The sequence below is a fragment of the Idiotropiscis lumnitzeri genome, chromosome 9, assembly GCF_059441095.1.
Source record: "Idiotropiscis lumnitzeri isolate Australia: NSW breed Sydney's pygmy pipehorse chromosome 9, RoL_Ilum_1.0, whole genome shotgun sequence".
Lineage (NCBI taxonomy): Eukaryota > Metazoa > Chordata > Actinopteri > Syngnathiformes > Syngnathidae > Idiotropiscis > Idiotropiscis lumnitzeri.
The window spans coordinates 4,459,720-5,036,435 of NC_142399.1; the positions used below are offsets into that span (position 1 = coordinate 4,459,720).

Consider the following 576,716-nt stretch of genomic DNA (forward strand, 5'->3'; position numbering starts at 1 on the left):
GGGGGAATGAAACCTATTAACGTATATCATCGTAACTGTAGAATATACACTAGCACTGTTATTTTAGGGGCGTTCATCATGAAAAATAAGAATACTACTCATTCTTTAGTCTGAATCTACTGTATGTTGTCTTTTCAGACATGAGACCGTCTCAGGTTTGTTTAATTCAATTAATACACACAAGCTATTACGATATTAAACTCGAGTGACCTTCAAGTCCTCTCCAGCAACAAAAAGTTACGAAATTAATCCATTCAAGTCTTTCAATTTGGAGTAGAGAAGAAGGCGTCTTCAAATCATTCCCCAACTGTCATTTGAAAAAGGTCACACTGGGAGCGACGGAGAAGCCCGTCTGGACGTGCCCATACAAAACGGGCTTGCGGCTTGCCACAGAATAAAAATTGATTTAACTCTGTTGAATGTCCTCCACGATAAGTCAGTTCATGCAAACATAGACAAAGAGATGAATGAAAACTGGAATATCCTCCCAGAGGGAAGGGAAACAAAAACAAGATCCTCCAATATAGCACTGATATGAGATTTAGAAGAAATGAACTTCATCTTACCTCAGTCCTGTCCTAAATTGGATCATAAAATTTTATCAAATGTTCCACTTTCAGGCCCACATTGATCTACGTTTGGCTTAACTAATCCAATAAACTGGCAAGTCACTGAGCGAAGGAGTACGTTAGCTACGATGCAGTGAGTGAACTTGGATTACATTAGAATAGACCCTTTTGCGATGCCCACGACGGTAATCGTCTTGGAACCGATATCGTTCAGAAAAAAATAGCTTTCTTGCTTGGTGGTGCGACAGGAAAAGTGATGGAAAATAGGTTGACCGGTCGAATGCTCGTGAAAGCATCGTAATTGCATTTAAAATCTACAGTGCCTATAAAAAGTCTACACACCCCGTTTAAATGGCAGGATTTTGTGATATTAAACAAAAGGGTGAATCATTTGAAAGCGTTTTCCGCTATTTATGTGGCCTTTTTTTTTAAATTGTATTTTCAAGACAAGAAGTTAAAATAAATAAATAAATAAACTGGAAATTTGGGAGCGCACCCCATCCATGATTAATCCCAAAGAAAGTTCAGATGTTCTAGTCGGCTTTTACTGCCTTTTTTTTTTTTTTGCGTTTTAGCAGAAGCCTGAAGGTTTTTGTGTTCACACCAACTGCTATTTTGACCTTTTCATAATTCCATTCACCATCTGAGACCCGATTTCCAGCTGCAGAAAAACTGCCTCAAAAAATTAAACTGCCACAACACTGCTTTCATCTAGATGTTCCCTGGTAGAGCCCTCAATATGAGCATGTGTTTGTGTCTTTTTTTTTCTTTTTATCTACTTTGAGGCTATTTCAACTCATGCATCCTCCCTCTACAGCGCTCTTCCATCAGTCCGATGCATTAGTCGGACAATACATAAAAGATAAAAGCCACAGCTCTGAGCACTCCTGTTGCTGCGACTGTTATTGATGGTGGGTGTAGCCAGACATTTGTTAAAAAAAAAATATATATATATGTATATATATATATTTTTCTTTAATTACTCTCAACTTGACTTTGTGACAAAGCTAGCCCAATTTAGGTTTTGGCATGGTGGTTGAGATGGAGAAGGACCCAAATGCTGAAAGGCGAGGCAGGAGTAACTCAAATGGATATTAAAAGAAAAAAAAAAAGTACAGAACAACACAGATCACAGGAAGAAACAAACTCTAGAAAAGGAACTTGGACATGGGATCGACAAAAGGCACGAGACAACACGGCCGGAGACGGGAAAGCGATCAACTGACATGGACAATGACCCACCTAGAACGGCCGCAAACAGGGAACTAAATACAAAAAAATAAACGAGCCATTGAGGAACACCTGGACAAGACTCAAAGTGTTGGAGGGAGCTGAATGGTAAACACGCACAGGTGGACAGCATAAGCATGACGAGACAGACAAGACACAAAGGGAACACAAGGCAAAACATTAAAACGAGACTCATAAACCCAAATCAACAAAACCGATCATGACATCAGAATGAAATTTTTTTTTTTTTTTCAAAATAGTGCAGTTTTATGAACTGGTTTGCCAGCCAATCGCAGGGCACACCGAGACAAACAACCATCGAATACTACATTTTTATTTATGCCTTTTTTTTTTTTTTTAGATAAGCAGTTTTGAATGAGTCTGGCATTTAGGAACAAAAACTGCTTTAATGAATCCGAGAGACTGTTTACCTGCTACGGTTTTGGTTATCGACCTATTCCAGAAGGGGCTCAGCACTTCACCCTGTCACGCCCGGCCGGGTGTTGACAATTAAAATATCAACTGATAATATAAATTCATTCATATTCCTGATGAGGAAAAGAGGAGTCTCTCAGGGAACCGCTTAGAAGTCCTAAATGGATTGTAGGCTAATGTTTAGACTCGCAGGTGTGGGCAAACTATGGCCCGGGGGCCACGTGCGGCCCGTTAAACATTTTAATCCGGCCCGCCGAACTTGAAAAAAATTAAATGAATAAACCTTGTTAATGTTTTATCTTCTAAATGCTTTGGTTTTTCAACGACATATGTATTGTTGTAATGCTTTTGTTCTGCTGGTGGATGAAGAATAAATGATCGCGATTCATGCACACAGGAACAGTTGACAAATGCACAGTTGCTCATTCAACCTGTTAAAAGGCACATTGATGAAATTTTTTCTAACGTGAGCACGAGGCCAGGCTGCGGTGGGGATCATTATTCATGAGCACCCAATGATCTGCTGTCATGCCGGCTGTGGGCGATGCGGGTGCGAGGATACAAACAGTCATTCAAGTGGAGGGCAGCCCTTCTAGTCATTTAATCACTTGTTGGCTTGACTTTACAAGACCACACCTGATGATGTGAGCGGGGAGAAGCGCTTCGTTGGTGTGCATCTTGAGCAGTTACTCTTTAAGCTACAACACACCAACACAATACAAGTCAGGTCGATTTTTTTTTTTTTTTTACATAATGTGCATCCATACACACATTACAGATGTGAAATTAATTTATGTATGCTACTTCTCCTCTACTCGTCTAACGTAAATCATCGTCAAGCTTTCACTGACAAGTGTTTTAGCACCTTTTTAGGAAAAAGAATGGTAACACAGGAATTAGTAGTAGGGGAGAGGAGGGGATGAAAATGACATGCTGGGTAAAATCACCGTGCAGTTCATGCGCATAAAAAGCTTCAAGTCTACGAGAGGAAAGAATAAACAAAGTTGAAACAATTGCGAGCCAAAAGTGCAGAGAGTTCAAGAATCTTTTAATTGTTGGAATCATTGTTTGAACTATAACTGACTGCAAGTCAACTTGACCAAGACATACACGCACACACACGCACACGATCTTACTTGAGCTTTTCCTGTGCGTAATTTAAAGTGGCATCTGGTGACTGTGTAGTAATTAGAACAAAAAAAAATGTAGGGGTACTTTAAAATTCCAGTCATTAAAATGCTGATGGAAGAAAAACGAGTTCCCACAAAATATTGCAGCAGTTATCATTTTGCACACACACACACACACACTTACAAATACGATTTTGACCCAATAACTTTGATTTTTGGAAGGAGTGAGCAGACAAGCGGACAATTTTACGGTCTAGTGAGTTCCGAGTGTCAGTTTTTTACTCTGCGTGAGACAAGTTAACAAATCAAGACATTCATATTAAAGTGCAGTTAATTTTTCTTTAATTTCCTTAATTTTTTTTTTAAATCTTTTTTTTGGGGTGGTTGGGGTGTCACAGTGTACATACTGCATAAGTGCGTGTTGTGGCAGGACTCACAATTTTGAAAATTCTAAAGGGACGTTGCTGGTAAGTGTTGTTGTTAATGCATACGTTGTACTTTGCTTGTAAATTGACCTCATTGAAAATCTGGGGCGGCGGTTTATCTAAATGAATGACTAATGAATACACAAGCAGCCGACAGGCAAGATAAACAATGTCATAATGGATATCAATCAAATAAACAATATTGGGAGAGGCATGGGAAATGAGTTATGACGATGAACAAGAGCGCAAATATCTCCTACACGTTTCTCACATGTCCTTCGCATTGGCGCCAAGGGTCGTGATCTTCAAAATAGCAGCTGGTGAGGAAGCAACAATGGTCAGCGGTGCAGCAAAATTAATTGTTTACTGCATGTATAGATCGATTTTGTACTGTGAATGTACGCAAAACATGAAAACAGTGCCTTTTAACACAGCAACAACTTCTCTAATTAAAACAGAACAGACCCAAGAGAAGGAAAAAAATGGAGATTTATGTAGTGTATTTTCTAAACTGTAGAGCGCCCCTAGTGGTGAAAGAAAAATCCACAGAAAAGCCGCACCGCCGTATTAGCTGCGTGATTCAAAATCGAGGAAACAAGTCGTGGCTTATAGTCCAGAAAATTCAAAAGTTATTAGTTATACCAAATATTTGATTAATTTGGTGATTGTTTCTTTTTCTCTTGGACTCACATTAGTTCTGTAGATTGCCTAAAAAATAAATTGGCCCTTTGTCATATCAATAACTCGAGCTTTGGTGGACAGCATGGTGTCTATTAGAATGGAAGCCACTATTTGATAACAAAACTAAAAAGCTTGGGATGCAGCCTTTGTTTATATTGTGGAACAACATTGATCTCCTCCTGCGCTCCGATTGCTGACAGCAAACTTCTCTTTTTTTTTTTCTCAGTGCAATGAAAATGGCTAACTGGGTCCCGTGCTTGCCAGCGACCACCGACAGACAGATCTCTATGTTCCAGCTTCAGAACAAGGAGGGAACACAAATACGTTTGGAAGTAAAATCGAATTATAGTCTCGCTCTTCCTCATTGTTTATTGGAGTCATCTGAACACAGTGAAATGTTGCCCTTAATGTCATCCAAAGGGTAAGCAATAACATGATGACGGTAAAGAGTGCGACGACCTTTTTGCTGAAAATAGAAACAAATCCCACAATCCCATGCGGCGGACCAGCTTTTGCCTTTTCTGTGTGAACGTCAGTGCGCTAAAAAGTGTCAATGTTTTAGATTACGCAACTACAAGCTTTAAGTGGACTTTGAAAAGTTGGAGTGATGGAGTAAAACTCAACGTCAGCACAAAGACTGGATTGCTGACCCAAAGGTGCTGCCCATCGTAATTTAAATCCATCCATCCGTTATTTGTTCCGCTTCTCCTCACAAGGGTCGCGGGAGCTTATCCCAGCCATGAAAAGCAAATTATTTTAACAACAGATGTCTGCTAGCTTAATGCTATCATACTGTAAAAAACAAATTAGCACCAATGTTACTGTAAATTATAAACCTTAAGACAAAACACAGGGAGCAATCCACAGTGTTTTGTTCTAAGAACTATTAACGAGGCCAAAGGAAACAACAGCAAATCCGCATTAAAATGTGAAGCTATCAGAATGCTAACAGACGGCAATGTGTGTGCTTTTAAGTTGTAACCATGGCAACAGCTCCTGTGAAAATGAAGATAATTTGCTTTGTTGCTGGATTTTTCTTTGGGGAGAGGGGGAGGTGGTTATCAAATCCCTGTTTTCAATCATTTTCGGACGACTAAAGAAACCTTTTTTGGTTTTTCTCACACACAAGGCATGACCAATGGAAACCAATATGTCCGCCGGCAATGCATTGTGGGTAATCCCAACAGCTCGAAGCACTCTATAAACTCACTCTTCATGGAAAATTATTTAACAGCAAAGATTCCGCTAAATGGTACCACACAATAATCATACAGTAAGAGTGAGACTTTGCAAAATGACAAGTCAAAGAACAACATCATAAACTCTGGCTCGATTCAAACCATCAAGCAATATATACAACTTCATTTCACGATGCAGTGGACACGTAAGACTGCATATGACATCCATACTATTTTTTCAGTCTCAATAAGGATTATTTGGTCAAAAGGACTTCGAAAAAAAACTTTGCGTCATGTTTTTTTTTCCAACATGAACAAATGATTGAATGATTTCGAACCACTGTTACGCGTTAGTGTAATATGAAAGTTCTGATTTTATTTACTACAAATTAGCGTTAATTTGATCAATGTCAGCCACATATTGTGATCAGCGGAACAATTAAATGCTCTTCCGCTCGATTGCATAAGGCAAGAAATGTGATTTATATCCGCCTGATGACATTCAAACTGAACCATAATAGAGTTCAAACTAAACAAGCCCAGATTTAACACAGAGAAAAGTTTGGGATTAAACTGATATGAGAGCATCATTATTTCAATCGGTCGCAAATACGTTTTGTCACATTTGTTCGGCGGCGTGCCGTGAAATTGCTAACTCATGTAAAATATGTTCCTTGGCTCAGGAAATGTGCGGAAACTGCACTTCAGCATATACGGACTTTCAATTTCAAAGAGTTATAAGATGCGCCTCATAGGGGAAAGTCGGACTGAAGATTATACAATAAGAATTCTGCAGGAAAATGTTTTGTACATTTAAAATAAATAAATAAATAAAGGTCATGCTATGAAAACCAGAAGTTAAACATTCCATGGTAAGACCGGTTTGCCGTTCTTATTTGTGAATACTTGCAGCAACATGATTAGTCGTGGCCCAGAATTTTAGTAAACAGCGGTGTTGCTGATGTTCATGTTAATATGACAAAGTTTTTGTACGATTTCCTACTAAATTCTGTTTTTCCATTTCTTGTTTTCTTTGGAACCCTTGCAGCGTTTATCCTCTGTTGTACTTTCGGATTGACGATAAAACCTGTGAAACCTAAAAAGTATCCTGATTGTTTCAAAGTCCATTTTTCATATTAGCAATCCATTTTTTTTTTTTTTACCTCAGATGAATGCATTCAATTTCTTCTGTGATAGGCAACGATGAGGTCCTCAAATCCAGTTCCTCTCCCGTCCTAGTGGGGGCGTAAGTTGACCTCCATCGCAGCAGCACAATCTTCTTCAGATACGTGACCGTGTTGTTCTTGACGCTGACGAAGCAGAACGTGTTGATCATGCTGTTGCTCATTGCAAGACATTCGATGATGTAGAAGACGACCAGGGAATTCTTCTGACGGGAGATGAGCGTCGGGTGGAAGTCCCGCAGGATCGTGAAGCCGTAGTACGGAGCCCAGCACAGGATGTATGCCATTAAGATCCCAATGAGGACCATCACGCTTTTGCGGCGACAGCGCAGACGCTTTCTTATCTGCTCCGTCTGGAAACCGGGTACATTCTTGAACCAGAGCTCACGGGAAATTTGAGTGTAACACATCGCCATGACGATCACGGGTCCGACAAACTCCACGGCGAATACGAACAAAAAGTAGGAGCGGTAGTAGGCCTGTTGGTCCACGGGCCAGATTTGAGCGCAGAATACTTTGTGAGCGGTCGGTGTGATGTCTCCGTGAGGGTACTTCGTTTCCGAGGCAAAGTAAGCCGAGGGAATCGAGATGAGAATGGGAATAATCCAGACGCCGGTGATCAGGCAGTAGGCGGTTTCGTACTTCATTCGAGGTTTCAGAGGATGAACGATGGCCATGTACCTGAGAACGGACACGATATCAAGTTGATGAGGCAGTCGATAAGATAAACGCATAAGAAGTTCCGACTGCATTTTTTTTTTTGAGGGGACAGAACTATCTGAGATCATGGTGTGGGTGTCAAAAAAGTGCAAGGTTAGAAACATTGCGGACCTCGAGATATCCTTGGACGCTGTCAGGGAAAAAGTTTGATCAGAATTGCTAAACCAGCAAGAGAGTTAGAGCAGGTGTGGGCAAACTACGGCCCGGGGGCCACTTGCGGCCCGTTGAACGATTTCATTTGGCCCGCCAAACTTGAAAAAATTTAAATGAATCAACATTTTTAATGTTTTATTTTCTAAATGCTGTGATATTTCAAAGACATATAAATTGTTGTAATGCTTTTGTTCCATTTCATTGAAAATTAAAGTTTGTTTTTTTTTCTCCGATGAGGTGCGGTTACCATAACACTCCATCCATCTGCTCCTGGTACGGCCAAATTTTAGAACCCATTGTGCCCCGCCAATCAAAAAGTTTGCCCACCCCTGAGCTCGAGACTATTTGGGATAGGCTAAGCGGTCTAGAAAGTAAATGGATGTATCGATCGATCGTTGGCATACAGCGCAGGTCATGGACAGAAATTTAGTCCAATTCATTTGACTTTTTTTTTTTTTTTTTTTTAAGGAATTGTCATTGAACCATTCTATTGTCATGTCATTGTCATTATCCACACCACTTATCCTGTACAGGGTCACGGGAGCCTATCCCAGCTGACTATGGGCGAAAGGCGTACTCCACCCTGAACTGGTCGCCAGTCAGTCATTTCTGAACTATAGAGCGCCGCCTACTGGTGAAAGAAAAATCTACAAAAAAAGCCGCAGCATTGTATTAGCCGTATGTTTCAAAATCGAGGGAAAAAGTCACGGCTTATATTCCGGAAAATGCGGTAAATGGCGGTCGTTCATAGTATATTGGAAATGAAGCCGTTGGGTCGATAAAATTTGAAGAGGCTCACTGTGACTAAAATGATTCGAACGCTTCATCCAATACATTCATTCTAAATGGCGCAAACATTTGCTTAACGGTTCTGCGCTCCACAGTCAGCCTGCATGCGCCATTGAATCAACACAGCTGGATTGCCCTTCATCCTCAAAGAATGTATTATTTACGGCTGTTTGTTCAAAAATGACATCAAGATAATCTTCTGTGCAATGGACCACTCGGAATGGGGGTCTGCTTTTGCGCTGCTCAAGTGGATGAGACATTCTTAATAAATCAGCACCCCCACCCCCCCCAAATTTGAAACAATCATTTTTGCCTTGGTTGAAAACCCAACATTATTAATTATTTCCTTTACTAAAAGCAATCATTTCCAAAGCAAGTGTGAATAAGTTTTTAACAAATCCATCATCAGTCCGCTTCCTTTGCGGAGCGGCAAGGCTGATTACTCGATGTTCCACTTATGAGTTCATGTAAAAAAAGATTTACTGTGTTCGTCATTATGAGACAATTGTTCAACATAAAATCCCTGAACTGATGGAAAAATGAAATCATATCGGAAGGGGGCAAGAAAATATTGATACCATGTAGGTAGAAACGTGAGGTTGTAGACAAGCATAAGAAAAGTCATTGGCGATGCCCTAAATTTTTGGGGTATTTTGAATTAGTAACCACATCTCATCCAATGCTCAATAAGAGTCTGACACAAACTCAGTTCTTCACGAATAATACGATGCTTCTATTCAAGCTTTTAAGGCACAAACAAACAAATATTACTTTTCCTGCAATTGAATAAAAGCAACCACTTTGGCTTCCCGATACCTCCGAGCGTATTTCTTCTTTAACTGACACAAACAAATCTGGCCGGCACCAGTTCTAAAATGTCTGTCTGCATGAAGGAAATAACGTAGGCTGGAAGACTTTGTTGCAGCATTTGCACACAACAAAGCTCTTCGGGGCGATTAAACTCTCCATGCATCCATTATGTCTTTGACCTCAAGTGTGCTGATTGGACTTGATGCATTTTGTGTTGCTTGGTGTGTCATCTGGAGTGATTTTTTTTAATGTTATTTTTATGTAATTACCCCCCCCCACACACACACACACACTATTTGAGAAGCAATGGTGGCATCGAGACAAGTCAAAAAATATAACTGGTTCATGAAGCTTAATTTTTCTTCATTTTAGTTTCAACAAAATTTTTTTTTTTTTTTTTTTTTTTTAAATTGAAAACACACATTTAGTATCATTTGGGGTCCATTGTATGATTTCTTAACACACCCCTTATTTAAAACCTCATTTAAAACCCGTGTTCCGCATGCAAAAAAAAAAAATTTTAAATGGAATAGATGATAAATCCAACAGCATGGAGCAGAGCAAAGCATTTTGATTGGCTTACAAACGACCCAAAAGTCCTTACCTGTCCACCGCGATGGCGAGCAAGGCGTTTGTGGACACATAAAGTGACACGGTGCGCAAATAGTTGACCGAAGCGCACAGCACCAACCCATGATCCCACGACAGCTTTTTGACCACATAGTAGTCGACCAGGAAAGGACAGCACACCACCGCTACCAAGAAGTCCGAAATGGCCAAGTTGGCGATGAGCAAATTGGTGAGGTTGCGTAGTTTCTTGTACCGCGTCAACGTAGCGATGAAAATAAAGTTCCCCAAGCCGCAAACCAACATGATGCAGGCAAGGACCACACCGATGATGATGGTGGCCACATAGAAGGCCAGACCCTGTGTGGTGTCAGGGATCTCCTCGGGTGGAATGCCGTAATCCACGTCGTAGTTGTCCATGTAATGATCCGACTTGTCGGGAGAAGGAGCCGGAAACAAGTGGCTGATGTTTAACTCTGACATTTTTTCTTCGGGACCAATTCGGCTTGAACTGACAAAATTAGGTGGAAAATGATGAGTCTTTGCGATGAAGCATGGCAGCCACGCCTTGTAAACGCCTTCCTGTTACGCTATTTGCATGAAGACGGTATTTTGGAGACGGTGAATCATCTTTGGAGACTCACCATGACCTGTAAGAGAAGGTCAACTCATTATTCAACACCTGGCCAGGATTCATATCATGGGAAAACAAATTGCACTGCCGAAGTCCTTCAGCACGTTATCGAGGATGTCAGGAGGTGCCGTCCCTTTGAATACATCTGGAAATTTTAGCAGAGGCCACTACAGCGAGAAATGGCCTTGGTGCAATTTATTGTAACCTTGTCAACTATATCGCAAGCCGGTGTCACCAGACTAAGCGCAGCGTGGTCACAAGGAATTTTAATTGAAGTTACAATTTAACAAGAAAGAAGACTTGTCGCCCTGTTATTCACGCATAGAGTTCAAGGACAATAAGTCTGAGCGAGGGAGGGAATAATGAAGTTGGATCTCATTTTATTTCCTCTTTTCTATTGGGGTTATAATAGTATTGGACTATTCATTATTGTTAGATTTGATTTATTTTTGGCTTTTTTCTACAAATCAGTTTGAATTCGTTTTTAGAGGAGATTTATTAGTTTTTAATTCATTTTAATTGAATTAATTTTAATACATTTTTGATGTTAGTAGTTTTAGTATTAGTTTTAGATTATTTATGTTTGGAGTATTTCTCAAGTGTAATTCGGTTCGATTTGATACACTCATATCTCTTTAAATAAATAAAAAAATTAAAAAACATTTTCTGGTTCCAACAGTTTTTGTTACAACCAAAATAGTGACCTTTTCTTAGGAATATATAACACAAAAATTAAATATCATCGAATGCCCTTACATTGTCAGCACCTGGATAAATGAGCAGGCATTTTAGTGTAAATGGCAAATCCTTGTGTGTGCGGGCAACACCACGATTGAGCTTCTTTGATTGTGGCATGAAAGGGAACAATGGCTAATTAAAAAGCGACCTGTTGCTGGTCACAAAGGGATGTGTTGAGAATTTGTGTCACATATGACAAATTGTTGAATCATAAAAATGATAAGGAGAAGCGTTTACAACCACAACTTAGTCATCAGATAAAATCTGATTTTTTAATTTTTTATTTTTTTTTACTTATTGTGATGTCACTGTACAGGAACAGGAAATTAAACTGTGATATAGGAAATGGTCTGTCAGCCCATTACCACATAAGTTACACAATTTATTAATTATCACTTATCTCCATCCATCCTTTCATCATTTTCTATAGTATTAGGATGTGAGCTGGCGTTTAATTTGGGCTAGAGGTGGACTAAACGGCTCGCCCAGTTAATCCTAGACAAATTACACATCTAAAATAATTTTATTGTGTAGATTCTGATACTTGCTATTAAACCTTACGCAACAATCGCTATAAAACACCACAAGGTGACAGTATCACTCTGCACACATCGTCCTGTACTCTTTCCATTACGCGCCTATCAAGTGTCTTCAAAGTGAGTAGTTTTGCTTTACTTTAGTTTAAAATGACTTTAACTGTGCTATCCAAATATGACGTCTTTTTTTCCCCATGTGAACGTGTCACTTAAAATGCTGACTGCAGAGTTTAAAGCGTTTTATGATAGCCATCGCATCTACCAGAAGAGCCATAAAGGTGACATGCTCAAGGACATGAGTGATGTTGAGATGTGATAAATCGCAATGAAATATTTTAATGAAAACAAAATGGAAAAGTCATTATCTTGGTCAACAAAATAATAATTATACAAAAAAAAAACTCCATACGGTATTATTAAGAAATCTAATGTCCAGCTTACCTTGTAAATGACGAAAAGGGTAAAGTGAATGTTCAATAAAATTGATCGAGCAATTAAAGTGCCCTCTCATATTGGCCGGCGCTCAAGTAAAATCTGGAAGCATCCATCGTCACGTTCGGCTCTTCCTCACTCGCATCCTCCAAAAAGTTCCGCCTTAAATGAGCACACCGACGATGACACTGTGGGGAGAAGGAGATGGGAGGAGATGGGAGCAGGAGTGAGGGAGGGAGAGGAGACAGAATGGAGGATGTGTGGGTGGGAGCGTGCCAAAAGGTGGGAGCGGCAAAGCCATCAGTGTCAGCCGAAGTGGTGATGTATGCACATTAAAGGCAACCAGCGCCGCCAAATCACCTTCACTCCATAGTACACTTAAACAATATGCATTACTTTTTAAAAATTTTTTTTAATTTACTTGTCGTTATAATTGTACGATAGTGCAAATGCCAGGGAATCTTCATGATTACTTTACAAGCCTCTCGGTGCATAATTAGAAACCCATAAAAGTTCCAGCTCGCTTCCAGAACTTTTGATATTGTTTTGGCACTTAGTTGGGCATGATTTGCTTTGGACAGCATTTGTGACAAAGTTCTTCCATAAACATGCAAAAACCCTAAATACCGTATTTTCTGGACTATAAACCGCTACTTTTTTCCCAGATTTTGAAGCATGCAGCTTATACAACGGTGCGGCTTTTCTGTGGATTTTTCTTTCACCACTAGGGGCGCTCTATAGTTCAGAAAATACGCTAAATAAATCATTTTTTTCTCTCTTGGGTCTGTTCTGTTTTAATTAGCAAAATTGTTGTGTTAAAAGGCACTGTTTTTACAATCTGAATAAAATATTCTGTACATGCAGTAAACAACCCGTTTTTTTTCCTACGAAGAAAACTGCAGCTGATTGCCTGGTGCGCCTTGTATATCATTCATTTTTATTTTTTTCCCAAAAAGAGTCTTATAGTCCGGGAAATACGGTAATTAAAATAGCAATAATTATGGAATTAGATCGAACATGAAAAGCTATGTCAGAATATATTTTTAAGATAAGAAAAACATATTTTACTCGCACAGACCAGACTCACCTAAGAACAGGAAAAAAAAGATCTAAAGATACTCGTCGTGGTAACGTTGGAAAGCACCTGTTCTGTGGTGTTCAAAAGATCAATTCCCATTTTCACATCTAACCGTCACTCCACGTATTGCGTTTTCCACTCCACTGACCCATGAAGAATGCTTCATCGGAGCTAAATGTTCCGCAGTGTTCACCAGCTATCGTTGCAAACCAGTTTTTTCCTGGTGACTGTTGACACATGCATGCATCAAGTATAATTCAAACAAGTGACTCCATGTGAAAAATCACCCAACGCGACGCAATTAACGATCACATTGATCCTTTAAAGTATTGATCATCGCTTTTCAACGCCATTAATATTTCATATATATGCTGTGGGTGAAAGCGAAATATTTATATAACCCTTCCCTTGCATGTACAAATATCAACCCCCTCAAACAGAATATAAGTAGGTTTGTAAAATATTTATGCTTTATAGAGGAAGAAAATATGAATTCTTCACGGAGCTACAAAGATGTGTTCGGGTCATACTGAATTTATTTCAATATATACATTACAAATAATGTTTTACTCCTAAAGGAAGGGAAAAAAACATTTTTTGGAGTAAAATGTCGTAATGTCTCATTTTTCTTTGTTTTATGTGAATTAACAATTTTTTCATGCATATAAATATATGCCTGTTTTTTCAATCACGAAAAACAAAACAATTAAATAAAAAAACGTTATCATTGTAATTTATTTTCAGAATTTGGCCATTTTTATTTTTATTTTTTATTTTTATTTTTATTTTTATTTTTATTTTTATTTTTATTTTTATTTTTATTTTTATTTTTATTTTTATTTTTATTTTTATTTTTATTCATTTCCGACCCTCCATGGCACGGGGTTGTTTTGCTGTTTGATAATATTCAAATATTAAAATGTGCATATTTTAAAGTGCATCATTATGTGTGAGGCACAATTCAACAGTCTTGCCAGTGAATCAGCACAGTCACTTGGGATGAATTTTAAATGTTCTCTACGCAACTCCTAATCTCTCAGAGAGCAGCGCTTATACATATTGGCATGGGTTACCACCGCGAGCTGTGGGGACATAATCAGACCCCCAAGTATCCAGCTATTTACACTTAATCAGCATCAAATTATGTGTCACTTACCCTCTGAGAGCAACTGTTTTGTTCAGAATGCTCAAAAAGTCTAATCAAGTTGGCAGATGGGGGGGTGGGTGTTTAGATTGGAAAGCAGACATGTTTGTGGTCATCCATCCTGAACAGCAGATAAACGGACAGACAGCAGCTCTGATGACTTCTCCGGATCGAGTCTTTATTTTTGATGGAAAGCATCGACCACTCTTTAGTCGTCCTTTGACAATCTTGTCTCAATTGCCTTGAGATACCTTTTTACAGCAGCTGTCTTAATACATACATACACACACACACACACACACACATACATGACACATGGCAATCTGACATTTGGACATGGTCTAAATATGTATGCTATACTTACAGAAGAAGTACAGTGGTGAAGAAAATCAGGCAAAGGTTAATGTTTCAGAAAGTGATGATTGATTGGGAGGAATTGTCTCTTTGTGGGGAGAAAAATAATTTTTTTTTTTTTAAAAAAAACACTCTCAATGGCAGAGAAAAGTGCCCAGAGTGGTTTCACCTGATTGGAACGATACACCTGAAAAGCAGCATTTTACAGAGTGAAAGTGGAATTCAAAGTGCATCTCTGAATGTCAGCCCTCGAAGAAGAAGCAGAACCATACTGGGTGTCCCTCCTGTCACCAAAGAAAAAAGAAACGGAGAAAAAAAAAAGCAATGCGACGTTGGGAAAACAACATTCGTCCTGTGAATTCCATGATTTAAAATTCCAACTCAATTTGGGTTTCCAAAACATCAAGTGTCCCAGGTGACATTCACTTAAATCCTATTAAATTATTGAAATGATCTTTTTCTTCATCTTTTATACTTGAAAAATGTCATTGGGCCGTGTTGCCGTTGTTTTTGCTGTGCATATGACAAGTCAACATCGTGAATCTTGAAGTTGCATATTATCAATAAGGATCACTCTCAACAAAAAAAAAAACTCAAACTAGAAGAATATGACTTTTCCTGAAAGCAAAAAAGAGTGAAGACACCCAAGCGAATTAAGCAAGCCTTATCTTCAAAAGAACTACAAGAGAGCGTTTAACTCATCCAACCCCCAAAACACCAGAGATGCAACAACAGCCTCCACATGTTCCGATTCGATTTTATTTGCCGCTAAGCATCAGGGGCTACTTGCTCAATCTCTCTCTCTCGCTTCTGCCAATGAGCGCCCAGAAAGTCTGATCAAGAGCATAAACAACAGGCTTCCATTTTCATCCACACGAGCACTTCACGAAATCCAACCTGTCCTCCAGATTTACAGCTCCTCGTAACTAAACAATATCGAGTGACTCAAAGGCGCAGCCGGATATTATGGGAAATATGCACAAGACAAATTTCGTATGGCTTCTCCGGGAGGGGGAAAGTATTTTATTGGCGGCAGTGTGAGAAGCTATGAAACAACATCGAAAGAGGATTAATGAAATATATATGTGGGTTTAAAGAGAAACAAAAGTTGTCTCATGGTATCTCATAAAAAGTAATGAATAGGACGCAAGTGGAAGTTACCAGATTTTTTTTTTCTTTTCAATCATTTCTAGGATTGATTGTTATGAGCCTCTAAAGTTTGAATTATTTAATATTGTTGACTGTCGACATAATCATCAAAAATTTTGAATTTTTTAGTATTGGTCAAGATTAGCAAATACAGTAGTATTGATGTTAATAATTAAAATAATCGTATATTTTTATTTTTTTAAAAGGGCAAGTCAACCCAAAAATGTTCTTGAAAAGAATATGTTCTATGCAGACTCTCGAGTGTAAACATGGCATTCTGATTAATATTGTGTTTACGGAATATGAGTTAAGCTGTAGAATCCAACCGTTTTTAGCCATCTCAGAAGGCGGCCATTTTGGCACTTCTGTCGAGTTAAAATGACATCACTGTTGCTCAGGGCTCAGCTAATGACCAATCGTGGCTCAACTTCAGAAGCCAGGTGAGCCATGATTGGTCATAAAAATGGAGAACCCAAATTCAGGGATGCGAGGAGGCAAGTTGGGCGTGCCAAAATCGTCCAAAAAAAAGGGTGGGGGGGGGGAAACAAGGTGCGCATAGGATGGAAAACTCAAAATTAAAATGAACTTCCCACAAAAGGAAGCAGCATTACTACATTGTCGTGACGAGGAACAGCAAAAAAAAAAAAAAAAGAGAAATATGGAACTAAATGCAAACAAACTGATGAGACAACGAGGCACACCTGGACAAGACAGGCGATAATTGTTTGGGAAACGCAAGGAAAAGTACTAAAAAGAACCGGTGAGAATGAGACTTCAAATGGAAAACATGAAACTAATTCCAATCGACTGGCTAGATGAACACAGGTGGACACAATGAACTTGACGAGACACACCAAACACAAGGGGAAAAAAAGAATGAAACTAAATACCAAACCAAAAACAACGACGACAGATCATGACAAAACACATTTTTAAATGAAATAGCATCATACAAATCGTAAACCTCCGTAAGGGAAATATCAAATCATGTCCTTTTAAGGTCATTCATTCCACTTTGTTGACAGAACTATTACGAACAGAAACATTCCATCATAACATTGTCGCGTTTACTGCGGTCGTGTAGCGCAAACTGGCCTCCAAACAAGCTGCCATGCACGAAACCTCCCTTCTGTCCTGCATTTGGGCTCAAATCCAAACCCGTGCATCATCCACGGATCGACAAAGCAGCTGACGAAGAAGCACAATAATTGTGCGCAACCACCCAGCGCTTTCGCGCGCCGGCTAATTGTGTAAACGTGTGTTATCGTGGTTCTGCTTTGTCATCACCAGCGTGCCTTTTCAAATGCCGGCAACAAAGCCAACAATCAACTGTGGAAGGCCCCAGGCTCACAACAAGTTGCGTTCACCGTCAGATGGGAGGTGCCGGGATCTATTTCGTCGCCAACCTGAACCGTGCGGCGTTTAGTCAAGCATGAGACAGCCAAGGGTGAGCACCCCAGTTTTCACACAATAAAGAGCTGAAGAGCACAAGTACTCCGAGGGATACCATCGGTCCGAGGGAGAGAACGCTACCAACATGTTCAAGACCAGCTACCTGCGCAAGGAGGTGCGCAAGGAAAAGTACGAGCACTCGGACGTATTCCACGACGAACCCGAGGACTCGGCCGGCATCTCGGCCATCCAGGGCTGGGAGAACCTCCAGGAGCTCAACGGCCGCTTTGCCCGCTACATCAACCGGGCTCGGGTCCTGGAGCAGCGCAACGCCGTGTTCCGCAAGCAACTGGAGACTCTGCAACGGATGGAGGAGGCCAGCGGCCTGGAGGAGACGTTCAAGGAGCAGATCCAAGTCAACAAGCGGCGGATCCGAGAGCTCACCTCTGACCACGCCAAGCTGGAGAGAGAGCTGAGGGACGCCTGTCGCATGCTGGATGAGTTCACCAGCAAGTAAGAGAACGGCCCGCGGCTGGGGTCTCTGCTAATATCCCCCCCCTTTAGAGATAAGCTGAAGCGAAATGTGTTTCGGATTGAAAGGGAACGATAAAAAATGCTAAGCCTCGAGGGAACGGTGTTTGTAGCCAATAATCTAACAGCAGGCAATGGAGGTTCCATTTCCACAAGTGATATCGAGTAAATTGAAAGAACACAGACTTCTCCCAAGGCCATACAATCCAAATTTGGATCCGCACCAAATTGTGCGCTGCACTGTCAAACTCAAGCATACTCTCAAGAGGATTCATTCAAACTGAGTAAAATGTTTTTATTTTTCACGTCTTCTCGCCTGAGGAAAAACTGATTCCGTTAGCATCAAAGCATGTTTCGCAAGTGAAGAGAGGGTTTTAAATTGAACACATTGGTTCTAATCTCATTGTAAATAAAAAAAAATAAATAAATGGATCTTTTTAAACATGGTGAAATGTAAAAAAAAAAAATTATTAATGTGGATAAATTCAACAAAAAAAATGATTCAAAACACTATAGCTACAAATGTGTCTCTTAATCGTTATTTATTTATTTTTATTTTTTTTGTCTCCATAAAACACCACAGTAGAGTTGAAATAATAAAAAAAAAAACTTGTGATTGAAGAGTACACTTCCAACCTTAAACTTAAAAGGTCCCGCATGAAATGTGGCATTATCATTTTGCAATTAAAGGCATTTTATGCACCAGTAACTTCTTCGCATTCATGGGAATTGAGTAGGTCTTATCTTTTCTGTTGTTATTTCAAGACAAAAAAAAAATAAAATTAAGCCTGGAGTTCATATATTGATTTGGCAACTAGCAATATTAAGTCAAAGGTGATGTCAAATTCAAGCAAAGAGGACAAAAATGATACAGAATTCTGCAGAAAATTAGCCCCGGCCACTGGTGTGACGTATAAAATACTAGAAAGTGAGTGTCGGCAATCCACCCAATTTCGGGATATTTCACAGAGCACAATGCAAAAAAAAAAAAAAAGATGGCAGCGTAAAAAGAGCTAATGAGAGATAAACGGAGCTGTTGTAATACGGCGCATTAATCAAAGTCCAATTTTCTGTATTTGCCACCCAGTTTCCAAAAGTGTGTCTTTTTATAACTGCATGTAACAAACGAACATCATAGTTTCCCTTGTGGTGGTAAAAACGGCAAACTTGATGTCATGTGACCAGAAAAAAGAACAAAAATCCACGAGGAACGCACTGGGATTTAGGTCACAATGTGCAGTGTTGCAAAATCTCCTTTCTCATTGAGCCGCATGAAACGTTCCACCGAGTTCCACAGAACAAGTGTCACTTTCCACATTTTCAATGAGTTGAGAAGAACACAGAGCGCTTTTGTTAGTTGGTGAAGAGAGATTGCCTCCCTTGCATGCACTCCTCCTCGTCATTGTGAAGGAGGAACATTCTTTCTTTTTTTTCTTTTATTTTTTTTTTAGCTCAAAACCACAAATCATTGATAAATCAAGTATTGTTGAAAGAACTCCCAAATCGACTCTTTGGGACTCTTTTCGTTCACCAGAAATTCATTTTATGCTGTGACAGCGAAATATATAACACAAGGCAATTTTCTGCACACTTCTGCAGCTGAGTGAGTCTGAATGAGACACTTTAAAAGTGATTGGGAGACTTGCCAGACAAAACAACAATATGCAAGAGTACGAATGGCATGTCTACCCCCTGATTGCTGAAAAAAAATACGGTGCTAATACATTTTCGAAAAAGAAAAATGTTTAATCAACACTCATCATGTTTGTTATTTTTTTTGTTTGTTTTTTCCCCCCCTCAGATACAGAAATGAATGTGATTATCAAGAGCAACTACGGGGCACTCTGGAACAGCTAAACAAGGTACTTGATTAATTATAAAAAATAAAAAATAAATACTTAAGTGGCAAATATATAATGTTTGCACGCATAATTATTGAAATTTATTTTCATGTATAAATTATGTATAATAACAACTTGAATAAGTTTAAAAAAATACAGAAACAAAGGAAGATTAATGCTGAAAAAATTCCAAAAATATTTTAGAATTAAATTTGATCCAAAGGATTTTCTTAAATATTTGAGAAAAAAAAAGTTTCTGAATCTTATTAAATCATAAATAATTTTCGAAAATATTTTTACAATTGAAATGAATATGTATGGTTAAATTAAACACCTCTTAATTATATGACTTCCAAGCAAATAATTTATTTATTTATTTATTTTTTAAATGGATTTTTTTTAATGATTGCAATGGTCGAACACACGTTACTCCTTTCCTGATGTTGCTACATACCCATGAGTTTCCCTCTTAACGATACTGTTTTCCTCTGCTCCGCTGTCCCATTAACTTCCCTGCAGGAAGCAGACAGCGCACTGCTGAAAAATTTGGAGCATCAGATCCAGTCACAGTTCCTGCAGGACGACATCAACTCTACCAGAGAGAGACATAGGAAGGTTGTGATACTCGCATATACCGTAGCGTATGATCTAATCTAGATATGCAGTAAAGCCCAAGGTTATTCAGATACATCCAAATTGCCTGATAAAGTGTGTATGCTTAGCGCTTCCTCAACCGTGAGAATGGCTTTAGTGCTCCTAACTTCATGTTGATTTATTCCAACCCAAAACACATCCGCCAAGTGCGATTCAGATGTAAAACCTAATGTTATATGTTAGTAGTGGCAATAAACGTTAACAAAACAGGCAATATGTCCATCCAAAAACCATTTTCATCCATCAGAACTGCTCAAATTGTTGACATTATGCAGGACACATTTGTCTGGACCATTTTCCTTCTTTATACCATCGCCTGGTGGTACATTTGATGGCGATGTATTCTTGAATATTATCATTAACGCTCCGCTAGCAGCATATTATGTCAGGTAAAAGATGAAAAGTCATTTTAAATTACCGTACTGTTTGTGTTTGAAGGATTGGAACATATTTGCTCTTTTATTATTGTGTATGCATTTACCCAGAAGTGGGCAAACTATAGCCAAGGCCGTAAGCTTTTATAGAAACAAATAAAACCCATTTGTATTTTCCTGGTGTGTTCTTAACAGAACCTTGCAGAGATCCAGACCTTTGTACACATTTTGCAGCAAATCAACCAGACGCTTCCGCTTGCTCCCACTGTGTCAGTGGGCATCTCCGAGGTGAGGTCACTCAACAAAACGTGTGTCTGTGTAGCCTCCCTGGGGACTTTATTCCAAGTGCTGATGAGGTTGATGGCCTTTCAGTCCTGTTGTCTATGTGTCCATATTGGTACACGTGAGAGAGTGGATGGGTGAAGGACATATAGAATATAGAATATTTGTCAAACAGGCTACTGTTGGAGCAAATGTGCCATCATTGTCAAGAAAACTGCTGATTGTTGTAAATTGTTCATATTAAATTTAAATAAATGTTAACATTCATCATTTGTTTAATGAATTAATGATCTGGCAAGATAGGTCACTCTTTAAGTGATTGTTTTTTTGTCGTTGTGAAGGAGCAGGAGAAGCTGCTGGTGCAGAGTAGATTGCCGGCCCTGCAGAGTCAGCTGGAGGAATACAAGAGCGCCCTCTGCCAGCTGCAAGCCCAAAAACAAAGACTCCAGGCAGAGGTGGGTGGCACATGGTCACCATGGCAACTGTAGTTTAAGTAGGCTTTTTTTAAACCCCGTTATCCCGTTAAACATTGCTCAGTCACAAAAATGACCAATTCAGTGTTTATTTTTAGATTTTCAGGCGTTTACGTTGTTTTTTTTAATTATAAATTGGACATTAACTAATCAAACGTTCACTGTAAGTAACAGGGACTAGGTTTGAGGTGTTATTATTTATTATAGCTTCTAGTTAGTTCAATTACATCAAGACTGGATGATTCATGGATAAATGTTTATTTCAAATTTATTTCTCAATAAAATATTTTGAAAATTTTCTAAAATGTATTGATTACAAAGTATGTTAAATATTAATAAATAGTATTTTACAATTTTTTAAAAACATATTGCTTATTTAAGTGAATAATATTTATTTCACTGAATAAAACAGACAAGTAAATTGTGCTTTTTTTGTTATTTAAATTTCCTTTTTATTCAATAGTAAGACCTTAACCCTAAGATTATTTAGTTATTACATATATGTTCAAATTTGAATAGAGAATTTTGTGATTTCATGTTATGTATTTTTTTTTTAATATTCTTTATTTAAATGTATAAATGTACATGTTTTTATGTAAAGCTATACTTACTGTTAATTTAAATTAAAAAAAAAGAAATCTTCATTTAAATGAAACATTATGAATTTTGCAATTTTATTTAATTTCTAAGTTATGAATATTTGTATTTTCTGCCATTTAAGTATTGTCGGTGTGGAATAAATAATTACAAGTTCTGTATTTTAATTTTTAAATTCTGTATTCTCCCACCCAATCGTCGCCGTGGTTAGCCATTGACACTGAGACACCACCAGATGTCAGCTCTTGTCCATTTGAACCAAGCTATTGAAGTGGATGATAACTCACAATCCTTCTAACTCTAAATAGTGGCAACTAGCAACTGCCAAAGTGATGTTTGTCACTATCATTTTTTAGCATATTATGGAAGCCAAATGGAAACATGAGAAGCAACAAAAGTTTTGACAAGGATTTGATAACCGGTCATACATGTACTTAATTTCAAATGTATACACCATCTATGTTGGCCATGCTTGGATTTGAATTAGTTTTCCAATTCCTAATAGAGATTCGCGAGCAAAAAAATGCTGGAGTGCAATATTGACGACATGCACGATAGCGCTGTTAAGTCTCCTCAAGGGCATTTGTAATTCTCGAGAATCATTTCATCAGAGCGTCTTGATTAATAAGGCGTCTGTGTCTCTCGCAGGCGGCAATGTTGGAGCAAGCCATCAGGAGCACCCAGGAGAGTTTCGACGACGAGATCCAGCTGTACAACGAGCAAATCGAATCGCTGCGCAAGGAGATCGAGGAAGCCGAGAGGGCCCTGGAGAGGTTCACCAGCGAGTGTCGCCACCTGGCCATGTACCAAATTTCTCTGGAGAACGAGCTGGAGAGGTACAAGAGGATAATCGAGAATGAGGATAACAGGTGAGACCGACACTGACTGACTGCTGTTTCGTTACTGTGACGAGTGGGGTCATAGCTCGGGGGGGTGCGACAAGGCAAGCGTTCTCGTTTCATGGAAGGTTTACCCGACAAACTGAAGAAGGATGCGAAAGGCCGTAAAGACAGGAAAAACATTGATTGCATTTTCATCACAAAGTTGTTGAGTTCCACGCATCGAGACAGAGGCACAGACTAGAAACCGACTTATTAAGATTTACGGCTTGGCAAACCCGATACTTGAATGGCAACTGGTGACATTTTACGTCTGTATTCCATCACAGGTTGAATTCGGCAATAATCGGCACACCGGTCACCCTGTTTACTACCAGTTACCACTACACCCACACCCCCCCAGCCTCAAACAGGGGCAGAGGTAAAGTCGTCACAACTCAGTCACTACACTCCCAAGACTGTGGAAGGACAAACATTTTTGAAGTACCGAAACAAAAAAGTCGTCTCTTGTTCCCAGATATCACTCTTGCCATCCATGATATCACCAACATAAAACCTCGCCAGAAGATCATGGCCAAGAAAGTCCAGAAGAAGAAGGATCTGACGGCCCGAGATGTCATCGATAATGGTCAGGAGGATCGAAACACCGGTGCCGCCGGAGGAGTGGCTCCGGACGACGAAGCCAAGGGGACGTCCTCGGTAGACGTTCAGGATGATAACGTGAGGAGGACTGAGGAGAGGCCCGTGTTCTCCGGTGTGTCTCCGCAGGACGTCCCTGACGGAGCTCAGATAAGCAAGGCATTCGACACACTTTGTAACATCGTCAGAGATCGGATGAAGAAGTACAAGAAGCCGGAGCCCATCGCTGACTTTTACACAAAGGGTCGTTACGTCCTCGTCACTGGCGAAGGAAGCTACCCGGATCCCTGCTTCTGCACTACGACACCATCCGCCGGACACATCGTAGTCACCATCATCGATCAGCCTCTTGGACGAAACACCCCATCCCCTCAACCACCTCAGCCCACACCATGCCCCAGACCTGGAGTTCCCACCCCTCCTTCTAATGTCGCAGGAGGTAAGGAAGACAACAAGGGAGGAAAAGGGAAGGAAGATGGAAGTAAAGACAAGGTTAAGAAAGAAGAGCCTGACCCTCAACCCAAAGATCCAGGTCCAGTCCAACCTTTCTCCGGACCCAAAGATCCAACACCAGCAGTGGATCCCGCCTCGCCAAAGAAGAACAAGGATGACAATGGACCAAGTGGGACGACTCCCAAATCTCTGCCTCGCGCTGCTAGCACCAGTTCTAGTTCCAGTTCCAGTTCCAATTCTAGTTCTAGTTCTAGTACTAGTTCTAGTTCTAGTTCTAGTTCCAGTTCTAGCAGCAGCGGCACCAGCACCAGCTCAAGCTCCAGTAGCTTTACCCCAGACGCCATGAGCTACGAGAAGGTGGTGCTGGAGTCTGTGGAGAAATTCTCCAACGGGCGCAAGCTCAAAGGTTACGAGGAGACTTCCATGGTGGTGGAAACCACGATCGAGAAATCCAGCAAGAAGAAACATTAGAACAAACGTCAACAACCAACCAAACATTCCTGCGCTCATATTCCAGGCTCCTCCTTCTACTTGCGGTCTTGGGTTCTGCGTCCAGCGTTGCGACCAGACGGCCATGCTCATGCTTTAGTCCTTTACTGTCTGAAAACTTGGGACACGAAAACGAACAAACCAAAACAAACAAAAAAAAAGCTCTGTGCCACTTTAAAAAAAAATCAAATAAATGAGAAGAATTATTCATCGAGGAAGTTGTGCTACCCTTCTGTCTTCCAACTCCAATTTCGCCCTCTTGATCTCATTTGCCCAATTGGATGCCACCGCCTGCCCTCAGCACCATTTTGCTGTGTAATAATTTGCTTTGATATCTGCAATAAAGACGACTCAAACATCAATTATGCCCTCCTGTCTTTGTGGTTCCCTCGCCTGACTTTGGTGCAGGCAGAAAGGGTTCAGTTCCCATTCACCGATGGTGTGAATTTGAACGATTTTCTGGTGACCAGTCCAGGGTGTTGTCTGCCTTTCACCCAAAGACAACTGGAATAGACTCCAGAACCCCGTCGGTCTAAACAGGAATACCAGTCAAGAAAATGGATAAATAAATGGTTCTTAAGTACGCGGAACCTTAAGACTATTTCCTTTGCCTGATGTTGGATGAATGATCATTTCACCGTGAACTGTACCACCTGAGAGGTGAAGACTTGAGATTCCCAAAGAGTGTTGCATGCACGCAATGTGGCTAACGACGTTGAGGTTAAATGTCCGGAACGCCTCAAGGTCATAACTCATTTTATAAAAAGCACTGGCTTCAGGCTGAAAAGTGTGGCTACTGTGGCTAATCTTAACGTTGGACATAATAGAGTTTCCTCTCACAAACGGGCACTGTTTAACTCTTTGCTTTAGTGAAGGAGGCACGGTTGGTCAACAGGATTACAGAGTGGTGCGGAGACGAAAGTGGTTTTGCAGTCTGCGGGGGTGAGGGGGGGCGGGGTTGACGGCTAACCACACACAACTCACAACTTCATTCTGCGGCATTTGCAGAATCAGGGAGAAAGCCTGCAACCAAGCATGTGATTAAAAGAAAGTCGACTGCTGTGCCCTTGATAATGGAGAACAAAGTCAAAAGCATATTAGAGTGTTCATATAGTAAAAAAATATGAGCAGTGAGGTCTAAGCACTATAGTTGGATTAGTTCTAAATTCTAATACATTCTTTTCGCAACATGTAAATGAAATTACAGATTCACGGTGTGACAGGCTTCAAAAGCTTCCACATACGTGGAAAAAAAAACTGAGTGTCGTGAAACAAAACTACTCTAAAGTCAAAGTCAAGTCAAAGACAAATTTTGCCATTGTTTCAAAAGGGTCTATAAATATGTTCATTTTTGACTAAATTACATTTGTTTTCACAGAAAACACCCTTTTTTATGTTCTCTTCATAAATAGCTACTCACCCGCAGCACATTCAAAACCGATTACAAACTTAATGGCATAAGCTTTGGAATGAGTTGTTCCTTTGTCAGATAGCCAAGAGTGCTGATGATATGATGCTAAAAATAAACCGTTAATGTAATGATGCCTCCTCTGAGCAGAGAGCGCTTCACCTCGCCTGGCTTGTTCTTGCTGAGAAGCAATGTTTGTCTCCTCTTGTCCTTTTTGAGATCCAGCAGAGCAGCAGCAGAGTGTCCTCTCCATCGGATGCTGCATGGATTCCCAGGAACAAAAAAGGGCTTCGAGGACTTGGCAGCACTCTGATTTTTATTTTATTTATTTATTTGGACCAAAATAACTTCAAAATGCCAGCAGTTGTAACTTGTGCCTTTCCTTGAAGCCGTGCCTCTGATTCAATTTTAATGTCTTTATTCTTTGCAAGATGTGCCCCCACGAGTCTAAACACAGTGTTGTGATTAAAACGCTAGTGGAATATGATTTCAGTAGAAAAATCCACCGTTTTTTATGGATCTCAGTGGGCTGCCATTTAGCTCTGTACTGCCACCTGCTGTCACAGGAAATTAACATCACAGTGCCAGGGCCACCTTTACCTTCTCATAGGCCCCGGCTGAGGCTAACTATCAAATATAGGCCCCCTCCCCAACCATAAGGCCACTATCCCACTTAAGGGCAAACATTTCCCTATGTGCGCGAAGGTGTTCACAACAGGGTTCGTTCCAGGTCGCAAATGTTCGCTAAACTGTTGTCAAATGTTCGGAAGACATTCGCCTGCACTTTTCTTGACACAAGGGGAGGAATTTTGTTAAAAATGTCCTTGCGACAAGAATAAGCACTAAAACTGTTGGCGAATGTCTGGCGAACATTTGAGCGATTGAACAAACCCATCGAACTCTGACGCAAATGCATCATTCGCTGTCTTTGAACGCACTAGCAATTATTTGCCGCTCAGTGGGATAGAGGCTTAACTGATTAGTGATGGGCATGACAGTTCTCTTCTTTCTATCTTTTTTTTTGGGGGGGGGGGGGGCAACCGGACTTCAAGGGCATCTTGTCGTCTCTGCCTCCACTCACCGTCTAATAAGGTGAAACGCTGACCGCCTCTGCAAACTGGAGCGGTGGACTAAACCATTCTACGTTAATGGACAGGGGAGGCGTTGAGAAAGTTTCCTAAACAAATACACTTAGCTGTGGCCACCAATGCATTGTAAATTAAATAAATGGGTACTTGAACGTTTATTACTGAGTGTCATATTATTTTGTCAAGATTATAATTTTATGAGGGGCCCCTCTGGGCCCCTGTCGATCATGCGCCCCTTGAAGCCTTCTACGTATTCCCCCTTTTCGGCGCCCACACTTGCCACAACGTCCTGCGCCAAATACTAACGTGGAAAGTTTGTCACTAATCACAGGAAACGCCACACTTTGACTATTTAGACAGGGGACAAAAGAAGTCGAACATTCTACCCGACACTAAACGAAGAACCAATTACTAAGTCGTAGCGCCGGCGTTCCCCATCTTCGGGTTTGCTCAAGCAAGGTGCGCACGTTCACTTACGTCGCCGAGACTCCACACTCAACAAGTAACCAAACGCAGAAAACAGGTGAGCCCTGTCCAAATTCCACGTTTGTTATTAACTGGGCATAGAATCAGTATACATACTTTGAATTAAAAATACAGTAAATCATGCTACAGTAGAACAGCTGTGGCTAGCCAACTTTGGCTTGTTAACAGTGTTAATGCTAGCTTAGTATTGCTAGCGCTGTTATTTTGTTGAAGCTGAATTTATTAAAATGTATCTAGCAATGTTCGTCTCCATCACAATTTAATTGAGGCACTTATCATTTATTATTAAACATGTTGAATTATGCAATGGTCAATTTTTTTTTTTTAATTCTAAACTGTTACATGTTACAATGCCTAAATTGTCTTTAAAGTTAAGCTCAGAATGTAAAAAATAGATGCGTAAAAGCGGATTAAGAGTGTGATCGAGCATTTTTTTTTTCATACTTCACAAAATCTGAAAGTGCGTGCACATTTAACACCGCTGTTGTGGTGGTAAATTTGAAATTGATTTTTATATATATATATATATTTAATTAGAAAAACAAAAAAAGAACTATGTTCAAATTTTCATTCTATGTAGTCTTTCTGCCTGCCTGTTATTATTGACTTGCCTGGCCCAACATCTACAACATGGACAAATGTGCATCTTCCCTCTTTGGCGAATGTTCTTCAAATCACTCGAGGTCTTTAATAAACAGCTGGGTAGATTTATTATAGTGTACATCAAAGATTATGAAATACAAACGGAGGAGCACAGGCTGCAAATAAATCACACATTCCTCTCCTTCTCGTTTGTACAAACGGAGCATGTCACAAAAAATATAAACAGAAACTTGAAGGAGGATGACACAGAATCATTTACAGTCACAACCTGTACAACAGTTGGCAGAAGAGACAGAGAAAGAGAGCGAGAGAGGTCTGGGGGGCAATTAAAGCGTAAGAGTGAACCCTTTTGGTATGTATGTATGTACAGAGTGTTGAAGTGTAAAAATGTTGGTGTTTGTGTAGATTACTGAAGAATATACTGTACTTTTATTGATAAACATTCATTGAAGTTCAAAACTGAACGTAAAAAAAGCAAATTGAGGCGGGGGCAACAAAGAAATACCCAAGACGGGATGCGATGATAGCAACACATGCAGGTGGGGGGGGGGATTTTTCAGTTGGTTTTCTTCAGCAAACTCTTCAAACTCCTTTCCACTGCCTCATCGAGCTCCTCCTCCAGCTCCTCTTTCTTCGACATGGCAAGCTTTGACTGGTAGTCGCGCACTTTCTGGTCTATATAAGGGGCACTTTGTGTTCCGTGCAGCATGAGTGTCCACTCCTTGAGGACGCCGCGCTGGAGCTCCTCGCCCCGGAAGCCCACCTCCAAGACCCAGGTCCCACGCGGGTCCTCTCCCCAGTTGTGCGTGGTCATGAAGGGCCACTTATCGAAGCCCACCTTGGAGTCGTTGTCGCGGGGCCGTCGGCTCAGCAGTATGGACTTGGTGCCCATGGGCGAGGTCATGTTGATGTTGAGGTCGCCGCGGCGGCTGGCGTTGACGGTGATCACCGCCTGGACGTGCTCCAGATAGCGGACAAAGTTGTCCTTGCCCTGGCAGGCTTCTGTGGTGATGGCGAGCACCAGCTTGTTGCCGGACTGGATTTTACTGGAGGAAAATGACAAATCGCATACGTCAGCGCTATGTGGCAAAAAATGTTCAACACAAGTAGGGCAGAGTTAATAGTCACGGTGAAATGGTTCTGAATTCGAACCATTATTTCCCACTCAATAAAATATTTGCCTTATATCTCCACCAGAATCGTTTCTGTAGTTTAGCATTGATGACTAAATCGACAAACTACAATCCAACTGAAATTTATTGGTAAAGTATGACTACAATGTTAACTTAATTTAAAAGATTAATTCAGGTTGTGACCAATCTCATACAAACATCATATAGAAACAATTCCTTTTCAACAAAAGGAACCCCAATTGCCATTATGCTTCAAAATGTACGATATGAATGAGCTAGTAATAACTGCTGGTGACATAAATATGTACATGGAGCAGTTTTTCACCAAAATAACATTAGACCAGCTGAGCCAATATTTTGATATGGTCTGAGCAGGAGTAACTAGAGATGGACTTTCTGCCCCCAAATTTTACTGCGCTCTGCCGTCGCTGGGCTAGTTAGTGCTTGCCCGTGTGCGTGAATGATCGCATGTATGAACTGAGATGATTCTATTTACTACCTGGGGGGTGTTTATTTGTTTCAAATGATAATGCAATGGATAACATATTGGATTTTTTTGCTTCCTATGTCTCTCTCTGTCTGTAACTGAAAATGAAATGCAAACGATCTTTCGAGAGATTTTGTAATGCAGTGTTTATAAGCACTTTTGACTGCAAGGTCTACATGCCAGCCTGAATCCTGCCTCTACGGTGCACAAGATTAGTCCCCCCCTCCCAGACTATAATAGGGTTGTTCCGAAAAGAGTGGAAAATGCAGGTTGTCTTTTTGAAGACGCCGCTGTTCCCATCTCTTCGGGAGCGAGGACACAGCAGGGTAGCGGCTTGCTGTGGAGGCTTATTAACATTAGAGGCTTAGGCCCGCAATGCAGGCGGCTTCAAACGGTAGCGGTTGAAAGACGACTGAGCTCACCGAAGCCACCGCAGGAGCAGGAGCATAATAATATACACTTCATTGGGTACCATTGCACATAAATGTACCTTGACTTGTAGTGGAAATTTACCAAAGCTCATAATCACGAGGTGGCTCAATCGTTCGTATAAGGGAGAGCCGGGACCTTGTATACTGTACTACATTCTGTGTTCCTCTTCTAAACAATTTGTCCTCTTCGAAGGAGAACACATCGCCACTGGAGATTGAAAACAACAAAGTCACACAATGTGGCCCAGCATGCCAGCTCTTCTGATAATGAGAACTTCTCCTCCAGCCAAGTAAGTCACAGTCAGCCAGCGCTGTTATCTGATCAGCGTTCAGAGCCGCGTTGTAGTGCGCACGAGCCCGGGCTTTGTTGATGTTTATTGCTTTTCCCCACAGACGGTTTCATCAGAGGTGGCCTTGTTGTAATTATTTCTCCAGCACAATAGAGGCGGCCCAGTGGCCCCCGTGGTGCTGCTGCTGTGTAGAGCGGCAAGGTGATGAAGAATGTGACACGTGACGTAGCCTCCATTTGCGTGGTGGAAAATTAGCATGCATAAGATAAGACATGATCATTAGCATCTGTGCCTTTATGAAGACTGTTTCATTGGTTTTAAGGCTCACTTTATTTTCCTTATTTATCTCTGGTCATGTTTTTCCTCTCCTTGTTTTGGAACAATTTCATTAGTGTAGGGTTCCTCAATAAGCAGAACGTGGGCGGAAGACTTTTTATATGCAACGCTGCGATAAATTTTCTCTCTAAGCAATCTTAATCAAGCTCGGTCTGCGTGATTGACAGTCTTTCAAGGCCAGACCATTTAAGGGCCTCTAATGAAGGCAATTAAGAGGCAGGAGGCTGGAGGAAAGCATTCACCAGCACACATGAGGGTCTTCTAAGTCGCACAGTCAAATTAAGCAGCAGAGAGGGGAGTCCACGAGAGCAGAGGCGACCGCGGGGAGGAAGAAAAAAGGTTAACGCAAAATGGCCAGCGGGACAGAGGGAGGCAGGCAAGTGAATGAGAGATGAGATGAAACTCTGACACTCACTTTGGGTTTTTTCGTTTTAGTCCTTATGATTAAAGAGTGGATAACGATATTGATTTTCAAAGACAATTTGAGAGCTAGTCATCAAGTTGTTACAGTGTACTCACGCCACATGTGAACAATAACAACATGTGTTAGATGTATATGGAGATTGTAATGAGATATTTTTAGTTTTTTTTTAAATCCACAAAAAAAGCATATTTCAGGAAATTATGAAAATAAATACCGGTATGGATAAAATTAAAGATTAATTAATATATTGAGAAAAAAACTGTCATGCTGGTATTCTGTTGTCATGAGACACAACCACAATAGCAAATAAATAAAATAGATAAGAAACATAAAGATAAATAAAATCAGTTATATTATTAATTTATTAAACAAATTATATTCTTTTTATTACTTTTAAAGTTATGTGCACTGAAAGAGCCGGTGATTTGCATGAAATGATATTTATAATTTATGTGTATGTATAAAATGCATTTTAAAATTACGTCCATCCATAACTCACAAAATGAGTGGTAATCTCTATGTTCAAGATTATGATGTGGATCTGTTTATTGATTAGGTTATTGTAATTAATTCAAGTCAAGTCAATCAAGTTGTACTTGCCAACCCATTCATGTTGTCTTGTAGCACTGTCGTAGTGTTATTTACTTAATTGCAAAGAGTACTATGCGTTCATTTGAGAGGAAGCTTTGCACGCGAACGTCTTTTAAGAAACGGGACTTACTGATTCTCCGGGATGGATCCGGCAACACAGTGGAAGCGCTCGGGCACCGTCTTCCACTCTTTGGCCATTTTCACCATGCCGCCGGCGTCCAGCACGCCGTAGCCAAACAGGTGGTTGAACTCCAAGCCCACACCGTTCCTCCTCCACTGGTGGACCTCGTCGTGGAGCTGATTCCTTTTGGACGTCAGCACTGAGAGGTGCTGCATGTCCCTCCATGTCAGGTCAGGGCTGGAGTTGGGGTGGGCAGACAGAGAGGAAGAAGAAATTAATATTTACAGTAAAATGCATAAGGCACTAGTCAGTTTCTGAAATAAAACCAATTTTTTGTTTGGGAGGGGGTGGGGCTGTTTTTCCTAGGAGTTGTTTGGGTTTTCAGGGTTCTGAAATTTGCCATTGGTGCAAGCAGTCACCCTTATGAATTAAGATGATTCATTATGATACTTTTTTTTTAAGTATATGCCCTCAGCAACTATTGTAATTGCTTCACTTTCCCGCCGTCACATGATTCAAGTGTTTGGCCCGTAAAAACACTTTGACAGGGATAGCGAATCCACTCACTCCCGACGGCGACATCATCATCGTGTGTGCAGAGTAAACAGTGGTTTCTTTGCACAACTACGCTAAGCGGGTGTCTGTTAATGGCAGGCAGATTCTTGTCAGCTTTTACGTGACAAATTAAGCATCGGAGAGGAAGGAAAGGCTCTTCACCGGGGTTTGCAGCAAATCACCTTTTGCAGTTTTTACGTTTTAATTTCTTGACAGTATTTATGTGTATTTTTCATCATTCTAGTCCAAATCATTGATTCCTGACCTTGGCTAAGCCACAACACACAAACGCTGTCTGGCAGTGGCATAACTGCTGTAAATAAATTGGAAGTAAACACAGTAAAGGGCTCTTAGGAAAGTAGACAACCGGCTTATGTTTTATAGGAGGTCACAGAGAGAAATCTTGAATGAAGGATTTAAGGACATAGCGATTGGCCAACTGTGCCACAGAAAGGCTCAAGTTAGCTTTTTATATTAGATAAAGCAAGCAGATAAATGTGGCGTCTGAAAAGATTATTGTGTGGAATGAATACTTGCGCCTGACCTTCCCTTTATTCATCTGAGAAGGACATAACATGATATGTTTCTGTAGGATATAAAATGAACCCCACGAACTTGGTACAAGGAGAAAACTACATGCGGGCAGCTGACTATATTAGGGCATAATTTGAAATGAGGACAAGAAAAGGCTGGAGGACTCCACCCACACTTTTCCTGTTCATTGGACAAATGCTTTACTAGAATTGTATCGAAAAAAGAAAATAGTCTTATTGTATGCTTGGTCATACAAAGTCATGTCTTTGCAATGTATGCGTCAAACGATTATTTTGATGGGTCCTCTTGCCAGTTATTCCCGATCAAACTGTCACTCTGCATAATAGAAATAAACAGAACTAACAAAAATAAAACAGCAACCGAACAACTAGAAATAAACCGAAGAGTAAAAAAAAAATTTATAAATCAGAGGCCTGCACAGTTATACACACATGCTCTATGGTATTCATGATAATATCCACCATGCACAAGATAAATACATGACATACAACATTAGGATGGACAAGAGCATATTGACTCGATATAAGGAGCGTAAACACGAGGACAGAACATTAGATGGGGGACAAGAGACAGCACCTACTTTGCCTCAATAGCCAGCGCGAAGACTCCAGCCGCTTCTGGAGCTGCTGCTGACGTTCCAGAGTGGCGCAGAGTGCAGTTCCCATACAGGTCTGTGGTGGCCTAGATGTGAAGCAAAACAAACCACCCATGCATGATTTGCTACCTGTCCGCGAAGAGACGAGCTGAAGAAAGGTTATTGTTGTCCCTTTTAAGAGATAAAAAAAAAGGATCGATTGTGAAAGTAGTTCTCTGTTCCATTAACCTGCCAGTACACGAGTTATGTTAACATTTATTGACTCAACCTTTATTTGTGGCATTCGGTGCTTAATTAGACGCAATAACAGCCTGACTGCAATTAGAGAGAGAACCCCGGGGAGGACCCTGACTCTGTCAACAGCCCGCGGTCATTTGCATAATCGCAAATACAAACACTGCTGCCTTTGTACACGAGGAAAAGCCTTTCCTCCTATTTGTCAAATGATTCATTTTGTTATCTGGTTTATTGGATAGCAACTACAAACAAATATTTGTTCATTATATTTACTTTTCAGCGGTTCACATCATGTCGATTATAGCCAATCAAAATCTTTCACATGTTAAATACGTTTCTGGATTTTCGGATGGTGAGTCCCAACCAGCCGTCAATCCATGTCAGTTTTGATTCGATTTGGGAAGTAGTAATGCTAACATTATCATTTATCTTCATTACATAACATAACATTAATCATTTTTAGAACTGCTAGGTGTCTCATATGCGCTCATTTATGTAGTTTTGTATATGTCAACATAATCACTCACGACGCCAGCCTCTGGGTTCCTCTTGCGCCCGTTGCTGAAGGTGGACGCCAGCGTGGATGAGCAGCTCTCGTCGTACAGCGCCGTGCGTCCGTCGTTGATGGCCGAGTTGATGGAAATGGTCCACATACTCGAGGCGTAGCCGTCGCAATTACAGTCGTCATAGCTACCGCCATCTCCTGATGCCCACACGTAGATGCTGCCCTTGCCTCCTCGCCCCTGAATCGAGAACAGTGAATGGATGATTTCGGATTTTGATTAAGGGGGGACATCGTGGATGGAATGTATAATTACCATTATATACTGCCATTAAGTAATTACAGTATGCAAGAAATGCAGGCACAAAATTCAACAAACCTTTTGTAAAACTCATTTTTTGCACCGTGTTTGCGCAGTGATTCGTTAAATTGAAGAGGCAGAGCAGTCGTTTTATTAGTTGCATGTACACAATCAGAGTACGGATTCAGCTCCAAAGAGGCTGGGTCATTTTAGAGCAGCCTACACCTGCCTGCACGCAGTCCAGGATGATTAATCAGTCTAGTAATAGGCCGTGGCACTGTTAGCATGGCAACAGTCTGCGCGTGTGTGTGTACATGTCTTCCGCAGGGGGGGTAGAGGATATCTTTGCCTGGCTGCAGTCACGTGGACAAGATGTGCCACCCATTCATGGGGGAAAATTATTTTTTTAAATCCTATCCCTGCATTTTATCGGTGAGGATCCTTAAGCGTAGTTTTAAATGCTTTGATATCAATGCAGTATCTGATGGAAACAGGTAGATGAAATGGAACAAGCCCTTAGAGCTTTAACCTTTATGAAGTGTGCTTGACCTAATCAAGGGAGGACACGAGCCTCTTTCGAAGCCTCATTTATCAACTTTTGCGTTTTACAGATATCCCAACAACATGCTAGCCCTTGTATTACCTTGATGGAGCTTTTAAATGGTCAATCAGACAATTTGACGTCCGTGGCAACAGTTTGGGGCAAGCAAGCGTCTGATGTTTCCACTAGTATAGACACTTCCCGTGAATGGTTAGGTCAGTTTCAAAATGATTCCACAGAATAAAACCTCCTACAGAAACACGCCTTTGCTTAATGTTTGTTCTTGGTTTGGATTTTATATACAAACGTGTACCCTTTAAGTTATAGCAACTTTCTCTCATTTCAAACAGTTTCTCAGTATTGTGGCAGAGCATGTTATTGTGTACGCTATTTCAAATTCAACAAGGTCATAAAATTTCATGGTGTTTAATTTGATAAATAGCGGATTTGTTGGTTCATTATTTTGGTCGATTAATAAGTTTATTGTAGCTTAAAAAGAGCTAAAGTGTTGGTTTCATAGACATTTCCACACAATAATTCAGGCATGGTAAAAATAATAAACGATATAATGTGTATTGAGACTTCTTATTTAGTACATCCTTGGTTTTATATAGGATCCCTATCATTTTTTGACATTTTATTTCTCTGTAGGAAAGTGTTATAAAAAACACTTTTACAGTACAAGAGATTGGATGCCACCTTACCTTGTTGACACCGTCAGCCATAGCCTGAAGGGTTAACTCTCTGGGTCCATCCACAGTCTTGCCATCATCGGTGGGCCCCCAGCTGGCACTGTAGATGTCAATGACTTGAGGCATGTGGCTGATGGATGAGGCCTCAATGATGTCTGTCATGAATGGTTGATCCAACATTCTAATACCTGTCAGGTGAACAAGAAAGGAATTGTTATGCCAAGGTAAAAATATAGTGCTTAAGAAAGGTTCTCAGGAAATTAAATAAAAAAGATTCCGTACTCCGTGAGGTCCTATGCTTATACTGTCTGATACGCTAGATCACATTTCAAGAAAAGCCTCATTAGTAACCTGGATCCTTGATTTGTTTGTTCCAACCATTCAGTAAGTTTGCTTTAATTGACACACTTTGTTCCTTCGTGTTGTTTGCACACATCCCAGCCTGTTTGCTGTTGTTACTCTCATCGTCCACAGCATGACACATACCTGCCACCTTAGAGTTGTAGGCGACTCCCACGCCGCAGATGTCGTTGTTGGCTGCTGCTGACACTTCCCCGGCACATCGTGTGCCATGACTGATGACAGGAAGGAGCAACACATGGAGTCAGGGAGACAGATTTCTCCAGATTTGGAAAACTAACATTTTAGTTCCTTGTCTAAAAATAATGAAGCATTTGTGTGTCATGATGCCCTTCTCGTGTCTTATGCATGGATTTTCACCCTAATTGGCAAATGTAACTTGATGGCTTTGTGATGAAGTGCAGCTTCCATGCATAAAAATACAATTAAATCTCTTACTGTCGAGGTTCACACTCACTTTTTAATGAGAATGTCATGTTAACAAAAGTTATGACTCAGGCGAGGTGAGGAGCGGCTTATTTGGATGAGACAGGACTGGCAAGGCTTGAAATAAAGACGGTAATTCGGAAACCTTGTGGTGTTTTGTTTTGTAATGTTAAGAGAACTGCCTTTGTAGTGGGAAAAAACTCGTCCCAAATGAGGATAAGCGGTACGGATGACGAATGAATGAACATGCCTCCTTTAAAATAGGGAAGCATTACTTTCCTGCTCGTCATCTGCAGTCAATTTTTTTATTTAATGGCATGTCCAGCTCTAATGTAGCATATCTTGACATTATTTGATGGTCTTTGCTTTGGCTATAGTTTTGATTTAGCAAGGTAGCGTATACATGTTTGCTGAGGCTATTTCTATTTTATATATATATATATATTATATATATATATATATATATATATTATATATATATATATATATATATATATATATATTATATATATAGAATATATATATATATATATATATACACACACATACACACCCCCGCACACACACACACACACACACTTGCAGACTTTGAATTTGCATAGCTGTAATTTCCCCATAGCAGGACTAAATTGGCTGAAGGTCACTGTAGCTGTGAATGAATATGATTAAATATTCAAATCTTAGAACGTGCTCCTGGTTTCGTTTAATAGTGTTTTTTTTTTCCCCTCACTTGAGCAGCCTGACATCCATTACTCCTGTCTCGGTCCAAATCAGCGTGTGCCGCGTGTTGCGTGTCTCTCGCCTCCATCCCTCAGCTTCCCACAGGGACCTTGCCGAGAGTCAACCCTGCTTTCTCCCAGCATGCTTTGCCACTGACAGGAAGCTATTTATAACAGCCGCCTGGTTAGCCGACTTGCGCGCCCGCCAGTCTCAGAGCTGCTCCACTGACAAACCCGGCGCATGCATTTCTACATGCCTGAATATATTTCTCTGTATTTTTACTGTCATCACGGGTCGCAGTGGATCAGCGCAACGCAGCAAGCAGGATAAAGCACTATCAGTAACATGAGTGCCTCTGCGTGAACATTTCGCCTTTATACAATACAGGGATTTCTAATTTCTAATTTCTAATATCTGCCTTATCTCGGCACCAAAAACAAGTATTGTGCTTTCTAGTGTTGTGTTCAGACAATAGCTCTGTTTATACTGCGCCATTATGTCCTAATGGAACAAGGTAGAGAGAAAATCAATAGAGAGCTGCTGGACTCGAGGGAAAGCACACAAAAACACAGCGTGTATGCGCGTGAGTGTGTGGGTGTGGGTGTGGGTGTGGGTGCGTGCGTGCATAAACTGAGGGCGGCTGAGTGAGCTACCTGTTGAACCAGTCATCTGTGTAGCGTGGAAATGGGTACGGGTCATTGCTGCTGAAGTCATAACTGGCATCTGCATTCTGAAAGGACCAAATGCATGTGTTTACAAAAGAGAATAATATGGAGACACAAAGCATCGAGGCAATTTATTCAGCTCTTGATCTAATCGCAGCTTTTTTGGCAAAAATGTCTGTTACTTTTGCTGTTTTGAAATACTCATGCATAGTGGTAATCATTGTCTGTCTGTCCATGAGTGCCTCATATCGTCTAAAGTAAAATACGTCTTTATTTCACTGTATTCTTATTTACTGTTGTGTTTTATCAAGATTTATTAAAAAAAAAAAATAAACATTTATGACACCATAACTCAACCCGATGTCTACAAATATCTTGAATTAATAAATATTCATGGCAAGATAATTATCTCCTGGCTGTAGCACAACGTTTACCATGCATACATAACAGTGATGCCGATTCTCAGGAAGTATCAGAATCAGAAATCCCTTTATTGTCATTGTACTCAAGTGTGCAACGAGATTAGAGAGCTCCCCTCTCCAGTGGGGGTTGCACAAATTCTGAACAATCCCAGGCGCCGCCGAATTGCACGAGACCCAATGTGATAATAATAGAAAGGCCCACAAAGAAATAAAAAAAGGCATAAATGGCTTTCTTGGAACAGCTCACTCTGTCATTAAGGGTTCTGCTGCTTGCTGTGAACGCCCGTTTTATTCCTCATAACGTGTTCTTGCGTACGCCAAAGTATTCATTATCTCCAGAGTGGAAAAACGCATCAGATCAATTAGCGGGCATGTCGACTGGATTGTACCTCTGTCGTTATCTCAACACAGGCTGTTATTACCTTTGCTCATGCAAACTTTGTTTTGCCAGCATGATTTAGAGTGTGGATATCGTTGGTGTCAGATCTGCCGTCATCGGGAAAATGAAAAAGGTGAAAACGAGAACATGGAGGTCTCAAACACGTTGTGTGCTTCTGTCGTTTGTTGACGACTTTACTCAATGGGAAATTGCTGCAGCCCTTTTGTACGTGTTACACATTAAGGTGCTGTAGTCAGCCTTTGTGGCATCTCAATAATATAGAAATTTGCCATGTTCATTTTTTCAGCATGTCTTAGAACATTTAGCTTCAGTGGGGCATTACGGTTCCTAAGTAGATGACAAATGCAGTAAAAATGTTTTCAATTTAGAGGGAAATGACAAGCAACAGGAGACGTATTGACTGTCGTTGTATTACTCACATCCGTCTGCTGCTCCAAAGCAAACTAAAATTGATTGAATGCTGGCGTAATTGCTCATAAATCAACATCTAATACAGAGAGAACATACAAAAAGGTACATTTACCACAACTGATAACAGATAATTATGTAATTATTATTATATAATAAGGTAACAAACTGATGCTTATGAAACTGATTTCCAAAATACTTGTATAGTCTGACTGGTTGATCTGTGCAAGAAAGGAAATGAGGGACACATTGACATCAAGTCAAAAATGTTCCTTGAATAAAGTTGTTGTGTTATCAGAATCAAGATGCGATGTTATAAGAATAAAAAAAATTAACATGACCAGAATGAAGTCCTAATGTTACAAGACCATAAATCTTCAAGAAAGCAATCTTCTTGTTTTTTAGTATTCAGTCGTAACGTTATGAGAATAAAGTCGAAACATTGCGGGAATCGAGTGTTATTGGTTAGGAAATTGTTCTTTTATTTAAGCATAACGGTTAATAATATTATGAGAATATGGTAGTCATAATATTCCAATAGTTAGCATTTTAATATTGACATTATAAAGTGAGAATTAGATTTTTTCATACATGTATCATAACATGAACAACTTTAAATTATAAGATGATAAAAATGTTCAGGAAAATAGTATTAACAAAAATAGAAGAAATATGATTATTGTTGTTAATTAAATCATGGTCATAAAGCAATCACTATTGACTAACTTCAGATCCTCATCAATTAACTTGTTGAAAATCATGACAATTGTACAGCTTTCATTCTTGGAAAAAAAAAGTCTTGTGATTTATGAATATTATTTCCAATACTTTTTGCCTTCATTCTCAGCTCTGCAGATCTAAAGCCGGTACAATAAGATACTGAGCTTTACTGTCCTTGGTGTACATCAGAGTCATTGAAATTCAACTTGCTTCTTTTCAATCTTTTCACCCAGCACAGCAATCAGGAACATTGCAGGAATGTGACAGCAAAACTTGTTGTCATGGCAACATCAGCATCAGTGACAATAATATAACCCTAATAAGAGAGTTTGATTTTGAAATATTACACCTCTGTGTCCTTTGGCGACAAACGAGGTGATTTATTTATCAGCACTGTGTGGTGTATTACCCCAATGATTAAAAGACAACAAGCGGAGAAATACAATCCTTGCTTCTGAGTCATCAGAAATGATGTAAATGTCTCCATCCCTCCAAAAGGCACAATCTCATTTACTCCTCTCATACGAGTGTGGTTGTTTTAAGCCCAATGAGTAGGTTGCCCTTTGTAAATAAATGTGCCATGAAATATCACCGTCTTAGTGTGCACACAGTCAAACGCTTACAGTAATTCACCGTTTTAATGTTGCTCTTACGAACTGATGCAAATATTTGGGTCAATACGAACACAAATAGCTGCAAAACACACGAGATAAGCGCTTGATGATATCTTCGACTTCCATCGGATATCTCAGTAGCAGATGACATTTCGACTGAGGCGGCGTTGAAGAAACTAAAGCGGGATTACTTACAGCACACCGTGTCACCCTTGAACGCACTCTGGTTCAGACAAACACGGATGAAAGCGCACTGTGCGCCATCAAAGCAGCGGCGCATGCTCCTGTATCACCCCTGCTTTTTTGGGTCAAGGCTGGTCTCTGTTCACAGGCAAGAAATGTAGAACGGCGCCAACGCAAACGCGGCGTAAGGCTCACGGGAGGATGTAATACGAGCTGGATGAAGCGGCCTGACTTTTATGGCCCAATAGGGACTCATTGGTTGGCTTTTTATTACTGGGAGCAGATAACAGTCATGCCGATCAGTGATGCGTTTATCGATAAAAAATAGCGAGGAACCAGCAATGAAGGTTGGAAAAGTACTGTACTATCGCCTATCCTTTCCTGTACTTTGTGATTCCAGTTTCTCCTTTAACAGAAAGTTATAGTCTATCGATTCGCAAGTACAATAGTTAATGCTGCTCCAATCAGCGCTGGTGGTGGTTATTATTATTATTATTAATGTGGGGGAGGGGTCACACACAGCAGCAAACTTTACATTATCCGCAAGTGGAGATCTTGCAGTTCTTTATAAATGTACTACTTACTTTAATCTGCACGGCCTCCAAGAAGTCTGTTATGCTTCTGCCATGGTGACCACGCGCCTTATTCGTGTGACCCTAATACTTACAAATAATTTGAACTACTAAAAATAGAAATGAGCTTTTGTCACTATAGCGCCATCTGGTGAATCGATTAGGCTCTTTCCCGAAACACAAAATGACCATCGCTGCAGTTTTATGCTACAAATGTTCTACCCGAAGAATTTCCTTGTTATGTCATCTTCCCTCTCGCTTGTCCTTCAAGCTTTTATCAGTATGCTGGAGGTAGAACATCACATTATTCAGCTCCGACTACCCTGGCATTATCTACGCTGGTGACAGATCGGCCTGCCATCGGGCCTGCCACAGCGCCGTGTGCATTAACATTAAACAGCTCGGCCGTCCTCCTGTCCCCGCTACCTCCGCCTAGCCCACTCCTGCGTCCTCCGCCAAGCATGACAAGGAGACCCGGCAGCCATGACGGCGCCTCGGAAAGCACCTGCCATCGGCCAAGTGACATCCCCCGCTTTGCTCATTAACAGGAGCGAGGGAACTTTTGCAATTCAATAATGAAGTACTCACATAATTCGATGCCAGGTCTGGATGCAGATAGTCAATGCCTGAAATACAATTTTGACATGCATATTAGGGACAGCCAGTCATGCGCACTTTAAGATAATAACGTCATCTGTATTTTTCATCTCAATTTGTATTTGGAAATCGTAGAAAGTCACCCCCATTTTCCCCCACGGTGTAATGAGATCCAACACAGAGGCAATAAAAATTCTGCCATGACAAAACTAATAATGCTCTGTTTTGATTGACACTGGCAATCACAGACATATTACTCTAGCAAGGGTGCCCTCATTATTGCTTTATAACTTGTTTGTACATTGGTTATTAATTAGTTTGTTTGTTCAGACTTAATAAACTGCAAAAAGTCAGTCATTATTGACAGGCAAAGCGACATCTTGCATGCTTAATCGTTAGTAATATCGTACTCATTTGTTCTGTGTTTATCATATTCTTTCCAATGGTGTCAATAATGACGTATCAAAGTAACAAATACTGTTCAATCTACTTGTGTTTTGACGTTTTAGATTTTTGTTGAATTTGACTTTTGAATCATATCATCCGGTAATTTACCTCAATACACACAAACACCCGCCAAGATTATTGTAGTCAACAAAAACTCATGAAATAACTAAAACTAGAATTGAAAAAAAAAAAAACACGTTTTTTTTTTAAAAAGCAAAAAATAACTGAAACTACATCTTATGTTCGTAAAACTAACTATAATTATAATAAAAATGTCCTTCGTTTTCATGTTTGTCAATTAATGTCATACATAAGCTTTGAGGGTGGATTTTAAATGGTTTATTTTTATATTGTTCTATTGTTTATATTGACTGTATTTGCTTACATAATATTTAGTGAGATTTTTTTTTTATCTTGCATTCAACTCCTTATTTTAAAAAAACTAATACTAAAACCCAGAACAAAGGAAGCATTTTCACATTTGCTCTAAAAACTAATTAAAGCTAACTCAATTTAAAAAAAAAACTAAAAATTGTTCTGTAATGACAACTTACAATAATGGGAAAAAAAGAAAAAAGAGGTACTCAAGGTTGTTAATACTTGCCATCGTCCATGATTGCAATGGTGACTCCTTGGCCTGTGTAGCCAAGTTGCCAGGCCTCAGCCACATTAAGATCCAGCCCGGGGGTCCCGTCCGCTTGGCCCGTGTTGATCTAATCACACAAAATACGAATCCATGACTCACAGCATCCAGGTGGAAAAACAACAACAATATCAAGCAGGATGACTGCATGTGTGGGTTGAATGCTTTGGTGAAGGTAACGTCAGAGATAACGGCGCGTCTCGCTAAAGACGGCCGGGGCTGTGTTCCTCTGATGAAGAGCGGCGAGCTGGCAGCAGCCGTAAATGTCACACTTGCCACTCAGGCTTAAACGAGAGGGGCGCATTGCATGCGGCGGTGTATTGGCATGGCTAATTAAAGTGTGACAAACTGCACTGATTGTGGAAGTAGGGGCAAATATGAATTCTTAAGAAGGTTGGGTCAAGATGGTGACTCACCAGGTACCACTGTTTGGTGAACAACGGGTCACTTATGTTCACTTCCATGTCGTCTAAACTTCGGTAGCCGCGCTTCTGACGGTTAAAACCGTCTTGATCCAGAATATTCTTCACCTGGGAAAGATAGACACATTGATTTAACGACCTTGTGCTGTAAATGCAAAGATTTGTCTCTAAATACTGTATAGACAATATATTTTCCAGCCAAGCGCAGGCTTTCAACGAATATATTATATGTCGGAATGCGTAGGCACTAGAGACGTAGACGTTGCTTGATTTAATTTTTTTTTTCATGGTTTTTGAAGCCTTGTGTGTTCGGTGTTTTTTTTTTTTTTTTTTTTTTTTTTTTTTAAGCTTTCAAATTTGGCTGGCTTTTTAGCAGTGTTGCGTCTCCTCGCAGTGCTGAGTCAGATTTTTATATATTTATTTCCACCTAAAGGTCATACAATATGGACAAATTGTGATAGGGGGTGCGAATAATTACCCACCAATCCAATTCAACTGACAAAGAAACAGAATTTGCAACATGGGTAATGTCATAAAGTTAAGAAAAAAGTTGTGTCGGGTGAGCGAGGGGCTACCAGAGATAACAGATATAGATAGAGATATGTGTAGACAGCAGCACACGTGGCATTTGGCAGACTGTGCTGTGCCATGCTCGGTGTTGCGGTGGGAAAAAAAAGCATTTTCTTTGACATGCTTCCGGCGTAGCTGACAGTTTGATGACTAAAAGTAGATGACATTTTAGATTCGCTGGAAGCAGGGCTAAGTCGTGGCGCAGGTGATGTAATGAAATTTTGGTGAGCTTCATCAAAGTGCAGACTGACAAATTCTGAGCTCCAGTCGAACGATTAAATTGCTTCGCCTTTCATCTACTGATTTAAAAGCGAATGAGAGGAGCTGCCTCCATTGGCTGGGACGTTAGTCGGGTGTGTTGACGCCCACAACGGTGCAAAGGCCCGATTCTAACCAGTCTGCAAAATTACTTTAGCTAGCTTTGGGCAAGAATTGCACTGCGCACGAAAATAGTGCGACGATGATCTAAACAATAGATTGTTGATTGTTCAGCGGGCCAGAGAGTGAGCCACATGCTGCTTCACCAAAGTTTAGCAAGTGTTGTATTGTTTTGTTTTTTGTTTTTTTACAATAAACTTTTATTTTTTTTTACACTTGTGTGATAATCACAGACGTCAATGTACTTAATATGAAAATAAATACTAGCTTTGTTTAACAGTCACCGTTTTGTTAAGAGTGTTGAAATGTTCCTGAAGCAGCATTGACTGTGCAGCCAAACGAGGGCCGTAGTTTTGCACCGAAACGTTTACATTTGGCCGAGACAAAAGATGCTGTCACTGTCACTGTCGGTTCCTCAAGTCCACAAAACACAAACACGTGTAATTCATGTCAGCGTTTCAAAATGTCCTCCAGCACATACTAAGTCCCCTCCGGTGTGACCGAGGTACAAAAACAGGCATTGTGGATGTTTTTTACTGCCGCTGATAGATAAGGCAGTATAGAGCAGCACTCAAGATGGCCTTTTAAAACCTATTCATCTTTTTACAGCGTACTCTGAGCAATCGGGAAAGCGCAGAGCACACACCGTCAATCAGCGCAATCACACGATCCTTCAAATGACGGTGACAAATACCATATATGTATTTGAAAGTACAACACAGAGTTGTTGTTTTTTTTTTTCTATTATAGTAATTTATTTCACATCATCCTTCCCCAACTATTTTACCTGTGGCTCAAGCACAAAGGGAACTAGCTAACTTCCAATATAAGATTTGGATTTCATACAAAAATAATGAGAAATGATGAAATGCTAATAGTTGGTATAATATTTTGTGAGCTAGCAGCGCGAGTAAAAACGTTGCGATGGTGGATGTAAAAGTGTTGCTACTGTTGTATTTCTACTGACACTTGGTCAAACGCTAACATACAAGCAGATGGTAAGCTCATAGTAAAATTGTAACCTTAATAGGTGTACTGTATACTGTAAGTGCCAAGGCTGGTTAATAAGGGGTGTACATTTCTCCTTATCTTCTTCTTATATTCTTTTTTTCGTGCAGTACTCTGGTTCAATGTCTATTTAATTAATTTCCCAAGGATTTTTCAAATACTAATATGCTAGCAGTTGGTATGCTAACAAATGGGGGGGGGGGAGCAATTCAAGTATACAGTATAATGTTCTGATTGCCATCAATTTGGGAATTTAGCCGTGGAAAAGCTTGACTTCTAAAAACAAATTTTTTAAACTGGTTGAATTGACTTAAGATAGGTGTGAGTTATATCGATAAAACGTCTCCATTCATTAAAAAGGTTTTTTTTTCTTGGAAATTTCTAAATTTAGCGGGAGTGGGATTTTTTTTCTGAATGTGAAAAATTGAAACTGTTGGGAGAATATTAATCCAAAGAAAGAATTTTGGTCTTTAACATTTACATATTAACTATTATCCAAAATTTAAAAAAGCCAGCTGGATGCTTGTGCAACAGTTCCAAGAGGACAAGCATTTTAGGAATCAAACAGCAACTGGAAAGAAAAGGAGTCATGAACGAAGTAGGTCATTGTGCGCCACTAATAGATTTCTACTACAACTCAAGGGAAAATAAAAAAAAATGCATGTAAATGTAACCGTCCCCTCCAGTACATTTAGTTCTTCCAGGAATGCACACAGCACAGTCATATAAAGCCGTTGTGACATTTGAGAGATCATTTAAAAAAAAAAATGCAAAAAAACTTTGTCACGGTTTAACATTAGTGTTGCGTTACACACCTCGAGTTTGAAAGTGTACTTGTTCTTGCAGCAAGCTTATTTTATTTGGTCGAGAAGGACGGCAGGAAGACACTTGACATCGTGATATGCAGGCGACATTAAATCAGTCATGCATGGGAGCCAATACCTGAGGCGATGCACAGGATGGCTATCACAACCTTGTCAAAACAGCAGGTGAGAATACGGGCAATGTTTATATTTTGAAAGAGCCCCCTGAAAATGATGTCAATTAGGGTTGAAGCGATTAATCAAATAACTTGAATAATTCCATTACGAAAAAGGTCGAGGCAAAATTTCTGTCTTGAGGTTTATTCGCTTGTTGAGGGCTCAAACGCAGACTGCGACGGAAGAAATAAAATGGTTTGAAGATAGTTTGGTACCCAATGGCAGAAGAGAAACAAAAAGCACATCTTATTTTGAACAATTTACTTTGCTTTTTCAATAAGTGAATAAGTGAAATAAGCGAAAGAGAGCCGGGGCGGGGAAGCAATTACAATTTGAATTCTATTTTATTTGCCCCATGTCGCACATACTGCATTTCCCCCCCCCCCACAAGAGCATATTTGACAACTGTCATTTACTCCGTAAACACGGCGCCACCGCAGCACCCACTGTTAACGAAGTACCACTTATCTCATAAAGCTCCACAGGAAGACGTTTGAAAGCAAGAATTTAACCGGGAACAAAACACATAAACACAACCTTTGCAGAAAATCTCTTCTTAAAAGGCACCTCATAAAAAGCTCGTGTGTGATTCAGAGTTTTTGAGTGACTAAGCGGTGTTCAACAGAGGAAAAAACAGTTTGGATGAGTCACGGAGCCGCTCAGAGGTTTTGACGCGAAAATGATCATAACAGCAATAAATCTATCTCATGGACAGCAAGAGACAAATACAAATTTCCTCTGATGCTATGGAAACAAAAATAGAATCGCAAATATTTGATTCCAATTTTTGCTCGTGCCGTAACAATTAGCGCAGCCATATCCTGTTAATCCATTCCGACGTGACTGATTTCAACTCATGATACATTCCTAATGGAAGCCACTTCTGACATCATTGCTGTGTGCTGGGAAATGCTCACATCGTTTTCTTGCATCAATGTAGCTGGTTTTGCACGAGCAATGATTACACTCTAAAGCAGGTGTGGGCAAACTACGGCCCGGGGGCTACACGCGGCCCGTTAAACGTTTTAATCCGGCCCGCCGAATTTGAAAAAGATTAAATGAATAAATATTGTTGATGTTTTATTTTCTAAATACTGTGGTTTTTCAAAGACATATATATATATATATATATATATATATATATATATATATATTGTTGTAATGCTTTTGTTCACTTTGTCAAATTTTAGAACCCATTGTGGCCCGCCAATCCAAAAGTTTGTCCACCCCTGCTCTAAAGAATGTTGGATGGTTTCCTAGCTATGGATTTTGAGCACATTGGTTTGAGGATTGGATTTAGGTGGGCTGAGGAGCAGAAGATGGTTGTCACTTGTGTACTGAAAATTAAGTAAATTTCATGTCACATTCTTTACTCATCCATCTTTATACATTTATTTGACGCGTTGGTCATAAGATATGTCTTATAGTTACCCTGCTGTCTCTCTGGAGCCGCTGTCTGCCTTGAACGCTGCGTTTGCTCCGCCTCTTGGAAGAATCCTGAGGATAGAAATGGTAGAGCCCCTTTCCAAAGGCCACCTGAGTAAAAACAAAATGGTGCACAAAGAACCCGAGTAAGAATGGGTGGAAATCATGCCCCAATCGGCATGTAATTGCTACACTACAATAGGCGAGAATGGCGAAAAGGTTGACGAAAGGGCACTGATTTCCAGGCTTTCATGAAAGGGGGACGAGCGTCTATTTTAAGGCACAGGTGTTAGAATCAAACCTAATGCATGACAAGAGCAGTGAAATGAGATGCATAGATTTGTTTCTCCTCAGGTGTCATGCCCAGATTAAAGACCCCCTTATGCTTGAAAACTGCCTGATTCGGGACAGGTCAATCCTCGGTATGAACGCTCTCGGGTGAGCCTGCTGGATATAATATTGAGGTCTGTTGTTATTTTTCACCCATGCTCTCCCCTCCAAAAAAATCAGGACTCAGTAGAATCTGCACTAAAGTCGAGTGCCCTCATCTTGTTAATTAAGCAACATTTAAGGATAGTTCAAAGAAAGCAGCCATTGTTTAATGGTGTATGTGACATCAAGACAAATATAGCTGCCGATTACATAACCTGTGAGGGGAGGAGGGAGGTAAGCTCGAACAGGGGGGTCCTCCACTGTCCAAGAAAATGAGCTAGAAATCCTACAAATACTCCATAGCAAATATTGCAATGATGAAGTACAGACATATTTATTAAGAAGCAGATGATTCTTATTCCGAGTCAGAGCAGGCAATTCTTTGCAGTATGCCTCACTGCCTGCAACATCCCCCCCCCATGAGCAATTTCACACACGTCCATTTTGACAGGCCCTCACGCTGTCAAAGGCAGAGGTGGGTGGGGGCCGGGGGGGTCATTTTTACTGCTCCATCATGGTGGTCTTGTTAGTATTTTGTTCATGTATTGTACATGTTATCCAGACATTTGATGACATGCCTTTGGGGTGAATAAAATGTCAGACATAGGGATGGACATGTGTGTGTGCGTGTGCGTGATTGTGTGTCACGGCTCTTAAAAATGTAGAGGGAAGGTGGGAGAATATTTTTAAGGCTGTGCCTGTTAAGGTAAAATATAGAAAACATTGTTCTTTTCTTTTTTTTATATTTAATATTTTTTTATGCTATTTTGAATTCAGTGACAAGTCTTGCTTTGTGGCGCTTTATTATTATTATTATTATTACTATTATTATTATTATTATTATTTAGATTTGACTTACTAAATACAAGTTTGACTATATTTTGTATTCTTTTTTGACTAAATATATTTAGTTTTATTTGTCATCAATTTATTGACATTTATTTAACATTTGTTTTCAAGTTTACTGTACCTCATATTTTATTTTTTTAAATTTTTTTATTAGCTGTGTTTCGTGATCTAAATTCATTTTTAACCAAATTCTTACATTTCTATATTTTATATGACTTTATTTAATATTAATATATTTTCTATTTTTTTAGATGTATTATCAATTATTATCAGTTTAATTATTGGATGCTATCCATTCATCATCTGTTCATTATCATTATTTACTTGTTGGCTTTTTTTTCCCCGATAGAAAAATGAAATGAAATTGCTTTGAATCACATTTATGTCCAGTAGGCACGCTGCCTAATAACCCAGTCTGCCTTGTAATGGGATGTGACGTCACCACATTTCACAGAAGTGCATTGAAAACAAAACAATCGCTTGTGAAGGATCATAAGAAGAAAAACATATTTTGGGGGGAAAGAAACAACTGTCTTAATAGAGTGAGGCTTTGTTTGTCCGAGCATCCTACCTTGCGAGCACTCTGGTACCCATGTTGTGCTGCAAGTTGGTGCGCCTCCTCCTCCGGCGCCTCCTCGCGCAACTGGACCACAACATGCTCCGTGGAGTGTCTCTCCGCAGCCTGCGTCGCCGTCGCCAGCAGCAGCAGCGCGTTCAGCAGCACCATAAATCCCACACGTGTCCCTGCACGGCGGGGAGATCCGCGCATCGTGACCGGCTTGTGTCAATACCGTCCGTGCGTGTGTGTGTGTGTGCACGCGCCTTCTTGCCTGGGCTGCCCGTCGGCTTGTGTTTGGATGTTTGGAGGGAGGGATGCTCCTTGTGAGAGAGGAGAGGAGGGGGAGGGGGGGGCTGTCTGGAGGAGGAGGAGGTGGAATCAGAGGTTTTGCGCGCGCATCTCCTCTGCAAGTCGGTGTTTCCTCTCTGCTGCGGGTCGAGTGGGGTGCTCGTGTGTGCTGCGTGGGGGCAAACGTGCATCCTCAGCGTTGTGTCTCTCCTCCTCTTTCCAATCCGTCACATTGGTCCAATGGGGCTCACTCAGCCTTGTAGTGTCCTGTTGGTCGTTCACTTTCAGCACCTTGGAGAGATCCTGCTACGCTTTGATTAAAAACCAAGAGGATTTCGATCCTTCATAAAGAGGATTCTGCTATATCCATTCTCTCATTATCCATACCTTGATCCCACATGAGCCACACAGCTGTATTCGGTACACGTGTGAATGTAATGTAGTGATTCTCAAGCTGCGGTCCTGTCATGAATTATTCATATAGGCCCAGCCAAAGCAGCTTTATTAACTGTATATGGTGCCTTTCATGCAATATACTTGACATAAAGAAAGTCAAAGACATTTAAAAGCAAACTAAATAATTAAACAGTATCTTACAAAAATACTCAAAGAGCATAGAGTGCTCTTTTTAGATTTTGGAGAACGTGATTTGAAAAATGCTTGGAAAGCCGTTAATCATACGCGTATGGGAAAACAACAGCCTGGATTTAAAAGTATTTTACACTTGGGGCCGACTTAAGTTTTGTAAGCAGCTTATTCCATTTGTGTGCAGCATAACGGGTAAATGCTGCTTCACCGTGTTTGCTTTGAACTTTGATACGTTTACAAAAACTGCAATGCCAATTAACCAAACAAACGCTATCGAAAATGGATGGACGGACAATCATTGAGTATCTTGTTGTCCTTCCAACTGAATATCTGCGAGCTGCACACACGGCTCATGTCTCATCTTTTAAAGTTTCACAGATTGTAGACATCCATTCTAAGCAGTCTGACCTTCTAGGTTGCAACGGAGGAACAGGGTATGGGGTGTAATTGGATATGAGCAGAAGGTTGTTAAAAAAAAAAAAAAAAAAAAAAAGAAGAGGAAGAGAAAAAAAAGCCTCATTAAAATGCTCCTCCTGCTGCTACTTGACACTGTGGTAGACATAAGGACATGACATTATACATTCAACATACATTGTTTGAGGAATACCCCATTTCCTATATTCACATGGAGTTAGAATAACACTAATCAATCACCCTAATGACCGCTGCTGTCACGTTACATAACATCCCAAAGTTGCATGAGACAGCTGAGGGAGAAACAATGTGTTTTCTATAAGTGTAGGCTGTTTACTAATCACCGATTGCAGCCTCCCCGGAGGTTTCCTCCCACACTCTGCAGCAGAGAGATTATTTGTTTAGCTTGGACAAGCGAGTCTCCAATATGCTTCGCTTCGCACCAGAGGTGTGTTCAACAGAAAGCCTCCAAATCGAGAACGTTACATCACAAATCATTTATGTTTTGAGTAGTGTGTCTACATGGGAGCTTCTTCTCCTCGTGTCTTCATCTCAAATTCAATCTCAAAGATGATGACGTCTGTTCCATGCAATGGAAGCCGTGAAAGTGTGGTAGGGGGAGATAATGATTGTCACAGACTCAAAAAGTGATTTCACTAGAAAGGTGAGGTTTTACAACACCATCGCATTTATACAAAGTGAGAACATCTGTAGGAATTTTTGTCTCCTTGCGTATGCATTTATTGACAGAAATCACTTCCAAATCATTTTCTTTAGAACGCTTTCATTTTTCATACATACTGTTCCTGCAGGGAGTGTCTTTTGCTGCTTTTTATTGTTTCCGCTATCAGTTTCAGTGAGAAAACTGAAAAAGCAGTGGAAATGGCATAATACTCGATGTTCATTTCAAGGAGTCTTCATTCGTTGCAGTTCCATTAAGTGACCATTTCTTTCTGTAGGACAGAATTTCTTTGCACTGCGAGAGGCATTATGGGTACTTTGCACACTGACTTGACATGATGGACCAGCGAGGTGTGTGCTGAGCTTTTTCATGTGTCTGCATCTGTCAGATAAGATTGCAGATATCAGAAATGAATCATGAGCAGAGAGCAGGCCTCATCTTTGGGGTTGGTGTTATTCACCCGCCACAATGTATCTTGTCTTGAAGATTTCAAATTGGAGAGTATGGCTGATAAAATGGTTTATGATTGATTGACTTTAGAATTGGAGGAAAATGTGTTCCTTTGAATTGGATCTACGACTTTCACATTACGCTCTAAAATGCTGTTCAACTTGAACCATCGCATTGCTTTTGTATGCCTTTGTAGGTGCTGTTTACATAACACCACAACGCTGTTCTCTCCTGTGGACAACAAACAGGTAATTCAGGTTAACACGCACAGCCCATTGCTTTTATTTTCACAACTACACTGCTATGACAAAATTATTTTCCCCTCAACAGGGTGCCACCTAATCTACAAGCTATTGTTGAGCATGTTTTTTTTTTTTTTATGAAGTCTGCTCCCAATGTGACAAAACAAGTGTGGTTTGGTTAGAGTGTGATCTGCCATCTTATTTTCCTTGTTTGTGATGTCCTCGTCCTCGGATATTTGGCTGTTTCCCTCACAGACAGTTATACACAGTTTTACTGTTACATTTTCTTCTGTAAACATTTTCTATTTGAAGGCGAATCAACCCCAAAATTTTCTTTACAAGAAAATGTTCACTAGTCAAAACATGGCATTGTGCTTGCGGAATACGACGTTAATCCAGGGTGAAACAAAAACCCAATTTCTTGAAAGCGTCTGTGTCAGAGCAAGCCAGTCACCTGCGCTAAGAGCCGCAGAAGCGTGACTGGCTGCTGCCACCTGCTTTGTTATTCAAAGCCTACTCCACAAGCAAATCCACTTTAATTGGAAGAGAAAAAACAAGCAGGCACGACTCCGATTTTGCATAATCAGGGTGATTAATTCCCTGTGTGCGTTGCTTAATTCCAAGGTGAGCATCGTGTGCGGCCTAAAGGATGCGTCACATAGGGGGCAATTAAAAGACGTGCAAATTTGACAGAACTGTATAACATGCAATGCAAAACCATTTTTGATGCATGAGAAATAATGTACGTTAAAGAGCTCCATGCTGTCATCTTTTGATTGCTCACGGCGGAATACCTGCAAATTGCTGGTTTGCTTAATGTGTTTTGACCTTAATTGTAACATATCGCGGCGAATGGCAGCCGTTTGAGTCACGTAATGGCGCTTGATTTGTCAGAACGGTAATCAGCCCCATCAGCAGGCCCCGACAAAAAGTTAGTCGGCGTTCGCTGTGTTTGATGGCTTTGACTGCGGTGGTCTAATTGTCGCAGGCCACAATCACACACCTTCAAAACAAACTTGGAAATCTTTTTCGGATTGGAAAATGAGTTGATAAAAAGGAGCTGCTGAGCTAATCCACCCCATTTTGTGTTCAAGAGTTCATGAAATTGTACTCAATGTGACCCACCTTGAATGGCTTTATTCCCCCCAAAAAATTTGTATTTTAGTAATGGTTTTTTTTACGTTGTTACATTTCATTACTTGTATTATTAATATAGAACTTTTTTTCACAGTCTTTATGCTTGAAACATTGTTATTTTCAGATTTGTAATATTTCTCCAAAGATAATATTTGACATTCTAGTAGGATTGCTCGTTTTTTTTTTTTCTCTCGTAAAAATCAAACTTTATTCCCTCGAGAATACAACTCAATTCACCTAATTATGATTTTTAATCTTATATTGATAAATTGTTTTTGTCAACAACCTGACTTTATGATTGTAATATTAGTAGTTTCAACATCATATTTTCCTCATTAAAACTTTATCTACCTTTACTTGAGTACAATTTCTAAAAATGGGACTTAATTCACAAATTTTTTTATTCTGTAGCAATTTGAATTTTTTGCATAGAAATGTGGCTTTGTTCTTTTTTTTTTCTTCTAAAAATGAATTCATTCACATTATATTGCTTGGAGTACAAACCGTACTCACTCATAATATTGTCACTTTTTATATTTTTAATTCATAAAATTCCAAGCTTATTGATTTAAAAAATATATATCATAATAATGTGACTTTATTCTCATAGCATGCCAGAAAGCAACACCTCCAAATCACACCAATGATTGGATCGGTTACTTTAACGGGGTGCGTTTATTTTTCAAATCCTCCTCCGAAGAGCCAAACTCGGTCCCCCCCACCTCAACTCAAGGTAGGGTTAATTATCTGGCAGCCAGTTTGACGTCGCCTTTGTGAATGCCTTTCAGCGAGGAGTCTGACGACGACGCGACCTTTGACGCACGACGGGCGATAATCAGCATGAAAATGGGCTTTTTGCTCTGCTCTGCGTCTGCGGTCTGGGCGCAAGACCTTGACTAGTTGTGATGACGGTGGGTCCGATGAGGACGGAAAAGAGCAGCCTGCCGCGTGTCCTCCTGTGTTCTTTCCATTAGGACATTACTGCTAATGGTAATGCTACCTCGGACGTTACCAAGCCGCTCTACAGTGCTGCCTCGTACTCTGAAGAGCACAGTCCATTAAGAAGGCAAACAATTGCCGTTTTTCGTAGGCTATGCAGGGCAACGGGTAATTAGTTGTATGCTATGTGCATTTAAGTCCCAAAATATGAAATTTCAGTACGATTGCAAGACTTTATGGGAGCGTATTCTCCTATGTCCCTCTGGGGCAGAAAAGGTGCGCGGCTGCACACTTTTTTTTTTTAGCTGTTCCTCAGATCCTCTCATCAACTTAAGTGTGTCACTTTACGCACCTTCGTGAATTGCATGCACTCTCACAGGAGCGACCTTGAAATGAGGGTATTCCCTGTCAACTCTTGTCCAGTTTTGAAATTTGAGGAATTTACATTTTCCTTGGTTTTTATCTCGCTTTGAGTTTTCTTTTTTAATATCAGTTAGTTTCAATTATTTTTCAGACTTGACTTACATTCAGGAAATAATTTCAGTCAACATAATGTCGCCGTGAGTTACAAATTGAACGATTTATTTGTTCATTTGATTTTTTTTTTTTTAATTTGATTGCGTGATGCTAGCATGCAAGCATTGTCGCTCGGGCAACATGCTGGTCAACACTTATTTACTTTTTTTATTGATGCACAGCCTCCAAATATGTGTTCAGTCACAAGCACAGTATTCTGATTAAATTAGTTTTAATGGATGTTTCAAACCGAATGGGGAAAAAAAACAAACAAATGCAAAGTACTGGAGCTTTTTGGATGAGCTGTGCACACGTTACTGGTGACGATTATGATGTAAGTTGTGGAGTTGAGTTTCCACTTAAAGTGTGACATATTTTACAATATTACATATATATGCACATATTTTCACAAGATTTCCTTTTTTTTAATCTATATATTTTATTCTTGGAATATTACAAAAGCCTGTCATAAATAGGACTTCATTAATTATTTTATTGCGGCAAAAATTAAGTTGGCTTCTTTGCCTTTTAGTCTTTCCCTCGTAAATATACAACTTTATTCACATAATATTGCAATCACATTGTCTTAAATTATAGGTTTATTCTCATAACTTTACATTTTTTTGTAAGTTATATTTAATCTTGTAATGTGGTATAGCATGTTCATTATCATAAATATTTTGAATGGTTTACTTGTAAAATGATTGTTTCGTTGTTCTCAAATGAATATAACTATTCTCAAAATATTTTACTCAAGTTTTTTTTAAATTCATCATATTTTTCCTCAAAAATACAACTGAATGCTCGTGGTAGTACAAATGTTTTTCCTCTCAAATGAATATCACATTTAACTTAAAATATTTGTTATGAATTAAGTGTTAAAAAAATCACTTTATTCTTAAGAATATTTTTTGGGGTGTTTCTCATAATTGTAGCCCAGTATCGTGTGTTATTTTTTTTAAATGGTTACAACTGTATGTATAGTTCTATTATTTATGTAGCACAATGCATTTCCATCAGAGTCTTAGCACAGATGTGAGAGCGGGCGTCACCTGATCCAACTTGGTGGTATTAGGAAAAGGTCACCGGCTCCTTCGGGCTCAAGAGCTACAGTACACAGACTGGACTGTAGTGGAGTGCTAAGCCTGCCATTCTATTCAATTAAAGCTCATAGGAAAGTTATTTTCCATCTGCTTCCATTTCTTTACAAGCCGCCATTGCTGCATTACAACCAGTCAAGCAAGCGGCGAAAAACAGACAATATGCCACCGTTACAGAGCAATCTCTGCATTGTAAAAACTGGCTGCGGGCAGAGCATGTAAATAAAACCCTTGCATGGGCTATTCCAGACGGGTCAATAAACAGGAGCTAGAAAGCATTTAGAGGTCCTCATTGGAGGATCTCGTTGCTCATTCGGCCCTGGTGGGTTGTGAGGATATCTGAGCCAATCAATACAAGCACCATTAAGCTTAACAAAGCTGCTTTGTCTATAAAACGGGCCAAAGATGAAGCGAAGTACCAAAGCGCTCTGGGACGGCGTTCACATCGTCTTGTGCATGTGGTCACACATAACCATAAAAACAAAATGCCTCTGAAATGTGAATGTGTATTTTTATTTATTTTTTTTACCGACGTAAGACCTGGCCTCGACCCTCTGGCTTTAAAAATTATCTCCGTATTGTAAAACCAACTGTTAGCATGTAAGCATTTTATCTTTTGAAATGGTACACTGGAGGTGATCTCTATTCTTTTCTTTTTTTTTGTGACAGGCTTCACAAGTTAAACCAAACCAATACATTTTCATTTTCAACAAATTACTGTGAACTTTTTAGGAGGCTTCTTTTGTAGTTGTGTTCAATGTCAAAGTATTTGAATTTTTAATAAGTATTCAATCCATACAAAATCTTGGATATTCAGATTTTCTTTTTTTTTTTAAACAAAACCTCAAGGAGAATAACAGTTTTGATTTGACTGCATTTTAAGCACCATCAAATTTGTCCCCAGATCTGAGGCGACTCCGTGAAATCGTCAAAATAACGTTTTCACTGTGAGAAAAAAAAAAAACATTTGATATCCTGTGAAACGATATTTGACTGTTTCTACACACAAGGGCCTTCAAGTGAGAGCCTTCAACAGCATCTTCAAGCTGCTCAAATTCGGGAATCTATTTTCTCAGTGGGTCACAAAATTCTACGTCGGGGCTCATTTAAACTCAATAAATCTATCAGTCATTCACAGAGTACAAAAACCTCGAAGGGATTGATAGTTGGCTTTGTCCTTATCACCTTTATTGCTTGCTTTCACGTTGCATTTGTCAATTTCAGCTTCGATTGGATTCAAAGTCACAAAAGCTTTCATTAGTGAGGAGAAAGTGCAGTTTGGGCATGAACTTTACCCATCTCGCTCTCTCTTCTCCGAAGCGTATCTGTGTGTACGTGCACATGTGAGTTAAGTTTGACTGTGTGAGTCATGTACTCGCGCAGGCTTGTGTGATTCCACCTATTTTTTTTTCTGTGACACAAAGAACCATTGATTTATTTGTACCCGCATCCTCGTTCCCCTCTCCTCCCGCCACTAAAAACTGCATCAGAATCTTTATGCTATGTTCTGGGATGGGGGAAAAATAGAATCCGAGACTTACTTTGCTCCAGTCATCCTTTTTATCTTTTCCCTTTTACGTAGCTTGCCCATTGCCAAGGTTACTGAAATGTGCTTTTTGAATCCTTGATAGACTGATGACATTGGACAGTGTTGCAACTTGGAGTAATCAGCAGAACTATGCCTGCAATTTAAAGATGACGTAGTCAAACGGTGAGCAATCAGGTGGCGCTTTTATGTTTAAAATTCAAATTCGAATGCCTTTTGCAGGGGGCGGCACTATATAACACATAGGGTGGAAAAAAAAACTCTTGACAATTAAACATGTCTCAGAATGTGTGTGTTTTATGACTGATTGGTAGAGAGCAACATTTTCAATTTCTGGGCCAAGAATGGATTAATATATACAAAGAAATATTCAGTGTAAAATTTTCTCTTGGAAATTTACACTGAATATTTTGCGCTCAGATTTTACTCTATTTACTGCGACCAAATATTTTTTTGGGGGGTAAATTGTATGACTGTGTAAATGAATAGTACTTCTTTTAATCCAATTTTATTGTGCTTACTATTTTTGTAACTCAATATCACTCAGAGCATCATTGTTGTTTGCCCATCAGTCATGTATCAGCCATTGAAGGATGTTTCCCCCATGTCTAAAATGGCAGTCTGAGATGCGCTGAGGCGGTTGATGATTTCACAGCTCCGCAGGGTGCCAAGGGGCTTCCTGTTTGCAAGCGTGTGGGTGTGACAGGGATGGAAAAACTTGTTGGGGGGGGAACAGCAGCTTGTGTGCTCTGTCGTGTATGTGTCTGCTTTTGGCAGCTGCTCCTTGAACCATCAACCCCCCCCCCCCCCCCCCCCCCCCCCAAAAAAAAAAAACTCTTATCCCGTCACCACAGCAACCCTTTAAACTAATAGTGCGGCTATGTGCACACTGCCATTTGTTTTTAATCACTTGGCTGCTTTCCTCCATGCTGATTTTTTTTTTTTTTTGGTGGTAAATGTCAACATGTTTAGCAAGTTTGTATTGTCTGCAACTAATGTGTGACTGCGCCAATTCCCTCAAGTGATAAATTAAATCAACAAATTAAAAGTTTGTGTTGTCGCTTCTTATCAATACGTGCAATAGCTGATCTGAAGCGAAATCGATGAGTCTTCCTATAGCGTTCTGCTCTGGACTGACAGACATTTGTTTAAATCTTTCATGTGCATCTGTGCGGGTGATGTGATGCGGAAAGAATGCATGATGACGACGATGATGAAAGCAATCAAAGCAGATCATCCATCGTGTTTTGATAGCTCCAATATGTCCCGACAATCAACATCACACACTTTTGCTAGTAACAAATACACAACTCTTGGTGTTTTCCAGTTTTTATTCCAGTAATAGAACATTCCCACAGCACACCCAGTAGGCAGCTCTGTAACATGTAACAAGCGCTTATATACAGAAAATAATTTTACGTTTTCATGTACACTGTTGACGTTAATTTACCAGTACCATTTTGGTTCTCAACAGTGTGTAAAATGGCACTGCATCACACAGGGAGCTGTTTCGATATAGCATAATAAATAAAAAAAACACATGGCTTTGTTTGCAACGGATCATATATCATGCAGGTGTGCTTCGAGTTTTGTTCATTTCAAGACAGCATCCTTGCCATTATTGAAGAAAAGGTCACAATTCCATGATGTGCATTGCAGATCAATTGACAAAACAACCAATGATATAATTTTGACACTGCAGTGACAGTGAAGATGATCATGTCGTACAGTGGAAATGGCAGGCTACAATTATCATTCCTCTCGAGTCACAATCCGTTGAAATAAGATGCAGAGTTATTATTGGGATTGACATGGAAAAAGGGGGTTTATTGAGCAATGTGACTGGTAAATTACAAACCGTATCATGTTAAGCGGGGTGCAAACGGCTTTTCACATGTGCTTAGATTTTAAGAGTCTGTACTTTACATTTATTTCAGGAGTCAAATTTGTATTTTTATTTATTTTTACACAAGTGGCCTAGCTAGTTCTTCTTAAAGGGGAAGTCAACCCAAATAAAATCTTGGCAATAATATATTTTGTGCGCCTTGCTCAGCGTCAGAAAACAGGTGAGCTGTGATTGATCGCTACCCGAGCCCTGAACAACTGTGATGTCATTTTCAGTCGACAGAAAGTAACAAAATGGCCAGTAGATTTTCATGCTTAAGTCATATTCCACAAACGCAATATTAATCAGAATGCCATGTTTCGATGAGTAGGACCGCATAAAAAATGTTTTTGGGTTGACTTCCCCTTTAAGTACAGAGCGTGGTTACTGTTGCCAGCGCTTTTTTTTTTAACACCCCTCACAGCAATCGATCATCGCTCACAGACATCATCAGAGAATCGAATTATTGTTGACTTTGATTAGAAGGAAGGAAATATGATAACATTTGGCCTGATTGGCAATTTGTATGAACCTCATTATAGACATTTGCAGACCTGAGAAGATCCAACTATGGGTTGAAGAGACAACCATGTATTTTATTTTGTGTATTATGTACTATAATGGTATGTTAAAACAAACAAACAGTAAGCATCGGTCCACCTTAAGCGCAGAAGAAATCCAGGTTCTGTAATGACAAAGAAGTGAATGTAAACCAAGTGGAACAATATCCAAATATACAAAAGTATGTCTGTTAACTTTACACACTGTTGTTGGAATCTGGACCGTGTCTTCTCTAAATGTGTGCGTCTCCTTCACCACGGGGGCTGGAAAGTATCCGATGATGCCCATCTGGTCCACATAGCGGTCACTGTATACCTAACAGACAACAACACAACAGCGTAGCCGCACTGAAACCTTTCACCTTTAAAGATCCGTCAAATTTCATCCACTGGCATTTGTTTTGGACATACACTGCCTGACCAGAAGACTCCGCCGCCCTCCTCTGGCACCAGTTTAGAATACACGTAAACCTTCTGACCCTTCTTGATGTTGATGAATCTGCAGTCTGGCGCTATGAAGTCGTCCAAGGCCGTGGCCATGGAGAGAACGTCTAAAAAGAAAAACCACAAAGGGAAGTAGCTGTGAGCGTAAAACGAGAAGTAACCAAACTTACTTACATGAACACTCTGTATCGCCACAAATCTTGTTGTCTGCGAGCTTTTCCGTGAGGACGGCCTCTGAGGTGTGGTGCAGCATTCCCACACAGAGCACAAGCACAAGCGGATGGCGCATTTTGAAAAATGATCTTGTATGTGTGCACGTAGTCATGGATATTTGAAGGAATCTGTGAGTAAACTTCTCGAAAGGGAAGAAATGGGCTGAGGCCCAATATCAGAGGCAGTCTGACCAATCAGAGTTGACTCTCAGAAATGTCACTCTGGAACCAGTTAGACCTCGAGTGGGAGTTGGCTATTTACACTCACTGGTGCAAGTGCAAAATGGCCACAATGACAACTATTATAATGAAATACATGTTAATTTATTAACAAATTTGATCCATGCATCCATTTTGTATAATGCTCATAGTGCTGTGGATTTTTTATATTATGCTTGACTGGAGTGGTTAGCAAATCCACCTCAGTTCTAAGATTATTGCTTCAATTCATAGCTCTGACCTTCGTGTGTGGCGCGTGTGTGTTCTTCCGGTATGAATCCAATAAGAAAAGAAAGGGATGGATATTTCATTACAGCTGTGGTTACTCCAGCTCCAAAGGGCATTGACTCAATCCGGCGTGCAATCATTAATTATTTCAAAAACCTTGTAACAACCCACAAATGCTCATGTTTTAATAATAAACATTTTTTGCATCTTCATTTTTTATATCCTGTAAACTTACAATGGGCCCTCAGAGGCCTATAAAGGAACAAACAACAGAAAGGTGATTTAAAAAAAAAAAAAAAGAATTTATCCATCACACCATTTTCTGTACTTCTTATCCTTGTTATGGTCATGGTGAGCTGGATGGAGGCGGACGGGGTATTCCATAGACTGACATCTAGCCAATTGCTGGGGACATACAAACAGCTATTCATTCACAGATCAGTACAACTAGGAGATGAACCTAACTTGCATGTTTTTGGAATGTGGGAGGAAGCCAGAGCCAAGATTTGGACCCTCAACATGCGCAGGACAGATTCAGCCCTCTTCTACATCAATGGTGACTGCGTGGAGATGGTCCTGATCTTCACCTCCCTGTGCATCGTAATCTGTTGACCTTGATGCGTAAACTTCTCCAGAGTCATCAAGGATGAGCAAGAAGCGTCACTTCCTGAGGATGCCCGGGGAAATCTGAGAACATTTGCCAAAAACTGCTCATCACCTACCACATGAGAAACTTGGATAAGCAGTAGTGAAAATGGATGGATGGATGTCCATCAAATTTTAAAATGAGCTCAGAAATTAAAATGTAAATATTTAGAACCTTAAAAAGTTTGAGAATTTAAAACATTTTATTACAAATCTATTTTTTGACTTTCTACACTAGGTGGCGCCGTTGTCACTGTAACGTCACCGTCATAAAATAATAAATATGTATCGGATAAGCGGCTCGGATAATGGATGGAGGGATGGATATAATATTGCAGATAATGAAGAAAACTATTGACGTTTTTAACCATACTGACCCATTTCTTGGATATTCCATTCAACTGGCTGAAAAAAGTTGTCACTAAAAAAAAAGAGTAACATGGCCCAAATGATGATCGTAACACTGAATAAGAGTAAAAATATAATACACATTTGTATGACGTGTTTTTTAAAACATTCGTCGACATTTTCGGGCATTATCGTCTTATTTGCCCGAATCCCCCCCAAACAAATATAATATTTCCATTTGAATGTCATTTAAACATACTAGTGCAAAGCGTTTGCTTTCACTTTACAATTCTGATTGTGTGATTTCATACTTAAATGCAAACTTTCGTCAGTCTTGGAGTCAAACACTGACTTCCTCGTCGGCTGACGCAAACCTCTGCTCAGCGGCGTGTGCTGTAAAATGTGCGCACGCTAATAATTCTCATGATAGCCGGCGCGGGCGGTGCTTAATATGCTCAGCGTATGATTTGGCTTACCGCCTGTTCGCGCTGCGCTAGATTTTAATTCATTCGTTAGCCTTGACGTTTCACAGTGTGACGTTATCCTCGGAAAACTCAAAACCACCATCTCTTCACGGTTGTTATTATTGTTTATAAGGACTTCCAAGGGTCCACATATTCGGGGTGGGGGGGCTTAAACTACCACTTGACCGAAAACAACTCCCCCCTTTCAGGTAGACAGAGTCGCATTCGAGCAAGACAACTTCCACTGTGCTCCCCTCGGGTGTTTGGAGAGAGCCGTCCCGGTCCGCCGTCTCTTTGCCAAGCAGCTTATGGATGCGCGGGTTTCCGAGTTGTTTGCCTCAGAAAATGGACACGACTGCGGCGGCTCTCGGACTGAAGTGAACCCGGGGAATGGTTGCGGACGCTCCTCAGCCTCCAAAAGGGCTTCTGCCAAGAAGAAGAGAGCGAACGCGCGACACTTTCGCAGCTTCAAGCCGAGCAACAACACCCCTTATCTACCGCCAGAGGTAACGCCGACAACAGCGCGTATATTCTGTTAATACGTGTTAATTACAAGTAAACCCCCTTACTTTTACTTTTACATTACGCATAAAAAGATGCGTTTGTGTGTGTGTGATCGTCTACTCTTCCTTTTAGTTCTCTAACCCAACGTAGCATTTCAATGTATATTATGACACGTAGCTACTTGGCCGCGATGATTTCTGCCTTAATGTCTTTATGAGTTCTAAATTTAAATGTGCGAAAGTGTAGTTAGCATGCTATTGTAGCATCAGTTGTGTTGGTAAATAGTTTAAGATCGGTCCGAAGAAGGGGGAGGGGGCGCGAGGGGGGGGGGGGGTTACGTGTCCTTGGTCGTCCTAATATTACTTCCAAAGATAATATTATCCCCTTCTTGGCCGTCATTCTGTTTGTTTACGTTAGGTTGTGTGTAGCGACGTTACATAATTACCCGCTTTTTTTTTGTCTTCGCACAAAGTTAAAGCAGAATACTTATATCTCAGTAGTATGCAAATGTATACTGTAAAATGTCTCGTAGTAAGTGGTTGGCAAGGTGAACTTGAATGGAATTTGCCACACATTTGCTTATAACGTATTTAGTAGCTTCAGTGTTCCATCTCGGCTTTCCGATGGCCATGGTGACCATTCAGTCAAATGTCTTAAAAAAAGTTTTTGTTGTTTGTTTTTATTTTTACAAATCAATGGTGTGGTTGTGGATTTAGTCATTCATCCAGGTCTTTTCTTTTTTGGGGCATTCAAGCGATGTGACTAGACTGCTCTGGTAGTCTCAAGGCAGGGTTAGGGAACTCTGGTTCCTGAAGAGCCATATCCTGCCTGTTTCAGCTCTTTCCCTACTCCAAACTCACCTGATTCAAACAAATATGGCTGGCCTGGAACTGCAGTTCCCTACCTCTGTCTGAAGGCCTCTACACACCAATCCGGAAAGTCGGTACACACCATCTGTTTGGTGTAACACGCCATGTCGTAAAGACGGAGCAGTTGTTGGGGCGTCTGGGGGCCGTGTTCATCCGATTCAACATGAAGAATGATCATTGCGATTGGCTGTTCGCTAGCGAATCAGTGTACTGTGTGTAGAGGCCTTTAGAAGACGTTTCACCTCTCATCCGAGAAGACTTCATCAGTTGAGTTGAGTTCATGCAACAAGGTTTGGTTAGGATCAACCAGCCTGAGTTGGTGTGGAAAGCAACTATTTATGCTCCAATCTGTAGCACATCATTCTTTTGGGATGCAAACAATCTTTAAGACGCCTTGTGGTGAAAACATTCATTTGTCAAAACGTACGAACCTTTTTAAACTGAATCTAATATTAATGAGGGCATTTGCAGCTTGCGACTTATTGACTAACAGAAGCCTCTGCCGGGCATCTAATTGGTGGTTGTTTTCCATCTCCAAAGAATGATACAATTTCCGGTGGTGGGGTATGCCTCCGACTTGGAGCATAAACAGTTGGTTTTCCACACAATCTCACGATCGTCTGTCCTAACCAATCCTTGTTGCATGGACTAATGAAGCCTTCTCTAATGGGAGGCGAAACCTTCAAAGACAAACAGCTATCCAGTTAAATCAATATCAGTTCCCTAAGATATAAATCACTGGCCTTTTATTTGTGATTGTCTATTTCTCACACATTGCATCTTATCTCCTAGGTTGAAGAAGGGAATATAGAGTACAAGGTAAGGACTTTCACATCAAGCAATGCATGCATGACAGGATGTCTGCGTCAAATTGAGTTGACTGGGTGATCAGAGACACAAACAGACTCCACTGGCTACATAAATAAGCATTGATAGCGTTGCATGGCACGTTTGGTGTGGTCTCATTTTATTGCTCGTGGTCTGTTGAACTTTTTGTTTTAATAGTCTTTCAGTCACAACCCAAAAGGTTAATTGAAGACTATGTATAAATATGAATGACTATACAGTATGTGACCTGCGCTTGACTGATGACCAATCCAGGATGCACCTTGCCCCTCAATTTATATATGCTCCAGTTACTTATGACCCGCTGAAAATTATGGACAAACTTCAGTAACATTTTAACATCCATACAAAATGACTAGTTAACCACTTTTAAGCTGAAAACATTTTGTCTTATCCTTTATAACTTGCATGACAACGGCTTTTGTGGTATTTTACCAGCGTATTTTCATGAATATCTGCGATGATTTTCATCTGGAAAGCCTTTAATTAATTCTAATCTATATGATTTCAGATATACTTTGTCTTACGCTCTCATTCACTGACCCTAATGTAAATAAACAGGACTGGCCCCGCCTTTTAAAGCCACACACATTCACAGTCACAGATACTGAAATGTAGAATTTGAGGATGGCCTCATCTAGTGGACAAAAATAATACCTACACCTCACATGCATATTTTGTGCAAAAATGTGTTTCATGCATATGATAAATGAGTGATTAGTACAACACCAAATTCAGACTGCAGCCTGACAGCGACATTCCCATTACTCAGAACATAGATTTACATGTTGATGCCACGCTTGCACTTTCAGACACATCATCCCATTTTAGTTCAGCCATGAAAGTGAGGCGCACGGGATGATGGGAGGAACATTTGTCGAACAACAATTTAACAAGTCTGTTCCAGTCGTCTCATATGTAGAAATCTGACACCGACGTGGATTAGCAACCGCAATGTTAGCATCAGAATAGCGTCTGTTGATTCCTGTGATCTTTTCACCTGGCGATTAGCTGAAGCTCGTGGACCCGACGCAAAGCCGTTTTGAGCACCTGGTGACGCAAATGAAATGGCGGCTCCAGGAGGGTCGTGGAGAAGCTGTCTATCAGATCGGGGTGGAGGATAACGGCATGTTGGTGGGACTGTCTGAGGACGACATGAGGGCGTCTCTCAGCACCCTCCATAAGATGGCTGAGAAGTGAGTGAGCTTCGAAGTGAACCCATCCACCAATCCAAAGCATATTGTAATATATTGATTTAGCACCTAAATCATTTTTGTTTGACAGAGTCGGGGCTGACATCACCATCCTTCGACATGCAGAGGTGGACTACGACACCGATGTGCCTCTTACCATCGCCGAAGTCCTAATTCGCAAAGTGCCGGATGACCAGCAGGTCAGCAAGGCTACCATTAAGGCGCATGGTTTTCACCTCTCTCTCTGCATTTTTTTTTTAGCGTTGTATTTCTTTGCTTTTTCTTCCAGTTCCTGGACCTGCGAGTTGCCGTAATCGGAAATGTGGACTCAGGCAAATCGACCCTGCTGGGTGTTTTGACACAAGGCGAACTCGATAATGGACGGGGAAGAGCGAGACTCAACCTCTTCAGGCATCTCCATGAAATCCAGACTGGGCGAACATCTAGCATCAGCTTTGAGATCCTTGGTTTCAACAGTAAAGGAGAGGTGAGTCGAAGAATCACCAATAGAAAAGAACAAACAAACATCAGGTACATTAAAGCAATTTGCCATTTTTGTCTTTTTCAAGGTTGTGAACTACAGCGAGTCTCGAACGGCGGAGGAGATTTGCGAGAGCGCCTCTAAAATGATCACGTTCATCGATCTTGCGGGTCACCATAAATACTTGAAGACCACCATCTTTGGCCTCACCAGCTACTGCCCCGATTTCGCCATGCTTGTTGTCAGCGCAAACACCGGCATTGGTGAGTGACCGTTTGTTGATTTAAAGTGTTTCTCAAACACAAAATTTTCATCCATCTTGTTGGCTTGATAGCTTGTTAGCTAGTGGTTGGAGATACATAGACTTCCTTACATTACCTTAGCATATTCATGCCATGTAGAGCAAAGTCACATTTAGAGTTTAAAACAGTTCTTTACCCATTTTATTTTGTAACAAGCCCGTTGGTGTCGGAGTTGTCCTGACTACGTGATTTGTCGACTTAGTCGATCATGAGGAGGACTCGTTTGCTGCAAAAAATGAGTGCGCTTAATTGAGTTACTTTGTCACCTTCATTGATTGCGATTGTCTTCTATTTCTGAAAGTGCATTTTTGGTAAGTGTCGCGAACCCCAAAGGGAAGGAAAAGAACGGCACAATTTTACAACTTTGGCTGTTTAAGTGGAAAGACAGAGGCAAATAAGTTCACTGCACAAGGAAATGCCCTTGATTATTTGCAAATGCCATAAAGTTCCATCGTGCAGAACATGTTTTAAAATCCTGGCTTTTGTCAGAAGTGGGATTTGAACCCACGCCTCCAGGGGAGACTGCGGCCTAAACGCAGCGCCTTAGACCACTCGGCCATCCTGACACATAGATCTCTTAGTATTACAAATCAATCTCACAGTCAATAGTGTACTGTTGTACAGCTGAATACCAGAGCCAAATCCCTCCGCTCCCTTTTTTAATTCTTGCCTCAACTTGTTCAGCGAACCTGCTGCACCATGAGAGCGCCACACACATGTAATGTGACCTTATGTAACAAACCAGACACTGTTGCCAGGAATGACCCGCTCTAAAAATAATAATCTTCGGGTCAGCTGAATTTCTTCTGCAGATGGGTCAGCTGCTGATATGGGTGCACTTAGCAGTCAGTCTTGCACAGAAACTAACCTCACTACAAGACATCAGAGCCTAAAACTGATTAAGTAATTGAGATATGTTGGACTTGTTGCTGGGTTGGTTTTTGTTTGTGTGTCGGTGTCAAAAATAGACGGCCGTTGAGATAGGCTCACAAATGTGGACACAAAGGCAATCATCCCTCCTCAATTGAACTTAGGACATATTGCATTATCATGTCAGCCTCCTTTCATGAACCACCATTTAATGGGCAAGTTAAAAGTGAATTTATCTGTTTGGTAACACATTACAGTCTGTCATTTAGATTTCTGCAGAGTTTCAGTGACATCTATATGTCCAACACTTCATCCATGTACGGTCAGATTGCCCGCCTTAGACTGCGCGGCTATCCTGACATTCTGATGTTCGTCATACAACAATACAGAGACAACTAGCGACTATAGTATTTTTTTGGGAAATGGAGCAGATGTGTCATAAAAGGAATGCTTGTCAGAAGTGGGATTCGAACCCACGCCTCCAGGGGAGACTGCGACCTGAACGCAGCGCCTTAGACCGCTCGGCCATCCTGACATGTGCTGTATTTGCTCACTAATACCGCCACTGATTCACACAGTACACAAGCAGCTGCAGTGGTTTATCACGTGTGCTTGGAGCTGCTACGGTTCTGTTAATAAGAAACACAAGCAGGTGGCTCTGTCGTAATTTCACGTTTGTCTTGACGATCGAGGGAGTTTTCGTCATCGTTGTAACCTAAAAATACACTGCTTGAATTTACATAGCGGCACAATTGGGTTTGTGAGTATTAGTCGACAAAGTAGAGCGGCACGTTCAAAAAATTGTGATGTCAGAAGTGGGATTTGAACCCACGCCTCCAGGGGAGACTGCGACCTGAACGCAGCGCCTTAGACCGCTCGGCCATCCTGACATGTTTCGATGGGTGCCAAGAAATTGAATCACACAGTAGTCACAGTTTTTGGTGCCAGTTTAAGACAACCAGAAGGTTCCAGTTGCGATCGATTCAATGTCCTCAGCTCAAGTCACATTGCCGTAAACCTCTCCTTGTTTTTAGCTGGCACGACACGGGAGCACCTTGGCCTGGCCATGGCTTTGAAGGTGCCCATCTTCATCGTCATCAGCAAAGTGGACCTGTGCACGCGGGCCACCGTGGAGCGAACGGTGCGGCAGCTGGAGCGAGTTCTCAAGCAGCCGGGCTGCAACAAGGTGCCCATGGTTGTGGCCAGCAAGGACGATGCCGTTGCCGCCGCGCAGCAGTTTGCCCAGTCGCCCAAGTGTGTACCAACCTCTGAAGTTGAAAACAAGTATAAACTGAAATGGAATCATATATATCGACACTCCTCACAATAATTTGGGGATATTCAGATTTAGGGTCAAATTTCTAGCCTAACGTCTGAGCCTAAATTGTATTACAACCATCATGCTTAAGTTTACCCTCTGTAAACATTTAAATGCACATGACCACTTGTTGTAATTGAACCAAGAAATGTGATTGATTCATGGATCAGACACCGAATGAAAATTTTGATGATCCGCTCCGTGTTAAAGAACAAGTTGTACAAAAGTGGGAAACTCTGAGAGGTTGGACATGCCCATTCAAAAGTTTCAAGGTCATATTAAGTAAAGGTTGTTGTGCATTTTCAGTTTATTGCAAAATGTCTGCCTGAGGCCAAATATCACACAAGACATATGGCAGCCGTCCCGTCGCAGGTTAGAGTGAGAAGCTAACGTAGCAGTCTCCATCTTCACTAAAGTGCTCCTTCTCGTCAAACAGATGGACTCAAAAGCGCCAGTCGCAGAAGGTCCCAATCAAAAAGTTGGTCAATACCAAAGGGAACAAAAAAGACGGGAAGTAGCTACCGACCAAAGTAAAACCGGGAAGAGCGCTAAACATGGCTTCACAGAAGCAGCACTTTTGTTCAACCACATGACAACTGATCACTCCTATGATACTGAAACACTTAGTTGAAACACTTAGTTGATCATGTGACTTTTCACCCCGACAGCATTACGCCCGTCTTCACCGTGTCCAGCGTGTCCGGAGAGAATCTGGATCTGCTCAAAGTCTTCTTCAACATCATCCCTCCGCTCAGCAACAGCAAGGAGCAGGAGGAGCTCATGCAGCAGCTCACGGAGTTTCAGGTGAAGCCGGCCACAACTTGAACACGCTCTGGAATAATTAAGCCGCGTCGCGCTGTGTGTACGTTTTTTTAAGCCGTCACATTTTTATATTCAGTAGGGCAGTGATTGCCTATCAGAGGTTTGGTGTGCGATGGGTAGTCGCCTACGATTTGTACGAAACGAGCGTGCCAGTTAAGACGTGATTGACTGATGAATTTTGTTCTTCAGGTGGATGAGATCTACACGGTGCCAGAAGTGGGCACTGTGGTGGGCGGGACCTTGTACAGGTTTGTTTGTCTGCAACAAGCATTTAAAATATTCAAATGTGTTGTTTTGAATGACTTTGTTGTTTTTAATTGTAGTGGTATTTGCCGCGAGGGAGACGATCTGGTGGTTGGGCCCACAGACTCGGGGCAGTTCCACAAATTGACCGTCGGGAGCATCCAGAGGAACCGTTCAGCTTGCCGGGTGCTTCGTGCCGGGCAGGCTGCCACGCTGGCGTTAGGCAACTTTGACCGCATGTTGCTGAGGAAGGTCCGCCTCGGGAACGAGTATATTTCCTTTTGGTATAAGCCAATGCAGTGCATCTGATTGTGTTTTCCTTCCACAGGGAATGGTGATGGTGAGTCCAGAGATGGACCCGACCATCTGCTGGATATTTGAGGCTGAGATTGTGCTGCTCTTCCACTCCAAGACTTTCCACAAGGGCTTCCAGGTGACTGTGCACATCGGCAACGTGAGGCAGACCGCCACTGTGGAGGCCGTCTATGGCAAGGTGAGTGTCTGGAAGCTGCGTGAACCACCGACGTGCACATATATATGTATATATATGTGTGTATATATGTATATATATATATATATATATATATATATGTATACACATATATACACACACCATATATATAACCACTTCCAGTAAATGAATGATGTGTAAGTCAACATTTTTGGGGAGTTCGTAATAACATGGGATTTTGGAAGTGGCAGAACTGTGTTTTTAATCAACCGCTTTTCTGCTCTTTTGGCAGGAGGAGCTGAGGACGGGGGAGAAGGCGGGTGTCCAGTTTAAATTCCTCAAACATCCAGAGTACCTAAAGCTGGGAGCCAAGGTGCTCTTCAGAGAGGGCGTCACCAAAGGCATCGGCCACGTCACCAAACTGCATCCAATTGCGCAGTATCGCCACGTCCCGGAAAGTGACGAAGATGAAGATGATGACTAGAGAATGAACGCGCCCCCCTCCTAGAAGAACACATAAGTGCCGTTTCTTTTTTTTTTTTTAAATAACGGACAAGCTTCCACCAAAGGCCAGTCTGCACTCTTTGCCGCACTCACTCGCTGAAGGTAAAGTCTGCATTTATAGAGCTTCTTGCCTTTTCTACCTTCACAACAATACAATACAACTTTTTTTATATAACGCAATTCACAACAGCTGGAGCTTCAAGATACTTGTATAATCCGTAGAATGTAGCCGCACACACATTCATACGGTCGAACTTGCACTGTCATGAAATGAAAGTCAACAATGCAGTCACACTTGGGCTGAATGATTAATTTGCAAGAGTAAGGGCAGACTAAAAAGTGAAAGCGCAAGAGCAGTGTGGAAACTGATAAAAAAATCATATTGGAAATCCACTGGAACACTCAGCTTTTAAAATATCACAGTCTTCTTAAATTATACATGCCTGAAGTTTAAGTTTTCCATTGCAATATTTGGGGGAAAATCAATTTTTCACAATGTTGTTACATATTGCAATGTTTTGGGGGAATTATTTATTTCCAAAATCTAAATGATTTTGACTAAAATCAATTTGACATTTTTCCCCAAATTTTCAGATTTTTTTTATAGGTGGGGTTGTCTCAGGATCTAAGGAAAACTGTTCTGGCAATGTTTGAGGTGGAAGGTATCGTCACAATTATGTTTTTGCACATCATTTGGAGGTCAAGGTTCATCACAATTAGAGCTTTTTTCCCAAATCATTGCAATAGTTTATTATTTATAAAAAGTTATCTGCCAAGTTGTAGTTGAGATTGCTGTTTTGGTGGGGTGTTTGGCTTCTCACAATTATACATTTTCCCCTAATTGTTGCAAGATTTGAGAAGAAAAATTTGATTCGGCGGTACACCCGAAGCACAAACTTTGGGGCTACATGAATTGCGCTCACTCGCACTGACACATGCAGCACTGTTCAAACACATACACACCTTCCTGACATCGCTGGTGTAACTGAAGTATACTTCGATGCATTTGATGACTCGTCTTTGTCCAAACGGCATCATGACTGACTCGACTGAAGACTGCAAAAGGGGCTCATGTGGACAAAAGTATTTGGGACACTGCTTATTACACCGACAGCAAATTCAGCATGTGAATTGTTGGAATTCAAAGCCGATCTGTTTCCAAGTTATTTGCTGCAGGCTTTTGATGTTACTGATGTCTCTCCCACGTGCATGCGTGCACAGTGCCTCATGGAAGTGCCTTCCAACTTAAGTCATTCATGCAGTTAAAAAAAAAAAAATAATGAAAAAAAATTACTAGTGGTGCTACTGGTTCAAAACAAATATTTATACCAAACATAATTTTGACTGTTAAGTACTGCTCCAAACGAAGATTGCTGTGGGCCTTGTAATTCTTAACTATTATACCGTCTTATTATTGCCACGCTTGTCACATCGCATTTACACGTTCACAATCACCCCACTCGATCATTGTGTTGATTTAATTCATTCACTGCCAGGTCAGGTAAAAAGAAAGTCCTTTTTTACTTCTATACCTGCCAATGCCAGTGAATGAGTGTCAAAGAACATATTTCAACTATTGTATTATATCTGCATTTACATTTTATTTTTGTGCATCTCAGGTGTATTTCTAGTAGTTTTTACATTTTACAATCAAAACTTTTGAAGCTTTATGATTTATGCCCTTTAAGAATGGAAACGTGAATAATCACGTCTGAACCATTTATGTACAGATCCAATATGTGTATTGTGGTGTTCATGAGAAAAGTGTTTATGTCTATTAAATGTTAACTTCTGAGTTTTTTTGTTTTATGACTTTTGAAAACCAATAGAATTATCTGCAAAGTGGCAACATGATGCAAGACTACTGTAACAAAAAAACAGAAGTAAACAACAGTGGTCACACCTTGTTAGTCACTTGCAAAGTCAATACAGATGACTCACAATGCGGAAGGTAACGCCTCCATATAATTGATTTGATTTTCTTGCTTTATAGGTAGCTCATTAGTAGCCTCTGCTGGCGTGTTTTGGTATAACATCCGACTAAAACAGCGTTGGGGGCTTGAAGTGAATTTATGATAAAATTGTAAAAATTATGTAAGTCGAACACGATGTAATTTATATATTATAAACGTGTGATTTTGGGGATTGCTTTTCAGAAGTTTCTCCAAAGTATTATTTGGGTCCTTACCTCTTTATCTAAATAAAAAAGAAAACGTAAAATAACTACATTAAAAAAGCTCCGGTTGGAGTCTTCCAGGGCTTTTAATTCTTTAAGAACAAATATGAGTTATTGTTAACAATCCAGTTTCTAGTTTCTCCTCGTGACATCGAGAAGTGGGTTACTGCGCACCCTAGACTGGTTGCCAGCCAATCACACAAATATACAAGGTACAACCACTGACACAAGTGAACAATTTCAGTCTCCAATTAAAGTAATTACACAGCACCTTCACTTAAACAGTTTAATTCTGTGACCAAAGTTGCAAATGATATTTGAGTATCAAACCAAACTTCCCCCATTGAAATGAATTAAAATTGCATTAATTTTTTTCAGCCCCCCACAAGTCTGTATTTTTAATAAAGCAAAACAGCACTATAATGTAAATAATATAAAAACAGAGAATGTCATGAAATACAGTGGTGTAACATCACGAGTTGCAGTTGGCTGGTGATGGCGACTGTCCTGATTTTATATTTTTGGAATTAACTGTCCCTTGAATTAAACAAAAAAAATGTAGCAATCAAGTGACTGCTTGGAACTTGAATATAATTCGGTGCACTTGTAAGTCAAGCTGGCACAGTATTTGTGATTTTCATGTTCTATTATCTTTGGAAAAACGAATCCAAAGTACCCACAGCGCCTCCACCTTGGGAGCGATGTCTTTTGGGATGGGGTCCTCCCGACGTTCTGCTTTTAGTTTTGCCCAGAGAGGTCGGCGCCTGCCCTGCAGGAGGTCCTCTTCTGACGAAGGAGGAAGAAGCAGAAGGGGAGAAGGATTTGTGCAGGTCCAAGGCGAAGTGATAGTCGTTGTGCTCGGGCATCTCCCACACCGGCACGTTCTGGCCACAGCGTTCACACTTGAGCACGTCTTCTGCGGTGTCCACTCCGAAGGTAGGCAACGAATTTGGTGCACCATCATCTCGCCTTTCGCCATCATGTCTTGGCTTTGAAACGGTTTCTGCACTTTTTTTGTGGAAGAACGAGGCGATGTCGACGCGACTGCCTACCGAAGCGTCTTTAGAAGGACTCGGAGACGGGACGGAACAAGATGGAGCGGACTCAGTTTGTGTTTGCTGCTTATGAAAGAAGGACTGAATGGTTGTGGGCGTTTTGCGTGCAGCGGGGCTGGAGGAGAGAAAGAGTTGAGTGGAAAGCACATCTGCACTCAGGAAGCCTGCGATGCCCCCTGCTGTTGCTGAAGGAGCGTCGGAGAATTTGCTGGCGGAGAGGTGCAGCAGCGTGAGAGGTGGAGTCCTGTGTAGAAAGGAACGTATGAAAATACAAGAAAACATTGTCGAAATTTACTACCAAGCCAAGTAGAACAGTTGTGCTTCAAATTGTAGTAGGTGTGTGCTGTGAAAGCGATGGAGTTCTTGTGAAAAATGTTAAAAACCATAACAACCTGAAGTGTGACCTACCACGCCGCCTGCTGGTTTCCCGCCGTGTTGAGGCTCTTGATGATGGCAAAGCTGTCGCTGGACAACTTGTCAGCGTCGTAGCGCACCAAAGCGCAACAACGGGAGAAACCGCTCGGTCGCTTGTCGCCCAGCAGACGGACGCCGACCGTTAACTGCTTTGCCACGCGACCATTCTGGAAGAAAAAAAATGTCATGAACGTCATTAGGGAAATGTGAGAGTTGCATACAACATGTCCTCAAATTACACAAGAGTAGCTCTTCATTAATGTTGTTTTTCTTACCACTTCTCTGTCTTTGGTCAGCCTCTCCTCAAGCTCCAAAGCCAGCTGATGAAGCCAGTACTGGACCTGCGCAAAGGTACATTTAACATAAACAGCCACGATATTAGGCACGATACAACTGGTCTGGTTTGGATCAGCTGCGTCATAAAAAGACACGACTACACTCAATACCTGCTCTTTTGTAGCCAGTGATGTTTTCCCAGGGAAGTTCTTACTACAGCCAATAGATTTTGGCAGCTGCCTGGGTTTCACTGCTTCAAAGTCAATGCCCCGACACAAATCGTATAGCCACTGACTGCAAAACACATTTAATCCAATAAAGACGAGATCAGAAGTTTTTGTTCATCAGCCTTTACCCGGTCTTCTCTCCAAAGTGCTTCCCCAGTTGGGCCTGAGAGAAGCGAGTGAGCTCCCCCATGTGCTCCACTTGCAGAGCTTCTGTGACCGAGACCCCCAGTTTACCTCCCAGGTTGCGTCTGCGCAAATGAAAGGCAGCTGGGTTAATAAGTGAAGGGAAGGGGTCATACACTGGGACACTTACTCACATCTTGCTAATGGGCAGCGTGCTGAAAAGTTCAGCCACCGAGTCCAGGGGCAAAACTGTTTGGCGATTTGGTTTGTTCAGACCGCATGCCAGTTTAGCCAGCACCTGGAAGAAACATGGGAATGATAAATTGATTTAAAAAAATAAATAAAAGGTGAAATTTAAAAAAAAACAAAAAACTGTGCTTTAGCTTTGAAATTTCAAGCAATTCAAATAAAACTTACTTTGTTGTGCGAGATCCCAGCTGAACATTGGAAGCTTGTGTCTCGCTCCACAGCCGCCCTCATTTCCTCCACAATGAGGGCTCCCACGGTGAGCTGAAGCTCAGCAGAGTCGTGCGTCGGCATGGACGCCAGCCACTGCTGGACACCCGCCGACCTCTGCTTCTCTGTTGGACATACTGAATATTGACTTGTGCCTATAAATAATCGATGAGTTTAAAATAGACTGATTTCATGGAAAGCAATGAGGAGGAGTCATGGTCGACGTAGAAGCTTTCCCCACTCTGCCCACCTTTATCCAATCCATCCACAGCAGCTTCCTCTTCTCCTTCAGCTGAATTGTGAGGGTAACCTTGGATGCAGGTGGTTCTGAGCAGGTGTGGCTGTATTTGTTTGTCCGCCATGTCCTTAAGCCGCTGCTGGACAGCTGCAGTCAAGTCCATGTAGGCCTCGTCGATGCTGGCCCGCTCAACCACCGCAAAGCGAGACATGACTTGGATCACTTCCACGCTGGCCTCTCTGTAACTGCACAAATTGATTGATTTTAATTGTGCTTCAGTGACATCATTAATACGGCGACATAGGCATCACTCACGGGGTCAGGTCCGCCTTGCCGTGAGACTCGCGCACGCGTGCCACCTGGAGATCCGGGCACAGCTTCTTGGCATCGTCCACCCACATGTTCTTCGTCACGCCGTGGACCCTGGCTTCGTAGCTCACTGCAATGATCCTAACATAGGACTGAGGGTGAGTAAAGGAGACAGAGGTTTCTAATAACAATACAATGACTTTTACTTTTGTAAATAATGAATCCATCAATTTTCTAAATTACTTGTCTTCATTAGGGGAGGAACGTTAATGCCATCATGCTTTTTACTTCATTTTATACAGTACTGTTTGATGCAGTGGTTATATTTCTTTATTTTAAGAAGTCTGTGCATAATTGGAAGATTTCAAACAACCCACGGTAATATGAAACAGTGTTGGTCCAGATGACAACACTCCATGACTACATGAATTATTCAAAAACGACATCCCGGTGTCAGAACCTCACCCGCCTCCTTTCCAGGTCTTGTACTGGGCAACTACACAGGGCGTTTTCTTCAGGGTAGGATTCAGTCTCTGCTCCACTTGCACGTAGAAACAGTCCATGTCCACTAACGCCACCACTCTTTCCTTCCCGTACTCCATTACTGACGAACAATAGACAGCTTTTCTGTCACGACTTATCAAAACAACTTCGTTATGTCGAAGTGGTTTTCACCTTCCACCAAAGGTTTTCCATGGACGACATGGTCTGGAGCTTTTACTTTCCCGCAATTCTGTTTCTTACATAACTGCGTCATCAAAAGTAGACAGACGACTGTGTTTTTCTTTGCATGACGCTTCCTGTATCGACCTATCAGCGCGAACTCTATATCCCTGGAAAATAGTTCACGCAGAATACAAATGAGACAATATATAAAGGGGAAAAAACAATACAGTATGATAATCAACACTGTCCCCAAGGCGGAAATATTTTTTCATTATTATTGCTTTTCCTTTTGATATCTCAAACGTTATAGCGTGAAAACGATTCGATGTAAATGTTGCTTATTGCAATTTTGCTATTGGGCGCCAAAAGGGTTATACCGTTCACATTTTTAACGTATGTTTTGTATTTAAGTTGGGGGTGGGTTTTTTGTTGTTGTTGTTGCCCCCCACCCCAATATAATTTTTGTTTTACAGAGAGTACTGCAATACATTAAAACGTAAGTGTACTGTCTGTTTTCACATTAACAGAAATAATTGATGGGTCTTAAATGAGATGGTGGGACGCTCTGAACTCAATTCTTAGAGGATGATGGGAAATGTAGTTATTCATTGCTCACAAGAAGAGGTCAAGGTCGAAACCATCAGGTGGGCAATTAAAAAAAAGAAAAAAGCGGATGATAAACAAGCTAAGGACGCTGTTATGTATGAACACAGCTTCATTAATGACTTTACATTAGGTGCGCTATATCATGTCTGTCATCTTTGTTTGAAAATGAAATAATCTTTTTAGATACTGTATGGATGATTTGTGGGTTGAGTCCCAAATTTGCCACCAGAAAAATATTATGCTTCTCTTTCATAAACGTGGGAAGGAAATTGCGTTAAAATGGGAAAATAATACAATGTATCTTGTCTGGCCATAAGCTCGGTACCGCTAAACATTTGTATCAGTCCCCAGTATATTTTTTTTAATCAGGCAAATGATAGCCAGCCCGGGTCCTAAGACAGGATGTGATAGGTCAGGTTTCATATGAGCGCAGTCTCCTTCAGCTCGTCCTCCAACTGGTCAAGGCTGCCGCGCCCGTGCGGTTTGAGGAATATCTGTCCAAAAGTCACTTTAGCTCACCTCTAGACACCCCTCCGACCGGTAAGAGACGCGTCTGAACCGGGGTTGCTAGAAGTGTTCCTGTCGTTTTTCAACGCGTGGAAATGAGCTGTCTAACTTGCTTTTGCTACTCACCGGTAACTCTGCTAGCTTTAGCAGCGTTAGCTGGGGCACGTCGCGTGTGACTCGTGTAAGATTAAACCCATCTAACTCCTTTCGGGAAAAAATGCATTAAGTACGCATTACTGTGTTGTGATGTCAGCCGGTGTGTTTTGCAATTGACTTATGTCTTCAGATTATTTTTAAAATACATTTACCGTACTTTGGCCTTTGCCGAGTGACAGCCCTCGACACCCCAAATCACTTTGACGTTCTGCTAATTAGCGCCAACATGTGCTCTCCACCCCGCCTAACTTTTAAACCATCTCACGATAAGAAGTAGGCGCCGGAATGGCAATCCGACCCACATAACCTTGCTCACGAGCTGACAGGCCACTAGGAGTAGATGGGTCCGTCACGGTAACGTGTCACGGGGAATCAACTCTTAAAGCTCGCTGGGTGACTATTAGCTAAACTAAAGCGTAAACGTAACTTTACATTTGTAAAGACTTCTCTTTTATCGTGGTGTTCTGGAGATTGATGAAACGCAGCTCGGTGTAGCTAGTTTGCAGCTCGGAAGGTCAGCGAAAGTCGCCGCTGAGCTGCAAACTGCATGGGGAGAACATCCAAATTTCACACAGATTACCTCTTCAGTGAAGCAAAGCGTCCTTGCATATTACTACAGTGATGCATTGACTTAAGAATTTAATTTGTTGTTTGTTTTAGTATTTTTGTAACTCAAAATACTTATTTTTGCACCTTTACAAATAAATGAAAAAGCAGTGACTCCATTCCAGCTTCCAAAAAACACAAACATTTTCAACAGTTTTTTTTTAATAACGTAATAGTCCTCAATATTCTACTTTCCATAAAAATACCTTGATGAGATAATTGATTAGAAAGTAAATAATTTAACAGTGTGACATAATGTTATGCTGTTGACAATGTGCTGCTTCTTCTGGCGTGTGCTCATCGGCCCCCAGAGCTGTGGTACATGCCTTACATAAATGATGATAATGGGCTCTAACCTTCCGTAATATTATTTTATATTTTATTCAAGAATAAACAGAGATACTTATGTTTTTATATTTTATGTCTACTCGTGCGCCATTTATTGTTCAAATATGTTTCTGTAGAAACAATGGCCGTGCCTCCCTCATATGCTGATCTGGGCAAGTCTGCCAAGGACATTTTCAACAAGGGCTATGGTAGGAATTCATGTGTGACAAATGAATAAATGGAACTTGTTTTTTTTTTTTACTACGAAGTCTACTCGAACAGCATTTGATGAAAACATCTCTTTGTTCAGGATTCGGCCTGGTGAAGCTTGATGTCAAGACAAAGTCTGCCAGTGGAGTGGTAATTATTATATTTGTGTACGCTTGCATCAGATACACGCTGTTGAAACTGATTTCACCCAAATACATTTTCAATCTTCACGTTTTGTTAATGTCGTACTGATTAGGAAAGTTGGTAGCCACGGTGAATGTATAACACTGGAACTGTTATTCTGGTTTAAAAAAATAAATGATTTTGGTAACTACTCTTACTACTTGTCACATTCAGAAATAGAATGAATAGATATTTGCGCGTGAAGATGCGATTTTCAGTTTTCAATTGGTTGTTGCAATCTATTCTCATTTTTGTTTTTGCTTTAGGAATTCAAAACATCTGGATCCTCCAACACTGACACCAGCAAAGTCGTCGGCAGCCTTGAAACCAAATACAAGAGGGCAGAGTATGGCTTGACCTTCACTGAGAAGTGGAACACCGACAACACCCTGGGAACAGAAATCACCATTGAAGATCAGGTAAGGGCAGTTAACAATCTAAAATATAAAACACAGTTTCTAATGACATTGAACCGCGTTGAATACAGCACGCCCATTCATCCAACTATTTATTTTCCCTTAGATCGCCAAGGGACTGAAATTGACCTTTGACACCACCTTCTCACCAAACACCGGGTACGATCATTTGACTTGGGATGCTTCAAGATGGTCTACTTTGCCTGCTGCCTCCATACGTCATCTTAGCAACATGATCAGTTTTCTGATGCCCTTTAGTCCGAATGTGGAACGTCTGTTGTTTGCAGTAAAACACATTTGTGACTTTCACAGGCGTTCACACCTTTCTTAGAATTAGAATTAGAAATCCCTTTATTGTCATTGTACTCAAGTGTGCAACGAGATTAGAGGTTAAGTTCAACTCACACACTCTCAATTCACTTCAGATGTTTATTGCTTTCTGTCAGCTGTTTGTGAGGGGGGGGGGCAGTTTAGTGTCAAGGATCAAGTCACGTAAAGGGGACATGGTGTCTTATGAATGGCAAATAAACATCAGCGTAGGATTGGATAAGATGTTTTAACTAAACTTCAAGGAGCTTGGAGGTGGGGGGGTACAAGCAGTTAAAAATCTAAAAGGTGAGATCAATTTATTTTTGCGGGCCCAGCGATACAGCCATCCACAAAGCAATTCACTGTTCCATCCGTGTATTCACCCCTGGTTTGTCTCGTGTGTCCCTTAACAGCAAGAAGAGCGGCAAAGTCAAGACCGCCTACAAGCGCGAATACGTCAACTTGGGCTGCGACGTGGACTTCGACTTCGCCGGCCCCACCATTCACGGCGCGGCGGTCGTCGGCTACGAGGGCTGGCTCGCCGGCTACCAGATGACCTTCGACACAGCCAAGTCCAAGATGACCCAGAACAACTTTGCTATCGGTTACAAGACGGGAGACTTCCAGCTGCACACAAATGTGTGAGTTACGCAAGCCATTAAGAGAACTTCATTTGATTTCATTTCATTTTTGTCGTGCCCATTCACCACCGATGTTATTTTATGGCTCTGCTGTGGAAGCAGGCTGCTGCCCCGAGAAAGTTTCCCCCTCACGACTGGGTCATCACAATGAAACAGAAAATAATGTTTCCATCGCAGAGACTCAAATCGGAATTGTAAAACAAGAAAATGTCGTAACTGTCTTGGTAGAAAACCCACATTAACGTCTGGGTCTGAATTGTGACGTCGCCGCCGTTCTTGTGCTCTTTCAAAGCAATGACGGAGCAGATTTTGGAGGCTCCATCTACCAGAAGGTGAGCGACAAGCTTGAGACTGCCGTCAACCTGGCGTGGACCGCAGGCAGCAATAGCACACGCTTTGGCATCGCCGCCAAATACCAGCTGGACAAGGATGCCTCCGTCAGTGTAAGTACAGCAGCGGCAAGGTTGCGAAACAAAAGCAAACTTGTAAAAGTACTTAAATGTCTTTCTCTTCTTCTTTTTTTTTTTTTGCAGGCTAAAGTGAACAACAACAGCCTTGTTGGCGTTGGCTACACCCAGACTCTTAGACCAGGTGAGCTGCCTGCACCCAGCGCTGCAACTTTGGCCAGACATTTTGTAAATGTGGCCTTCCCCCTTCTGTTGAGATCCAACCTGTTTTACCGCACTGTCATACACACTAGACATTGCATCATGTAAGACTCATTAATTGTTGAGCATGTTTTAAGTACAACTGTGTGTGTAAGTTATTGTTCACTGGCGGCGACAGTGATGTGAAGATGATCTCCTGATAGTCGAACACACAGACAACTTGAATATCTGTTGATTGTCGTCAGGCCCCTTCTGAATATGAATTGTTTACTTTAAAAGTATCTCCATACAGCTGGCATGGCCCCTCCCCGGAAGGCATACGTCAGGCTAGTGAAGTGGTATCGGTGCCGTAGTATTGAAGCATCGTTTTATAGATTCAAGTACTATATCGGAACTAGTGCATCCCTAATATGCAGTTTGAACATTTTAACCAGTACCACTAACATCGTCTCCCATCTGCCCAGGCGTGAAGCTCACCCTGGCCGGCCTGGTTGACGGCAAGAACATCAATGCCGGAGGCCACAAGCTGGGTCTCGGCTTGGAACTGGAGGCCTAAGATTCTCCTCCCGCGCCCAGGAACTCCGGAATATCAGAAGAAATTTGGCCTTATGCATTTCCCAACCAGCAAAAGTGGGGACATCTTGGAAGCGATCGGGTTCACAAAGGCTACAACAAACTCTAAAGTTGAGTGAGCACCACTGTCATGCTGGTGCTTTTTTTGTGTTGCTTTCTAGTTGTGAGAGTCAGGTGGCATATTATTTATATAACCGCAACGTCATGGTTCCTGTCCAGCACTGCCATAAACCCAATAGAGTCCCGTTTGTGCGTCACTGTACCTGTGTGGCTTTGTCATCTTGCCAGACACTCCGTATTTGTGCGGTGAGTGCTGTCATCCCCGCTGCGATTTCTTTTTAAAACACCACCGTCTGATATTCCTCAGTTTTGAAGTACACTAGGCTTTCTTCCGTTGCTATTTAAATACAGCTGCAAGCCTCCTTCCCGTTCACACGCCGGCACACCGTCGGTCATCAGAAACCGGTCCGCTCGGCCGACCGCACCAACAAAAAAAAACACTGGGAGGCTCAGAGTGCTTGAAAGCGATGCCAAACTTATTAAATGAAAATAAATGTTAAGGAGGAGCACTGCAAGTCTCCTTTCACTACAAGGAGGACATGGAGGTCCTTTTGTCTATGTTACCTTTTCAATAAAGTCTCCAACCTACAACTGGCTCATGGAGTGTTCCTGCAAAACACAACTGATTTGAATTTGTCATGAGGATAGTTTTACTGTTCTTCCGCACGTACTCTCACTGTTGTACATTATCACAACTGTTCGGAATGTTAGTTTAGTTTGCCTATGTGTTTCATAACGGTGACTGAACAAATGAACTAGAGCAGTGTTTCCCAACCAGGGTGCTGTGAGAGGTCATCGCAGGTGTTGTGGGAAAAGATCCTATTTGACTTAATTTGTCAGAAAATGATTAATTACAAATATTTATCCTTGCTCATCCATATGCCAGCGATGAATCGTGACAGGCAAAACAATTAAATACTCCTCCACTAGATGGCAGAAGATGCAAGGAACCTGGCGCCCACATGCTGCTACTCAAACCACACAAGCGACGGCTTTCTGTGAGTATCAGCTTTGGGCTCCTCTTACGGAGTTTGTAAACTGAGACACGATTGTTAATTTCCGAATTTTTGTTTGGTCACATGCTATGACATTTTTATGCAGAGTAGATTTCTTGCCTCATAGGTGAAGAAACACGACTAGACATTTCCCTTTTGCTTTTCCTCTTACACTACCTTTAAAAATAGATGGCTCACAAATTTTTGGAAAAAGGCAACCCGTGTGCGTTTAACTACACGTGCCACAATGACTCTCTGTAACAACCCAGGCTAAACTTGACTCCCTCCTGACATTGACTGAGACAGGCATACTTGAACGTCGTTCCTTGTACCTGCTCCACAACTTTCCTTTTTTCATGGGGCTTTTCGTGAACACTGAACTGCAAAGAACGTAACCTCACGACACAAAAATACAGCAAAACATTCTTTTAAAACAGATGCAATGACCGAGACGGCCATTTAGCGTTTAATCGCAAGACTCAGCCCGTCCCCCACAGTGAGCATGCTCAGATCAATCCTCTGGTCCTTGTGGAGCTTTTTGTTGAGAGCATCCAGAGTCCTGGAGGTGACGTCATCTGGAGCAGGATCCACAACCCTTCCGCTCCACAGCACCTTCACACACCAGCGCACGCGCACACACACACACTGAACATCTGCTCCACGTCCAGTACACGTGGTGGACCTACATTGTCGATGGCAATGATGCCCCCTTTCCGAACGAGCTCCAGACTCTTTTCGTAGTATCCGTCGTAGTTCAATTTGTCAGCATCGATGAACACAAAGTCAAAGGTTCCGGTTTCACCAGCTGCTATCAGTTCATCTACAGGAAATGATGAATGAATATCAACAATTCACGTGGAAGTCGACTTTCATCAGAAATCACTTACCAAGTGTTGTCATTGCCGCCTGTAGTCGGATGCCAATTTTATTCTCCACTCCAGCCTGTAGAAAGAATTTATTGAATACAAGTAGCCTCCTATTCTGTAAGGCTCTCACTATTCAGAAATTAGGGCCATTTTGTACTACAGAGTAATTCCATTTTCGGGACTAGTAGAAGAGCAGTGCCTTGAGATATGAGCGACCTTCAATTTATTTGCTTTGAATAGCGAGCTCAATTTTTACATACAAGCACTGTATGGTGGCAGTAAACTGAACTCACTTTACCTTTTTTTTTCCTTACAGGAAACAATACTCCAAAAAGAGGCTTGGAGCTGTTAAATGCCACGCCCAGTCCGAACTAACAAATTAAGAGAATTACACGTGAGTTTAAAGCAGTGACATAACTCTCCCTTTAAGTGTCCTGGATTTATTTCTAACACAATGGTAAACGGCATAGGTGGGCTAATGAATAATACTTTAAGCGACGGATAGCATAAGCGATTCTGATAAAGGATAGATATTTGAAAACAAATGGTGAAGCAACCCAAATTGGCATACAATATATCAAAACACGCAAGAATGTAATCTTTATCTTCTGCGAAAAAAACGACTAACATTACTGCAGTCTACTGAGTCACTTAAAGTAGTTGTGAAACTCTTCTTCATTTGTGTTTTCATGACTGTATTATACTGCCCCCGGAGGTTAAGTGATGCTCACCAGGAGCCACAATAATTGAATCATGATACACAAACCATCCATTATTTCAGAAGTTTGGATCAAACTGGAAACTCTTCACATTAATCAGCACTCAGACATTGGTCTCAGTTTCACAAGATTTGACATCTGCTCTCAATAAACTTGCCAGATGACATTACCTCTTTAAAAAAGGGCTTGGCAATTTCTACATAGGTGTTGTTTATTTCACAAGCTACCACGTGTCCATTCTCTGCCATGGCCAAAGCCATACTGAGTGCATTGTACCCCGTGTACATTCCTGTAGGGTATAAAAAAGTTAATAACACACAACATTTAAGACACATTCCAAATAAATTTAGTAAAATGTATTTAGTGTTGCTAGTTGTGCGTAAACTCACCGATTTCAATAGCCTTGGTTGCGTTGATCACTTTCATGAGATTGGCCATCAACTGGGCTTGTTCGCTGGAAACCATCATGGAATTCCATTGGTCAGCGAGAGTTCTCTGAAATGAAAGGTCAAATCATAGACCTCAAAAGTCAAAGAAAATTTGAAGTTTGAACCATTGTCATCCGTGATGTTTAAAGTTGTTGCTTCTGTTTGTTTCAGTTTTTTTTCTGACAGTCATTAGGAAGAGAACAGTACACACACACACACACACATATATGTATATATGTATATATATATATATATATATATATATGTATATATATATATATATATATATATATATGTATATATATATATATATATATATATATATATGTATATATATATATATATATATATATATATATATATGTATATATATATATATATATATATGTATATATATGTATATATATATATATATATATATATGTATATATATGTATATATATATATATATATATATATATATATATGTATATATATATATATATATATATATATATGTATATATATATATATATATATATATGTATATATATATATATATATATATATATATGTATATATATATATATATATATATATGTATATATATATATATATATATATATATATGTATATATATATATATATATATATATGTATATATATATATATATATATATATATGTATATATATATATATATATATATATATGTATATATATATATATATATATATATATATATATATATATATGTGTGTGTGTGTTAGTGCTGTCAAAATTATCACGTTAACGCTTGAGATTAATAAAAAAAATTACAACGCGTTAAAAAAATAACGCCGTTAATGCAGTTTATTTACTTCCGGTGCGGGCTGACCTTTTACCTTTATTCACGTGGTGCAGCCAAACTTCGAGGAGAATCCCTGACTCAGAGATGGACAAAGATGGGCTTTTAGATGGAAAGTTTGACTTTAAAAAGTTGCTCGATGGCTCGTTGGACAAATCTACAGTAGTTTGCTCACTGTCTTAAGCTGAATTTCAATATCAGAACTACGCTGAGGCATGCGCTGACCATTTTGTGGATATTGCAAACAAATAGGAAATAAAGGAGAAATTAACCACTCTTTGCACTGATAGTGTCCTTATCATGGATACAGCCGCGAGACTACTCCCATTTCAACACCTGCCTCGCACAGCCCACAGTCCGCAGCGAACTGTGACAATTGGCCTTAACAACAGCGGATTTGAAAGTGATTTTGCAAAGTGTCGCAAGATTGTCGGGCACGTCAAGCACAGTCCACCAAACGTCCGGGAGTAAAACGAACAGCAAGTTGCGCAGGACGTTCCAACAAGATGGAATTCCACCCTCGAGATGGTGAAGCGGATCCGGAGAAACAAATCTCCTCTATCAACTACACTGGCGCAGCAGAAGCGTAACGTTGCCATGCTGAATGAACAGGAGCTGTCCAAATTGCAAAAGCTATAAGAACTACTTGAACGCTGCAAGTAAGTTCTTTCCTTTTTTTCCCCTTTTCCGCCGCGTACATGCGTGTGTGCGCATGCGTGCGTGTCACGCGTACCAGTTTTTCTTTTTTTCTCATTATTACTTCGACGACTTGAGTTTTGTGTGTGTGCATGTTTGCTCAACTAAGCTTCGTGTGTGCGGACAAAAACAAGAAAGTGGTGACACGAGTGTTTTTTTTCTGTGTTCTGTATAAATTAAAACAGACGTGATTAAGATTTTTTTTTAAATGGCAAACTCCCTCTTTAAAGGTGTTTACAAATAATACTAATACACATGCCTGTTGCAATATATTGTCCGGCACACTGCCATCTAGTGGCCATTAGGTTAACTGCTCAAATCCCTAAAATGTATTTTCGATGCCCTCTTTGTTCTATTCCTTACCAATTTGAGTTTAGTGAGGACTGGATGCTCCCTCAGCGAGTTACTGACAACATACTGCAGCACCGGGTCATCTTTTCCTCGGCTGTGACTCTTTCCAACAATCATAGACCTTCCCAAGCCTTCAAGAAAACATTACAGTCACTTTGAGCCGCCATCCAATATATGCACACACACACACACACACACACACACACAAAAAAAGCACTTACCTGCGAGTAATGTAGACAGACCTAGGCAGAATAGAAACCGGGTGCGTGCAGCCATGTTCTCTCGCCAAAGAAGGGATTGATCCGTTTTTGTTTGACTCCAATGTTCACTGTTCGACGTGTTTATTCGACTTTGGACAGTGGCGTTTCTGTCTTATGATTTTTCAGCATTGTCTTATTACTGCTAATATTTATTGTCTGGGTAACTTTTTAATAATCTGCTTCACCTTAATTGCGCTCTACATAGGCTTGTTTGGATTGCTTCAAAAATCCGATACACAAGCAGAGTGTGTTCAGCACATTTCAGGTCATCTTCAGTATTTCTTGTTAAGTCTGTTGCCTTAGCAAGCTTAAATGTTTTTCTTGTTCCTTTAAATGTGTTAGTGTCCCACCTGAGCAGCTCTCTACAAAAGTATTCATCTGCACTCAATTTATAGATTTCCCTTTTAACTTTTCTTCAAAGCAGGTAAAATATAATGAGCAGTGTTTTGTGCGCGAATATTCTTTCTGGGAGAGCGTTTCCGCTGCAGCTTCAAACCCGCAGACAGGCTAAGGGGAAGTGGTGAATTCTGGGACGTGGGTGGGATGTGAAGTTTCTCCAAGGACACAACGCTTCCTCTATCTGCATTCTCATTAGAAATGCAAAAACAAGAACACATCAGTGAAATGAGCCATGACGTGAATTGTCTGGGAAAAAAAAAAAGTTTGGTTTCTCACAGCTCTGCTAAAGGTCCTCTCAGTGAAAATGGAACGCTGTGTTTTGCCGCCATCTTTGTACCCCCCCCCCGCTGCTTCGGGCCTCTGCTTCCATGACGCTAATTGTTTCTGCTACTTGTGCCAAGTACAGACTCTTCCCCGGCAGGTTCTTGCAGACAAGCCCCGGTCCCTTGGCTGCTTTTTGTGTCGGTTTAAGCCATGAAAAAGCGAACAAGTGCGCCGCCGCCATCTGCACGGCAGCGTTTCTCCTCGCGGCCGCGACTGTCAAGAATGCCACGGCGGCGCACATCCTCGCTCGCTCTCACAGGTAGCAAAATCAACACAAGAAAACAAAAGTGACAACTGCTGCTGCTAATATGAAACAAAATAATTCAGGAGGTCTCTGTTTTGACGAAGCGGCGTGGGAGCACGATTTATATTTTAAAAAGCAGACCTAGCGAAGAAGAAAGTCAGCCCTTCAATATATGCTGGTTCTAGGCATAGAATAATTTCCCCATACCTATTACAGTGAACTGATTTACTTTGCTGTTGAAAACGTCACCCCCTCTCTCATTTTTTATTTAATTTAATTTTTTCTTACGTATGTCATGTGTGGGTCTACATAACATGGCGTTTTGGCAGGACAGCCAAATTGTGACTAGATGACGGGCAGTAGCCAGGCCATCCGGAATGATGATGCTCAGTACTTTAAGTGTATAGTGGAGCGCCGACTAATACCTGGAAGACAGGAGCATAGGAAGGCTTGGTTTTAGCCACTTCTAAAAAAAAATATAGACAGTTGCAATGTTGAAAAAGTGTCTAGGGTCTGTAAAGACGTCGTTCTGTAAAGAAGTACAGTTAGCAAACAGGAACAAAATAGCTTGTCTTCATTTTTAGAAGACTGCAACATCAATAGTTTATCTTCATTTTAGGGTACGAACAATGCAGAAAACTGCAATAGTAATATTTCAGTAAGACTTCATCATAATACTACTTTGCTTTTTAGACATGGCTTTAGCTAAACTTGTCACTAACTTTGCTGAAGCAGGTCTGAATGAGGCATGCCAAATTGTATAAAAATAGGGGTCGCTATTGATGCTAACTTCATCTAATAACTGTTAATTGTGATTCAGTGTCACCAAATACTTTACAATTACTTCTACATTTGTATGGTAGAATTTTGTGAAGTTGTCTTAACCTTAACTTATAAGACTTAAACATTTTTGTATAATAATTAATTGATTAATTTGTTAAATATAAATAATACATGAGCACAGGACCTTGAAAAAAAATAATTGCATATGACCATTTTGTAAATATATTATTTTATTTCCGCCTTGTCTGTTGTAGCAAGGGGGACAATTATTAATGACACACACAAGAGGGGGGGGGGTTACTTGCGTGACGAATCTGCGCTTTCCTGGCAAAGCACTGCAGAGACAGCTTTTGATCGGTAGTTTTCAAAGTTGTCACCTTCATGAACACCATCGTCCGTCCAAAATCTGCTACACAGTATGAGATTATTTTTCAAAATCGTCCAGCTCTAGTTTTAACTAGACTGGACACTGGCATTTCCCCCCTACTATTATTCCAAGTGATTGTCATTATCCAATAATTGTGTGTTGTTTAATGCTTAAAATCCCTCATTTAATTTATAATTTATTCACATAACTTCTCCATGGAACTTGCGTGTTTTACAATTATGTTGATGTGCAAGTCTTGAAGAAGAATTAAGTCTACACGCCATTGTACAGTGTTTTTGTAGCATTTTCATTGTACCAGCAGGTGGCACTGTTGTTTAGCTAATCACCACATTTCCCGCCAGGCTGGAGTCTCCCTCTGTGGGAGGTAATATCACTTTCCTCTTGTTGAATTGACCTGTGACACCATCACAGAGCACACAGCAAGGCCTTTATTGACATGTTGGTTACGCCAACGCTGTTGCACCATCAACGTGTTTAGCAAAAAAAATAAAAAATAAAAGGGGAGGAGGCGGGTGTCTTATGAGGCTTCCTAATAGCACGAGTCACTCTGGCTGTGAGCAGACAGATAAGCAGGCATGAATATTTAGTGACACTAAGCACAACGGAGAGACTGACAGACGTCTGACGGCGTCCAATTGACACGTTCGACGTATGCGTCTTCTGCTATGACAGCGTGACAAGTCTGCTTTGACGCACCCGGAAGTGGCTCACACGTGCAATGCCGATTGCATTGACACCGGTTTCACTCAAAGTGGGCCATGGCGCTGCCCTGCAGCTCTCCACAGCACACGCGTGTACATAAAGAGCGTCACTATATGTAGGCCACGTGCGGACCTGCATCACAATGAGCTTGCAAGGAAAGATTCCCAACACCTGCTGCTTTTCAGTCACGTAAATATAGCTTTATTGAAGCTGTATTAGATATGAATGTTGAGGATAAGCCATTCAACCCCTGACGATCCTCTCTTTTGTGCGTTTGGGCCCCACAGAACAAAACCGGAGATCTTTCCCGGCATGAAAAAAAAAAAGCAAACAAACAAACAGAAATGAATGGCAGGTGTGGTTGTTTGACTTACAAATCACCCAAAGCATCTATTCTATTAACCTGGAGTGTAAATAAATGCAGAATTGAATTTCCATAGATGCGCGCGGTAAGTTGACAGTCCTCAAGAGAGATCAAATAGGCTGTGTGAAGCTCAGAGAAAACGCTTGCGTGTGTGAAAGGTGTTGACACTTCGAGCAAGCCAAAAAAAAAAAAAAGAGAAAACGTCACATCCGTGGAAACAATTACCGGGAGAAACCCTGCTCTTTATTTTGTGTCGCAGGAAAACATTTTGCCAATATGCTATATTTCTTCCAATTGCAATAGTTTCAAGAGCCCCTGAAAAGCAATTAGCAACTCGTATTAATTACAGGGGCTCATCTCAAATCCTGCCGCAAAATGATGATATTCACTACATGGGATCCGTCTCACATTTTCATAAAGCCAAATTCAATATTTGCCTCACTTCCTGTCCGGGGTCACAAAATTCACCCCCCCCCCTGCTATTAGTCTCCCTCTCATCTGACTGCTGTGTCCCACTGTGACCGCACTTGAGGCGCTAATGATAATGTTATAACCCAGACCAATTACCATGGCAATCAGATTCACTTAATTGAGTTGATTATGAGCTCTCCCTCTGAGATGACCCCTCTGGACTCAAGAGGAAGGGAACACAAAGAGACAGAGGGCGTGGACGCGGCGATGGAGTGTTTCTTCAGGCGTTGTGTGTCATTGCGCGACAGACACACGGGATATGACTGTTCTGTGTGTGTGTGTGTGTGTGTGTGTTGGGGCTGTTGTCGTGAGATGGCGTGTAAGGGAAGAGAGCAGCCCTTCAGGGACGTGTAAAGGAGTCGAGGGGTGGAACGGCGGCGAGAGAAAGGGGGTGGGGTCCGTCTCGGGCTCGAGGTTCGGAATGGCAACGCGGCCTTGTGTAATTGACCCGGACACACACAACATCTGAAGTTAATCCAATCAGCAGCGAAAAGCACGACACTCCCATCCGCGCAAGACACACAAACATAAGGTCAAGAGCAGCTTGTATTAGCGCAATGATGTCAGGGACAAGTGGTGTGGATAATTGACTTTCAGCACGCTTAAAAGGCACACACACACACACACACACGCAGAGATGGAGATATGAAGGAAAGCAGCAGGTCCACTCTGCCGGATGACAAATGAAGACTAAGTGACTCAGCAGCGGGCTGACATTGACACTCGACTTGCTCAGTATTAGCATTCGTTTTGTACGATATGTCACCTCGCTATGGAGGCCAGGTTACTACAATGTAATATGCCATCATTTAAGATTTTTTTTTTTTAATATGTACAGGAGCTGTTATTTAGCACAAGCACTGAATGTATCCCCCCCATAAGTGTTTTTAATTGTTAATATATGAGGATATATTAGTTTATTTTTGGAAGAAAATGTCAATGTAATTTCCCTTTTTTTTAAATGACTCGCATTGGTGTAAGTTTGGAAAACAGTAGTTGCAAAAAAAGAACAAAAAAAATGGAATAATTCAAATTCAAATGTTATAGCGCATGGTCAAGCGTCGTGGAGACAAACTATGATTTACAACCCCCCAAATAGTTTGACAAAAAAATATTATTGAGTGGAGTGCAACTTCACCAAGGATTTTGAAAATCGGATGATTTTATTTTTTTTTTTAATTTTTGTTTTTTCATGTTGGAAACAGAAAATTTTTCTTTTTGCAAAAAAAAAAAATCTGGCCAAAAACCAAATCAAATTAGAAAGAAACAGTCCAACTTTTTCTTCTCTTCGACCCGCTTCCTCAATTTACTGACAAGTTTCAGTTCAAAATATCCATCCATTAATTTCGAGCCATTTTGCACGCCCAAAATGCCGAGTCGTCAACGCGTCAAATATATCGTGATGTTTGAAATGCTGACATTTTCCCTAAAAAAAATCGACTTAACTAGCACCAATGGAAGATGAGACGATGAGTCTATATTTTGGGATTTGTTTTGCTGAATTTAGGTTATGGAGGCACTTAAAGTGCTCATTCCATGTTTTTGTTTTTTTTTAAATTCCCCCGGATGGCAGGAACTTGTCATGTTGCTATAGTCGGTGGCCTGTGGCATTTATCAGTACCCCCAAAAATAATAAACCTCAAAAGAATCTGAGAGAACAATTTGTTTTAAATGTATCGAAATAATATTTTGATCAGCGTCTATTCACCATACCGTCCTCCATCTCAGGCTTCAGTGCTTGTTTGTATTCCAAGCGTGAGGGCGGGACAACCACGGCCAAGCTTCCTGAGAGTCTTTCCGTTTCATTTACAGTAAAAGAGGAGGACACGCTAATAAAGAACTCGGGGAGCCGAGTTGGCTAACACCGGGGGGATTGAAAGCAAATGTGCTTTTTTTGTAGAGCCGAGCACACTGTTGGCTTTTTCACCAGGCCGTCGTGATTGAAAGCAACATTCTAAAAGGACGATTTACTCTCTTCATTTCCCCTTGTGTACGACAGACAGGAGGAGCGCGGCAAAACACGGCCTGCTCAAATGTTGCATGAAGACCGTGGTGAATTCATATTGATGGCAAATGCGGCCTCGCAAGCCTGCCAGCTATGATATATTATGATATATATATATATTTTCTTTTTCCGTAAACCACCGGGAACAAGAAGTCAGTCAGCTGACAGGTGCTAACGGCGCCAATTGTGGCGTGGATAAGAGACGGGGCGTGGAGAACGCAGCGAGAGAGAGAGAGAGAACGCACTTTTCTGACGACTTCTTGCGCTGCTTTGTGTAGCTGGAGAGGATTTTACGGTGGCGCCTGTGTAAACACCAGAATGCATGTCAAATATGATGAGTCTTGATGCCTGCGTAACATAGCCAAGCGCCGCTTTCTCGCCGCCGACTATCTCCAACCAGAAGCCCGCTTCCCCCTGGAGCGACGTCTGCGTCCCGCTGCCATCTTTCCATGCTTGTCGTGCCACAAGTCCCCCCTTCTGGAAGGCATTGATTATTTTCAGGGAGAAAGAGACTTGTGATTTCTTTTATGTCTTTTATTTATTTATTTTTTCTTTTTGGGGGTGGGGGGTGGTATAAGCCACATGAAAAATATGAGCTCATTGGGGAAGAAATAAAGATGATGGATTAGCGATGTGACACCTGCGCCGCGGTGCGCTTGGCGGGACTCTGCAGAACTTTTGCTTTCACGCCATTTGGCGAGCGTTAGCATTAGCTGCCGCTAGCATGTCACTGTGTAGAGTATGCGCGGGGTGTCGTCACAGTTTGCCAGGTTGGGTTAAAAATAAATGCCACTGCGATTGCTCCGCTACTTCTTTTGGTCAAGTTTGATCGCTCTCATCCGGTACGCGGCGAACAAATCTCTTGAGGCAGTCTCTGATGGCTTGTTAGTGCGGTGGGGTTAGAGTGTGAACGCCGCGTGAGTCAAAGACAAGGATCTGTGTTGAATTGACAGCAAAAAGCATCGGCGTATAACAAATATTTAAGAGCACGTGTCTCTCTGCAGCTTGTCTCCATCTGAGTGTGGGTGTATGTTGGCTTTTTTTAAATGCAGGATAGACAGAAATAGCACAGCATAAAAATAATGAACATGCTATATGTCATTAAATATTGGCTGTTTAATCGCTGCAGACAAACGCAAGCCGTATATCTCCTTTCTCCTGTCCGATTTAGATAAATAACAACAAAAACTTAAATAATCCCAGTCCGTAGATGTTTGCGATCTTTTGAATTCTTACTATCTCTGTTGCTAACCAAAATAGCAGCTCATGTAAAGAGTTCCTCAGATGAATTTAAGTTTAAAGGCAGGAGTTCATCTGCAGTTATGTTATATGGAGACATCTTTGCACCGTTTAGCATTCCAGACACGTGGTGGCGTCACAATGTAATCAGTTTCTTGTTTTGCTACATTTCTCTACAATAGTCCTGATATACAAACGGCCATGAAAAAATGCTCCCGTTGCCATTAAAATAAAATGAAAATCTTGCACTTTGGTTTTGAGTATCAAAGGGGAAGTCAAGGCCAAAATTTTGTGTGTGCCCCCGCTAGTCTTAACTCATTATTCTGGTTAATATTGAGTTTTTGTAATATGAATTAAGCAGATTTTTTCCCCTCTCAGACAGGTGGCCATTTTGCCACTTGCCGTTGCCTGAAAATGACATCGCAAGTGCCGCTGTGCTCCGATATTGAAGGTCACATGACCAAATACACAAAACAGGTGCGGTGTGATTGGTTGTTATGTGAGCCCTTAGTCACTGTGATACCATTTTCAGTGGCTGTATAAGACAAAATAGTCCCATCAGCTGCACAAAAGTGTTTTGATTTTTCTGCCTACCGTATTTTTTTCTTAGATTTTGAGCCATGCGGCGAATACGACGATGCGGCTTTTCTGTGGATTTTTCTTTCACCGGTAGGGGGCGCTCTATAGTTGAGAAAATACGCGAAATAAATCAATTTTTTTTCCTTTGGGTTGTTGCTGTGTTAAAATAAACAACAATTTTTTTTAACATCGAAAACTGTGGCTTATAGCCTGGTATGGCTTGTATATCGTTTTTTTGTTTTTTTTTTGGTTTTCCCAAAAAAGAGTTGCTGCAGCTTATATGCAAGTGTGCCTTATAGTCCAGAAAATACGGTAATTCATATTCCCCAAACACAACATTAATCAGAATACTGTGTTTAGACTAGTGGGGGGTGCATCTGACATTTTAACATAAAGTAAAAATTTAACTGGACTTCCCCTTTAAGTTAACGTGGTCCAATCAGGTTGTGACTGTTTTCCCCGTACAACTTTTTGATGACTTTGCTTTCTACCCAAGTAGCAAACTTAGTGTGAACACACCCTTTTAGTGGAGAAGGCAAAACCACATGTGCGGAATTGAGCAAGCAAGGCTCCGGGGAACCACTTGAGATTGCAGGCAGAGGGACTGATAAGCCAACGGGCCATTCATCAGCCCAAACGAAGGCAGTAAAGTCGACCGCAGGAACCCAGGCGTCGCCCTCGGGATGGCAGCCGGCCTCTCGGCGGGGACCTGTGACTAACGCATGCCAACAGGCGCAAGCGCGCACGCAAATAACAGAAGAATGCCAAAAGATGCACAAATAAATGGACTGCGAGGAGCTCAGGAGAGGAGGCGGCTCCAAGTGTAATGGACTCCCAGAAGCATAGGTCTCATTTCCTCGGAGCTACGCCCGGCGATTGAGGCTCCTGTCGGGGGCTACGTGTGGCCCATCGTGCTGCGAACGCATCCATCAGGCAGATATTACTGCCATCCAGAGGTGATACATTAGCGGGGGTGCCAAGGGGACAATGTGCACCCGTGATGGATTCCGCCCGAGCGCCCCGTTGTTGTCGCGCGGCGCCGATGTTCCTCAAATCTGCGCGTTTGAATTTATTCCATAACGATGCGCTGTGTATTTTCCTCTTCATCACAGCGCCCAGAGGACGGAGACATATTTCTTAGCCGGCGAGAGTGCGACCACGTTGCATCCTTATGAAAGCCATACATTACTTAAGCACTTAGGCCGGCCTAAGAGGAGAGATGAAACTACTTTCAAGTGTTGCCCACGTGTTTATAAGACCATATTAGTGTCTCTCGCGTGCTTTGTCGCGCTCGTACCATCAATTTGCCCAAAGACTCCATTTTAGCTTATATAAATCCCACCTCAGGGCTAATATGAATCCGATTTATTTGCCCCACTCATGTTTATTATTGTGTTTTATAGTTTATATTCGTTGTTAAACGCCATCGGTTGGACTACACGGCATGTCTGTCTCATCCTTCGAAAAGGATGAAAATGCTTTATGGAGCCGTGAGTGGCCATAAACGGCCGGCGACCATCTTGGAGATGCGCATCTTGAATGCTTTATGCGCGATGAACTCGGCCGTTCGGTGCGGGTTCAAGGCCACGCGGTGATTTTGAGTCGAGCAACAAAGGCAGCGGACACAGCGGAGGACTTCCAATATAGACACGGCGACGCTCGTAACAACCCTAAAAGGACTCGCCAGGCCGGCCGAGTGAGACGGATCGTCGGCCTGTCATCTGTTCAGCCGTCGTATAAAAGAGGTGTGGCGCGCACGCGAGTGATCTTTCTCGGACAAGATGAAAAGTGGGCACGCCGCCAAGGACGGTGGGAAAGATGGATGACATCAAGCGGTACAGTGACACCCCGTTCAAAATGATCACTAACAGATCCAAAGGGAAGCAATCAAAGTCGGCCATGAGAAGTCTTGATGTACTGGGAACACACGTGTGCGTGTGCGTGTGCGTGTGTGTGTGTGTGTGCGTGCGTGTGTGTGACCTCCAGGTTCACTGGTAATTCGACGGCTCGAGTCAACATGGCAGATCCTTCCTTCTTTTGTGCTTTATAATAAAAAGAACATTTGTAAAATCCTCTTTGGCCCGTAATGCTAAATTCTAACGAGTTTCATCTTTTTAGCGCTTGATAAATCACTCGAGGACTTGCCCAGCGGAGAGTTTGACCATTAACCAGCAATATTGGTTTATGACGCTCGTATCACTGCAGGCTTTCATTTTTAATCTTTGTTAAATCGCTATCGCTGTTGTTACGATCGCTTTTCATTTCAGTTGAAGCGTCAGCTCCCCTTTGGATGCCACGGTTTGTTTTTATTTTTAATTGTTGAATCGCCACGGTCTAAATGCATTTAAGGAGTGCAGATGGAGCAATTGATGTGTACTCAATGCTCTTAGGTTGCAACATTTTCGTTTCTCATGTCAAGTGTTTTTTTTTTTTTTTTTTGGAAATGCTACAAAACTGATTAAGTGTAAGCGTTGCCAAGGTTAAACTCCTAAGATGCTGCCTGGATTGATGTTTGGCAATATATCTTTGATAGTCTATGAGGAAAATAAATGGCCACTTACTTGAGTCATTGTTCGTTTTTAAATATTTTCAAACAACTTGCAGAATATTTCTCTGACAATCGATCAACAAGTCGTTATTTGATGCCAGCGTTGCGATTAGCAGAATAACGTCAGCTCTGAAAATCTCGAGGGATGCCTATGACTCAAATTCATGGGTGGAGCTACATGGTTATTTATTTATATTTTTCAAAATACACAAAAGCACAGAAAATGTCATTATCTAGTAATTAACTCTACCAAAATGTTAATTTTAACTTGGACTGGATCCTGCTTATATTATTGCGTGTCTATGTATTTGTGAATTTTATTCAATTAATCCGAGCAAGACTGGAGAGTATGATTAAAAAAAAAGATTATTCCTCGGTTAAAGAGTGTGTGTCTGCTTGTATGTGCGAACACATACACACATGCAGGCACCAGAACCTCAATGAAACATTGTGTCACCCTGGCCACCCCACTGAAAATGTTCTCGCTACGCCCCTGCTCAAATTGCCAAAATCTGACCTCATGCCTTGATTACCTCAAGATGCAATTAATCACTAATCAATAAAACATATTCAACAGTCATTGGTGAGCGTAGATTGTCATGCCCGCCGCTTTCGTGTTTACTGACTCAAATTGTAAAATTGTCAAAAACTGTAAAGCCTAAGAATGCCCCTTTTTAAAAAGTGCCTTCATTAAGAGATCCAACACAATCAATCGGTGGACTATTAACCCCCCCCCCCCCCCCCCCCCGCCGAGTGCTAATTCAACCCACGCTCAAGGTTTTTATCGCACCCCGCCTTCCTTTTTTGCTTCTTTCAACGGCCTCACCCGCCGCCGTAGATAGAACGCGACCGGCATGTCGGCATCCATTTTATTATCTTAACAAATGTTTGGCTCGAAGGACCGTGGCGAACGACGGCATCCATCACAATCGGCAGACCTAGATTTCGCAAAGTTCACGCGGCGGCAGCTGCAAAGGAAATGAGCGAGCGTGTGGATTTCCTCGTGTCTCCGCCGCCGATGACTCTTTGATAGATGTTTCGCTGGGAGACAGACAGGCGTGTGCCAAGACGATGGCATCAAAAAAGCGGATGATTGACAGCCACTGACAGCCATCTTCCTCCTAAACACACTGCGGGTCTTGGTGCTTTCGCTCTCTCTCTCTCTCCGGCGATGTCATTTGAGAAGACTGAGATAAAGAGAGGGCTGTCATAAAACAGTTGCTGTCACTGTGTTTTGTTTTGGTCAGGGCACCTTTGTAAAGTTTTGAAAGACATTCGCAAAGGTTTCGTGCAGGGATGGGCATTTGATGAAATGGCCTCAATCGATCAGGAGGAAAACGCATCATAAATCCATTGCTTGTTTTTCTGCGTGTCAGAAAGTTGTGTCTTGTTCTATTTCAACGGTCTTCTTCACAACGAGACGTTAACGGCCTTGTTAAAACTAATAAAAGCAGCATTAAGAGCGAAATCCGTTCACATTCAAATGTTGACGCTTAACGAGGTCGTGAATGCCGGCCGACTGATTCGTTTTGAGAAATTTGATTTTGTGAACAGCCCCGGAACTCGTGAGACGCACTCATCTCCTAATCATTGGAAATTCCACATTAAAACTCATTTATGTCCTAGTTTTGCCTTTTTAATAACTTTGCCGACTTTAAACAAGGGGTTGTGATATCTTTTTTGGTGACTCATTTAACGTATTTTCTGTGGCAGCCGGGAAGTCGACGACACCCTGGACGGATTGCCGGTCAATCTCACGGCGACCGTCAGAGAGCGCATTGAGTGGGAATTGATGCCACGCCAGCTGGATCTTAGTCAGCTATGTGAACCACATTACGATCCATGACTCTCTGACAACCCTTGTCGGGTCTAAATTAATTGTTCGCCTGTCTTGTTTGCGTTTGGAAGCCTCCAAACAAAATCAAGGTCGGAGGGAACAACCGGACGGAACTCAGTTTTTGTCTTGCGCTATAAACTAGTGGTCTGATTCATACAACTGGCAACGGTGGGGTCGAGGGTTGGAATGGCAGTGTAGACCGGGGGGGGGGGGAGGATTTGCGAGTTTAATATTAGCGTAATGTCACAGAGACATTTAGTATTTAATTTTTATTTTATTTTTTTCCAGTATGTGCGTCTTGGTGGCGTCGTATGTGATGACTCATGAATCATGTTTTCATCATGAACCTCTCAAATTGATACGTGCATTGACAGTCAATTACATTGGTCGTTTTTTGTTCTTACATTTTTTTATTTTTAAATCAGGGATGCATATAAACTTTCCTCGATTTTTTTTTTTTAATTTATTTTTTTGCATTAATTCCAAATTTGCCATCATTTTTTTTTTGCATCGCACATCAGGTTTGCATAATGATAATGGTCATATAATACGAATAATAATAAAAATTATTATAGTAATAATATATTTCGTAAGATTTATGAATTCGGCAACAAGTCGATTTTTTTTTTCTGAGACATCAAAGCTTTAAATGACAATGCATGGTAAAATCCATGTTGCGCATGCAACTGGATGTGCTTGAAAACAAAAAAAAAAACATTAAAAACGGCACCAAAAATGACGAGGGGAAACAGAAGTGGGCTACAATTTAGCTATCGCTATTAGCAAATAAAATGACCGAACAATTATGTCAGGATTATTTCAATCTGACAGAAAACATTAACGACATTTCAAGAAAGCTTAACGTGCGCGTAAGCACCCGGATTTCGCGTAAGCACCCGGATTTCTCAACGTGTCCTTTGGTTTCATCAGTCGAAGGAGGTGCAGTTCATTCATTCCCCGCGTTGAACCTGCGCTGCCATTATCTTCTGACGCACTAAATGATTTCCCTTCATCTTGTGGCACGTCACCTAATCAAAGTTGAAAGAGGCGAGCGCGGTTCCACGGAGAGAGCCGTCAGCTGCATTCACTGTCATTATGGAGATGAATGGCGGCAGCTGAGAACTTGCTTGTTCCTTCGCCTCACGACGGAACGTCTCTCCACGCCGCTTATGATCTTTGCGCCGCCACCGAGGCCGTTTCGCGTTACCCACCTTATATGTCACATTCCCGTTCGAGACGCATTACGCCGTTCATTGAGATCATTAGGACGTGTTGAAAGGAGACGGAGACAAAAGGATATTTTAAGTTTCTTTTGGTTTTCAGCCAATGAACATCAGCTCCAAAAAGCCCAACGTGAAGCCTTTTGTCAACTTTTTTTTTTTTTTCTGGCAGGGGAAGAGGATGACTTATGTCTTTCTTTTTTGGAAATATAGGAAGGATGTTGGCAAAGTCTACCGTGATATGTCAGCTCAGCGTAACGTGTGGTGCTTGTGAAGTATCTGACTTTAAATTTAAATCGTGAGCCATGACATTGACGAAACAATCTGTTCCAAGACGATGATCGACTCACAATTTTATAACAGGAAGTAATCAAAGTGTCGTCTTCTATACCCCCAAAATTCAATCGAAAAAAAAAAATGTAATTTTATAATTGAAGGTACCTATTAGCAGTTGCGTTGGCTTGCCATTGTGAGGAGTGGACATCTCCATCTCAGTGCAAATCCTTAGCCGTCTGCTGAGCGTGTTTGCCGAGGTTTTAGATCTGTTTACTTAGAATCTAATTGCCGCGTTTAGACATGCAGCTGCTAGAAAAAAAAAGTGACTTTATGGATCAAGACTGTTGGCAAAAAAAAAAAAAAAAAAAAATCTAAGCTCCTCGGGTTTAATTTGTCAATTATTGAAACATAATTACATTTTCTTTAAAGCCATTAGCCGCAGGGTTTTAAGAATCATTTTGCATCAAGCCAATAAGTTTCCTCTGTGCTTTTCACAAAAGAAAAATGTAAATGTCTGGGTTATTTCCCCCAGTGAGTCTTACAAAGTGCGGAGATGATTCATGGCAGATGAAAGCATTCTTCATAATTAGATTAGCCTGATGGACTAGAATTCATTAATTATGAAGACACATACACATGGTCCTTAATACAGTTTCCCCCCCCCCCCACCCCCATCTCCGGCCTCGTCGGCACATTGCCCATTCATCTGTAGTCAGCTGCTGGGCTGAGCTACTAAGTTGCGGTCACACATTGTTCCAACAAATAATGCGAAAGCACGGAAAGGCCAGCCTCCAAGTGATGGCCACAATATGCATTTGCCTTTAAAACTTAAGCGGCGCGTTTAATTTATCGAGGGTGTCACATGGCGGCGCTGAGTAATTATTCTCTGGGTTTAATGAATTCCATGGCCGTAGGGGCGCCTGTCAAGGAGGAGAACACCCTCGTTGACCATGTTAGATGCTTGGAGACAACACTCATGCTTCCTGGAGCTAAGATATCGTCTTTCTTGAAACGAACAGAGATTTCACACGCATAGTGCGCAGGGGCTTTTATTTTACAATCTGATTTTCTTTCCAGTGAAAACAATTAAGGATAGTGGCCCTTGAGGACCGGAGTTGGATATCTCTGCTGTAAATGTTCTTAACTCCTGATTCAATGCCAGTTTTGTAATGCGGAGAATAAAAGCAGGGTTTACATGGAGCTGTGTATGAATCCGAATGATCAAATGGAATAAAAATGCTCCATATAAACAACACATTAGGAATAAAAAGGCATAGATTCCTTTTTTGTCAATTTGAACGAGCATCTTAGTAAACTGTCCGAGCTACGTCCGTTTTTTCGCTTGGTCTGATTTGACGTAAATGCGTAGTGACGTCGTTCTATAGCCCACGCATTTAAAAATGGCGGCACCATACCAGAGCTCTTCTGCGACGAGAGAACTTATTTGAAAGTACTTTAACTTGTTTTTATCAAAATGTTCCTTTAATAAGTGTTAATGTGTTAGTGTGTTAATACGCTAAACAGACAAATGAACGCCATCTTGATGAATGATGATGACGTTGTGGCGCTCGTAAATAGGAGATCGAAATAATCGGGACGTGGCCAGAAATCTTCATTCCGGACATGTAAACAGGTGACCAGAGATCTTCATTCGGAATGATTTCAACCCCAATTACAAAACCCGTGCTCAAAATGCGTGAAATTATCAGTATTTATTTGTTTGGTGAGTTGAGGTGGCCACCAGATGAATAATCTATAATAGTAAAGGTTGGGCTCATGTTTCTGATCACAAAGGAAATTCGTTTTCCAAATCCTTATCAGCAAGCAGTGTGTGTATGGTCACATGTGCAAAAGCAAGCGCCAGTTCTACAGTTGTATTGTGCACAAATCAGTTTTTGGTGGACGTGCTTTGTTGTCGCCTTGTTCAATCAGATGGTTTGTATGTCCAGCAACAAAATGCGTCCCCATTGACTTTCTCAGTGAATTGTTTCCACATTACACACTATTAACCATGTTGGAAAAAAAAATGTGTGACGAGTGTATGTATTTGTCCCAGAGTGTTTAAGATGCCTGTGATAAGTTTGAACTCATAAATGAGTTCTTCTGTTTTGTTCATATGGCGGCCCGAGTTATATTTATGGTCTTTTTTTTTTCTCACAACTCCATTAAAAAGTCTTCAAAGGATCAACTATACTGAATCTCGCCAATTGGTCATTCATAGTCGTACAGCTGTCATGAGTTTACACAGTTAAATGCATGTTATGGGGGCATATGTGTGGAAAAAGTGTGAAGCCGCGTCCACAGAGTTCAAGCAGAGTGTAGCTTTTATTCCGAGTCTTCACACACTCCCCTTGAGCGTGACTTCCAGACAAATAAGAGGCCTTGCACTCCATCGAAACAGCATTGTCAGTAACTGGGTCCGTTTTCTTTTTTTTACATTTTTTTTCAGCATCCATGAGAAATGTCCTATTAACTATTGATTCAGTCTCACGCTGCGTCTCGGTGACATACGCCTCCCTCTAATTCCCATTCCTGGGAACACTGTATCCTTATCAGGGGAAACAATAAGCTACTTGTCGGCACTGTAAGAAAATATGAGGAAGCATCTGCCTCATTCAGAGGAACCCATGACTCTGTGGTGAAGATGGTCCCTCGCGATGACTCCCCCCACCCCGCCCTTTGTTAGTCCTCCCTGTGACCTCTAGCAGAGTATTGGCAGCCTCGGAGTAAATTTGATCACCTGGGAATACATTTAGATATTGAATTTTGCTCTCTAGGTGCTTGTGTTTATTTGACACACCTCTGTGTGATTGATGGAGTGAGATTGTTAATTCGGACAACTTTTGAAAATGAATTTTCCAATCCTGGATGAATTATATTTGGAATGAATTGTCAAACATACTTATGTAAACTTTTTTTTTTTTTTTTTTAACTCACGGGAATATTTAGGTAACATTCTTCCATTCCATTCCAAGCAGAAGTGAACAAATTAGTCTGTTAGAGAACTACTCGAAAACTCCTTAAACATGCTCTTAACTTTGCCGGTGAGAGATTTAGTAAATATTGTCACTCATCTTTTAATTTGTGAGTGTGAAATGCTCCAAATATATTTTTTATTTTACTTCATTTAAGTAGCAACTTTCTAATTTTAAAATGCATTTTTTTGCTGGTTAATCCCCGGGAGATGAAAGTGAGGGATTTATTAAACTATAAAAATTTACTTTTCTATTTTATATCATCAACTACATTTTTCTTGAATAAGTTCATATCGTGTATAGCTGTATAAAAAATAAAGTAAAATACATAAACCGGATTTTTCTTGTCTCGAAACATTTTCAGTGGGGCAATTTCAAACACAAATATAAATTTCAAGTTAAACTTTAGCATTTTGGATGGTAACAAAGATAAATCGACTACAATTAAAAAAACTTGATCAGTAATGTAATTTTGAGAAATTATTGTGAATACGATGAAAGGGAAATTAATTCATTTCCAGTTTAAGGCAGTTTAGCGCAAATGATTTTCTCTATATTGTCCAGACATTTATTTTTGCCCGTTATTTTGCTGTTCAAAGTCGACTCCACTCCACTTAAACACGATTCCAACCAGACTTCTGTGAAAAGCATAATTGCTCACTCAAGCACATAATTGTGAAAATTAGGTTAGCTTAGCAATTAGCATGATTTATATAAATAATAATAATATAATATTGCCTTTATTAGTCCCACAATGGGGAAATTCGAGATTCGAACCCAGGCCTCCTGGGGAGACTGGGTCCTGAACGCGGCGCCTTAGACCACTCGGCCATCCTATCTCTCCTTATCTCTTTTGTGAGAACGATACTTGTCAGAAGTAATATCAGCGGCTAGCTACTGGCTAGCCTACGAAGCTAACATAAGAGTCAAGAGTTAACACACTAAATCTAAATTAAGGATCATTGTGCTCCAAACGCTTTTCAACATCTGCGCTATAAAGCAACCAAACAGGAAGTGCAACCAAAATAGAACTACAGTATAATGTAAAGTTTTTATCAGGCATCTACATGACCTCTGGCGCTAATCTCTGCGAGACGTAACCGTGAAATCCTCTCTGAACTTTCTTTCTTCTGTGTTGTTAAAAGCTAAAGGGGGGGGGGAACCCCCAACAAAGTCAAGTGTGGTGCACTGACGGCATGGCTAAAACGCTTTGACTATTCTAAACTTGTATTTTTCCTGATAATTTCGGTCCAAATTTTAGCATCTTTTGTGTGATGACGCACAGGTGGGAGGTGAGGAAAGGAGTAGTTTAGCCCAGGTGGGGGGTACGCCATTCTCATCTTCCAGCCCCGAAGAGAAGCTGTGCTCCCAAGCCGTAAAGCTGTCACAGAGATGGCTCGCTATCGATGATGGCATCAACTTTTTTTTTTTTAACCAAGCACCCCGTGATGCGCTGCCTAGTTTTGGCTGTTATCTCCTCCCTCGCTGCTATGTCTCCCTGCTCTTTAAGACAAAGGGTAATAAAGCCATAAATTGTGTGCTCGGGGAAGGTATGGACATTCTGTCTGGGAGATGCTGTAAGAAGTGCCATAAAGCACCTTCAAAGTCATAGCTAAAGATTTACACTTATTTAACATCCTCCTCTTCCCTTAAATCACAGTGATAAGAGAATTAAGTGATGGGCTATAGGTTCTTTGTCCTTAGTCCATTGATTTTTTTTTTTTTTTTTCACCCCACAAAAGGATCCCCGGACGTAATTACTGAGCTGAGCTTTTTGATGCATGTTTACAGACTCGCCGAGGTGCCCTCGGTTTGATTGAATAGTGAAAAGTCAAGAAACGCTCTCAATTATGCCTCATTTATTTTGGTTGCTGGAAGAGTTCTTGCAGTGCTATAAACAGACTTTTCTGTTGTGGAAACACGCTAGCGCTGCACAATAGTGATCCAAAAAAAAAAAAAAAAATCCCACATGGGTAATAACTTAGATGACCTAATGTCTGTGGTATTTATCTCCATACTATCTATAAAAGCTGGATCCTCAGCACGGGCTGTTGATCCGAAAGAAAGCCAAAGCAACACATCGTCGTTGTTTTTAGGTTTTTCTTAAACATTCCCATGTAGTGGAGTTACGGGGAAAATGCTTTTGTTTGGTATTCACATGGTTAAATTCTTTTTGGACGCTTTTTTCTTTTTTTTTTTTACACATACATCTCACAGTAAATCTGCCCCCATCATGGATCTGCCACATCAAATATGGTGGATTTGCTGACGTAGATCCACAATGAGTCAACCAACTTAACCCATTCACTGCCAGAAGAGTAAAAAAAACAAAACAAATGTTTGACGTCTTTAGCCGTCAATGGCAGTAAGTTACGTCTTTGTATAGCTACTTTGCATGTCTATGCTAACACATTCACAATCACAGTTTTTATTGGTTTCCAGTCTCCGTAATGTCTACGACATTATTGTGTCCTCAATTAAATGGATAAATATGAAATTTCGTTCATGTTTGACCAGCTAGCGATGAGCTCAAATGTGAGTTCAAGCTAGTTCACGTGCACTTGCAGGTATCATAATTTCAGATCAAGTTAGATGTCATGATTATGTCTCTTTTCTCTGAGTTGCTAAAATTGCATGTTGCCCTTCAATCTAAATATAAGGAACGCTTTGCGTGATACTGGTGTGATCTATAAAATACTTGCATAATACATTTCCTATTTTGTCACATGAAAATCTAAATCTAAATCTTTTTTTTTTTTTGTATTTGATGACTACTAAGCACATCATCTGTTTGTGTGATAATCGGGAAGACTCAACCTTTCCTGTCTCGAAATGCATCACTCTAAAAGATTAATCTGTGGAAATTATTACATTCTCATCTTCTCCGGAACGACATGATATGAAAATACCTTACTCTCATATAAATGACGCCGCTCCATCAAGCTATGTTTACTCAAGTTCTACCTTTGTTTTCATTTCAGTCAAGATCACGATGGATCTGCGCACCTCGGTAGCTTCGGTCACATTCTTCAGTGTCATTCTTGTGCTTCTCCATGAACATCGTCTGAATTGGTAAGCATTAATATTATGACACACGCACACACACACACACACACACACACATTGCTTAACTTGGCTTAATTATCAAGTGCCCCCCCCCCCCATGATTTGTAAGTTACCACCATGACAAAGTTAAAAGCATCTGAAAGCCACTAAGTTAATTTATGGCCAATGATGCATCGTAATGAATCATACGGACCTGCATCAAGTTAGATTTATGATTTGTCCAACCGCGGCAGGAAATACGGCCTAACGGAATCTGCTGAGAGGATTCGGTGGCCGCCATAACCGCATTTATCATTCTATAGTGAAGCCATTTTTTAATGCGTTGCCACCATTAGTGCTTGTACTTTTCTCCCCAGGAGAGGCCAAAACCGTCTTTTGACTGTCAGGCTAGAACTGGATCATAGATTCTATTTGGCTAGTTTCTAACATTTTTTTTCTGTACTGTATTTGTTTTTGATTGTTCTTAATTTGTGTCAACAATCAGTAATTCATTATTAAATCATTGATAAAGTAATGGGGGGGGAAATAATTGTTTTACTTAAACTGTGGAACCTCATAAATTAAAAAATATATGTTCTGTGGGTTGACTAATATACAAAAACAAGTGTTAAAAATGTGTTAAAAAAACAGGAAGTACAATGAAGTCACACGACTCCCAATTTGATGTTAGACCAAAAATGGGATCAGGAAATAGTTTGTTGGCAACCCTCTCTGGACATGATTTTATTTTCTCAAGCAACTACCGAAATTATCATACTCTAAAATTTGTATACAGTAGTACCTTGTCATATGAGTTAATAATTTATTTATTTTTATTCTTAACTCAAATAATATTCTTAACTCAGATAATGTGGCGTTCTCAATCACCATCTTTGGCTGACAATTTGTGTGACGTCACACACTTTTACTTGTATATCCCCCCAAAAAGTGACATTTGGTGTTCCCCTTGCAATGGCAAACATTGTGAGATCATTTTGTGGTCACGTGTCTTTCATCGTCGCATCATGACTCTCATCCAAAAAGACAGAAACCAGCCCCGCACACCCAACCCATCCTGTGATGGTGCAGTGCCGGCCAACATGATGGATAGATACCATATCTGTCACGTAATTGGAAAACGCCACGCAAGATGCTGTTTTCGATTGCTTTAATGTAGTGTCTGTTCCTAAGTGAGCCAAAATAGCTCCAAGGTGTATTCCCATCCACAATCGGTTCAGGAGGGCTCTTGTGTCTTGTGGCCATAAGTCCACCCGAGAAAACCACGTGAGGAGTATTTACATCCCACTGAGATCTAAAGATCATTTACCCAAACCATATGCTGTTGCCTTAATGGTTAGTGATATTTCTGCGACTGGGTCCAACAATTAATGAGGGAGAAACGGGGCTGGCGTTAACCTCCGGGTATTCCTCCAACGCGACTGCCCCCTTTCTCTGAACCCTGACTGGCCGTCTCGCCGCCCTTCTTCCGTCTTCCCCGGTTGAACTCTCGCCCCCGTCCTCTCATCCCCCACCTCCAGCCCTCCCCTCGGGGGGCCCAGTGGAAGTGATTTATCTTAGCGTGAAAAGACTTGTGATGACGCCGAAGCGGGCGAGGGGGGGGGGGGGGTTGTGGGGTGGAGGCGTGGCCGCGGGGGCCCTTGGCATTGAATGCTTCGGTGGCGTTTGCATGAAGTTCACGGCCCTGCAGCCACGATAAATGTCAAGTGCTACAAACGTCCTGTAAATAAGACAGAGCACTGCCAGAGCCGCAGTTCTGCTTATTGACTGGCCACGCAGAAGGTGTGTGCGCGTTTTGTGTGTAGAAAAGCGACCTTATCTTACATTTTGAATAAAAGGCAACAAATCTTGGATTTCATAGACATCAGCTCGCTATACACTGAGTAGTTATGAGCTCTCCTATGCCGCAGTTTATTTGGGGGGGGGGGCATATAAAAACTAGGAAATGCTGAAGGTGAAAAGCGGTACGTGCATGTTAATGCAAAGACCTTGTGAGCTGCACCCTTTTAAAAAGCTTGAAAAATTCACCGCAGGTTTTTGTTTTCCTTTGAAGAAATAGTGTCACACAATCCGTGTGGAGCAAATCAAAGTTTGAACATTTAAGTTATGGCAGAATGTGTCATTTATTTTATAAAAGCTTTGCTATCTTAACCCAACAACAAAAGTTTTTTACGTTAACAATAAAATAACCACTGTTTTTATTTTTTCCAGCTACAAAGGGACCCCTTTATTAAAAAAAAAAAAAAACATTCAAGGACAGCACAAAACTGCTGTACAAAAAAAACTATATTAAGTGCAAAAACTTATTGTGATTTTTTTTTTCTTCATAAAAATCAACTCACTCAAATTGTTATTGCATTTTATGTTCATCCAATTTATCAGTCCCAAACCACAAAAAAAAATAAAATAGGCTTACAAGTTGTAGTTTAACACCCAGTGTAAGTGCTACAATGTCTGCCATCTAGTGGCAATTGGTGATATTACAACTTAAAAACTACAGTCAACCCCTGCCTATTCAGTTCTGCCCCCCGCTGCAAGTTGATCCATAAGGCCGACTTTTATATCTCAGGGTCCTGTTCACGTCTATCATTTGGAATATTTCTTGTCGAGTTCAGTCCCGTTTCATTATTCCGCTCCACAATGTTGGCATAGGAATGCGAGATGCTGGTCTGCAGTCTGGCCCAAAAAAATCAAATAGCAAAGACAGAGATGACACTTACCCTGCTTTAATGAGATGACAAGGTGCCTTTATTTCATTCTTAGAAGCCACTTGAGGACTAGCCGAAGTCATTTTGGGACTCTGGCGCAAACTTAAAAGCGTTATTTTATTTGATCAGCTTCTTCAACCTCAGGAATTTCCCTGTTGGTGAAAAAAAAAAAAAAACGAGAAGCCGAGAAGGAACAGGGCTATTAAGAGTTATCTCGGGAAGTACAGTCCTGCATATATATCACCGCCCGCCGGTGTCATCCCCCCACTTGATAAACTGCATTTCCTGTCAGCGGAGGACACTGAAGGTTACCGCCGCCTATGAAAAAGTGCACAACAACCACCTGGCCGGCTTGGTGACTCTTCTACCTGCTGAAGCGACACAAATCATTGGGGTAATCCATAAAGAGCAGGCATTTATCCCCCCCCCGCCCTGTCCCGACACCTCCCCCCCCCCCCCCCCACCCCGATTCCTGCAGTGATAGCTAAATGCCGACGTAACGTCAGCTTTCGACATTTGCGAGGCATCCCAACACCGGGACGTGTACTCGTGCTATTACATGCGGCGGCGACGACGTGTGGTGGTATGCAAACATTTGCCTACATGCACTCAGCTGATTAAACAGACGCATAAATAATTGTCCTTGTCACTTTTTTTTTTTTTTTTTGATATAAAGGCAGCGCATTGTTCCTCCCTCCATTGCTCACAAACATCATCGGGAGGGAGCGTGGCCTGCTGTATATCCGAGCCTCAGCAGGGACCAGAAGCTGCATTTGTTCACCAGCTCCAGACACACTGAAGCAATTTATGTGCCTCTGGCTGCAGGCTGATTAGAGCAGCGCTTGTAAAATGTATTTTGGCATATATGCTGGGTTTTACTGGAGCTCCCTCCTGTCACACATACATCATTGAAAGAGCGAGATGAAACAAGAGCAGCCAGGGGAGTGGCGCTGGTGTCTACAGAGGGCATTGTTTCCTTCTCGGGGGGCCTCCATTTTGGAAATGGTTAACCTCAAACTGTCAACACTTTCTTGGGAGGAGCAAGGGATGTGATTTGGTAATTGTCTGCAGTGGCTCATCCACTGTCGAAGACCCCGTAAGATGTCAGCTCAATGAACGGCTGAGCTTTTTCTTTGGCTTTTTTTTCCTTTTTTTTGCTGAAATGAGGAAAAGTGTGATGATAACCATAGAGCTGGGAATTAAACTTGTTGAATCAAAGGTTTAGTGTTCAGAACAATATAAGCAGGACAATTAAATTATAATAAGTATATATATATATATGTGTATATATATATATATATATATATATATATATATATATATAATAGCTAATGACTGGTATGAAAAACACACTTGGCAATAGATGACTCATTTCTTCAGTCTGTTACTTTCCATAAATGTCTCTGTCAGTTGCTTTAAAAGGCGTGAGTATTTTTCCTTTTTTTTGATTGTTGCTTTATAATAAACTGTTTTATTTTTCATTTTCCCAGATTATTGTTATTATTATTATTATTATTATTATTATTATTATTAGCATCATCATCATCCGAACTATAAGGCGCACCCACAGCTACTCTTTTTAAAAAAAAAAAAAAAAAAAAGACCCAAAAGAAAAAAAAAATAAAGATTTATTTAGCGTATTTTCTGAACTATAGAGCGCCCCCTACTGTTGAAAGAAAATTACACAGACTAGCTGCATCGTTGTATTAGCCGCATGGTTCAAAATCTTGGAAAAAAGTAGCAGCTTATAGTCCGGAAAATATGGTACTTTTGCCTCCCCCCAAAAAATACCGGTAATCATACAAGCGATGATTGTCCTCCATTTTGTAAGTTTAAAAAAAAAAAAAAAAAAAAAGTCCTGACTGTAAAAAGCAATTTATATTTTAATTTAATTATTAATTATTAATTTATATATTTATATCCATTTCCCCAACTAAATATCAGCAGCTAGCTAGCATTAGCTCGGACTTTTTCCTGTCAGAAAATCTGGTTCCCATACTTTTACTGACGTGAACTGACTGACAAAAAAAAATAAAAATGCTACATGCCGCGGTTGACTTTCCTCTCTCTCTTAAAATCACGTCTTGTCAACGTCGTTCACGTTTTTTTTTTTTGACGGTGACAGTTTCAAACTAGAATGAATGAGTTCGCTTGACATGATCACATTAAATGGGCAAAATTGTTTGGCTCGGAAGTAAACCGATTGCCTTCTTTCACCCTTCCACTGTTCCACTCACTCTTGTCCTTTGTTTGAAATCACCCTCCTGGCCATCGCCAATAAACACAAAATCTTCCTCGTTGCTTGTTGCTCTTTCAACCTGTCGCCCAACTTTCCTCATGATTTGCTGCGGCTTCATCATCTCACCAGAACAATTGCATCAACAAGTGCCGGAAGGCCTCGTTTCATACCATGTGAGATATTTGATTGAATTAGAATGATGTGACAACAAGCCCTCTCATTGTGCCACCTTGTGGACCTTATGCTTGGCCACGCTCCACCGTCACATGGACACGGGCGAGGTCATTTCTCGTGTGTGCTCGGAGGCCGACTGTATGGAAGTGAATATGCGCTTTGTTGCACTTCGGCAGAGATGAATTCACTAGAACAAAAACGGCACTGTGTTTTTTTTTTGTTTTTTTTTTCAGCTCATTTTTGGCCACTGTCCGCAACGTGATTTATTTTTCTATGTCACACTCTAATTCATGTCTTCGGTGATAGGCGCATTTTATTTAGGTGAGATAATTGCACATGTTTGTTGGCTGAAATGGCAAACTGTAACTCAAAATGGAACTGATCTGTGATAAATTATTGTCGTTACATCTGTGTTTTTCCTGCCTACAAGCCAACAATTCCATTTTTTTTTTTTTATGACTCGACCTAATTGTGTGCCTGACTTATTGTGTAATTATGTCTGTTTAGTGTAAGCCATCCTGTCTAATCCCTCACTCCATGAAATAGGGCGAGATAACCGAGCAATGACGACAAGTAATGCGGACTTATTTACTCAAAATTATTTCTCAATGTTTACATGCTAGAGAAAAAAAAATGCAAGTCACAGTCCGAACGTTTCAGTGTACCGTCTTTTGCAGACTATAAGGCGCTACTTTTTTCCTCGATTTGGAACCATGCGGCTAATACAACGGTGTGGCTTTTAAATTGATTTTTCTTTCACCACTAGGGGCGCTCTATAGTTCAGAAAATACGCGAAATAAAAAAAGGACATTTCAATTTTATGTGCCCATACTGCTTGAAAGTGTCATTTTACTTCACATTTTTGCCGTATCTTGCACCATTCCAATTTTGACAATTGTTGGTTCGCAGTTTTGGCAAGTGAGCCCACCGTCGGAAAGAAGCAATTACTCTGACCACGTTATCCCTCTGCATTAGTGATATTTATGATCCTTGTGTAAACGTAAATGAAAGTGAATAGGAAACAAAATCCTCTCTGGGGTGTCTTTCAAATCATGCCAGTGTTTCATTCATCGATGCAGAAATCATCCAGTTTGCATGATAATGCCGTTGTGTGGCGAAAAAACACGCCTGATGGAACAAGACAATCTTGTATGCAGAGAAGCGGCGAGCGCCCTGCGAGAATCAATAAAGTGCATGAGATTTTGGATTTATGGTGACATCCTATCGATCAATTAGACACTGACTGTTCAAGGGGGCGCGGCTAATGGATGGATGGATGTTCCAGGCACTCAAAGATGCCAATAGGTATTATAAATAAATCAGAGGTTAGACGGAATTACTGTATATCACTTTTCACACCGGGAAAAATCGTCACTTTACACCAGATGATGACTTTCGAGCAGCCATTCTCCCATTTTTTTTTTTTTTTTTTAAGCCACGCTCCCTTTTCACGTCTTGACAGTGTGGAACACCTCCAGGACATGCTAAAAAGTGAGGAAACAATAAAATAATTTTACAAATTGGGTGCTCAAATTATTTTGTTGAATTGACTCATAGAAGATTGCAGCAGCTAGCTTGTTTTAGCTCTTATGGTTGTTTGATTTAGCGCTAAAAATGAAATGCTGCACATTTTTTACGAGGAACTTTTAGAATGGAGGAGGAAAAAAAGCAGCTATTCACCCCTTTTCAATTTTTTTTCTTTTTCCAAAGCACCCGGAGAAGCCCCGCAACTTCTGAGGCACCATGCTAACGGAGAAATCGCTAGCGTCGGCCACCAAATGAGAGCATGACGGTGAACAGCAGCAAAAAAAGATTCTAACACAGGACTGACAGTCACGTGAGTTTTCTATTTTCTAGCGGGGTTAACTGCCGATAGCAGGGTGGCAAATATGTCAAGATGAAGCAGAGACCGGGTCCGGGGTGCTATAGGTGATGGTGGAAGCTAACTTCTGATTAGCTGGTCACAGCTGCTCAATTTAAGGTAGATTAAGAGCATAATTTAAGGTGTTAGTTTTTTTACAATATACGTAAGAGTGTCAGAAAACATTGATCGATCCATTACTTATTCCGCTTTTCCTCACGAGGGTCGCGGGGGGGGGGTGCTAGAGCCAATCCCAGCTGTCTTCGGGCAGTAGGCGGGGTAAACCCTCAACTGGTTGCCAGCCAATCGCAGGGCACATGTAGACGAACAACCATCTGCGCCGACACTCACACTTAGAGGCAATTTTAGAACATCCAATCAACCTGCCATGCATGTTTTTGGAATGTGGGAGGAAACCGGAGTACCCGGAGAAAAGCCACGCAGGCACGGGGCGAACATGCAAACTCCACACAGGAAGGCTGGAGCCGGACTCGAACCCATGACCTCCGCACTGTGAGGCCATCGTGCAAACCAGTCACCACCGTGCTGCCCTGTCAGAAAACATATTTAATTTAACTTTATTTAACATTTTTCAAGTGTTAAATAAAGCCCCTGAGGGTTCATTGTACTCATAAAGAAAATTGTAATTATTATTCCATACACAGCATCCACTTTAAATCTCACCGACCAACGTTGCTGTGGTGTCTATAAAGACACTATCTGTTGAAGGCAAGTTTGCTTTATTTTTTTTTTTTCTCCAATAGTTTCAAAATGCTCGCCTTGTGTAAGAAGACAGATTGCGCCCAAGCAGGATGTGCATGATATGCATAACCCCATTCATGTGACGTGATTTAGGTTTTAGGGTTTTAGTCACGGGCTCATCTGGCAGCCCACTCCGAGAAGGCCCAAATGAGGGACGCATGAAATAAAACTCCTCCTGTGACTTCTCAGGGGGAATGGAGTCATTTAGTAGATTTCTGTCCGTGTGCCGATCACTCAAACTGAGCCGGCTTCACCACACAGCTGATAATCATACATATTCCGCGCACCGGAGCGCTATAAATCTCTGTCCCGGTTTCATCCCGCCGTCGTTCATCAATCACACCGGGAGCAGGATGAAACACTGCCGCCTCGGAAATATATCATATTAGTTCCCGGGATGTTTACCAAGATAATGTGAGACAACAAGAGAGGGTGAAATATGGCTCCGCCGCATTCCTTAAATTAAAAACCACTCCTCCTTCCCCTTCAGATCACCCTTGCGCGCTGGGGGAGGCTCGTGTCTACAAGGCGTCCTAAACACCGCCGTCCGCGCCCTTCTGTCACCTTGACGCTTACGAACGTTGTAAAGATGCCTGAATAAAGAAGCAAAGATCAGGTTTGGATTTAATTACTTCTGTCAAGCGGTTTGTTTTATTGCTGTTAGTGTGAACGAAAAAAAAAACCCCAAATAAACGAGATGATTTCCAGATGGTAGGGTGGGCCGTGGAATAAACAGACAAATGTGTTTCCTAATTTTTCCAACATATTTCTCTCAAATCAAATTTTGAAATCTGCAGTATATGAAGGAGGTTGCTGGTAGGGCTGGCTTAAAAAAAAAAAAAAGATGTATCAATTTGAATCTATTTTCCTTTTCATAACCCGACATCGATTCCCAAAACGATTTATCGATACATTTTAGTAACGTCTTTTTCCCCATAAATTTACGCGAGTTCACGTGCTACGCGAGATATACGTGAAAGTAGCGTACCAAAACAAAATGGCGGAAGCAGTGAAGTCAGTGCCAACAAGCATGAAGGCAGATTTTATTTCTTGTTTTCATCGGGTAATTTTAAATAAAACGTACACGATTAATGTAACCTGATTGGCTTTAATTCTTTATGTAAATATTAATATTGTTTTACGACTGCACCGAGCTACAGCAAGCAGTTGTTCTTCTGAGAATGCTCGAAATTTGGGATTGAATCGGAAAACAATCGAAGTGAATCGAAAATCAAATCGAACCTTGTGTATCGTATTGATTTAGCAATTTTGAAAATTCTCACAGTTACGACGTACAATTTCACAACACCTTGATTCAATCTTGTATTTGGTCACCAGATAGGCCAGTGTGTCAAAATTATTCATGGAGGATAACAAGCAAGTCCATCCACAAATTTATTGAATTTGTGGATATGCCAATTGTTTAACATTAGTAAACTACGGGAAAGTGATCAAGGCTTTACGTACAGTCGGCTATCATGCAGTACATCGTGGCAAGCGGCAGTCGATGCTCTCCATCAATGTGAAATATAACAATGAGATCATATTTTAATGGACTCCATTTACCATTCGGACATCCTCATTATCCAGGGAGCAATTTCTCTCCATATATTTGTGTCCAGTCTGAACGCCTCCTCCCCTTTTTGGTCTCGCTTCATTCGTCAGAGACTTACGCGAGGGCTCTTCCCCAACATTAACAACACTTAAACTATTGAATCCCCATCGGCGTACGCTTGATGACGCGTGTGTGATTCTGAAAATCATTAAGAGCAATTACCGTAGGCCTCCCGGCGCGTTTGAAAGTTGATTCGAATTCAAGGTAAAACATATGAAGCGTGTCACCGTGCCACAGATGTGATGGAATGATCCATGCGTTCGTTTCTTGGATTTGGATGTTTGCATCGCTTTTCTGCTTTAACGCTGACTCGGTGTCGTAAATTGCAGCTTGCGCACCTGAGGTCCTTCCCTCTCCGCTCGCTCGCGTTGTACATTAGAAATGTAATTTGCCGAGATGAATGCATTCTATTCCGGTTCGCTGTGATTTGGACGACTGCTGCGTGGCAAAACGGCATCGCCGACTGATTATTGAATTTTTATGGCTCGGTAATTAATTGCAGATTCGCTGTTTTGTTCTATTTCTTCCACTCTGACATTTTAATTTCGACAAAAAGCCGCCGTCTCCACGCGGCCCTTCTCCGGAGATCGTAATGGCCTATAAAACACGGTGACTTATAGATATGGCGGAGACTTCACTTGGCCAATGATTGTTTGAAACCTTGCTGATCACACAGAATTTAGTCCCCTTTCCTACCTCCTCCCGCCCGCCCGCCATCTCATCCCTGCCTTCCCTCCCCAACCTCCTGAATTCATTTCTTGTCAATTAAACTGCAGCTACAGTGTCCCGTCTGAAGAATAGGAATACATCAATGTGTCATCCAGCAAGAATTCATTATTGGATGCGGCCCGGCAACTTTTCAAACGCGACGTTGCGGCCATTATTTCTTAAAGACGATTGTCATTACTTGACCAGGCAGGCGAACGTCCTTGGCTTGCATTGCAAGCGCTGCATTTAAGGCCGAGGGGGAATCAATCGTAGCGGAGGGTGACACACGCCATATCTCAAGGCAGACAGCTTTGAATGCTTATATCAAATCAGAATCCTTTGCTGGCACGGGGGACATTAGTTACCCTGCTGTCAGGAACACATGTAAGCTGTGTCCAACTCAAGGCCTGGGGGCCACATCTGGCCCGTGACCTCATTTGATGTGGCCCGCTAAGGGCCGTGACTTTTACTGTGCCACAGAGTGTTTAAGTCCAGCGGATTCTATTTAGATACCAAAAATCGGGTGAGCAATTCACTTCTATATCAATTGTTTTCTTTGCTGCTTCAAACCAATCTGAATTTTTTTCATTGTGGTTAAAATAATGGCAATAACATTGGGAATGATTAATTCACAAGACTCAGGACTGTGTTTTTCTCCAGTACTTATATCGTTTATCATAGTAACAGCTGTATCACGATTATCGTCGGCAAATATTGCAATCTTGTGTCGCCATTTATATTATATTTTGGAAGTGGCTTCAACTACTTTGCAAAGTAATAAAATGTGGACAATACCATTTTGAAATTCAGCACCAGCAGCGTTTTAGCATGAAACAACTTTGCGAGATCCAGAGTTGACATCAAGGAAATGAAATTGTAGTCCTCAGCTGGAAACGTAATAATTCTTGTCCTTCCTTTTAATATATGGCCGCAGGATATTTATCGAAGAGTGTTTGTCATTCCTCTTTTTTTGCCTATCTGCTATCCCCTCATCATGGTGCCCTTTTCTGCTGCGTAAGCACAAGTCGGCGCAACCCATCACTCCCCGAAGCGGACCCCCCTCCTACTCCTCGCCACGCAATCTCGGCGCCTCCGTAATGGTCGCTGCAGTTACCATATTTCAGCCCTAATTGGGTTGGCGCTACAGAGCCAATTTAGGGCCGCTAGTTTGGAGGAGAGTTCCTCTGCGACGTTGTTAGGGATCGGGATGTCTCGTGTGCCGCCAGGTGTGTGGACTGTAATTGCCACGGAATGAAAAGCGCACCGCGGTTCTGTGGCGGCGCCGTTTTATTCTCAACACTGCTCGATAAGTCCATTCACACAAAATGAGATTAGGTGGCTTGTCTTGTTTCGGTTGCTTTCCGGTGAGTTCTGCGTCCCTCGAGAGCGCGCTATGGCGCACACTCATCAAAATGACACATTACGTTCTACTTTTTTGTCTTTTTTTTTTTAAAATGTCCCGCGAGTTGAAGAAGCATCTTCCCAGCCGCCTGACCTTGCGTGCCGCTCCTCAGCGCCCACGATCTATGGCGGCCATTTTCTCCGGAGCCGCTCACGACGACGCAAAGAGATGTTAATGTCAGCCGGTGTCGCCTTAACACTCAATAAAGGACGGCGATTGGGTCGCTCCGCTCCGCCAGTCGATTGGCCATCTAATGAGGAGAGGCCCGACCATAACTCTACAAGATTCACTAGTGTTTGCCTTTCACCAGAGGCTCTTGCACAGTAATAATTCCAAGTGGATAAATGTTTTCCCGATAACAAGCTGAAATAACCTGTCGGCCTGAAGTTGATGTCGACGAGAAGAATCGCGCAATTAGCGATCGGCGGGAATTTATCCTAGTAGCTGGAGATACACAGCTTTTTCTGGCAAATATCAAGGCTAGCTCGTTCGGATGCACTTCGTCTTCCATGTTTCCTCGCCCGGCGTGTCATCAGTCACGGGCTTTACCTTTGTACCCTCCCTCTGTGTTTTTTACCTCTAAATGCCCCCCCCCCTCCTCCTCACGCGAGCATTTAGCTTGTTAATGTAATTGAAGTCACTCCGAGGAGAGGCGTTATGGATGATGCGCTCGAGATGAGACAATGCACGCTAATCTCCGTTTATCTCCAGGCTACCTTAAAAAGAAAAGGGGGGGGGCTTGCTCTCCACTGTTCCATTTAGATCCGTTGCAAAGATAATAACGTGCGGGATTCCGAATTAAAGACATCCGTTACTTCAAATTACACCGGCGGAGCCGTTTTAATGTATCGCTCATTCTGACAAAACACGTCTTTTATTGTCGCTCATTCCGAATTTGGGATTAACCGTGCTAATTGGCTTGAATGTTGAGATATTTTTGGTTTTGATTTGAAACCGTGACTAAGGAGTGTGGTGACCAGTGAAATCCCTCCTCTGATGTCGATTAGATGTGTTGCCAGGACATCTCTCATTGGTTTGAGGTGATGCTTCTGCCACCGATCCCTTATTCGCATGAGTGCTGGCTTGCGCGAGCTAGCATGCGCGAGCTAGCATGCGCAGTTAGCTTGCGCGAACTAGCATGCGCGAGCTATCATGCGTGAGCTAGCTTGCGCGAGCTAGCATGCGCGAGCTAGCATGCGCAAGCTAGCATTCGCGAGCTAGCATGCGCGCCCAGTATAAGTATTAAATACAGAAATAGCCCTTTGATACAGCGCGTCTTTTGGCCGTAAAAATACGGTATCCTAAATAAGACAGAGATTACAACGTGTCACATCATCATGCCTTTTACACCTTATAATGTTACAAGGCACTCTAAAGTTGATTAATAACAAGCACTTTCGTCATAAATAGCTGCGACTACCGTGGCTGTTGTAATTAACCTTTAAGTGTGATGGACTTTATTGTATATTGCCCATTCCTATTACTGACCCACATATATCATCGCAGAGCGTTCCTTGCTTCCGAGGCCTCCCAGGAGCCTCGGCATACTCTATGTGTCAGATGACATCATATCCCTCGTGGGACTGTGAATGATCTTGTTTTCTCCCCCGATCTCGCGCGTGCATTTTTTTTCTCCGCTGTTCTTGCGCAAATGTATCATTTAAACCATTAGCAGCGGCTAGCTTTATTTCATTAGAATAAACTATATCATCTCCTCCCCAGAGGCGCCCGCAAGCTAGCGAACTGTGAGAATACGAGAGGGGGAATATTGAAAGCGGCAACATGCCTAGGTAAAGTATGACTTAATTTATACGGCTAATGTATAGCATTGATCGTCTGCGGGGAAAATAAAGGACAACATCTTTTCAGAGCCCACCTCATTAAGGTTTAATAATTTAGAGCCAGTTAGCGCGATAATAAATATACTCTGGGAACTTAAGTGAGGCTTTTGGTGATGAATGCAATTAGAAAATGTTGTCGTGTAATATGTATGAAGTGGAGTTATTAATTGGACTTGGAGCAATGGTACGGCCTTGCGGGGTTTCACGGGAGGGATAAAAACGACAAGTAACCACTGTATTTTTATTTTTTTTTCAAAATACCCTCCACAGAATACTAATAGCTAAATACAGAATTTCTTTATCGGTGCTGACATAATGAACACATTTTGGATGTCATTGTGAGTGGAATATTTTTATTAGTTTTAGTCGCGCAACAGCTTTTGTCCAGGTGTACCTGCTAAAGTCTGTGAATGAATCCGACATTGCCCGGCATGTTCATTTGATTCCGCTCTTAAATAAAGCATGTAAATATGAATATTTATAGACGTATAATAGTGTTATAGCTAGGAGCAAGGAATTGCGGAATATCCACTTTCTTGCAATTTGAGAAAAACATAATTTCCTTCTGTAATAAATACTAGCTCATTCATCATCATCAACTCTGTTCAGCTCCAAACTGGCCATTGGAGTTGCTTGTTTTGCTAGCCAAAACAGCAACACCTAAGCAAATAAGCAGTCGTTTTTAGAAATGCTCAACGTAATAAGGTCATCGACTCTATTGTTCTCACTCGTCATTGGTCTACTCTAAAATGATTTAAGTTCACAGACACTACTCTTTATTTTCACAGAGTTCTGTTGCTAACCTAAGCGGTAGACCCGAATCACATAAACGGTAGTTTAAGGTAGTGATAGACCGAAATGCTTTTTTTCAGGGCCGATACGGATTAGTAGCAGTCATGGAGGCTGATAACCGATATTTTAAGATGATATTCATTCAACTCCAAAGCTTGACTAAAGTTAAATGTCTTTAAGTACATGTTTAGTAATCAATTTTAGTGATTTACAACATGTTATTTTTTTTTTTTAGGTATTGGAAAATAGAAAACTTAATTTTAAAAGTTTAACAAAAAGTGCACGGACCTCACAGGCTCATCTGCATGTCTTATAGTGAAATGAAAACAAACATCTCTTTAAAGTTTACTACGGCAAATAGTTTTCAATTAGTTGTGAGTTGTAGTAGAGTCTGTTGTAGTGCGTGTGACTCGAGGTGAAAAAGCAAACAGGCAGTTTACTGCTGATTGGCTTCTATCCACTGCACGGGCCAATCTGCTTCTGCAGGCAGGGTCACCAGCTCAGCAGAGTGAAAGAGAGAAGTGTGCTGCAGTGAACCAAAACAAACCAGCTTGTAATTTATCGCCCTTGAAGGTTAAAAAAAAGAAGAAAAAAAAAGATTATCGGCAAAATGACAAATATCAGCCCGGCCGATAATCATCTTATCTCTCGTTTTAGGTAATTGTCAATATTTGAAGCCCAATGTTGTCATTGATGCATTTGGCTCGTTTATTACAAACAAATCAGAAGTCGATAAATGAGTGTATCCAAATAATTTAGGCTTCTGAAAGGCGAATATTTCGAGGTCTGCAGAGAGCAAGTCAAGCATCAGGTCTGTTTCATTCAGTCAGCGACCTTGCTCTTCTGGGAAGAAATGATGGAGGGTTTTCACAGTGCATGTTTTTTACGCTCCGCCACGAGATGAATAAACGCCGCCCTTGAAAAATGAAAATCAAAGGTAGTGAAAAAGCTCCGAGGGATTAGAACTGGGGAGCCTGATATGAAGCCCAGTTTACTCTTTATGATGTCATTTTCTTTTTTATGGCAGAATCAGAGGGTGAAGAGCTCAAGGCAGATATGGAATCCAGGTTTGGGCGTAATCCACCCCCCCTCCTCCCCCTCATCCATTTTTTTTTTTTTTTAATACCACAGTGCATAAATCTGCTCCATTGATCTTTCCGAATAACGTGTCTATTGACAAGAACCAGTCTCTCGGTTTGAAAAGTGATAACAGCGCAGTGTTGTCGCACTAAATAGTTATGGATGTCATTCCTGGCTGGGTGTGAGCCTCCGCTCGAGCGTCAAGTAACACTTGGACGTGTGAGTGAATGCACAAATGTGTGCGAGGCCCCGCTGAGTGCGTTTATGCAGGCCGTTAATCATGCCGTTGGCCAACTGGCTGCAGCCGCCGGGCAGGTGGGCCTGTCAGGTTGGCAGCCGCAATCATGCAACCCTGAAACCGGACCCCCCCCGTCCCCCCCTCGGGACAACCGTACCCCTGATGCTTCTCATCCTCGCGTGTCAACTGGTGCTTACCCGGTGCTATTTTGACTGATACCTTAGCTCCCATTCAAGAGTGACCAACTTGCCCGAGCGGGGTGGTAAAATCCCAATAAACAGACTCATTGAAATGAAGACATGTTTTACGACGGGGAGATTAGACGGATTCATTTGCAATCCCTTGGAAGTGGATATCTTTACCCCCGTGGTTAGGACATGTGACATTAAAAGGGAAAATTCCAGATTTTTGGGGGGACTTACATGCCCTATTAATGTCCAATACCGGCCATGACATTTCACTCAGTCTTTGTCGGAACTCAGGAATTGAGCATTCACACGTTGACGCTTTTGAAAGTTGTTCTGTGCATGCAGCTGTCCAGACATGGAACGTGTAAATTAATTATTCGAATGACATCACAGCGCCACCACTTTCAAATTGAACCATTTTTCACTCAAGGCGCCTTTTCATCGCTGTGGACGTCCTCCTCGACGTCCACACCGTGCCGCCAACGCTGTAGTAAGTGCAGTGTGAAAATGGCTTAAGACACAAGGATGCAACGTGTTTTCTAGATGCTACATTAGTGTAGCAACAGAGCTATCAATATAAGCGATTATATATTAGTTATATAGTACAGATCGATTTCTGCATATTGGACTTCTTAGATTTTAGCCTCTGCCTTGATGGCCACGTTGTAAAAGTTCCAAACCAAAATACACTTGTTGCATGTCACATCACTCATTTGCGACACAAGAGTAATAGATAAGCGGAATCGTCGGGCAAGCGTACAGACGGCTCCTTGGATTCGAATTACCGGGAACCCGCTTTTAAAAGAAACCGGTTTTCAATTCCCTTCCATCCCGAATAGTAATATCATAAATAATACAATTTTTGGTCAGCATTGCTTCTACGAAACTCATCAACAATATCCTTACTGGATGTTACATATCAAGCGCTATCCACGGGTTCTAGGCGTTCTGTTCGTCCATCCATCGTCCTGAAGGGCACTGACAGTAAAGCATCCGCTGCCTGGGGAGCCGTAAAGCGTCTTATGAAATATCGCTCAGGTCCCCAGATTAGCACCGTGGCCCCGGATGAAATGTCGTGCTGGCCGTGAAGTTGAGCATCTACTTGTATCCCTGCTGTGAGACGTGTGTTGAGCAATCCACAGGAAATATTTGGTCTTCTGTTGTCACTGTTACCATGCTAAGCCACCGTGTTGCCAAAACGACAGGAAGTGAGGTTGCGCAATTCAATGACGATTACACTCAACGATTACAAAATTGGTAAAATTGTAAAAAAAAATGTATTATATGCAGTAAGTATTATATGTAAAAAAAATTAAATATGACTAATTTTACAAGGTCTCATACTATATAGTGAGTATACTTAAATAAATAATTTGAACGTTCTATTGAAATTGTGTATTTAGATAGGAAGTAAGTTCTACTTCACTATTTGTTTTAAATAAATGCATTTGATTTGTCTTAATAGTGTTGAATTTATCGTATTTTTCAGACTACAAAGTGCACCCGTATATAAGCCGCAGGAACTCTTTTTGAAACAACAAAAAAAAAAGATATAGAAGCCGCACCAGGCTATAAGTCACAGTTGAAAAGTTGTTTAGTGCATGTACAGAACGATTTTGTCCTGTGAATGCTCATAAAGATACATGAACCGATTGTAAAAACAGTGCCTTTTCACATGGCAACAACTTTGCTCATTAAAACAGAACAGACCCAAGAGAAAAAAAAAATCGAGATTTATTTTGCGTATTTTTTTTAACTCTAGAGCACCCCTACTGGTGAAAAAAAAATCCACAATAAAGCCGCACCGTTGTATTAGCCACATGGTTGAAAATCTAGGAAAAGGCGGCTTATAGTCCGGAAAATACAGTACAACTTTTTTTTCTTTTTTTTTTTTTTTACCCCCCCAAATAATTATTTTTATTATTACGAAAATAATGGTGGTTAATATTTTTTTTCCAGAATCGAGCAGCGCTTAACAGGAACTATTCCGCCCGGCTCAACCTTATGTGACATTTAAGTATGCGGATATGTTGTCTTCTTGGAAATGTACAACAAATGTCGCACACGGGCTTAGTTTTTTTTTAAAACAAACCGGCTTGGCCTTTCTTGAGTTTCACACGGTCGTCAAAGTGTCAGCTCCAGGAACGCACGCTTACCCCTTTAGTGTCTTCTCATCCTCTGCTGTGCAAGTAAATTATCTCCATGGTACTTATTCCCGTCTTTTTTTTTTCTTTCAACATGAAACGGGAATATGCTTGTATAAATCTTTAAAAGACCCAATTAATTAAGCGTTCATGATTAAACTTTGTCTTTATAGACGAATAGTTGTCTTCAGGGTCGTTGCGTTCAAACTACATGCATTTTTTTTTTCAATTCGTCTGCTGCAATCCCTCAGCCTGGTCGTGTAGGTTCATCTCCCGAGCCCAGTTTCTCTCCAAAAGTTATTGACATTTGTTACTCACGCTTAATTAAATTGCAAGCTCCACAAGAATCCCCCCCGCTCATAAAGCGAGGTGCTGACGATTATATTGCGGCGCACACTGCCCATGTGTTGACATGCAGCTCCAGTCGTCTGGTCACTGCTTCAGTCCTGCCAGTTTGCTCAAAAGACGACGACAACACTCTGAGTGATAGTTGGTAGTCCCGGCGTTGCAGAATTCCCTTCGCACTCTGAGTGCTGCACCGTTTTGTTTTGTTAGTTTCAGTATTAGTTTTAGTTTTTTTTTTTTGATTGAAAAAAAAAGGAGACTACAATTCTCAAATGTCATACATTAATTCCAAAATGAATACATCTGAAATGTTATGTGCGGTTTCGATAGACCAAGACGAAAAACGAAGGACATTTTCACCGTAATTTTAGTTTGTTTTCATTTTTAATTTCAATTCCGTCCCATAAAATGTTTTTTTTTTTTTTTTCTCAAGTCTGTTCATTTTTTTTCATCAAGTCCGCTATCACGAGATCCTCCAAAAGTGCTGTTTGCACAAAACCACGCAATGCTCCTCCACGTTCACCTGCGATTTTTGTTTTTGTATCCGGAGTAATTTAAAACAAATTGGGATAATTGCTCGATAGTCTTCAATCCCCCGAGCACCCTCCACCCTTCTCACCTCATTTCTCTGCTGGTCATACAGGGAAAAAAAAAATCCAAAACATTTTTATTGATCCTTCCTGCTCATACAGTGGGACGGGGAATAGTTTGTTTTAAAGGCCACCCAATGCAGTGTTTCCCGTCGCCCTATTTTTGTTTTATTTTCGTGGATAGCACGACTGATTGGAGAACATCTGCTGGACCATTCAGCCAGCAGATCGGCCTGTAAGGAGGGAAAGCAAAAAAATGGGGGTGGGGGGGGGTCAGGTGTGGCCAGAGCCAGAACACATCAAACCGAAATCCACCAGAGCACAAATGACTCACTGCCTCTCACAGATAATAAAACAAGCATAAAGTTTGCTCAAGGTGCAGGTGGGGGTATTTTGCACCGTACTCGAGAGAGACCAGGCACCGACCCGATGCGGGAGGGAAGGTAATTGGACGCATATGGGAGGAGGTAAATGAAAGAATTGTGAGAATATCCCCTGCGGAATACCTAATGGGGACAGGACAGAAAAGGAAATTAAAAATTATTTGAAGCAGATGGGCTGCTCTTTGAGTTTTTCAGGGAAATTTATTAGCGCCGTGAAAGAAACGTGTCTGTTTATTTTGCACGGCCATGAAACCCAACGGCCTGCTGAGTTGTGCTTGTGTTCGTTTATGGCCGCCGGGCCATTAGTCATCATTTGGAATGCATTTGTTTATCGATTCACAATTTGCTGTGATTTATCGGTGCCTGTCAGATTTGATTGGGAACTTCAATGAGTTTTATAAGAAATCTCAACAAAGTTGGATGACGTACAGGTACGGCGTCATTTGAGCCTAATTGTGTGACTTGTAGTGACAGCTCACTGTAATTCATTTGTTCCCGTTATTTCCTCAGTGCCAAGAGCGATCGAAGGTTGCGGAATATGATCCCAATCATTAAGTGTGTCGTCGCGTCGAATATCTTGAGAGGAAAATCCCTCCAAGATGAGACACGTTAAGAACGTAATCGATGGAGCGCAATAGTTTACTTGTGCAGGGTGATTCTATCAAAGACGTTCGTGTAAGGGAATCTTATTTTTGTTCCTTCAAGTAAGTGCCGTTAAAATTCAGCTGGCTCTGGGCGTCGGGAAACATAAAGGTTAGTGTGGATATTAACCCAACATATGGTTAGTATTTCCCCAAGATTAACAGCCTCCCAATATAAAAGGCAAAGCACAAGATGTTTGCCATGTATACACTGTTGTGAATTTAACCTTTAATTTCCAACGAATGGCACTTTTAAATTTTTTATTTATTTTTTTTTAATTAAGAGATCAAAAAGTCGGTGGCTGTTCTCATTATGAAATCTTTTTGCGCAGTAGGGAAGTTAAAGACATTTCTTTGTTGGTATACTAAAAAAAGAAAAACCTAAATAAATTAAATAAAATAAATAATACAATAAAATAAATAATATTAAAAAAATAATAAATAATAAAATAATAATAAAATATATCTAGAGTTGGAAAGTCAAAAGTTTAAAGTAGGTGAAATTACGTTCACTTGTTTGTCCTGAAATTTAAAAAAAACGACTATCGCTAACTTTTTCTTTTGTTTATAAATACATATATTCTCGCAAATATAGTTTCTATAGTCATCATTGAGTTGTGCAGATAAATCTCAGAGAGAGACAGAGCCTTTGTTGCAGTGGCTCACAGAATTTGAAACGCGCTGACCGTACATAATGAGTTGCCAGCTTTTTGTTGTATTTCACTTTTATGATTGTTTTCATTGGGCGGTGCTTTGCTCGACGCTGTTGTTTTAAAATGGAAAAAAAAAAATTGGATAATCCTTGTTTACACACCGTTTCTTCGGCAAGTCTTTAAAATTATTAATCATAAGTAATCGCACATTCACATAATTTACAGTGCAACCTCCAAAATCGAATCATAAAAGATAAAAAAAGATACAAAAAATTATAAATATCATGCAAGGCGTTGTGCGAGATCATGAATAAAATATGTTTTGGCCTCACAGGAAATTCAGTGATGGCCTGATGAAAAGTTAGGATCTCGCTGAAACTAGAAAGTGGAACTTTGTGCTAATCAGAACATTTTTTAACAATGCACACACAGTCGTATGTCGCCGCAAGCATCCTGGCAACTCAACTCTTGATCAACACATCTTTCCGTTTTCATTTTTATCAGACAAATTCACAGAAAACAGTTCATAAAGAAGTGATCTAACCCAGTCGTACCAAACAATATCTCAACATGCTCACATATAAGACACACAAACCCGACACGTTTGTCTCTGGCCTAAAAGGTGAAAGTGTGTTGTGGGTAAAGTGTGAACAAAAACAATTCTCACCTTGAAGTAAACAAGCGTCCACTTCCAAGGCTCGCCGCCCTCCTGCTGAGCCTCGCAACGTTTCCAACCAAATAGGACAAACGAGATCCACTGACAACACCTCTCATACGACTTGATTTCTTCCATTAGAACATTATTGCCATTTTAACCCTTAAATTCCGGATTTTTTTTTTTTTTAAATTATTAAGGCTGAACGCAGCCAAGGCGTGAGGCGAGGGGACAATTAGCATTTCACTTTCATAACATCCAAATCAATTTACATCAACCGAGGTCTAACCTCGTGGTTTGACTTGAGTGATTATGTGGCGCAGTCAAGCATCGCTGGACGATGTGTGTGCGTGTGTGTCGTTTCATCTAGATCTAAACCCAAGTGGTACCTTTCAAGTGTCGGATGAGCACGACTGACGGAAACAAACAAAACCCCTCCTTGACAGCACAAAAGCTTTTCGGTGTCTGGCGTGTGAGGTTCGACATTCGCCGAGCTTGACATGTGGTGGAAGAAACAATTGCTTCATTAGTGAGAGGTGAAATTGTTTCAAAGAGACTCTTTGTTGTCTTGGGGAGGGAATTAATATGCTCCAGTTTGCACATTAAGATCATAGAGGGCAAAATTATGTCTTTTTGGTATTTTGCTCATTGTGACGAGATTTATTTACAGTTGTGTTCAAAGTGATAGCAGTTAAAAAAAGACGGTAGAGCTTCATAACCTGATAGCGCTTATTTACATTTATTACAAAACAAAAGCAAAAGTTAGACCCACTGCCAGCCGAGTGCCATTGAAGTGGACCATCTTTAAAAAAAAAAAAAAAAAAAAAAAATTCTTCGCCTCACCAAGCATTTCAGCACTCTATCGGTGCGCTGCAACGGAAGAACTGCATCAGATTTTAAAGGCTCCACATATGTGTTCAGGTTTCTTGAACCAGAAAAACATGGAGCGATTGTCAAGTAAAATACAGAATGCAACAAAGATAGGAAAGTGGGAAGAATCGACAATTGAAAAGATCAATTTCCATATTCACGATATATATATATATATATATGTATATATATATATATATATATATATATATATGTATATATGTATATATATATATATATATATGTATGTGTGTTTGTATATAAATATAATTATTTATTTATTAATTAGTTTTTTATTAATTTATTTATATTTTCACAAAAGGGAGTTGCTGCGGCTGATATACGGGTGCGCCTTAGTCCCTAAAATACGGTCATCACATTTTTCAAATGTTATTTATTGTGGTGTTTGTAACAGATATTTATTTGAATAATATTTTGGAATTAATGCAAAAATTTAATTTAATTCAAAGACTGTTCTCTTTATTTGATTCTTGAATACAATCTTTCCGTAGTGCCACAAAAAGCAACAATTTTGATAGTTCCTTCGCATAGGCGAGGAAAGAACACTTTTATGTTAAGATAAATGAATGAAATCTCTTCAATTAGAGTTTTTTTAATAAGAATAGTCAAAAGAAGAATACACAAGTTGAGCGGACTTCTGATTCAGTGAAACACGAATAAAGTGGAATCAGGTCAGATAAATTCCGCAAACTGCAGCGGTATTATGACGAATGTGAAGTCAATGTCCCGATCCGCTTTTTCTGGATGCTTGATTACTCGACAACTACGACCACTCTCCATTATGCCACCACATGTGACAATCACGGTCACATTTCGAGGAGACGCCACACAAGGCCGACGCTGACGCACGCACGTACCGTACATCATGTCGAGCAGAAAATCTGTTCTCGCCGTTTCGTTTCATCATGTCACAAGACGTCGTCGACGACCCTCACTAGTCATTAAAAACGCTCTGTGATGAACGCTGTCAGTGCGCATCATGTTTGGGTGCACCGTAAACACAGTCCCTCCCTCTTGTGCTCAGTATCCAGCTGCGCAGCATGTTCGTGGCGCCTGCTGATCAATTCACGTGTCATTTCAAACACACTCACGTGATCGTTGACTGAAACACATTTGCCTCCGCCACCAGTCAGTCATCAAGAGTGGCGCTTCATCACATTTAAGACTGCTCTGATCAATCGTTTTGATTCTATCGAATATCCATTATCGGCATTTTAGACACGATCCGTGTCAGAAATTGTTGTGAGGTTCTTTTGATGTCATTCAGCGTTATCCATGAGTAACATTCAGTTGAATACCTTAAAGATGAATATGCAGAGCAAAACTATCTACTGAGGTGTCTGTCGGTTCATTGGACAAAGCTCCTTATAAATGAGCTATACCGTATTTTTCGGACTATAAGGCGCACTTCAAATCCTTTAATTTTCTCAAAATTCAACAGTGCGTCTTATAAAAAATAAGTGCCTTATGTATGGACGTCAAATTGCAATTGAATAAAGTTTGACTCTTTTGCTGAACTGGTTTGTTTCCCTTAATGTGCAGTAACGTGCCTTATAACCCGGTGCGCCTTATAAACCAAGATGTCCTATAAATAGAAATTTTCAAATGTAAATCTGTTGCTTGGCACTGCGTCTGATAATACGTTGCACCTTATTAACCAATACGCACTCTGTGTGGACATTTCCAAACATAAACCTGTTCCTCGACACTGCGCCTTATAATGCATGCACGCTTTATAGTACGGCAAATACGGTACATGATTACATGCAATATGAAAAACATTACTTATTGATAAATATATCAACATGAACTCATTCCAGTACAGGGGTGGGCAAACTTTTTGATTGGCGGGCCACAATGGGTTCTAAAATTTGACCGAGGGGCCGGACCAGGAGCAGAGGGATGGAGTGTTTTGGTCACCTCACCTCATCGGAGAAAAAAAAATACATTTAATTTGAAATGAAAGTGAACAAAAGCACTACAACAATATATATGTCTTTGAAAAAACACAGTATTTAGAAAATAAAACATGAACAAGGTTTATTCCTTTAATTGTTTTCGAGTTTGGCCGGATTAAAACGTTTAACGGGCCGCATGTGGCCCCAGGGCCGTAGTTTGCCCACACCTGTTCTAGTAGGCGTCCAGTAAATGTAAATGCAGAAATGCAGACGAGCTAACCTTGGCTAACACGGGTAAGCTCACTGTGCTCATTTTCTATCAGTACGTAGAGAGTTTCTCCGTGAATGTTCGGAACTCCTGTTTTCATGCCAATGTCGTATTCTGCCGAATAATAGTTTCCAGGGGAGTTGTGAATGCAGCTCGACTTGTTGTTGTTGTTTTTTAGACCAGCGTGGCGCAGTGGTGTGCAGTGAGAGATTATCAGGTGTGGCATGGGGGAATATCGAGTTTCGTATTACAAATAATAAATCGGTGTTCACCTCCTGTATCTGCGCAAATCATACAGTGAAAGACAGAACAATTATATGCTCTCCCACTAGATGGCAGGCATGTTGTCATTCATCCATTAGAAAATATTTCAGTCTTTGAAATGAGATCACGTAACTTTTGTGATATTTTTATTTGTTGGTGTGGACGTACTTCTAATGTCAAATATGTGCCTCAGCAAAATTTGGTTCCAAACGAGCCACTTCAACAAAGCTCAAAACAGCTTGATAAACTGACTCCAAGTCGAAATCATTTCATTTTCTTCCCCCCTCCCCTCCCCAAAAAGTACAAGAAACATGAAACCTTTTTACCTACCTTTTACAACCTGCCCCAACTCGACAAGAGTTGTGTGTCACCGTCGTACCACCAAGCCGTCACCACCCCCGCCCCCATGATGGATGAGAAGCTTGCCGGAATTGAATCGGCATGTCAGCGGGAGAGCATGGCTCTGTCGTGGTAATGGATGCCAACATACTTAAAGCCATCATGTGAGACATTAGCCTCCGCAGCTCCAACCCCCTGAGAGGCCCGCTTTCTGGAAACACTTTTCCATACCCGGCCCACTCGGAGCACCGTCCGTCCTTTGGGCAGAGAAGACACTCATGCGATTCGTTCGGCTTTTATTTGAGTGTGAACGGGATCGGTTGGCGCTAAGAAGTTCAAGATGTTTTTGATAACGAGGGGGGGGGGAGCGACAGAATTAAGGTGCCTGCTGTAGGAAAGCAAAAGTCGACTGTTTGAACTGCGGCTTAATGCAGTTGGGATGGAAACCGTCAGCGTGCTTATTACATGTTGATGACTCAGGCGAGGTTCGGCTTTAAGCAGCTGTTGATTTATGGACAGCCAGTGAACTCCTGCAGCCAACAAGGTGGGGCCGAGAGGGAGATTATAGCCGCGCAACTGCAACAACCTCAAACCAGAAAAGAAAGAGAACGACGGCCTTTCCCCTCGCTTCATGCCAAACTGCTTTACGTGGCAATTAGCCGTGTCCTCATTTAGTTTGCCCCATCTCAAAAGCTAATGAAAGTCATACATCATCTTCAAGCTCTGCTAATTATCCGAGTTCCAAGAAGGTCCTGTCACACACATATTTGTAACAAAATAAAAAAAATCCTGAAAGGTTGCCTGTAACAACCACCTCATATCCTTAATGTACATTTTTTCTTTTTTTTGGCGAAATGTCCGCAATCCGCATAAATCACCTTTTCTTGGTGCGGTAACAAAATGTTCCGCCAGAGCAGTGAGCAAGTGTTGGAAACCGGAGAGCGCAAACATTTGGGGGGTCAGCTTGTCCGTGATGATTTACATGCGTTTGGCTAATGGAGGAAACACAAGTCAAATACTGTACTCAGAAAATTTTTTTAAAAATGGCTCGGCGGAAGCTCTGTTTTTTTCAGAGGCATGCAGCTGTGAGCTATGAACACTTGCAAAATATTCAGATATACACCAGACGCTGGTTTTATCGACAAATAAAACATACACAGGTACCTTCTGCTATCAAGAAGAAGAGCATCTGGGTGCCCGCTTTACCCATGTTAAAAAAAAAAATGATTGTCTGTGCTCTTCCATGTCAAGACTGTCAGGGAATGAGAGGAGCCGCTCTGATTGGCCATGATTGAAGTTGGCTCTGACCACTCCCACAGCGGCGGAGATCTCACTCTCTTAGATCCATTGGCCTGTGCTCGTCTGAGAAATTGCCGCATCTGTAGCGTTACACCACGTGCCACTCTGGATTTTACGCCATTCATGAAAATAGTTCTTAATGTGAAGCGACTCACATTTTGCATTTTTCATGTTTTATAGCAGTTGAATTAATTTGACAAAATATTACTATTACCTATTTTTTTTTTAAGGGAAACACTTTGATTGTGGAACGGAGTAGTGAATTTCCAACATTTTCTCTAATTTTGTTTTGTGTGCATGTTGTATTCGAGTAAATCCGAGGTCAACTCATGCTAGCAGCCATGCTAGCACTAGCATGAGACTTCTTGGGTTTGTTCTACCAATAAAATAGCCATATGCCATTGCGATGAGGCTTTTCTCCTCACAGGCTAGAATATTATGCTTCTGAAATAGTTAATAGGAAAAAAAAAAGACAAATTTCGCTTTAAAATAGCGTGCACGAGGTTAAAGCAAAGCGAGTCGAGTCAGTTGCCATTCGAGCGATGACGGCAATCCGCTCTGATGCCCTGACATGTCGGGATGTTTTGGCCCGCATCCGCCTGTCACCTCCATACCCAGATAGGACATCTGTCTTGGTCCACCACCGATGGTGGCCCTCATTCCTTTCTGCCTCCTTGCTGTCATCTCCGACGCCGCCTTGAGCCTGGCAGCCGGTCGCGGTGTGGGTTTTGGAGTCAGGAGAGAGCGCGCAAGGGTGGAGAGCTGGAGGCAAAGAGGAGACTAATTGTCAAGGTTATGCCTCAGAAGATGATTGATGTCAGGCCGGGCTTTCCTGTCAGCCTGTCAGGAGGCAGGAATGTTTAATGTTCTCATTATTGGTTACGCTGTTGTGTATATTTCTCTGTCAGCGCCACCGAGCCATCTGAACTGCCAAAGCACTTCAAAGGGCCTGCAGGTCATTTATCTTCCCCCGACGCTCCCAATGCTCAGCCTCAGCTGAGTGCCAGTGATTTGTTATGACTTGAGAGCTGGCTGACAGACAGGCCCTCAGTAAGGCGAAGGGAAAAAAAGGAATCCTTTTTGTCACACTATGAAAACATCAATGTTGCCATAATGGGCTACAACTGTCAGCGGAGGCCAGCACCTGACAGTCGCGCGGCCTCGCTAATTTGCAGTCCCGGTGACTTGCACTTTTTGGGACTCGGCCGGGGTGTCGCTCACAAACGGGACGCCATCTGTTGTTCGCCGCTGCGGGGCGGGCGACGGAGGAAGGCTATGCTAATTGAAGGCGCCTCGTCGTTTCGTATTAATCGTCAAGCCCGCGTGTCCTTTCTTCTGTTGTCAGAGCCGAGGCACCAAAATGAAAAATGGCTCGCACGAGAACGGAGGAGGACGATAGGGCTCAGGAATGCCGGACCAGAGACACAGGCACAGGATGAGATAGAGCGAGGAAACGAGGGCTGGGGGGGGGGGGGGGGCGAGAGAGGGAAAAGGTGAGGGAAGGGGTGGAGCGAGTGTGCAGTGGTGGTGGCGTCTGTTTTGCTGGAGGAAAATCAGATCTTTGTTTCCTTTCCCAGGCCATGACATGATTAATCGTTTTCTTCTGATCTAATTTTGGAACATGAAAAACAGCACATTTGTCTTGAAGAAAAATGGCGCGCCGCGCCGCGCACATGGAAATTTTCGAGCCCCGAAAAAAAGATTAAAGTGAAATTCCTCCCCTTCGAACTAATCACGAGTTGTAGATTATACTGTCGCCTGAACCAGATGGTGGCTTGGATTCAGCGGACCCGTCCTCATATTAATGAATGCGTGACGGTTATATTTGACTTTGGTAAGTGAAATGTCTATCAGGCCTAATGGACTGCCAGCCCAAGCAACACACGCGGCACCTCGGTCTGCACTTCCTGCATTTTTCATGCCTTCCTCTCCATGCAGAACACTCTGCTTCCTCTTCCACTTCTCATTCTGTGCCGCCGCCCTCCTTATCCGTTTTTTTTTTTTTTTTTTCTCTTCACACGGAGCGTGGCGAACAAGAACAAACTTGTGTCCACAGCTAATTTCCTCCCATAGGTTAGGGCCATAACTCTGGACTGGCGAGCGTCACCTGGGGCAAGGAGGGACGGGAACTCAATAGTAATGTGATTAGGCTCCCGGTCAATATGGCTGCATACACAGCAGTATGTTAACCAACCTAATTATGAGAGGGGTGATAAAAGGAGAGTGGGTGGCCGACTGCCCTTTGGCACCGTCCTTTCCATTGCGGAGATGCTCGCTCAGCGCGCACGTACAGTCATCTATTTTAGTCGGAGAAGGGCTCGTTTTTCACACTTGCCACAGCCAGATAACAAATGTGTTGTCGTTTGTCTCTAACGTGGCAATTTTAGGAGAACGGTTTTTACATCTGGCGCACATCTTGTTTGTGTTTTAGTAGCCTGGTGACAGTGATGTTTATTCATTCGCAGTTTTTTTTTTTTTTCTCACCATCTGTGGCAGTTTCCCAAAGTTTTGCAGGGTATGAATAATTGTCGTTTTATCGCCATTTTTAATTACGATTGAGCCTCCAAAGTGGAAGATAATTCATTCCCTGACGTTGATTGACTTTCAAGTTTTTAGGTTTTCTTTTTAAGAAATCTTTTCCGATAGGACAACGTGAGCAGTCCTCAGTTTACACTTTTTTTTATTTGTATAACATTTCAAAGTGATGATTGGCGCATATTGTACAAATAAGTTGTTATTAAACACAGGAAAGCAAGCTTCGTTACCATTTTACGGAAGAGGATTAAGGCCATGAATGGAAAAAAAAAATTCTCAAAATTCGCTCTTTAAAGAAGTGCTTCTCAATTATTTTCTGTTACGCCCCCCCAGCCCCCTACCAAGAAGAAAACAATTTGTGCCCCCCTCCACCACCCGCTCTCCGTCACAACTATAAATAATTTGTTGCAAAGCAAGCCTACTCCGTAGAGTTAATACTCTCTGCGCACAATGGGCAAGGAGGGCGCCACTGCCAACTACTGGAGTGGATGTGCAATTACACTTTATTGTAGTTCGGTGGACAAAAAGCATTTTCACATGTGCCCTCTAGAGGCCTTTTTTTGTTCATGGCCCTAATCCTCTTCCTTATGGTCTCAGAGTGTTTTTCATGCAAATTTTAACTGCGACTACGACATTTCGAGGTTACGAACGATTGTAGATGCAGATTCCACGGCGTTCTGCCTCTTTTGACTGCAAGTTGCACGTCGTTATTTCTGCCGCGCTTCACGAAATGTAGCCACTTTGAAAACGAGGCTTCTATGTGGGGCCACTGAGACTTTGTGTGCAGTCATGTGACTGACTGGTTTCAGTTTGATTGGTGAAATGGAGTCAAATGTCGCTCGTGGTTATGTAGGATGGTCAAAAGAACCTTGTGACAGCGCCCTAAGCAGAGGTCTTGCTGACAAACCAAAAAGAAAAGTTTGCGCAAGCAATAACAGTAAAAAAAAAAGAAAAGAACGAGCGGAATTTAGCTCAATGGAAAAAAAGTAATGGAAACAATTCTGCTTAACAAAAATGTTAAAATGATGTTTGATGATTATATTTATTAAAAATAAATATTATTTATTCATATTATATTACATTACTATTATTTTAATATTATATATATGAATATTTAATATAAATATCAACATTTATTAATAATGAGACTATAAAGTACAGATTTTATACGAGGCTAATCTCTGCTAAAACAAATAATTAAGAAGCAACAGAAGCGAACTACGGCTACTGTCACTTAGCATATAAAATGAAGTTTGTTCCGGCAATAATGCTTGTCAAATATTCAATATTTCCCCATTAATCTGACATACAAGGCAATTTTCAAAGAATGAAAATCCGTGAGTAATTGACATTCTCCAGAAGATTGCCTGATTGCCTGTGGAGCGTTTTCCTATCGATCAGTATTTTTTTAAGATAGCTATAAACTACTGAGACGGAAAGATAAAAGTAAAATGTGGGTCTACTTGACAAGAATCATTCACAGCATTTTACTTGACCTCGTAAAATTTGACCAGGGTTTTATTTTGGCTCCTAACCCTCATTAGGTGAACGGCTGATCTATGACTTTTTTTTAGTTCAAATCCGAAGGAACTGGCTCCATCTTTTGACTGTCAACGCATTTTTCATTTGCACCATCTGTGGGTCTACCTAAAGGAAAGACGTGCAGTGACTCATTTTGGCAAGCGACTGAGAACTTGGAGGCCTTTTTCATCCCATCTCAATCCCGCACACCGCTGTCCACTTTCTGGCCCTGTCTTGCGTTCTTCCGTCTGCATCTCGACAGCCAGAACGTTCAAATCGGCTCGTTGGCGACTTTGCGTGGCAGGCCGCCACTCTTCTTGTTCGCTAATAAAGCAAAGGCAAATGTTTGGACAGGGCGGCAAAAGAAACCAAGGTGCGCAGGGAGGGGGAACGGAGCCAGCACAAAACGTTATTCATGAACCACGCCAGAGGGAAAACAACAGCCCTTCTGAAAGTTGGACGACGTCACGGACCACAAACATGACTGAAGGGAGACAGAAAGCGAGCAACGCCAATATGTCACACGCTAAATAGTTTTAAATTAGAGGCTGTATACGCCTGTTGGAGACTACATTCATCATCCTCAACATTGGTCTGTTTCTTGCAAGCCTGGCAGTAAGAGCTTCCACATGCCAGCGTCGGCGCTGGGGAGAAACAGAATCGGGTTATCAGCAGAAGTTTACTTGTCTTTAATCAGCCTGTAGCTAATTACCCGGCTTCCACACGGCGTGGCCGTAAGTCATTAATCATACAGGGCGTCTGGGAGCTCTCAGCGTTGTCACGGAGCCGCGCAAGCAGACAGGAGCTCCCTTCTCCGTGCCGGCGTTGCACGGAGCCCGTCCGGGTGTGAATTACAAGATACCCCCCCCCCCCGACGGTGGCCATGTGTTGTGTCTTACAAAAAAAAAAAAGCGCTTAAACAAAACTTGCTGGATGGCTTGTTAGCATGTTTGCGCAGTCAAACGGATCCCTTGAGGCGCGGCGTCACGGGATGACGTCAGCATGTATGTGGCACTCGATCGCGCTTCACCGGTCAACTTAATCACCAGTTAGCTTGTCGGATGTTGCGCTCACTCTAAACTTTCCATTAGTAACATAAAGTGAAATTAGGGGTGAGGAATAAAATGATCATCTGTAGCGACTGGGTGATACATCATTCTGTCGGCGGTGCGCCGCCCGCGCCCGGCGGTGACGACATGTGGCTTTTCAAATTACAACACAACGGTCGCCGCAAAGGATCCATCAACGGGGTCATTTTGCCCGTCTGCCGGTTTCAAAGGCTCGCCGGTGTGACGGTCAGAGACGGATTATTCTGGTGAAATGCTTCTCATGGTTGCGTTCAACCATTTTGGGTCGGAACAGGATTTGAGTGGCAGCGATATGAAAGATGTGGATCTCACCGTCGGACTGCGCCAATTCGCCATTGTCATTCATTTTTGTTGTAGTTTTACCCAACACGCTTTAAATACGGATAAACTTTATGAAACAGTCCGCCGGAGAATCAGGAGTTTACTATCAATGCCGCAAGATGGTGGCAAAGCACTATTTTTGTCCAAATGAAGCTCCTCAACTCACCTCAGTACATATATCCTTGGCACTCAGATGCCAGTGAATGTAGCAAAGCACTACTTTTGCCGAAATGAAACTCCTCAGCTCACAATGAAAAAAATGTAGAGATGCATAAAAAAATGAGTTTTTCATTGAATAGCAAGATAGGTTCCACAAAAATCTATAAATCGCAAAAATTTGAAAACTTTACAGCAGTCCCCTGACGTACGATAATATTATTCAGTCAAATGTAAGGAACTAATCCAGTTTTGTCACACTTTTTACATAGTTTTTTTCTGATGTGTGCGTCTTGGCCACCTGGGGGCAGTATGATACAGATTTAGAGTAAGACATCCTCAGCAGTACTACTCGTCATTTTTCACAGAGGATAAAGAATATCTACCTCTTGGCATGTCTTCAAATATCTGTTGCTTAAAAGGTTCTATCACCACCACAGAGATGCTATTCATTAGCCTATAAATTGTGTTTCGTGTTGCGTTAGCATTAGCATAAAGGCTAAACCATGTGGTTGTTTTAAATACTCAAAGTGTAAATGACTTTTTGTTTGAGAGTAAACCTCAAGTAGGAGTGGCACTAAACGGCTTGAAGCCTCTTTTTTTTTTTTTTTTTGATGACTTGATTGATAAAAAGAGACACTCCCGCTGTTCATTGTTCATACCTCAAGTTTGTGCCTGCAAGTCAAAGCGAAAAAAATTCTCCTTGCTGCAGACGTTTCGTGTTGCTGGCAATTGCCAAGTGAACCTTTCAGGCTATTTTCATGCATCTCAAATACTCTCGGTCGGCTGAGTGTCTCCATTGACCAAGTCCAACAAAACGAGCCTTTGTTCACCTTGGCGGTCACAAAAGCACCATATGCGCGTACGATAAAATACGGTCTGTGGGTTTTAGGTGCAAGTTTTGGATGTAAAGAATCGGCAATTTCTCCCCCGACTGTTGAGCACAAGGTTGCTAAGACAGACGGCGCGTCTTGTAAAAGTAAAAGACTTGGCGTCAAATGAAAGATTGTTTTATGTCAGAGCTGCCAAAGCTTTATGCTCATCATTTATCTTGTTACCGATAGATCAAATTCACTCGGAGGAAGATTCATGAAAATGTATGAGAATGTAAATGGACGAGTGACCCATTCATCTTCTTTAAAGTGGCAAATGTAACATGCTTCTCATCCCGGGTGATAAACTCGTACCTCACTTTTTATTTTTTTTTTATGAAGGATTCATTGTCGATGGCGATGGAGTCCTCCCGAATTCCATTACGCTGGCAGGTAGAGAGGCTGTGCCAAGGCGCACATCACTCAAGCTGTCACGCGCACGTCTGACCCCAACGTTTCCTCGTGCCTTTTTGTCAAAGCGGCCTGTGTTTTGTCCAAAAAGTTGCACTCAAAAGCCAGTTCCGCCTGCTTTTTTTTTTTGTTTTTCTTTGACATCTTTACTTCATGTGTTTTCATTTGATGTTGTTTCCTGCAAAATAACATCAATCACTCCATTTCCCTCCGGAGGGGAAAAAAAAAAAAAAAAAAAAAAAATGTGAGTGATTCCCATTTGGCCTGCAAAAGTTGGATTTGAGAAGCAAGCCCGTGAGGACACTGGCACTAAAACTTAATATTTCGACTGGACGCAGTGAGCGTTGAGTGACTCAAAGGGGCAAAGCCTCTCAAATGGCCGTTCGCATACAAACACATCACCAGACAGAAACATACACACATTAGCCGACTGAGGTGCCTTGTCAGTCGGACGGCCTGATGAAGTAATGATTAATACGGTGGATGTTTGGGAATGTAAACTGGAGCTGCAGCACAAATAAACTCGGTGGGTTTCTCAGGATGATTAAATGGACGTTTCACAGTTGATTGAGAATGCATCTATTCCATGCTAACCCTCGACAGCAACAAGAGCGAGGATCTGTAGATTTGTAGAATTGTCACGAAGGGCGTAGCAATTGAGTACGTATGGCACATTTTTGCCGTATTAAAAAAAACGCCGCACAAATGATCGTTAATAATACTGGTGAGAGTTATTACTACTTTTCTGTTTGTCAGGGATTTGGCGCCATCTTGTGGCGCCTTATGGCATTACAGAAAACATACAAAATAAAATAAAAGTATTTTTAACACGGCAACTAATTAAAACAGAACAGACCCAAGAGAAAAAAATTTTTTTGATTTATCTAGCATACTTTCTGAACTATAGAGCGCCCCTGCTGGTGAAAGAAAAATGCGCAGAAAAGACGCAGCGTTGTATTAGCCGCATGGTTCAAAATCTAGGAAAAAAGTAGCGGCTCATAGTCCGGAAAATACGATACTCATAATTTCCATTTAATAATGCATCTCTATGACTTACCGTTTTATAAAAATGTATAACAAACTAAAACGGTTCTAGCATTCCATCACGTTTTAACGGGTTGATTGCTCCATACTTTTATCAGCACATGCAGGAAAACTTCAATCTTTTTTTACAAACGGAAACTCATCATATCAACACCATATACGAGGTCATCATTAAACGGCGTCAATATGATGGCCGTTGTTTTATATGCCGAGGCGGCCCATCGAAGGCAATCAAACGGCTCAATTTATGTAACCACCGGGATCGTCTGATTAGGTCATTTATATGGAGGACAGGTTTATAACTGCTAACTTCACGTCGTGTCCCGCTACAACTATTCCAGAAATCCGTCCGTAAAAGCAGACAGTAAATTCCATATTTTTTCCTTTACAGTCACCTCAAGTCATTTCTCGAGCTCCGATTTTTTTTTTTTTCAATAAATCTTTTTAATGAAATGTGGGGGCAATAAGGTCAATAGAGATTTCCTAAATTGATCCTCGCTGCGGCTTGAGAGTGTCATGAATTATAGGTGGCTAAGCTTTCCCCAACAAAGCTTTTGATGAATCTAAAAAGCTTTTTCTTCCTATTCATATGCCTAACATTCATGAAACCGAATAAATAATTGGATCAAGATGGTAAAAATAAATAAATAAATAAATTGCATCTTAAGCATGAAGGCAACAGATCAAAATCTACCATTGAGCAAGTGTATGCAATTTTTATTTTTTATTTTTACCGTCTTGATCCAATTATTTATATGGTCAATATGCCATATTTTTTATTTATTTATTTAAAAAAAAAAAAAAGAGCTGCTCCGGCTTATATACAGGTGCGCCATAAAGTCCGGTAATCACTCTTCAAACACTTTATTACCTATCCATTATGTCCGCTAAAGGGTGAGTAGTTTTACTTTTGGGATTATGAGCATATACTATTAATTCACTTTACATTATTTCCAATCTGTTTTTTCATTCATAGTTTTAACTAGTTCCACTTTAGCTTTAAACTGCAGAAAAAGATGTCAAAATATTCCTCAACTACATTTTCCGTCCAGCAATCTCATCATTTTATTCCTAATCTGTCATTTCCACCGCTTTTCCAAAACCATTTAATTAGTTGAAATGAACACGCTAGTTGTTCGAGTGAGACAGATGCAAGGCGCAAAAATGTCCAATAAAAAAAAAAAAAAAGACCCAATAAAATGTGAGAGTGTGGCCAAGCATTCAACGAAAATTGCTTTTGACATGTCTCTCAGTATTATGTTGGTTTGCTCTGGACAGCATCTGGTGTGAAGTGGATGTGTGCTATTAACAAGTCCTCTGGTCGGGGTCCCACCCCAGCATGGCGGCTTGTAAATGGCACTCTCTTATGGAGACAAATCACCCACCAGTTGGACTTTCAGTGAAAGGGGAATGCAGTCGGAGTACATAAATATTGCCCCTAGGAAGCACTGCTAACCATGTGATACTCAAAAGATAGACTTTCCTTCGCCCCGAGCCAGGTTTCACTCCAGCTCACAGAAAACACCTCAAAAGCTCGTAGTGTGCAAGGACGGGCTCTCTGGAAATTAAATCTGAAACGTGGTCCAAACAGTTTTCAACAGGCACATTTAGCAGATGAAGTGAACGCAACAATAAAAAGAAAGCGGAATGGCGGAGAAAACGTGTTGAAAGACTGCAGCTTTGTTTGGGATTTTCACATGTGTTTTAGACAATTAGCATCAAATGACTGCGGGGAAACGAAGCAGTCATTGACAATGGGGAAATATCCCGTCGCCAAGTTCATTTAAATCCTCCACAAACCTGCATTTGTTGCAAAGTATATTTATCAAGTTATACGTGACAGTACAGGAATATAATAGTTTTGGAACTTGCGCTGAAATCTAAGAACTTTGGCCTGTTCACAGTGGATACTAATGAATAACTGCCAAAAAACTGTTTTCCATGTACAGCACTTTATGTATTGGGGGCTAGATTTATTTTATTTTATTTTTAATTTAATTTAATTTAATTTAATTTTTTTAAACATTTTATTTTACTTTATTTTATTTTTGAAAAATCTGGCACCCCTGCAGCTAAATGTCATTGCTCCACTCAAAGTTTATTTCGTCACCAGGGCACTTAAAGAAACGTCTTAAATGCAAGTCAGCGCAACTATTATTCTATTTTTGCTTCTAAGGTTCAATTATGAGATTTTGTTTGTATGCTGTTTACTTTTCTTGTTACATTACTCAACGCGACTCGTGTGACAAGTTTGTTTCTTTTTTTAGTTTGCGCTCAAGCACAACTGACGTATTTGTAATTACGCTGATGACTGGTGTAATGGTAATTGTTATAAATTAAAAACTATTTTTGTCTTCCCTAAGAAGTTGAAGCCGTTTTTTTGTTTTTTGAAGACGTAAGCAGCAAATAAACTGGCAAAAGACTTTAGTATTGCATCAACTATCACACAACGCCATTAATAGTCAAATTAGAAATTATGGCTTTGAAGTTCAAAAGTAAAGACAAACATTTTGTGTCGCGCTCAGCAGACTTCCCCGTTGCCGCCGTGGTATTTGTTCACAGCTGTCACTTGAGTTCTCTTTGTTTTCGCTAAACAACAAGCGAGCAATTGTTCTATGGTTGCAGCGCAAACACATGCAAGCCCTCACGCCTGTCAAAAGCATGTCGGGACACGTTGAAGTTCTGAAACAAAGACGTCGCTCGCCGACTCGCTGCAATTTTGGACGGTCTTCAGCCGTGCTTTTGCAAAACGTCTCTGCGAGTGGCTTGGACAAACGCCGGACCGCACGAGTTACACAAGCGTTACATTTGAAGTGTGCTTTTGTTTAGTTTTTAAGTGTCTATCTGTTGAAAATTTCTGCTTTACAACACAGTTGGACACATTTTTTGAGTGCAGCTGTAAAAATTCATGAAACTGTCACAAAAAGAAAGTATCAGAAATAGTTTCGTGTATACTTTTTTTTTTTTTTGGGTGACATTTGACCGTTTTGAGTTGAACGATACCAAAATTTGAGCGTGCTCACTGGACTTCTCTGAGCAGTCGGAAATTAATTCAACGTAAAACACAACCACACTAAGAAAATAAAAGTTGATAACCCAAAAATTCAAGGCAACAACAACAACAACAAAAAATAAAATTAATTTCGAGTAATTTTTTTAAATTGTGCAATTCAACTAAAAAATATTTTAAGTTGAGCTGTTGTGAAAATTGGCTTTCCTGCTTTTCACTGTAAAAAATGAATAACACTTATAATCACTTGTGTTGCCCAAACCCAACTTAAAAATACAAATAAAAACAACTCACCAAATTGTTCGTTGCTGTAAATGTCAAACATTTATATATTAAATTTGTTCCAACTTGAAGTAACATTTTAGCCCCCCCAAAAAATACATGTTTTTTGTTTTTTTTGTTGTTTTTTTTTACAGTGCGCTAAAATACATTTTTATCTTCAGGAATGCAGGTAAAAAATTATTTATAATTTGCCGTCTTAATCCTAAAATTATTTTTTCACTTTCTATAAAACAGTTAATGGAGAAAATCATGCTAACACTCATAATTTTGTATAAATAGTTGACTTATAACTCTTCAATGAGATGTCTACTTTGTTGCTCTATATACCGGCGTACTCAAACATCGATCACACACGACAACAAAGAAATTTGAAATGAACCACTGGTTTATTTATTGGGGTCAGTTAATAATACAATATTCCCAACAAGGTGTCACTTTCATTAAAAAAAAAAACACACACACACACACACAAATTCAGGAACTTGAAATGTCACTTCCATTTTGACACAAAGTGAATCGTTGAATAAAAGTGAAAGCGCGATAGATTTTTAATATTAACCGGCATGTCCTCTTTTTATTTGCATTCAAACATGGTGTTCACCGCGTCAATCATTTTATTATTTCTGCTTTTGGGAATGTTGCGCTTACTCACAGTCAACACTTCAAGATGTGACAAGTGTTGTTTTTTTTTGTTGTTGTTGTTATCACCTCTAAAATTTGAGGAAATTCCAAATTGGTCCCCTAATGCCATTTAAAATTGAAATAATTTATCACAGCCATTATCTCGCCATTTGTCTTGTACTGGTTACACGGTGAATGAATGCAAATTTTTCAGTCCATTCTTTGAATTGCTCATTTTCATCAATTATCTGCTCACTCGAAACGTTTTTTTTTTTAATTGAATTGGGTTTTTAAGCTACTCCTTATGTCTGTTATTGAATGCACGCATTCTCTTGTTTTCTGTTCACTGTGGTTCAAAAGAGATTTACATTTCAAAACTTTAGGGGAAGCCCTCTAGACAACAATTGCGATTGAGTCTTTGTTTGTCTGGCCACAGTGAGTCACTCACATGAGTACAAGCCGTAAATTATTTCTCCTGTTTCTTTAAACCACAAATAACTGCCTTTCCGTAAAGTATTGCATTGAGTATCCTTTAAAATCTTGTACAAAAGAGACCCTCATATTTTAATTGTGTGTGTGTGTGTGTTTGTGTAATTTTATAAGCCAATCTCCTGTATGGACTGTAGTGAGTCCGTTATGATTCCGCCATGTGGGCTGTGTGCCTCTCTTGTGCTGAATTTAAAGGGAATGAGAGGAGTCGCTTCGATCCGCCAGGAAGCAAATCGGCTGTGTTCACTCCCACAACGGCGCAAAACGCTCCTTTCAACTTGCGCGCGGTTTGACTAAAAATAATGCCCCTTGAGTTTAAATCATGCGATTCTGGGTCAAAATAAGTCGCTCACTTCCTTCCCAGAGTCAAATCACTCTTTTGAGCCGCACCTCATGAGGCAATGGCAATATTTTCCCGATAGTTGCATCAAAAAGAGACGCGAGGTGAAACACAAAACAAGTTCCTGTTCCGATGAATACAATGGTGACACGGAACGTTTTGCGCTATTGCGACTTACGTGAGGGCTCACTAAAATAAAATCAGTTTTCCGACACCGTAAAGCCTCAACACTCCAAACATTTTGTAGTTGGGGCATAATAAGTCGTCTTTACGCGGCTGTTCAAATATTCCATTTGTGAATTTGGAGATATTCCTGAGCGTCGAGATCGGGCTCGTCGACAGGCTTCAGCGTGACTGACACGCTCATCAAAATGAGAATCCTTCTCGCCTCGGGGAGCTGTGATACCTGTCAAACAGTGGATATCTTTTAATGTTCCTGTCTCAAATGCATGTCAGAGCAAATGCCAAGTCATAACATCAGTTATTACCGGCATGTTCAATGCCTGATTTCTCTTATTTACCGACGGTTTGAAAACATCCCTTCACTTGTCTCCCACCTGCCTCGTTGTTGAGGGAATCGTCCCCGTGACAGCTCTCCTGGCTTCAAACTTTCCCTTGATTTCACCTCTTTATTTTTTTTTTATTTATTTGGTTTTGATTGACTCTTTGACTGCCGCTGCTTTGCGGGCGCGTTGTCGAGATGGCGTCGTGTTTTAGAATGCCTAATGCCCCGTTAATGTCTGCTGCCATCTTTCACGTGGCAGAAAATTAGCAGCTGCAGACTTTAACAAGAGAAGGGAGCGTTTCTGCAGAGCGGGGGGGGGTCGCAAACGCAAAGGAAACCGTTTCTGTCACTCAAAACACACGCTATTAGTTTGTCTTCTCGACAGTGCCGATGAATATCGTAAAAAGACTCATGGGTTTCGTTGGCACACTTGATTGTTGATTTACGGTGTCAAAAAGCGATTGACGTGAATTGGAGTTGACGTCACTCCCCATCCACTATATAGTGCCTTAAATTTGAATACGTTTCAATCAATAGGGAGTACTATGTAGCCCAAATTGCATCATGAGAATAAACAGTGAGTAACGATAGCCAATAGCATAATTTGAGTAATTTTGGAAAAATATTTTTAATTTGACTGACAGATGGTTTGTAATATATATAAATATATATATATATATTTTAATTAATTAATTAATTTATTTACTTTAAAATTATTTTTTTATTTAATTTAGTGATTCTGGATTATAAAATGAGTAAAACCACCGCCCAGGGGTGCTGCAAATTTAAGTAAGATTATTATTTATTTATTTTTTTTACAATTAATTAAACCCCTCAACTCCACTAGTCTAAATACCCACAACATTTGTTAAATACAAGTTAAACAAAAGCCACCCGTTTTTAGCCATCTCTCAGGTGAGCCGTGATTGGTAATGGTACTTTGAAGCTGAGCCATGATTGGTCGTTACCTGAGCCCAGAGCAACATTTACCGTTGACACCCTCCTGAGATGGACAAAAGCGAGCGGATTTTACTATTTCATTTATATTCCACAAACTCAATATCCACCAGAATTCTGTGTTTAGACTAAATAGAATATATTTCCCTCATTCAGATCATTATATGTGTGATGACACCAGAGTCAATGGCTGCCTTTAAAATGCTTGTCAGGGAGTAAAATCAGGGCAGGGAAATAATCAGACTTCCCACCTTGGCTGTGGTTCTGATATTACTTCATAAGCAGGAAAATGACCATGCTGATTTCACTCCTCCTTCCTTTTGTTGCCGTTTATACATAACCGTGAAGGTGGAGCATAACTATTTGAGTATGGCAAATGCATTTTTTTTTTTTTTTTTTGCCCCAGCATCTTGAGCGGAACCAAGCACATCCAGATGCCGAGCATTGAGCTGATCTGTGTTTTATAACAACGTCAAGCTACCTTCTACATTGCAAAAGAAAACAAGTAGAATGGTGGTAATTGGAGACTCAATTCCTCAGTTAACACTGAAATGCATTCGAGCAATAAAAATGATGACGGAGCCCCATATTTCCCGGGGCTGTGTTGCTGGGACGCCTGGCCCAATTTGTCTGGCAGTCAGGCCCATTAGTCTGCTGTGCTCTCTTCTTAATACGCTCGGTTGGCCCAAACGTCTCAGATCAATGTTTGATACATCACGGCATCATAACTTACTGCATTTGGATGAGTTGAAAAATGTCCCGCTCTCCTCTTATTTCCTCGGAGAGGGCTCTATTGGAAGTCGCAGGGCGGCGTCGATGATGGGGGTACGGCGGGGGGGGGGGGGCGTAGCGGGCTTCGGCAGTGTCAGAGCGGAGGTAATTGTTTGGTCTGCTGACATGAATGAATTGCCGGAGTAATGTGCGGGCTGGTAATAGGTGAATAGTTTATATCAGCATGATAAATATAGCTCTCATAAATCACATAAGTGTTATATATCGCTGTTTTTAGCGGGCCGCTCCGACCAGGAATCTCTGGAGTGTGTCACAATGGAGGGGGCATTTTCTACTTGTCTGTGAAGTCCCGCTTCAGTGCTTCCTTTACGCCGTCATTGTACGTAGAACTATTAATGCCCTCATATTTCTTATTTCTTCAGCGGTCTTATTCTTTTGCGTAGCGCAATAACAACTCCAAAGATGTACAATCGTGTGCTCAAGTCTGAGGCCTCCACTAAATTTTATTATCCTCCAATCATGTGTGTCATCTGATATCAGGTCATCAGGAAGTAGCCGGTTATATCATAAACAGATGAACAAATGCAAAGCTCTGTGAGTTGTTTTCATATTTTTAAAAAGTTCTTCCTTCGGGGAGGGCTGCGCTTTCCTTAGCGCAGTTAAAGGTCATGATGATGACATTGATAAAAAGAAAATGGCAGTCAAAGACATTTATGTACTATATATAATGGTTTTCTATTTGCTGGCATTTTTAAATGTAACTGGGTAGAATTTTGTACGAAAAGTGTTGCATAAAATAACAGAAAAACAACTAAGAAATCTATCCCCCCCATCCATTCTCTTTACGACTTCTGAGTCACGGGTGTTCTGGAGCCTAGCCTATGAAATTGCCAAGTGCCAACAAACAGAAAACATTCTTGAAATATTTAACAGACTTGGCATGAAAATACTTTTGACCTTATAGTTCCTCTTCATGGCTTTTGTATGCATTAACATTCGGATTCATCGCCTTTTTTTTTTTTGGACGTATGTGCTTGCTGTGTAGCTGTTGTATTATTTTCTCTCTAGACACTTTGAGTTTACTTCTAAATTTGCTCTTCATAGTTGGCGGCTTGCCCGCTGTTCAAGACACATTTCTGCTAACAAATTATCGTAGTACTTTTACTCCTGGTGTTTGGCTAGGCTACATTTCACGTTAGCTTAGCGGTTAGCATGGGTGCTCAGTCTTCTGTTATTTAGCTTACTTCTCCTACTTTAATGATAATGATAATGATACTTGTCAGAAGAGTATCTTATTCATCACCACAGTTTGGATGATTAGTGATTTAGAGGAACAGCTCGGCTTAATGTGAAAACATTGTTTAGGTTTTATGTCATTTTATTATACAATTTGTACAAAATTGAATAATACAGTGTTTGTGCTATTGATGCCTGTATTATGACAGCAATGGTTTCACTCTGGAACAAACAAATTGATTGGTTCCTGCGGTTAGAATTATTATGAAATGAGACCAACTTGGACGTTAAGCAGGATGAATGCAAGAACATGAAATGGTTTTCTCAGGGTGCGGCACACAGACAAGGTTCGGCTCGTCTAGAGTGAGTAATTAGTAGCATTGTTAATTTCAAAAAAATGTGTAGCATTTATTGGCCTTGGCTAGCATTCTTTCCCAGCAGTAACATTTGAAGTGGAGCAATAAGTCCATCCCACGCCTAAAAAGAAAAAAGAAAAAAAATCCCACAATGACTTGCTTCATTGACAACTGCTGTCAAACAAGTTCCAAAAAGCCAAACCCTTAGCAGAGCACTGCAGGAAAAGCGGTAAAGTGGGCGTTGGGGGCGTGGGGGGGTGCTGACACTGATTTTCACGATTACATACAAGGTGATGGTCAGCCGGTTTGAAATCAAACTGCAGTATAATGAAAGAAATCCAGTTGAGGTCTGACAAGTAGGCGAAGCTCATTGTAGGGTCAATGCTGGAGAAGGCAAGCTCAAACATCTCCATCAAAAAACATCTCAAACTGGAGCTCGAAGGACGGAGCGCATAACTCCAATATTTAGAAAATAAAACATTTACAAAGTTTAGTCATTTAATATTTTTTTATAAAACGTTTAATGGGCCGCATGTGGCCCCCGGGCCGTAGTTTGCCCACACCTGTTCTGAGGGGATCAATGAATGAAGTTGGAATGAAGTGGACAGTGAACCAATGCATATTCACAATTCTGCATTCATGGATTTATTGATTGATGGATGGATGGGTGAACGGATAATTCATTGATCCACAAGGTAAATTTAAAGTTTCGGTAGTCCCCGCTATGAAAAACACACCGTGTGTGCGTGTGCACGTATATATTTATTTATTTATTTCAATGCAGGCATAAAATAAGTCATAATTCCAGTGCAGTCTGTAAGTACAATAAAAGCCCAATAGGAAAGTAGTAATTGGTTATTCTTATTCCTGACATATGCGGTATCGTCTTTGCACTTGCGGTGCCTTTATATTGGAAATACTAAAGTATTTGAGAGAGCAATTTGGAATATAGCTTCAATTTAAAGTAGTAATTAATATTGGCAACTCTAAAGATTTTTCTGGGGGACGTCCATTACTCGCAAATTTTAGCTATTCGCACTGGGGTTGGAACCTAACCCCCCCCCGTGACTTCACTGTACACCTTTTATGATCCCCAAATGTAGTCCTCAAGCGAAGGCGCGTAATGGGGGCAATTTGGTTCTCAACCATCAGTGCCGAAGCAGACAGGAAAAGCCCTCCCCTCCTCATTGATTTACAAATGCGAAGCGCTTATCCAGGTGATGTGGCGAGAAGTGGCAGTGTTGATCTGTCGCCGCCACTCACTCCGGGCGCCGGCGGGACACTTTCTTGTGCCTCGACAGCCTAATTGAGGTCATTTCTGTCGGCTTCGGGGATCCGCTCCGCGTCGGGGTGTTTTAGCGTGCAGATAATTTGCCCATTTTGCACGTTCTGACAAAGGATATTTTATGAAAATGCACCCTTATTCCTGGCACCTTAATGGAGTGCGCTGGAGTGGCGAGTGAGCTGATGAGCTCGTTGCCTGTCACTAGTACTCTTTATGTAAAAAGGCAGAAGGGAAAGTGCCGGGATGTTTTGCTTTTGGTTTCAGGAGGATCTCAGGACACGGAATCACAAGATTATCAGCATTCATTGAGGCTTTTTGTATTCATAATACATTTAAGTGCGTATGTGTGCATTCATAAAAGCGGACTTCATTCCAGATTGCTTTCAGTCGACCACATAATTATCTTGTAGAGGTCTGTTTCTTTTAGCTAATAGTCGGCACATGATCTAACATGACTGTATGAGAGCAAGATGAGCTTTCCGCGGTTGTGACGAATATGTCACAAGCATGACCTCGACCTCGAAAATCTAAGGTTTTCTCATTCTTTTGTTTTTCATACGACTTGGTGATGATGCTGGTGGTTGACTTGGGGTACACATGCGACTTTAGGCCTTTTCATGCTGCACTTAGGTTTGTTGGCATACGGGTTAGGGTTAGCTTGGTCGTTGTGCTTTAAGTGACTAATTGAGTTTCTTAACACTCTGAAATCACTCCGCCAGTCCCATGCCTATTGGATTCACATTTTTAATTATTTTTTTTTTATTTTGAAACCCTTGGAAACCTGGTTCGAAGCCTTGGTTTGATTCCCTAACCCTGCTTTGAAACCCTGGCTCTGACCTGAAATTCTAATTTGTAACAGTAATCCTAGCTTGAAACTCTAGTGCTGTTTTAAAACCCTGATTTGAAAGCCCAATTTCAAACTCTCACACTACCATGCCTTGGAAATTTACAGCTGGTTTGAAACCCTAATGATGTCTTTTTGGGGGTCGTAGCCTTGAATTAAAACCTGACCTTGTTTTGGGACCCTCGTTTGAGGCCCCGACCCTGACTTGAAGCTCTCGTTTGAAACAAGAAATCAATCCTGTGAACATAAATGTGTCATGCTGACGTCTCGGCCGATAATGCTGACATATTTTCAAATCGTGTCACAAAAATACCAAAGAAAAAGCAAACGTTTGTCCTTTGAACTGAGGTTTAATCTACTATACTGATATATTGAGTATGATGGGTTTTTTTAACTCAGAATTTTTCCCAATTGCGCAAATGCCCAGATTGACAATTTGATGTTTTATTTATTTATTTTTATTTTTTTTTTAATAATAACAGGCAGCTTTAGGCGAGAGAAAATCCTCAGAAGATGTGGAAGCATTTACAAGTCGAGTCATGTATTTATTACAAGCTGCACTTTATGACTCCATTACCACAATCAACACCAAAGAGGACAACCCCGCATTCTCATAAATCACCTGCGCAGATCATGACTCATCTTACCTGAGTGACACATTTACAGTTGCTGCGCGTGCAAAGGAATAGTGGCGTCACACCGAGATCGCCTCCTGAGAGGTGCAAATGTTATTAAAGAGAGGAAAGATGTAATTGTGAGACATAATTGCAGCTGGGAAAATGTCAAGTGATCATAAAGAGTCCGTTTCCTCCATAGCTTTGACCTTTTATTGTCTGTTAAAACAACGTCGTAAAAGATAATAATTGCTCCTGCACTGGTGTGTTTGCTTCGCCTTTTGCATGTCATGCCTTACTGACATTCCTCAAAATTGTTAGAGCAGACCAAAAGATGTCACGCACCCGCTAATGACAGATTTAGTGTTGCTAGAGTTGAAAACGAGGCTAGGTGTGTGTGCGTGTGAGAACGAGAGTGTGAATCATGTCATGACCCATGCATCCCACCCACTCCTCTTGCCAGATGTCTTCGAAGCTTTCCTGCCGATGACTTTATTTTGAGTTTCTTGGAAGCAGATACCATTCATGTTCAACTTCATCCACTCGATTGTTGTTCTGGACTGAGTTCAGACCCTGTAAAGTGAATGCAGAGATTTGTTTCAAAATATGTTAGACTTGAATTGAAGATAATTGCTGAAAACGTGAAGACTGAGCCAATGTGTTAAAGTATTTTTTACCACTTTAGTTTTTCATATTTTGGGGGGCGTGGCTAAAATGAGGCCCATGAGTCTTCTCAACAGTATAAGAACTTGACCTCCTTCATTCACATCAGCTGTTATTCGGCGCAAATGTGTCATACAGTTAGCTAGCTAGCAAGCTATCTGTACGTCACATTTAGCTAGCTTAGCTGGCTAGCTAACTGTACGTTACATTTAACTAGCTCAGCTGGCTAGCTAACTGTACGTCGCATTTAGCTAGCTTAGCTGGCTAGCTAACTGTATGTCACATTTAGCTAGCTTAGCTGGCTGCCTAACTGTATGTTACATTTAACTAGCTTAGTTGGCTGGCTAACTGTACGTCGCATTTAGCTAGCTTAGCTGGCTAGCTAACTGTATGTCGCATTTGTGCCGTATAACGGCTGATGAAAATGAAAGTTTACACCTAGCTAGCTAACGTTAGCTAGCTAGCACTGCATATTCTGTAAATACAATTTTAAATATAATAAAACTTCTTAATTATGAAATTAAAACCAAATTTAAATAGTCCAGCCAGAAATGCAATTGTTTTATCACTTGCGGAGCAGTCAGTTGTCCAATTGATTCAAGCACTATTGGACGTACTCGAAAATATATATTTTCAAAATAATAGTCGTTTTTTAAAATGTTACCTGAATAATGTGATTTTTGCTCCGAAACGTCAACGTATAACGTCGGCACATTTTTACTGTAAATCGTCACCTTCTTCTTAACTCATGATTGCAAGCTTTCACCTCTGCGGGTATGTTTGTTCTTAATATCGTTCATTTAGCCTTTGAGCATAATAAAGTTTTCTTTTCTTGTATTTATAGTTTATCTACTGGGCTCAAATGTCGCTTAAATCTTGGCATCAAGTTTTGCATAGTGTGTACTTGTACTTGTTATATTTTCAGCTACAAAAAAAGTGAAAGTAGCACCAAAATCTTCATATTTACTATTGCATTTAGAAGATCAACAAAATACTGTCATTTATTTATTTTTTTTACGAAATAAAGCACCCCTTATTTTTTTCCCAAGCCACCGCGGAAGCATGGAAGAACCACATGTGGCTCAGGAGCCGTGGGTTGCAGACCCCTGTGCTTGACAAAGTAGGATACATTTTTCAAATTGTTTTTAAGTTGACAGTTGAACTGGACACGGTTTTGGCCCGTTTAGTGACTCCGCATCTGTTTCTGAGAGCGGAAAGAGGGCAATTTTACTTATTTTCAGGGGAAGGGGGGGTGCTAATGATGCAATTTTGGGCATGCTGGAAACATGTACGGTTTTTGCTCGGATAATAGTATGTTTTGGAGAGTGTTGTAATGTTCTCCAAATAATTCTACAACTAAGTCACGGTTCTGAGGTTCTGGGTTCAAATCTTGGCCCGGGCCTTCCTGTGTGAGCTCGGGACCGTACAGACGAGGGAACTTTACCACTCCGGAATGTCATGTAGAATTTGACATTGTCGCGTTGTTAATCATGTGCTTTTGACTACAGCAGATGAGCGTGCTGAATAAAATGAATTAGTCATCGGAATGGATTTAAATTGTCTTTTATTTCTGACTGTGCAACTTTGGTATGGGAGGGAAAACTAGTCAAGTGTAACCAAACCACAGCAAAATTCTCTAACCGTTTTTTTTTTTGTGTGTAGTCAAATTGGAAGAAGAGTGAGGATTTATTCCACCACACATGTGATTATTTGCAAACACTGCAACTCCCCACTATTCTGTGGTGGTACCAGATCGAGGATAGGTTTCCCCGTTTGGCCAAGTTGCGCAAATGTTAGCCGGCTGTCCCAGTGGCGAGCACACAGACCGAGTGGATTTTCTGGCTGGCTGGAAATACCATCACTCAACCGCGGGAAAGTCTTCACCCAGTCCAAGTCCATGTTGTTGTGCTCATTTTTCTAAAATATAGACTATTGCAAAGCATTGCCTTCTCCTCTCTATATATATTTTTGTTAAAAAAAAATTAGAAACCTGAAAAAAAATCAATGACAAAAAAAAAAACATCCCACCAAAAAAAAAAAAAAAGAGCAAAACTCAAAACGCTAAAGAAAAAGCAATACTTGTGTAATTAATACTGCTTTGCTAGCCGAACTGAGACGTCTTTAAACGTCTGTTGATGTTGATGATGACAATGACTATATTGGCAGGCCTTACAAAAAAAGTGTCAAAAAAGACAAGGAAAAAGCAGAACATGCGGAATATACGTTGCCTCTCGCTGAACTGAGAATGGGAATGAACATCACAGTTGCAAAAAAGCTCGAGAAGAAAAAGGAAAAGGCAACCCTCGTGGAATTTGTCCTGGAATGATGTCGAGTATATCATGAAAACGGTGTTGCAGTTTGCTTTTCAAATAAATGTTGCAAATAAAAAGCCAAATGCGGAATTCATATTTTTATGCTAGCTGAACTGAGGATGACTGAGACAAGATGTTTTCATCTCATGCTGACTTCTTGTGTGAGTGTTTGAGCATTTTAAAATCCAAATAAAAAAAAAAAACATTATTGTTAATAACAATAAACAGCTGGTGTGCTTTTTTTTTAAAGTCACTATCAAAATATCCTCAACATTGTGAATTGTTACAGGACTGCAGCGGTAATTTGAGTTAATTATTTTCATATTCTGGTGTACTCTTCATTTGATTTAGCCACCCTCTAAGGCCACATCAGGAATTTGCAAACTGTACTTGGGCAACCTGCATGAAAGCAGGGTCTCGGTCAATGAGTCAAAAAATGTCAAATATTTCTGAGCAATCATCAAACACACCCAGTTTTATTTATTTATTTATTTTTAAATGAGTTCTGTCTTCTTTATATCAGCCGCAGTTAAAATTTGCACTGGTGTCAAAGTGCATTTCATCATACTCATGTTTTTTTTTTTTGTTGTTTTTTTTTTTAACATTATGGTTACCTAATTTTGCTTTTGTGCTTTGGCTCCATTATAATCTACTACATCATTAATATATATTTAACACAGCCTTCTTTTAAGTCTCGTTCGATAGTACAGCTGTACCTAATAAGGTGTACAGTGTGTACATCGTAGTATGTTAAGCTTGCATGAAACCCTCACTCAAAATGACACTTTTTTCCCCCTTCAGTGTAAGTCCTCATCTCCTCTAAGCCTTTTTAAGGCCCTGCTGGACAAAAGTGAATATCCACTTTAATCCGCGTCTTACATCCCCATGATACTGCGTGTGCGCGTGCGTGTGCGGATGCGCGCGTACAAATACAGTGCGGGTAGGAGGCCGTGCAGGCAAGTCAAGGTGGGGGTCCCGCTAATTCATGCGCACATGTGCCTGCCCTGCCCCCCCCCCCCCCTTTCCTTCCTTGCTTAGCCCCCCCTCAGGTGACAGCGACGGGAGGAGGGGCTCATGATGAATGGCCTTCCTCCAGGGACCTCCGAGCACAGGCACCGTCATGTGGCTAAAAACATGGAAATGGCTCGCATTCGTCGTCATGACGTCACGTTGTATATACGGGACGCACTGTGTGAAACGTCCACGTAAAAATAATTCCCAAAATAAAGCCAGATGGATGTCAAATAACAATTAATGCAGGTTTAAAAACACGCATGCAACTTTCACGCCTTGCTTCGAGTTAGTGCGCTTCGACGGGCTGTTTTTTTTTCCCCAAATGGGGCTTTAAAATAATTTCCAATGCAATTCTCTGTGCAGAAAGCACATTTTAGTATGTTGAAATATATAATGTCACATTTAATGCTTATAAGTGGCCATGTTTGCGTTAAAACATCACACTTCGCTATGCACTGTATCTGCAAAACACGTCGCAAAATACATAAATAAAAATAATTATTTTTAGAGATAACCTGGCGACGAGTTCTTTTTTTCCATTTATATTTAATTCCTCTTTTATTAACGTCACGTCTGCTTCACGACATGTCCTTTACACAAAAATAACTAATAATTAAAACTATTGCGAATTGCAGTGTAAATATATCGTCCAACTTTTTTAACGACTTTTATAAAATATTAATTATCGCCACCCGTTTTTTAAACCACAAAATGCAACTATTAAATAAACTCAGATTGAACGTCACGCCTGGCCGCGCGCGCGAGCACACACACACATACACACACACACACACGCTTGCAAAAACTATTTTTCAATTATAACGTATCCTGTTTTGCATTTAATTTTGTTTCAAATGGGGGCAGCTTTGAAAATGAATCTGTTTACTGAAAAAACACAGTTTTCTATCCAACGGAAATGTGAGCGGAATTCATGTTAGGAGAATAAAACACATTTCTGGTCGGTGGTGAATCAAATCAATGAGGCACAAGGACATACGGAACAGAATTGTTTCTTATTTTTCCCCCCAGAATACATACAAAAAAATACCAATTCTCTTCCCATGGTATACACCTGAAAAATAACGGCAATTTCAAATGTGGACAATTTCTGAATTTAAGAAACAAAACAAAACATGCATGAAAATTATTTTTCTTTTCTCTGTGAGACATTTTGTTTTTTTTTCGTTTTTAAATAAGAACAAATACAATCATAGCAATTTTGAAATGAACATCGAAATGAGGAAGCCTACTTTGAATTAGTTCTCTATCTGTGTGTGCTCCGCTCATCCACTTTTGCTCTAGACTCAGCTTTCCACATAATGCACTTTTGACTTGCTCAAATATGTTCCATTTTGCAGGCTGCTTGTTCTTTTAAGCAGACATATAAATAAATACAGTTTGAAGTCCACGGATCCCGCCCATATGTTCATATAAAAGTCTTTATATTTGCATTCTTTGTTTTATAAACTTTGTAAAGTTTTTATTTTTTCCTCCACTCCTCACTGATATCCAAGCGCCGATGCCGTAGTGAGTCTCTGGCCATACAGTGCGTAAGGAGAGTAGTACGGGCCGGTGGCCGCGGGGACAGGGACGGGGGCTCCAGGGGTGGGCAGCGGGCTTTTAGAGTACGGGTGGTAGCGGCTGCTGAGTCCCAATGCGTGGTGCGGGCTTCTTAGGGCCAAAGTCCCGGGGCTGCCGGGGGCGCCTGACGGCGGCATGTGCATGTGGCAGGCCATGGCCGCAGCAGCCGCGCTGGCCAGCGAGGAGGAGCCCGGGTAGCCGGAGATGAGCTTCTCGGCCCCGGTGAAAGCTGTGTGTGTCCTCAGGTGGTTCAGGAGCTCCTCCGAGGTGGAGAAACGCTTGTCGCACGGTCCGTTGGCCGACACCCAGTTGCACACGTGAGGCAGGGGGTCGTTGGGGAGCATAAAACCGTAAGGGTACAAGGGGTGTCCGCTGAACGAGGGGGCCGACGAGTGCACTCCGTGGATGGGGTGCGTGGGGTACATGAGTGGGTAGCTTGACTTGAGCGCGTTGGCTGCGGCGGCAGCGGCCGCCGCCGACTCGTGCGTACACGACGCCCCGGCCGCGCCCGCCAAGTGGCTGGCACAGTGGTAGCTGAGGCAGTAAGGGTCTCTGCACAGGCTGGCCGACATGATGGAGGGGGGAGAGGCTCCAGCAAGAGGGCTGGAGCCGGCTTTGCTGCAGCCCAGCGAGCTGGCCAGCTGCGCGTTCACCAGGCTGCCCCCATGCGGCATGAAGTGCTGAGGGTAGCCCGCGTAAGCCCCCGCCAAGCCGCCCGGGTACGTCATGCCCGCCGGGGGCAGCGGGAACACGGTCTGGCCTGGCTTGTAAGGGGACACAGGCGCCACCAGCCCCGAGCCGAGCACAGACGCGGAGGACACGGAGGTGACCGGGGAGGACTCCGACGCCGAGGAGGAAGTGGAGGTCTTGGGGCCGTGCGTGGTCTCCTGGTGCTGGTTGACCTCCACGTTAATCCCACCGCAACTCACGCTTATCCGGCTGTGGCTGGACGTGGCCGAGCCGCCGTCCGCGCCGTTTTTCCCGCAGTCCGACTCCTTCTTGTCGTCCCGTTCCCCGCACTTGCCCTCCGCCGGCATTGGGGAGGCAGAGGAGCTCGAGTTGGGACTGCCTGTACGCGGCGTGAACGGCTGACAGGTGGCGCTCGGCACTCGGAAACCAGACTTGTCCGCGCCGCCGCCGCCGCCTCCGCCGCCGCCCGACGAGTCCTTCTTGTCCGACGGCTTGGAGTAGGGCTTGAAGCTGGACTTGTCGTCCGCGCCGATGTCGCTCATTTTCAGCGGGCCGCATTTAGAATCCTTGTCGCTAGATCCATTGGAGGCGACCGAGGAGAGCTTGGAGGAGGGCGGCGGGTCTGGCTTGCCTATCTGGGAGCACGTCTGCGCTAGGAGAGCCAGGGGACTCTTCTTGGCATCGAGCTGGAGACGAAACGTTAATTTTATTACTACTTTAATGTTTTAGGTGTACGTTATTTTTTCCAACACAATTAACACCCACTTAAAAAAAAAAACAAAACAAAAAAACAATTCTCAGCACACATTGATCTTACCTCGATGGGGCTTACGGGGGTGGAGGGCAAAGGCTGCAGATACTCCGGGTGCAAAATGTGTCCCGAGCGTGCGGTGAGCATTTTCAAAACCTTCACCGGGAGTCGCTTGGCTTGCCGTAGTGGGTCTGACGGCGGCGCCGAGTGGTGCTGCTTCTGCCTCGGCTGATGCTGCTTGTGGAGGAAGAGAGAAGAGGCCGGCTCGTCGCTACCGCTGCTTCCGCGACGACTGGCTCGCTCCCAGGCTGCGCTCAACTCACCGAGATTCGTCAGGACAGACGCCGAGGGCGACGTGCTCATGTCCCAATGGTCAGCCAAGTGGACGGCGGGGCTTCGCTCAGATGCATTAAGGAAACCACCAAAAAGGGCTAAAAGCGATCAAAACAAGGGGAGTGAGAATAATAATCCTGTTTTTTTATTTGGGTGGTGCGGAAGAAGTAGGAGCAGCGAGTGACGAAAGAAGAGGTTTCCGCCGTGTGCGTCCGTGTCCGCGTCCTCTCTGCGTGTAGTCCCGCACTAGAGACTGGGAGACGTTTTCACTCGGGGAAGGAGAGAGGAGGGGGGGGGGAAGCATCTGAATTAGTCCCGAGATGAAAGCCTTTGCCGCCTTCCAATCAAATGGCAGCCCGAGGTGATTGGAGGGTCAAGGGGATGTGACGTCATCCTCCCTGACAGCTCCACGAGAGGGGAGGAGCCCCGTGGCAGACTTTAAATGTTTGCTTGCTGTTAACGCTCACTCGTTTTTAAGCTCCCCCAAGCGTGCAGTTTTGAGTGTTTTTCACACCAAATCTACTCGGTTCTTTTGTTGGGTTGAAGATTGTTGATGATTTGCAGCCCGCCGTGGACTACAAATATGGAAATTGGGACTGGTATTGATTCCTCTCTCCCCTTGCCTGAATGCTCAGCTATTTCTGGTCTAAATTATGAGCTGCACCATGGAAGCTAGTGAGCAATTCTTCAAAAAAAGAGGCTTCAAGCTATTCGTTGCCAATCCCAGTTGAAATTTACTGTTAAACAAAACATAAATCAAAAACACTTGTGTATTAAACCTAGTGGCATTAACTTTGTCTCATGAAAGTCTGCCATCTTTTTGGGCGCGCACCGCAAAATTCCACTGACAAGCCAACCAAACTAGCATTCATGTCATGTTAGTTACAAAGATTTGAGCTAAGGATATTTGAACAAACGGTGAAGCAACACATGCAGACAGACAATTAAAAAATAGTCATAGGGATGTATTCTTTATGGTCTGTGAAAAACAACTTACTGTAACTGACTCAAGTGACCATCTTCATTTGTTTATGATGTTTACACAAAAATGTAATTTACACACAAACTGTTTAATTTCTTCTCCCAACATTCAATAAAAAGTGCATCAATGAATGTGGCTCTCCTTACCCACGTGCAAGAACTTTACAGTCAGTAAAATTATAAGATGGAAGCAAACCCATCTTGTTGAGTGCTGCCTAGTATTTGTTATCATTTGTAAGTCATCTTAGAGCATTACTGTAAAAAAAAATATATGTCCCCACTTTGCAAAACGATACCTTACCAATTACTGTTCCGACCAGCCAACCATTTACGTTGACAAAGTCAATACTCTCCTTTTGAAAATACATATATCACTCACTAACGGCTCGTTATTGTCATTTCGGCACAGCAGTGATACTTTCATGTACCACAAGAGGGAGCCCACAAAGCCCGAGCGGTGCTCGTGCAAAAGTGAGTAAATCACTGCTTTAGGCAATTAAAGCAATATAATTAACCAAGTTTCATTTGACCTAAAGTACAACAAAATATTGTATGTAAATCACATGTCATATGTAAATGCACAAAATCCCGGGATCAGGTTGCTTCACAGTAAAATTTGAACAAAACAGTAGACAAATTTCACATTTAATGACAAAGTGGAATTTGCAACCTGAAAGCAAATACACAAATAAATAAATAATTAAATAAATAATCCCAGGCGGTTCGATTGATTAAATACAGATTATATCTGAGTTGTAAGCAAATATTTAATAAAACATTAACTGCATCGACTTTATAGGTTTCGGCACAAGCCCTAAAATGGATGTTTTCCGGCTCCACCTACCAACTCTCCTCTGCTACCTGGCAACCATCAAACCAACCGGCCCACTCTCCGCTTAAACAGACGAGCGTTGACAGGAATAGACCAAAAAGTAAGCGATGGAGGGGACGCAAATGTCACGTTTTCACTATAATATATAACCCGCCCCTATATCTACTCCTACCCCCACCCCCACCATCCACCCCCGTCAATGCAATAAATCAGTTTAGTTGTCAAGGGGGCTGTCAATCAATGCTCCATATGATTTATGTCAATGGATGCGTGCTGGGGCAAAAAATAGTTAAGCAACTTTTTGAGGCGGGAGTATTTTGACATTCCGAGGAGTTGCAGCAAAATTCAAATGTATGAAAAATAATTCATAGCCATGCGTATTTGACGCAGTTATTGGACGTGCGTGTTTGCAGATGGCTGTCACCTGCCAAGCTCAACAAAGAGATAACAAAGGCAGACATTTTACACACTGATGTCGGCTCAGCTTTATTTACACACAATGCAAAAAAATGGTCGGGCTTCTTTTTGTGTTTAAAAAGAGGAAGAGCGATGGACTGTCAGGTGGTGCGAAGAAAAGAAAAAGTAGAAAATGGCTCCCAACTATTCACCGCTGAGAGGGCTAATCAGTATTGAGACTTAAGGGGAGTAAAGGGTGGGGGGGTTGGAAGGGGGGATTCCTTTCAATGCTTTCATCTCCATCGGTTCTCAATTAAAAGCCTATCAGTTTGTAAGTAAATCAACGCCTATCAGGCTTGTCACATCAAACAAAACGATGATTATTGCAACCCGCCTCTGCCATTAATCTTCCTCTGCGGTAATCGCGTTGACAGGTCAAGTTTTGGAGAGGCACAGCCACGAGAAAACCTGCCCTGGATACTCACACAGGGCAAAAAAACCCCCAAAAAGTTAAATCATTCTTTTTAAAAGGAAAAAAAAAGTACACATTGACATATGATTAATTTGTACTTTTTTTAATTATAATTTTTAGTCAAGTGAATCAACATGTAATAAAGCTGACATGTTCTAATTAAAATATATTTTATATTTTGAAAAATAATACAATTTTAAAGAAAATGATAGTTTTCTATAAAAGTATAGCGATTCAAATTCTAATCAAAAATCCTTTCTTGACAACAAAAATCACCTTATTACTAACTGAGGATAACATTAGAAAGTTATGAATACAACTCACAAATTTATATGTAAACACACACTCGCACACACAGACAGACACACCCCCACACAAACAAACCATTCTTTCAAGCTCTAGCAACTGTTCCTCTAATTTTATTATATTGTTGTACAGCAAAACCAATCACCAATTTTCCTCGGTGAGATTTTTTTGGGGAGTTTTCAGTTTGTAAAATTCCACTTATTTAATTTCTCAAAATGTGTATTTATTTTCAGTTTTGCCCCCCCCTTACGTATGTGTGTGTGTGTGTGTGCGTGTGTTAGAGAGAGAGAGAGTAGGTGTGTGTGTGTGTGTTTCATGCAACCATCTGACATGGAAGTCGTCCTGTAAGCTGAAATAGAAAAACAACAGTAAACATGTTCTCATATATCATTTTAATACAACAATACATAAAATTTATAAATCAGCAGCAGTAATTTACAGTGTACTCCATCCCCATCCCACTACAATTTTTAGTCCTTATATTAGGGGAGGGGGAACTATGGCCTGTAGGTCATATAGAGTCCGTAAAAGTTTGATCTGGACCCCCATGCAAATAAAAAAAATAAATAAAGAACAAGCAACTGCTGTTTAAATAAAAAGCCCCATGAACATAAAAACCACAGTTGCGCATAACATAATACGCATTTCTTCAAATGTTGCATCATGCTCCCCCCCAACATTTAGACTGACTTACTCAAAACTGAAATTCCCTCATAAGAAAAGGGTTCAAACAGGCAGACGTGACATGATGTCATTTTCATAAAATGTTAAGTGCACACACTTCAACAATCTTCCCAGCGTATTTTGTGAGGGTGGAGTGCGTGCGTGAGACAATATGCAAAATATGTGATTGATAACAGCGTGGCTGTGTTCTGCGTGGGTTTGACAGTCCGTGACACAATATGTGAGTTATTAGGGCGAGGAAGGGCAGCCATAAATTGTCAGTGTCAGGCCCCCCCCAAAATTCTCCTTTTATTGTCCCGCAAGACAAATGGCCATGTGCGTGAACGCACACACGTACACACTGAAAACTACTCGGTTTTCCTTTTCAAATAACATTTGCAACAAGAATAGCAAGAGCAAGTTTTTGTAAACATATGTTCTTATAAAACACGTTCACGACTTAGATGCATATTCAACTGCTCGTATTTTATGATAAAACATATTTTATGTAAATAACATAAAAAGCTATGATTGCCATACTGGAAATTGCATTGTAGTATTTTTTTTAAGAAGTAAACTTCCGTTGACAAGTGTCGTAGTCTCGAGGGAAAATAAAGCACAAAGGTTATTTAATTTAAATGCATGCATGCACGCCGACGTCCCTCGACATTACCTGTGCCTCTCGTTTACTAAACTCCGCTGAAACGAAAGTCTCATTTAAAAAGAGCAAAATAACGCCGCATCCGGCTTGATATAAGAATATAATAAAATAAAAAAATATCTACTCATATTTGACTAACGCACTCTTTCGATTGTGACGTGTGTACTGTGGAAGCGTGCATTCTCTCTCCCTCTCGCTGCGGATCCTGACAGCGGTTGTTCCTGAGTGGGCGTGCCTACGTGACGTCACAAACACGTGAACATTGGGAGGGAGGGAGTTTGGAAGGAGCAGGGGGCTTTCTCCTTTCTTGCCAATCTTGTTACTCAAACTTGGTTGACCAATTTATCAACTCAGGATTTAAAAAAAAAAAAAAAACTCCGAATACAGAACAGTGACATTTATTGTAACTTAATTGATTTAATTGAAAAAAAAAAAAAACATAAAAATAAGGCAGTCTAAAAACTGATAAAAGAACTGTATATCGTTTTGATATAATTTACATTGATTTGGTCTAATTTAAATATTGCCCAGACCAATAAAAAACTCTAAAAGAATTTAATCACTGAATGAAACTAAAATCAAGTAAAACTACTCATCCATTGATGACAACAGACATGTTTTCAGCGTGATCAAAATGCAGTTTGTTGCTGGCAGTCGACTCATTTTGGTCATTTTCACGCCAGCCAAGAATGCTTTCAGCTACACGTTGTGTATTTGCTGAAAAAGGGCCTGACCGTTCCGCCTTGGGACGGACTGCCCAGCTTTGGTTCGTCAGCATTTCAGCACAATGAATTACACTTTGTTGTTCATTTTAATCAAGTTCAAGAGCTTTAGTATTCATTGCATGACATAAAAAGTGTTACTTTGCACAAGCTAACTTTGTCTTTTAGAAGGTTTGCTGCTAGCTACTTGGCTAGCTAGCTAGCTAGCTTTGAGCAAACCCTGAGTCGGCTGGCATGTGGCTGGTTGCTTTTCCAGTAGCAACCGGATGTATTGTGTTAAATTGACGAGTTAGCAGTACACTACTTTGAGACGTATGGACATGAAGGCGAGACAACGGCCTCTTTGTGTGCTTAGTGGCTCTACAGAGCGTCGTGTGATAATAACGGCAAACAGGCAACTCAGTGTGCGGCATGATGCACGCTGTAAATCGGTCAGCTAGAAAGCCGCCCACCGCCAGTCAGCCAGCCAGCCAGCCTGCGTGGGACATTTCCGCACACGCGGGTCAGCTGATCGAGACACGCGGAAAGCACCAACGCACTGAACTCAGCTAAAAAAAAAAAGTCCACCGCACGCAGACCGCAACGCTATAAACTTCTAACCGAGTCACGGATCCACGACACACTTTTGCCCGCCTTGTCCTGCGTGAACTCCGCATTTCTTATGTACAGGCTGACAGAGAGGGAGAGAGAAAAACACGCGGGTGCTGGACTGTCATCCCGACTGGAGGTGATGGCGCGCAGGGAGTCGCCGGTGGCTTTGAATGGAACTCATGTAAGTGTCTATTGTTCTTTTTATCGTTATTTTATTTTTTTTTTGCAACGATTTCAACGTGGTCCGAATCGTGCAGCGTCTCTTTTGCATGCTGTCATGTGACCACGTGTGGAGGTTCCTCCCACTCAACATGACAGGACAAGGTGTGTTCACATTGAGGAAGTGCTAAAGGGATCCTCCAAATAGTTTTTCAAACGATTGAACTGTTTACCGAAGAGGGAGGTAGCTAAATGTACTTACTTTATGAAATGGCTCAACTTTTCCCCCCATGTCATATTCTACATTATCGTTTAGAGTAAACACATTTAGAGTGATAGTGTGTTAAATAAAACATACACTTCAATGCATTGAGACGTAATCAATATAAAAGCTAGGCAGAAGAGCTGAAGTGGTCCTTTAGTGACCCCCCCCCCAAAAAAAAATGCTCTTTTAAACCTTTACTTAACTCAAACAGAAGGAAAGCCAAGGAAATAAATATTCTCAAGTAATTTAGCTATAAACTATAATATATAATGTCTAAATCATGACTTTATTAGCTCCATTAGTGCTGCCATAGATACATCTCCATTTTATTTTTCAGATTTCCTACATTGGACATGATTGTAAGGACATCCCGGACTTCCTTGGGGACTCGTTTGGAGATTTTGCGAGAAGGCTGGACTTGAGCTTCAATCAGCTCAGGTCAGACTTTTTACGTCATATGCTTTCACTCGCTTATACTGTACATAATGTCTTCATGAGTATCTTGTGCTTATCTGTGGCTGGTCAGCATGTGTTTGAACATGCGTCCGAGAGTGTCATCAGACCTCATTTAGCTAATTCAACGAAAATGGACGCAAATGGCTCCTTTGGCATGACATTTATGGTGGCATGAATCACTTTTTGAGTATATTGGAGGTCGTCAGATAGAGTCGTGTTTTAAACTTTGTAATCATTTATTGTAGGAAAGGTCTATACACATGTGTACAAATGGCGAGTTTTTGTGATATACCCCAAAAAAATAATCTGTGTAATTTAATTGGGGGAAAAAAAAGAAGAGAGATTTTCGAGAAGGGAATCTTTATATTCTTTTTTACTGTTATTTTTGACAACACAAAACTACCGTCCATCACTCTTTGGCTTTAAAAAAATGATTTGATCCATCTCACCCCTCCCAATTCTACTTTTGAGCGTCCAGCGGTGGTCCTTCTGCATAGAGCCGTCTGTCCCATCCCATCATATTGCGTAAATGTGTTCGTGTACCAGGATGTACGTCAAATTTTCTATAATTTTTACCACTCAACACAACATCATCATTGCAAACTTGTTTCAGTTTCAAGTTGTCATCATAAAACCTTTATGAACTGCACAGATGTTTACATCACATACTTAGCCATCAGCCTGGTGTAAAGATCCATTTTTTTCCCCAGATCTTGTTGTCGTTCTGACATGTACTGCTTCGTCTGTGTGATGTTTCGAACTCATTGGTTCTCTAGCATGATTCTGACTTCATATTGAACGTCTGTGTAGATGTAAATTTATTTCACAATGAGCATTTATACACTCTTGTGCCTATGTTTCTCCACGCAATGTTGACTCCATTCAAGAAACGCTGGCATCTCACTGACGTAGCATCAGAGCTAACTGTGGGTCAGATGAGGAGATGGTCTCGCTAATAACAAAATGAGATCTGTTGGTAACCGCCGGCATGCTTGTTGATTTCGGGGAATTCATTGTGCCTCTCCACCTTTGTTTGTGGCTTCACCATTTCGACTCCAAGCAATCTCAGTTTATGGTCTTCCTAAAATTCTACTTTGAGGTATTTCCTTTCCATATTCATGCTCCCCCCTTGGGGTTTTTCCTCTCTGCTCTCATGACCATTCTGGGAGTTCATGCTTGCGTGGAGTTAATAAGCAACATGTGATGATGTTTTTAGCTTCCTAATGCAACGCGACGCCCTCCCCTTAATAGACGTGATCCCTATTAGAATGTAACTAATCCATGGCTTAATTGCAGAGAACCGCTGCTTGTCAGAAATGCGTTTGGAATGCGCCCAATGTGAGATTGGTACACAACAACAGGAAGTCGACTTGCTACATGAGGCAGTCATATTGGATAGAAACATTATCTGCCTTTACATTTTTTTTTTTTACACAGAACCCAGCAAAGCAGGATATTGACAGAACTGCATGTCCGCTTTTCGACAACACCAGAATCTGGTGTTACATAAGATACTTAGGTTAGGTAGACTTCGTCGCCCCATTCTGGCTTTTACAGGCATGGGGAAAAAAAAGCTGCTGATGCTACTGATACGGCGAAAAAATTCTAGGACGATTTCGTCCCCTCATTCCGTTCATGCCAAACAGTAAAAAAATATACATTTTTTAATATCTTAAATGATGGTTGACTTTGTTTTCCAGTTTATACAGAAGAGCAACTCGAAAAATGCAAATGGCAATGTTTATCATTTATCACAATAATTTCATTGGTTTTTGGTGCTGTTCATACGAAAAGTCACCCTGAAAAAAAATTCCCTTTGTCCCTTATTTAAAAAAAAAAAAGTGCTTATTTATTTTCCAAGGCGGAAGATGAACTGTTTGACTTTGACTCCCCATTCCTAGTCTGTCCAATGCCATTCATATCCAAGAACGACACAGAAAAATAAAAAATTTAATAAGCTGTTTAAAAGGGGCTTCTGATACTTTCTCCAAAGGCGGAAAATTACCTGGTTGGCATTGCAACCCACGTTCCATGTCTGTACTTTTCATATCAAACGGCGACATTGAAAAATACTGCCTTTTATAGGCAGTATAAAAAGGGCAGCAGATCCTAACTTCGAACCCAGAAAGATGCCAGGTCGACTTCGCCCTCCCATTCCATGACTTTCCTCTTCATAAAAAATGGTGAAATTGCTTTTAAAGGTAGTATAAATGTGAGGGCAGCAGGAGCCATATTTACTCATTTAATCCCAGAAATCTTCACTAGAGAAAACCGCTCAATTCCAGCGTTTTTCTGGATTCTGACGCATTTTGTGAGGCCAACAGAATATTGTATTCTAATGCTATAAAAACACAGAGCTATGACGCAAAAAAAAAAAGAAAAATTGGCTAAGACGTATAAATACGTCTTTGGGAGGCAGGGACTACATTTTTAAAAACGTATATGTATGTCTCATGGATTGCTTGAGTTAATTAATTTCGAAGTTTAACAAACATGACTTGTCAGATAGCGAGACGGATTTTGTATTTGCCGTGATCCTACCTCAGCGTCAAGCGTCACCAGCTGTAAACGCCAACCTGAAACCTTGAGCGCGTGCGCCGCGTCACCGCGCTCCAGTCAAATCCAACAGGAGACGTTGCCAGAGTTTGTTGCGGCTTATACGCTCACTTCTGTCACACTCCACCACTATGCTGACAGTGAGTCACAATGAGAAGCCTCGGCATCACTCGCATCACTTTTAAGTGAGCGCCGTGTGTGCCCAACATGATTTGTGTGCATTGTTTGCGCAAGATGCCAGGCAGGTATCGACGCGGGGATGAACTCTCGCCAGCAAGCCGTCTCGCCCACGCTCGTCCGCCGCCGTCAGGCTGTCTCATCACTGTGTACTGTTGTGTCACCGTCTTTGTTCCAGGTCAGGTGTTTACACGGTGTGTTGTGTTGACATGATCCCTCTTGTTGTTTGCTGTGGCGGTCACCATTGCCTACATGCACGCTGTCACACCGGACATTCATGAGACGCGAGAACAATTCCTTCCACATTTAGTCAACAAAGTTAAAGTTGTGCAATGTCAGCATTTCGAGCATGCCCCTCAACATACGAGACTCATTACAGATGGTGTAACATAAAATATGGAAACAATTAGACTTTTACAAGGCCGTCATCTTGTTACAGAAATGTCATATAAAGCAGAATGATAATGTCGTGTTTACAATGTTCCCATTGCGAGGTGACACTTGGCAGTTGCTTGTTTGTGAACGGCATTGAAGACAAGCCTAAGATACTCCTCATTTGAAAGCTACACTATATAATATGACACATGTGTGTACTAGAAGGTACTTCTAATGATGCAATCCTTGCAAGGAGTTGGAGTTTCTCTCGTACAGACAAAAAAATAAGTCGTGAGTTGTGTACTGTAATTTTCATTTTGTCTACTGTCAAACTAAACCTGCAAGAAAGAGAAGTACAAGTCGGGTATTTAAAACAGCCGCATTACTTGGTCTCGCACTAATTTAATGCTAACACCCAATGCAAAAATGCTATAAACGGGCTAACAGATAGCATCAACAGTTGCGGTGTGATAGTACGTTAAAAAATATATTTGAACACCAATGGTGCATCAACTCATGTAGACTGACAATATAACAATACTAACATGCATATTCTTTATGCAATGTGAAAAATGACTACTATTGCTGCAGAACTTCATTGTGCTGCCACCTACTGGCCAAGTCAATCACACTAAAATCGCCAACAAGAATATCTTAGAGTGCTACTATCCCTATTTAAAAAAACATAACAGACATTATTGTTATTTGTTTTGGGGAAGCTGGAATGTATTTATGACATTTTTATTCATTTCAATGGGGAAAGATGACTTGAGATAAAGAATCCCGTCATGTGATACTAGAAAACAGGATTATGCTTTACCTTGATTCGGGTCAAAGGTGGATAAATACGTACTTTTTTTTTAAGGAAATCATCTGTAAAAGAACCGACGTCTTGAAACCTCCCGTGAGTAGTGAAGGTTCCCTGTAAATGGTAATTCAAGTAGACTTCACCCAATGTAAGCGGCTTTTATTTAGAATAAGCCAATCATAGGACTCTTCCTGTCAATGCAAACACAAGTGTTGATGTTCGTCTTTGGAGAAACGCAGCGTTTGTGTTGCAGACGACCTCCTGATGTGTGAAAATTCCATCTGTCTGTAGAAAACAAGGAGTTTGACTTTTGCATTGCAGATGAGCCCCGGCGTCGTACGTACAGTAGGCTGCACGCGCTCACCCAGGGCGATGTTGGCGATGGCAGCCGTTTTGCATTTTAATGACAAATCAAGTATGCTAACTCGCATTTGAAAAGGGAAAGTGCTCTCGGTGTCGGCCGGCTGTCAAAGTGAGATGTAAGCAGTGTGATGAAAAGAGAACAAAGAAGACAAAGTAGGGAGGCCTGCTACACTGAGAAATGAAATAAAACCGTGTATGGCCTGTCAGCTGTGTCGTTTTAGATTCATATCCAAAAAAAGGCTGGAGTATTAGCGCCACGCTCGCGCCTCACTCATCTGTCTCGCCTAATTCGTCACGGGGACGCGCTGTCTTTCAACGCGGGCAAGGGGGCTGCTAATTGACAAACACAGACATCCCATCCCAGCCAAGGTGGGCTGCGTGTTTGAGGGGGGGGGGCTATAGGTGGGTGGAGAGAGGGGGGTGTTGCTCCCAGTCCTCGAATGAGAAGTGACAACGGGAAGAGAGCCTGTCATTGTCTCGCCTAAGTGTTCAATCTGCAGGCACGGCGCCATGCAGATAAAGTGTCAGTTAGGCGGAGAGGATATGAAACATTGGCGCTATGAAGTCCTCCCATCACTTAAGCGCCGGCGTGTGTGTTGAGTGGTGATGTATAGCGAAAATATTCCATATCTGATGCCGGCAGGCCTGTTTAGGATAACCTGAGCTCATCAATTAGGCAAGCAAATAAGACGTTTACGTCAGGGACATTGATGTTTAGTGTCAAAAACAAGCATTTTAATTTCACCGGGCTGGCTTTTGGAAATTATGGACTCCTCCGGGGAAAGCAGGAAGATGCGTTGAGGACGTTTGAACTAATAGATGGCTTGTCGTCTTTCTCCGTCTCTCCAATTTGAGCTTATTTCTCAATTTCTGTCTCGCTGCTCAGGTCGCTTGAAAAGATGGTGTCAGTTGAGAGTTTGAGTCGTAAAGAATTATTTGTCAGAAAGGTGAGTAGGAAAGAGGTTTTTATATCGGCCATATTTCAAATGACAAAAAAAAAAAAGGCCTATAGAATGAAGGTTTGATCGTCTCGAGGCTTTACTTTTGGAAAATGATAAAAAGAAATGAACCAGATGCTGATAAGCCTCCATTTTCTGCCATTTGTTGTTCTTTATAAACGGCCCTACAAAAATATTCGAGAAGAATTCCGCTGCCGCAATCATTTCAGTGCTCGAAAAAAAAAAAAGAAAATGCTATGCAAATGCAATCCAAATTGTTCATGGGTGCAAATGCGAGTGTCAATGATTGTTTTTATATACCTGGCTGGCAACTATTCTTGGTCTCGCTCAAAATCAGCTGGGCTAGGCTCCCCACTAATTACGATAAGCGGTATAAAAAAAAATGGATCGATGGATCCACTTGAATGACATGTCCGAAATCAGATGAGCCATGATTGGTTGTTACCTGAGCCCCGAGCAACTGTAATGTCAGTTTCAGTCGATAGACGTAACAAAATGGCCGCCCTTTGAGAAGGCTAAAAACAGGTGGATTCTGCTGCTTAACTCTTATTCCACAAACGCAATAAAATTCAGAATGCCGCAATTACATTAATGAAGCTTGATAGAACATTTTTAGCAAATAATTTTTTTTTGGACTCGACCTCCCCTTTAAACATTGCCTGTACAGTTTTTCGGAAGTCAAATTCTGAAAAGCCAAATTGACCTTGAAAATATTGACCTTAATTCTGTGCGCATTAGTTCCTGGGGCCAAAATTGTTTGCAAATTGAAATGAATTGGAAGTAGACCATCGTTAGTAAAAGGCACTTTTAGACTAGAACTGGTAAACGGTGCTTATGTAAGCGGCTTTTTAAGAGTTATCGGTCCAAACGAGTGTAGGAAAAGCGAACCAGTCAAAAGACAATATAGTTGCTTATCTTTTAAGCCTGCCGAGCGGTTGACTGTCTGAGTGCAAACACAAGAGAAGGCTGCTGACAGCAGTGGAAGCGTCTATTAATCACTGTCAGCAGCCATCAGCCCGCTGGAGCTTCCCACCAGCTCCTCTTTGCTTCATCTTGCCCATTCCGAATGGAAAGGAACATATTTATGTTCCTTTTGTTCACATAATATATACTGGCCAGTGATGCCATTCCTTTTATGACTGCGTCACATTTTTTCCCCTCCCTTTTTTTTTTTTTTATTGTACACCCTGAGACGGATGGCGTGCCACTGACACGGAGATTTACAGGCCTCCAGCTTGCAGTGGCGGAGCTTTAGAAGGGCCCGCTGACATCCAGCCAGCACTTTGGAGGAGGAGAATAAAAGCTGACATTTTATTGGCTCTAAAATAGAGAGAGAGGAGTCGTCGCAGAGGAGTGGGGGCTGGGGGGGGGGAATAAAAGACATTCCGCTGCATTTTATTTATTTATTTATTTTTGCCAGAAAAACAAGATTGATCGGGTATTATTTCGGAACTTGTCAGTGGTAATAAGGACAACTATGATTTCAATTATCACCCACTAAATATAGTTCATTGCCAATATGAGCCATTTGTCAAATATGCAATGCCATGCTATTTTAATATTTTATGTTGACCGCCCCGGCTGGCTCGCTGGCTTCAAAGCCGTCTCGGGAATATATTTTTCCATTGACAGAATTCCAATTAGTTTTAGTACACTCTGGCTGAATAAAATGGCTTTTAAAATCGGCAATGTTTCCTCGCTGTTTTTTTTTTTTTTTTTTTTTTTTCCCCTTTGCAGAGTGATGAATCTTTTACGAGTTGACCCGACGGGGCCCAAGTGGACACTCTCCCCTGTTTCTTATTTGGCCGGCGCAAAACAAAGTATCCACATGTCTCGGTCATTGCCATATTCTTTAGTTGTGATATTGCGTAAACATCTGCTGGGCCCGGGTAAAGATCATGACTCGCCTACATATTTAAAGCCTTATTAAATACTTTACAAGTTCTACACGCATTCCGCAAGCGAAGCGCGTTGTAAATATGAGTCAGATGTATAATTCATTAGTGACATGTTTAGTAAGTAGACGATTTTGGGGGAGCGCTAATGTGTACTCAGGTTTTGACAGGCGCTTTGTGCATTTTTAAAGTGCACGTTAAAAGGGGAGATGATTGGACCGGGCACTGGCTTGTCAATAACGGGCCTGCTGCTTGAAAGTTGATGATGTGGGGGAATCGCTGCGTGTCGTAAATCTGCTTCCCTTTTTTTTTTTTTTTTTTTCTCTTTCTCCTCTTTCCCTTCCCTGACGCTGCTTTTAAAGCCCATAACACATGTCAAGTCATTTAGGATACATGCCATGCAGTAATGAGCGTTTTGCTATAAAAATCACTCGTGGTTTCGAGTCGGGTCTCCTATAGGGCTTAGTTTATGTTCAGCCCATTACCCTCAGATAAAAGATGTAAGCAACTCCGAGGCATGGAACATATTACAACACAGCCATGATTCTACATCTCTTGGCTATGCCCCAAATGGGGGTGGGGGTGGGTGTTAAGGGGGGGGGGGGTAAATCCCCCAAAAGGTTTGGAAGAGGAACAAAAGCGCTTCCTTTGGTTACAGTCTAGCCTGTTGGAGTCACTTCACGGCCTTCAATCTGTCTCCTCTACGTCTTCCTGGAGGTGAAAAGTGAAGACAGATACTTGGGGCGCATTTCAACTCAACTTGGGGGATGTGCGCCAGGTGGTGGGGATGTTCACAAGAACGCCCTCCCCAACCCCAACCCGAAGCCAGGCACCTTTAACCTCATGTGTGAGGAAGTCGCGGCATACTCCACAACGTGAATTTTGAGATCAGCAAGAAAACGACAAAGCAAAATATTGATCCAATTGCGAGCTCAAGTTTCTCCCATGAAAAAAATTGTTGAAATTCAGCAGATACGGAGGAGTATTTTGGAAATATTGCTGCAATCAGTTAGCCAGTCAGGGTGCGTTTTGACAGCAAACGGGTCTTTCAAGAACAAAAAAAACAAAAAGTTTTCCAAAATGCATTTCACGAGGGCATTTCCAATACACGCCACTGCCATCTTCGCGGAACAGCGAGGCCAAATTTTTGTGTGATGACAAGGTGCGCCTCAAGAACTAGCGATCAACATGCCAGCACTTTTCAACATTGCGGGAAACTTGGATGTTGATTGGTTGACACGGTCTTAATCCGTTTTCAGTTCAATTTAACTCCTAAAGCCTTTTCCTCAATCGAGCTTTTCCACCGGTGTAAATCCGAAGCAGGTGTTCACTTCCACCAGAAAAAGCCTTTTAGCAGCATTCTAAGCGGACCAGCGCAGGCAGATTCAGCCGACCGAACGTGCACTCGTGTGGACCACGTTCAGAACGAGCTGCGAGCTGCGAGCTGCTCTGGTGGGGAAACTTGCCCTCGGGTCAATGTATGGCAAATTTTTTCTGCCATGTTTTGAATGTCTGATTTTTTGTTAATATCTGGAGGTGGTTATTGAAAACAACTTCAAAATTTTCCCCTCATATGAATGGTCATTATCACGTGTGGATTGTGCGGAATTGACTGAAGCAAAACGTGTCAACAGGCGCAGGCGTTGTTGATTCACGTTCAACTCGTTTGACCGAGCGGATGTCAGCTATGGAAGGTCGAGCTCGGCAAACTCCCCCGGGTCTCATTTTCTGCTCGGGGTACAGGAGTTCAGAACATTCAAATCGAGATTCATGGTAAGCGTTTTTACAATTTCAGGCTTCTAGCAGCGTTGGTGGGCAAATCCTGTCCTTTTTTTTTTTTTTTTTGTTGCTTTCCCCGACACACTTGTCGAAAGCTTGAAGCATCCCTGATGCTGGACAGCTGTGCCGCATTCGCTTCACACCTGCAACTCATTTCCTGTTGCCATTTCACTTACACATACGCCGATCTTTCACAGTTTTTACTTTCCACGAAAATGAGACCAAAGTGTGCATCCAGACGACAACGGTGACTACAACTTGTTTAATGTGTGTTTCAAGAATACACAAAGAATTGTGAAGTGGGATGAGCTCCAAAAATCAAGGGCAAGTCATTTCTTTTTTCTTTTTTTTCTTTTCTTGGGGTAGGCTCCATCTGACATCCATCAGCATGGAAATATGTTTTAATGGTCAGACAAGACTGCAACACATCATAAGCGGTTGCCTCACTTTCCCACCCTGGGACACATTGAGATAAGAAGCAGTGACTGCATGTTTCATGTCCACGCTGATGACATGTCTCCTGGAACAAGGCTTTCATTTGCAATCTTCTTCTTCTCTGGTTTACCTCATAAAACCTCGTCTCTCCATTAGGACAAATATACAGCGTTTTGTGAGCTCTTCCGCCTGCCCAGACGCTTGGTGATGTTCTAGACTCTCTCCCCGCGGCTTTCGTACCGCGGGGCACTGAAGAGTTCCTTTATTTTCTCCCTCTGTCTGGATCTTAGGCCCTTGGGTCTTCCAAAGCGCCAAATACGTCTACACTCAGATGTTTGGAAAAACACCAAACAGCCAAGGAAGAAGAAGAAGTGAGACGGGAGGAGGGTTCGCAATCCTCATCGGGGCAAAGTGTTTGTGTACGAGCAGAGCGGGCGGCGTGAGGCCCAAGAGGGTGTGAAGACTTGTGATCTGAGGACCGTTTGTGTGTCAGTCCGATCAAAGTCCTTGTGAAAAGGAGGAGAAATCCCTTTTACCTTCCCCGACTATGGAAAAGCCTTTTTGGGGGGCTCTTGGCGGAAGGAGGGCTGAGATAAATCATGCTCTCCGTTGTTATTCCATCTCTTAGTATGTTACGTATTTACCTCAAGATGCACGGGGAAGTTGTGGACAATACTTTGTATATTGCTGCAACGAACGCCCGGAAAGATGAAGAGTGGTCAGAAGTTAAAGAAAATGTGCTTGAAACAGGAAGTTGACGCTCTTGAGTTGCCATTCGCGGGCCACATAAAATGAGGTCGTGGGCCAGATCTGGCCCCCGGGCCTTGGGTTTGACACCTGTGACCTGATGCGTAGTCGCCTGTTCTGATAGCTTTTCAGTGTGGTGTGCATGTCAATAGACATTTTAATTTAAAAGCGCGTTGATACAATATTGAATAGCGACCTCTGCCCTCTATGCTACGTTGCACACACACACACAAAAAAAAAAAAAATGCTGCGTTGCTCTTTTGCCAAAAGGGATATTACATTATTTAAGTAAAACGGAAGTCAGCTGCTTTGTTTCTGGAAAAAAAAAAGGCAGAAGTGGCCTTTTCATTTCTGCTTCTATCAGGACGTAAGTTATTGTTCACAGTTTGTCTGCAATAGATTGTCAACCTGCAGAAAAGAAATTGCAATAAAAATTCCAATTTAGTGGCCATTTACATGGAAATGTTTTAAACAAAAAATGTGTAAACAATATAAAGGCCAATCTTTCATTTTTGTTAATTGTAGAATAGAAGAGTCAATGCAAAAATTGAATTTTTAATCCCATCCCGATTAAATAAAATTGCAGTGGTGGACCCGAGTCTCCTGAGCCCAAGGAACGATTAGCAACTGACCCCTACATTGAAGCAGACTGTCGACTCTCACAATAGCATAACGCTAACGTTAGCACCTGTTTATTTTTCATCAATCCCCTAGCCCCGTATCGATTTATCATACATTCTCAGCAGCACAATGCAAAACTGCAGCAAGTCTCCGACTCTGACGCTAATCCTTATCTCCAACCCGGCGGAGGCCCCATATACTGTAAACGTACACAACTGTCAGTCACACTCGCCCTCTCACGCTGCGAGGGGTGCAGGGAGCGTATCCTTCCACGGCCCGGCTGTTTAAATTAATTATAAGTTTTATAGCGAAGCCCGAGGCCTTGCACAGGCAGCTAATCCCAGTAGAGGGCTAATCCGACCCCACGTTACAGAAAATCAATGCACCTCTTTGGTGTTGGCATGCCATCAGGGCATGGGGACACATGTCAGACAGGCCTGCTGATTTTTTTATGAGGCTTGTGTTTGATGTGCTGGAGCCGCTGGAGGATGCTCCAGGTACACAGAATTGAAAAGAATATCCGGAAGCAAGAATAGCCCCTCTGACCCGAATATTTATTTATTATTATTTATGTCTATGTGTGTGTGTAGGGGGGGGGGTGTGTTTGTTGGAACAAACAGCTGCTGTCAAAAATTTTATTTTTATTATTTGGTATGTTCACAAGTGAATTGCTTAAAATATGAATATGCCTTGAAACACAATTTATTGTCAGGTGTGTGTACTGACTCCCTTTTAGCATTCGTTTGATTGTTTAATTCTGGATTTGATCACTCCTCGCACGTACAATACGTTTTAGTTTATTCTTTATTTTCTCATTTTTACATTAAAAAAAACTTCCTCCAAACCTAACACATTAGCTGGGATTGTCAACTTTTTATATCCATTTTATGATAAATACAAGTCATGAGCCGCCTTTACAAAAAAAAAAAAAAGATTTTCTGCATCTTGAGTGATTGATGAGTTTTATTGTAGTTATGTCGAGCATTTCTAAGAGATTTTGTCCGCGCTGACTGGCTGTAGATCAACAAATCAGTCAGACTGGCTAGTTTAATTATGTCGCTTGCCGTTTGGCAAGATTTATCTAGACGCTGAGGATTGGGTTCTGTCATTTCCAAAATGTCAATCTGTGTCTTTTTTTTTTTGCTAATAAATCATTTCATGACCAAAGATGGGGGACGTAGCGATTTTATGTCTGCGGCTTGATCGGCACAGCGTGAGTCACTTTAATTTCTTATCACTCTTTTGTACATTGTCAACATTCTAATAATTTTTTTTCTTCACACATCTTAATTTCTTATCCTTATAGCAGGTGACCTTACTCACTTTTGACACTTTTTCATCGGCAAAATTGAATTTACTTCTATAAACAAGGAAACCCAACTAGAAGCAACCAAAATATACTGACATGCTAATGTTAGCTTAGCCTGTTGGCAGCTTCTCGTGGCAAACTGGCCCAAATTGAATCGAGTAGAACCATGCAGTGGAAAAATGGCGTATTTAAAGAAAGCACAAATGCTACCGACCCAAGATGTTCTCGAAAACGTAATCGGTCGACAAGCGATTTCAACTTTCTGATTGTCAATCATCAAAGGGCAAAGCCGAGTGAATTTCGAAGGGGGATTCTAGGAAAGAATGTTCTAGCTCGCTCAGTTTTCATTTGATCTTGTTTTTGTGTGTCAAATTTGGATATAAATTTGCTTTATTGACAGATAAAAATGTTATTCACATTCATTTTATTTATCTGTTTTTACTGCAGCTGACCTGAATTTTGCCAAATGTTTGCCTGACTTTTGGTATCTTCTTGTAGTGAAGAAATGAAGCTGATAGCAATCTTGTGTCTGGTCATAAGACTTGCAAGTGTTTTGACTCTTCTTATCAACGATTCAATGTGGAAAATTTAATCTTCTGATCCATGCTAATGCAGCCAGTTAATTTTCTGTGCGTAATCACATTATTTCATCACAATGGACCTCATTGTGCAGCTTTATTTGTCACAGTTTGAAGATTGACAAATTGTTCAAAACTATATAATGACGATTAGAATTCCAGCAAAGTCCATGAGAATCGTTTGCTGATACATACCAATGCAGTCTTTCATTTACCATTAATAGCTACCTCATGACTAAATTTGATCCAAAAAAAGTACATTTATTTTTTTTATTAATTTTTTTGCCATAAAAACTCTGCTTTTATCTGGTTTCCTTTCTCTGGAAATGTCAAGTCATCGTTTTTTTTTTGTTTTGAGGTCGAGCTTATGGAGATGTTCAGCAGGTCAACTTGGCTTGGCATTATTCATCAAGGTTGAATGTATCAGCATCTCGCATCACCACCCAAATGTGATGGAATGTTCCTTGGGCCATGCTCAACCCAGACCAAAAAAAAATTATCAAAAACTAGTCATGAATTTTTTAGCAATGCTGCTACAGCTGGGTGAGCCGATAAACAAACACCAGCAAAAAAATGAAAATAAAATTGAATAAATCATCCGCGGCAAGAGATACTGTAAATATTCCACTATCTTGGATACATAAATATAATGATGGTGAAACCTTTTATTAAAAACCAATATTAATAAACCTCTGCCTTTGAGTGATTGTCAACAATGGATGCAACGTTAATAAATGATCTATTACACAATGGCGGGCCATAGCACGTAAGCTAAATCCGTTTTTTGTCTCTGGTTGTCTCTGTGCTAGATTTACCCAGCAAAACTAAAAAAAAAAAAATAAACAAACAACTTTCCTCATTGCTTCCCATTCACCAGAATGACTTCCAAGCGCCCAAGTATAGTTATTAATATGTTAGTCGCTGAGCGGTCAGCCCAGCCGCGTGTCATCCCGAGGCCGAGGAGTTTGCCAGTGACGTGTGACGAGGAGCACGAGGGGAGATTAATAGATGTTTCTTCCCCTCATTTGTTATCGCTCTCGCCCGCTTTTTGACTGACGACGGCGCGTGATAAACAAGAAGGGAAGGCCCCGCGCGTTTCCTGAGTGTGACACTATCTGCTCATCGGCGCTGATGCCGCGTCGTCCTCTGACAGCGCAGCTGCAGTCAGCTGTGCAGCCGAGCAGAAGCAACGGAGGGTGTTTGGGATGTGCATTTTAAATCCTGACCTGTTTAATGTTTACCACGTCACCCCCCCCCCCTCCCACACTCCGCCCACCCTCGACAATCTGGGCCAGACATCATTTTAATGGTATGTACAGTGATAAAGCCAATAAAGTGTCAGGATGATTGATAATCGGAGCATTATAGCAATATGACTTTCCAGTTCTCCTCTGCGCTCCAATGATGGCTTCCAAATTGAATTCTTTATGCGTGCGTGCGCGCTCACAAGGCGTGCGTGTGCGCACCTTGTGCCAAAACTGTAGGTAAGAGAAGGGAAACGCGAGCTTATGCAATACGTTATATTCAAAGTACCTGCTGAATTGATCATCACGCATTGTTTGAGGCTTGCTTTGTATACTTGTGTGGAAATATGGAGGGCACTAGCGACACTTACGGAGGCGATTACCATATTTCTCGCGCTAAATAAATGATATGAAGTCTTGCTTTGCCCCAAGTGTCACAGGCTGTGAGTGTTTGAGTGCAGCGAGTGTGGTTCATGTCAAAGCTGTCTTTTGTCAGTGCGTGTGCGTGCGCCATACGCTTCTGGATGGGAGGTGTAAAAGTGTGGGAGAGGATAGTGTAAACCTTTCCAAACATGGGTGGACATTGACATGCCGCAGACACTGAAGGCACCTTGTGAGTGGATCGCAGTGATCTTGACATTCCTTTAGGATTGCTAATATATCACATGCTGACAGCAAATTTCCGTTTTTGTTTGCGTTTTTTTTATGGTATGCGAGCGGACCAGAAAATGGCTGCTTTGAAGTTTTGCGGCTATTAACTTGATTTCCGCAAAATTCCATCAAGGCTTATTGTAATATAATAACAAGGTAGGAGGTAGGTAATAGAAACACGGACTAATATGGACTACCAAAAGCTGCTTATTTGCCGTAGCAGGAAGTCAAACCACCGGCGGCCATCTTGCGTTGCCAATCATGCCCATGTTGACTATATTGATTTTTCCGCAGCATTTGTTCATTATTTTCTGTCTCTGTGGAAAAAATGTGATTTTAAAATGTCTCTTATAAGGTATATCTCAGAGTGCTACTCAAATATTCATCTGCTTCGTGTTGTCCGAACCATGAACAATGAAATGGAAGCAAAGCCCATCAGGGGAAAAAAATAGTTGTGAAATGTAAACCTAACCCCTGTAAGTCACAATGAGACTGAAATAATAAACTGAATGGTCGATGCAAACAGTGACGTTCGTTCTTTGAGAGGCTCCTGTTAATCCATACAGGGATAGCATAAAAAAACGGACAGACGGCAGTGTTTTGCATTACTGCCACCTACTGGACTGGAGTAGAACAACTCTACTGCAATTTACAACCCCTTCAGCAACTTTTAGCATTTGTTTACATCTGTGTTGGCTTACAAATGACTTTTTCAGACTGTTTTATATCTTTTTTTTAAAACCTACTGTCAAACTAACGGCCAAGGCAGGAGTTCAAGATTTTCTTTTTTATTAATTCCCATCTTTTACCCAGGACAGCGGCGATGATGGTGTCCAGACTGAAAATGAGATCAATGAATTAGATGCTTTCAGTTTTTTATGTGATTATATACTGCCAGTGGCATTTGGCGAAGAATAAAGCTCCGAGCGACTGTCTCCATGGATGTAGCTCAACTTTCCATAGTTGATGTCATTTTGCCTTTCTTCAGACAGCAAACTGGTGGAGACTGAATCAAACGTTATTCTGCTGCTCACAGCAGAGTATTTGACTCCATTTTACACAATTACTTCAAGACACTACTCAATCTACAAAATTCTTGAAGATCAATATTGCTGTCTGCATATTAGGACTGGGCAATTTTGCGAAAAAATAATAACCATTTATGATTTTTTTCCTGGTTAAATTATTATTATTATTATTATTTATTTATTTTTAATTTGTATCTTTTTTATTATTTTTTAAGAAAACATTCATTATTTAAAACAACAAAAAATAATTAATTAATAAAAAAATCTATATATCGCCCAGGCCTGCTGCTTGGACTAAGCGACAATTTATTCCCAAATGACTATAAACCTATTAAGCATAAACAACATTAGAAACACAGGCGATAACCGCTTTGTTTTGCTCTCTCCTCTGAGTGCCTTTCTACTTTGTAGTTCTGTGCTCCGTCTTCTACCGCGGTTATTTTTCACCGAGTTATTGCTTTCCGTTTGGAAATCGATAGCATTCGTTGCGAGATTGACAACACGTGTCACCCTTGAGTGCTGTGGGTGTCTCGGCGGGCCAATGAAACGGCGCCTTTTATCCCCAGTAACCTCCCCTGCCTCTTCCTGGCAGCCATAGAAAGCTCTTTGTTTTATGTAAATGGTGATTGATGACACGTCTGGCTCAGCCGGCAGTTTTTGACAAAAACTATTGATGGCTGCGCTCAGTAAAGTGTTAGTGCAGGTGACAGAGCAATCCATTTTCACAGAAAAGGAGAGTGAAAGCCAGGGAGAGAGAAGCTGGAGCTCAAAAAAGTCATGCACACTTTACATATTTGGAGCTTCACTTTTATAAGTTAGGCTTTCTGGATTTGCGCAGATGAGCTGCGCCATGTGGCTTTCACGCTACAATTAATGTTAATGGTGTCAAAAGCCATACTCCATACCTAAAAGACTACAGCTATTTTTCCATATGGTTTTTCATACATCGAGGAACTGCTAGAGTCAATTATGGAATCATTTTTTTTTTGTTGTTTTAATTTTCTAGGTTCTGTCAGTTTAAAAAATCGCAACTATAAATTCATTATTTTCAAACAAATGTATTAATTTTTCAGAAATTCTGCTTCAAGTGGGGTCACAAGTAACGGGCACGCACGGCCCTCTATGGACTGCCTATGGGGACATATCACGTTTTCTCTATGTCAGTCGTGGGCAAACTATGGCCCGGGGGCCACATGTGGCCCGTTAAACGTTTTAATCTGGCCCGCCGAACTTGAGAAAAATTAAATGAATAAACCTTGTTAATGTTTTATTTTCTAAATACCGTGTTTTTTTTAAAGGCATATATATTGTTGTAATTCTTTTGTTCACTTTCTTTTAAAATTAAATGTATTTTTTTCCCCCGATCAGATGAGGTTCCCAAAACACTCCATCCATCTTCTCCTGGTCCGGCCCCTCTGTCAAATTTTAGAACCCATTGTGGCCCGCCAATCAAAACGTTTGCCCACTCCTGGTCTAATGCTACAAGCTAACGTTAGCATTTGCATTTATTGTCATTTTGGAATATTCTGAAATATTGCAGTGACGGGTGATGCAGAATCGGCTCACGGAGTCGTTACAGTGCCATGGAAAAGAGCCAAAGTCTCTCATAATTAAGAACTTTTCGAGGCATTATTCTGCATGTTTTTATGCAGATTTACTTACTATTATTTCCCAATCAGAGCTCATAAAAAGTGTAAACCGCCGAAAAGTACTTTTGCATTTGATCCGTCAATATGCAAACGTGTCATATAGAAAATGTGAGTGACTATACCACAAAATAAAAAAAGAAACCACTTGAGCCAAAATGGAGGCGGTGCTGACGTGAGTCTGACAAAAGCAGATTTAACAGATGCTTCAAGGGGACCTTAACTCATGAAATCCCGCTGTCCTGCACGCCGGGCCCCGCCCTCTAACTGCTGTATAAATAGATTGTCTTGACAGGGTAATTCATCTGCGGCCATGAAAACATCAGCTTTAAAAGACAGCTCGCTCAGACCCCTGCGCTTGTTAAGGGCCAGATCAGCAGCCCAGATGCCTGCGATGTAAACTCATGAAGGGAAGATTAATTTATCTGTCATCCCTGACTTTGACAGTTGTTGTAAATTTGACTCTGGCCTGCGCTCATGGAGGGGAGGGAGAAGAGAGGCGTGTGTGTGTGTGTGTGCGCCGAGTGAAGATATGAAGAGAGGGAGGACAGAATTAACGAGCGAGGGCTAGAATTCGACATCTAATGTTGACAAGGAGCTGATGCATCGAGACAAACTCTCGTTCGCAACATGAGCCGCTGTCATTTTCCTCCCAAACGCTTCCCAAAAAGCACAACCTTTGTCTTTTTCCAAGATGGCGGCCCGAGTCTGGAAGGCAGGAAAGAGAAGAGCGGCGGTCACGTCAGGAAAGCCATTTGGTGTCTGATTGATGGTAGCAGGCGAACCACGGCGGCCATGTTCTTCTGATCTCCCCCCCGACGCGCTAGCCATGCTTGGCGCGCCCTGAGAAACAGGAGATGTTTTTTTTTCCTCAACGTTTTCAACACCACTGCCAAACATATTGCGATATATTTCTCCTCATCTATCTGTCTCACCCTTTCGGAAAATAGAAAGTTTATGCCCGAGTTTATGAAGGTATCAAAAATTCCTTCACATTGCGTGCACATCTTGTGACTGAAGTTGAACTTTTGAATTTGGGGGAAGAGACTTCTGTGACAGCGGTTGAGACTATTTTATCTCATTCTGATAAAAATGCTTTTTTTTTTTTTGACCAATTCTAATATATTTTGGGCAGTTATCTTGTTTCTTTTCATACATTTTGAGGCTCTAATTACCATTATAATTTTTTGGACAATTATATAAGAACATTTTGAGATTTCCTCATTGTAGCAGGGATGGCTAGCCGAATTCACATGATGCCGACACAAACTGACCAAACATTGACTCATTCACTGCCATTGACGAAATCTTTTGGGGGGGGCGTGGCTGGCAGTGAAGGAGTTTCCGGACTATAAGGTGCAACGGTATATAACCCACAGCACGTCTTTTTTGGAAAAAAAAACCAAAACGAAACACAACATACAAGCCGCACCAGGCTATAAGCCATTGTTTTCTATGTTGAAAAAAACTGTGAATGCACATAAAGGTACAAAAACAGATTGTTAAAACAGTGCCTTTTAACACGGCATCTACTTTGCTAATTAAAACAGAACAGACCCAATTTTTAAAAAATTTATTTAGGGTATTTTCTGAACTATAGAGCGCCCCCTACAGGTGAAAGAAAAATCCACAGAAAAGACGCACCGCTGTGTTAGCCGCATGGTTCAAACTCAAGGAAAAAAGTAGCGGCTTATCATCCGGAAAATATAGGAATATATTTTGGGCAGTTTAACTTGTTTCTTTTCATGCATTTTTGGTCTCCAATTACCAGTTTTATTTTTTTGACATTTATATAAGAACATTTTAAGACGTCATCATTCTAGCAGGGATGGATTTCATCGACAGAAAATAAGTTTAGCTGAATTTACCTGATGCCAACAGAAACTCACCGAGCATTAAGTAATCTGAAACCACATCTGAAGTTTTGTCATTTCTAATTTTATGTAGATGTCGTAATAGCCTCAGCTGTTTTGCGATTGTTTACGAGATCGACATGTGGCCTGAGCGCGAGGAAGTTCTACTTCCTGTTTCTTAACTCCTATGCTCCGTGTAGGAATTTGGTTCTGTACTGTTGAGCCGGATGTTCTATACTGAATAATTCAGAATATAAATACATGTACTGTTCCACCCATAATTATAATTAATTGCGGGACACTTGCTTTGCAACTTTTGAACATGTGCTTTGGAACATTCCCGCATTGCTGCATTTCATTTGGGGGGTGGAGGGGGTGGAGCTTCCCGAATATATATTTGCTTGTTTGTGATCCCGACTCGTTCTCAAGCGGAATCTCACATGAAAGCAAAGCAGTTAAATTTGGCTGTAATTCATCAGCACCTCCTTGCATGTCTGATTGGACCTCGGGGAGGTGACAATTATAGCCCAGGAGATATTGAGCTTTTATTGTAGATTAGCATGCTAATAGGCTTTGATTTGACAGACCTCGCTTTCCCCCCGGAGAGCGACAGCCTCGAGCCAAACCGAGGGCTTGTGTGAGAGAGTAAACAGGAAAAAAAAACAAGGGTGGGGAGCGGTTTGAGAAAGGCGAAAGTAGGGGGTGAGAAAGCTTGGTGATTGAGGTGGTTTGGAGGAGCGTGGAAGATATTGCTAATTAGCATGTGGAAGAAGAAGAAAGCTTGTGACAGAGGAGGTAACCCAGTCGTGATAAATATGGTGACTTAACAGCCTCTCCTCCTCCCCTTCCTTTTGTCTGTGCAAGCCCACAGCTGTGGACTTAAGAACTCCTTTCACCTAAAAGGAAATCAAAAGATAATCCCAAGTTTGATGTCGGGAGCAACTTAGGAACCCGAGGGGGATGTGGGGTCACGGGTGTATAGGGCCAATGAGTTTAAGCTGTAAAACCCTCGACAAAAGCTTCTGACATTGTCATTTCCTCCCCGTGTCTCCGAGTGTATCGGCAAAGTTTGCGAGCGCCTCCTCCGCGCATGACTTAAGCGACTCAAGAAGAATACAGAGATAAGCGATGTGTTAAAGTTAATTTCCCCCCCTCCAAAACAGATTCCCTCAGGTTTGATTGAATCCTCTTACCTGCTCCGTGTTTTGCCAAAACTTCCCTCGCAGATATAAATATGCTCGGAAATGTGAGTGACAGGTCTTTCTTCTGGTTTGACTCCGATTGTTGCACAATTTGTGCCGTCTTATTGCATTACTGGATAAAGAAACGAAACGAACAAAGGCTTCAATTACTACAATAAGCTGATCTCAAGAAAAGGCGAGGTAGAAAAGTTTAGAAGTGGGCCGTGCCGCTTCGCTTGCGGTGCATTTTCTTTGTCCCGACAAAGACACTTTGAAACTTTTTAGAATTTTGCAATGCGAGCATCTGATGGTGAAGTTGTAAAGAAACGATCCATTGATGCATCGTAATTGTCTAGGATGTGATGGGGCAATAATTTAAGACGCGTTGCATGTGGCAATATTTCAGGAGAAGTGGGAAACCCCAAGAGTTGTCGTCTTGGCAAAATAGGACGTGCTGCTATAAACACGCAAACTTTCTCAATTTGGATAAATGAGAAAGTGTCAAAAGTTTTGAATGATGCTCTATATCTACTTGACAGCAGTTTGTTGCAGATAGATTTAGTTTACACTTTTTATCTTGTATCCTGAGAGATATGTCAGGTGTTTCAAAAGAAGAGAACACAAAATTCAAAGCCAAACGTTTTGTACACTACCAAATTTAATGGCAAATTTCATCGAAAACAATTGGTTCAGAAATAATAGAATTGGGGTAAAAAATGGATTGATTGGGTCAATTTGAGCTCACTTTCTTGGTTGACATTTGGGATACCGTACAGTGTTGCACCAAATAATTCGGAATTGGAGTAAAACATCGTAATTAGCGTCAAATCAGTGCTTCTCAAATAGTGGGGCGGGCGCCCATTTGGGGGTGCGGTGCGATGCTGAGGGGGGGCCGTGTGACCCTGGGGAACATGCTTTTTTTCCTGCCGTACTACAATAAAGTGTAATTGCACATCCAATCCAGTAGGTGGCAGTGGCGCTCTCATTGCTCATTGTGCGCAGCGAGTATTAACTCGACGGTGGAGGTTTGTTTTGCAACGAAAATGCTATTATTTATAGTTGCGGCGGAGAGTGGGTGGTGGTGGGGGGCGGGGGGAATCGTATTCTTTCACAATTGGAATGAATCGTACAATAATCTGGTTGAACTGTCTCACTCCAGATTGCGATTGCTTCTGATCGTAAATCATATCGTAATCATACACTTCGTACTACATTATATCAGATTAGCTTTATCGCTGGCATTGCATCCTGAGCCGTATCGTATCGGTTTCATTGATGGAGTTTCGCGTCCAGAGTATCGAAGGTGAGTTTGCTGACGTTTAAAGGTTTTATCTTACATGTGTTAAAGTCATCATACCTCATCAAACTTGACTGGAGCATCTCTTGGGTAGCAAGGACAGAAGTGCGGGGAGGGCGATAATACATGTTCTGATGCTGACAGCTGACCTTGAAGAGCTCAGATGACAATGACCCCACAATCATCCCACAATCCCAGTTGGCGTTTGGATTCTCAAAATGACTGTCCACTTTTCGCAAGCAGCGTCCTGCAGGTGTCGTGTTCACGATTTCCGCAGAGCACATTTTCTTACCATGAGAATGTAATTGTCAATGATGAGGTCCTGGAGTTTGGCGGGGGCTCTTAAGAGGGGGATGCAGTCATTTTGGGGTGGAGGGGGGGGGGTGTGGGGGAGGGGGGTGCTGTTGTTTTGTGCCAAAACTTCAGCCCTGGATGATCCAAGGTCTTGCCCTTTGGGACAACTCTGGCTTGCCAAACTCGTGTCATTCCGAGAGTGGGGGAAAAATGATTAATCTATCCTTGCCTTCACCACAGGAGAAGAAAATTGCACAACAGGATCTTAGGAGATAAGCGTACATAATAAGATGTTAATGCCGTGTAAAAAATGGGAATAAATTAATCTATCTGTTGCGCTCACACAGCTGATTGATCTTTTGCCGGGCAGTGTGTCGTTCTCACAAACTGAGCAGCCATGACGGGAATGTGCACGCTGCTTTCCTGTGTTGCGGTTCGTTCCATTTCCTGTTTGCTGAAGTCTCGCGAGATTTTCTGAGATCTTGTGTGATGTCACTCACACAAGGGGTCGCAAATACCTACTTTTTTGTTGTTGTTGTTTTTTTGCATTTTGTGTACTCTTGCATGACACCAGGCTTTTCATCCGCTTCCCTGCTAAATGATCAGAATAGCGAGAGAAGTCGAGAAGTGGGAGCAACACGAAGTCGAATCCAGAACAGCGCCACTTTAATGACACAAGCTATCTTCTTCTCGCTGTCCGAGAGCAGTGAGGATTCCTGCGAGCCTCTGAGGGCCTTGTGCTACAAAAGCGAAGACAGTAGGGCTTTGACAGCTCCAAGTGTCTAGGGCCAGGGAAATAATTGATAGCAGGCTGCCTGCATCCAAGGTCCTTTAGCAGTAATTGCAAGCAGAATCTGACTCTCTGATCTCACCAGTGGTATTGGCTATGCCAGAAGAGGCTGGCTTTGACAGATTGCCTTCCTGCAGTAATAACTAAGGCATGTTCTCCCGTTTTCTCACACAAGGCCGTACAAATGCCGCCTCCACTGCACAACCGGCCCCAAATCATCGCAGATTATTCTCCATGTGTATTTTTCTTTCGGCTCCGATTTTTCTGACAGGACCCTCTTCCACTAATGGCTTCGCCTCTTAAGTGTACATCATTTTTTTTTTTTTATTTGGAAGGGGGGGGTGGTTCAGTTCAGGCCCAAAAGTGACAAATGTGTTTGCAAAAGAAGACTTTTGTTTCTAATTGCCTCGTGAGATGTATTGGCCTTAAAAGGATTTGGCCTAAGTGTGACCGACCAGCTGTGCTCTGAAAATATTTAAGATTAGAGAAGAGGGGGGGGGGGTAGAAAAAGAGGATTTTCCAAACACTTTCCGTTGCCATGGCTCTTGCCCTGAATGACAACCCTGAAGGCTTTATGGCCTTTTGAGGGATAGTCCGCTCGCCCGCCCCCTCCTCTTCCCTCACCTCCTCGCCTGAATCCTCCCCTCGTGGGCTCAGTGGCACTCCTGCATGCTCACTGTCTGCACTGTAAAGCACTCGGGGATTTATTGTCAGCTGGAGTTTCCTTGATGGGGTGTAATAATACCGTGTCTTTCACACCCGCTAAGGTGGTAGAATCCCCCTCCCTCGACTGATGAGAGGACCCCCGCGGGCTGCCCTGCGAGCGCCTGTGTTCTCCGGCGCACTCATAAGCCGGGCAGCTCCGCCCCATGGCTGTCCAAACAAGGTTTCTCAACATGCCCCCACATCAAAAAGAGCAGCATACTGGAGGGGGGGGCTCCAGGAAAGTCAAGCGGCAGGATGCTGCCTTTAGATATTTATTTAAGGCAGATTTTTTTTCCCAAACAGAAGGAAACTTTTGGTTTATTTAGTGACTCTTTTTGCAACTTGTGATTGCAAACATCCCCAAGATTGAGGATGATAATGATCATGAACATTGAATTCCAAATGAAAATCATTAAATGCATTGAAGTGTGCACAGATGCCAACCCCCGTGACTCCCCACCGTAGGAAATGCGATACAGCGGCTCGTCTTTTTCACTTCCAAAAGTCTGCCCTGTCTAATTTCATTTTTTTTTTTTTTAAATAAAAGCTTAAATCAGTGCAAATAAACACGCGTAAATGAGTCTGACAGGAACATGTGGAAAAGATATCAAACACAATATGAAGAAAGTCAAAAAGTCCCTAAATGCCTCAAAGCAAACGTGCGGCCCAGCGGGCGAGCTGCCAAACAGTATAAATAGAAACCCCCTTTTCACAAAGCAGCGTTTTTAATGAAAGATCTTTGGACTGATCTTGGAACCTTGGGGGGGGTTGTGAGAGCAGACACTCATGCAGGTCGGGGAGGGACAAGATAGATGGATGGGCACGTCACGCCGCTTTGAGATGTCCAAACATAGACGCTTCTTAGAGGCGGACGCAATGCGAAAATGTAAATAAACTTTATAGGGACTCGGGGTCACCGCGAGGTTGGATTTATGGTTTTGGCATTCACCCCCCAAGCTCATCCATCATCCCTTTGCCCTCCCAAGGCCCCCCTGCCCCTACAGCCCACCTTCCTTCTCCTCGGAATCACAAGACCTCTCGGCTGAACTGCATCTGACCTTCTGGACACAAGGCCAGCTGGGGTTCAGATGCCAGCGCGTCTTGAAGAGTTCTCGCAGTGTTTACCTCGCACCTCGGTCATTATGAGACGTACCATTCACTTTCCTTCACCTTTTCTTTGACTTACGTCTCTTTACGGTCTTATTGTTTTGCAACACTGAGGAAAAACTATTTGGACCTGCTCGTATTTACGGAATAGTTAAATGTGAAGATAGTTTTTGTGACTTTCATGAAGAACTTTGGGATTCATTTCTATAAGTGCCTTTTGAAAATCATTTTAGTACCTCAGCTGACATGAATAAAAAATATCTAAAATGGCCTTCTGTCTAAACCTTTTGAAGTCCTGAGGCACCCTTATTTCTTTTTGCCCGACATTGTCCCTTCTGTTACAGCCTTGACAGTACCGCTAAAGGTGTCAGATTGTTTAGCTCCGTTTACTTGGGCACGTTTATTTCGATTAAATGCTAAAATAAATAATCAAATTTAAGATTTAGAATTAGAATATAATTAAAAAAAAAAAAAAGTTAACACTGGCTGCGCACAATGGGCAAGGAGAGCGCCACTGCCAACTACTGGAGTGGATGTGCAATTACACTTTCTATTAGTACGGCGGAAAAAAAGCATGTTCCCCAGCATCGCACAACTCTATGACTAAAAGGAAAACTTTCTAATTTCATGGATGGAATTATGTTGCTTATTTGATACGCTGAGAATATTGACACATTTTCTGGGATTCAATGAATATTGCATTGTGGAAGCTGAACAAAGGAAGTTCACACCTTCCTGCTCCGGCGATCTCGCATGCTTTCATTCCACTTTCAAACTCTGTGCACTTGTCACGGCATCGGAATATGTGAACGCACCTGCCTTTTTTAAATGACTGAGGGTCAGCTGGGAGCCGCTTTGATCAGAGTGACAGTTTGACTGCCTCGATGGGAGTGGCACTGATAATCCCTTTGCTTAACTCGTGCTTTTTTGGCCCAGCTGGGGTCGTGTCCCGGGATAAAGCGGCGGGGCTAAGACTTAATCAAACAGCGGGGTCGGTGGCCGCGTGAAGGGAAGGCTCTTTGAGGGTTAGCGCATGGAAGGGCACATTTAGGATGGGGATGAATAGCCACAATCGGAGGATTAGAGTGTTTTGCCTACTTGCAAATAGGAGAGCTTCAGCAGGCCGTCCTGAACGAGTCCTAGAGTTTGTCAGTGAGTTTAAACAAGCGGTCCGAACGGCAACCAGCACATTTCTGGCCTTCAAATGTTTCTACCACTCAGGAGCTTTCTGGTCTTAAATTTCCAGACACGTAGGCATTGAACAAATAAAGATTTCTCGAACTTTTAAATTGGTTCATAGAATTCTGAGTTCAGCATCAGTCAGCAGTCGTACAGCAGCAGATTCTGATAGTGTTTTCTAAAAAGTTGAAATTCGAGTTAAAATCCATTCATCGATGACCTCATTTAAAAAAAAAATTTTTTTGGGGGGTGGGCAGGTCTTTATGATTTGTTAGTGTTTTGCTAACACAGTTGTCTGGACAAGCAACTTTTCTAAAATACAAGGTCTATGTTGTGTCAACGTACAGATCACAATCCATCGCAGTCGGGTTTCTTTTTTATATATATATATATATATATATATATCTTTGAGGATTTAGTGTTGGATGGATGGATTATGGACAGACAACACATCATCTCTGTTGAAAATAAGTACAGACAACTCATTTTGAATTATAAAGCCTTTTCTCAGTCTGTCACCTCTATTGATTTTGCTGCGCTGCAGTCTCTCATAGTTTATATCTAGCCATCAAATAGACTGCCTGAGCGGGATTTATTGTCACCGTGGGCCTGCTGGTGGAGGTATGTGGCGGGACACTACAGCAATGCAGCCCCGGTTATTGTTTAAATATAATAAGGCATCAGCCAAATGGTTCTGAGCTTCCTGGTCCGAATCTCCAGCCTTTCTATGTGGACGGGTTTGCTCTCCGCGGACTTGCGTGGACATCCATCACAGAGGACTCTAAATCTGGGGTGGGCAAACGATTTGATTGACGTGCCACAATGGGTTCTAAAATTGGACAGAGGGGCCGGACCAGGAGTTTTTGGTAACCTCACCTCATCTGAGAAAAAAAAAAAACATTTAATTTTAAATGAAAGTGAACAAAAGCATTCCAACAATATATATGTCTTTGAAAAACCAGAATTTAGGTTAAGGTTTATTCATTTTATTTTTTTCCAAGTTCAGCGGGCCGGATTAAAACGTTTAATGGGCCACATGTGGCCCCCGTGCCGTAGTTTGCCCACACCTGCTCTAACTTGTCCATAGGGCTGAACGTGAGCGTGGGTGTCAAGTCCTCTCCGATAGGCTCTGGCGCCAAAAATGGATGAAAATCACCCAAGGAAAGCCTTGGAACAGCGAACGGATGAGAGTAGCAGGTGGCGCTGCTTTAAAAACTGACGTAAAACGAAATTGCGCTCTTCCATTTTAGGTTTCTAATCTTAAAATGAGGCGATTGATTGCCTGGTGGTAAGAAAAATGGCTTCATTCCGATTAGGAGGGCGTTTTTGTTGTCTCACTCAGGACTGGGCTGTCAGTGGGAAGAAGACAAGGAAGAATCAGGCGTCCTTCTTACTCTTCTTCTTCTTCTTCTTCTTCTCCCCCCCACCACCTCCGAATTACCTGCTGGGTCCGAGCTCTTTCATGCTCTTGTTGTGACAGGTAGATTTATAAGGCTTGAAATTTGTACAAATCAGTTGTCATTCAGCTGGCAGCTGTCAATGTGTCAAGCTGTCAGGGCCCGCTGTGAGGAGACGCCTGAGGGGGGGGGGGGCTGTGCGAGGGGGCAACCGCCCAGGAAAAGGGAAATGGCTTCAAAGGGGCCCCGAGCAGCTCCTCTATCGGGCGGGCCTCCCTGCCCCTGCGGAGACGCCATCCACTTGCTCTTGATGTCGAGCAAAGACGCGCCGATGCCAGTAGCGGCTCGCCGCTAAATGGCGGCAAACGTGTAATCTCTCCGAGGAGCCGTTCGCCTGTCGCTTACGCAACTCGCCTCTCTCCGAGGAGAACGTCAGCCATTGTCAAAAGATCTTGTCTGTTTTGCTTGTTTTTTTTAAAATTATTTTTATATTTTGGATTGGCGGTGGCCTGCTGGGGGCGGCGACGGCCATGACAGCCGCGCTCCGTCAGAGGGACCCCAGGCAGGTGACGCGCGCACACCTTCCTCTCTGTCCTCCAATCCGTCTGCGCCGGCTTCACAGGAAACGTGGAGAGACAGGTGCAGGAACAAACGACAGCGCCTGACAGAGACGCGACGGTGGCTCAACACGGCAGATGACACAAACGCGCTCGTATTTCTCTCTTTTTGCGCTATTATTGGTGATGTTGTCACCTTCAGTCGGCAAACAGGTTGCTGGCTAATTAGCACATTGTCTCTGCTCTCGGTGACAAGAAGCGGGTGATTATTATCAAAAAAAGCGTGATGCTATCATAATTTGCACATTTGACCCACATTACATGACTGAATGGCGTTCTGTGATTTGCTTGTTGTTGTTATACAACGTTTGAGTGAAATTGGTTTACTGTGTCACTTAAACAATGGCACGATTGTTGTGCACAGCTGCAGGCTTATGATGTTTTTTTTATTTTTATTTTTTTTTATTACAGTTGTGTGACAATGTTGACATTCTGTTGTTATCGCCAACAACAACAGAGCACTGTTGACATCCAGGTCAGTGCTAGCGCCAATATTAACTAAAGACGGATACCGCAACCGCAAACGATAACCTTTGTGGCGTACGATTTCTGCAACATGACAATGAAAAAAATACGGAGAAACCAAACTTAGCCGATTTCCGTGCCTGTAGTGTTGTATTTCATGTTTGCTTCAAGGGTCCACTTTGCTTTTTTCTGCCTTCAGTGTCCTCGCAAACAAAACCGGTCTCATTACCACACGGAGCATGAGTTAGAACGAGCTCGTTTTCTATGGTCAACGGGCACATGGCAGGAAATAAATATAGAAGACCAGTTAGCATTTCAACCTGTGTTTCAAAACGCCACCCTTAAGAGGCCTATACCAGGCGTGGGCAAACTACGGCCCGGGGGCCATATGCGGCCCATTAAACGTTTTAATCCGGCCCGCCGAACTTGAAAAAAAAAATAAAAATAAACCTTGTTCATGTTTTATTTTCTAAATACTGTGGTGTGTCAAAGAAATAATTAATAATAATAAATAATAATTTTGTTTTGCTTTTAAAATTAAATGTATTTTTTTTCTCCCATGGGGTGAGGTTAGCAAACCACTCCATACATCTGCTCCTGCCTGTCAAATTTTAGAACCCATTGTGGCCCGCTAATCAAACTACTTTTGGGCCCCAACCCACCAGTTTGCAATCCATGCTCTCCATGAGTGCGTTTCAGTTTCATTGATAGAGAAAATGGTCCAAATGAAGTCGTGTATATCACGGCCAAGCTCCGCCCTCTGGCAGAGATATTATTTGCTAAAGTGACTTATAGATTTCGGAAAGCAATAGGAAACTGACAAGCATCATGAGAAGGAGGGGGGGAAAAAAGTTGGTTTGCTAATTTGAAAGCTGAGAACTCAATTTATCCAAGCTATGCTACGCTAACTCCGCTAACCTGGCCACAATCCAAGACCTGCTCCAACACAGCCGCAGTAGACATTCATCAGAGCTGCATGGCTACACAGTAATTAGCCTGATGAGGTTTTTTTTTGTGTTTGGGTTGGGTGGGGGTGGGGGCTTCCTCGTCGATTTATCACAGTGCCACCTGACAAAGAGGGGTCCTGGAAAGAATGGCTTTCATGGGACGCTGTTTGGAAGGTGACACTTGCTCAACAGCCTTGCAACAAGGAGGTGAAATATTAATCAAAGTTCTCCACGCAGCTATTAACAGCTGCCGGCCTTGTCCTCTCCTCCGTGTGTGCGTGTGCGTGTGTGTGTGTGTGTGTGTGTGTGTGTGTTGTGCGTCGTGTGCCAAGCAGCAGCGAGTCCACAGAGAGATGAGTGTGACATGTCTGAGTTTGTCTTGTGAAAATGCAGCTGTCCACGACATGACAGCTACAGCGTTCGCGGGCCCATTACCGTGTGTACGACATTTCCCCAGGAAACGGCTTGAAAAATGGAAATGCAGCCCGTGCAATATTAATTGCTGCCACAAATCATAAATAAGTAATAAAAAATAAATAAAATACACCGTAGAGCAGTTTCCCTAATCTATTGGTCTGGAGCAATATATTTTTATGATTATTTAGAAAATTATTTATTGCGGCTTTGCATTGTCATTGATGGAATATATGACTATTCTGCTTATACACTGCAATTATATTATTCCATTTAAATATTTGCACTAAGTTGCAGTTTCATTTTATTTCAAACATTTGAATGGTGCAGTTGGTTGTGAGCTTTAAGTTTCAAGAAAGTCAGAAAGTGAACGATGCCATATATATATATATATATATATATATATATATATATATATATATATATATATATATATAATGTAATACATAAATAAATTTAAATGTATTTGACTTAGTCATGTATTTGATTTGATTGAATAAATAAAAAAATAACAACGTCCGGATATTTATTATGCTCATTTGCATTATTTGTCATGATTTATTCAAATTTTCCGAATACGTCATGTCTGGCAGCAGGTCAAACTCCTACTAAAAGCTTTTTTTGTTCGCTAATCTTATACTTGAATTTCGATTTGTTCCACTACCGGGGGGGGGGGGCCTTCCACTTCAAAGGATCCACTGCATCTCAAAACAATCGGTCCGTTTTCTACTCATTAACAGTGTATTGCTTTTCATAGGCAAGCCGAGCTGCGGAAATTCTCACGAGAACAGGCTCCATATTGACAATCATTCTGTGAATCACCCCCCCCCCCTTTTTTTTTGTGGCCGTCCTCTATGACCTTTTGTGATTCCACTTGGTCAAATGTAATGGATTTGCACTTCAAAGGAGCAGCTTTGGTTTACAAATGAAACCTGAAAGTGCTCGGCGGCTGGCCGATTTGGTTGCAAATTAACCGTTCATTGTTGTAAACTTGTTGACATATGTTAAGCAAACTGGTGTTGGTGTAATGAATAGCTCGCAGATGTCATCTGCTTTATAAGGCGTGCATGCCCAAAGCAACATGTAGGATTCACATGAGCCGAGTTATACGCTCCAAAAGATCCTTTGTATCGAAAATTTTTCTTCTTTGGGCTAACTGCTCGACCTGAGACTGCTGAACTGAAACCACTTAGACTGGTTATAAAATTTCAATTACATTTGCCAGGTTCATGTGATATCAATAAATGAGACCAAGTGAATAAATAACGTTTCAAAACTTTTTTCAGTTTTAATCTGGCAGATAACCTTTATAACTCAAGTGAAAAAAAACAGACTGTTTTAGAGGGAGAAACATAAACAACTGAGATAATAAGTGTGCACATCCTCTTATAGCTGGGAATTGATTTTATTTATCGATTTAAACTGATTAAATTATGCCTCGATTGAAAAAAAAAAAAGGAATCGCAATCCAAATTTTTTAATGATTCTATGATTTTTTTTTTCTAATGATTTCATGATTTTTTTTAATCTTTTCGTCAATTTTGGAAGGAATTTTTTTTTCAACTTGATGATAATTGCCTTGGAACTTCTTTTGCCGACCGCAAGATGTGACAACAAAAATGTCAAGAAAAGCCCACTAGAACAACCAAAGTTTATTTGACATGAATTAACGTGTTTCTGATTCCCATTTAAAGAATTTTAATGTTATTGAGTTGATGTTCGAAAAAAAAAACTATCTGAACCTTTTATAACCTTCATAATAGCAACAATTAATTATTCATATCCATATTTAACAGCGTAAAGAGAATTGTTGCTCCAAGATCGCATATAACCATCTCATGAAACAATAAATCCAGTTAAATAAGTAGAGTAGATATTTTGCCCCCCCTCCCTCCTCCTCCTCCTTTTTTTTTTTTTAATTTTCTTTTTAATTTTTTTAAATATCCAAATTTAATAGTTAACAAAATGGAGGGCTTTGGTACTCAGCTCCAGTGTTATTGTTTCCCCTCAAGCTTTATTTAGTTTGATGTAGTCAAAGGCATATGTCATTTAATAGCAAATTAATCCCTCCAACCCCTACCGGCTGCCCCTCAGTAAATCAGGCATGCAAAAAAAAAAAAGCAAACCTGAACACAGTGACTAATTAGAATCAATGCATAAAAGGCCTCCTTCAGTCAAAACACTGCACTCTATAATTGGCCATAAATAAACCCTTGCTGTTTTTGTGAGCGCTGTAAACAGCTGAATGCTTCAATTAAGCACAAATACGTGTTCAGCGCCGGCTTTTGGCAGAGCTGGGGGGGAGGTAAGCCCCCCCCCCCCTAAATGCCAAATCCGACCTTTTTTTTTTCATAATGTGCGTGTGAAGCAGCCATTTTGTAAGCATGATAACCCGTCTTAGGCACTAAAAGTTTTCATTAAAGACGTCTGAGTTGTGTTATTGACACGGCAGGGCGCCCACGCAGTCTAAAACATTTATCAGCACGCTTTTCCTTACCTAATAAATCATCCCAACATGCCCGAGCATATGGCTGATAACGCCTCGGAAAAAGGCACGCGCGAGTTTCCCTGAATTCGCCGCAGCTTCCTCTTCCCGTTCGTCTCCCACAGTTATTTTACACGCCATTTTCTTGTTCACCTTATCACCTCTTTGTCATTGTTTTTTTTTTTCTCTCTCTCTCTTCCGAGTAGAGAAGAAAGAGAGAAGCAATTCCTGTGTGTAAAGGAGCTGGGAGGAGATAACTCTCTCCTCCTTCCTCTCTCCCTCCATGCTGAGAGGGTCCTGGGAGGTGCACAGACTGATGGGAGAGGATGATATATGTAGCGTCTGTGTCCCGGCTCTCCTCTGGCCCTTTGTCATTAATCATAGCCATTAGCTTTTCTCTCTGCAGCCTTGTCGGGGCTCTAGTAGCCCTCCAAAAAAAAGCTACACCCTTTTCTTTTTCTCGCTCATATATAGCACCTGGAAAAAGCCTCCTAATACATTTTAAAATAGAACATGAATACATCTTAAATATGATTGCGTCTCACTTCCAATGCTATGTCATTGAAATTTACACTTGGTGAAGCAGCACATTGCTCATTAGCTTTGGGCACACTAGTCTGGATCGTTGCGCTTCCAAACGGTCTTTGTGTGGTTCTTTTCAGGTCTGAATACAAGCCACTCGCGAGCCACACCCACTGCAGGATCCATGCACCTTTTTGGGCTGAACAATCCACCGTAGCCTGGCGTAATCTTAGCCCGTGTCATGGCCCGCAAAGCGCACGCTTCTGCCAGTTACTGGAAACATTTGCTGATGCTTTTCTTAAATTTTGAAAATCTGTCTTGCAAGTGTATCTGCAATTAATTCAACACTTTTCCCTCCATCGGCCATTGTGGTTTCAAAAAGCATGAATATATTTAAAATGTTCGAATGGTCGCCAGTTCCGACTTTCCGGTGTGTTGATTCTGCATAGCGCTGCCCCCTTCAACGTAAAGTCAATGAGAAGGCCTTACTGTCCTCAACTCGTGATCTGATTGGCTAACGCAACTGTCTATCATTTTATAAATGCCCCCTTGAGACACAGAACAGAAACCCGCACAATTGTATCTAAATGCCTCGGACGAATAGTACGTGCTATTGGTATTATGAAATCTGCCTGGCAACACGAGCTAGCTGAATTCTGATTGGATAAAAACTCTAACCTAAAAATACAGCACTAGGATATGACAATGAGAAGAATATGATCATGATTTCTTGATCATATTAGGCCAGCAGAGAAGGCCTTGACCGCCCACCACTGCTTTTGAGGCACCTTTTTAAACCAGGATTGAGAAGCAACCGTCCCAACTGCAACACACACGCACACAAAAACCATATACTAAACATCTTTACCTCATTTGTCTAAATGTACCATCCGTACTGTACCTAATGAAACGATTGCAAGTAGTTATTGCTGACTTATTACGTGGACATGCAGCTTTATCAAAGCGGCGCATTGATTTAGGAGAGTGCGTCGGGCGGAAAACTCCGGGGATATTTCATTCGGCCAACTGTGTGGTCGAAATAATGGGAGCCGGTACCAAGTATGCATTATGCATAGATAGAGCGTAGATAATTCAAACAGGAGGAACACATGCATTACCTCCATTACCGCTTTTACCTCGTACGTCGTCTATTACGTTAGATGGTGCCATTGTTAGGCGTTTGCGGCGGGACTCCCATTCCGGTGAGAACGCTAATACGCGGCGGTACAGTTTTCAGCTTTGATGAAGCCCTAAACAGCTTACTCAGCAGCGCTTCCTCACGTTAGACAGCTTGTGTCCCAGCAAGCTGCAGGTGCCCTCCCCGTGGTTTAGCTTTGTGAGATAAGCATTTGGCTCCTGTTAAGCGCCCCCCCTCCACCATATACCTCGAAGGTGACTGATTTCGACAATGCAATTTACGTCCCCGTATAAAACAATCTGAACGATTTACACCAGTTTAAGCTGTTTGTCGCAGTCGCCACGCCGTCCCTCGCTCTCTCTCTCTCTTTCTCCGAGGGCCAATACCACGTCGCCTCACTCATCCCTCGAGAGCACAACATTGATCCTGAATGCAGAGCTGGATTCGCCCCCCCTCCCCTAAACCCCCCCGTCTTTAAAATAGCTACAACAGCTTTCACAGGACCTACAATTATTACAACATGCAGATGTCAGTAATTTCAAGACGACTGATGCGGTCGTAATGAAAACATCTGCGAGTGAGCTAGCCACCGCGCCGCACGATTTATGGCCGCTTTCGAGGGAAAAGGCTGAGATGACATTTTTTATTTATTTATTTATTTTTTTTTTGTAGCAGCACTGCTCCAACATGCCATTGTTTCTTCCTCGCGTTAAAGGTGCAGATCAATTAGCGTCCAGCACTGTTAGCGCGACCACTGACAACGACATGAAAAATGCACGTGTTTAAAAGAGATGTTGGAACTATTGGCTGCTTTCATCGTAATGTAATCGATCATGAAGTCTTGGCAAAGACTGGCAGACCTTGAAAATAACAGAAATTCATTCAAATAATCCATGTCTGTCGCCGTCAGAAAATCTTTATTATCTGCATAAGTATATAAAGTACAACCCCCCCCCCCAAATATATATGTATATATATATATATATATATATATATATATATATATATATATATATAAAACCACTCAACTTTTAAACACACACGAGGGTGGTGTTGCTTTTTTAGAAATGGATATGCAGTCAACTTCTTACATGGTTATATTTATCATCTTAATACAGATGTCAAAAATAAGTTAACCACCATATATTAAAATGATGAAAAGCTATAATTGAGTATAAATACTCACCAATTTCACAACGCATGACCGTGGCATAGCATTTAAGAAAATGGAAAAGACATTTGACTTCATGATCATTAACGGTTCTTAACTCTCTGCCAATGTACAAACGACTAAACTAATGTGTAATAACATTTTGTAAAATGAAAATAGAAAATAATTATTCATCATATGATATCCAGCCATCGTGTTTCGGGAAATGGAATGCTGCTGTCATACCACTTTAAAAAAAAAAAACAAGGCCAGAGATTTGTTTTCAAGTGGAAATTCAGTCACTATTCTGAGTGTTTTTGCTAAAGAAAATATTCATGTCGTATTTCTCTCTGCCGTTGACAAAGTGTTATCTAGCTTCAAAAACAGTACCAGTACATAAAAAATAAAAAAAACGGCACATTTAAGCTTAAAGCTAAAAACAACGTACATTATAAATGTTGAGTTTGTCATGAAAATATTAACAGTTAAATATGTCAGGCCAAAATAGACTGCCTTAAAAACCAAAAAAAAGTCACCCCTCCTTTGCATTTTTGTTGTGCTCTTTTGAACATTCGCTCCCCCCCAAATGATTTTTGCTTAGCCGCCGAATTGTGCGAGTACTTTTTGTACTAGTTTGTAACCGTATCTCTTTGGCAAGAAAGGGACACATTTAATGTTATTGCTTGCTTGTGTGTGTGTAATAACAAGGTTACGACATTAAATGAAAGCAGAAAACCCAGCTATGTCTCTCTGGTTCATGTCTGTCTAGTCAAGCCACTCTGATGAAATTCCTCCATCCATCCATTTTCCATCGCGTTGATGTCATGGTGTCTCAGTGCCGCCTCTCCGTTCCCTTTAGGTGCATCATCGCCTGCTCGCGCCATATGTCTGATTCTTATTAAACGAACATTAAGAGCCCCTTGCCCCCTTTTTTCTTTTTCTTCTGATGCCATCAGAGGCAGAGGTTTCTCCAACGTTGAAAAGAAAATATTGAACGTGTTGACACGGTGACAGCAGCGCGTAGGACGAAAGGCGTCTGGAAGAGCGACTGTGGCTCGGTCACATTCGATTTGCATAACCTTCGACGACGCAATCCGAGGGCCCCGCCCTTGATTGAATTTCACCTCCGAGAAGTGCTAATTAATAACACTGTGCATGTGACAGGCCTTTATTACGAGTGCGGGACAGGAGATGATGTCTGAATTAGCTGGGTATCTGCGAGCTGTGGAGGAGAATATAGAATGATGAATTAATGGGACCATGTCCCGGCTCAATCATCATATCATTAGACCGCCGCTGATGGCTTCGCGTTACAGGTGGAAATCTATAACCGCTTCTATGATCTGCACTAAATCAAGGGTTGCAGGTTGTGGTCCCAGTCTGGCGTGTGGCTTAAATACAGCACGGTTTGTTTTTCGCTCTTGTGGCCAAATAAATCCATCAATAATCCATCATGGTCGTTGCTCTGATTCATCAGTATGGAATTCCACGCCGGGTTGGTCGCTGCCGTCACTTTTACAAGTAATTGCGTCTTATGTTCATCTCTCCTTTTCGGTTGGTCCACAATGAAACATTGTTTTTTGTAATTTTAGTAGTGATTGTTTTCGTTTTCCCGTGTCGCAAAGAATGAATAGTTTGTGCTTTTAGCCAGGGATGGGAAATTTTAATGCTGTTTGGGGGTCACAATTTTTTTCATTGCTGATCTGCGGCCATATTGGTCCATGCACTTCTTAAACAGATGTATGCCTAAAAATGCCATTTTAAATATGGACAAAATATGTGCAAAATACATGCTTTTAATATTTTAAAAAATTCAGATTATATTTCCTCAGTGCATGGATATATAAATATATATCTATATATAAAAAAATACACATTCCTAAAACAACAACAACAAAGGGGTTCGAAGATTTTTTTTTTTTCCCAGCGCAAACGGCACTTACTATTCAAGGATGGCACAAAACTGCTGAGCAAGAAACCAACATTTAAGTGCAAGAATTAATGAATGGATTTATTTTTTTGTTTTTAACAAATACCAACTCACTCAAATTTAAGCAGGATTGAGGTACTATGATTGTTATCCATATCTTTACAAATCCTGAAATAAATCTTTGGCCTACTAATGTTGTAGTACAAGTCAGTATAAGACCCGGTGTTAGCGCCACTAGTAAAAAGTAAAACTATAGTTGATGGATGTTTGCAGTTTGTCGCCCACCAATTTACATATCCTCTGATTTACTCTCCCCAAAAGTTTTTGTTTGATAGAATTTTCTAAAGTTGTCTCGCGAACACTATGACGATTTATCCCGTGACTGTGAAGGAATTCAATTTCCTTTAATCGTGATATGAATTGTAGGCCGAATCGTCTCACCTGAGTTCCTCTCCCTTGAGCAACTTTTTGTTCCTGTATACACGCAATTAATTTAGTTTGTATATTATTCGTGTTGCATTGAAAAAAAAGTTCCAAGTATCCTGCAAAAAACACCCTTCTGTTTTTGCTTATGAGAGAGTTATTCCCTCCATTGTTAAAAGCTCTGTTCTGTGTGAATCGCATTTCCCAAGCAACTTATTCCGCAATCTCATTTCAGAGAGTCCCAAAATTCCCCATCTGTCTGTCCAGAGCTGCTTCATACGTGCCTGATGAATGCGATGATTTCCTTTTGTTTACGACCCTAAACTCTCTAATAACATGAAAACCTCGGCGGTGCTTTCCTCCCTATAAATTGCAACGCGGCGAGGAAACGGATTCAATAATGTAACCATCTCCCTTTTTATGTCTTTTATTAAAGCTTTATATAAGCACACATATATTAGATAGAGGGATCCCGCGCGGGAGAACGATTGTTTTTCAGATAAAGAAGCCCATTATGTTCATTTACTGCGTATTCAAGGTCGTACTGTATACGAGTAGTGCTGCTGTTCGATGCTTATTGCTCTAAATTAGCTCTCCTAAATCATGGCGCCCTTCCCGATAACACGCCCGAGAGTCCTGCATGTATTAATGTTGCATACAGCCCACAATTCCACTTGACGTCGGAATGCTCTTCATCATTCCAGAAACAGGAGGGGGAACGCCGGCGGGTAATGAGACTGACTGCAATTGAGGGTAACTTATGGAGCTAATATTCTATATCTGCACCCGGCCAGATGTCATAAAAATACTTGTTTTCCCAAACATCTTTACCTTGTGTGTGACAAGAAGTACAGGAAGACGTTCACTTTGTGTTTTTTTTTTGTTTTTCCCCACCTACATCCGATTTGCTAGACAAACTCAGATTGGGGAGAAAGCTCTCAAAATGGTGGATTCGTTTGGCCGGAGAATTGTTTTGTTGGTTTCCTGGGGTCCTTCAAAAAAACTGAAGTCGACTTTTGAAGTTTGGCACCAAATAAATGGCAATATCTTGTATCTCAATGTTGTTCAAAGTGAAGAAAATGTGCCAGAAATAGGAAGTCGACGCACACGATTTGCCCCGTGGGCCACATAAAATGAGATTGCGGTCCAAATCTGGCCCCCGGGCCTTGCGTTTGACACCTGTGTTTTAGTGATTTTGTTTAATTACCAGTACTACAAAATGTCAACCACATTTACTTGATAGATTGGTAATACTAAATTGGGAATAATTCCAGTTTTTCTTATTGTATGTGGGCGGAGTATAACAAAATGTTTTGCCAACTTTTCATAAAGCGGATTCGGCTTGGCCAATTTTTGAAAATTCTCCAGTCAAAGCCACCCTACTTTTGATTGATCTGTCCTGTGCCGACCTACAAAAGCTCTCAAGAAGTCGTGCCTGAAATTCGCAGGAAGTCTGCCAACTTGGTTTTAAGCGGCCATTCCTGGTCTTCTTTGAAGAGAAACGTTTGTTCGATTATTACAAATTTTTGAGCCATGCAAACTCGACGGATGTGCCACTTTTTGGTTTTTGTGACTTGACATGAAACACAGAATGTAGCTGAAACCAGTTTCACAACATGAAATTAGATTCTCAAAAAGCCGTATGTCCTCTTAAAAAATAGGACTTCTGCCATTTTGGTTTAAAGTGGCTATTTCCGCTTATTTAGTCAATTTCCGGTGGTCCCGCAAAAACAAACTACTAAAATATACTGCACGGCTACAAACTCAGCTCTGTTCTCCCACCTTTCATATGCCACCGACAGGCGTGGGGGGGGTGCGAGAGCCCATTAATCTTTGCTTTCAGCTTTAATTAGTTTTCTATTTTATGGCAAGTCATTAAACTTCGCTCCCAAGCTCCGCCCACTCGCAATGATGAAAACTCTTATTTGTCATTTAGAGCCGTCCATTTGTCTTGTACTGTATATCTCATTCCAATTTGGTCGCAATTAGACTGCACCTCAAAGGAGGAGTTAATTTTTGTAGGACCTTTTCGGAAAGTTGTTTTGGCACAGGTGGTAGAGTTGCGAGTCCGATCCTGAGCCTGTCCCTGAGCAAGATTTAGCACCCCCAGTTGTGATGCTGCGTTTGCCCAATTGTTTTTTTTTTCCTGCATTTAAATAAATGCGAGCCCCACAAAACAAATGGGCAAAGCCGGCAAAATGGTGGCGTTATTTGACCCAAGTATAATAACAACAAGCAAACGAGGCAATTTCAATCGGCCCCTAAAAGTAAAGCCAGTGCGGGGAAGTGTGAGGTCGCCTTGTAAAAGCTTTCTATTGGATTCCCACCTTCCCAAAGAGTCATTTGTCCAAATGAGCACTAGTCGTTATTCTTTAAGCCCTTATTGAAGCTCACAGCAAATGGGAGGCGTGTGACACAAATAAGGTGTAAGCGCTCAATATCCCACCCTGGACTTCAGTCCCCCCCCCAACCCCCACATGCATAATGTGCACTGCAATCTGATAAGTTAGGCCTCCCCATCACAACACTTGCATGTGTGTGTGTGTGTGTGCATGAGAAAGCGAGTGAGCACATCAAAGCAGGAAGGGGCGGGTGCGAGAGGAAGGCGTGCGGGTGCAAGGAGGAGGAGGGGAGGGGGGGATTGAACGCCGCTGTCTGAAGTTGATTAATCGGCCTGCGAGGGTGAGAGACTCCCGGGCCAGGCAGCGGGGTCCATCCCCGTGGCATGTGATGCTGATTGGCTTTGTCCTGTGCGTCTGCGCTGGAGGAGCGGACATTAAGATTAAGTGATGCTGTCGTGTCGGCGAGCACTGCACTGCATCATTCTGGGAAGAGACAGCTGTGCTGCTTAATCCTTCATCGCCAGGGGAGAGCTGCCAGGGCGCAGATATACAGCCAAAGATAACCCTCCATAACTTCTGCTAAAGATCAGGAAACTTTGAATTCGCATCCATCTGCTTGCTGATGTTCAGCCCTCTCATCTCCACCCCCCTCTCCTCCCCTGACTGACTTCTAGAAATGAGCAGTCACTAAGAAGGCTGAATAAAAAGAAAGGGAGGAGGAGAAAGTGAAGGATGGCTGCTGGGAGCAATCTAAGACCAGTAGTGTGTCCAATATGGATAACCTCTGCCACTGAGGACATTTTGTCTCAATGATGCATTAATGAGCTTTTGAATTACATTACAACCAGGACCAATCACATTCTCAGCAGAACACTAGTTCATGAAAACGCCTTTTGTACTATTTGCTTTGGTGTTTCGGAGGACAGTCTCGTCAGTTTTCTATGTGTGCGACTTTTAAAGAATTTGGGAGCTTTCCAGCGACATCAACGATGGAGTCTTACTGTCAGTTTTTTTTCACTATTTTTCACCTCTTTGGCCTGTAAAGTATTTCATCATTTTATAAAATGACATTTCCCTTTGGGTATCTAAATAATAATAATAATGTTGATTATTATTATTAATAATAATTTTATTTATTTTATTATTATTATTATAATACATCCAGAAATGAAATTAAATGAAATTTTTATTAAAAATAAAGTTTGCAGGAAGATATATTATATATAAATTACAAAAAAAGCTGGTGCGGCTTATATACTGGTGCACCTTATAGTCTGAAAATTATGGTAAATAATAGACATCGTAATGTATAATATAGCCATCGTAATATATAATATAGAAATGTGTAATTTTAAAAGGACACATTGCAACACCTTTTCAAATGTGGCTAAACAGCCTATAGCGTGTTATATCTTGTACAAAAACCCAAGAAAATTCTCCTGAGAACCTCCTCATGAACAACAGACGTCTAAAATGAGGTGTTAGGTCACTTAAAACAGCCGGTGCTTTCAAATGAATTGTGTTTACGGAGAGTTTGTCTGTGAGGGGAGCAGATAAATGGCGGCTGGTGTTCAGAGTGTATATGCAGCGTTGGGTGGCGTCAGCAGGTTTCACACTGCTGGCCTTTGCATGTTTGCAGCTGGCTTGATGCAGCTGTCGGCCCGTGATTGATGACTATCATCATTTAAAGTGTAAAAGAAAACGTCTCTGTGAAGGCAGACATGATGAAGTGCCGCCTGCTGGCGCTCGCCGAGACACGCTCGGCGCTTCTTCCCTCCCCTTGTTTCTACTTCAGTGGCCCCCCCCCTGTCCATCCTTTTTTGCTTTATCCTCCCTTGCTGTTTACTCTTTGCCGTGCTCACTCCTGTTTCTTATTGTTATGTGCATTTACTGCAAGGGTGCGCAACCTACAGCCCGTGGGCCGTGAAAGGGCCGTGAGCGGATTTGAGAGAATTCGAAAAACACGCGAAACATCAGACGGTCGCAAAAATTCTTAGAATATATATAATAAGATAAACAAAGCACATGTTTGCTAAATGTATGGTAGGTCCACTTGAGAGTATTTCTTTCTTCTCAAAAACAGTGACCAAAAACTGCTGCAATAAGCATGCCAGGCCAGCAGTTGGCGATATTGCCTCGTAACAAAACACACACAGCTATTTTCCGAAAAAGATAATATTAAAGCTGTTCTGTACTTTATTTGTTTGAATCCTTTCATCCGGCCGTTTTCTTTGGCAAAAAATGTTGCCCCTACCCGCTCCCAAGTCTCCAGCCAATGCTACGATAAGCTTTTTTTTTTTTTCATTTTACTGCTAACACTTCCTCAGATAATTTGGGGCATCAAAATTCATCCTTCCATCCATGCACTGAGTGCTTGGACGCATAGCTCCCCCGCCTGACAGTGGCGTATTATTCATGCCGTCTTTTGCAATGTGATATCTTCAAATTTGCCACCTTGTTAAGCTTTGATTAATGCGATTCCATTTCAGCAAAGTAATTGGCTTGGCCCTGTTGCGAGCGATACACAAGGCGCCGCGCCGGAACAAACGCCCGCAACATGGTAATGAGGCAATGAGTTTGTTCTGTGGATGTCGGCAAGTGACAGTTATTAATGATTGTTATGATAAACAGACGAGCGCTGAAGGAGGGGGTCGCCCGGATGAGTGGGACCAGACTGACAGTTTCAAAATAAGGCGCACTGGAAAATAGCAGCGAAGTAATGCGGTGTTAGGAAAACAATCATGCAGGTTGTCAGAAGAAGAGGTGTAATTACGCAGCCACGGCGGCCTGTCGGGGAGGAGCCACAAGAATATGATATACAACTTCAATTGGATGATCGTTTTGCTCCTTTCTGAAAACACAAAGGTGATGCGCGCGTGTGTGTGTGTGTATGTGTGTGTGTGCGTCCGCAGCTGTGTTATGAGAGCTTTGGTCCCCTGTGAAGACTGGTGACCCTGTAAATGTTCCCTTTTTTTTTTTTTTGTCATCCAAACAGGGACGATGAACTTGTCACTGTTCAGTGTCAGAAGTCCACGCGACTTGTTTAAGTCAAGCCAAACCTCAGCAAAGCTTTTATTTCCACAGCGCATAAGCAACGCTTTTGGATATTAATATCTCATTAAATGGTCATTATCAGACGTAATTGGGTCATATATTCCTGCCGTTCAGGGGACACAGGCATGAAAGAAAACTGCTCTTTTAGTTCATTCTAGCTTTCAGATGCGTCATGCCAGTCAGAGCTGTTTTTTTTTTTATTTTGTCTTAGACACAACCTAATCATTTTAGAATCTGTTGACAAAAGTGGCTTTTTTTTAACATCCTTCACTCCATAAACACTTTTCTCGCAATTGCGCCACACATTTTCTACTGCCTTCCGCGAAACATACTCTGTGTGTGTATGTACATTTGGTCTTGACGTTTCTTCCCCTCATAATTGATGGAACAAGCTGAGATTCACCACCTAGCCTTTATCATCTACTCAAAAGCTGTGCTGATCTCAAATTCAAAGTGATGCAACGCTACCATCTAAAGCGATTTATTTTTTATTTTTTTGAATCATTACAGTGCTTTTCAAATGTCAAGTTCACAGACTAGCTTGACAAGACCTGCTTCCACACGAACGACAAATATAAACGTACATGGCAGTGAATGAGTTAATTGTCTCATTTCCTGTTAATAAGCAACAGTTAATTTTAATCAGGGATGGCTTGAAGTGTCCCTAAACGTACTTGCGTGGTGATTTCAAACATTTCATCATGTTGCATTGACTGTGGTGAAAAAAAAAATCGACATCAATATTTGGAATATATTACTTTATAGCATATTATATTAGCATTCGTATGATAAATCTGATTTGTTAGGGAACAAAACTCGTCCAAATTACATCGAGAAAAGTTCAAGTGGCCCTCTGATTTAAAAAAAAAAAAAAAAAAAAAGTGATGACTGGAGTAATTTGTTAATGATTTTACAATTTGAACTTCCACTAACTGAAAACTTAAGTTTTCTTTTTAACTAGTCTTGTTAGTTACGCACAAAAAAACCAAAACTTTTACATTTTTTTTATTTTATTTGCAATTTAATTCTCTCTAAATTCGGGTGTTCCTTTTGCCCGTCATTCCCTGGCTTGAACTTTCAGTGACATCTGACCTGTCTATGCGCACAGCTTGTCAGGAAAAGACCTGCTATGGGGAACGTGCCGATCAGATGACTTTGTCGACCTTGGTGTGAACCCTTGTCTGGTGTTGATTTAGTGAGGCACGGAGATCAAAGCCATCCCACTCAGCTTTTTGCCAGGAGGCCTGCCGACGAACACAACGCAAGTGTGAACAAAACCAATCATCGGCCAACTCCCAGCATGCGCCGAGGTCAGCGCCAAGTTTATAGTTAAGACGTTGCCACTTGCAAACGCACAATCATCTCGAAACCGACTTTTATTATCCTTTTTTAGGGGTGTCAATGTTGAACTGTTAATAAAACTGTTAATCTTCCACTCCTCTAACTACGACTACTTCTACTAACTTCGATTTATATAACGCCTTTCAAGGACCCAAGAATGCTTACAAGTAGTCTTTCTAAACCTTTAACGTTGGAACGGAGTGGACACACACCACTCTTCCAAGGCCGCACATCAAAACAAGCCTTTTGGAGCCAATAAAAGTGTCATGTTTAATTGTCTTAAACATTAAGTTTCACTATATTGCGAAAACGTTAAAAAAAATAGCGACGTTGACTTCAAATCATAGAATAGAACAGTCCAACAACCTCTTAATTGGATAAAAAATATGAACTTGAATAAAAAATTCATGATGTATAAGGAGAATGATGCAAGCAGTGGTTTTCAAAGTGTGGCATGCGGGCTCCTTCTCGGGGTATTCAAAAGTATCACTAAAATAAATTTTCAAAATGTGCATAACAAAGTTCAGTTGTCCATACGTCCATCCATTATCTGTACCGCTTCTCCTCACAAGGGTTGCAAGGGGTGCTGGTGCCTATCCCAGCTGTCAACGGGGAGTAGGCGGGGGACACCCTGAACTGGTTGCCAGCCAATCGCAGGGCACTCAGCGACGAACAACCATCCGCGCGAACCGTGCACCTCTGCACCGTGAGGCCATCGTGCTCACCAGTCGTCCACCGTGCCGCCACGTTCAGTTGTATTTCACTTTTTTTTTTTTTGAAATTCAATTTTTAGAAATAAAACCTCTACCTCGTTTTTGATGAACACTTGGGCCTTCTCCACACTATTAAAACATTAGGAATAGATTGACAGGGTACTCCCAACAAGTAGTAACTCAAACGATGACACAAGCAAATGAATTTGGATTTGTACCAAAATGTAAAAGTTTCCACCTTGACGCATAGCCACAGTGTTTTCGGTGTCGTCCCACTAACAAACAGCAATCAAAACAATACCTTTGCATCTTAAGTCATGGCTCAGGTTATTACATAATTGTAAGTGTTGCGCGGTTTTACCGAATCGGGCCAATAAGATGAGTCAGAAGACTTTATTCAGCCCAACTGCAACCCACTGTAGTATATCGTCCCTTCGCCTCTCAATGACAAGACTGAAAAAGAGCTTTAATTTCAGTGCTGGACAACCTCACTTCCTTTTTAAGGTTAATTACAGATGGAAATAGCACATCGCTGCAGTCATGAATCAAATAATTAAGGCCAAAAAATGGCCGCCGGCTCCAATCCCCCGATGAGTCAGTGTACTGATTAGAGGGAGGCTGTCCACTCGCTAAAATTGTTTTACCAAACTAGTCAACATGTCAGTCAAGCTGTGGAAATGGATTATGTGTATGGTCAGTGATGCCGCGGGCATGGTGCGGTGTCAAATAACGGCAAAAAAGACTTGTCATTCGGTAATGGTTTTAGTTGGCGCTAAGTAGGCTGATTGGAATTTGGGCTCCCACGTTATCCATTATCCAAGTTTTCCAACACGCTGTCATCGTTGACAGCTGGATTATCATTTTTCTGGAGCCGAACAATTGAAATGACAGCGGTTTAGCAAATTTGGAAGAGACAAAGGAGAACGCGGCTCTCCGACAGGAAATGTGCTGCCAACATTTGTGTGCGCTCACTGTTAGGAAGTGAGATGTCCTGCTTTCTGTCTAGTGCGCGGGAGTACGACTTTTCCAGATTGTCCAAATATGCACAAAACAGGACAGCGCACTTGATGAATGAGCTGCTTAAACTCTTTCTACATACCTTTAAATCCTTCTGAGTGATGCTGGGAAGCCACAAAGCTTCCATGAGAATGACCATTAAAAAAAAAACAAGAAAAAAAAAAAAAACAAGATAAAAGCAAAAGCACTCATAATTTTCAGTGGAATACAAATATTGTATTACAGTTACAAATTACAATGCAGCATTATTGTACTTAAGTAATTTTTGGTATTTATTAATTGGACTACTTTTGACTTTCACTATATTCACTTGAAAATAGTTAATAAAATAAAATTAAATAGCCAGGTCATTCCCATTATGAAAAATGATTGTTAAAATAGACTAAATAAAAAAAAATTGTATAATCACTTTACAATTTATTTGGCCCCATCTTGTAACAATTTAAAAAAAAAATAGAATACCTGTGAAAAAGCAACCAATCAGAGACAGTGGGCGGGGCTGATGAGGCGTCACTTCTCACGTATTCGCGGGCACATTCACCGTGAGTACACTCTCCCGTAGCCCTGCGCTGTCGCGCGTTGACCTGTTACGTTCGGGGGGCTTTGCTGAAACCATAGTGGAATATCCACTTCCGGTTTGCATTAGAAGTACGGAACCTGAGACAAAAAAAGTCAAAGATTAGAGTTGCCTTTTAGTGATGGAGGGGTCAAAGGCAGCTGAGGAGATTCCAAAGTGACACAACTTGCCATTTTCAAATGGCAAACTCCCCCTTAAAGTAAAAGAATTGAATCTGTACCTGAACTTTCTTACTGCACCAGTATTTGTACTTCTACTTAAATGCAGTGCGTTGCCATCCCTGCTAAGTTTATGTGAAATGACAAGTTAGTTTGAACACAAACAGCGTCCAGTGAGTGTTGTGTTGTGTTGGCCCGCCTCCCGTTTCCAAGCTGTTAGCGTCTTGGCGCTGTCACACCGCATCTCTTCACGCTTCCATTCTTTTTTTCCTTTTGAGGGCTGTGATTCGAGGCCATATGGAGCCCATCCCTTTGTCTTCTTCTTTTTCTCCTTCTTCTTGCGCTATGGCATCACACTGTCCCTCGTCGGGGCCCGGCCCTGGCGTGCAGAGTCTGCTCTGCGAATGTCAGCCCGCGCTAGCCTCCTGTTTGTTGACATGTGAAGCCAGGCGGCGTTCTGTAGGCCCGATGTTGGAGCTCACTTACAATTAAGTTGAGACGACACTGACACGGGGGTTGGGGCGGGGGGGGGGGGGGTCCTTGTCCTTCGGAGTATCGTGAGAGTAGGCAGCTGCACGTCGTCGCTATTTAAAGCCCCTTTTTTTACGTGCTTGTTTATCCGACGGTGAAAGAATGCATGCGCTCGACGTTTTGAGGAAGTTGCGGAAGCGGCGAATGCGAGATAGCTCATTGGCCGTGCATCAACTATCCCCCACCAAACTTCTCGAGTCTCCCCAAAGTCCCTTTGCTTTCAAAATGACTTTCGTCAAAAGCCATTACGGCGATACCGCGCCACTGTCAGTGATTATTAGACGAGAGCTAAAGAGGAAGACCTTTGCCAGCTTTTATTTTAATAGCGCTATTAGTATGAGTCCTCCGTAACCTTCATCAGCCATCGTGAATTTAATTGAGGTAACATCACTATAACCGCAGCCCTTTTTTTTTTGCATTAACAACGCAGGCTAATTGAGAGTAACGAGACACCGTGTCCGTTTCTGCGGACGCAGATGGTAAAAGGACGGCAAAAGAGTTAACTTTGCTTGCTGGAGTGTAGTGACACCTGTCTCCCGACTCATGCACGCCATCAACTTAATCCCGTCACATGACAGCAAAGGCCACCGGGGGAGTGAGGCCCGAATGGGAGTCCTGCGGCCAGAAGACGTTTTCATGACTGTTAAGCGAGCCGTTTGTCAAAACTACGCAGGGAAATCGAATCGAGGCAGATTTGATCATTTTTTTGGGACAGCAGCGATTTGATGAAATCCCGTATATCTTGACTACCTTTGAATACTATTTGACTCCGGATGACCATGCTGCGTGTTGCCTGACATGTTACTCGTCTGTGAGTGATGTCATACATGAAGGCCGGTGTAATATGACTAATGGCTGTTTAGGGAATTCGCGAGGGCCGTCTATCTTGTGGTGGGAACATTTTGATGGTGATTGATATACCTTTTCCTAATTTTTTTTTTTCTGACAAATGAAAAAAACTTTGGCCGTGACAATATTGAAAATGACTTCATCCGCTTTGTTCTTATAAAACAGTAATTATGATCTTACTATGATTATAATCTGCTCAATTAGTGTAATTAGATATCAAGATATGGTTACATCTCAAATTCGTTACGTAGTTTTTGCCTGAAGCATTGGCGGATATTTGCCGTACGAACTCTCAGTGTACCAACTGCAATCCAACTTTGCAATAGTGCGCCATTAAAACATATGTTACAAAATATCTCACCACCTTCTCACCTGAACCATACGGTGATGAACCAAACTTAACCATGCCACTTGGCGGAAATGTAACCTTTAAGAATACCCGTCACTATTATAGCCCAGCAGAAATGGACTCTGAGTTCCACAGCTCCGCCATCTGCTTGCTGTGTTTACCATGCTCACCATCAGAGAGCGCTTATTAATCATGCGTGCACAAGTGTCTTAATTACTCCCAATGTAGCTGCTCCCTCCAGAACCCGGCAGATGACCTTTCCTTCCCTGCTCTTTGACGCCATTAATCATCCCTAATCAACCACGTCAGAGTGGAGGGAAGAAGGGCCACGCGGCGCTTCCTAACGCTGCCCACCGCCGCCGTCACAAACGGGGTCTTTATTAATAGCCCACACGCAAAATTTCCCTCTCAAGTCACACCAGGCAAGAACGGGCCAGCTCATCTTGGGAGACCTTTGTTATGACACCATTCATTCAATTAAGGGGAGAGGGAGAGGGAGAGGGAGAGAGGGAGAGAGAGAGAGAGAGAGAGAGAGAGAGAGAGAGAGAGAGAGAGAGAGAGAGAGAGATTTGACTTAATTTTACTTTCGCTTCACAGAAGTTCACTTCCTTTATTTCCACTTCGAAAACATTTTTTTTGCTATCACTTGTTAGCAAGCGTGCAAGGCTTTTTATTTGGTTATTAATCATTCTTCGATATTATCCAGCACATAGACGAGAAAAGCTTGAAGGTGACTTTTCCACTGATGTCATATTGTCGCCGCCTCACATCCGGCACGAAACCGGAGGCCCGCAAGGCCTCGCGTATACACTTCTAGACGGCGTGACATTGATGGCTGACACTGATTCATAGCCGTCACTTGACTGATATGTCTAAGTGGCCGGCACACACGGGGAGGCGAGCCGCGATGGCTTTGCAGGGCTTTTAACATTTCACATCTTGTTGGGGCCTGCCAATACAGATTGACAAGTGGAGTTTGTGTCGTAGCAGGTAACTGGCATGCATGCCCCCCCCTCCATGTGCTGACTGAAAGCTTAATATATCATTTGTCAGTCAAGGATGGGCTTTCATTCAGCCATGGCATGCCTTCCACTCAGATGCCACTCAGGGCATTGATTTCATGCAGAGGGGAATATTTAGCAGGCTCACACTGGATTTTTTTTTTTTTTTTTTTTTTTTTTTTTTTTTAAGACTTCTTCATTACAGCAGTGCTACTCATTGTCAAAGTTTGCTCGAAAAGTGTCAATGTGTTTCCGTAACTTTGGATAATCTTGCATCACTTTCACGCCAAAAAAAAAAAAAGGACAAAATGCCACTTCAAAGTTCTATAATAGTTTTATGACTGGCCACAAATTGCCGTCATAAATTTTTTATCCTTTTTAATTTATGGCCATAAATCAAATGGGCTCTTGGCTCTCCGGCTTGTAAATGGGATTGCTCCATGGTTTTGGCATGCAGCAATCTGCCTTTTTGGATCTCTGAAAAAAACGGACAGCACACGGAAGGTAGTGCATTAATTTGGGGCTTTCGATGATGCACTTACTTTTATAATGTCAAGCCATAAATAAAGTGGATGCATCACCCATTGAAATTATGCATTGAAGATGAATGGGGAGGCTGTGATGGATTGTGGATCTCAAACAATGTGATCTATTTTCGTTTTCTCCCCAGACGTTTCTAAAAGGAATGTTTGATGTCTTGTACGTATAAAGTTCCTCACTTAGATAAGGTCACTTGTCCTCTTAGTTTTAAAAAAAATTTTTTTGTAGTTTTTCGCTGTCAGGGCAACATTGTTGTTTAATTGCTTTGTTTCATTGTCGTCATAATTTTTCTCTGACGAGTACAATTTGGGTTTTGGGCGTGATCCCTGAAATTTGGCTCGGTCATGCAATGTTAAAAAAAAATAAAAATAAATCATCAGCCCCCCAAAGACAAGAGGCAGAATTTGGCAGACTAGTCCACCACGAATAGACGCACATCGAAGTAAAATGTACTGGAAGCCATTTTTGGCTTCCAAATGGTTTTTCCAAAACAAAACATTATTATTTTTTTTTTTTTAGCTCAAATTGAATTACAAACTGCAAATGATCACATTTAACAATTTTATGTAAAGTTCACAAATAATCGCAATTGTTTATTTTTCACCCACATGGGTTCTCTGGTTTGCGTCTTGGTTCTACCTCTAAATGCTCAACGTAGTCACTCATCGTCAAAAATCCAGTTTGGAAATTCCTGCTTTAGCTGTATGAGTTATCTGTCGAATATGTTTGGAAAGCTCATCCATTTTTGCTCGGCTGTATCGATGTGTTTTTCCTCAACAATTAAGTTAAATAGCATGATCAATACCACGGCACAGGCTTGAAATATCATGATCATCCTCGGTGGGGAAAGAAAAAATGCCAGTCTTCACCGTGCTTTGCGTACAGCACTCAGCATATTTTATTTACAAAATACAATATTTGAAATAATACAATCACAGCTGCATTGTAGCCTCAAATGTATGGATGTCTTAATATTATATATATATATATATATATATATATATATATATATATATATAAAATATATATCTATTTTTTTATATATGACAAATATTCATTATTTTTCTTTTTTGTTTTGCAGCATTTTTCATTAATATTTCGCAGTCTAATTTGATTTCCTTAAAATAATGAAATTCATATGAAATCAATAGCCTTTTGCTACGTCCATGTGTCATTTCCAGCAAAAAAAAAACAAAAAAACACGAAGTCGAAATGTGACCAGAGGAGGAATAAATTGGGGCTTAATTGTATGCAATTACATAATTAAAGGGAGCCTTTCTGTGTGTTCTAGTGAGCAGTTTCCCGTCCATGTGTTATGCAATGCAACACATGGTCACAAACACAAGCAACTGGTATAAATCTGGAAAATTCAGGCATCCTACTTCTGTGTGAAAGACAGATGACAACAACTTTAGAAAAATGGAGACAACAAGAAAAGCCCCCCCCCCCCGCCCTCAACGCACCAGTCATAAATATTCCACATCCCGAAGCTGCAAATGTGGTTTTGAAAAAAAAAAAAAAAACAAAAACAAAAAAACGGCGATTTGGCTTGCTTGTTGCAGTCTGTGTTTTCCAGGACGACGTCTCACAAAATAAACTTGTTTGCTCTCTATTTGCAGCGTGTATTTGGTTTGAGTGACAATGTACTCAGAAGGCCGTGAATTGACCACAATTTCCTGCACGTGTGCATAGAAAGTAGCCTTTGACAAAACTGCCATGGTCATAGCGTCAATATAATTCTTGAAGAAGAATCTTTCGGAATTGTTCTGAAGCCACACGTTGATGACGTTATTGTTTTTGAGCAGCAAAGTTTCCCACGATGCCGTGCGATTCTTTCGAACAGTGATTGCTAAGAGATGTGTGCTGTAGGAAATATAATTATTTTTACTTAATCATTATTATTACTTCATCGTTATTATTTCCCCAAAAATGTGTTTTTGTTCATGTATAATATTTGGACATTAACACGATTTTCAGCATTCCAGCTCTTTACAACAACCGCATGGGATTTGAAATAAAATAAAACAAAAAAAATAAATAAATAATTTGCTTTAAGTTTCACTGAAATTTCATTTTAGTTCATTTCCAACCAAATCGAGGTAGAAATTTCACCTCATTTTCTTTTCAGTTTTTTTTTTTCCAGCAAGTAAACTACATGTTCAATCGGATTTGGGTCAGGTGATTGACTTGGCCATTGCCGAACAGTCCACTTCTTTGCCTTTTAAAAAAAAAAAAAAGCTCTTTGCTTGCTTTCGCAGTATGCTTTGGGTCATTGTCCATCTGCATTGTGAAGCGCCGTCCAATTGTAACCCTTTGATTTGTCGGTATTATCAAGTTTACCTCCTAAGTCAATTGGTTGTGTTGCCATCTCTTTGCATCTAATTATCTGAATACGCAAAGCCGCAGCAGCTGGGTCAACACGGACACAGTGGCACGCCGCTTTGTCAAGTTCCGTCATTAATGACGGCTATCCTAGTTGGCGCCGCTGCTGGTTTCAGCTCCAATTTGTCTCAAGACCCAATGACTCCATGAATTGGTTCTTAGTCCCATCCCTTGTTGGCATTCTGATGATCAAATCCTGATGCTTGACATCGTAGTCTCGTTGGTCCTAAAGAGACTCCGCAGTCAAGGAAAGTCTCCAGTGCCGACCAACATCACAGTGTTGGTTCTGAAGCAACCGGGTGAGAACACACGGTTTCACGGGCCATTGGAAAAAGCATAAAATTGGAAAACTGTTCCGGGAAGCAAACCCCGTAATGTTCACTTGCTGATATTCTTAAGCTTCGACGTGACGCCACATAGGCTTTAAAAGTTACGGCTCATCGCAAAGTCATGAAACAGTTTGCCCTGGGCAACAAGTTGCTGTCGTATCATCAGAACTCCTGACAAGAAATTGCGACTTTTTTTGAAGCTTCCACGAGTGACCTTACTTTCTGTCTTGTGACACCACATCGCTCCCCTCCCGATTTCAGCCTCCAGACCACACCCTGTTTTTATAAAGTATTTCCAGTTGACCCAATTTCTCCCCACCGGATAATAAGACCTGACACTTGGCGGTAAATATCTCTCAGGGCTTCATTACCTCCTTCTTGCTGCTGTAAATCCATCCAACAGAGACACATTCACTCCAAAGTTGCCATCCAGGTGTGTGTATTCAAGTTCACGCACAACAATAAACTGTCTTTTTATGGAGCCGGGCCTCCTGCAGTTGGGAGATTGTCCTATTTTCGTGACGATGCGGCCTTGTTGGACATGGATCTCAGAATAGTTCATCATGGAGACTTTATGGCTGCGATGCGAGACACTTTATTGTTGTGGGCGCTGTCAGACTACAGTATATCCATGTCTCCAAAGCCGAGCTGCCCTTGCCACAAAGTCAACAGTCTGCAGGGCTGAAGTCGGCGTCCCTGCCCCGTTGATTTAAGACTGTACTTAACAGAGGCTCTCGGTCCTTCTCTTTTTCTCTGAGAGCTGTCACTCTTATGTGTAATTTGCCCCGCTGAAAGAAGCACACGGGAAGGCGGGAAAACATAAAAAAAAAAAAAAATTCGCAACTCAAACCGTGAATAATGAGCGGTTGTTAACTTTTGAGACAGAGCAAGCAAAACGAAAGACAAAACACTCGAGCGAGAGAACTGTAATTACCCACAATGCCTATGAGTGCACTCTTGTTGGAGGGATTTGTTATTGTGTGTGAATGACCTTTCATGTCTTTGGCATGCTGCTACTCCAAAGCGTCGAGGGAAGCGCACGTTTGCGGTTTTGTGAGAAGCTAAAGGTAACGTAAAGGAAATGTTGACTTTGGAACGCAACAAAATGTTCAGTTCAAAGCCGTTTGTGAGTGAGAAACGTTGTCATTTGTGATGTCACAATCAATCCCAAAAACATCAAAGGATTAACTACGAGGGATCTATTTTTGTAGACGGCGCACGTGCACTCGGGTGTAAAAACTGGCACATTTTGATTTTCGTGCCGCCGCAAGTCTCTTTTAACATGGTTGGGAATTTCGCATCCCCGCAAAAGCATGCTGGGCATTCCGGCGAACCCAGGGCGTTGTTTTACGCACCCCCGGCAATAAATTTGTGGCACAGACTCATTGAAAGCATACAAAAGCTCAGTGGGCCAACATGACAAAAATTGTTCTGCGTCATTATACTGTAGTTGCTGACGAACACCAGTTGCAATGTCACTAGCTTATTTTGGTGCATTGCTTTCAATTTTTACACATTTTTTGAGGGGCCTGATGAGGACTTTAATCTGTTCGTGATTAAATAACATTATTTTTGATTATCTGTGTGTTCAAGCATTTGAGTTGTGTTGTGCTGTTTGCCGAGGACAAATGAATGACTGCTGCGTTAGCTTCTCTTGCTACAAATTAGCGAGCTGCCACACGGTGACGGTCAAAGCGAGGCCCATCCAGATGTTTAAATTCCAGCACACTCACCCCACTAAATCCCAACTTTAATTTGGACCACCCATAGGAAGACGGATCACCTAACGATACACGACCCCGACAAATGGACGCATTACTACCATCGGATGACAGATAACGCCGAGCCAGCAGAAGCGCGGCACGAGAGCCTCGCTGCCACCGACTGACTTTTTAAAGATTTATTCCATCAGTCAAGTAATTAACATGATTTATGGCACAGGGGTGACTGTTAGTGAGACAACAAAGGGGTGCGTGTGGGGCGGCGGGGGTGGGGGCGGTTTCCTCCCCCCCAAGGAGATGCTATCAGGTGTTTTCTGCTGTGCTTGCAATCCAGTCCGCATGCAGTTGTAAATCTAGCCATTCTACATTGAGTAGACAACTCTAAACCCCTTCTCACCTTTTCCTAACCCCCCCCCCCCCCCTCATCTCCCCACCCACTTGTCACTACAGAAGGTCACAAGTTCACAGCTAGGCCTGAACTGTTAAAAACCTAAGGGCTGAACTTCTGACCTCCACATGTAAAAAGGAGAACACTGAATATGTTTTTTTTTGGGAGTTAGTAGGAGGGGTTGCAAAAAGGTAGGCAAGCACGGGACTGAGCGCAAATTCTTTTAATTGCACAGCGCTGAGTAGAGACTGTCCCTAAAAAGCAGTGGCTGGCTAAGTTTGGGTTCAAGTGACAATTCAACTAAACTATTTAAATGGTGTATATTTGGTAGATAAATCAGGAACCAAAGTTAAAAACAATTGAGTAAAAATTGTGAGTCCAGAGCATCTAAAGTCTACACACCCCTGTTTAAATGCCAGCTCTTTAAATGTAAAAAAAAAAAAAATAAAAAAAATAGAACTATAAAAATCATTTTTTTCACCCTTAACTCATTTACTGCCATTGACGGCTAAAGACGTCAAATATCCCTTATTTTTTTTTTGCAGTGAATGAGTTATGTGACCTTTAACCTGTACAGCAATAATTGCTTACAACACAAAGCGGTATGGGCAGTGAGCATCGAGTGTTGCATAGCAGCCCATACACATCCATAATCCTGCCGGTGGTACTGTGGTGAATTTGTGGGCCGCCCCTCTCATCCTATACAGAGCAAAAAAAAAAAAAAAGCAGGCATTGATGGCTAGCATGAAAAGGTCTGTACTGATAATCAGACAAACATCATATATTAGCCCCAAATTGAAATTGGATGCGTTGAACTGCGGTGTAAATCTCCACCGTGTCTTGACATTAACATAAATCAAATAATCAGCAAGACAAGGTCAATCGCAAGAGTCTTTTGGCATCTTGTTGCATCTTAATGACAGCGTTTAATCTTCCCGTGAGAACGCTCCGGGCCTCATTCCCCGTTTGACTCGTCCCGGCGAAGACGCCTCGATGGCAATATAGATATTGCCTGCAAGCGCTGGCAGCCGTCGCCGACTGCAAACAAACGTTCATTTGCGATCGCGCCTCATTCATCTGTCAAGCAAAATCAGGAGAACACCCGTACCTTCTTTTTTAACGAGACGGTATCGTTGTCGCTCGCAGGCAAAAACAAATCCATAAGAAGTGCTCGGCTTCGCCCTGTTGACACACATTTTTGGCGTCATCTCCAACCTCTATAAAAGCCAAACACACTTTCTTTAGGCTGCCTGTTAAATGCCCACAAGCAGATTTTATGATCTGATAAAAGATGGCATTTACTGTCGACTAATTTACGACCTGACAAAGTTTTGTGATTGTCTTGTGATATTGTCACCTCAAGAAGAGTCGGTCGGGCTTTTCTTGTCTTCTCAGAAGTTTGAAAAAGCAGCTCGTTTTAATTACACCTCAAACTTTTTTTTTTTTGAACCTACCAACAAATACAACTTAATAGCAGCAGCAGCAGCAGCAGCATCTCCCACTACGCTACCAGTGCCCATATATTTATCTTGCAGCGTTCAAATATTGGCTCGGCTTCTAATCTGTCGCGGCCATCTCTTTTGAGTGACAGTGTCGACATGGAGTCCATCCACGGGTGTTTGCATTTGGTCCCGTGTCGCTAACGCATATCCACTCCTGTTGGCTCGAGAAGACCTAGCAGCCCGCTGAGGAATTTGGGCTTTGCTTGCCACTGCCGCATTGCGTGACAGCCTTGTTTGTTAATTAAGGATTTACGACGTCTCCGAGCTTTGTTAATTGCCCGTTGTACTCCTGCTTAATGTTGCCGCATTAGTTTTTATGTGAGTTGTAAAGATACGTGCTTTGTTGTGTTCTCAAGCAGGCAATGTTGCTAGCCTCTTCCATTAAAAGAATTGCATTAATTAAAAAAAAAAAAAAAAAAAAAGCACGTGGACATCAGAACGGCTTCACCTCACTATTTCAGCACCAACTTGATTACTGTTTTGCAATATGCGTATGTATGTTAGGTTCAGGTCGCGTGCTCGGGGAGTGGTTAGCATGTCTGTTTCATAGTCTTTAGGTCGCAGGTTCAAATCAAAGTCAGTTGTAGGTTGCCTTTGTGACGTAAAAACAGAAAAAAAAAAACACACATAAATTCCTGCTTTAGTTCATTTGTAAGCTTCTTTGATAAGATGTTAGGAATTGATTGGCCGGACTCTAACATTTGTTTTCTGGCGTGTCAATCTATTGATCTTGAAATCTAGCTCTGCTTGTTTGAATTTGTAATGCACTTTTTGAGTATTATTTTCTTTAAGAGATGTCCTGGCGCCAGTATACAGTAAATTAAAACTAAATTTTATTACATTATTATTACTACTTTATTACCATTACAGTGATTTTTTTTCACGTTATTTTAATCTCTCATTTCTTATTATTGCAACTTTTTTTTAAAAGGTAGTCTTTGGTCAATTTCCGTTTCAATCCAGCGCATGTTGTTTTAAGCGGCCTGGTCAGGAAAGAGAACATGTTCTCCACAACAAGCGAGATCTTTGTCTGCGCACATCAAAGTGCATCTGTTAGGGGAGGCTTAAAAACTTCCACCTTATTCTTTAAGACTTCCCTCCGCCCATTCCAGCATCCTTAATGCGAGAAGAAGTAAGGTGAGGGAATCTTTCCTTGTATGTTTTGCATGCTTTGTTGTGTCTCTTTGTGCGGGTTTTGCTCCTCCCCGCCGTGTCCTTTGTCAGCACGTTGAACTCCGTGTGCACTTTGACCCTGCAGGGCTGACTTCTCAGGCATTTTGGCCTTTCTTTTTGTTTTTTTTGCATCTACAAGGAGCTCCATCCTTCATCTCTTGCGTAAGCATGAAACGCTTGTCTGACCTTTTCACCCTCATCGCCCCCCCCCTCCAAACCTGTCATTCCCCGAGGTAGTTAACTTTTACAACTCTGAGCAAAGAGTTAAAGTCCTCAAAGCCATGTGACAAAGTGCATGCCATTGCGGCTTCCACTTATAACTTGAGGGTATAAAGTAACATCGTAATTTAACTTTTTCTCATCGCTATTTCAACTTTATTGAAAATAATACATCGTGTGATGACTGATGTACAATATTTGAACAAAAACGGAAACTTTTGAATAAAGGACTTTACCCATGGGTCGTACTACCATAAAATATTCAATGAATTGACAATTAAGAATGTCTTTGTTTTTATTTATAGTTTAAATGCAACTTGAAGCAGTTGAGACAAAATGGGTTGCAGTACTCAGCAGCCACCAGCAGAGGCGCTGTTGATTTACAATCAACATGACGTCAATGATGGGAAGCGAGCATCCTTTTAAAATGAACTGGCCAAAAATAAGAAACGATTAATTGCTGTCACATGTGAGCACCACATTGTGTTCTTTGCTAAAGATCTGTCCATATTTTAAGGCCACGTGACGTATATTAAGTTTATGGAAGTCAAAAGCATCCATTTTAAAGCTTTGTGTTGGCATAACAACCGGACACCTGTGTGTGGTTTTGCGGGTCTCGAGACTGGAATACAGAACAGTTAGGCGTCGATATCGCCAAACAAACCTTAGGACTGGACCGACACTACAATTAAATTTGAATGCTATTAATGAAATAACAGATTTAGCGATGTAGTATACAGAGCAGTTCTCATTACATATTGCATATTGCAACATGAACTTGCTTTGATTATTTAATTTGAATAATTTTAGCATTTGTCTTCATTCGGGTAATGGGTGAGTTAGAGAGATGAAATATTAACAAACAAGTCATAATCACGTTGCCACCTATGGATGATTGAGAGTCTTGAACGAACCTAATATGCACATTTTTGGAATGTGGGAAGAAGCCTTTGTTCCCAGAAAAACAAAAACAAACAAGCACATGGAGAACATTCAAACTCCACACACGGAGGGCAGTCAGAGCGCAGATTGGAACCCAGAACATCTAACCTGTGAGGCAGATGTGCTAACCACATGTTTACTCCATCAAAACACATGACTCTTCATTTTGTGGTTTTTATGTCGTTTTTTTTTTTGTTTTTTTTGTAGAACAACAGGAAACATTTTTTTTTTTGGTATTTCACTCGAAAAAGTTGGGATTTTTACAGTTTGTTTTATTGTTTTTTTTAATGCAGAATAAGTAGTCCAAAGCTTTGGAAGTTTAAATAGAAATGTCATTCATGGGAATGAAATAAATCCAAACATACTTAACGTCTCTGCGAGTCATTCCAATGAAATACTGAATATTTTACTTGCTAAGAAAGCACATAAAGCTGTGATCTATTTCAGGGGAAATATTGAAATGTCTACACTCAACCCAATGTTGCCTGTGAAGATGATATCCAATAATCACACCCCATTACATTTAGCTCCTGCGCCGTTGTGTTTAACTGTGTGTAGTATGCGCACGGACGCATTCATTTGCTTGCAGTCACGCATATATTTGCATGCTCACATTTCTGGATCCACTGCATATGTGTTTAAAAAGACTTTTCGCACTATATGATCGATAGTGCCAGGCTCTCTGCCCATGCTGCTTTTTTTTTTTTTTTTTCTGCCCCCCCCCCCTCAACCCCAAACATGGGCAGAAATATTCTCATCGCAACAAATTGATATAATGACCGAGTGTGCCTTGTTATCTTCATGCTCCATCAGATTGGCAAACTTCTGAGGGAAAAGCAAATATCAGCAGTCATTTATCAAGTGCCGCTCATTAGCATAGCGCCAACACAGGCGCAGCTAAATAATATTAAATAAATGAAAAATAGTGTCCGTTTGGGGCTTGGTTCCATTTTAAAGCGTCATCTCTTGGCAGTCGTCGGAACCTTGAACCGAGTATGGCCTGCGGTCGACCACTTATCGGCTGTATTGAAAAATATTCAAACTGGAGTTTGCTTTTCCAGCCGCACCACCTCATTTAGATGCTGTAATTTTTGTAATTTTTCACACAAGATAAAGAACGTATGTCGATATGTGTTGTTTTATTTTCTGTATCCATGTGTTGTTCCCCCATTTGCGTTCAGGTATCCGTTGATTAAAAGGATCTCGGAAATGCTAACTGCTAGCATGTTAATGGCATTTTCCATGACTGGGTGTTATAATTTTATGCAAGCAGGCCATTCTTAAGACAAAGTTGTATGATTGGTTTAAATACAATTACGCTCTGAAATCAAAACAAACAAAAAAAATAATAGTCTGACTGATGGAATATGATTTAAGTGGCAAAAACCCACCCGTTTTTAGCCATCTCCGGATGGCGGCCATTTTGTCACTTTCTGGCCACTGAAAATGACATCACAGTTGGGTCAATCATGGCTAAGACAATATAATCTTGTTTTGGCTCTTTTTTCCTTTAACTACCATAAGTCCCTTCATCTGTGCCAAACACAAAACCAAACATACAACTTTATTGTTCGTACTAGTTAGCTGTAACGTATTTTTGCATTTAATTGATGGCATGGACTTGAAGTTCTTTGTCGCAATCAACGCACATAACCAAGACTTTACTCACTTAATGTGTGTTTTGAATAACTGTCATCAAGGCTGCGTCCATTATCGTGGAAAAAAATGCAATTGCGTTATTTTGTTTGACAACTTTTTTTCCAGTCATTAATTAAGTGAAATTAATGCGTTAAAGTCACGCCAGAAATTATTACTCTTTTAAACCGACTCACCCCCTGGAGTGTTGCCCCAGTCCCTGCAGTCGAACAATTCAACCCCGGCCGACGCCCCCATCCGTGGCGCGATTGGTCGATTGGGTTTACGATCCGTCCTGAATAGCCATAGCGCTACGACAACGGTAGCGGGGGCTACATTAATTAGGAGGTGACTGCATACTCCATTTTTCCTTGTCACGTTGAGCGCGGTCCCAGGTGACAGCGAGGCAGAAGGTGGCGCAGTCCAGATGAAGCGCACCCACCCCTGCATCCAGCAAAGCGAAATAATGAGTTTCCGACCCCCTTTAGCCAGCGCATGCACGGTGATATACAACTCGCAATTAAGCATGGCTTGCTGATCCAGTGATTAATGCCTCTTGTGGCGCTTGTGAGGGGACCGAGTGCGAGACTAGCGGACTGGCTCGGTCCGCCTGTTTATATTCCCATCATGGCCGCGCCGCTCAAGCCCTTCATTCAACCCGCGCGAGCGCTCACACACTTCTTTTCCTCCCTCTTAACCGCTTGCCATTACCGGGAAGATGGAGAGGACTATTTGCAATTCAGTAACCTTTATGACAGTGCACTCTTTAATCAGAGGCCCATATTTCCTTGTGAGTGCAACACACTCACAGTAACACACATCAAGTGGAGGGTGGAGGCCCATGAAATACCCGGCCCGGGCCAGTTGGAGAAAGTGGCTTATCTGATTTACAATCCTCTGCCGCGGCTTCATTTGTTGTTGTTGAAGGCTTTTAATTTTTACGGCGGGACAGCACTAAGTAAATTGTGCCTTGTTTAAAAGGACGGGGCTTTTTTTTTTCTTTTTTTTTTTTTAAGAGGGTGCGAGAGGGAGGTGTTGCGGATTCAGACAATTATCGAATCGTTAGAATGGAATATACTACGAGCGCGTGGTTATTTGTTGGGTGCCATTTGCGGGAGCGAAGGATGAAGCAAATAAAAGCGTTCGTATTGATCTGGCGTTAGAATGATGATTGTGAGCGTATTTTGAGCGGTATCGTAGTTAATTACAGTTCAATGATGCTGTAATGTGGTGATTTGCTCGGCGTTTTTTATTTATTTCTTTTTTTATACAGGAAATGTATAGAAACTCTTCAGCTGGATACATAGCAAGGGCACTTTTCAGCCTGGAAACACACTCACACGATATATGCAGACGTGCAAAAGTGTACATCGCACGCACAAGTGAATTTTAACAACAGCAAAAATTTTCGGCACTCGAAGTTGCTAAAATAAATCATATAAAATTATTGCGGAATAGTCTAAATCAGTGCTTCTCAAATAGTGGGGCGGGTCCCCTGGGGGGGCGTGTGTGACCCTTGGGACCAAACTTTTTTTTCCCGGCGTACTACAATGAAGTGTAATTGCACATCCATTCCAGTAGTTGGCAGTGGCGCTCTCATTACCCATTGTAGCAGCGAGTATTAACTCTACGGTGTAGGTTTGTTTTGCAACAAAAATGCGAAAATATAGTTGCGGTGGAAAGTGGGTGATGGGGTGGGGGCTCGAATTGTTTTCTTCTCGCTAGGGTGGGGGGCGTGAATGAAAATAATTGAGAAGCACTGGTCCAAATGGTTGAATGATATTTGCACATTGTCCATATTGTTCCTTTGACAGCAAACTGGTTGCAAGTGAGTCAACAGCGCCTCTGCTGGCTGCAGCCAGGTAGTCCACTCTCCAACTTTTGAGCCTACTGCATGATGATATCATCAACAATTCCACATTCATAAGAATAATAATAATTATAATCATAATAGCATCCTTTTTTATTACAATTGACCCTGAAAAATAGCCACGTACCCTAAGGTTTCCTTCCAACAAGTGGTGAGGGTTCTATTACGATTGTGCGATTGAAATTGTCCATCCTGTTTGCGTTCACTTTACCAGTCCTGTCCTCTTTTTTATTTATTTTTTTTGTTTATTTGTTTTCGGAAGTAATGAAGGCTCTATATTCGCTGCGTCCTCCAGAGCCCTATTGAGCTGAATGAGCGACACTCATCCTACAGAGCACAAGGGCAATTCCACCCCCCCCCCCCCCCCCCGCCATCCCTCCACCCCCCACCTTTCTCCCGCTACCACTTCCTCTTAGCTGGATCATTTCCCTTCACACCCAGACAGCCTTTGTAGTGGCAGCATCATTCTCCTCCTCACTTTCACCCTCCTTTCATCTTTCTTCTCCTCCTCCTCCTCCTCACCCGCTCATTCACTCCAACTTTCATAAGCCCACTAAAGCATGGCCTTCAATTCCCTTGTTCTACTGTTTTCACTTAAGATCAGGAGTGATGAGCAAAAGGTTTCTGGCTCAATCCTTGAGCAAAGGCTCGGCGTGACAGGGATTATTATTTATTTGTCATCTTGGATGTAATAAGCTGTAGGTACAGACTGGAGAGCCGGTGATTTATTGCTCTGTCGAGCGCCAGTAGCAGTCCGGCCGCTGGGGCGTGCAGGATGAATACCGACCTGTCACTCCCGTCCATCCGTCTCCGCGCGCCCGCCGCCCTCGCAACGCCGCCCCATTTCATGCCAGAATACATAAACAATCTTTCATTACTCGGAAGGCTTTTTTTTCATATTTGCTCTTCACAGGACACAAAGTTTGAATTTATTCATGGATTTCTTTTTTTTTTCCCGTATCCACCCTCTCGCTGTGTTCCTCCTTGTACTCCATTTTTGTTCCTTTTGTTTGTTCTTCACACTTTTCGACGGATGTAGTCAGATAGAAAATATCATGCAGTTTCTGGTAGGTTGTACTATTTTTTTTTTCTTTTTCTTTTTTGGAACGCTCCACATCCAACGGAAAGATGATTCCAGTGTGTGGCTCACTAATCACAATGTTTGAAATAGTACTTGAGCTCTCAACTTGAATTACCTTTATTATTTTTTTGGCTTTTTTTTTTTTTAAAGTTGCAGTTCCAATGGTGGTGCTATTGCGCATGCTAATTCCTTATTTTATTTTTTTTTTAACCAAAAGATAGCTGACTGAAACACTTTTACAGATTTTAAAGGGGAAAATTAAGTCAAAAATGTTGAACCATGATCTGTTGTTACCTCAGCCCTCAGCCACTGTGATGTCCTTTGTCAGTCAACACCAAGTGTCAAAATGGCTGACCCCCAAGATGGACAAAAACTATTCGATTTTGCTGATTATTTCAAATTCCACAAATGCAATCTTAATCTTTAAAATGTAGTGGGGCCGAATAGAACATAATAGACTTGACCTCCCCTTTAATGTGCTGTCTGCTGACAAGCTTCGATAAGGAAGATAAAGATGATTGACCTTAAAAGCGATTCATTTCACCAAGACATGTGCTCAGGTCATGGGGTTGCTAAATTAGCTTTTCGCTCAAATAGGAAAAAAACAATTTTAGCAATTAGCTAATTTATCCTTGTAAATGCTCAAAGCAGCAGCAATGTCCTTCAGGGCTGAGCAAAATTTGGGAGGAGCAATTTTGAGTTTGAAAGAAATCTTTGCTAGCTGAGTTGTTATCTTTATATTTTACCTACGAATCTGGGCAGGTCGAGACCATCATCAGAAGACGATTGGTCTCACTCTGACCTTGTGGAGCTGATTTACAAGAGTTTTGTGTTTTATGACGAGTCGTACAAACATCACTGCTTTGCTCTGCCTGCACTCAATGATGAAAACTGAAATTTCTTGCACCGTTTCTTTATCAAGGTCCCCTGAAAATAACTCTAATTCCCCCAAAATGGACTCTTCAAACCAACATGTCAGTCCTCCTGGATCTTTTCTTACATTGGATTAATTCCTTCGACTTTGTTTTTATGGGTCTATTCATGACATAGCTCCCAACGTTCATGTTGATAAATGAAACTGGCCTTGGGGATCAATTTTTTTAAATATTCTGCAAGGCACTTAGCAAGTCAATTTTGCTATTGAGTTGCTTTATTGCATTTATTACATTGCTCGCTTGTACAACATTATTGGTAAGTGTACATGATATATCATATCCAATTGGAGGATGTCCAGTGCATCACATCCCTCCCAACATCCAGCCCCTTGATCAATTTAAACAGCCATGTGATATTCTCTTCAGACAAAGCGCGTCGTATATGGTTTGTTTAATCCAATCCCGTCCCGTTTTAAAATGTCTCTCCTGTGAGGTTATTTATAAACCTGATAAACGAGCGGAAGTGAAGGTCTAGAAAAAAAACACGACCTTAATAGATTGTCTTTGCTTGCCCTCGCCGTTCCCTGTCGATACGCATTTTCATTTCCTCGTTCCTTAAGCGCTCTCCGCGGGCACCGATTGGCTAATGCCGTGCTTGCTTTGTAAACAGGGTCCTCGTTTATTAGGCACCTTTATCTTTGAACGAGTGCTGTGAAACCACAGCAGCCAGTCAGAGGACAGGGGATGATTAAGCGCTATTAATTTTGGCGAGCTGGTAAATAAAGGGACCTGCTTCCAGTGTCCTCTGAAAGACTGTGGACACTCCCCACTCAGGCGCACACAGAGCGTGTGTGTGTTATCAGCATAGTGAATGGTGACTTTTAGTTAGAGGACGTCCTGAAGGTGGTGATGCCTCACACAAGCAATGAGCTGAGAATACTCATTTAGGCCCCGAATAAGGCGCTGACAGTCGCCATTTATTGCCAGATCATTGTATGGCGTCCAGACAGCTTACTGCTGTCTAATTAGCGTCGACGGATTGGGAACTGCGTCAGCAGTGAGGCTAGCTTGCTTGCTTTGTTTTAGTGTGAATCACAACTACACCCAGTCCACAACTCGCTTTTTCTGTAGCGGGTTGGGGATCTTTTTAAAGGAATGAAAACTAGTTGGTGACTCTCTCGAGTCCAATGGAACATTAAGTTTCATTGCATGGTGGCAGTAGTGGACACTACGATGGTTGGCGGTTAGCATGTCTGCCTCAAAGTCGGGAGATCCAGGTTTGAATCTGGATCTGGAACCTGGAGATCCGGGTTTGAATCTGGAACCAGGAGATCCTGGTTTGATTCTGGATCCGGAACCGGCTGATCCAGGTTTGAATCTGGATCTGAAACCGGGAGATCCAGGTTTGAATCTGGATCTGAAACCGGGAGATCCAGGTTTGAATCTGGATCTGGAACCGGGAGATCCAGGTTTGAATCTGGATCTGAAACTGGGAGATCCAGGTTTGAATCTGGATCTGGAACCGTGAGAGCCAGGTTTGAATCTGGACCTCCTGACTATGAGGCACATGTGCTAACCACTAATTTTGCCAACGTGTTCTAGATGGATCTGTTAATTGTTGGATTCAAAAGTAAGTTGACACAACACGTTTGCCGTGTGATTAAATCCTCTTCGTGAGGATTTTGATTTTTAAACAGATTTGTGGCTTCTCTTTGCATGTCGTATTTTAGGTATTTTACCAAACGAGCTAGCACAAAAGCGTTCCGTAATGCCATGTTCCCTAATAAGTACATCCGGTTCCCGAACGGTCCTTCAAATACCGCAAAGCACAGTTGCTTCAGACCACACCTCCGGCAGTCACGTTCGAGCAACAAATGGTGACATAAGTCGTGCATGATACGTGGTAAATAACATTTTGGTTCACTAGTATTATGCAAATTAGTGGCCTTTTGCCTTAAGCCACAGTCGAAAAACGATTGCTGTCATATTTGTTAGTTGTACGACGGCTGTTACTTTGAAACTTGGATGTTGGGACCATTGTAGTCTGGGAAAAGAGTCCAACCAGGTTTCATGGTATACATGAGGCACTACCATCAACTTCCCGACAATCCACTATGTGAACCACTACTACTATCACAGCCCCGTAGCGTATACTTTTTCCCCTGCTTGTTTTTCTCCTCTTATCTATCGAGTGTTTTTTTGTCTATTGTCAGCCTCTCCTCAGCTAGATTGGATGTTCAGGTCAATAAGGTCCACATCGCTGCTGCTTGCAAAGCTGCAAACCACCACTGACACGCAGCTGATCAAGCCTTAATTGAGTAGACATTTTCTCCCCGTGATTTCTATCGATGCGCGGCGGAGGGAAAAAAACACAAAGTGAGTCTCTATCGCGCTCGACTCCTGGGAGTCAACAACTCGTGTGTTTAACCTCTCTGCTGTTTAATTCTACTCTCAACCGTCCGTGTGTTTCTCCCGACGCTTCCTTTTGTGGCACTCCCTGCTTGGCGTGCACCTTCTGTCGAAGCTGAGCTGAGATGCGGTGAGCGGTCCGATGCGAGGCGGGTTGCAGCATTAGCGTTTTCTGCTTGCCGGTGCAATAGAGGCCGACGTGCATCAGGGCTTCTGTCAGCGGTTCAGCAGCGATGCAGATGGGAGGTGAAAAGCTCCGCGGTGGCGTCGACGCCTTTCCCATGTACACGCTCTACCTTTCCACCTTTGTTACCGCAGCAGTCAGGATGGATCACGGGCTGTGACAAAGTGCAGGGATTGATGGATGGACACAGCCGCAGAGTGGATGAGAGGATGGATGAGGGCGCAGGAGGGAGTTTAACACTGTAAACAAAGAGAGACAGAGAGAAACGACCCGCATCGGTCGCTCAGCCAACCTGTTTGAACAAAGTACCGAAGGCCACATCTCATTTCTGTACAATGGAACGCATATACAAGCCGACATAGTTGGACTTTTTTTCCCCTCCATGTTCAAGTTTTGTGAAATTTCCCTCATGGTTTATCACGGTACCCTTCACTGCGAGGGGAAGGGGCTGCTGAGTTGTTGAAGGTGCGCTCGGATTTTGGTTCGCGGTCTACCGTGGATACCATACGTTCCCTCCCAACCCATGACATTCTTATTGGCTCTCTTACGTTTCTCACATTCTGATCAAGGCCTGACACGTTTATTTTGTTCTGTGAAATATTTTTGCGGCTAAATCGTGGTCAAGTGTACGTTTTACTGCGGCCACGGCAGACTTGAAAAATGCGTCCTTGCCGGGCTTGGTTTTGTGCCCCCTGCCAGACCACGCGTGCCATGTCAGACTGCGGTAAAAGATAAAATACTCTATCCCACATGGGCACATGGGGATTAAACACGACGAGGCGACTATTATATATCCTTGCTTGTCATAAGAACTGGCAAAATGTGTGTGAAATAAGCCTGACAGACTAACACGCGGCCATTTTGGACTCATTTCAGTACATCTAAATTCTGGTGAGAGTATGTTCTCTCATTACAGGCCGTACCTGTACTGCATTACTTGTCAGCGGTGTCGAGGCGGCCTGCTCAGATTAAGACTAATGCCGATGGCCGCAGGAACTGCGATTAGAATCACACTCATTACTCAGGGCCCGGTGACGGAAGCAATTTAAAGTCCCCATCTTTACAGTACATGAGGCAGGGCAAGCCCCCGCTGTCAGACGAGGGAAGACACCACCCTCCCTCCCGACACACACACACACACGTGCACATCAACATGGAATAATCCAAGTGCACTTGTCCAGAAAGGACACGTGAAGGCCAGGGCCTTGTGGGACTTAATCGACTGGCCAGCTCTTCTTCGTGGCTTTTAATTTATTTAAACATAACACGAAGGCTGACCGCTGCGGTTTGCAAACCCAGCATTGGTCGGAATCTCCGAAAAGTGCACGTGTCACGACCCCCCCTACCTCAGACTGGTCAATATGTGCCGATCAAACGTCATTGGGATTGATCCAGAGCATGAACTATGTGTACGTTTGCGACCCTGTGAATGCACATCCCGTGGCTGTTTGTCGATGTCGGGTTTCTCTCACCGACACGTGCGTCTACCTTCATTATGCCTTTTTTTTTGTCATCTTGTGCTAAGAGGGAAAAATTCAACTGGACTGTATTCACTGTCTTATCCACTTGATGATTTGAGGAGTTTCCAGCTGCTTGTCCAGAGGAATGCCAGTCAGGGTCAACTGTAGGGTGGCTGTCACTCAATAATGAATGATGAAGCCATCAATTAGCACCTGTTGCCATGGCAACGCTATCTCGGTAATGATAGCACTGCACTTTCCCCCCTCACCCCGTCAGTCTGGAAGAAATCTACTGTCGTGTATAATACCACTGACAGTGTTGGCTTTATTGTTTTGGTTTTGCTGTTTGGAAAAAAAAAATCCTAATTTTGGTCAGCATCAAATTCACATTAATAAATATATGAATAATATAATATATAATAAATGTTTATTACAGTGTTATTCATTGAAGAGGTAAAGAAAATGTCAAATATCAGTTTTGTATATAAATAATAGTAAGAAAAAAAATGAAGGGATAAAATGAATTATCTGGATTTGCCTTAGACCAAAAATGAAATGTGCTTTTGTTGTCCTTTGCCTCCCGCCTCTATTGTTGAAATTGCTGAAATTCTTTTTCTCCTAGCTTTTATTAGCTCTTCATTTTTATTTTCAAACGGCATTCATATCTGGTAGAAGGTTCCTCACAAGTCGATGTGGATAATACCCGTTTCGTCATTTGCATTCCGCCGTCCACGTGTTATTTTCATCATTATTATCGACGACAACAGTGCAAAGAAAGCAGGCGATTGCCGTGACGCAAGCGCCCTTTTTACTTGCGATCGGGGTGAGGCAAGTACAAATGACACCTGCCTGCTCGGCCTGTATAATCGAGAATGGCATTGACTGATTGATATTGTAATTTCGGCAGTGAAGTAATGTTTTACAGCACGCCTAAAGACAGTGGTAGATGGCCCTCCCCGCCGAGCACCTTTCTTCTTTATGGATCTGCCAAGCGCCGAGGACTGGCTAAATGCTGTCAATCATTGATTTTGCACTCTGACAGCAGAGTGATAGCTGCCGTGATTGAAGGAGTCTGGCTTTTGTCTTTGTCTCCTATGCTGCAAAAAAAAAAAAAAAAAAAAAAAAATCCTCCTTTCACCACATCCCCCCGCCCCGCTTTTCTCTCCCGCTCTCGCCTTTTCCAGCAAATGGGCATCAACAGGCCATGAAATAATCAATGCTGATGATCCATCTTGGAGCCTGTCGATATGTTAATGAGCACGCCTCATCGTTATTGCCGCCAGGTCATAAATCACTGCCTCTTAGCAGAATGCACAGCAGCTGGTGCAGCAAACCGCGGGCCAGGAATAAAACACTGTCTTTTAACGATTAATGTCCAAACATTCTGCCTGTCCTGCGCCTTGATTGTTTTCACATGCCAAAAAAGTGCGACGGATTGTAAATCAATAAAACAATAAGACAAAGTGTTTTAATAAAGGGAACGGTTGCGAGTAAATCATTGCGGTTCCCGGGTAAGGAATAATTGGATACCTGCTACGTGCAAGACTTTTTTTTCTTTCTTTTTCTCCTTGGTTACAAATGCCTTTGTCGCTCTGTGCTGAGAGACGATCGAGCATTTTGCTTTCAAACTTTTTTCCCCCAAATAGCTTTGAATAACCACTCGTGTTTCCGTTGAGGAGAGCATCTCTCCATAAATGTATAATTGTTTAATTCTAATCATAAAATAATTTCGTGCTGTTGACTCATTTTATTCTGAGGGCCGCTGCCGCATTTGGAACTCAGGCCGAGAAACAGGCTAAGCTAAGCTAACAAATAACAACGGAAGAGAACAAGGGGCTCCCGTATTTACTTAGCTATAGCTGTTGACTCATTTTTCTTCAAGATGAGACTATTAAAGGATGCTGAAGCAAATTGGAGACTATGGAGTGTAAGACTGCATTATCCTGAGCTAATGCACAGCAAAAGCCGAAGCTAGCAATAGCATGTGCTCATTCATTCATTTTCCTCAACCTTTGGGGTTGGCTGAAATGAAATCTACCTTGAATGTTCTTTTTTTATAGTCTTTCGCATACCAGAGCAATATACAATGCGGGACATATTTTTTTTCTAACTCGGAATTGCTGAACTTTTGAGGCGTTGTAACTCAGAAGTACTTCTGCTTTATGAGGTGGTAAACAGTAAAAACAACAAGCGATATTTGCTTACTCTGTTGGTTTTCATCTTCAAACATTCAAGTGCAGTCTGCGATCCTCCCTTCGGTTTCCCGAACCAAATAGCATGTGCAGGCAGTGGACACTCCAATTATTCACAGGCACCGAATTGACTTCAGCCTCTTGACAGCTCGAATTCCTGTGGCCTAAATCACGCTGGCAATAAAGCACAGCTCTGCATTTTTTCTCCCTGGCTGCTAAGTATTATCATGATGAATCTGCTGCTCGGGCGTGTGCTCGCTCGAGGCGGACGCGGCAGCAGTTGTTTAAGTTTTCCAAAATAAATAGAGAATAATTCAACAGAGACAGATATAGCAGAGAGGAGTCTGGGAAATGGCAGAGTTTGACTTGTGGAAGTTGCCTTTCTAAATTGTTTTTGTTACTCAGATAAGGAACATTAACTCCAGATGTCAAGCCGAGTAAATAATGTATCAGTCCGCTTCAATGAGGAAAATGGAGATTTCTTTTGAACCGTCATCTATCAATATCTGGGCTCTTCCTACACGTCTGTATGTGCTAACCACCCAGCCGTGTCAAATTTGATCAGTTTTCCGCTGCGTCTTACCGGTTGAGAACAGATGGGCCCTTGTGTCAACGTGTTAACGTATTGCCCTACAACATACACGATCATTTAATGAGACCCGGCTGCCATTTATTGTTACTTAAAGAGAATGCTTGCCGCCTCTTTATTCACATGAACGCTCGCAACTTTAGGCTAACCAAGATAGGTAATCTTAATCCATCCATATTTCTATCTACGTATGGAGCAATCAATTTGCCTATACATACATTGTTATACGTTGTTTAGCTGTTGAGCTACGTATCTGTCCATATTGAGCTAGCTTACTATCTATCAACCTAGCGATCTAGCTTTCAAACTAGCTATTCCAACTGAGCTAGCAAATTCGCTACCAAGCTATGCTGGCACCCATGCGAATAGGCTGGGTAAAGCTATCTATCTACCGATCAAGCTAGCGTCTACCTATTGACCGATATAGCTTTCAAGCTAGCTATTCCTTTTGAGATTGTTATCCATGTATTCACCTATGATGCCAGATATCTACCTATCGAGGTAGCTGTGTAGCTATCAAACCATCTACTTACCAAGCTATCTATCTTTCAAGCTAAGTAGCAATCGAGCTAGCTGTCTGAATATTGAGATGTGTATCCAGCATCAAGCTAGCTATCAACCTATTTTCTAGCGATCAAGCTAGTTGCTTTTTGAGATAGCTAACTAAGCACACATTTTTTCTAGCTTGCCATTTACATTTACTGAGTGACCTAGTCATTTTCTAAAATAGCTTCACCATAACACATCATTTAAGTATAATGGTATTCACAAGAACACATTCTTGGGGCCACTGGGGAATAACTGTGGATAGGGACAATCAGCAAGGAGTGAAAAAGTATTTAACACCCTTTGCAATCAAGCAAAGACTGGCCTACCACAACGTCTAAACCTGCCGGTGCAAGTATTAAGAATTAGCGCAAATCCACCGCACTTGTTGTGGCATTTTAATGAACGCTAATTAGGATCCATAACCGTAACCCAGAAAAAGGAGTTTTGCTGGTATGGCGAGCATTAACGCACATGCCCAATATCACACGCGCTTTCACAAAAATCACACCTGATAATTACACGTTGGCTAACTATCAGCTCGGGGTGGAGTAGTGACTCCATGCCTCTAATATGATAATTACAACTCCTTTGTTCCTTGAGGAAGTATATGTGGTCAGGCGCGGAACACTTTATGCTCTTTTTGAACTATTGCACTTACTTTACAAACTAAAAGATTGTCTTATAAAAAGCAAAGGTCATGATCAATCGATGAAACAAAATCTCAAGCGTGATTGACTTCACCTCTGTCGTCTTGACATCTTCTTGCAGGTTGAGAAAAAAAAAAAATCAAAATCGGCTTGTGTTTTGAGAAAGTACATTTATCTGTTTTCAAATGTAGAAAAGTTGTCTGAAAAATTAACACTTAGAGTACATACAGTTGAAAAATTTGCTTATGTACAGTCATGAAGTATGTGTACTTGGTTACTTCCCCCAACTGACAGTTTTGCACATCAGCAGTGTGCGTCACTGTCATGGCATCCTCCCTGGGCTGGAACATAAAACCTTTGCGGCTTTGGGCACCGCTCGCTTTTCAATCATCGGGCCGCCGCGTCATTGGGTCATGTTAAAACATACAGCAAAGCAGTCGGGGCCCCTGCGGCTTGTTAGTACTTCTACTCTTGCCAACGATGACACCCTTCTTAGGGGTTGATTTACACTCTTATTGACAGCCATGATTATTACGAGGCAATGAAGGCAATGATTGCGGCTTCAAACCACCAAATGTTGTGAGAAGGAACACGGCTCTGGTGCTTTTATACAGTGCCAGTAAAAATATAGAAACATTTAATACACGGAGTATCGGCCGTCTATTCGGGTTGGAGTGTTTTACGAATTTTAATCTGTTGTATTAAACAATAAAATATGCGCGTCGCAATGAACCCTTTCTCGGATCAATACATATTATCTTGGATTTAGCATTACGCTTTGAAAATCGTCCGGGCGGGGCCAGCTTTACAGTGAAATAATGAAAAAGGTGGATATGACATCATGGAGCCACATGGCTGACTTTCCGATTAATTTTCTTTCTCCTTTAATTAAAACAATAAAACCGCAGTGACTGATATTTACCGAAAGCTTTCAATTGGTCAAATGGCCAGTGGGCGGCTCATAAAAAGAGTTTTTTGCCTTTATGAGGCCTTTTCGTTTCGTTATTACCAAAGTAATCATTGGAATCTTATTATTTGTACTTGTACTCCTAAAAAAAAATTTGGGGTAACTTTTTTTTTCGTGTCCCATTAATTTAATACTCCATTGTAAGATTTACAGATGGCATGTTCCGCCACTGGGAGGGGACAGGATTTCATTTTATTTCTTAAAATTGTCACTTTAAGTTTTCACAAATTTTCTAATTATCACTGAAAGAACCGTATGACCTGCATTTATTCATTTATTTTTTCTTAATTTTTTTAATGGCCTAATTATTTTAGGAATTTTTAATTATTAATGTATTGCAATTTTTGGGCCTGTTTTTTACCTGCACGTTAATACAAAAAATGCATTTACCAGTACTGAACAAATCATTCATAAATATTATAAAAATGTTTTATTTTTTTTATTTCCTTAACTCAACTTACCTTAGCCTTCCTTAAACAGCAAACTAGTCGGATCAACGATGCCTCTGCTGATTGCGGTCAAACAGCCGACTCGTATTCTCCCTCAACTGCTTCAAAACACGATTGATCCACAATCAATTCCACACAATTGACATAATTAATTATTGTGTCCATGCCAAGTATCTTTGGAAGCGTGCAAGTTGATGTCGATCCAATTGACGGTAACGGACCCTCTGGCAAGTTGTGGACAAAGCTACCGTTTGTCCATGATTAATAACATTAGTCGACGTTGATGCTGACGGATGTTTTCAACGTCTAGAAAAGCCGAAACACATTAAAATGTTCGCTATGTAAATATTTCTTTTCTTGATACTGTATATGCATGAGGGACCGCTATTGTTGTCTCGGAAGGCGCCAAGCTTTTGGCTCGGGCCTCGGGGCTCTCGCCATGAAACACTTTATCATGTTTTTAGTCCTCATGAATAATTAAAAAAAAAAACCCGAATTACTTGCCATGTACAAAATTCATATGCCGGCGCAGCGAGGGAGGGTGCGGTTGATACACGAAAATTAATTTTCCTTTCTCCGTGAGTGTGACGGGAAATCAATTAATCTTGATGTATTATTTCACGCCGGGCAGGGCGGCGGCGGCGGCACAGAGAGTGGCTACAGCTGTTCTCATTGGAGAGGTCATATATTATACTTGGCGGCTTTGACAGCTGCTGAAGGAAAAGGCTGAAGGATATCAGGCAGGTGTAGCAAGCTGGGGGAAAAAATGATTAGGGAACACAAACTGTTGCCAGCTAAATAAACTAATAGCGGGAAGAATGAATTACAGGATCAATTCTTTTGGACTTAAAAAAAACAAAAAAAAACGCTGTCCCTCGTTGCTGACATTGTTAGTGACGTTCCCATTTCTTTTTTTGATGAACTAGTCATGTTGTGCTATTTATTTACTTGTGTCTCCTCTTTTCCCTTTTCGGTGTTTGCGTGGAGTAGTAGGAGGAAAAAGGAGGGAGGGGTGTTGGAATTGAGATTTACCACCCGTCAGATAAATGTGTCCAGGTAATATAACACTGGGGACAGAGTGACAGAGCTATTTACTGCCTGCTTTAAAGTTTTATAACTTGTCACACTTTGTGCAGGTTGTTGTCTGCGCCTCGGCGATGCCCCGGCATCACCGCCGTGAATGGCAAAACAGGTTCAGATGATGACTCTTTTAATGGGAATGAGAGGAGATAAGTATAAAACTAGACAGATTGCCAGCTCCAGAACAGAGTTCCGGTCGTATTGAATTCCGAGAGCGATAGTTTTTCAACAAATATTCCCGAGCAAATGCTGTTGGAACACATGCAAACAGGTAATATAAATAAAAACTAGTTCTATTAATAGAGCTAGATTGCAACGTTCTTCGCTCCTTATCTTAATATAAGTGGTACTCCATTCATGCACCAAAGAGGCCAACGTGCGCACAGCAGGAACAGCCAGTTGCAATTATTTATTTTATTTATTTTTTAATTTTAATTTTAATTTTAATTTTAATTTTAATTTTAATTTTTATTTTTATTTTATTCATTTTTAGTTCATTTTTATTTTATTTATTTTTTTAAATGTTTTTTTAATTTATTTATTTGGTTGTTATTTCAAGTTATATATAAATTAGAATTTTCAAGGATTCAAGGAATTGCTATTGCTTTACCAACACGCATTTATAAATGGCATGGCATAAAATTCAATAACCGAGGTTTCTAGGCATAAGGGTATGACGTTAGTTTTGAGTCGTTTAACTTTGGGAGTTGTTATATACTAACTTTAAAAATCAATGAATAATCTTTTTCATTAATTGTGATTTCAATAACCAATGAAAAGGATCACGAATATTTTTTTCCATAATCACCTTGTCCCTAATCTCTCGAACACTCTACTTGGATTTGACTCGAAAGTGTTTAAGATCACAATTGTTTGTTTCTGACCACGCTATTGTGTCTTCATGACCTCACAGTTTTATATTTAAGATCACACAATTGGAATCACTTGGCGGCCCCTCCTCTATTCAATTTTGTCTCTTTCTTGAAAGTATGAACTAAAAACAATATTTTGAAATATTCGCAACAGAAAAATACCAGAACGATGATACTTGGTTCCTACTTCAGCAGCTAATATTTTAGCGGCTACGAATGGTTCCACGTGTCAAACGTATGCGACTTACTGTCGATATCGCTGGTATTTTGTCATTCGTTCATAAAAATGTGTCCTCCTGTGCCGAGATACAACCCATGGTGATAATGTCTGCGGTGCTTTGACTTCTCAACGAGGTTCCCTCAAATTCCATTGAAAACTTTCTTCCAAAGTGATGAAGAAACTGTTGAGGTGTGGGCGATAGCTCCTGCTTACTTAGCGATGGATCGCCGACCCGTCACCTGCCACTGTGGATGATTGACAAGTGAAATGTGTCATGACACTTTACAGTTTGTTGTCAGAAATCGGGGGGAACGGACAATTTGCGTCCACGCTAAGCACATAGACCGGTTTTATATCTATAATACATTTAAACTGAAATATGTATTACTGAAAGAATTCGGGCATAATTGGCCTCGGTTCATTGTTTGAATGTGAAAGAAGTCTCGGTTAGTGAAAGATTGGCTCTTTTTCCCTGGGCGTCATCCGTACTGCCGTAAATTCCGTTCCATTTATGAACAGATTTCACTGGTCAACTGGACTGGTAATCAACAATCAGTAAACATCTGTTACAATCCATTAATAACCCGCCGCTGCAAATTTACAGCCGGCCCGGCGGCTGTCGAGAATGTATTCCCCGTTGCCGACGAGGGGGCAGCTGGGGGGGGACGGGGACGGCCAGTGCCATTTGTAAATGCGAGACAAATTAGAGAGCGGGAGACAACTAAATTAAAGCTCCAAATGACCGCGGCCAGATGGAGCTCGATATAACAAATGGAACAAGTTGTGGAGGTGCCAGTTGTACAGACGCTGAGGGACACTGAGGGGGAATTGATTCAGGAGGGCCATTGGACGAGCAGATGAAAAGGTTATAGTAACACTTACAGCACGCCGACTGGAAGCTCCTCTGCCTGCCAGCTTTATGTCGCACATATGCACCAAAGTCATCGGAATGAATAAATCTCGCGACTATGCATTAACATGCTTTGCAAGTTGATTTTTACCTTTACACATGATTGGTTCTTAACATGCGACACGGTGGTCGACTGGTTAGCACGATGGTCCTGACAGTGCAGAGGTCGTGGGTTCGATTCCTGCACGGAGTTTGCATGTTCTCCCCGTGTCTGCGTGGGTATTCCGGTTTTCTCACACATTCCAAAAACATGCATGGCAGGTTCATTGGACACTCTAAAGGTGTGATTGTGAGCGTGGATGGTTGTTCGTCTCAGTGTGCCCTGCGACTGGCTGGCAACCAGTTCAGGGTGTTCCCTCGCCTACTGTCCGAAGACGGCTGGGATGGGCTCCGGCCCCCTCCGCGACCCTTGTGAGGACGAGCGGTCCAGATATAGATGGAGGGATGGTTTTAACATCCTTCAATGGAATTTGAGGCAGTGGTTAGCGTCGCTGCCTCATGGCTCAGGGTTCAAATGTCGGCCTTCGTGTGTGGAGTGACTTACGTGGGTTTTTGTGAATGGCTGTCAACAACCAGAATGGGGTGTTCACCTGCCGAATGAAGGCAAGCGCTTGACAGAAATTTTCAAGAGCTGCTACAAATTAGATGCATTTGTCTTGAGACAATGGTGAAGCAGCATTTGGCTCCAAGTCCTAAGTCATTTAGCATTTTCTTATTTTTGTCCTGGGAATTGATTCCAGCATACAAACAAATTCATGTTACGGAAATCTGCAGTAAGTAGTTGAAGCCCCGTCTGGATATTTCAGTATCGAGCCGCCCAACGCTCCATTGCGTCCATTTTCTCCAGACCGATGACTGCCATTGTACGTCTTCTAAATGGCTTTGCGGCGGCGGTACGACTCGCGCATTTGTTTGGCTTAAAGACCGCTTGTTAATGAAATAGATCATGAACGTCGCCATTATGATAATGCACCACGGTACTTTCCTCCAGGTGTAATCTTTTATTTATGACCATTTTCCGAAGGGGAAAAAAAAAAAAATCTTTGTGTTGGTTCTGTTGCTGAAGTCCAAACCATCAGTATTTACCCGGCACATTTGTCCCAGTGGCATGTGAAGATCATGGCGTTTGAGCAGGAGATTAGCTTTGGGTTTAATGAAGTCTGGAGTGGAGAGAGAAATGGTTATTACTCTGTAATGTGGAGTCTTTTAATTTCCAGCGTGGCAGTTTGGCCCTAATGTGTTATTTTACATTCACTTTTAGATTGCTTAAAGTGGTCACTGCTATTTGTCTTACTCATTTAAAAGCCCATTATTCAGATGTGCTCGCCGATGATACATGAGGCCTCTCCCACTGCCTTCCTTTTGCTTGCTGAATAATAAAATATTCCTCACCGGGGACAGTTGCAGTGCACCGTCTTCCTCCGTGACATACATAAGCCGTTAACACATAATATGCCACCATTTGTTTTTTAAATCGCCGCCATTTATCCTTTTTTTTTTTCCTTTCCTGTGCTCTTGAAGCGTCATTAGGGGAATACCTGATCTCATCACTCACCCAAAATCCCATTTTTGTTTTTCCGTAGGTGATCCCTGACGCCCCCCCCCCCCCACTCGCTCGCGTACTTACACTGGCCCTCTCCTTACCTTCTGATAAAGGAGGCAGGAAGTGACAGGGACTATTTGTTATGAGGGGGGCGACATGCACTAGATTATAAAACGCGGAGACGTGCAGAGGTCGGATAAACAATTTGCCACCCAACTTGGCTACCCATGATGCACTCTGCTCTCTATATCACAAGGGAGGGGATGCTTTAAGGGGCAGGTAGGCGGGGTGGTACGGGGGGGGGGGGGACCTCTCTCCGGGTTAATTCACAGGATGAAAAGCTGCTCGCTGTGATGTGTCATATATCAAAGACAGGGCATCAGTAATCTTTGCTCAAGGGCACAGATAACAGACGGATAGACATGTGAATGAGATGGGGGGGGTGGAAAAAAAAAAGCAACTCATCCTTTTCTGCTACCACCACGGAGGAGATAAAACAAGATTTATGACTCATCTCGGACCCTGCCCGCTCCATTTTTCAGCCGCTCCAAAAATTGGTAGTGGAAAGCAATCTGCTTGTCAGTGTGTCCATCAGGTGCTTCAAGAGGAAATTGGGTCCTTCGGGCTTTTTTTTTTGCTCTTTTTCTTGATAGCACTTTTGTTTTTAATGGAGTCAATAAATATACAGTATGTAAGGTTTTAAGGACCGTTTATCGCAAAGCGTTTGAAATGCGATAGACTCTGCTCTTCTTCGACAGTTCTTGAACTTTTCTCACTCTAATTGGTACGTTGATGTGTTAGCTTGCCATGCAATCAGAGCAGAAGAGCAAAATTATTCGTTTGTACGACACATTTATACATATACGCTATGGATGATACACCGCTATATCGATCAATCTGAATAGGAATACACGTACTGTAACTTGGCACCTTTTTTACTATAATATGATTAATAAGGAATTCTATTTATATTTATTAAAATACAAATGGAGGTGTGGGCAAACTACGGCCCGCCTTACTTCTGTCTAAACTCCAAATATAATATAATTAATACAATTATTATCTTAGCGTCTTCTCAGCAAGCTTGAAAATTAAGAATGAGCCACATTATCCCATTTTCTAAGAAAGTATGTGCAGTTAAGCGCTTGTCTGTCATCCAATGCAATTCTAACCAATTAGATGAACGGTTTAAATGTTGAACTTTTTATATAATGTCAGAAAGTGTGCTTTTTCGGTCGAAGTAAAATGTCTGGGCCGAGATGAATTAGTGACAGGCGTGTTGATTTTGATGCCATGCCTCATCGTGACTCTTTGAGTTTATACCACTGCAAATGATCACGTCTTCCAGCAAGGGGATGATGTTGTTTCTGTTTTTTTTTAATCGGCTTACTTCGGCCGGTGCGCCAGATCCACCTGTGAGGCGACACAATGCCAGTTTAAGCAAGCGCATGTTTTACACGAGGTCACTGTACGCTGCAGAGTACCACATAACCTGTTTTGCATATCGGCCCTTCCTGCTGTTCCTGTCTAGACGAGTCGCCAAGAGCGTGACATCTGCTCCGAGATGAAGACCTGAATGTCAGCACTCAGCCACCAGGAAAAACAAAAAAACAAAAAAAACAACAGAGGAGTGTCTGTCACTCACCTACACTCATTTCTCAGATGACAGGTATGCTTGAGGAATAACCATTTTTAATAAGACATCGGTCCGAGGACTTGGAAAACTGTTTTCGCAAAGTTATCACCTTGAAAAAAAGATCTGATGTCGATTAATAAGTGCTGGTGTGGGAGCTGTAAATCTCGACGAGCTTTTAGGTCATGGTACTACAGTGGTGTCATTTGAGGTCCCTGGAACAATTATCAAACTGTAAATGGAGCAGAAGTAACTTACAGTAACTCCACCTGCAATGCAGTGCAGTAGGTGGAGCTCGTAAGATGATACATTTAAAGAAAAAAAATGCTTTGAATTGTCTGATGAAGTAGACACTCATATATAGAATTTCTGTAGCTTTTATTGAAATTACTACCGTGTTATCCAGACTGTAAGCCGTTACATTTTTCCTAGATTTTGAACAATGCGGCTAAGATAACGATGCGGCTTTTGGTGGATTTTTCTTTCACCACTAGGGGTGCGCTATAGTTCGGAAAATACGCTAAATAAATCTCAAATTTTTTTTTTCTCTTCGGCCTGTTTTGTTTTAATTAGCAAAAGGCGTGTTTTAACTGTTTATGTACATGTCATGCATTCGCAGTACAAAATCGTTCTGTACATGCAACTAATTTTTTTCAACATAGAAAACTGCGGCTTATAGCCTGGTGCGCGTATATATATATATATATATATATATATATATATATATATATATATATATATATATATATATATATATATATATATATATATATATATTTCATATTTCATATTTATTTATTTATTATTTTTATATTTCCAAAAGTAGTTGCTGCTGCCTATATACAGGTGCGCCTTATAGTCCTGAAAATACGGTGATAGCTAGAGCGGCATTATGAAACCTCTCCTGAATAAAGTTGCATCTAATCATCAAAGCCGTAGTCAAAACCTGCACAACCAAGTCTTGACCCAAGTTTCCAAACACAAGAAGTTAGCTGCAGAAGTCGCCCGTGAAGACTCTCCTATTAGCTCACCTGCCGTTTATTTGAGAGCTATCATTTTCTGGCCTTTATAGCTGAAAATTGTCATTGATTCGTCGGATGACAGATGCTAAGAGCCCCTCCTATTGACGCGGCCCGCCATCGACGCTTTTCAGTAAATTCCTCATCTAATTAACATGCCCGGGCCAAATGATACACCTTTGTATTCTGAGAGGATGTCGATGGATGCGGGCCGCATTGTTCTCGAAGGTCTTATTGAGCTGCTTGTCACTGCGCCGTGATTTAAGACATAACGGAGAATGTTTCTTTTTTTGTGTGGCATAATTAAAGCGGCTTTATGGGCTGCACCAAGTCTGCTCAAGATGGCAGACGAGAGAAGATCATGACGTTGATTGAATGTTGCATTTTTCTCTTCCAGTCAATAGATATCCAACCTTTTGACACACTCATTATTCCCATGCGCTGGGAGGAAATATTTTTCGACTGAAGCCATGTTAGCCACCGGATTTTGTTTCTTAACAAATTTCTGACCCGATTGTTACTTTGGGATAGAAGTTTATTGGTATTTGGAATATCTTTTCTCAGCAATGCATACTTTATTACCATGTTACAAGGCTCCCTACGTGTTACAAGGTTTCCCAGTACCGAACAATGAAGTATCTTCTGCAGCAGCGTTAAAAATAATTTGTTACTGGACTGACTTTCTCAATTGGTTGTTTTATATCGCCGAAACCTTGTACGTCCAAATATGGTCTAATTATTTTTTTTTTGCCACAAATCGATATTAATGTTCCGTCATCACTTTGTCTGTAATTTGCGGTGAAAATAACGAATACAAATACACTGCCGCTCTTGAACGCAGCTTGTGTTGGAGAAGTGTTGCAGATATGTCGCAAAACTACTTCGGTTTACTCGTTCTGCGGAAGTTGTGTGTCATAATTGTCGCCTTTATTTAACATCTGGGTGTTTTTTATTTTTATTTTTTATTTTAGACATGAATTGACGTGAGTATGCCACAGCAATATAAGGTATAATACATCTTGAACGAAGCGGTGCCTGGGCACTCAAGTGTTTTTTCTTGGACTCCCTCTAACGTTGCCATTTCGACTGTACGAGGATTTCTCCTGGCAGCGACGATATATTTGTGGCTGTTTTTCATACAAATATTTTCTGTTATTTTGACTCTACCTCAGAGTGGTACACTCGAGCAGGTTCTGGCTTCCAAATCCCGGTTATGTTCCAGCCATAGCCGTGCGACTGCCGGAAAATGAAGAGCCCTTGTCGTGTCCCCCTCAATCCATTGTGGTGCGAGTTGAACTTTGATTTCATTTCCATTCTGCAACACTTCATTTGGATCTCCTAGAAGATGAAACATATTGAAGTAAATTTTACGATACTGATACAAATGAGGTCTACGGACACCTTGCACAACATTTGAGACAATCTCACTTCAGGGTATCGCTGTAATTCTGGCAGTAATCCTGTACTTTATCGTCGCTTCATGGGGTGGGTAGTGCCTCTTATGACAGCAATAATCTCTCGCAGTTCACCCCTGTGGACTTGTAACATATTTGACAGGTTCTCTGCTGCAATTGTACATCTGAACCTGCCAGCGCCTTCGGCAGGTGCCAGAACCTGACACCTACTGAAGGCACCGGGAGCAATGCGCTGGCTGGTGACGGTGATGGTGGGGAGGACGGGGAGGGGGCGGGGCTCATGGGCTTCCTCGTAACCTGATGCTGGGCTCTTCTGCCTTGTGCCCACAGTGGCCCTCAACCACCACTCAGCGGCTCTACTGGTTAGCTAACGGCTTACTTGACTGTGGGTACAGAAAGCTCATTGTAGGGAGGCACAGAATTCAAAAGGGGGGGATAGTGGTGTAATCCTGGCTCTGTCCTGGATCAGTCAGTTCGGATTTCACACAGACCCCACGATCCGACAAGGGGGCCCCTGGACTTGATGTTACTGAGGCAGCAACAACACCTCTGTCCTTGCAGCAGCAGGAAAAAAAAACTAAACGGTTTTCATCCTGAACCTGTTATTGTTTTGTAAATATAAAATGACATCAGTAATGAGGTGGTTGATGTTTGTGCACTTCTCAGTGCGGTACGGATTTCTCATAAAATCTCAGTTTTATGAGTTCAGAGAATATCTGAACCACGTCAAAGGTTGATTCGGTTTTGCGGCTGAAACCTCGAGCAATTTGTCGCCTTGCCACTTGTCTAACAGTGCTTCTCAATTATTTTCTCTTACGCCCCCCCCCCCCTAGCAAGAAGAAAACAATTTGCGCCACCCCACCTCCACCCACTTTCCGCTGCTACTATAAATAATAGCATTTTCGTTGCAAAAGAAAACCGACACCGTAGAGTTAATACTCGCTGCGCACAATGAGAGCGCCACTGCCACCTACTGGAGTGGATGTGCAATTACACTTTATTGTAGTACGACAGGAAAAAAGTACGACCCCCAGGCCCACACGCGCCCCCCTCAGAATCGCACCCCCCCCCCCCCCCCCACACACACACACACACAATCTGAGAGGCACTGGTATAACAAATGTACACTTTTATTTGATTTGTTACTCGATGGTCGCAAATGGTAAAGCCTCGTCCGGCTGGTATTATCTCTTATTGGTGGAATTTGTAAATAATCATCAATGAATTTATTAATCTTGCTTTCGAGTGGATGCAGTGAATACTATTGTCAGGTTGTAGGACGGAGACAATTTGTTTTAACGTAAACATGTAAATCCTTTTTCACACAGTGCCTTCCGAACCTCTTCTCTTCTCCTACTTCATAAGCTGGGCAATTTCTGGTTGGCTTGTGACATACTCGTGCAGCCCGTTTATTCTGTTGTCTGTTAAAAAGGTTTTCACATGGACAGCCATTAAGTTTCTTTCTAGCTTGTTTCTACAAATCCTCGTAGTTTCTCCAACTTTTCGTCTAGCCGACCGAGGTTCATATTTTTCACCCGATACAGTCGATGACTTTTCAAGGGTCGAAAAGTCAAATCCAATATGAGCCATGTTGTCTTTCATTCAATTAGACAACCTCTCCCACACAACACAAAAATGACATTGAAATAAATTGATGTAATGACAAGAATCCATGGCCGCAAGACTGAGCGATTTCTGGCTGTGCACTTGGCATGTAATGTGATCTCCGCTGATTCCGTGGAAAACAAATCCTATTTTCTTCTGTTTTACATAAATGTAAGAATGTGTTTGGCATTTAGTGTTCAGAGAGAGCGCTGCAGGGATGGCTGGTGCATTCGCCACCTATGTATGCTACAGAGAGCAGATAATTGCTTCGTGGCCGGGGGGCTTTCGGTTAGCCGGCTAGTTAGCGATCACACGAGCAAGATGTCGGACTCTCTGTGGACAACAACATTTCTCCATCACATGGCTGCAAGAAGTGGGCGGAATAATTTTTGTTTATGACCTCGCGCTTAGGTTACAATGTTGTTTAAAGCAGCAATTTGGTGTTTGCAGATATGTTTTTTTCTGAAAGTGTCGACTGAAAAGGAGCCAAGTGAAAAAAAAAATGGCGTTGTTCCTCAAGGGTTGAAAAGGCATTTAAAAAGTTTATAGTGGCCATGGTTCAGGTTTTTGTCGTATGGTTTGGTGGTTCATTGATACGTCAGAGTTTCAATGACTGTGAAATTGTGCAATGTCTAAGACAATCTGTAACAAGAGCAATTTATTTATTTATTTATCTTTTTCGTGCAACTGCAGAGAAACATTTCAAAACTTTGAAGTAGGACAGCAACTAAACTTTATTTTAATTGATTTAAAATAAATAAAATAACGTTTTACTATCCATCCTTGTCTTCAAAAATTCAGTTACTAGTTTGGTGCATAACATGTTGGAAAATAAGCCAAAAATCGTTCGCTCGTTATTTTCCAAAGTTAAAGCAAAATTTTTCATTTGGATTCAACGCAAAAATAATCAGTCTGCTTTTATGGAAGACTGCAGAAATCTGAGAAGATTAAAATCCAAGGATTTTTGACCATTTTGAAATAACAAAAATAATATATTGATTAATTTGATAGTTAATGAAATAATAATTGCAATAATTGGTGGTCAATTTTCCAAACTGTCACACCTCAGTGGAATTGTCTCATGATCCAAAAAAATGAACTTCCTCTTTATACAGATCCAAAAAATCTGAGGATGTTGCACATCGCCATTGGAATAAAGACACACATCATGAGAACAGTTTCATGATTTTTGAGGCCCCCTTTTGTTCTCCCGGTTTTGCAAGGATGTCGGTCGGGGCTCATGTTTGCGATGGCAGCGATCCCTCTAAACAAATAACGGCGGCGACTGAAAAGGGAATTCTTTCTCTATTCTCTTCCCGGAGCCTCCTGGTCCACTGCGAGTTGACATGACCCTCAACTTCTCACTCCACAAGATGTGAAGGCATTTTTTTTTTTTTTTTTAAGGAGGCCCATAAAGAGGCATTGTTGGCTGGGTCCCAGCCGACGGGTTTACATAAGAAGGCCTTTCTAACTTGAGCTCACGGTCCCTTGACAGATCATGTGAAAGACACCAGGCCGCAGCAGCATTTTTTGGCGCAGAAAAGCTGAAAGTGGTCACCCGACTTGTCACGAGCAAAAATAACTTTTTTTTTTTTTTTCCTTCTCTTTTTCTCAGGCTTGTTTATGATGTTTGGAGGTAATTTATATCCTCTAAATCGTCTGTACACTCTGTCCCGTCTGTCAACTTTTACGCTTGAGTGATGTCGAGTTGTTTACTCAAGCACATCAACTCACTTTTCACTCTCACTTAAGCTGAATGAGCTTCTGCATCACCCCCCCCGCCCGCCCCCCTCCTCCAATATTTCACTGGGCCTTTTTTGGCATTGTTGGATGTGTCCATCAGCGCGAGTGTCGTTCAAGGACGACAAGACAATGGATTTATTAGGGAGACAGATGAACTTCTTTTTCAAATCCCGTCACTCCATCGACTGTCGACGGCGGAGACAGTTGACGCGCGTATGACAGCTGTCACGCTCGTCACGGTCACGTCTTGGAGCACAAACGCCCAAGCGGGTGTGTTTGTCTGTGTGTGAACAGCGCAAACATTATAGTGCGGCGTCAGGGCTCTGTGTAACATCATAAAACTTTTTTTTTTTTTTTGATTTGCGCCTCGTGATTCATCTTGCCTTCAGACGTAATTTCGATGTGAGCCCACAGCGAAATATCTACTTGGATAGACTGTATACTTGGGGCAATGTTGTGGCTTTGAGATGAAATAAACAAATCTCGAACGTCCTATTCACAGCCTCCCACCTCTTTCATTTACCATAAGCAAAATATACTGTGCATCAGATAAATGCAGAGTAGAAATAAAGAAACCAGGGACAAGCTAAACCACTTTTTTTGTCCTCACAGTTCAAGGTTTGCGTTACGATTAAGGATAACGAATGAAAAGTGTTTTTTTTTTTTAATCAGTCAAAAATGGAGTTATACGTTGGTGCCGTATAATCTTTTGGGGATATTCTTTTTGGTATTTTGCTGAACATGCTGTTAAGATTTCCGAGCTTTTAAACACACTAATAGCATTAGCGTAGGCTATGGTCTTTTCATACTGCACTTAGCAATGCGCCCTCAAGCTGAACTATGTTTTTTTTTTTTTTTTTTTAAATGCTTTATTGAACATTTTGACTAGACAATATAACAGTGTCACAAATTCAGTTCAAATATTGAACCAATATATACATATGGCGTTATGGTGACATTAGACGGCGAATCCAATAGCAGAGAAAATTTCAGAATGCTAACGGCAATAACGGCTTGGAAGGTTTTACTGTTCCTTCCTGGTTAGCTGCGATGAAAGCACTTCCAAATATGGGCAAGCTAGCACCGGGGCGCTTCTGTCTTTGCACATAGCTTGCTGCGAATACCAAGAAAACTAAGTGCAGTGTTAAAAAGCTTTACTAGTACAGACTTTTATTTTTTTTTATCGTAATAATTGCATTTGATAGCATTTTAGCTGCATATATGCGAAAATAAAATTCCATTAGATTAGTGCTAAAAATAAACACTGCTAGTACTAATATTATAAAATAATTGACCTAGTGTATTTTGTATTTATAATTTTACAACAATATAAACACTTTGAAATCTAATTCTAATACTTATTGCCACCGTTTGGAACCTGAAAAAAAAACCATACACAACAACAACATAAATCCAACAGATCTCAACCAATCAGTGTCCTCCTGATAAAGCAACCAATCGTTTGGTGTGTTTCTGGCATTCCAACCAAAGTCTGTGTATGAGCCGTATGCCATGGCTTCCATATTCATTCACTGATGCGGTTGAAAACGTATATGTTTGTCCTCGTCGGCCGTCGAGCGAATGTGCAACAGTCTGTCTTTGTAACGTAACGATTTCTCCCGTTAAAAACATTCCGACTCACCACGGCAATACGGGCGCAGCCTAATGTGCAGCATTAGTGAGTTGAACAAGTCTCATCTGTTCTAATCTGTGCATCTAATGAAGGCGACCATAATAAAAGGTTACTGTTGATCAATGGCCGACACAAACACAATCCATCTGCGGGAAAGATTAATAAATGATGGTTTCATCCAAAGAGTAGGAACGCATTCTCCTGTTTTGCTGATTTATTCTGCCGCTGCTTATTAATGCCACATGTCCCCGTTTTTTTTTGTGTTTTTTTTCATCGAGCCCTAATTGAGTGTAGGATTTTGCTGAAGTGTATTATCCATTATTTGTGCAAGGACATTGATGAATGGAAATGGCTTTCCTTTGTTGAATGGAGTGGACAGTGTTGCTGGCCAAGTAATGATCCAAAGCACCAGATCAATAAAGCATTGGAATAAAAAGATGAAATTCTGCTTTTCTCAGTGATTGCACTCGCAATGGCTGAATTTGTTTGATTAAAACGAAAAACTTTTTTTTTTTTTTTTAATTCCACAAGCCAAAATAAGCATCCTGAACAGTTCTTCGGCGCTTCCCGGCCTCAAGCCCATTAAAATTCTTCAGAAGTTTTGTACATATCACTACATCAAATGCACATGAATTATGAATGTCTCACATAGCAATCTAGCCCGCGGGTTCCCTTGCAACTGATTTGGTCTCTATGAACTTTGTTGTTACAAGGACCGCGGAAAATTGGAGTAATTTGCTCTCCCCCGTGATTGATCATTCAGAGCTCATAACGCAGAGCATGGCGCAATAAACATCTCTACCTTCTTGTTGAACGCCGCACTCTCATTTGTTTCAACATTTTTAATGTCATTTAAGTCCGGGCAAATATTCACTCGCAAGAAGCGCTTTGGCACAAAAACAAGGGCACGCATTCAAAACCAGGAATAACGTCTGCGTATTTAAGACACAGTTGTCTGACACTTTTTTTTAGCTTTAATTTTGTTACTGGGAAATCGACGAGTCACTGTGCCTCATATTTGTCATGGGAGGCAAATGTACTGAAGACACGGTGAACATATAACTTTTAATATTCGGAAAACTTAAAGTAAAACAAAGCACTGCCTGTTCTCGTTTAGTAGGATTTTATACAAAATATGACAGAAATCGCTTGAGTGTGACTAATTCCTAATCATGTGTTTTAGCAACACAAACACCTCACGGAATGGATAGGTTGTGGCAAACAGCAAACCGGCAGTAGTGACTCAAGCATGTGACAATATTTTACGATAAATATGAATGAGACCGGTGTTAACGCTGTCGCTTCAAAATATGCAAGTCTGTCCTCGAAAATAACACGAGCACAAGTGCTATGTACGCCTGAAAAGTGAGCCGCTAATGCTAGTCGACGAGCAGCCTTCAATCATCACTTCAGTGAATTCACTAAATAAAAATAAAAAAATTAGTAAGGATGTCATCGTAGTTGACTTAACTTTTATCATTTTAACGGTGCCCCCCCCCCCCCCCCCAAAACCCCCCCTCCAAAAAAAAACTCAAATCATTCAGCCCCCTATATTGTAAAGAAAAGTTGGGTGAACTAAAAATTTCACCGCAACAATCCGGCCATCCATTATCCAAAATTTGGATGAAATTTTAATTAAACGTATTTTAAAAAAGTAAAAGTATTTGACAGAACTAATTATGACTTCCTCTATCCCCCTGCTTGAAGATATTAGAAAAGACAACTCCAAATTTTTTTTTAGCAGTGAACAACTTGCTAGCTTGCGTGCTAATTAACATTGTTGCCATACATGTCAATCATTTATATTTATATGTTTTACCTTTAGGTTATGTATTTATACATAATCGTTCCAATTCCAAGTTTTGTTTGATTTTTGAACCAGTTTTTTTGAAAAAAAAAAAATTCCAAATTGTGCCACTTTTGGAGGTTCCACAAAACTACTTATTGGTAATTCTCAACTAAATATTGTCACGTATTTGTCGATGAGATCCCATGTCTTGGTGTTCTTTATCCGACTGGGTCTGGAGCCAAGGACATCTGTCTGTCTGTTTTCACTCACGACCTTATAAATAACAAACTGACGGTGCTCATGCGCCCCCAGAGTGTCACTGAACTCCCATTCCCAGGCTTTGTGAGGTGCACGCTCGGGGTCCCGCTGCCTGACTCCACGTCTGTTCCGGCCATCCTCTTCTTTCCGAACTTGTAAGCAGCTGCACATCAAAAGGAATATGATTTATCAGGACTGCACCAATGACTTGTTTATTCAAGTTAACATTCTTGGCCCTGAGCTTCATTTTTATTTATTTTCCCCTCTTTCATGTCGTTCTGCAGTGGCTGTTCATGGGTCATTACCAAACTAATGTTGAAAATGAATATATGAATGATTGTATATGGAACAAAAAACTCAACCACAGCTGTTCTTTGATGCTGTATTTTTTTTTGTTGGGGGGGGGGTGGGGGGATGAAATTTCCACTTGATGTCAAATATATTTGTACTCATTTATTCCATTGTCTAAACCAGGGGTGTCAAAGTCATTTTTGTGGACGGGCCGGTTTCCCTCACGGGGCCGTTATGACTGTGAACCCAAATAAATGTATGATCACCTGACGTAATCACATAAACAAAACAAATTGAAGGAAAGTCAGTTTTGAAATCAGAAGCCAGTTAGTTGTGGTTTGTTTGACCATTTTTTTTATTTATTTTAAAAGGGGAGGATTGGTAACAAGTAAATGGCAATAATTCATATCTCAATGTTGTTAAAAGTGAAGAAAATGAGCCAGAAACAGGAAGTTGACGCACATGATTTGTCCTTAGCGGGCCACATAAAAGGAGGTCGCGGACCAGGTCTGGCCCCCGGGCCTTGAGTTTGACACATGTGGTCTTAACTGTCAATGTCATTCTCTTTCAGTAACATTCGGATAATAGCAATGGTACAGATCAAAGTACATTAAAACATCTTCATATCTTACTTTGAGTAATTTTTTTTTGTCAGCTTGTCATCCTATTACTTTTTTTTGTAAAAAAAACTTAAAAAAAACGTTCATTGGCAGGAATTTGAGTACAATGACATTTTCTCTTGATTTATAGTCTGGCATTGTTTCTTATTGAGTGTGCATCGTCCCGTGCGCTCATGCGAATCATTTTGCAAGTTGTGTAAAAAGGGTTCCACAGACGGCAAGACGTATTCCACGTTGCAAACTTTTATCGGCAACTCGAGGCGATATAACAAGTCTCCCAGCCTGCTTGGCAACACTCGGAGGGACTCGCAGGAACATACCAAAATGAAAATGGTCAAACAAAAGCCCATTTTGCAATTAAAAAAAAATATATTTTTTTTATAACTTTTAGGTTATCCATTTTGGAAGCGCCACTGTATATAACAAATGAATTTCCACTCCGCTTTTTATTTTCACTTTGACCCCGACCTTAACTGAGCTGGTGCCACTTCCTCGTGGTTTGGTCTCCTCAATGGAAAACATGTGGCAAGAGACATCATTTGTTAAGCTATCATCAGAATAGTGAGCGATTGCTCATCAGGTGCTCTCATTCACGATGATGAATTGTAGCCAAACACACATTTGTCCCCCAAAACCTGCTGAGCGGATCAGCATCATTAGGCACGAGGGATCGGAGAAACCAATGCACATAACAGATGTTTCAGATCTCCGGCCGAATCCTTCAAGTTGAAGGTGATCCTCGTGTTCATTGAGCAAAAAAAAAAGAATATCTCCGGGAATCAAAGAGCACACGTCCTTTGTCTGGTTTACATCTTAGTGGGATCAAGTTTTGGGAACACCCGACAATTGGCGGAGTTGGGACGTCTTGCCGTGGGCTCTATCAGGTGACCAACATTCAGGCAGCTTGGCCCGATTGTATTGGACGTCCATCTTTGTCAGCCTCGTGTCATCTTCTAAGCAGGCCCAGCGAGAGAAGCTCCAACATGAATAATGCCTCGGTTCTGGAGAAGCCCAACACACATAAATCTTAATAGAACTTCCCGGATTCCAAACGTGCTGTTGCAGTCCCCCCCCCCCCCCCCCCAACCTCCCCGATGCTCAGTTTCCAGCATTCTGTGATGAAACCCAAGTGATTTAAATTTGCAAACAGGATTACATGCATAAAGCTCGTGCAAATCCATCAAAAAACATGTCAACAATGCTTAGCCTTGTGCGATATGCAATTCATCATTCAGAAGATTGCGCGGCAGAAACGGACCAACAAATGGAGTCGGATCACTTGCGTTGGACCCGTTTTTTTTTTTAACATCTGACGAGTGCATTTGTCTTTTCCGTGTCGACTAAATTGGCAGTGAGTTTGTTAGCGGGAGACAGGTCGAGGCGTTACACGTTACGTTTGATGCGAAAATCTGTGCTTGGTGTTATGAACATTTGTCAAAACATAACAGAGACAAGAAAGAAATTGTGTTCCGGCAGAGGACATCTTTACGAATGTGGCTGCTGTTTATAAGCGCAGGATTTTTTTGTTTGTTTTTGGTGGTGCTGAGATAGATTTTGAGGCTGAGAACAAATACGTGCCTATGCTAGTTTTCATGTAATCAAACTACAGTGGTACCTCAAATTTCGCTTGAAACAGCGAATGGCGTTTCAGTTCCTGTCAAGAAAGTGCATGAAATGTCTCTTTCTGCTTCACGTCATTGCTTGTTGAAATATATTTTTAAAAATCATGATTCCGTATGCTGCCTTTATGTCAATTAATAAATAAAACATATATATATTTTTTCAATTAAGAAAAAAATTAAATGCTTCTCTTGAAAGTCAGAAATTTGCATACATGCACTAAATATTTAAATATATTATTTAATTATTGACTTCAATATTAAATTATTTTCACTCGTTATCAATATGGCTTTAATTTATTTTTTTTTTTTTTTGGAAAAATGCTTAGTTTTCGGCTTTTGGGGGATTTTAGTATTAGTTTTAGTTTTTTAAATATTTCTTTAAATACTATATATAAACAGTACTTGTTGAATACAAGTCCCAAAAAGGTCACAAATTATTTTGTAATAATCTCATGTAAATTAAAACTTGCAAACAGTTCAGTCTGGGATGCTTCATTTTTTTTAATGCTCAAATCCTCCAAAGTGACTTTGATGTGGAGGAAAATCTACTAATATATCTCACGTACTGCAAGATCTTAAGCGGGATTGGCTCGGCGTTGGTACGACGCGCCCAGTTATTGACACGCGGAGAGACGTCTTGCTTTGATATGTCCGTCTATGCCTCCGGGCTGAGGCCTTGCCGACATGATTGCCAAAAATGTGGGCTGCTTTCACATTCATCACTCATCATAACTGGCAATATGTCACCTTTTGAGGTGCAATTAGAGCGCATGCAAGGGAGGGCTTTAGTCCACTCGCATCCAATTTTCCGTAGCGCGTGCACGTGAACAAATCGAGCCTAATTAACGTTGCGCGGACTACCTTGTTATTTTGCCAACGTTGCTGTTTTTCATTAAGGTGCCCTCATTAATAAGCTCTTTGAACATTTGTTAAGATTAGGACCTGACAAGGAGAGTTGCACTTCACTCAAGATTCACTTGATTTGCATTTTATTTATTTTTTTCTTCCTATTGCTTTTTGCACAAGTTGCATTCACTGACCTGATGTTCTCCCAGAAACAAGCATTTTAGGTTCATTGCAGACTTTAAATTGTGTGAATGTGAGTGTGAATGATTGTTTAGGTACAAAAAAAATGGAAATAAAAATTGTATTTAGAAAAATAAAAAGCAGATCACAAACATGACACAGTAAAACTAAAGTTAATTCAAATGGCAACTTTCTGGCTTGAAGAAATGCAAAAAAAAAAAATCAAAAATCAAGAAAACATTGGTTGTCAGTAGCAAAATGGAAATAAAATTGTACTGTATTTAGAAAAATAAAAAGCAGATCACAAACATGACACAGTAAAACTAAAGTGAATTCAAATGGCAACTTTCTGGCTTGAAGAAATGCAAAAAAATAAAAAATAAATCAAGAAAACATTGGTTGTCAGTAGCTGTTATATTTTTAGACAGAGCAAAAAAAATAAATAAATGGAATCACGCAATTCAGAGGAAATATTATGGAATGGCTCAGTAAATTCCCCAAACTAGCATATGCCTCCGAATCATCAGGAATCATTAGTGTGCAGATAAACAGGAGTGATCACACCTCGGAGAGCTGTTGCAGCAAGTGGACTGACATCAATCGCGGCTCCAACACGACAGATTGAAATCAAGGAGAGGATTATCAATCTTCTTCGAGAGGCTAAATCATCACACAATGTTGGTTGTTTTCTGTCAGCCGAGTCCAAAATCTGGACCAAATACAAACATCAAGGGAAGGGAAAAGATTGAAGGCAAGCATTTCAACAACTGAAGCCTGGTGATTCCATCCTTTTCGCTACACTGACAAAGCAGCACCTTATCTTGTCCTATAAAGTTTCAGAAGTTGGGAGAATACAGAAAGATGGATCTTTGACCATTCCGCTTTGCACAATCTCTCTTAATCATCTAGTTCCTCTGTCCTCTCCACTCTCCTCTTTAGCTCACTTCATATTTTCAATGGGGTTGAGGTCTGGGGATGATGGCCAATACAATTCAATACGACTTCTGTAACAAAGTGCTTGTCATCGGTTGTTATTTAAATTTGCCGGAAATTAAAACTCAAACTAAAACACATATATTAATTCTGTCAAGCGATTGTTTTAAAATAATTAATCGCAAAGAAATTCCGTAATTAATTGCGATTAATCACATTTTTAACTATTTTTTGGCCGAAACTTGTAACATAATATCTTGGAATGAATGCAAAATGACCAAATATGAAGTATATTTTCATTCAAAGAGATTAGAGAAAAGATGGCTATTCCGTATGCTCAAGAATATATTCCGAGATGCATCACTTCGACTCCCGAGGTTCAGTCCATCCAGTAATGGCGGTAGACGCTTCTAAAGAATGCAGGGAACTTCCGTATTCCATCCGATTAGCGACAAGTTCGATGATGGCGACCCGGGGAAATTGGTCATCAGGCTAAATAATGACCCAATGAACTGATAAAACGCAAAGTTGCCGGCCGTCATAAATCAAGTGAGGAAAAAAAAAACACTTGCTGGCGGAAGTGAGTGGAATTAGAAGTCCATGCTCCTATTAATTATGTTGCTTTGCCGGGACGACAGTGTTATAAATCAATTGTGAGAGGCCTGCCATCTGACGAGACTGCCCAGCAAGTCTCATTGCCTGCAAATGGCTTTGTGTGTCCCGCTAATTGTTTCTTAAACCACCTCCACCTTCTCAAGGTGATGCGCACGCTGAACTGTTTCTTTGTAACTTTGCTACGTATTCAAAGTACTAATTCTAGTGTGCTAAACTACTTGCTCGTTGATCAAGCGCATGCGTCATTGTAACATTTGAGGTTAAATAGCTAGAAATGACAACAATAAAGGCACATGCTAACGTTAGCGTAGCCTGTTGCTGTGCCTTCGCTATGGACACTGCAGTATAATATAACTACAATTGTAGTTGTTGTAGTAGTTTTTTTCTCAACCGGGATATGAAGAAACAAATACCGTGTGACAGTCGCTAATCAAGTAAAAATGAAAAAAAAAAAATAAACTAATGAAGGCCTAAAACGTACATACGTCATTTTTTCGATTTTCCTTTTTTTGGAGCACATTGAGTTACCTTGTGCATGATATGTGCTATATAAATAAAACTGCCTTGCAATTGGCCAATTAACATTATTATGATAAAAGCGTTGCAAAATTTTCTCCATTTGTTGTCCTTTCAGGATATTTTTAAAGCGCTACAAAACTCCCATAACAAACATAGTTTTGAAAAGCGTTCCAGGTTTTTCAATGAGTGACCTACAAAGGTTGGAGAACGTTTCCATGGCAACCCGCGTGGTGATTTTGCATATCATACCAACAATAGCGCTATAAAATGCTGTAGTATGCATGCCAGGCCACTAGTAGGCAGTGTTCATCATCAAGTTCACTTCTTGCTATTTGGTAAAAAGAAACTGACATCATCCACTTGCGGAGCTAGGATTTTTATTTTTTTCCTACTTAAAATATTCTTCAGAAAACACAAATACACATTCACTATATGGAAAAGAAGCTTTTATTGGCCAATCTTCAAAACAAAAAATGAAATGTATATAAAAATTATTAAAAAAAATAAAAAACTTTGCTGATGATTATTGATGGTACAGACGCCTTTTCTCGTCGTCGTCGGCTGTAAACAATTTTGTTCTGACCAACCAATGGGAGAACCTAAAACACTCAAGGGTCAGCAGGCTTCCACCAACTTGCCTTAGACGTATTTCGTCAATCTAATTGCTTAAAAATAGAGTCCCTGTCCCAAACCACCACTACTGCTTCCACCCAGAAAACCCAAACTACACTTTTATCCAAATCTGCACCAAAATGGAATGTCATCTTCCACATGTATTTTCAAACATCTCCCATTCCCTAATATGAAATCATGGTCCATGAATGACAGTGGGTGCTCCTCTCAAATTTCTTGTCCTCCCTGTATGCCCTCTACTGCGTGGATGTGTGTGCGCTAAAGTCCCAGAGAAACCATTTAGGCGTTAGAAATGGAGCGCGGCCGGGCCTCAGGTGTCCTTGTCACACTGATGAATCACATAGAACACATATTAAACCTCCCTCCTGTGAGAGAGAGAGCGAAAAAGAGAGAGAGAGAGAGAGACCTGAGTTGAGTATCCCTTCACCAAAAAAAAAAAAAAAAAAATCAAGTGAAAAAAAAAATAGGGTGAAAAATATAAATATGACTGTGTGTTGAGCACATAAAGGCCGGCCTGTCCCGGAGAAATTGATTTATTGGATTCCCTGACATTTTAGTTGTGGTCGTTATGTTATATTTATGGGGGAATTGCCGGAGCCTCTCATTATGCTCTCCTAATTTATTTTACATACTTTTATGGCTGCTTGTGCTCAGCAGGCCTTTACAGCAGCTGTTATTGGAAAAAAAAAAAAAAAAGGGAGAAGGGTGGGGGGGGGCAAGCAGCTATCGATCATGATTTACATGTTTATTTCCAACAATGTGATTTATTGGACGCTGTTTTCTTGTTTTGGGGGCCGCACTGCGTCTCAGGTAGGAATTATTTTATGGAGCTCAGTGCGTTCGGTTTCAGCACTTTTCGTGCAGCCTGTGCAATAATGGCAGGAAAAGAAGTGCTTAGGTTCACACATCAAGGCGTCATTTAAAAAAAAAAAAAAAAGACAATCTTGTCGCGACTTTTCCACACCATTCATAAATCATCATCAAGCTAAAGCAGGCCTGGATTAGAATGCGCCAAACAGTTATTTAGAAAGGAATTTGATCTTAAATTACAAGGTGGAAAGTCTGATTTGGATGTCCTGTCATATTTATTTTGTTTGTTTGAAGTTCCTTCTTATGGTCATGACATGTTTTGAAAAACGTCATCTACGCCGCATTGTCGGTGAAGTTCATTTCAAACGATGAACTCAAACTACGTTTGATGCGCTCAGTCATGTTCCAAGATCGTTCCTCAGCTGGAGAACGAGTAATTAACAGCGGAGATGAAGTGGTTACGAGCTGCTTCTTATTAAATTAGAGCCTTCAAAAAAAAAACGAGGCGCTTGATATACGCTTATGCAGCGCCGAGCGTCACCCAGCGTGAAATTTCGTGTTTCCAGGATATTTAACATTAAGACACAGTTAAAATTAATTCTACGTGCAATTCCTCCTAAAGAAAGCCGACAAGTCATGTCAATAAATCGTGCTTGGGCTGAGATTGGGGGGGGGGGGGGGGGGGGGGGTCGTAAATCTGCCGCGCCGGGGCCCGCCCCTCAGAATGGCCGTCAGGGGTCGAATGGGGGTGTGAAGCGGCGCCGTAGGAATGAGGAAGATGGATTGGTCGGCCAGGGAAGGGGAAAAAGGTGATTTGAAACCCCGGACACTGATTGGTGGAGATGAGGCGCGGGTGTCCTTGAGGTGACATTCAGTGCCTGATATTTGTTTGGCTTTAAATAATACACCGGACAGGACCCCGAGAGTGATGGCCGCCGGGCTGGCTGACATTGCAGCCGGTGCCAAGGTGAGCGACTTGAGGACGCTTGGTCTCTCGCCGCCGTGCCCTTCATCTCTCTGTGGCTGTCGCCGGCCTGTCAATACGCATCCACTTGTCTGATGGGTGCGTCTGAGCTGACATGCCGGTGTCTTTATTTCCACCAGCAATCCTTTTAGACGCGGCCTCGGTGATCAGTCATGCCGCTGACAAGCGGCTCAGGCCTCAGCACCTCGCGTCCTCGCCTCCTCGTGATGTGATGTCATTACACGGCAGCAGCACAGGGAGGACCGGGGCGGGAATTCCGTCTGACTCCATTTCTTCAGCTTTGAATGACGACTGATGCGTCTTTTTATACATCAAACTCATTTGAAAGAAGACTTGGTTTTTTTTTGTGTTTTTTTTTTCCCGGTTGTGTTTTAATTACCACACAAAGTGAACCTTGCAGGTCGAACACAATCATTTGCTGTTGTAAATATGGAAATAAAAAGTATCGATCCAAAGGTCTAACTGGCTAAGCAAGTCATCCAAGTGTAAAAAGAAGTTGTAAAATAAATACAATGTACAAACATACATAACTCATACTTTGGTGGTAACTTCACAGTTATGAAGCATAAAATACAACCCTTAAAAAAATACAAATAAAAAAAAAAGTTTTTTTTTTTTTCGTTTACATTTTTTAAATCAAATTGACAGTGCAGAAAACAGACAAATATTTTATTTAACAATTTGTTTACTGGTTTGGTCCGCCATGACATAGAACAGGCCGGTCATTTTTTTTTTCAAAGGAGAAGAAATTTACAATTGTGTTTATTTTGATTAAACAAAATGAAAAAGAAGAAGAAATCAAGTAAATTTTGCTGTCAAAAGGCGGAAATTCTGAGGACAATTTTAGGTCTCTGAAGGATTAATCAATTATCAAAAATGATTTTACAATTTTATAATCGATTAGTTGTCGAAATACAAAAATAGCAATATGGTTCTGAGTAACCAGGACGGATACGGTTTGCCATTTTGGTCCCACATTTGGCAATCACTGATATTCATTTGTGGCATTGCAGCCGATTGCAATTTCTGTGGTCTTAAAATAACCGAGTTGCACTTTTTATGACTCCGTGCTTGTTTACGGCCCAACGGTGCAAATTTGAATCCTCATTCATTCATCAAACTCAACTTTCTTCAACTTGTGCTTGATTACGGAACTGCTTTAATCCTTTCGGGATTTTCAATCAACGTCAACGTATCCAAACTGTTCCGAGTCATGGCAAGCATTCAAGTGATGATTCGCTGTTGATGCTTTTTGGGTTGCGAATGGTGTGAATGGCTTATTTACAGTGTTGCTGATGGCTCTTTGGAAAGAGGAAAAAAACATAAAACAACTCTCCGTCCTCTTTAATCAGCGCGACTTTGGTGACTCAAATTAGCAGTGGGATCGAGTCAAATTTGGAAGCCAGCAATCTGGTCGTCGAGAGACATCTGTGCGGTGCGTCTTTTGGCTCCTTTAGAGCACAACCACGGTGACCTTTCGTAAGACCCGAGAGTTGACGTCGCCGGCGAAGCGGCCGGATGCGCCGATGATGAGAGCCTGAGGCCCAATTTTAGATGACAACGCATGCACCCATGTTGCAAGAATCTGTACGCAAGTCCTGAAAGCTGAAAAGTTCGAACAAGGCCAGAATATTTCATGGACGTGTCCTCCGTTTAGCATGTTTGGGGTGTTCAGGAAGTACCTTGGAGGTATTCGAAGCGCTTGAATATATTTGCGAGAAAAAGATTTGTAGAATTTTTTTTTTTTTGTGTGTGTTCCAATGTGATGGAACATTTTGAGTTTTTAGGATGTGGCTTATGAAAGAGCAACGATGCAGATGATTCACTCCTTATTTTATTTTTTATTTTGCACAGCAGTAACTTCAAACTCCACCACAATATCATGAGTCAGAATTCCCATTTTCCATTCGGCACACCAACATCTTCAGCATCCAATTAGCATCCCCGCTTGCTCTAAGGTAAATGTGAGGTCATTACCGACAAACTATAAGGCAATTTGGTTTTGTTCTGAGATATCCCATGGCAATTAGACGCGTTTAATCTAAAAAGCGCCTTGTTCTCATTCCACTGAGAAATGTCCATGTCACTTGCAGCAAGGCTCTTTTACGAATACCGCCAACTCGTATCGTGTCTACATGAGTGAAGTGATGCTATATTAAGTCACTTCCAATCGCTTATTCTCAGTTTGGATTCCAAACATTTGAGAAGGTCAGATGAGGTTCTAATGCATCTTAAGTTAAACCAGAAATTTCTCCCCAAAGGCCAATGCCGCTAACTCTTTGTGAGTTGCATCTTCTGCTCAACAAAAAGGCTAACGTGCGACGCATGAGTGCCCGCTGGCTGCTGCGGCGCCGAGTGCATATAATTACAAGTAATTGGCAAATAGTAGGCTCTGACCAAACAGAAATTGCTTCATTATGTCTAATTAACACCTACTTGACTGAAGTTAATTGCTGGTGTTTGATAATGGAGGAACAAAGTTGTCAGCCTGGAGACAAGCGTGAGCCATCTGGATGCTTGATAGAACCATATGCCCGATGAAGCCTCGCTTTGCTTTTGCTTTTGCTTTACTTTGCCGTGTCTAAATCTGTCAGAGCCACTGATGGTTGGGTTGCAGGTGTCTGCGACGCTACACCGCGCTGACCAGGTGTAAGCACAACAGTGTACGAAGAAATTAGAGAGTCGAGCGGAGTCATTGTTTTCAATTGACTTTGAAAACAACGCAACAAAAGCGACAAAAATAAATAAATCAAAAATTACAACATTGTTGCTGTTGGTGTTCCCCGGCTACGCTTCTTGTTGTGAATTTTCTTGTCAGATTAATACAAATGAAGTACTTGTATGTAGTACTGACATTTTTTGGACATAATTGAGATAATGTTAGCTTTTAATATCTCAAATTAATATGAACAATCACCCAATGTTCTGTTTGTGTTTCCACTCATGAATAATTGACTTAATTGCAACAATTTTTTTGGTGAATATAAATATGGAAATACTTTCAAATGAATACCATATTTACTCACATTGTCTCAATTAAAAGATACTAAAAATAAGGCCCTCTCCCCAGTTAAATTTATTCTAATGACCTCAGTTCGTAAATGTCGCTTTGTATGACGGCTGTTGCTAACCAAAACAGCATCACCTATAGTGGCTTGTCAACAGCCTCGCAGATGTTCTCCGGCTCAGATGTTGGAAGATTATGATGCTATCGGAAGCACAACGTGAAAATTGGTCCTGGCTGGCCCACCGAATTGTGGCAAATGTGAGCAACTGAGCAGCAATACGTTTCAAAAATGGTTTGACTTGATTGGTTTTGTGATGTAGAGAGAGCAACGTCAGTCAAAAAAGCAGATCGCAGGAAATGCCAAGAGGAGCAAAATGGGGCTCTTAAGCGCCTCGAAAATGATTAGAAACAGACGGCTCCCCGCTGTAAATAGAAGAAATTACACAGCACTAAAACGGTCTCTCTGTCCGTGTTAATTAGCAGCACACACAATTTGAAATTAGCAATGACGCCCCCGGAACAAGATAAATAGTCTCTCCTACGGAAAGAATAAAGTCAGGACTTTCCGTATGTTGCATCTGTCACGTTTAATTGTGAGATCAATTAAAATTGGAGGATAATGATGATTTATAAATGTTTACGTATCATTTGGTATTCATTAAGTCGGCCAGACACACGCTGGGATCAGCTTGTTAATTGTGTTGCGCCTCTGTTGAGGGGTGGCTTTTGAATGCAATTGGCGTAAAGTTTACAAACTCGCTTAACTTCACTCAATTACTACAGTCTACTGTTGCTGGAGTGAGTCACGAGAATTATAATTTTTTTTTTTTAAAGTCATACCTAACTCCGATAAATGCAGCCTTTGGATAAAGTTTGTCATTTTTCCGCATAGTCATTTGACTTCAATTTGTCTGCTTCAAGGTGAGCCGTGTACTTGGGCTAGCATGCTAACATGTGTGAATGTGAGTGTGAATAATCATTTTGTCCTGCGATGGACTGGCGACTATTCGCCCAAATTCAGCTCATCCGAGTCCCTAATTGAAAACAAACGTTCTAGAAAATCAATTGACAATGAAATGCTGTTCTTTGCTTGTTAGTCAAAATGTTTATGTCAAGCTAGCGAGCCACTAGCAAGCTTTGCGAGCTCATACATGAATTTTCAGTAACGGTGACAATGTAAAATGGCTGCCCTGTGACTTCAGGCACGAGGGGACAATTGTTAGTCCGTTCATTTATAAATGAGAGGGCTAGGCCTATTGCTTTTTCTGCTTTTGAATGACTGTAGCAGTAAACAGAATGCTAATGAGAACAAGTGCCACACTAAATGGAGGGTGGATATTGCAGAGACATCAATTGGTCGCACGGCCTCATTGCGCTGATTACTTAACAAGGGCCTGCATCGAAATGCGGACTTGAAATATTTTCAGGGCGATCAAAGACAAAACCGTGGTGCCGCTACCTAGTCAGTCGCGATTCCTTCAATGTTAGCAAAAGACATTTTTACATGACATGTATGATTACCGTCGATTGTACGGCAAACTTCTCATTGCATTTTGCAGCATGTCGCTGTTCCAAACAAAAAGAAACGAGCCTTGTGTTGAAATGGGAGCGTTGTTCACAGTAAGCAAGCAGTCACGTTGCCCGTGCATAATCAGCCAGTTCATCATGCACATGTAATGTGCGCCGTTTGAGCGCACCAGACAAGCGACGATGGCACAGCACTTTGTTGTTGTGTCCCCCTTTTTTTTTTTTTTCTTCCTCCACCGCGGCGGGGCTAAGATGTAGGCCAAGTGGAAGAGCGCCAAATGATTTAACAGAGGACAAGATTCCCATTCAAAGGAGCGCCACGCTTCTTCCTCCTTATTCATTTTCTTAGATTACCATCAAATTTGTGTCACCAGCAAGGCAGCATTATTGACTCACAGCCACGCGCCCCCTTTTGCCTTGGCTGACACGCTGACATTTTCATATGTGTCTTTGCTAATGCCTGCAAATTGCTCTGACCGAACAACGTGAGAATGGAGCAGATAATTTTAATAAGATCCAACCATGCGCCTGCCTTCCACGTATAGCATACCAATTTGAACCTGTTTTCAGAGGCGACTAAGGCTCCGAACTCTAATGGCTTTTGACAACATTGCATTAAGCGCAACAACGACGCATAATGTAGCGAAAAATTGGATGTGAAATTGCAAACATCGTGGAGAACAAAGTAAATTTACATGGTTTGCTAGCTTGGGCCATGTCTGATATCATACTCTCTCATGCGAGCTCTATGTGCAGGGAGCTGCGATGGAGACTTAACAATGGATATCAGCGCAGAGTGCTTTTAAAGTTAAGGCTGATGGATGGCTTGTCAAAAAAATAATTGCACTGGTATGGAAGTGGGCTCGCGCCGGCTCGCCTAGGAGGGGTTGGCTGCGTATTTGGGGTGTCAGAGCGGCAGTAGAGGGAGGCGCCATCAGCGGAGAGCATGATGGGAAGTGACAGTGGTCTGTCAAGAGGCAGTGGCTGCCCAGAGAAGTGTGAAGACGGCGCTGTGAGGTGGCAGGAGAGAGCAGGCTGTCATGAGCTCCAAAGTGCTTTTAATCCAGCCAAAAAGCAAAGGAATCCGCCTGTCAGGCCCGCTCAGCCAAGTTCGGGAACGGCGGAGGGGAGCCCGATACGGTGGAAACAAAGGTGGGCCGGGGAACGGGGGGTGTCGTAACAAGCTGAAGTGCAGAGATCTGAGCGTCGCTACCGGAGGCATGATGAGAAATCGTGTGAGACAGAAGGAACGGGCTGAGCTGTCAATTAGAGGCTGCCGAGGAAGGGGATGGCAAAGTGATAAAACTCATCAGCGCACCTCCTCACTCGGCTCGTGGCACTGGACTCACTCCTCCTTGCATAGTTAGCGGGACTCCCGTACATAGTGCTCCCGTTGCCTCCGTGTCTCTTTTTTGTTGCTTTGGTCGTTTCTGGTTTGAAGGCAGATGAAATGTGCATTTTTCATTTAGTGTGAAAAAAATGGTCAGTCGTAATTTCTTCTCTATTAAATAATAACAAAAAAAATAAATACAAAAGTAAATAAATTAAATATATATATATATATATGTATATATATATATTGCTGTCATTAATTAATCGCAAAAAAATTCTGCAATTGCAATTAATCAGATTTTTTTTTTTACGACTTTTAACAGGTATTTACTTGAATAATATCTTGGAATTAATATAAAATTGCAGAATATGGAGTGTGTTTTAAATCAAAAACTGTTCTAATCGCTTTCTTTGATTCTTGAACACAATCTAAATGGGGTCAACTTTACAGGAATTGTTTTTTAGAAACTATTCTCAAAACTTGTACGGTACATTTAGTTGGAAAAGATGTACAGCTAATATGGTACAATGTTTGGATTTGGTTTTGCAAGATATGCTAATTAATTTTTGAAGTAAATCATACTGAGTTAAAATATTTAATCAAGTTTTTTTATTTATTTATTTATTTATTTAATTATCTTGAGTTAACACTTTTATTTTGACAGCCCTAATATCCGTACATGTCCATGATTAATTAAACACGTTTAATTGAGAGGAGTCTTCTGAGCGTAATACTGCTATACCAAGCGCAGTGTAAGCTAGCATTAGCATTTGTTTGTCATTTCAAGTTGCCTATCCTGAATGAGAATAGCGTTAGCCTTGCTAGCTTTAACTCATCTTCAAAATTTCGGACTTAGGTACCTGGCGGCGACGAGAACAGGAAGCTCCATCTTAGTTGCCAAAATGTATCATACATTCGAACTAGCGAGGGACTTACAACATTTCTTGGACAGACTCTCGCCAAAGCAAAGAATAAATACATTAATTAATTAGCAAGTTTTCACCTTAAATCTAATTAGATTTTTAGAGTTGTCATATTTCCGTGTGGATGTCCCCCCACAGCGGCAACTGTGGGTTTTTTTAATTATTTTTTTTAATATATATTATATTGTGTCCATTGCTTAAAGAGGCGGTGAATAATCAACCGTTTCCCCAAAGTCGACACAATTCTAAATCAGTTGCTGACGGACCAGCTCCTTAGTTTCAAGTGCTCATCCAAATTTACTGTCCGTGAATTATAATCATGACCATGCTAAAAAGTTTACTTGACTTATTATTTTGTTCTTATTTCTTTTGGGCATCTCAGACAAAGATTATAATTAAAGGACGGGATCACCCTCTTTCGCTACTTTAAAAGAAGTATATTGAATGATGCTCATCTCTTCTGTCTTGACCTTTAAGCACATCAAAGGAAAAAGCTGCCTTGGATTCTCGCCGTTGAGCGCCTGGTGTCATTTACACGGAAGCAATTTTCCGTTGCCGCGCGATGGTGCTTCATTTGTGTCACGCTGATACAGCGTGTGAATGATGCCACGTGTCAAGACTCCGTAATGACAATGTCAGCTTTCCGACATTGTCTTGGCGGAACACAAATCTCCATGACATTTTCACGGTGTGCTTTTTACTCTTACGTCCACCGAGTGCCGTGCTTTATGACTCTGCATGGCGAGATAGTAAAGGAGTACAGTATACGCGCCTCGCTCGGAAACTGCGCGCTAAAACGCATCTGTTGGTTTTGCAGCCGTTGCAGTGTGCCGGCTAGCGTGGACGGACGGCGGCGCCGTGATCTGTGTCTTCACATTCAGAAGCAATTAGTCTTGCTGTAATTTATTCCTCATTAAAAGCCCGTAATTAGAGTTCTCGCCGCGTCTTTGAACGTTAAACGACACGCTCGTTTTCTACAAATATCATTCGGGATATTTGAAAGAGCGCTGACCACGGAATCGTACGCGGGTTATTCCGAGAACTTATCATTACAGATCATCGTGGGATGATTTGTTCACTTGTGTGATTTTCAGCAGAAGAAATTGATTTAGAGAGTGTGCTTGGATTTTAATGAGGACCTTTTAGGCCCGTCTTCGTTTCACTGGCTTGACTGTCTACCAAATGGTTTGAAGTTATTACCGCGGGCATGCTGAATGAATTCCATTTGAAATCTCAGGGTGAAGTAAAGCGAGCAATGTTTGGATTTTGGAAAACTCAAATCAAATCAGGACTGCCGGCTCATCACTGTGAAGCAAAACATTTTTGTATCAGAGAGGCGAGTTTCTCTTTGTGACTGGATAAAACAAAGAAAACATTTCCTGGGTTATGATTCCATTCCCCAATTTCCAAGTCATTTTCCCATCTTGTGCGCAACAATTAATCGAATAACTCGAACAATTAGTTTACAGCCACCCAACTCAACGACCAGGTCGTGCCTTTTCAAGCCTTACACACTCAAATTCACAGGTACTCGTGAGTATGGCGCCACCAAGTGGATGAAAAAAACACTCACATGTACGTTTTTTGTGTTTAATAATGCAAAATCGATTACTTGTTAAATCGATATGGTGCATTACTCGATTTTAAAAAAATATTCCATTTATATTTCTTGAGTTTTCAGCACAGATCACTGTTTTGTTGCATGAATTATTTTTAGCGCTCGTGTTTCTAATACACCGACATTGGAACGCAACGTACAAGAGCATTTTTTTTTTTTTTTTTTTTGGAGGGTGCGGGGGGGCAAAATGGTTGTTATTCAACGGAAAGTGTTTAATATGTGATTAATATCAAATTTGTTTTTAATTACCACCTGTACTTTCCCACCGTTAATCACCTAATGCAATTCTATGATGTACACTTGGTCTCTTCTTTTTGCTTGGAATCTGCAATCGATAAGCTCGCCCCAAAAAGCCGAGATAGTTTGACGCAAAGGCGTGAGGAAGTACAAAACAACTTGACTGTCAACGAACAAAGGTTAGAAAGTCAGCAGTTTTAGCTCACTAATTACCACTCAAAAATACATGAGGTGAAAGGTTCATATATTGGCTGTGAGCTTTTGGCAGCTGGTTTTTCAAGCGTAGTGGGAATCCTGCTGTCCAGTGAGTTTTATTTATTTATTTATTTTTTGTGAGTGTGCGGATCTCACAACACCCAATTTGATTCGGATCACTTTCAGTGTTTGCGTCAGCGATTCAGATCTCAAATTGGCAAAAAAAAAAAAAAGTCTCATTTTTACAGTTTTAATTGAATCTTTTGTTTTCGTTGATTCAGTTTGAGCTCATCTTAGTGGAAAACAGTTTCATCGGAAAATGGTGGCTGCCCAGTGATGCACCTTGTGCTCATCTACAGTCACGAACTTCTAGTTTGGAAGGATCTCCGTATTAAGGTTTCAGAGCATCAGGGGGAAAGAAAATTCTCGTGTATTTTCAAAAATATTTTGTATTAAGCGAATGTTATCCAAATTGTGAATGCGTTCCAGATTGCAAGATTCTGTGAATTGTGGAATCATTGCAACAAGACAGCATGTGACGATGAATTATGAACGCAAGGCAACAATATTGTCCATTATTTGAACGACCATCCAGATTTTTACACGCAGTGCTTGCCAAAAGGCCCGACAGCAATATTACATCGAGTCAACACAAAGCGCTTAAAAGTCAAAGCGGAACAATTTGAATAGCAGCTGTCTTCACTTGAACCCTGCTTTGGAAACAAACGGAAATCCTTTAGGAATAACAAATGGCTCGCCACGACTCCACAGTTTGCTATTTGCAATGCCTGCGAGAGAAGACACTATGTCAGCGCTGATTGGAAAAAGAAAGATGTATAGACTACCAAATTGATGAAATGACTGTGGAGGGAAAGAGAGAGGGAGAGCGAGCGAGGGGAGGCTGCACGGATGGATGGATGGAGGGAAAGCCTCATTTAGCAGAGAAAAGGCTGTTTGGGCTGCCCATACAAAAGAGGGAGAGTCCAAAGCCATTGATCTCTCGCAGCCAATGACAGGCCAGAACTAAGCAATAATCATGACAAATGAGCGGCGCCTCGGCCAGATGAGAAACTGCCGATAATCACACACACATACACACACTCTCACACACACCACAAAAAGAAAAAAAAAAGGGTGGCAAGGTCGCTGTAGAAAGTAGTGGATGTTCTGTACCTCTCAAGTGGCCTTTAATGGCATTGTATTGCAAATAAAATGAAAGTTGGCTTGGATATTTAATGTTTGTTCAATTTAGGGAAATTAACAATTCAAAGGCTATTTTTTTTTTTTTGTCGATAATTTTTGTAATTTTGTACTTTAACATAATTTTGGGTTTCTGTAGGCAGGAATAAATTGTAAACATATATTTAGTGGAACACAACTATGATACATCACAAAAGTTTGGATCTCAAATCATCCTTCCCCATTTAAATGAATGGAAATATTGTTAATCCGTTCCATCCACCCCCCCAACAAAACAGCAAAAATGTTTGTATTGTGTTTGTAAGAAAAAAAAGTAGCACTCTCTAATATTGTACTTTATCAAAACATGCTGTCATGTATACTTAAATAGAATGCAAAGAAATTAAACAGTTGATACAGTTTTTGCTTCAATTTAGTGGATTTTGTGGTGCTCCTTTTGGTTTTCCCACCTGTGGGAAGTATAATAAAGACGTAAAGCTGTCCTGTGCTTAGAGGTCTCAGCTCCTCAGTATGGCAATGATATTAGTTGCTCTTTGTAGAGTTTAAATATTATATGCCTGTAAGTATTTTTAGATTTCCCATCTGCATGTGTTCCTCTACCATTTGTGTTCAAATGTCTTTCCATTTTTTTTGAAGATTTATTTCCCTGCCAAACTGTGTTTTACTCTCAAGAAAAATATCTGAACGAGGGCTCATATATGGAAAACCCAAAATAAAAATATATAAAAAAGTAGCCTAGTAAACCAACCTTACAGAATCAGAACGCCCATTCTTGTCATTGTCTACCAAACTGACTTTTTTTTTTTTTGTGGAACAACAACTAACTGTCAAGTAGCTAAGTGATAAGAATGAAACACAAATGACAGTTTTTGCACATCACATAATTAAAATCTCATTTTTGTGCAGTCATCACATTATGTTGTTCATATGTAGCGTTCTTAACAAATTCACTCAACCATCATCCGATCCAAGGTTTATGCCGCATCTGAAGTAATTTAACATAATTTATAATCACCACGATTTTAGTCTGTTTCAGCCATGTATGTTATTGAACTGAAATAATCTGTTTTTTTTTTTTAGTCCCATCCCTAGTTGAAACTGAATCAAGAGCACTTCTGCTCGTTGCCACAATCTCCTCAAGACTCGATGAATCAATTCCACAAACGAGCAATTAATCAATCATTACATCCCCAAAGCATTTAGTTCTCTTTGAAATATTCGAAAGTTGAGTTGCGTAACGGCGAGATTAATATGTGAATTTAATTGTACACGCATTACATTCTCGACGAGTTTATACTCCTGTGAATCTTTTAAACGGCGGGAAAATAAATGAGGCCGCCTTCTCGTCGGTGGCAAGATGTCGGTGCCGCGAGTGTTCGTCTTTGTAGATTAGAGCCAAACAATAATGATTAAATTGCTGCAGCAGATCTATCTGAGCTCTAATTAAGTATGATTGCTACCACATTATCCGTTTTGGTTGCCTCTCGAGGTCTCCCAGCCCTTTGCCTCGGCAGATAAATTATTTTCTAATCAGCTCCATCCCGCTACATCGGAATTTATCTTCTTCATAGAAAATGCCAATATATTAAGCGCCGCGTGTGATACACAAGGTGACCCGGCTGACTTAATGACATCATACATTATCCTTAATGAAGTCAATATCTCGACTTTTAGCTGTCTGTCTATTGGGCCGATTAATTGCGGTGCCATTAAAGTCAGCTCTCTTTTCATTTGAGCTTGGCAAGTGGCATAAAACGAATGTTCTTACTTATCAAGCACTGCAAGGGAGGCGACTGGGGGAGGAAATTTGCAGTCTTACCACACACTAACGACACTGTCAGATGCAGTTCTACTGTGCAAAAGCAATTTTTGTTATAATAATACATTTTGATTTTATATTGACATTACAAATAGGTTACGCTAACAAGAGGGTGGCTAGCGACAGCTTTTTTTTTTAGAGTGCTAATGTGCCAAAGACAAATTATGGTAAATTTGTTTAAGCTGCTATTTTGTTGAAGCCAGAACTGAGTTTTCTGTGACTATCCGATTCTTTTGAATTGATTGATTAATTTAATTCCACAAAATAAAACTTAAAGGCGCTAACATTTTTGAGTATTGTGAATTAGGCATGCTAGCAACAGCGTAGCAGCCACGCTCATTGGCTTTTTGACAATGCTAATGCTAGCACTGCTATCTTGCTGTTTTGCTATTATAACCGCATGCTATTATGAAGAGCCATGTTTGAGAATCGCACCCGTACTCGTCTCTGCGTGCCGTGCAACAAACTCACCCTTTCATCTTGACAAATAAACCATTAAAGTCGTACAAATACAGATAGCTTGATAACACAAAAACAACAATCGCACTTTCCACAAAAGATAATGGTGTCAGACAGGGCAAAGGCAGGGATACGGGAATATAAATATATTTTTTTTACCCACCAAAAATCATCTTCTACCTAACCGAAATTAACGCTTATGCTTTGGACTGATACAAGACTTGCAGTTCTTTTCATACCTTGCCTTTCTGTTGCACAGGAATAACTCTCTCATCTCAGTTTTGGGCGGTCAAGAAACAACACCACATTGAATGATGCGCTAACACAAGAACAACGACAGAGGAGAGCGTTTATTTACTTGGACATGTGGCAGTTTGCCACTGTTAAGGTACAAATTTAAACAAAGAGAAGACTGAGGGCACACTGCAGTAAAGTGGAACACGAGGGCTATCATACTGCATCGTCGGGGTTTGCTAGCATTAGCATGTGCGTTTATTTCTGTCCTATTGTTGATATTTTCATTAACTTGTCGTTGCGTATTCTGAAATATTTATGGTATGGTATCATCCTACCTGGTTGCGCTTGTCAATAGGAAAGCGTCAATAGTGAGTTGAGCAGTTGTGGAAAGTGGGCGATATATCCTCAGCAATTGTGCTTTTAAGGGTCTTGGCATGATCTCCCCCATTACTCACATAAACACATCACAGGCATCCTGAAGAGTTCTGTCAACTAAATGCACAAATCTATACTGTACACCCCAAATAACACCATCCATTCAGAGTCAGACAAGGGCAAAACAATTCTCTGTGATATAACTATATCTCTGAGCACCCCCCTGTCGCTCCCCTCTGTTTTCCCCCCCGACCCCCTCCCAACGGGGTCAATTTACAACGTGTTATCTTTGTCTATAGCTAGGAAATGATATGAGGTAAATCAAGACAGGACTGACAATTCACTCCTGTGAGCACGTTTTTAAGTGTAGTATCCGTTCTGGTGGCAGCATCTGAGACGAGCTGAGGGGGCCATAAAGCAAGCGGCGGGGCCCATGTTAATGCTGCACTTAGTAATTGGCTTCCGCTGATGACTCGCCGCAAAAGCAACGCGTAAATCAGGCGCACCCCTGTGCTAAATCTGCTATTGTTGGAACAAGGTGCGAGCCTGACAAATATTGATCCCTTCCTTCAATTCTGCGTGTGCGTGTGTGTGCGCGCGCGTGTGCAGCCTGTCCATTACTGTAGTCAAACCAGTGCACCCTGGCAGGCTTTTGCTACAGTACAATCGCCGCTGCCGGGGCCCCTGTTGTTTAACTGCATGAACCGTTTTGTGGCGAGATTGCATCGCAAGCTGTGAGTCGATCGGCGGTAGTTAGCGGCAGCGGGTAACTGAGTAAACTGTGATTGAACGAGTGCTATAATACGTTTAGCTTACAATAACAGCTTTAAGGTAATTGCGATGGTGTATTGCCTTGTAGTGAAGACAATGGCTCAAACGTTACTATGGCAACCACGGTCACCTACTTTGTTTCATATAAAATTGGAGCCGCGTCCCGGATAAATCTCATGTTGTTTTAATGCGAGCGTCACAATGCTAACGTAACAATTTTACACACTATCTAAAAAAAAATGAAATAATTTGATAAAGTGTCTACCTAGTGAGAGCGCTATAGCTAGCTAGCTAGCTAGCTAGCTAGATACATAGCTAGCTAGATACATAGCTGGCTAGATAGATAGACTGATAGCTAGCTAGATAGCTAGACTGATAACTAGCTAGCTAGAAAGATCGATAGATTGATAGATAGAAATAGCTTGTTAGCATTAATGCAAGTTGGAAAAATAATGGGCTAGATAACTAGCTTGCTAGTTAACAAAATGAGTAGTATTAGTTAGCAAGCTCGACAGCATGTTTTCCATGGCACAAAAATAGTAATTATATGAAAATATCAAATGATTAAATCTGTGATTTTAACCTCTTGACGCATGTTGTAATGTAATAAAAAAAAAATGATAATCCACCTTCAATAATTGCTTGTGATATTCAAGAAGTCCGTACTGTATTACAGATGTGCTCCCTGCACCTCTCACATCTATAATAACCTTTGAGGCTTGGAAATGTCACTCAGGCCGCTGTCAGCTGGATGCCGGACTATTCCGTGTGTGTGCATGCGTGATCCCGGCAGACAGTCGATCGTTAAAGCGCGTCCTATCCAGCTTGACAGGCCACTGTCAGGTAGCGCTCCGCTCCTTTCTGGCCCTTACTGATACAGCATGTCATGCACACACGTCTACCAGACGATGCTGATGCCTTCTGAAGGGCTGATGCTTGAATGCATGTAAAAGTGAACTTGAATTAACACCTACGGAGCAACGCTGGTCCAATGTTGATGTACAGCGGGTCAGAAAGTTCAGTCCGACAGGTGCAATGCAGACAGGGAATGTCGCCAAAAGAAGTGTTGTGATGACGTCAGTGTTGGACTCACCCAAAAAAGAGGTCATGTCAGTTTTCATGAAAGTCATCTTTATTTTCCTAGCATGTCAGTTTTGCTGCTTTTCTGGAATCTACACTGACCCGTCCGTCTTCATGGGCGGTCCATAAGGTGGATTACAAGAAGCTCTGTTTAAAGTGGACCAAATAGTGCAGGTGTGAATACCCTCAAATTTTGTCCAGCTGGTAGAGGTTAGGGTCCATATTTTAGGTTTAGGTGTAAAGTTTAAGGAAGGGGTTAGTTTGTGCTTTCAAGTAAGGGTTGATTGTTTGGGTTGGAGTCGGTTTAGGTTTTCGGGTTCGGTTTTATTCTTCGGAGTTTTAGAATTTGTCTATGGAGTTGGTTTTGGAGTTTTGGATTAAAATTGAGGCTACCATTTTCAGAAGGGTTTTTGCGTTCAGTGTTATGATTAGGTTGAGCAAATGTGGCCGCTAGATCACAGGTGTCAAACTCAAGGCCCGGGGGCCAGATCTGGCTCCGCGACCACATTTTATTTAGCCCGCAAAGGGCAGATCATGTGCGTCAACTTTCCGTTTCTAGCACATTTTCTTCACTTTTAACAACATTGAGATATGAGATATTGTCATTTATTTGTTACCAATCCTCCCCTTTTAAAAATTAATTGAAAAATTGTTCAACAAACAATTACTGACTGGCTTCCCATCAATTTGTTGTGTATAGGTGATAATATGAGGTGATCATACATTTATATGGGTTCACAGTCATAAGGGCCCTCTAAGGGAAACCATAACTACGATGCGGCCCGTCTGCAAAAATGAGTTTGACAGCCGTGCTCTCGATGCTGTGGTGTAACTTGGCTAAATAATAGTCCCGTAAATCTTGCTGCTATATTTTTCAATTTTACAGTTGCAATTTGGTGCAGAAGCCTAATTCAAAGTTTTTGTAGCTCCACAACAGTAATATTTCACAAACATTGCCATCGTTTTTTTTTTTTTTTTTTTTTTGTAGTGTGCACAATTTGTTCCTCGTTAGCGGCAGGTGATTTAGCATACAGAAATGAGATGGTGAATTTTTTTTTTCTTCACTTGCCTCCAGAAAGCTGCGGTTTGAAAGTTTCCCTCCTCCCTAAAGTAATGTTTGTGTTGTTGACTAAGTCGACTGTCCCCATCTATACAAACGGGGGACCTGTTGTGACGTTCAAGACAAAGCAGCACCGAGGAGCGTGCCATTAATAATTCTGGGATTTGGAAAATGGAGCCCTGTGCTGAGAATACAGGGCAGTTCATCTCAGGGAGAGCAAAGAGCGAAGAAGAAGAAGAAGTGTAAGGTCAGCAGGGAGATACTCCCTCTTCCACCCCGCCCCTCCTCCCCTCCTCCTTGAGTGATGGGCCCAGCTTTTCCAAGGTAGTGCATTTGTCTGTCAGGAGCCTCGGCTGGCTGCCGTGATTTAGCGGCTGTCAGTTGATGCTGGTGTCCGGAGGATGATAGCGGCTGGCTGGATGGGGGGAAATTTGTTACCTTTAGCTCTGACAGGGAGATAATTGCTGATGGTTAACAGAACAGTATGGAATCTAAAGGCTGAGGAAGGAGAGTGCAAAGTAATGGGACGCTCAGCCAATGTGTTTGAGTCATAATTCTGTCCTACATGCACCAAATCTTAACACACCCTGTCTCTCTTTTGATACTGAGATCATCGACGCACCTCTGCTCTGATGACTAGCAATGCGTTAAATCATGCCGTTACATCCTTGAAACGACCTTGATTATTAAAACTAAAAATATGCAATTTTTCAAAGTGGCCTGGGATGTTTATCAAGCTCAACTGTAGACGGGGGCGGGAGGCTTGATTTGAATAACGCATCCAATCCCATTTTCTTTCTTACCACTTGGCCTTATTCGAGTGCTCGGTAACTGGAGCCGGTTTAGGATTAAAGACGGGGCACACCCTGGATTGGTCGCCAGTCTATGATAGTCCACATTAATAACAGACCGATATGCTTTTTTTCCAGGGCTGATACCGATACCGATTATTGGTAGTCATATGGGCCGATAACCGATATTTGAAGCCGATATTAATTTGCTAAAAAAAAGGGGGAAAAATGGTGCCAACATTGTTAAAAATAAAACCTCCAAAACTTGACTTAGTTTAAATATTTTAAGCACGTTTATTAAACAACTTCAGTGATTTACAACAAGTTGAAGCTTTTTTAGATCTTCGAAATCGACTACTTGGTTTTAAAAATCTAACTAAAAGTTTCTTTAAAGGTCACTACGGCAAATAGTTGTCCATTAGTTGTGAGTCTTAGTCGACTCACATTTGTTAAAATGTCATCAATGTCTGTTGCCTTGCCTACCACTGCTCACGGGACCTCACCCCGTAGTGTGTGTGTGACTCCAGGTGAAAAAGCAAACAGGCAGATTACTTCTGATTGGCTGCTGCAGCCAATCAAACGGTGGTGTGGGTGGGACAATCTGCTTCTGCAGGCAGGGCCACGAGCACAGCAGAGAGACAGAGAGAAGTGTGCTATTAATAATATTGCAATTTTGCATTTTTTTCCCCATAATTTAATTGATTATGAATACACTACCTTGCAATACAAAAATAATATTCTGTGTCAGTACAATGAATTATCTCAAGGAAATGCCAAAATTTTATCAATTTATTTTGTTTGGGGGGGGGAGACAACTTGGGGAAATAACACTTAATTTTCTGCACACAAACCGATAAATGTATATCATGAGTACTCGTATAAATAATGTGTCTTATTTGATGACCTTTCTCTTGCTCGGACCTCCGCTTCCTCCCCTCTCCTGTTTTGAGGACCAAACACATCTCGCTCTCTCTCTCCCGCCTCCCTCCATCCTCTCTCTCTCTTTGGCCTCTTCACACGTCCGCCCCAATCTGCCTCCCTCATGTCCAAGGCGTCCGCAGGGGCGCCTCCCAGCGCCCGGATCGGGACCGCCGTCAGTCAAGCCATCCGATCTGCCAGCGGCGTATCACAGGGGGAGTTAAGTAGGAGGCGGATCAGAGAGTGCAAAGTGTGATAGTTGGAACCGGGCCTGATTGACAGGTTAAAACCCCGCTTAATTGTTTTCTCCTCCTCGCATTGATGCAGAGTCCGCTGCCTTGTAATGCCGGGGGCGGAGCTAAGCTGCTCGGTCTGTATTGGCATTGTTGCGTTTAACACGGTGCTTTCAACGGGGAAATCCAAAAACTAATCTATATATGTGCTTTTTTTTTTTTTTAGATGATGAATTAGTATTTTTCACGCCTCGTCATCCCTTTATTTTTGATTGATCGTGTGAATTAATGAGCAGCGCTCATAGAGCCTTAATGCCCTGTCACTCCTGGGCCGACCCGCCTCCTCAGCGCCATATTTTTATTTTCTCTTTGTCAATGAGCGTAATAGGAAATATTGATTGGCAGCGCAGTTAACTTGTCAGCGTAGTCATTGAACGTGTCAGAAGAACCAGTTAAATTGTCAAAAAAAAAAAGAAAATCCCTGGAGGACTCGGCTCTTCTTTAACGGCTTCCTATAAAAGCATCTCATCCTCAGATGGGAAATGCTTCCATACTCGCTGAATTACTGAGTTTTCATTGACCAGCAATTTGTCAGACACTAAAATGAGAGAAGTATTACTGTGACACTGAAAATAAAAGCATGTAACATTAAGAATAAGAAGTATTGAATATATGAGGGAAAAAAAGTAATAATGCACGGAAAAGCTGTTTTTTTTTTCTCCTCAAAACACCAATCCAGTCACTCTTTGGCTTCGATCAAAAAAAAAAACAATTCCTTGTAGCTATTGTGTCCTTTCCAGGTCCTGCACCGTGTAGATGGTCGACTTGATTTCAATAACAACAATGTTCACCTTCCCGCCGAGCTGAAGCAATGTTATTTGAAGATGTTTAGCGATGGAGCTTGATTGAATTTGTCCCTGGGTGCCGAGACAAGCTCCATTAGGCCGGTTACAGAGATAAGAAGTGGGGGGGGGTGAGTCGGCAGTATCGTCTGGCCCTTCAGACCCAGAGCAGGGGTTTAGGGAATAAAGCTCTATAATAGCTGGTCCGGGGTCACATAGACAGCCCTCTATCCATTTATGTCCACCCCTTTTGGTTAAGTTGCATTCTGTCGAACAGAACGTCGAGCGTGTTGTTATTTTTCCCACAGTTGATGTAGTCAAATTGCAAAATAAACTTGACGTGACTTTGTATCCGTTGCAAATTGAAGTCAGTCGTCACGGTAGATATTGTTTATGACAGTAACAAGCGGTCTGATTACTTGAATGATTGATGGACGGGAGGAAAACGGCAACGTTACCTGCTTTTAAATCCATTTTTCTTTGGAATCGACAAAATGGAAGGCAATCCTTTGCGTGACACTGGTTGATCATTTTAGTCGTGACAATTTTGTTGTATCGGAACATTTTAGTTAACCATTGCAAGATAAAATCAAAGGAAAGTTAAAGTAAAGTAAGACTATAAGGCGCACATGTATATAAGCCACATCAACTCTTTTTTGGGGGGAAAAAAAACAAACAAGCAAAAAAAAAAAAAACAACATACAAGCCGCACCACGACATATTCCCCGATTGTTTATGATACGGAAAAAAAAAAAATCAGGTTTCAAGTTTTGTTGAGGCATTTCCTTTTTGGAAATGATTGGTCCTTGTGATGTCATAAAAATGACATCAGCATGCTCCAAACCCTCAGATGAGATCTTGCCGTTCCTTATATCCGCAGTACTTTGCATTTGCCGATCTCCCGCTCGGACTCCAGCGATTCTTTCCGAATGACGGGAGCCTCTTTGATTGTCCGTCAATCAAGTTGACTGTGTTCACTCTCACAACGGCGCAAGCAACCATTTCTGCCTGTTTAGGAAAACACCCAAAGAGAGAAAAAGCCACCCTTTGGACTGCACTCGTGTATTTTTCTCATCCTGAAATGTCTTTAGTTGGAACTTCAAATTGTTTTACTTTAGCGGTGTTGGACGGTGGAGTTCCGACTGTATTTTCTAGCGTGCCGCTATGTGAGTGCAGCGGCGGCGGCGGCGGCGGCGAGCACGTCTGATTGTGACAGCGGCCTATCTCTTGCTCTGTTTTATGTACCTCAAGTGTCTGCGCATCTGACTAGCGCGGCCCCTTTTTTTTTTTTTTCCTGCAGGCCCTTGGCCCCCCTTGGCCTCTATCTCCTGCTCTCCCTCACAGTAATGAAGCCTGCCTTTAAGGAGCGGGGGTGCGAGCAGCGAAGCATCACAGATTAGGTCAGTGGAACGGCTAGCGGGCTGAGCATGATGGATGAGGGCCAGAATGAGTTTCTGCCGCGGCTGTATTGTGAAATCTTTTCATTGTCACCGACGGGCCTATGAGAGGCTGATGAATGAGGGAGCAAGTGTCAGAAACGCCCTTCCACTGCTCCCACTTGGACTCCTTTAATATCTCCCCACGCCTTACCACGCCGCACCTTCTTTTGGACTGTCCAGCTCGTGGCTCCGAGGAACGACGGCACGAATGAAGGAAACATGTTGACCCAAACGGCGAATGCTCAGTTTGTTAAAGTTCACGTGCGAAACAAATCTCCTCCTTCGCTTGCTTTCAGAGAGCGAGCGAGCGAGAGGCTCTAGTGGTGAGAGAAGAGGAGAGGAGGGTGGTGGTGGGGGGGGCGGGCCTTTATGGGAAACGTTTGTGACCGTCGTGACAGCTCCGCTTGATGGATGGGCCGCCTCCATCTGGTTGCAGTGCATGTAATAAATATCCATGCTCGTGTTTGACCTCTCTCACTTACCAGACACATCTTTCACTTTTGGGACATCCAGGATGGAAGGGAAAGAGAAGAGTTCGGGGGGGGGGGCTTACAATTACGCTCTCTCTCCACTAGCCTGAGTGTGTGTGGAGGTGGTGGTTGAGGGGGAGGCGGAAGTGAGGCGTGGGGGGGGGGGGGGGCAAGTTTCTGTTTATGGGCCGCGGCCCAAGGGCAAAGAGTCAGAAAAAAATAGATAGCTGTAAACAATGCTTGCGCCGCCAGGAGATTTCTCCAGCATTCAATAACCTTTCACACCTCCTAAGCCCTCATCTCCCTGAGCGCTGGCCCACAATGCACTGCAGCTTGGCCGACCAGTGAAGGAACTCCATTGGCGGGCACGGGTCACGGGATCAAATGACAACGCCTGCCTGAAACTGCTTGGAAAAGTCGCCAAATGATCCAAAAGGAGGTAATTATGTCATCATATGGCGGAAGGTTACCGTGCGGGGGCATTTGGATTTTTTTTTTTGCCGATTGGTCTTCTTCCATTTGCCCTTCGCCGTGACCTCGCTGCATTCGCCTGGTCAGTAACAGAAGCAAATAGGCAGGCATTGGATTTTAATAAAGCCGGATAATAACGAGGCTAAGTGAATTGTAAAGCCGGAGACTAATGAAGTTCCTCGACGGAATAACCTATAACCCATGAAGAAAAAAAATCATACCTTCCCCTCTTGATTGAATTAGCGCTCTCTTTAATTAGCCAGCATCCAAAAATGCTCATAACGCGCTGCGTCCAAAACAACTAGCGAGTCAACCTCGTTGATTTTCATAACAAGCGAGAAGCATCTCCCCGAGCTTCTCGGCCTGCCAAGAATCTGCATTCTTCACAATAATGTTATGATCGCAGGGAGAACTTACTTAAAATTCAATCCACTTTGGCGTCATTATCATGTATCAACATAATAAATGAGCCCTTCAGAGCATGGTAATTATAATTTGATAAATCATCAGCAGAAAATTAACTGGATGTCAAAACATTCATTGGAAAGGGTGATGAATGGAGGATGATTGTGGTGATGAATTGTGTTAATCTGCGCAGTATGAAGCCGGCGAAATGGCTAAGCAGCCCAAGATGGATGGGCCATCCGCGCTGCAAGGTCAGGACACACTACTGCAGAACGGAGGCAAAGAAAAAAAAAAAAAAAAAGGGGGGGGGGAGTAGGAGGGAATGGGGCAGGCAGAAAAAGGAAAGAAGGACTCACTCACTTTCTCTTTCTCTTGGAGCTTTATCTTTTTTTTTTCTCGTCATGGCGGCCTTGTCGTTGACCTTTTGTCACGTTACTTTCATCGGTTTATTAATGGCCACGGCAGCCATTGTGACTTTGAACAAGCTCGACTACAAGCGTTTCCTAAAAGACCCGAATATCTCCTTTTTTTTCTTTTACATTTTTTATTTTATTTGATTTTTTTAATCTAATAGTTATTCAACAGGTTTCAAATTGAAGCCGTTCGTCACATTTACGGGTCATCGCACACCCTCAGTGTACCGTTTTCGTATACTAGTAAGCGTGATTGACACTCTTGACTTTAAATTGAAGTCAGCTATCTCTTCTTCTCTTGGTGTTAAAAAGATCAGTGAAGCGACAGGAATAATTATCGCTTTACCTACCTCATAAAATCGGTATAAGACGATAGTCGTGCATCACAATGCATCATAACTTTTTAAGGCATAAAAATACATCCTGCAAGCTTTTTGAAAATACTCAGTCAGCATTTACTACTAATGGAAAGTCCCGTGCATTGTCTGACCATTATTGGTTGGCTTTTCAGTGGCGCTTAATGCGAAATAGACAAAATCATTTGAATGGCTTTTTTTTTTCCACCATGTTTGTTCTGAGATTTCCTCCTGGGGCCTTCATATCGTGTCTAACTGGGTTGTGTGTTTTGCGCAAATGTGTGACTGTACAATGATGATATCTATCAACAAGTATTGAGTAACTGTTGGCCTTTGTTTTTAGTCGCCGGCTCATTTCTTGTGGTTTATCACGCCCTGCATCGCTTCAAGGGCAGGACTTTCGCTCGTCTTGTGATAGCCTCTTCCTTTTGACACGGGGTTCTGTTTTATAACCCAGAATTGGAAGAACAAGAATCAAGGCCAATGTGATGTTTATTTTTTTTTTTCTACCCATCCCCAATAATGACCTGAGTTGCTCCCACTGAGATGTCATCTGTGCTAATGCAGCCTTGCAGACAACAATCAGACTTTCCTTCTTGGTCGATTTAAACCATGGATGTGGACGAGATCAAGTTTAGAAAAAATCCCTCAATGTCAATTCCATTTTTTTTTTAATCTTGAGGGTTGATTAACAACATATTTCAATTCTCTTCCCAGTCTTCTTTTAAATGTGCTTTACTCCATCTCCTGTGATATCCTTCCACGGGTTAAACAGTGCATCGTGCCCTTCTTTTTAGTTCAGCCCTCGGTTAAAGTGTTCTTCAAAAAGGTATAAATTTCATTGCCAGCTGACAGGCCCGACACCATAATTGACCTGAGAGCTTCCATCTCACTCCTGTGAAATTCTCTGTTGTAACGTGTGTCAACGAGATAAAAATGATTCTCATCTCTCCTCATCTGCGCATTTCCATTTGCAAAGACGGCTGACTGACTGACTGGCTGACTGGCACAGGCACCATTATCATTCTGTTTGAATGTGGGTGATCAGACACGAGGGGTGGGGGCTATGAATGGTTCCATTGTTTGAAACAGGTGCTCCGTTCTGAGTATGAATGTAGAGCTTTTAGACGGCTTAAATAAGGGGGTAATGTTCCGATTCGATCCATACATATATAAATATATATATATATATATATATTATTAAATATTTTAATATATATTATATATTTCTTAATATATATATATATATATATATATATATATATATATATATATATGCCCAATCTTCTGGGGTCTCCCAATTTGCTCATCCAATTTCTTCACTTAGAAGTGCTTTGTCCACTAGTAGAATAGTTTCAACTTGATTGACATTCTATGAAAAACCAGGAAGAGGTCTTCCCGCCTGCAGAAGTTAGTTCTTGAGAAAATATTTCATTAAAGTGTCTTTTTCCCTGGCATGAACGATGATTTGGACAATGGTGCCCTATCTGTGTGTTTATTTTGCTTTTGTCCTTGCTTTCAAAGCGGCCGGAGGCGTCTTGGGGGGGGAAGCGACACTTTTGGTTCAAACACGCTTTCATCGAAGGTCCAGCCCCACTCAGTGGTAAGCCTGCTGGACATCAGGCTTTGTCCCCACTTATAGACTCCTTATCAGTAGCCTGATGCGCTTGTCCCCTCACATGTTCCTCTTGTATTTCAGCTTGGCCAATTGGATGGCCTAAGTGCCCAAATTGAGCCATTTTGTCTCACCCTCAAACAAACTCGGACCTATTATGTGTATGTGTGTGTGTGTGTGCGTGTTTCTTTCACACACGCACTTCTTGTCTCGCTTCCACGTTGGCCTTGCTCTGTGTAGTTTGTCACTGCCTTTCTCCGCTCTCAAGTTTGAGGCGCTAGCCTTGTGAGGGGTCAGTGTTTCCACTCCAGCAGTGTCAACTTCAATCTGCGGCGATTTGCTGTGAAATGTGTGCCGTGGCATGGGGGGGGGGGGGGCCTGCAGGTCAAAGCCCCGGTAATTGATGTTGGTTATTCATCTACTTTTTTTTTTTTTCTTTCTTTACTAGTCCACGCTTGCATCATTTGTTTTGTCCATCTAAAATGTTTGAAGCTTTAGCGGAGGTCTTAGGGCCCTGAGAAGCATCCCCCCGCTGCACCTTGCCTGTGTTCTTACCTAGCGGGGGGGCTCCATGCCGGGGACACATGCACAAAGAAGGCTTCCCTTGCAACACAAGGCCTGGAGGACATCTCATAGAGTGACACTGAGCTCTGGAGGGGACACACAATGGCGGAGCAACAAAGGAGGCCCCTCTCAAGACGGGACTCGGAGGACATCTAGCATGATAAGCAGGGCGGCTCTCACTGTAATTAGCCACGGAGCCGGCCTGACCAATTGCCTCATGAGATCAGCCGACTATCAGTAAACAGTTGGAAACAAGAAAGGAATGGAAAGACCGTAATTGGCCGAGCCGGCAAATTGAAAGTGATGCGGTGATGCCGTTGAAGATATACAGCTGCGGGCAAACGCGACCGCCCGACGGTTTAAACCAATATCCTCCCGCCACTTTCTGAAGCGCAGGATGGAACCCCTCGGCCTGTTTAACCGCACAACGCGGAGAACGCAACGACAGAGCCGTGTTTAATCGCAAACCTTCTGGCATGTCAGCCGGCTGCCTGGGTGGCATGTCCTCCGGGGCCCTTTGAAGAGGGCCGATTTAGAGAAGAGATTTGGATCATTACACAAGAAAGAACACTTCATAAGTACCGAAGTGAGTTGGAGAAATGACGGTTAATGATGTTGACAGCAAATCACCTCTGCTGAATTACAGAAGAGATTTGACTCAACTTGCCTTATTTAATGAGCCTCACTCCGCAAAGGTAATGGACCAGCGGTAAGACAGAGAAAGGCGGGTGGAGTGGGAGGGTTTTAGAGCCCCCCCCCCAAGGGACTGCACTGCTCCCGTGGTTACACTCTGCAGGTTGGCACATACCTGCCTTTAAACTGTCACGTCAGGGGAATGCTGGAGTGGAAAGGTCATCCTTAATAAAGAGAGTGCACACTTGTTTGAGCTGTGCATGTTCCGTTCATTTTGGCCGACTTTCCTATTTTAACAAGAACCAGTGCAACTTACAGCTGTGTCAGTAATGATGCATTTGCAAAGAGAACGACGGATGATTATTTTAATCATCGGTTAATCTGGCGAGTATTCCGTCGATTAATTGCGTTCCAAAAACATGTTTAATTTCCATCCGTTTATTTAAAAACGAGTCATTATTTTGAATTGACAGTGGAGAAAATGCACAAACAGAAATGATTTATGATTCAGTCACTGTTTGGTCCGTAACGCGCCAGCTAATGGGCAAAATGGTGATCATCCATTTCCAAAGTAAAATCAGATGTTGAATTTTCAAATGTTTACTTGAGGTTGAATTTCTTAATCTGCGGTAAATGTAAAAAAAAAAGCATTGACGAACAGGTAGCGTTTTGAAAAATTGATGCTAACCACCGGAAGTAAAATGGAAACTTGAAGCTGTTCTCATGTTTATATAACAAACTATAATTACAGTTTCTATATATGTATGAGCTTTCGGGGTTCATTTTGACATTTATTTATTTTGTATTGCTGTACGTCCATACAGATGAAGAACGGACAAACAGCCGTTTGACAATTGTAGTTTGCTTTACTTAATTACACTATACTCACTGACTTTTTTTTTTAAATTAAATTTGAGAAATATGCCATTTATACATATATATATATATATATATATATATATATATATATATATATATATATATATATATATATATATATATATATATATATAACTAAAACTAATACTAAAAATAATCTAAAACTAAAACTAATACTAAAAATAATCTAAAATGAAGCATTTTCAAACAAATTAAAACAAAAGAATTAACAAAAAAATATCTAAAACCTAATTACAACAAAGTCAATTTCAAAAACACAAGTCAGACTGAAATTAAGAACTAACTAGAATGAAAAATCCCAATCTATTAGAACCCCGCAACACTGTGATCTCGTATCAGCAGCTCACCCTTGACCTTTATGGGGCCAAGCACTATCGAAAATAGAAGAAACCTTTTTTTTTTCAGTGGAACGTGCCGATCGTGCCTATTATAAGCATGTCCTTCATGTGCCGTTTAAATGTCTGCTCTTTGTACGGCAGTTTAATACACTAAACGCACACTGCGTAAAGAATGTTCACCCGATGAAAACACAACTTTCCATCTCTGTCATCTGCATTTGAGTGTTGTCTACTTTGATCAAAGCAGCGTATCTACACAAGAGGACATTGATTCCATCCTACAGCTCATTTGCTATTTCTAATCATGCATGTTTATGTGCAACTTTTTGACAAAAAGCTCAACTGACAGCATGACGGTTGATTTGCGGCTGTGTTTCTTTCCTCTCCCCCTCACCGTTCCTCCCTTTACATTTATTTGACTGTCAGGCCATCAAAGCCACATATCTGTCTGCGTCTCGCGCTGAATGATAAACACGCACGCTTTTAACCCATGTATCACGTGCCAATTATGCATCGACGGCGATGTCGCGGGAAATGTAACATTTAAATTAAAAAGATGGCTTTGCGTTTCAAATCTGCCTCGTGAGCTGACATGTTCTATTTTGTCACTGCCTGCCAGGGAAGTAAGACAATACAAAAAACACAATGAACTCTCTTAAAGGTCAGATCAATAACGTTGAGGCTTTCTTTTCCTTATTGCCACACTGACATGTCAATCATGCAGTCTATTATTAGTCCTCTTGAAGCTTTTACATGCCCCTACTGAAGCTCAACTATCACATTTCATTTTGTGACGACAATTACAGTTGAACCGCCAAAGGTTGAAAGCTGGCGTGTCAAAACTTGTTTTCATCATCAGCGACACGTTGGGCTAATTGAAGACTCTGGATTTTCAATTTAAGTGTGAATATGATTTGTGGAACAGTCCTCTCACCCAAGGTCAGCTGGAATAGCGTGCGTACTACACTAAACATGTCTTCTCATTTGTGTCTGTTGGACTAAGTAGTTGTATTATATTATATATATATATATATTTTTATTATTATACAGTATTTAACTACCTCAGTTGGGAACGTTGCAATAGTTTTTAAAACGTTACTATTACATATTTCATGATAGCAACAGTTTTGTTTTGTTTTGTTTTTTATTACAATGAAAACATGTGTGATGATAACCATAGAACAAATCAGAATTTCACAATGCACCCGGCTGTTCAGAACAGATTAGGACAGTGGTTCTGAATTATCTTCTGGTACTGTTCTGTATTGTATTATTTTTTTTTGGGGGGGGGGGGGAGTTGACGTCCCCTTTAAAGAAATCTAAAAAGAAGAAAAATATAGATTAATTTGCAACTAAAATATTGTTGCAAGGATTTAAAATGCATCAATTTTCCGGAAATTAAAATAAATAAATAAATGAGAGCGCCACTGCCACCCACTGTAACAGATGTGTAATTACACTTTCTTGGAATACGAGGTCACATGCGCCGCCCGCCCCACTAATTGAGAAATTTTAAGATTAGAACTACAAAGTGTGCTCCACTTTCCCTGCACTGAGACTTGATGCATTAATTGTCATCAATTTGTGTCTTATTATCATGTCACTGTTTGGCCTCTATGTTGAGATTATGAAATTATCTTTTTGAAACCTTGTGAAACAAGATTGCTTTTTTGGTGTCATTGTGACGCCACTCTCTCTCTCTCTCTCTCTACCTGACACGCGGCAAGCCTCTTAATAATATCTAATTACGCTACTGTAATGATGAAAAGCACAAATGAGCCTGTTGAATAAAAAAAAAAAAAAAAAGACGGCCTTTTGGTTCTTTTGATAACAAATAGTGTGAAGTCATCATGCTTGCAAGAGTTTGACACATTTGTTATCATTACCCAAATCATGCTACGGGATGCGTGTCTCCGAAATGATATCTCCGCCGAGCTAAATGCCTCATCATGTTAATTACCCGGTGTTTAAAAGCCCCCCCCCCCCATGCTCGGAGGTCCCAATTACGGCGCCCACCTGTTCTGTTTGCGGGATTTCTATTTGTTACACGTGTCAGTGTTGTGTTATCCAGCAGAGCGCAGGTTTGTCAGGGGAGGAACCAGCGGCTGGACCCCTCACTGGGCCAACGCATCCTTCGAATGGGCGGGGACGAGCATTCCGCGAGACTCGACGAGCATGTAGACGGCTGTTCTGACAGGGAAAGGTGGGCTCGGGGGGAGGGGGGGCAGCTGAAACTTTTTAATTAGCACTAATTACCTTTGCAGGAAAACGTCAAGGCTTGAAAGGATTTGTGTCAGCGACTTGGAGATCAAAGATTGCGATGCTGCGCATTTTAATGGGAACACCGGTGGGGGGGTAATAGGGAGCTGTTTGTGTTTGGGAGGGCGGGGAGGGGGCGGTGGGACGAGAGGCATGCCGGGTGGTCGCGTTCCTCCACTTACGCTGTCGACCAATCATACGCCACGTCCTGTTTGGTTTTGACAATCTCAACTCGTGTGTGGTTTAATGCTGGTTAATGAATCACAGCATATCATCCACGCCGCACAAAAATTGTGCCCCGGGAGAAGTATAGCGATGACATCAGAGCAATCTATTTGCTTAGTAACTTCAAGGCAATGCCATGTCATCTTTGCCACATCATTGCTTTGCACTTTGCATAGCAGCGCATCTATAAACAAAAGTGTTAATGGCATTTCATCGCAATGTAAAGAAATACAATTACTAAGAAGGAAATTGATTTTAAATGCTTGAAAGACTTGAATCAAAAGAATATTGGAAAGTTATTCATCTGAATTTAAAAGCATTTCCACTCGGGGCTGACTTGACTTCCGTTTGTGTGCAGCATAACAGCTAAATGCTGCTTCACCAGGTTTACTTTGAAAACTGCGCTCCACCAATTCACTCCATTCCACAGATGTCAGAGCAATACTGGCTTTACGTTCAATTAGCATTGTTTAATGTATTCAAGACCCAAAAAGTTGAGTGATTTATCGCCTCGTAATAGAATTTTAAAATTTATTCTAGATCTCACTGGGAGTCAATGGAAAGCATTTAGGACTGAAGTACCGTATTTTCCAGACTATAAGCCGCTACTTTTTTCCTCGATTTTGACCCATGCGGCTAATACAACGGTGCCGCTTTTCTCTGGATTTTTCTTTCACCACTAGGGGCGCTCTATAGTTCAGAAAATACACTAAATAAATCTCAATTTTTTCTCTTGGGTCTGTTCTGTTTTAATTAGAAAAGTTGTTGCCGTGTTAAAAGGCACTGTTACTGTACCTTTATGTACAAAATTGTTCTGTACCTGCTCTAAACAAATCCTGCGGCTTGTATATATTTTTTTCGAGAGTTGCTGCGGCTTATATACGGGTGCCTTATAGTCCGTGTGTGTTCTCTGGGCTTTTTTTTTTTTTTTAATCAAATATAATTGCTTTGGTCAAATAAATTCCAAACCTTTTGGACAATTACTCCAATAAGCTAGTTATTTTTTTCATGAAAAATGATGAACTCTCGCAGGAAAACCCCCAATGCAGCTTTTCGCCCTTGAACATTCGTTCAATCTTTTTATTTATTTTTTCTCAACTTTGTCCACGCCTCACATCACACTGACAGACATTTCATGACGGTGGTTTTTAATGCGTGCCTGGACATCACTGTGGCAGGGTCATCCATCAGACTTCAAGACAGCATCGATCATTTGCCGTGAATGGAGCGCGCGGCTAGTGATTATTTGCTATTAGGTGGATGCTGAGGCATACAAATGGCTGGCAGTTGACAGTTGAACTCACTCACTCAGATGTAATGCAGGACGCCGCCCCCCCCCCTTCTCTCCGTCTCTCTCTCTCTCTCTTTTCCCTCTCTATCTTGCCGTCTGAGGGGAAATTGTTGACAGGCGCTGGGGCTGAACACTGTAATAACGCACTGAGCGATCCTTCCGCACAGATAGCATTTTCTATTATTGGCTTCTTTTGCTAGCTTGTTAGAGCAGAGCATGAGGTGATTTCCTGTTGTGTTGCCCTTTATTTCAAGCCATCTCATTTTGAGTGAACGTAATACAATATGTCTTGGCTGATTGAGCCAATGTTATAAGGCTGAGAGCTTGCTTATTTGTGCATCAAAGCCATCGGTGAACTGACTCGCACTTGCTGGGAGAGAAAATGCAGCGCATGCATTGCATGCCGTGACATAAATCATTAAATTAGATGCGTACGCGATATGGATTTGTGATGAAAGTGACGTTAAAAACGGCCACTTGTGTGGTTGTATTGCAACATTATTCTCGTGAAGTCAGGATTTTGTGGGAGGGCTCAAAATGGTGACTTTTCGTAATGTTAAAATTTTTTTAATTTTTTTTTATTTCTTGTAATTGTTACTTTTTTTCTGGTAGTATTATAGCTTTGGTCTTGTGAAATTCTGACTTCATTCCCGTCATATTTTTTTTTTCTTGTAAAATTATGACTGCCCCCTGTCGTATTGCATTTTTGTTATTAAATGCATGACTTTTTATTTGAGTTACAGCTTTATTTTGGTAATATTTGGCTTGTAACTGTGTGAATTATAACTTTGGTTTAATATTGCGGTTTTTTTTTTACTCGCGTAAATTATGATTTTTTTTATTATGACTGTTTTCTCACAATATTTTGACTTTATTTTCATAAAATTAACACTTCATTCTTGTAAAAATATCAATATTCAATTGTATTTTAATTGTAATATTGCAGCAGCATATATTTCTTTTTTACTACAGCCTCAATCTTGTAAAATATTGACTTCACTTCCGTAATTTTTTTCTTTTTTTTTTTTTTATACATTTCCTCATGATATTTCAAAGTTACTCGTTTTTTCTTTAAAATGACCACTCTTTTTGTAATATGTTGTGTCTAATGCTTTTTCTTTACCAGCTCGCATGCTGGCCCGACGTGCTGCCGTAGAAATGAATACTGCAGAGATTCTGTTGATACAGTCAACTAACGTTCTCAGGTTGGGAACTTTGTCTTTCCAGCATGCGTGAGTGCATGTTTGCACCGCATTGACGTCCTGGCCGACCGAGACGCCGGCGCTGAATCGATTCAGAGCAAGGAAAGCGTTTGTCATGTGGATAGACAACTCGTCTTCCGATACAATCGTTGGCGATGCACGTGGGCTCGCCGCGTGTGAGCGAGGGAGCCTCGTATCCGCCGTGTATCTCGCCGCGCATTCTGCACGGCAAGCGGGTGTCCTTGGGCAAACTTTTAACCGAGACCTCCACCTTTGTGAGCGCTTCATTGGCCGGAAAGCCCGCCCACCACACCGCCTCCTCTGCTGCGTCACCGTCGGAGCTCCCAGGGTCGACGCGGGGTCAAGCAAGGCTTATGAGGTTGAACCTGACAAGAATGTCTGTCAAGTTCTTATCCCAGGGCCAGGCTTGATCCCGAGGTCGTTATTAAGACGGGGATTGGAGAAACCCGAGGCCAGGTGATGTTGACCTCAGTGCAGCGGCTCTGATTTGTTCTGGCCCCGGCTCTCACTCCGACTTTGTGTGTGTGTGTGCGGATTGACAGCATCCCATCTGATTCACTGCTCTTTCGTCTCTTCCATCAGCGCTAATGACATCGAGAGAGAATATTAACCTCACGTAGTCAGCAGGGCGATTTACGCGGTTAGCCTAGCATTCAGATGGTGCCCAGTTCATATCAGTCAATCTCACACACACACACACACGTTTATTGTAAGCAATTCAACACTTGATGCAGTGTTTAAACTAAATTACAAGATTGAAAACACGTTTTGAAAATGGGATGTGTATGGTCGCGCATTCCCAATACAAATTGGATGGGGAATCTGCCGTGTAATGCTCATGTAGTTTCGCTCGCTTGGTAATTTGAGTTTGTGAAAGTGTCTTAACGTAAAATGTTGAACTTGTTTTTAAATTTAGTGAATTTGCAGGGCGGTTTGTCTGTTGTACATTTTGGACTTTGTATTTGCAGTATGTCATTTTGGTTTAATTAGATTTTTTTTTCCTTCAGTTATGTAAATTTGAAAGAAAATTGTAAAAATTATAAAGTGGAAAAATTATTGTTATTCCGTTTTAATTTTTAAAAAAAAAAAATTTTATTTGTTATATTTTTTCATGTTTTCGCATGTTCGCGTTTTGTGACTGTCCTTTGGAAATGTTCTGAATTTTAGAAATTTGTTGTACATTTTCGGTTCATTTTCATGAATTAATTAAAATATTGGTTTGAAAAATGGATTTTTGTTGAAATTCGTTCCCATTTGTAAATTTTGTTGATACTCCTCAGACACCTTCCCTATACCGTTTATAACATAACGCAACGGTTTGAGCCACCAAAACGGCCACATTCCTCAACATCCGCGTCAACAAAGAACTTTTCAAGTTATATTTCACAGATTTCTCCTCGCTTGAATTCACTCGGCAGGAGACATATTTGGTTTTTGCAAATGATGCAACCTCGTGCAAAGTTCAATCCGACATGCCGCTTCCAATTGACAGCTGTGTCTTTATGCGTTTTTTGGCTATCAGGAGCGCGCACGGCGCAATAGTCAGAGCCGATTAAGAGTGAAGCCACATAAAGAGAATGGCTGCCGGCGCCTTATGTACTCTTAATGATTTGCATTGCCATTAATAGTCATTTGCAGCTGCCTACAGTAAGAACGAGACGTATAATCCCCTTGCCATGTGTGAAGTGACACGCATTCACCAGGAAGGGGTGATGTCCTGGATGTGTGATTTTTAAATGACTGCCACCTGAGGCCTGGCACGCCAATGAAGGAGGAGTGCCACACTGAGAAGTCTCCGGGTGAGAAAGTGCGAGCTGTGTTGTAAGGAGGGAGATGGGTGTCAGATAATGGCGTGTCTAATTCGCCGTCGCCGTCAGGGATGCGCGTACGGAGAGGCGGAAAAGGCCGGCGGGAAGAGACCTGACTGGATGTGTGTGGAGGTGGGAGCGGGGATGTTTTTTGGGAAGGTTTGAGAGGTTGCCTTGAATTAATTAGCTTTACGGATCTCATTTGGTTTCGTTAATCCAAAAATGTTTTGATGCTGTATTTTTGGTTTATTTTGATGTTTATTTGTATCTTTGTTGTCGGTTTGGGTATGGATATATAGCCATCAGAATTGGTATATTAATGCAAAAATCAGAATGTCCTTGTCATGATTATGCCCATTTTCTTGCATTATAATAACTCATTCAGGACCAGCCGAGTAAAACAAGAATGAATTTTTTACGTCTTTAGCCGTCAATGGTAGTCAACGAGTTCATTGTTTTCATTCATTTCCATTTTGATATCACCATCTGATTTATTGATTATCCATTAGAGTGAAACAGTTAAACATGTCCCTTTAACTCAGTTTATAATAATATTTTTTATTGTCTATGAATCCCACCAGATTGCGATAAGCATTACTTTGTCTAAATGAAGCGCCTGAATTCACTTGACCATAGTTCCTCGGCACCGACATGCCACAAAATGGCAGCAAAGCAATTCATAGTGCTCTGGCCTGAGCACAAAATTAGCAAATTGATGTTTCAGTGAAAAACGCTTCCAAAGAAATCTGTAAAAATGTGCGTTAGCAAATGCCAAAATGCGTTCACGCAAGTTTTCACTGTATGGTATATTTCCATGTCAGTGCGGCAGTCAAGTGGTCCGCACTTCTAACAGTTTTGTGGGTCAAGTTTGAATCTCAACTGCAGCCTTATTCATTTGACATGTTCTCACCATCTTTTCGAAATTGGTGCGAATGTGAGTTTGAGCAGTTGTTCGTCTCTATGTCCGGTGATTTGCAACGTGTACCCCTCCTCTCGCCCAAAGTCAGTTATCGTCTTCTGCTCAACCTAATTCGACTGAGGACAAGTGCTATTGAACGGCTCGTCAATTATTCGTATACTGAAGCCATTGAGGCACGCTGTCGTGCACTGCTCGGCTGCAACAAATAAAAGTGTTGCTTCACTCTCCATTAGCTTGTGACCTGAAAAATAACATCATTCCACCATCACAGGAGTACTTGGGAAAAAAGAAGTTTACAACTTTCTGAGATTTTTCCCCATTGTATTAAATTGCATTTAAAAATTTAATATTTGTAAATATGCAGGCATATTTGTGATCGCATTCCAGCTCTTTTGAATGATGTACTCTGTAGCGGCGCCAAGTAATGAAATAAAAACATACAGCCCATCTGAATATTTCTCGACTATTTCAGGCTGAATTGCTCTCCCCTCTGCCTGGCCACATTCAGCTCTTTATTAAGTTTATTAAAGGCCGCCGCATTCCGCTTTGCCCAAGTCCACTCCCGTCTCCCATTCATTACGCTACCTTATCCTGGCAGGCAATCTCAAGTGCGCTCTGAATAGTCCATTATGCACATATGAAGGCCATGGTGGCACCGCTATTGGTCAATTCATCAAACGTTTATCTGTTGCCCTCTGAACGAGACCTCGGTTTTTACTGTCAGACTTCAGCGATGGTCTCTCCCTTGGAGCTCACGTTTCAAAAGCGCCACTACCATCTGTTTATGTTTATGCGCCTCCCACCTGCTACTGGGGTAGTCCATTACAAAAGGGGAGTGGGGGGGGGGGGCAATACCACAATCCCTATAACACCAATTGTGCGTGCTTACTTGTATTGGCCATGTTCATGAAGAAGAAGAAAGAAGAATGAGACAAGAAGAAGTAGATGAATAAGACCATAATCAGCCCATAATAACCAGATTTCCATTTTTATGAATAAGGCCGGAGGGTCAAGGCCGGAACGGTACAGAGATCACGGCCGGAGGGCAGGGGGGACTGACCGTCAGAGAAGGGTCAAGTGCCCAGCTCTGCCATTTACGATACAATACATCTTTATTTCTATAACGCTTTCACAACGACAGCCACGTTGCAAATAATAATAAATAATTGTCACTTGATTACGTATATTTTATTTATGCTACATTTATTTACATTCATATGAAATATTTATTTCAGGGAAGACTATCGGTGGAAAATATGAGGGCACTGTACAGGCAATTGGAGAATGTGGTGTAAAATACCACGACGCCAAAAAGCCCAGCAAAGTGGAGACTGCGGAGTACAAAACAGCAGGGCCCGGATTCAAGACCTTGTTTCTTTTTGTAAGACCCTGTCTCCTTTGGTGCTTTTCACCCCGAATAGTGACATTGCTAAATGACAGCTTTAATGGGCACTGTGAAAGCCAACATGTTCTACAGCTCCATGCAGCCCTCACCAAAAAGGTCACGTATGATTCCTTTTGGCAGCAGCCATGAGAAAAAAGTCGGCTTTAAGCATGTAAACCAGCCAAAGCTGCCTCCCGCCATTTTTCCTCACCGCCGTGCCTGAGGATATATGACATGACGCCGCACGGAGCGCAACATTGGCAGCCGTGACTGACATTTCAGCCAATAACGGTCGAGGGTTTTCTTGGCACGCTTGTCAGCGGTGGTTTATCAATCACTATGTCTGCGTTAGTATCCGTCCAATCGATCGGACGCTCGATGGCTGCACTGTCCTTGTCTACTTTATCTTCATCATCTTCATGCTGTCGCCGCGCTGACACTTTGTTCCGGATGAATATTTCTATTGTTGTTGTCGCTGCGACTTGAGTCGAGGATTATGCACACTGTGCACATGTGATGTATGAGGCTGAGTTCCACGTGCAAAGTGGTGGTCGTTAGCGTAACGGATTAGCTGTGATAGTCAGGTGGATGATAATTACCTTAACAAGAGAATGATTCATCACCTCACCTCATTAAAAGCAAAACACAATAACAGCTCCTACATATCATAAATCCAATTACTTAGCATATTCAATGAATACGATCGTTATTATTTCTGGGGTTCTTCATTAATTAGCCACCAATTCAGAGAGATCCAATGCAGAGCTGTACCAAAAGATAAAATGGTTAGTTTGGAGCAGTACTTAACGGTATTGTGGATGTAGGTTGTAATATTTTGTTCCACTCGCAACAAGCTAATTATGGCATACCAAATTAAGATGCAGTGACAATGATGTAAATAACGTTACCAAAGTTAAATGTGCTGTGAGATGACTTTGCATTTTTTGTTTCAGAGCACTCTGACTTTTTCCCCATTTTTAACTCATTCAATCAATAAAACATACATACACCTTTTTAAAAACGTAGTTCTCGCCTCCCAAAGACGTATTTGTACGTCTTTGCCTTTTTTTTTTTCCGCGTCTTAGCTCCGTGTTTTTATAGCATTAGTCAGCATCAGTCAAAATCCAGAAGCTTGAGGGCTTTCCTCTTGTGAAAATGGTTAACTCTTCACTACCATTGACGGATATAGACGCCAATATTACATTCATTTTATCTAGGCATGTAGTGTAATGAGTTAGTTTGTTAACAGCGAGAAAAGCTCATTTGATTACTTTTTACTGTATCGCTTGAACTTTGCACTCTTTCCAAGATGTGCAGTCGAATAAGTAAAGGGGGGGAAAAAAATAAAATAATGAGCGCACCAATGGGAAATGCACAGTGAAAGCTGGCAGGCGTTCTACTGCTTCAATCTTGGCGCTGTGGTTAATGCTGGATGGGACTCAGTGGCTGCTTGCTCCCCTGGCTGTGAATTTAACTGATTAAATCAGCCAGTGCACGCAGCGGCGGTGACATGAAAACAACAATTAATAAGGCACCCCCCTGTGTCATGCGGCTCCCTTTAACCAAGCAGCTAATAACATAACCCACAGGATTGCAGCAGCACACAAACACGCGCACGCACACACATTTACAGGTGGCAAAAGTTGGAGAGTGGCAAACAAAATTATGTTTTTGCAGTGCGCTGCCAAACTACACATTAACGCCAATTACACTTGCAGATTAATTGCATGTTTTTGAGAAGTGTACGTCAAGTCATAGGACAGTAGGTGCACTGTGCTGTGAAATTCACTTCTGCCATGAAAAACTGACCCAAGGAAGCTATAGGTGTTATACAACTTGGACATACTAAATTATATATTTTGGGGGTCTAAATTCCGTTTCAGGGTGCCGAAAATGATCGCTGGTGATGATAGCAATTTTGATTCATTTTATTTTTTTTATTTTCTATCATTCTTTTCTAAGATGATAGAGCGGTCTTGCTTGGAAAGCACACTGTTTACAATTTCCAAGCTGATTAGTTTTCACACGATAATGCATGTCCTGTGATACTACTAGTTAGCGTTAGCATCCATGTAGCGCTTTAGAATCAGGTTTAATTAAGTGGAAGTGTGACCACAAATAAATGTTGCAGCTAGATTTCTTATTTAAAACACACTTTTACCGTGTTCATTTGTTCTCTAACTGCTGGCGCTAATTTGCTAGTGGCTATTACGGCCAATCCTTGTACAGTGGGGGAATGTTTCTTAATTGTAAAAAGTTACATCTACTGATTTATCAATAATCCAATTTAGCATTTGAACTACAACATTGATTTATATGACTTGTCTTATTTTTCCGAATTATTGTTTAACATTATAATTGACAAATACATTTGTGCCTTGAGATACGAGTGACCCGAATCTTGCAATTGTTTGTTTTCACTTGACTTATGAACTGAACTCGCTTCACAATACGCAGTACTTTGGCAAATAGTGAGCAATTCTTCAAAAAAGAGGATTCAAGCTTTTTATTGCCACTTGAAGGTTACTGTCCAACTAAACGGCAAACAAAAACAACTAAAACTAGCATGGAGGTTTGCTTTTAGTCCGCTAGCTAAAATGCTAATGCTAACACAATGAGAAACACTTTTAAGTTTAAGCAACACATTTAGACATTCAGTACTCACAGTCATATATTCTTCATCCTCTGCAAGGAACTGAGAAAGATGAGCAGACGGACGACCATGTACGGTATATCCGTCTGTCTGTCTTTATATCCGCCATGAGGCGGGCAGCAGCAGCACAATGGCCATTCAACAGATGCAAAGTGCAGGAAAAAAATATTTTTTTAATTCTATTTAATTATGTCATTACTGCATGTTTTATAAAGTACATTATAGAGTGCTATTTTTCCCCTTAAAACTCATTTTACCCTTTTCAATGTGAAAGCGTTGTTGTTTTATTCATGTGCCAATGGCTAGGTGCTTTATGATTGATATTGCAACTGGTGCTCGGTTCCTCGTGTTGCCGAGCAGCACCATATAGCATAAAAACAGCACATCTGCGTGCACATCCATCTTACTTGTGTGTTAGTCACAAGCGATAAGAGCTTGTCTGCCAACAGCAACAGCAGCTATAGGTGCTGTCAGTCGCCGCTGCGTGTTTAAAAGTGTGTGTCTGTTTGTGTGCAAAAGTGTATCGACGCTTTTTGAAACGAGGCATCAATCCGTCTCGCTCGCAGTCAGCAGCGACTTGCTGATTTGTTCATTTCCGTGTGAGATGGTGGCAATTTTTGTTGAGGTTTTTTTTTTTTTTCCCCCTCTTTGGAGTTTCATATTGCAGCCGATTGTGTACTGGGTGTCAGCTCAAACTCAAAAGGAGGGCTGTTGAAGAGGATTTTTGTAGGAATAGAAATATTCACAGCGGCATGCCAACAGTATTTGATTTTTCTAAAGCTTAATTCAGAGTGATCACATTTTATGTTTTACTACTTGAACTCTCAACATGTGCCAACCATTCTATCTCCTCCATCAGTTTTGACATAGTGCTAACTTTGTGTAGTTGATGTAAAATCCGAAATAGTTCAGTCTGCAAAGAAAATAAACATTTTTCATCTTTGGATCCAGACCCAGAAGATTCTCATCGAAATGTCTAATTTGCATCCTTGTAATGCATTCTGTGTTGTTTTCAATTGAAATTACTATTTAGAAACACTAATTGCATTTATGATGACAGGATTGTTGCTGTCCAATAAAAATAATGTATCTCCAAATTTTTGAAGATTTTAGACATCTAATTTTATTGAAGTTTTAAACTATGAGAATTTGGAGATGGAGGCTTTTTTTTTTTAGCGCGACTGTGGCTTTACTATAATTAATAAATAAATAAATTAAAAATAATAATACATTTTCGGAAATGAATCCCATGAGGGAAATAAAAATAATAATAATTCAGAATCTAATTAGAGTGACTGAATGAATGAGGGTGAAACGGCATGTCCTTAAAATTTTACTTTAAGTTGCCAAATGTGGTTGCTCGCCTCTTCAACGGCTCTTATCTGACGTCTTTATCAGTGGTTCCCTACCGAAAGTGGAACATAACATTTCAAAAGGTGCGATTATTTTGTTTCTTTTTTGCTCCTATTTATATCAAGAGAACCTTTTCTATTTTCAAATGACTCTTGTTGTGGGCTTGCCTGGACATATTAAAAGCTTACAAGAGCAATTGATGATGTCCAGCGATACACGTCGCATTCCTCATTGTCCGAATGTCGATCGCCCTCCTCACTGTGCCTTTGCGTAAGCGATGTCAGAGAACCTAGAGACTTACTTTTGTAAAACAGAAGCTTCGATGACTGCCGTTATTGATGTACTTGATGAATGAAAATGCCATTCGAAATGCTCTTTGGATCGCAAAATCTATTGAGAGGTTGCATGCCTGCGTCTGATTTAAATGCCAATAAAGTCACCTAGGACACGTCCGCGCAAGTGTTGAAGGATTGGCCAGCACACACTGCCATTGTGCTCCTTTTACAGCTTGAACTTTGCACGCTCCTAATATTACTCCTGACACCACCCTTCATCATTTTTATGATAAGGCTGTGCGAATGCGCGAGGGAGGGGCTCGCCCCGGCCGGAGGAAAATGTGCACTGTCTCTTTAAAGCTTGTGAAGCCTCTGAAGAGAAAAAGTTTGCCGTCCATTCCATGCGCGATGGCGAGCGTGTTCCGCTTCCTGTGTGAAAATGATGGATGACAAGTTAAATTTGTGTCTGGGGAGTGAAGGTGAACTGTGACAGAGTGATTTGTCTTGGGAATGGAGGGTTGGGGTCAGGCGAAACTGGGCGCCTCAAGGCACAAGACATTGACAAATTCATCCTGCCCGCCGCATTTCTGAAGCCTTTTGTTTTGAATCCTGGCTACTCACAAGTGACCCCCATCCCTCATCCTGCCAGCCTCTGAAGGATGCCTCGCCATGCCAGGGGGAGCTCAGCGCCACTAATTCTTGTCATTCACCCCCCTCTGCACTGACAGGCCCGGACATAAACTCTTTCAGCATGTGAAATATTTATCTGCGACCGTAACCCGTCTTTTCCTCTGGCCTTATCATTGCAGGTCTCTGGCAGGCCTCAAAACGTTCACTGAGCTGGAAGAGCTGGTCGTCGACAACAATCTGCTTGGGAATGACCTCCGGTTGCCCAGGTTACCTAATCTGCACACCTTGACGCTCAATAAGAATAAAATATCCTTTCAAGCAAATACTCTCTTCGCTGTAAAAAAAAAAAAAATGCCGACGTCGTCATCGTTGGTTGCTTTTGTTTTCTTGAGGAAAGGCTTTTTAGTGGCTTTGAGTGTGGAGGAGCTCCACTGAGGAGCCGTTTCTGAGCCACAGGGACCTCTAGTGGAGTCACATTTCAAGTCAACAACAACATGCAGTACTAGCAAAGTGTTGAATCGAGTAATGAGATTATTTCTTCGGCTCGCATATTTTTTTTTTTAAATTGAGGGGAAAAAAAACTTTTCAAATTATTTTCTGCTGCAGATGAATGATTTGTACTGTTACACTTAAATTCCAATTCGGTATTTTTGGGGGGGTGTCAATTAACATTAACACCGCCAATTATGTTGTTTTTTTCCGAACCCGTTGGCATCTTGAATTGTTTTAATGCAGACAAACTCGTTATTTTATGTTTGATCACGAATTAGGAATTTACAAATGAATTAACCAATATTTTAGCCAACTGATTGAGGTTCTCTGAGAAGTAAAAACCTAATCAAGCCTCACATTTAACCACGAACACTTGTTTTATTTTGTAAAATGCAAATAATTTCACATATTAAGTCATTCACTACGAGCCGAGTAATGAAAATGGATCGTTGACGTCTTTAGCCGTCAATGGTAGTTTATGAGTCCCAAAAAAAAAAAATATATTTTTGTTTTGAATACACAAAGCTATAAAAGCGGCCCGGTGCAGTCTTTGCACATTCGATGATTTATAATTAGCAACAACCGAAATGACTTTTCATGCATGCAAGACCCCACAGAATGGATTCAAAATGACTAAGAACACAGTAACGTATTTAAGAAGCAGCACTGGTGTACAATTTTGGGTGGCGCTTGACGTGTAGAAACCCTCACATTCCCTGCATACAGTAAAAGTATAATTATCTTGAATTACCGTGTTGTCGCCGCCTGATGTTTGAGTTACGTACCTGGACAAATGCAAACACTGTGATATGTGAAATGGATGGCTTGAAAACACAGCGCTTCCCAAATGTAGAAGCCCAACACACCCAATGCGAGCTTCATACCGCAGTTGCCCTAAACGAAAAGCATAAATCGGCTTTTATGTTTCTGTATTGGTTAAGATACTACTATGTAGAAGCTCTAGAAGTACAAAAATATATTTCCAATTGAAATATTAGTCCTATGTCTGAATTTCCAGATTAACAGTTTAAAATTGCAGTAAAGCATTTTATTATTTCTAGATTAAACATACTTTTTAAAAATATCTGCGGAATAATGATGAATGTGATTTATTATTTTGGGCAAGATGATCATGTTTATTATTTTAATATTTGTAATTTCTAGACAGAACACAGCGCAGTAGTGTTTATATTCTCTGGTTTGTGAACCAATCCATCCATTTTATGTACTTCGGTAGGTAATGTTTTCCCGTTTTTTTACTAGGTGGCTGTGTTGTAAATGTATGCTGAGTTTCTGCGGTAAAGGAGAAGTCAGCCACCCTAAAGGCGAGGCGTCGACAAAATAAAAAGCTGTTAATGATCATGTCAAAAATATGTTAACTTCCCTTCTCGGTTTCCCAACCGTTTGGGCAACGTGTCCTCTTTTCACTCGGCTTCCTCAGACCCCACCGGAGGCTCACCCTCTCACTTACATGAACACACATGCACACTCTTTCCAGAGTCAACATTAAAATGTGGGGCGTCTGGGACCGTGCGCCGACTTGGGTTGTGAAGTGGCGGCCACATGCTAATAGGCCAATTATGTACATCCTGTCGTGGCGCGCTGCCATTTTATAGCTCGAGCGCAGCATTAGCGCCGTTGTATTTTGACACTTTCGGGGCTCAATTTTCCAAGTGAATGTATTAGTGATGAATGTGCCTGCTTTAGGGGCTGTTTGTTTTTTTGTGTTTTTTTTTCACGATTGGCAAAAAGTTTTCCACGGTGCAGCTCTGGGAAGCACGGACTGTTTGAACCACAGGGCATCCATCATGTTGTCACGATTCCGCAGCCGGCCACCTAGGAAATGAAAGAGATGAAGAGAAAAGCAGCCAAATTGTGTCACTACTTCGCCAAAGCCTGCACCTTAAATTGGCCCTGTGTTGCACAAAGCTGGTGACTAGCTCCTTTGAGTACCGCCGTACGGGTGACAGTGACGTGTTCGTGGGCCGACAGGGCCGAGAACAGCGCTGTGGGTAGTAAATGCTAATGTAATTAACAGCGCTAGGTCCTTGACATCCGCCCTTTGACACCTGACTGATATTGAGGCCCTGCTGGAGCACTTGGCTGACGTGACCCCGTCGCTGGAGTACCTCAGCTTGCTGGGCAATGAGGCCTGCCCCAACCAGCTGGTCAGCCTAGATAAAGATGAGGATGACTACCAGAGATACAGGTCAGTTCTGCAAAACCATTCAACCGATATCATTACATGACACCTTTATTTTATCGTAGCAATACTGTATAATACTGTAATGTGGAAATGCAGGTGAATTGGTAAACAAATTAATCATCTTTTTTTTTGCGGCTATCACAAAAAAAAAAGGGCCTGGATGAACTGAACGTTTTGATAGTGGAATGGTTGAAATCAGATTGAAAAAAATCTAGACGGATGAGGTCAATTTGCAAAAGGTTGCCTTTAATTCATTTACTGCCATTGACGACTAAAGACGACGAAGATCCATTTTTTTTTTTACTCAGCTACTAATGAATGAGTTAATTTGGGAATGTTGCCATGGGAAATGTTAAATGCTGTAAAAAATAATGAAAAAAAATACAATATAAATTATATCATATTAAAATGATAAAATATTAATATACATATATAAAATATAAAATAAATGTGTTTTATATATATGAAAAGTAATTGTAATTTAGAAAATGTCTCAATTTATAGTAATTTATTTAGGATTTTTTAAATTTTTTTTAGGAAAATGGGATTTGTGAGAGTATAAAAAAGGTTTTCTGAGCTGAATATTTTGATGCAATGATTTGAGTTAGTTGAAAAATTCTGTAGTTTTCAAATGACGAAAATTGCAAAATAATGAAAATCATTGAACGCAGATGTGACGGTGTGAATGTTCTTCACACATTTACAGTTTAATTAAAATGAAATACACGGTTTATATGGAATGTCATGCCACTAAAAAGTATTTAAACAAACGGCGTGTATGTTGAACCCTTTAAATGAGGAAAAATGTGGCTGCTTCAAAGCAAGTGTAAAACCCTTGCTTGCTGGTTCATTTTATTGAAACGTAACGTCAATAAATGAGTCTAATGACATATAATGTTTTTGCCTTTAGCATTTACTGTACATCCATTTTCTTCTTTGGCTTCTAACTGTGTTTCATAACTTAAACACTTATTCACATTATAAAACTTTGTACCCTCTATTGACCCGAAAATGGTGGACCTGTCCAAACACTTCTGTTGTTGTGATATCACATGCGTGTACGCTAACTTGACTGTTCAGATTTATGTGTTGTGATGGTAGAAAGATTTCCGCCCTCAAAAATGATTTCTTTTTAAGACTTATGATAACATAAATACATTAGTATAATGACACATAATTTCTAAGCATGTATATTCACGTCCATGTTTTTATCTGTCCATATAAAGTTACTGGAAACTCATCAAACATTTGTTACTAGGGAAGATGTTTTAATAAAGTATTTTATAATAATTGGTTATGGGATAACTTGCCCCGACATGGTGTAGCATCTATGCTAGCAAACCGCCTCACCCTAAAACAATGTTGTCTGGTACAGATAAAGCACATTTTATTGATTCTAGCACCGCACATGAACTAATTTCTTGTTTTTGTTGCTTTAATTTCAAGTTAGCTAAATACGAGAAACTCAACAGACATTTGTTACAAGATCGAGATTGAGTTACTGAAACAAGAACAAGCATAAGCATTAGCAACTATGCTAACGTTACATTCAGATTTGTATGTGGTGCTTGGACATAGTTTGTCGCATGCTATTTAATTTCAAGAGCTAGTTGGTGACTATATGTTCTGTTAGCATGGATGTAGCATCCATTTGAAGTTAGCTAGGTACTGTAACATATTTTGAATTAATACAAGGCTAATTTCGCTATATAAAGGACTGTGCCCTCTTTATGGGGTATCTCAGGAAAAAATTTGAACTTGTGAATGTGTCCCGAATAACCCCAAATAACCTCAAAAGAACTTGGTCATGAAAGCATCTTTGTAAAGCCACAACGCTATTTCGCACCCATGTTGTGTAGCTTTTTGTAAGTCACGTATTTGATGATGTCCTGTTCCCGCCAAACATTTCACAAGCAAACTGTAGATCCGACCGCATCGTTCTAAAAGCTTTGTCACGCGGCCCCTCTCTACACTCCAGTTTGCAAAATGGATTTCATGTGTGACTACTCCCCGCCACAAATGAGTGTTTACTAGCCTGCCTTAGCGCGGCAGCCGATGCATTAAACATCAAGCCGGGCCCCGAGCCATGCAATATGACCACCATTTGTCAGGGTCCTTTACGTGAAATGTGATAAAAGGCGAAAAGCATACTCTCTTTTGTCTGTTTTAGCCCTAAGTGCTTGTTTCTGACTCTGTGTTGCCTATTAATCATTTAGCACCCATGCCTTTCTTGAATAATATTTCACCTCCCTTTTTGTCTCCCTTTCACTTTCCCGAGCCTGCTCACTTTTCCACCGCGCATGCTTATCGCACTGGTGAGGAAAGCCGCTCGCGTCTGAGTGACAGCGTCTACGCTCGTGTAATGTAATATTCATAATGTGTCACATAGTCAAACATCAATTTGAGCGCGATGCAGATTCCATGTCTGACAAGGTTAGGCTGTGTGCAGGTCATGACAGCACTGGGCCTTGGGCAATAAATAGCCGGGCCCGTGCCTCGGGAGCTCACGGTCTCTCAAGTGGAGGGTGTGGTGACTCCGTCCAACAATTAGTGCGATGACATAGAAATGTACAATTCATCCCCACTGCAGTGGTCAACGGGGCGGTTAAACCTTCTCCTCTTCATAACTGACCGTCCCAAGTGGCCATTTGTGGTACTGCAGTAACATTTGCGAATTGCCGTTGTCACAAAATAATGGACTTCATCCCATTGGGATTTTGTGATGAAGTGCTGCTTCCATGAGTGAAAATACAATCGATGGTTTCATTACTCTGCATTGGCAGAGATGGCAGTGTGAGCCGTTGCTCATTTACATAAGATAGCACTACCCCCTAAAATTGGGGAGATGCAGTGGGACTCAAAATAGGGGGTCTAAATTTATTCTTATGGGTTAGAGTTACTCTGTGAAAATTTGGACTGGTTTTGTGACAAAATGAAGGACTTTTTCAATAAGAATTTACATTTGTAGTTTAATTCTAAATCAGTATGCTCAATTAAAATTCTGTTGAAAAGTATTAGCTGTAATCTGGAAACTTGGAAAAAAAAAACGGAATGTAAATTTTGAAAAAAGGGATTTGTCTTTGTTGGAATTTGAACTATTCCGAAGGGATTGAGGATTACTGAGATAATGCGAAGACGATCGGTGACATCACTGGTATGTGCTAACTCGGACAAAATTTAGTCTATCTAATAATTTCATCCAATATTTCTATGTTGTATTTTGCCTTATTAAGCCCACATAAAGCATTTATAAATAAATAGTTAAAATGTGAAATAAAGGTCAGGAAAACAACTGGATTTGTTTCCATCATGTTTTCTGCCTTTTCCTATCAGAAAAGAACTTGACAAGTGTCAGTCACGTGAGAATCCCGAAAAGCCTTCTAATCACTGTCTGGCCTCCCGATGATCAAAACGTTGACACAAACTTTGCCATCTCCCCCTTCATCCCAATCGCCATCATCTCACCCCCCCGTGCCCATACGCTGTGTCCTCGCCCAGCTGCCACTTGGTTGCTTGCACGCGTGTCCTTTTTTGGTCGTGACACACCGCTTCCCTCTCTCGCTCTCTGCCAGCCTGTGAAAGGACGTGTTGTCATCGATGTATTCCCACCATTATCTTTTGACGTTTCTCCCCGACTCGCCCATCCCCCCCCCCCCGCCCCAATGAAAGCCGGAGTGTGTCTGAAAGCCGGGAGAGATGCTGTGATGCTGCCAGAATGACAGCTCTGGCAGACGGGCAAGCGTCTCCTTTCATGCTATTTATATGTCCGACTTCTTCTCATCACCTTTGAAGGTTATATTACCTTCAAGGAAACATCATTAGCGTTAATTCGGCGTCGTCTTTATAGCTGAGTAAACAAATCTTTTGTGGATGTGTGCATTTTAATACAACTTGGTTTCACGTTTGTACCGCTGTTTATACTATTTTACCCGTATGAAAAGTCATGCACTCCATTAAGTCATAAAATACTGTTTTTAAAATCACAACAACTCACACAAACTAATAATTAAAAATAGATTTTATGTAATTCCTTTCGCTACATATTAACATATTAATTATCATAATAATATTGTCACTATATATATATATATATATATACACACACACACACTATACAGCACAGCGTGTGTGCCATGTTAGTGGAGTAACTCGGCATGACTTGCATTTTTGTTAGGACTAAGCCTTTTAATTGACCCCCCCCCACCCCCTTCTCCGTTCCCCCCTCCACAGGTATTTTGTTCTGCACAAGCTCCCACAGCTGAAGTTTCTGGACACCAGGAAAGTTACGAGAAAAGAAGCAATAGAGGCCCAAACGAGAGGAGCATTCATGAAGGTGGTCAAGCCCAAGTCAGACGCTGTAAGTTTTTGACTATTTCCCTTTTTTTTTTTTTGTTCCGTTTTACACCTCGTTTTGCCTCTCCTCTATTGTTTTGCAATTTTTTTTTCTCCTTCCCTAAACACTTGAGTGTCAGTGTCCGATTAGAGAGGTCCTCTTACCGTGCCCTCACTTAGAGAGTGTGTGCGTGTGGGTGTGTGTGTGTGTGTGTGGGGTGTGTGCGTGTAACAGAGTGTGACCACGGGCTGACCTGATTCCGTATGCATGAGCCCAGATCAAAGACGACGGGCGGCTGTCCGGTCGTGCTTGTGTCGGCGAGCGTGACATGGCTGCCGATTGGAGTGACAGCTCACGTACACGCCGCTCGCCATCGCTTAATTATCCCCTTCGCCCCCCCCAACTCTTGTTTTGGGCCACACAGACTAATTAGAGCCGGGGATAAAACTGACTTCAAACCCCCGCTTTCACTCTTACTTGCCCTCTTCTGCCTCTTTGATAATGCAGTGCGAATGATCATGCCTCGCCTTGATTTGATCGCATGTAATTGTGAGGTCATGAAATATTTAGCTGCGCTTTGTCGTCTTAAGGTCTCAGGGGCTCTGCCAGTGAGCCTGGAAGGTAAAAAAAAAAAAAAAAAAAAAAAGGATCCACGGTAGGTGTATCAGAAGCACGGGGGAGTTTAAAAGTGCACGGGGAAAGGGAAAAAAAAAATCTTTCAGGCAGTCAGCAGGGACGGTGTCATCTTTTGGCGTCGTTACGCTTCCCTCTTGATATCTCATGAAACACAGAAATAATTTAACCTCGGCGTGGCGTGTTTGCTAGATGGAAGAAAGTGGAATGAAAACCGTGTTCACCCACTTTATATAAAGAGAAACCAGGGACCTCTACAGTGATTTTGGCAGGCTGGAGTCACTTTATGAGATTTTATTTACATAGCTTGTCAGCGCGGGAGAAATGTTTGGCTGGGAGACGAAAGCCGAGATAATTACTGATTCTAGCTGACATGACGTGCGTGTCTTTGTGTCTTGGCGTCTTTGAACAAGCTGTATATGATTATTTATTCTTTATGCAAAGTAAAAGGTTACGGCTTTGATGAAGACGCATCGACTTCCCACTGCACTCCCACTTTTTTTTTTCCCGCGCCGGGAATATATTTATATATATATTTTTAAATTGTGTTCTCGCTGTTCCTCATTAGTCAAGTCTACAGCAAATGTGCGGCCACACTCGCCGTCTGGGCCGAGGGACGTGGGCGCAGCCTTTCCGTACCATTTGTCTTGAGCGAGATGAGATGTGATGTGTCAACTTTTCGCCGACTCGATGAGCCATGAGTACCTCCCAGCCCTCATTGTCCACATCATCGGTGTGATTTGTGAGCTCGCCGATGGTGCCGGCGACCAATTAACAACGAGCGAGCAGGGGAGCGGCCTCCGACGAGGGCATAATTAGATACTTGTTTGCTTTTTTTTTTTTTGCGCCTCTTGAAGCGGGATGCTTCTCATCGCCGTACACCGTGTGTGCAATTTGCCTCGTTACAGAGGATCATAATTAGCTGTCTGGATTGTGTTAAGCGGTAAGTGTTGAGAGAGGAAGCGAGAGAGAGAGAGAGAAATTCACCAGCAGCATTGATGTGACTTAAAAGGTTTGTCCATGCAGGGAGGAAGTGATGGCACTTGGTTGTTTACTTGTAAACAAGCACCCTCTCCCCTCCTCATGTGAGGGGCTTCTAATTGCCTGGTGTAGCGACAAACTTGTCTGCTTGTGACTCCGCATGCTTTTCACCACTTAGATGAAGGTATATTTATTTACACTATATGATGTATACGGTCTATTTACGAGTGTATTTTCTCTATGATCTTGTACGTATCTCCAATTGCGCAGAATTATTTGTACGGACCGAGTCGGCCAACTGGTTGAGCGCCCAAGGAAAGCGGTGACAGTGTGTGTTGCTTGATGGTTGGTAAGTTGGTTGTTTGGGTATTTGATTGGTTAACTCATTCAATACCATTGACGGATAAATACGTCAAAATCCATTTTTTTTTACTGGGCTGGTTGTGAATGAGTTAATTAGTTGTTTTGGTGTGTTGTTAGTTGATTGGGTTGGGTTTGTTTGTTGAGGTCGTTGCTGTTTTGGGGTTGGTTTGTTTATTGGTTGCTTCTTTTGTACGTCTCCAAGGGGTTATGTCGTTGCTTTGTTTGTTGGTGGGTAGATTGGTTGGTTGGTTCATTTGTTGATTTATGTGTTGTGAGTTGGTTTTGTATTAGGTTAGGTAGGTTGTTGTTTGTTTGATTAGTTGGTCGATGGTTTGATGATTTTTTTTTTTTTTTAGGCCGGTTAGTCGTTTTTGGTGCGAGTTCATCCACTGCTAGTAGGTTGGAGAGTGAGTATTTGGTTAGTTACTTAGTTGGTTAGTTAGTTATTTTATTGGTAATTGTTAGTTTAAATTGGTTGTTTCGTTTATTGATTGATGGGTTGCTTGATTGTTTGTCAGTTGATTGGTTGGTTGGTTGTTTGGTTGAATTAATTGTTTGGTTATTTATTTGATGGTGTGATTATATTATAAATTGCTAGTTTGTTGGGTTGGTTATTTGGTTAGTGCTTTTGTTGGTTCGCTAATTATGTTGTCTGGTTGTTAGTTGAGATTGCTTGTTTAGTTTATCGGTTGCTGCATTGGTTGTTTTGTCTGTCTGTTGGGCGGTTATTCGGTTGATTAGCTACTTGTTTAGTTGATGATTTTGTTGGTTGGTTGTTTAGGTGTAATTTATTCATCGTTAGTTAGTTAGTTAGCTAGCTAGCTAGCTAGTTTTCTTGATGGTGAGAACTCCTACTACTAGTTTTGTCTCATTATAATGAACTTCTACATCATTGCAACCATATTATTTTTTTTATTTAATTTTGCAGGTCCACATTGTGTACTGTCTAAACTAAAACACACTCTCATTTCATTTGGTTCAAAACTCAATGACGTAGCCTCTTTCTTTTCAGTGGTTTACAATCGGAGTTGTCAAAGAACGTTTGAGAGAGACGATGACTCATACCACGGTGGACTGTGGCCAGAGTTTGAACTCCTCTTCCGCTTTTTCCACGTAACACTTAGGCATGTGGCATTGAGCGGTAACGCATGCTACCGAAAAAGTGATGGATGTCAAAGCAGATTTTTTTTTCCATATGCATTTTACTGTGCTGTACTTGCAGCGGAACTGATGTGTAAAGCAAACATTGTCATTCTCGTCATTTTAATTCTGTTTTTGCCTCATGAACTGATAAGCGGGTCAGCCTGCTATTCATTTTGCATGTTCATTAAAGATTTGATTTCTCTCAGATCAGCAAGGACAGTAGTATATTCTCATCTTTTAGAAAAAGGGTGATGAATACATGTTTTCAGGATTTTGATGATGACATTCTATCACCCAACTCAAACTAGCCTTAAAACCTTTTGCAAAGTCTTTGAAAAGAAAAGTTATCTTTCCGACCCTTTGGCGTATAATTCTTAATAACATGCTTTAAATCATGTCGAGCTATGTTATATTATACTTCTAAGTGAAAATGACAGACAAGTAATAAACAGAGATTATAAAAGAAAAAAAAAAACATACGAAGCCCGATAGAAACAAAAAAAGACGTATAGAGGACAATTGAAGTGCTCTCCAAAAGCCACAACGTTGAGCTGACTCAGGCTCGAAAATCTTTGCGCTTGTATTTTGGGAAATTGGGCGTGTTGGAATGCCATAATGTGATAATTCCCGACGAGGGCTTAGAGGTCGTGGCGATAAACCACACAGAACCCTTTGGACTCGGCTTTCGGAAAATACGTGTGGTGCTTTTTGGCTCCGTTCCTCCAACCTCACGTTGCCCGGGGCGCGCTCTCTTGCGACCAGCCGTGTCTGTTCAAACACGTACTGCGCATTCTGAACCTCCTAAAAAATAAAAAAAAACACACACCAGTTGAAAAAATAATCCAGGGCTGACTAAACTCGAACATTGAGTCCTGGCCTAACGTTTCACAGTGAGTAAAATAAGGTCATCGACAACTCTGGGACGACGTCAGCGCATTTAAAACTCTCCTCGGACGTCACTTAAATTTTCCCCTGACTTGATTTCTTAGCATGAACACACATTTTTCCTCCTGACAACCTTCTTCTGCCTATAATGTAAAACAGACTTTGCGGGTGGTTTGAGCCCTCGCCCGGGACCCACGAGGCATGGCGCGCTCAGGGTAACGCGTCTTCACGGGAATCGACTTTGACAGAGCCAGGAAAGTCCTCAAAGTTGATCTTTTCATCCCTCCGCCCCTCCACTGGAGACACTAACTTGTTTTACAGCAGACAGCAGCTCATATTAAGTTTGAACGAAAGGAAGTCCGTCCAAATTTACAACTGACTGCTCGCTTGTCGACTCATAATTGTGCATTATGGGATACATGATTGCGGGTTGTTTTGCAATGTCGTGGGGAGAGAGAAAAGAGGAAAAAAAAAAAGAAAAACGAAGGCATTTGGCTTTGGGTTGGCTGTGTGGCTTCCTTTTTCAAAAATGGTTGTAAAAACGTACCGTTGCCACGTCCAGCTCTGCTACTCGAGAGTTATTGCTTCTCCAAAGTTCTCAAACATAACAAACGGCGTGTAATATAGTGCTTTGTGAATGTGCCTTTGGTGCCTTTACTAAATCATTGTACTGAACTAATGTGTCCTCGGGGAGAGAATGTGCTTCTCAGGAAATACAGTGGAAGGCCGTAGAGGCCAGTTTATTTGCTCTCTGGCTCTCGCTGTGCACCATAGCGAGTCTTTAAGGACGCCTGATTTGTTACAATCCTTATTTGATGATATTCTCAAGCAGGATGTGGACGGTAGATTGAGAAAGGACAGTGCTGTAGTTTCGACTGTTTTCATATTGTTTCGATCAATAATGTTAAGTTGGAGCGTCTTAACATTTTGAAGGCAAAGTTCTGGGCCCATAAGTTTGCAATCTAAAACCTGCTGCAGTAGAAAACTTAAAAGTAAGCAGTATGAACCGAAGAAAAAAAAAAAAAAACAAGACAAAAATGTTTCTCGTTAAAGGTAATAAAAATAATAACGCTTGGATTTTTTATGAATATTCTCGCTGTGGAAGGGTTGTCTGAGATTAAAAATCAATAAGTCAACAATTGTAACAAATTATATTTAAATATATATGTTTTTTTTAAGTACTTTGGCTTTTTTTTTTTAAACTTGATTCTATAATTATATTAAATTTTGCGAGTCAGTATGTATTTATTTATTTTTTAATTTTGTGGAATTTATGGAAAGATGATAAGACATCTTCAATAATATTGGGTATGTTTTTATCACACACACACACACACACCTATATATACACACAAATGCAATGGCTAAAGTGAGATTTCGCAGTCTTGAAAAAGTCAGCACGTCAGTATTTTTTTTTTTTAGTTGATGTAACATTCTATTGTAGCAAATGCTAAGTTTCATTATCTATATTTTACCGTGAAATGGAAAATATATAAAAAGTAACAGTTAATCAATAATTGTTCTTTTCCTCCAATCATTGTTCACGTTTTTGTTTTCACATGCCTATACCTTTTATGAAGTCACACTGTGTCTCTTATCTTCCTCTCCACCCTTTCCCCAATTTCACGAAGCAATCTGTTAATGACGTCGCCTCTCATTGCAGCACGTTTGTGTAGAATTGCTTGGACTCGCCTCTTGCTTGGACTTGCGCTGTCCAAGCTCGTCTTTCGGCATGAACTGATGAAGCTTGCTCGGATGAGAGGCGAAACGTCTTCTAAGACAACCAGAACTTTCCGGTCTCGATTGATTCAATGCTCGGAGAACACAATGACCTCGATGAATGAAAATGTTCACAAGCAATCGTTTGGACATATTTTAGTTTGTAGGATGGTTGAACTTGATAAATCCGAGCAATCGTTGCAGCGCTCATTCTCTCAGGTTATTTTCGGTCGATTGTGTGCTTGCGTGCGCGTGAATGTGTTTCATAACTTCTCCCATAAAGCCAATGTTTGGACCATCCCGTCAGGAGGTCACGGAGGGGTCACAAGCAGGGAAAACAACAGCAATTAGAGGGAGTGACTCACACCGTCCACATAAATCATCCGCGCACATGTATAATAAACACCCCGTAAAACTTTTTAAAGCACAATTAATTTTAAGTAATAGCGCCGAGATTGATTTATGGCTCGTCTTCAAAGGCCGCCTATGCGGGGGTGCACGACCCCGCATGTCACCAGCAACTCCCGCCAGCGAAAATGATAGATGAACTATTCCTTTTTGGCTCGGCTCGGCGCAGGAAAACAAACAAGCCTTCCGAAGGACTTTGAGGAGACGTTGAAGTGGCCGCATCGCATTAAGTGATTTTCCTCCTCCTCCTGCTGACATCCACTTTCGAGAGGAAACGCCTCCGTGTTGTGATGTCTCTTGTGTGTTGTGGTCCACTCGAGAGCTTGTCTGAAAACCGGCCAAGGTTGTCCGGTAATTATGAAACATACCCCCATTTTGAAAAATTTAATAGCCATCCCAAACTCTTCTGATGACATGGTTTATTTTTCTAATATGAAAAATGTACGGTTAGTTAAGTGTTCTATCTGTTTAAAGTTGGGATTGGCAAAGCCTTTGCTTCGTTTTCTCTCCGCAGGGAGAAATTCTGCTGACGTCAAAGAAAAGTGCAAGAAAACAGTTGACTGGAAATGAACACACAAGTAAAAACAGAAACATTTGCTGAGGGACCATTGCGATTAATTTTATTGAACAGTTGATCAGTGGAATGTTGTTTACTGTAAGTATAATCTCGAGACAAAATAAATTTTACGATTTGGAAGCAACCAACAACGATCATTGTTAAATCAGGGGTACCGTTGCCGAAACAGACTGCATTAGAAATCAAAATACTAAATAAGAGAGTTGTAGTGAAAATAAATGAAAATAATTTTTAAAATGTTTTGTTATATAATTATATTATCATATTATAATGATAAAATGTTTTTTTTCTTTTGTTTTTAATAAAAAAGTTAATTGCCATTGTATTTCCTTTTTTCCGCAAGTATCATAATTTTTACCATAATTTGGATTATGCAGGAAATGGAAAAAGAAAATATTTTCTAATAGAGGTGTGCATCTCTCCAATAAAAGCAGATTTGATACATATGGGGAAAGATGCAAAACGTTACAATTCAAAGACGATTCCTTTTAAAGCCAAACAATTTGATTCGGTGGGATTACGATTTAGGTAGACATCTTTTAAATAAAAAAAAAAAAAAAAAAATTGCGATTGAAATAGTAACTAGTCAAAACATGGCATTCTGATTAAAATTTTGTTTTTTGTTCTAAATTACGCAAATTCCACCTGTATTTTGTACATCTCAGGGACGGCCATTTTGCCATTTGCTTTTGACTAAAAATGACACCACCATTGCTAAGATCTCAGAAAACGACCAATCACGGTTCAGCTTCAGAAAACAGGTGAGCCGTGATGAGTCGTTACCCGAGCCCTCAGCAACTAACGTCATTTTCAATCGACAGAAAGTGACAAAATGGCCGGATAAAAAAAAGCTCATATTTCACGAACACAAAATTAATCAGAATGCCGTGTTTAGACTAGTGAAGGCACATAGAATAGAGTTTTTTGGGTTGACTTCCCCTTTAAATGAGAAAGGGGAAAACATACTTTCCACTGTTGAACAACACCATCTTTGGGCTGTGCCTGTAATCTCTTCAATTACGCCTCTATTCAATTGATGCTTTTAGCTATGAAATTCCACAGCGTCTCCACGTGTTAGCCTATCAGCCCGATCAGAGCTAATCCACCCCGATGGTCTCCTTGGTGACAGGAAGATGCTGTTCATCTAATGAGAGACAGCTGGCTTTAATGTTTGCGCCTCTCCTTTGCCACTTTCCCGAGCATTAAACCAAACTTTCCATCAGTTGCCATCTTCTCAGATGATGTTGATGTTAATCAGCTCAGCGCTCGCTCTTCTTTGAACTTGACTGTCATGAACACCCTCCCTTAGCAGCTTTGCTTTAGATTCTTATCAGATAATTCAAGTAAAGCTCTTGTTGTTGTTTATAGAAGGCAGATGCTGCCGTACTATTTTCGCTTTCATAAATGTGCTTACTTTCACTGTAGCGCACTTAGAGAAACTCTAGTTTGCTGTCCCACACGGCCTGGTTCATTTAGTCAGGTCTTGCTGGTCTGATATCCGAAGCGATTGGACCTGAAAACCGAAGAAACTGGCAAAAGGCTGAATCAGGTTTGTCCCATCAAAAATGCCCAATTCTGATCTTGTGCCTTTATCCATTTGTTGAAGCGTCTATGCATCTTAAAGTGATTCAAATCCCAAATCACTCTTCTTTTTATATTTTCCTCAACACCTGGAACACCCCACATGTTCACAAACCCAAATTGTTCACAACTGCAAGTGTGAATGGCAGCAAGCTATAACACCAAAGTAAACATCCATCCGTTTTCAGTCGTGTCGCAGGTGAGCTGGAGCATGTCCCATCTGACTTTGGAGGAGAGGCGAGGAACGCCATCGACTCGTCGCCAGTCAATCACAATGCGCAACCATTCACACGCACGTGCACACGTTCACATTGACAGATTGGAGCCTTCACTTAATCTATTGTGTATGTTTTGGGGAGGCGAGGGTAAACCTAGAGAAAAACAGTGCTAGCTAACACACAGGAAACACATTTCAACAAGGTGTTAGATTGGGCCTCTTACCAGCTGAAACAGTTCAGACCATGGAGTGACATATTGTCGCATCGGTTGTGCAGGACCGCACTCCTCTGTGGGGGCGACGGTATCTTCCTCATGTGGCAGAAAAGGACTCCACAGTCATGTCTCGATCTTTCTGGTAACCATTAATTCAACTGATATTGAGTAATCAGTCTTCTGGTAGTCAGTAGTGTTGTAATTGTAAAGCATTAAAGAGTGCAAATTCGCCCGAAACTTTTCAATTGGTGCCGTGACCCGGATTGTTAGATTAGGTCTCTTTGGCAAATTAGTAGATAGGTGAAGAGTTTTAATCCTGAATCTCTCTCCATACATGCTAACCACTAAACTAGCACCCAACATCCTTCAATTACTTAACTCATTTAATCCCTGAAATTTTCACTCGAGGAAACCCCACAATTCCAGCGTTTTTCTGGATTTTGACTGATTTTGCGAGGCCAAATGAATATCGTGTTCTAATGCTCTAAAAACACAGAGCTATGATGCGAAAAGGGAAAGACGTATAAATACGTCTTTGGTAGGCGAGGACTACATTTTTGAAAACCTATATGAATGTCTTATGGATTGAATGAGTTAAATATTTAACAGAGATTTTCCGCTGCTCTGTCACTCCAGAGCAGTTTCAATTGAATCCTTTACAAGAGTTTTTTTGTCTGCTGGTCGTTAATGATGTCGGAGTCTTCTTTCAGCAACTTTTACCAGCGTCCATCACGAAGTCCCTCCGCTAAAGTTTGTTCTTCCACAGGCCGTCTTTGTGGTTATTGGAGCTTGTCACACATGTCAAACACTGGCTAGAAAGTGAGAAAAAGGGATATTGTTTTCCAGCCACTTGGATTCTTTTCTCCCTGACATCTGCCACTCTGGCGAAATGATAAATTCTTGCCTCATTAGGCGTGGGTGTGGGATTACAGGCTGACAACACATTAATCACTGGGCTGGGTGGCAGCCGCCCCGCTCCGGCTACAGGCATTGTTAACCAAACTTTTCTAATGTGTCACTCTCCGCCCTGACACACCATAATCAATCATCCTGATTGACAGGGCTGATAGATTACACTATTTATACTTTGTGTAATGAAAGCTAGCGTTTCCACCTACTGTCATTTTCGAGTCGATGATAGGCCACGGCGTCCGGCTGAATGGGCGCGAGTACAAAAAGAGAAAGAATAGCTTTGTGGACTTTCAAAGAGACAAGAGTGGCAAAAGCAAGGAGGGTGGTGTTGGGACATTGTTCTGTTTGCGTTGTAAAGTCGGTCGTCACGTCAACACCGCGCTATTGTCATCTTTGCCGGCGATCACTGGCAGGTAAAACTTGGCGGTATCGCGTTTCCCCCCGTGACCTTGTTGCTGAGGTGAGGTTTTTGTTTCACGAACCACTTTTCTGACAGAGTGTGAAAGATTTACACATGTATAACAAGTAAATGACAGGACACCGTATACTGTACGTTTGACGTGTCAATGTCGGCCAGCGACATAATGGGAGTTTTTGTGGGCGTCGCAATGCTCGACAACAACACCCCCCTTCAGGCTCTACGTTCGTTCCTTCGCATGGGAACTCGTGGATGAAATGTCACACTGCGTGATAAGGTTGTATTTCTCCTTTGTTCATTTTTCGACGTATGTATGTCTTCGTCTGAAATTAGAAATGATCTCGCTGCACCGGGGGGAGGATATTTGATGTGAGCGCTTGAACGAGAGGATGCCAAGGATGGGGGACACAAACCAAAACCAAAACACTTTGTCATGTTTTGACAGCAAGCCGATCTGAGTTTTCTCTTATGAGGCCGCACTGTCAGGAAATTAGTTAACTGGAGCCTATTACGGAGAGCCGGGTAATTTAGCCTGCCTCGGAGATGCAGTCGCAGGAGGCCGCATCCCCGACCTGACATTGCTGTGTGTATAATGCAAAATGTGGTGACATGCTCAATAGGTTCTGTCAGGTGCAGGATTGAATTCTCTGCCTACTGCGTCTCAGTTTGGAGCACGCTGGTCAATTATTTCTGAAGCTGTCAGCGCGTGGGAAGACACTGTTATTTAGTATGTGTTAACTTGGCATCATTAAGACGCTCGGCTGACAGAGAATAGCGTACCTGAATGTTATTTATTTAGATTCACCGACAGGGGTAACCTTCAGACGCATTGACCTCTCCCTGTTTTGCGTTTTGTGACCCCCCCCCACCCCCTTACACCCCTCACGGTCCATTAGGAAGAGGAGCTGTCGAGACAGTGAGGAATCAAATGGCCAAGAGTCGTCTAATCTGGCTCGGTAATGTGCAAGAGGAGCCATTTGTTTGGACAGATTGCTTTGATCGCTCCGCGGTGGTTCACAGTCTTATCTCTACGAGAGAAATGTCAAATTATCATAGATCTATGCTTTTGTCCTTAGACTTTGTTTCATTCTTTATTGTGCAATACTAACATGTAGAGTGCGACTCTGGGACACTACAAGAATCAGAATGAAAGCTTTAAGATGCTTCTTGCGTCTGGCCTTCTTAAGTATCCAGAAACTGTAGTTGAGAGACATCTAGGACAGATGGGCATTGGTGCTTTAGTAGTTCTCTTGATTGAAAAGTGGCCAGTCCGGGGTGTAGTCTTCTGGAATATTGCTCCTGTGATGACCCTGACAGGATAAGCCGTATCGAAAATGCATGCGTGGAAGGATGAATAGCTGGACAGGAAGACATTTGGCAGGTGAAGGAGCGCCGCGCGTCTGTTATGCAGCAGTCGTAGAGGTGTATATCTGGTTCATGCTGGAATTCTACTTGAAAGAACCCTTAGTCCGATCTGAGAATTTCACTTTGGACTCCTATCCTAACTGACCACAAAATTGTCATTGGCACCGGCCTAACAAAACAAAATCTGCCCTTGATGAGGTGACACAATCATCACACAGTTGGTACTTCAAGTTGGTGACCAGCTCATGTTTTATCGAGGACAAGCCCCTGAAGAGGATAAGAAGTAGAATTCATAGTTTGAGGGACGGACGAACGGACGGATGAATGCAGGGAGTCGATTCTACCCGTGAAATAGTGGCCCAAAGAACTTGGAACTGGTTCAAGACCATCTTGGCAGTGTTTTGGAAGCGATCCTGGATATCTCCAGCAACCAGTTTTGATCATTTGATCTGTCTGGGAAAATTCAATAATCCAGTTCTTACCACAACTGCTTCAAAATTCAGACAATCGGTACAAATCTCTGACCAGGTCTTCCTGGGTGAAGTTTGCATGATTTTCTCGACACTCTGGCTTTCTCTTTCAAGTTAAGCTAATTGAGGATTGAATTTTAAAGTTGTCGAGGTGAATAATTGTTTGTCTACATGCGCCCTGCGATTGCCTGCCGACGAGTGCTCCCTGCCTCTCGCCCAAAGTCATCTAGGATTGCATCCAGCTCAACCCTCAACCCCAACAAGTGGGATACAAAGTTGAACAAAATCAACTCCATGGCCTTTACGACATGTCCTGCCACATGAAGATGCCACTGTTCACGATGACATGGAGAAAATGCTCATCCTGAAACAACGGCAAATGTGATGAACGTGAAACCCGATCACGTGAAGCCACAGCGTGACCTCCAGTGGAGCAGGATTGGGTGATTGGGATGTGACAGCTGCTGTAACAACATCTCTGCATTTATCTCTCCCCGCTCTCTCTGTGTCATTCGCTCAGCATGCTTCTGTCGGACTGTCTCTTTCCTCTCAACAAGTCCGACTTGTCTATAATTAATGTCCCCGAGGGCTATCTGCGGGTCAGGCGAAGGGTGTAATGTGCAGGTAGACTTGACACCTCCTCATCCGGATGATGGTTTAGGAAAAGCCAATGATGAGCATGCTGAGGTTGGAGGCAAAGATGAGAAGAATACTTTGAGTTGAAGGAACTGTGCGACCTGTCCAACACAGAGACAAGACGGATGTTACCGCGCTGGATTAACCAGTCAAATTTGTTCCATTAAGGGTTTAACCTGTCAGAAACTGTCACATGTGAGTGACAGAAGGATAACGTTTCAATGATGTCCGCGTAATGCGCTCTGGGAATTGACTTTGTGGTATTAGTTGAACCTGCAAGAATATCTACATATAATACATGCGATTCCAGAGGTGCTGAACGCATAGAAGTGTAGTTAAAGTGAGATGAGGATTTTGTAATTATTTTCTATTTAATTATTTGATCTTTAATGTAACTAATTTATATATTTAATTGAATCATTGTTTTATTGCACTGGAGAGAGGGGCTCGCTAATCTCGTTGCACACTGAGTACAATGACAATAAAGGGCTTTCTGATTCTGATTCAGATTTTTCATTGGCGGGCCACAATGGGTTCTAAAATTTGACAGAGGGGCCGGACCAGGAGCAGATGGATGGAGTGTTTTGGTAACCTCACTTCATCGGAGAAAAAAAATACATTTAATTTGAAATGAAAGTGAACAAAAGCATTACAATAATATATATGTCTTTGAAAAAAACACAGTATTTAGAAAATAAAACTTTAACAAGATGTATTAATTAAATTTTTAATTTAAGTTCGGTGGGCCGGATTAAAACATTTAACGGGCCGCATGTGGCCCCCGGGCCGTAGTTTGCTCATGCCTGATCTCGATCATTTGAGGTGTGTTGGACGAGGGAGACATCTAAAAGATTGTGGGTAGGGGCCCTCGAGGACCGTCGTTATTGACTTCTGCTATTAGTAAACTTCCTTTCTTGGTATATTTTTTTTTTTTATTCCGACTTCTGTCAAAAATAGATGCAACTCATATTGATGTGATTCATGCTATTTACTCAGCATGAGGTTGAATTCAGTCCAGTTTGTACTGGATTGAATGTATGCTCAGTCGTTGCGTTTTTCTAAAGTCTGAAGTGTCCTCTCCAGTCTGCACTTGTGTATCTTCCCTTAATATGCGGACTCTCCTCGTCCGTGTTTCACAAACAATTTGAGCCCCCTTTTCCCAGCCGTCCTCTGCTGAATAGCCACTCATCCTTGTTTTCTGCTGGTAAAGAGGCATTTTTTTCCCTTCCCTCTCAACTTCTGAATAGAGACAGCAGAGAATGAGGGAGCCGCGTGATGAGCGGGGGTCGACGGGAGAATGGCCTTGGCGCTAAAGAGGAAATTAAGCTGAAACGGAGGAGGACAGAGGGACATTCTTGTTGAGCCGTGGACGCGATCAGAAGAGCGAGGGCTGCCAAGGGTGTAGTCGAGGTCATTGGCAGGGCAGAAGGTTCAAGTGACACTCAAACGGCATTCTTCTTTCATTCACTGGGGCGTTGGAAAGGGCTGTGAAAGGTTAGCATAGGCCTGCGGGGCACATGCGGGCAAGTGAGGTGGGCAAAGATGTTCCTTTAGGTTTGTTGTTCAGCGGACATTGAAATAAATTTCGATAGAAAGTGTGATTGCGGGTTGTTCTCAGAAAACGTGGTCCAGTAGGCTGACATGTGGGCCTAAAATTGAACTCGTTGACTCAGCTCTTATTTCGCAGGCGATTGTTAAATGTCGAATCGGTTATTAAGGTGTTATTACACGGTTATTACATGGACACTAACCACGCAGCAGTCAAGTATTAAATTATTTCTTGATTTATTATTTTTAACAGCTTCACTTCCTTACATACAAATTTGTTCAGAATTACCAATTACATACAAATTTCTACTGAATGGTGAATTGGCGAAAGAAATGTTTGTATTTGTATTTTAAAGTGAAATAATTAAATTTTTATTTTATTTTAGTTTCTAAAGATGCCGTTTATTTATTGTTGTAAGTGTCTCGTGGACTCAACATAAAACAACTTCAGCAATTTTATTTCTGCCGACTTATTGTCACATTATGGACAGCGTGGAACTCGATTAAACCGTATTGTGTCGTAATTTCATTCTGCCAGTTTATTGGTAACAACGGACTCAAAAACTGATGCATTTTGCGGGTGTCGACATGTCACAAATCGAATCAAACACTGCTCAAAAAACATTTGCACCCAAACTGCAGAAATCTCAGTCAGGCGGTTGATTTTATCGCTGAATTTTATACGCAATGTTGGAAACTGTCACATATGGAGATGGATTTTATAAGGAAAAAATATTGAGTCTCAAACTGGGTCACCTTTTCTGAAAACAACCATGATCTGTTCAATTTGTTTTTCATACAAAATAAACATCCTGACCCTGATGTCATTTTATAGGACGCCAGTTTGTTATTAGATGTGGAAGTGTAAAAATGCGCAGTTGCAATCATCAGCTTGTTTAAAAAAAACAACAAAAAAAAACACTTTTGCTGTCAAATCATTCCCAACTTAAAGTGGTTATCAAAGCAGTTCGAACCCCCGACAATCTCATTTTGATGCTATTTGCAGTTGTCTTTAAGTTACATGCTGACAGATTTGTCTTCCCAGAATAGGTCTGACTTCTTTGCACTGTTCCATGCTTGGAAAAGTGACGGAGAGCCAACGAGGTGTGCGGGTCTGTAATAAGACATCCTGTGCGATGCAATGTGAGTCACGATGAGCAAGACATATTCCTTTGCAAGGAAAACTTCTTGGGGCCATGCTGAACAAAGCTTTGTCATTTCATTGGAAACCCAAGACAACAAACTATTCTCCTGTGGTGGTGGGTGGCATAGCAAAGGCATCCTGACAGACAATTGATCTCTTATTTTCTTTAATACTTCCTTTCCTCTTCCCTTTTCGCTCACTTTAATAAACAACTCCCAACGGTACCCAAAAACGGGCGACCTTGCAACACCATCCCGTTGTTTCATTCTGCAAGATCCATTTATCTTGGTTAAATCTACCACCTCTTGGCCCAGACATTTAATATGCTATCATAAAAAAAGCATCCCGAGGGATCACCTGATGTTTAAGATACGCCGGGCACCACTGGCAGTCCTCCACTCAGTGTGTCGGGACGTATTCTGAGAGGTTTGGGATTTGTGCCGAACTCCTTCCCCCCCAGTGAGGGACCGTTGTGCCAGAAGTGAGTGCGACTTTGCTGTGTTTTTGTCAAATGTCTCGAGAACAAAAACGATGGCTTGTAGACTTGGGCGGCTTGCAATGAGCCGTTTAAAAGGCAAAGGTCAGATTATTTCAGGATACATTTGACCAGCCTCTTGGAAAACGCGTCCTGGACACTTCCCATCACTTTACATATGACATAAGCGAGACGAGCTGCTTCTTTGATTGGCTAATAAGACGACCAGTTTAGTTTAATGTGAGCTACGCAAGGCGTTCGTTTAATCCTGTTTATATTTTGAGTGTGTTGGGGAAGTTTGGCTTGGTGTGTTGGATGTGATTTTATTTCACGAAACCCTGATAAAAAATGACTTCTCAGGCGTTTGCTGTGTAGCCAAGGTTGACCTGACACCCTCTGAGTTATGAGGCTGTGTGTGTGTGTGTGTGTGTGCGTGGGTGTCGGCACGCGTGTGTACACCATCTTATTGTTAATCAGTCATTGTGTCACGCTGGACACCCCGATGAAAAATTTCTGGCTCTGCCGCTGATGACATGAGGATCATTTGGACAGGACTGAGTCCTATTCCGCATTTACTTCCAAAGTCAGTGAAGGTCTGAGAACTTGACAGGATATCCTGTGAGTGTTAATCATGTTTTTTTATTCTTCTTGAGCTGTTATATTTAAATATGAATTTGATATTTCCTGTGAAATCCTATGTGTGTAAGCATAATGACCAAAAAGTGCTTCAACTTCTGAAAAACTGAATTGAAGGCAGGCGAATTAACTCATTCACTACCAGCCGAGTAAAAAAAAAAAGAAAAAAAGGATCTTTGACGTCTTTATCCGTCAATGGTAGTAAATGAGTTAACCGCGACACCGTCACTGACTGGTAAATGAATTCCGTGATCAAACTAAGAACTAAATCCGTGGCAGAACTCCAAACAAGTCCAGCAAACCAGAAGGCAGAAGACAACCCGAGTGATGATCCTTTCATGAGACGGACCCTTGTCATCATCTTCCTCTCAACCATCTTCTCTCCAAGTGTCCTCTGTGACGCGCGCTGTTCTCTCCTGACACCCCGTCTACCTTTTTTCTCGTGACTCACCGTCTCGTCGTCTTCTCAGTGGGGTGGAGCTGCTTGTTTGCGGACCTTTGTTTTAGTGGAGGGTGGGGGGGTGGGGGATGCCCTGGCCACCTGTCGTCTTTCAGCTCGTCACACAGAACATGACAGGCTTCCTTCTCTTTGGTGCCGGAGATCTTTCTCACGTCCCCCACGGGCAGTCGATGTTTTCGTCTTCTATCTCATCTTCTTGAACTTCATTTGGAGACAGAAGATCGATATTGTGTTTGGGAGCGGGCACTACCTTGCTCTTCAGTGATGATGTTTGAAGTCATTTAATTCGGGATAGTCTGTTCCAAAAGAAAGGAAATATTTGTTTCACACGTTTTCTATGATTTTTTTTTTTTTTGGGGGGGGGAACATTTTGAATCTTGAATGTACATCTACAGTCGTTTTTGGGTTACCGGGTTTTAAACGAGGCACAATGAACTCGTTTGCGCAGCGGAATGAAAATACCTCATCAACAAGAACTTGGAATTAATTTTAAATTCATTGAAAATATATTTTTGAAATTCTGCAAGCCTTAAAGCTAAGTCCTTGTTTTGTTTGGAGATGAAGCCTGCATTTATGAAGGATTTTCAGGTCCAGTTTTAAGAGTGGACGGGCCTCTTTTGACTCCTACTACTAGACCCATCTGTCAATCTCTTCCGAGGATCTATCCAACACAGGTGTGGGCAAACTACGGCCCGGGGCCACATGCGGCCCGTTAAACGTTTTAATCCGGCCCGCCGAACTTGAAAAAAAATCAAATTAATAAACCTTGTTAATGTTTTATTTTTGAAATACTATGGTTTTTCAAAGACATATATTGTTGTCATGTTTTTGTTCACTTTCATTTAAAATTAAATGTATTTTTTTTCTCCGATGAGTTGAGGTTCCCATAACACTCCATCCATCTGCTCCCATTGCGGCCCGCCAATCAAAATGTTTGCCCACCCCTGATTTAACATGTACTGTCGTCCTTTTTTTTAGTGTGCATCTACACACAAAAGTAGCGCGAGCAAAATGTTCACTACACACACCCATTATCTTTTTTTCATTGTGTATGCAGATTTGGTGTTATTTCGCCTGCTTTTGGCAGCCCGAGAGCTGCGACTGAATCAGCTGTTCTCACAGGCAAATAATGACACGCTCGACTCAGACATGTACAAGAGCCGCGTTGCATCGCGGCAAACGCATTTTTTTGCCCGCAAAAGCCTCGCTCTCCTAAAGAGAGGGCCGTGCCTCCAGGGGCCACGTCAGTTACCTGCTGACACGCAGGCTAGTGATTGATGAGACGCCGGCGGCGCTCGAGTAGACTTTGTCAGCTGCTCATAATTTATACATCTTATCTCCATCAAGAGAAAAGACGGCGCGCCGCGTTGTGTGTATGGCAGATGAAAACGCCAGGCTTGTTTAGGAAGCCGGAGCGGGCTAGTTGCTATATGCTAGCTGCGACACACTAGCTCGCTATACGTTAGCTCCCTCACCTGGTCCCTTCTTCGTCCAAAGCCTTCAGTCCTGTCTGTCAGTCAGATGCTCTCTCTCTCTCTCTCATGTTTCCGTCTTTGTGTCTCCATTTCACCATTGTGGCGATTCCCTTTCTGTGCTCTTCCTCTCATGTCATCTTATCTGCTAGCACCTCCTTGACGCAAGTGCAGAGCGATGTCAGGTTGGAGGCCGACCTTGATTTTTCTGAATAGTTAACTCAGAGGAGGGTTGAAAACTTTCACAATTAATGTGAAGCATCGGGTGACCAAACTTGCAAACAAAAAAAAAAGGCCATATTTGTTTTTGAGCTTTGATTCACTGCGATCATTGGTCAGTCAGTCAACAGGAAATGCACATTGAGTAAATCTTATTTAACTTTATTTTATTATTTTTTTTTAGAATTCTGATTATTCGGTCGAAAGAAGCTTACAAGCGCATGCCATATTTTCATACCTACTGCATTATTAATGTTATTTACCTCCAAGGCTATAAAGAAATCTCACAAATGCTCGCCATCCAATGAACAAAAATCCACTCCCCCCCCAAGTTGTCGTCTTTTTGCAACCTGCAAAAAAAAATAAAAATATGGCTTATCCGCATGCTCTCACTTATCCGTCAGTAGCACGCGCATACGAATTCAGACTTATTTGGTATTTTTTCAAGTGCCGGTGTTTGATTGTAACATGACGTAACATGACAAGTATTAAATAATGCATTCAAATTTTTATCAATGATTTAAATGCACTTAAGTGTTTGAGGTTAGGTTCCCCCAAAATGTCTTTTACATTTTGTACCGTATGTATCCTGTGCAGTTATTGTATGAAGAAGCACATTTCCCGCACGTATTATTTTTGAGAAACAATTTTCCAGCCCACACTGGAATATAAAGTACATCAACAGTGTAACTTACCAAACATCAATATCTTGTTCGTAAGTTCAGTTTCAGTTCAAGTTGGTGAACAAAGAACAATACCAGCAATCCCCCATTGAGCTAGCTTGTAAATAAATAAGACTTCCAAGATTTAATATTGCCTCTTTGAGTGTAAAAATAAAAGTTTAGCAACCCGCAGCACTCCACCTTATACTCCCTTGCAATTGTCTTTTTTAGCGAGCTTTGTTCTCTCAAATTGCGCTCAAATGTTTCAACGCGTCAGTTAGCGGCGGTAGCAACAAAACAACTTTGATTCGGTAACCCTTTCCCTCTATTGATCTTGCCTGCTAGATAAAAGAGTGCTCCCTCTTGAAATCATGCATTTTTCATTGCGCTATCAATGGCCGCCTTTACATTTGGCATCCCACTTGGCTTAAAGCTATACTCACACATGCTGTCTGGTTTGCTCTATTGATTCTTGAGGCTTCGCTTGCTTGTATATTCCACTTGTCAGTCCCTTGGTATCATTTTGCTGCCTTTGATCAGCCTGATTGCTGTAAACAGCCTCAAAGAATCCAACAAATGAGTCTGTTCGTGTAGTTTTGGTGGAGTCTTGTGCTTTGTGGTCCATATATCCAAAGTATAATTTTATTATTGTTGTTTTTGTCCAGATGACAACATTGATTGGTCCCTATATCCGACTTTGTATTCCAACGAATACATTTTCATTACATAAAAAAAAAAAAAAATCCCGGCCAAATATTATCTTTGTCACGGAAAAGTGTTTGGCGTTTGTCAAGTGTTAACCAACACTTTGGGCTAAGGACAGACAAATGAGAGACTCCTTCTCTCTAATAGAACCTCAACACGTGAAAAATATAGTGCAGGAGGCAGGAAGAACTCCTCAAAGAGGTGACCATCAGCATCCCAGTTGGGTGGCTTGGCAGCTTCCATCCTGCCATGGTGTAATTGGAGAGAAAACATATATGGGAGTAAATAACCCCCTGTCAGGGACATTAAAAGGAGATGTTGTGACAACTAAGAGCTTCGCCTGCCGACGACGGCAAAGTGCAGGGGGGGAAGAATAAGACCCATCAAACAGAAAGGGGAGAAAGAAAAAAAAAAAACTCACTCGGAACAAGTGTGTGTCCAAATATTCAAGGTAATTGTTGACCGGTGGCGGAATTGAGTGCCCCTGTTTGTTTGTCAAAGTTTGTATTGTGGGGAGAAAAAAAAAAAAAAAAAAAATCAAGATATGTCTCAACTATTGTGGCTGCTGTTTTCCGCTGCTGTTGCGATTTAATGTCGGCTTCCAAGCGTATAATTTGAAAACCGTAAAGCTAACATTAACTTGATGAAAAAAGGGGGGACGAATATGTTTCTGTCAAAAGCCGGTCCGGAATAATCAGTGATGACAAGATGACACATTTCCGATGTTAGCGTGTTGTGTAGCTCGTTTCAAATTGTGACATGTGATTGATTGATTGATCAATTGATTAAGAAATTAATCAGCCAGAAGAAACTAGTTTGCCATTTTGATATTAATATTAGTAATAACTCAATATTGGCTTCCGCTTTTGGGCAGCATATTTTGCATTTTACAACAATGGCATGAAACAAGAATTTGGAACATTCACAGAAATTCTCCTTTCCCAATAAAAAGACGATACAAAAAAAAAAACATTAATTCACGTATTGTTAATTTCCCCATAGTAGAAGAAAAATATAGTCAATGCGTCAAAAATAGCATATCTTTCCTCAATTTTGACCAAGTTCTGGCATTTTTTTTTTTTTCCTGTCATTGGAGCTGATCTTGTTTTTAGAACGGCAGTGCAGCGAGATAGTCGTTCGAATCTCCACTACTTCCAGTTTGAATGCAACGCTTATGTTCCCTGTGACCCGAATGAGGACAAGCGGCAGACGATAGGGATGGATATTATTGAAACCTGATTTATTTTTACGGTACATAAACATGCTGTACTTACAGAAAAAAAGTAGACAACAGCTGTCATTCCTGTAATGCTTTTTTTGAAAAATTGTAATTCTTAAAAATATGTATTTTTTTTCATTTCAAGTGAACTTTCTACTTTGTATTTATGATTAAATTATTTCAATGTTGTTCTTATAATCACGCACTATATTAAAAAAAATAACTGCCTTGCCCATTATGCCAAATTAATTTAAAACAATTTAAATTCAGCATCTTTGAGACAAATGCAAAAAATAAAAATGCTTACATGAATGAAAAACGTTAAGGTTAAACTGGATGGATTTTTTTTATATTATGTAATTAATTGAATTTATTTATTATAAATTAGAACAAACAAAAACAATTCATTGCCATTGCCTTAATAAAAATGTCAATAAGTCTTTCAGGTTACACCAAATATCTTTTTTAAATGAATAAATATTGACTGTGATGGATTATTTCAATTTCTTTACGTTATATAATATGAAACAACTGGACCATGCATTATGGTCTTGAACTGCTTTTTATATGACTTCTTGCCATCATCTACACAACAGTTTCACCGCATGAGGACCCCTGCTGACCTTGCCATTCAAGTGAGAGTGTCAAAATGTTAATGAGGAATCCCAGCACATCACTCCGAGGTTAAATAAAGTCTTCACAAGCTGTCGCTCAAAATTCCGTGATTTATTTACTTGGCATGTTTCCACCCCGCCTCAATTGGTGTTTCGCGGCGGGGACAGGGCTTGTCTTGTTGCGTTTTGTTTAATTTTTCGGTGTGCAGGCAGCCTTTGTTGCGAAGGCGAGATTGCCGCTTTCGCTCGGTGGCCCTCGCTCATTAATCATCCGGTCAGACTATTTAGAATGCAGCCGCCAAAGCCACCACCTCAGCTTGCCGTTGGCTTTTGTCACCGTGGCACCGCGCTTTGTGGCGGGAGGAAGCCTAATTATTAACTGTTACGATGACAGCCGGCGCTGTTGCGACAACATGGCTGCCTGACAGTCGGTGGCCCGCTCAACGCCCTCGTACAACACGATGCACTGCTTCATTTATTTACATTAAAAGTTTCTTTTGAATCTTTTTTCTATATATATAAAAGCAATTATTCTTTTTATTTTGAAAATCAAACTCTAGTTGCCCGTTTTGAGAAAGCGTATTGAGTCACGATAGTAAAATCACAAGAAAGAAAGAAAAAAAAACAAGTTTCTTCGAATCATTGAAGACTGCCTAACCTTTCTTTAGGCATGGCCAGACTGATACCCGGTGGGCTGCTAATTATCAGTAGTAATTATTTTCGTCCTCCATTTTTCCCCAATAGAATTGCCCGCAATTTAGAGGGAGCAGCTCATTAATTCATTTACAATATACAGTAAACAATAAATTGAACCGATCAACAAGCGTGGCATTATTTATTTATTATTTATTATTTATTATTTATTATTTATTATTTATTATTTATTATTTATTATTTATTATTTATTATTTATTATTTATTATTTATTATTTATTATTTATTATTTATTATTTATTATTTATTATTTATTATTAGTAAGGGGAAATTGTGACTTCATTACATTTTGTACATTGTTAGATTTCCTTCATTATTGTGTTTTTGGAGACATGCCATATTGGGAATTGTGTTGCATACCGTCTAATGTTTTTCTTTCCTCAAAACATTCTCTGAAATGTTGACTATTGTGAAATGTCATGTTTTCCAAAACATAGTCGCTTTGTGTGAACAGTGTTTTATGAAACGCTCCAAAAATGTTGTTGTTTTTTTGTTTTTTTCCCCCCTCGGGGGCCACCATAAGCACACTATTGAATTTGCATGAACCAGTGTGTTTAAACTAACTATTTGTCTGGCAAATGATGGCAGTAAACACACAGACTACCGTAATGTAGGCAAGACATTATGTTGTGATTGGATTTTCGGCGCATTGTCTGGCACGATTGTTGACGATGCTTTCTAATGTATTCTTTAATAAATAAATAATAATTTTTCACTCATGGAATCCGTGGGCTCATTATCAATCATCCTGGAAACGGATATCAAACTAGCATGAATAATTTAATCACTTCCTGCCTTGCTACAGGATTCCGATGAAGATTGAGATGGTGATGGACTTGAAGCGTCAAAAGGATATAATGTGTGCTGTATATTTTTCAGTAGTACAGGGGGAAGAAAAGAATTAGTTGAAGCCTCCGGGGGGGAGTGACAGCCTTTGTTATTTGTCTTCTGACTCTAGCAGACAGCTATCAGGAAGAAAGAAAAGTCAGCTTGCACCGCCGAGAGAAGAAAATATTTGAGTCAGACTTCCCCCCCTCCCTCCTCCTCCTCCTCCCTGTTTTCCCCCCAAAGCTTGAGATCCCCCTTCCCAAAAAAAAAAAATGAAAAGGATCGAGTTGCTGTCACTGTCAGCGAGCAAACATAAACTTTTCTGGCACCTAATAAATAGGCAGTGTGGCATTGTTCTCAAAGCCAGACAGGTGTGTCTGCCTCACTGATGATGGATTCCATTATTCGGTATGGAAAGCCTGTTGGCTCTCTTGTCATATGTTGTCACACATCTCTCTCCGGTGAGAGCGGGGCTTGAAAGATGGCCAAAAGTAATTACACAGGCGCTTCCCTGACGCTGCCGCCATGTGCTTTCTCCCACTCGTCACCACTAAAGGCAAAGGGAAAGAAGGGGGGGGGGAGTGTTACCCACAGCTATATTTCACCGAGGACTGCAGAGATGTCACAGCTCTGCTGCTGCTGCTGCTTCTGTTCTCCTTGTGTTGATTGCTAGCTCATTAACCCGTCAGCTTTATTTTTCAAGGTTTCGGGGGGAAAGAAGGGGCCCCGGGCCGTTTTCGTCATCACTGATCTGGCTGTGCGGTGATGACATTATTTGCACCTGAATGGCAGCGACATCAACGTCTCCTTGTAAACGTATCAAACGGGAGACAGCGTCGCCTTTGTTTTCCTCGCAAGCCCACTTGGCTCGCTGACAGACCGCTGATTGATATTATCATCGTCATTGTCGGTAAATAGTGCCACACCAGATAACCAATGGGCTTCCTCTCGTCGCTGAAGAGCTCATTTATCTTTCCGCGGCGCTGCCTCGCCATATGCCCAAATTGGCACCGGAAGTGGGCTCTCATTTCAGGTTTTAATCCTCTTCTCTGTCTCGTTTGGTCTCGGTGTCTCTCTTTCTCCTCGTTCAGAGTGAGTGAGACTTAAGTGAGAGGAAAGATAGAGCTTAAGTCACTTGTAATATGTTGGAGCAACTCTTGATTAGATGCTGTCAGGCTGAAGTCTCATCGTGTCTCTCCCGCTTCCCGTCTCCCTCGTTTCTGGAACGGCAGTTGAACCAGGAAAATGCCCATGCGTGCCAGAGACTTCATTTAGGTGTGCTCGCAAAATCCAGTGACAGTCTGAGTGAGCATTGTAAAGATTTTAAAACATATTTGGCAAAAGATATTGGAAGCAGAAAAATCAGTTGCAGATGTCGCCGTCGTAAAACTTTTATTAACTGTACAGGCAAATGTCTAGGTCATAATTTAATAATTGGACAACTGTATAAGTGTAAAAAAAAAATCAAGTCACGTAACTTCCGGTGTATATGCTCCTGTGCTTCTCATGTACTTCTTCTCTCATTCAAATTGGAATGTGTGGCACAAAAAAGCCAAAGAAAAAGCGTCGCATGGTTGACGATTGATATTCACCGAAACTGAGATCTCATGCTAAATTTCATTGTATCAATTTATTTGAAAACATTTTAACATAATCAGGTCCATTTCTACAACTTTTTTATTTATTTTTTCAAAATACAGTATACAGTTATCTTATAGTTACATTTTAATTTTTAATATTAGCCAACTAGCCTACTTGCCTTTTTCTTTTTTTTTTTTTTTTTAATATACACATTTTCGGAAAATCAGTAAAATCACAACAAATTCAACAGACAAGTGCCTCGATTCAACATTCGCAGATTGCCATGACCTGTAAGACTAATATTCTGAATGGACATAAAATAAAATCAATTAAAAAATAATAATAATAAAATAAAATACTGTTTGTAGCAAGCATAGTAGTATTTTTAATTATTTTGTGACATTAGGTTCGCAATTAACTGGCAACTGTGCTATTTGGCATATTTTCTTGTTGGCTGCTCAGTTGCTTTTAACACTTTTTGATCCGCATTCTGACGTCTCCGCGACAACATTCTTGATTGGAACATTTTAGCAGCGCTTGTTGAGACTAGTCCAACTTTTTGAATAATAGTCACAAAACTGATTTAAAAAAAAAAAAAAAAACAATAAAAAAACAACAACATGTACAGCGTTAATCGTGAGATGCTCACTTGTCGAGTACGCTTCGTCTCACACGATACTCTTAAGTTTTGTGTCGTGCCAAACATGGCGCTGGTCCAAAAGCAAAAGACACACACACCCATTGATGTCGCTTCAAAACTTGAAATTTTGCACTTCAGGCCTAAACTTTCCAAACTTCACCCTAATAGAACACCTTTCTATTTGTGAAAGATTTCCAAACGTTATCCACCAGATTGTCTAATTAGCGTTCATGCATAAAGCATTCCCGCTTTCTTCCTTTGAGTAGGTCACGCATTCAAGTGAGTTCCTGCAGAAGAGCCCGGACGCAAAGCCCGCAAGACAATAAGCCGTTGTGGTCACCGGGGGTCTTTGGAACATCGTATTGAAAAGGTTAAACACTGACAGGGAACAAGGCAAACATGCTGGGTACACAACCTCCAGTGAGCAGCAACAAACGATGGCATTTGGGGGGAAAAAAAGAAAGTGAAAGGTAGTCATGAAAGCCTTTTTTTTTTCTCCTATTGTAATTGTAACCGAGAGTAAAAAAAAAAAAAAAAAAGAGCCTCTGGCAAGCGACAGTAGATTTGAACAGACTTGTGCACCATGGTCAGATTTTTCTTTCTTACTGCAACAATATTTATCATATCAACATGATATGTCCATTGATGAACTTCCAATTTTTTTAATCCAATTTTTGGAGAAACAAAACCAGGCGCATGTCGCTAGCCTGGTTAGCATTGGCTAGCTATGCTTGCTAACATCATGGGTACCATTATGTTAGCATTGGCTGACCTGTGAGACAAAATGGCCCTTTGACAGATTCAATTTACTATGTGGCTGATATCATGGCGTTATCACGCGTTACTCTTTTTTGGAAAAAAAAAAAAGAGAAAAAAATGTAGATATATTTAGTGTATTTTCTGAATTATATAGCGCCCCTAGTGGTGAAAGACAAATCCACAGAAAAATCCTCACCGTTGTATTCGCCGCATGGTTCAAAATCGAGGGAAAAAGTAGTGACTTATAGTCCGGAAAATACGGTAAATTGGCTTAGTTTCATCTTTTGGAAATGGAACAAAAACCCAAAATTTCCCTCCACACGCTTTAACTGTAATGACCTTGAAAAAGAACAAAGATAAAGTCAAACCTTCATAATCAACAAATCAATCACTGACTTTCAACATACACTGGAAAGTGTCAGACCTCCATTCTGCGCTCTGATTGGCCCGTCTGCCTTTTGGGGTTTCCTATTTCTCTTCTCGGGCCCCAGTAGCCTTTGTGTCAGCAGACAGCGCCGATATCCTCTGAGCTGGCGACGGACACGTCATCCAGAGAATTTGAGGTTTGTCCTCAGCCTTGGCCTCTTCTTCCTTCTCGTGGACAGACACGCATGACACTTTTTCCCCTCCGTGATAAAACTTTGGCATGTAGGCAGAATCAAAGCACGATGTCTTTCACCGGCAATTAGAGGAGAAAATAAAGATGATGAAGTTTGGAGCACAAAGGGTAGCCGGGGATCACAGGACGGTGATGAAAGGCGATGAGAAGTGCAGGATTCAGTGCAGATAGTCGGGGAAACTTTTCCAAGCAGTGCTAACGGAAAGTGCGCAACATCTGTGCGTTTGTTTTTTTTTAAGCTATGTTTAGCATGATTGCTGTTTTTTATTTTGGGAGGTTTCTACTTGCTGTTACCGTCCTGACAGGACTCAAAAAGTTGTTTGTAAACAAAGGATTTTGAATCCAATCATTTGAGACTGGTGTCGTGCATTTGAGTCCATCTGTTTGAGTTGTCAGTCAATTGTTGTCTTCTCCTCATGCTGTGTGACTTTCCAAACGTGCATTTTAGGTTCACTGAAGATTGTAAATAAGTGTGAATGTGATTGTGCCAAAGGTCAGCTGAGATAAGCTCCACCTCCCCAAGATCCTGAATCATATAAGCAGTCCAGAAACTTGTGGTTTGACAAGAAAGAGACGCTAATTGATGTTAGCTTCTAGCGCTAGCTGGCAGCTAGCTCCCCATCGACAAAATTGATCTCAATGAAAACGTGTTGTTGTGAAAGTTGACCAACTTTGAGGTGCCTTTCCTTTGTAAGACTCTTCTGACGTGGTGCGAGTTAGCATTTGGTTAAATATTAAAACTTAAAAAAGTAGCTAACAGCTGTGGGCAATTACATTGCAAATGGTTATCAGGTTAAACTGTGAAATCAAAAAAAAAAAAAATTCAAGGGTCTGAGAATGACTGACATCCGTTGGTGTAAATGTCATCCGATATCCCCTTTGTCCGATTTTGTGTTCTCTGTTGATTTTTCTTGCGCTGCGTGTCATGACAGGCGTAACCGAAGGCATTTTGTGTTCAGCTAGCCCACATGTTTGTCCCATTCTTGTAAATGTGATATCTTAGAAAAATCTTGAGGTTGGGAGGTGGTGGGGGGGTTGATTATTTTTATTTTTATTTTTTTTTAAGAATCTGGTGTTTAAAGCCAGAACAAGAATTGAGTATAAAATCTCATTCAAGCACATTCAATGAATATTTTAATATCCGAGATGGATATGGACTGCAATCCTATTATACAACATGCCTGAGTCTGTTTAGCTTATTGACTGCCATTGACGGCTAAAAACGTCAAATTTCCATTTTTTTTTTTTACTCGGCTGGTAGTAAATGAGTTAATAACGCCTATGATGAGTAGAGTTCAGCTTATGTAGGCAAGGTAGTAAAATGTTTCCTCAAAGTTTAGTGTCAGCAAGAAATACCTAAGGAAGGACTGTACATGTTTTGAAGGACTGTTCTGACAACACATGGAGATAATTGTTCAAAGCACAGCATTATTAAACAGAGAACGGTTTGTTAAATCCTCATAAAGTGGGAATGTTTTCGTGAGCCCTGCGACATCATTTTCTATTTGTTCTGAGGTGCCACTGTGTGCATTTTGTTCGGAAATGATGTCACCTTGTCATCTTCTAGCCAACTCCATGTTCCATTTCGAGACGTTTGCTCATCTTCCCAATCTATTGCGCAATATAAGAAAGACGCGCTCAAGTTTCATCAAATTGAGTGGGCTCTTTTAATTTTAGGGCTGTCCGATCCAGCCAAGCTTTTACTTGTTTGTCCTCAAATGTGCTGTCTTGGCCGCCTTGAGTGAAAGATTGATGGACATTTGTTTCGATTCTCTTCTCTCTGTAAACGGAGAGGCGAATGGAGAACTATGTCTTCTGCTTCCCCATTGCCCAGCTGTGAGTGTTTGTCAGAGTTGGGTCCGGTCCAGGGCTTGCTATTGGTGCTGTCTGTCTCTGCCTCCATCTCGAACTTCAACCAAAATTAATATTATGATTATATTATATTGTAAAATTAAATTTGAAAAAAATTCTAAACCCCCAAAAGAACTCATTTGGAATGATTTGTCCAATTACGATCATGACACGCAACGATTACAAAATAGGCATAATTGAAAAAAAAATAAATATATATATTTCTACTTTATGTATATGGCGGTTTGTTTGGTTTTGTGTAGTTGTGTGTTACTACTTTCTATAAAATAGAACCGTTCAAACGGCAGTGCAAAATCCTTTGTACGAATTTTTGTTCTTGTCAAGACGTTTGTCACATCAGTGTGCAATTTGGCTCCTCAGCAACTGTCCAGGCCCATTGAAAATGTCAAGCGAAACTACACGCACACACATTCACCTACACACCAACTGGCAATGAGAAATGAGAGGCTTAGCGAAAGGGGTGATGCAGGGAGCGTTCGAGCCAGCACTGTAAGCTTTTACAGGATGTCAGAAAACGGGCTTAATTGAAAATGATTAGGGCCCTCGCAAAAGCCGATCCAGTCGGGGTTTGAGGGAAGAAAGCGCAATTGTCCCACATAATCCCGCCTGCCGCTGTTCTTTCATCTGGATGAAGAGATCAAAAAAGAAGGGATTTGTAAGGGCCAGACCTCCCTGTGCCACGGATCAGCTCCTCTCTTCGCCGCACTTCCTCTCTCTCATTCTTCCCTGCGGTTCATTTTTAACACAAACAGGTGTTGTTTTATTATTTTGTGACGTGTCTCTAAAATGCGCATGTCATGATCTGGCCCCAGATGAGCAAACCGACACAAGTTGTCTTCATGAAAATCCTGTTTATTCGGATCCAACTGCCGCACAAATGGACCAGATGGTGTTTATTGTTTGTTTTAATAACAGAACTTTAATCTTGTAAATAACAAGGTTCCCGAAAAAGAGATTAGCAGGGTTTCTTCCATAGAAATATTTTTTGATCAGAAAAAGATTTGTTAGCTCAGCTCTTGCACTTGTCGGAACGTAATAAATGTAACCAGCGCAGCATTTGGATTAGTACAATTATTTTCATTTGCTTCCCCCTAACAAGAAGAAAACAATTCACGCCCCCCCCCCCCCACCACCACCACCCACTCTTGACCGCAACTATAAATTTGAGCAATTTTGTTGCAAAACAAACCTATACCGTCGAGTTAATACTCGCTGTGCACAATGAGAGCGCCACTGCCAACTACTGGAGTGGATGTGCAATTACACTTTATTGTAGTACGGCGGGAAAAAAGCATGTTCCCCAGGGTCACACGCGCCCCCCTCAGCATTGCGCCACGCCCCCTCAGGGAGGCCCGCCCCACTATATGAGAAGCACTGATGAAATCCCATTTTCCTCTTGCCGTGCCGACATATGCAGGATTGAAGTGTTTGCGGCGGCTAAATGGTCGACTGTACGTGTCAGACTCGTGTAAATGGACATTTAAAAACAGCGCTTTAAAACGATGGCAGTGAACGCCCAACTTAAGACTTTGGCCTTTGATATCAGACATCACAAGTTCTGGTTCAAACATCCTCCAGAAAAAGGACAACGAGAGCGTGGAAGCGAGTAAAAAGCTAGAGGGGCTAACACACACACACCCACGCGCACACGCACACACACGGAGGAATCAGCTGTGAGCTGAAAGGATCAGCGTTCGGAGGGGGAGTATGCTGCCCTTCTGCCCTCTCTTTGAAGTGAGGCACAGGCCGTATGTAGAGACCCCAGAGAGGGGCACATTGCTACATCCCCCCCATAGGCTGGCTGAAGGCACCGTGAATGGGCCTTTATCTTCTTCACCCACACAATTGCGAGGTTGTTCCGAGCGAGCGCCAGAGCTTACGGCCGTGAAACAAATACTTTTGACTTTGATTGCTTTGTGATCTAAAAACGCCCCGTTTCAAATTCCACACTGTGGGCGCTCCAGCGAGCATGCAGTGTGTGTCCGTGTTGCATTTGAGTCTCGTGTTTAAGGTCGTGGATGATAGATGAAGAGCGATGCGGTTTGTTTGCGTTGAGCTTGACCTGGAAGACGGAAAAAAAGCAGATGGATTCCGTCACAGCCGTGTCAGCTTGTTGCTCTAATCCGTCGGGTCCCTGTAAACACGCGCACGCACTCCCAGGGACCCTTCCCGGCATTGGCTGTGATGATGGTGTGAGGTCCCGTCCGGTCCGGGCCACTCTTGCGCTCCGCTCCGTGCTCGGAGGGGAGGGAATGTTTGGCGTGAGATAAGGCTGTGTTTGAAGAGGAGCTCCAGATGCTCGTATGTTCCAGGTTGTCTTGTTGCGACGCGAGATAAAGCCTCAGAGAAGCTGCTGTCGCCAGGCCTTATAGCGCACGCACACGCACTCTCATGGGGGAGATAAATGTTTACACGAGGCATTCACCCCTCACGGTGACATGCTTTGACTGTCGGAGATCCGCCAGTTTCGGGCTGCGGCCTCTGGCGGAAAGTACACAGCAGGTCATTCCAATTGAATTCCGATAGCCGATATTTTTTAGTAATGTCGTAAAGAATCGTTCAAAAGATTGAGGTCACAGACAATTTCATGTTATGAAAACACTCCATTGTAAATTATATCATGTGAACCGATTAGTCGTCGCATCGACTTTCAAAGTCGATTCATCTCTAGTCACGTTTTTGGCCTCTCGTGTTCCCATCGGATTATTTACAAGTGTTTTAAATGGTTCGTTGAGCTGGAATGCCCTATAGAACAGCGAAACATGCGCCCGACAAGGCAACAGTCATATTTTTGCGTAGTTCAGAGAGTCCAACTATAATCTGGTGGGGCTAGCATAGCTATAGCTTTTTTTTTTTTTTTGTGGACCACGGGACAAAATCTCATGTCCGGGACTTTATTCATCATAGAAGTTGTACTACTCAACACATATAAACATTATGACACGTTTGTCGCTTTACGACATCTTTTCACATTACGCCATTGGACCAACAATAAGCCCCAACAGGCACTTGCAAAATATTCTACTCTATCATCAATACCATAAAATCACAAGTAAAATAGAAACAGTAAAACAGAGAAATAATATATAGATTTTTTTTTATTTTTTATTTAGACTGACTAGGATTTCCCTTTCTGCAACACTATGCTATGGAACAAAAGAGAAACACATGAAATCGTCTGGGTTATCAAAAAGGAAAAGATACGTAGGGCGTTCAGCATAATTGTGAGTTGTCTTTTAATATTTTTTTGTTGTTTTTTTCGATTGCATTCAGTGTATGTCATCACATGAAACCAGTCTGTGGCACAAAACAAAGTTGGGGACTAAAATATTAACAATGTCATGATTAATCGAGTTAGACTCACATTTCGTGGGCCACGAAAAATCCTTAGTTGTTCCACCCTTTAAATATACATGACCATTCCGTTTTGGGGATCCCTGAGAAATGTATTTTTTATTTATTTTTTTTAACCAGTGACTGCTTCAGAAGAAAATATGCCCTACCAATCAAAACAAAGTATAGTAGGTTAAATGAAGGCTCTCTTGTTTGTAGACGTGTCTTTAAAACGGGAAATTTTGCAATTAATACAGGGCTTTATCAAACCAAAAAAAACAAAACTGTTGAAGTATTAATGGATGAAATATTTTTGTATTTATTTGTTAAAGGGCGGTTGGAGGCTATTATACTAAATTATATATATAAATTACACTAAACTAAACTGATTTCTTTGATCTGCCGATGTGAATGTGTGACATTTGGGATGGACCTAAACAAGTTGATTTTTCTTCAGCAAATTCCCGATTGGTTGTTGAAACCAAGGAAAACTTGAGCGTTGTCTTGCTTCCTGGCACTATGCAACGACGACACCAAATTAGAAATGAAGGCATGATTAACATTGCGATTGGTTGGTGACCAATCTAGGATGTACCATGTCAGCTGGGACACCTTCCAGCTCCTCCGTGACCCCTAATGAGGACAAACATCTATTTTTCTCAAGCGTATACAGTAGTTTGCTTGTCTGTCTAATTTTGACAGGAGCCACACAGCTTCAAGAATCAATTTCTTCTCGTGTGCGTCATCCTGCTTAACCGTATCTGTCCAGCTATTGACCATGTCATGAGTATGTCCCAATGACATGCGATGAAAAAGAAAGAGAAAACCTTGTCAATTTTTGAGGAAAGCGCACAAAGTCTTCCGTGAATGTCTCGACGGTTCTTTAAGCGAACCGCCGCCTCTCCTCACGCCCAGTAAAGCTAACGCATGCTCGTAACTTGACTTCTTCGAGGTGAAATTGGAAATTTGCCTTTGCTGATAAAGACATCAAGTCATGCGGCGTTACGTCCACCTGAGGTTTATTAGGCTTTATACAGCCAATGAGAAGAAGACTGCGGAACAAAGCAAGGGTTTATTGTGCGGACATTGGCTTCAAGCAACAAAATGTAATCATTTGACCTCATAATAACGACGTCGGCTTGAAAGTCGGTGAGAAGCATCACTGTTGTTTCCATGACAACCTCAGACGGCACTAGCCGTGGATTCATGTCGTGTTGTGTGTTTATAAACTTAGCCGCACATGATTGAAATGATTAGATGAGGCTTATTTTAAGACTTGATGTCACACCACACATGATTTCTGTCTCTTTCTCCGGCTTGAATCAACGGATGTTCGCTACGGAGCAAAGTAATGCGTGAAAGACTTCATAGGGAGTGTCTTATACAGCTACAAAATAATAAAAGTCAAATATTTCCATTTTATTTTTGCTCCGGCTATATTGTTATTATATGATTAAATGTGTCAAATATAATGTTAACATTTAAATCTCATTTTCATTTTAAAACACTTGAGCTAATTCTTGTCATCATACATGCTCAAAAAATTATTTGAACCAATAACCATTTTATATTTGGATTAAATCTATCAAAAGTAAAATTTTTCAAAATTTTACTTCCAAATTTTAGTGCTAGTGTCATTAAGAATGCCAGAAAATACAATTTGAACCAATATATAAAAAGATTTTTATTTTAGATTATTTTAAACATACATCATTTAACACAAAATTGTAAAAAAAAATAAGTTTTATCGTGCATGCCAGAAAATATATTTTTTAATTATAACACTTCTTTTATTGCAATTATTTCATTCAGTATTTCTACAAATTAACCATAAAATTATACTATAAACCTATAGGCCTACAGTGTAATTTAATAATCTATTTCACATTTAAGAAACATATTATATATTATTTTGAATGTCACATTTTCTATCTCGCTGTGCTTCAAAAGGTTCAGCTGTTCAGTCAGTCAGTCGTTTCAGGGCCTACGAACTTTCACTCCACTTGCTTTATGCTGTCCATGTGTATTTGGCTGAATGCTAAATTGCACTTCGTACCTGTAGGGGGAGCTTGAGCAGAAAAATAACAGCACCGCACCTCCTTAATTGAAATGGTCTCATCAATTAACTTGCATCTTTAGAATTTTCTCCCAAAGGCATCAACGCTGTGTGCTTTCTTGAATGAGGTGATTCATCCCTAATAAGACAAGAGATAGCGAGCTTTTAGATTGCACAAGCAGGTCCCCCCCCCCCCCCTCTTCGTCATTAAAGTCATGTGCTGGCTAAAGTGGAATGCTATATCGCTGCGCATAAGACGCGGCATGTCTTCATTTGTCAGGCTGGTAGCGGGCACGAGACAAACGAGCGTGCGCGTCTCGGGGGGCCCTCTGAGACCACAGTTGAGCGGCTGCTCACTGGTGCGTTTCTCATGCTAATGTCATGCTCTCCCAGTCTATCTGTCACCCCATTACGCTAACATCATTATGCACACTGGCCTGTCGGCGCCGTTGAAAAGAACAGAATCATTCCTGTCTCATTTTGAGGCAAATTGTTTGGGGAACATTTTTTTTTTTCCCTTCTCACGGTAATGGCAGGCCAATCATTTTTTTTGCAAGACTGCAGGTATGCAGATGAATGAATAGCTATTTGACTGTTTGGTGAAAGGACTTTTTCTATTATTCATGAGGGGGTGCGTAGGTGCGTGGGTGTGTGTCACTTGTCAAACTTCATATACACTCTCTTACTTGAAAATTTCAATTGACATTAGATGGGAATTGCTTTGTTATATTTGAACCACAATCAACTTTAATATGCAACGAACCATAAGGACAGTTGTATTCCGGTTTGAATTAAGACAATAATCAAAACAAGACATTGGCATATGGTATGTCGTGATTATCTCAGTGTCATTTGAAGACTTTGTGAATTTCAACGTACACGGTGCTCGCAAACTTAACAGTATTTGTTTTGGTTTTTCGGGAGTGTTTGCTTTGCTCTTTATTTCCTCTGAGCAAGATAATTTTTTGAGTCCAGGATGAGGTGCCTGCTAAAAAAATGACAATCATGTTTCGCTTGAAAATATAAGCAACACTCACGACTACAGAAAATACACGTCTAGCAGGGTTACAAAATATCACTCGCCACAAGTTGTTTCGATAGACGGAGTTCGGGCCTTGGCATTAACCTTCAAGGTTCAATTATTTCACTGGAGAAGACTTATCCTTTCTAAAATTGACTTGGCGAGCTAGAATCTAGTCAAGTTCTAGTTTAGTTGCAGATCAGAACTTGTTTTGCACCTGTAATCGAGACCTCAATCTAGCAAGTAATATTCGTTTTTTTTGTGCCTCGGTCAAGAGGCCGTTCTACGCTGCCTGTTAGACGCGCTGTCGTTGCCATACAATATCATTTTATCTGAAGCATAAATATGAAGAAAATCAATCAAAGAACACAAATTTGAAATGTCGGTTTGCCTCAATAATCAGACAAATTCTGGAATTTCTCGGAAAACCTATTTTGAAATGTGTCTAAATGGACTTTGACCACATCTGTATATTCATTAAGTACCAAGATCAGGAGTAGACGCTGCCCCACACCACTGGCCGGCTTTCCCATCTTCCCATCTATTCTCCTGACAATCAGCCCAAATGAAAATCTCTTGTCCTCTGCTAAACAGACAAAATTCCAATTCATCAGCTGTGTCGACGTCTAATACTTGAGCGTCTGTTCGCCTGCTAATTGAAAAGCTTCAATCCGCGTTGCTAACCAAAAGCCAAAACCCTGACTTCCTCTTAATAGCGCCGGTGACGCTGCTTTCAGTGCAAAAAAAAAAAAACAGATAAAGAAACCCTTCTCAGTATCATCATTTGCTCATTATGAATAGCTTCATAAAAAAAAAATCCAATGCTTAAATTAGAGTTTCATTTGCCATCTTGCTAATGGCGCCATTGTTGCCCAATTGAATGATTGCGATTTTCCGCCGTGATGTGAACTTGTTTAAATGATATTTTACAGCCGCTTGATAAAATTGCCGCCTGAGGCAACGTCGTGATGGACAGACAAAAGGCCACACGCAAATTATCATAAACTATTAGCTTGTTTCCAAAGGGTTTTATGTTAATCTTTTAGCGCTTAAGTACCCTGCAATTAACATATCAGGAGGAGCTGCCTTCCAGCAAGGCTTGCAAATTGAAGTGCTACCATTTAAAAAAAAAAAAAAAAACTATTGAGATGCGAGGCCTTGTGAACGAGAAGAGGAGCTATCGCGCTGAAGTGTGCTGGCATCTTCACTCCGGGAGAGAGAGAGAGAGAGGGCGATAGAGAGACAAAGAGTGATTGAAACGGAGAGCGAGATACCGTGAGAGCGTCTGTGATCAAGCATGTAGAACAATACTATTATCTCTCTTGGGTGATGACATACGACGTCTCTTTTGGGCTGGCGTCTCTTTGTCTAACGTGCGGCAGCTTATACGGGAGGCGGACGCTCATTGGCGGTCCTCTGACGGAATGTGTTTACATATCAAGCTGGCGGGCGAGTGATATGTAAATGTGACGCGTTGAAGGTGGGGGGGCTCCAGGGAGATGCGCTTCATCGCCGCCTGTGTCGCCTTTTAAGCGAAACACAATCGGATCGGGCGAGCGAGCATCTTGTAAACCTCAGCTAGGTTAAAGCCACAAAGGAGGCCCGTGCGTGGCTTCCGCATGCATGTTTTATAAAGTCGCTGGTGTGCTTTGCTTTGCTTTGCTTTGGTCCGCCTTTCTTTGTCGTCACCACGTAGCGGCTGACGCCGTTTATATTACGGCAATTAAATGTTCATGCCAAGTAAAAGACAACTGTTCGCGAGCGCACTGAAGAAACGTAAGATAGAGGCTGTCCTTCGAATAGACGTCATGCCCCAATTAGGTCATCAGCTGTGTCAACTTCTTATAATGAATCGAATGCCTTCCTCAATTAGATTCCCGTTTTTTTCCAATTTGGGAAAAAAAAAAACATTAACTAGCGACATGCTGCTAAAGCCATTCTACCCCCTTTGCTAACCAAAACAACAGCACCTACTGAAGCATGTCATCGCTATTTCAGCTCGTCTTAACATATATTGTTAACAGGTTTCCTTAAATTTATGTGGAGACTATTTACGTTGCAGTAAACTTGGACGTGATCCTCCACGGTTATTGTATTGTATTGTTGTTGCTAACCCAAACAGCAGTTGGAACATGTAAACACTACATTATATGGAGAAAATCACTTCAACAAATATGAACGTTTTAGTCGATTCCCTGATTGCGCCACACGCCTGTGCTTGATATATGGTGCTGCTGTTTTGGTTAGCAATTGAGCTGTAATATGTTCAGCAGATTCCCGTTTGACGTCCGTGTGAAAAAAATGAAAAGTTATTATAGTTTGTGGGTTTTTTCTACGGGGAAAAGGCTAGTGCCTCTTTGGGGTAAGGTGTTTGTTGTCGCAGTGGCCTAATGCACGCGTCAACAGGACGAGATATGCGTGTGATTAAAAACAGTAGTGCAAGTATACATATTTATGGTATTTACCATTTATAAGAGCTTCAACTTTTGTTCATGCTTGTTTGGCCTCTGGAAAATTGCTTTTTAACACGGCCAAGTGCACTCACTCAAAAGCGTCATGTTTATAGTTAAACTGAAGGAAATGACCATTTGTTTATTTGACTCTTTTCCATGTTCGTCATGTTGTCATCCTTATCAGAAACAATGTGAAAGTCAACCAAAGGATTCCAAAAGATTTTACTTTGGAAAAAAAAAAAAGGCAGAGAGAGCAATGTCGAGATGGAAATAAGGTCTGCAGCCTTCAAGAACCCGGATGACTCCAAATTCCTGACTGTCAACCACTCGGATTTATGGCTCTGAGATTACAAAGCTACCGAAACTATAAATTAAACTGATGGGCAGAATTATGCCCAGTGCTTCCTGCTCTCCCCCTCAGTGACGCACACTCGCTTTGCACTGCGACAATGAGCGTGATTTACCACCCGGACGAGAGTGGAGAAGAGTGTGTACGTGTGTGTGTGTGTGTGTGTGTGTGTGTGTTGCAGTCAGGCCTCCCCTTGGCCTACGGCCTGGTGAATAAAAGCCCGCTTTAATTCACCCGCAAACGTGTCGCCATTAAACGACTAAGAATAGGGATTGCGACTCGTAAATAGTCGCTGATTTACGAGCTCGCAACAAAGCGTGTGAGGCCGTCCAGGAAGGGAGAGGGAGATTGTTTGACAGGACGTTGTCAAGGGGAGAAAAAGGGAGGAAAAACACACACGCACACGCACACGGGCTGGGCTGGGCTAAATGTGTGTTAGTGTATCTCCTGCAGATGTGTCTGCTCTCTCGGCACGCCGTGACAGACAGAGGAGATAAAGCGGGACAAGGGGTGGAGGGAGGTAGAGAGAGCGGGCGCTGGCATGGCGCTGGCTAATTTATCTGGCGGAGAGACAGATTAAAGAGAGGGGAGAGTGAAACAAAGTTCCGCTGGCTTAATCAGAGGACAGCCCGCTCGCAGAAGACGTGATAAATCAGAAGTCTGTGCTCCGATAGGGGGATGGAGGCGGGCGAGCTGTCGGGCGGTCGGGCAGACGGGAGGGACTGTCGCATTTCGAACCGTGCGGACTCGGAATCAATACCGCTTGCTATTGTTTGAGCCAACATTGTTATACAGTAGCCTCGGCCGCTTTGTTCCGACGCCGTTATTTTTAGTGCGCCGTGTAAACAGGACAAAGGGACATGAAGGGGTGTTTTTTTTTTTTCTTCTCAGTGTCTTTCTTCAGCTGTGACAGCGGCGAGGTTGTGGGGGTGGACCCGAGTTAAGGGCCTTACCCAGGAACAGGGAAGGGGGTTTAGATATCCCGGTGTCATTAGTTCAGCGAGGTCACATGTGGGCCAGCGGCGGCGTGATTACACCCTTTGATTTATCTGTTTTGGAGCCGGAACGCAGATAAATGTTGAGGCTCATCCCCGCCGTGGGATCCTCGCCCGCCTGATAAACGGCCTAAGCTGAATAAACAAGCACCGCCACAAACAGCCGAGCCCCTCGTACGCGATGAATAATTCATCCCCGTCGCAAGTGCCGTTAAACGTGTACATTTCCACACATCTTAAATGGCCAAAGTTGCAACCGTCATCGCTACCCGGATGCATGAAATACTCGAGAGCTCGAGGTTTTGTTCCTGGCTGTAAACTTTATCCCCTCGCCCCCCTTGCCGCCGTCCTCCAGCATTTTCACATAAATATGCTTTATGCAAATATGTCACGGGTTCGCCGGCTTCTGTGTAGACATTGGCCTGTCTGCCACTTTATGACAAAGTTTAAAATCCTCCATTACGGTGACCCCTGCAGTAAATTCACCGAGTGGAAAATTGCCCCCCGGCTCTCCTTGTCGACGTGTAGACGCCATCATGAGTGCATTTTTAACTTAATTAATTGGCCGTTTCTGTTGACATGAAATTTATGCAGTAATAATTTGCTGGCGTTGGATGCCGAGTGCAGGAAATGAGATATCCATCAGGACGCTCATGTTCCGCCAGCTGCACCGCAGCTAATATGAAGAGTTTGGGGATGTACCGACGGGGGCTTATACGTTTTACATGTGTTGTGCAATTTCTTTCTTGTTCGAATTTCAACATACTTTTTACCATCACAATCATCAGTCTTCCTATTGAACCTTCCGCTGATCATAAACAATTGCTCAAAGGGACCAAGTAAGGTTCTCTTTCACATGGTTTTAAATTAAATAGTAAATTAAAGGGATTATTAGAACTATCAAGCAACCTAAATGGAATGTAACCATAACCGTATTTTCCGGACTATAAACTGCTACTTTTTTCTCGATTTTGAACCATGCGGCTAATACAACGGTGCGGCTTTTCTGTGGATTTTTCTTCGCCACTAGGGGCGCTCTACAGTTCAGAAAATAGGCTAAATAAATCTCAATTTATTTATTTTTCTCATGGGTCCGTTCTATTTTAATTAGCAAAGTTGTTGCTGTGTTAAAAGGCACTGTTTTAACAATCTGTTGATGTAACTTTATGTGCATTCACGGGACAAAATCGTTCTGTACATGCAGTATAAACAACTCATTTTTTTCAACATAGAAAACTGCGGCTTATAGTCCAGAAAATACCGGAATTGTTATTGGTAACACTTATCTTATCTTAACACACTTATCTATTGTATTGTAACTATTTTTAAATTACCAACAAGTCTAATTATTGATTTGTCAATGAATTGATCTTTGAAAATCATTTTGATTGTGTGGTCTTGATGTGTTGGAGGAACAGAGTCAAAATGGACTGCACGACTCCTCAGTCTGAAGAAGAATAATATGACGACGGATGAAGACTTGAGATATTCTGCTCAATACGACGACTTTGGAAATGTAGTCAAATAGTCGTCTCTTTGACTGACGACTGATGTGAAAAAGCACATTAAAAGCACTGTTGACGTTTGCACAGTCGTGCACATGTACAGTATATCTGAATATACACGGCAGCCTTCGCCTTCCTCAGGTGCTCGATGACAACAAAGACTTTGTGATTTATGGGCTACGGCGAAGGCAGAACTTGATGAGATTAAACAATTTCATAGCACGAGTGTTTCTCAGAGGCCGTCTGATTTGTGGCACCGACGCCGCCTGTAAATCTCCTTTATATACCTGCGAGCACGCTCGGGGGGGGGAAAGGGGCGCAATTACCGTTTAAAGGCAGCTACTTCTTTTTATTTTATTTTACTTGGTTTGTCTCCTCTGTCCGCGGCGCGGCCGCTCACCTTGCCGAGTCCTTGTCGAAGTCGAGGAGGCGAGGAGGGCCCGCTGTTATCTCGCCTCTCGTAGCGTCTGGAGGTACGAGCGAGCGAGCGAGGAGGGCGTGCATGGAGGAGCAGGCGGAGGCACTCCATTTTCCAACGCATTGTTTGCCTGCTGCTCGCTTCCCTGTCTGCGTAAATGGAGTAGGGCAGGATGTAATTAGAGAGCCGGGCTTTGCTCCGTGCCATAAAGATGACATGGTGTAATGATACAGCTTACAGGCCCGCTGAGGGTTCTGTCTCGCCACGGAGGATCTGTGTGCTCGTTTGCCGGTGACTTATGATCGGTGTGCGAGATGACAGCGTTATCGCCACCGCACGGAGACTCAGACGCGGCAAAGGGGCGGAATTTTCCCCGCCAAAGGTTGTCAGGGATTGGAAGCGAGCTTTAGATAGATAGCACAATCTCACACACACACACATACATATACATATATATATATATATATATATATATATATGAATGAAAAAACGGGAAACTTGAGAATGACTCAGTAGTGCCTCTGCTGGTGTCTGCCAAGTAGTGCACACCATTTTGATTTCAAATAATTATTTAAATAAATATTGCGATATACATGTGATCAGTCCTAGTCATGAGTTGTAAGGCCCTATTTCGACACACGGACGCACAAAAAATCATTTGGTGACAAATTCAAATATTTTCTATATTTATGTCATGAATGTTTAATGTTCGTATGCTACATAATATATTCACATTCAATTCTTACTTCTGAGTTCTCTGCTAGCCATTACTGTACATTATTAAATTTACAATAACAAAATTTGAAGATTGTTTTTTATTTTTTTTTTATATAATTAGACCCTCACGCTGTGCCCATAAGTGTACATTTGTGATTTGTACTAATTACCTCATGAGCCCATAACGCCTGATGGAGTCCGATAATGTGTGAAAGTGTTTGTGTGTGCGTATTTTTGAGCACATTGCAACACCATGTGTTTGAAAGTTGCGCTTAAATGTTGTGTGTTTGCTTCCTTGGCGGAAGATGTGAGTTGTGTATCTGTCTCGGTCGTCGCACTTCTTCCCCACACAAACATCAAGAGATCTCATTATTCCGACACATCTCAAGTTTTTCTTTTTCCCGTCTTTTTGCCCTCCCATCCTTTCTCGTATATATATATATATGCCTTGAGTCAAAATTAGTTTTTCATTTCGTCTGTGATCGCATCGTGGCGAAGCCGTCTCAAAGTAAAGAAAATCGCCGTCTTTTCGTGGCGGGGCTCAGTCAGACGTGCACTTCACACAGCCGAAGTCTGAGTTAAGCATTGCTAAGTAACCTTCACGTTTCACTCGTGTGAAGAGCTAATTTCCTTTAAGTTCACGTGTCACTTTTTTTGCGACACTTTTTTTTTTTTCCTGGGCCCTCTTCAAATGTCTCCCCGGCTTCTAATTGCAAAGGAAACATCGGAGACAAGCCGGTGTGACAGGCCCGCTCCCGGAGTCTTCAATTATTAAACAGCCTACACTCCAGAAAACAGGCCCGATGTTAGTTGCAGAACTTAAGCGGAAAAGAAAGCCTCATCATATGTCACACGCCTGACTTGCTGCCTTTGTGGAGTTAAGTTACACAAAATTATTTTTGTAAATGACCTTCGTTCAAAGTTGGGTCCGAAAGACCTGCTCAACTGTAAATAAACTCTAAAAGTACATTGAAAACGCTCAAGTGACGAGTTTGCCTAACTTTTCAACCTCGTACTAAATCAGCAAAACTTTTTACAGCATTTTATTCTGAAGTTTATGACCAACTAAAACCTCGACAACATTGGATGGAAAAAAATGTTTAATGGAAGAAGGTGCCAATTTCGACTTATTTTATCGCAATTCCGAAGTCGTCGTGTAGGAACAATTGGCAACTTTTGACCAGACATTTGTCAGAATACGTATAAAGTCAATGAGGCTTGTCCGTAAAACATCTTGCAAAAAAAAAAGTTGGGATGTGTTTGTCTAAATTTTCAACCCCAAGACACAATGCTGTTAATAATACAAAAGGGACCCAAAAAAGTGTGGAAAACGCAACCTTAAAATGGTGCGACTAAAACCCCCTGTTAAGCCCAATTTAGCGTCAGAAGACTTTTGAAATTGGGATTGTTTGTCCGGTTGTAGAAGTCGATGGTATTTCCTGGTATTTCTTGATTTATTTATTTTTTTTCCCCCTGTGAAATACTGTGTCTGATAACGATTGAAGCATGCTCAACTCACATTATAAAGTGTGCACTGTTAATCTAAATGGTGTTTCATTTTCAGATGAGATAAAGATATAAATGATCAGGGAATCGTGCTATTTTTAGCTCAGAATTCGGATTCCACAAATGGCTGAAACATTGAAGTGGGACACTACCAACTCGAACAAGCCACTTAATTGTCAGTTTGGATAATCTGCCACAGACTATTCACTCAGTTGTACTTTAAAAACAACACTGAAAATTGTTAATAATAAGACAAAAAAAGCCAAAAAGCAGCATGTCTGTCACTGATGTTTTCTGCGCTTTAATTCAAGTTGAATTTAAGATAAGCGAATCCAGAATGAAGGTTAACTTAATCTGCCGCATCGGAACTGACGGAAAAGGTCAAACCGGACCCAAACAAGAAATAGCCCCAAGCTAATTGTGCTATTTACCTGCAACATGGCCCAACATTTCCACTTGAAATCACCTGTGCTTATTCTGCAAGACTCCACAAAGAAAGGTCGAATGACTTGTAAAATTCGCCTTTGAAGAAAATAAAACCACAAAAAACAAACAAACAAACAAAGAGTGCCTTGTTAGCATGCGTGAGTCAGGGCCCATGGATGATTAACGTCCAACAGCACTCAACCTTTGACTTGTCGGGAGGCATGCTATTCTCAGTGGCACAGACGTTAGCTTGCGCCTCGAGTGAAACATCAAAACAGTCGCTCCTGTGATCGCTGATCACAGGATTCGCTTAACCACAGGAGTATCATTGGACTAGAACGGTTAATCGTTAATAAACACACAGGCGTGGCGTTTTATCCTGCCACATCTAACATTGTGTTTAATGTTGCTCTAAATTAGATTTTTTCTTTTGTATACTACAGTGATTTAATTGCATTATAGTATTATATGTTATGTAGTCTTTTTTATTTTTTCATTTTTTAGTTTTCACGTACCCAAGCATTACTACTGGCTAATTAAGTGAGCTTGTTGGCCATCTGACTATCCACTGTCCAAATTTCTTTTGCTCGCACAGTCTGTCTGTCTAGCGATGTATGTAGCAAGTAAGCTAGCTAGGTCAGAAGCTAGATTGCTATCAGACTGTGGCCGAATTTGAAGGCTACATGACATAACTTTCGCAGCCCCTCTGGATCGCAAGCGACTCCAAATTCAGAAGGCCTTCGAGTCTAGCCTTCAAATGTGGCCTTGAACGAAGGCTGCTTCACAACACACTTTCTTCTATAGCGCGCGAATACACTTCAACAATTTATGGTCAATTCTACCAGCTGAGCAGATTGTCGCCATCTGTCCACAGTTTATGCGGTCCACGGAGGCTACATGAGTCGGAGCCTGTGAAAAGTTTTTCGGAGAATGCAGACTTACGAATTCGGACACAGCTTGTTGTCCACTACTCACTACTAGCCTAGCTAGCTGTGTGGTTGTTTCTCATTGAAAGCATCACCAACTGTCTGTCTGTCCATCCGAAAATTGATTTAAAAATCTATTTAAACTGCTTCAAATATGAATGGATGTAAAAAAAAAAAAAAAACATTTTTACCACAAAAAGATTTGTGATGATTGTCAAAGCTCGTGTACATTTATTTATTTTCATGTTTAGTTCTGGCACAGAACACAGAGAAAAATGTCAAAATTATTAGTTCATTTAAAAAAATAAATTAAAAAAACTACAAATAGTTACTAGTTACGAAAATAAAAAACATATTTTGGTTATAAAATGAGTAATTATAAAAAGAAAAAATTCAAAATCGGGAACTGTAGATCGGCTTGAATGAAACGTTAATCCCTAATCGTCATCCATCCATCCACCTACTAATAGATCAGTTAGGTTAATAATATAAAAACTCAAAATGTGAACAATATTACCATAAAATTGACATTAATACTCTACATTTTTTTATCAAAACACTTCTCATTTGTATGCTCAAACGGCAGGTAGCTTATAGCCTAGTTTGTATTCATTGTATAACCCCGACTACTAAGAGAGATGGTTTTTCGTTATTTATTTATTTATTTATTTTTAAAAAAGTTCTTCTATTATTTTTGTTCTCCCGAACTTTAAATGCTAAAAAAACAATCAAAGCCACGCGGCGACATTAAACGTTGACTCCAATGAGTTCACATATGGCGTCCCCTCTGATCTGTGGCACGATCACAAGGCGGCAGCACTTTACAGAGACGAGACGACAGACAAGAGTTTCACGCAAAAGACGCCAAACAAGTAGTTTGATATAGACCCAAAGAGAAAACATATCAAAAGACATTTTTCTACATGTCTTTTGCAAGTACAAAAAGCCCAAGTGGTGTCAGGAGAAAACAAAACAGAAGGCTTGGTTTTTTTTTTTGGTTTTTTTTGCAACAATTGCTTTAAGCTACGAAAATCTCCTCCAGTCCCAAGCCTCCCTTCAATGTCAGCCCCCTGCACTCCTCCGCCCCCCCCCCCCCCCCCCGCCCCCCTTCTTGGCTCTGCCAGGCAGGACAGGGCCCTCCGTGCACTCTGATAGGTTGCAGGCTGATGCTTAGCAACAACATTCCTGTGCCCCAAGTAGCAGTAAGCCTCTGGCTGAACCCTTTCATGTGGCTGTCAGGCCACATTTATTTCCTTTTAGCACTTTGTCTACTTGTCCAGATGTATAAGGAGATAAAACAGCCTGCTGTTTACACCGCTCTCCCTCTGTAACGCCGCTGTAATTAGATTGTATGGCCGCTCTGTTTTCAGTGGCGAGGTGAGCCCGGGTCGACGCGAGAGGAGCCGGGTTGCGCATCCGCTGCCGAAACTTTCAAATTAGTTTAAGGGCGCTCTCCGAATGTTCTTTTTTACATGTCACGGTGGCGTTAAGTGCAATGTTGCTTCTGCTGTAGATTTGAGTCGCTCAATTTCCCATCGTTGACATCATATTGACTTTTTTAGGCGGCGTGCATTGTCTCGACTGTGCGGCTAGTACAGCGCACCAATTTCTTTCAGATGCTTGAAAATACGATCAATCAACAATTACTTGAAACAATAACTTGGCCAGTTTTTTTCATTAAAATGTTAATTTCTCTGTGGCGGCTTGAAATTTGATGCAAATTCAAATTGGGATTACATATTTGTCCTTTGCTGAGGTATAATAAATGCAATTCGTTTTGGTATGTTAGCACATTTCCTGGACTTTTTAATCATGAAGCAAGTAGAAAAAAAACTTGAAACGAAAACACCAATCTTGCATCTGTGCCATCCTTTCAAGAAACACACTTCTGAGTTGTTTGTGTATGTTCTGCTTTGCCTAGCCTCGCAAACCCCCCAGCCCCCCCTCGTCTGCCTTATGGTGACACATTGAAAGTAATAATCACTATTGCCTCTGGCTTTATCAGCATTTATTCCCATCACAACACTGAAAAAGGCGCCGACAAGACAAGCCGTGATGCGATGATGTATTATCCAGTGCGGGGCATCATCTTTCATGGTGACATCTCACAGAGCTTCCTTTTCTTCGCCACCACACACTTTCTTCTTCTTCCACGCCTCCTCCCCTCTGTCCAGCCTTTTATTAACACAGAGAGTCCCGGCCTGTAAATTTGTGGCGCATTGTCATGTGCTGTGGTGATAACTCACACCGCGTGGAGACAATAATGACGCGACCACTCAGCATATGCCCCAGGCCTGGCAAATTAAAACAATGCTCAGCCTGATGAGCAGACTAATCTGGACAGCAGAGAGAGGGAGGGAAAGAGAACGGGTGAGGGAGAGGGAGCAAAGGAGTGTATTAAATACACAACACAGCAGCACCTCCCTCTGTTCAGTGTAGGTACGACCAGAGAAGAAAGTGACGTGACACATATATATATATATGTATATACATATATATATATATATACACACATATATATATATATATATATATATATATATATGTATATATATATATATATATATGTGTATATATGTATATATGTATATGTATATATGTATATATATGTATATATGTATATATATGTATATATATGTATATGTACATATGTATACGCATATATGTACATATATACGTATATGTATATACATATATATATATATACATATATATATATATATGTACATATATACGTATATGTATATACATATATATATATATACATATATATATATATATATATATATATATATATATATATATATATATATATATATATATATATATATATGTATATGTATATGTATATATATATATATTAATATTAACTAATTAATTATATCATATATATTATATATTATAATATATTCTTATATTTTATTATTATTTCTATTATTTTTTTATTATAATTATTATTATAGAATATATATATATAAAATATTTATTATAATTATATTATAATATATTCATATATTTTATTATTTCTATTATTTATTATATATATTTACTTACATATGTATGTGGTATATATTGGATCGTAGTTTGCTTCCATAAATGTCATTTCGACAACTTGAAAGAAAATCCTTTTCATCACCAAGCGTTGCTGCTGTCCTCGGTTATTGACTGGAGTATATTAAGTGCAGGCAACCAGCAGAGAGGGGAGGATCAGTACAAAGCGTACTGGGGTTTGGGCGGGGGGGGGGGGGACATCTGATTGATGTTCTGTGGGTGGGGTAGAATCATCCCGCTGGATAGGACGGGATGTGATGAGCAAAGCTGTTGAATGGCGTTGGCTCTTTTTGATCAGCGGGCGTGAGTTGAACGGGCGGTGTCATGTGAGGTGTGCCGGCCAGGCAGGTGGCGATCCTGAATGCAAAGTGACTCGAGTCCCTCAGAAGGGACCTCGGGGGGGGGGGGGGGGGTACAAGTTGGGGTGGGCTTGGGTGAGTCGAAATTCCCTCCCTTGCCTCCGCCAGCATGCTACCGCTGGAGTTTGTGTGTGGTACTGTTAAAAATGTGGCAACGAGGAAGATGAATTGCGGGCAAGCAGCTGGATTAAAGGCAGCGCAGAGGCCCGGGTTTGTGATCTTTCAAGCGGGACAGGAAATGAGGCAAAGAAGGGGCGCGAGTATAATCATGATACCTCTTAGGGGCATGTGTGTGCAGAAAAGTGGAAACCCCAAAGTGGAGCCCCAAAAGTGGTATCATTTGCAAATGAGACTAAAAAATAGGCCTAAAAAATCTATATTTGAGCTCGCGCCACAAGTACCAAATTTTGTGAGATTTCTTGAGCGTCTAAAGCAGGTGGTCACCAACGTGGTCACCCCAATGAGTATCCCGCGGTCCTGTTGTAAAAATAGCTTACCAAAGTGTGTATCAAATATCAAACAGGTCGCCCTTCGCATTAGTTAGGCGGCGCCCTTCACAAATATTTTTTTTTTTTTTTTTTGCGATATCACAATAGAAGGGCAACAGTGATAGTTAGAATGAGCACAGACTGACTTCTACCGCGCAAGTGCGAATAGAAATGGCATTTAGCAAAAGACATTCATGACGAGTATGAACGTGAGCACCGAATGTTGCTAACAAAAAACGGAATTTTACTTTCCATTTCTAAGCGCAGAACAAATTATTACACTTGACATTATTTCCCATGTTAACGACAGTTTTGAAATTAGAACACCATCAAAGTCAAGCAACAATCCAGAACAAACAATTCAGCATTGGAAATTCCATTATGCTTCCTGTCCAAAAATCGTCCTCCTTAGATTGGAGTGTCAGTTCTCACCGTGTACAGTATGTTCTTACTTTGCCTTTTTCTTTTTTTTTTTTTCTTTTTTTTTTTTCTTTTTATTAGGCGTTCCATAGGAGTTCAGCACTGATGCTTCTGAACAGATTTTGAGCCACAGCGGAGGCGGCGAGCTGCAGGTTCGCTGTCAAAACAGCGCTTCCTTTTTCAGCCGCTTTCTTTCCAAATCAGTCCACCAGCATGTGCGGAACACTCACTTTTTCTCCACGTTGATGTAATATGAGACACATGCCGGCCCGACCTTAATGCCTTTCAGAGATCCTATCGGAGAGCACATTATGTGATCTGTTTCAATTCAACGTGCTCTTCTCGCCCGTGATAAATATGGTTCCATTTAGCAGAGCGCGCCGTTACATTTCTCAAGGTTATGCATGGCCATGTAGAGGAACAACAATAAAAAAAAAAAATAACAAAAATGCACCGCCAAAAGCATCGCTAATATGTATTTGTCAGTTGAGTCTCTTGCTATGATTAAAGGCCCGGTGGATTCCTTTTTGCAGGAAAGGAAACTATTTCTGCAAAGGCATCAGATATGGCCGTGTCATGATGAAGTACCTCCTCCACTAGTTAAAAGGCTAAGGGAAGGAAGGAGGATGTTTTGGACCTTGAAAGTGCTCCAAAGAACAAAAAAAACACAACAAACTCTTGACCTGCTTTGGGGACATTACGTACTCAAAAGATTCCGTTTTCTGTTTTCTGTTGTTTTTCCTCAAAGTAGCATTTGCCTCACTTTCCTGACTTTGCCAAGTGTGAAGCGGGCTTGTAAAGTCAGAAATACGTGCAGCTGTTATGTTGATTTGTGCGCGTTATGATAGTTCAACTGAATATTCAATACTAGGGTGTGAAAATATATTTAGGAAGATTTAGTCCATTCAAACTTTGTTAGTCTGTGGGAATTCCAAAGGAGAACACAAATTTTGGCTCGCAAATTTTGAAAAATCTGTATTCTAGTTGTCCAATTTCTCCATTAACTATGCAGGCAATGTTTTCAGTAACTTTTCAGTAATTATTCATACAAAAATAAAAAGTAAATCACTGTAAAATAAAACTAAAATTACCGTATTTTCCAGACTATAAGGTGCACCTGTATATAAGCCGCAGCAACACTTTTTGAAAAAAATACAATAAAAAAAAATAATATATATATACAAACTCAAGAGAAAAAAAAAAAGATTTAGCCTATTTTCTGAACTATAGAGCGCCCCTACTGGTGAAAGAAAAATCCACAGCAAATCTGCACTGTTGTATTAGCCGCACGGGTCAAAATCGAGGAAAAAAGTAGCGGCTTATAGTCCGTGTTAGAAGTGTTTTCAATAACAATTATTCATACAAAATTTTTTAAAAAGTCAACCACTGTGCAATAAAAGTACAAAAAAAAATTACTCGCCATTTAATGGTGCTTGATAGTCACAAGTTATCAGATTTATTTTTCGGTATGGCTATCAAAAAAGAAAAAGCAAAGCACACTTGTGGAGTTGATTCTTTAAATGCTCCCTGCGCTGGTCCCATCAGGTTTGCCGATGTCTCACGTGAACTTTGCCTCTATGACGCTTTAACGCCACGTTTTGTTTGACTTTTGCGGCGTATTTTTGAAGCATGATCAAAATATGTGTCTGTTCGACATTACGATGAAAAAAAACAAAAAAAAAAAACAACTTTTAGCATCTGAGCAGAAGAAGTCCTTCTTGAAGTTTTGTTATGACGGTGGACGAGGACTGGCTTTCCCAACTATTTGACATCATGTCAAAATGTGTCACGGCTATTTCCATTAACGTCCGCTATTGCGTGTCTCCGCTCTCGCAGCTGCCGAACGAAGCCGGATTTGAGAACCGCCCTCTGCCCTACACTCCTCTACCCCGAGGATCCAGAGATGCTTCAAACCACAAAGGTAAGGGCAAAATCAAGACCTTTTCGACGTCATAACCTTTTCAAGGCCGCCGGTTTTATACACAGAGATGCAATTAATAGCAACGGGATGAAATATGCATTCCGTCAAAATCCAGGCCCGTGGATTATGTAAATAGAAGTCGTGACCCCAACAAAAGCAGAGAGTGGGAATCTATTGAACTCATTCTATCTTTAGTTTTATTGATCTCGTCTCATAAATCGGATATGTTGATAGTGGGAATAAATCGGATTAATCCTCATTAAATCCGGTCCGATTGTACGTGTGGGAGCGAACAAGGATCCTTGATCTGTTCGTACAAGACATTGATTAGTCCTCAAATTGACCCAAAGTAGTTAGCCGTAGAAACACTTTCAATATTCTGCCTAACTAAAGAATATCTTGAACTGTTTTAAATTTTAAATCAAATATATAAAATATGGCACTACTTCAGTGCTACTTTGTCCACAAACGGCGGATGCGGTGTGATTAAAATGTGACTTTAAACAAAAATGAATTATTTTGGCACACAATCGATCAATTTTGCCGACACACCACTTGATACAAAGAAGCACAGCGTGTCTGCAATGCACACAAACCATTTTTAGTGCCAAGGACAGATCAGTGTCATCTGAGCCTGACTGGCATAGCCGCTCTCATCAGAGGCACGGAACAAGTCCTGTGCTTTGTCCAAGTCCGACCTGGCCAAGGAGTCCATTTAAAGGTGAAGACAACTGACAGATGCAATATTTTTCCATTCCGCCTCAGAGCTGAGTGCTGCTGACAGTCTCCATTTGTTTATTTATTTATTTTGCATTGCACCACTGCAAACTTTGATAACACAGTCCTCATCTTTGCCCTCCGAGTCATCTTTGCCTGGCTGCCTCCGAGCGCCTACTGTTCTTTGTTCGTTATTTGTTTGACTTAAACATTTATCTGATGTTCAACCCAAACAAGTGAGTAATTTAGGATATAAACAATTTGGATGAGACCAGATCCTGACGACTGTGTGATTTTCAATGCGTCACAGTTTTTGTACTTGTAATATAAACAATGTGGGGACTTCAAATACGGTCACTTTTTTACACCTTGAGAAGCAGACCCACTTTTTTTTTTTTTTTTATTTAATATAGTGCGAGGTTGCATTGTCTTGTAGCGCTTCACTATGTGCACCCACCCTCCACGCTGTCACCTGTGTCAGGATGTGCCAGAGGTAATTTCAGCTGCAAGTTGCTCCCAGAGGATGGCAGCACTGGCAGGACACCGCCCCTGGGACAAAAAGGAATTGGGGAAAGAAAAGAAAAAAAAAAGCAAGGACACAAGTCCAGAAAAAGCTCCCGTCTTTGCCGGCTTGAGGAGTCAAACTGGAGGAGACAAGGCAGCGAGGAGACGTAAAAGCAGGATTAAAAAGAAGATATGGAAGTGTTTCATCGAGTGAGTCTGACACCGAACAAGAGGAAAAGATTAAGGGCAGATGAAAAGACGAGGGGAGCGGTCGGGATAGGACTTAAAAATCAGATGGAAGTAGACAAAAGACGACGCCGAGGAGGTTGGTGGGGTGGGGGGATCCGAGGTGTCTGCTTGAAGGCATGACACAGAGCGAAGTGGACGATGTGGTCTGGCAGAGGGGCCCGAGGATCCTCCACAACTGTCACCTTGACTCTGACTCGCAGGACTGCTCGCCATTGTCAAGTCCACTCTCAATCTAACAGTCCATAAGTGAGTCCCAGCCTGCGCGTCTTCATATATAAACTGGTTCGCCTGATGCTACGTGTCGTCGACTTGGATTTAAACGGTGGAATTTCCATTTTTTCGGATAAGTGCGCATTTGTGGTGTATTTTACATGGATAGGGGTGGCCAACCTGATGAGCGTTAAGATGATTAAAACACATGAAAAAAAGCCGGATGCTCACACTGATTCCCACACTAGCAGCTAACAGCTAGCTGCAACTTTCCGCTAACTGGCTAACAACTATTTATTACTATTACTATTACAATTATTATTACTATACTATTACAACTATTTAATATTTAATTTATTTTATATATATAATTAAATAATTGTTGTATTGCACTGGAGCGGGGAGCTCTCTAATCTCGTTGCACACTGAGTACAATGACAATAAAGGGCATTCTGATTCTGATTCTGAACTACAACAAATTGGTCTAAGGTTTGTCAGCAGGAGTGTCACTGCTTTCGCTTTGCATTCATTGCTCTTAAATGAAGTTGTTGCCGCTTGTTTTATATCGTATTCACACAGTTGCCAAAGTTTTGTGGATTAGCTGCTACCAGCATGTCCGATCTGCCTGTGTAGCTGTCGTCACTTTAGCCGATATCGGATTAATATCCGTTTTTTTAATCCGCATTTGATTGCGATTTACGTTTATCGCCTGCCAAAAATGCAATCACGGGACTCCACGGGAGCAACAAATGGAAAATCTTAAGCCCTGTAGTGTAAATCCAACCTTAGCATTTCCATGTGTTCCGTGCAAAACAATATCGCCGCTCTCTTATTGTTAGTCAGCTTGTCACCTTCTATGGATGACTCACAAGTTTATTTCCCAGATCTAATTATAGCCGAACAAGTGAAACAGACCTTTCAGACTTGATTGATACATCCATGTGCGCCAAGGATATTTTAATAAAATGCCTTTCATTTCCTCTGTATATGTAAATAAATGTGGCCGGCAGTAGGAGTAGCTGCTTTCATACAGGTATCAGATTAAATTTGAGTAGGCCATTCCTCAACGGTGACAACAGTAAATGAAAGGGGTATCTTTGTACAAACGGAGTAAACAGACAAGGAAGAATGCCTCGAATGTGCCTTACAGTATGAGCCCTGGGCCCCTTTAATCTTGTCGTTCTGGGCCAGCTTCCAGCTACTTTGTATGGATCTATCTTAAATAGTGCACAACTGTTATTAAAATCCCAGGAGGAAAGCAGCCTTCAAAGCTTTAAAAAAAAAAAAAAACAACAACAACTTCCTGACGACACCCATGAGGCACATCACATTTGTTTGCCACATTCATTTCATGTCGGGGGTGATCCGTGCCGTAATTCCCTCACCAACCCTCCTGCAACCCCGCAAAATGGGAGCAATGGGAACGGCTCCAAACTGGAAAGTAAACTGTTTTATAGTTGCAGCACAACAAATAAACAAACATCTGGAAGCATTCAGAGCAGCCCATTAGAAGGGCTCTGGGCCTTGCCAAAAAGGTCTAAATGATGAGGAATGGCCTGTCGAGAGGCTGGTGGAGGCCGGGGAGAGGCCAGATGACGGAGCTGTGGGTGCTAAGCGCTGCCTTTTAAAGCTCAGCTGGGCTCACACTGATCTACACCTGCTGCTTACGCCGCCTCCACCGCCAGACATCTGGATGGGATACATGACTAATGGATGACTAAACTGCCAGTGTTGAAACTTGTCGTTCTGAAGGGAAAGGTTGTTGCTTTGACTGATGACTTCATGTTTCTCTGCGCAAATGCACTTAGCCGAACGCCAAGCAACTTTGACGGCGTCGGAGTTAAATTTATTGAAACCGATACATCGTTTGCCCGTATTGATGTATTGCTCTCGATTTAATGGCCACTGTGAATAATCAGTGTGGGTTGCGTCATCGTTTTTTTAGTATTTTATTTGAATATACAGTGTACTCTTGACAACAAATCATTTTTATTTTAGCGGTCTTGTCTTATCGTCAGTCTTTTATATGAACAAAAGGACAAGACTCTGAATTAATCCAAAAAGTGGTTTGGCTAAACTCTGTACTTTTAAGTCTGAAGTCTTCAACGTTTTTGAACAATTGGGAATAGTTCAGGAAAACCTTTTTTTTTTTGTATTGCACAAAACAAATCTCACATGTAATATGTGGAAGAATTTGCGAGCCCTGACCTCAACCCCGTTAAACAACTTTTGAATGAACTCAACCAGAGCTTAGCCTTCACTTTCAGTAAGTGTCCCAATATTTTTGTCTCAAAAGTGAATTTCATGCATTTTATTTGGTGCATTGCCGAAAAAAGCATGCTGGGGCAACAGTAAAAAAGTATTTATGCAGATGTTGATTTTATATACCCGCCTATATTATAGATGCAGATGTATGTTTTTCCTCATCGCTCATACGCGGATGGCTCAGTCACTCAACTGCCTCCATTCAACGATGATGCGGCGTATCGCCTTCGGCATATCGCAGCTCATCGCAATGATGATGAAAGCAGGCTGCCTTTCCTTTATCTTTGCAAGATGATATTGTTTCCCCCACGAGTCCATTGGCTCGCCATCATGACTGGCCGTTCAAGCCGAGCCTATGGAGATGGATGACTGGAAAGTTGGACGAGGTGGGACTGGGAAGGGATAGGGGGCAAGAGGAGCTAGGCCAGCAATCCTTCACTGCGCTGTCCGCATCCAGAGGAATGAGCGTTGACTTGTGGAGGCAGGCCTTGTCCTTATTTGTCACCGTGGATGGAAGGCAGTGCTGCGTCTTCTTTCTTTGCATGCGTTAAAACGCAAGTATAACCACCTCGGTTTGCGTGACTGCTTTAACTGCTGAACTCTTCTTGATGTGGCCGCCTTCCATCACGTGTCGTTGGCGCTCCATTACTAGATGGCACTCCTCGCGTAGTTTTTGAATAATTCTGTTTGTGTGCACTTTGAGGACGTGTCTGTCTTTTTCTTTTTTTTTACCTTGCTGTTTGATGTCACTGAGGGAAGCTTTCAAGGCTTTTTTTTTGGTCACAGTCTAACGACACGCACATCCAACCACTTGTGTTTATTAATGCCGCCATCGAACTTATGTACATTGAATAAAAAAAGATCAGGAACTTGATTGGTCAGCTGAGAATTTAATTATCAGCCAATCCTCCATCAAGCGTCTCCAGTTGGTCCAAAATACTGCAGAAAAGCCACGCTGCTGTGGGATGTCTGTAACAAGCTGCAACGTGGTTGATCAGGCTAGCGTGACCTGAGAAACAGTTAGCTAACTTGTGACAACTCCGAGTGGAACACCAGCCGGCAACAATATGTGACGAACATGACGAGGAATTGCCAGACGCTTATGAGATGTCAGATACAAGCAGGGAAGTGGCTGTTTGCGGTTGAGTGACCAACACAACCGCTATGGTTGACTGAGGAGTAGAATGCTATCTCACGGCAGTGTGGAGCCAACGGAAGGAGGATGAAGTGCCGGACTGTTGTGGAATGTCAGAGACAGGCCGGAAAGTGGCTCCAGTGTCTGACAACAATCGACGCGGCTGCCTCGCGACGTCTCCCGTATCCTTATAAAGCATTCTGAACAATGAGCTTGAAGCTCAAGCGTCATATGTTTTCCTCTCTCTTCCACCAGCTGTGAAATATGATGATTACCAACTTTGAAGCGTTTTCTCAGCAGCAGGCAAATACGCCTCGTAAATCTTTATCGTCCGTGACCGTTGCAGACAAACCTTCGCTATTTACGACGATACAAAGTCGAGCTGACTCACCCGGCGCTCAAGCGCAAACAGATGTGCGTTTGAAGTAACGTGCTGGCCTCCGCTCCAAATGTGTCAGCGTGATCGACAAGGACATGAGCTCTCATGAGCGCTGGGGAAAAGCTTTGGACTTTGGTCTACTTCCCAGATGCATTGGTCATTCTCAGAAGAGAAGTCGAACATAAATCAGCTCAAGTGGGAAGGTCTTATTTCTAGAAGCAGCTTTGAAATTCCAGTATTTCCAAAGCGGACAGGCTATTTTTCATTTTCCGGAATGATTTGTTGTCGGGGAAAACTGAGACACGCTCTGCGCTTTCCAAGCGAGCTTCGTGGTTTCCAATGGTGGGAGTCCATCATGGTAATTTACAATGGGGCTTAGCTGCCAGATGCTCTTGGATATTTTTGCTTCCAGCAGGATGGATGTTGGGTCCAGCAGGTTTCTTGTGTGTCGTTAGCCCAAAACAAATGGCTCGGCGAGCAGGCGGAGTCTGTCTGCGTGCGGTGGCTCTCGACCGTTCATTCTGATGAATAGCTGCTAATATGCTGGCAGACGTTGGACAACTTGTCATGCTAAAAAGGACCGACTGCTCCGAGTCGCACTCGTAATTATTGTCTATTACTGAGGGTGTTTACTCGGATTTCAAATGCCTAATGTTTCACATTGGATGATGATAATAAACAGGAATTGTAATACAGAATGCTTTTGAAACACGTCTCGGTGGTTCATATCGTATCGTACGTCTTAATCAGTGTCTGATGTATTATTTTCAGGTCTGTACGTTATACGTCCGTAGTAACTGATCACTCACTGTAATCAGTCAAAACACGCACACACTCACACACATGCCAGAATGTCCGTGTGGTTAATGGCGCCAACAAATTACTTTCCAATTCAGTGCGGGCCGACAACACATTGTGCATGGCTTAACAGACGTACTTCATCATTTAACGTTTCAATCACGCATGATCAGAATCGTGCGATCCACGCCAAGGAATCAGTGACATGCAGTGATTGTAGAGGCCAACGTAAAATGTCCTCTTAGGAACGAGACTCCAAATGATAATGATGTAATGGACCATTCTTCATTTCCTTCTTTACATTTTTCAGGACTTCAAATTATCTCTGAGGTTTTCGTGCAATCTGAGGCCCAGTTTTCCAGAAATTGTGGTTACGTTCCAAATCTTTTGACGTTCTACTCTATTGCATTTTCTGAGCTCAGAGGATAAGCATTATAGAAAAAGGATGGATTGACCAACTTGAAAGCCGCAAATGTGTTGGGCCTACTATTAAGACCTAAAAGTATTTTGTGGCGTTACCCAGCCACATTTGTTACAAGTAGCTGAAAACAATTCAACAATTGTTTCCTGTCTCCTGACCTCTCAATTGGTCTTGAGTTTCACTTTTTAAAATTTTTTTTGTACTCATAGCCAATTTCTACAACCAGTTTTCTCACTCGATATATTATTGTTGATATCCACTATAAGGCGCACCCGAAAATAAGCCGCAGCAGCTCTTCTTTGGGAAAAAAAAACTCATAAAAAAATGATATACAAGCCGCACCAGGCTATAATCTGCAGTTTTCTATGTTGAAAAAAAAAGTTTTTTTACTGCATGTACGGAACGATTTTGTACTGTGAATGCACATAAAGGTCCGTAAACCGATTGTTCAAACAGTGCCTTTTAACACGGCAACCACTTTGCTAATTAGAACAGAACAGACCCAAGAGAAAAAAAAATATTAGTATATAATATAATATAATATAATATTAAGTATTAAGTAAATATAAGTATTTTCTGAACTATAAAGCACCCCCTACTGGTGAAAGGAAAATCCACAGAAAAGCTGCACCGTTGTATTAGCCGCATGGTTCAAAATCGAGGGGAAAAGGTTGCGGCTTATAGTCCGGAAAATCCGGTAATTCGGTTGCAGATTCGCTAACGTTTTGTTTGTCGTCAAATTTTAAAGACCAGATCGTAAATACCGGTTGTCTATCCTTGTCCGTTGTCCACACACATGCACAAACATACAATCCCAGGTGTCCTCTGTGCTCCAAAGCTACTGTGGCGGAAAGAGCCGGACTCATCTGTCAATTACGGTAAGCTCCATCGGGCCATTGTCTAAACTGTTTTCTCACTCGCCTGCTGACTCCACTGATTTATTGTCAGCTGCCTTGACATCAATATACAATAGGGAGACACTAAGCTGTGACGTGTGAGCACAAACTGTTGTCAGACTATCAGCACAGCACACATTATGTGCCATTTGGATTATTCATTGCAGCGGGCGGCGTGAAAGCCTTGTTTGGATTCACTTCTTGTAAAGAAGACGGACATTATTGCACATGCTGGGATTTACTTGCAATTCAAGCGCGTGACAAAGCGGAATCAAACAGAAGCACGTTGCCTTATTTTCTGGGTCAACTTGTACCGGCTGGACTTAGAGGCCGGTTATGTTGAACTAACGCATTTCGGTGGTGAAAATTAGAAAGGGTAGGCACAGCAGCGGGATCTCCAAGGGTCTTTTAAGGTTTGGAGAAGCGAGAGGTCACGGAAAATACGAGTGAGCCCAAAACAACCTTTTCGACTGTCACTTGGATTCCACTGATTAAGCCACTTGAAACAGACGGAGCAGGTTCCTCTGTCACGATAATACGGGCCGACAAGTTATTTCACCATCAGCATTTGATTTGTGAATGCTTTCTGGCATGCTGTGTCACTGCAGTGCGAGACGAACGGATTGACTGAGTCATTTTGGGTCCGAAACACATATGTATCCCAGATTGTTGTGATATAAAAAGCTTCCCTTGTCCTCCCGCAGGACATTTCTGCATGTAGACATCATCCCTTTTCGTTTGCTAGCCATCAAACGCGATCATGTCTGATGGAAAAGAGACATTGCATGTAGTTTGTCATATTTGTTAAGCAAATTTTGCCTCCAAAAAATATTTTTAAAAAAATGCAATCAATATTTCAGAATGATTGAAAGCAAATTGTTATCATACTCAAGCATATTTGCCTGCAGAGCCTCACAAGAAAGCTAAAATATGTGGCAGTTTGACACCATTAGCGAGTGTTAACACACAACCTTTGGCAGCGCCCGACGACCACGCAACACCATCTCGGGCATTTTCTGCGAGTTAAGGATGGAGGCAGTTGCAAAACAAAGGCGAGGGAAGAGGGCATCCGATTGGACCAAGTGTGCAGCTCACATGTCGAGCTGAGCTCTTCGTTATTTGCACACTGTGACCCTGAGATGCAATGTCTTTGGGCGAGCCGATTCGATGTTTCACGCCCTTTGACCCAGTATGATTCTGGCTAAACTATATATATATTCTTTTGTCCCGAGCCTTCTAGTCTCAGTGAGAAAATATATGTTGCATTATCGCCCATGCTTTGCTTTATGTAGCAGGCGGTAGATTGTAAAAGCGCAGCTTGGAAGGATGATATTAAGATAACCTTGGGAGGTAAGTGATAACAACCATCTGTCCTTCAAGCTTTAACATTTTACACTGGAACCTCCAGAATGGACGGCAATCCACAATGACGCCGGTTCGAATTTCACAACAATTTTTCCAGAGGAAATAATGTCTTGTAACCTCAAAATATCAGAGACCATCATAAACTAAATACCCAACCAAGCTTATTTCGCTGCCGGTTGAGTAGAAGCACCTGTGGCTAAAGCCAAACTGTGGTAGGGTTTTTACTTTCTGGACTTGGATTTCACACCTCTGTAAATGTTAACTATAAATGTCAAGTGCTAAGTAACTATTTGATATTCCTAACGTCGTATAATTCTAAAGAGAGGTTATCAACTGCATAGAAATCTACCCTCATTGAGGAAGAGAGACAACAAAAATCAAGTGTTCACAAAATGCGTTTGCTGAGCGATACTGACACCTAGTGGTGTTTTATAGGCAATGATAAGCTTTTTTTGTATCAATTGTATTTTGAGCTTGGACTTTGCAGTTTTTTTGTCCTCATTGGATGTCATAGGCAGAATCACGGTTGTTAGTGCTTCAGTGACGACTAACACGACCATATTGAGTGACTTCTGGTTGAGGAGTGGACCGACATCCCACAGCTGTGTGTGACCACAATGTGGACGACGTCATGTGATGTCTCAAAAATGCCAGAAATTGACTGCTCATGCTATTGTGTGCAACACAACCACGTTGGCTGATTTAAGATCACTACTGGTTACGGAGGGGACTGACATCCCACAGCAGTGTGTGACCATCATAAGGGTGACGTTATGTGATGTCTCAAAAAGGCCAGAAATTGACTGCTCATGCTATTGTGTGCAGCACGACCAAGTTGGTTGATTTCAAACGGAGTGGACCGACATCCCACAGCAGTGTGTGACCACCTTGTGGAGGAGGTGTCAGGTTATTGCAGAATACCAAAGACATACCGCAAAGAAGCTATTAATGCTAATGTGACCAACTCAAAATAGTCATTAGCCTTCATGCTCGCAGCTAATGTATATGCTCGCATCCGCTTGGTGAAATTAGTTTGGATATAAAGTCTGAAGTCCCACATGTTTTACCATAATAACTGTTCGATGATGATGCGCAAACTCCACTTTGGAGGGATCCCCACCAAATAGGTTGAAATAGCACTTGGGAAGTTCCACCGTATTGGCAGCTTCTTCAGACAAAGCACCCGCGGCCAACTTGTATGGCGATATCCTCGAAGCCACTAGCCTATGACAAGGTACTCGTGACAAACGGCCGATCTTAATGCTGTGATGTGCAGTCGATAATATTTGGCTTCATTAATTCCCGTGCCCTGAGAAGACATCCTGGCCCTATTAGTCCAGAAATCTCATCCCCGTCTTGGCCATACCTCAGCTGTGACTCAAGCGAGCAGCCAAGCGGATAATACGCTCTGAGCTCTGAAACATGTACCATTATAATTAGCTTTGTCAGGTCTGAGCCCCCACAACCCTCATGCAGATAATATGATAATATGTCTTCATAACCAGCTGACCTTACATGCTCAATATTTCTCCCCTTATGAAGATTACATGTCAATAAAGTAATTGAGTCCCAGAGTGTGCAGCGAGTGAAGATTTAGGTTATTGGACTTTTCAGGGGCAGTGATGTACGAGCGTTATTATTCCGCCTGTCAGGGGATGCGCAAGGGAGGCTGAGGACAGTCCGAAAAGTGTCATTGGGGGTGGGAGCAGAAAATCATTTCTCATGAGGTGAGACGGATCAGCAGTTAATCATGGCCTCATAGCTTCATCTCTTCTTGTGAACAGTGGATATGCCTTATCAATTAATCGTCGAAGAGATGCTGTGGAGCGATCTGTCTTTGAGTGACCAGGTTAGTCAGGGGGCAGCTATGGACAATTCTTGGTTCGATTGCTCCAGCCGGCATAATGTGCAAGGCTTCTCTAACGATGTCATTCAATACACTGCCCCATTGTATTATTAACATTTTGTGGAATACATGTTTTTTTTTTAAATCATGCAATTAGAATTATTATTAATAAAATTAATTCACAGAGCTTTTATTAGAAAAATTTTAACAATTTATTTTAACAAAATGGATTTGTTTTTTGTTCAAAATTGCCTGTTTAAATAATTAAGAATTCATTATTAGTATTAGTCGTAGTAAAATTAGTAATCATTGTAGTCAATCAAATTAGCTCTTTTATCGTGCTGAACTTGTGTGAAGACTTGGATTGGAATCCGACCAAGTCAATCGTAAGTATTCACGTACTTTTTCCGAATTCGATATCCATCGAAATTGCACTCAATATTCAAAAAAATTTCAGGACGCAAACTCCGACCTCGTCATCGGCAGTGCCTGCTGTGTGACGTTAGATTTGTGGCAATGTTACAAGAACCTAAGAGGAAATTTGGAGCACAAAAAGTGTTTATTACTAAATATTTGCAATGGTGTTTTTTTTCTCTTGATATTTGTTTTAATTATTTTCTTAAATCAATTTTTTTAAAGATAAAACATTTTTATTTATTTATTTTCATTATAATATTTATTGGGGAAAATTCTCATCAATTTTGGAATGTGGTTGCAGAAGAACCTTACTTATCTGCTGTTTTTTTTTTTGTTTTTTCCCAAAACCACCAATTTCTCAAAGCAGACCACGTGACCCTTTCATTGGTAGTTTTTATCGTACTTTACATGCCTCATACTGTCTCTGAATTGTGATATATACCATTTGCTCCATCATAATTTGACTGTCAGCGCCAGAGACAGAGGTAATGGCATGTGAAAACAAGTGCGAGCAAACAATGGCGTTTGGACACATTTTTAGCTGTGAGCGGAGATGGAGGCTGGAGACACACGCGTAGGCGAGGTGGGACAGCAAATGTTAAAGGATATTTTAGCGTGTCCTCTCAGATTAGGCCTCGGAGATTGATATCTTCCAGTCAGATGAAGCCTTGACGTGAGTGATCCTGCCCTTCCATCATTGTGACAAGTGGCTCTCGGCTAACGCTCACCCGTGTTGATGGGCGCGCGCCGTACGCCACGAGGGCCCTGGCCAACGTACCCGCCCTCCTCTCGCTCTGCCATCTCCGATTTCTGTTGCCCTTCTCCTCACTGTGTCACGTCCAATCACTATCCGGCTGGCCTGGCACCCGGTCGGGCAGGCGGGGACGGGAAGCGGGAGCCCTAGGAAGAAGCTGCCTCACAGGCGTCACGACGGACTGAAATGATTCTAATAACGGGGTGCTTGTGTAGCCCGAGATGGGCGACTTAGAGACAAGGACCGAGATGTAAGTAAGAAGTGGATAATGGCTGTGGGGGAGGCTGACGTGTGCCATCTCTGTCCATTGGAGGTGGTCAGGTGTCGCCTGCCAGGTTGAACAAGACGTCAGTTTGGATTGTATTCCTGCATGGTTTAAGGTCATAAAAGCATGCCTAGAGAAAACTAAATGTAGGAATTGTTGTATCCAGACATTTTTGTACCAAGCGCAACAACCCTAATGCTAACAAACGCAATAGACATGCTGATTACTAGCATTGCTGTTACTGCAGTTTTGTATATACTGCCCCCAAGTGGCCAAGTTGCGCAAACTGGAAAGAGCAGCACAATGGCCATTGAGTTGAACCAACAATTGTTTTTGACATTATTTTCAATTATAGAATGACCGTATTTAATTTTTATAAAGTACAAGCGCTATTTTTCATCCATACATGTTCTATACTCATTCTGACTTTAAGCAAGAGACGTGGGACACACATGTGCACATATGGATCAACATAGACACGCAATCAATTTAATTTACTCTCACATTCAGACCAAGAACAATTCCGAGTCTTAAAGCGTCTTGTATTTTTTTACCATGCAACACGTGAAGAAAATACATTTTGTGCTTGAGCAGCCTTAGGAAAGTGCGTTGGGAGCAAGATTTGACGCGTCTCAAAACGCCAGTGCACTAAATTTTGCCCACTATTTTTGACTTGATGGAAATGGGTGGTGACAGGTGGCGAGGTGCTATTTTGTCCAACGATGCGTGAAGTCCATCATTGTCTGTGTGGTTTAGTTAACGCGGCACTTAGCGACTGACATTGTTCGCGAGCCAGCAAAACACTGTCATTGTCATGTCATTTGTCTTTTTTTTTTGCCGAGCCAATCGGACACGCGTCGCACACCCAAAACGCCCCGCTGCTGGCTTCTTACAGTGGGCGTGTTCGCTCAGACGCATTCCCGATGTTATTTCGGTGCCAAATCCCCTTCTCGGAGGCCACTTGTGTCCTTGCGCCGCGGCCGTGGACTTACAAGCTACCTTCCTTTGAACACTTTTATGCCGTTGTAATTGACCTGACAATGGGGTTCATTACGCAGTCCCTTTCATGCTGTTTTGCCTGATAATTATTATTTAATGTGTTCAGATGGAGAGCATCATTAATTCATCCCTTCCTCCAATGTCAAAGAGATGAACAGTGAAGTTATCACTCTCTGGTGATTAATATTACGCTCTTTTGTTATTGAATCCTGTCCCCGTGATTAAACCTTCATGGAGTGACTCACCAGCCGCTCTTATTAAGGGCGACATTACCGAGCAGCGCCGAGGCTCTAATTGCTGTTTTCACTTGCCCCCCCCCCGCCCAACCGTCCCGGCCAGAGGTTTGCAACACTTATCTGTCGCATTTCTTTTAATTAGAAATCCAGGGCCTAATGAAGAACACAATCGATCAGCGTCAACGGCGTCCGTGCGGTGGTGTGAGTTTCGTATGTTGACGGAGAAAATGAGCACGGGTGATTAGTGGCATCATTAGTGGCTCCGCGCGCCCTTAAGGGTTGACAATGTCGTTAACTGACTGGCACAGTAAGTAATCGTCTTGTCATTGTGGGGCTGACAGGAGATTTTTGTAATTGTTTTTTTTTTTTCTCGGAGAGTTGCTCCATGACAGCGGCTGCCTCATGGAAGACGCTCCAAGGAAACTTCATAATCTCGTGAAAGCAACCTTGTCTTATCTCCGCACTCCAGAGCTACTGTAACCGCTGTGCTCTCACAGCTCCATGTGGAATAAATGTCACTAAAATTAATTTCACCGTTTGGTTTTTTTTTTCCATTAGAACCTCCTTCCACCTACACACACACACACACACAGACACACAACAATGATATCATACTTCAGTCAAAATTTATGTGCCCCGGAATTCAATTTCCTTTCTCGTCCTGGCGGGTTGGAAGAACAGCGACTGATAGGCGTTTATCCGCCTATAACTGTAATTCAGCCATCGGTGAATAATGCAGTCGTCTATTTAAAGCGTTTGATTATGGCCATTTAGTCAAATGATGATGATGGAGTGTCGTGTTATATTGTTAAACATACCTGCTTCCGTGTTACATTGCATGGATATGATTTGGAATTGACAATATTATTTACACTCGATTGAGAACCGTATCATAAATTGTGCCTTGAGAGAGATAATAACGGTCTGTTTTCCACATATTTCCAAATAATGGCCTCAAATACCACACTGTGCACTGTATGCTTCAACAAATAAAATGGAATTGATGCCATAATTGACTTTTCTAGACTTATGGTACAAACGCAAGCAAGTGTGTCCAGAAGTAGAAAAAAAAAAAAATGAAATTCTGATTAGCAAAATTAGACCAGGTCAGTCAGCAAACAGCAAAAATATGAGTATTAAAACAAAATATATTCTGAAAATATTTTTTTTAAAAATATAAAAAAATGCATTAACGTTGTCTTTTTCTTTTTTTCAGACCAAAAACTTTTTTCTGGTGGAGAGCAAAAAATTCTTACTTCACTGACAGTTCCGGCAGCCTTCGTCAGAGCCGTCACACTTGACGGGACGAGCGCAGTTTTGATCATCTGTTTTAAGACACGTCACCCGGAAGTGTGACAGCTCTGACGAAGGCTGAAGTGACGACTAGCTGAAGTTGAGAGTTTTTTGCTCTCCACCAAAAAAAAATGTTTTGTGTCTTCGTGTGATGTAATTCCCAAAGAATACCGGCGATTGCCAAACAAAAGCATTTTCGTTGTTAAGGCATTGATTTGGGTCTAACTATGAATCTAGGATGTTTGCGCAAATAAATAAATAAATAAAAAATAATGTGAATATTCTTAAAATAGATTTATTACTCAAAATATGCTGGGTCAAGATTAGCTCAAACTTGCACTTTAATTTTGAGGGAAAATACAAGAGACAACTGTTGCGTAAGCTCTTTATTCATTGTTGTGAAATGTGTTAGACAAATTTCCTAACAGTAAAATTGAATTGATTTAGTTAAATTGCTCAACTTAAAATGTTGTCAGAGTTTCTTCCCTTGAAATTTTCAAATCACATTTTTTTTTTTTTTTTACAGTCTGACCTCTTTTGTCCCACATTGTACCATCTCATGCTCCTAAATTTACAATAGCTTCCATCAGTTTTGCTGATTCACCAAGTCTAAGTATAGTCACGTCTGATCACCTGTAGCAGGCTGCTCAAAAAATAAAATGGATGAGCAGAATAATCATCAGTTCCTAATATTTGAATGAGGCTGCGCAAGTTGAACGTCAGTATTATTATCGTGCATGCCTCGCTCTGCATTTGTTCTTCTATTGTAGGCAAGCCCTCTCGTTCTTTCCGGCCTCCCCTCCCTCTCCGCCATCTCGTTGGCTTCTGCTGGGTGAAAAATGGCCCACATTTCCTTGATAGCCTGTGTGGATGTGGAGGGTATAAATGGCTAATGAATTACAGATGAACATTGACGCAAATTAATCTCCCTGATGTCCCAGGGTTATATGGCAGCTATTTAAAAGTTTAATCAATACGCTGAAGTTGAGAACATGCAGCGGCTGCAGTTGTTTGGCCGCAGTAAACAGTCGGGAAGGCGAGCGTCGAGGAGCGAGCCCGAGCGCAGGACATGCATCATGACGGCAGCTATTTGTGTTTAATGGACTAAATATTTTTTATTGTGGGAGGGTAAATGTCACTTTACTTCACAAAGTTGCACTCGGGAGTTTTGTTTCAGTCCCCGCGAGGGAGACAGATGTCCCCTCAGCTGTTAAAATGATCAAGCGCACCACGGTGGCGCATGCACATCATTAAAATGGCAACATGCACCTCATCATGCTTTTAACCAACAATGTTTGCTGTGGAATTACAAAGCATGTTGCATTTTTGTGGAAAGATTGGTTGTCCCTGTCCTTCCTTTTAAATCTGACTTTTGGGCTTCAAAGTTGCAAGACATGCGTGACCAAGAAAATGAATTTGAGCTGAAATGTTTCAGTTGCGATGTTTTAGAATATATATCATACATCATTATTCATGATTCCCCATTTGCAAACTTTGCTTCTCAATTTTTGCGTTGCCTGACAGCAAACATTTCAGTTGAGGTACACTTCTCAAGTTGATGCCGAGTAATTTCTTTATCACTATTGGCAGAAGTGGACGTTAGCAACTGATTAGCTTTTAGCGGCTAGCTGCTCAAAATAAAGTACAAGTGGCCAAGGACAGATCGTATTAGGTCATTTTTTTTTTTAGATCCAAGTTTGGAACTATTATTAACAAAGTGACATTAGGGTAGCAATTAGCATTGGTTTTTCCAGCTTTGCATGTTCTCTCTCGTTGCTCGGTGTCTTTGCATGCTTAGCTACTCGTCTGTCTTTAGAGATTGCGCTACTTCTTATTTGCCAGTACATAGGCGAGGATTGTTTACTTAGAGCAGAGGATCTCACACCGCGCAGCTCGTAGCTGCCGCTCATAATGGTACAGCGCAAGTTAGCTTAGCATGTAGCATTCGCTAGCAGCCAAGAAAGCAGGGACAGGATTGGCGACTGTGATGTGAACACGATGCTTCTTTTAACAAACTCAGAGCTGACATGTCACACTAACCAATGTTAGTAAGAAAAACATTTTTAAAAACGTTTTAAAAAATTAGCTTTAACAATCACAAAATGGCATTCTTTGAAATCACTCAATCAACAGTCTTACCTCATGTTAGGGTGCCATTACTAGCCGCTCTCCTCATCCCAGAATCAAACATGGGATGGTCCTACCATCTTACATGACCCTCCATGTATCAGTAAGTGGCCTGTTAACATAAAAAAAGACAAATGAAACATGATTTCACGTTTGTTTTCAGCTTAGTGGCACATTTCACCACCGAGAAGCAGCTGTGCGCCATATGGTGCGCACACATCTGGAATATATTTGTCCTGCTTCAGTCTCCTGTTGCCATTTTTTTTCAAGTGATTAATGGCTTTCATTGGTCATTTGATTTACCTCATTGTCTTTCATCCATGAAATGAAACACACATCCAATATATTTTATTTCTGGGGTGGGGGGGGGGCATGCTTTGCGTGCCATAACAAGCTGCATCACAGTCCAATGCCTGTGGGTTATGGCACACGGAGGTGTTATCTATCTACCTCCCCCCCACCCAACCAGAGTAGCGGGTAGTTGCCGAGCGCATCTCATGACGTTCGGCTGAGTTGATAAAAGGGTGACGGGAGATGAATGGTGACCACAATAATAGCTGTGGCTCACAGCAGCGTGCACTTCTCTCTCATAAGTCACTCTTGCAGAAAAACTCTGACCCCCTCTCTAAGCCCCCGTATGAGCTCCCCCACATGCGCGTTAGCGTTTTGTCTCTCCTCAGAGATAATACGGAAAGTGTAATTGCCTTGTTAATTGGCTTCCCCCCCCCCCTCTCACCTCGTTGCAGTTTTTCCCCCCTTGATGGATAGCGGCACTGATGGAATTGTTGGCTAAGTGGCCAAAAAGCTGGGTGGGGTTGTGGAGAAATAAAGTAATAGAAATTGGTGAAAAGCGGAAAGAATGGAGGAGAAAATAAGAAGCAGGCCGAGGGGAATAAGTTATAGGACGTGAAAAGGAGACAGCGAGTGGATTCATGCCAAGAATAGATAACCTTGATGTTAAAAGCTACATCCGTCGGATGTGTCTTGTCTGTGACATATTGATGGCCCTTGAGAAGAGTCGAGCTGATTGTATGCAGGGAACAATCATTAAAGCCTCTCCGGCTCCCTCCTCTCTCACTTTCTCTTATCGCTACATAATTTCGTCTGTGTGCGCCCTCTAATGAATGGCCTTTTTTGAAATGCGTTACAAACACGATCACTCTATCAGTCGTCATTTAGAGGGCACCAGGTATTAAAAAAGAATAACGGGAGCTGGTAAATGTTTAATGTAGAAAGAATACAGCAACATCCAGCAACCGTCAAACTCATTTTTGTGGATGGGCCAGATCATAGTTATGGTTTCCCTCAGAGGGCCGTTATGACGTTACCATGTAGCGAAAAAAACTGATGGATAGCCAGTTTTGAAATCAGAAGCCAGTAAGTAATTGTTCGTTCAACAAATTTGAAGTTGACACACATGATCCCCTTCGCGGGCCACATAAAATGAAGTTGCGGACCAGATCTGGCCCCCGGGCCTTGAGTTTGACACCTGTGATGTAGACCGTGCACCCATCCTGTACTGAATGGAAAGGGAATGCCGGGAGCTGCCTGGAATAGCAAATTGCCCGTGTTCGTTCACTCCCACAACGGCGCATAAGCTAAATTTGTAACTGCGTCGGTCTTGAAAAATACCAAAAGAAAACTACATCCTTGTACACCGTTAAACTGAACTTTGCACTAGACTTGTGCTGGTCACCAAAATAGGGCCCAAAATCTTCAGAATAGCAACGCGTTAGTGGGCGAAACTTGAAGCGGACTCGTGTGGGTCTGCTTCTTATTCCTTGTTTTGCGATCCCTTTATCGCTGAGAATCACGCCGAGGTCTTGGAAGATTTTCTGACATTTGGGACAGTTTTAACCCCCAATTTTCTATGCAACTTTACAGGCGTAGTTGCCTGACAATGTTGGTCAAATTCCAAATGATAACTTTTGAGGTTTTAATGGTTGGATGGAGGTTCTACTGGACATATTGTTCACCCAGAAAAGATAGGAGCCCTTAAAAAGAGTCTAGCCAGTGAACAACCAAAGATTCCAATAGACACAAGCTTGAGGGTATATATTTGTAGACGTTCATGGTTAACCTTCGCAGATGAAGCAACTGAAGCTGAAGCGCCCTGAAGCCTTCACGCTCTGCTGAGTTCACCACGTCTCCGTGCGGGACTGAGAAGGACTGAAGGGGTCCAGTTCTTCGGCACTTATCAGAGAATCTTCGAACAGTTTGAGAGCTGACGCAACACCGGTTTTGCGGGGAGAAAGACAAAATAGAAGATGTGCAATGCGGAATCTTGGGAGTTTTTCCAACTCAACTTACATCCCAGCTCCGTTTTCATTATAAGGTTCATAAAAACAGTCGAAGAAGATCCCTTCACAGCGAGCGCTCGTGCTTATTACCCGAGAAGATGGACAAAGATGGCAGGCAGAAAGAGAGCAACGATGCTACGCTTGTCTTTTAAGTGCTCGTGGCACTTTTGGGACCGTACCTGATGAACTCCTGCTTGATATCAACGAGGCGAGGCCATCCTCGGCGGATCCCATCCCAGTCACTCCACGATGGCTATCCACTTTCGCAAAACCATAACGCACAGCTGGAGCCGCCGTTAGAAGTGACAGATTAACCAAGTAACAAAAGGCCTCATGCTTGCCGTGTAACAGTTTGGCCTTTCCGCCGCTCGTCACTTAGCACCTGTGGTTGTTCTTTAAGCTCCGCTCCTCTTTATTAAGTCGACATCCGGTATTGTCCTCTTGGTGAATGCAACAGTGTGCTTCCATCATGAGTGTCCGCTCGACGGGGGCTTGATGTCTTTTCAGCAACATGAACAATGCTAGCTGCACATGCTTCGGCATAATCGAGTTGGAGGAATTTCCATCAAAAAAAAAAAGCAAAGCGGACAAAACTAGCTCTTCTCTTCACCGGGGTTCTGCTTTTTGAGCTACTGGTGACCACAACACCCGTACAACAAGTACACCTGCAGCATCTCATGAAATCAAAGTCACTAAACTGATTAAGGGGCAGAGGAGAAATTGTGATCTTCACGTTTACATTTGATCAATTTCGAACGATATATATGGAATGTTGGCATATTAGTAACTGTTCGGTGTGAACTAAAAAAAGGTTGGGAAACCTGATTTAAATGCCAGACTGGTGATATTCGATCATCACTTACCAATAAAAATATGTACTTGTAAAAGTAAGTGTATATTGTACTTTTAATATTTTTATATATTTTTTAAATTAATTTTAATTGTAAATAAAAAATAAATAAATAAATGCGAAAAAGATGTGGGCGTGGCTCTTCGTCCAAAGTTCTTTTTTGAAAGCCCTGCTCCTCGTAACGAGGCGACTTGATGTTGAGCGTACGTAAGTGAGACATCAGTTGCTGTGTTAGTCAGAAGATTTTCGTGTTTGCTTTGTACAATTTCTACTCTCTTGCAAGTTCAAAACTCAAAAGACATCTTTTGCAGTAATACGGAAAAAATACTGCGGCAACAATTCTAATCTGGTTAACTTTTTACAGTTGTGAATGTTAAAATGTTCAAATAAAATATCACCTGTATGGTTAGTAAAGGTTTCATGATGGTGACAGTTTAACGGTGGAAGTTTTTTTTTTTTTTTCGTACGTCCCTCAGTTCCTTTGAGAAGCGTTGTTTCCAAACTCAACAAATCACATCTTTCTCAGCGTCCATGGAACAGATTGTGTTCCGGTGTATATAAAAGCATCCCCCGTCCGGTGCCTGTCTGATCAGAGCGCAGGAAGGCGCCCCCGAGTCCTGTGGTGTCAAGCCCAGTCTCCAGCCATGTTACCTTTGTCCTCGGGCAAAGTGTGGCAGCTGGAGTTTGGAACCTCCTCACTGTCAGCCACACACACACGCATACAGACTGATGAGCATATATATCCCACTCACACACCGGGGGAGCAGGCAGGCATGGAGCTGGTCCCGGATTTTATCGGAGGTGACAGCTTCTCACACTCGAGTGTTTGGATCACCTCAAGTAGCTGGGCTGTGAGGGGGGAAATGAGCACTGCTCCTCTACAAAGTCCAGATTTAGATTGACTGAGCTTGTCCTCGGGCCCGTGGGCTGCTTCAACTGCTGCAGCCTGACAAGAACACCCACTGCTGCCGCGAGGGACTGGTGTGTGCACATCTGCTTGCGCACTTCATATGTATGTATATATACATCGAAATGTATATGTGTGTGTGTGTGTGCGTGCGCGACCACTTTGAGGAGAGCGACGTGTCAGGTTGGCTTAGAATGGAGGGTGGCATCAGAATATGCTTGGCACTAATATGGCACCAGTATCGCTGTCCCCGTCTCTGCTTTCTGTCACTTAGTCGCCATCTTCTCCCCGCCCTTGACAGCGTCTCTTTGGATTACGTGATTGTACTCCGGAGCACGCCTCATCCCGCCCCCGAGCAACGACACCTTCCCCAGCCGGGCCCTCCTCTTTCTCCTCCTCTGTCTCGCCACTTCCTGCAGTGTACTTGATGTCGATGTTAAAAAGCCTGGCGAAAGACGTATCTGTTCTCCTGTCAGAGCATCATTGACAGCACTAATGCCACTTGTCCTTGCCTCAATTGGCGAGAGGCGATACTAAGCCGGGGCCCGCCTGCCTCATCAAGTGGCGGCGTGTGACTCCAGATGTGATAGCCCTCTATCTCCATCTTGGCTATCCAATGAGACAGGCTGCTCAGAAAGTTGCTTTGCACTTAGATTAATAAATATACGTCTTTCAATATTTCATACAGGAGGCACGTTGAAATTTTTTGAAACATGTTAATGTAAGTGCATATGCTACGAAAGACTGGTGAGTAAAATAATGAGTTGTCTTTTGTTTAATCTGAGAGAGAGAGCGAGAGCGGGCGAGAGAGAGAGAGATGTAGTCCCCTGCCTCCCAAAGACGTATTTATACGTCTTTCCCTTTTTTTTTGTTGCGTCATAGCTCCGTGTTTTTATAGCATTAAAACACAATATTCTGTTGGCCTCGCTGGAATTGAGGGGTTTCCTCTAGTGAAAATTTCTGGGATAAATTGAGATAAAAACAACATATTTTGTTATTGATTCTTCATAAAATCAGATATTACCGATTATAGTTCCAAAATGTTGACCCTAAACTGTATTTACTAAGCGTCATTTGCTGAGCATGTACAGACACAAAGCGACATCACGAATCCTCAGTAGTACACTTGTAATAGCTGACTGCATTCTAACTAAAAGCAAATATTTTTACGGCATCCTTACCTAACCTTGTCCCTGTGGTGTTTTTTAGGCATCTTCGCTAAGTGCCGCTACGTCTACTACGGCAAGCATTCCGAAGGCAACAGATTCATCCAGAACGACCAGCTTTGATGGCGTCGTCGGGTCCGGGAACAAGAGGGACATCGGAGAACATGGCTGATAATGCACAGGAAGAGAATTTATGTCATTATTTATTTATGCTCCGCTGATGATAATGCACTTCAATCAAATAATTGCTTTGACTTGGGAGCAAAAAGATCTTTCAAGACAGTGCAGTTGACTTCTGTACCTGCCTCCTGCACACACACACACACGCACGCACACCCCCCCACACACTAACACACACACAGTGACAAACAGGTCCAACCTATTGCGTGTCTCGGCCTGACAGCCATGATGGATCACCCATCCACTGCTGGCACTAATCAAGGGTGAAAGGGGTGACGGTCACACACCTGAGACCTGACATCCGACCCCCCAGCCCCCCCCCCCCCCACCACCCCTCACAAACACACACGCGAACAAAATAGAAAGCACTAAAATGTTGGAAATTTTTTAAATCCATTTGATAAAAACAACAAAAAAAAGATCTGTTTGCTAGTCTCTTATTTTAATCACATGAATGCATTCTAACGGACAGCTTAAAGCGTTCTATGTTCAAATTCCACTGTTTTTAGTCATTAAAATGTAATGCCAAATATCATTTTTGACCATATTTTGTTAAACAACACCTTTATAACACTCCATCCGAAAAGCCATTTTAGAGTCCAAATTTTGGGACCAGTGACCAAGAATCAAACCAAAAATCAGGATATATGACAATTCCCCAATTCTTTGAGCATAACTTTTTTGTTGTTTTAAATATATTGTCCAGTCATTTAAAATGTGTATTTTTTTGTCATTTCAGTTCCTCTTTTCATTCAATGAACACTGATTATTTACATGCCCCTGTGATTCATCTCAATTGAACCATAGAAAAATGACACCAGACACTTGCCTCAAACGTAATACTCGTTCCGAATCTCAGATCCATGAAACGTTTACATAATTATAACACCTGAATTACCACTTAAGGCATTTAACAGCAGGCGTGCTGCCAATGTTAGCATATGCCGCTAATAACTGACGTGACCTGGCTGTTCCGATACAGTCATTTTAAATTTAATGTTCATATCAAGCAGCCGTCTGAAGCCTGAAACATGGGGGGATATTTTGCCACGTATATTTTTCATAATGAGGTATAAAGAATGGCAAAATGCCGACTACACTTTGGATTGGACGGTCCTGGCTGACGTTGGGCAAGAGGCCGGCTACATCCGGCACTGATGGCCAGCCAATCGGAGGGACAAATAACCATTCACATTCACACCTGTGGGCAATTTTGAGTCTCAATTGCATCATTTTGAAATGTGGGCGGAATCCAGATTACCTGGAGAAAACAAGCACGGGTGAGAACATGAGAATGTCACACTGAAGAGCAGAGAGATTCAAAACCTGAACCTCAGAACTATACTGCTTCCCCACCATGCTGCCATTAATATTCAAATTCATCAAATTTTGGGTCAGCCTGTAGATACAGGACATTCCAAAATGGTAATGCCATACTGATTTTCTCCACTTAAATGTATGACACAGTATGCAACGGCATTGTCCAAATACTTGTGGACCCAACTCTGGAAACAGAGTCGTATCTCTCTTAGCACACAAATACAAAGGCTAGCAAAGAAGCCTGCAGGGCTACTAATGCAGAATGTCACTGATCTGTTCTGATGAAGTAGCGTGCCATTTTTGCTCGAGCAGGAAGTTCCCAAGCTAGCAGCTGCAGTGATGGTGAATTCAGGGTCAAGAAAGCCGCAGCCTGGAGGTAAATGTTTATCAATTATATCTTAATTAATCTACCAGCCGTAAAAACGCATACGTTACTATCTTGGAGACGAGCAAACGTCAAGACGCCGTGGCACCGGCGTCTTTTCCCCGAGATGCGTTTTGTGCGCGAGTGTGGCAGCTCGTGAACGAACGCGCGGTTGACGAGAATGGGAAGTGACACCCACCAAACTCGGTGTGTCCTCCAGCCAGCTCCGGTGGCTCAGCGCCTGTCAATTCCAGCTCTGTCACCGGCACTGGCTCAATGGCAGCGCCTGTGACACATGTCACAAACTTTTAAATGTCTGCTCTTTTCAGCAGGATGGCTGGGCGCACGCTGCAGCCAGGGGAAGGATGACATTTGTAGCGTGCGTGTGCATGTGTGTTTGCGGCAGCGCGCGTGTGTTGTTGTGCGGCCCTCTTCTTCCTGCCTCCTCGGGCTGTCAGTCCCAGTTTCCTGTGAGCATGTCACGACGCAGACAAATAAACCTTGTCATTTTGAAACGCCGCCACTAGTGACCACGCTCCTGAACGACATGTCAACTGGAATATGGTCACACACCCTTCTGTGGGAAGTCGGCGCGCACGACACTGAACGACCACACAACCGCAGTAGCATTTCAAACTGACGGAAAACGATCACAAGAGTACATGATCTCTGACATTTCCATTGACTATCTGAGCATAAGTAAGACTTACTCGCATATTGTGGGTTGCCACAAATGCGTTGAACTCCCTTTTCGATGTATTAGATATCTAGCAAACTACATTGCTAGCTAGGTATAGCATTGCTAGCTAGGTATAGCTAGCTACCTAGCTAGCGACCTAGATAGCAAGTGACCTAGATAGCTAGATAGATAGCTACCTATCTAGATAGAAAGCTAGCTACCTAGCTAAATACATCGTTATGGTGGGGCCCGGATAAAGAGAGACTCATGTGACGATCTGAAACATGTTGCGGTGACGTAAGTATGAGGTTTCGATCGTCATTAGTCATCGAGGCTAATCGCATTGTGTTTATGTCAGCTAGCTTGCGCAGGGCCATAGCTCCTCATTTGTTTAAGGCTTTTTAATATTTGATGCCTTTTTTGATATTCATGCTAAGTTTACGTTTCAATTTATATTGTTTGAAATTGACCCACTGAAAATGATTCTAGACGGTAAAATGCAGTTTGCTGCAAATGTGAATTTAAGAACCAAAAACTGATGGTTATATAAAAAAGAACTGTTTACAATACAATACAACTTTATTTATATAGCGCATTTCACAACAGCTGTAGCTGTATCAAAACTATTTCCATATGGAGGAAACATTAATTAAGAACATAGTTTATCCAAATGCACCACTATTCTATAGAATTTTCAAGAGGGTACTCGAATGCTAAAATATTCTACCGCTGCAGCCCTACATTCAACCTCTCCCCATTTTATTGTGGTATTTTTATTGTTTAATAATACCATTGACCCCGGCATCTTCCAAATAATTGCTCTTTCAAATGACTTAAAAAGTCATGCATACCTTACATAACAGTTTGTTTTAGAATTTTAACATTTTTAATTTCACAATATGATACAAATGTTGAGATGCACCCAATCTCTGCTTATTTACTTGTAATTTCACCATGTAATAACACAAGTGGATGGTGATTCACCTCCCCAAAAGGCACACTCGCTCTTCTGTGTCACTTCCTCCCCTGTCAAAATCACTAAAGGCCAATCATCCCATCACAGCGTTCAAAGCCCACAGCCGTGATGGCTGGTTGACATCAGCTAATGCAAATATACAAGGAGCCACAGGAAGAAAGGGGACTCGTCTCTATGAGTGACAACTGGCCATTGATAGCCGAGCAGCTTCTAAAAAAAAAAAAAAAAAAAAAAAAAAATCAGTGTCCGTCACTTTAAAAAGAAAAATAATGAAATACTTCAAAGAAAAAAGTAAAGCATGTCTTTGGTTCATCGATTGTATACATATTTTTTTGTTACATCTGAAAAACAAATGTTATATTGGTTCCATCCCAAATGTACTTTTTTATTATTATTGTTAAAAACAATTTGAAGTTACAAGCAGGTGCGTAAATTAGGGATCAGAGCGATATGATTGGACACTTAAAATATGAGAAGAATTTCTTTCACCTGAAAGCCATCATCTTTTACTTGGTTTCAGAAAAAAAAAATATTTAGATGCGTGAGGCCCTTATTTCCATCATGCCTGCTCTTCGACAAGAAACATTTGTCATTGGTTGTGGGACCGGGGGGGGGTGGTTCTGTGCTGTTCTAATTAGCTTGTCAGGGGGCCTCAGGCTGAGCAAGCTGCTTGTGCTAAGAAAGATGGACACACTGACACGCAAGCTGACAGCCAGTCGATAATGTGGCAATTAATGTCATAAATAATTCCACTGCCAATTATGTCAAAATGGACTTTCACTCTGCTACTCCCTTATCATTTCCTCTGATAAGAAGAACAAGCGTCTTGCCCCCCCCCCCCCACCCTATAATTAAATGGCTTTTTATATGGAAATAGAACGTAGCCCCTTCACATGGTGCTGCAAAGAAAATATTGAGGACAATAATGAATTTGCTTTTTCTGACCTTTACCTCAAAGGAGTCATGTGACACAACCCCGAGGCTCTTAAAATGTCATTGGCTTGTTTGCGCCACAAAAGATAACTACATCGGAGAATGCAAAGACAATTAGGAGCGAGTGATCGATCCTCGCCGATATTCGTAAAAGGTTGCGAATGCTTAACCATCAGTGAGAATATTGATCGTGACACCGCATCACTCGCTGGAAAAAAAAAAAAAATGAGAACCGTTCCTGGGAATGTGAGGTCGATCAATGGTGGCACGTGAGAGTTGGCGCTGACTTGAAAGCAACTCTCACGACCAGGTACCGACCACCTCAAATCGGACTGGCATCGTGCTTTGTATTTCTGGACGTTATTACAAAATTGCGTCGATCAATTCACAGCATTTTTTCACTAAATGCTTAACAATCACTTGCCGGTGTTTTTTTTTTTTGTCCCTCCAAGTGGCTCTGCGGAGGCGAACGGTGGGTGACCACTCACCATGGGGCTGACACTAAGCTCCCGCCAAATGTATGAGCAAATAAAGTGAGCTCAGCGCATGTTAAGGCCTCCTAATGCACTGTAAAACAATGTTAAACACGACACACACATCTCGGGGCTGCGAAGGTGGCCGGGATGCTCATAATATACGGCCCGCCAGCCTCAAGGTTGTGTCACGTGCAACGATGCCGGCAAAGGCCTTGAGAGGACAATTTGACTAAGTGAGTAAATCAGCCGCCTGCTTGGCATTTCTATTACACCTCCGTGAACAAGGAGAAATAATAACACTCCCTAACAAATCACATTGACTGCACAGAGGCAATAGAAAATCCTTTCTTTGTTGTTTACATTCACTTTTGGCGTTTATTAGGCGAGCATGTCAACCCTGCTCGATTGTATTTTGCAAATATCTGTATAAGGACTTCATTATAGAAAAAAAAAAGTATCATATATTCTAGTAAAGTGCTGATTTTCTTTTCTAGTAACATTTTAACCTAGAAGTGAAGTTAAGTCAAAAATGTTCTTTCCAATAATATGTTCCAGTAGCCAAAACACGACATTCTGATTAATATTTTACGTTTTTGGAATATGAATTAAGCAGCAAAATCCATCTGTCTTTATCCATCTCAAGGGCGGCCATTTTGTCACTTTCTGTCCACTGAAAATGACATCACAGTTGCGCCAGGGCTGAAATAACGACCAATCACGGCTCACATTGCGAAAGTCACATGACCAAACTCAGATGCGATGTCATTTTCAGTCAACGGCAAGTGGCAAAATAATCTCATGATCTTTTTTTAAAGTTGTAACTGATTTTTTTGTGATGTAAAGTATATTAGTGTAGTGTATCTTTTTATCATACAAAAATATAATGTCTTGCATGAAAATGTTTTATTTTAATTTTTCAAAAATATTTCTATAGATTTCTCCAGAAATTACAATTTATCTCCATAATATAAATTTAATTCCAGTAGTTTTAAATTTCAACTCTTGGAATATTTCAATTCAATTCCCGATATATATTCCCTCAATATATAAAATTGCCTAATTTTCTCCAAATCTAAAATATACTCTAGAAAAAATGTTTGCTTTCTTATTTTAATATTGTGATTTAGAATGTTTTCACATATTGTAATATGCAACATTGTCACAGAATTACAACTTTTTCCTTTTGAGACTTTATTCTTGCAAACTTACCACCTCCTTCTCATACTTCCAACCCGCTAATATTATGACTTTATTCTCTACAGTGGAACAACATGATTTTTTTTTTTTTTTTTGAAAAGCCATTTCTCATTTTTGTCCATAATTATTGTGTCATTCACTGGCCATGCATTGCTTGCTTTGAATCAAGCACTTAAATGACCCTGTTAGCATAATTAATGTGAGCATCCTGAGGGGCTGTTGAATATTAATCATTGGCATCGGCAGGCACTGCATGGCTGCTTTTTATTCTCAGAAAATTACTTTTCTGACCTTTTCCTGGAATGGGATGGCTTCATTAAAAAAAAAAAAAAGTAATAATACAACGATATTTACATATTTTTTTTAAGAATATTTAATTTTCATATTTTGACATAATTGTGTGAAAATTGTGACCTAACATTAAGACTCAATTCCCACTTTTCACTATAATATGATAACCATAAATGTAAAATTAAACCTGAAGACATGCACATTGTTGCTCACAAAAATGTAAGATTTTATTCTCAGAAAAGAGAATTATGATATTAAAACTTGTAAAATTATGCCTTTTTCCACAGAATGTTGACTTTGTCTAATATTACTTCACTGATTTGGTTTTGGTTTGAGACAAACCGTCTAAAAGTAAAACCCTCCAACGGGTGCAGGTTGTCATCTGAATATTAAATCAGACGCTGTCACTTTCACGGTGTCACAGGCATCATTAAAACGACGACGACATGCATTTTGGCAGGAGAAATGCGCTAATGATACACAATTGCAACAGCACGACGAGGCATGCATGTAATGTTTGCATGTTAATGTTTTCACCCTGAGGCCCTGAAGGCTTTATTTAACACGACATAAAGCATCAGCCATTGATTTCACATGCTCGACTTCATCAATCAAACATTTGAACGCACATCTCACGATACACTGACATTTACAGCTTCTTCCTGCACGGCACATGCGTTTGTCGGCGGGTGTATTGGACGCCCAAACAAATAGGCACATTATACTTTTGTCACAATGATTTTGTCTCTTGTTACTGTAATGATTTGTACAAACACAAAAATTAAATTAATTGGGGAAAAAAATTCTACACGAAAAAAATGTTTTTCCTTGAGAAAAAATGTGTAAATAATGTAATATGGAATTTCCCAAATTTGTCAATTCTCCAAATATTTAAAAGAGAAAATTATTCAGAAAAATGATGACCTGATATACCCAAATCGCAAAAATTCCGACTTCTACCATTATTTTTGTAAATTAATTTGTTGGAAATTACGAGATTTTTCTCCCAACAGTTCTAATGTTGAACAACTTGTTAATTTAGGTTGAAAAAAAGCAAAGCGTGCAATGACGGCTGAGTTTGAATATATTTTTGTATAGTAGTTTTTTTAACCTTGGAAAAAAAAAAGTTTTCCGGTGATGATTATGTGCAATTTGTAGAAATCAAGACATTGACAACTATGGGGGAAAAGAAGTATTTTGTATTTACCCAAAAACTTTGTCCTAATTTCTTTTAACTGTTACGTAAAAAAAGAAAAAAGAAAATCAACAGTCATGAAAATTGTTTGCGATTCAGCAATTTGACTAAAATGTTCATTTTTTTCTATTAAAAAGCATTGGTATGCTGTCCCTGCATTTACTTAGCACTGAATCAATCCCAAATTCTGCAGTATCATATGCCACTAATTGTCATGCCGTTTTCCACTAGTATCTTATCAGCGTCATTTAGACAAACTCAATAATGTCCTTTTGATTTCCAGTTCAGTGTGAATGCTGGAATTACACTCCTCAGTGCACAAATCCCCGTGAACATAACATTTCATATGAACACACTCCTCAGTGTAACCTGAGGGATGCGTGCGTGCGTGCGTGCGTGCGTGTGTTCGTACACGCGCTCTGCAACCAACCTTCCCACAGGGACTTATGGAAGAAGGCGTTAGGATGACAGTGATGCACACAAGCCCGGCTTGCGAACACCAGCTGGTGACGAATGGCCAGGAAAAGGTGAACGGGAGGGGGGGGGGTCTGTTCTCTTAAACACACGGAAATCCCACCTGACGCCGCTCTCTTGAGGTCATCTGCCAAGGCACAAATTAAATCCTTGAATCATGAAAACTGTGCAAGCGCAAACGTGCTGCAATTTATGGAACTCATACAAAATAAGTGGTCAGTGCAATGTTTTAAGTACGTTGTTCTCTGCGGGACGCAATGTTACGGCAACATATTGAATTGCATTTGTCTTCTCTACCATCAAGTACTTCATGGGGAATGAATACATTCTAGAAAAATATTATTCTTGTGGATGTAACAACATATATTGTCCATTACGCAGCACAGAAGAGATCGTATAAACAGCCAGAAAGCTAGCCAGGAGCTAGCAGTGTCAGATAGCTACTCAGCTTCCCTAGCTAGCAAGTATGATAGATACAGTGGCTATTGTATAGACAGACAGACGGACAATTTCCTATTTTCAACAACAATAACAAAAAAAACTGCTTTTATCGTTGCCGGTTATATGATGAGTTGAGGTTTGTGTGTGTGTGGTACTCGCCTGCTGCCAAACTAGCTAGCTAGCGAGCTAGCGTACAGTAAGAGTACAGTTTAATCAAGTAAAAGGACAACAAAGTGTTCCGCTAACCACTTCGGAAATTGATGTTTGAGATACTTGGTACAGTAGACGCTCATAATAATAAGCACGTGATGTTTTGATGCCAATAGCACAAATGTATTGATCACTTGGATGCAGTTTGTTGAAGCTGCCTGAGCTCCAGGCTTATTATTGCTTGTTCGACTTGTTTGTTTTTGTGAGTAAAGCATGAACTTTCACATGAGGGTATTAAGAGTGTTTTTCAGCAGGCAGGATGATGATTCTGACCTTGTCTTGTCTTTGCGAACGTATTGATCAGCCGTTCACAACGAAGGGAATGTGCATATTTGATAATAGTTATAATCATACTTTACTTGTGATTTTACCGGGATAAAGTCATCTTTTTACAAGAATAACGCAAATGATCGTAATATTGCGAGAATAAAGTAATTTTGCAAATGTTCTCGTTTTTCCCACAGACAACAATTACTCCAATTTCCCAAAAAAACTAAAAAAATGATTTACAAAAACATTGTGATTTCAAATCAAGTAAACACATAGTGTATTCTTAACTTCAGAAATGACAAGAATTTTAAAAATCCCAATTTAGCTATTAAATATGAATTAGCTCCAAATCACGTGATCAGCCCTGAATTCTGATCACGTGATCGGATCAGGACATCGCAACATAAAAATATGCATTTTTTTCAACAGTTGTTATTTCAAACAAGAACTTAAAATAATCCAATCGAGAGTTATTACGTCAGCTATTTTAGGAAAATAGAGTCACATTTAAAAAAAACATAAGCCATTTCTTCTGTATTTGGACGAGCAAATTGTAGTCCTTCTCATGGACTACAATGATGACAGACAACGATGACTTCCTGCCCAAACGAAACCTCCTTTTTATTTTGTGTCACGGCTCGAGCAGAGAAAAGCATGACCAAGAACGAGAGAGAAGGATTCATCAATGTCATCCAAACGCAAATTCCAAATGACAGCATAAGAAGAGAGAAGCCCCGCCCCCGCGCCTTTGTTCCTCTCCTTTAATTCTGTTAATCGCCCCCAGGTAAAGATTAGCTGCTCTTGCCAATTACATTCAGCCTCAAATGTTGCAGCTACAAGGTCACTTTTTCTTTTTCTCCATCACACACACACGCACTCGCACACACACACACACACACACACATTTGTCTCCTTGTGAGCAGGATTGACTTGTCATGTACTTCTAATAGGCAGCACAGGGAATCATTAGTCCACCTCGCCTCCCTGACTGATGGCTATTTCACTCCAATCATCTGAGCCACGTGCGCGCGCGCACGCACGCACGCACAAGGCCAAGCCTCCTCCTCGCCGCTATATTGACGGAGCGCGTCGGAGCTGAGCGGAGACGTCTTAATCAAGTTGGACACAGTGGGCATTGATTTGACAAGCTGCCGTAATGACCTCCTTGTATTGCTAAAGGATCAGTGTTTATCCGGGCCACGGCTCATGTGCCCAGCATGCCTCATCGTCATGGAAACGATGATCACGGCTGATTGGCGGTGCCTGTCACACCAACGCGCGAGTACACATATACGATATATTGATACGGTTGAGGTGTAGCTGTTTTGTCTGAGTTTTCGCTCGCGCTTAAATGTGACACTCGTCAAAGTCGCCGGGGGTCAACGGTTGGAAACGATGTGAAACTCTGGCGGGTGAGTGTGATGGATTGGATGAATGGAGTGACTGTGACAGTTTGTGTCACCTTTCGAAACGCTGCTTCTAATTGATTGCCCAATTTGTCTCTATCCTTGAGTTGAGATTTGTTTGGGGATGCACTCCATTGAATTTCATCAGGCGCGTTCCTAAATTTGGGTGAGGGGAGCAATTACCCCATTGATAGCTGCTTATTTCGATTTCGAACTATTGGGTTCGGGTAGAGATTACAGTACCAGTTTGGGTTAGGTGATTAGAGTTTAATGACTATGATCACAAGATGTCAATAAACCTTTTTAAAAATTGACTGCGTGTAAACGTCAATGTTGGCGTAGCTAACTTTTTGGAAACATAAAATACATTTGACTCTCAAAGACTATATTTGGTCCCAGGAAACAGAGTAAAATATTCAGCGTAAAATTTCCTGTGAGAATTTTACGCTGAATATTTTAAGACTGCTTTGAATTTTATTAAAGCGTTTAACGGGCCGCATGTGGCCCCCGGGCCGTAGTTTGCCCACGTCTGGGTTAGAGGATTGGGTAGGCGTTAGGGTTTGGCGATAGGCCTTTCGTTTCGGCTAAGGTTAACGCATTAGAAAGTTCGAGGAGATTGCAAAGCATTCAAAAAGTGTCATCCTCTTTCAGATTGCACAGAAGTGTGTTTTTGTCATAAATGTTGTGTCCTGTTTTAGAGGCCACCTGGTATATGACCACAACGTATCCTGCGGAAGATAATAGCGCCTCCCCAGATGATTTATTTATTTTTTTGCAGGAATTTCACATAGCCGACATTAAACTTTACTGGCGCTGTGACATCCTGCGGCTGTGCCAAAACGTGTAAAATTGTTAATAAGGAACAAGAGGGCGTTATTGGCAATTATTGAAATAATAGCTTGTTTTGCAGCCGGGCGCTGACTGAAGAGCTTTGTTTTTCCGTCGCAGAGGTCACACGCTCACCCTCGTGTGCACTTTGCAGACGAGGCGCTCCGTTTAAATTATGTATGATCGTCATCTCAAGTGTGCTCAAACAGGCAAAGGTTGCTGATGTGCCATCTTTTACGTACGGATGAGAACTTGCTATTTGTTTACATCAAAGCGCCGCCATTCGTTATTTCAGCGACCTCCTTCAGGGCGTGCCTCAATGTGACACCGTGATAAGACCCGGAGTGTTAAGCCCCCCCCCCACCCTCCCCCCGCCTTGCACAGAGCAGGTAAGTCATTACTTTTAAAGGCGCGCTATCTCCAAGTCACAGAAGGACACGTTGATAGCAGAATAAAGTACACAATCGTAAATGTTTATGCAGTATTTCTCGCCGTATGATTGCATTTTTATGGTTCATATTGTGATATGGCTCTTTTTTGCTGCCATCGCCTGTGCAATGAAAGGAGACGCCGAGGGGGCATTTGGGCGTCGCTTTATGGTGGGTGGGGGAGGGTGAGGAGGCGGAGTCTCCCGCTCGCCCCCACGCGGTAAACACACGGCCGAGCTAAACGGCCGATCAATCAATTTCAGAGAGATCGATCGGCATCAGTTCTGCCTGCATGCGCACACCCCGAGCCACTTTATTGTAAATCAATCATTTTGAAAGCATCTCACAGAGACTGCGTGTGGGTGAATATGTGCGTGTGTGTGTGTGTGGGGGGGGGGGTGGTCCTCATTCACTAACAAGCCATCAATTCCCCGTGCCTGCATAGCAACCTTATCAGATCACAAATCGGCAGCTACACAAACATCTGCACTTCCATTGCACACTCACATCCCAATGTGATACAAATCGAGTTGAATTCGATTAATTGATGTGACTGGTATTTTTTTCAACACCAAAGAATTTATTTTAATTTACTTTAAGTGTTCACCAGAAGACGGTTTAAAAGTATTTTTCAAACTAGGGTTAGGGTTTCAACGCCGATTATCAAACGAGGCATAGGGTTTCAAAGTAGGATTTGAAACTACGGTTTCGACGAAGGGTTTCAAACTAGGGTTAGGGTTTCAAGCTAGGGTTAGGGTTTCAAGCTAGGGTTAGGGTTTTGAAATAAGGTTTAAAATTAGGGTTAAGGTTTCGAAGTTAAATTTCAAAGTAGGGTTTGGGTTTCATCGGAGGGTTTCAAACTATGGTTATGGTATATTTATGCAAGAAGTTGAAATCACCTTTAGGAAATCTCTCTAACAGTTCTTTTCACATCTGAGCTGTTTTTGTTTAGTTTTTGATTCATGTCAAACAAATGTACCTTTAGTTGTTCCAGACATTCATAATAAACTCGACATTGAAGAAACAAAGGTGGCCTTTATTTTTTTTCATTGTTCATTCTTAAAAAAAATTTTTCCAAACACACTTCCACATCTTCATCACACACCTCCGACTTGTGTTGTGACTGCTGCGGCGTCCTCACCACTTGGTCCACTTTTTGCCTTTGTGTCTGGCGAGTGGCCGAGTGCCAAGCCCCCCTTCTACCATCCCCCCCCCCACACACACACACACACATGCTAACCGGGGGCTAACCGTGTTTTCACATTCGAATGAGAAATGAGGACAAATGCCAGGCGGGCTGGCGTGTACATCCTCCTGCCGACCACCTCTTTGACGGCGGAGTGTGAAATTGCCCACAAGATGGAGGGTCTTGTTGCTAAGAGGGTTGGGGGGGGGGGGGAGTCATCATAACACCTCCGAATTGGTGCTGCTGGTGATGTTTGAACAACTCCTGGGAGACGAGCGAGTAGCCTTGAGACGGACGACACCCTGCTCAGTCGTCAAGTTTATTTAAAAGTAAGAAAAAGTTAAGGTGTTCCTGAGTTATATTTGCTGGTGTTGTCTAGTTCAACATTTCACGACGAAAAACTGTCACAAGTTTGTTAATTAGCCGTTGTGCTTTCAGTTACATTTTGCAACCAAAATCCACATTCGTTATCTGTTTAAAGATGAAGAAACAAATCCGGAATCACTCAAATGGGTTACTTTGTCGAAAAAGATGTGAGTCCAAAAAAAACTCTTGGGGAAATTTAAGTGCACTTATAAAACATTTTGCTTCAGCATGTGTTGTCCATATTGACTATTTTGAATACATATTAGCGCTAATGCACACATGGAAGAACCCAGGGTGCATTAAAAAGAAATAAGAAACAAAAACAGACTACAAAAAAAAAAAATAAAATAATATGTACTGTATGCAAAGCCGATGCACGTGCGACATCTTGTGCCGGAATTCCCGAACAGTCGCTCCGACTGCCGATCCACGGCCTCATCCCTGGAGATCCACGAGACGATGCCCTCAATTCTATTCCCAGACATCACATTGGATCCTCGCTGACTGACAGAGTGACAGCTGAAAGTGATGGAGCAGCTAATAACATGTCACTATACGTAAATCAAGACCAATGCCGCAACAGCGTCCGTATTGGCGGTGGCTCCGAGCGAGGGGGTCACCAACGAGCGCCCCGTGTCCTCCTGCCTGCCGTGTCAGCCAATGATATTTTGCATTTCACATAGTCAAGGTCAAACAGACCGATCTATCAGCACCTGTCATTTTCGGGGACACTTCCCTCACTTTTATAAACAGATACCGCGTCTGGATAGGAATTCATAATCCCGTAAAACAACGTACAGTATATGGACATATTTAACATCAGTGAATGGACAGCTGTTGAAAACAAATAAATAATGATGATTGTTTCTAATGAATTAATGAAAATTGAAAGATGCAGGAAATTAAAATAAACAGAATAAGATCCTGGATAAAAGGCGGCTCAGATGAGTTAACTCTGCGGATGAGGCGGCTCGGGGATCTGGCAGTGCCTCCCGGACGCCTTGGTGAGGTGTTTCGGGCCTGTCCCAAGGGGAAGAGGCCCGGAGGACGACCCGGGACACGCTGGAGGGACTACCGGTTTTGCGGCCGGCTTGGAAATGCATCAGGATCCCCCGGGAGGAGCTTGACCAAGTGGCTGGGGAGAGGGAAGTCTGTGATGTTGTGAATGCCACAAAACGTGTAAGAGAACCAAAGGTGAGGTGGAGGTTGAGTGGTTTCGGAAAACTGCTAATCTCTCCAATATTGTTTCGTTTTGAGAAACGATAAGTGACGCGTGATAAACATCATGTATCGCGAGGTGCGAGATGTGTCAGAAAAGTTCCTGGACTGCTGTCACAAGAGATATATTTCAAATACGTATTCTCCTTCAATCTAATCGCCCTGGAGTATGTGACTGTGACCTCTGCTCCCTGCAACCACGGAACAGTTTTGCACATGCTTTTCTATCCATATCCGATGTGTCAAGCTGTCAAGTGATGATGAGACTAATAAGAGTTGAGTTCGCCAAGGTTTCGACGTAGGGTTTCAAACTAGAGTTAGGGTTTTGACGTAGGGTTTCAAGATAGGGTTAGGGTTTCAAAGTAGGGTTTCAAATTTCAAACTAGGGGGAGGGTTTCAAACTAGGGTTAGGGTTTTGACGTAGGGTTTCAAGATAGGGTTAGGGTTTCAAAGTAGGGTTTCAAATTTCAAACTAGGGGTAGGGTTTCAAAGTAGGGTTAGGGTTTCGAAGTAGGGTTAGGGTTTTGACGTAGGGTTTCAAACTGGGGGTTAGGGTTTCAAAGTAGGGTTTCAAACTAGGGTTAGGGTTTTGATGAATGGTTTTAAACAAGGGTTAGGGTTTCGAAGTAGGGTTAGGGTTTCGACGTAGGGTTTCAAGCTATGGTTAGGGTTTCAAAGTAGGGTTAGGGTTTTGAAGTAGGGTTAGGGTTAGGGTTTCGAAGTAGGGTTAGGGTTTCGACATACGGTTTCAAACTCGGGTTAGGGTTTCGACGTAGGGTTTCAAGATAGGATTAGGGTTTCAAACTAGGATTAGGGTTTCAAAGTATCGTTTCATACTAGGGTTAGGGTTTCGAAGTAGGGTTTCAAGCTAGGGTTAGGGTTTCAAAGTAGGGTTAGGGTTTCGAAGTAGGGTTAGGGTTTCAAACTAGGATTAGGGTTTCAAAGTAGGGTTAGGGTTTTGATGAATGGTTTTAAACAAGGGTTAGGGTTTCGACATACGGTTTCAAACTCGGGTTAGGGTTTCGAAGTAGGATTAGGGTTTTGACGTAGGGTTTCAAACTAGGATTAGGGTTTCAAAGTATCGTTTCATACTAGGGTTAGGGTTTCGAAGTAGGGTTTCAAAGTAGGGTTAGGGTTTCGAAGTAGGGTTAGGGTTTCAAACTAGGATTAAGGTTTCAAAGTAGGGTTAGGGTTTTGATGAATGGTTTTAAACAAGGGTTAGGGTTTTGAAGTAGGGTTTCAAACTAGGGTTAGGGTTTCAAAGTAGGGTTAGGGTTTTCAAAGTAGGGTTTCAAACACATGCTTTTCTATCCATATCCGATGTGTCAAGTGATGATGAGACTAATAAGAGTTGAGTTCGCCAAGGCCGAAGAAAGCAATACGAAGTCATCATCTTACCAACGATCACCTCAGCAATCCTGATTCGGTGATTGCACGACACAATGCCCCGAGCATCTGACAGTTCCTGACCGAGAAGGACATTGTCATGCTGGATCGACATCAAAATGGTTTTGACGATGAAGCTGCTCAAAAGTTCAGGATGGCATGACAGAGAAGTGATCTTGGAAGGGAAATGTACTTAGAATCTCTCTTGGGACAAGATTTTGGAGTTTTTCTGACAGAGCTCTTATTCGGAGCTGGAACTGAAAGAATAGAAAAGGCCACTTTTCCGGTTTAGAACACAAATACATCCATTTTTAATTTGAGAAAAATACAAAAAGAAACCATGTACAATCTATGTACAAACATTTTGTACAATACAGTATATTTATCAGCAGATTATATTTGACAGAGTCAGGTAGATCAACTCAGCACCATCAAAATAATCCATCATGTCTAAAACACATCCAAAACAAATAGACTGCTATGTCAAACTCCCGATTTGCTGCGGTGGACGACGACAACGTGATGCCTGAAATCCTCCTTTCACTGATAAAAATAACAACAAAAAAAATGCAATTTTTAATGCATTATTTAAGACTTGAGACCCAACTCCAGTCTCTGTATGCGTTAAATATTCCAATATCTAGTACAACTCCCAGCAAATAAATTAATCTATCCGGCAAAAATAGATGAAGTGCGCCATGGATGGTGAAGTGGACAACGTGTGCATCGTTCAGTCATCCGAAGTGGAACTAACACTTCACGAAATCCGCCGAATGCCACTTTTCGCGACGAGTGGGCCTAAGACGCGGGGCCTCCTCTTAACCTTCGAGCACTGCCCGGCATGGAGGCGTTGATGACTTGGATGTTCTCCACACCGGTGCAAGACAACAATGTCACAGTGGAAAATTAAGGAAAAAATAAAAAAAGCGAGCTTGTGTCCCTGAATGACTGAAGGATGCTCAACTACAACTCTTCATGGCACTTCAAAATAAAAACAAACAAAAAAAAATAAACCGCTTTGTGAAAACACAGACAAGAGACAAGGAGACACATTGCAACAACAACAAAAAAAAGCCTCACAAAAAAAAAAAAAAAATCAGACAAATATTGCATTAATCGGAGTAGTCATGTTAAAGCCAGTTTGCAGCACGAAAGAGTGTTTATCGTGATTATGTTTAAGGACCTCCAAAAAAAAAAAAAAAAAAATTCTGTAAACAAAAGATGCCAGAAATGGAATGTTAACGTTGTATGAACACGGGGGTTTAAAAAAAAAATTTGCTCACTTGGTTAACCGCATTGGTGCTACCTTCTCATCTTTAGCTTGAACCACAAAAATTTGGATTCAATGTCGCTGCTATGATTAAATAGTACAAATCCAATTTGGAATATTTCTTTCTCTTTCTCTTTTTTTTTGTGAAATCTATTTGCTACAAGTGTGACGACGATGTGATCACAGTTCAAAGTTCACTTGAGGACAATGCGCATGAGGCTTCAGTATAGTTGCACCACACCCAATAGACGCACATTAAAGCTTTTCCGACGTGCTTTTGAGCTCCCGTCAACGAGACGAGCGTCGATAGAAAATGGGCTCGAGTTTACACAAACACCGACAGCACAATATCATGTTCGTTTCCACGTATGACTTCCTAGAGACGAGAGACGCGGCAAGGAGTTCTCTCTCGGTTTTTAAATTGTATTTTGCGAATCGAAGAAAAATTAAAAAAAAAATCAAAAAAATAACCACACACACACGCGCACAAAAACGACCCGACGTGGTCACACTTTGCACTCTTTCGTCTTCACACTCGGGACCTAATTTAGGTCAAACACATAAGGTCAGCCCGTCGGAGGAAGCCACTCTTATCATCTATTTGTGTTATTATTACAACTCTTGTCGATTTTGAAATATATATATATATTTAATTCTTGAAAGCATTCGTTCAGTCCGCAGCTAAGGAGGCTTTGTTGAGCTTCGCTTTTCGGGTGACTTCTGCAGAGGCGAGCTGCCAGGCTGAAGATGGCGGTTAGCGAGTTTAAAAAAATACTCTTTCCATAAAAGCATAGATGTCGGGGCAGAAACGGAACTCTGATATGTGCTCGGCTTGTTTTTTTGATTCTCGTGATATTTTGGGAGTCCTGATAGCAAAGGAAAACCAAAAGCCTCGAACTTTCCGTCGTTAGCGTCGCATCTCCACCCAACCAGGTTTGAGCTTTTTCTTGAGCAGCTTCACTCCTGAGAGTTTCTTTTTTTGTTGATTTGAGGCGATGGACATCTGGGCTTGGCGACGGCGAACATCCAAGCGCCTCCGTGCCAAGGCAGTGTCTAGCGGTCAGAGGAGGACCCGACGGGCGCCCACTTTTACGCGATATGTGGCAATTTGTTTTTTTGTTTTTTTTTTAAACGTGCGCTCTTTTCTTTGTGATCCCAAAAGCCGCTGCTGCTTTTTTGCTCAAACCTGGTTGGGTTCCGATTCAGATGCAACATTTTTTACGTCAACCTTCCGAGGCTGCTTGGCTATTTCTTCATTCCGACGACCCTCCAGATGAAATGATTTGCATGATACGATCCCTCCGAGATCACAGTTCCTTCACTATTTTCATGCCCCCCCCCCACCGTCCCTTTTTTTTTTAAATTCTTTTTTTTTTTAGTGCAAATACGGTGGGATCTTTGGGGCGATGATGCGAACCTCTTAGTCAACTATTGCAAAGCATTACAGGAAGTACTTTTTCTCTCTCTCTCTCTCTTGCTCGCTCTCTCGTTAATTCTTCAAAATAATAATTCCCAAAAAAAGTGCTAGGGGGGGAGGAGGGGGGCTGTACAATGCGTTATTTGATTGTCATTATGTACATCTCTATTGATACATCAATAAATAAAAGAATGTCCAAAGAGCATGGAAGTAACATTAAAGGTATACACATAGCAGGTCCAGTTTTGGGTCCTGTCCAGTTCAGTTTTTTTTTTTTTTTTTTTTCGAAGACTGAAGCAGGTCCTATCGTCGTCCTCGTCTGCTGAGCGAAAAGGTTACAAGCGGTTCAGCATTCGTCTTCGACTTCTCGGATGGGTGGAATCAGACTACTTGTGGATTTGTACTGGTTGACTTGGTTGGCCATGTGAGTGCTCATGGGCTTGATCTGAATGTTGCGCGTGTAGGTGTTGTCCGGTTCATCTGTAAACCATTTCTTTTCTGGAGACGAGGACAAACGAGGTGACACAGACACAAAGAGAGAGAGAGAGAGAGAGAGCAGAGTTCAGTCGGGAGAACAATCAACGCTGCATCAAAGCAAAATGCCCGAGTTGAAATGGTCGCTATTGTGGTCAGCATCAAAAACGTAACAACGGTTTGAGGAACTTAATATGGGACATCATCGAAAAAGGTTTGAAAACAACCCGATACATGACAAAATGACGGGGACATGATTGAAAATGCTTCTTTTTCATAATTACAGGAAATATTTAAAATGATAAAATGAGTTTCTTGAGTTTGCAAACTGAACACTTCCCAGGCCACTCGTAAAAAAAAATCAACTTCAACTTTTTTTTTTTGCGATGTGGAGCAAAGCCATGTGTGCGTGTTTCGCATGTGCGGGGATTCATCCGTGTGGAGTTGGCGCAAGTCGCCGAGCCGAGCTTTTTCAGCCGCGGGGCCGCGTGCGCTACATTTGATGTGAGGCGCCCGCGGCGGGGCAAAGCGTCTGCCGTCTCGTCGCTTCCGATACGGCAAACTTGTCGCCTCAAAGCGGCAGATCAGGTGCGCCGCTTTAGGAGGAGAGAAACTCACATGACTTACATCCCCTCCAATTTTAGCTTGCGATCGGTCACGCCTCCCACTTTGTCAGTGTGACCAATGGCGCAAGGATGGCCGCACCTCCAAAAAAAAAATAAAAAACTCACAAGAAAGTCCCGCGGCACTTTGGAAGGTTTTGAATCAACGTGACCTACATGCGTCGTTCGCCCCGACAAGTCGTCTGCTAGCAACAGGAGGGGAAGATGCGCAAACACACAGCCCTCTCACACATTGCAAACCATCTGAAAAGTTGAAAGGAAATGATAAGAGGGAGCGATAGATGGCACAACAAAGCCACGATAGCAGGGAGAGTTCAGAGAAGAACCCAAAGAAAGGAAGTTTGTCAACGTCATGCATTGCGGTCGATGGGCTTGGGTGTGGAGGAAGAGGAGGAGGAGGAGCGGCAGCAGTGTTTGCTTTCAAGCAAAACGGAAAGTGAGAAATGTTTCAAAGTGAAGGTCGTAAATCAAAGCAAACTCCCCGCATCATAACGACGTCCGCAGAGGACGCGGTTATGATCGAACGTCAAGGTTGCCAAGTCATGCAGAATGGTTAACTTGCATACCTGGGCCCATTCTATTCATCCTTGTTGCACTTCAGAGAGAGAGGCGAGTCATCTACTGTAAGTAAGTGAGTATTTACAGTCTACACAGCAAGTACACAAGGGACAGACCACTAAAGTCACATCATACATGATCACTTTAAGGGCTCAGAAAGTATTTGGACAATGTCACTGACTAATCTGCATGCTTTTCACAACCGGATCACAGTTGCTCATTTATGCTTTTTCGTACTTGGAGTACCAGGGCCACACTAAAAAGAAAAATGAAAATATTGGGGTTGGGACAACCTGATGATACATTTTGAAGATTACGATTTTTGATGTTTTGATCAAGAGAACGATCACTTCAATCAAAAGTATGCGGCTTTTATTTTTTTAAGTATCCCCCCCAAATATAGTAATTTATTTTGGAAAGATTATGATGTTTGGAAAATAAACTGATGTTTTTCTTGGAAAATTATTCATGCCTAAAAAAAATGTTTGACTTGACTTCCCATTTTAGTGAATTTTCAATTTGGCTTCAATGTTAAAAGTGTTGCTATTTTTAATAGGGATGGTTAACGAGATACCTTTTGGAAACAAACATTTAATTTTAAAAAACTAATCTGACCTAATGCTCATCCAATTGCAACCTTTTAGCTTGGAATTTTTGTAACATTTTATTCCCATAAAATACAAGATTTTTTTTTTTTAATTAAACCACAATATACAAATAAATACCAATTTATTCTTGATTCTGATCTTACTCCTGTAAAATTCCGACTTTATTGCTTTTTTTTTCTTTTCATTGTGGCCCTAATGGTCCTTTGGATGTAAATTTCAGGGGAACATATAAGTCAAACTCTTATCTCTTATGACAAAACAGAAAGTGCCTGCTAACATGCAGTGAAGCAGATGCACCGTGAACAAGAAAATGACAAACACAGCTCATGGGGGATGACATTTACCGCAACACCTAAGGACTCGCTACTTTGTTCCTCATTTAAACTTGGACAAATTCCGAACATACTCCGAGTAAAGGACAAAACAGGCAGGTGATATCATGTATTCTCCGCCAAGTCATCACATAATCATTTAATATAAATTAAACACACTAATAGCCACTAGCATTAGCACCAGTCAAGTGTTTTGATGTTTTCACATTTTATCGTAGGCAACTTATTTTTATACGAAAAAAAAAAATGATTTTAAATGTTTTGACGTCTTATGTTGAAGAGATTTGATTAGTCCCTTTAATTGAAATATGTCTCAAACGTAACCATGGGATTCTCAAAAGTGTTGTACGAGAACCAGTAGAGGCACGCAGACACCCTCTGGTGGTTCACTACAGAATTACTGAATTAAATACAAATAAAATGCAAACATATTGGAATAAAGCTGGAAGTTATGTAGCTTGTTTAAATTTAAATCCAGTGGAGTACAATTTTATTCACTATTGAAAACGAATTTGTCCGAATTTTCTTGATGACAAAATCCCCCAAATTTGGATTGGGCCTTAAACTTTGCGGGGAGAACACAAACTTCTAATTATCTCATCATTTGTACTCAAAGGCCACAATGGACAAGACATCAATCCAACAGATCCTCCACAATCAACAACCATCGAAGCGTGTGTAGTTTTGCTCTTCTCCGACCGCAATTCGCCAAACAGTAAATTTGAGAATGTTTAAAAGTGACTGTGCAGTTTGTCTTCACGCAGTCAAGTGAGTTAATGTGATGTGATGACACAGTCAAGATGATTATGGAAGAAAAGCATAAGCAAGGAAGCAAAACACAACACGCAAAACAACTCACACACAAACACACACAGAAAACAAAGCTTGCATGCATCGGACAGGGAATGTTGAGCGCACGTACTTCTGTTTGTCTCGGGCTTCCCGGGTTTTACTGCTGCGGTTTTGCCGGTTGGAGGCTTGGACAGAGTGGACGGATGAGCTCTTCTTGCTGGAGGAATGAGAGGAGTGAGACGAGTGGGACAAGTTGGTCCGAGACTGGCCCGCGTTGTGGTCGAACTGCATGAGGCAGAAGATCAAGTCTGTGGGCACCAGCTCGAACTCGTACGGCGGGTTGGTGATCACGTAGCTGTGCGGACGACATGTATCACAGTCAAGAATGTTAGCAACATGCTTAGCAAACAGCCCTCAGGTCCATGCCTGCATTTTCTACCTTTTATCTCATTGAAGGTAAACTGGAGTCTATCCGAACTGACTTGGTCGAAAGTCAACTGATTCGATGGAATAATCGAAAGGATCATTGAATCTGAAAAGCTCCCTTTGTGACAGTTTGTTTTGATACGTCTTAGGAGGCGGCCATTTTGCCACTTACTGTCAACTGAAAATGACATGAAGCTGCTTAAATCATATCGCATAAATACAATATTAAATCAAAATGGCGTGTTTAAAAGGACGGGAGCGCAGAAAACATGTAATTGTAAAGAAAAGATTCGGACTTGACTTTCCATTTAACTCATTGACTACCATTGACGGCAAAAGACGTCAATTAAATATTTATACATTTGAAGTGTGAAATGCACATTTTACCGTTTTGTACACTGGCTTGGTGAACTTAGATGAGCATCTCTCAATCTGTAGATTCCAAAACACAGCATGTTGTACGTCTTCAGTGCTTTGCAGAACAAATCTCCATAGCAGCCGCCATCCTGGTGACGACACAAGACAAGGCACACGGGTGCGCGTTAGAGTCGTCACACGATACGACATCATGTTTACAACATAAATACGATCATTTGTGTAGAAAAGCGCTCCGCATCCACCAGGAACTGCTTTGCGTGATCGCCGTTCTTCACATCAGATTAAGAACGGCGACGAGCGGAGGTGTCAAAATGCGGGCTGCCGGCGAGTGCCAAAATGTGTCATCTCCGCTTAAACATCCTCTTACCCCCAAGTCAGCGAAGGGCCCGTCGTAGAGGGCGAGCTGGGCGACGCGACACCTGTCTCTGTTAGCCAGCGTCTGTGGCGTGCTGTAGCCTCCTCGCAGAGCATTCTCCTCGGCCAAAAGGGCCTCCAGCTCTGGCGTGGCTCCTCCGGTGACCAGCGTCCTGATCAGTGTGAGGATGTTGTCATTGAAGTACGTCTGGCGACAAGAGGGAGAAGGTGCGCATTTTCACATGGAACTCATAAGATGGGTTAAGACTGCTGAATGGAAGCAAGAACTATTTTGAGGCCATTTTCATCCAAGTGTGAAGGTATACTAAAAATCATGCCGTAATTAATCGGAATTAGGTCCTGTTTTTGTACCTAGTACAAGTCAAGCTCCAAATGCGGTCTAGCTGTGCAAATCCTTTTTATCTTTTGGTATTTTCAATCTCAAGCCACATGGGGATTTGCGCCATTGTGGGTGTGAACACAGCCGACTTGCTTCCCGGCCAATGGAGGCGGCTCTTTTCATTTCCGGTCTCCAGTGGTCCCCAACCACCGGGTCACACCTCGAACAACTACCAAAATCACATGACACCACTTGCGCCACAACTTAGACCTGCTTTCTGCAGGCGGAAAATTGAGTCGACTTTTTATCCACAAAATTGTCTGGTGCGCCAGAACACCAGGCATGGTCGGCCAAATTCCCAAGACTGTCAGCTCCTGTGACACGGAGGGATATATTTCAGCCAACCAGAGGGTTGTAATATTGGAATATATATGTTTTTAAACTTGCTCAATATTGGACATCTGCAATCACTCAGGTAAAAAAAAAAAAGAAAAAAATAATAACACCACCCGGATGTATTGTGATGTTGGGATTGCCGAGCTCGAGTCCAACAGCACTCTCCCTTCACAAACATGAGACTTGACCGCACTCTGCGGGCGTCAGCGTCTCCTGTCCGTCAAGCCGATCACGTGCTGCTTTTGGCGGCGTGCGAAGACAGTTGGTGTCAGTCGGCAGGCGAAGCCGAGAGTGGCAGCTCCTCTCGGCGGGCCTCTGACAGGCCTGCGGAGCCTCATGATGGATGAGCACTGTCCATTAGCCGCCTTCACCTCTGACCACCGCCACGCTACAGCTGATGCCCACTCAACTCCCTCGGCTCGCCTCCGCACAGCTTCTATAACCCCTCGCTCACTAAGCGAGCCGCTGGAATGAAGCCATCACGGCGCAGAGCGGGAAAATACACTTGGCCGTGACTGAGAAAAAAAACGAGGTGTTGAAGGTTATATTTTCTCCCCTCTTCCTATTTTTCCTGATCTTTGATGCGGCGGTGGCATTGTCAAGAGATGAAAGTTAAAGTCGAGCTGGTGTCAGCGCCATTACGCTAACATTCCATACTTACTTCATTAAAAGACTCTCAGTTGAATTCCGACTACTTCAAATGAGGAGCCGTGCCAACTATCTGGCTTTGATGTCGGTGAAACTGGCAGACGTGTCGGATCAATGTACCAGTACCATTTCATTTACCCGCTCCTGCTTCTCGGTGCAGGCACTGAAACTTGAAGCTCGAAAAGCACAGTAACGTATTTGCACTTTTCCAAAGAGAAAATCGTCTCATTGTGAATTCCCTGGCTTATAAAACAAACATCAGCAACACCAAGAAGGCTTCAGTCAGTTTCTGCAGGGTTTTCGGCTTCAGCTCATTATACGGTGAACCTCCCGTTCATTATAGAGAGAGTTGGCATAACCCCCGTAATAGGTGAAAATCTGTGTAGAAAGTCCATATAAAAACTTATTTTGAAAATAAAATCACCCCTCCCAAACCATTTAAACCAACTGTACAGATTTTTGAGCATACAAAAATGAAGGCTATATACATATAAATAAAAAAAAATTGGGGTTGTACTCACGGCGCTCATCAGCGAGTCGAGGACGCTGACGGCGAAGGCGGTGCCACATGCAAAGGGCTGTGTGAGGTACAGCTCCGTGTCGGGGTCGTCATCGTCGTCTTGGTCCAGGAACTGAACGTTCGAGTCGTTCACTGGGAGGACGCAAAAGCAGCACAGTTAGCTGCGACAAGCAGTGAAGACACAAAGTCAACTTCTAGTTTGTTTTTTTCTGTGGCCTTTTATAGGGCAGAAAAATCAAAATGGACAACACATGCTTGACTGTAAGCAGAATCATGTGCCATCTTTGAGCCAATCAAAAAAATGAAGCAATTATAATCATTTATAAGTTACAGCGCCCTATAAAGATGTATAAATGTGTGTTTTGACAATTGATATCCAATATTTTGTAGTGTCACACATACAGTATAATGCCATGTATACTGTTATTTCATCCACTTTGCTGTTTTGAATACATGGGTGGTGAAACACTTCAAATAATGCGAATCCCACACAATATGTCATGCAGGATGCATGTCACACGGTTTGACAAAGCATCAATTAGGTTCAAAAATCAATAACCATTGTAGAAGTCCAACGTGAAGAATATGATGCCATCACACGATTTAAAACTAAAACACACGTTGTTACTGTTAGGAGGAAATGAACCACAATAAAACAACTGCCAATAATTCTTAATTGCACTTTTTAAAAATGAGACTTCAACAATGGCCTTTATCGCGTCCGAAATCCATGCACACTGAATGTCATGCGAGCTTTCTTGAGCCGATAGATGTTCTGTCACATCATCACTCGTCAACATATTTACCTGAACCCTGAAAATAAATGTTGTCATCGCACAATAATAACATTGAAGTAAACAGAAATGAGGTTTCTCCCCAGTACAGCGGTTCAAAACCTGCAATGGGTGGAGAGTCTAAAAACAAGCATCATACACGAGCTAAAGATGACGGTTTCAGCCGTAGTTTGGTTTTAAGTTTGGAATCGGATTTCTTTGCAGGCTCCCTGAGTGCTGGGGATGTCAGTCAAAGAGACAAGAGGCTGATGCAAACAGGCCCGGGCCGAAGATGTGAACTGGGGAGGAGGAGGGGTTTGGACGTGTGAGCGTGTGTGTGTGCGTGTGGAGGGATGAGAGGTGTTGCTACGAAAACAGCCACAAGGACAGAGTGAACATGATCAAAGGCCTTAGCGATGCTCTGCAAACGCAACTGGAGGGCGGGTAAAAAAAAACAAAAGCAAAAAATAAATAAATAAATAAAAATCATTAAAAAGAACGGGCGCCAAACAAGACAGTCAATTTGAAGGAGAAGGAAGAAGAAGAATATGTTCAAAGTGAAGCCATGGGAGCAGCGTGGGCCTTGACTGCAGCCAGATAAATCAAGACAAGCTGATGAGGAGCGGCGCGGCCGAGCGAGGGTACGGACGGACGGAGGGACGGGCGGACGGCTAGCGGAGGACAAAGGCTCATCTTACCCAGCTCTGTTATCATTTGTATGTTGGTCCCACTTTTTTTTTCCTGACTGAGTGAAAGCGATGGCAGCGGTTTGCCCGGCTTATCTAATGGTGACGAGGCAGCGCAGAGAGGGGAGAGATGGCGTCGTTATTGAAACACTTTTCACAAGACGACATTAAAGGCATCTCGCGGTCTCCGACGCCAACAGTTGTCTCGCTAATGGCCGGCCGGCGTCCGAATATAAAGCGGCTTTGATTTAACAACTGTGAAGGGACGAACACTGACATTGCACCAAGGCAGTACAAGGGCTACACTTGGTCTGGACGTGATGCTGGCATGTTCGCAAGTCCATTTATGGCCAAAATATAAAAGGTACACTTGCACGATCCAAAGTCCGTCGCACAACCTGTGATAGGCTGGCAACCAGTTCAGGGAGTGCCCCGCCGACAGCCCTACTCCTAAGATGGCTGGGATCAGCGCCAACACCCCCTGGCTGGTTCAGATAACGGATGGATGGATTTTTCCGGGATTCAAGCTAGCCAGATCCAAGTCAACACGCCAAACTCGGAGTGGGCGGGGCAAAATCTGAGACGCAATTACGAGCAAAAAATAAATATGGGATGGTACCCATAAAACATTCATTATTGTGACATCATTCCGGGTTGCTGAGTACAATATGGTCAAGTCACTAATAATATTACAAAAAGAAGACGACATTTACGCCAGAAATTGAGCTGCAATTCGACTAAACGCGAAGGAATTTGCACGTTTTCACTGCGTCCGTTTTTTCTGCATCAAAGCTAAAGGCTTATTTTTTCATTTTCATTTTGACCCCTGATGAATTGAACTCCCTTTCGATATTCTATCACTGTAGTTATGTCGCTTCAGTGCAGGTGCACATTCCATCGTGCAAGTGTCTTTTTCAAGTCTTTTCCTGTAAACTCTTTAATTAAAGGATGTGGCGGAGCTTTACCTTTTTTATTTCCTGAGGGGCGATGCTATGTTTCACCGTACAAAAGCATCTAGCGTTGCGCAGGGGAGTGGGCGATGCTGACACGGACAGAATGGAGCTTTGGCGATCACGTGTGCGGTCAAATGGGAGAACCTCTCTGCAGGTAATGGCCGGCCTGGTTACAAGTAACATTAGCTAGAGCTCCTTTTTCTTGCTGGCCTTCTCCTAGCTTGCTCTCATGCTCCATTGCTCCCTAATTGGGTCAGGGGAGACAGAGCAGGCAGTCTCTGGTGCTTCCCAAGACCCTTTGGAGATCTGAAAGTTTCATGAGTCCCCAGCACCAGTGGGAATACCGCCACTGCCATTGTTATTAATAAATGGACCCATTTTGCAACCAAGGCAGTTTTCGCCGCCTTTTCGCTCTCTTTTCAACCCCCCCCTCTTCCTTTCCCTCCCGTCAGGCTGAGTTGCTCTTGTGCATTAGTGGACAAATTGCAAATTGAGGATGTGGTGGCGGTCCTTTAAAAAAAAAAAAAATGTGTCTGAATCACTCACGCTAGAGTAAGTCCGTACTGTACCATTAGCACTGCAAGAGTTAACAATCGACACGTACACACATTAAGGTGAGGCGAAGCAAACTACAACACTGAAGTGAACCAAAATTCCATTTGATCTTGAGTTGGAACCTTTGGAAGCAGAATATTTTGGGTTTGCCACCGTGGAAGAGAAAAGACGGAAAATGCGATGGAAATGGAACTTAGAACGACGTAAGAAAGAGAAACATGTATCGCTTATTTTATATAGGCATTAAAGGTATTCAAATAACAGAATCAACATTAAAAATGTCAGCAGTGTTTAGTTTCAAGAGTTTTTACGTTTTACTATCGAGCAGTCAACGAGCAAAAAGACTTTCAAAGTTTGCCAATCACTTTTACATGCGTCACTGTCCAATGAAAAACATGTGACTCCAAATGTTCATGCTTTCATTTTTACCCAAAACACAACATCAACATTGTTCGCCGTGTTTCAGATAAAAAGAAACAAACAACTCACGAAAATTGGACTTGCACACTTTTTGTTGGACAGTAACGATGATTTGTTGGCATCTGCATTGCGAGGAAGTGAGCTTTACCTAATTCTGTGATGATGGGGATGTTGGATCCGGTGGTGACGGAAGCCTGACGCACGAAGCCATGTACTGGACTGCTGTCTGGAGATGACCTGTCCATTCCAGGAGGCGTGAAACCTACACACGCCAAAACATGATCGCAAAAGGTCACTGAAGAAGAAAGGCAAAAGCTAAGTCAATTGGGAGGTTCAAAAATATTTTTGTGGATAATTACACCTCAAGATTTTGGAGACAACCGACTTAAGTTTATAATGACATCTATCGCACGAAATAATAGATTGTATGTTAGCATTAAGCGAGCAGACTTTTCTCAGATAAAATTAGATTGAATATTTCGATTTTTACAAATAATTTTTTATTTATATGTCAGTTTTCCAGTTTCAAACTTCACCCAGTAAAAAATAAGCAGCTTGAAGCGAGCACATTTTCCGTCTTATTTGAAGAACTGTGTTATTTGCAGCAGTGATTCGCAACCAGAGTCCCGTGAGAGGTCAGGTTACTTGGGTGAAAAATTGCTTAATTTATTACAGAAAAAATCAATTTTAATTTGAATGTGTTTAAAACAAAAGGGGAATTTTTTTTTCTCAAAAAGTATTTTCAATTAGGTCTCACTAGAATGAGAATTTACACTCATTGCGAGTGGGCCTGGGGGGTTCACTGCACTTTCTCTTGGTTTTAGTTGACTTGTGTCAACCAACGTCAACTTGGAAGCTTCCATTGTAAAGCAAACTTCATAAAACATGGATGAGAGTATTGACATGATTGGACATAGTGCATGACAGCAAAGTCAGCATGAAGTTGTCTGGCATCTTTCAAACGTAGCGACAGTGGCAGGGAGGGAGGAAGTGGCGGAAGATGACAGCAACCTAAAAAAGTGCAACAGTATGGAAACGGAGCTTTTAGGGGTCAGCTAGGACATATTTAGCATTCATGGCCCTCCATCAGCAGCCCGGCATCAATTTTACATGTCCCTCATTTTGTAACAATAAAAGTTGGCCAAGTGGAGAGCAGAAAACCTTTTATGGAAAATGGCGTGGATCGCGACGACAAGTGACAGCGGCGCAAATTCGCATGACTTCACATTTTTGCATTGCCTCAAAGTGACAAGTAAACACCTTCAATTGGTAATGCAAGATGCATAATGCATCAGCTGTGTTTTGACATCCATCATTTAGTGCTGACGACAGCCAAACGCCACCAGCCAGGAACGATACAATACATTCAGGTCACCATTTTATCACCGTGTGCGTCTTTCCTATCGAGGCACTCAATGAGACGCTTACATTACAAAAGAGGGAAAAAGTCCCACAAAGTCATCGGTGCGGCACGGCTAATCATAAATCGTCTTATTCCGATTATTGCACTTCATCATGTTGACTTTTGTCCACAAAAGGATGATGTTATCCCTTTCCCGCAGTCAACTTTTTTTTCCCTCTCTCATCGTTTTGAAGACTATGCAGCTGGCGCTCCGTTGACTACCGCAGCGAGGGGAAAAGACAACATGAAGCCTGATGCTGCTTTTAAAAGCTATTCCAAAACCTCGTCGACATTGGAGATGGTGAGCTGGAACAACAGAGATCACGTCTAGGCTGTGCCGATCTGTCATACGGCGTGCATTGGCGCTAAAGTTGCACGAAGGCAACAAGTCAACCTTGCTTGCGGCCCTATGGGCTGCGTCAGGAAAAAAAAAATGCGTTTGCACCATTTGCAGTCAAATAGTTGCTTAAAGCATTAAATGTGCATTTCTCTTTTGAGTTTGCATCAAGCGAAATGGTGTTTTATAGACCGTGTGTTTAACTAGGCTAAACTGTGAGTTTTATGTTTAGTTGGACAGTAAACTTCAACTGCGAGCAACAGTAAACAGCTTGAAGTGTTGTTTTTGAACAATTCTTCACTATTTGCCAAAGTGCCGCTGCTTCTCGTGATGTGTGTTAAGTTCATTGCCACCAGACAGCGCTCACATCGCAAGTCAAATGATGCCTCATTATCTCCCCCCCAAAAAATGATTCATATTGAAACACCACCACCAGTATTCACAAAGTGACACAGCATTCCAAAATTAAATTAGTTGGACGTTTGCCGAGCATAATCAGTGCCATTGCCTTTCAACACAAAAAGGCTGGCGAAATGATTCTCTGGTGTGAAACTTGACAGTGCAGCGGCATCAAACTAATTCTGTTCAACTGTCTATGGGAAGTACAACAGCGACAAAAAAGCTATCATGAACTTGGTCGCGTCCATCCATTGAAAAATAGAAAACCCCTAAAAACTAAAATTCCAGCTTCTCAGTACCTGTCCATGGAGTGATTGTGTTTTTAATCCACACACAACAAGAATCTCCTCCAGGCTGGCGCTGCCTTCAAGTGCCTGGCAGGATGTTGCAACAGTCAAGCGAGATCTGGGTTACGTAGCCCCCACCCCTCATCCCTGTAGCCCCCCGGGCACGGCGATGCTCTGCGGTTGACTACAGGCTACAGCCGCCGTGAGAAGCTCTCCCCCAGGAAAGCGCTTGTTTACTTATTCATTTGCGCCTTCTTGTTTTCAATTCCGCAGACGGCGCGTGAATGGGAGCGTCGCTGGAAGGAAGGAACCCCCCAAAGCGTTACTATGATACAACACAAGTGTCTGGGTATGTGTGTATTTCCTGACGTATGCATGAGTGCACTGCGGTAGTGTTCTCTAAAGTGAAGTATTTTTCACTGAAATGAGTGTTTGATATAAGACCCAATTATTGATGACAATGGGCCCCATCCATCGACCCTGGGAGAAGACACGGGCAAGTGGGTTTTCCATATCGGGGTGGCTTCCCGTGAATACGGCTCCCCAGAGCGGCCCCCCCCGCTGATTTACTTCTTCTTATTGTTGCTCCGCCGCACGGCCACGGACAGCGCATCAGTCACTCAAGGCTGCAGGAATAACAGCATTGGCATTCTCCTAAAACATGTCCACTTTGATTTGTACTCACAACGGTGGCGTTAAATAGTCTCGCGCTTGAGCCACGTCGTCTTTCAAGCTAATCATAAAGTGTGGATGACGCACGCGTGGAACGCCTTGACCATGCTTGCGCTTGCAGGAAGTCGTCGCCGTTTGCTCGTGACTAATGAGAGGCAGCTGAGTGGCGCCGCCCGCTGATTTGTGCTCACCGCTTAAATGTTGATCAGGCCTGATGGGAGGCCCAGATCGGCGAACATCTACAATCTGTTCCCGACAAACCGCCAGACATGGGGAACGACAACATCAAAAATGACGCCAGCATGTCGATATAATTGGAAAGTATTAGCAGGCGGCTTTAGCAGCTTGTAATTACCAGCGAACAAGACTGGAATGATTAGAAAATGAGACCCCACTCAAAGATTCTCTTCGGATCATTGTCGGGACGCAGTTTTAAATCATCCTGTAGGTTGGTTCACTTGACGGACCAAGTTTGACTGTTCAACATCTCGATTGGTTCAGGTGTTTCTCAGGGCTTTTTCAACAGTGCGAGTCTTAAATGGACTCAAAATATACTGGTGGTGACTGCCATCTTCCATCCCCGGGCAATTCTTCCTTTTTAAAAACAATCTTTGACATCCCTTCTTTCCACAACCTGTCCCCTTTAGGCACCAGTACACCCCGAGTCCGAGAGGACGCTCCTTACCTTGGGAATTAGCCTGCAACACTCCAATGCTGTCGTCAAACTGCATAGACTTGATGTTGAGTGACGCCAAGATGCATTCTTTATCCTGCAGCGAGGCGTCCTCGATATTGTTCTGATTGGCTGACAGTATTACGCACATGTCGCAGAGGTTGATGTTGACAGCCCTTAAATCTGCCCGACTTAATGGCGTACCCTTTGGGGTGAGGCGGGAACACAGAAAGAGAGAGAGAAACAAATTGAAGGAGTGAGCAGCTGAATTATTTGACGTGTTTTGAAGTGATGACATTTCATTGATGTGGCTGCGTTTTGGAGGACTGGACTAAAAGGACCGCACTGGATGCGCTTGCATCATCGGTCAGACCCGACCTAACGAGCTCTCGTGGATCTCGTCGCAAAACAATCCATGTAAATGTAGCGTAAAGAAGCTCATGCTCCATTTGGGACTCACGGGTAAGATGGAGACCTTGGGGAAGTTATGTAGCGTCTCCCACTCTCGCCGCAGATAGTCCAGCGAGCCCACAAAAACGATGGGCTTGAGTTCATGATAATGGAAGTTGCTGGCTCTTAAAGGCATCACCAAGTTTCGCAGCCCCACTAAAGCGGACGTGACATCCCCAAATATACAGACCACCACATGGCCGCTCAGCACCGTCATGGAGGCTTCACTCCGAGTCTGTCGACACAAGAGGGACGGGAAAAGAGCGCAGAAAAACGATAATGAGGACATGAGCGAAGGGAAATATGTGCTGTGAATGGAAAAATTGGAAGTTAAACATCAAAACAACAGTTTGAGTGCCGCGAAAACAGATGATGCCATATCTGCTGGATGACCAAGAGCAGCTGACTCAGAGTCAGTTGCTGATGAACGCAGTTTGTAAGACTTTAGGCAAGTTGGGTACATATGAGGAGGAGCCTGACTAAAAGCGATTGAAAGGGGGATTGTCATGCAGTCACGTTTAAAAAAAAAAAAAGTCTACAGCTCTGTGCTGTACTGCGAGATGTTATGTTTCCGAACGGTTGCATATGATCGATGCACCTGCCATAAAAATGTAGAAGTGCAATTTATAAAACAGATGGAAAAGAACGACCCACATTTTTTGAAGTGAATGGCTTGGCCACAGTTTAGGTTTATATTTGAGGAAATAAGGTCCTCTTTTAGATTATTCAATTATTCGTAACTGTTAGTGCGTGCTTTGATTCGCAATTCATTATTTGAATTGAGCAACAATCATTCCAAAGGCAAAGACGGTAAATATACGTATAAAAATGAAGGTGTGGCAAACCCCGCCAAGAGGCCACAGATTGTCGTATCGGAATGAAATGAATAACACCTAAATGCTTGCAAACTGCCCAGTTGCAGAGACGTCGCAGCAAACGCATGCGTGGACGGCTGCAACGCTGTTCACTTAAACCTAAATGCCGAGATGTCAAGAAAACCAGAAACTCACCTTGAAAGCAGAGAGGCAGAGAAAGAAATGTCAATACATATTAGTATGTGATTGGATGACTTCACTAGCGTGAGGGCCAACTCCCGAGGATACTTACTTTCACTTTCTCGAATATTCTGTATATGATGTGATTTTTTTTTTTGTTTGTTTTTTATAGTGGTTAAAACTGAGCTTCACTCACCAGGATGACTTTTTCGATGTCTTTCGACGGGCACCAGTGAAACATTCCGGTGGAGTCATACCTCTTCACATTCATGTCCATGTTTTCGATTTGTTCATTACCAGGTATTAGAAGAGGGTCGTGTCTACTGCAAGACAACAACAAGAAAAACAACGATAGATTCACGCAAGACCGTTCTGTCCATGAATTGCATTCAAAACTTTCCACTCTCTCTACGACAGTAAACATTGTGTGAATCCTGGAGCATTTACACCAGGTGTGGGCAAACTACGGCCCGGGGGCTACATGTGGCCCATCAAATGTTTAATCCGGCCCGCCGAATTTAAAAAAAGTTAAATGAAAACCTTGTTGATGTTTTATTTTCTAAATACTGTGCTTTTTCAAAAGCATTGCTTTCAGGTACAGAAAATCTTTTTTCAAAAACGAAGGTCTTCAGCAAAATGAAAAAATAAATCAAGAACGAAATTGTTCGAAAACTGGCGCATCTGAAAACAAAATGTTACCATTTTACGTGACTCACATTTTTTAAGAATTCAGTCGGACGGATTTAATCTAATTTCCAATGCTGCTCACAAACACTAGGGGGCATGCTTGCGACGTATTTGGGGATTGCTAGGATATGCTGTGATCTATTAATCAGCGTCATTTCTTTTGTTGCCATTCTGCCTCGGCCCCAGCGTTTCTCAGCCGCAGACACGCAATTTCTGATGGAATTGCAATTTCTACTTCAGGTCCTTGATGTCAAGTCATCAGAAAGCTCAAAGGCGCAGGCAGTCGCTTGCTCGCAGCAAGACTTGAACGTTGCAGACTAACACGGCGCACAACACAGCGCCAATTACCAGCTTTTAGCCTCTTTTTCCAGCTCCTGACGCCACGCCGTGCAAACAGTAAAAGGTGCCAACAGGCTCCCACTTTAAATATTTCAAGCATTTGCCCAATCACATTCCGCCTTCCCAACTGACGGCCATGAATGTTTCAACAGCGTGTCACAAGCAAGCGGGCTAATCCACAGCAGTGGGGCGTTGAGTTTTATCCAGTGTAACACTGACCATGAAAGGGTTCCTGTCAGTCCAGCTTTAATGCCGCTGCTGCTCTTGCGTTTATTCTACAAGACTTCTTTGCGCAGTTGCTACAAAGGCAACGCAGACATTTTGATCCACAACACTGACTCGGGATATAGAGCAGAAGCACAAAACACAGTAAATAATATGAATACTTTTTTTTTTTTTTACTTTTTGGAATTCAGGGTTTTTAAATTTAACATTTAAATTTGAATTCGCATTTAACTCTAGAAAGTCTCCCAAGCAACATTTTGTGTCATTCAATTTGATTTTGTTTTGAAACTTTCATGACAGTTTGGCAGTGTCAAATTAATATCGGTCGGATTTGCCAGAGGATGGTCATAGCTAAAGATTTTTTCAATTTGTCATTTACGTTCCTTGAATTAGTCTAAAATGGCAAATGTACAAAAACCCAAGCAGCAAAAAAATAAATAAAATAAAAATAAAAAGTGTTCTCTAGCATTCACATGGAACATTTTTTTTTTTTGCAGGAACACAAAGGAACTTACTATGTTGTAATGATTTGAGGACATTCATGTAGTCCTTTGCCGCCATCTTGGCGCATGTAGAAAAAATTATGAACCTTTTCGGGGTGGTGGTCTTCAGTTAGGTGCAGATAATCGCTATGTCTGGCAAGGCTCGCGCCATTTTTCTCGAATACTGTACGACAACTGGATTTTCATTTTTTGTTTTATTTGTCCACCTACTTTCTCCTCATTCACAGCATGGAACATAATTTCACACCTGTTTCTTTTTTTTTTTTTTTTTTGCAATTGTGCCTTGCTCCTCAATATGAATTTTCACTATTTATTCTGGATACTATTGTGGATATAAAATGAAGAGTCGTGGATGTGCGCGTCACTTCGGAATATTAAAGTAAATCAATCAAGGGTTAAAATCTCCCAAATCCAATGAATATTTGATTTGATTGTATATTTCAGGCTGACGTCATTCAATATTCATCAAACTCAATGGAGGACGTGATGACAGATCAATTTGAAAAAATATAAGAGGGAAATAGCTCCGGAATTTGACATACATCTATCTGAAATCATCAGTCCGTCTATCATCCATCAGCGCTGTCATTCATTGACAAGGCTTTGATGGCGATACTTTCTTTGGCTTGCAGAAAAGTAGCAGAAAAAGAAAAAAAAAAACTGTCAATTAGCCACCTGCCTCTCTGCTTCCCTCTATCAGTTAGTGCAGGTGATAATAACACTGACAGCATTTAGTGTTTTTACACTCAGCCTGAATCTTTCATTCGGAGCCGCGCGTTGCGCCAATCAACCTCCGACGCGGCGCCGCCGTCACTTCAATCTGCTCGGCATCGCTCGCCTTCCTCACTGGGGCTGACTCCGCCTCCCTCTCTTCCTGTGTGTCAAGACAGCTATCTTTCACCCAGCTGTCAGCGCTGTGACTGGCAGCCTGTCACTTGACGCCGCACACCTCCTCATGCTTCCCTCTGCCTTCTCCCTGCCTCAACTTGAACCTTCCGCCAGGCTCAGGCAGAGCAGACGGAGGGGGGTGCCACGCCCAGGGGATGTCGGTTCCACATGACACTGTTTTTTTTGCGGCGTCACTCACGGGCCCGTCGCAAAGGTTCGAGAAGACGGTGTTAATGCTGCGCTGACAACGCACACCTCGTTAGCGAGATGGCACATGGGAAATAATTGAACAGTGACGTGGCCAGGTCAACTCACATGTAAAAGTTTCTGTGTTTTTTTTTTATTTGATAACAGAGACTTAACCTTAATTTGAATTTGTACTTCATTCAAGGAGGTTCTGTATTCAGAATGTTTTTTGGGGTAAGTCACAAGTTGAGGCAAACTGAACTACACGGTCCTTAGTTATGTTTGAAAGTCATTAAAGGAATGTGAATGTTCAAGTTTTTTGGTATGAAAAATGCTACATTTTTTTTGTGGTTGATTTGACGGGAAAGGGACTGCATGTTTTCGTTACGTTGTTGAAAAGTGCATGTTTTATATGTGGATGAAAAAAAATGACAACACTGGGAAAGGAATGTGCTTGGTTTTAATATGTTGCATGTTTGAATGCTCTTATTGTGTTGACAATTCTTCAAATCTTCAATTGCTTAGTTTTAGGGCAGAGTGCCTGAAATTTGAAGTGTTTTATCATTCTTCTATTACCAATCTGCACGTTCCCTTTGCAAAATCAAAAACCAGATCATATCCAAATAGATTCTGATCAGAAGAGCTCAATTCTACCTAGCGTACCGCAGCTGCTATGCATATAATTCAGTATCCGACTCACGCTGATTTACAAATAACAGCGAGGACATAAAAAATTTTGGGATTTGGACTGAGTTGTAAATCTGATGCAGTATGAACAAGCCCTCTGAAGGCTAATCCAAATTAAAATCGTCTGGCCTCATTCTAGTTCAAATCGTTTTTACCCTAAGAAATGAGACTTTTGGCAATGAATCAATTTTGATTGTTTTTCCCCTCGCTGGACAATATACAGTATTTCACGAGAGAAGAATTTATATAGGACAAGTATTTCTTTTATTGCATGTGTGCCCCCCCCCTCCTCCCTTCGTTCTTCAGCATGTATTTCAAACAGTTGAGTTATTCCAGCGCAACACTCCGCAGTCACAAACTGGGGATGGGTTTGCCGCTCCCCCAATGCCTCCCTGGCAGACTTGGAACGCAGCCTCGCGCTTTGAAAATTTTCCCCATCATGCAAACTGACAAAGGCGTGCTTTTCAAAAGCCCACAGCCAATCTGTTGATCATTATTTATTTACAAAGACCTTCGGGCGGCGAGTCCTGTAAAAACCATACTCGCTACGTATGCTCGCTCTCTTGCTGCATCCCACCGCCACTCCTCCTCTTTCCTTGCTTGTAGAATAAAGCATCCCTAAGGCTACCTCAAACAATCACTTTTCATTGTGCATAAAACCCACCTTGTAAAGCACAACTGTTTAATATAAATGCTGTTATATGTTGACAGGGGCAGCGGTGGGAAAGGGGGGGGGGATGCTTGGGCTGTGATGGGTAATTTGATGTTGTGCCGTGGGCTAAGACTTGGAGAAAACATCTACACCTATAACAGAGGACCTGTCATGGCAGTACCCGAGAGCCTTCAGAACACCGAAGCATCCCTAAAGCAGAGAAAACTTTAACGCTGCTTTGAAGCCGCTTCCAAACTGAGAAAGTAACTCGCGCAAATGATTATCGCTGCGAGATCAAAGCCGAGAGGCGAATCATATATTACGTGGCAAAAGGGGACCGTCTTTAAAGCCAAAGCGGAAGATGAACAAAGGGCTTAGTGCTGAAATTTAGGCAAGCGAAAACAAACTTTGCTGGAAAGCTGCCAGGATAAACTTGTTTTTTGTAGCAGCCTTCTCCCTCTGAGCAAGGGCATCGCCAACGATACTCTGACTGAAGGCTACCACTCTTGTGTTTGCCTAATGGTTTTGGCAAGTGTGGCGGCTTATTAAGTGCTTGTTTAATGGAGAACTGAGGGGGAGGCCCACAAGTACGCGAGATAAAAAACATATAGATTTGCCAGCGCAGTGGGAGGGATCCCGCCTAAGGGAGGAAGACCTACAAACAACTTTGTTCAAAACTAAAATGTAAGGAAAATAAAGCGGTAGCAGTAATTTGTGTTTTCAAGTCGGGTAGAACTTTGACTAAATGTGTATTGTTGTAGGCGTTTACCCAAGTAGTGTCAAACTTTGTTGCATCAGGGAGAAATGTTTATTTTTTAATATATTAAAATCTGTCATTTGGCTGTAAGACTTGAATTCTCACTTCAATTAATCTAAGAGATGTGCCTCAATAGGTGCTGCCGTTTGGGCTAGCAACAGACTTGAAATGGGCTCTGCACTTAACGATGGAAAAATGGTGTGTAGGAATGATAGTATCTATAAATTGAGGTTATTAAATTTAGAGTGCTGCCATGGAGCGTCATTCACAGCTGTAGTTATTCGGAATAAAATGTATTTTTGTTAATACTTTTTCGTATGGAACGGATTAATTGGATGTACATTATTTCCTATGGGAAATGTTGCTTTGAATTTTATATCATTCGGCGTGAGGCAGACTTTTAGGAGGAGATGAAAACAGAGGTTCCATTCTAATCGTTTTATACTCCCTCGTGACATTGATACGGGCATTGTTATCATTGTAAATGCAGACTTTTGTATTTGGTTTCATTGACATGTCCAGATTCTGTACAACAGTATTATTCAATAAATACTGACAACGTGTCAAATGTCTTGAAGCACACAGCTCTCACCTCACACTCATTAAGACACAGCAAGCATACGAGCGATGAGTGTTCCTGTCCTGTTAGATCTTCGCCACCGCGGCCTCTGTGTTTTTCCGCACTGTCATCAGGCTAACCCCCGCCTTGTAGCATGAATACCTTAGCTCCTTTTATCTTTCAAAATCAATTAAGAGCAATTTAATAGCATGGGACAGGATAAAAGGAAGGTAATATTTGAATTCATATTTGATTGTGGCAATACAGCTCGCATATGGCCGTTAAGTACCAGAAACCGTACTCACAGGGCTTCCCACAAAAGAGAGGTAGCCTCGGGGCAAAGTAACTATGCAGGTCCTTCTGATTGGCCGCTGGTGTCATTAGTGTCAGCATTGTTTAAGGACTACATGTCGACCTGACTGGAGGAGGTGACAGCTGGGACTTTAAAGGCAGCCAAGGGGGGCTCGTACATTTCAAAAGACTCCTTGCTGGCGTTTTTTTTTTTTTTGGTGACAGAAACATTATTTCAGCTCTGTCATTAACAGTTGACAGTGTGCCAACCTAAACAGCCTCAGCCTATCAGGACACATTTCTCTTCCTCCTCTGTAACTCCACCCCCCCAACGCCCACCATCAGCTGCATCACCTCTGAAGTGCCTGCTGTCTCTCCAGCCCTCCCTCCACTACCCCCCCGTCCCCCTGCATCTGTCTTCCTCCCCGTTTGAAGGCGGCGAGGCGAACGCAAGCGTCTCTTACCTCATCATTTTGGGAGAGCAGTTGGGCGAGTTCCGCATCCCTCCGTTGCGCTGCTTTTTTTTGGGCGAGAGCGTTGACGGATGCTCGTCTTCGACTGCAAACACACGCACACAGTGTCAGAACAGAGACAGAGACGGACGGGGAAGTGAGCTGGACCTGACATGAAAATAAACAAATAAATCGTCAGCACTCAATCATAGCAAAGACAACAAAAGCGAACAAAAACAAAGGGTAAATGAATAACACGAAGAAAACCAAGATAGATTATTAGTAATGGGGAGGAATTTTTTTAAGGCAGGAGACAACCTTGGAGAAAAACCAATTGATGACCTGAAAATGACAAAGAGATGTAAGGGCCTTCAGTTTTTTTTTTTTGCATTACTGCCTTTTTTTTTTTTCTTTTTACGTACACCTGGCGAGTTGCACAGGAGTTTTTGAACCTCGAGCAGTCTGCATCAGAGTGACCATGCCTACCGACGCCATTAATTGCCATGTGATGGTAGAGATCGTCATTGTCAGTGGATCGTGGACAAAGCAATGACAATGAGATACAGTAAATAGAGGTTATGGAGATGGATCTTATGGTGGCTCGTTTTGGGAACGCTTTCCAAAAAGCCTATCCGGCCCATTATTCCAGTTCTAGCGCAGAAAATGGCTCTTCTACTGGTCTACCTCCATGCCAAGAGAACACTCCACACATATTATGAAGGACACGCTAACAGGGGAGATGAATTAGTGGGCTAGACTTGCCAGAAGCGGCTAGTAAGGACAAATAACCCTCCAGCAGAGGAAGGTCAGGACTAGCTTGGGAATTAATGATCCGTGTAAGATTAAATATTCAATTTTGGGGGGTTGACACTTTGGTCGTAAGCACTTTGCTTGAGTTTCCCAGACTGAAAGGACAAGGAAGAGCAGCCGGAGTGAGGTCAGACCCGGCACTAGTCTGATCTTCACAACTGTCTGCGTTTAAGAGCTTCCACGAGACACTTAACACTCTTCTGGCTGCACCACCGCACACCTGTATTAGTCCTTGGGTTAGAAATCAATAACACCATGTGATATTAGCGCAAATCAGAGGACACAAAGAAAGCGAGGCGATTCCAAATAAATGGAATTGTCGATTTTTCCTTACTTTGTGTCATCTGTTGCTGCTAAATTCACATCAACTTTGCACTTGTTAACCATCAAGGTAGCGCAAGTTACTTGAGCCGCACCACACAAAACGATATCAGCCTGGAGGACATACTAAGGATGGGCAGGATAAACAATACATGTGTGGTTGCGATGGATTTCCACTAGTTGGAAGCAACGAGCACTGTGAATTCAGCCCCAACTAGTTTGCTGCCTGAACAGAGTGAAACCGACTATAAACAGGAAGATTCTAAAGTGGGAACCCTGCAACCCAAAGAGAATGGAGTCATGTGATCCAAGATGGCAAAGTTAGCATCTTACCATGTTGGCATCCCGTCTAGCTTATGCTTCAACAAAAATATAATAAACTCCGGTTTGAATATATTCATATATCTATCTATGTAAATATTGAGCTCTGAGTCTCAAGATGTTTTCTTTGGTATAAACCAGTTAGGAATAATTATTATTCATTAATAATAATTTATTTAATTGTGAGAAAAACTTAAAAATCTATAATAATAATAATAATAATAATAATAATAATAATATAAAAAATAATTAAAAAATATAATAATAATAATAACAATAAAAAATGTATAATAATAATTGTAAATTTTCCCAAACAGTCAAGAATTGTTCTTTGACTGCCCATCCCTAGTAGACAGCAAGTAGAAAAACGTACTGCCAATTGTAATTCAACACCCAAAGCTCAATGTCCAAGCTACGGGCTACTCACAACCCCTCAGCCTGACGGCTGCTAAGACGGCACTGGCAGGCAAATCCGAACAAAGAAGCGGCAGAGTGAACCATCATGCAGCAAACAGCACAGGCAGGCTACTGACTGATGCATCCCGCTAAGGGGGCAACCTACAGTGGCTACTGTGACTGTGCAGCATGGCATTACTGGGGTGGTAGCGGTATTTCACCGGCAGACTGCGGGCCCGGTTCAGCCGACTCTCCGCCAAGGATCTGGCGTCTTCTGGCACCGAGATACTGAGGCGCAGTTTGGAAGGGCGAGCCGCAGGCGCCGGCCCCGTGGGAAGCAGACTTCCTTTACGGTTATTAACAAGGGGGACGTTGATGGCGCCTGGCTTAACCAAGGCGTTCTGGTTGCTTTGCAGGGCGTTGGGTGAGAAAGCGTTTGAGGTGATGGCAGTGGAAGGGCAGCCGCTGGTTTTAACGGATCGGTTTTGAAAAGACGGCCTAACGTCATCCATTACTGTCAAACAATGAAAATACAAAGTGTAAGGAAAGCTTTAGGAATGCTTTGAGATAAGCAATTCTAAATGAACACGTTGACATTATTTATTACGTTAATCACATTGTTTCATCTGCCATTTCAGAGAAAAGTCAATGACTAAGAAATACAAAAAACATTATCTGACAGGGCTCATGTTGTGCATAAGAATAAAGACTAGCTTAGCTGACGTACAGCGCATTTATTTCCGTTTTTCAAAGCTAAAATAAGCAGGCAATAAAAGCACGATCATTTCTTTGTTATTTCCCATTCCTTATCGTCCTGTCATCCGACCGCAAGTGACGACATTTACTTTGCATTTGTGACAAACATGAATTAAATACAAGGGCCGCGCTGGAACAAAGCAAAGGAGAAACGCCGCTTGGCTTAAGCCGGTCGAATCCCTTCAGATGTTTTTGTCATGTCAACATACACAACGTGAACTAAAAATTTACGATAGCACTCATTTAAAAGCAATCAACGCCAGGAAGGGACCACTTTGGATTAAACATGTTGTTGGTTGCAGTCCTCCCGTGTGTCTTATGGCATCCTGTTTGCTTTAATAAGACAATAAATTTTCCCAGACTCTACGCACAATCGCATGTACTAAAGGGGTCAAGGCTCTCCACAGGAAAGCGAGGCAGGGAGACGAGTCAAATCTGCGCTTGTAAAGTCGGCCGGGAGAGGCCTTTTCCTGCCTTGGGTGGGAGGGTGGCTGGTTGGTCCTTTTGGAGGACAGAGCATGCTTGGGTGGCCCCGGGCGATAAACAGACGTTTATCCCAGCAGTCAGCTGCCTCCTTGATTTACGGGGCGCCACCGATAGCTCCTGGATTCATCTGGCCCTTGTCAAACATGTACAGCATTAGAGCACGCTCAGCCGCCTTGGCAGCTCCACTGTGCTTTCTGAACAAGCCAGACGGCAACTGTCCCTTCCTGAAATGCTAATCACATGACGCTACAGCGCCGCGTGCAAATGGATGAAGAACAACGGAAAATGTTGACTTTAGCATGTGAGGCAAGCTGGCTTTTTGTCTTTTCGCCTGCGACGGAAATCGGTTCCTTCTTCATCTGCACCAAGAAACTATATTCCCACCCCGCCTTTGCCAACGATACAATTAAGGGCGAATAAGTCAAATTAATATTAGGATTTCTGCAGATGATTTAAGCAGACTCTATTTCAAAGGCACACAAACACCTTAAATAGCAATAAGCGTCTACATAAAATAACTTAAAGTCAAATTAAATTATACATGAACTTAGAGCATGTCACACTATATATTTTTCTTCTTAACCAGAAGTAACAATTATTTACCTAAATTGCAATCAGCTTTGAATCGAACACCAGTCTCTTTTTGGCTTCCACTGTTCCCTGGTGTTGTAGCGCCATCTGCTGCTACAGGCAGCACAATACAACAACAACAACAATAAAAAGAATGGTTCATGGAACTACAAGTTATTATTCTTGAACACAAAGCCATTTCTTCTTATACATTACACCACAAATTGTGTTTTTAAATGTACAATCTATTTGCAATATAGAAAAATAACATTATTTACAATTACATTACTGGTGCCAACACTGTTACAATAAAAAAAATAAATAGGTTTTTAAAGTCACAAGACGACAAGGTTACATGCTAAGGGAATAGTAGGCAGGAAGGAAACCATCAGTACTAATCGTGTTACATTAAGAAAGGGCCTAAAGAGCAGAACGGGGAAGGACAGAGAAGCACACTTACGTGATCTGACATATCCATTATATTTATATTTGGCTGAGGAGAATGCAAAGACAAGTGGCAGGTCACACGGGGGGAGAAAGGATGCCGTGAAGCACACAGTAGGAAATAAGAGACATCAACGTAAGAGTGTGGCATGGAAATGAAGTGAAAAACACAAATGCAAACACAAGACGAATGGGAATAAATCAGGAATGTCATAAATGAATGAGAAAAAACACAGTGGGGATGATTTGTGGAATGCGGCACAAAAAAAAAAAAAGGGATGAAATGATTTGTCCATTGTCAGGATGTGCTGTGTTTCATCTCCAATGAAATGTAAAGAGCTAAATATAACATTTGGAAACGGACGGCGGTTGATGTCGACAATTAGAAAGCTCTTGAATGTGATAAATGCTAGATGAAATCTGTGGAACGATGTAAGACAGTGGAAAAAAAACTGAAAAAAATATTTATTTTAGAGATGGGCATTTGATGATGTTCCAATCTGCAACTGTTGGACTAATAATGTATTTAAGATTTTTTTTTCACAATATTTTTAGTTTTCCCACTAAGGTAGAATTATCATTTCAGTGTTTTAAATACGACAGTTCTTGTGTTCAGTTCAAAGAGTATACTTCTTGAGACAGCAAACTAGTAGAGAGTAAATCAACAGCACCCAATTCCACATGACCAAACTAAATCATTGATTATGATGCCCATCCCAAATAGAGTTGAAAAGAAGTGGATTGCCTGATTTCCCATCTCTTGAAACTGCCACCGTTTTGAAATTGTTGCGCACAAACACAAATTTGGGGCTATTAATCCACTTTCAGGGTTTCCAGGACAGCGGCTGCGTGAAGATAAATGCTGAAATGCGGGTGAGGTTTCCTGTAAATATCGTCACAGTCTGATGCTCGTGTGAAGCGTCCTAAATTAGCCAAGTCAATTATCAGCTGACTATGCATTCCAAATGTTTCGTCACGACGAGCTGCTCAAATGCGACTCTGACTCAGAAGACACTAAACAAACATGGTGGCCACTTTGACTCAACCGGGCACTGCCGACACTCTCGACTCAAGAGTCTCTTCCATCACTAAAGGTCACGATGAGCGCCCAAGGCTGGCCTCTGACACAGATCCTCATGCAGCAAACCCACAGCAACACTGGCATCTGTCTGTAGCGATTTGCCCACGCCACCAAAGCGGCCGACTAACTGGCTAGCATCTGGGGCGGAGAGAGGAGACAGAGGGGAGAGCGGGGGTTGGTGGGCGAGGGGGGTGGGGGGGGTTGTGCTATGTTCCGATTCTGCCTGGTGGACAGGAGCTGTCGGGGCAAGTTTGGTGACAGACCAGCAGGGCCGGGAAAATGAAAACATAATTTTGGTGTCAGGAGAGATAAGGTCTGCGGCAAAGAGATGCAGATGCACGGGGAAAGGAAAGATGCATGTTGGTACGCCGCAATGGAAGGTCACGGAATAGCCTCGGATCAAGCCGTATAACGTAACACGGCAACCCTCGTTCCTCATCCAGACTTTTCATGATATCATCGTTTGTATCTCAACACGAGGTGCACAGCGGTCAACAGACCTGAGATTGCGATGACACGTTTTCGAGAAAAATCAGTACATCGTCTTGCTAACATTCCGCCGTTAAAAGAGGGCAATCCATATTCTTACATTTTTTTATTTATTTTTTACGCTTAAGAATTGCAGTGGTTACCGACAGAGTGACGTTGCTATGGCGATTGTGGGACCTGAATTTTAACCAAGCAAAATGATAATTGCAGTAAATACTAAAAATAACAAACAAAACTATCAAATCAAAATCAGCATGAAAGGTGACGACTATAAGGACCTTGTTTTTATGTGAGAACTGTAGTCTGATGTCTTTTACGGACCTGCCAAGCAAATATTCAGTTGTCTACATTTTCTTTGAGCATTACTGTGTTTTGTTCACTTCAGCTGCGCTCTCATCCAAGATACAGGGAAACTATTATTCGCTAATATCAGTTAATAAACGCCGTCAATCCAAACGAGTGGCAACCCCCAAAAAACACAGGGCTCCACGTGAATTAAGCTCGACAAATTTGCCTCAATAGCATTCCGGCCCAGGAAAATGTAGTCCAGATGCGCAAGAAGTCATCACATATGAAGATGTCTTATCTGGTCGCAGAAGGAAGAACAGGAAATGGTGAGAGGCAATCCCGTAATCCTCGACTTGACAAGCACTCCTTCGCTAAAACTCACTTTGTTCAGACAAACGAGAGGAAAAAGGGGGGGAAAGAAATCCAAGGAAGGGGGGAGGCTTTCCTGAAATCCTACAAGGGGCTCGAGGGAGAAGTAAGATCAGTAACCATGTAATGGCCAGTAATTGGTACCGAGGGATACCAGCGCAGTGCCGAAGTACACGGGGCCAAACTAAACTCATCATGGCACGTTTGACATTAATCTAGGCTGAGTCGACCGACGTCGGGAGAATGCTGAGGAGGAAATCAGATCTGCACGTCTGAGGCCCTGGCTTTGATAGCGAGGCCTACCGCTGCCATGTCTAATTGACAGACAATTTACGAGTTCCAACCCAGTCAAGAGTAAGCGGCAAAGAGGCGATCACGTTGTCACTAGCGACTTAGTTTGTTCTGCTTGTGTTCTCTTTGTGATGATCATATTGTTAAAACACGGAGATAGACCGCATGAACCAACTGAGATCTGTGAGAATAGCGATATTACAAAATAACTCAGGGCTGATCCTCTTAATTTATTGTCCTAAAACTTTCATTTGAAGTAGGTCAACAAAAGCATGAAAGAAAGACAATGCTAACGGTAACAAAAACACAAACTTAAAATAAAAAAAAAAATAACTCAGGAGCTGACCAAATGTATAGTGCATAATAATAAAGAAGAACAAATCATCACATTGCAGTAAACCTGTGCAACAAAACAATTATGTCCACGCTTAATGGACACACATCTTACCTTAAATAGTAAAAAATAAATAAATCAATAAAAATCAACCAAAACACAACAGTCAATCTCCAGGAGTGATTATTATCACACAACTGCATGACGGAATGCAGCATGCGATAGCTAGCTGGCCAACTACAAGTACTGTACGATACAGCAGCACCACAAAGTCACAACACTACGCACCCACCAAAACACACGATACATGGAGTGAAACAAAATGATTATGATAAATTAGTGAAGAAGACGGGAAAAAAAAAATCAATAAAAGAAAAATATATCGAGAGAGTGCGAGCTAGCAAGCAACATATATTGAAGAATAGATTGACGGACAGACAGACGGACAGACAGATCACAGGCCTACTGTACACAGATAGAGCTGGGCGATATGACTGAAAATGATTTTATATTGATAAATATATACATTTTAATCCTAAAAGGCGGAGTTTGGGTAATTTTATTTGAACTCATATCAGTCAATATTGATAGCTATTTAATATTTGTACGTATTTAAAGTAAGAAAAACAATTAACTGATTTTGTGTACATTGGAATGTAGTGTAATATGTGTGCAAAGTTCTTCCAGCAGTGTACTGTAAAAGCGGAAGGCACGTCTCCAACAGGATGGTTGCTCGTTCATGCAACGTTCATACAAGTGTAATAACTAAGTAACTAATATTCTCTTTCAGTGCTTGCATTACCATTGACCAACTGTTTGAAGACTACGTACTAACTTTTCAGCAGGCTCAGTATTGTTATAGTTCATTCATATTTGACGTGACTTATAATGATTGCGATGCAGAGGGTCGCACATCGCTAACACTGGCACTATATATAGCAGGTCAAAGACGAGGAATTTCTTTACTTGTACGCCACGTCTCTAAACGGCGGTGTTTAATGGGATTGGAATTTGCTTACAGATTTTTTTCTATCGAACATTTTATCAACAGCATTTTCTATTGAAATCGATCGCATGTGTATCGTGATACGTACGGATATTGAATTATCGCCCAGCTCTAACAGATAGATAAGAGCTAGATGTAACAAAAAAGAATGATTCTAGCTCGACAACTGACACGCAAACCTGCACGTACAAACACAAATCTATCTAAACCTTAGATAGATAGATAGATCCATCGCTAGAACGATAGATGAATAAATAGTCGCTGCTAGCTAGCTAGCTAGCTAGCTACACAAAACTTCCAGAAAAACAGCGATCGACATTTCAAAAAATAAAATGTGAATAATGCCACAAATCCACATTCACAGGAAATAACGAGACCACCACAGCACGTGGACGACGTCACAGCTCCACGTGTACACACGTGTACGACACGTTACGGTAGCGGATATTGCAAGATAACGACACACATGGAAGCACACGTCACAGACAACACGTAACGGCATGTGTTGGGCGGTGTCACTTACAGGCACGTAACGTGGTTGCGCAATCATGAACAGACACAGAGGAAAGTGGGTAGGCCCTCTGAAGGGTGTCCATGTTACTATGTACACTGCCTGACATGCAAGAGCAGTCTCGCTCTGAACGGCCGCAATCAAAACAACATGCCAGTTTCATTCGCTTGTAGACGGACATCTTGGCTACAGTCACGTGTCAGGATGAGAGGAGAGGAGAAGCAGCAGGTTAATGGCAAGAGGAGAAATATATTCATCCAGGGAGGAAGTCGGAATGTCACTTCATCAGAATGTGCAGGCCTTAGCCCACTTGAGCCCCCGTATGTAAAAAAAAAAAAAACATGTCCAATTTAGTCAAGTTCATTTACACAAAGTTCTTGTTGTGACTTTCAACTTGTCCGATCAAGGTCAAGTCACAAATGTATTTATTGGCGTGGTTCGGGGGGTCAAGCTGCGTGCTAAGGCCGAAACAGGTCAAAAAGGCAAAACCATAAGAGTGGGAAGAGGGTGAGGAGAAAGAGGGGGAGGCATTCAGGGTGGGGGAGGAGGGGGGGAGGCATGAGCAATGTCTTCAGCAGCAAACCTCAAACAAACTTGTCATACATTTTACATTGACATCCTGCAAACCGATGGGTCTGAGAAGAACGGAGCACGTACCTGTATCCCATCATGCAGCAGCGCTACGGAAGCGCCTCTGTCCAAAAAAGGCATGGCACTAATTCTACGGGCGGGCCGCACGTGCCAACTCATGCTGTCGTTTGCACAAATGAAGTTTCACTGCTCCACGCCCAAAGGGAAGCTTCACTCTAATGTGTTGTTGCATGATTCTGGTTATTTTATGTAGCTGGGGATTTTTTTTTTAAAGACTTCTCCTCCAATTGAAACAACATTTGATTTTAAATAACTTTATATACAGTAGATATTGAAACATTTTTACAGTGGTGGCCTACAAGGATTGACTTCATTCTGGGGTCAATCTACTTTTTATTGGTATTCTTAAATTCATTACATTTAATTGGATATGTTTTATCTTACATTATACTGGTCACCTGTATTTATATTATCATTATTATTATTATTATTATGAAAACCTGATGTGCTAGAGAAAAAAAACGAGGACAGACTTAGACAATTTTACTTGGAGCTCGGTTAAAAAAAAAAAAAGAAAAATTGTTAAGATTTGCCGACCAGAGTTGTACAAACACAGATGTTTCATACAAATAAAATAATTGTAAACTATTATTTCATTGTTTGCGTTGTTGCGTTTATATACACAAAATTTTATGCAAGCATTACTGCAAGTGTTTTACACAAAATATTTAACATTTAATATATTATTACACTTACAGAACAGATGAGTGTTTTGTATGAAAATCTGTATCGGACAAAACCTAATTAAGTCTTCATTTCCTAACAAATGATAATTCAACATTTATTTATTTTTTTTACATTTAATTCAAAATTGCTTTATGTCTAGCATATGGATAATTTAAATCTTAAAAGTAGCACAAAATAAAAGCACATTCAAATACTATTGTTTAAGCCTGTAATACAAAAAGAAAAAAAACCTAAAAGTATGAGAGTACTACTATCGGAGTATTCGATTACATCTCATCATAAGCACCAATAGACAGTAAACACTCTTGTATCTGGTGAGCCTGTGTGTGAAGCCCTGAACCCTGAGGGAAGCGGGAGTGAAAGTCCCCTGAGTAGCGTCGCAAGATTGCTGTGACTCTGTGCACCAACAGTCCCCGCTCCCCATTCTCTCATTGGCCAGGTGCAAACTGACAGCCGCCTATTACCGTCTGGCGCCTTGACACTTGCGGCCATCTTTGACTTGACTTTGACGCACGTCCGACAAAAACATCCCGAATGAAGTCATACGTTTCCGGGCCGAGGAGAGAATGGGAAACGTAGGTTTTCGGGGACCGTTGTAATCCCGTGCGTGCATGCATGTGGGCTTCCAGAACATGCAGAAAAAAGTCATTTGGGTCTCAGCGACAAAGGGGAGAGGTGCAAAGATAACTGTTCACGGTCATGAAGCAGTTTGGAAGGGGATGGCAGACAAGAGCAGCAAGGCTATCGGGTCATGCTGGAACTTCTGCACTTCAGAGTTTTCGGGGGGGGGGGGGGCACGGGGACCACAGTCAATGTATGTTATGTTCCAATGAGAATTGACACATGGTAAGTGTTGTGGAGCAATGGAGAACACAACACAGACACGCCGACAATGTCTTCTGACTTCTCACAAATTTCTGCCGAGAGGTTGATGAAAAACGGATCGGTTCAAGTTGTCTGAGGCTGGATTTACACGACACGCTTTAAGTGAAACCTATTCCGAATGTGGATCTGGCAAAGCAGAAAAACAGACGTCGTCGAAACACAACGGCCGTTGACGTGTACACACGGACCCGACAGTCGACATTTTGATGTAGAGGACTTTTGTTCACAAATGACTCAAAACGCCGTCTTTATTCAAGTTGAGCTTCTTGGTTTTCGATGGTCCACACATTTGCAGTTGCAATGATACGCCGTGAAACAAACTAATTTGCACAGCGGCGTAAGAATATGTCGTCACGTGCTACAGGAAGCCACTTTTGGTTACCGCCAACGTTTTTCAATGTATTTGATTTATAGTGTGGCATACAAATATTGACAATAATTATAACATGACTATTGGAGTTAGCCAAAACTTAGTGTTAGACAATGGCACGTTGCGACTTACGTACAAAATAATAAGCGGAATAGCAGAAAAAAAAATGTGAACCCCACAAAAATGTTTTGCAAAACTGTAGTGGACCTGCAGTGTAAATCCAGCCAGAGCTCACAGTTGCTATCAGAGTTCGATGTTAAATGGGAAGGGTGTCTATAGTCCTTTAGGGATATTAAGTGCAAAAAAAATAAATAAATAAAAACATAAAAAAATGCTGGTTACTTTTTTTAATCTCGCATTCATGCTCTTCTGCTGAACAGAATTCAAAGGGTGGGGTTTATTTCCTGGCAAGACAGCACCATCTAGTGGCCAGAAATTACTATGGCAACTTGAAACTGACCAGAAAGGAGAGAACCTGAGGGGTTTCTGAGATCACATGGAAGTGGGCTAAAGAGTAATACAAAAAGTTCCTGTGACAGATTTAAACCTCATTTCATAGTTTACATGTGCATTACATTTCTAGAGGACTTTCCTGGAGCGTGTCGCTGTCGGAGTGGTTTATTGAGTGTGTGAATGTGTGTGTGCGTGTGTGGCACACGCGCTCTACGGTTGCCTGTTTAAAGCCTAGTCAGAGCACCAGCTGAATGGAGCAGTGATGAGAAGGCTCGCTTCTGCTGGTTTGAGCACAGTGTCAAAATGAGAGGCGAGGAGTGGGATGCAGAAGCTACACTGGTACATGCAACATAAATACAGTGTGCTATTTGCTGAAGAAGAGAGGAGGAGGAATAAAAGAACACTGCATAGTAAGACACCCATTTTTTGGTTTTTACTCACAATAAATCACTAGCAGTGAGTAGTTAAAATTAAGTGGTGTTTTCCAATGGCAGCAAAGGGGAGGAAATACATCAAAGAGTGCGTCACTGGTCATAAAGATACATGAGGGGGAAAAAAACAACAGAAGAGAACCAAATATGATAGAACAGAACAGATTTTTTTTATCTTACAGATTGTCTAAATGAGGTGTGTAAAGGTCAGCCAATTCTACTGAGTGGGCAGGGTAGACAATTCCCTGATGAATTGAGGTGACACCGACAAAAGCGGGAATTAGTGAGTCTATTTTAGAATACTGCTTTGTCTCGCTAATGTAATTGTGACCTTTTAGTTAAGTATGGGCTGCTCACTAGAATTATTGGTGGCTATAGTTCACACGGGGGTTCGTATTGTTAATGTTTACATGGCCCCAAAAAATACTATATATTTTATGTATATATTATTATACTTTTCATACATTTGTAAGTTATTTTCTGTATAAATAACTGAGATTATATACACTGAAAGTCCAAAAAAATGATCCCCCCCCCAAAAACATGCTACATGTCAGCATTAACAGTAAAGTAATTTTAAAGAGATTTTAACCTAGTGGCTAAACTAGCTCTAAAGCTAAAATATAAAAGAGGCAAAATATAATAATATAATATAAAATAATAATATTCCAACAAACTAAGTTAATATACAGTAAATACGTATAAGTAAATACATTAGATATATTTTTTTTTTATTTAAAGCACAGTGGAAATTGATTGTGGCGAGCTACATGTACACTAGCAAATTAACAATTTCCAACATGCTTAAGATATAGTGCTCAAATGAAATATGTACAAGTCTGAACAAATTAGAATTTTGTCAAGAATGGAATTGATTGCAGAAGCGGAATTAGAAAAGCAATACTTCTAAATGCATTCACTTTACAACGTGAAATATTTAATGATTTTATTTTTAATAAATTCAATCCCAAAGTCAGCACCTCAAAAGATGAAATATTACACTTATGATTTTAAAAATACAAATTAGGTAGGATGTGGTTTCCTGAATTCAGTTTAATGAATTTCTATAGCAGTCAGTTTGATTTGAACTCCTTTATGAACTTGTCTTCCATATTTAAATTTACTGAGCTGCACCTGTATATATGCACTGTAGACATTTACTGTAAAATAACGTCCTTTATTAGATGACTAGTAGTATAGTAAATATATAGTATTAGTGGAGTGATACAATGGTTAAACAAAATAAATAGTAACTAAAAAGATGACACCAACTAAGTATTTACAAAAAAAAGTAAAACTGATGAGCATACTGGACCATACCGGATGCTCTATACAGCACACCATTTGAACGTTTATTTACCTTTAAACACACACTCAGTGCCACAGAATTGAGGAGCAGTGACGCAGTGGGAGGGGTAATAGCAGATTTAAAAATTCGCAGACGGACGGATCCACGGGGAATGTTGGGGAATGAGAGGGAGGGAAGGAAGGGAGAGGGGCGAAAGAGGGAGGGACGACGTAAAGGCCAGGATACTCACGTCGTTTGCAGCCGCACTTCTTGATCCGCTTGGGGTCGGTGATGTCATCGTGACAAGCTTTGCAGTAAAAAAAAGCTCTGAAAAGACACATGCGCATCTTGAGTACACATTTTCAAACTTGCTCGGAACCAACAGGGAAGTATTGAGCGGTCACCTCTTTACTTCCTTTGCGTCGCTGGCGATAAAAAATCCCAGCGTTCCTTCCTGCATCTTGACATGGTTGCCCGGGTTGATGAGGATGCTGGGGAAGGAGACATAAGACACCAAGCGCTCATTAAATTTGGGAGATGAATGCATGCTCACGCTGACACCACATGCTAATCAAGAGGAATGGTACATACACGCTTTCATCAGAAAGTCAGGGAGATCATAAAAAAAATTCAACTTATTGGAGGAATGTAACGATTCACTCAAGCCCCGATCTGATTTTCAGTTTTCACTTTCGACATGATCGAGTGCGCACGTCATGTGTGGGTAAGGAAATGCGTATATCGGCGTTATGTATTCAGGAAAATAGAAAAAAAAGAATCTGATTACAGGTACATTTATTAAAAAGAGAATTTGTTTTAAACGGAATACTGTATTAAACTTGAGTGTGAATTCAAGAAATCGAAGCTCAATTCTGAGACTCCATTCCAGTCCTAACACCAAACCAGATTAAATTTCTCCACAACACGCAAACATTGTTGGTCGAGATGCATCATTTCACATGAACAATACTTCCTTGACCACAATTACTACTTGTATTAGCAAGGGCTTTGGTGTCGTCTCAGAAAGCATTATAGAAAGAGCACGAGCTACGTTTCTCAGCAAATGGCCGACGATGGTTCGTGAATAGCGAACGGCGAATAAGTGTATGTTCATGACAGTGTATTTTCTTTTGCCTCCTGTTTTGACTCACTGTGGGATCCAGACAAATTGCTAATCTGGAATTTCTGAAAAGGGCGTCGGAACACTACTCCTACTCGTCAAGATGAATTTAGCTTTGAGGTTCATGCTAGCTCTGGGTGGTTTCCTATTTTCCGACAACATTGAATGCAACATTTTCTATTTGCGAATGTGTTAATCATGCAGAGACAAAATGGAAAACTATGTGAACGCTTTTAATTCTTTCTCCACTGATCATCAATTGGACAAATATTGTGATTACACTGGTGTGTATTATATTCAGAATAATGATTTGTGTTATTTTTTAACAGTGGGATTAAAGGGAATGAACAGTGCCTCATTTTATTGGCTCGTTCTATTTGTAAAAAAAAACAATTGAAAATATGATATGGCTTGTTTGAAACGACTTTCTTATTTAATTACCAGACACGGAAGAAACTGTTAAATGTGAGTGTGACCCTTTGTGTTATGACAGAAATGCTCTTGTACTGAAAATGGCTGTATCATTCCCCATTAATTAGACTGACATGGAGAGAAAACATCACACGCACGCACCTATTAAAGTCTAACGCACACACACGCACAAGTCATTAATGGTTACCTGTGGGCAACAGTCATCAATGATGTGAGTGTGAAACCAAATCAAAGAACACACAGATTCCACAGACCTTGAAGGTCACACTCCTCCACAAGGTGAGCCCAGATGAAAGACTCTAAATACTGATCAGATTTTGACTCTTTTTTTTTTTAATATTTAAATAAGCGATTCAGCAAAGTAGACGTGTAATATCTTTCCTCTGGGCTCTGCCACACTCTAATAATCATATCACAAGTATCAAGGGAGCAATTGAATCCATATCGCATCAAATTGTGCAGATCATGCCGTTAAGATTTCAAAGTCCACATTCTGTCATCATGTAACATCAGATAAAAGTCACAATTCACTCAGATTGAATAGCCCCCCGGAGAGAAAAGCATGCACATTAGTGAAAACAAAAAAAGAAATAAATAAACCCATTTAAAACACTCGCACACAACATTGCTGCCCCAATCTGAGATTTTCCAGGTGCACGGGTCTGGTGACGAATGGAAACTTCAAAGAGCATGGAAACCTCATATTGTGAGCAACAAGGCAGGCAGTCCAACACCAACATCATGTGAAGGCGTCATATTAAGAGCATGCAAAGATACCAAACGACATGAGGAGGAGGAGGAGGAGGAGGGGAGCACTGCAGTACAGGTATAGGGGACGGGTACGTAGATGCAGACGGTTGCAGTAACTTCTGTGCAGTTGGATTGTTTCTCAAACACCAAACTGACAGGAAGTGACCTTACTTGAGGACATCTACTCCAGAGACGCACGCACACACACACACACACACACACACACATATATACAGTATATGGGAGTGACTGGACAACGCGGCTCGACACACACACACACGTTCGCACACTTCAACCCTTTCCCCTTTATCACACACATGCCCAGCACGTGAAGCATTGACAGCATGAGAAGGTGATGGAATGCAAAAGTGAATGCGCAAGTGGAGGGGAAGGGGTGTGTGGGTAAAATTTCACTTTGGATACACTTAATGTGATCCAAATTGTCCATGCCTTTTCTTTCCTGGGTGAATGGATGCTGGTGTAATAAAACCATGTGGGACAAGACATGCTATCATATTAAGCACCGCCGGCAGATATAACCAGCGCGTCTCCAGAATGTACAACAAGAGATTATCAGCAGCACATCTGTGGTATTTTTGTGCAAAACCTCGCACTTGATTGAGTAAAGATTTGAGGTACTTGGATCCAAAAAGATAAAACACACACATAGTTAGGTCACAACTGAAAGAAGGGAACTGAAAGTGAGAGAAATCAACTAAGCGAGGGGCTGGTAGGAGACGGAACTCAAAAAAGAGGTAGATGTGGAGAGGGTGAGCGTTTGGCCTTGGTACGGCGACAACAGCAAAGACAAAGAAACAGCACTCCTACAAACATGTCCAATTCATCTAGTTCCTCTCTTTCTCTGCCTGCAAAGAAGTTAGTGCATGTAGCACAAGGGACACCATCAAAAATAAAAAAGAAAAGAGTTAGGAGGAGGAAGAAAAAAAAGGAGGCCTGTGTGAGATAGCGTTTGGGGAATATTCCTTGGGGGGGGGGAGGCGCAAACTCCCAAAGTCAGAAGCATTAAAGTAGCGGCGGAACTTTGGAAGTAAGATAGGGTAGAGGGCATACCGCTTTCGGCTTCTGCAAACAACAAGAACAAAATCTCAAATCAAACAGGAGAACACAACCGGCTGTTGCCAACGTTTGGATGCTTTTCTGATTTGGCACGTTTGCGTGTGACCAGGTCATCGACTCCGAAAAATCGGGATTACTTAATATGTCGATGTACATTTTCTTCACCAACCAGGACGTATGTTTATCTCCTATTACTTATGGTGTCGATATGCAAACTTCAAGAATCCATTGGGATGAAACGAGAAAGTTTTAAATTTTAAGGCTTCTGGTGTGTTGAGTGCACGCACACAAAAATAATGTTTGAAGAGGGAGTATTAGGGCCACCTGAAAAATAATAATAAAATAAAATGCTGCAAAAACAAAGCAGGGATTTTGCACGATTTAAGTTGGCATTTTACCAAGATCATAAAAAAAAATCATCACTGTCCTAAAATTGGAAAATAAAAGTTAAGTAGTAAAACGATTATGTTTCGACAAGTAACTAAATCAAAAGAAAAGGATGTAATATTAAAAGACAAATTTCACTTGAAGCATCTTCTTAAAATTGCAGAGAAGAGTAATCATTTCACATAAAAAAAATTGCCAAATTGTGACAAGGTATAATTTGCTACAGAAGAGAAAAGAAATCTTAATTTTATGAGAATCAAGTCAGGAAACTACAAGGAACCATATCGTCGCTGTCCTGTCAAAAACACGAATGTCTGATTTTGTCAACTTTTGTAATTTTCACATTAATTCCTGTAATGCGGAAAGACTACACATGTAAAAATAAGACAAAAATGAAAAAACAATGCTTTTCCACAGGACACTAATGGTATATTATTTTATGAGAAAAATGTCAAAAATAACATTGAAATGATATGAGAGTCGAGTCAAAATTCGACAATGATAAAGATTTATTAAATAGTAATTAGAGTCAGTCTTTGTCGTGGCGCCACTGGTGATGTTGAACGCTGCCTTGTTTTTCTTAACCATTACATATATAAACTGTCGTGTAACTTTGTATCATCATTTTAACCCGGGGGGAAAAAAAAGTTCTAAAAAACTGTTCTCATAACTTTAAGACTTTTCCCTCCAAACTTTATTATTTCCTTTCAGTGTAGCCCTTATACTGATTTAGCAACCGGGATTACTGAAATGGTTTTTGGTTATTGGTATTAAAGCTGACAGGGAAGCAACAGAAGTTAAGGAGGGGGAGAAAAAAAACACATGAAATTGAAATGTGCATTTGATTATCTTCAAAATTGCCTCAAGATTTAACGTTTTCAGTGTATTCCGTAACAGTAATCTATTTGTCGCTCCACTAATTGAGCAGAAAAGAATGGGTTATTTGATTATTGGTGCACTTCCAAACATCTGGAGAAGAGTCAAAAAGACACCTTAAGAGTGTTTTGTTGCCGCAGACAGTTAAATATCCGGTTGGTGCAACGGCGTCAACCATTTCGTCATCTCGGGTATAACGGACGTGAGTGTTTGTCACATACAAACCTGCTCTCTCTCTGCTCCGACTTGTACTCGATGGCAATGAGCAACAGCTTCAGCTTCACGTAACACAGCCTGTGAAATATGCGATGCGGAGAATATTAGGAGATGATTCTTGTTTTGCGTGCACATTTTCACGCCTGCTCGACACGAAACCTACCGTGGGCGGTGGGCTGGCCGAGCAGCCAAACAAGGGGTACTTACTCGCACACCGTGGGGAAGGTGAGGCCCACAAAGGCACTGGACAAATACTCTGTGTACATCTCATTAGCCACTCCCTCCAGATAATATTTCTGCCAGGTGTCCTCCTCGATCTGGAAATAAACGGTAGATAAGTCATAGCGTCAATGTTTTTCCTCGCCAATATGGCGTGCAGATGTGGGGCCTGCTCATTATGTATTGATCCATCATCTTAATGTCACCAGAATAGTCCTTTGATAGAGGCGAGCACCTCTTCAGCACTCAGCCGCAGAAATAGATTCCAGATGAAATATCACGGTAAAATATGACGTGCCGGGACGTCTGAACACACTAATGGGAAGTCTCTCTCGCTCTGGACGAGGATGTCTCGATTTACCGGGGGGAAGTGTTCTGCCTTGCATCACTCTCCGGCACGCTGTCGCCACTTATGTCGGCCTCACCTCCAATCTCCGCACGAATCAGTTCATTGAAGCCAAGCGCAATGTGCGTCTGGATTTATGTGCGTGACGGGGAAGGAGTTACCTCAATGAAGGACCTCATGGAGAAGAGGTTGGCCAGCATGGTGGACAGGCCTTGGGCCAGGCAGCTCTGGGCGATGAAGCCCGCTTTCAGCTCGGCCAGGCAGATGGCATCGTCGCCCTCCTTCCAGTTCCAGCTCGGAATGTTCAGCAGATGGGCCTTCGCCAGGCGAGACAACATACCAACAGAGGATGTCATCAAAGAGTTGAAAGGCTGAGTCATTTTTTTTTAAACAGTTTTTGAGGTTACTTGCAAGGAAAGAGCCTCAAAGGTCGTCTGCCAGCCTTCCTTTTATTTTCAACCACACTTAATAGCAAAACAATAAAGGGTGGCAACCCAGTCAAATCTATTTATTGTTCACTCTTAATCAAATGGCAATTCAAAATCAAAAAATGAAAACGGGACTTTGATCGTCCATGCATGAAACTGATTACAAATACCTCCCTTTGAAAATTAATATACCATATAAAAAAAAAAAAAAAAAATGCCCATCTGTCTATGACACCTGGCTCCGACCTGGGCTCATTTGGACAACTTTCCGAATTCGAGCCCTGTAATTCGCTTCAGACCAAAATGGCCAACTTCTTATTCATTTTCAGGCATGGCTCCTCCACACTTTTGAGGCGTCATGTTATGCTAAACATGTCCAGCCAATTTTGGGTTTTTGGATGAAACTTTTTTGAACTTTCCAAAGGAAGCAACTGAGTAGGTTCCTGGAAGATCGTTTTCAAATCTTAAAAATAAATAAAACAAAAAAATTACAAAGATACATGTTCTTATGAAAATGTATATTTTGTTGAAATGGAAATTCATTTGTTTAGTGATTATGATTCCAACAGGTTCTTTCCATTGCCTGGTTTTAAATGATAAATAACGCTACAAGCAACGATGAGTTCACAGGGGCCCCAGAGACTTCCTCGTTTTTCTCCACAAATCGACACACCCCGGTTGCTGCTAACGTTAATTAGTCTTGTGCAGCAGGTCCGTTAACAGCGTCTCACCTTATTGTGATATTGAAGCATCTGTGTTATTATTCGGATCTTGGGGTGGTAGTTCTTGATGGAGATGACCCTAAAGGAGGGGAAAATAAAATAAAAAAAATAAAAAAACAACAAAAAAAATGAACATGATCAGGTGAAGATGGTGCGCTACCTCATGATGTTGGAGGCGTCTTCAGCATCAGGATCTGCGCAGTATTTATTGGCCAGGATGAGACAGGCATCTGCTGACTCGATCTATGTATGAGTGGCGGATCGAAACACACGCGTCATTGAAACGCTTTTGATTGTTATGATACATGTCAGTGAATGTGCATTTTTGAAAGTGGATATCATAAAGTGATGTATTTTTTATCATTGTGAAATGTTCTTATGGAGATATGCAATAGGTGCATTTGCAAGTTGCACAAAAAAAAAGAAATTTTTCAACACTTGAAAGTAACAGACTATTTCGATTTATTTTTGTTTTTACTAGAATTACGTTGAAATTATTTTAAATAATAAATAAATAAGATTTGTCTTCCTCAAAATTTTACATTTGTGTTTTGGAGGCTTTATGTTGTTCTCATAAAATTAAAATCTAAAACCTGTCTTAGAATTCTGAGCTCCAGGACCAATATTTACATGTGAAGCCAAAATTCCAAATCCTATCATTAAAGTTTAGATTAATCAGAATAGGCAATTTAACATGAAAAAAACATGACCAGAATAATCATTACAAATGAATAAAAAATAATTTTGCACAAGCCAAGTTGAAATGAGATAACAACAAAAAAGAAAATTGTTTCAAAAGAGTAAAAAAAATATGTGATTTTATAATGTCACAATGTTATGCATTACTCTGTAATTAACCATTTTGCGAGGATAAAGAAAAAACAAATGAATGAATTTTTAATGTTCTATGAAACATTTACAAGAAATTCATTTTAGGAGAAACAAAAGTCAACATTTTATGACAATTCATTTATTGTCCTGATTTTCATATGTTGAAATAATATATATATTTCTAATATAATATTATGTATAAATAATAAAATATGTCGAAATATGTATACACATCATCAACACTCAGAATAAAGAAAACTTTACTTTAATTCTGATTATTATTTCAGGCCATTCTACACGACTACACTGCATTTTGTCGACTGATTTTTCTAAACACGTCATTTGCCGCTTTGGGTGGCTTCTCACGCAAATACTTTCAGTGGGCCACTTTTCAATTAATAACCACAAAAATATGAAAATAGTAAACGTCAGTTTGTGATCTATCTGCGCTACATTTCAACGGACTAACATCACTCGAAAAAGCGCTGACATGAAATGTACCTTGACTCGAGCCAGGTCGTGAGGATTGAGCACAGATCCCTGGTAGAACTCTACTTGTGTAAAATGGCGTTTGAACAAGGCTTCCAGCTCAAGATTAGGGGAAATACTGGCACACAAGGGGGACATTCGTCAAAACATTAATGCATAACGGACTTCCCGTACGGCTCGCCTTGTGAAGACAGTTGAGCGCAAATACGTGGACTTACTTATGGAGAAAAACAATTTCTACATTGACATCATCCCTGTCCTTGTGTAGGAAGTCTTTGAGGAAGTTGGAGACACTTTCGAGGGTAATATGACCACAGACCACAATATGCCTGAAAGGAGGGGAGGGGAAGAAATCATTTTGAGTGGGCAACATAAATCATTGCAGACACTGGCATGTCTCCCAAACATCATCAGCCAAAACCAAAGCACTGAAAGAAAAAAAAAAGCCAAGAAATGTCTTTTCAAAGCAAACACATAATTGAATTATATCGTTTTTGCCATTAAAGTGAATATTTTCCCCCCCTTGTCATGAAAAGTGGTTCAGACCTGCAGGACGAGCGCAATCAAACACTCAACTTTGAGCCACTTTAGCAAATCTAAGTTATAATCACGCGGCCCGCAGCGGTCGGCCCGTCATCCGTTCTCAATATAAAAGTAGTCCCTCCGGCCAAACCGCCCCCCGCCCCCCGCCCCCCCCCCGTGTGAGCGGAATGGATGTTGACAAAGACATGCACATCAATATGATCGCACTCTCCTAGAGAACGCCTCGAAAAGACGTTCAAAGGGATTTGGGAGGCCTCCGCTTGACTCAAAGTCTAAACAGGACCCGGTGACAAAAACTTGGCAAGAGTCGGTGGCGGAGGGATCTGTCAGGCGGTGATTGCGGCAGCACGTTAGATCCTTGTTTGGATGTACGCACTGCAGGCTGCGATCAAGTGCAAATGTCAGCTCAGCAGTCAAACAAAAGCAACACTGATGAAAGGACGAGGCCCTCGCCTAATTTTTATTCTGCGTGATCGTTGGTTGGATATTTCTTGTTATTGTTGCCTGTTTGGATATTCCAACTCATGTTGTTTGGGTGAATATCCTGCAATGAAAAGTCTAAGCGAACCAAGACTTGTTCTGCTCTTTGCTGGTCCACTTGTGTTCTGTCGATGCCAGAAGCTCGCATTTTGTTGCTCGTCACAACGAATCAACGCCGATAATGCTAAAAGTGCGAGTCACAACGGAAATTCTTCTCTTATCAATTTGTCTTGAATTGGGCAGAGAAATGCATCGTACAACAAACAGTCAGACGAGTCCAAGTGAGTCGGTCGAGTCATATATGACCATCTTTTGTTTGTTAAGCAAAATCACCGCTCCAAAAAAACTTAACCGAGTTCAAGGAACAGTTGTGAGAACAGCATAGATTAAAAACTGTACTCAAAAACTAAAAATGGGATTTCCAAAAAGGGTTACTTCAACTGCCACTAACCAGGAAGTAATCCAGATTGAAAAAGATGCAAAGTTACAAGAAAAAAAAGTGTTGGTTTTTTTTCGTATAAATGTTGCGACAACTAATGTATGCAAAATGACATTTTTATTCATTTAACATTCGGAATTTACTTTTGTATAATTAAAATACACAATGTCTTGTTATTGTATATTGTATAAATAGGTGTGGGCAAACTACGGCCCGGGGGCCACATGTGGCCCGTTAAACGTTTTAATCCGGCCCACCGAACTCGAAAAAAATTAATAATAAATACTGTTAATGTTTTATTTTTGAAATACTGTGGTTTTTCACAGACATGTATATTGTTGTAATGCTTTTGTTCATCTTCATTTAAAATTAAATGTATTTTTCTTCTCCGATGAGGTTAGGTGACCAAAACACTCCATCCATCTGCTCCGGGTCCGGCCCCTCTGTCCAATATTAGAACCCATTGTGGCCCGCCAATCAAAATGTTTGCCCACCCCTGGACTATAAATCATTATTAAAGTCAAAATCATTTGACAAAAATGAAGTCCTAATGTTACACGAATAAAGCTGTCATTATATGAAAAAATTCTTTAAATTGTGTCCTTTAGTCACAATTTGCTTGTCACATTTCCTGACAAACTAAAATGTTTCCTTCTTGTAACATTCAGTCTAAAATTGTTGTACATAATGTCGAAATCTTATGATGATGAAGTCATAATTTCTTGAGAATTTCTAATATCACGGCTGTAGAAGGAATCTATTCCTTTGACAAAAAAAAGACTCCAAAAATAGATTTACAATTGAAATAAAAAGCTCATATGTCTAAGACAATTTTCTTGACTTTTATTAACAATTCAGATGTCAGTTTAAAATTTGCCACATGAAAATATTATAGGCCATAAAAGTCTTGTGTGAGGGTTAAGCTCTCTCGAAGTGGCCTCCCCCTTGGAGTGATTCCTTTCAAATAAACTGTGCGCAGCCCAGATGTTTTAACTAAGGCCGTGATGAGACATTGTTAACTACGTAGTTCAACGATGAACTTCAATTTGAGTGTGACGGCGTTCCGTTGCCAACATTGGATCCAAATGTGCCCTTCTACTGACACAGATTAGTGCGGACGCTTGGCAGACGCACTAATTACTCGATGGACATGGGTAACGATATCTCATAATGACGACGGGCCTCATCCGCTACTTAGCGGGACGTGCCAGGGGACAATTGAGCCACTTTCGTTTTGGCCTGGCACCGAACACCTCAGCGCTCACAACCAAGAAGGATAAAGTTACTCTTTCCGAAAATGAACTGCGTTCACCATTCATGTTCCTATTCACGGCCGTAGATTTGTCATGACGGCGTTCTTTCGAGCCGTCGTTACGCTCTCGTACGGCAGGAGGAAACTTTAATAGTTGGCGTCTTGAAATTGTAGCGGGTGAAATCGGTTGGAGGAAACACAAGTTGATGTCGGTGAAGCGTTGCGGTTGCAGATTGATGCGAGCGTCCCGTAATGGACGTTGTGGCGCGTGATGGTCTTCCCAGATGCCCTTTACAAGACTCTCACTGGCAGCTGTGATGGCTGAGCAAAGAAGAAGGGCCGTCAGGTCTGATGAGCTGACATATGTGCGGGCAGCTAGCGGCATTTGGCACGAGCGGACGGGAAACATCGCTCGTGTTTTTCCCTCACGCTTTCAGTGACTCCGTGTCCTTCTCCAAGGTGATGAGCATCGAGCATTACTTGGTTGGTCGGCAGATGTTATCAATGGAGCGGATATATGCGACAATAAGTGGCTCAAACGAAGATTATATTTAAATTCAAATGAAATTTAAATTAGAATTAAAGTGAATATAAAGGATTTGTCGTTCCGATTTTGTTCACGAGCCTATCGAATTTGATTCACGGAAAAAAAAAAAAAACAATGTTTCTAAAATGAACAATGAAAAATCAAGCGTTTGCCTCCGCTCTCAAATGCTTTGGCACGTCAGCTGAATGTACGGAAATCCCGCTACGTTGAGAATCTTTTTTTAATGCCTAGACAGCCTTACATGTTTGAAACCTGAACAAATGAGAAACCTCAGAGGTTCCCAACACCAAATCCATCCATGTAAAAAAAAAAAACTGCAGAAAAAGATACACGAGCAAATAAACATCCAACACTATTTATCACATGAACAAAAAAACGAGTTCCGTTAGCATGACTGAAGTTCAGCGGCATGTTAGACTGTCGAATAATACGTACATTCCCATCAGTTAAAAACAAAAATTGAATACAGATTTGACACAATTACGTTAAATGCAAGCGGGCAGTACAGAACATGCACACAGAACATGCAGTCAGGGCAACATCCCAGGATGTGGTCTGGAATGGTTTGAAAATGAAAAGCAAGAGCGCTCAAACATCAGCAACGGACACAAAAACTCGCTACTGCTCTGATCCTTCGCTTAGTCGGAACGTGTTTGCATTAGAAGGGGGCCGGATGGACGTTTATTTGGAAGCGCAACTTCCTTTCATGTGGCCGGGGACGTTTATTTAGCCAACTGCAGAGTGCCAGGAATCTTTTTCGGGCAGTGGTGGCAAAATTACGGCCCGAGGGCCATCGGCTGACGCCATCCATTTTTATATCAGAGCACGGGTTATACTAAAAAATAATTTCTGACATGGCCTGCAATGTTATTTAAAAAAAAAAAAAAAAACCTTGAAGGTCAGGCCGCGTTTTAATTATGGCTGGCGAAAAAGTGTTCTCTTCATAACAATGCGGAGAACAAAGACGATTCAGATCAAGAAAAAATATATATTTTCGTCCACTTTATGCTTAGCGTCAAGGTCCGATTTGTATCGCATGAATCCTCAAGTTTGGTCCGCCTAATAGAGATGGCTTTTGTTGTATATATATATATAATTAAAAACTATATATATACGTATATATATATAAATTGACGAACCACAGGACAGCAACGATATATAATACGTTGAGATTTCTTTCTTTTAAAAAGTGCAAACTAAATATAGGAAACGCTCCTCCCCAACACCCACAAACACACGCGCACACTTTCTTTTTTTTTTTTTAAAGAAACGGCTGGTTGTTGGCTCCGACAAAGTCCTTTCAAGAGGTAAATGTCGCAGGGTTCTGCACCACATTCTGTGCCAATTCCTTTTCAAACTGAACTCGGGCCTAATGCAACCCATAATGGAAAACACAGATCCACCCCGAGAGCAGAGCTGCCAACTCAACGCCACGCTCGCCATTATTTTTTCAACGCGCACACAAGCCCGGTGCCGTCACTCAGCTGGCGGGTGTGCGCTACACTGCGCAGGATAGCGCGAGCATGAAAGAAACAAATGCCCGTACGGCTTCCTCTCACGTTTTGTGGTTTCAAATGACGGTGCTCGTACACAAAGATTCAATTAGAGCAACTTTCTTTAATAGTTCACATCGTATCGTGACCTCAGCTCTGTAATCAGTCAGATACTTGTAATCGCCTAATCTTATTTCCATGAGAGCTTCTTTCAATGCATGGCCAAAACTTGGCTTGGTGAAAAATAGGTAAACACGAAAACGCATACATTCCGCATGGACTGTACGTGATCATGTCTTTGCTTTGTGATTGTAACCACATGTTCTCTCCAGAATGAAAATGGAAGGAGAAAATAAAGTGTGTGGGAGAAAGTACCCTGGGTTTTGACAAGGGCTTCTCTCAGCACCCATTTGTGAGTCCGGGCTGAAGTTCCTCGCCAAACATAACATTTCATCAATCTTGCGCCGCTGACAGGCGAACGCGGTTGAACAAAGGCTTTTCTTTCTTTTCTCTGGCATCTTTCGATTCTAACATCTGACTCGCTGGATTATTTCCCAATTGAACGGAGATTGGACAAGAGGAGACGAGGCAGCATCGCCGAAGACGCCCAAAAAAAAAAATCTGCTCGCTGAATATCAATGAAGTTTGAGCCACGAGGAAAAGGAGCACAACATTGTACAGCGTCACATGCGGACTCTCAGCTGGGAGAGGCCCGGGAGACAATCAGCAGCGGACAAACAGAGGAACCCGGCAAGCACTGAGAACCAAGCAGGGTCAAAAAACAAAAACAAAAAAAAAAGCAAGCCAAAAGCATTCGCGAGCCTCCAAATGGGAGCGAGGCGAACCGGCATTCAAGGGTGTGGGAGCTGACTGAAGAACAGGGCCAGAGTGGTGTCGGGCGTCGATGATGTCATGGGGCGAGCGGTGACGGACAACAGGAAGGTGGCTTTTTCACAGTGCATGAAGAAGCCACGAGTCTGCGGGTCGTTGGGGAGGACATGCCAGAAATGATGCAGCTGAACCATTCGCGAGCCCACAAAAAGCATGCAAGCCAAATGAAATCAGAAGAGGAAATGGATCATTGATGAAACTCCAGCAGACCACCAATGCAAATTCATTTGCAGATTATTTGTTTAAGATTGAATCCATTGTAGGGTTTCATGACTATTTATGTTTCCTTTTATTGTTCTTAAAATGTTTGTACTGATAGCTGGAACTGAAACACAGGATACATCCAAACACTGCACAACAAAATCAACACAAGATTAACAATGGTAGTCATGAAAGCTTTTTTTTTTTGTCCAAAACCAAATGAAACAACCAATGTTTTCAAGCAGCCAAGAAAGAAAAGAACAGCACACAAATGACTTGAGGAGTGTTGCGGCCACAGTGAAAAAGGAATTTAGAATGAAATCACGAGAATAATAATTTCATTTCGGGAGGAAAAATGGTGCAATATTGTGAAAAAAAAAGTTGGAATATTTAAAAACATGAAAACAGCAATCACAAATTTGACTATTAAATTTTCTTAGGACCTATCCTCACCTATATGATGACTTATCCACCTAACATTTTTTTTGTGCTCTGTCACTGCTGAGCCATATATATATATATATATATATATATATATGTATAGATATTTTTTTCTTTATTTATATATTTATATACTTTTTTTTTTATATTTTACTTTATATATATATATATATATATATATTTTTTTTTTTTTTTTCAACAAAAATAAAGAGTCAAATAAATAAATAAATGACTATTAAATTAAATTAATTGTTGCAAATGTTGATTGTCCACGTCATCAACATTTTTCAACTAATCTTGGCAGCCCACTTGTATACAGTCAATAAATACTTGTGGGAGCATCAATTTGTTCCAGGGCTTAGCATGCTATCATCTAACAACTTTCCGACTGCCGGTCTCAGACTTTTGCATTTTACACTTGGGTGCTAATTTTGACATTCACTCATTAAAATTGCCTTTATTTCAAACTTTTTTTCCTCGTAACGTTCTTTTCAGTGTGGCCTTCGGATGAGCTCAGAGTGCAAAAGAGTGAACAGAGAAGAAGATGGCAAAGAGCAAAGAGCATAAAGATGCATGAACATGTGAGTCGTCATGGCCGAGGTCTCCAGTCACGCTGTGTGACTTGTTGCTACCATTGTTTGTTTGCTCTAAAAAGTGATATAACACCCCCCCCCCCGGTGATTGTTACACAAAATGGGGGTTGGGGTTGGGGGGTCGGGGGGGTAGGCGCCCTTGAGTCACACAACCACACCTTGTCTGCGTTCCAACTTACTTTCGGCCTCGTGTCGAGTTATAACTCCCTCCGTATTTCTTCCGATTAAGGATGAGAGCAGCAATTTCTGGCACGTAGCGAGCAAACATGGCCTACATGCATGGAACAGAAAAAATAGAACAAAAGGCATGCAGAGAGGGTTCCACCGCACACAGAACAACAGCAGAACCGTCTGGAATACTTACTTTCTCCCATTAACCGCACTATAGGAACCACCATATTTCTTGCGGTTTCCTATTAACTCTATGATTTCAGGGACGTAGCTGGCAAACATGGCCTAAGGAGAAGATAGAAGACAGAAGCAGAAGCTAAAAAAGAGACTAGAGAGCGAGCGCTGGGGTGTGCGTGATCCCACATTTCTCCAAAGGAGAGAAATATGACTTTGCTTTTGAAATCCAGAAGCTCTCCATTGCGTTTACGGAGACGTGAGCTATTTTTCATTTTGGCTTTTTGGGGCAATTTCATCACAGCAGGTTTACTTTGAGTCTGTGATCAGTGCAATGCAAGAATGTTAATATAATAAAAAAACCTATGTGCCATGTTTTGTCCAACAAACACAGATGATCGGGTAGGTTGATTTGAATAGGCCCTCCTGATGCCCCGTAGCGGCAAAACACATTGACACTCATTTGTCGGGGTTTGGAGAATGAGCTGAATGCATTTTGCGGACGCCTCGTTGACGCGACGTTTATTCATGGACGTTTTCAGTTCAACATTTCAAGGGGAGTCCGATACGATCCCCGGCTTGGAAAATCATTTCCAGGTTGGAGTCATTATTCCGACCGGGCCGATGATAGAAAGCAACTTAAGGTGCAAGCCGAAAGCTTTTCAGAGCTCTCAGCGCTGAAGGGGGGAACAAAAAATTATATACAAGCTATCACCGCAGCCGTGCTCACACAGTTGCCTGGCTCGATCTCTTTTTTTTTTTTAAGCAACAAGATGCAATATTATTCTGTGATGCACCCGCATATTTATTAGAGAGTTACACATATTTGCAGGTCAGCATTCGCAAATTTGCTGATTTGGGGGGGAATCTATCCGCGATTAAAAAAAAAAAAAAAAAACTCGTCAAAGCATTCGCTGACAGCGACAAAGTAATAAAAGTTTTACTTGAGTACGATCTTGCGCAATCTTAGTTTCAGTAGTGTTTTTGTCTGTCTATGCGATATATTGTTTTGTTGGTAATATTTTATTATTATTATTTGTATTATTATTATTATTATTTGTATTATTATTATTATTATTATTATTGTGCGTAAATTATTCCGCTACTTCCTCTGTTTGTTCCTGCTTCAAGCTTGCTGTTTTTTTTTTCAAATTTTACATGAGAGAAAAATTCCCATATTATAATTTATGCTACATTTATTTTGCTCTTCTTGTCCAAATTGCCTTTGTTGCAGCAAAGCATTGGATATGATCTAATCTCTAGTATGCGGCCTAAATGCACCTCTCTCTTATTATTATCATTAAGGTGACCCGAATGTACTAGAAAAAAACTTGAGGGGAGGCTGCTGTTGCTATGGTAACAGTCAGGCCGGCCTAAGCCTCATCTCCCTGCCCCTGTGTTTGTTGGAATTGTGGGAAGGGACACAAGAGGGAGGGTGTCCTGAAACCGCAACTGTGAATATTAGCAATATCATTATCAAATAGCGCAAAGTGAGACATCCAGAAAGGGAAGGGGAGAAAGGAGCACAGAGTAATTACGATGCACAAGAGACATGAGGCTAAAGGGAAGGAAACAACTACACAAACGTTTTCTCATATTGGAATGTTAAGAAAGTAGCACGTTAGCATCTTTTCCTTCACATCATCATCAAGACTATGAAGCATATTGGAAAAGGGCAGACAGGATTTAAGGTAAGAAATTAGAGGGAAGGGAATAAATCGAGGAACGTGGGAGGTTGGATTAAAATCGGATTTTACCAAACCACCGAGGATGAAGAAGACCATGAACAGGCGACCCAAGGTGGTTTTTGCATAGACATCCCCGTAGCCCACTGTGGACATGGTCACCATCAGTAAGTAGACACATTCCCAATAAGAAAGTGACTGGAAGTTTTGGAAGTTTTCCCAAGGATCCCCTGAGTTTTCCACCTAGGATAAAAGGAGGCAAGACAGAATTTGTAAACATGTCTGAGCACAAAGTCGTCTAATCAAGTTGATTATTTCGAAGAGGGAGTGGGCTGGCTTTCATCTTTGGCTGGGGCAAAGTCTTTTCGCTACACTGAGCTTAGACTACCACCTAGTGGTCATACTCGTTATTGCAGCAGTACTGAGGAAATAGATCGTAAATGTACATGTGTAAATGTGTCTTTTTTGGGGGGGGAATCTAGTCCACAGAATGTTCCAGAACTAATGTAAATCATATGCCACAACACCCCCGAATGAACAGTATGTAATTACTAAAATACTTTTTTATGTTTCTGTTGCCAGTAAGTAGAAGCTCTTTAACTGAAATTACATTTTTATTGGGCATTTGAAATATTCCACATAAAAGCACGTCATGATGGATAGCCTCTTCTGTTTCTTTATGACGACATAAATTTGACATAAAATTACAAAAGCACACCCTGATGTGTTTGATGCAACCAAAAACTCGCCAGTATGACATAATGTATGAATTGCTCAAAAACTATTATTAAATGTGCGTGTGCGTGCGCGTGTGTTGTCTTAAAACATTCCAGTTTGTCAATTTGTTGGTTTTATTCCTCTGTATAAATTATCATGCTAACCAGGCGAGAAAGGTCTTGAGGTCAAACTTGCTGAAATATTATACGACACGTACGATTATGCACGGATGATTTGGCGCTCTCGTGTGCGCGCGTCGGGGTTGCTCTCGCGGTGGCGGTGTTAATTAATCACAGGACCACAGTGGATGTCATTTCTGTCCACTTACCAAATGTATGAATCCTGCAGCGGTGAGCCATGTGCTTATGAAGATGGAACACAGGTTCACCAGCTTGATGGAATTGCTGACGAGAACAATCGCAAAAGACAACAACTCATAAAGATGTTCACGGGACGTTGCGAAAGTGCCGATGATGTACTCTCATTTTGTACAAACTTCAACAATCAATATTTGGCTGGTTGATTCATTCTCAGCTAGTTTGTTGTCTATCGAAGCGCAAAATGACATCAGCTTTCGGAAGACCTCTGCTATGGTTCCTCTAGGCTGCATTATTCTGCTAAATCCCAACATATTGGCGAGGGAACAGGAGTTCAGAATATTCCGAGAGAGATTTTCTCATTACATGTAGTAAGTAGTATGTGTGACAAAATAGTCATTGATTATTTGATTCATTTTTATGATAGTTGTTATATGTGCTTGTGAGGCGAACGTTACCTTGTTTTCAAGATATTCAAAAACTGTAAGATTTCCGAGAACTGTATCAATCTTAGCGCCCTCAGGAATCTTAAACCTGTGAGACAGAGAGAAGGGAAAATAAGGAGAGAATATAAAATGTAGTTTATACAAAAACACTTCGCTGCACTCTGTATGATATCCTGATACCTTTCTGCGTCTTAAAATGGTTTAGTTCTCATGAGTCTCGATCTGGACCGCAGAGCAGCTCACCTCGGGATTATGATGCAACACCTATCTCGTTGCTATTTTAATAACATGAGTAATCCCCCGATAAGAGCGCGCGATTGTGTCCCAACTCTATTTGTGCGTAATGGGAGAAAATGCACCACAAACAATTAACACCAAAATTACAACACGAGCCCAGAAGCTTATCGAGAAACACATTTTGCAATAACAATAATTCAATCCGTGAGCAGTGATGAATGGGCCCTGGAAGAGAGGACTCGATGAGCGCATGTAAAGGTCGAAGGGCATCGTCGCATCAGCAGCACTTCAATCAAACCGGAACGTCATTTTCAGCATGTTCTCCGCATACATAATGACAAAAAATAAATAAATCACTTTTGTTTTTGTGGTAGAAATTTGTCAGTCGATGAAAAAAGTGTGCAATGGCCAAAATAAGCTTAAAATGGCCACTTTGAACTTCTAAAAATGTCTGCAGTTTAGCATCACCCATCTGGTGCTGTCATTTAAGTTGGAACAAATTTAATATAAATGATTTATTTTTATTTTTATGACAACAATTTGTGCTCATAAAAAATGTTTTTCTTTATATCTTTAAGTTGGGGGGGCAATAAAAAGAGCAACAGTTCTGTAAATTCTCATTTCCTTGTGAAATAAAGCAAATACAATTTTCACAACAGCAAAACTTAAAATATTCATCTGAATTATCCATTAAAATTTTAAATAAATAAAATAAAATAAAATAAAATTGTTGGCCTTGGAATTTTGAGTTCACTCACCTTTTTTTTATTTTACTAACTTTTTTTTGTTGTTTTTTTTTAAGTAGCACCAGAACAAAATCTTTGGGACACGTTTGCTTTGGCCACTTTAATTCCAAACAATATATTCCTTGGGCCTGATTTACAAAGATCCCAAATAGCAGGCGCAAAATTTAGCAAGATCATGCTAACAAATTGCATACACTCTTGGCAGCACGTGTAAAAGTGGTTAAGACCGTTGTATTTAAAAGATGGTTTTGCTCGTTAGGTAGTGCTGATGGTTTTCACGAAGGAACATCTTGGGACTCGACGTGATGGAATGGGAAGTGTCAGAGGAAGAGGTCCGATAATTTCTGGGGAGAATCCAGCAGCAAAAAACGCCATGTTTTGTTTTATTTAACTCGTCCCAAGTGAATAACAATTGAATTAATGTAAGCATTCTACGTAAAATTTGGGGCAGCACACCTGAAAAACTTGTTGAGAGGAGTTTGTCATAAGTGATATTGCATGACTCCTTCTTTCAACTGGCTCCTGTTTAAAGAATAACGGAATATTTTTACCCCAGTTGAAGAGGCAGCGAAAAAAATGGAACGTTCCCGTCTGCCTTTCCTGCGCCGCAAGTGCACGGTGGCTCGGCTTCACTCGGTAGCCATTCTGGAAAAGATCGCTACAAGATTTCTTCCTTCGAGGCGTCTCCTGGAACCGCTCCAAATGAACCTCGCTGAGAGTGCGTCGGTACACGAGCAGCTTTGGCGGTATCATCTCTTTCCGGGGGAAGTTCTATTCTTAAAGGATTCCCAGACTGATGTCTTCAAAGCGATACATGAAGAAGCAAGAAGGTTAAAAGATCCAAATGAGATGGCGTCTTTAAAGGAGCGGCCAATGCCTCCGTGCGATTGTGTCCCTCCAAGCCAAATATCATCTCATATTATAAATATTTTTTTTTTTTCATTTCGTTACAATGATTTTAATCCCAACCACCCAAAGAGTTTCACCTTTCATCATCAACCTTCATAATTCATTGTTCCCATCAGCAAACGCTGCTTTGCCGAAAATCCTTTTTCAATCATGAAAAATGAACTTTGCCGGGGGGATTAACGACAACGAAAACAACACACGGCAACATTTCGGAACAACGAGATGAACTAACTCAGACGGTCTTCAGCATTATTTTTTGCACCAGGGGCAAATTCAAATACAGTATTAGTTGTACATTTTTTGACGCATCACCTCAGGGCAAAATATCCTGCTCAAGTTTTACCTCCACGGGGCCTCGCCAATCAAGTCTGGTACTCGTGGGCAGAACTAAACCTGTAAGCGAGAAGTTTTGGACAATTGTTCCTTTGAGAAGGATATAAGAAAGATGCCTGGAAAGCTGAGTCAGTGTTGACGCTTTTGTTCGACAGTTCCATTTTACAGGAGAAGGATTATATTTGAGAACCAAAGAAAAGGCCTTTAAATTAAAAGATATTTTGTATTTAATGATTTGACATTAATTTCAAGAGACTACTTAAGTAAATATCCATTAGAGACTTCGTCGAAGTCGAAAAAATGTGCGATTAATAAATTATTTATTATAATAATTATAATAATAAATTATAATAATAATAATAAATTATAATAATAATAATAAATTATATATATATATATATTATAATTATCATATCATCTCATTATCACAAGTAAAGTCTGGAAAAAAAAAATCTCAATGAATTTCCGGTGCCTCTGAAAACACGTGCTCTCGTATGAGGAAAATCTCTTTGCCACACACGCCAAAGCCTCTTGTACACGCGGGGGTCGAACACACGTGTCAGATGGCCAGATGCTCATTGAAAAAAAAGAGGCTTTTCCGTAGGCTTCATTGAGGCTTTGCAAGCTCGAGCGCATGTTCTGGCACGGGCCGGCACACCCGGCCGGGTCTTTTATCAATCAGCAGTCTGCAGGATGCTTCATCTGGGATTATAGCCTGCTCGGATTAGATGATGCCATGCTCGACACAAACTCACAGTCGTTTATATTGAAATGGCGGAAATCTGCACCGCATCACCTTTCTGATTTCAGCATCCACAAGTCCATCACAAAATTCATCACCCCCCCCCCCCCCCACCGAGGCTTCTCCAGGACTATGTACGCTATGCTATGTAAGGCATCCGATTATTAAATGATTCTAAAATTAATTCATTCACTGCCATTGACGAGTATAGAAGCCAAAAAGTACATTCTTTTAATCTGGTTTGGCAGTGAAGGCGTTAACCTAACATGCTTGTTTTGGAATGTGGGAGGAAGCGAGAGTACCGTGAGGAACATGTAATAAATGATGATGTAGCTAGTTTCTAAAACAAGGCTTCCTCCAGTAAGATTAGGTTTCATGTAAATTGGTTTGTCAAACCTAAATGTACATCAGGGCTTGCTGCTAGCTAGTAGAGGTACTTAATCTCCATATACACTCCTGGGCATGCAGAACGTCAACAAGCAGTTGCACAAAAGCACCACTTGGGGGCAGTAGTAGGTTGCACGATGACAGCCCGTGCATCCATGACAAGAGCTGCTTGAACCAACACGGCTCAATAAGAGCATGATAAATTCATTGATTCTATTCACAGAATCCAAAAGTGAGAATTAAAGGTGGACTAGCTATAGAGAGTTAGCATATGCTAATCCCGTCGCTCTCTTGGGAGCGATGCCAATATAAATCAGTTAAAGGGGGATTCATTTCTGCATGGTCTCATTCATTAGCCGCACATCTCTATTCCGCTCCATTGCCACTTCACAAGAGGCTGTGCAGAGAAGACAACTTGACATGCACGTAGTGTCTTGTTTGTTCTGGGGCACGGTGGGCTGGACGTCATGAGGACTCTGGGAGGTGCTGTCATTAGAATGCAGAACATTTGCTGGGGTGTGAAGCCCATGGAAAGGAAAAGGACGCATGGGGAATGCAATGCAGGACATTGCTTTAAAGCTCCCTTTGGCTTCCCCGAATGGGATACAATACTGTAAAGTAGAGTAGACACGTCAGTAAATGAATGGGGCAGGAATTATATTTTCATGAATTATTATTATTGACTAGCAAAGCATTACACCCGAATTTCAGTGGAATTTGGTATTTAGTTTTGACTTTTGTTATATAAAAAAAAAAAAGGTTTTATTCTGTTGAAAATTGTTCATTTTAGATTAGTTTTTTTTAATTAGTTTTAGCATTAGTTTTTTTAATATATGGAATATTTTTCAAGTGCAAGATGAAAAAGAATATTGCATAATAAAGTAAATTAAAGTACAATTTGGAAAAAACTCTCTGACCTTCCTTTTTCTGTACGGGCGAGCAGCAATACCGAAATAAATACATTTAAAGACGTTGCAAGGCGACTATTCATAAACAAGGCAACTCAATGTTGCTCAAAGCAACTCAAAGCATTTGCAACACAACAGTTGGATACATTCATAAAGCAAAGACAACTAAAGTATCTTATTAAAATTACTGAAAAAACGTACATTGACGATATTTACGGTCTGGAAAGAAAAAACAATTTTTAATTTGGATTTAGGGGTTAATGCTTGAGATTCGTCCTCCAGTATTCCAGTTGCATGTAACACAACAGCTAAATGACACTCCCAATAATTTATCATTATTTAATACATTTTTAAATGAACCCCGAAAGCTCATGTATGATATCAATAAGAAGAAAGACAAAAACTAAGGACAATTCTGCTGTAGTTATAGTTTTATAAACACAAGCGCTAGTTTCTGTCATTTTATTTCATGAACAAAAATGTTTATTCAACCTTAGCTTTGTCGTTATTTGTTATTTTTTGCTGACCATAATGACGCTGTTTAAGGTTCCACGGCATGTGATTAATTTGCGATTATTCATCCGGCACACGAGGCTGCATTATACAATGCATGACCTGTATAATAATCCCGACTCCTGTCCAAACTCATCACGGCGTGAATATCAACGGTGACTGCGACTGGCTGATTAGTATTCGGGAAGCTTTTTGCCAGCCCGTTCGGCCACGCAACATGCGCCGGCAGATATGCATGTTAATTTCATAAGCAACGGTTTATGAACCCCTTGGCATGTGGGGAAATATTACCCCCAGTAAACACACACTTAGCTCACATGCCACCAGGAGTTTTCTTACAATCTCCTTGCCACCGTTATAGATGTCCAACATGAGATATATGAAACAGATATTCAAGCCATAAATCTCTTTCGTCATAAATCTGACACTTTCACAATTTCACTCATCTTCGGTCCTGTTTTGCGCAACAACTGCAGTGACGTGCCAACGCTATCAATTCCAGGCTCCGATATAGGACATTAAAAAAAAAAAGAGTCACAGGTAATTACACCGTACTGAATGTCAAGCAGAAGCCAGACGGCCATTTCACCGTATTTCATCATTCTCATCAAGGGCCCCGTTGCGGTGATTTTCTGAGGAGGAGACGAGGACATCTTGCATCATGAGCACCGAGAACCGGATTACTTGACCATCTCTAATTCATTACACCACTTGAACTCCTGGTGGGATTTATTAGCCACGGTGGGGCACCTCCAGAAACCCTCAACACCTCATATCTCGGCTTCATAATTACGCAGTGATTTGGGGATTCAGGCGGCCACAATTTTTTGTGCAGACACAGATTTATAATCACATATTTTCTAATACAGTGGCGGGGTCACTTAGTTGAACGTCAGAGAGGAAGCTAGCATAGGAGTCAAGCATTTATTAAAGGAGGTCTTTATATTTCCTCACATGGTGGCCACAGGTATTCATTTGCTGTCGGTAAGGAGGAAGGCTTTTATTTAGGGTGAGGTATAAAAAAACACAATTTTATTCTCCAGTATACGGAAACAGCATGCTGAATTAGTGGCTAAGTGTGGGCATAATTGCAGAAAAAGTATGAGGCATCTCGTAAGACAAAAGCTTTGATTTCGAGAGGACGCATTAAGATAAATAAATAAATTAATGGATGAATTAATTAATTCAATAAATAAATTAAATTAATACATTAAAAAAAAAAAATTCAAAAAAAAATGTGATCAAATGCTGTAGAACATTGGTGTCAAACTCAAGGCCCGGGGGCCAGATCCGGCCCGCGACATCATTTTATGTGGCCCGCGAAGGCATATCATGCATGACTTCATGTTTCTTGCAAATTGCAAATGGCCGTCAATTTTAAAAAAAGCATTTTTTTGTTTGTAACCAATCTCTAATTTAAAATGAATTGAATTGTAGTTAAACATTTTCCTGGATTCCGATTTTATAAAACTAGTTCTCCATCAGATTGTTGTGTAAAAGTAATAATAATACGATGAAGATGATGATTTATATTGTTTCTCTGTCTTAATAGCCCACCCAGCGAAACCAAAAACCGCGAGAAAAATGAGTTTGACACCCCTGCTGTAGAAGCTAGACGGTTTATTTACTCAATTGCAAGGTACAAAACATAGTACGAGTAAACGAAGAAAATACTTTTAAATGAATAATGCCTCATAGAGTATATCTATTTATTTATTCTTGTGGGTATTTCTACAACGCCCCATTAAACGCAGCGCCGTGGAACCACATGATTGCACTTTCGAGAAGAGCGTCTTGTATTGTGATAGCATCATCGCCAAGATAAGTCTCTGTTTGTGTTTGGCCAAGGTCCTGAGGTAGCAGTATTATTCACGGTATTACAAGCAGAGTAGCTGTGCACCCGAGCAAGACAGAGAGCCTTTATACCGCAGTGTAATTTAGGTCACAATACTCTGAACTCGCAGATAAAAGTAGGCCGTTATGTAATACAGGTTAGGGTGTTTTCCAGACTGCTCATGCAAGACTGACCCTTCTTGTGTGTGTGTGTGGATGAGGAACTAACGCTTGGGTTTTTTTTTTTTGGTGAATTTATCGCAGTGATGGGTCACTCTGAGCTATTTCAGGTGCAACGTCTAAACAAGACGCACACACACAAGCAAAGTCACTCTCCTCCCCTATTAGACACTCTGCTGTGCTGTGCTCCTTGAAATATCAGAGGAGATTTCCTGTCACTTTCCATGACAAGGGAAAGACGATTGCAGCCCCGGAGCCAGGGAGCCTCAGAGACACACTTGCGGTCATCGCGAAATAGAGAAAGAAGGGTGGGGGGGTGGGGCGATAGTCAGTGATGAAAAAGTCTTGTGTGGAGGGGAAAATCATTTTCGGACGGGAGCGCCGATGACTCACCGAGCCAGCTTCTGTTCAAGTAGACGGAGACGAAGACGGGAGGAACAGTGAAGAAGTCGACCACCGAGTTGACCTCCAACCAGAACCACAGCTTGTCATTGGCTGCTATAAACTGAGAGAATGTCAAGAGAGGGAAGTGAAAATCAGAAAGAGAAACACCTCCGTACGTGGACAACAACTTGCTCGGTGACTCCACTCTTGCATCACCCTACTTGCTGATTCATGCCCCGTGGTTGGGGGCACAAGGAGCTTATGAGTTGATTTAGTCATTTGTTAGGATGTCAGACTCGCCCGCAAGACTTTGCTGGGATGACAGCAACGTAGAACAGAGCTCATTTGATCGAGGCTTGAGCATAAAAAAAAAAGGAAATTGCGAGTTTGATACGGCAATACTTAAGACGGAGTAAATTGAATTCAGAAATGGGTGCAGGGTTCGATTCCGGCTACGGGCTTCCTGAGTGGAGATTGCAGGTTCTCCCCGTGCCTGCGTGGGTTTTCTCCGGGTACTCCGGTTTCCTTACATTCCAAAAACATGCAAAGTAGCTTGATCGAACACTAAATTGTTCCCAGGTATGAGGTTGTTCGTCTATGTGGATCAGATTGGCTGGCAACCCGTTCAGGGTGTACCCCGCCTACTGCCCAAAGACAGCTGGGATAGGCTCCAGCACCCCGGCGACCCTCGTGAGGAGAAGTGGGAGAGATAATAAATGGATGGATTTTTGAAGCTACTAGAGATGAATTGTGGAGATATCACTTTAAACGTTTTTTCCCGCCTTTTTTTCTTTTTTTTTTGATCCGGGTTTAAAACGTGTAATTAGCTAAACCTACATCCCGAAAACGCATCTTTCCTTTGGAGAGTCCACTTTTGAGCGCCTTTTTGTCAGCCATAAGCACACAAAGAGAAGGTGTAAGACCCAGGGGATAAAAAAAATGTCTGACATGACAGCCAGTGCGTGGAGAGGGGATTCGTGCCTCGTTGTAGCAACGTGGAAAAAGCCCAGCAACAAATCAGTGGGATATATTCCAGCCACCGGCGCTTTTAAGGAGATATATTTCCGTGGTTCAAACAAATGGGTATGTGTAGGCATAACAAAGATGCTAGCCAAAATCTTTTCCAAGTTGTGGCGTGGTTTCAATATTCCGTGGACACACGAGCACACTGCCTGAGAGGGGAGAGAATTTTCATGCTATTTTTAATCAAGAAAATTTGCAATCAAGGCAAGTTCATTTTTTATGGTATTTATAAAATGCCGCCCACACGTGTAACGGAAAAACGATCAAATTTAAATTCAGTAAACCCGGCTAGCTAGCGAGCCAGTCTGCGGCTTGCTAGCTAGCGGCTAACATTTAGCAGTAGACCAACACGACCAGTCCTTATTGAAGCTGATCCTTTTTTTTTTTTTTGGTATCCATCCATTATCTGAACCGTTTATCCCCACGATGGTCGAATTATTGTTATCTAATTTGTTTTTATTATTCTTGTCGCTATTATTATTGCCTCCTCCCACCCCATGCTCGCAACATATTTTTTGGAGGCGTACGTTTCGCCGATAAGTTTCAGTCAAGTGTAAAAGCAAATCGAGTGGAAGTTTAGTCCATTAAAAAATATTTGGAAACCAACACAAAGTGGCATGTGTTGCTTACCCGCAGACCAAAATAAAGGAGGAAGAAGACATTGAAGGCCATGTCGATCTGTAACGTGAAGTCTTGGTAGAAGTTCTGGCAGGATTCTATAGGGCTGAAAAAGAGAAAAGAGATCGAAACATTACTCAAAGGACACCCGTGAATTGATGATGATGGCGTTCTATTTTTATTTTTTTTTTCCCTTATCCGACAGAGACGCAATCTCAGGATGAGTAATATGGGTGGAATCAATATCACCATATTAAAAACAATCTTATATAAGACGCTTCTGTTTGTGTGTTTGGTCCTCCATCACAAGAAAGTCAAATGGGTCTCCAGCCAAAGTAATCGAGATTTCCTTGCAAGCTCTTATTCAGGGGAACAACGATGTACTGTATTTCCTCAACTGCTGGGTCGGCGTCGATATTTATCGCAAGTACTGAGACATTTATTTGAAAAATGCAATTCAGATTTGCATTTGGTGCATGGCTGTGATATCATGTTGATGTCTTCATTGTATGCAAGATTAAAAAAAAAAAAAAAAGTGATTTCTTTCTTTTCAACAAGACTCCAAGCTTTGTGGGATACTTTGGCTATACATTGGATTTTTATTTATTTATTTTTTCCAATTTCTGCCGTTATGATCACACGAAATGACAAACATTAGAATACCATTCGGCAAGAAAGACGTCATTTCCAATCAACGGAAACTCTTCTTTAGAAAGATAATGTGGTAATAGATTTTGACTGATGTTTGTTGGTTCGTTTGTTAGCACTTCCCTTTATTTTGAAGTCTGATTGAGGTGTTTGTGTTTTTTTAATTATACAAATCGACAAACGTGATTAACTCATATACTGCCATTGACGGTTAAAGACGTCAATGATTTTTTTTTTTTTTTTTTTTTTAAACTAGCTGGTGGTTGGATGAGTTAAAAAGGGAGGCACAATCGTTACCATAACGCAACTTCATCTTTCATATTGCGCTGGGAACTTCAACATTCTGATGTGCTGATGTTTTGGCTCGCAACAATTGCATTTTGTTTGTCTGTTACATTGATACATTTGCCTGCATAATTACGCAAGCCATCCGTTGGAGGGGCGGTATATTTATTCAAGCGGAGAATGCACCGAGTGATTAATTGGCGCACGGCAGCAATTAGAGCGGAGACCACCCTTGGAGGAAATGCGGGATTAGAAGATTCATGCAAAACGAAAAGATCCAGCCCATCATCCACCTGTAAAATATATTGCATGGCATTTTTTTTTTTTTAAACCACAAATATCCAAGACAGATTGTCCCCAATATGACAGATGCGCCACTCGGCAGAATCTCCTGGATCCTCGCCTGTCAAGAAGGAGGAAGCCACTAACCGTCATTTGCAGACCCGTCATACTATCCATCCTTCGATTTACCCGATGATGATAAACCATTAGTGAGTAGGCACAAAAGCAATCACAGGCAGTAACTATCGTATTTATCACTTGGATGTGTGCCTACAAGCAGCAAACTCCCCCCCTGTACGAACATCATGAATATGTATAATGGTCTGCTCGGATAGACGTGACTTACGGGAATCTATAGGCTGGCGAGGGAACACATATGCATTACAAAAATACATAGCAGAGCATTTAAGATGGTAGGGATAAAAAAAAAAATCTAATTCAAATCGATATTGCAATGTAGTACAATGCAAAATTCACTCTGGAATTTTTTTTTTTTAATTTCAGTCGCTCGGTAGGCTTTAGTAAAGTGTTTATAACAATTCTAATTTAAGTTGATAAATAAATTTTTTTCATATTATATCATGGTTCACCTTTTTTAATGAAAAAAGCAAGACCAAAACATTTGTCTAATAAATCTGATATTTTCTATTATAATACGTATTAATATCTGTCTTGAGGTTGTTAAAAATTAATGTCAAGCGGACCTTAAAAAAATGTTTTTTTTCCCTCAAAAATGTTCATGTATGGATCATTAAATGTTTTGAGGCTGGAGTTTCCTGCATAATGACCTCCAGAAGTGGACGAATGAGTCGTCGACATTTTTATCATCCATGAAATCGGATGAACGAGTCGAGACACGCCAAAGAGGACTTATTGCTCCAAGAAGATGATCCAACTTTTAATTCCGACTGTCCGTCTCGGGCGTATCCTGCGGATTGTTCTGCTCTTTAAGATGATGTAAAAGCCTCGCCCCATGTCCAAAGAAATTAGAACCACCCGCGGCTATTGTTAAAAATAAACGCTTTGATTTGGTTGAAAGGCAATTTCCTCATGAAGTGCAATCAGATTTTGGGCAGAGGTTAATTTGAATCTGTCCCCAAAAAGGAGTTAGTGCCAATGTTCTAAATTTTCAATTAAAGAGTCATGCATCAAGCCAACAAATTTCCTCTGCCGTCGCGTCATAAAAATAGCTTTCTTACAAGACCAAGCGTGCACTCATACACACAGATGGTGCACAGTGAAGACACCATTTGGAGTGGTCACCGTGGCGTCTCCCCCCTTGGGCTCCACTCTGGCCTAATTCTGACTAACTGCTCATCTCGAGTCATATGACCCAAAGCGTTCTCGATAACCCCGGCGAGAGCATGGCAGCATGCAACATGGGCTTCGCTGGTTAGTCAGCTTGACTTTGCATCATGTTGAAAGATCCCGTCCAAAAACTGGAAGCTTAAATGTGGTCATTATTAGAAGTCAAATCATCACGTTTGTGATGGAAGTAGAGGGAAGAAAAAAAACAAGAAAAGCGGATGTCTTCAAGTGCTGCTTAATGGGCTTCAAAACATTCATCCATTATTTTTTTTAGCGCATTTTTCCTCATTTGGGTCGAAGGTCAGTGCCCGCCTATGCCAGCCGGGTCAATAATGAGAGATGCAAGTCAACTTTTCTAGATGATTTTATTTTGCGTTGGTTACAAATCTGTCATTGCTTTCACGTGTGGTTTTCATAATAACAGAAATAACGAATTTATGAATTATGGGTCAGGTTCGGCGACAGGTGGAATTTTATTTCTGGAACGTAGTTATAAACTAAAATCTGTATTGTGCAAGCTTTTGTACATCAAACATAAAACCTTAAAAAAAAATTATTATTGTTATCAATAATAATAATAATAATAATAATAATAATAATGACTTAACAGCAAAAAAAGAAGACATTTTTAAAATTAGCATCACAAATATGTTTCCAGACACATTCAACCATTTCTGATTAAAATTAAAAAGCGCTTTGGGAAAGAACACCCTGAAATGCTCGTCAGACTACCGCACTGCAAAAAAAAATCCCAAACACATAAAAGTCCTAAAATCCGAGTCAAATTTAAAAATAATGCTGCGAGCAGTGATGAATGCGCCCTTGAAGGGAATGACGACGAATGCAAATGCCAAGCGAAAGCTTGACTCATTAATGTCATCCATTTGTCTTGTATACGTCGTCAAATGGCTTTTGGAGGAGCTTCTGGAAAGAGTTTTTATGACAATTTGATGCTCCATGGCAAAAGCCAATCTTCTCCGCCCACACGCTATGACGCAAACTCTCACCCATCTGTTAAGTATATCACTTCAATTTTCAGCAGCAATCGGGAAGCTTGCACCGGCACTGAAAAAGGACAAATTAATCCAAAGATGGCTTTTGCATAGAATCGTCAACTTCCTTTTTTTTTTTTTTTAAAGTGACAACGTGGCTGCAACCAGCTCACTGCTCCAGGCTAAACACGTAGCTTCAACCCTCGTCGCCATGGTAACACAAACGAAACTCTATTGGCCCAGCAGTTTTTTTTTTTTAAAGTAACACGAAAAGAGTTCATTGAAACATCGCCGCCGCTTGAGGCTCCCAAAGCAATACTGCCCAAAATAATATGAACGTGTGAGCATGCCACTGAACGCCGAGGAAACAATTATAGAAAAATGACGACAGAATTATTGCAGCCGATTGCGTTATCTCATCCCGTGTCAGTGTTTCCAACAGGAAACGAATGTAAGACAAGACAAAATCCCGATTGCCCCGTTGGGTGTGTTGAATGGGGGGTGGGGGGGGGGGTCACTTCACACCACACAATCACATGGGATTTCTGGCCACGAGTTGCCAGCATCCCGCGGAAAATAGATCACGGACCAACGCGGCTCTTATTACTCCTTTAAGCCCTGGCACAGCCTGGGGGGGTTAAAGAGTGGCGATGGCAAGGAGAGAGACATGCTGAAAGAAAGGCGGAAAGATGTGACATAGCGACAGTCATAGGAGGCTGTGAATCCATGTGTGTGTGTGTGTGTGTGTGTATGTACAAATGCCAGTGTATCCTCTTAGGCTGGATGGAAATATATGGGTCTAAATCCCGGGGACTCCAACGCTTCTGTAAAAAGCTCTCGTATTCATCCGCAGTTTATATTTGTGAATGCCCCAAAAAAAGAAACCAAAAAAAAAAACAAAAAACATGCTGCTCTCAGTCTAACCCCCATGGCTGCTGCTTATTTGTGACGCCGGTACACACATTTGCATGCACACATACGACATACAGAACACAGAGTGCCCGAGGGGAACGCCACAGAGCACATTGGTCTATTTCAGGAGCGAAAATGTTTCGTCACATTAACCTCCTCTGACCAACAAAAAAAAAAAAACACACACTGGCACATACGTACATCCTCATTTGCTCATAAGGACAAGAACTTAGGCTGATTATGACGCTGTAAAAATAGCCCAAAATACCTTTGGTGAGACAATAGGCTCTTGTTTGCCCTACTGCGACATTGACAAGCTGCAGGACTAACAGCGAGGGATTTTGCCGTCTATACCATAATGCATCACCGCTAATGAATGTTTTGATTCCACGCCTGCCAGCACAGATGTTGAAAGCGATTTAGGCGTAATCAGTAAATGTCTGCCTAGAAAGAGTCTCTTTAAGCAACTTAGCAGGGGGGGGGGGGTGGGGGGGGGGCGTCTGGGAAGCTAGCTTAGTATTTAAATAATTCACTTAGGTCAAGGTAAAAATAGCAGCAGCAAGGACGATGGATGAGTACATCAACAACTCAAAGGAGACTAAAAAAAGAATGGAGAAGAATGGATGGGCAAAGATTTATTAATAGGAATAGGTTGTAAGGTAAATAAAAATAGAAACCTCACTCACACTTTTATGAAAAGAAAACAGCGAACATCCCTTCTCAATTGTCCGTTGTAATTATAAAGTAGCTAATTATAGATGACAAAAACGAAAAAAAAAAACCATGATTTTCTTCAGGGAATGAAAATTTCCTTGAGTTTCTTTTTGTTGTTTTTGTATTTGTACCTAATAATAATAGTAATAACAATAGTGATAATAATAATGATAATAATAATAATATCAATATCATTGTGAACGATAAACCTAGCATATTTTTCAAAGAAGGTAGAAATAGTAATAATAATAATATAATAATAATGCAGTAATAACAATATAATAATAATGTACTAACAACGATTTTATATTGCATACATTATTGCACACATTGTAATAAAAAAAATCAATAAAAAGGCTCAGTCTGTGTTTTAAAGATTGTCTCATGCAGCGTTCAGCCTTTGTACTAAAAATAGCACTTTCCCTCTGCATTGTGGGATACCAGGCCTCCTTCACATTGTCATAGTGACTCTGAGTCCCCTCCTTACAAAAAAATAAAACAAAAACAAAAAAAATCCTGTCCAGGCCACTGAGCGTGCAATTGCAGACTGAGTCGACTAATTAGCGAGACAGACATTGCTCTCGTTAGATTTTTAATTAGCGTTCTCATGCAGACCATTTGCATTTAGCAGATAGTGGAAAACACACAAATGTCATTAGAAATCCAGTTTGGGAGAATCATCTTTGACTGCAGAATCTTTCGCGGTGTTACATGAAACAGTACAATGCTCTTTTGCGCTTTGCTTTCATATCACGTCCAGTTTGGGAATCCAGGATATGCTTTGCCTCAATTTCAAAAGGGGGGAGCTCAATGAACAAGTGCCATTAATAATATGTTTGTAGATTGAAATGTGGGGAATGGTGTCAGCTACTAACAGCGTCCTCTAATGGTCCAAATGGAGGCTTTGGTATTCCGACCTGACCTCACTGCCAGGTACTATCAACACCCAGCAGAGGAGGTCCGTATTTAGGCGAGTTGTCGCCGCCACAAGGTCTGCCAAGCCTCACCTCGCTCCTCAGCCATATTTCTCAGCTTACTCCATTAATTAGTCATTAGGATCCGTTTCTGTTTGGGTGTTGACATTGGTGACACGCTAATGATAGAGTTCCAGGTGCAGGTTTATGTGGCCTTGGACGGCGTTTCCGTCCGGTTTTGTGCCATCAGCTTAACAAGAACGTGAAGCGGAATACAAAAGTGGAGCAGGGGCATGCCTTCAAGGCAAGCCAGCGGTGACTTTGTCCTACATTTGTCTTTATTGCTTTGATGGGAGCACCCAAGAGGAAAATGAAGGCAGAGGGATGAACCAAGGTGTCCACGCTGTTGGTCGAGTGGGAGGGGACAAACTACATCCTCCCACTGACAACGCCATCATATAATGTGTGTGTCCGTGTGCTACGAGAAGAGCAGACAAAAGGCTGAATTCAAACACGCCACGGGCACAGATTGAAGGTAAACAAGCTCCCCGCAACAGCAAACAGATGGGCGGTCATTCTCCATGCTTACTGAGGCTTCATTCAGAAGCAGACCTCTCAACAACAGCATGTTTGTCAAGTTAATGACTACAACGCGAGCTCATTCGTGACAACAAACAATTAAAACAAAAGTTTAAACCCGCTTTTCAGATTTGTTGCCGTCATACGAAGCTTTCGTTAGTTATAACAGTCAAAAGAGTAACCATAAATTCCCCGAGGTGAAGAAGAGCGCGTTACATTTGGTGAGGAACGTCATCCACCACGAACCAGGAAGTAGCCTGCAAATAAGCTCCACCCCACAGTATTTTGACCCCAAATATTTTTTTAAATCGCCTTTTCATTTGACCATGACTCACAGATCTTATTAACTAATTCACTTCCAGCCAAGTAAAAAAAAAAAAAGAAAAAAGGATCTTTGACGTCTTTAGCCGTCAATGGTCGTAAATGAGTTAATAGCAGATTAACACTCCGTAAAAATAATTTTCAGCGTGGAATCAGGTTTGAATTTCCCACGCTTTTTCTGCAAACGTGACGACATGCGCGTTCTCGTCGTCGTCTCACTGTCACGACCAGAAAATTGAGCGGTGGAGAGTACTGAAAACCCACTTGGGCTTGAAAAGCCACATGCAAATGGCTTTCTTTCTACTCCAAAGGTAAGAAGTGATGAAATTGTCATTTAAAACGTGCGCACAAAGACAATAGGTTGCAATTTCATTTTTCAGCCACAGGTGGCAGTAGCGAACAGAAACGTTAGCATTATTCTATTTTATTATTCCCATTTGCGCTTTTACATCAAGTTAACACTTCCTAATGGAGCTGCAATGTAGTCTCCTGACCAGACGTTTGTACTGTTTTTGCTCGTGCTGATATTTAATCGTCCGCTCACTCTGCACGCCCATATTGACGTCACAGAGGTTTATTACTTAATTTCCGAAAGTTTTCATGCGCGCCTTTCGGATTATCAATCGACATAAACCACCCCTTCTTGTTCGGAATAAAATCTTGATCGGAATGAACTTGATGGGGTCAGAATATTCCGAATGGGGGGGTGTATATACGCATTTTTATTCCGATAAACTTTTAAACCAAATTAATGCGTCCGTGTAAACAGCAAAAAAAGAATATTTTTTTTTGTTTCTGTGTTCTACAGAACATTTGCCACTAAAAGAGCGTTGACTCATACGAGGGCCGCGTTTACGGTTAAGAGAAAGGTGAGCAGCCCCACAGTGACTGTAACACGCAGCCGTCAATATTTAGAAGGCTAATTGCAATCATTAAAAGCGCGAGGTTAAAGTCTCTAATCATTGATTTTCCTTCTGCTCTCGCTGCAACAAAGGTAAATGAGGTGCTCTATTTTTAGAGGGCGTATGAGAGTGAGTTAATTGAATTATGCCCGCGGTGTTATGCTACCGCTTCGTCTTCGTCTTCTTCACGCATCCTCGCACACGCAATCTCTCGCACCGGGTAATAAAAAGTCAATAATTGCCTCCTTGTGGATCGCCGCGAGAATACACTAAAAGTGAAAATGAATGAGATGCGGCAGGACTGGCGTGACAGCTCGTGAGTAGGTGACAAGTCCGAGTGATAATGGAAAGCCATTTGTGGCTCCCTTAAGTGAATGCATTTTGGATGAGTTTGATGTTGGCCGCGTGGGACGTCTTTGGCCGGCTGATACGCATCGAATGGAGGCGGAATGCTGCGAGTCCTTATCGAGACTCTTGAATTCCAGTCAGGTGCGTGGAAAATGTAGCGGAAAAAAATGACACAAGCAACCGCCATGTTTACTGTACGTGAAAAAGCCCTCCGAGTTTGTAGAACCTGCTCTGGTTTGATAAGAAGTCCCCCCAGTGAGGAAGCCTGAGTTAATCACAATGCCAAGCGGAGGGAGGGGATTGGGGGCACTATGGACTGCCGCGCTGATGGATTAGGCAATGCCTCGGATGCGGGAGGCAATACATTTAAACGGTGATATAGTGCCCAATGTATGGACAGCCGCCAGCCACAATATTTGATCTGTCATCCAAGTGAAACGTCTTTCTGATAACTTCATTTGAAATACGTCTTGGTTCATGTGATGGGTAAAAATTGCCAGAAAATTAAGTATGTTCCCAACATGCAAATAATCTTCTTTAACATTAATTCTCGGGGCGAGGCCTGACAAAATTTACAATACTGTGTGTAAATTATTACATACTTATTACATACGCTTTGCGGTAAAACAAAAAGAAATACGTATCTAATTGCGCACATCACAAACATGGAAAGATTTATCAAGCCAGTTCACTTTGCTGCCATTTCGAGCCCACTGACAAGTTTTACCATCTCATTCAAAGCAGCTTCTTATTTGAACTTGGAAGGGATTCAAATCTTTCCAAAAAAGAAGTACTTTTGAGAGTGGATAACGCTGCAGTGGTTGTCAGAGGGCTGCCAGGGCCGCAATGTGACGCTGGGTGACTGCCAACCGGGGAGATGCACCAACTGGCAACACACGCCATTCTCACTTATTCACACACACACACACACACAACTAAACAAGATCCTCCACACACATACAGTATCTCCCTGTCTCTGTTGCCATGGAAACTGACATGCCTTCCATTGACAAGATGCAGCCCGTGTGCGCGCACACGTGTACGAGTGTGTAAATACGAGCATTTGCATTTCAGAGACTTCACATACGATTGATTGGCAGCATGTAGGGCAACGTCAACGCAAGTCATGTTTATTCCACTTTTCGCGCGGCTCCGGAAGCAAACAACATCATTCTAAATATCTCCAAGGACATTCGAGATACTTACTCTGAGGAGTCTATAAAGTATATTCCAAGCGCCCCGATGCTGAGTGCAAATACTAACACCACCTGAGGAGACAGAAGAGAAGAGCAAATGATTAACAAGTGATGCTCCTGCACATGGGGATGTTCTATTCCGATGCCGTTGACGCGACACGTCATTAAACATCGTCTTGTCATGTTCAGGTTGCAGGCTGACGGACGTCTTAACAAAGTTGGCTTTGAATAATGAACGCTCGCCTTCATGTCAGCAAATACAGTGTATTGAATGCCACCAGGGTGATGAAAGTTCAATCACACACGTAAATCATGTCCCACTCTCACCGGGGCGTGCTGACAGGAAGTGCTCGGAGGTGCTATCAAGTGTTGATGGAACTATTATTGCACTGCCGGATTAAACGCGGATGGATAATATTGCAGCACAAGATCAAACCGGGCCTTGAAAAATCTTCCGAGCCAAATTGGTGTCGTCATCATCGGCAGAATGTCAGCACAATCTTCTTAGCGACAGCTGAAGACGGTCGCCATGCACGATTGTCTCCTGTTCAGCCCATTCCACAATAGCAGCCCACTGTGCCGCCTCACGCTGCCATTTATTATTGATGACGGAGCTTGATTACTTTCATGCGATGGCCCTTGAGATTGATCTGACGCATTGTGCTCGAGGTATTAAGCACTTGGCTTGCATTTTTAATGGCTTGAAGCCGCCCGAATGCAACACCATGGAGATTCTGAGCAGCATTGTTGAGCAGAGCAGAATGACCCTCACGAGCGCAACGCATCATTGACTTCCCACACAAAAAAAGGGGGAGATGGGTGGCTCAAGATGAAAAATGAAGAAAAAGACGATTAGGAAGCCGGTGGGAGCTACTACAGGATCTTAAAGCTGTTGTGTCATGCGTAAGATCAAAAGTAACCCTCTGTCACTTGAGCAAAAAACATGTCAAGATAACCATCGGACAAACTGACAGCCCATAATGAACAAAAGAGTGAATGAAGAAATCGCCTCATGAGTAATTGCTGCATTCATGAAAATTGGACGAAAACAAAAAGAATCTGACACTGCGATTGGCTGACAAGTTGGGATAGGCTCCACGCGACCCTCGTGTACAGATAGTAGATGGATGGATGAATCTGACAAAAACAGAAATTAAAATCATATTTTTTTACTTTTAAATCTGTAAAAAAAAAAATTAAAAATAGACATGAGGTTGTACAGGAGAACATATGAAACTAAAAAAAAAATATTTAAAAAATGATAATATTTATTCATAATAATTATTAATTAACAAATAATTATTCACAATTATCCATTATCTGTACCGCTTCTCCTCACTTGGGTCGCGGGGGGGCGCTGGAGCCTATCCCAGCTATCGTCGAGCAGGTTGCCAGCCAATCGTAGGGCACACAGAGACGAACAACCGTCCACGCTCACAATCACACCTTTAGAGCGTCCAATGAACCTGCCTTGCATGTTTTTTTGGAATGTGGGAGGAAACCGGAATACCCGGAGAAAACCCACGCACGCTTTGCACGATATCCACGAGTACCCGGACGCTATTAAATGTCTCCCATCCAGGGACGTAATGTTTCTCCTTCACTCTCCTTCATTCGAGACGCGTCATCTCGCATCCCGCATGTGCCCTCGAATTTAGGCCACCGTGTGAGTATAAAGGTCACGTTGGGTTGAGGACCAGAGAAGGAACAATTGTCGCTCGCCATTGTGGTCGCTTGCTAAAAAGCCGGAGACTCGCCGAAGAGACGCGTCATCATCTTAAACTGACCTAGTTATTCAGCTGTGAAGAGCCCCCCCCCCCCTCCATCGCACATTCACAATATTGTGCAAGCGCCGCTGCAAAAGGGGAAACCTAGAAGAGTATTTTTAAGGCAGCGGGGCTTCCCTCGTTCGGTTAAAAATCAGATATGTCAAATAAAAATAGCAGCTCTCGTAAAAAACGCACGTGTCATAGTCGTGGTAAAGATTTACGCGGGACGGGGTGCTCCTCACGCCGCGTTTCTCCAAAGATATTCATGTTTTCTTCTGAATAACGCCACACTTGGCTTTCATTCGTGCGGCCCACGCTATATTTAAAGTGAGAAGCTAAATCCCTCAGATGTTTTCCGAGGTGCACTCGAGCAAACGTTTCCCCAGGACTGGATATGTGGAGGGTGGCGGCGACAAAGGCGTGCGTTGGCTTCACGTGTCTGTGGCGGTTTCAGGTTCTGCCGTTGCACGCTGAAGGGATCAAGGTGGCGGCTCTCGTATGACAACGGCGCAATTGTAAACACATAATAACATGTATTAAACTCAACCAGCATGGAACAATTTACTCCTCTAGTCATTTTCTTTTTTTTTTTTTTTTTTGAGGCCAAGGGTTCTTGAGACGACCAAATTCCATCATGCTAAACCAAACAGGCTTCAAGTACAGAATAAATTAAACAAGCTAATTACTATTCTGACTAATTAGTTTTTTTCCCTGGCGTTGATCGTATCCTCAAATCGTCTCACCTCATTGAAATGAATAAATATGTCATTAATCTGTCCCAGTTCCACATAAACTTTTTGTAACCCGTTTTTAATGAAGGTGTGCCGATCCGATCATGTGATCGGAAATATGGGCTCGTCAGTATCGGCTGAAAAAGATCGGCTATTTTCATTTTCTTAATTCATTCACAGCCAACGACGGGTATAGAAGCCAAAAAAAAAAAAAAGACATTCTGTTCAGCTGGGCTGGCAGTGACTTAATTTCAAAATGCGCTCTAATTTTCTTTGTAATCGAATCGAGATCGAGACTATTTACCGGCTAATATAAATGCCTCGGACTCTGACTCTGGTGCAAAAACAACGTTCATTTTCGATACGCGACGCATGATTGACTGAGCACATACGGAAAATTGCGCTCATGTAAAAAAACATTGCATTTGTCGTGAAACGTGTTTTTAGTTGTCGCTTGAACTGGTGAAAAACTGCGTTGGCAAATAATGAGGGATTGACGGAATATTACGGCAACCTTAAAAAGCTACTCTAGTGTGACGTTTTTATGCAACTCATATAGATGTCATATTTGAAAGGATTATTTCATAATATCAGAGATATAAGTTAATATTAATTCAACATTTGTTCTGATTTTCAGCGAGAACAGATTGTGGCTTTGTGAGCTCATTAAACCATCACAGTGTTTGCACCACTTCCATGTGTGTATGTGTGTGTTTTATTTCCCTTTCCAGAACAAATTCTACTTCATCATCCGTGTGCGATCAGAAGCGCGATAGGCACCCGCACGCGTTCGAACACAAATATGGGCTGCGACAAGAATCTCACGGGACGAAGCCTCTATTACATGTTGGTGGCGTATCTCGGCACACGCACACCTCGGCTTGAAACGGCGGCAGGTTGGAGACACAAAGTGCAGCAATGACCTGACAACGCTGTTCGGGAAAGCACGCTTTGTATTCCGCTCACACGCGGGCGTAACTCAGCCCTTCAACTGCCGATTCTTGCTGTGCAACACACAAAGCACACGCATACCAATTGGGAGCAACACCCGTGTTGGTTTTAACAAATTGTTCCCATTTCCTAATCAGTCCATCTTTGGGCAAGTTCAAATAATTCCCTTGGAATCAAACACTTTGATGACAAGAAGGTCCCAGGCCGTGTGAGAGCTGGATTTGGTGTTTCTCTCAATGCTCAAGCTGCACTTGATTTTGTGATTCTCTCCCAAGTAAAACATTTTAATGATGCATAACCGTCAAGCAAAGGGAAGCCCAATTATATGCCGACGAGCCACCGCAGCTTCGAACTAATGGGAGGAGAAAACAACAAAGTGGAGCAAACAATGGCAGGGCTGCAATGCAACGTTCGAATCAAAGTTACTTTTGGTTTTGCTAACAAGCGACAAATTGAAATGCCGGAGTCCACCACGACTCATAAGATGAATTCCCGACACTCAGATCAAAGCCATTCTTCACTCTTAGTATTATCGTTTACAGCATGTCCTCAAATATTGGTCGTCCCTCCGATTACTACCAGCCGTGTTAAAAAAAAAAAAAAAAGGATCTTTGACGTCTTTATCCGTCAATGGCAGCAAATGAGTTAAGGGAAAATGGCCTCGTTAACGGCGGTAAGCGTTCCAGTCGACGCTGATGTGATTACTCCGCAATGTGTGTGCGTTTCCGTTCCAGGAACCACGTCACTAATTTGTACCGAACGGTCGGACTCAATAAAAGATGTCTGCATTCAAATCAATCATCTTCCTTTTGTCTGACAGCTCACCTGGCACCAAAGTACTATTTCGATTCTGAAATGCGTGAGCACGGTGCATCTGGTAAGGTAATCCCGCTGGCGGGGGGCTACGTTCTGATGCGTGAAAATCCAAACAGTGGTGTGAAATGCAACACCATCGGAGTGGCGACGCTAATTAAAATGAACTTTGGAGGACAGGTGCAAAGTGGGAAGCCAAATTGTGAAGACCTGTGGCCTGGTCCGAGTCAACACGTGTGGATCTTGAGACTGGCACAAAAGAAATGTTCTCTTTTCAAACCACTGACTTTTAACAGCTTGAGAAAATACTTTTGGTATCAACAATATAACGCAATGAAGTCGAATAATCAGAGATTTTAGCGTCCTTCCGTCCGCGACCTGGGTACCCTTTTGTCATCGTGCCTCCGTCCTTGTTCATAAAAAAATAGTTGTCCTCCGTCCCGGTCTGTCCTCGTCCTTTTAACGTGCTTTCATCCTTACTTTTCACCGGGATGTTACCCATTTCCTACATTCATAAAAAAGGAATAAATAAAAATAAAAATAATAAAAATAATAAAAATAAAAAATAAATAAAAATAAAAATAAAAATTAAATAAAAATAAATAATAATAATAATAATAATAATAATAATAATAAAATGACACCGTGTACGAGATGCTAAGGTCATGGAAGAGGGGTTTTCGTCTGAGTGGATTGAATTTTTTAACTGTTTAAGTGTCAACCAAGATAGCAATTACCTGCAAACACAATCACCTTCGATCACCAGACTGACTGGCGTCCCCCACACAACCCTCTTGTCGGGTTGGAACAAAGTGAAGTCAGCCACTCCGGCATACAAACACGGTGAACATGCACGAGACATGAAGCGCGTCGTGATATTTCCCACGATTAAAGCGACGGACGAAAACCCACTTCCGTCCTCGCTTCGTCCGTCATTTTAAAAAAAAAAAACTTCTTGTTCTCCGGCCTCTCTCCCCAAAATGGCCGTCCGTCCATCCTTCCTGTTGTACTCTCACTTCTGTCAGCATACAACAGCGATTATATGCATAATCACAATCCATCACTCAGCTATCAAACAGAGCATTACGATCCACGCCCGACAGCAATGCCGTCATACAGTTGGACCCCTGCAATTTGCTTCCTTTAACCTCGATGGCCTCGATGAGACAGACTGCAAGTTATTGTTGTACCTCAGCAACAGTAGCAGTGATTGATGGCGATTGGGATGACGCAGTGGGCCGGTGAGGACGGAAGCCACTCAGGTCTGACAAGATGACGGTTTCTAAAATGAGCATGTGTCAGCCAGAGATGGGGGGGGGGGGGGCAGACAAACAGGACAAGCTCTCCTCTAAAAGTTATTCCATCAGCATCATTTATTCACATGCAAAGATACGTTTGCTGTGTGACTTGTGCAAAAATAAAGAATAAAACAAAGTCCGCCTTTGTGAGATCTTGCATGTTGCGTGAGATCCTAAATATGCTCACTCCTGGATCTCTAAACATAATCAAATAATTTGCCGACATGTGCAATGGACCATTGCAACTGAAACAACTTGACTTGCCTCACAGGTTCATCTTGATGTAGTAAACATGGCAAAAAAAAAATAAATCAACGATCTGAATAAAAGACTAAATAAAGCAGAGACTCCGCATTGCGTAATTTCGTTGCTTTGTCGTTTCTCAATCAGTATTCCAAAGTTTTTTGTGGGTGTTTGTGCCTTTTTGTATTTATCAGTGATGATAAACCAAAGAGAAAAATGGTGATGACGCAATAACTAAAAATAAAACATACTGGAACAGAACTGTAACTTTTAACATTTCTTGCAACTTGTGCTCAACTTCTATATTAATTGACAAAGCTAAAAAAAAACACAAAAAATTTGTCCAGGTTCTCTTACCAATGTTTTTTGTTTTTTTTTAACTCAAGTTCCAGAGTTTTTGAATCAAGATATTGGACGATGACAACAGGACAGCACCCCAATTCACTCGGCCCAACCTGGGGACCATTACAGTCAACTAGATTACAACAACAACAATATTTACAGACCAATAAAGAACCGATTAAAATGGAACCGAGCCCTAATTTGGGTCCGACTTCTCGGGTTGGCAAAAGGAGTATTAGACACTTGAAGTAAAGGTCGGCCTCCTACGATTCAAACATTTCCCTTTCCCTGGCATCAATTGTGCGGTCATGACCTTGAAGGTTTTCCGAAGCCTCCGAAACGACAAAAGCAACTGAAGCGAGGCCACGAGAGGCGAGAGAAGATAAAAGCCAAGAGATGACGGCGGGAGATGGAGGGGATGAGGGAATATTGGAGAGACGCCCCCAGTGGGATGTGACGAGCATGACGAGGTAGCACAAAAATGGCTCGTGGCGGAGACAGAATGAGAGCAGCTCAAGAGAAAGATGGGTGGAGAATATTAGAGCACGTCCTCCAAGGCACAGCGAGAGCTTAAATGCCACAGCGTGTGCACGTCGGCGCGCACGCTCTTGCTCTCTTTGCGTGTATATTTCATGGCGACGTCCTCACCCGTGCCATCTTCTTCCACCTTTGTGGCGGGCGGGCGTGTTTTGTCCGTGGGACAGAAGGGAGGAGGACCCCTACCGCGATTATACCAGCACGAAGAAGATGAGAGGATGCATGTGACCGGCCTGCAAAGAGCTGGCTGCTGCCACGACACCGAGCTGATATGATGCCATTATGCAGATGCACTGTAGCTGCGGGCTTCTATTATTTCCAGTCAAAGTGTTCAGCCGTGACAGCCACGCCAGCTCAGTAAGATAGCGATGTCTTAAAGACTTAACGCGGGGCATATTTCAAGGCAGTTCAAGGGCTAGATGCTATCAACAAAACAGTAGTTGCGACTGGGACCAACAAGAGCAGCGAAATTTACTTACCGCGATATTGTTTTTGGAGCGATGACGATTTTCCTTTGGACAATATTCTATCAAGCATCAAGAATTTGTTCAAACTTTTTGATATAACGTTCAAGTACGTGCTGGCGACTCGTCCAGCGTGGACTCCGCCTCTCGACTAAGCTTTAGTTCAGCCGCAACCTTAAAGGGGAAGTCAACCCCGAAAAATATCTTTACAATATTATGTTTTATGAAGTCATACAAGTCTAAACTTGGCATTGCGGTTTGTGGAATTAAGCAGTAAACTACCTGCTTTAGTTCATCTTAGAGGGTGGCCATTTTGGCATTTGCTGTCGATTGAAAATGACGTCACAGTTACTCAGGGCTCAGATAAAGACCAATCACAGTCAATCAAGTGAGCCACGATTGGTTGTAACCTGAGCCATGAGCAACTATGATGTCATTTTCAGTGGACAGAAAGTGACAAAATGGCCGCCCCCTGAGATGGCTAAAAACGTGTGGAGACATTTTGCTCAGAATGCCACATTTAGACTCGGGACGGTGCATTGAACATTTTTTTGCAAATATAATTTTTTTTGACAGCTTCATAGACAACAAATGGGTGAAAGAAATCTAAAAGTCTGTTTTGAAGGGGTGATCTGATCTCATGCAAATGAGACTGCTAGCTCGTTAGCTCGCACACTTTCCTAACCTTGGGAACATTTTAAGTCGACTTAAATCTGACACAACTCGTTTGCTGCCCAGAAAGGTTGAATCAAAAATCCAAACAGCAACAGAACCTTCTTGGTGTCGGAAAATCGATTTAAAATGTATAATTCTACAAATTGAATAGCCTCCAAATACTTTAATCAGCAACACATGACGGCAGCAAGCTTGGCATTCACACAAAAAGCGCCACCTCTCATCCCATTAGTAGTCGACTCACGCGAAGAAAAGTGAGGCGAGAGGAAGTTTGGTGTCATTGTTTAGTGCTTTTTGTCTCCATCTGTTCACTCGCTCATGATGCATTCAGGTCACTCCGCAGTTGTCCAAGTGACATTACTGCGCCGCTATCCTATTATGTGGCTTTAATCATGCCATAAATCACGCCGCCATACTTAATGATGTCACATTTTTATCACACCGATGCCTTTTATATTACAACGCAATTACTTTGGCTGATGCAGATTGCAAAATCCAGCGGTGAATTTGGCTGCTAAAAGCGCAGCCACATTGGATTTAAAAACATCATTCCGTTCTTTGAGCATTTTACGCAACCTTCTCTATCTCCGCCCTCCCCGAGGGATTCCACGTTTCATCTCGGAGGAGAAGCGGCAGTGACACTATCTTTATCTAATTAAATCGAGGTTTCGTTTAATTTCCTGAAGGTTAATGAGAAGTTTATCATCCGCGTCAAAGCCCACTTTCGCTCGGTACCGTCATGCAGTGGCTCCTGATAAGGTGGGGCGCAGCGCACGCCTAGCGGCAAGGTTAAACCTGAGACTAGAATCTGCAAGGAAGGCAAGGCTGAATTGGTATTCCGCGCCAGTCGCACATCAGATCAAGCCTTACGTACAGCTGTCGAAGCAACTTGGCCAAAATGGTCGGGGGATGTCTTTAACCTGCCATGAATGACCAAAAGAGAGGCATGGAGCTTCTTACTTTCACCAAACTCCCAGAAAAAAAAGGAGCCTAGAATTGAGCTCCTTTATGAAATATTTAAAAAAAAAAAAAAAAAAAAAAAAGCTGAAAGATTTCACCGCAACTAATCAGGCCCTCCATATGCTCTCCTCGGCTGGAGATATGAATGGAAGCTTAATTTGCAAACTGTCTTCTTCGCCCGTTGGGGTATATACTGTATTATTAATTGCGCTTTAGTCGCACGCTTATTAATTCGGTGGATAATTAATAGTCTCACTGGCACAGCTAATTCCAACATAAATTCTATTTTAAACCCGATTTTTGGACACGGGATATCTTCAAAGAGAACCTGTCATGACCTCCATTTTGATGACATTGAGCTTAACTCCATTTCGGTGTCCATTCGCTCCACCTCTCACCTTTGGCGCTGGCGTGATTGATTGTTGACCAGCGGCGATGCCAGTGATCGCTGTTCAATATCCAACACGCACCTCAGTGAAAAGTTCACCCGTCTTGCTGTCTGCAAGGCAATTAGTTCCTCTGAGACGAGAGGATTTTATAGGTTTCGCGTCAGGTCAGCCCGATATCAACAGGCGCTGCAATAATGAAGCCGTTATAGATGTGAGACTTACAGCGCAATCTCATGAGAATTAAAAGTTACAATATATCACTTGATTCAAAAAAGTATGTCGTTACCGTGTAATAACAAGGTGAAAGTTTAATACAACCTTCGAATTAAAAGAAAAAAAAAGTTTCCGTTTATCTCTTTCTACTTTTGGTTCAAATCTCCACTAACTTAGTTCTCATCTCCAAGGGACTGTTCTTTTATGTTTGCAATTCTCATTCAACCTTGACACTAATTTTAGCCGTATAAGCTTGCGCCAATCCGTCTTGAGTGACAGTAGCATAAAAAAAAGGAGTCACGGCAGTACCGCAGGCCTGTGCCTACACACTCGGGCGAGCAACTACAGGATGCCTCTGCAGAGCTCTTAACGCAGCGGTGGTGACGAATAGGAGACCATAAACAAAGCCCGGCATGTACAATACCGCGGCAACTTGATGGAACAGCGAGAATGTTACACGGGAAACTCAATTTAGCCGCTAAGCGGTTACAATGCAACCCTTGTGAACACGTGTTCTTTTGTAAATGATGACACAAAAAATGTAAAGAGCATTCTTTGAGTACATACTGACACCAAGGTGTTAAAAAAAAAAAACACGGCTCCTTAAATAGTTTGGTATTGATTTTGGGCTGACATTGATGAGGCTTGATGTCGATTTTTGACTCAGCGTTTATTCTAGCGAACAGAATTGCGTGGTGGTCCCTCTGATTGACAGAGACACCTTACTCCGAGTAGTCGCTGCTTACGTCATCCACGAGAACCAAAAAGGAGTCTCTCTCAAACAGACTCACAACTCTTTTGCTAACCAAAACAGCAGCATCAATGCAAGTCAGCAGTTTTTCTCATCATTAATGATAATTTCACATTTCATGGACACAACAACATTTTTAACGACATTTGCTTTTCCAGAAGAGCCGAACGTGATGGCGTGCGCGGCCATGATTATGCTCTGGGGCGCTAACGATGTTGCAAACGTATTTGTTCCGCTCAGGCATTTCTCAATCCTTTTTTATCTTGTTTCAAATTCCAGTTCCACATCCACCCACGATAGACACTTTCCACATCTGCATTTGACTGAATAAAGCCTCCAGCCACGTCCTATTATTATTATGTTTGGTATTCTATTTTTTTTTTTGCCGTCAGACAGCTTCTTGTCTGCTCCTGCCACTTGCAAATGTTCATGTTGAATTTTAATCTACAGTCCCATTGATAAGCGAGTGGACGATAAGGATGGCGACATCCAAAGAGAGTGGATGTGAGGTCAGCTGAGGGCACAAGGCTGATTCCTGTGAATTACAGATGTGATATTGCCACGCGGATATGACACTTGAGGGAATCCCGAATACAAAATGGCAGCATCATGGCAAAGGTGAAGCGGTAAAAAGTTTACGATAATAAAAACTAAATAATACAATGTAGCATTTATCCTTTCAGGAGGGCTATGGTGCTTTGAATTTTAGTCTCAATTGCCTTCAAGTCGTCACTTGTTTTCCACTCGAATGGTGATTACCTTCTCCTTATTTAATCAGTCAAATCTAATATTTCCAAAGAAGTGAAATAAGTTCGAAGAGCCAAAAGAGCTGAGATTGAAGAGTTAAATGTTTTTGGAGCGGCATGAGGTCATTCCGCGACTAAGCCTTCATTGGAGGCATTCAAGTCTATACTGATGCAATTGAAGACCATTTTCAGTGAGCAAAAGCGGCAACAAATCATTACTTAGCACTTTGCCAGACTTCTAATATGAAAACCTAGCAACCAAAACTGTCCTGAAGAGAGATTCTATTACCGATATTTGTTTAAGGAGGCAAAAAAAAACGATTCTTCCAGTAAAATTAGGTTTGCTTTATAAAAATGGATTTTTCTGTCAAACCTTTTTACCTGTAAACTGAGATACAATCGCCTGTTGCACAATGTAGGTGCAGAATCATTGGTTTGAATGAATATATATATCAAAAATATAGAATAAAAAAATTGTATATTTATTTTAGATACATAAAATATATTAATGTATATATAAAATATATTATTGTATGTATATATACATTAATATATATATATATATATATATATATATATATATATATATATATATATAATTGATCAATAAATCGGTTCCGAAGTGAGCCACGATAAATTTGTCCATCTTGTTTCACACTAAAGCTGAGTCTGTTACGTCAGGCCTTATCCTCTTGCCAATGATCGAATGGAAAGTATGAGCAGCAGGGCCGGTGGCAGAGGTGATATGTTTTGGGGAGGCTGAGAGGCTATCCCGTCCCGGGGAACAGCGTCGCAGCAGGGTTAAACGGATGTGAAACCTGGCTAAGCAGATGGCACAAATTTTGCTGACTTTGCCGATTTGCACTGCGTAGAGCCACAAGTGACGTCAGCACTTGCTGACTAAAATCGGAAATCCTTTCACACAGGTGCAAAAGGGGAATATTTTTTTTTTTTATTCGAACATAATAAATGAAACACATTTGTGTTTTCAGGATGGTTTCACCCAAATCAGAAACCCCCCCCAATTGGCCTCGCTTCTCTAAACATTCACTATGACAACTTAAAACATTGTAAGAAAAACTGCGTATTAAAAAGTGTTACAAAACATCACAAATATTGATGCCGCCAGCTGCGATATCTCAACTTGTTGGCTGTGGATTCATATGGTAGAATTTTACTAACGGAGATGAGATTTAAACGTAACTGAAATACAGTTGTCACAATTGTCACGAGATACGGGCGAGTACCGATACCACGTATCGGTATCGGGCCGATACTTTCTTCAAGCATCATGAATATTAAAATCTATTAAGTTTTCATGATACAAATCCTAAATTCACAAATAACCAACCTGTCAAGTCCAAACACAGCCTGAGGCTCCACAAGGCAACCTATCCCAGCACGATAAAACACACTGATAGATTGGTTTTTGGTTTCCTCCATTGTGCGTTTTATGCGAAGTGGGGCAATATATCGTCTCACTGTTGTTGCGCCAAAAATAACCTGTCCGCCCTATAAAGGAGAGGTAGGGATGCAGTCAGCCCCATCACCATGCACCCAATCCCTTCACTCCCACACTGCCTCTCTCTCTCTTTGCGTGACTCAGACCTGATGTATGTAGAGGCTGAGCCAGACGGAGAAGTGGAGGCAGCAGCTGACTTGCAGCATTAAAAGCTTGCACCACGAAAAAAAAAAGAAATGTTGAATATTAACAAGGTGGAGCTTAATCAGTCCCCAAAGGGAATTTTTCTTAAAGGTTTACCCGCTGAGGGACGATTGGCGCTCTGACGGAGTGACAGTGCCAGACCTGGGTTGAGCTGGAAGGGATTTCGTCCTCAAAGAATTTCAAGGTCATTTTACTGTCATTCAGTGGATAATGAAGAACCCGGGATGATAAAAAAAAAAAATGCACTGGCTTCCCATTTCCTTATCAAGGATGGGAAACGGCGCTTGAGGGAATATCAGAAATGTTGTGAGTGGGTGTTCAGTGCATGAGTTGGTCAAAAACACTTGCTGATGACTGAATCTGAAAAAACAAGGACAGAAAGTGTTTTGTTGGCAGAAAAAGAAAAATGAATCAGCTCATGTTAGAAATATTTTATCAGCCAGCGTGTGGCATGTCAGTTCAGTTTATAGTTAAGATGTTTTGTACAATGTCAGTCAAAAGTTTGGGCACACTTGAATGAGATTTTTTTTTTTTAACTCGTTTAATCCCAGAAATTTTCACGAGCGGAAACCCCTTAATTCCAGCGTTTTCCTGGATTTTGACTGATTATTTTCTTCGAGGCCAACAGAATATAAATGTTCTAATGCTATAAAAACACGGAGCTATGACGTTAGAAAAAAAAAAAGGCAAAGACGTATAAATACGTCTTTGGGAGGGGGACTACATTTTTGAAAATGTATACATATGTCTTATGGATTGAATGAGTTAATGTACGTTATTTTTTTTACTTTTGGCATTACAGGGAAAAAACGATTTGCATATATATCACAATCACCGGCTACGTCATTATACTGGTTCCATTTTAACGGCTTGTAAATGCAAATATCTAATCAGACAATCCCATGGTAGCAATTTGGTACAAAGAGGCCCGACGGTCAAGATAATCGACCCTAATCGATGTTGGAATTGAGCATCACAATAAGGACCAAAATATCATTTACAAACTGCTAATGTACGATGATTTTGACAAATATCTCTTGGGTCTGCAGACAGATTTCAGAAAATGATTACAAACACTGCATCAAGCAAAGAGGAAAAAGCCGAGACGGTTAGGACTTATCGCTTATGAGTTTGTGGTGTTACATTCGAGTTAATGGACAGCCTGTTGGGTTGTAGAGAACCCAGTGCCACCGGGTTGAAAGTCAAAAGTTGACATATTGCTATAGGGTGACCCAGGTCCAGAATTTGCTTCCAAAGGGCAGTGGCAAGGTTAGAGCAAGCGAAGATGACGTGAAGCAGGTCAGGCAAACCTGCAGAGACGGCACTTTGGGATTGGCTGAACTTTTTCGGATGACATCCAGTGTTGCATTTTGGTGCACCTCATTAAATGAGAAAATGTATATTGCTGACTAAGAGCACGACCACAACCCAAGCCATTTTACTTGCTTAATATTTCCACCGATACCCTCGGTCCGCTCTAAAGGGTTGCGCTTTTGGAAAGATTTAGCGTCTGTGCCTGGCGGCGACAGCGTTCTTGGATGCAAGTTGGAATCAACGTGACGAAGCAAGTTGTGATGATCCATTAGGTTTGCGTCATACTGGAGTCAATCAAGCGCTCATTCCCGAGGCGACGCCGAGTCGTCGTCGTCGTGTCAACCACAAGGAATCGTCTCAGAGGTGACAGGAAGCGCCAAAGATGAAAACACATGCGGGAAAATAGATGTGTGTGTGTGTGTGTGTGTGTGTGTTTCCGAGGCCTTCACCCACGTGCTTAAATAACGTAATTTCTGTTGACCGTCGCCTTGGCTTCGGTTTCGGACAAGCCACTGCAAAAAAAGTCTCAAAAGAGGATTACCGCCATCGGTTGGGGAGACTACAGCAAATTATTTTAATGATCTGAGGGGCAACTGGCCAGGCTTTCTTGCAATTAGTTAAGTGATTCCTTAGAAGAGACTTCTCAAAAAGGTCGTGCAACCGCAGCAGTTGCTTTCTTAGCCGTGTAACGACAACTACGAGGTGAAAACGCATTCTTTCGGTATCATCTCCTTTAAGGCGACAAGTGTTATTCTTTCACAACGGTTCCCAGGTGTCGGAATGAAACATCTGTTCCATGCTTTTGTCACCGCAGACCAATAATCAAGAATTACAACTCAATTGTCTCTTTTCTAAACGGTCCTTCGAGAAGCCGGCTTTGTATTGTTGTCCCGTCTCAGGCAAACGAGCCACTGCTCACCTTCGCCGCCATCTTTCATCTGTCTGTGCATTTGCCCCCCAATGCATTTGCCCCTAACTGATTGAGAACCAAGGCTTAAAGCCCAGCGGTAAAGCCACATATGTTTGAAATGGAGTCAGACTATACGGGATATCTTGATTGTTAATGTGAAAATGGAGGTAGTGTTCATCAAAGAGGTTTCTGGGCTGTGTGAGTTACCGCTACCATTTTAATGTTAAATTGTGTTTATCAGATAACATCAGATAAATATTTTATTTTATTTTATTTTATTTTATTTTATTTCATTTTATTTCATTTCATTTTATATTATTATTTATTTTTTTTAATTAACATGATTAAACTGAGTCCTTGGACCTTTTTAAGCTCTTTTTGAACACTGCGGCTCGGTTTAGAATTTGGTTTCGTGGTTCCATGTCATCTGGCCAATGTCAAGAGAAATTGGCAGCTGTTTTTAAGCTAAGTGAAGAAATTTGTTGTGAGGGTGGTATTATTTAAATCCAAAATCTGAATGGCTTTATTCAAGACACTGTCTGACGTACAGTAGGCAAATCACACAAAATGTACTCGACACTTGAGAGGCACTCCCGAGACACAAAATTTGAATGTAGGCGATATTATACAATTATTGACGGAATGTGCTTAGTTTTTCATCGGCAGGAGCTGAAGGATTCAGGAGTGTCTGAGACTTTTTTTTGTAAAGGACAGCTAATAAGAATCACAGCTGAGTCTCCTCTCTTGACCTTGCAGCCTGAGTGGCAGACAAGTTACACAGGGGGGCGTAGAAAAAGAGAAAATAAGTATCAGCCTTCGCCTCTCAAGAAATGGAGGTCTGGGTGGTAAATGGACTGGTTAATAAATGGAAGCGAGAGGTGTGATGAGTCATCGTCGCGGAAAGGTTTGCAACGTTATAGCGGGCCTCGACTCGGGGCGCCAGAGAGTTCATTTATGGGGTTAAACTCGACACCTACCATTTGAGAGTTGTAAAAGTGACCCCCGGGGGCTGTTAATTGAAAACCAATAGACAGTGGATCAGTACATGAAACAAAAGTGAACAGGGAAGGGTGAAACAGTAACCTTGACATGTCGGGAAAATTTAAAAAAAACAACAACAACAAATACAAACTCTGGTTCATCATCAAGCCAAGGAGCTAACTTGAGTTAATTTACCACTTTTGAAGTATTTATAAGACAGAGTAGCATAATGCAAAATGGTGAGAAATGATTTCTTGGGTGGTGCATGACAGAAATTTGGAATCCCCCACCCCTGGGTGGGAATTCCTGCACCGGTGACCTTTAAATTCAAACTCTGAAGTTGGACAATTTCTGGTTCAAAGTGTGCCTGGAATACTGCGAAAATAAATAAAATTGTCTCTGTCCTGGCTCCTCTGCACAAAATAGGTAAGTAATAACATGACATTAGTTAAAAAAAAAAAAGGAAAAAAAAGGAAGTGCTTTGTCTTTGTAAGAAAAAAAACTTTCCTCTTACAAGAAGTCGCAATTTCCAGTAGCTTGACACCGAAACGATTTATTGTTTTTAATTTTTACGATTAATGGCGGCTAACTTCTTTTTACACATTGGATGACGCTTAATTGGCCTGTACAGTTAATAAACTGTTTACGATAGCAACAGCAGATTAATTTTATTTCCTCTGGGAAACATTGGAACCGCATGAACCTTCCGAAGCCTTTTCCCTCCATTCTACTCCTCCACTGCCCAGTGCATGGCTTTTAGACTTTTTGATTTGTATCTATCAATAAAACATGACTCCAGCAGGATTAATAAAACATAAATCCATCCATACATTATATCCATATCCAGGAAAATAAGCAAGACTTCACACGGACAACCTGTCGCCATGGCAACCATGACTCTGCAACGACCAGTGAGCCCAAAAAAATATACGGCCAATTGAAAAAAAAAACAAAAAAAATTATATATATATATATATATATATATATACATATATAAAATATATATAAATATATTTAAAAAGTATATAAATATATAAAAAAATAAAAAAATATATCAAATAAAATTTAGATATATATATATATATATATATATATATATATATATATATATATATATATATATATATATATATATATATAAATGAAACTACAATCCTAAGAAACGACACGTGTTCAGTACATACATTATGACCGTTGTGCGTCTCCCATCCTTCCAAGCTGATTGTCCTCCTAAATCTAAAAATACTTTGCACCAAGATGACAGACTCAAATTGATCGATGCAAATACGCTTACTATATGCCGAGAGAACCGCACCCATCAGCCCCTCACTGGGATTGAGCCATCAATATTTCATAGAGATCGTTTATGAAAAAAAAAAACACGGCTGTCCTTTAAGGCAATGTTTTTTTGTGAATTTTCCTTTTATTTTTCTCCAGCGAGAAGACGTTGGCGTGCATGTTCTCCCACTCAGTCACTCTGCTGCAGGGTTGCTTCCACAGGCATAAACAGCTATTCATCACCGTTCAGAGGATTCGGGTCTATGCCAATTGGATTGCTATTGATTGAGCTGATAAATGACGGCAAATGACGAACGGATAAAGCGGCTAAACAAAACAGCGGTGAGGAAAAGGAGAGGGGACAAGGGGTGGCAGAATTTGAGTGAAGGAAATAGAAGCTTTGTGGCTCGTGTGCTGACTTTCATTACACACTGGCGAATGGCGAAAGGAGAGGTGAAAAATGGATAGATTTGTCCGTGGCCACTGCTGTTAATTTACGGAGAAATTGGCTCGGGAGGCGGAGATCGATTGTTTATTTCACACAACAACATGACTGATGTGCTTCCAGAAAGCCTTTTTTTTTTTTCTTTTTTTTATTATTTTTTACTGGACATCCAATAACTATGAGAATAGAGCGTGTGTCATACTTTCAGGGATACAATCATTCAGAGCGGATATTTTCAGGTTTTAATTAACTCATAACGTAATCGTACAACACAATGGCTACACTAAATTAAAATCGTTCTGTTTTTATTGGCAATCTTAAATATTTAGTAACATACTTAAAATCGTATCCAAATGATGAAAAATGGGAAAATATTTTACAATTGTGCTCGGAAGTGAAAATACTCTAAGCATTTGTGAGCTGTCATTTATTTTATTTGTATAATGAGGCATTTTAGTGCAATTATTTCAAACAAAACAAAAAAAACAATAGTGATACAGAAAGAAAACAAGATTAGTCATTCGTTGTTTTCCCAAATATTTGCAATTATTTTTTTCCAAGGGTACGTGAATTTATTATAACCACATGGTTGTAAAGTGTTTAAAAAAGTTGTAGCCGTATTTAGAAATATTAAAAACGCTTTCATTTTATAATAATTAATATCGGCGTTTATAAGGAAATCTAAAAAGTTGTGCAACATCCTGTAATAATTTTCTCTGGTTCCACTTCCCAAAATTAAAAAAAAAAATGTGCTAACTGATTATCATACTTAAATATGAATAAAATGCGATATTCAGCATCTTAATTATTTTTCTTTTATTATTAACATCAGAATGAATAATTATCTAAATTCCTGGACTCAGCTGTTGACACAAATGCATCTAATTATAGCCAAAAGGCTCATTTCAAATGGTACTCCCCCCTGCCAAAAAGAACACGGCAATGAGGATTTTTGTGTGTCATCCCTCAGCCAGATCTCCCGGTGTTCCTGAAACATGCGAGGGCAAAAAGTTGTTCAACTTCCTCATGAATTCTCCCACACTTCCATGGCCTCCCTTTGGCTGGACAAAGCCACTGATGCAAAACCCTCAAGTTTGCAAACCGGGCCACCATACATGCAAACAAAGCGGCCTGCCGCCAGTTATTTTCATGCGGAGGGATGAAACCGTTGTCACGACGCAGGAGCTGAGGCTGTTTTGACAGCTGTACCCATGCTGAGGAGTTTGCTGACAGCAATAAATTAGTTACGCACACTCGACGGGAAAGCGTAATCAGCGAGGCTAAACAGACATCCACGCAGTCGTGCGTTTACACACACCGGCAAGCAAACAAAGATACATCCTCTTCAACACACACTCACGCGGCGTATACAGAAAACAGACGGGATTGTATCGAGTGAGAAAAAGGCCATCGGACGAACGCACACGCAAGAAAGTGAAGGCGGCGAACGCAATTTGTCAAACTGTCGGTGCGATGGTGTAAAACTTTGAGGTAAACACAATGCGGTCGCGTGGAAAACGCAGTGACTGACAGCTGTTCTCGGAGCAGGAAAGAGGTCAATCCCACGGAGCAGGCCAGAACGCTTTCACACTCATTTTCTCCACAACGGGACGTTTGAGGACACGCAGCAAACACAAAAGGCCGCGACAAACACCCACGCACGGTGGCTTTGCACACTTTGCTTGGCTGCCAAGATGCACCCAATTGTGCTTCTCTTGGTTTAAAGGGGAAGTCAACCCCCGAAAAATATTTGCAATAATGTCTTCTATGGCATCCTGATTAATATTGCGCTTGTGAAATATGAGTTAAGCAGCAAAATCACAACATTTTTAGCCATCTCAGGGGGCGGCCATTTTGTCCCTTTTGTCGATTGAAAATGACATCACAGTTGCGCAGGGCTCAGGTAACGACCAATCACAGCTCATTCAGTCATTCATTTTCAGTCAACAGGAAGCGGCAAAATGGCCGCCCCTTGAGATGTACAAAAACGTGTGGATTTTACTGCTTAAGTCATATTCCACAAATGCAATATTAATCTGAATGACGTGTCTCCACAAGTGGGGCTGCAAAGACCAGATACTTGTTACGAAATTTTGGGGTTGACCTCCCCTTTAAGGAATTCCATGTTTATATCGAAGTGAAGTGATATCAGCAAAAAAAATAAAAATAAAAAAAAAAGCTGTACTACAAGATGTACGTGTTTACTTTCACTATTTGACCGGAATTATCCCGGTAGGTGAACATCTGCAAGGTCAGACATGAAGGTCATTTTAAATTACAATGCACATGCTAAAAGCGAGACAAACGTGTGCGTTGGATTTGATACAATATACAAGATGAATTTTGGGTTTGATGGCAAGGCAGAGAGATGACCATGAGCTTTGCGAACAGATGGTCACCGGTTGCCGCCCAAGATCTTATTAAGAAAGATGGCGGGAGCTGACCTATTTCGGGAAAACGACCATGCCGTGGAAATCCACGGTGCGGGGGAGAGATCCACGTCTGGAGGTTATAATCCCTCTTGTCGCTTTTTTTTAACATTATGGGATTTCATACATTATCGGTGTAACATGAACACAGGAATCAATTAGTCAAGAGTCCCTAAAAAAAGATTTTCAGGCCACTTGCGCTACCAGCTGTCCGGCGGGAAATTTCCTGGGATGGTGCTGGCTGCCCATGGGTGCTTAATGAGGTCTGTCTGCAAAGCAATTGGAGTGATTCCCCTGTCAAGAGCTTGATGAGGCATCCAGAGGTGTCACGCCGCCCCTTTTTGAGTGAACAGCTGCTCACAGGGCTCTCAGAAACACTTCCTCCTTCGACTGCAAGTGGCACTCCATCGCTAAGTTCCTTCCCGCTTTGCATAAGTCCACACAAACGACACTTATTCACCTATCGGCCCATTTCCTTTCCACGTGCGATTACTTTTATTACTCTTGATGTCTGTCGCTGCGGTGACCCTGAGCTCAGTGTGATGGGAAAGCCACACGACCGACGCTATTAAATATTTGATGGGCTGCTATTCCAAAAGGGAACAGGCGGAAAACAAAGACACCCTTAGACACGGCTAACGTTTACATCAATCGTAACCTTGCTCACAACGGGGTGACTTATGGAAAAACGATTGCGTGACACGAGACTAATATGAGAACTTCGGCAAACTGTATTATCAGCGCCGATGTCGGGAAATATCGCACAGGTCAAAAAGATGGACTCATGCATTCAAACACGTACCGTAAGTCCGCCAACAGCCCCCCGTCGTTAATGGCGGCGCCAACAAATTGTGAACAATACCGCGAGCCTTAATCGGTTTCTGCTCGACTTGCCTTCTTGCTAATCACCAGAATGAGCTGTTTCTCATACAGCACATGTCACATCGTAATGGTTATGCACCGTGGGTGGATATTTAATTCCGCTCTCATCAGAGCGAACCAGTTGGGCAAAATCAAATCACGCATTGCGGACTGGTGAAAAAGAGCCTGAAACGCCACTCAATCGGCGCAGCATGGTGGATTAAAACAGGAGGCTGGGGTGAGGGGGGGGGCAAAGGTGGTGGGTTTTCAAGTTGTCGGTTATTCGGTCAACGAGCGTCCGTATTGGGCTACGAAAAGCAAAATAGATTCAAATTGATTAATCGATTTTTTTTTTTTAAACCCAGCTCTATTATCAAATATATTTCTTGACGGTGCTTTCTTTATTTAACTAATTCTATTCTCAGCTAGTAACTGGAAGCAACTGTATTTTTCAGCTCACGAGGCAGAAAGACAAGAAAATCCCATAAACAGGTGTCGTCAAAAACCGCTAGTTAGATGAGGACGTACTTGTGTTCACACACGCGAGCAGCCCATTCAGCGGCCCTTCAGTGCAGCCCAGGTGGCCCCGAAACTCCATCAGAGTGATTAGATCTGAAAGCGTCCTCAACACATCCTGAGTGCAGCCCACTTGTGACTGCATCACTCAGCTTTGAGCAACAACACCTTGGGCTTCTTCGCTTCGGCATTAAGATGCTTTGATCCCACCTGCGCATGCGTGCGTGCGTGTGTGTGTGTGTGTGTGTTGCTCAAGCTTGCTCAGTTAAGGCAGACACCCCCTTAATGTCAGATGACTGAGCCCCACTACACGGCAGTTGCTATGGTTACCGCTCAGGTTCTGTGTACATAGATTCTCGTTGTAATCTTGATCTATGGTGAAACACCGACTGGAGTGCACGAGTCCCACAAACATCGCTAACCCACCTACACACACACACACACACACACACACACACACACACACCGTGCATACGCAAGCTGTCGAGCAGGTACTGTGTAGTATGCGGACAAATCCAAGCATCCACGAATATACATATTCGCCTACATGAGGAGATACTCATTCACCGGGATATAAACGCATACTTTGTGCTGCACATCATGTATGCAAACACTCGGCCCAATTATCGTCCCCGATGGAAGTTGGACAAATGAGAGAAGGTGAGATTTCCTTGCATATTCCATAAGGCAACCAGTGTCTCATTCCTCGCCAGCTCTTCCCCCCCCCCGCGTCGTTCTCCATGTCGTTGCCGCCATGTCTCTCGCTCGCATACATTTATGCATCGCGCCGAGATAGCGCTGGAGCTCTGAGGCGGCGTGTGAGATGAAAGTGTGAGACCATGCCAGTGGATGAAAGAGAGGCTCATTTTGTAAATTGACAGCTCCCCATAGGATTCGTCAGATTCCGCCATGAAAGGCCCCCAACAATCGCTCGCGGTTTCCTCACTAGGCTGGCCAAGTATGAAGCAACTGTCACATGACGGCAAACTTAAATGTGACGGCTCTTGAAATTCCATTCAGAGTTTTCTCAGTAAGCAGAGTAGGTTCGCCAAAAATTGGAGTACGGGTTACTTTGGAATAACGAGCCACGTCCGCAACCTGTCATGTGATCATCTGGCTCATTTTGATTGGTTAATTGGAGTTAAACTTCACTGAGTGTCATGTAAAAGCACCCTACGCTAAATTCTCACTGACAAACCAAAACAAGAAGCAGTAATAGATCAAATAAAAGTGAGCGAAATGTAGCTGAGTGTAATGGAGATGAAATAGTGCTTCCTCTCAAAAATAATCAAGTGATGATAAAAATATGCGGCGTTTACTTGACAAGTACAATTTATCAAAAACGTTCATGTAACGATAAATTTAGTGTCGTACTACTTACATCTGCTGCTAATAATTGGATTTGATTTCCTCAACTGCTTTCAATATTACGTGTGATGGCTTGAATAAACTCTCCGAATGTTCAGATGTTTCCCAGTGTGGCAATGAGTCGAAAAATCACACTCGGACAGTTGGGCCATAGCAAATCTTGCCTACATGCTCAGAAAAAAACTGAGTAGTGTAGACGTCCATTTATGTTCCCCAATAAACAGATTTTTTTGCGATGCATCCTGTAGGATTAGCAATTGAACCCGAAGAACAAATCGGTACTCTTTATGGTTTGAAAAAATATGCAAATGATCCAGTTGGACAAAGGGACAATTTTCGTACCTTTTTGCTTCCATGTAAGGTCCAAGCAACAAGTCCCAGGATGCATTGTGGCATACAATATTGAACTTTTTCCGTCATAAGTTCAATAAATCATCATTAAGTTTGTTTCGGTTAAACACGAATTTGTCGCATTTCCACTGATGCTAAAAAAAAAGCGCTCATGATCTAGTAGCACATCTGTACATGAGATTGGGCTTGGCTTCATCTCTAGATTATCTTCATTTGCTCCTGTGTAACTACTTGATATGAATTATGTCGTTACAACCTCGTGACTCATTTTGATAATGTTGCCCATCCCTGGTCTACAGTCATCTTTATAGATAATTATGAACCCGAAAATAAAAAAACGGCAGAGTCCCGATATGGACCCTGCTTAAAGGATGCAACTGCCCCAGCGACGTCCCGCAGTTGACGCCGTGTTGTTTATCTTTCGACAGCAAACGACACAAAGTCCAGACTGGGTCGACGGCATCTCAGCTGGAGGCGGCCGATTATTGCACTCCAGTTGACCCCAATTCCAGTCGAAAGCCTCATCACAAGCAATCGTCACATGCTATATTTTAAATCGTCAAACAAACAGATGGCAAGTACGACTCCAATGTGATGCGCTTTAAGTAAGGCAAATATCTAAGACGGCGTCATGAAACCATTTCATAGGAAATCTTTTTGTCCTTTTCCTGCAGTGTGACGCATGACTCAGGGGTGAACAACAACATTTTCAAGGCCAGCGAAAAAAAACTAATCTTACACAATGGGGCTCACGCATGCTCATTTGAAACTTCATCAGGTACACTTGCACGCTAATGAGCTCCAATATATGATGATGCACATTTTTGGCTGACAGCGGCAGAATGGCATTAATTAGCACTTGAGCATGGAGGTACTCGCATCAAATAGCTGAAATTCCTAAACGGCAAACGGCTGACTTTTGTGAAACCTCTTCAATCACATCTCGATTGTTTCAAATCATTTCTAATCTACGGCGATAAAATTCTCAATTCAAAGCGGCAGCTCGTATGTGACAAATTAGCATACTGTACGCGTGTTCGCTCATTGGTTCAGCTGGCAGCGTAAACACCACCTTGTACAACAGCATGACACAAGTCGGACAGCTTTCAGCCAGAATTTGACCTCAAACAGCTTCCCTGTGGGATGGAATAACGTTTGGACACTGTGTGGTGGCGATAAATCCAGATTGTTTAAAGATGTGGATTGTGGATGACAAATTCATCATAGTGAAACTGTGCCCCTGGTTCGGTGAACCCAAAAGCTCTCGTCTGATTAGTGACAAAAATTTAAGCGAGAAGAAACTTTGGCGCGAGGAGTGCACGACAGGATGGAGTAAAATATGCGAATAATAACCTTAGTTGTACATCAAAGGAAAAACTCAAAAGTATTCACAGTTGATATGCATGTTCTGAGTTGCACTTATTCATCCAAATTCTGCAGTGTAAACGGAAATTTTATAGCGCTGGGCTACATATTGACCGGGGCGCATCTGGCCCAAGGGAGAAAGACAAAAAGGCGGCATTTAGCTCAAAGGGGGCGTGTCAATGCACAACAACACTGCTCGTGAATTTGAACACATTTTCAAATGAAAAACATAAACCTACCAGAACTCTGCCCGTGAGCGTCTGGGCAGAGATCATGACGCCGGCCCAGTCTTTGACCGAAGTCATCCATCCCACCTCACTGGCCGGGACCTCCTCCGTCTTCTCATCAGGACCCTTTAGCGCCCTGTCTGCTGTCGGATTGTTGGCGGGGTTGTTCACTTTTTGAGCCTCCTGCAACACAAAAAAAAAACAAATAAAGAGTTTGTTAAGGACCATCGAAGAAAAGAAATGAAAAGAAAAAGATTTTCAGACGGAACAGGTGGCTATAACATCAATTTGAAAAAAATGTTGAAAAATCCAGAACCTGATCTCCGTTGTTCCCTTGTCTCCCAAATTCTTGTATGTGTTATCTCTGTTTTTTTTTTAATGAATTTATCCCCAGTGCTTTTATTATTCACATCAGCTGTTTGTATAACTTAAATAATAATAAAACGTTACCTGTACGATATTTGAGAATTCATCATGAGCACTGTAATGAATATTATAATTTCTTACCGATTTGAAAACAAATGGTCAGCCTCATGGAATTACGATCAATATCCACGACACACGCTTGAAACAGAAAGAGTTCGGCAAACAACATATTGACTTAGTGGCAAAGCTTCAGTAAGCATGTCCACATTCATGATTAGCTAAAAAGCTCTGAAGGGGAGAAGTAAGGGCTATCACGCCATCACGGCATCCATCTGCTGTATGCTGCACACGTGCGTGAGGGTATTTGAATGGCTGTGTATTAGATAATGGCAGAATGATATATAGTTGCTCTTTTCATTCCGCACATATGCTTCTTTAAGTTAATTGCTCCTTGGGGTGACTGTCATGCTGGCCCTACAATGCTAATTCGTGCATGCGGGACAGGCGGGGGGGGGGGCGGTCGCGTTGCAACATTCCTATACCCTTTAGACGTGCAAAACGTCAGCCGTGATATCCATAATACAGAAGCCTCTTTGGAAAATTCTTGGAATTGCAATATTTTTTTGTAGATGGTGGCCAATTCCGATGACGTTCATTTGACAGCAGGGCAGCACGATAGCGATTTTACGGCGAAGAAAAAAATAGCGTATATACCCGTGACCACAAAGTCCAGTTTGGAAACCTTTACACCCACACTTTACAGTGTGCCAGAAAAATGCCAGCCTAGATGACCCGAATGATGCTTAACTTGCGACGATGGAACTAAAATTGAATCTACAATTGTCGCAACTAATAGAAATGAGATGAGCCCGAATGCTGGTTTACATTATCCCCTTTATCATGAAAGCAAAGTCACTTTATTTTATTGTTTTCACTATGAATTGAGTGCTATTTCCACTTCGGAACCTTCAGTAAAATGTTACTTAAAAACTGACTGTGCTCTATCAGAAAGATTTTATGATGGCAACACCTGAACTCATTAGTTCTATCTCCATTATTCCTGTCTGGGATATTATTTTTCCTCTTAACAGATTGAGTTTGACCTTGCAGGTTTCAAAAAAAAAAAAAGCAACAATGGTACAAAACCTGTTACTAGGAACCAAATAGAACAACCAACGGGGATCTCAAAGCCCAAACCAGACACATAACACGTGAGTACTTGAGCATGACTAAAGAGCACTGCTATTACAGATGAGCCCGGGAGGTTGCTCTGTCCATTTCAAGAGGATTGTCTCGTCAAATTGGATTACATTTCATAATGATAAGGCATGGACACAGCTGCCATTTTCCTAATTTGATTCCGACCCCTAGAACAATGCCAATAAACTAGCCCTAAAACAGCCAGACTTGGTCATTAGATCATTATCTGCTCTTGCCGGGGGGCCTCCTTCTTTAAAACGCCACGAGCTAATTTGCTTATTTAGGCTTTATTTGGTTATTAGTGTTAGGGGACTCACAGCCTCAGAGTGTCATGCAAGCATGTAATCAAACAAATTTAGTCTAAAATGGGGAACAACTGCCGAAGCAAAGGATCCAACATTTGAGGTGTGGAGCAGAATTTGGCAGCATTTTGGTGGCATTGGCTAGAAGAGTATAAAAATAGAAAGTAGCCAACTAAAATGAAGGATTAGATAAATCATCTCTGAATCGTAAGTCGGAAAAGGATGGGAGGAACGTGATGCAAACAGTTGTTTTTGGCTAATGATCCAGACCCATTATTCGATTATTTTGACCATGCACAAAAAAAAAAATGCAATTTTGCACTTGCACTAGATATTATTTGCAACTAGATTTATTCCACTCATCAGTGTATCTCCGGTTTCTGAAATATCATACCAACATTAAACATTTTATTTAATCTTAAATAATGACCATTTGGTGGTGAATTTCTTCATGTATTTTTTTTTTGTAGTGAGAGCTCAAATCTTATAATAATAATAATAATAATAATAATAATAATAATTTGCCCTTTATTAGTCCCACAATGGGGAAATTCGAGATTCGAACCCAGGCCTCCTGGGGAGACTGGGTCCTGAACGCGGGGCCTTAGACCACTCGGCCATCCTGGCAGCCAAGAGGAATGAATTATAGAAATGAATTTAAAGTTCACGCTCATTTTATAGTGACAACGCCATTTTTTAAATAGACCAATTAAATGTGCAACACATTCCAACATTTCACCTCCCATTTTAACATTCTCAGAAGTCACGACGCAACGAGCATTTGTCTCACTGGTCACATGGTGGAGCACTCCGTGTCAAGTGTGTGCGTGTGCGTGCGTGTGCGCGCGCTTGCAAGCGTCTAAGGTTTCACTCGGATTGGCCGCGCGCCTGCTCCAAAGCACTCCAAGCATGTTGCGGTAGCGACGTCGATGCACTGCAGTAATTTCTTGGCCGTAGAACGTGTCACAGAGCAGAGCAGCTTTCTAGCGGATCATTAAAACGATGAATTAAAACAACATTTTACTAAAACCGCAGCGAAAAATAGGACTTATTTTTACATCAAAACACTGTATAATAACTCGCCATTTTTTTGAATGTTGGCGATTTGATTTTTGTATTTAAACACTCAATGAGCATGGTAAGAAAACAATGCTTATCATGGCACTCATAAGTGTGTCCAGAAGTTCCTGTAAGGAAAATCATAGAAGACACAAATTTTAGAGTGGTTACACTTAAATCTGACAGCCAGAATGAAAACATTATTTGTAGATAAACACACATCAAGACAGCAAGCTAAGAGGTGTGCTTTGTTTAGCTAGCTAGCAGAGATAGCGGCTATTAGCTCAGCTAATTAGCACTTGTAGCTACCAGAGCTTTGTTACAGAGCTTTTAAAACCGACTTAACTACTTTGTTGACTTGAAATGACCTTTTTTTTTTTTAACTTGGCCTCAAACAAACTGTTTATATACAGAACTGTCAGTCCAGTTCTTAAGATATCGTTGGAAGACATTGGGAGAGAAAAAAAAAGGACCTTCATTTTTACTTTTTTTTTTTTTTTTTCCATGAGGATCATCACGAAAAAAAAAAGGCTACGGATCAGAGCAATGATTTTGGTGCACACCTGAACACAGAATACTGGGACGGCACATTCGGCATCAGTGATGCGTTCAGGCGTATTCATGCGTGCGTGCCAGTTGAGAGAAGGAAACATGAATAATGCATGAAGTCACCAAGTGATGGCTGGACAGATCAGAGAAGACAATGTAAACAAGAAATTGTTTCTAGTTCATTTGCGAGGCCGACAGTGTGGCCTGAGTCGAGGGAAGCGAACAAGAAGCCTGCCATGGGAGAATCCATCTGCCGGCTATATATACACACCTGTGATGTCAACACAGTGTGAGACAGCCACAGAGGGAGGGGGGAAGGGGAGGTTGCGAGATGGGATGGCCAGTGGCTAATATGTTCACATGCAACCTCGAAAAGGAGGGCAACATAAGAAATGTCAACAATCTATCATGGCATGTTCAAGCACACGTGTTTCTTACTGAGCGAGCTTATTCCTGTTAATTAAAAAATGAAATAATGAGCTAACTAACAAACAAGCTAGCTAACTAACTTACACATGAACAAACAAAGCAACTAGCTAATTGCCAGAGTCCACTACCACAATCCCGACAATACCAACAGTGCGTTCTTACTTGCATTGAGCACGTTTCAAGAAGAAAGAAGAAGAAGGAGACGAATAAGACCATCATAAGCCCAGCAGATTTGAATAGTAAATTAGCCAGCTAATGTAAATCAACCTCTGGCGTTAGCGTCTCTAACGTGGCGGCGTCACGGATATTTTTTTGGGGGACGGGGGCCGGCAGTTTTTATGAATAAGGCCAGAGGGTCAAAGCCGGAACCGTACCAAGATAGCGACAGGAGGTGGACTGACTGACATAAAAGGGTCAAGTGCCCAGCTAATTAGCAAACATAACAATTGATTAATTAACGAACAGACTAACCAGCTGGCTAGCTAGCTAGCTAACTAACAAGCAAAAAAAAAAAAAAAATTTAAAAACAACTCTACGATCTTTTTCACTGTGACTTTCAAACTGGTGTATGGTGCTTGTCGACGTATTTAGATCATTCGGTATGTTACCGAGGCGTACGGCATTCTCACAAGGATCATATCAGGCCAGGAAGAGAAACTTGCCCCACTCTCTGTCCACAAGTTCCTCAAAACAGTCGATGTATTTTTCAATTAACATGAGGCTTGTCTCCTTTTAGAATTCCCATTTTGAAAGGTGTATTCAGTTCATCTTCCTCCTTCAAGAGGCGTCCCCATAACGAGAGCCGTGAACACAGTTAATATTAGGATTGCGCCAATTAGTCGCATACACAGGGGAGGAGAGGCAATAATGAGAGGAACAGAGAGAGAGAGGTAAAACATGACACAGGCAGGGAGACAAAATAGAAAGTGACAGCAGGAAATCTACAGGACGGGGTGACGGAACTCGCGGAAGGACGAGGTCAAAGTGTCCGAAAGCGGAGAGTGACACGACGACAGAGCGAGGTTGACAGCGATAACCACGCAAATTACAAGCCAAAACGAAAAACAACAACAACAAAAAAAAGCTGCAATGAGGAAAACGCACGGCTGATTCAGAGAAAGAGACTAAATTTAGCTTTTCAGAGCGAGTGACCGACGGCCGCCCATGTGACCGTGCTGATCTAACAGGACTTGGCTTTAGTGCAGCTGTTCCTCTGGCTTTCGTCTGCATCGCTGGGGAAAACTCTATTCCAGTGTGAGCGGCTGTTTATAGACTCACCCGGGGAGACAGAAACGAGCGAATCTCATAACACGCTCTGTTCGCCCCGTTTGCTATTTTAATGGCGGTATGGTTACCCGGTGTCCCTGGGTTACAGGCCGACACTGGGTCACGACGCAGAGGGAAGACGGACGGCGAACAGGAGCGCCGTGTTGCGCAAATGCACACGCGCTCAGGTGGAAGGCCGAATCTGATAACGCCACGTGGGAAAAGGCTGTTTTGTTTTTCCACGCTGGCATTGACTAAACGTAAAAGAGAAAGCTGATAAAAAGCAAGAGACTAATCAGGTCTGGATGTGGGAAACGTGAGCTCCCGCTTGGGGAGATGAGCGTGGATGTTGCTATAGCAGCTCTTTTACCAGAACACGATAAACACGTCTAATGCCTTGGCGAGTCCGTTTAATAATAGTACGCTCTCTTTTCAGTCGTACTACAATCTCACAAAAGCTCGTCCTTTTTAGTCCAGCCAGTATCATAGCAACTGCAAAATAACAAGAGCCGCCGATGTCACGTGGAAGCAAAGGGTGACTTGTTGCCAGAGTCGAATGCTCTTGGATGGAAAATTGGATCAGAAAAAGCAACATTTTATCGCAGATAATTTTGAACAATTTATCTTATGTGGTGTCAGGGTCAGTCTCAACCAGGTTGATGTTTAAAGAAGTCAAAATCTCTTATCCGCACAAAAGAACTTCTGTTAAAAAAAAAAATTGTCTGAAACATCTCGTCAATCATGCTTTTCTCTGTTTTTATTTTTTTTTTTTTACTCTCTCTTTCTCCCCACTGCGAGATATCAGATTTGTATCAAGCACATCCATTCGGGTCTAAAGATGTCTAATTTAGTGTTGCCACCACCATCATGCATATCTGACTCGGGCCACATCGAAGGAAACAAAAGGAAATTGGGTCATTCGAACAAAGCAACCGTAGATAAGAAGGTTTTGGCACGACACTCTGTACTTTATATATTTTTTTAAAGACTTGCGAAAAGAGACGATTCACGAGACATATTTTTAGCTCTATCTGTCCATTTTCTAAAACACCAGCTTGGTGTTGGATGACTTCAGTTGCACCCTGCACTGATTGCAACTCCATCACGTGGCTCATACGCAAACTTTCACACTCACAATAAGTGGGAATCAAATCCACGCTGACTATATGAAAGTCAGGCGAGTGAAACACTATCGTGAGAGAAAATGGGCCGGATTTATTGACATTCCAGATAGCAAACAGTGAATTGATTGCGAGATGCAAGATTGCAATCGTTTACGAGTTCATTGACTCTAAAAGCTTGCGCATGTCTGATACTTTTGTTTACCAGCCTGCCTTCATCGCATTTATTATTAAAGTACTGAAAAAATGCGCCGGGAGAGGCAGCGATATGGCATGACTCCTTCTTGTGACTGTCCCCAAGATAAACCTCACATGAGGGGTGGGCAAACTTTTTGATTGGCGGGCCACATTGGGTTCGAAAATTTGACAGAAGGGCTGGACCAGCAGCAGATGGATGGAGTTTTTTGGTAACCTCACCTCATCGGAGAAAAAAAATACATTTAATTTGAAATGAAAGTGAACAAGAGCATTCCAACAACATATACATCTTTGAAAAACCACAATATTTAGAAAATTAAACATTTATTCATTTCAATTTTTTCCAAGTTCGGCGGGCCGGATTAAAACGTTTAACTGGCCGCATGTGGCCCCCAAGCCGTAGTTTCCCCACGCCTGCCTTACATCATTCAGAAAAGCTCCGAGATGTCATATTGCGTGCGCCGTATCACCGATTTGAGCGTACTCCTCCCACAACGTGCAAAACGAACGGCGCTGCATTTCAGTGCCTTTGGCCCAATTCCGATTGCGCCTGATTGGGAAATCAGCTTCCACATCTGTTTGCATCTGCGACCAAGTTGGCAAACATCAGTGTGTGAGTTTTATGCACAATCTCAGGGGATGAGAAAAAACAAAAACTGAAAGCTTATCCATCTCCACAATGACACCAGTCTCAAATTGGCCTCATTTTAGGCCAGAGTGGGATTGGACATTTTTCTGCGTGCTGAAGTCAATCGATGGCGTCCGCCAGCAGAATCGTTTCAACTCACACCAGGAGAGGAAGGCCGGACACTAAGTACACTTTGGCCCCCCCGTTCGCGACGTTACAATCACAGCATCATAAAGCAAAGCCTGCCAGCGCCGATTCTTTTATGACCATCCACTCAAATAGAAGTTCGTTTACTTCGTGGCTATGAAAGAAAAATCTTGAATGTACCACGGCCGGCTCCTCTCCCATTGATACGATCTTTAAAGCTCCAGAGGTTCCGGGCTAAAAATAGATGACGCTGTGAATTGCGCGGGATTAAAAAGGTCAGCGCTCGTCATCCATAACATCTTTGAATTTGATCATTTTAACGTCAGCAGAAAATGGAAGAGCTTAAATGGTGGGAAAGCTAAAGATGGCGTTTATATAAGAATAATTAAAAAAAAAGAAAAAAAAATCTCAATTTGACGTGAAAAGCGTGGCGGAGGGCAAAGAATTTAGTGATCGAACCTGTTAAAAAATGTTATAAATGTACAAACTACGCAGAACAAAGACGAAGAATGATAAAAAGAAGCAAACGTTCAAAGTAGGCTTTCCTCAATCCAAAAGCTCTTTAGCGTCCGGCTCTACATTAGGAGCTTAGATGAAGGCGGATTCATCAAGTTGACTTTTAATTCGGGGAGCAGCCAGCAAAATCCCAAAGCGGGCATTTTGAAACCTCATCTCGGATCACCCAAGAACGCAACTTACTACCTTCAAGCAACAGAATTGACTTGGAGTTTACCATTTCGGATCCAAAGCATACCACATCATTTGTCAAACATGAAAAGCTTCTGACATCCACGTGCATAGCTGCTCAGAAAAATCCCGTCAATGAAGTGTAGCGTCACAAAAAAATGTGCTTTACATTTTGGGAATTATTTACAAAACAACTTATGATCCAAAGCATACCACATCATGCGGAAAGTATGTCTTGTTTTGGTTTGATTTCATGGAAATTTTGCAAGAAATAAATCCAAAGATGAACCTTTTTACTCTTATAAAGCAGCTCCGGACTGTTTTCAAATCTTCAGACCATAACTTGCCGCCTCGTGAGCTAATTGCTGCTCGGCTTTGACTCCTTTTGACAGCGCAAGAAGAACTCATCCTGCAAAAACACCAGAGATTTATGGCCTCACACAGGCAGGGCGTGAAAACAAATAATAGACCACATAATCACATGCAGACGGAGGCGTACAGCTTGAACGAATGACTAGGCAGCGAAAAAAAAAAAGCCAACACAGATTGTTCACGAGAAATCATTACTTGGACAAAGACAAATAAATCACATCCGTGTGTGTCCGAATGAATAAATTGGAGGACGCGTCTGTCTTTGTTCCAGTGAATGCTACTCAAACCCGGCACCGATACAATTCCACCGTGCTTCTTCATTTCTTCAATTTTTCAAAGCAGGAAGCGTATTGATTTGAAATGATATCTTTCAAAAATCACTGAGGGAAAAATAGCGAACCATTCACGCTCTTTCTCGAAATAAAACCTTATTTACGGGTTCGTTTGACATTTTGAGCATCATTGACTGCCACAATACAAAACAGAAAAAAAAAAAACAGCCAGTCGACGGCTTGTTGCCAAGACTCAATAAATTAAATTGCATGTCTAATATGAGACGAAAAGCTCCAGCTAATTATTAATAACTCAGACTAAATGTGAATGATTTATAATCAGCCTCCCAACCGGTTGCATTTTCCGCACAAAATCATTTCCCAACCAAATCTTTGAGAAAAATCATCTGTTATGCTTTTTTCAAAGCGTCGGCCAGCACACACGAAGCTGCCATCTGCCCGACCTTGAAGGTCGACGCTTTTTCTGATTGCTTCAATACAATACGACTTTCATCCGTTCAAGGTCGCAGGGCAATTTTACGCGTCCGTCTAGAAATGTACACTTTAGCTCTGTGTGGGTGTGAGCGTGTATATTGTGAAGATATGATTGATTTCTATTGCATCAATGTCATCATCACTTAGCCTACCTATGAATCAGAACACAACGTTGGGCCTTGTGAGTGTGACGGCTGATGTAAGGACTCAAAGCACTCCATCAATCATTTTGCACACTCCAAAAAAATGAATTTCCAGGAAACTTGCAATGCAATGCTAGTCAGAGGATTAAACTAGGACCATTTTGATTTTTATGGAAGCTACGGCGCAATTCAGACAAACAATAAAATTAAGAAGATAATATGCATTTATATGATATTTAATAAGCCGGCAAAATTAATATTGCATAAAATATACACCATCCATCCGTGATCTGAGCCGCTGCAGCAATAATGACCTCCGGATTAAAAATCGTTTTAAAATATATTATCAAAAAAAAAAAATTTGTGCCCATTTATTTATTTATTTATTTATTTCAGGTACTTGAAAATAGGTCATTTTGAATGCTGGGTTAAAAAAAATAAAAAAAAAAATTTAAAAAGGCAATTTTTTGGGGACGAAAAATGTTTTTTTTTTTTTTTTTTTTTAATTTCAGTTACTTGAAAATAGCCCTGGCAGACTATGTTTAGAACCATATTTAACAGCCTTCTCATGCTTTGAATGCCCTTTATCATTTTTTCATCATGCTTAATTGGGTGTTTTCCTCCCCAAGGTGCTTTTGAAGGCTAGGTTTAAAAAAAAAAAAAAAAAAAAAGGTCTCATGGGTCATTACAAGGAACTAAAATTAGCAATGTCTATTCTTAAAAGGTCCTTAAAAGGTTTCTAGCGCCAGTGGAAGTAAAGCAAGAAAAACAAAACAACTGGAGCGCTTCCACAAAGCCGAGTGCTGTCTCCACGCTGATCCCAAGCAGCCTCGCACCCCTCTCTAATGAGCTTCCCACCTAAACGCAGCTTTTCCCACACTCAAGCAGGCCGAGACCAAACATGATAGCGGCAGACAGGAGGTGTTGGCTGTTTTTTTTTTTAAACAGAGGAAATCAGCCTAAGTTGTAGTTTTGGCACTAATTGGTGCCATGCTGTCAAACCTGCGTTGATCAATGACGCTGCTTCGCAGTATAAAGAGCAGCGACATCTTTTATGGCGCCAGTAGCTGGGTGGAAGGCTGCGCCGTGGCTGGAGTGAGCTTTGACTTGGCGTCACAGCACGCTGAAGGTTAAATGTTTTGCTTTGTTTGTGACATTTAGCACAGACGTTGCGGGTGGGGTAATTGGACTTTAATTAAGTACGAGTCCGTGTACGCATATTCTCCGCACTCTTCAACAGTGCTATAAGATTTCCTTGAATTGTGGCCTTCACTCTGTCGGGTGCATCGACCCACACCTGCCTGGAAAATACAATTAGTTTGACTTTGTTTTTAAACAAACGCAACCACGGGAATGCGGTTAAAATGACACAAAACACAAAGCGTAAAAAATAAGCATCGGTCGTCTTGCAGCTGTGGCAGTGAGTCATGAGAACAAATGACTGAAAATAAATCAATAAATTAAAAAGACATGCAAGTAACATGGTTTAAACTGACCCGAATAACGTTAATGCACTATATGTGGGGAGTAAAAAAAATAAATAAAAATAGTAATGAAAGGGTTTTTAGAATTAGAAAAAAAAAAAGTTTAAACAAGCTTTAGTCATGGCTGCAAGTTTCTTTTCATTTTAAATTACATTACTCCACTAGAGGTCAAACTGAGCCAAAAATATAAATCACAGAAGGCAACAAATGTACATAAAATCAAATAAATGCTGCCTACAACCGCCGTAAGAAACATTTGGACAGTATCGATCAAAGGAGATAATCTTCAGAACGGCAGCAAGGTTATTGTTGGACGTCATTAGACTGTCGAGGTGTACCTAATGAAGTGACCAGTAAAATGGATGTGCTTCCAACGTCCGTGCAACTTGTCGTTGTCATTTTCCTCTCCCGGCTATAATCTCTCCTCCTTCATCCCACCTTTTCACTTTTAACTTTACTTCCTGGCACCGTATTTTCACTCGCGCCTTTTCTGCTCCACTCCACACGGGCAGCTTAAGAGAAGCTCGACCACAGCGAGGAGATTAGGAGCTCTCCCTTTTGAGAGGCAGGTCTCATTAAGGGGATGTTCTTCTGATGCGATGATACTCTCACACTGATGCTGGCAGCTGCTCGTGGACGGCGTGACGCGGCATGGAGATACTGACGACGATAGTGCGTTATCGCAGTGATCATTTGTGAAATGCCACCTTTAAGTGTGCGACACACTCCAAAATATGAGATTGAATTTAAATGTTGAAAGATTTTTTTTTTTTTGCTTTCTGAATCAACGTGCTTGTAGTTTGGAGTGTTTCGGTCATATGTCTTAACTAGGTCATCAAAATCGGTGAGAATTTTTTGCATTGAATCAAACACTGCAAACAACAACTACAATAATAAATGAATACTAGGGCCCAACAGATATAGATGATATTCTGATATTTGGCAGAATTCGATTCTGTTACCCGATTAATCGGCGGAATAATTCATTAATGAATGAATGAATTTTTTCATCCATAGTGACCTCCATAGACTTGACCGAAAAGCAGACAACAAAACGGACTACTTTATTATGTTATGGATGAACAAAAGAGAAGCAATACTGTGTAATCGTTTAAAATGATCGAAAAGGAATTCAAACAGTTTCAGTTCAAATCTACTTTTTTTAATTTTAGATTAAGAATTGCGATTCTCACACTAGTTGTGCCTGCAAGTAATTACGGATGAAGAGGCAGTGTAAGAAAAGAAGATTTTGCAACTCTTCAAGTGTTTTCAGGGTGGGGAGGGTGGGGGGGGGGGAACTGTAGCATTTGATTTGGAATTGTTGAAAAAAAGTCAAATGATTCAGAGACCTGTCCTTGATTTGAGAGCAGCTGAGAGGCGAACAAATGCAAGTGCAAAAAGATCTTCTGACTGCAGGCCCGTTACATCATTTTGCATTTGAATCTCACGCCTCCCACTGGGAGAAATAAATCATGCAGAATTTGCACGCTTTTCTGCCCGCAGTTAGAAAACGGGGACACTGGGGGGGGATCAGTAAATACTTTTTTTTTTTTTTTTTTCAATCCCCAATTGTCTCCGGTGGCTGAAGTTGTCTTTCTTAAACTGTGACCCCAGCACAGGAAGCACTGTGACCTCAGCTAACAAGCTCCATTAAGACGAGAGACGAGCCGGAGCAGACGGCGAGTGCGTGTGTCTCTTGAAGCCTACAGAGAGTCAACGTGTTTATGCAGCACGGCGGCGCAGCTCAGCAATCTGCCCGTATTTAGAGGCGAGGTCATCGCCTTTGAAGGAACACTGGGTCGTGTGGCGTCGCAGTGTTGAGGCTTCATGTGATGAAATGAAGCTACCGGCGAGGTTTGAGGCGGCCTCTGCTCATCTCTGATTAACGCCTCGCAAATCAAAGGCAATAAGCGGCTAAAAATAAAATCAAATAAAACAAGCGTCAAGAGGAAGCATTGGTTTGACACTCCAAAAGCATGTTTATTTGTGCTCTGAAGAAATAGTTGAATTTGAATTCGAAATGAAATAGGAGTGTTGTGCAAATGTTGCATAAAAGAGAGGAAAGGAGAATTAAATCACGTATGCCTTTAAGGGGTGGAGTCAGGTTGGACATTTTGTCGGAGCAATTCCTTTGGAGTGTTCTCACTTTGTATTTTTATTTATTTTTTTCATCTTCACTCAAGTAGCATATACAGTATAAGCTCGTTAATAACAAAGGAATAATAATCGTGTCACAACTCAACACAGAAAAAGCAAAAAAAAAAAAGCACTACTCGTACGTTCATGACATTATATGAGTGCGATTTCAACATGTAAAGCGCATACAAAGATTGCTGGGTGACTATTTTGAACACAAAATCCAATGCGCAGAGTGATGATGTAATATGCAAATGACGACTCGCATGGGGAATCTAACATACGGTCAAAGGAGTTGGCTGCCTAAACGGGCTGCACAAGGCATGGGAGTTCTAAAATGTAACGCTACTGTGGAAAAAAATAAATAAATCGAGGAAAGTTTAGTGGAGAACCAGTTTGAATCAGAAAACAAATCATTTAGTAAGACGAAACCTACAAGGACATTTGGTGGAAAGTAAATCACGTGAGGTTCGGCAAAATTGGCCAAGTCGGCAATACACCCTCAAAAGCGTAAGATTGGGGCAGAGATTTTAAATGCCGCGATGAGGCGAATATTTGCTTGCTGATCATTTACACGTTCAAATTTATAAACAACTTGTTCATCTGATTGCTTGTATATTTAAATGTCAAGCGTTTAGCTCTGAGCCTCAGAATTGGTGCTATTTATCGGATATCTGCAGGCGGTACCGTTTTTCTTTTTTGCAAGGAATTGAATGTTGACTTTTCATATATGACTTATCCTTGGAAACATTTTTATCTAAAATTGAGGTCAACATTGTTCTATTGTGTCATCGCAACATCCGGAAGCAAAGCAGCGTCGGGTCGGATGCATTTAACTCAAGTTTGCTGCCTAAACAGGCAGCAGAGGAGATAAACAGGATGTAAAAGTAGATGATTGTAGATGTTCCTAGGATTTAAAACCAATAATCAATAAAATAAGAGATGGAATTTTTTTTGGAAGATTATTTGTATACAGAACATTTTGAAAAAGTCCATATTCCACAAACTTGCATTTGATGGAAAGCAAAAATAAAAGTGGCGATGTCCCAACGGCTGACCGCGGTTTCGATACATGCAAAAAAGTGTCAAGTTTGGAGCCGGAGTATCTGACTACTGGATGGACTGTCGCTCGGCCGCATTTGCATGAATGACTTTACTCGTTGGCAGCCATCAGCACAGGCTGCATTCAATTCAGGTTGAACGGCTTTGCTGACTAAATGGGCTGCAGGAGGCATCAAAATGGGAAGCAAATGTACGTGACATTTGGGGCTTCCGACATGTAGAGCGAAGTGGTTGACATTGGAGCTGGAGCTTGGAGCTGTCGTCTACAACAAGAACGCGTCTATGTCGACAGGTTTAGAGTCATCGATGTCTGCTAAATTAATTTATTTAAAAAGGAGGAGGGGCCGTGTCAATAGCTCAGCATTTTCCGGTTCGTCTTACATGTTTGAAAGCTCGAAACTATGACTCATGAAACAATTGAGCGTCTTAAGGTTGTATCAAAATTTACGTTTTTATTATTTATTTATTTAAAAATTTTTTTTTTTTTTTTTTACTGTAGCATGAGAAAATCATTGGTCGCAAGGATTTTGTGGTGTCACCGTCCTCCTCCGTTTGCATTTCTCGTTTGACCACACGGCGTATTTTCAAATCAGCGGTTTTCCTTGTCCGAAATTTGGACGTGGTTGACCGTGAAGGAATGCGTCTCTGGAGCCAAAGAAGCCACTCGCCGATGTTTGGCCATGCGACTGTGAAAGTCGACCCAATGTAGCGCTCTCTGCGCTCCTCACTCACTACAACCCAACGCACTAACAACGTTACTGAGTAGGCCTCTCGGGATGTCAGATACAATTGGATTTGTCGCAATAATTGAGATTTGAATTGGCCCAAAGTTACGGTAACACGTGATTGGTTACGTATGTTCGTTTTGTCACACGCTTTTGTCCACAAAAATTGCTAATTATTTTGTGGAAGCCCAATTTGCGAGGACGTGACATCAAGCGCCCCCACCCCTTTATTTTTTTTTTTTATTATTTGGCCATCCAACAGTGTGAAGTTAGCGAGGGTGACGCAAGGACGAAATGTCTTCATTTGCATGCGAGGGGGATTTATTTCATGAAATCGCATTGTGGGGGCAGACAACAAGAGAGGCGTGCGCGTGCGTGTGCGTGAACGAGTGCGAGATTAACTGCTAGAACAAAGCCATTCACATCATCGCTTACTGTCCTTGCGGATGACAGCGGCAGTGATGTACTCATGGCCTCGCTTCACATGAAGAGCAGGGCTATCATCTTGGCGAAGGTTTAATGGGGGGGGAACAACGCATCACAGCCAAGATAGCCAACCTTCCGGCTTCATCCTAATACCTAGCATTAGTAATCCACTCATCTGGATGCATTATGCCTCTTGCAGCAAAGAAAGCGCCTGATCATGAGCTCCTCTTTGGCGAGAAAATCCACGATGCTAATCCCCGACATCAGTGTACTTTATTTAACAGCGCGTAGCCAGCCAGGAGGTTCACAGCAACAACTGTTTCCTCGCATCTTCCGCCACATCGCCGATAGCCGGCTGCTGATCGATACCGGACTAAGTGCTTTTTAGCTCACTGCATCGTGCTCATTTGTCAAAATAAAAGGGCGGCGGGGCCTGAGGGACGGAAGAAACGGGGAAATTCTGCGCTTGCTTTGTATGCGAGGTGGGAGGCAAGCTTGTTTAACGACGTCGAGTGGCAGGTTGAGTCCAATACGGTTGCACTGAGTCGACACGAACACACTCGTTATCGATGCGTGCTGTGAAATGTATATTGTTTGTGTGAACGGGGTGGAAGTGAAAAATCAATACAATGATTAGCGCTTAAGCAACGGCCATTTTAAAATCCGTTTATGATACGTCACGTGTCAAACATGGTTTAGGTCGCACGGGCGCGTTTGGTTTATAATGGAGCAGCCGCACTGGCTACGTTTACATGGACATATTTATTCGGATTAAATGCCTGATGGGAATAAAAAATGCTTCAAGCACACACCCTAGTCGGAATATTCTGACACGATCAAGTCCATTTCTAATCAAGATTTTATTCCGAGCGAGAGGGGGTGATTTATGTCGATTGATAATCTGATGAGAGCGCATGAAAGCACTTATTAAAAAATGGTGTTTATTTGCAGTTTTATTCGTAAATAACTCGACGTAACAGCGCAAATGTGAAAAATACGTGTTTCTTCTTCTACTACTATTTCTGGTAGATTTGGTCAATCTGCGCATGTCAGAATAATTTGTTCCAATCGAAAGTGTGACGCATGAACTCTGATCGGACTGAAGAAATTATGCCCATGCAAAAGTAGCCAATGAGGTGTAAAATTTCATTAAAATTTAAAAAGTGTGCCAGTTGATTTTTGAGGGGTTTGATTTTTGGAATTGGAGTACAAAAATAAATAAATAAACACAATTGTAAATTTGCTAAAATACAAAGGCCCAACATGCAAGAGTTAAAATGTAGTTTTCCATTAAATTAATTTAGGCCCAACTGATCAATCAGCCGGTTGATTTAATCGGCCAATATTAGCTCTTTTAAAATGGGCAAAATCAAATTTTTTTTTTTGTCGACTGTGATTTTTAACACAAGACAAAAATAATGGCATTCAAAGACCTTTTCATCCCTCCCAAAAATGCCTGCAAAAAAATCGTCAAGTACTAAACGACACAGTTTTGTAAAACAATCAGATAAATAACCAATACCGATTAATCGGTAAACAGAATTTTATTCATCCAAATAGCTGAGTCGGACTACAAAAAGAAAATCCATACTGGTCGTCGCCTAATATTTATGATTTATTTATTATTTCCCCGAAAGCCCTGTAAAACTCCCAATTCGTCTTGTTAGCGCCTGTGACAAGTCCCTCAAAATATAAAAGCACACGCATGCAGGGGTGAGCTGATGACGGACAAACGTCGTTCTCATAAGAGCAGTCCATCGCTCACCGCTTGTCGCCTAGCAACAGAGACCTGGCGGGCAGACGGTAGGTGTGTGAGACAGAGCGTGTGGGAGAGGAGGCTCGGAGGAGGGGTGTGTGTGTGCAGGTTGGTGAAGGGGGGGACTGAAGCTGAGAAAGCCAGAGATGTGGACAGTGTCGATGCAGTCATGTGCACAAACGCTTGCATGATAGGTGCCGACTCACCGTATTTCTTTCAATATCAAACACCGCGGCCCAGTTAATCATCGCCCTTTTCCCAGCAGAATAAAAACGACGTCACCGTAATCATCTCAGTTGAGAGATTCAATCGTTCACACTGACATGAAAACTTGACCTGCAGAAGCTATTTGAACTATGCTGCTAACCAAAACAGCAGCACAAAAGTCTTTCCGGTTATTCAAAGTGTGGAAGCCGCACATTCGCTGCACAGTATTTTGGTTAACATTCATTCATCACTCCACAAGTTTGTTTTCAGGCCTTTCCTCCGCTATGTGCAAAAAGGCTGAACAGTTCATCGTGGGATTTAAATTGACAAAGTATTCCCGCTCCAAATGAGTTCTCATGACTTTCTACAAGAGAGATGATCATGATGGCGACAGTCACGTGCTACTGCAAGAAATTTAGTAAGATGCTAAGAGTCGCTTTTCAGAGAGGAAAAAGAATATATGCATGTGAGTACTGTTATCCTTCTACATGTGTTGCACCACCTTTGGTGTCAAATAGCTATTGATTAAAGGATTCTAAAATCGCAACCGTCGATGCTAACCGTTAGCATGTCAACAACAGATTATTATCTCCAAAAAATTGTCAGTTGCGTCACTTGAATGTCGAAGCATCAGTTTATAATTGCAGTATGACTATGATTGCAGTTCCATTGTATTCTCTGATAAGATTTCTTATAGAAAACTATTAGAACCGTTTGGGCATGAAAAGACTTCATCGCAATGGAGAAAAATGATTTCCGTTCTTCCATTCATTAACTCGAAGCAACGGTCAGCATTTTTGTAACGTAATGCAGCCGAATGTTGTGCTCCTCGTAAAAGTCTTGTGAATTTTGATAAGGCGCACATTTTTCAATCACACACAATTTTCACGCCTTAATGCCTGCCAACTGCCAACTGCAGCGAAGGCTCGGCCGCTCCACATTTTCAATGTCAATAAAAACTCATTTTTTTGGGGTCAAAGTGCAGCAAATGTCAAGGTTAGATGATCGTAATCTTTCATTTCCATATTAAAAAGGTGCTGCAGTAGGCTGAGGAAGGGCGTTCTAATAATGCAGGTGCTAAAATACCAAAATACTGTCACGTTATTTTTAGCCGGGCGGAGGGTGAAAAATACTCCCAAGCGCAACCTTGGTACACGCTCAATCCTCTGGGCATGGGCTTGACAAGACACTTTTGACTCCACTGCAGACACGTCTCAAGAAAATGTCATAGAGCGTCGTAATGGCGTCCGGCTCCACCGGGCCCGACCGGCGGCCACGCTGCGGAGGCGTCACATGCTTCACGCGCCACGTCATTCATCCCCCCACTTGTGTGACTCTGCTGAGCCCTTAAACTCGCCGTCAGTCAAAATGTACGCCTGAGCTTTTCACACACGTGGCTTGACCTGCATGCACACAAGCTCCGCCACCGAACTCGACTGTAGCGCGTCAGAGCCGATACAAGAGCTCTGTCACAAAAGCGGCATTTGAAACTCTTTCACCGACAGCCAATTTGGAGCATTTTGACACTTTCAAGACCCACAGCATAATGTGTTCAATGATTATAGATACGTTTAAGCTTCCAAATGACAGAATATTCTCTCTACTTTCAGCAGGGATAAAATTATTATTTTTTTCCCATTCTTTTCTAATCAGCGGTAAAAAAAATTAAAAATAAATAAAAATAAAACAATTAAAAAAATAAATAAATTAATTAATTAAAATTAAAATTAAAATTAAAATTTAAATTTGCTTGCACAAAATGCAGCTAGTCCTGGCAAGGCTTTGATTGGACTAAAATCATGTTCAACGACTATCACTTTCGTATTAGGGCCACTACGAAAAGCAAATAACCATTGAGGAAAAAAAGTGGATCTTTACGAAAATAAAGTTGTGAAGTTAAAACCATCAGGCATCAACGTAACGCAGCTGTGGAGCAATAAATTTAGAAGAAAAAAAAATAGCTTAACATGACTGGGGAATGACTTGCTGATGGAAAATATCCAAGCGGCCATTATGGACTCCAGCGACAGCGCTCTAATTCGATCACGTGTGGTCGCAGTTGCAACTAAGCTGCCTGCAAATACCCCCCCCCGTCTATTTTAAACTCAGTTCAACAATGACACACCGAGGAGGCTCCAGTATGCCTGAAAAAACATTACGCAAAAGGAAAGAAACTGTACACCTCAGCCTCTCGCCGTCTAGCACGTATACGAGCGAGTATTCGCAGGGGGTGGGGGGGCCATACATGCCCGAGCGCAGCTTCAGCGCCATGGCGGGAAGTCTTTTATGCTTGTCCGCCATTCAACTGCTCCGTAACACACCGCCACGAGTGTACACAGTATGTACGGGAGTCTATCGCAAGTCATGAATAACATCAAAAGGGGCAATTTGGCAACCATATAATTATGACAATCCATTATGCTGTCAAAATGTTGTCATATTTAACATGAATAACATTCAGAGCTTTGTGTCTGGTTGACATGAGCAAAAATAATTTGGAAGCAAAGAAACTTCATTTTGTCATCGCTGTCATTAGAGAAACAATACGTAGAAATTCAGCTTCAAAATCTTTTGGGTGGCTCGTCGGATTGTAATACGGAGAACTCGGCATAAATGGTCAAATTGTAAAACTGGTGGACACAATTATTCAAGCTCAAGCATCTTGGATGTACGCTAATGTTACTCTTTGTTAATTGTTCATCTGAATTAGTGGCTCCAAATTAAAAAAAATTCTATTACCCCGGTCCGCATGTATCATGGAAACTTTGGAGCCAAAACGCCCAACTGTACCATACTCAACTTTAAAATGAATCCAGCAAAAAGCAACTCTAATTTATAAACGTGAATGATGGCTATGTAAAAATCTGTATTTGTTGTTGCCATGGAAACTCAGAGTATGTATTTATTAATGTCGGGTTAGTGCCAGCATCTTTGCTAACGTACACTCTAGCTCAGAGGTGGGCAAACATTTTTGATTGGTGGTCCATAATGGGTTCTAAAATTTGACAGAGGCGCCGGACCGGGAGCAGATGGATGGAGTGTTTTGGTAGCCTCACCTCATCGAAGAAAAAAAAATAGTATATCGAGAAAACATGCTTTCATTTGAAATGAAATTGAACAAAAACATGACAACAAAATATCTGACTTAGAGTGTGCCTCCTAGTGGGGGCACATCAGAATTACAGGGAAAATAAAACATTAACATGGTTTGTGTATTTAATTTTTTCAAGTTTGGCTGGCCGGATTAAAACATTTAACGGGGCCGTATGTGGCCCCCGGGCCGTAGTTTTCTAGCTGTACTAAAATTTCTAATTCAAGAAACTATATAGGCTATAATTTGCGACGTTGCCATTTCTGTGCAACCGACGTTGATATTGTGAAGCGTCGAAATTATGAATGGTCACAAAACCATTCGTGAAATCTCGTGGCAGAACCCCGCGGTGCCGCTAAAAGTTAAATCAACCTTCAAATCCTTCGCACCCTCGTGTTGCGTCGTGCCGGCGCCTCAGTTTGTATTACAAGCCCACCGGTGCGGTTCTCCACTTTTCTTTCTAATCAGAGCGCACTGGTGCCCTACAGCTGTTGTTTACTATTATCGGCGGGATTAGGTCCAACTTTTTTTGCCGGAGAGTTCTGGGAGAGCGCGCCAAAGCTCGTTCCCAGAAGGCCTCGAGTGTATTTCGATGATTTCCTTCATCATGTCAAGTTAGCAGAGATCAATGCCCCGAGAAACTAGAGTAGAAAGAGAAAGGTGCGAGGGAGAGGTGAGAAGACACGCACGCACCGCTATTGTGAACTTTCCGACTCTTGCAGACTCGATTCATGCAACAATGGGATGAAGTGAAAAGAAGAAACAATTTCTCCCGAGAATGAAGAATCCGTTGTAGAAACCAATGCATTTTGTTGGGGGGGGGCATTTTTCATGATTCATTCATGACTTTAAGGGCAAAGAATGCTGGCTGCCATCAATAATTCAGCCACAGTATCTGTGTCCACAACACAAATTAAGAACACGCTGCTTCTTCCATTATTCATGGGGGGGTGGGCTCGGGGGGGTCCACCTGTAGTCCCTCATAGCCTCTCCCTGCATGTTGCATGATATGGTTCGCCGTGCCACAAGATGAGGCCGCGCGTGTGCGCTACGTGCACAGCTACATGGATAGCATGATGTTCTATGCAGCAGTCGTACGCACAAGACGGCTTTTGGTTCCTCTGCAAAATCACATATTCAATGAAGGGGCACATGAACCACAGTAAAAATTATTATTTTTTTTAAATTCCACCATGAAAAGGAAAAAGCCATTTCTCAGAATTAGAAAAAATTATCTTACAAGAAATGTTGAAAATTTAGATAAATAAAGCCGAGTTTCGGATTTTGTATTTTTGGGGGGATTTTATGAAAAAAATCCTTCCGTAATTAAAAAAAAAAAAAAAAACTCGGCGGGGGGAAAGCAGCTAATTTTAGACGTTATGACAAAAAAAGCGTAATGATAAATTCATAATATTTATGAGAAACAGGAATATGTTGAAAATATACGAACAAATTATTTTTGTTACACTCCGATGAGATCAAAACCTAAAAAAAAAAAATCAAAATATTAGAGCATGAAGACGAGTAGGCTATAATTTTATGACAAAACTGATTTCAAAAGAATAAGAGTTAAAACGTTAAAGGCTGAAATTTGAAATCATACCAGAATTCATTCAGATTTTTAACGCTAAAAAGTCAACTATATCCAGAACATTATGATAATAACTTTTTCCATTAACAGTCACACTTTCACTGAAAAAAAAAACATTTAGCAAGAATAACGTTATGTCATTGTAATGAATCACTATATCTTTAAATCCTAGAAAAATCATTTCTTTTGGGAAAAAGAAAATTATAAATTAATCGGAAAATAGGACCCTATTTTAATTCTCACTACTTTACAAGATAGTTGAGTGTAAATGGAATCATTGTAAACAGAAAGACGTGAACGCACAAATATCCCCGTGCTCCTGCGCGCTGGCAAGCAGGATGCCAGGCAGCCTTCCAGGAGGTAAACGCCGGGTCAAATTTTACAACCGAGACACAGCGACGGTACTGGTGGTGGGGGAGCTGCCACCGACCTGCAAAAGTGTCACTAAAGGTAAAAAGATAATGTCGCTTAAGCTGGTAAATAAATTTGCAGACTTTGGATGAGGCGTTGACGCAAAGCAAAATTGGAGCAGGTCTTTTTTCTTCGGCACGGGTGGCTCAATAAATGCTTGATTTATTTATTTATTTTTTTTCAGTATGTGGGCATGGTTTAGCTCGCTAAACGCACGTCCTACTTGCGCCAGGAAACTGCTAATACAAGTAAAGTTCCGATTTAGAGGGGACGAGGAATATAATGCCACATTCCAAAGTGACTCACCAAAAAGAAAAATAGATCAGGAAAATTCAAAAGGTAATTAGTCTGACAGATTCCTTTCTCTCATTCTTGGTACATGTTTTCAGCAATTATCTTCTACTTTTTATACTCTATTTTGCAAAAAAAAAAAAAAAATCAGGTCTTTAATGCTTTTTAATTCAATATTTTCTTATTTTTGAGGCGGGAGGGGCATTTTATTGGAGAGGGCAGGCATCTATTCTGTACATTATGAGTTCACGAAAACTGCAGGGACAAAGCTGGCCATGAGAAAGAACTAAATCACATTTTGCACTGCAATCTCGGCGTATCAGCCACGGCCATCCTGCCCACCGGCTGACCACTACTGTGGCCTCTCCATAACACACACACACACACACACACACACACACACACAATCCACAAGCGGAAGTAGGAACAATGTTCAGGCCAATTAAATGTCATTGCGTGCAAAAAAGGAGGGCTGCAGGGGAGTAAAAGGATTCTTTCTCTCTGTTATTTGGTTATTTGAGATGAGTAATGGATGCAGTGGCCAGACTCAAGTGCAGGGATGGGGAAACTCCGGTCCTCGGGGGCTACTATCCTGCATTTTTTTTTTTTTGTTTTTTTACATGTTTCACCAGATTCAATTGATTAGCTCAGCAGCAAGCTTTTCAGAAAGCTGTTAGAAGCCGGTCTTTTAATACTTGTTCGACAGCGATCAAGAATGTTACTTGATACTTAAACCGCTCCATAATTTCCTATGAGAGAAAAAAAAATGGTTCCACAGCATTGGTTCAATTCGAGCGCAACTCTCCAAGTGTGGAAGCAAGGCAGATATGGTCCCAGACTGCATTTGACTAATTGTAGAGCTAACCGAGGGCGGGGGCATATCGAGATCCCCCCCCCCCCCCCCGAGGAACTGGAGGCCAGCACAGCGCGCAAAGGTAAGGTTTCACCTCCAAAAGCAGCCCCGCCGTAGACGTGTCACATGAGAACATGCAGACAGGCCCATTTCTCCCACGACCTTTGCCACCTTTGCTCTCGACAGGTGAAAGGTTGGCGCATTTGGATGCGCCCACGTCACAGTTTTCCATTTCTGATGGCGCGAGCAGACGAGACACTTCCTTAAAGGGCAAACGTGACTTACAGTCGAGTAGCGGCAAACTCGTGCCGCTCAAGCTGAGGCAACAGGACCTCAAAGAATCTCGCCGTCGACTTCTACAATCAAGTCATTGGCTCTAATCCGAAATCCAATCCTTCTCCAAGTGCAGTCTCAAATTCATAATCAGGGATTCAAAGTGGAAAGCTACGCAAAATAAAATTCGAGGAGACAAATCTGATTCGATACCGGTTCGAGCGGCAGATTGCATGCAAACGCGCTTATCACGTATCAGGGTGACGTTAGCGATCAACGTACTGACCTAGATTCCAAGCGGAATGTGCGACAGGGCCGAGGGTCAAAGGTCGGCTCCAGCTTGAAGAACTCGAAGCTCATGTTACGTGCTGCGTGCATTTAAAGGCTGTGCGTGTAAGGTGAGGTATTCTGCAGCACTCTGAGTCGGTTCCGTCGCAGCGCAAGCAACGATCTTGGTCGAGCATTAGAACCCAGTATTACAAATTTCCATTCTTGGGTTAGCAAAATGAGCATAGGTTGACTTCCAATGTGCCGACCCAGTAATGTGCGACGAAGCTTTTGCTTGCACTGACGCGATCATGTTTGGCTCCGTTGTGAAGAAACACTTTCTGCTCTGTAAAACAAGCGTTGAGAGATAAGAAAGCCTGACGGAGCTGTCATCAGGGTGAGCATCCAAACATCAACTTATCTCGTCGCTTAAATGGTGCGTCGCAAAGTCTGTTAGCGCCACTCGGCACACCTGAACGGTGAGGAGGAAGACAGAAGTGGCAGCGTGGCTCAGAATGTTAAATCGAGTTGTTTTTTGTTTGTTTTTTTTCTTGTGGGTGTGTGGTGGGGGGGGGGGGGGTGTTTTTCCTCAAACCCACGACCTTGCCCACTCACACAACGGCTGACTGGCTGTTTTGCGCACATGTGCCAACCCACTCTTGCCTGTTTGTCACATTTCTTCAAACCAAAGCTGCCAACAAAAATGCTCCTCATTGGAAATCTGTCTGCCGTGTCAAACTCCTGAAATGCTTCACACATCAAAAACAATTGTCTGTGTCTCTTGCCTTTTTTTTTTTTTTTTTTTTTGCATATCGCCACAGTCCAACAGAAAGCATGGCTCTCCCTCATGGTATTTTTTCTCCCTGAACCAAGAAATATTGTTGTATTTTTTTTTTTATGTTGTTGTTTTGGGGAGGGTATTATTATTATTATTATTATTATTATTATATTTCCTGAAGCTTTAAAGTTAAGAAACATTTGGCAATATATTAAAAAGTGTTTACCGGCTTCCATTTTTAAATTTGCATTTTTCTGGTTAAAATGGAAAAAAAAAATGGAAACTATAGAAATAAAATAAGATGCTAAAATTAACCTTTTTTTCCAACTAAACAAAATTCTGAATGGATTATAAAGTGAAATTAATTTCTTAAAAAAAATACAATTACATTAAAATACACGTTAATATTCATATAACATTTTAAATAAAATTACAATTAATACTGATTTTAAAATTACAATTTTTTTATATAAATCAATTGAAATGTATTTCCATCCAAATCCAAATAACAAAGCTTCCATCAATCTTTTAAAAGTAAGAGACTCATGTGCAAATATTGCTCGAAAATGTTCTTGATACATTTCTCGGTTGATTGACATAATCGTATCTGAAATCACTTCATATTGAATGTTTGGCTATCAATTCATACATTATGCATTCTGTGACATCATTGCGGTCCTGCTATTCCATTAAGATATGAATACACACTCACTGGCCATTTCATTAGACACATCAACGCACTTAAATGGCGTTCAACACAAGAACTACATGAAGCATTTTGCCTTTGCAAAGCTAAGAATGCTTGCCGCAGTCCATATGTGCTACTTTCAAGTGAAAAGACACAAGCGCTCTTCCATTAAAGCCAGATCCTCTTTACCTCGGTGGTGTCTGTTCAAACAATCAACTAAAAGGTTCAAACAAAGAGACAAGATGACGTCCGAGCACTTGATCATACTAAACAGCAGCCAAAGAGCCACTCTCGTCTACTTTAGTCGTCCCTCCCGGCGCTCTCCGTGGTGCTGAACAGCCTTCACTTGCACAGACTAGCCAGGGCCGTCGTTCTGTTGAATACAAGCTGCCAAATCACACAATTGTTGCTCGCACAAAAGTGTGGCCAATGGATTCCACCTCTCACACGAGCAGTCTGAATATTACAACTAATCCCCGCTGCAGCCCCGGCCCACAAGATAATTGGACCATCGGAGTGCATTGCCACAGGTAGACTGCAAAGAGAAAGCTTAAAGCGTTTCTCCAAGATAAGTTTCGCTCGGTTGCAAACATGAACAAACCGAGTGGCTCGGCTTCATTTGACATATCAGTGATGCACAGCTGGTCAAAAGGATGCGATGGACTTTGCATTTTAATGTTTGAAAAAAAAGGGGCCTGATGACACGCAAATGTGTGCATTAGTCCGCATAGACGACACGCTCACTGGACGCAATATTTGAGACACCGGCACAATCGACAAGAGCTGTATAAGAGGCGAGAAACGATAAGGGGCAAGAAACTGCTTTTTTTTTACGATTCAATGTTGGACATCACGTATCGCATCGTCATCATCAGAAGCCAGAACAATCCTGTCATTTCTCGTCATAGAATAATGGAAAATTAAGATGAAATATAATGAAGAAAATTATATAATTAATAATATATCAAATAAAATTTGTAAAAAATTGAAAAAGAATTAAAAATATTGAAGTGTGGGGTTGAAGTTATAACTGTAGAATATATGAATAATAATAATTTATACACTATGAGGCAGTAGACCCGTGTGATTCCTATCAATATAATAATGAAAATGATCAATTCAATATAATGACAAACATTTAAATATAACATCAATATCATAATATTATAAAGTAATATTAAACATAATTCAAAATTATGAAGTCTTTCAACTTATTGTAAAATATAATATAGAAAAATAATTTTATGGAGTTTAAGTTGTGAATTTACACTAATATTATTATTATTATTATTATTATTATTATTATTATTATAATTCAATATGAGGCATTTTTGTTAATACTCTTCAGGGGGAACTTGAAAATAAAAACAAATAATAAAATTTCATTCTAACATCGATATTGGACCAATGTAATTATAATGATGTAAAAAGAAAACAATTTTAGAAAAACTACAAAAAAAAAAAATAAATCTGGTAGGCTATGTATGACATAGACCTCAGGAAAATTTAAATCATATCATAAACACATGATATAAGATATTGATTGATATGATAGGCTAATGGCAGTAAACTGTACAGGCATCAGAAAATTAAAAAAAAAAAAATGGCTTCCTTGTTGCGTCTGAAGAGATGAAGGGAAAAAATGCAAGACGACGTGCGTGTCAGTTGCACATCAACCTTCGCTGTTGATGAATCCATGCGCATCATCTCGTAGGACGACATCTACACACGCTGCCGTTCGGGCCTTGACGCTAACGCATGGCTGCGTCATCTTACACAGCTCGTATCACTCTCAAATTGGCCCTCCTCGCTCGCTTCCTGCCTTCAAAGATTTTCGGAGGGGGAAGAAAAAAAAAAAAAAAAAAGCCGGCTTCCACCTGAGCGAGACGGGAGCTTCCGTTTTCGGCGGGCATCAAACGAAGCTGTAATTGGCAGCGGGGGTTACTCGTGCTGTGCAAGCATACTGGAAAATGTCAGAGCAAAGTGTAGACGGCCAACTAAGTTTGTCTGAGCGGTGTTCAGCCGGCGACGTGCTGTACGCCGCTCGTAAAAACATCCCATTGTCCTTGTTATCTGCCGCGCAAGACATTCACTGAATGGATGGCGCTCGTTTTGTTGCGGTGCAAAGATCCGTCATCCTGGTGACTGTGAACACGGCTGTGACAATATTCTATATTGCTGTCATAAACCTGAGGGAGACACAAGGAGATGTTGTTTTATTGCGAGAATAATGGGAGAGTACGCATATTCTGCCTTGATTTGAGGTATTTAATCATAGTTCAAATTTTTGATTTAGCAGGGAGGAACAGAGAGAACAACAGGGGGAAAAAAATGGGCAATAAGCCACATGCTGCTTCACCATATACAGCATCACTTGAATATGTAGTCCAGACGGTACGTCACTGTGTAATCTGTGACTTTGAGGGTAACTAAAAAAAAAAAAAAAATCTCATTTTACCTTAACTCATTTACTACCATTGACGGCTAAAGACGTCAAAGATCCATTTATTTTTTTTTTTCACACGGCTGGGTAAAGTGGCTTCTGCTGAACATGAACCAACAAACATATTTTGATGATGACCTTGACAGAGGTGAAAGATTAAAAAGCAATCACTACCAGGTTGATTTTCAAACAAACATTTTTTATGAAGTAAACTGCCGAATTATAACTAACGATTCCCATGACTAGACAAAAGGTGGCGCTCTGATCGCCGCAAGAAGTTGAAATCCAAGCACAGCTGCCGTTATTATTAATAGTCGATTAGAATAATACGGGTTATTCTTAGATGCGGCACAGCACATGGCTGGCACGCAGACAAAAACAAGCTGCCGTCGGGCCTGCTCGGAAGACGACAATTAGCAATATTAGCCTAGCCGTCACGGAGGTCAACCCAAACAGGTTGCTGCGAGCGCTCGGTCGCCGTAGTGATGGGTGACGCTCCTCACCTCCTGAGAGAGTGAAAACACTTTAGTGTGCGCATGTGTGTGTGCGCATGTGTGTGTGTGTGTGTGTTGGAAGAGTGAGGCATCGTGGAAATGCCTGCTGAGATGTTTGAAGGTCACCGCCGTGTCCCCTGTGCACAGCCTCCATCCGAGGGCCAATTATGACGCGTTGTGATGTCCGCATTTCACCTCAATTGCTGAGGCGGACTGCGCGTGTGCGTGCGTGCGTGCGTGCGTGCGAGGAAGCGAGAGATGACTGGCTGTGTCTGATAATCGCAAGCAGAAAAGACGAGTCCCACCAGAGCCGAGAAATTTCACGGTGGAGGAGATGTTTAATTTCTGATTTGCATGCGAAATGTAAAACAAAAGCCCGGATCTTCTGTTTATATGAGAACACAAATGGCGATGAAATGAGGCTTTAGATAAACACTCGGGTTTCATTAAAAGACAATTTGCGCGTGGTTACATATTCATTTCTTTCTTTCCAGTGAATGGCATCTACAAATATTGAATGATTAAGATTTGTTTTATGAAGAAAACAAGAAATTGCAATCATTTGTTTTCTCCTTTTGCTAGCTAACAGGTTACTTCCTGGGGGCGGAGTCTTTTTGATAATGAGGCAGGGAGCGATTTCAATGACATCATAGCGCAGGTGTGGGCAATCTACGGCCCAGGGGCCACATGCGGCCCGTTAAATGTTTTAATCCGGCCCGCCGAACTTGAGAAAAAATTAAATGAATAAACCTTGTTAATGTTTTATTTTCTTGCTTCCCCTTCGTTATTGATGCTTTCTATAAAAGCCACCCGATGGTGGTGGTATTAAGAAATAGATTAAGTCACGTAAGTCCCAAATGAAAGCAAAATGAACAGCCTGCCAATGCTGCTAAATAATTAGTCCAACTAAACCATCGGTGTCAAACTCTGGCCCGTGGGCCAAATTTGGACTGTGGTGTAATTATATTTGGCCCGCGAGGGTTGTGTTGAATTAATAAAACCACTTATAATAAAAACTTTCAATAAAAAAAAAATCTGCATTTATATTGTTTTTAAAAATTTAAATGCTGGCCAGTTTTAATTTTCGGCCAACGGTCTAATTGAGTTTGACACCCCTGAACTAAACTAACCAGATAAGGTAATATAACACGATACCATGCACCAATATTACAAAAAAGATTTACAGTATATTGTCAACCTCCAATGCAAAGTATGCACCGCTAAATTATGCGATATTATTTCTCACATTTATTGATATCGTTGATATTTTTATCATCTTCATTTAATCCATTACCAAGAACAAAATGACATTAAATTTGTACAAAAAGCATGAACTGCATTTTGCTTTCAAGACATTTTGGAGATGCACGCTTAATGATTAAACCATAAAAAGCATGTCTTCTGGAAAACAAAAAGACGCACACTTTCCCTCTCATTACCTTTGTTTAAGGACGGCAGGAGAAATACGAAAACAGATTTGCAGCTGCCAGCCATGATCCAGGTGCTAAATCGCAAATTAACAAGCCGACGAGCTCCCTCCTACATCCGAGCTGGTGTCAAGCGGCACATTTATTATTTTTTTTGCTCAGACACTTTGATAATATCACCTCTCACAGGCCCGTCTAGCGCCCTCCTCCGCTATGGAGCCAGGTATACCCTTCCTTTCCAACCTTTAACCTAGCAATACTTCCTGGGGGTTTGGATGTCCTTTTAATAGCATGCTGACGGGCCAAAGAAGACATAACAACATGACAGCAAGCCAACACTTTGGCAGGCAAGGCTGGAGTTGTGTGCGCCTCATGATATACATAGTCCGGCTTGATATATGGCCGCTCCTTGTCTGCGGATTAACATACATCAGCGTGGCGCACTAAAGTTGTCCCTAGATGGCCATCAAATCAGGGCCGGTGAATTAAGGATTAGGGCCGAGAAAAGTGTGGATGTCCAAAGGAGAATAACTCATGAGTCACACATTGCACGTCGGACCACTGAGGGAGGACAAGATGGATGATCGTTAGCTGCTGTCGACTTAAGTCGATGATACAAACATTTTGAGAAACGCAACGCAGTCAACAAAGGAAAATACGAGAGAAAAGGAGAATGTCAACGGGTGGAATGCAGACTTCTTTTTTGCGAGAATTGTGAGCAAAAGTCAATTATGTAACTTGTTAATTATCGAGCTATTTATGAAAACGATGGCAGTGTACAAACTCTGGTTCGGAGAGACGCTTGCATCGTGATTCAAATGTCGAAAAAAATGAAGCGCACGTCCGTCTGTCGTAACAATAACAAAATAAATCAATATTAGAATTGGACACGTTTGTTGTGAGCAGACGAGCTTGTTAGACTTGCATGAGGCAATGGTGGGTTTTTTTATATTATATTTTTAAAGTCAAATTGAACACCACCTGTATTCAAACATTTTTTGTTGTTTGCAGATAAGCTCACTGCAATGACATTTTTCATTTTTTCATTGTTTACTGGCCTGCAGCGTATTAAAAATAAAATAATCAAACACACATTAGAAAATTCTTGCAATTCACAAAATGCTTGCAATGCTACGAGAAAAGTTATTAGCAGGCTAGTTTAGTTAGCCGTGGTATATTCTAAAAATAAAATCAATCAAGCCGCATTAGAACATGTTGGGAAAATGTCAATTCCTTTGAAATGACTTTTTGAACGGCCAAGAATGTACGTCTCCCTTAGAGTTTTGCCAGTGGGCCCTCTGATTTTTATTGGCTAAATTTAACGCCGAGAGACTGCTGACACCTTTATTGCCGTGGCGCTCGGCGGCAAAGCGGACAGGCGTGCGAGGCTGTGGTGGAAAGTGGTGACACTATCACCAAATCACTCTTGGAGGCAGCACTTCATTTCCTAACCAGCAAATCCGAAAGAACCAACTATTTGCACATAAGGATTGAAAAATGTCAATAATTTGATCTTCATTTCACGGTGTGGCCAGGGGCTTCTTTTCAGGTCCTTTTTTTGTCTCCGTGTCGCAAGGAAACGGCCCTGCTCGGCCATAAGAAGAAGCTTGTTCTGCAGAATGCGACAATCCCAGCATTTTATTTTGGCGGCTGCCTTGTGCTACGCCGAGGAAGGCCGAGGAAGGCCGAGGTTAGTGAGAGCGACAGCTGACGGCGGGGCGTGAGCTCTGCAAAACACAGCTGGTGTGTTGCCAAGCACACGACAACACGCACACACAATGGTTCCTCTGCACAGACACCCCCGCAAGCCATTAGCATTAAAGGTAACGCATAGAGCAGAGCACTCGGCCAAAGAGGATCTGACTTTATTGTGGCCAAGATGAAGAGGCGCATACCATTTCAAAGTATTCAATTAAATGCTCGCGAGCTTCAGTGCGCCAAAAATCAATAGGAACGTTTACTTATGGAAATGACTTGTTGCGATTTATAATTCCCCCAAGGCTGCCATACATCGCTGGAATTTATCTGACGGTATTAAAACAACAGTGGTTAAATTATCGAATGAAGTCAAAGCAGCGAATCATGGCGCCTCGCGGGAATTTAGGAGGAAATCAAACTCAATGGAAGTAAAATTCAAATTGGAGCATGGATATCGCTAACCACGCATCTCGATAAGGCCAATCAAGAAAAAAAACATTTGAATGCATGTCAATGATGATAATAATAGAACTGCAAAAATGATTTCAAATGTCCTCTAAATACAGCGGATTCAATTTTATTCCCAAAATGCTGCTAAAGACGCAATATTCTCTCAGGATTCTCAGGCTATGTCCCATCACAAGAACTGAGCGGCGAACACAAACAGCACATGAAAATCTCGGCCAGACAAGATGAATTTTTAATAGTCCCGCTAGACGCTGTCTGGCGCGGCAACAAACAAGAATTAGAATACACACATCATCAAGGAGAAAATCTGGATGAGTTATTTGTGTGCGTCTTTGCAACCCTGCTTGGATTGGCTCCTTTTTAAGAGCGAAGAGTTGTAATTGTAAAATGGGCGATATCAGCACCGACCACTTAGATGGAATTAATGCAGCACTCTAAAATTGCTTCAGTGACGGTTTTTTTTTTTTTTTTAAATGACATAAAATGACTCCTTGCTATCCTGGCTAGTGTTAGCTTTTGCAATTTCGATATCTAAATGAGAATTAATTTTAAAATGAAAATTAAAATGAGTCATGAAATTTAAATAACCGTACTAAACTGTCGCTTGGGATTATAACAAAGATTGAGGTAGAAACCCAATGATATAATAAAAATCCAATATCACCTGCTCTACTTTGTGACCTCTTGTGTCATTCACCACAGAAAACAATTGCAAAGACGAAGAGGGGCGGGGGGGGGGCATTTGGATGCCACAAACAATCACATCCTAATGTGAGCAACATTAGATGACGAAGCAAAAATGTCATTAGTGGAAGTTACGGAAGAGGGGTGGCAGGTACATTGCAACGTCAACCTTCTCCTGGAGCTGTTTGGACAGAAACAATTGTACAATTCTGACAGCTGTCAACTCTAAAGTGCACATTAACGCGCTTGGGTTACACCTTGCGGGGGGTGGGGGGGGGGGGTAGATGAGGGTGGGTGAGGTCGACTAGTGCAGTAGCTCACCAAATCTCACTAATGTACTCCCTGTATGCATGCTGCTTCTGCTCAAAATCACTTTCTCGTTTCATGTTGGGCAAGTTGTCCTCAGTAGGGCAACATAATCATTAATTAATAACCCTTACACTTTATGGCAGCTTCCAAACCACTCGAGGAATAAACAATACATCCGAGAAGAAGGGCTGATGTTAAACCCAGGTGTGTGGGAATAAAGTTTGATGAGGGTTTAAGCAGAAAAAAATCCTCATGTCCTTGGCTGAACTACAAGCCAATCGAGCTGAATTAGGAGTCAGGAGATGTGATCAAAAGCCCCGGCGCGGGTCTTTTGCAATAATTTGGAGCCGATGCCTTGAACTTATTGGATGCCAGTGAAAGTAATGTTGCAGTAATCAATGACGGACGTGACCAGGGCATGAAACACATTGAAGGGGGGTGGGGGCGTCTGGAAAGAAAAGAGATATAAACAAGGTAGACGTTAGCAGAATTGCTAGAGGGACAAATTGAGGAGAATGAATGGAAAAATGTTTTCTTAATTGTATAAACAGTCGGAGAAAGTTGTTTAAATTACTGAAAGAACAGCGTGTGAACAAAGACTGGCGTGGTGGAGGCCCTAAAGAGAAAGAAAAAAATGAATCGCAAGGGGATGCGATAATGAGCCCTGAGGATCTCCAAATGAAACTGTTGCTGAATTAAAAAAAAAAAAAGTGTTGATTCATGGCGACGAGAGGTAAAAATGTTTAAGTTCACCACACAGCTGCAACTATTAGTTTACCAGCTAAAGAAGGCTAAAATAATTCCATCTTAATTCCATCCATGCAATCATCCGTTATCGCAACTATATGTCGGGCAATATTGCAATATTTCGATTTTTTTTAAACGATCGAATCTGTTTGCGCCATCCTCTCAAACAGACGATGACACCATTCATGTCAGAAAAGCTTCTATGCTCCTCCCTCCCACACGCATCTCCACTAGCAGAGGCATCATGTAAGAACTTCTGGAGGTGGCATGACGCAGAGTAGATAAACTAGACGATTAGGTAACCAAACAGTGGAGAGGAAGAAGCACAAAAACACAGAAAACAAGCTTTGCATTCAACAAGACGGAAAATAGATAATGGCATGCACCCATAAGTGATTCTTTAGCTCATTGAAATAAAAAGAGCAGAACTATAAAAAAGGTACTGAACAAGTAAATGGAAGACGGAACACTGGTTGATACGCGTTTTGGGGTATGTTAAAACCCTCAAAAAGGCAATTGGCTGATTGATAAAAGCGGCAAGCAGTGATGAATGATACTTGCACCGCTATAAAAGTTGAGAAATATAGGTCAAGCGCTGACCGGATGGAGCCGAGGTATTAAGAGTATTATGTTTTATATAGCGAGTCGTTCCTAACATACGGTGACAAAACTTTTGGCTGGTCATCTGATCCAACCTCACAAAACTATTGCTACGCAGCATTGTCCCATATCTAAATCATATCTGGTTAAAATTTGGTAGGATTGGACCCAAAAAAAAATCTTCATGGAGGACCCTGGGAATTTGAAAAGTTACTGCATTTCCGGACCATAAGGCGCACCTGTATATTAGACGCAGCAACTTAAAAAAGTTTAGCCCGATTTTGTACTGTGAATGAACATAAAGGTACATTAAAACATTTTAAAAACTTTGCTAATTAAAACAGAACAGACCCAAGAGAAAAGAAATCTTGATTTATTTAGCGTATTTTCTGAACTATAGAGCGCCCCTACTGGTGGGAGAAAAAAAAATCCACAGAAAAGCCGCACTGTCTTATTAGCCGCACGGTTCAAAATCTAGGAAAGATTTATGACGCTTATAGTCTCGAAAAATATGGCACCTTAAGATAGCCACAATGGCTAAAATACCGACCACACATATAAGAAGAAAAACAATTAAGAGGGCAGAATCTACAACGAACCTATACATCCACCTGTTACCATTCATACGACGGGATTAATTTTCCGATTAAACCTAACAGCTCCAAATTTCACGAATGAGCAAATTGACGTCCATTATTTCAGTTGGGATTTTTTTTTTTCCATTTCATGTGAGATTCTTCCAAGGTGTCTTAGCTCAATAACTGTCGGGAACCACTGGCCTTCCAAGAACATCCTAGTTGGGTTCTGGATTGGGGCAGAGTCAATATGTTAACCGGTGCTTCCCGGAAGACACTTGACATTTCCTGCATCCACTGATCTCCCTCTACAATTATCCTCCTAAAGCCCTGACAGAGATGACAATCGCTTCCAAGAATTAGGACACAGCTGCATGTCAATGACGACAGGCTCGTTTCACTCTGACTTCACTTCCTCCGTCGCCGTTGCATTCTCACGTCGTCCCCAAGAAATTCTTTAGACAGCCAAACGAAGATGCATCCTGTTCTTGACACTTGCGGCAGTCAGCTGAATACAGATCTTGTTTCCACCTCTCTAATACTCCTAACGAGCCTCTTCCCTCTGTAGCCACGTGTCAAGCCGACCAAAGTCGCCGAACGGGATGACGGAGTCTTCCAAAATAAAAAGAGGGGGAGCGCTAACAAGGTTTCTTCTTCTTTTATACGAGGACACAAGCAGACCCCCACCAGAAGTCACAAGATGGCGTCCTAATTAAACGTGCATGTTTTATTTTCAAAACTATCCTTGCAAGATAAGTTTGACCGATTTTTTTTTTTTTATATATACACAAACTGATGAGAGATAAAAGTTATAGCCCGCTACACAATGTATTCAGAATCATTGCACAGTACAAATTAAATGTATCCAAAAAGGAGACAACTATTGATTCAAGGAATCGAATTTTGCCTGTTAGATTATGCAACGGGTGTTCACACAATTCTTTTGCGGCGAAAAAGATAAACTGAGCATGAAAGTTGTGGATGCTTGATGAGAAGTGGATGCAGGATGGCTGATATGCATGTCATGGGGTTAATTATGTTTTCAGATCTGCATCGTTGTTATTTCGCGGGATTACAAGAAAACTGATGAGAAGATTTACGGCAAACTTTGAGGAAGGTTTTTGCTTTGGCCCAGAAAGAGATTTTTTTTTTCCTTTCAGTTTTGTGACTGTTATTGGACAGGTTCATGAATTTCTTAGTAAATAATTAGATTTGTATTTTTTACTTTGGTCAAGAGTCAAGATTAAGATCAAGTTTTACTGTCAAAAAAAAATTTTTAAAACTAAGACCACGTCAGGATTTAAACATTGAGGCAAAGACCAAGATAATCAGACCCCTGTTTGAGGCTGTCATGGCTTTAAATAAAATCGATTAGGAGACCAAACCAAGCTCAAGAAATCTGACCTCAAGTACGACAACACCATTGGGGAGCATCAGAGGCCACTCACACACGCACACACACACACACACTTCTATGGACGTATCGCAGAATTGAAAGTGAGCGAAACAACATGGCAGACATTTTATCAAGGGGATATAAAGTATATCGCGCTTTCATTTGAACTCGACATACGGCGCCAACATATCAAGGTCAAAGCCGATCACTCTTCACTCCCTCGCTCACCCATCCATCCATCATTGACGCTCTTAAAATCACCCTTCTGCTTTCACCTAAGACGGACCGACAAGACCTGTTTATTTACATCTCAAATATCAAAGTAGCTCCTAGCGGCAGCCATTATGAAATAAAACACATCGTAGTCAGGGAGAGGGGGGGGGGCTTGCTCCCCACACCTGACCCCCCACCCATACATGTGAGTCAGAACCATGATTCAAACCAAAGCAGCCCACTGATACGCAAAAATGCACAAACGGGACAGACAGTTGGGAAGGAGTGGGGAGGATTCGAAGGCAAAGTGGATGGCAACCTGAGATGGAGACGACATCAGCTGAGTTAAGTGGCAGGAGGGGCGGGCTACACCCAGGACTCATTCCCAGTCAATCACAAACACCTCTTGTAAAATAAATATTTGGTCACCCATCCATATTTCAATCTAGATCGCTCATCTGGTTCAGTTTTTTTTTTTTGGGGGGTGGGGGGATACAATCAGTCAATTGCAGATACTTCTATCAAGGTGATCTGGAGACTTTTTAGTAAGCAAAAGTAGAGCACAACCAGGAGTGGTCAGAGCACTTGGGAGATAATCTACAACGGCGAATCGAGATTGTTGGAACCTGGGTTCTTTTGAGCCCCGCTCACCACATGGCGTGTAGCACACTGTGGCCCGGTGCCATCTGGTTTCCAGCCACCAGAGACACGAACCCGGCCGCTCTCTTACCTTGCTTTTGACGTTGCAATGGCAGCACACGGTCCACAGGTACTTGAGGGTCCTCCACAGCAGGATGATGAAGAGCCCCCCGAAGAAGGTCACCATGGAGGAGGCGAGGAACGCCCACCACATGCGCTGCCCATTATTGTCACAGGGCACCTCGGACGAGAAGGGAATGACGACGTCTTGCATCTTGGAGATGAGGATCGAGGAGTCGGCGGCGGCGGCGGCGGCGGCTTTGGGCGGCGAAGGGTCGCTATCGCTTGTCCTCATAGAGCTGTCGCTGCCATGGGGGACCGTGCCATCCGCCTCGGCTAGCATGGGGGAGCCTTGGAGAGCCTTGGCCGGCGTCCCCAGCCCCACTCACCAGCCATAATGCCCGGGGAACCACGAGAACAAACAACCTCCCTTTTTTTCACTGTCGTTCTGGAGCTCCCGTCAATTGTTTAACGTGACGCGAACACAGAAAAACAAGACGAAAAAGCAGCTCGACGACGGCGTTTAACATCCGAATTGGGAGTTTTTGCCAAAAAAACACAAATGCGAGTCACCGCTCGCCATGGTAGACGACGACGACGGCCTTGAGCCGCCGATGACAGCTCCAGTCCGGGCGGGGGGTCGCGTTGGGGAAACAACCTTCCAAAAAAACAAACAGTTTATGGACTGAAATCTATAAAAATGAAAAAAACGAAAGAAATAGCTCCACGGTGGAGACACCTCGCTCTAGCCGTCTTCCATCCGAGCCTCCTCCTACTCCTCCTCCCCCTCGATGGCACTTTCGCCGGGCGAGTGTTGTCAGACTGTGGCGGGCGTTTGTGGCCAAAAGAGCCGCGGAGGACTTACATGCTCCGGCGGCCGTCGTCAGTCGAGTAGAGGAGGCTGCGTGTTCTCGACCACTGGAAGGGTACGGGCGCGCGGCTTGTGAGTGTCAGGAGGAGGGGGGGGGGCAAGCGAGTGAGAGAGGGAGAGAGAGAGAGAGAGAGAGAACGTGTTTCCCTGTTTGTGTTCGTGTCTCCATCCACAGCTGAGCGCCAGTCACGACGACGGGAAAATGCTCCACAAGGGGGCGCTGACGGGGTGCGAAACAAAAACAAAAAGAACACCGAGATGAAGAATGTGAAATATCTTTCTAAAATAATTGCCCAATTATTATTTTTTTCTTCCGAAAACACGAAAAACTGAATCAAATCTTGGTTAATAATTTCATTTCAGGGGTAGAATTGAATTAGGTGTTTAGGGATGTAGGTTTTGATAGTTTAATACTAAAATGATTTGACTATTAATTGCATTGACTGTGATGACTTGTTTAAATTTAGCCAATTATTTTATAATATATGCTAATAATATGCTTAGTGTATTTAAATAATTAAATAAAAAGTGTTCATTTTAATGATTTTTTTAAAAAAAATTTTTTATTCCAATACATTTTTTAGACCAGTTCACGGTGTAGTCCGCTAGGAATGGCTCCCGGGAACCTGTACAGGATAAGTGATGATGAAGAGCCAATTTTATTTTAGTAAAACAAAGTATTAAGTAAAAATATAATAATAATAATAATAATAATAAACGTGCACCTCTGTACTATGAGGCGGAGGTGCTAATCAGCCCTTCCATGTGGTTTATTGTGAGCAAAATTAAAAATATTTCCATGCAATCCAAACAGATTGTTTCTCAGTGGTTTTCATTTGCACTAAAAAATATGAAACTGCGCGTAAGGACCTCAGTTGACTGTACAGGTGTAGCTAATGTTTTGGCCTGTGGATCAAATCATTACGTGGCACTTTCATTAAGCATAGTGCTTCTATTTTCCCAGAACAGAGTGCTTGTCTTTTCACGCATGGGGTTCTCATTAAGTAATCAAAGTGTGATGAACGTGCTTTCCGGTCATTACAGCTCACGTAATAATAGGCTAAAAAAGAATAAACAGGTGCAGATTGGTGAGGCATGACCACAGCAAGAACACAAGGCCGCCTGCATTTATGTAGTCGGGCCTAGCAAAGGATAGGAGGGGAAACAGCTGGCTCTGGGCCCCCCACCCCACGAATAATTGGCAACCCTGGGGAGGGACCGTGGTGGGCAGGTGCACTCTGCCACCTGTGTCACAAGCCGCCAACTACACAGAGCCTCTGTTGTGCGTTTATTCAAGCCTCGCTCCTTTGTGGACCTTGAGGTGCAACTCAGGGCTCAAGCACGAGCCCCAGATTGATTCATTTAAAATGGTGTCCCAATACTTTTGCCCATATTGGTTATCAGCGAATGTCATCCATGCTTGATTTATTGTCAAAGAAATATTGATACCATGACTGAAATAGCGACTGTAACTGAAGCATTTAAGTTGGGTGGGGGCGGGGTGGGGACAAATTAGACACTCGCCAGCAACTCATATGATTACCATCATTATTTTTCAAGTGTGTGATATTTTTAATGTCTGTTAAAATGCAATATAATTTTTTTACAAAAACATTCTTGAACTTGTGCACTTTAATATTTCATAGGTTCAATTCATGACATTTTGGAATGTAATTTTTAGAATTAAACGTTGACAAGTTTAACATTTTAGAACATAAAGTTTTGATACAATATATTTTAGGACATTAGAAAAATGTTCATTCAGTTTTACTATAATGATATTTGAAAATACAGTACAACTATTAGAACAAAATGTTCATAATATTTGAGGAAGTGATTTTAGATTTTGCCACTTGTCGACTGAAAATGACATCGTAGTTGATCTGTGCTCAGCTAACGACCAATCACGGCCCAGCTTGCTTCCAACACATGACCAAACTCAGAAAACAGGTGACTCTGATTAAAACTGATTACATTAGGACGTCGACATTTGATACAACTTACTAACTCACCTTTTCGAAATATAAGCAGTTGCATGGCCTTTTTTTTGTCTTGACTTGAGGGGGTGAAATTGATGATAGCAACAAAGCGCACAAGCAGCACATAGTGAACAATTCTTCAAAAAAGAAGCTTCAAGCTCTTTTTTGCCACTCCCACCTCGATTATCGTCGAACTAAACATAAAACAAAAATGATTATTTGTGTTCAAGACAACCACGTTACTTTACCTAACAAAATTTCACGAGTCCATACGAGAAATGCCATAAAAGGGCAAATGAAACAAGCATCAATATTGCGGTACTTATAAATATTTATACAACTTATATTTTAATACAAATGGTGGCAATACATACAGCCATTGAAATAATACACACTGGCATATATTATTTATCCTCTGCAAAAAAATGCTAATGTACAGTTTAGTTGCATGGTCTTTGTTGCACCACCAAATCTGTATCTGTATTATACTGCCCACTGGCGGCCGAGGTGGAAACACCAGAAGGACTCGACTAAAATACCTCTATAATGGAGCGAGGATGCAGAAAAGTTGTAAATCCCTGCTTCAATAATAAACAATTAATACATCTGTAAAATTGGCAACCACATCACTTTTTTTTTTATCTTTGTATAGACGGAGATTTTGACAATGTTCTACTGGATGTTAATCGATTGGTTAGGTGTACCTAATGAAGTGGCCAGTGAACGAACGGCATTTCGAATGATGGGGGCAATCCAATTAGACACAGACAGCCAAAGTTTTGTGATACAGACAAAAAAAAAAATACTTTTATTGTCATGTTAATGTCTCAACATACAAATCACATTCGGTTCATATAAAGAGACGTTCAATCAGTACCTGGCATCGCATCAACAACCACTCCATGTTGTAGCCCGCATTTTCCTCTAACATGCTAGCATCTACACAGAAAAATAGTCACATTACATTTTGCTTTTTTTTTTTTTAGTTGTTTTGTTTTTTATTGTTATTTTTAAAGCCCAATAGTCAAACTGGTGGACCACATTTCCTCTGGAGGAAAAAAACTGTGCAAGAATAAATCCCTTCTTTAGTGTTGAATAATTCAAATGTCATCCTTTTTTATTTGTCGTCAGAATAAAAAGGCCTTGATGAAATGTAAGGAACTGATGTGACAAATTAAAAAAAAAAATTGTTACAGTAGAAATGATAGTACCTAGTATTGGTAGTCTACTGGAAACAATTACATGTTAACAGTTCACAGCTAAACAAGTGCAAAATAAACGAACATAAAAAGGGCTGAAGACTTTTTGTGTGTGGGGATTTTGGCACAAGAAAAAGTTTGCGGCAAGGCCGTCCGTATTTCTTCCTCCCTACTCAAAACTAAATTAAATAACAGTGAAACCATCACGAAACGGATGATGAGTTCAAGATATTACCCTGCAAATGTTGCTTCATAGTGTCTCATCTTTTCAGGAGAACATTGATAAGTGACTGGCAACCAACCACAAAAAGAGAACGAAAACAGACATGCTCACGTGACTGCCAGACCTTCCTAGGCATGTGACCTAGTGAAAATACATGGAATATATTCTTTTATATATATTTATATAGATAGATTTATATACTGTATATATTTCTATACTGTATGTATGCATGTGTATAGAGAGAGCGAGAGAGATTTAGGTTTAGATTTAGATTTGTGTGTATCTGCATACTCTATGTTGTTAAATACATATTCAAAAGATAGAAGGATATAGTTACACAGTGGTTTGTCTAGCCCTGGAGTGCATTCTGAGCTTTTGAACCCGTTTGGACGCCACATCGGCCTCCGACCTTCTTGAAAAAAAAAAAAATGATACAAGACGGCCACCGTCAGGCGCTTGCCAGAGCAGCCCCGCATCGGAAATGAATACGCACAAACCAGCATACATGGGTGTGTCGGGGTGACGTGAGGGGGCGGGTGGCGGGGGGGGGGGGTCTGCTTGGAGATCTGGCGTCTTCTACAGAAGGCACTTTCCGAAAGGCCCGTAATAAACGCTGGCGCACTCCCTGCTACTAGAAAGAGGACACAATGCATAGAGCTAACGTGTGGTTGCCGTCCACCGCGGGCAGTGTGAGCGCAGTTACAGTTTGTCATGACAACCACTTTTACACTCGTTACAACAACAACAACAACAACTGCAATAACAACAACAAGACACTCGAGCACAAACGAAATCCACAAGAGTCGTCAGTCGGGTGCATAATTGTGAAGGGGATCCATCCATGAGAGCTGATACATGGGCAAGTTCTTACCGAGTGAGTGTTAGGACCATGATGAAAAGTACGTTTTATTAGAATAAAATCATTTAGAAGAGTAAAGTCATGTTACGAGACAAAGCAGTTTTCCGAGAATAAAGTGATATTTGTACAAGAATAATGTCATAATACAATGAGGTCAACATTTTACAAGACTAAAAGTGTTAATTTTACATAACTCAAATAGTTTGCAAATAATTTTTATTGTAACCTTGCTGATTCAAAATTTTCTGTCACGTAGCTTAAAAAAAAGTGTCAGTGAGAAAATAGTCTGCTTTAATTTACGGTAGTTTCGCCAAACTCGGACAATAACCTTATTGTCTAATTTTTGAACGATTTAATTCTTGGAACTTTGACTTTTTTTTATCCCCTCAGAATTCTCCTGCCCCGCTTTTTTTCAGCGTGGCCCCAACACTCCTTTGGTAGGTTTTGAGCATCATTAGTGTTGAGGTTTTGTGTAGACAACAGAGGGCATGGAGGCGGATTTAGGGTCATTGGAGTTAATATTGAACACACGCACGCACGCACACACAAGGGATCCTTCAGGGAAGACTGAATGAGTTTGAAGGTGGAGAGCCAGTGCTACGTGCCTGCTCTGGAGTACTTAGAGAAAATAAAGAAAACGAGATATCAATAATTTACAATGTAGTGTACCTATTTGACGTCGTGAGGAGGGTCTCATTAATTAGCGTTGAAGACGAGCGCCCCATCGGCCCGCTAAGGGCAGCCGAGCGGAGTCCACAGGACTTTACTTTGTTCTTGATCCACTATAGTCATGATCTGAGTGCAAATGTACGGGAGGGAGCCGCCTTGGACGATACCTGCGATGGAGACGTCTTGCGTTAAACGGACTGTAGCCATGTGGACGCTCACACGCACACGCACACGCACGCACACACACCTGTGAAGAACTTGCTGTAGTCCAGCTCGATCTTCTGTGCACTTTCAAACTGCTCCTTGGAATGTTTCTGAGACACTTTGTCCCGCAGATAAATGGGATCTTTCTGCTCCCTGTGGACAAAGGTGGACACCGTAGTAGCAACGATGTCGTGGGGACGTCGTGTGAGTGTTTTTTATCATTTCACTTTTTCTGATTTGTGGAGCGTCGTTAAAAAAGTGGCCCAGTGACCTGCTTGAACATCCATCGCCTCAAATAACAACTTGAGCGCCTTTGTTCGTATCACAGGTGAACCAAGGCAATTGCGACTTACTTAATACTGTAATAAAAAAAAACGTATCGCGCACATATATAGATTCTTATTATTTTTTTAGTAATTTGGTGCCACTTACTTGATCTGCTTAGCATTTTTATAGCGGACAAAGACAACAATGGGGTAAATGTGAACACTGTGGAGCCTCTCGATGGCGTGCGGTGCGATGTCCAGCAAACAGTGACAACCCTGCGATGAGGAACAAACAATAAAATCCATCATAAGCCAAGGGAGATAAAAATAAAAATTGCTCTTCGCAGACGTCTTTATTGATGTCTGAGATGAAGTACAATAAAACCCTGCTCGCTAGAGATTAGGAACAGACGATGCAGAGCTATCATGTTGGATTAAATCTGGTTGAAACGGGGCAAATACCTTCTCGGTTATTTCCTTTATGGATGCAACCGTGGTCACATCGAAATGGCCGCTGCGGCGCTTGTAGTCGATAAAGAGGCAGTCTTTGACGCCACGCTCGATGGCTTGTTGGGAGGCCTTCATCACCTCTGCAGAAACAAAAGAAAATAAATATTTTGCTCATCTTTGTGTGGAAAAATTGTCTATTACAATGTTCCACAACCTTTTAGCTAAGGCATATATTTTATATGGAAAAATGGAAAATGTCCCAAAATGAGGGTATAAACAGGTTCAATATTGTTAGTTTTGCAAAGGTAGAAAAAATATTTTCAACAAAAAAAATATATATAAATAAATTCTCTTTTTTTTTTTTTTTTTTGATTTGATAAATGCCAGTTAAAACTGACTTATGAGCCTAATGATTTGCATCTTCTGCCATCTAGTGGAAAAGCATTACATTGTTCTGGAACATTCCATGTACACCGTCCATCCATTACACATCAAAGCGAGACTTCACCTAGCACGCATCTGAAGAACTTCCCCGGAGACTCTTTGACCAGCATCTCCTTGACGGGGTCCGTCAGCGGCCCGAGGACCAGCACAGGTCTGGGAGAGGCGCACTCCACCTTCTGGACCCTCTGATAAGCCAGGCTAACACAGTCTAGACCCAAAGAACACACGTGATGATGACGACACAAGGGAGCTCTCCGAGGCTCAAACAGTGTCGGCCTGTGCGCTCACCTTCCAGGAAGGGGATGGAGTCAGTGCTGATGGTGTCCAGAGCCACCGTCTCCTTGCTGTCTTTGGAGCTGCTGCGCTTGTGCTTCTGCTTCCTCCTGAAGAAGGAGCGGCGGGCGGCGGCCGAAAGAGTCTTGCCCGATTCTTCCTTCATATCCGTCACGCTGTGTCGCCGGTAGAACTCTTGGTCCATCCTGGAACGACAGAGTAAAAAATTGTTTGTGGTATTTGTAATATATATACATTAATATTTGCCATGTCGTTCTAACCATTAAATTACAAAAAAAATATTTATTATTTTGCACCCAGGTGGAATTTCAGTTCATCAGATAAAATGGATGTTTTATTCAAATAAATTTCATCAACACAACAGGAGCCACTGTAGAGACTGCATGTGAACGTCCTAAAATAAATAAAAAAAATAAATAAATAAAATAAAATAAAAAAATAAAAAATATATATAATAAAGTTATTTTAAATATTTTGTCAAAAAGAACATTAACTTGTATATTCTTGAATCGATTTTGAAAGAAAAAATATATATTTCATCAAAAAAGTGTATATTTAATTGCAAAATAATTTGTTCTACCACACAAAAAAAAATACGGTATATTTATGACAAAAGTTTGGTCCTAATTTTAAAGAGGCCGGGATTTTTTTTTTATATTCACAAATAATAATAACACTTAAAAAATGAATGAATTAATTAAAAAAAAAGTCAACATAAAAACGTCAGTTTTGAATATATTCCTTCTAAATGACCCACATGTACTTGCTGGGGATCTGCCCCCTCTGAATCTGCTGCGCATTCTCATCCAACTGCCAGGCCATCCACGTCCCGAAGCTGCCCTTTGGTAACGACTCGTCCACGTACAGGATGTCGTCCTTTTTGAACGTCAGGTCCCCCTCCGCCTCGCCCACGCGGTCATAAAGTGCTCTGGGAGGAGGGCAGAGGCGGATACGTGACGAGTTATGTCGAGGATGGCGGAGAGGTGAAGCGAGGCGAGGCGAGCGTAAAGTTGATGAGGCGGCAGATGCGGCGGCACAGTTTGGCGGGTGAACAAGATAATGAGATAGGGACGGATGACTATCTACACACACTTTAGGCTCCGCTTGGGTCTCGCCGGAGCCTCCTAAGTCATTCCCCCAGCAGCCTATCTTTGACAGCCAGGCCGACGGAGTGTATTTACTGCACATGACGACATCATCACACTTGCCTATATGACAAGTGACTGCGGCAGCTGCTGTGACATTGCTTCGTTCCCCCTCCACAGAACACTCCCAACAATACGACTATTTCCAATAGGGATGTTTGACACCATTTTTTTTTTCAGACTGAAACACGTATGAGTACCTTCTCTTTGAATAGTCACTGATAGAGGACTGATACCTTTAGTACTTTTGATTTATAAAATTTCAAGACGACAAAAAGGGCACGACCTCAATCGTTCCATTTTTTTTTGGAGCGGGGGTGTTCCTTCACTGGAGCAATGGCAAATCTTCAAAGCAAAATAAACCAACCATACACAATACACAGTGTTTAACTTCCGTTTACATTTATATGACAGTTAAGAAAAAACTATTTTTTTTATTATTATATTTTTATGTTCTGATTCAGATTCTTATTTCATATTTACATGTGACCAGCATCCCAGATGGCGTTCCAGAGCACAATGTTTGAGTAAGGACCTGGGAAAAGTCTGAGGGGCAACCTCAAAAGGCTGAAGGTGGTGGAGTGCGTGCAAAAAGCAGAGAGGAGGTAACCTAAATTGGACATTTAGAATCACAGAGAGGATCTGGGATGCAATTGGTTAGATGAGAAAGATCCCTGCTTGTCCGAGGGCCGCTCCCGTGGCTAAGCTATTAATAGCAACGTGGACACACACGAGGATGCTCTGGGAAATTCATGCGGTCTTTTTCACACGGAGCATGAGTGTAACGTGTGCATACCTAATATAAAAGCCATCTCCTGGAACGTCTTTGAGCACATTGAACTCATCCACCCGATGCTGCACCTTGAACGTGACCGTCTCCGCCGGCTTCAACATCTCCACGTAGACCTCCTCTGCCGTCTTGTTCTTCATATTCACCGAGTTATACTGCATCATGAGCCGGGGACGAAATAAGAGCAGTGTTATTACCGGCGGAGTGCACTTATCTGAGAAAGCATTTGCTCCATCTTAACGTGGGCGACAAGCTTTCAGCTGAATTAGAGCTGCCGTATTGATTTGAGCCACCAGCGAGGAAGAGAGCAAACAGGAGGGAAAATTGAAGGGCAGAAAGGGTGGCAAAGCTGCATGTTAATTTCATGAAGCAGTTCCTTTCATGAACGCAAGGGGGCGCACCAGTAAGGCTTCATTATTATTATGATTTGGTATTTTACACGCGTGTGTTGCCCAAGCGGAATGAGAATGGATCAATGGAGATTAATGACTAGTTAAAAAAAGAAATGAGCCTCTTTTATCTGTGCTTGACTCCAAAGTAATGACAACACTTGTGAAATGCCAAGAGGCAAACGCTTTCAAGATATTCCCACTCTAGCGCTTTGTGATCCGATGTTGGAAATCAATAGTAGACGTGACTGTCGTTCAGCTCGTTTAAACTCCATCACAATATATTTGAGGAACCTGCTGGGCCTTTCTCATAACAAATCAAGTCATGGGCCACGTTTTACACATGCAAACAAACAAACAAACAAAAAGAAGAATATAAAAGCCTCAACGTGTGCAGGTACGAAATATCCATACCTCCAAAATGAGGTCGCCAGGACGCAGGCCGTCGGCCCCTTTGCCAGGACTGTCCTCATCCAGACTATCGATGTAGACGCCCCGCAGGTTACCGCCACATAGCGTGATGCCCACCTCTACTCCGGGCCGGTGCACCGTCACCAGCCGCGGCTCACCCGCCTTCTTGTTGCCGTCAGACTGCACTCTGGGAGGCAACAGGGAAAGCTGTCAAGTGTCATGGCGTGACCAAAGAAGTCCTTGCATGCACACGGGAGAAATTGGAGTTACCGGATGTAGTTTCGTGGGCTGGTGGTGGGAGTGGTTTGTTTGGAGGATGGCGTGAGGGTGCCCTCGTCCTGTTCGCTGAGCGTATCGATGGCTGAGTGATTTTCCGGGGTGGCAGCGCCACTTCCCTGCGGCGTGGATTGCATGCTGACTGGCTCGAGACGGGAGCTGAGACCACATAGAGAAGGTAAGCAAGCAACATCTCTCCAATAAAAGACAATTTGATGCATCTCAATATATTTTAAAGCCAACGATTCAGAAGATGCATGCATCTTTTAAGTTACGAAACAAATTCCTGATTTTTTTTTCTTACAATCCTAAACCAATGAATTAAAAAAAATATTTAATCAGTCTGTGCGTAATAACTATGTACGAGTTTCACTTTTGAATTGAACAATTTATTTAATTAATTTTTTTTTTTTTTTTTATTGAGATGAAATTATTTTTCCAAGTGACTTCTCCCCAGGCAATCAACTAGACTGAAAGGTAACGATGATAATGAGCCCCTCGTAATTTATGCAAACTAAATCAAATCATCTATATGAGCATATAAATGATATACTGCATAATATTGCCGTATTGAACAATACCAAATATAAATCTTTTTTTTTAAATAATGAGACTACACCTCTTAAGTAGTAAGTGGACAATTATTGATTCAAAACCTTCCTCAGGGACATTACGGTCATTTGAAAATGTAAGCGGAATGCAAATACACCAAGTTGCTTTGCTGCATAAAAATTACAACTACAGCTATTTAAAAAAAAAAAAAAAAAACTCAGAACGGAGCTAAAACTCCATAGATAAAAAGTATGTTACCTGGAGCGAGAGTGGTTGCCCAGCTGGTACATGTGTGGGTTGTACTGGGCCATGATGGTGATGGTGTCGCATTGCTGGCCAATGATGAGTCGAGCCTGCTGCTCCGTCGCGTTTCGCAAGTTGATGCCATTGAACTGAAGAAGGAAGGGTGAAATTAATTGGCCCACTAATCGACCGGCATTTCATGATGTAGGCAAACTGGGGCAAGCGATTCGCGTTTTTACCTCCAGCAACTGGTCTCCGTACTCCAGTCCTGCTTGGTGGGCGATGCTACCGCCAGTAACTTTGGAGACGAATATACCGCCGTTCTCTCCGCTCACGATGGAGATGCCCAGAGGCTCGGCGCCTTTGTGCACGATGACGTTGCGGGGTTCCTCCAGGTAAGGCCTGCAAGGTAAGAGCGAACTTCATTCATTAAAAAAATGAATAAAGAAAAGTGGCAAGATTTATGTTTTCTTTAATAAATTCCCAAGTCGTGTATTTCCTCAAACAGTGGCGCCTATCGGAGTTGACCGTACCTTGGACTTCAAGGCAAGAAGACAACCAACCATCCACCCTAGGGCTGCAAATAAATATTTTAATAATTATAAATAACTTTTGCCGTCAATGGCAGTAAATTAGTTAATATGTTAATTGTTTGTCAATTAATCTGCTTTAAAAAAAAATGGGAATTTGAATCATTCATTAATTACAATTAATTGAGGTATGGTGTCTAGTAAAGAGGATATCACTATTTGAGGAAAATTGCCGTTTTTCCTATAAGATGTATCCATTTATTTACCAGGAGGAATCGCTGAAGACTGAGAGTGATGTGTGTGTGTGTGTGTGTGTGTTTGCAATCCCTTTTTATGAAGCGGGATTGACATGAACTTTGTGTGTCTTCATGACAAATCGGCATTGGGCATGGGATACAATTCCATGAAGGAGGATCAGAGGGATGGATTAGCAGCCAGAGACGAAGGCCACACAGAGTGGCGTTCAAACACGGCCAAGCCCAAAAGCTCAAGGTTGAGTAATACTAATAATGCCGTTGCGTAACATACACGCTGCAGACTGCAGGATCACTCGGCTTCCAGCCAATATACACGCATGCATATTGACCGTGGGGACATCACATGCAACATCTGAGAGGGATTTCCCCCACGTGGAGGGGGGCGGGGGGGGGGGGGGGGGCAAGTGCAGACAGGACCATCGAATGAATAGTGATATAAAGTGGTGCCTTGAATTAGGAGCTTAGTATATTCCGTGAGAATGCTTGTAACTCAAAACACACATCAAATCCTCTTTCCCAATTGGAGTTAATGGAAACGCAATGAATCCGTGCCAGTGCCCCAAAATGCAACACATTTTTGCGACAGTTTTTATGAATAAGGCCGGTGGGTCGAGGTTGAAAAACGGAAAAAGACTGACCGGAAAAAAAAAGGGTCAAGTGCCCAGCTCTGTATAATTCAATTGAATGTAAAGAATTAAGCAGGGCATCGGGACTCTTCAATGGGTCATTCATGTGTGCACACCTTGGCCACACGGGGGCAGTATAATACGCAGAAGTAGTACACAGATTTTACGATCAAGAACCCATCCATCGTTTTGGCATCAAATTAGTAAATCTGGTTTGGATGAATACAAAATATGTTTAATTTTAAAGTAAGCATTAACTTGGAAGGGGTAATAAACGTCTTGAAGGACAATCTTTTCACCAACAACCAAACTCCTGCTTGCTGTGAAATTACCTGTCACCTGAGCTAAGTTCTCATCACTCACATTTTTTGCTTACAACCCAAGACAAAAAACAAAACGCTTAAGTCTGGTCATTCGTCAAATCAAGGCACCGCTGTATATCCGAACCACGTGTCGTATAAAAGAAGGGGCCTCGTCTTGTGGCGTTCAAATGCAGCATGCAGACGACTACGACTAGCAATCTAAACAAAAATCCAAGCGTTCTCTTAGGGGTAAAATGCACCACATCTACTTTTGCATTCCATATGGCGCAAAGGATTTTCTGCCTCTGTCCGTGGCATCTGCCGAACAGCAGATAAGCATGAGAACGACGGGAGCTCGGGTAGAAGGAACGGGTCGGAGGGTCGGGAGGCGGACGTTGCCTGGCGTCGCAGTGCAGGCAGCGTCGTGAGGCAGAACGAACCTGAGGCTCCTGAGAGAGGAGAACCTCGGCCTCGCGGCCAGAGGAATCCTTAGAAAAGATCGGTTACGGTAAAGAGGTCTGGAAACGGGAAGTGTGGTGGAGAAGCGGGAGGCAGATAAAAGAGGAGGACAAACACATATCATAGTGAGACAGTAACACAAGTGTGATCACTGATGGCTGCTGTCGTGCCAAATGAGACAAACGACGTTTAAGGACGGAAGAGAGGCAAGTGCTAAACACGGGAGACAGCCATTCTTGATGTCGCTGAAGGGCTGCAATGGCTCTGACAGTGATGGACCTGTTGCTTAGCAACACCTTTGGAGTCTTCAAGGAGCATCTCGGAGGCAAGCGTTCGAGGTGATCCTTATTATCACCCTCTCCATCACTCATCTCTTTGACTCAGTGCAGTCCCACAACAGCCGAGTCAAAAACATCAAGGAGCATTAGAGAAGCGCAGACGTGCGTGACAGGAATTGACGGACGCGCGCCTTCGTACCTGTCCTTCCTGCGCTCGCCGATTGGCACCGGGCTGACCGAGATGCGAGGTAAAGTGGAAATGGACCCTTGCGATTGGTTGCTAGCGAAGGACGACGTCTCCAGATTGAGCGGCGACTGCGGCGGTGTGATGAGGCTGGGGCTGCTGCACTCGGAATGCGAGAGGGAGCCTGCGTGTTAAAAAAAAATAAAATAAAAAAAAGCACGCGGGATTTGATGTTTTTCGTGATTCTTAAAGTAAAAATGTCTTCTATTGAAACCGTTTTTAATTTTTTTCCCAATCTTGAATGTGCTGCTTTACAGGTGATACCCGTACCTCTGTCCGAGCCAAGCATAGAGCGAGGATAGCGGGGAGTGGAAGGGATCTTGATCCTCTCCGCCCGGTACTGGACATTATTAGAAGAACCTGCAGTTAAAGTTAGACGGCAGAGCACTGAGTGAGGGTACCGCCCCAAAACGGAGCATGACGAGGGATCGTGTGACTTTCACATGTATGCGCGCCCGTGCGTGCGTGCGTGCGTGCCAGACTGACCGAGTCGTGCGCTGGAGGGCAGTGAGTGTGTACCGTGTGACGCTCGGCTGCTGCGTGACGACGACGACGATTCGACATAGTCGCCGCCCCGCTTTTGCTGGCTGAGATCCAGACTCAAGCGACCCTGATGTTGAGGGCTGGCAAAGGAAGGGAGAGGATTCAGCCCTCGCAAATGAAATTATGCATACAATGCTTCTACAATTATATAAATATGCAAGATATTTCACAGTTAATTAAATTGATGGGCTGACCCGAATGGCTACTGGAAAACATTAAAGCGAACCAACACTAACTGAATTTAATTATATGCTTTTGCCCCACGGGGAACAGACTCATTTGAATCTATTAGTCATCGGGAGAAGCCAAATAGGGAACACTGAGAAGAAGACTTGTTCTAAAAGAGTGGTTTTCACGCAATAACTGTGTCCTAATTCAGCGGCTGTGTTTAAGGGGCGATGACCTCATAAGGGCAAGTGAAGGTTGTTTGCTTGTGAGGCCTTGTTTTCCCAGTTTTCATTGTTCCGTTTTTGTTTTCGACCATCTTTTCCCAGGGCGCGAGTGGTTATCTGCATTCCACAGCGCAAAAAATAAGAACTTGGACTATTGCAACCCGAATCCGAGATTAAGAAATCTGATGTGACAAAGAATAAGAGTTGGCCAATCACACCCTTCATGACAGAAAGAGGCCAATGAAAATGATCGGAAATTTATTAATTGATTGTACAAATTGTTGCATGTGGAAATTGCTATGATTATATATTGCAATATCACACTACAAAAAAAAAAAAAACACTAGGTTTGAGGCTCATTTCTCGTGAACATTACACCTCCAACCACTAGGGGGAAGTGTTTAAATTGTTTACTGTCCTTTTGGAGGGTGGCAAGGTAGGTTACAATTGGGTTTTCCACTAGTTCACAGCTGTTACTGATTAAAGGGAAAAGCAGACAATTTTCAACAGCGTTTTGTACTTTTTTTTTAAACACTTTTGTTGTTTATGTTTTTATGGATAATTAGAAGTTATGTGACTATAAAAAACAAAATCACAATTTCAAGCAGAACGAACATGTCCTAATTATCAATCAGCAACCAGAAGTACACTGGTTAAGTAGCGGACCCTACACGAAATTTCCATACCCAGAAGTTCATCGTAGGATAGTTCGAACTTCCGAGCATTCTGGATTCATAACTAATATTAATATCTGGTGTCATAAACGGTAGCTTTAGATGGAACACCTCACGTTAAACCTTCAAATCTTCATTATGTTAAAACACGCGTGTGGGGATGAGATCACCTGGTGGGCGCGTGCTGGTGACAGATCTGGGAGGCGACTGATGGACAGTTGCTGGTATGAACGCGATGGCTGCGCACCGTGTACACGGGATTCCTCATCACGGCTGTCACGGCGGGGCACGGAGACAGACCCCTGTGGGCCGAATCTGACAAGATAACAGATGCCGTGTCAAGATGAGGAAAGAGGGCGCTGAGAGCGCTCCCTACGCCGGTGAGGTCGGGAGAGGAAGTGTTTGAGCGACTCACTGGGAGGGAGGCTGCCGTTGTAGACGGTGGGCACAAATCCGACGCTGTGCCGATGGGAGCGGCTGGGGGAGGAGCGCAGCATGTCCCGTGGCTCCGGTGAATGCTCGTCATTCGAGTAGCTCTGTGACAGATGACATCGAGCGGTTAGGTTTCTCCCGTATATGGCAGAAAACACCATTAAGCATTGGGAAGACGCACCGAAGGGGGGAGAAAAAAAAAGATGGCATGACATTGAGGTAATTTAAAATAAACGTTTATCTCCACTGCAAAAGCTTTTGTGCTCCGGGGCCTGTCTACTTCTTGGCTTCCTGGTTGTCTGAGCCCGGGGGAGTGAGTCAGCTCCCTGGCTGGGTGGTTGGTGTCAGTGCAGTACTATCGATCACTCTGACATCCTGGCTCAAATGGCAAAGTCCTCTGGCACAATTCAGAAGGGGTCGTAAATTCTCAGGGAGGAAAAAAAAAAAAAATGCAGGCTCTGGCTCGCTCGAGGTTGTGAAACGTGTCTCTATTATGAGGGCCGACACCTCTAAACAACATCGTGTCTCTTTAATAAACAAGCTATTGATCTATCAGAGGGAGGTGGCATGGCGATATGGACAACGGTGATTTAATACACACGGCCAGTTATCTATCTTGGTTTTAATTTGCTTAACAGACTGACCTGGAATGCGGGAAGAGTGATGGTCTGTGGTGTCATCCTGCGGCGAAGGGCGGGGGCGGATTTAGGACGCGGCCTTTTCACTTCAGGCTCCTCGCCTCGGGTGCGCCCGATGTCCTCCTCGCACGATTTCCTCGAGGTCAGGACTTTGCCATCCAGGAAGTAGTGGTTGCCGTTTCTGTCTCTCTCCCGCTCGCCCATCGCCGTGGAGACGGCGGCATCACCTTTGCCGTCGGACGTGATGGTGCAGTCGGACGCGGAGCTGCTCTGATGTTTGTGTTTGAACTTGAAGGAGTCGCTGCGGGTGGGGGGCGTCGGCGGGGTCGGGGTGGGGGTGGAGGAGGAGGAGGAGTGGGAGTCTGTCTTTAAGGGCTGGGGGGAGTGTGATGTCGCAGCCGCGGCGGCCGCCACCGCCGCTATTTGATTGGCCGCCATGTACTCGAGCTTCGAGGAGGGCGTCTCGGGGCGTTTAAAGGTGTCCGGGTCAAAGATAGACTTCCTCTGCTTGGGGGATTTATAAATTGAGAGCTGCGCCGCCGGCGGGACCGGGCTGCTGTTCTCCGGCGCGACGGACATGCCACCCACCACCATCTTGGGCCACGTTCCCCCACTGTGCTTCCTGTCCTGAGCCGCCTCCACGGTGAGGCAGTCAGGTGCGGAGACGGGGTCGTACGGCAACGAGGACGGCGCCTTGGAGTAGGGACAGCACTCTTGAAAGGCGCTGGGGCCGTAGCGGCCGGTGCCCAAGTCGGACGCCGGCCGCAGGCTCGTGGCGTGGAGCGAACCCGTGGAGAACGGTTTGCCCATGTCGCCGTAAAGCTCATCAGGTTCCCCTCGGTGCTTCCTCCTCTCACCGGAGACGCCGCTTGTGCCGCCGCTCCCGACGTCGCCGCAAAAAATGTCCGTCTGAGTCGAGCTGTTGAGTTTGAGGTTGCGGCTGTTCCGTGAGTGGATTTCAGACAGGTGAATGCGCCCGTTGGACTTCTCCGATGAATCACGGAGACTCTCAAAGATGTTCTGGCCGGATGTACTGTGAGGAAAGAACTACGAGGCAGAACAATGAACAGAAATTAAACAATACTGTGACGGAAGATCACTGCAAAAATCTAACTGATTTTAATTTCGCAGCCGGTGTACATTCGATGCCATTGACGGCTAAAGACGTCAAAGATCCATTTTCATTTACTCGGCTGGTAGTGAATGAGTTGACCACTGCCTGAAATGGAATTTTAACTAACGATAGCTAAATAATTCCAGGATGGACATCAACATTTGAAAGTGTCTTTCATTGCCCATGCCTCAAAACATCCATTTCCTGGCAGCCACAATTAAAAGGGATGAACGCCAGTTAACAATGAACGCATCAAATGGAAGGTTGTGCTCTTCACGACACCCACTTATTAAACTGAAATGTAGGGCAAAAAAAAAAATAAAGTAGGAAGAAAGTTCTTTGAAGGTTCCAGGAAAAGAATCTGAAAAGAAGCGAGTGTGTGGCCTACCTTCATGAGAGAGAGGCTGAGCGAGTCCCTGCAGTTCCTCAGCAAGGCCTCGCACTCGGTCACAGACTTGTTATCCAGAGCGATGCCGTTTATCTGGGAAGACGAGACGACAGAAATAAGGACAGGTCCTTCTTCGCACTTTTTGGGCTGATATTCCCTGTCAGGTGTTGGCTTGGTTGTGGACGGCAGCGCGCTTGAAAGAGATGCAATGCAGGTGACGCGGCAACGCCTGAGGCTTGAAAGGCGTGCAAATCTGTCAGCGGCGGTCGGAGGGGGAAAGCTGAGGAAATCTAGGCCAGCGCTTTTCAGCGCGTAAGGGCCATCACGCCGCAATCGTTCCATTTCCATCACAATGCGACCGACTTGAGAGGGATTGTTGAGCTAGACGGTCGGAGATAAGAAATGGCGAGGGCGGATGTCATATGGAGCAAAGATTAAAGTGGCTCCGAACAAGGAGATGAATACGTTTTATCAGGCAGTGGAAAGTATCTCTTGCTTCAGGGCATTAAGGTTTGACATTCAAGCACTCCTTTGGTCGCTGAATCGCCCATCTTTTCGCGAACCAAATTAAGTTTTGTACAAGGGCGCGTTTCAAGCATGATTACAGAATTCTGAAAAAGAATAATAATTTTCTGAATATCTTCCTAAACAGTGGGACAGTTTAAAAATACTAAACTAATTTCATAATGCGAAAATTAACATTGTTGATGAGGCAGAGCTTCATTCTTGTCAACCTCTCCTATGTATTGCACGGCTTCAGTGAAAGGATTTCATGGAAAGAACAAGAATTCTCTCACTACTTTCCATGCTGAATAAATCTACTTTATCTAAATTGCGTGTATTGAGATGGAAAAAAGCCCGGATTAGAAAGCGCAAAGGAACCTGAATGGTGTGATAGAAAAAAAATAAATAAATAAAATAATATAAGAGAGAGAGAGAGAGGATTTGTGAACGTTAGTCTGTGACTAACAGCAATCAGTCTGTCGCCAACAGTGAGTGTGCCCTCTCTGGCTGCAGGACTGCCCTGGACCACTGCGGTGACGAAAACGCCGTTCTCCAGACCTATTCCGCTGTCTGAAACACATCATAGAGATAGGAGCAAGTAAGTGGTCATAGCATCAATATCGATTTAATCATTTGAAAACTGTGTATGACTCATTCATGCCATTTGAAAGTAATTAATTGTATTAGCTAGTTACGACTTAGTAATAAACACAAGCCACAACGAGGTGGAAAAATATATAAAGATTTTTTTTATAACCAAAAGTGTAAAAAAAAAAATGAAATTAAATAAAAATACGACAACAAAACAACAGCAGCGAGAAGCAATAGATTACCCGCTAATATACCTTTGTGCCCCATGAGATTGATGTGAACGGGAGTGAGCAGCCTTCCCCCAAGAGACTTTCTCCTTCGTACCACCATGTTGATGAGCCCCCCGACATTGAGGAGCGCCTTCATCACCTGCTTCCTGTCCTTGTTGGTCAGGTCGATGTCGTTAATCTTCAGTAACCAGTCATTCACCCTGCAAGCGCAAAGAAAGTGATCAAGTCTAACAGGAAGTGAACAGGAAGCTCCCGGATACGAGCGCGCTCACCTTAACCTTCCATCTGCAATACTTCCTTTGTCCACCCGCGTCACGAATATTCCACAATCTCCCGGTAAATACGGATCATTTACCCCCTCGGCTATATCAAACCCAAGCGCCTTCAAGTCCATGTCGTCCTGTGAATAGCGTAGAATGACTTCAGTACAATCAAGTACAACTACTCATCCTTTAAGCACATTTTATTTTGTCCTACATACTGTTTTACATTTCTTTTTAAATTCACAGGCAAGACCTGAGCGCTGTTCGTACCCTGTCCTTCTCAAACTCCACCACTTCGGTCTCCCACTCAAGCGAGTCGGTGTCGATGGCCGAATCGTGAGAGCTGTGGGCCATGAGCTGACAGAAGCGGGCTTCCTTCTCCAGCTGGCCCTCCATTTTCTCCCTTTATGAACCAACACAGACATGGGTCACTGGAGGATGAAAACAGCCATCAGCTATAACTTGTGCGCGTTTCAACGTAATTATATTTAATATGAATGTTTTTTTTTTATGGGTTGCTGCTTTGTGGTCTAGGAAATCATATGCATACTCATAAATCCTAAAATTTGCTTTCTTGGGTATTGTCTTGAGGGTATCTGTGATCTTAAAACACCAAACAGTGCTTGAACTAGTATCTGTAATACCCAATGTAGGCAGCAGAGGGAGCCTTCACATGCCATATGGATGGCGGAAGGCAGAAAGAGGACAAATACTGTCGACTAACTGTGGTGTTTGAGGATTAAAATTTTAATCTTGTCATGTGCAAATGCCGCCAGACAAATAAATGAGCCCTCTCCAGTCGTGGTCTGCACAATATTACGGCTTACGCCCAACCACACGCAGAGCACAACAGCAGTTTTTAAATAAAACAAACACAGACATACGACTGCCTGTTCTCGCTCATATGGATGAGGATTTTCCTTGGGCTGTTAAGTTAATTAGCTTTTCCTACGCTCAGTGATCACAAGAACAAAAACTAACTTCATCTCTTTGAGCTCTCGCAAAGCATCATTCTTCTGCTTCCTCATGTCGTCCAGATTCCGCAGCGCGTCTGCGAGATCGCTGACCGCCCGGTCTCGCTCCCGACGCAGGTTGTCGCACAGCGTCCTGCGGGTGCAGAGAAGGGGGACTGTCTCACATCTGGTAAGCCTACATAACAACTCGGCGGTCACAGCGGACGCACCTGATGCTCTCCCTCTCCGCGACGATTTTGTCCCGCTCTTGGAAGGCCCAGTCCCGTCGACATTTGGCCACCTCGGTCTCCTGCGTGGCCTCCTTCAGCTCCTGGGACATGGCCTCATACTGCTTCCTCAGCATCTCAATCTCCTTGTTGGCCCGCTCCATGTCGAGAGTGGCCGAGTCTTGTTTCTGCATGAGCGCATTTAATTAGTCGGCCATATGTCATATTCCTTGTTGACTTCTTAGATTTTAGGTAAACAAGCCTTTGATACAGCCAAAGCAATCCAATGAGGTCCAGTAATTAGAGATGTATACAAAATGTGGCTTTTACAGTGAGAGTAAAATCGCTTTGGAATGCAAAATGCAAACAATTCGGTTGCGTTAAACACCTAAACTAAAAAAGCATCAAACCATTCATCCAATCCAAGTTCAAATACAACCAAGAAGGGAGGAATCTAGTGGGTGGGGTAACAGCGGCGCAACCTAAATCGGCTTAACGGTCAATGCAGTGACATGCCGAAGTAATCCTCGACCTGACAGCTCATGGCAACCAATCGGCTTTTTAGATCATCGAACCTTTGACTTTGATACTCAGGTGTGTCAGCGGAGGACCTGCTCACCTGCCGGGCCTGATAGTACTCCCGAAGCAGCTGATCTCTTTGAATGATGGCCTCGGTCCTCTCCTTACGGGCCACGTCACGCTCCTCCCGGACCATCTCGATGTCCTTGCAGGCCTGGCTCAGCTCTTTCTGGGCCTCGGCTTTGTCCTTCACTTCGTGGCAGTACTTCTCCAGCAGCTCGTTCCTCTCGCAGATGGCCCTGTCGCGGTCCACTAGCGACGAGTTCAACTCCTGCGGTGGCGGAATGAGGAAAGAGTAAAGCATTTTAACTCTGAGTCATTGATGAACTGAGCCAATGGATCTTGCTGGCATGCGTCCAGCATGTTCAGAAACATTCTGCAGAGAGGAGGAAGAGTGAAACTTTTTTTTTTTTATGTGGCCTTTATTCCTCCAGATGGTAAGTTAATGTTTCATCATCCTCCTATAACAAACGTAGTGATGCGCGCTTCAGTTAGGAACTCAAAAGGTACTTTATGTGGAGCATGTTTTAAACCGTAAGACTAACAATAGTTGAGGACAACAACCCAACAGAGGACAATGTTGTCATGCCAACATTTGCACACGAGAAATTAACTCACCAATGGAAAAAAGTGAAGGTTGCAAAGCATTTCCAAGAAACAGCATTATGACTTTTGTCCAAAACACATCAGCTACAAACAATACTGAGCTTCACTCGACTGCATGATATAATTTAGGCTTATAAGGGCTGAAACGATGAAGGGAATAACTCAAATTTGATTGCAAAAATAAAAATAACATAAAATCTGTCTCAACGCATCGCTGTCACACAATTCAATTCGTAGATGAGTTTGGAATATGTAATGACGCCCCCTAGTGGACATCAATAATATCTGAACCTGGCATGTACATTTTGTTGTTGATTTAAAAAAAGAAAAAAAATCTATTTCCATTTGATTACTCAAATAATTGAAAGAATAATTTGGATAATTTATCCTAAAAATATTATATAACTGCATCCCTAATACTATTTCCTGCTGCATACCTGTCTGAGCGCTTCCAATTCCTCACTGGCCACGACCCTTTCAGAGGAGGTATTCTTCAGCCGGGCCTCGGCCGCCTCCAGCTCCGTCTGCAGCTTGTCCAGCTCTTTGATGACTTGGTCGCGCTCGCTCATGATGAGGCGATACTCGTTGAACACCGAGTCGCGCTCCTCCTTGTACTTGTCGCAGTCCTTGGCCGACTTCAGCTGCAGGTTCTTGTAGCGAGTCACCTCAGACTGCAACCGCTCCATCTCGCGCTGGAGCTCCTTGTTTTGAGCGGATGACTTATTCAGCTCCTGCTGCACCGAATCAAACCTGGAAGGACGGAATTGGGCGTCGGTAGTTTATACGATGATACGCAAAACACGACCAGAAAGCAGCCGGAACGTGACCCAAAATATCCAGCGTTAATCAATAATGAGGAATTATGTTTCGTATTTTCCAAGGTCTCGCAACAATAACTGGATTGCCTGTGTTTTCACTCCATTAGCTTGTATTAACAGAGCGCCGGGGGCAGAGTATAATCACAAAGTACTGGGATGCTTCCCCTTGGCAGGCTTCCCTCTCAATAAGCCCAACAGTTGGCCAATCTGGCGGCACTTTGGGAGGAAGGCCTTGAAGAGAAGCGCTTGTTTGAAATAGACTATCAACATAAGGGCTTGGTGTTTCACACACATGCTGTACACAAGAAATGTTTTCACCTCCTCATGGAGGTGGAGTACTGCTGCTGGTAGTGCATTGCCGAGTCACGCTGTATGAGCAGCGCGTCCATCTGCTTCTGCAGCCGGCGGTTCTCCTCCTCGGCCTGTTCCAGGCGGCTCAGGTCCGTATTGTGCGTGGCCACTTTATCGCCGTAGCGCTTGCTGAGGGCGTCGTAGTCCTTCTTCACACCCTCCAGCTTGTCCATGGCCGTGTCGTATAGTTTGTTCAGCACCTCCGAGGAGCCCTTTTCTCGCATGACCTGCCAGAGCCACAAACAAAGAAATAGTCGCCTGACTCATTTTGATTCTAGAGGACGCTCTTAATTAAATGTTGTAAAGTCTGTAAAATCAGGAAGTTTATTTATTTATTTATTTATTTTTAAAGCTATCTCTGTGATGTCAGCATATCATGCAAGTAGTAAGCGAATCTCACGTGTCCTTATCGGAGTCAGCACCAAATAATTAACTCTATTTTTTTTAAAGAATCATGTCATATGCTACGTTAGCTTCTTGCTTCTTGGATTTACTACCATATGCTTCTCACTTGTGGCTAACGAATCGGAGCTTTAGGTGTGTGTTGTGTAACTTTTACATTCTTCTACTCTATACTGAGACTTAAACAGTTACTGCTTATGCAAGTAATAACATTAAAGATACAATGTTGCTTTAAACGTTTCATGCACAATTAAAGAATTTATGATGGTGAGAGCTCGTAACCAAATATAAATGATCATAATGGGAAGGGACCCATGCAATGCAAATCAATCGTGTGCTGTGCTTTGACTCACCAGCAGGTGGCAATAAAGAGCAAGTATTGACATACCCCTCCACAGCCACAACAAATCTCCGCATTCACGCATACCATGTGCAGGTTTAAGAGAACTACTAAACATTATTTAGACACATCAGAGCACATGACTGGAGCAGCAAATGAGCGAAATCAAAAGGCTTCTAATATTAACAGCAGCGTGTGTCCTTGAATGTGTATTACTCATTCAAGTGAATGTCTCATCACGGGAGATCTTGCTGATAACGCGCCTACTGGATTCCTGCGAGAGCGGCAGTGGCCGGGGGGCTGTGTTAACCTTGTCTACGCAGCATATATGCCTCATATTGTCGCTTGATGCTTTGGGTCAGTGTGCCATTTGGCCAAGCCAAAGCCCTTTATGCAGAAATGTGCGCATTGGAATTGTCCGCACCTGCTGCTGCTGCACTCGCAGGTCAGATAACTCCTTCTGGTCTTGACCGTGCAGCCGCTGGAGCTCCTCGCAACTCTGTTTGAGGTGATTGTGCTCTCGGACCAGCTGAGCGTTATCCCGCCGCAGTGTCTCCATCTCCTCCTTGAGCTGCGTCTGTTCGCCCAGGACGCGGCTGTGCAGCATGCTGTAGGAAGCAGCCAGAGAGGGGTTCAAACATGCACAAATGTTCAAGGAGGATCTTTGCATACATGTACTCATGTGAAGTGTTGTGCCACAAGTAAATACAAAGCTATGTGATTTCATTTATGGCCACTTAATACATTCTGCGGTCTATGAAGGAGTTTTGTTCGGAAAACACAAATAGTCATAATTATAACGAATATTGGTGTGGAAAAACACTCAGAGACCACAAATTCAAACCATAAATTGAAAAACATTCGGTATCACAGTGTCTGCGTGCGCCTTTTTGTTAAATGTGACCACTTATTGTAGTTCATTATGTGACATTTCTAACCTTTTTTATGTTTTGCTTGGATTTTAGGGAGAAAAGCAACACCCCCCCCCCTCCTTCCCCAAAAAAAGAACTATATGAGATGATCCACTAATTTTCCCTGGATTGACGAGAAACTAGTTTAATCTGATCTTAAACTTGATTTTTTTTTTTCTTTTTCCAATTACATTTAACAACGGCCGGCGTTACATAAAGACTTTTGGGTCATCCCCATTGAAGATCACAGGTCAACCGATCTGCCGATTACATGCGACATGACGTTAATGAAAAAAGCCACTTCAAAGCCATGTGACACGCACGGATGGGTGTAAACATCTTGTGATATATCGAGATGCCGTTCGGTCGTCTCTTTAGCATAGAAGTTGTGATTGTTTTCACACTTATACTAAAGCAAGAGCGTGACCAAAACAAGTCGTTTAAAACAAGCGACATTTTACGTCAAGACATGAAACATGACCTCTGCTCGGATCGGTAAATGGAATAAACCAAGCACCACCCCTGTGAATCTGAATATTCTGCCTTTTTATTCTGACCGAGACATGATTATGGAGCGTTTTCATTCCGTTTGGTCATTCGGGTTCGATTGAAATATAAGGCGAGGGATTTAGCAAGGAGTCTACTCACTGGTAGAAGTCGGCCTCTTTGACAGCCTCCTCGCACCGCTTCAGCGTTTTGGTGTGCTGGTTCTGGAGAGACTGCAGATCTGCCATGGCCCTCATGCACTGGCTTTTTAAGCGCTCATAGTCATGGCTTGCTTTGGAATTTGGCCTTAAAAGAGAGACGCGACAGAGAAAGGAATCGACACTCAGAACAGCGGAGACAAAACCTGGCCAGGAAGGCAAGGACGGTAAAGAAAGGGTTGAGATTGCTCTCATAGGAGAGATAGGCAACATTCTTGAAGGAGGTTAGAAACAGAAGTAAGGTGCTGATAAGAAATGCTTGATGATCGTAGCATTGACCATGCTCTCCAACAGAACACTGTGCTAAATAATTTTTCACAATTATAGCGGGGGTATGAAATAATTGTTACGGACTAATTGTCTCTATGCGTGCCCAGCCTGAGGAAAGAACGCTTGGCATGTGGCAGGGAAGCGAGGCTTTGTACCTGCAGTCATCGAATGTGGTGCCAGGTGATGCCAGGGCCAGACGCTTGCGGAGCTCGTCCCGCTCCCTGGTCACCTGGCGGAGCTGGAACAGGACGGTGTCCAGGTGGTCGCCGGGCGGCCGGTTGTCATTAATGGCGGGGGGAGGGGAGGACGCCTCGCCGTTAACAGGCGAACCTGTGACAGCGATCAAGTTGGTCATGTCATGGTCAGAGAGAGGCAAAATACGGTTTAAATTACACCAAATTACTGGACTTTCAAATGTGCATTGTGTTTTGCGTTATTGTTCAAAGTTAATTGGTAACAATTTTATCTGTGCGCAATTGGGAATTGTGTGTGTGTCTTATGATACACTTATCCTACAAATTGCTTATTGACCATGAAATCGGTGTCAGAGCAGGACTGGAATTTTTTTATTAAATTTTTTCAATCACTAATCATTACAATTTTCCACCTTGCTCCACCCCTGATAGAAGATGAAGTAAAAAACTAAAAAATACCTCTTTTAAAAAATAAAAAAAAAATCACCCATCTTTCAAGCACAGTAATTCTCAAATCATTGAATTTTTATTTGTATTTTTAGTACAATGCATTTGTGATTTTCTTCAAGATTTTTTCACCCCCAAAATTTGCGTTAAGTACAATTTTACCTAAATTGCTATACATTTTAATCCAATCATTGTTTTAGTAATTTTTTTTTTTACTTTTCTCTATTTAATGTGCATAATGGCACCGTGGCTTATAATATTTTTTTTCTAACTTTTCAGACACTTAAAGTGATTTAGATTGTGAGGAGTGACACCAACTTGCAGAAATTTGAGTTTCCAAGCCCCTAACAATATGATTAATTTCTCGGAAGAAAAACAAACCGCAAATCCAAGGCTGTCTTCTGTTACGTCTCAGTGTATGCGGCTTTGAAAAAAGCTGAACATTTGATTCCACCATCGCACCGGATAAGAGTATGTCATGAATTTTCCAGTGAGTTTATTTGCAACTTGAACAAGACGAGACACGTGTAATACCAACATAATCCTCTAGGGGGGCTTTGGTGCCAGTGCACAGTAAATCCAGAGAGATGCATCTTGTAATTACAAGATGTGTAATATGTGACAGTGGAACGTTAAAAGAGAAGCTACTTTTGGATTTGGTGAGAGCATGTGGGTTTTGGGGTGGTTTCAAATGGCTTTCGTATGGTTAAATTCCACTTATAAGGCGTACTACACACTTCGGATTCACCGCCAAAAAGACACGAAAATGTGTCACTGCTGTACAAAGAAAAAGCATCCATGGCACAGAGACTTGGGGCAGGAAATTTGAGGATTATGTTCATCTTTGACTCAACATTCTGGCCCTTCTGGAGGTTTATGTAACACAGCTGAGTCATTTGGAGCTTTGTCAAAAGCAGCAAAAACAAGCACGGCAGTGATCACTTGAAGTAAGAGGAGAACGTAGCAAGGACTTCTCAGCGCTTCAATGTAGAGTGGAAGACAAAACGGGGGAAAACCCGCTCCTCTTCAAGCCGCGAGCGAATTTCTACGGCATCCCATAAATCATGTGATCATTCAAGAACGATCATAAAAATGCTGAAGCTCAGGGATGGGTTTAAATACTGAAATTTTTTTTTTTTTTTTTACTTACGCATTTTTGAACAATTCCAAACAGCCATGTGGTTTTTAAAAAAAATGGAGTAGCAAGTCGTCAAAAAGTGGGCATAATATGGTGGACAAATGTTTGTGAACATTTACGTACCAACGCTGCTGAGGGAGCTGCTGCTCTCAGAATCGGACGGCATGGTGGAGAGGACGCTGTATGTGGAACCTGGCAACACAAAGCACAATTCCGACATAAATCTCCCGCCGCATGAGACCAAACTGACTTCCTCTTATGTATAGCACGCGGCATCTGCCGTATTGTACGACACAATCAGTCGAGGGCTTAGGCTTGGGTTAATACTGACGTCAAGGTTCCTCCTTGGCAAACTCCACAATAACACTCCAGTCTGCTGTCATCATGAAACCGCCTTTCTCGCCACTTTGCACTCTGCCTGCCTTTGATGTATAGCCTCTGTACGTTTCTGCTACAGCGGCACAATGTCACCGCTCAAATGAGATTTTCTCTCATGTCACAAGTGTGAGCATCCACGTCGTACGAGCGGGGGAGAGAGAGAATGCTAATTCTTCATCGCAATGGCTCTACATGTCGTTAAAATGTGGGGAATATTTTTGCAATGCACGGAGAGGATGTGCAGATGTTTGTTACACTGCAGAGTGTCTGCTCAAAAGGGCAACGGCAACCTTCCAGCAACATGAGCAGGTTTTTTTTTTTTTTTAAGCGCATATTTGTGCATTCGGCAGAAAGAACCATATTCGGCACAACACACACTGCACGCTTTTTTTTTTTGCCTACATTGTGTCCTTACTTTTGAATTACACGTCCTCTGAACATCAGTTTTAGCATCACTAGACGATTGGCAAACGGGCTAATGAGCATCTACTAACAAGAGTATGGGGGGGGGGCATTTTAGTGATTTTATATTTGACCTTGCTAAGGTCACGGGTGCGTTGGAGCCTCACTCCGCTGACAGAGAGGATACATGTACACCCTCAATGAATTGTCAGGCGCGAATAGACAAAATATAACAAGTTTACAACACTAGATACAATTGCGTTTATTCAAATAACCGAGGATGCAATGTTTTGAAATGTTGATGGAAAGTACCCAGAGAAAAAGTCCCGCAAGCGTTGTGAGATCATGAAACACTACAAACAGGAAGGTCGGAGCCAGATTTTCAAACCGCAAAGTCTGGTTCACACTTAAAGAAATAAACAAATAGTGATTTATTTGTTTGCGGCACACCCGCCAAGCGTAATGCAAACTCAAACTGTATCCGATTACTCCATTAATCAATGGTACCATCAGTAACACCGATTAATATTTCCATTACTTCCTAAGAGAACGATTCATTTTCAATCCAAACAAGTCTGCTGGATCAGATGATGTGCAACCTTGTATTTCAAATGCTACACCTCTCGTGTTTGTCTCTGCTCTAAAAAAAGAACACGATGTTCATCTTCACCCCTTTTTATTTTCCGACACTCAATTATAAAGTGCTTTGTTTCCTCCTGCAGCAAGAACCTGAGCCCTGCTCTCGACAGCGAACAAAACCCTCGTGCATCCACCGCGGCTCGTAAGGGGAAAGTGCCAGTAAATCACAAAAGGAAAACAGATCTGCTGGTGCGTGCCAGCCTCCTCTAAATGGGCCTCAACAATAAACGGTCAGTGGCGCTGAAAATCTTTTTGCAGAATCTAATTGAAACGACGCAAGGGTTTCAAAAAAAAAAAGCACGGTGCGTGCTATATTTACTTCAGCGCCCAAGTTCCTGTGAAGAGGGTTTAAGAGATGGCCGCCTTTGTAAGCAGGAGGCAACGGATTGATGCCAACTGTTCCCCCGATCTCCATCTCCGTCTTCGCCTCCCTACTGGGTTGGAGCTGCGCTCTGGCTCCAGCCCTTCCATGTGTGACAAGGCCAAGCCTAATTAAGTGTGAGCGAGAGCGAGACTGAGACACTCCATCTTAGACCCGGTAGACAGAGGAGAGGCCGGGGGTGGCGACAGGGGCAGGCGGTGCAGGAGACGGCAAGCGGATGAAAGGAAGATAGTCGGCCCGCAAAATGAGATAAAGCATGTTTGAGAAAAAAACGGGAGGAAACCAAGTGAGGAGGGGAAAAAAAAAAAAAAAAAGAGCAGAGGGGAAAGGAAAGGCTTTTAATCTTTTCGGATGCTCCGTGATGCTTCACACGTTTGGTGTTGAGAGCTTTGATTTTTTTCTACCAGACGATGAAGCAGACTCCGGGCTGTGCATTATTACGTCGCCACCAAAATAAACCCTCAAAACTCATTTGCATGGCTGCGAGAGCTGACTTCTTGAACCCCGCTATCTGGCGGAGCGAGTCTCGCACTAAACAGACGTAAGCCACGGTGAGGCTTTAGCACAACTCCGCTGCAGGGTAAGTCCTTTTCAAATCCTACGCAATGTCACCAAAATCTGATGGCGGCAGTGTGCGTGTGGGGGGGGGGGTTCTGAAATGCTGCTTTTGAATACATTTTTTTTGTTGTTTATTTGAAAAGCACTCAAATGAATTAAAATTGCCAGTAATTGCAATAACACAGAATACTCGCCAAATGACTCACAATCACAAAACCCTTTTGAAATTTTTCTGATGGAAAAAAAATTATAAGCAGCTCAATAAAAAAAAAAATTCTGTCAAGACTAAAAACAATATCTTCTTTGGTGAGACTGTCCACTTGCTTTTAGAAGCGATGAGGCGGCCGATTCTGATTCATAAATCGATTAGATCACTCTGCGCAATCCGTGCTTTCTATATCCAGCATAACGCTCCCACAAACGGGAGGATTACAGGCCAATCCTCAGGATTTAGCCACACGGGCAAAATGAGCACATTTGGATGAGAAGCGCAAGCTTCTAAGCAATTAGCTCGAATGTCAGCTTCCTGGAGGTCCGTGAGTTAGCGGCGGGAGCTGCTGTCCGAAGTGCATTTAATCAGGGATACTAATTAGCACCTGCAGCGCAAAGTGAGGCTGATCATTTGTCGTTGGTCGTGTCAATAAAGACTCCGACAGAATGAATCACGCCCCCTCCACTCCAAAAGAAAATGCAATAAAATGGGCAAATGACGAGTTCATCCGGTTGAATTCTGATTTTGACAGATTCCATTAGTGACCCATTAGCTCTGATGATGGTCTCGTGTAAGACACTGAAGGTGAGAAATGGAGCCTCGGAGGACCCGAGGCAACGTCAGCACTGGCCTGTTGCTATGATCTAAATAGGTCAGAGGAGGACTCGCCTCTACCTTCAGGGTCTCGCTACTACGCCCTCCCACCCCCCCGCCCCCCCAACTCGCTTCGCCGCCTTCCCTCCCGATCAAGTGACGCGCTCGGCGAGCGACGCTCGCTTCAGATGAATAGATTAGGTGTTCAGGCACATAAGGCGAGGTGACACGCGTTGCCATGGTGAGGCTGGATGAGGAGAGGCAGAGGCTGAAATGGAGCGTACTGAGGAGAGAGGCTTGGCGGGCCTTATCGAACAGAGATGAAAGTCTGGCTTCAAATGAGACTGAATTATTAAACAGCTCCAGAAAATTTGCATTCGCCGCCAACTGACACAAAAAAAGCTAAAAAAAAACGAAACAAAACATTATGATTAGAATCTTGATGGGACACGGCCAGTGTTTGAAACATCCATGCAGATAAGGCTTGTACATGACTAACGCCGCCAACAGCTCGGGGGTCAGACGGTCAAGAAACAGCATTAGCATTGCGAAAAATAGCGCTCATTTATTTTTTACTAAGCAGTCAGCTCCACTCACTGTAAAAACAACAAGCAAAAAAACACAAACCAAAGAGGCGAGTACAAGCATTTGTGCTCCGTTTTGCATGTTTGGCTTCACTGCCATTAGACTGGAGACGCGGGTGATAATCATCTGCGCAAAAAAAAAAAAATAAATTACTTGCTTGTTTTATGTTTTGCTTAAGTGAGATGGTGGGATGGTGTGGCAGTACAAAACCAAAGACCAGAAAGCAAATTTACATCCCCGACCTCTAAATCCTAGCAATGGTGCAGTTTATGGAGCATGCAAGCAATTGGACTGAGATAGCGATTCATCTTCCTCCAACCTCAACAATCAATGCTATACCAAGAAGCAGAGCACACCAATCATGGATGGGCCATTTTACTTAATTGATTTGTGGGGTGGGGGGTGAGGAAGTGGGGTTGCATATTTTGGTTTAATGGGATGGACGAATCTCTCTCTAAATGTTCTGAATTCGTCTTTCCATACTCGTGAAAAAAAAAACTGAGCAGACTAAAGCTGCCTGTAGAGCTGGCCATAATGGAGGTCATGTTCTTTGTCTGCAGGCTATAAATGAGTTGAGATGCAGTGTACTGCATGTTGCTTCAAGACATAATTAATCAAGTCCCCCCCCCCAAAAAAAATAAAATAATTGAAGGGTAACAAAAAGTCGCCACTCCCTCAGAAATCGCCTGCGGACATCGATGCCAAAAGTGGAAATGCCAAAGAAAGAGCAGAATTGAAAATGTGATTGTGATTCGAGTTAATAAACCACAACATACAGTATCATAATCTTCAGAAACCATGCAAATATTATTCTGTGCGAGACATTGCTACAAACATGCACTGATTCGAGCAAAGGCCCGATTATCGGAATTACCCAGAGTGATTTGTTCAGGAAAACGATTAGGGTGGATCATCGTAAACATTCTAAATTAAAAAAAAAAAATTCTTACATGTGTCATCAACATTGAGCCTCAAACTCTGTGATTGTGCGTTGAAAAAGACAGCTAACAGATTAGGATGCAAAGCTCGCACCATTTCTTAACGAAAATGGACGAGCAACTGGTTGTGTTGAGTAGTTGAATAAAGTGACCCCCCCCCCAAAAAAAAATCATTCACCACAATAAAAATCACAAGGAAGATGGGATGTGATTGCCAGAAAAAGAAATCTTAAAAATCTTAATTTTATTTCTGCTTTAAAACACCCGTTTTTTCCATGTGTGTTTTTTACTCATGCAAATTCTTGTTTCTGTGTTCTAGCAACTAAACACGGCAGAGTAAATTGTGCTCAACAGTCTCAGCAAAGGTTTCCAAAATGTTTGCAAACAACGTGGCAAGCAAATAACTTCGGTTTGCCGTTCCCACACCAAGTCACAAAGACGAGTGCACGTACAAGCGTTTTCAATGGTCATACCGATCACTGCCGGGTGATTTAGACCACATGGCCGGCAGTGAGCCAGCGTGGGAGCGTCACCAGAGACACCAGATTAAAAAACTACTCCACTACACTCAACCCCGGGAAGATTTAGCCATCGGTGATGCACTTCATCAGTGTTGTGTGAACTTGTTTCCCAAGGGCTCGAAGGCGACGGGCATTTAAATGTCAGCACGTTCAGAGACGCGAAAACGGGAGGTGTTGAACTGCAGTGGAATTTCTGTGAGGAAAACACCAATATTGCGGCAGGATGCACCGAGCGACAGGCGTAACCTCTGGATGTCCCAGAAACTCCAGTTTTATGGAGAGCATGGTTTTCTGGAGGTAAACCTAAATCGGAGCATAATGGCTGTCTGGAATTCACATATTTTTACAAAAAAAACAAACTGTTAGTCTCACAGAGTCGGTCGGGCAAGGCGTTCCAGAATCTTAGATTATAAATAATACAACAGTTACAGTCTTTGAATAAGCCGCCGGAGTGTCTCTCGCTGAATCATTCATAATCGGGTCTGGTCGAAGACATAACAATATAACCCGGGCATGTGATACTGGATTTGGACGATTATCGGTTTTCTTTTTGCATTTGCGGCTTTGCAATCTTAAGAAAATTAAAAGGTGGCGCCACATTAGCGCGACGATGATTTTTTTCAACTCAAAAGGGGTGCAGCAAAGAGTGAATTCCGGGTGTGAAACTTCACACACTTATTAAGACTGGCAGCGTTCTGCTTCGGATTCCATGTTGGAAGCCGGCAAATTCCCGGATGGGTCTACTTCCAACGCATCTCACTTTGATCCACGCAGGACAACAAGCTGAGAAAAAAGCTGCGCAAATTCCGCCTTGTGATTTTGAAAAAGGTAGACCGTACTTTTTTGTCACCATGTCTCGACTTACGTATTGAACAGGCTTTAAAATTGTCGACTCTTGACACACACGTCCCATCAGGACCTGTGACAATCGGGATTTAGCTGACTTGGATCAGAAGGAGGGAATCGGAATCTTATTGGTCCCAATTATCAGTGGCCGTGTACAGTATGTAACCCCGACATGACCTTCGGTGGACTGTGCAATACGTCCAACATCCGATGGATCATTTAAAAATAAAATAAAAATAAATAATAAATAAATCCTTTTTCTGTCTCGTGAGTGTCAAGCCTTTATCTCAGACTTTTACTGCCATTGACGGGTATAGAAGTCAAAAAGTACATTCATTTTACCTGCGTTTTAAGTAACGACTAAAATGCCACGTATGAATTCTCCGTACACTTTTTGCTTTCCATGTTCTATCGGCTAAACTGCGCAAACACAACGTTAATGGCTCGGTCCAACTCCCCTCCCGCCACTTCCCATAAGTCATGCAACAGGCCTTAATTCTGCTGGGCAGTGAACCAGAGTGGCTTCGCTGCTGGTGCAAAAAAAGGGCAGAGCACCTGATTTGAGGAGTCCACTATGCTAAGCATAAACATAAAAAGACGTCCAAACGTGATGACTCCATGAGCCGGGATTACTTCGCCAGCACGCACGGTGCCTGACTCACGGCTCCGTGTTCTTCAGGGGCCCCCCCGGTCAAAACTCAGCCACCTCATTCACGGTGAGATTTGTCATGGGCGCGCACGATAAAAATGATCTTCCTCAAATAGAAGCGAACAGTCATGAAGACAAAGTAAAGTCGTCTGCCCAGCAAACCCGCATCGGTGTTGAAATATAGGCGAGCCCTGAGTGCAATCCAGTCCGCTTTATTATCAGCAAGCCATGATGGGTCGCCACGCTCCAAAACGCCTCGCTCTGCGTAAACGAGACATCACTTTTGTCCCGAACAGCTTGCCTGTGCCAAGGGCTGTGAGAACGAAAGGGTGAAAAATGTCTTCAAAGTGTCCGCCAAACCCGCAACAGCTCAAATAGTCCAAATGGGAGGTGCCAGAGAAGCCTTGCCGGGGTGGAAGAAACCCACAAACGGAATTTTGGACCATGGTTCCGACATTCCTTTCATCTTTAATAACAAGGACCAGTGTGTTGATTTAGATCGCCTTTACAAAGTGTGCACAGATCATTTGCTGCACTTTTGCAAAGGTCACTCGTTTGAAGAGGTAGAAATATGCCGAGAAGAATTAGTCAAGAGAAGCTTGGACTAAAGCTGTTGATGCATCTACCTTAATGGACATTGTCACGGAACATTTCTAGCAAGTCTTTGACATTTTAAACATCTTAGCGAGGCAATCTGAGCAGTTTAAAAAAAAAAAACAAAAAAAAAAACAATCAGGGAGGAAAACATGTTAGCGCAACATGCGCAGAATTAGAAGCGACATCTTTAATCTGGCCGTTTCTTTCTTTCTTGCTAAATCATGTCTTCGGTCAGAATAAAAACAATACGGGATCAAGTACTGTCATCACATGTGCTGGCGATTACGCAGCGCCTCGCACTCGACCCGGAGCCTCGCGTGCCACTGGTGGACAGGGTGCAGGTGTTGGCGATACAAATTAAGGAGTTGAGGATTAAACAGATGGAGAGCCGGCGACACGTGCCAAGAGTGCCAGAGGAAACTGGACGGCCGTACTGCGGCAGGATGGAAGCATAGACAGAGTGGGAGGTAGGGTAAGGTAAGGTAAGGTAAGGGAACGCAAGGTCAAAAAGCTGTTTCTTTCCATGACGTCACAAAACTAATAAATATTTACATGCAGGTATTTCCTTCACGGTAACTAGAAAGCGTATGAAAATGTTTAATTAAGGACAGCTGTACCGGTGCAGCCGTCAGCGTGTGGTCCATGCAAAAGTGCTAGCGGGTACATTTCACGAGTACATTATTTTCATAGCCAAAGATACACAAGAGACACGCTTAACAGAACCGCAAGATTAAATTGGAACAATAAGACGGAGACCCAGTGGACACACTGAGGTCAACCTCTTATTAGCCTGTTTTGCAGGCCCAGATAGATTTTTTTTTTGACTGCATTTTTCCGACAAGGACAGCAACGCAAGCCGAGGTGCAAATTAAAACTTGCAGAAAGGTTCCAACTAATAATGACGTATGCGTGTGTTCAATATTTACCCTTGTTCTTAAAAACAGACAAGTAGAACATTTATTCTAAATTTGTCGAAACGCGCAACTGGTTAACAGTCTCAAAGGCTTTTTTTCACGCACGGTTCAAGTACCAAAATTATTATTTTTTTCTTCTTCTTCTTGGCACAAATGTGACGCGTGTCATGCAAGTCCAAAAAATGAAAACTAAAAGAATAAAGCACAATCTTTTCAGGTGGACATGTGTGCGCGGCATAAATGCAGTCATGATTAAAATGTTAAAATGCAGATCGGTGTGCAGACTACAAAAATGAAGAATTTAAAATCTAAACTACAGCAAAATGATTGACAGCGCGGGTCCTCAAACTCGGGTGTGGAAACTGAGCAAATAATGGAATGGGGGAAGATATACATGTCTATGGGCAAGGAGAGCCACTGATAACTAACTGACTCCAGCTCACTAGGCCACACCCCTTAAAGGCACATATGCAACATGCAAACAACAATACAATAATTACACATCATAATAAATTCTGCTTTTTTGCCCTAAGTTCTCTTATGTTATGTTTTTTTTTGTTTTGTTTTTCTACAACATATTTTTTTTATCTGGGTTGTTTGGGCAGCTATAAGTTGACCGTTGTAAAATCACTCGTGTGCAATTTCCACACACACGGCCATGTCGGCCATGTTCCACATGAAACGTACACGGAAACAGCCGGCATAAACCATCAATCTCGGCGTTTCTGTACTTGGAGCTGCAGTGGGAATCCAGATCTAAAATGGCAACCTGTGCTGCAGGTTGAGCAGAGATCACGCCGTGTGATAAACCGCACAGTGACGGTCTCATCGAAAACGCGATGCGCTCTGATGCCATCCATCGCAGAAAAGCAGCAAGGACAGTCAACTGCAGTTGAACCGATGGCTTCCTCGTCACGCCGGGAACGCGACGAGGAAGGGGCGGAAGCGGAGAGACGGAGAGTGAGGTAGCGAGGTTGACGGGGTGCGTCATGGCGTGACAGCACAACATGGATAAACGCACACACACACACCGAGAGGGGGGGAAAAAAGTGAGGCCGGGTTCAGCCCGTGGGAGATATTTCAAGTCAGCAGTCTTGACAGGAGCGTTAAGGGTCATAATTCATTCTGTCTTTGTCACTGCTTTATGGAGTGGGACAGAAACTGGGAATGAAGACACACACGTTTACACACACACATGCACACAAAGTGTCTACGTGCTCGCCGGCTGTACACAGCAAACTGCTGAGCAGGCACTTTGGCTCTTTCAAACAAAAGAGCCCGTTGTCTCCCCTTCCTCTTTGTATCACCCTGCTCTTCTTCTGTCTCAGTGGCGTGCTCCAAACAAAGTTGGAAGAAAAAAAAAAAGAAAAAGAAAGAAACTCATCCTCCATCAAGTGCGCACAAATAATGTGACCGCATTTCCTCAAATTGCATTGCAATAGAGCTGCAATTCATCATCGCGTGCTTGGAAGATTCAACGCTTCACTTCAAATAAAGGCCTCACCCGCTTGAAAAAAGCATTTCCTTTTCCTTGATATCATTACAGGGACATTACAATGAATATAAAGTGAAAGGCTTAAGCAAAATAAGGACCATGATGTAGACCTTCAGAAAAAGCGGCAACACTGAGGCAGACTGGAGGTCACTATGAAGTCGCATCGCAAATGCAAAAGCGACACTTTAATGTCGTGAACAATAACATTGAAGAATTGAGATTTTAAAAAATTCGGATGGAAAAAGGAAGCATCTGTCTGAGGAAGGCATTTGCTTCGATGAAATAATTTGAGAAAATAGAGTAAACGAAAACAATGTTTTTTTAGGCATTTATTTCTTAAAAAATAATAATAAATTAAATATGAAAATGCAAGGCCTCCATTCTAAGAAGCCATAAATTGTTAACACTAATACGCTCCGCGGTTGATTAAAACACGGTAATACGATACGGCGGCACCTTGACTTAGGTATCACCCAACTTCTCAGTACGGTGCTCGATGGATCATCAAGCATGGAAAAAGGACAAAACCAGGACGAGGAAAGAACGCACGAAGCAAACGGGCATCAGAAGGAGAGCCTGGACACGGCAACCTTCCTCACTGAATTTTGCTGCCCTCTGCGAGAAGTGTGTTTATATCACTGTTGCAAGGCAGCGTGGGTGTGTGTGCAGTACGTGCGCGTAGGTCCATCTCCGGGTCAGTCGCCAGCCTGGCTGCGTAATCAGCTCGCAGCCGTTGGCATAAATATAAATCTGATTATATTTACTCAGCGGACGAGGACGTGCAGAATGACTTAATTAGTGAGTTTGTCAAGAAGGAGGTGGGGGACGACTCCAGACGCACACAGTCCTCCGGTAGTCTGACGCACGGCATGACGGGCTGAATAATGAATGACTTGTTTGTATGTTTGTCTCCAGCGAGCGTGTAAAGAGTTTGGCGGAGTCTAAGCAATCCGAATTTAGAAAAGGTTTGAAACTAGAACGGCACTTGGGGGATGGAAAGAAGACTTCCATCAAGGCACAAGACAATTTCAGTTGGTTCATGTGAAAGGAAGAAGACCAACACAAGGCGGTGTTGAGCTCCACCACGGCAAACGTATCCCTGCAACCGGCATACCAAATCTTGTGTCTGCAATCGACTGTTCATTCTGTTTCCGCTGAAATGTATGCATATGGCATTATGTACAAGCAGCCTCATAAACACGACAAAAAAAAAAAGTACGCAATGTGTTTCTTTAGAAGAGAAATACCACCCTTATGTTCTGTCATTCTAAAAACAAAGTAATAATATTGAATACGGTAGAATCTGAAGGAATAACCAGTTTGTGCATCACGACTAATTGATTGTATGACCCCTTCTGGTGAGTTCAGCTTTGCCACAAGGGGGCAGTATAATGCAGACGAGAAATGAGAGAACTGCACAGTAAGATGCAGTCATTTGTTGCTGCACCGTTTGTGTTCAGACATCTGTTGCTTGAAGGGTTATAACATAACAGGGATGCTAGTTTTCTAAGCCTGCCTATGGCCTATTGCATTGTGTGTTAGCATTAAGCTAGTCAAGGTACTCCTATTATTATACATCTCATGACCCAAAATTTGCTCAAGGACCCATTTTGGTTTAAGGACCTACTATCCCTGACGGTGATGCAACCACACACTTGCATCGTCATGTCCACTCGGTTCATAGCCACCTGAATTCTGCTGACACACAAACGAAGGCTCTGAAATGGAGCAAGCCCACGTTATCTTGCAAAGGGCATGCATGTGCGTGCACGCAGGATCAGCAGGCAAAGACGGCCGGGCAAAGGCATCATGCGATCTCGACGAGCACAGAGCAGGTCGCTATCAGCGACATTAATCACACACTCATTTACTCTCTGAGCCTCACACGCCCCGCGCAGCCGAGACGGCCGAGAGCGAAGCGCCGGAAAGGTTGCGTTCCGATATACACTGGGAGTGCCCGGAGGCTTTGTCTTTGCTCTCTCCCTCTCAAGTGCACTTAAAAGGCGGTAATCGCATCAACTGAATCGCTACAGCAAAGATAATGAGAATAACATTAAAGGGAAGAAAAAAAAAAAAGTAAAAAACCCTCAACGCTCGAGTCAGAACACGGGCGGCCAAGAAGAGCGCGACAGCGGAAGCAGAAGGCTGCAAAGGCGTGATAATAGCGTGTCTTGCAACAACAGCCAGAGAGGAAAACACAGGGCTTAATCCTCTCTTGAATAACGACAGGCTGAGACGCACTATGAACACCCTGTAGCCTTGTACGCGGCAGGTCAATGCACTCAAAGCACGTTATTGTGCCTTAAAGCGGACAATGATATGGCACATGCTTCATTTCACTCTTTTGGTAGGCTTTATTTTGTTTTGGTTTTTTTAATATTTAATTAAATAAAAAATTTATTATAATCTTGTTATAATCGTATATATATATAATCTTGATCTTTGAGATAAGATTAGGCTAAACTATATTTCACAACTTTATTCAAATTCCCTATTAAGAGTGAACTAGTAATTTTGTAAATTAGCATGGAAAATCTCCAACTTTGCAAATTACGCACGTACCCCGTATTTTCGACAAAGTAATGCATCCATGTTAAAAACTGTTTTTGAACAAACGGTAATAAAACAAAGATATTTCATAAAAGTGCCGCCAGCGGCCACAACTCATGCCGGTTCACTCAATCTGAAAAGTGGCGGACGGGTTCGCCAGCCAACTCTACATTCATATTTGCCGACGCCCACGTCACTCACAAGGCTGGACTCTGCCTTATAAAGCAAAAATAATACCGGGATTGTTCTGTTTAATGCGGAAAGTCATCTTTTTTAGAATTAATAGAACAGAATAGAACGTCCATCCATCCATCCATCCATCCATTATCCAAACCGCTTATCCTCACGAGGGTCGCGGGGGCGCAGGAGCCTATCCCAGTTGTCTTCGGGCAGTAGGCGGGATACACCCTGAAATGGTTGCCAGCCAATCGCAGGACAAACAACCATCCGCGCTCTCAATCACACCTATGGACAATTTAGAGCAGGGGTCTCAAACTAAATTTACCTGGGGGCCACTAGAGGCAGACTCTGGGTGAGGCTGGGCCGCATCAGGTTTTCCGCAAGAAAAAAATAAAAAAAATCTAATCTTCTCAAATGTCTTTATTTTTATTTTTTAACACAAAATAAGATTTAAAAATAAATAAGGAATAAATAAGAAAATAAATAAGGAATTAATAAGAAAATTAATCAGTAATAAATAATAATAATAATAATAATAATAATAATGAGTCAAATGTCTGTATTAACAGTTTTTTAATCTTCTTCTGAACATGAATTGTCCTGAACATGAGTGGAATATTCATCAATCAAACCCCTACTAAAACATCGAAAAAAAATTACAATCCTACCCTCGTTTTAAAGCTGAAGATGTGCCCAACAATAATCCGCGGTTCAATTTTATCCACTGTGACCAGGTAATCCTACATTTTATAATTAGTCCCGTCTGTGCTAGTGCAGATGCAAAGCTCCGTCAGACTGCACATCCTGTTCGTGCATGGGTCTCCTGTCAATCAAATCAAAATCTTGTCAAATAGCAGAGATCCTAAGCATAAACCATAGTTCTGGGATGAGTAGGCCTACTTCTGTAGTTATAAAGCTTTAATTACACTGTAATTAAAGCTTTATAACTACAGACAGTCATATCAAATTCGCGGGCCGCACGAACATTAAACTTTCATAATACGGCGGGGGCCGCAAACTATCATCCCGCGGGCCGCAAATGGCCCGCGGGCCGCGAGTTTGAGACCCCTGATTTAGAGTGTCCAATCAACCCACCGGGGAGGAAACCGGAGTACCCAGAGAAAACCCACGCAGGTACGGACAGAACTTGCGAACCCCACACAGGAAGGACGGAGCCGGAATTGAACCCACAACCTCTGAACTGCGAGGCCATCGTGCCACTGAATGCCTTATTTTAAAATTATTCTACAGCTGTGTTTTGACAATAAATATGGACCAATAGCCAGTATCTACCACACAGTAGAAAAGGGGCCGTGGGTGTCCCAAAATGACCCCTGTTGGCACTACATTACACCTTGAGGGACAGAAAACGTCGAAAAAAGAAACGCCACGTCCATGAGTGTTGCCTACGAGTCAGTTCACGGACAATGTTGGCCGCTGCCTTAAAAAAATGAACAGTATTTCAGGATCAGCGCTAATCCGCAGCGGCAACAATCAATGTGAGAGGTATTACGGCTTCGGGAAGGATTGGCAGTAGCAGACCTAAACGTTTCAAACAAAGCTTCCCCTATGCCAAAACGGATGTGGTGGGGAGTATCTACACCTCCCGCTTACATTCGGCTCTCTGGATCCATCCTGCTTAGAGGCATGATGCCGGTTGTGAGTAATCTAGTGGCAAAACTGGACGAGAGCTCGCACACGGTCGCTTTGTCTGAGGCACGACGACAGACGAAACCTGGATTTATTGCGGCGATGAAGGTAAATCTGGTTGACGCTCGCAAAAGCGCGCACACGCGACCGATGCATGTGTGCTGGTCGACGTGGTACAGCGGTACACCCGTTGTCATGGAAACAAGTCAGGCGACCTAATGCACCGTGACCGCGGCACGCCACCGACGGCTAACTTGATGCTGATGTTGCTGAACTGATGCTGTGAATCGCACACACACGGAGGGGATGTCGCTTGTCAACCAAGACTCCTTTCACATATTTCCAACGGCCTTACCTGTGATACAAGACAATTCCTTTTAGACTGTACATAATCCTACACGGACAGTACATTTATATGTGGCAGGGCAAACAAGACAAACAACCACTCATATCAAATGAACACACATATATTCAAGCCTATCGGCACGTTTTGGAGACCTGGACAAAACCCATGCTAACACAGGGCGAACACCACACCGTGATTCCAACGCAACTACAACTACCGTGGAACCACAAACGTAATTCTATGCCCGCCTTGTCTACCTAAGGGCTGCAGAAGGCAGACTAATTGGATATAGTCAGTATTGTTATATTTGTCTACATGTGTTGCATCACCATTTGTGTTGAAATATCGGGTGCCTCAAGGGTACATGCATTTCCTATTGTGTTCTCGCATTTGCATTAAGTTAGAGGACTAAAAGCTAAGTTATGTGTTTGTTTTACAGACACAATGTGTAATTCTGTTCGTTTTATGTTGAGTTTGAAAGTAAATTTCAACTGGGAGGGGCATTAATCAGTGTGCGGCTGACAACATTGACTCCATGGACTGTGACGTGAACAGAACGCAGTTAATCAAAGTGCGCTGACGGACTAACAAGGTAGTAGCAGTAAATAAAATAAAATGTTATTCAGGAGGGGGTTGTATAAAAGTGTGTTCCCCAGACAGCAGGTAGCATTTTTTCAAAACAGCCTTTTCTTGCCAACATCGCCCTTAGAATGTTTCGGAACGGTACGCTCATTTTCGTGTTTGTGCAATTACGTGTGATGATGCGAGCGCGCTACATCCGAGGACCGAGGAGAACACGCACATAAAGGTGAAGTCAAGTCAAAAAAATGCCTTCATAAGAACGTTCTACAGT

The 576,716-nt window shown here is 41.8% G+C and overlaps 12 protein-coding genes, 1 long non-coding RNA gene and 3 other non-coding genes across 45 annotated transcripts in view; 4 read left to right on the forward strand and 12 right to left on the reverse strand.

The window, feature by feature from the left end:
• Positions 1 to 6,286: 6,286 nt before the first annotated feature.
• prokr1b (prokineticin receptor 1b) lies at positions 6,287 to 12,368 on the reverse strand. The gene is made up of 3 exons (XM_088305303.1): positions 12,221 to 12,368; positions 9,909 to 10,521; positions 6,287 to 7,513 (listed from the first exon to the last, which is right to left on the reverse strand). The coding sequence occupies exons 2-3, from the start codon at positions 10,352 to 10,354 to the stop codon at positions 6,808 to 6,810; spliced, it is 1,152 nt and encodes a 383-aa protein (XP_088161429.1). The 5' UTR covers positions 10,355 to 10,521; positions 12,221 to 12,368; the 3' UTR covers positions 6,287 to 6,807.
• Positions 12,369 to 17,294: 4,926 nt separating this feature from the next.
• bfsp1 (beaded filament structural protein 1) lies at positions 17,295 to 24,862 on the forward strand. Its single transcript, XM_088304697.1, has 8 exons — positions 17,295 to 17,841; positions 19,661 to 19,721; positions 20,220 to 20,315; positions 20,924 to 21,016; positions 21,352 to 21,465; positions 22,729 to 22,949; positions 23,249 to 23,340; positions 23,437 to 24,862. Exons 1-8 carry the CDS (start codon positions 17,474 to 17,476, stop codon positions 24,480 to 24,482), a joined length of 2,091 nt encoding a protein of 696 aa, XP_088160823.1. The 5' UTR covers positions 17,295 to 17,473; the 3' UTR covers positions 24,483 to 24,862.
• Positions 24,863 to 27,296: 2,434 nt separating this feature from the next.
• gtpbp2a (GTP binding protein 2a) lies at positions 27,297 to 72,781 on the forward strand. Of its 3 annotated transcripts, XM_088304698.1 has the most exons (15): positions 27,297 to 27,519; positions 30,330 to 30,426; positions 52,295 to 52,346; positions 62,793 to 63,089; positions 64,749 to 64,775; positions 65,814 to 65,998; positions 66,087 to 66,195; positions 66,285 to 66,482; positions 66,565 to 66,739; positions 68,683 to 68,902; positions 69,635 to 69,770; positions 69,978 to 70,036; positions 70,112 to 70,283; positions 70,360 to 70,524; positions 70,775 to 72,781. In XM_088304698.1, exons 2-15 carry the CDS (start codon positions 30,374 to 30,376, stop codon positions 70,964 to 70,966), a joined length of 2,040 nt encoding a protein of 679 aa, XP_088160824.1. In that variant the 5' UTR covers positions 27,297 to 27,519; positions 30,330 to 30,373; the 3' UTR covers positions 70,967 to 72,781. The 3 variants fall into 3 exon arrangements, with proteins under 3 accessions (XP_088160824.1, XP_088160825.1, XP_088160826.1); XM_088304699.1 differs by lacking the exon at positions 52,295 to 52,346; XM_088304700.1 differs by lacking the exons at positions 27,297 to 27,519; positions 30,330 to 30,426; positions 52,295 to 52,346 and adding an exon at positions 62,677 to 62,695.
• On the reverse strand, positions 28,169 to 50,087 carry pcsk2 (proprotein convertase subtilisin/kexin type 2). The gene is made up of 12 exons (XM_088304701.1): positions 49,689 to 50,087; positions 47,843 to 47,947; positions 43,470 to 43,583; positions 43,015 to 43,123; positions 41,955 to 41,992; positions 38,036 to 38,112; positions 36,363 to 36,451; positions 35,889 to 36,064; positions 34,368 to 34,583; positions 33,589 to 33,689; positions 31,908 to 32,135; positions 28,169 to 29,131 (listed from the first exon to the last, which is right to left on the reverse strand). Exons 1-12 carry the CDS (start codon positions 49,884 to 49,886, stop codon positions 28,642 to 28,644), a joined length of 1,941 nt encoding a protein of 646 aa, XP_088160827.1. The 5' UTR covers positions 49,887 to 50,087; the 3' UTR covers positions 28,169 to 28,641.
• LOC148329939 (otoraplin-like) lies at positions 59,563 to 60,795 on the reverse strand. Its single transcript, XM_088305322.1, has 4 exons — positions 60,642 to 60,795; positions 60,435 to 60,574; positions 60,229 to 60,339; positions 59,563 to 60,148 (listed from the first exon to the last, which is right to left on the reverse strand). The coding sequence occupies exons 1-4, from the start codon at positions 60,790 to 60,792 to the stop codon at positions 60,125 to 60,127; spliced, it is 426 nt and encodes a 141-aa protein (XP_088161448.1). The 5' UTR covers positions 60,793 to 60,795; the 3' UTR covers positions 59,563 to 60,124.
• On the reverse strand, positions 67,262 to 67,344 carry trnal-uag (transfer RNA leucine (anticodon UAG)). Its single transcript has one exon. It is a non-coding gene; the product is annotated as a tRNA-Leu (tRNA).
• On the reverse strand, positions 68,101 to 68,183 carry trnal-cag (transfer RNA leucine (anticodon CAG)). Its single transcript has one exon. It is a non-coding gene; the product is annotated as a tRNA-Leu (tRNA).
• trnal-cag (transfer RNA leucine (anticodon CAG)) lies at positions 68,456 to 68,538 on the reverse strand. Its single transcript has one exon. It is a non-coding gene; the product is annotated as a tRNA-Leu (tRNA).
• Positions 72,782 to 73,434: 653 nt separating the features above from the next.
• On the reverse strand, positions 73,435 to 77,055 carry polh (polymerase (DNA directed), eta). 2 transcript variants are annotated; one of them, XM_088304703.1, is made up of 10 exons: positions 76,726 to 77,055; positions 76,267 to 76,401; positions 75,964 to 76,196; positions 75,675 to 75,850; positions 75,452 to 75,555; positions 75,263 to 75,382; positions 75,078 to 75,201; positions 74,907 to 74,972; positions 74,626 to 74,798; positions 73,435 to 74,461 (listed from the first exon to the last, which is right to left on the reverse strand). In XM_088304703.1, exons 1-10 carry the CDS (start codon positions 76,860 to 76,862, stop codon positions 73,810 to 73,812), a joined length of 1,920 nt encoding a protein of 639 aa, XP_088160829.1. In that variant the 5' UTR covers positions 76,863 to 77,055; the 3' UTR covers positions 73,435 to 73,809. The 2 variants fall into 2 exon arrangements, with proteins under 2 accessions (XP_088160829.1, XP_088160830.1); XM_088304704.1 differs by having other exon boundaries at positions 75,675 to 75,838; positions 76,726 to 77,054.
• Positions 77,056 to 77,909: 854 nt separating this feature from the next.
• On the forward strand, positions 77,910 to 82,719 carry LOC148329944 (non-selective voltage-gated ion channel VDAC2). The gene is made up of 9 exons (XM_088304705.1): positions 77,910 to 78,072; positions 79,266 to 79,337; positions 79,439 to 79,488; positions 79,788 to 79,940; positions 80,044 to 80,096; positions 80,660 to 80,887; positions 81,180 to 81,330; positions 81,421 to 81,478; positions 81,960 to 82,719. Exons 2-9 carry the CDS (start codon positions 79,271 to 79,273, stop codon positions 82,049 to 82,051), a joined length of 852 nt encoding a protein of 283 aa, XP_088160831.1. The 5' UTR covers positions 77,910 to 78,072; positions 79,266 to 79,270; the 3' UTR covers positions 82,052 to 82,719.
• Positions 82,720 to 83,546: 827 nt separating this feature from the next.
• On the reverse strand, positions 83,547 to 87,352 carry comtd1a (catechol-O-methyltransferase domain containing 1a). The gene is made up of 7 exons (XM_088304877.1): positions 87,230 to 87,352; positions 87,021 to 87,139; positions 85,098 to 85,203; positions 84,879 to 84,997; positions 84,011 to 84,065; positions 83,810 to 83,943; positions 83,547 to 83,735 (listed from the first exon to the last, which is right to left on the reverse strand). Exons 1-7 carry the CDS (start codon positions 87,282 to 87,284, stop codon positions 83,583 to 83,585), a joined length of 741 nt encoding a protein of 246 aa, XP_088161003.1. The 5' UTR covers positions 87,285 to 87,352; the 3' UTR covers positions 83,547 to 83,582.
• A 68,739-nt stretch (positions 87,353 to 156,091) lies between these two features.
• On the reverse strand, positions 156,092 to 159,568 carry znf503 (zinc finger protein 503). The gene is made up of 2 exons (XM_088305619.1): positions 158,960 to 159,568; positions 156,092 to 158,828 (listed from the first exon to the last, which is right to left on the reverse strand). Exons 1-2 carry the CDS (start codon positions 159,254 to 159,256, stop codon positions 157,371 to 157,373), a joined length of 1,755 nt encoding a protein of 584 aa, XP_088161745.1. The 5' UTR covers positions 159,257 to 159,568; the 3' UTR covers positions 156,092 to 157,370.
• A 4,341-nt stretch (positions 159,569 to 163,909) lies between these two features.
• On the forward strand, positions 163,910 to 384,063 carry lrmda (leucine rich melanocyte differentiation associated). The gene is made up of 8 exons (XM_088304918.1): positions 163,910 to 164,303; positions 164,929 to 165,031; positions 165,612 to 165,712; positions 303,033 to 303,159; positions 305,415 to 305,554; positions 309,782 to 309,908; positions 360,434 to 360,518; positions 382,661 to 384,063. The coding sequence occupies exons 1-8, from the start codon at positions 164,227 to 164,229 to the stop codon at positions 382,738 to 382,740; spliced, it is 840 nt and encodes a 279-aa protein (XP_088161044.1). The 5' UTR covers positions 163,910 to 164,226; the 3' UTR covers positions 382,741 to 384,063.
• Positions 244,739 to 247,439, reverse strand: LOC148329948 (uncharacterized). The gene is made up of 3 exons (XR_015845015.1): positions 247,275 to 247,439; positions 244,948 to 245,027; positions 244,739 to 244,868 (listed from the first exon to the last, which is right to left on the reverse strand). It is a non-coding gene; the product is annotated as an uncharacterized LOC148329948 (long non-coding RNA).
• Positions 384,064 to 399,647: 15,584 nt separating the features above from the next.
• Positions 399,648 to 534,734, reverse strand: LOC148329949 (calcium-activated potassium channel subunit alpha-1a). Of its 25 annotated transcripts, none has more exons than XM_088304617.1 (35): positions 533,791 to 534,734; positions 496,746 to 496,916; positions 472,151 to 472,212; positions 462,752 to 462,845; positions 461,108 to 461,219; positions 453,939 to 454,014; positions 453,492 to 453,567; positions 452,519 to 452,689; positions 450,781 to 450,872; positions 443,755 to 443,865; positions 443,549 to 443,654; positions 442,377 to 442,459; positions 442,226 to 442,295; positions 441,228 to 441,383; positions 440,709 to 440,818; positions 440,511 to 440,579; positions 439,017 to 439,028; positions 436,048 to 436,134; positions 435,894 to 435,970; positions 430,891 to 431,064; positions 426,526 to 426,558; positions 426,099 to 426,176; positions 424,420 to 424,767; positions 422,418 to 422,511; positions 416,376 to 416,502; positions 415,195 to 415,419; positions 414,747 to 414,939; positions 411,113 to 411,226; positions 409,049 to 409,132; positions 407,579 to 407,709; positions 405,687 to 405,881; positions 405,329 to 405,447; positions 404,646 to 404,870; positions 402,792 to 402,820; positions 399,648 to 401,626 (listed from the first exon to the last, which is right to left on the reverse strand). In XM_088304617.1, the coding sequence occupies exons 1-35, from the start codon at positions 534,100 to 534,102 to the stop codon at positions 401,475 to 401,477; spliced, it is 4,368 nt and encodes a 1,455-aa protein (XP_088160743.1). In that variant the 5' UTR covers positions 534,103 to 534,734; the 3' UTR covers positions 399,648 to 401,474. The 25 variants fall into 25 exon arrangements, with proteins under 25 accessions (XP_088160743.1, XP_088160727.1, XP_088160741.1 ...); XM_088304601.1 differs by lacking the exon at positions 424,420 to 424,767 and having other exon boundaries at positions 426,099 to 426,179; positions 533,791 to 534,417; positions 534,499 to 534,723; XM_088304615.1 differs by lacking the exon at positions 439,017 to 439,028 and having other exon boundaries at positions 426,099 to 426,179; positions 533,791 to 534,725.
• A 2,652-nt stretch (positions 534,735 to 537,386) lies between these two features.
• The window catches only part of dlg5a (discs, large homolog 5a (Drosophila)), a 40,780-nt gene continuing 1,450 nt past the window's right edge, over positions 537,387 to 576,716 (reverse strand). Inside the window, exons 2-34 of one of the 3 annotated variants that reach the window (XM_088304490.1) lie at positions 561,552 to 561,620; positions 559,805 to 559,979; positions 559,324 to 559,467; positions 558,189 to 558,372; positions 556,990 to 557,249; positions 556,291 to 556,603; positions 555,288 to 555,518; positions 554,672 to 554,856; positions 554,470 to 554,595; positions 553,759 to 553,891; positions 553,498 to 553,625; positions 553,250 to 553,425; positions 552,871 to 552,974; positions 551,901 to 551,993; positions 550,405 to 551,445; positions 549,744 to 549,864; positions 549,499 to 549,643; positions 548,239 to 548,342; positions 547,990 to 548,079; positions 547,675 to 547,843; positions 547,179 to 547,256; positions 545,263 to 545,425; positions 545,039 to 545,172; positions 544,223 to 544,387; positions 543,956 to 544,139; positions 543,159 to 543,307; positions 541,975 to 542,145; positions 541,212 to 541,402; positions 540,988 to 541,131; positions 540,492 to 540,619; positions 540,196 to 540,305; positions 539,807 to 539,916; positions 537,387 to 539,726 (exon numbers count right to left, since the gene is read on the reverse strand). In XM_088304490.1, the coding sequence (XP_088160616.1) occupies positions 539,623 to 539,726; positions 539,807 to 539,916; positions 540,196 to 540,305; positions 540,492 to 540,619; positions 540,988 to 541,131; positions 541,212 to 541,402; positions 541,975 to 542,145; positions 543,159 to 543,307; positions 543,956 to 544,139; positions 544,223 to 544,387; positions 545,039 to 545,172; positions 545,263 to 545,425; positions 547,179 to 547,256; positions 547,675 to 547,843; positions 547,990 to 548,079; positions 548,239 to 548,342; positions 549,499 to 549,643; positions 549,744 to 549,864; positions 550,405 to 551,445; positions 551,901 to 551,993; positions 552,871 to 552,974; positions 553,250 to 553,425; positions 553,498 to 553,625; positions 553,759 to 553,891; positions 554,470 to 554,595; positions 554,672 to 554,856; positions 555,288 to 555,518; positions 556,291 to 556,603; positions 556,990 to 557,249; positions 558,189 to 558,372; positions 559,324 to 559,467; positions 559,805 to 559,979; positions 561,552 to 561,620 (5,822 nt within the window). In that variant the 3' untranslated portion in view covers positions 537,387 to 539,622. Of the gene's footprint in view, positions 539,727 to 539,806; positions 539,917 to 540,195; positions 540,306 to 540,491; positions 540,620 to 540,987; positions 541,132 to 541,211; positions 541,403 to 541,974; positions 542,146 to 543,158; positions 543,308 to 543,955; positions 544,140 to 544,222; positions 544,388 to 545,038; positions 545,173 to 545,262; positions 545,426 to 547,178; positions 547,257 to 547,674; positions 547,844 to 547,989; positions 548,080 to 548,205; positions 548,343 to 549,498; positions 549,644 to 549,743; positions 549,865 to 550,404; positions 551,446 to 551,900; positions 551,994 to 552,870; positions 552,975 to 553,249; positions 553,426 to 553,497; positions 553,626 to 553,758; positions 553,892 to 554,469; positions 554,596 to 554,671; positions 554,857 to 555,287; positions 555,519 to 556,290; positions 556,604 to 556,989; positions 557,250 to 558,188; positions 558,373 to 559,323; positions 559,468 to 559,804; positions 559,980 to 561,551; positions 561,621 to 576,716 lie in introns of all 3 variants that reach the window. The other 2 variants (XM_088304489.1, XM_088304491.1) reach the window with 2 other exon arrangements.

What these genes read in the sequence shown, in the direction of transcription:
- prokr1b (XM_088305303.1), bottom strand. Translation starts at nt 10,354, where the DNA reads ATGTCAGAGTTAAACATCAGCCACTTGTTTCCGGCTCCTTCTCCCGAC. An exon ending in CTCGCCATCGCGGTGGACAG is followed by an intron (nt 7,514 to 9,908) that starts GTAAGGACTTTT and finishes GTCCGTTCTCAG; the next exon opens with GTACATGGCCATCGTTCATC.
- bfsp1 (XM_088304697.1), top strand. Translation starts at nt 17,474, where the DNA reads ATGTTCAAGACCAGCTACCTGCGCAAGGAGGTGCGCAAGGAAAAGTAC. An exon ending in CTCTGGAACAGCTAAACAAG is followed by an intron (nt 19,722 to 20,219) that starts GTACTTGATTAA and finishes ACTTCCCTGCAG; the next exon opens with GAAGCAGACAGCGCACTGCT. An exon ending in CCAGAGAGAGACATAGGAAG is followed by an intron (nt 20,316 to 20,923) that starts GTTGTGATACTC and finishes TGTTCTTAACAG; the next exon opens with AACCTTGCAGAGATCCAGAC.
- gtpbp2a (XM_088304698.1), top strand. Translation starts at nt 30,374, where the DNA reads ATGTGGCCCAGCATGCCAGCTCTTCTGATAATGAGAACTTCTCCTCCA. An exon ending in AGAACTTCTCCTCCAGCCAA is followed by an intron (nt 30,427 to 52,294) that starts GTAAGTCACAGT and finishes ATGCCTTTGTAG; the next exon opens with GTGCTGTTTACATAACACCA. An exon ending in AGCAGCTCACGGAGTTTCAG is followed by an intron (nt 69,771 to 69,977) that starts GTGAAGCCGGCC and finishes TTTGTTCTTCAG; the next exon opens with GTGGATGAGATCTACACGGT.
- pcsk2 (XM_088304701.1), bottom strand. Translation starts at nt 49,886, where the DNA reads ATGCGCGGATCTCCCCGCCGTGCAGGGACACGTGTGGGATTTATGGTG. An exon ending in GGTACCAGAGTGCTCGCAAG is followed by an intron (nt 47,948 to 49,688) that starts GTAGGATGCTCG and finishes GTTTTTACTCAG; the next exon opens with GTGGCCTTTGGAAAGGGGCT. An exon ending in ACAGATGACTGGTTCAACAG is followed by an intron (nt 36,452 to 38,035) that starts GTAGCTCACTCA and finishes TCCTGTCATCAG; the next exon opens with TCATGGCACACGATGTGCCG.
- LOC148329939 (XM_088305322.1), bottom strand. Translation starts at nt 60,792, where the DNA reads ATGACTACGTGCACACATACAAGATCATTTTTCAAAATGCGCCATCCG. An exon ending in GAGTCTTCTGGTCAGGCAGT is followed by an intron (nt 60,340 to 60,434) that starts GTATGTCCAAAA and finishes GTTGTCTGTTAG; the next exon opens with GTATACAGTGACCGCTATGT. An exon ending in CGGTCCAGATTCCAACAACA is followed by an intron (nt 60,149 to 60,228) that starts GTGTGTAAAGTT and finishes TTGTCATTACAG; the next exon opens with AACCTGGATTTCTTCTGCGC.
- polh (XM_088304703.1), bottom strand. Translation starts at nt 76,862, where the DNA reads ATGGAGTACGGGAAGGAAAGAGTGGTGGCGTTAGTGGACATGGACTGT. An exon ending in AAGACCTGGAAAGGAGGCGG is followed by an intron (nt 76,402 to 76,725) that starts GTGAGGTTCTGA and finishes GTCCTATGTTAG; the next exon opens with GATCATTGCAGTGAGCTACG. An exon ending in GGAAACCAGCAGGCGGCGTG is followed by an intron (nt 74,462 to 74,625) that starts GTAGGTCACACT and finishes CTTTCTACACAG; the next exon opens with GACTCCACCTCTCACGCTGC.
- LOC148329944 (XM_088304705.1), top strand. Translation starts at nt 79,271, where the DNA reads ATGGCCGTGCCTCCCTCATATGCTGATCTGGGCAAGTCTGCCAAGGAC. An exon ending in CAAAGTCTGCCAGTGGAGTG is followed by an intron (nt 79,489 to 79,787) that starts GTAATTATTATA and finishes TTTTTGCTTTAG; the next exon opens with GAATTCAAAACATCTGGATC. An exon ending in ACAAGGATGCCTCCGTCAGT is followed by an intron (nt 81,331 to 81,420) that starts GTAAGTACAGCA and finishes TTTTTTTTGCAG; the next exon opens with GCTAAAGTGAACAACAACAG.
- comtd1a (XM_088304877.1), bottom strand. Translation starts at nt 87,284, where the DNA reads ATGGCTGCACGCACCCGGTTTCTATTCTGCCTAGGTCTGTCTACATTA. An exon ending in AACCAAGGCTATTGAAATCG is followed by an intron (nt 84,998 to 85,097) that starts GTGAGTTTACGC and finishes TATACCCTACAG; the next exon opens with GAATGTACACGGGGTACAAT. An exon ending in CCAAGCCCTTTTTTAAAGAG is followed by an intron (nt 84,066 to 84,878) that starts GTAATGTCATCT and finishes TTCTTTCTACAG; the next exon opens with GCTGGAGTGGAGAATAAAAT.
- znf503 (XM_088305619.1), bottom strand. Translation starts at nt 159,256, where the DNA reads ATGAGCACGTCGCCCTCGGCGTCTGTCCTGACGAATCTCGGTGAGTTG. An exon ending in CCCCCGTAAGCCCCATCGAG is followed by an intron (nt 158,829 to 158,959) that starts GTAAGATCAATG and finishes TTTCGTCTCCAG; the next exon opens with CTCGATGCCAAGAAGAGTCC.
- lrmda (XM_088304918.1), top strand. Translation starts at nt 164,227, where the DNA reads ATGCTTTCAGCTACACGTTGTGTATTTGCTGAAAAAGGGCCTGACCGT. An exon ending in TTGAGCTTCAATCAGCTCAG is followed by an intron (nt 165,713 to 303,032) that starts GTCAGACTTTTT and finishes TTATCATTGCAG; the next exon opens with GTCTCTGGCAGGCCTCAAAA. An exon ending in GATGACTACCAGAGATACAG is followed by an intron (nt 305,555 to 309,781) that starts GTCAGTTCTGCA and finishes CCCCCTCCACAG; the next exon opens with GTATTTTGTTCTGCACAAGC.
- LOC148329949 (XM_088304617.1), bottom strand. Translation starts at nt 534,102, where the DNA reads ATGCTAGCCGAGGCGGATGGCACGGTCCCCCATGGCAGCGACAGCTCT. An exon ending in ACCTTCCCCACGGTGTGCGA is followed by an intron (nt 440,580 to 440,708) that starts GTAAGTACCCCT and finishes CATATTTCACAG; the next exon opens with GCTGTGTTACGTGAAGCTGA. An exon ending in ACAAATGATAACAGAGCTGG is followed by an intron (nt 407,710 to 409,048) that starts GTAAGATGAGCC and finishes GCGTCCTCCCAG; the next exon opens with TGAACGACTCGAACGTTCAG.